Source organism: Heteronotia binoei, chromosome 8 (assembly GCF_032191835.1).
Source record: "Heteronotia binoei isolate CCM8104 ecotype False Entrance Well chromosome 8, APGP_CSIRO_Hbin_v1, whole genome shotgun sequence".
Classification (NCBI taxonomy): Eukaryota; Metazoa; Chordata; class Lepidosauria; order Squamata; family Gekkonidae; genus Heteronotia; species Heteronotia binoei.
The window spans coordinates 2,512,802-2,987,143 of NC_083230.1; the positions used below are offsets into that span (position 1 = coordinate 2,512,802).

A 474,342-nucleotide genomic window follows, 5' to 3' on the forward strand; every position below is an offset into this window, starting at 1 on the left:
AAGGACAACAGTTTACGGCTATGTACTAACTTTCGCGTTTTGAACGTGATTTCTATGAGTAATGCATACCCTCTCCTGCTCATTCAAAACCTTTTGGGGGAGGTATCTCAAGGGAAAATCTTTACCAAGCTTGATCTCCAGGACGCGTACTTCTGGGTGGGCATCAAGGAGGGGGACAAGTGGAAAACCACATTTAACACCCCGCTTGGACAGTTTGAATACTTGGTCATGCCATTCGGCCTCAAGGGGGCCCCGGGGGTGTTCATGAACTTGATCAATGAGGTGTTGCACAAGTACCTCTATAAGGGTGTGGTTTGCTACCTGGATGACGTGTTACTATACTCCCAGGACCTCCCCTCACACATCCAATTGGTGAGGGAGATACTCCAGACCTTATATGAGCAAAAACTGTTTGCCAAACTGTCCAAGTGTGAGTTTCACAAAACAGAACTCGATTTCTTGGGGTATCGCATATCAACGGGGGGTTTGGGGATGGACCCGAACAAGGTACAAGCAGTGATCAATTGGGAACCTCCCCGCACCTGCAAGAAGCTCCAAAGTTTCCTGGAGTTTGCCAATTTTTACAGGGGGTTCATCAATAACTTTGCTGAGGTCACCCTGCCCCTTACCGAACTGTTAAAAATGAAGGAGAAGGGACTGCAAGCCTTAAAAGGCAGTTCCGACCTCCAGTGGACAGGGGAGTGTCAAAAGGCATTCAATGAACTGAAGGCGCAGTTTACATCTGAATCCGGCCTAATACACTCCGATGAAAACAAGAGGTTCATAGTTCAATGTGCTGCAAGCGACGTCACTCGCGCAGCCATATTGCTCCAAGAAGGGCTGGATGACTAACTGCACCCCTGCGCATATTTGTCCCAGAAGTTTACCCCAGCTGAACACAATTGGTCTGTTTGGAACAAAGAAACCTCCGCCATTAAGCTACCCCTAGAAAAATGGAGGCACTACCTAGATGGAGTGAAGGAACCTTTCGAACTGTGGACGGACCACAAAAACCTGGCCGCCCTTACTGCCACCCACAACCTTAACAACAAACAAGTGATGTGGGCGTGCTTGTTTTGGCAATTCAATTTTAAACTGAGTCACATTCCGGGGAAGTTGAACTTTCTGGCTGATGCTCTGTCCCGCCTCCCTCAACACGACAGCAAAAGGGAGGAAGTCATAGACTCATTGTTCACAACCTCCCAGCTAAGCACCCTAGTGACCATGCATGAGCAGAACCAGAAGGAAGCGACACCTCCGGAGGGGTTTCTAATGGAACTGAAACAAGCTGTAGTGGATAATCCACCCGGGGGGGGGGGAGCTCCAATTAGAAAAGTCCAAAGATGGGCTTTGGCAGAAGGGGGGAAAACTCTACGTGCCCCATCCCTTGTACAAACAAATGATTCAGAGATCGCACGACTCCAAGCTGGGGGGGGGGCACTTCGGGTTCGTCAAAACAGTACATCTAGTCCAACGACAATTTTGGTGGCCGGGGCTTAGGAAAGACGTGGGGGAATACACGACAGGATGCCCCACTTGCATCATGGCAAAGAAGTGGGGGAGTCTCCCTCCCGGGCACCTGCAACCTCTCCCCCCTGCTTAGCGCCCCTGGGAATGTATTTCATTGGACTTTATCACTGACCTTCACCTGTCCATGGGGAAAACGGTAATCTGGGTGGTGGTAGACACCTTTTCAAAGCAAGTGCATTTCATACCCTGTAAACAAGTGCCCACAGTCGAACAACTAGCCTAAATATTTATCCAGCACATCTTCCGGCTACATGCCTTCCCCAGCAAGGTGATTTCCAACCATGGACCACAATTTGTCACCAAATTCTGGTCACACTTGTGTGAATTGGCTGGGATTGAACAAGGGATTAGCTCCGCCTACCACCCTCAAACAAACAGACAGACGGAACGCACCAACGCAGTGCTGGAACAATTCTTTTTTTATACCTCCTTTCAACAGGACAATTGGGTGGCTTTGTTACTGTCAAGCAATGTTTTACCTTTCTATAACCGTCTATGTTTATCTGAATATAACTGCCATGCTTTAAAATGTTACTAACCCTGAACTAAGCTGAGGCACATCAAAGTAGAGAATTAGCCGGCACCTCTTTTGTGCCCCTTTCGCTTTTACTAACAAATGCAGGAATTTGTTCTTTGAAGATAAAGCCTCCAGGGACAGTTTCCCAGGCTGGGCCTGGACCCAGGAAGAGTAACCGCAGGGGAGATAAAGAAGTTACTGTGTGAATTTTCACACATGAGTACAGGATTGTTTAGCAATTGTAGCAATGTTTAGAAAACCTTTGATGTGCCACCTTTAAGTATGCATTCAACTGTTACTCTGTATCAGTTCCAATACTTGGCTCAATAGAAGCACATGGATTATCAATAAACCATACTTTGTTTCAACTCAAGGACTGGTTACTTTGAAATCTGCTTGCTTGACAGTTACCTTTTGCGGAATACATTTATAATAATAGCGTGCACAGCGCCACCAAAATAAGCCCGTTCAAAGCAGTACATGGCTACAAAAGCAAACCTTTCCCTAAATTTACCGCCCTTCCCCCCCACAGCTCCAATAGATTTTGCAGAGTGGTGGAAGGAAATAGCAGGGGGATGGACAGTTATCAGGCAACAACTCCGGAGGGCGCAAGAGCTCAATATGACAGGAAACACTCTGAACTATGGGACTTGGTGACGGGGAATAAAGTATACTTTTCAACTAAGCATTTACCCAACATCCAAAACTGCAAGAAGTTGGGACTAAAGTACTTGAGGTCTTTCCTGATCAAATGGATTATAAATAAAGTGGCTGTAGAACTAGAACTGCCAAAAAATCTTAAACATGTACACCCTTGTTTCCATGCCACCTATCTGAAGAAGGACCCTGGGCCCTCGTCATGGCACCCCCGACACTGGTTCGTGGTCAGATTCATCAAGAGGTGCAGGAAATCCTTGATGCCAAGCTCAAATGTGGTGAACTCTTTTATCTTATCAAATGAACTCATTTTCCACTGAGTCAAGCAAAATGGGTCAAAGCCACGGACACAAACTGTAAAGCTTTGATCAAGGACTTTTTACAAAAAACATCCCGACAAGCCTGGGGGAAAGGGACCTTAGGGGGGGCAGAATGTCAATAGTCACTCCATCTTTGTTCCTCTTGCCATATGTATCCAATTAGCTAACAACCATACAATGCTAACGCTGTGCTTGCTATGCTGGCTATTGCTTTGAAGCATCCCCACTGCTTATCTAGAGGGAGGGTGGCATGTCTGGGAACTCGTACGTTACTATGCAACCAAGGTCAAGAGAGCTGGTGGAGAAGTAGTTGAAGGGGTAGGTAACAGACACCTGTGGTGATGATAGAGTAGGAGGGAACCCACGCAGAATCCTCGCTGCAGCTTGGCGCACTTTGCTTGAATTGAAATGGTCAAGGCAAGGGGTTATAAGACCTGGGAACTGGCAGGAGAGCCAGTTCCGACAATGCCTGTAACTGCCTATGATGCTGGAATAACGATCTTGAACTTTACTTGTCTGTTCTGTGCCTCTGGGTCTTACACCCTCCCCCCATAGCTCCTCCACCCAGAGCAGCCAGTGGTTCTCATTCAGGAGGCACCCCAGCGACCTGAGCAGCTACATCTTGTAGTTGATGGGTGAGGCCTCTCATCTCCTGCACCAGAAACTCATTCATCGGCAGCATCTCGTCTCACAGTTGCCGGCTTTGCGATGCTAGTGCTTCATGAATCCAGTCACCCGAGCTTTTGCTCACCGCGCTTCTGCGGGAGTGCTCCATGTCTTCGGCTTTGTTGTCAAACCCCCATGGCCAGAAGGCTCCATAGAGGCTGGAGGACCTATGTCTGGAGGTGGGTCCCCATACGTGTCTCCAATAATACTCTCCCTGGGTCCCCACACCTTTCCTGACTGTAACAGAGGTAGGAACTAGTTTCAGTCCCTCTGGTTTCGGTTCCTCCTCTACTGGTTTAGCTGGTTCTTCCTTAGCTTTGTCCTTCTCGTCTCCTGACATCCTCTGAGATGACTAGGCAGCTAAGGTAGTAGGTGAGTCTTAGCAATATGTCAGCACCTCAATAACACAGTCCAATAATTCAGCAGTTTATTCCATAAGCATCATAAGGCAGTACACCATCTTTGCTAAGATTCACGTCTTAGCCCAGTGTTTCCCCTTTTAACCCCTTGCCCCAACCATTACATTTCAAGTGCAAGTGTGGCAAAGCAGAGCGGGAACCCAGGCTTTGGCGGGACTTCCACCTCAGGTTTTAGAGTCCTGGTGTCTAATCTATACTACATTAGCGTCTGACCTTGAGGTCAGTGGAAACGGCTTGAATAATGAGTTCCCCAAATAAGCGTGCAGGGAGATGAGCTAAGCTAAGCGAGACTGCACCCAGGCAAAATTGGTTACATTACACAAAGCATGGCAAGAGGAATACAGAGGGGATGACTCTTGACAAAAACTCAAGATACCTGTGACCTGACTATCTGTGAATACTGGAACTGAAGACATGAACTCACAGTGGTTAATGGAGTGATTCTTAAGGGGAATAGTGATATCTGCTAGCCTCTGCAAAGAAATGCTGCAGAAAATCCATGAGGGTCATTTAGGCATTGAGAAGTGTAAGCAACAAGCTTAAGAGGTGTTGTATTAGCCCAGGATTAATCAGGTCATCATAGCCAATATGGTAGAAGGTTGTTTAATCTGCCTGAAGTACATGCCACATCAACAAGATTTACTGCATCCATATCAGTTCCCAGCTGGGCATACCAGGAGGTGGGTACTAATCTATTCATGTGACAATCCAAGGATTATGTAATTTACTATCATTCACTTTACCCATGCTGTCAAGTACCACCAGAAAATGTATTTATATTTATATTTCAATTTATATCCCGCCCTTCCCACTGAAGCAGCTCAGGGCGGCTTACAACATATAAAATCTAACATAGGTTTAGCTTTAAAACATCAATTTAAAACAGTAAGATAATAAAACATATAAACCAGCGGTCTGTCAAAATGTACACTACAACCATCCAGAGTTTCCAGTGTCAGTTAGTTATAAGCCAGCCGGAAGAGGACTGTCTTGCAGGCCCTGTGGAACTGCCCAAGGTCCCACAGTGCCCTCACCTCTTCCAGCAGCTGGTTCCACCAGCAAGGCACCATTACCGAAAAGGCCCAGTCCCTGGTAGATTTCAGATGGGCCTCCTTTGGCCCGGGGATTACAAGCAAGTTTTGAGAACCCAATCTCAGTACTCTCTGGGGAACATGTGGGGAGAGACGGTCCCTAAGGTAGGCAGGTCCTAGGCCATATAGGGCTTTAAAGGTAATAACCAGCACCTTGTACCGGACTCGGTATATTATCGGCAGCCAGTGCAGATCCCGGAGCCCCGGGCGAATGTGCTCCTATCTTGGGAGCCCTAATAGCAGCCGGGCAGCAGCATTCTGCACTAGCTGCAACTTCCAGGTTCGGCACAGGGGCAGCCCCATGTAGAGGGCATTACAGTAGTCCAACCTCGAGGTGACCGTGGCGTGAATCACTGTTGCTAGATCGTCGTGCTCCAGGAAAGGAGCCAACTGCCTCGCCCGCCTAAGATGAAAAAAATGCAGACTTGGCAGTGGCTGCTATCTGAGCCTCCATTGTCAGTGAAGGCTCCAATAGTACCCCCAAACTCTTGACCTTGTGCGCCTCTGTCAACAGCGCCCTGTCAAAAACTGGAAGGGGGATTTCCCCTCCCGGGCCATGACGACCCAAGCAAAGGACCTCTGTCTTTGCCGGATTCAGCTTCAATCCACTCAGCCTAAGCCACCTAGCCACCGCCTGTAACACCCGGTCCAAATTTTCTGGGGCACAGGCAGGCCGGCCATCCATAAGTAGATAGAGCTGGGTGTCGTCAGCGTACTTATGACAACCCAACCCATACCTTTGGGCAATCTGGGCAAGAGGGTGCATATAGATGTTAAACAACATCGGGGAAAGCACCGCCCCTTGAGGCACTCCGCAATCAAGCGTGTGTCTCCGGGACAGTTCATCCCCAATCGCCACCCTTCGTCCCCGACCATCGAGGAAAGCCATTGTAGGTCCAGCCCCTGAATCCCCGCGTCGGCAAGGCGGCAAGCCAGCAACCGATGGTTGACCGTATCGAACGCTGCCGATAGGTCTAACAACATCAGCGCCGCTGAACCGCCTTGATCCAGATGCCATTGAAGGTCATCTGTCTCTGTCCTATGGCCCGGGCGGAAGCCAGTCTGGTGGGGATCAAGGATGGAAGCATCCTCCAGGAAACCCTGTAGCTGCAACACCACTGCCCTCTCGATAAGTTTGCCCAAGAAGGGCAAATTCGAGACCGGCTGTTAATGTGCCAATTTGGCTCGGTCTAACATTGTTGTTTTTTCACGAGGGGACGGACCACCGCCTCTTTAAGCGATGATGGAAAATGCCCTTCCATTAGGGATCTATTTATGATATCCCGTACAGGATATCTAAGCTCCCTCTGGCAGGTTTTAATAAGCCAGGAGGGACACAGGTCCAGATTGCAAGTTGTTGGGCGTGCAGATAAGAGGATCTTGTCAACTTCCTCCAGGCTGAGAGCACCGAAACCATCCAGAACATGATCCGAAGACAGGCACGGAGCCTTGGGTTCACTAGCTGTATCTAATATGGCAGGGAAGTCGCAGCGGAGTGACGCGATTTTATCCGCAAAAAAGTTCGCAAAAGCCTCACAGCCAATCTCCAATTCATTAGAATTTGGTCTGCCTTGTGGCAGCGTTGTAAGAGTCCGAATTATGTTAAACAATTGTGCCAGGCGCGAAGTTGCAGATGCAATCTCAGCCACAAAGTATGTTTTCTTTGCGGCTTTGAGTGCCATCTCATAGGACTTCATAAACTCTCTATAAGATGTTCTAATCGCTTCGTCTCGAGTACGCCGCCATTGCCTCTCTAGTCATCTGAGTCCCTGTTTTAATTGCCGCAACTCTTGGTTATACTAAGGTGTCGGCTTTAAATGAGGGCGCAGAGGACGCTTAGGTGCGATCTCATCAATGGCTCTGGAGAGCCTGTCATTCCAGGACTCCACCAGGTCATCTAAGGAATCACCAGGGATCCTGCAGCGCCATCAGGAACCGTTCCGGGTCCATCAGGCGCCACAGGCGAGCTAAAGTACGCTCGCCGCCTAAACAGGCTTGAGGTGGGACATCCACACGAGCCTTGAGGGCATAGTGATCCGACCATAGCACTGCTATAGCAGCAAGATGGTTCACTAAAACTCCGGCCATGAAGACCAAGTCTAACATGTGCCCCGCCTGGTGAGTGGGCGTTGTAACAATTTGGGAGAGTCCTAGTGTTGCCATGGAAGACACCATGTCCATCGCCCGACTGGAGGTCGCGTCATCGGCATGAACATTGAAGTCACCCAGGATCAAAAGCCTTGGGTGCTCCAATGCCCAGCCTGCTGCGGCCTCCATCAGGGATGGTAAGGCGCTAGCCGGTGCGTTAGGCGGTCGGTACACCAGCCAGATCGCCAACCCCTCCCCAACGTCCCACGCCAGACCGGCACATTCAATGCCCTTAATCTCCGGGGCCGGGAGAGCCCGGAAGGAGTAAGCCTCTTGTATGAACAATGCCACCCCCCCCCCCGCCCGCTAGTCCGTGACTGGTGAAAGACCGAGTATCCTGGGGGGGCCATCTGGGAAAGAGCTACGGTCTCCCTATCGTGCACCCAGGTCTCGGTCACGCATGCCAGGTCCATGTCTGCTCAAACAGGAATTCCCGAAGGGTGGAAGTCTTATTATTAATGGACCTGGCATTACATAACACCAGTGATGGAGGCAGGGGCGTAGCTAGGGCTTTGGGGGCCCAAGATTTATGTGGGCCCCCCTATGTGTGTGCACGCCGCCAGAAACAGGATATGATGTCACTTCCAGTGATGTCACTTCCGCAAGATGGCCACCACTTGCGAGGGAGCCCTGCTGTAAACAGGAAGTGATGTAACTTCCCCAAAATGGCCACCACTTGTGGGGGGGAAACAGGAAGTGGTGTCACTTTGCGGGCGGCACCCCCCCCCCAAGATGGCACTGCTGGTGCGATCTAGGTCATGTGATTGATAACCTGATTACCCCACCACACCATGTGACAGGGAGAAATACCACAAGCAGCCTGCTGGCCCAGCTGTTCCCCTTGTGCCCTGAACTTGTGGGACTTCTATATTAAGCAAGCTTACAAGAAAAACAAGGAAAACAAAAACAGGCATACTGATGTGGTTTTCAACAAGCAAAGCTATAAGGAGGTCCCCATGGAACGTCTAATCACTTAGATTTTCTCCCAAGCTAGGATTTCCCTTGCCTTTATGCTAGTTGCTACTATCAGATCTTTCCAGGGATCCCTGGATGTCCCATACGTAAGAATAAGCCAGTCAGCTATTTGTTAAAAGCAGTTCTTTATCTATTCCACCCTTTGGGTGAAGAAGTACTTCCTTTTATCCGTTTTAACCTGACTGCTCAGCAATTTCATTGAATGCCCACGAGTTCTTGTATTGTGAGAAAGGGAGAAAAGTACTTCTTTCTCTACTTTCTCCATCCCATGCATTATCTTGTAAACCTATATCATGTCACCCCGCAGTTGACGTTTCTCCAAGCTAAAGAGCCCCAAGCGTTTAACCTTTCTTCATAGGGAAAGTGTTCCAACCCTTTAATCATTCTAGTTGCCCTTTTCTGGACTTTTTCCAATGCTATAATATCCTTTTTGAGGTGCGGTGACCAGAATTGCACACAGTATTCCAAATGAGACTGCACCATCGATTTATACAGGGGTTTATGATACTGGTTGATTTGTTTTCAATTCCCTTCCTAATAATTCCCAGCATGGCGTTGGCCTTTTTTATTGCAAACGCACACTGTCTTGACATTTTCAGTGAGTTATCTACCATGACCCCAAGATCTTTCTCTTGGTCAGTCTCTGCCAGTTCACAACCCATCAACTTGTATTTGTAGCTGGGATTCTTGGCCTCAATGTGCATTGCTTTCCAGTTTGCACTTGGCCACACTGAACCTCATCTGCCCACTCACCCAGCCTCAACAGATCCCTTTGGAGTGCCTCACAATCCTCTCTGGTTCTCACCACCCTGAACAATTTAGCGTCATCTGCAAACTTGGCCACTTCACTGCTCACTCCCAACTCCAAATCATTTATGAACAAGTTAAAGAGCATGGGACCCAGTACTGAGCCCTGCGGCACCCCACTGCTTACTGCTTACTAGCTTGGTGTCAGGGGGTGTGGTCTCATATGCAAATGACTTCCTGCTGGGCTTCTTCTACCAAAAATGCCCTGCAAAAACAATAGTGATGTCAGGAGGTGTGGCCTAATATGCAGATGAGTTCCTGCTGGGCTTTTTCTACTCAAAAAGCCCTGGTAATGCATGACATTTTCTCTGTATAAAAAAACCCTTGCTTACAAGAGCTAGGTGACTGGTGTCTGTACATTTCAAGTCAGTGTCCCTAAGAACATAAGAGAAGCCATGTTGAGTCAGACCAGTGGCTCATCCAGTCTAACACACTCTGTGTCATACAGTGGCCAAAAAGACCCAGGTGCCATCAAAAGGTCCTCCAGTTGGGCCAGAGCTCCAGAAGCTCCCCCACACTGTTGCCCCCCAAGCACTAAAAATGCAGAGCATCACTGCCCTAGACATAACAATGTAACAGAAGCCATGTTGGATCAGACCAACGGCCCATCCAGTTCAACACTCTGTGCCACACAGTGGGCAAAGCCCAGGGGTTATCAGGAAGTCTACCACAAGCAGGGCCAGAACTCCAGAAGCCTCCCGCCACCACTGTTGCCCCCCAAGCTCTAAGAATGCAGAGCATCACTGCCCTAGACATAAGAACATAACAGAAGCTACATTGGATCAGGCCAATGACCCATCCAGTCCAACACTCTGTGTCACACAGTGGCCAAAAAACCCAGGTGCCATCAGGAGGTCCATCAGAGGAGCCAGTACACTAGAAGCCCTCCCACTGTGCCCCTCCAAGCACCAAGAATATGGAGCATCACTGCCTCAGACCTAAGAACATAAGAGAAGCCATGTTGGATCAGGCCAATGGCCCATCCAGTTCAACACACTGTATCACAGAGTGGCCAAAAAACCCAGGTGCCATCAGGAGGTCCACCAGTGGGGCCAGAACTCCAGAAGCCCTCCCACTCTTGCCCCCCAAGCACCAAGAATACCCGGCACCACTGCCTCAGACATAAGAACGTAAGAGAATCCATGTTGGTTCAGGCCAATGGCCCATCTGGTCCAACACTCTGTGTCACACAGTGGCCAAAACCCAGGTGCCATCAGAAAGTCCACCAGCAGAGCCAGACCTTGGCCTCTTACCCAAATGAAAGAGCAATTCGATGTAAGTAAAAACATGCTAAATACATACAGCAAAGTTGCCAGGATGCAGTCCTCTTGAAATATGTCTAATGCATTCTCAGCCCACAGAAGACTGTCTCTACTCCAGATCCCACCCCTGCCCTCCCTCGGACAACTTACAGGCCCTCCATTTTGAGACTGAATTGCTAATTCAGTTTCACAATGACACAAAGCTATCCAATGTGAAAAGGCACATTGTCGCCAATGTTGGAATTTTAATTTAAATGCTGTCCTTTCGGGGGGGGGGGGGATAAAAATACCATTGCTTTGGAGAGGCTCAAAGAATTCTTTGGGGATCCACACACTAGGATATTTCTAAATCCATTCAAAATTAGTCACCACAGCCCCAGATGGTTAGCATATTGAAAACGAGAAGAAGGGGACTCTAAGCTATTTTTCTCCTTTGTGAAAATTGGATTTCTAATTGTTAGGAAAGAAGGTTCCAAAGTCACATTTAGAGGAGGAAAAGATGCAAGTTTCTGGTTCCACTGGTGAACGGTATGTCTAGTCATGAAGCAATGTATCAAAGAACTTGTGTGTGTGTGTGTGTGTGTGTGTAGATTAATGATGAAAAAAGTTTCTGTTGGATAGCTTCACAGAGATTTTTCACAGCGAGGAGATGGCATAAAAGCAACGGCGCCTCGGGCCCCGGGGGCGCGCGCGGGCGCTGAGGAGGCGCGTCCCGCCCGACCCCAGTCAGTCAGCCAGTCAGGCCGGCGGTTGGCGGTTGCCGTTCCCTCCGCTCGCCGCGGGAGACGCCCGGGGAGGCTGGTCACGCCCGAGGAGGCTGGCCTTGAGCCCTGCTGCCCACCCCAGGTAATTTACGCCTCTGTTGTGAGGAAATGATTGGTCTGCCTCAGGAGTTCAGATGGGTAGCCCCGTTGGTCTGAAACAATTAGAACAAAGTTGGCACCTTTAAGATGACTGACGGAGTTTAATTTGGGGTATAAGCTTTAGAAGCAATAGTAGGAAGTTTGAGTCCAGAGGCACCTTTAAGGCTAAGAAAGTTTAATTCTGGGTGTTAGCATACTTCCTTACATTCTGGGTGTATGCACACTTCCTCAGATACATCATCAGGAGTTGACAGAATTCCTTGAAGTCAGGCGCCCAAGTGTTCAGAGCATTTTAAACAAAGCAGGAGTCAAGTTGCACCTTTAAGACCAACCAATTTTTATTTAGAACGTAAGCTTTCGTGTGCTCTTAAGCACACTTTATCAGACGAGGAATCCAGCACAGTGAGCAAAGCCATATATAGCTGAGCAGAGCCATTCATAGCTGGTAGGCAGTTTAAAGTCAGGCCATTAATAACAAGGCTTATGCTGTATGTGAAGAGCATCACATATGCTCAAGTGACATCTTGGAGGCAAATGCAGAATGCTTGAGACTGTTCCCAGCTTGCCCGGACATGTCCAGGCGACAAGGTTTCCGCCCAGGGGAGGGAACATTTGAAGAATCCCTTTCCCTAATGATGGGCCCTGGCTCCAACTCGCAAGCGCCCTTGACAGCAGCAGGGACTGGAAAAGGATCTCTCAGGATGGGCAGAAACCAGCCACGACGCTATCCCATGCCCTCTTACCTGGCCCCACGGAGGATAGCAGCAGCTTCTGCAGCCATGCCCAAGTCGGAGCACAGGCCTGCACACGGCTCTCCTCGGACTGGTGCCTCCCCTCGGCTGAAAAGGCGCACCAACGCCGGCCTTCTTTCCCGCAAAGAACCGGCCTCAAGAGGGCAGAAAAGAGACTTGCTCTCGCCGAGAGAACCGCCTCGGGACCGATTGGGACAAGGAAGGGAGATAATCATGACCAAGTTGGGACTTCGCGTTGGTCTGGCAACTCATGGAACCTGGGATAAGGCTGCACGCGCGCCTTCTGAGGTGAGGGAATGAGGGAGGGGGGTGGAGAAAAGGCGACGCACCTTTCCCACGCTTTTCAGCCCAATTGCTTGAGAAAGAGGGGGGAAAAAAGGGGAGAGGGGGAAGGGAAGGGAACGAGGAGCCCCGACATACGCGCGCCCGCCCCTCCCCGCCACACCCCCTTCCTCCGCCGTGCGCGCGCGCTCCCCCTCACTGTCGGGCGCCTCCATTCTTTTTCTCCCCCCCCTCGCAGCGCAGCAACACGGCCATTGCTCGGGGGGCCCCCTTGGCAATGCGGGGACCCCCCAGACCTGGGGCGACCCGCCCTCCCCGCCCCCCCCTCCCTACGCCACTGGACGGAGGCGACTAGTTTCGCCTGGCCCCACTACCTGTCACCATCAGGATGGGATGCAGACTGGAGGGTGGTCGAGCACTATCATGTCTCAGCCTCCTTCCCTAGCAATTCCGCCTGTTCCCACCGTCATATCATACCTTCCCCTCCCCAGGAGTACCGGGATCCCCAGGCCAATCATCTCTTACTGGTATCCACCAGCCCTTCAACCGACAGAATAGCTAAGCCTATCCCCTCCTCAGCCCTCCCAACTCCAATCGACCTCTCAATAAATTACCCGCCAATATTCTAATAGTTATTTAATTTAAATCCCTCCCCAGCACGATTCCTAATTCATTAGCTAACAATAATTAAATTATTAAATCCATTGGCTTCTTAAATATAAAAATCTTCCCCAATCAATATCCCTCCTCTAATTAGTTTGCCATAAATATATGTCCTTCAATTAGCTAATCAATAAACAATCAATTTAAATAACCAATAAATAATCATCCAATTCTAATAGTATTGGCAGTTAAGGTCCAATAGGGTGAGAGGGTTAAAAGGAGTTTAAACTAAATAAAATGCTGTTGTTTTTAAGTGACTGTTGTTTTTAAAGTGACGACCATAAAGTGCAAGTGTTCTTAATATTAAAGTGCGTCAGTGTCCGTAGAGTGCAAACGTTCTTACTCTTGGGCGTTAACCATCTGGTGCACAGATTCTTGTTCCAGGCATGATCTTACTCAGGGGTACAGCGTGCCATCATACTGTCTGGGCAACCTGGAGCAACCCACCACACAACCCAGGGGACCCAGGGAGGTACCAGCCCCCCCTGTGTCCCCCCCAGCCGTGATGTTGTCACCCTCAGGGACCCAGACATCGTGCAATAGCCTACTGGTATCACAGCCCCCACCAAGCGTTCCTCCGTAGTAGATCTTCCCGGCCTATTCCGGCTCTGTCTATTCTTAGGACCATGGGTTGCGGGTGGACTCCCAATGTTGTACTGGGGTGCAGGGTGGTGCTGGTCTGGTCTCCTGGCAGGGTTGGTACCAGGTGACCCAGGACTTGATGGTGTCATCAATCTTAAGCCACCAAACATAGGTGAGGGTGAGCACCTTCATCCACACTATTCCTGGATGAGTCTCATGCAGTGCAGTTAGGACTCGCTGATGCAGAGCCGGGGGTACCACCAGTCTACTCCCCCACAAAAGGCACCTCTTGTGGGCAGAAAGTTTGTCTTGGTGGGAAGCATAGGCTGTAAAAACCAGGCATAGGCTGGAAGCATAGGCTGTAAAACTCGGCGGGAAGCATAGTGTCAGGCGATGGAGACTCAAGGACATATTCATTTAAACAATGTATACTTTATTGGAAACGCATAGCTTGAAACAGAAGTTGAGACTAATACCTTGGTATGAGTGTTTCGGGGTCTTATGGAATCTACTTCAAAACAATATCTAAACAATAGCCGTATTCTCAAAACAAAGGGGAGTCAAGGTGCAAACTTTCACACGAGAGCTCTCTCTTATCTCTTAGCCCCTGGGAAGAGGCTAGCTAGCAGTCGTATCTTCCAGGACATTCATAGACATTCATTGACATTCAGGACATTCATTCATGTCCTTCCAGGACATCCATTTTATATATACAATTTTTTAATTAAAGAACTGAAGAGGGGCTCACATCTATGATAGTGTGATACCACTTTGTGACACTTGCAGTTTTTGAGAATAACAACAAATCGAGTTCAGAAGACATTGTACTTGAAACAGCAATTAAGTATATACAGCAATCATAATAATTCAGGCCTGTTGCATTTGAGAACATTGGGGTCTCAGTCCTTCTGCCTCCCATTTAGCCAGGCTTCTCTTGAGGAAGATGCACCACATCACAGCTGTGCCCTTTTTCTTGGATGTCCTCTCTGTTCTTCACAGGAGCCGGAATTAAGATTGCTGGTAAAAACATCAACAACCTCAGATATGCAAATAACACCATTCTAATGGCAGAAGGTGAGGAGGATCTAAAGAACATCTTGTTGAGGGTGAAAGAGGAGAGCACAAAAGAAGGCTTGAAACTCAACTTCAAAAAAACTAAGATCATAGCATACGGCCCCATCACACCTTGGCAAATAGAAGGGGAAGACATGGAAGTAGTGACAGACTTCACATTTCTGGGATCCAAGATCACTGCAGATGGTGACTGTAGCCATGAAATTAAAAGACGTTTGCTCCTTGGGAGGACAGCTATGGCAAGCCTAGGCAGTATAATAAAAAGTAGAGACATCACACTACCAACAGAAGTCCATATAGTCAAAGCAATGGTATTCCAAGTAGTAATGTATGGCTGTGAGAACTGGACCAGAAGGAAGGCCAAGCGCAGAAGAATAGATGCTTTCGAATTGTGGTGCTGGAGAAGAATCTTGAGAGTCCCTTGGACTGCAAGAAGATCAAATCAGTCAGTCCTAAGGGAAATCAACCTTGACTTTTCCCTGGAAGGTCAGATGCTGAAGCTGAAGCTCAAATACTTTGGCCTCCAATTAAGAAGAGAGCACTCACTGGAAAAGATCCTGATGCTGGGAAAGACAGAAGGCAAAAGAAGAAGGGGACGGCAAAAGATGAGATGGCTGGACAGCATTACTCAGGGGTTGTTTTTTAGAAAAATAGGTGGTGGAGCTCATCCAGGGATTGTTATGCAGCTGCACCTACTATTCAATGGACAAGGTGGGAAGGAGGAGGTGGAACTGTCAGAAACGTTCGGGAGCTGTGCTCCTGTGAGCTCCCACTGAATCTGAGACCTGGTGTTACTGATGTAACCAACATGAATTTGAGCAGACTTCGGAGAATGGTGGAAGAAAGGAGGGCCCGCCGTGACTTGGTCCATGGGGTCGCAATGAGTCAGACTTGACTGTGTGACTGAACAACAAAAATAAAGGTAAATGTAGTCCCCTGTGCAAGCACCGAGTTGTTACAAACCCGTGGGGTGACATCACATCACAACATTTTCTTGGCAGACTTTTTATGGGGTGGTTTGCCATTGCCTTCCCCAGTCATCTACACTTTACCCTTAGCAAGCTGGGTACTTATTTTACCGACCTCAGAAGGATGGAAGGCTGCGTCAACCTTGAGCCGACTACCTGAACCCAGCTTCTGCCAGGATTGAACACAGGTCATGAGCAAAGATTCAGAATTGCTCTAGAACATGGACAGAGTGCCTAATAGAATTGCACTAATCCTGGTCATAGAACTCATTTGAACTAACCTGCCTTAACATTATATTAACAGTTATAACTAAACCATTATATTCCAGGTATTATATTTGTATAACTTGCCTTAAAGTATATAGGGCCTTTTCCTCTCTATTCTAGGCCTGAAGTGGTCTGGGGAACAGGGAACAATGGTTTCTATTAGGATTTTTGCTAAGCATACTAGATATGAAAGAATCTTCCTTAGCAGAGGTTTGTTATCATCAGTTTTCTGTAAATATCTTTCGGTGGAAAGTAAGTTATTTTTTCTGCCTCCGGGAGCCTATCCCTTGGAGAAGGTCAAATTGCCCTGCTACAGCAGAAGTTCTGCTCTTGCACATTTTGGAGTTTAACCAGAGGTCCACACAGGAGACCAACAGGAAAGGGGGGGGGGGGACTGCAGATATGGGAATGCAAATAAGTGAGATGTGGAGGTCCTGATTAGAGACCCTGGGTGATATCAATTAATCTGTCACTTCTAAGTCAAAAGATGGGATATTTATTTGGGCAATGAATGTAATCAGAGTGTCAGAAGCGAGGAACGATGTACCAATCTGTAAGCTGGCCTTTGTTTACAGAAAGGTATAAATATTTATGACTATGGAGAAGTTGGCGGAAGGAAAATGAAGGAAGGATGAAGGAAGGGTGAAAGATTGTTTTCCTTCCCACATTAATGTGAAAACAATAATGATCTGCCTATTCATCTTGTTTCTACCTCTGTTGTTGAGTCTCTTGTTTTGGTGAAAAAGGGACTCTGCCTATATACAACACTCACTATACCCATAGACCAGCGTCTTTCTTCCAATCAGATAGAAGATATTGCTCATTGTATTCTATCCTGTCCATTCTATGGGCCCATTTGAAATAAACTGCTGAATCAATTTCTCACAAAGTTTAAATCAGAAAAGGAATGCATTAAATTTTTATTGGCTGATGCCATTCCAGATGTTAACCTTAAGGTGGCTACTTCCATCTTTTTAGCAACAAAAATAAGGAAGAAGATAACCACAGCCACCCATATAAGAATTTTGGCCAAGTTATAGTCTCATTCTATCATATTATTTTATTATTAATGTTTTAAATCTTGTTCATAGTTCTGTATTTTACTATGAACATAAGAACATAAGAGAAGCCATGTTGGATCAAGCCAATGGCCCATCCAGTCCAACACTCTCTGTCACACAGTGGCCAAAAAAATTATATACACACACACACACATATATATTTACACACTGTGGCTAATAGCCACTGATTGACCTCTGCTCCATATTTTTATCTAACCCCCTCTTGAAGCTGTCTATGCTTGTAGCCGCCGCCACCTCCTGTGGCAGTGAATTCCACATGTTAATCACCCTTTGGGTGAAGAAGTACTTCCTTTTATCTGTTTTTACCTGACTGCTCAGCAATTTCATTGAATGCCCGCAAGTTTGTATTTTTTATGTTTGAATTTTTATGGCTAGAAGAAAACTATACTTTGGGGGTTTGCTGGGGTGTTATGGCCTATGGCTACAACAATAAAATACTTTGAGCTATAACAAAATATAAATACAAAATATTCACAGAAAGGAGTGCTTCTATGGTGAGAGTGCTTCTCCTTGCAGCTTCAAGCCTTCTAGTCCAGAAGAGGAAATAATTTATATAACACCAATTTCAAATAAGCTCAACAACAATCAAAATACAGATTTTCAGCAATTCATAAGACATTCTCCTATCTATAACAAAATATAAATACAAAATATTCATGGCAAGGAGTGCTTCTATGGTGAGAGTACTTCTCCTTGCAGTTTCAGACCTTCTAGTCCAAAAGAGGAAATTGTACCTTTTCTTCATTATAGGGAAGAGCCCTACTCTTTAGCTCCCTCTAGTGGAGTCAGGGTTACACATGTGCACATAAAACCTCATACCTTGAATGAAACTTCGTTGGACTTAAAGTTGCCAGTTGACTCAAACCTTGTTTCAATAAAACATGGCTCTAAAGAAAATGTGCATAAGACTGCAGCCCAGCAGTCTCATTCTGTACTTTTTACACAGAAATATAGCCTCACTAAGTTCAACTGGATGTACTGCCAGAAGTGTGACCGATCTGCAGTTCCATTTCCTTCAATGGGACTTAAATGTAACACATTTCAGCAGATTGAATTTGTTGTGACCGTGGAAGATTTCAGTCAGCATCCCATAGTGATTTCAACCTGGAAGGAGGGGTTGAAAACTGGAGGGAATTGCTCTTAGTGAAAAATGACTCAGGTGTGCCTCACTGCCAGGACAGCTGCAGGACTGTGTGAAAAGGTAACAATATTCCAGTAGCAGCCAGTTACTGAATCGGGTTTGTCTGAAATTACAGCAGAAACCCGTTACTGTTCAGTAACTGGCCAGCTGCCATACCAGAATACTTAGGCTGTGTGAAAAAGATCTAAAATAATGTTGGGATATGGCAAGATCTAAATTTCAGTCACTGTAGGGTTAACCAGGTCTCATTTTGAGCAGGAGTTCAGAGGAGCAGAGCTCTGGAACCTCTAAATTTTATTGTGCTCTTTCTCCCCCCCCCCCTCCCCAATACTTGCTTCTGGCTTCCATTGTCCAAACTCCCTGTGACAATTTTGCTGAAAATAAGAGCTGACAAACTTTTTGTATATTTTTCCTCACAAAAAGGGGGGGGGAATGCCCCAAACAGATGGAAATCTTCCTCTTACCATTGTGGCCACACAGGAGAAAGTAATTTTAAAAGTATGATGGGAGTAAGGTTTTATTATGAGAATTATAATTTAAGAAGCATTTTAAGGTAGATGCTGAGCTGATATAATTTAGTACACCTTCTGGTGATGTCAAGGGTGAATGGCATATGCAAATGAATTGTGCTAATGAGCTATGGAACTTCTTTTTCTACAAAATGACCCCTGGGGTCAACACATTGGTTTTGATATCAGCAGAGACCTGACCTGGAAGGACAATCTAGCTCAGTCAATCCTGTGTTTTAATTGGAGTGTTTGATAAAGTGTTTGGGTGGTTTTACTTATCAGTATTTTTGGTTGGCTAGTTTGTTAGTTTCTTCCTGTTAGCCTCACCTGCCTGCTTGGCTACCTTGCTATCTTTATACCTTATTGTGGCAGCCGCCACCCCTTGTTTTATGTAAGTTTACTTTGTAGTTTTAACCTTTGTTATTTTCTTAGAATCACCCATTTTCCTCCTTCCTAATAGACTTAGATAAACAGTTTTCATTTTAAAATAACGATCCATTGCCTCCATGCATTATTTACCCAACCAATTTGGTAGCAGAGCATGGTTTATTTTTGAAATCTGCTTGCTTTTGTTTTTAGAGTTGGTACTGTGTTTTTGAATATTTTTTTTTACTTTTTCCTTTAAAGTTCACATGGCAAAGCAGAGGGCTTATTTGCAAACTTTCCTTTTATTTTAAATTGGGAATGCTTTGTATTTGCCTCTAGCTACAGCCAAGAACAAAAAGGAGCTGACTTTTTTGAGATAGCAAGAATGTTTTTCTCTTTGCACTAAAAAGTCATAGACGCTTTTTAAAAAAGAGACAGAGGAGGGATTGTAACCAACCAGCAATCTTTAGTGGTTTATACAGCATGGAGGAACGTGAAGCTGAGAAGGGAAGAGAAATAAACTTTTATCACACCAAGAAAACTTCTTAAAGCAGCATAAGAGATGTCTACTTCAGTTGCAACAACAGAAACCACATATACTCACTGGTTCCAACACAGTGTAAATAATAACAGTGGAATATTTGCAATTCCAAAGCTAAACCAGAACAATTTTCAGTTCAGGACTGTTTAGATGCTATGGACCAGAGGTTCCCAAACTTATTTGGCCTAATGTCCCCTTTTCAGAAAAAAAATTACTCAGCGCCCCCCTGGAAATCTACCTTCAAGAAATGGACTAAAAGATGCAGTGGAATATTTGCACACAGAGTAAACAAAGATGTTGTAAAGAAGACACTTTGAAGTGTGAAATTCTAAAATTATTTTATAAAATCAACTATAGTAACATTCACATTCACAGAGAATTTTTGAAATTTCAATTCCAACTGACAGGAGGCCATCTAGTTTGACAGGTATTTGACAGGAGAAGATCTAGATGGGTCCAGATAAATTGGTTGTTTTGTACCAATGATTGGTTGAACGATTCTAGCACTTTGACAGGTAGTCAGGGATATAAGTGGATTAGTAAAAGATCAAAACTCAAGAAGAGGAAGAGAAGACCAGTGCTGGAGTTAGGGGTTCTACCACCCCAGGCAGAACCCCACACCCCCCATGTGCTCCTAAGGGGGGATATTCTTCGCATGCCGGTGATGATGTCATCACCCCAGCCAGCAGGCAAGCCTAGAGTCCCAAGTGGTGTACACAAGTGCTGCCGCAATGCCGCTTTTCTTCACAGGGCAAACATTGTCTGTGCTTGTCGGAGCCTTCGAAGGAAGCCTCCGAAGAGTGCCCAGTTTTACTGCTGCCTGCTATTTTTGGATTGAAAGTAGCTGGGTGAAAGTAGCTTCTTTACAACCTTCCCATTGTGCTCATCAGCTCCAACTAGTGCAATGGGAAGGTGCCGCCATCCAGCCACATTTAACCCGCAAGCAGCAGGCAGCAGTAAAATGGGGTGCTCTTCAGAGGCTTCCTTGGAAGCCTTCAACAAGCACAGGCAACGTTTGCCCTGTAAAGAAAAGGCAACGTTTGCCCTGCGGAAAAAAAAAAACTTGCCTGCTGGCTGGCACAATCGTGCCACATGGGAAGGGGGAGTAAAGGTGTGTCCAGCAGAGCCCCCTGGCAGGGTGGCACCCTAGGTGGTCACCTACCCTGCCTACTATTGACTATTTAAAACTATAATCCTAGAAGCTCAGATAAAATACATACCACAAGTTAGGAAAGGCACAAACAGGTATAAGAAGAGGCCAGCATGGTTAACAAACAAAGTAATGGAAGCTGTAAAAGGTAAGAAGGACTCCTTTAAGCGGTGGAAAACCAGTCCAAGTGAGATTAATAAAAGGGAACACAGGCAGTGGCAAATCAAATGCAAGACTGTGATCAGGCAGGCAAAAAGGGACTATGAGGAGCATATTGCAAAAAACATAAAGACCAACAATAAAAATTTCTTCAAATATATTAGAAGTAGGAAACCAGCCAGGGAAGCAGTGGGGCCCTTGGATGACCATGGGGTAAAAGGATTACTGAAGGAGGATGGGGAAATGGCTGAGAAGCTGAACGCATTTTTTGCCTCCGTCTTCACCGTGGAAGATGAGAAGTGTTTGCCCGCCCCAGAACCACTAATATTGGAAGGGGTGTTGAAAGACCTGAGTCAGATTGAGGTGACAAAAGAGGAGGTCCTACAACTGATAGACAAATTAAAAACTAATAAGTCACCGGGTCCGGATGGCATACATCCGAGAGTTCTGAAAGAACTCAAAGTTGAACTTGTGGATCTTCTAACAAAAATCTGTAATCTTTCATTGAAATCTGCCTCCGTTCCTGAGGACTGGAAGGTAGCAAATGTCACCCCCATCTTTAAAAAGGGTTCCAGAGGAGATCCGGGAAATTACAGGCCAGTCAGTCTGACTTCAATACCGGGAAAGTTGGTAGAAACCATTATCAAGGACAAAATGAGTAGGCACATTGATGAACACGGGTTATTGAGGAAGACTCAGCATGGGTTCTGCAAGGGAAGATCTTGCCTCACTAACCTGTTACATTTCTTTGAGGGGGTGAACAAACATGTGGACAAAGGAGACCCGATAGATGTTGTTTACCTTGACTTCCAGAAAGCTTTTGATAAAGTTCCTCATCAAAGGCTCCTTAGAAAGCTTGAGAGTCATGGAGTAAAAGGACAGGTCCTCTTGTGGATCAAAAACTGGCTGAGTAATAGGAAGCAGAGAGTGAGTATAAATGGGCAGTCTTCGCAGTGGAGGACGGTAAGCAGTGGGGTGCCGCAGGGCTCGGTACTGGGTCCCATCCTCTTTAACTTGTTCATAAATGATTTAGAGTTGGGAGTGAGCAGTGAAGTGGTCAAATTTGCGGATGACACTAAATTGTTCAGGGTGGTGAGAACCAGAGAGGATTGTGAGGAACTCCAAAGGGATCTGTTGAGGCTGGGTGAGTGGGCGTCAACGTGGCAGATGCGGTTCAATGTGGCCAAGTGCAAAGTAATGCACATTGGGGCCAAGAATCCCAGCTACAAATACAAGTTGATGGGGTGTGAACTGGCAGAGACTGACCAAGAGAGAGATCTTGGGGTCATGGTAGATAATTCACTGAAAATGTCAAGACAGTGTGCGTTTGCAATAAAAAAGGCCAACGCCATGCTGGGAATTATTAGGAAGGGAATTGAAAACAAATCAGCCAGTATCATAATGCCTCTGTATAAATCGATGGTGCGGTCTCATTTGGAGTACTGTGTGCAGTTCTGGTCGCCGCACCTCAAAAAGGATATTATAGCATTGGAGAAAGTTCAGAAAAGGGCAACTAAAATGATTAAAGGGCTGGAACACCTTCCCTATGAAGAAAGGTTGAAACGCTTAGGGCTCTTTAGCTTGGAGAAACGTCGACTGAGGGGTGACATGATAGAAGTTTACAAGATAATGCATGGGATGGAGAAAGTAGAGAAAGAAGTACTTTTCTCCCTTTCTCACAATACAAGAACTCGTGGGCATTCGATGAAATTGCTGAGCAGACAGGTTAAAACGGATAAAAGGAAGTACTTCTTCACCCAAAGAGTGATTAACATGTGGAATTCACTGCCACAGGAGGTGGTGGCGTCCACAAGCATAGCCACCTTCAAGAAGGGGTTAGATAAAAATATGGAGCAGAGGTCCATCAGTGGCTATTAGCCACAGTGTGTGTGTGTGTGTATATATATATATATATATATATATATATATATATATATATATATATATATTTGGCCGCTGTGTGACACAGAATGTTGGACTGGATGGGCCATTGGCCTGATCTAACATGGCTTCTCTTATGTTCTTATGTTCTTATGTTCTTACTCCCATGCACTGGCCCTGCAGAAGACACTGTCTGTGTTGGCATAGGAAATAATGCCAGTAAGGCGTGAGGCACTGCTGCTGATCTGACAGCTACTGTCAGGTAGATGACTCAGGAAGATCTGTCAGAGGAGAACTGGTTCTAGCCAGTAGAATGATGTAATTGGGTGAGGAGTACAGAATGACTCAGCACTGCCTCCTCATTCGTACAGTAATTAGGAGCAAAAGTATATTAATAAAGCTATGCTGTACATATTACCCTCTTACTATTCTATGATTGATTGGCAGAGCATTATGATGGAGAGTTTGTATATATGTAAAATAAAACCTTGTATATAGTTTAAGAACACAGTGTGGTGTTGGCTGTGTTAAACTATTGCTCATCGAAGTGGACGGACAGTGGCAGACAAAGGCAGTCACAAATCTGCTAACTTATACAATGACAGGGTTATGGGCCCAGTCTTTCCAGTTTGCCCAGTCTGACCAGTTTGGACCAGTCTGTGGTGTTTGGTGAGGTTGGCCTGCTGTGGAGTGTCTAGCCGGAGCGGACATCTGCTGCTGTGGTTAGTGTGTGGGAGTGTAGATTTGCTTGGAGAGGCTTGGAACAGCAGTGCTGAAGGTTTTCATCGTGGCTCTAATTGCAACAGCTCAGATTGTGGGAACGTTCACCTCCACTAATTACAGTGTGTGGGCTCTCAGCATGGAGCATTATCTCAAACGTGAAGGTTTGTGGACAGTGATCGAGACACCTCCGGACCGGCTGGATGTGGAGGACACTGTTAAGGACAAAAAGGCATTAGCAACTATTGTCCTGAGTGTGGGAGACAATCAATTGATCCACCTGACCAGTAAGCACATGTCAAAAGCTGCTTGGGACTGTCTGAGAGCAGTGTATGTGCAAGTAACAGCTGGTTCACTTATTGCAATTACCTGGCAGCTCTATAGGACTGTGATGAAGCCAGGGGAGTCTGTTAGGGTACATCTAAATGCTCTGGCTGTCAAGCATACAAGTTATCCTTAATATAAAACTGTATTATTTAGTCTGTTACTTTACTGGTGCATATCAAAGCTATATAAACCATTCCTTAGTTCTCACCTCTTGTAACAAATGCAGGAATGCCTACTTTGAAGATAGTGCCTCCCAGGACAGTTCCCAAGCTCAAACCTGGGAATCAGGATGTTGCTAACCGCAAAAGATAGCCAAATGCATGATTGTAGTAATTCACATGCTTGTGATAGAATTCCTAGCTATCTCTACTGTCCTCTTTGATGTATCCCTTAAAGCCAGTTGCTATACACTGAAATGTATCACTTTCAAGTTGTTTCTTCCAAGAGCACAATGGATTATCAATAAACTAAGACTTTGTTTCCAAATCATTGCTTGGGTTTTTTTTGAAACTTCCATGCTTGACATTTTGAAAATGATCCACGTTAAACTTCAGCTGACCTGGCAACTTTAGGACCGAATGGCTGAAGGCGTTCCAGATAACAGCAAACCTATTAATCCACTGGAGAGAGGGCTGGGAGACAGAATAGAGGTGCGGACTTCCCGTGGCATGTCTTGGAGGTGAGGAGAGTCACGGGGCATGAGTCCCCTCTGCACATACAGCAGGTTTTCATCACCCCACGGAAGTGGGAGCCATGAACTTCAACCATGCTGATGGAAGAAGCCCCAGCCCGGCGAGATGCCATCCTAACAAGGCATGCCCATGGAGGAAAGGGTGGCGGAACCCCGGGAGGTGAGTGGGAGTGCAACCCAACCGGGAAAGAAGATGAACGGAGAGAGTACCAACCTGACAACAGTGGCAGGGTGCTGGGGGGATCCGACTCCAAGGAGGAAGACGGAGGCAAAGGACCGGGCAAGCTGGACGTCCTCGAGACGATGCGGGGTGAGATGGCTAACATGGCGAGGGGCTTGAGGGATGAAATTCAGGCCAACGCTTCCTTTATGGCCCAAGAGATGCGAAGGCAAATCGACCGCTTGCTGAGACCTGGGGACCTGAGAGGGATCCCGGGGATCCTGGGGGGAAGGCCACCCTTAGCCCCGCAGCTCCCAGCTTTGCCAGCGATACCACCTCCCCCGATCCCGGCCCCACAGCTTCTAATGGCGCCAGTAGTCCTGGCTGCACCGCCGGTGATTCCTGCCCCCCGTGACTATGGAAGGGGGAGAGAGCTTGATGCAACCTTCAACAGGGATCCCGAAGAAGCGGAATACTTTTCCATTCAGGCCAATAGTTACATGCACTATTGGGGAAATACGTTTCCAGATGAATTCAGCAGGGTAGACTACCTGGGTTCAAAGCTCAAAGGGGCCGCCAAGAGATGGTACGTAAGCCTGTATGAAACCAGAAGTCCAGAGCTAGACACGGTAGCGGCGTTCCTGCAAGCCCTGCTCACACAATATGAAGATCCGCTGCAAGAGACCCGAGCATTACCGCCTTGCGGGACATGCAACAGGGATCGAAGTCAGTGCGTGAGTATGCGGCCGAATTTAGAGCCAATATTGCGAAAGTCCAGGGTTGGAATGAACTGATGAAAATAGAATAGTTCCAAAAGAGCCTGAATGCAAGTGTGCTGGATTGGGTCCTGCAGCAGGCGCACCCTACCATGCTGGTGGGGTGGGTGCAGCTGGCGGGAGAGGTAGAAACCAACATGATGAATGTGGCCCTGCAATGTCAGCAGCAGAAAGGGGGAAAGAAGGGACGTGAGTCTCTGTCAGGAGCAAAAACCGAAGTGAAGAAGGCCCCACAGGCAGGAGGAACAGCTAAACTCCCACCGGCCCACAAGTGCTTTCGATGTGGGGACCTGAACCACTTAGCCGTAAACTGCCCGGAGAGACCTCGATCCCACCCTCCAACTCCAAAACCCATCGTAGTGGCACCCAAGAAGGCACCAGAGCTTGCAAGGGAGTCGGCGAAAGGGAGCACCATCACCCCAACCATCACCGAGGAAGAGACCATCAACCTGGACGAGCTGAGCAAGATGTCGTGGGAGGAAGAGCCGGCTGAAAACGAGGACGGCCTGCACTGAAAGGTGCCAAACAGCAGGTCGTGGATCTAACGGCACCACTGAGGGTGAGAATAACTAGATCTTTTTTTTTTTGTCCCATTGACTTTACTGAACCCAAAGCTAAAAAGATTTGTGCACGTAAGAGCCCTAATTGACTCTGGGTGTACGAAGGAAATAATCACACCCAAGCTGGTAGAGGCCCTTGGCCTTTCATGAACCCCCTTGCCCCACCCCATCCAGTTTGAACAGATGGATGGTTCAGTAATGAAGGGGGAGCCATTCATAGAACAAACCCAGGCAGTACCCATGGGCATAGAGGATCATTGTAATCCTCGCCCCCTCCGCATCCTTTGATGTGGTCCTGGGAGTCGGCTGGTTAGCCAAGCATGAACTGGACATTAGATGGGGGGACCAAAGCATAGACTTTACAGACAGTAAATGCAAACGCCACCAGTGGAACAAGGCGTGGGGATTGGATCCCCCCCCAGGAATGAGAAATTATGCCTAGCTGTGGAGGAGGTCCAGTCCATCCCTAAAGACTACCGGGATCTGAAAAAGGTGCTTAGTGAGGAGGAAACGAACAAACTCTTTCCCCACCAGAGCACAAATTGTGCAATTGAACTCATCCCCGGCTAGGAGATACCCAAGGCAAAATTGTACTCCATGGAGTGGGCTGAGAAAGCGGAGCTGCGGAAATTTTTAGACAAAAATCTCAAGAGGGGCTTCATTAGACCCTCAACCACCCCACATGCCGCCCCTGTGCTCTCCAGGAAGAAGAAGGGCGGCAGCCTCAGGCTCTGCACAGATTTTAGAGGGATTAATGGGATTTCAACCTCCAACACTTATCCCATCCCATTAATTAGAGATCTACTGAGCACCATCTCAGAAGGGAAAATTTTCACTAAACTGGACTTGAGAGATGCTTACTTTAGAGTGCGAATAAAGGAGGGCGATGAGTGGGAAACCGCCTTCAACACACCGATGGGCCAGTTTGAATACTTAGTCATGCCATTTGGATTACAAGGGGCCCCCAGGGTATTCATGAATTTTATCAACAAAGTTTTAAGGGAACACCTATACCGGGGAGTGGTGGTGTACCTGGATGACATAATTATTTATTCAAAGGACATGGACTCACATGTAAAATTGGTGAGGAAAGTACTCACAACCTTGTATGAACACAAACTGTATGCCAAATTATCGAAATGCGAATTCCACAAATGTGAACTGGATTACTTGGGGTTTCGGGTGGCCAGGAAAGGGCTGGCCATGGATCCAGCCAAAATCCAGGCAGTGTTAGACTGGGAACCCCCAAGGACATGTAGACAGCTCCAATCATTCATCGGATTTGCAAAATTTTACTGTAATTTCATTCAAGGGTTTGCCCAGACAATGTTACCCCTCACTGATCTTTTAAAGACTAAAGGGAAGGGCCCAGAGGCGAAAAAACTGGGGGCGAAGTTAAAGTGGACGCCTGAGTGCCAACAGGCATTCAACAAATTAAAAAGACTGTTTACCAGTGCACCCATTCTGAGCCACCCAGATGAACTCCGGCCCTTCGTGGTCCAATGTGACGCTTCCAACGTGGCTATGGGGGCAATATTAATGCAAACAGATGAGGAAGGGAGGTTACGGCCGTGCGCCTATATCTCTAAGAAGTTTTCCCAAGAACAGCGGAATTGGTCCATTTGGGACAAAGAGGCGTTCAGTGTAACTTTTGCCCTGACAATGTGGAGGTCTTGGAAGGGGCTAAGGTCCCGTTTGAGATTTGGACAAACCACAAAAATTTAGAAGCCCTCACGGGACATAGAAAACTGACCAAGAAACAAATCAGGTGGGTGGGATTCTTTGCCAAATTCGATTTCACTCTGAAACACATACCGGGCTCAAAGAACTTTCTAGCGGATGCTCTTTCCAGACTACGCCAGCATGACAGTCAGAAGGAAGAAGTGATAGACTCGATAATATCCCCAGACCACTTGACGGGAATGGTCACTACCAGATCAAAAAAGGATAATATAGGGGACAGATGGGGAGGGCAACTTCTGATAGAGGTGGTGGAGGCAGAAGGAGAGACCAAACCAGAGGGAGTAAAGAAGGGAGAAGGGGAGTTTTGGTACCGAGAGAAGAAGAAGAAGATATTGGATTTATATCCCGCCCTCCACTCCGAAGAGTCTCAGAGTGGCTCACAATCTCCTTTACCTTCCTCCCCCACAACAGACACCCTGTGGGGCTGAGAGGGCTCTCACAGCAGCTGCCCTTTCAAGGACAACCTCTGCCAGAGCTATGGCTGACCCAAGGCCATGCTAGCAGATGCAAGTGGAGGAGTGGGGAATCAAACCCGGTTCTCCCAGATAAGAGTCCGCACACTTAACCACTACACCAAACTGGCTGTCGGAGGGGAAGCACTACCATAAAACAGGAGATGAGGTCTCCAAGTGTGTCTGAGAGTGTGCAGAGTACTGAAGGACTGAGGAGATCGGCACATAGTACTAAAGGTAAACTACCAAAGAGATTTGGTTATCAAAATAGTTCTGTGAACCATGTATTCATTAAGGAGCCACAGAGCTACAAGGCAATCTTATCTATGCCTAAACCAGAGAGATTCACTTGGCAGCAAGCCATGCAAAAAGAGTATGACTCGTTAACTGACAATAATGTGTTTACTATAATGTCTCTGTCAGCAGAGAAAAAAGCCATAGGGTGTAGGTGGCTATACAAGGTCAAAACGCTGCCGGACGGCAAAATGCAAAGGAAAGCAAGACTAGTTGCTAGAGACTTCTCACAAGTAGAAGGGGAGGACTATGATCAGGTGTTTGCCCCTACTGTGAGAGCTGAAACTTTGAAGACTGCACTATGCAAGGCAGGGCAAGAAAAAATGCAAGTACATCATTTTGACTTTACTACTGCATACTTGAATGCACCTTTAGAACAGGGATTATACACGGAACAAATACCAGGGTGTGAAAATGCAAACAAAACCTCGGTTCTAAGATTGAAGGGGTAGTGGTGTATCTTGATGACATCATTATCTATTCAATAGACATAGCTTCCCATGTACAGTTAGTGAGAAAAGTGCTTTCCACCTTGTACGAGAACAAGTTGTATGCCAAATTATCCAAATGTGAGTTTTATCAAACTGAGCTTCATTACCTGGGATTCAGAGTTTCCGGGAAGGGACTCGCTGTGGATCCTGCTAAGATACAGGCAGTATTAGATTGGGAACCCCCGAGGACACGTAGACAGCTACAATCCTTCCTCGTGTTCGCAAATTTTAATACGACCTTTATTCAGGGGTTCGCCCAGGTGATGTTACCCCTGACAGACCTACTTAAGACTAAAGGGAAAGGACCTGAGACGAAAAAACCGAGGGCGAAGCTGTCGGTGCGGGTGCTAGCAGAGAGAGCGGTGTGATGAGACCGACACTGAGCTCCAGGAAAGAAATCAGCCAGACACCTGCAGCTAGTGCTAAAGTAGTGTATTTACAGTATATACGTGCTCACTAGTGCAGTCCAATATATTAATCACAGGAACAAAATGCTTCGCCAGCAAGTCCACTCTCAAAGAGAGACCTGTGCATTACAGACACAGTCTACTTATAGTTCAGTCAGCCAATCCTGGCAGTCCACTCTCATGCTGACTCAGCAGGTTCCTTCACTTGTCTTCAGCTGGCTCAAACCAGCCTGTTGATAAGGTCACTGTGACCTAGCATGCCGGCTAGATCACCAGCTGTCATTACAGAGCTGTCAACCTGGGTTAAGATAGATTCCTTAACCAACAAGCTCAACGAAGCAGTCAACGAAGCTCAACGAGGCGTGGACACCAGCATGCCAGAAGGCGTTTGAGGAGCTTAAGCAATTGTTCACAAGTGAGCCGATATGGAGCCATCCCGATGAACTTAAGCCCTTCGTGGTTCAATGCGATGCCTCCGATGTAGCTGTAGGAGCCATACTAATGCAAAAAAACTCTGAGGGGAGATTGCGACCCTGTGCCTACATATCTAAAAAATTCTCACCAGAGCAACACAACTGGTCGGTTTGGAACAAGGAGGCATTTGCAGTGACTTTTGCATTAAAAACATGGCGGTCCTGGCTGGAGGGAGCGAGGGTGCCATTTGAAATTTGGACCGACCATAAAAACTTAGAAGCTTTAACCGGCCATAGGAAATTAACCGAAAAGCAGATCAGATGGGCGGGGTTCTTTGCAAAATTCGACTTCACCCTGAGACACATACCCGGGGCAAAGAATTTCTTGGCCGACATACTATCCAGACTGCCCCAACACAAGAACCAGAGGGAGGAAGTGGTGGACTCCATCATACCTCCCAGCGCGGTAACCACCCGGTCGGGGAAGAAAAAGGTTTTGCCAGAACCGTGGGAGGGCAATAGACTAATAGAAGAAACGAAGCGAGAGGGCACTGAGAAACCAGAAGGATTGACTAAAGGGACAGGGGGGTTTTGGTACCACGATGGGAAATTATATGTTCCAAAGACACTGAGGCAAGAAATACTGCAACACTGTCACAGTAATAAGGTATCTGTCCACTTTGGATATGTAAAGACGCTACACCTGGTCAACAGGCAATATTGGTGGCCTCAAATGAAAAAAAAAAACATTTCAGAATTTGTAACCACATGCCCAGTTTGCATAATGGCAAAAAGGAGGGGAGGAAAACCCCCTGGCCTCCTTCAACCCACCCAAACCGCAGAGCAGCCATGGACGGTAGTATCTATGGACTTTGTAGTGGAACTGCTGGCTTCCCAGGGCAGGACCATAATATTAGTGGTGGTGGATACTTTCTCAAAGTAAGCACATTTTGTTCCGTGCAAAAAATTGCCCACAGCAAAGAAATTGGCATATTTATTTTTCCAACACATTGTTAAAGTCCACTCCTACCCTGATAAGGTCATTAGCGACCGTGGCACGCAGTTCGTTGCCAACTTCTGGCGGGAGTTCTGCAAACTAACGAGCATGGAGCAGGGGTTGAGTTTCGCCTATCACCCTCAAATGGTCGTCTATCTGCTAATGGACAGCCGACCTGGCTGCGTCCCAGAGAATCTGGACCTGGTACTGCAGGCCGTGGCAACTTGATTAAGGCTGAGTGGGCTGAAACTGAATCCAGCGAAGACAGAGGTCCTTTGCTTGGGTCGGGGTGCTCTGGGAAGGGAAATATCTCTCCCGGTCTTTGACGGGGCACCATTGAAAGCGGCGCACTGAGTCAGAAGCCTGGGAGTTCTACTGGAGCCTTCATTATCAGATAGCAGCCACTGCCAAGTCAGCCTTTTTTCATCTGAGGCGGGCAAGGCAGTTGGCTCCCTTCCTAGAGCATCAGGACCTGGCAACAGTGATCCACGCAATGGTCACCTCGAGACTAGATTACTGTAATGCCCTCTACATGGGGCTGCCTCTGTGCCGAACCCGGAAGCTGCAGCTAGTGCAGAACGCGGCTGCCAGACTGTTGTTGGGACTCCCAAAGTGGGAGCACATACAGCCGGGGCTGCGTGAACTGCATTGGCTACCAGTTATATACCGGATTCGTTACAAAGTGCTGGTTATTACCTTTAAAGCCCTATATGGCCGAGGACCTGCCTACCTTAGGGACCGTCTCCCCCGTACGAACCCCAGGGAGCACTGAGGTCAGCAGGGCAGAACCTGCTGACTATTTCCGGGCCAAAGGAGGTAAAACTCCAGAGTACCTGTACCCGGGCTTTCTCTGTTATGGCTCCACAGCTGTGGAATCAGCTTCCAGAAGAAATGCGGGCCCTGCGGGACTTTGAACAGTTCCGCAGGGCCTGCAAGACCATCCTTTTTTGAATGGCCTTCACCGACTTAAACTGCTAAGTAAACTCACCATCTGTATTAGCACTAATATATTAATATTAATTTTATTGTTTTTAGAATTTCAATAGATTTTAATCAACTGTAATTTAATATTGTTAAATATTGCATAATGTATGTATTGAATCTCTGTTGTTAGCTGCCCTGAGCCTGCTTCGGTGGGGAGGGCGGGGTATAAATAAAATGTGATGATGATGGAACATGTAAACGCGCTCCTATAACAATATTTACGATGTTATGTAAACTAAGAACAGACTAATTGGGTGGAGCTGCTACCGTTTGCTGAGTATGGATACAATAATAGCCTCCATAGCTCAACCAAAGCGTCCCCCTTTAAAATTATGAACGGCTATGAGAGGAAGCCGTTCCCCATGTTGCCTGGCAGCAGTGGAGACAAACCCACTTTCTCTTGTCAGCAATGGTGGGAAACGTTGGGGAAGGGGTGGTCGGTAATTCAAGAGAATCTGGAAATGGCCAAACAGGACTATAAAGCACATTATGACAAAAAAACATACCCCAGAATGGGATTTTAAAGTGGGAGAGACAGTGTTCCTATCTACAAAGAACTTGCCATTACCACAAACCTCCAGGAAACTTGCTTACAAATACCTGGGACCATTCAAAATACAGAGAGTAATAAATAAAGTGACAGTAGAGTTGGAGTTGCCAAAACTATTTAGTAAAATTCACCCTGTTTTCCATTGCAGCCTTCTTCAGTGAGATCCGGGGGCTACGAATTGGCATCCTCGCCCCCTGGAACCCAAACCTATTCAAGTGAAGGGTCAGAGTCATCATGAGGTGCAGGAGATATTGGATGCATGAGTAAAAAGGGGGGTATTGTATTTTCTAGTGCACTGGAAGTATTTCCCCCCCAGTTGTGATGAATGGGTGAAAGCCTCCAACCTCCGGGCCCCGCTCCTCAAAAGATTTTACCTACTGCACCCGGACAAACCCCGAGCAAGAGCTTGGGGGGGGGGGGCAGTATGTCAAGCATTGTATATTCATCTTATGTTATAGTATTTGGACTATAGAATTGTTACTAACCCTGAATTAAGCTAAGGCACATCAAAGTAGCAACCCCCGCCTTTCTTCTTTCGCTTTCACTAATAAATGCAGGAATGTCCTCTTTGAAGATAAGACCTCTTGGGACTCGTTCTCAGGCTCAGCCAGGATGTGCTAGCTGCAAGATAGATAAGGAACCTAGCGTGTGCATTTCACACGTGAATGTAGAATTGTTTATAGAACCTTTGATGTGCCAACTTAAAGCCTGTATTCTACTGTTACAAAGTATCAGTTCCAATTTCTCCCAGCTCGGATGAGCCACATGGATTATCAATAAACCAAACTTTGTTTCAAGATTCAAGGACTGGTTATTTTGAGATCTCATGCTTGACAAGATGATATTGTGTAGTGAGAAAAAACAAGAATGTACAGAGATTGTTGAATATTCAAAAAAGGAAGTAGAAGTTAAAAGACCAGGAAATTTATCTTACTATTTGGATATGCGAGTAGAAAGAGAAGATTGTAGCTTTCTTCTTAATCAAAGGCAGAAAATTGTATGCTTAATAGAATTTTGGGGTTTAAAGGAAGCACATATTGTGACAACTCCAATGAGTACTGATTTTGTTTTAGAAGAGGATGAAAGTGAATATTTACCTAATAATGAATTATACAGAAACTGTTATTTCTAGCTACCACACGCAGGCCTGATATAGCAAGTGTGTATGTTTATTTGTTTATTTTTAGCCCACCCTTCCAGTAGAACAGGCTCAGGGTGGGTTACATCATAAAAGACAATCAACAATTAAAAACAATTAAAATTCATAAAATCTAAAATTACAGAGTAACAATAGAGACTAAAATGGCAAATTCTGTCTCACAAACATGGCCTATTGTCCAGGTCCAGCAAGTCCTACAGCACTGGGGTGGAATGAAAGGGGAAAGGCCAATAAAAAGTGACATCCACTGCCTCAGCTGAAAGCCTGGAAAAAAAGCTCTGTTTTACAGGCCCTGCGGAATTGAAGTAAATCCTGCAGAGCCTGAATCTCTAGGACAGGAGTGGCCAATGGTAGCTCTCCAGATGTTTTTTGCCTAAAACTCCCATCAGCCCCAGCCATTGGCCATGCTGGCTGGGGCTGATGGGAGTTTTAGGCAAAAAATCTGGAGAGCTACCGTTGGCCACCCCTGCTGTAGGGGGAGCTCATTCCACCAGGCAGGGGCCAGGGTTGAAAAGGCCCTGGTCCTCATCGAAGCCAGATGGACGTCTTTGGGGCTGGGTATCACCAAAGAGGGTTGGGTCACTGATCATAAAGACCTACCGGGCTCATACAGGGAGAGGCTGGTCCCTGGCTGTATAGGGCTTTAAAGGTAAGTACCAGCACCTTGAACCTGATCCGGTACTCAATAGGTGGCCAGTGCAGTTCACGCAGTACAGGATGGATCTGTGCCCGTACAGTTGATGACATCAACATTCATGCAGCAGTGTTCTACACCAGCTGGAGTTTCCAGAGTACGGTCAAGGGCAGCTCCATGTAGAGATAATTACAATAATCCAGCCTGAAAGAGGTCATTGTATGGGTTACTGTGGCCATGTCGTGGGAGGTGAGATACAGGATCAACTGTCTGACCCGCCTCAAATGGAAAAAGGCCAATCTGGCAGTGGTGGTAACCTGCGGCTTCATAGTCAGAGAGGCATCCAGGAATACCCCCAAGCTCTTCACCCTGACATGGGCATCAATGGACCCCCATCAAAGGACCTAGGCACAGGACCTCTGTCTTCAATGGATTCAATCTCAGCCAACTCTTTTGCAACCAACCAGCCATAGTTTGCAATGCCCCACTGTCACAACTCAGGGGGGTCTTACCAATTGCTACCACCACTCTGGGTTAAGGGTCTCCCTTGAAAAGGCCCAGAGTACCCTCCCAAACCCTTCCAGGCTTCCCTTAGCTTAGGACAAATAATGGGCGTGAGGACCAGGCAGAGTGAACAACAACAACAAAAAGGTTTATTAAAAGGTCAGTGCAAGATAACAAAACAAGGTGCATAAAACAGTAAAAGGGTGAAGGGAAAATAAACAAATACCCTAACGCGTCTGAGCTGACTGTCATTACTGTCTCAGTCAGACCTAGCCTACTCACCCTACCTCACAGGGTGAGGGTCTCTTCCTGGCAGCAACTCCTCCTCAGCTCTGCCTCCTAGGAAAAGAACACCCACTTCCTGGGCTTGGTCTTTATATATTCTAGTCCCAGCCCCCTCCCTTCTCTGGGCCTGTTTCCCTCCAAAACCCCTGCTACTCAATCAGAGGAATAGAGGGAATCCTGGGAAATGTAGGCTCTTCCCAATACTCCTAAACAGGCTTCCCTGGGGCCTGCAGGCCTTGCTAGGCCCAGGATCATGACACCTACCCAGTTCCTCGGGGGCTGAATCTGGGTGGCCATTCATCAGCAGATAGAGCTGAGTGTCAGCGGCATATTGATGATATCCCAGCCCATATCTCCAGATAATCTGGGCAAGGGGGAGCATGTAGATGTTAAATAACATTGGAGAAAGAATTGCTCCTTGCGACACACCACACTGTAATGGGTGCTGCTGGGATAGTTCACCCCCAAGCACCACCCTGTATCATCACATTGGTGAGGTGGTAGGCCAAGACTTTGTGGTCAGCCATATTGAACACTGCTGACAGATCAAGAAGAATCAGCAGTGCCGAACCGCCTCAATCCAAATGCCTCCGGAGATCATCCACCAAGGCGACCAACACCATCTCCATCCCATGGGCAGGGTGAAAGTCAGACTGGAAGGGATCCAGGACATCAGCATCCTCCAAGAAAGCCTGAAGCCGCATTGCCACCACCTCTCCACTTCCTTGCCCAGAAATGGCAAGTTCAAGACCGTTGTTTGCTAGGACCGTAGGGTCCAAAGATGGTTTCTTCAGGAGAGGACAGACCACTGCCTCCTTCAAAGCCCCTGGGAATGCCCCCATTGAGAGGGATGTTGATGATCTCCCTCAGGGGAGTTCGTATGCCGTCACTGCAGGTTTTAACCAGCCATGATGGACAAGGATCAAGGATACTATGTAGAAGAGTGAGTTCACCTGCTAATTGGTGAGGTTGTCAGCTGAAAGAGATTCTAAACAAGTGGCATGTACAGATGCAGACTGGGCTGGGGACAGAACAGATCGTAAGTCTACCAGTGGGTTTATATTTTTATTTAGAAATGGAGCCATAAATTGGGCTAGTTGCAAACAATAACTCAGTAGCTTATTCTGCAACAGAGGCAGAGTATGTTGCTGCAGCAGAGGCATGCAAAGAAACAAGATAGTTTAGCCAGATTCTGGAAGGTCTGAGAATGCCAAATTCAAAGCCTATCAAACTTTTGGAAGATAATCAGAGTTGCCTGAAGTTGGTGCAATCGAAAAAAAAATACACAAACTAAACACATAGATATAAGATGTCATGCAATAAAGAACTTGTGTCAGAAAGAGTTTATTGAAACGGAGTATTATCCTATATTACAAAAGATAGCTGATATTTTGGCAAAACCTTTAAGTAAAAATAATTTTGAGAATCTGTGTGCTAAATTAAATTTGTCAATTCAAATAAGGCACAGTGAGAAGGGGATTATTGGAGTAATTCTGTAGCCTAATTTGAATAGAAAGAGTGAAGAGTAATTGCAGATGTGAAGGGGGATTTGATAAAGTATCCGTTTGTTTATCTGCTGCTATTGAACTGGCTCCTCTGCTCTGCCATGGAGCGCATGAGCACATAAATGCATGAGTGCATGGCCACTATAAATGTAAGGGGAAACAAGAAACCCGAACTGTATTGAGGGGATGATGTGCAACAGTTATGTGAACACATCAAAGTGCCCTTGCGCAATATGTAGGAGTGTGCGAATGGGATTTGTCTGCTGCATTTTGGGATGGTGTGATTTGAGACACCTCTCACGTGCAAGGAGCTGCCCATCTGTACCCAGCCATAGGGTTCAAAACAATAGATGGGGCTCAGATTTCAAATTCATTATGCTGGAGATTCATACATTCTAATACTTATTTTACACCCCCACACACACCATTAATTAATATGTTTGAACCAGGCCATTGTGGTGTTGCCAGCTTTCCTTCTTGGCTATGCTCCTGTGCCTTCAACAGTCTGCCTCACAGTAAGGAAGTGTGAATTATTTGAATAGTTTGTCTCCCAGCACAAATTTTCTGTCTCCTTCCGCACCTGTTTGTGGTGGTCCTGATCAGTTCCACACAAGAAAACTGTCGGCAGGGCTTCTCTCTCTATTCTTATGTTAAGAGCATGGAATGCTATGACCCCTTGTTATTCACTTTGATGTTTGGTCTACTTCACTTTGGATGTCAAGGGCCTCAGGGCTGGGAGAGAGAGAGAGAAGGAAAGAAGAGCAAACCACTTCAGGAATGCAGCAAGTCAGTTACTTCCTGAATAACCAGTTGTTATAACCATTTTTCTTACTGCCTGTGTATAGTTTCATAGACAGTTTGAATGCAATGCCATGCTTCCAACATGGACTGGGTAGAATAAAAATGTTAGGGGAATGGAAAAAGATTTTTAGACTGGCAAAAATGCATTTTTGAACTTTGCTGGCTCAATCAATTTTGTCGTGTTTCTAGAATCCGCCCAGGATAAAGAAAGCTATAGCAAGATATGCCTTGTGGAAAATAGCAGTTGAAAGACTGCAAATTAAGTGTTTAAGATACAATGAATCATGAAGGAGCTTTGTCAGATGCCATAGACTTCAGATTTTGAAAATGTATAGGCTTGCATTTAGGCATACCATCAATACTGGACATTAGTACCCTTGCAGCTATCAAGTGTACAGAATGTACCACTAATCCTGGCTGGCCTCATTATCATTATTGTGGTGAGTTGAATTTCTTTTCTCATGATTCACTTTGTTTAGATATAGCAATTGATTCCATTCTTTTTTTTTCTTTCAAAATAATTTCTCATTATAGTCTTCTGTTATACCTCTATGCACCCATTTGTAAGGTTCAGAAAGACATTGTCTGCCTCTGAGCATCTGCAGAATGAAATTCTGAAATTTTGTATAACCTCTCTTCCTGTTCCTCCTCTCTTCACACTTCTGATAAAAATGAAATTTATTTGAAACCGTCTCTGGATTTTTTTAAAAAGAAAAAATGTTGAATTTCAGGGAGAAATTAGCTATCGTATACCCTTGATCAAAGAATGGTACACCCCTTCTATCTGGAATGGCAGTCCTCTTCCCCAGAGAATGCAGCTTCAGGAGGGGCACACATGGAGCAGTGAGGGACACCTGCCTAGCCAGCCAGATCAGCTGACTCAATCCTGGCGATCAGTGGGGCAACAGGTGATGAAGCCGGATCGCCCTCACATTTGGGAGAAAATAAGTAAAGCAGAATAAAGAAAAATCCTCTTAATAACACTGGTCCCTAATCACCATATCAGGCCCTTTTTCCCCAACTTGAAGCAGGGATAGCCCCACTCCAGAAGCAGAGATGGCTGTCAGCCCTTATAATTATGGAACAGCCTTCCCAGGGCAGGACTCCTCCTGGACCCCTCACTGTTGATCTTCAGAATTCAGTTGAAGACAGTTTTATTTAGGACTCTGCTTTCTTTATTGACAGTCCTAATAGGAGTCTTTAATTTGTGACTTTTCATGGGTTTTTATCATAGTTATTTTATTTATATTGTCTGTATTGTTTTTATAATTGTTTTATTTATGTTGTAAGCTGCTTTGAGTTCCGCAAAGGAGATGTTTTTAACATATAAGTAAAACTGATGGCTTTCCTAAATTAGGTTGGAACTAGGGGGCTCCTGTTAATGTCAGTTATTATGCTTATTCTCACACTGTACAGCCGAATTCTATCTTAGATTCCAGGGCCATATCTCATTGATGGAAGACCAATCAACAGGTGTGGACCTTGACACTTCCTCCTGAGGAACTACCTATCCCATTTTGTTTGTTTTAGAGTCAACAATGCAGCAGAGAGATAGAAGTAGTCATTTCAGAGCAAGGACTACAAGGCTCCCCTTTTCCTTCTGCTCTTATTCTTCGCTCAAATCAAGGTTGTTCTCTTTTTTAGGAAAAAGAATATGAAAACTTGGAAAAGGCCGTGGCTCTGAAGAAGTTTGATGAGGGTTGGGCCACAATCTCCTGCCAAGCTTAAAAAAAAAAGGAATTTCCAGTGACTATGCTATGTTAAAAGCTTCTTTGATAGATGTCAGCCACACTTTTTCTTCAAAAAATCAATTTCCACATCCTTCCATATCTATCATTGCTTAGTTGCTACAGTGTCTTATTATTTGTCTGTTACTTGTCAGAAAAGGATTGACTGATGTTCTTGAAATACCTAAAATTATTCAGATTAGACGGAAACACAAGAGCAAACCATTTCTGTCCATCTGGAAGGCAGGCGGCTGTGAAGGCAGCATTCCAGGCCACACCCAGCTTGGGAAGGAAACTGCTCAGTCTGCTGTGCAAAGAGCTGATTTAAGAAACTATTTGCTGAAGTTCAGTTTTGGGGAAGGAAATTTTTGTGTGGAGCTTTTAATTCTTGTGCTTTTAATGAACAATAGATCTTAATAGAAGTCTTTAACGGATAATTCTAAAGAAAAATGCCCTATTTATTTAGGTAGGGTTGACAGTAGATTAACTATGTGACCCTATACAGTTGCTTCAACCTTGGGACTTTGGGGGTAGACCCAGGAGACTTTCACATTCCCTAAAGTAAATAAGTAAAAATACAGCAGAGCTGTTCCTCTTAATACAGTCTTCATTTCCTCACCCCAAGCAGCTGCATGTCTCATGTGTTCTCTCTCTTTCTCTCTCTCACACACACACATGCACACACACACACAAAGAGAAGCCAAAATAAACAGTTTGCAATCCCACACTTGTGTGGTCTCACTGGGGCAATTTACTCAAGAGTTGCTGAAGTTCCAAGTTCTTCAGACTAACACAGGGAAACCAAAAGTTCTAATTTATCTTTTATTATGCAAACAACTTCTAAAAGGATTGTAAAACATAATCTTTGATTCACTACATTTGTCCTTCTTTGTGCCCGCCCAGTCAGCAGTATCTGTCATGAAGTGATCATAAGATTACCTAAACTTATGAGCAGACCCCAAAGGCCAAGCCCTGTCTTGACACTTTGGGTTTTTTAAAAAAATGCAAGTTAATAAATAAATATAGAAACATCTCAACTTGAATAATCTCAAACAGATTTCCCCTCCAGCATGTAATAATTACTGCATGTAACCAGGGCTGGCACTACCCAGTAGGCCTGGGGCAGCAAGTGGCCCTGCAGGAAGAAGGAAGAAGGGGCCCTTGGATGACCATGGGGTAAAAGGATTACTGAAGGAGGATAGGGAAATGGCTGAGAAGCTGAATGAATTTTTTGCCTCCGTCTTCACTGTGGAAGACGAGAACTTTCTGCCCACCCCAGAGCCACTCATTTTGGAAGGGGTGTTGAAAGACCTGAGTCAGATTGAGGTGACAAAAGAGGAGGTCCTACAACTGATAGACAAATTAAAAACTAATAAGTCACCGGGTCTGGATGGCATACATCCGAGAGTTCTGAAAGAACTCAGAGTTGAACTTGTGGATCTTCTAACAAAAATCTGTAATCTTTCATTGAAATCTGCCTCCGTTTCTGAGGACTGGAAGGAAGGTAGCTAATGTCACCCCTATCTTTAAAAAGGGTTCCAGAGGAGATCCAGGAAATTACAGGCCAGTCAGTCTGACTTCAATACCGGGAAAGTTGGTAGAAAGCATTATCAAGGACAGAATGAGTAGCAAATTGATGGACACAGGTTATTGAGGAAGACTCAGCATGGGTTCTGCAAGGGAAGATCTTGCCTCACTAACCTGTTACATTTCTTTGAGGGGGTGAACAAACATGTGGACAAAGGAGACCCGATAGATGTTGTTTACCTTGACTTCCAGAAAGCTTTTGATAAAGTTCCTCATCAAAGGCTCCTTAGAAAGCTTGAGAGTCATGGAGTAAAAGGACAGGTCCTCTTGTGGATCAAAAACTGGCTGAGTAATAGGAAGCAGAGAGTGAGTATAAATGGGCAGTCTTCGCAATGGAGGACGGTAAGCAGTGGGGTGCCGCAGGGCTTGGTACTGGGTCCCATGCTCTTTAACTTGTTCAAAAATTATTATTATTATTATTATTACCGTATTATTATTATTATTATTATTATTATTATTATTATTATTATTATTATTATTATTATTATTATTAATTTTATTTATATCCCGCCCTCCCCGCCTAGGCAGGCTCAGGGCGGCTAACAACATTCAGTAAAACATGGTATAGATACAGTAGTTAAATTACATTAAATACATTAAACATATAAACACATTAAAATTATAAAACAGCATAAAATTTTTTAATCAACACTATCCAGCATCTATACTCTGTAATATATCTATTCTATATTTTAATAGCAGCAGAGGTGTTCCGGGCGCTGTTACATATTTAAATAGTGGCAAGAGTCCTTAAAGAATCACATTATTGGGTCCTCTGTGCAGTCATCCTCTATGAGCATTCTAAAAAAGCCTGCCTAAAGAGGATGGTCTTTCAGACCCTGCGGAACTGGTCTAAGCTCCGCAGGGCCCGCACCTCCTCCAGGAGTTGATTCCACAGGCTGGGGGCTGCCACAGAGAAAGCTCGTGCCCGTGTGGTCTGTAATTTTGCCTCCCTTGGCCCAGGGACGGTCAGCGTGCTCTTCCCTGCTGACCTCAGTGCTCTTTGGGGCTCGTATGGGGAGAGACGGTCCTTCAGGTAGGCAGGTCCTCGGCCATATAGGGCTTTAAAGGTAATAACCAGCACTTTGTAGCGAATCCGGTATGCAACCGGCAGCCAGTGCAGTTCACGCAGCCCCGGCTGTATATGCTCCCATTTCGGGAGTCCTAGTAACAGCCTGGCCGCTGCGTTCTGCACTAGCTGCAGCTTCCGAGTTCGATACAAAGGCAGCCCCATGTAGAGGGCATTACAGTAGTCCAATCTTGAGGTTGATTTAGAGTTGGGAGTGAGCAGTGAAGTGGCCAAGTTTGCGGATGACACTAAATTGTTCAGGGTAGTGAGAACCAGAGAGGATTGTGAGGAACTCCAAAGGGACCTGTTGAGGCTGGGTGAGTGGGCATCAACGTGGCAGATGCAGTTCAGTGTGGCCAAGTGCAAAGTAATGCACATTGGGGCCAAGAATCCCAGCTACAAATACAAGTTGATGGAGTGTGAACTGGCAGAGACTGACCAAGAGAAAGATCTTGGGGTCATGGTAGATAACTCACTGAAAATGTCAAGACAGTGTGCGTTTGCAATAAAAAAGGCCAACGCCATGCTAGGAATTATTAGGAAGGGAACTGAAAACAAATCAGCCAGTATCATAATGCCCCTGTATAAATTGATGGTGCGGTCTCATTTGGAGTACTGTGTGCAGTTCTGGTTGACGCACCTCAAAAAGGATATTATAGCATTGGAGAAAGTCCAGAAAAGGGCAACTAGCATGATTAAAGGGCTGGAGCACTTTCCCTATGAAGAAAGGTTGAAACGCTTGGGACTCTTTAGCTTGGAGAAACGTCGACTGCGGGGTGACAAGATAGAGGTTTACAAGATAATGCATGGGATGGAGAAAGTAGAGAAAGAGGTACTTTTCTCCCTTTCTCACAATACAAGAACTCGTGGGCATTCGATGAAATTGCTGAGCAGACAGGTTAAAACAGATAAAAGGAAGTACTTCTTCACCCAAAGGGTGATTAACATGTGGAATTCACTGCCACAGGAGGTGGTGGTGGCCACAAGCATGGCCACCTTCAAGAGGGGTTTAGATAAAAATTTGGAGCAGAGGTCCATCAGAGGCTATTAGCCACAGTGTGTGTGTATATATATAAATTTTTGGCCACTGTGTGACACCCAGTGTTGGACTGGATGGGCCATTGGCCTGATCCAACATGGCTTCTCTTATGTTCTTATGTTTACTCTTCTTGTGTTCTCCTATCCAGAACTAATTGAAAGCCCATTAGTAGCATGTGACCTGTAATTTTCTTGTTCTTACTACAGATTTCTTGTCAGTTATATGCGTATGTACCAACATTCTTGAATAAGACAGCAGATCTTTTCACACTTATTTCAACACAGACCTCATATATTCGACCTATGCTCATGTTAGGTACCAACTTCTCATAACCTTATGAGAGGTTTATCAGACTGCACAACCATTTGGAATTTGGGATTAGTTTAACTAAAGAAAAAATGAAAGAAGGGGGCAGGATTGTTATTAAAAACTTGCTATTGAATAAGTAAGGCAAATAATAATAATGTCCTGATCTGGATGGCCCAAGCTAGCCCAAACATGTCAGATCTTAGAAAATAAGTAGTCTTTTTTCATCAGAACTACAATATAATTTTAATCCAAGAAATTTGGTCAACTGATGAATTGTGGGTGGATGGTTATCACTCATATAAACTAGCAGGAGCAGGTTCTGGAAGGCTCAGTGGGGGGCTGGGCATTCTAATATCCACCTCGCTAAGTATAAGATGCACTCTCCTACCACCTCTGAACCAGCAGGCTAAGACAGTACTTCTAAAATTTGGATCTAAAGTAATGGTGGTGGTTAATTTATACCTCCCACCTCAACAAAGAAAAGCAGATAATACAATACTCTGGGCCAATCTGGAACATTATTTGGAAGATCTCATACTTGATAACTCTGTCAACAAAGTCCTTATAGGTGGTGACTTTAATGCCAGACTGGGCCCTGACAATCACTTCCTTCATGCCAAATTTAAACTGCCAAGAGCTGAAGAGGATGATGCAGAGCTCCATACTCACTCTCCCCATTCTTTAAAGATGGCACAGCAAATGATGCTGGCTCCTGCCTCGCTACCATGGTTGAAAGATTAAATCTTTTTATGCTTAATGGAGCCTCTGCTGGGGACCACCCTGGGGAGTTTACATTCATGGCCGGAGCAAGGTGAAGTATGATTGATTTTATATTAGTTAATGAAACACTTCTGCCCTTTTTAAAGAATCTGCAGGTGCTCCCTGAGCTGGGGGGGGAACCATCTACCCCTTTTGCTCCACCTGGTAGTAGTAGGTCATCAGTACATCTCATGACCCAGCCTGGGACCCATATTACTCCCTCAAAGAAACTGGGATGCCATGTCAACTGGTCTGACCAACTGGAACAAAGATCTAAAGCAACTTTAGCAGGAGAAAATGTTATAGAGTATCAAGCAGTAAGCTGCCATGGTGGAATTATCTCCAGGTTATGACCCAACGATCCCTTCTGATAATCTAATTTGGCTATTAAACCATTTATAGACTAATGAAGCCAGTCCACAACCGAACAAACTACGAAGGCATTCAATGAGGTGGCTTGATAAGGACTGTCTGGAGGCAAAAAGGCTCTTCTTTCAGCATATAAGGCTTCTTTCAGCATATATATATTTGGCCGCTGTGTGACACAGAATGTTGGACTGGATGGGCCATTGGCCTGATCTAACATGGCTTCTCTTATGTTCTTATGTTCTTAAGGCCTTTAAAACTGCCTCTCTAGCTAATATATCGGCACTACACCTCTCACTGGTGGATAAAAAGAGAACTTATAAAAAGATAGTGGCACAAAAGAAGAAAGCCAACATAAAGGCAATATGGGATCAATTAATACAGGCAGCAAAAGATAAAAACTCCTCTATCTTCTGGAAACTGACTTCAAAATTTTCATATAATGATTTCTCCCCCATAGATTTTTTAATCGCAGCTGACAGTTGGGAGGGATACTTCTGGAAGCTTTATAATTAGGGCCCTTCTGAATCTTCTGTCCAGTGGCCTGCTAATCTCTTAGACTGGCCCCCTGTTTCTGTGGATGAAATCAAGTCATTGATCAACCAACTTAAGAAAGAAAAAGCCCCTGGTATTGACAATATCCCACCTGAACTCCTCAAAAATAATACTGATTGGTGGGTTCCTCCTTGGCCTCACTATTGACATATATTGACTGCACAGAGCATATCCCAGAGGAATGGAGACAGACAATAATAGTTGCATTATTCAAGAAAGGGAGGAGGGACGATCCAGCCAACTACAGATCCACCAGTCTGCTTAGTATTGTGGGAAAACTCTGTGCAAGCCATCTATTAGATTGGATAGAGCACAATAATTTACTGGCCGAGGAGCAGGCCGTATTCAGAGAGGGACAATCTATTTTGGGGCAATGTTTGATAATGCAACATCTGATAGATAAGTACGCAGCGAGTTTTACCGTTTCTTTGCACGCCGCGTTCATTGATCCAAAGACAGCCTTTGACTCCATATCTAGGAAAAAAATCTTTGGGAGAAGTTAAGAACTACTACTATTGATCGAAGGCTTCTTCATTTAATGTGAGCATTATATGTTAACACATCTATTAGAGTAAGATGTAATAGAAATAGGCACCTAACCAACTCCATTACATCTTAAGTGTCTAATAATTTGCATCTTTTACCAGGGATGATCTTTGATTAGAATAAAACAAACAGGGCAAAGCACCAGTTAATTGCTATGCATCTTGATCTCCTTAAGTGTTGCCATTCCAATTAGGTAAAGTCTGCCTTTCTTTTTAATACTACCCTGTTATTTTTCCCATCATTCTTTTGCTGCTTGCCCTTATAATTTCTCACCTCCATTCTCAGCTCTATCTTTCTTTTCAAATTTACCTTTCTAATGATAACCACTGATACACTTCTGGGTGCAGCTCATGATTGTGTCAAAATAGAGGCAGCCTTGCTCTGAGGTAGGATAGGCTTCATCTAAAAAGGTAAAAGTAGTCCCCTGTGCAAGCACCAGTCATTTTCGACTCTCCAACTGCAGTACTGCAGTTTTACCACTCTGCGCCATGGGGCTCTTAGGTTTCATCTAGCAAGATACAAAAGAAGACAGGGTTCTCGTGTGATTAACAGAACGGAATGTGTGCCATATTGAAGCTTTTCTTCATGCTACATAAGTTCCACCTGCCAAAAGTTCCTCATCTATATAATGGGGATTTGAGCCTCTACACAAATACAGCAGATTCTGACTGGTATTATAGGGCAAGAGGCTTGAGTCAAAAATAAAAGCTTGTTTTCTTTCCAAAAAATGAAAAACACAGGAGGAGGGGCATAAGCTATCAGGTACACTACCTGATTTCCTGAAGGGAAGATGGTCTGGTGTCCTGGGAGTATTTCCAAATAAGGAGAGGGAGGAGCACTCTCCAGCTCACAAGAGTTATGATCAGAGGCAGTCTTTGTTACCACAATGAGCTGGACTTTGGGTGGGCAATTTAAACAGTCCATTTTATATTACTGGGATCATTTGCCTTGTTTGTGGGAAATGCTAATGTGGAAATAATTCTTCTTTTGATGGGAGCGTTAACACAGCAGGATGCCTTTATGACTAACAGAACACAGATTGATTACATGAAAGGCCTTGATTGTCGAATACTGGGCAAGTCATGGCTTGCCACAGAAAATCATATTTTCTGCAGCATGTGTTATGAGATTAGAGACTCCTTCAGGAAGCCCTCAGACTTTTGAGTTGCTAATAGTCACAACATCCAAACAACAAAATCCCCCTTTATTCTTCTCCTTACCTGATGTTCCAGTGCTGTGGTAGTACAAAGAGAAACTGTCCACCCATCCCAGGGGAAAGATCTTTCTCCATCTCTCTTCTAGCCCCTGTTCAATCATCTATTAACATGCTTGATTTATACTGGCAAATGTAGGATTTCAGATCCATTTTCTAACAGAAGCCTGAATTGATGATGCAACAGATAAGACATTGGTGTGTGAGAAAAGTAGGGTTGCCAACTTCAGGCTGGGAAGTAACTGGAAATTTTAGGGGTGGAGCCTGAGGAGGGCACAGTTTGGGGAAGGGAGGGACTTCAATGGGGTGTAATGGTGGCCTTTTTCTGCAGATGACCTAATTTCTGTTGCCTGGAGATCAGTTGTAATAGTGGGAGATCTCCAGTTACCAAAAGAAGAAAAGCTGGTAAATTGGGTTTGGGGTTTCAGAACTGTATCTGCTTGGTTTAAAAAAGAAAAGCTGCTCCTAAGATATCTGCAAGTGGGCGTGTTCTACACAATTTACCTTGAGCTGGTGCTATAAATATGGACCATCTTAGGCAAGATGGTTGGTGGTGAAAAGTCTGTGGTTCCCTCGATCTGTAAACACTCATTCTACTCTGGTAATTATTAGAACCACACTATTTGTGATCTGGGGATAATAATAGTTTATTTGAAGTTGAAAGAGGGTCACGTTTTCTTATAAGTTGGGATAAATAGATTTCTCTTGTACTATTTATTTATTCTGGAAGCAGACTTTGCACTGCATTTCACTATTCCTTGATTCCTCTTTAACTGGAGAGTCAGCCTGGTGCAGTGGTTGCAGTGTCACCTGGCCTGAGTTCCTTGGAGGAAGGGCTGGAGAGAACACAGTAGACAGAACTTCTCACTTTGAGCACAAACAGACTGCAATTTATTGATTTCTTTAAAACAGGCCTTTTCACTGGGTATCCCAGCCAGGACCCAAGGCAGTTCTTTCCACCCTGCCCCTGTCTACATAACCAGTGTGTGTGCGCACACTGATAAAACACTACACAATCAGTCCTGCAGTGATTATACATATTATCATTCTTATGGAGGAATGTGTACAACCTGCACTCTTAGTCCAGCTCTTCCAGACCCAAATAAGGACACAACAAAAGGCAGCCACCAGTTTGGATTCTTAAGATTTTCAATGTTGTCATTGCAAGGTTAATGGGTGGCCAATCAGATATCTGTAACCACAACAGAGACCTGAGCAGGGGAGGATCTACATTTCTGGGGCCTTGAAGCTGGAATTGTTATGGGGGCCCCTTCACAACCAGCAACAGCAGGGCAACATCCAACAAGCACCAAAGGGCCTCGCTGCCCTTCCTCAAGCCCAAATGGCAGAGAACAGAGTGATGAGGTGGAGCCCTTGTAAATGGACCCTATAGGGAGCCCCTTCCCACCAGCAATGAGGGCTTGGTAACCACTGCTGTCTTCTTCTCCATGACAAATCACCACAAATCTTTTAAAAATGTAACCACTACATCTCGGATTTTGATTAAAATTGCTGAACTAGGTTATCACACATGTCCAAGACACTTGCATGCATAAAAATTGCCTAGGCTATGCCTTATAGTAGGGGTGTCAAACTCATTTGTTAGGAGGGCCAGATCTGACATAAATGGAACTTTGTGGGGCTGAGCCCTGTGTGTCCTAAAATGCAATGCCAGATAGAGGAGATATACTCTTTATAAAGGACACAGGCACACACAATTAAAGGTAGTATTTTTAAATTTAAAATACAAACATGCTTAAAACTCTTTTTGTTTAAAACAGAAAGGTTGGGGAATAGTGGGATTTTGCAATGCAATTTTAAAAATAAAACATCAAGGAAAAGCACAAGGATCACACAGCAGAAAATTAAAAATATAAAATGCTCTCAGCTTGGGAAAACATGAAATGGCAAGGCATTGCAAGCTTCTCTTCCCCCCCCCCCCGGGGGGTCTACTCAGCTTAGCAAAGGCTCTCCATTGTAATATCCCCCTTTGGCTGTGAGTTCCCAAGTCAGAGTACACACTAGGCACTAGTCCTCATGTCCATTAAGAGACAAAGCTGATTCAGAGCACTGACGTTTGATTTGCAAGCAACCAACTCTAGGAAGCTTCAGCTGGCCATAGGAACTCTGGGAAGTTAAACCTCTCCATTGAAACAATGTTGCAAGCAAAGTGTCGATTAGATGTCTCATTCCGGTCTGCTCTGTCCATAGGCCTGAGTGGGAAATCCATTCCACATTTTCTCTGCAGCTTCACTTCTGCTTTAGCCTGCAAAGAGAAGGCAGAAGGAGCTGTGAAGGTTGGCAGCTTTGGAGCTACGCAGGGGGAGGGGGGAGAAGAGAGCCTGATGGAAGTCCTCCACAGGATGCATGTTCGACACCCCTGCTTTATAGTTTCCGACTCATGGGGAAACATTGTAGACATGCCTGATGCATCATAGAATGATGAAATCAAACATAGCAAATATAATCTTATTTTAGACACCTGTGAGAATACTAAATGAAGCACATTTTTCTGTTTTTTCTAGCAACATATTCACAGACAGTTTTGTCATATGAGAGCTTCCCTGCAATGTCACTTTCTACAGACGATTTGCATAGAGAATTTAAGCATCTTCAGTCATGGCAGACCAAAATTTATTCTCTATAAAGGAAAGCTTTGAGAAATTCCTTTTTGTTTCACAGGTTGTGATAGGCACTGTCAAGTACAAGTAATATTAGGGAATACTTCAATCAAGTGCTGCTCACAAATAAGCTGAAGAACTTTTGCACATTGCATTTTAGATGGCATGTGTCAGAACTTGAAGAACTTCAAACGAGACTCATTACTTTGTTGCAAAAGTATAAGACGTTTATTGAGAACTGTGTTCAGGGAAGATACAAGTTGACTCTGATAACGGGCTCAGCAATTGATACATTCCTTATGCAGTTGTAACAGAAACAATAAAACCATTTCCCATACTCTAAGAGACAGTTGTCTGTTCCCAGGATCCCTTATCTCCGTGGAGGAGGAAGGAGCCCTGCTGTGATGCCCTGGCAGGCTAGCTTCAAAGGACACCTGCAGATGTTTTCCAGAGGCTATCTGTCACCCTTCAGTGGTTACAGTTTGTTTGAAATGCAAAGCATTAAGTTAGTAGGCCCAGCTACAAGAACATGGGATTAGTAAGCAGTTACAATATGGAGTCAGTTAGGCTAACATTACTAAGCTCAGTATACATAACAGATACAAGTTCTGACAGCATGTAAATATTCTTTGAACTGATAACACTTGTTTACTAATAAGTGGTCATCAGGCCTCTGATTCAGTGGGAGCTCCTAGGAGCACAGCTCCTGAACCTTTCTGATGGTTCCCCTCCTGCTCCCCACCTTGTCCAATGAATAGTAGGTGCGGCTGCATAACAATCCCTGGATGAGCTCCACCACCTATTTTTCAACAAAATGACCCCTGGTGGTCACAATCATCTTTGTTTTATAATATTTATCCTAATCAATTTCAGAATTGTTCACCAGTTCTGAGAGGAATTTGAACCTTCCCTTTCTCTCCCCACAACAGAAACCTTTTGAGGTAGGTGGGGCTGAGAGAGTTCTGAGAGAACTGTCACTAGCCCAAGGTCACCCAGCAGACTTCATGTGGAGGAGTTACTCCAGTGTAAACTCATAGAGTTAATGTGAAGGATCAAATGCTATCTCCTTTCCCTGTGTTCCTTAGACATACAACAATTACAGATAAGCCTAACTACATTTTAGATTGGTCTTCCCTTCCCCAAACAAGCACAGGGCGTTTTCGCACTGACCTTCAAGTGGCGCGACCACCCTCTTCACACCGGAGGATCTGCCCGGATTTTGCACAAGAAGCGCCGGCGCACCCAAAAGAGCCGGCGACTTCCGTCGCGAAACCCGCTCCAACGGAAACCGCCAAGAAGCAGGAAAACGTTTGAGCGGGTTTCGCGACGGAAGTCGCCGGCTCTTTTGGGTGCGCCGGCGCTTCTTGTGCGAAATCCGGGCAGATCCTCCGGTGTGAAGAGGGTGGTCGCGCCACTTGAAGGTCAGTGCGAAAACTCTTTTCACTGTTTAGTGACATCTACTGGATTGTATTGTAATGCTGAGTTTGCCTTCCTCTGAAAGGATTCCAATCCAGGCTGGAGTACTCAATAGCAAACATAAAAAGAAGATAGAAAACACATTCCATTATCCTGCCTTTTAATTAGCAAGGTGGTACGAAGATTTCTGTTATTACTTTTGTCACAGTCAGGGAGAAGAGAAACATTTATATTATGTGTATTTATTCTCAGTGCTCTTTTCCTCTTTTTGTGGATGTGGAATTTGTTCTTTTGAGGCAGGCAAATATTAGGGGAAATGGAAGTACTGAAGGGTAAATAAGAAAGCCATCTCTGTGGCAATACTTATACTGCACTGGCAAACCATGTCATATATTTTACTTTTGAATATTGCCAAGGAGACAACAGCTCTTATAAATGTACAAGAAACCAAATTTATAATTCAGAATTGCAGTACAGCTCAAGAGCTGCAGACTCCAGACAACACAGTTTGGTTGTGATCCCCTGCTTCCTTACCTCTAACTAGAACTTAGCCCCAGCACCTGTTTCCAATATTATGCTTCATTTGTAGCAAAATGAATTAAGACTGGAGGGTCTCTACGCATGAACAGAGTGCCTTTCTGTTATTTAGCTTCCATGCTTCTGGAATTAAACAATAACAGTTTTTAGTTCTGACTTTCAAACATGTTTGAACCCCTATCCCTAAAGATCTTGAGGAGCTCCAATCACTCACCCAGTATCAGAGTAGAAACCTACATAGTTTAGTGGTCCCTGCAATGGCCAAAGGCAACCTCATCTTTAACAAATTTTCACTTGAAGGACAAAGCAAAACCATCTGCAGATATTGCTTGGAGAAACCCAGCCAGTTGGTGTTTAGGTTTCTTAGAATTGTGATCTTTGATTCCAGAGGATTCAGGGTAGATAGCCCATGGTTATTTAAGCATGTCTAAATGGATTTCTGCTCAAGCCAAGTGGCTTTCTTTCTTCCAGATGCTCCAAAATGGATCCTGGCCTTCAGAGCCAGTTGTAGGATTCAGCCCTGGCTCAAACTGAAGGCCTTTGTTACTGTTTGGCTCTGTGGACATTTGATTGAGAACTCTGTGGACATTTGGTTGAGAACTGGAGTGGAGAGGTAAACAAAAGGCGGAAGAACTTGCACACCTGCAGGGGAAGAGGTCTGTTTTAGGTGCTTCAACATTGCGGCTGATTTCAAGTATGAATGTGTCCATTACTCTGAAATTCTGTCTTCTTGCTGTTGGAAATTGCAGTTTCTGTATCTAAAGGATTAGGCATGTGATAATACTGTAAGAAGCATGATAAAGAACTTTTTTTGGTGGGATACATTAATAATACGTGGCATCAAGTTGCAACTGACTTCTGGCAACCCCAGAATCAGTCAAGAGAAGAATAGAGGTGGTTTGCCATAGCCTTTCCCTGCATGTGAACCCTTTCCTTCCTTAGTGATCTCCCATTCAAGTACTAAACATCCTCCTGCGATGCTAACAGCCCCCTGCACACCAAGTCTTCGGACATCATTAGAATATTTCATGATTACTACAGATCCTTATATGCGTCTCAAAAACTTCACCTCTCTCATTCTCTGAATTTCTTACACAACATCCTCAGATTAAAAAAACTGTCTGAAGATCATCAGTTGTTCCTCAAACATCCATTTGAACCACTGGAGATTTTGGATACCATTAAAAAAAAAAAAAGGTAAAGGTCCCCTGTGCAAGCACCAGTCGTTTCTGACTCTGGGGTGATGTCGCATCACGTTTTCACAGCAGACTTTTTAATGGGATGGTTAGCCATTGTCTTCCCCAGTCTCCTACACTTCCCCCCCACCCAGCAAGTTTTTTACTGACCTTGGAAAGATGGAAGGCTGAGTCAACCTTGAGCTGGCTACCTGAACCCAACTTCCATTGGGATCGAACTCAGGTCGTGGGCAGAGCTTCAACTGCAGTACTGCAGCTTTACCACTCTGCACCATGGGCTTCCTTTGGATACCATGAAACACCTCAAAAACAACAAAGCACCAGGAACCAACAGCTACACCTCAGAGTTCTACAAAAAATTTTGCAAACCTCCTCGTCGTCTCTTTAACAGACACTTGCAACAAAGTACTCTGAACTGGAATCCTACCTTCCACCTGCAATGAAGTCTCCATCATAGTTCTTCCCAAGTCTAGCAAGAACCTCATGAACACAGTTTTTTTTTTTTAACCCATTTCATTATTAAACTAAGACTACCAAATTTTCACAGCATCAATAACCACATAACTGAATTCCTTGATATCTGAATATATTCATCCAGCTCAAGCTGGATTTATGCCCTGTAGAGAGATTACAGGCAACATGCACAAGATTTTACATGTGCTTTCATCATGGAAATCTTCAAAATGAGCCGCAGCTTCACTCTCCCTCAACATCAAGAAAGCTTTCAACTCCCTGGGGACTTGGTACTTGATATCCCTTTTAGAACACATGGACTTTGGAGCTACTTTCATTAAAGCTGTCAAAGCTATCTATTCTGATCCATTGGCCCACATTAACATCAATGATCTGACATCAGATCCCTTCAAGCTGCAAAGAGGCACAAGGCAGGGGTGTCCTCTGTCCCATGCACACTTTCTGTTAGCTACTGAACCTCTAGTGACACTAGTCCATCGTGATGCAGGTATCCATGGTACACTTGTGGCTCCTACGCATCGAAATTAAGCATGTTCGCTGACAACATGTTGCTTTATATTTCCAAGCCTGAAGTATCACTTCCCCTTCTCCAATATTTATTATCAACCTTCAATTCCATCTCAGATTACGAGTCAATCAAAGCAAGTCATGTATACTGCCACTCAATCTACCTCTCTCTTCGGCAACATTCATTCATCAACATTCATCAACATTATTCATTCCAGTGGTCTACATCTTCCTTACTGTATCTGGGTGTCCAATTACCAAGTGCCCTCAAACAACTTCTAGCGCTAAATTACACAGCAAAATTCAAGGAAATCTGTTCTGACCTTCTTAAATGGGATAAATTGGCCGACCTTCACCGACAGATTGCACCTTTTAAAATCTTTTGCTCTTCCAAAACTCTTATATCTCTTTCACCCTATCCCCATTGGCATACCTCCATTGCTTCTCTGTAAATGGCAATCATCATTCAATTCCTTCTTGTGACAAAATAAGAAACCAAGGTAGGTTTCCATATTCTTAGACATCAACACTCTTTTTGTGGCCTGAATTACTTGGACATATTGACATACTACAAGATGGCAATACTGATAAATACTGTACAAATGGTGCACAATGGGGATCTTGCTGAAGGGTCCAAACCATTCCACTCACTTTTATCACAGTTTTCTCCACGGGAATCTGTCTGGACTGCCTCTTGCTTCTGCCCAGCAATGATTAGGCAAAATCCACTGCTTACTACTATTTTTAAGACCTGGGATGCCAACAGGGTTGACTGATCCTGGAGCTCTCCCATTACTCATCTGTAGTTTCCTCCTTGCAACTCTTCTGTGCTTTCTAAACCATGGAAATCTGCAAATGTGACTCATCTTAAGGATATCTCTTCTGGATCAGGTTTACTGAGCTACTCTGGGATGACTGCCCACTTGGATCTATCTATCTGGGACATAAAATTGGTTGGTCTATCCCACAGTACTTTTACCTCCAACTGAACCACACCTTATTTAATTAGATCTCCCAAAAATCTTCCACTCTGCACTCACCAAATCAGAACAGCTGTTGGACTCTTCATCTTCTAACAACAAAGGTCTCATCTTTGTGATCTATGACATATTAATACTTCTTGACAGCACAAAACCCTTGCGCCATCAAGCATCTTGGCACAGGACTGGATCTACATGGTTTTTGAGGAACTGGTGCCCCCTTATGGGCCATTCTTTCTTATGGTCCCATAGAATACAATGGACTCCATACCAAATACCCCCCTCCATCAGTGCCTGGAGCAAGCACCCCCCTCTGGCCCCCCCACCCCCGATCCAGCCCTGTCTTGGCATCAAGACTGTAACATCTCATTCGCTTCTGAGCAATGGTCTGATATTTATTCTGATTTATGGTCTGATATTACTCTGCCGCTGATACCTCACACCAATCCGTCTTGCTTCCATCTCTAAATCAAACTCTCCTTTATGCTAGAAGAAAAGTGGGTAACTTGGCACTCAGGCCCACAGATACAAGGGGGCCTGAGGGAACACAGCCAACCTTCCAGCAAGCCCTGGGGCCCCAAGTCAGGGCCCTTGATCTACCATCGTGCCAGCTGGTGCCCCACATGACCTTCTCTTCCCTTCCCTTCCCTCCCTGTTGCTCCCACTGCCACTGCCCTCCCTTCCCTGCCACTCAAATTGCACGTGAGGCAGATGGCAGGCCCTTTAACTCATGCAGGAGGCTGGGGACTGCTTCTGCAGCTGGCCAAGCACACTTAAAGTGGTGGGGAAGGGAGGGCAGAAGTGGCAAGAGCAGCAGAGAGGGAAGAGAAGGGAAGGTTGTGCAGCATGCTGGTCAGCACAATGAGAGTGGCTGGGAGAAGGGTGGGAAGGGAAGGCCTTGTGACAGCTGTGGGGAGGAGGGGAAGGCCCTGGGGCAAGCTACCAACCTATGAGAATCCTTCCTTCTCAGTAGCAGTGGGAGGGAAGGCTACGGGGTGGGGCCACTGACCCTAACCCTGAACAAATTAAAGGCCCCCTGACCTTCCAAATCCTGGCTACGGGGCTATGGAACTTATGCCCATTGTGGGCAGGAATGCCCAGTGATATGAAAATTCTGGTCCAACATTCTCCAGCTAATCCACAATATTACCTGTTATCAAATACCTCTCAAACCAGATCTAATATTTTTGATCCTCTCTTGAAAAAGAATACAGTAATTGGCAAATTACCGGCCGGTCTCAAATTTACCATTTTGGGGTAAAATTACTGAGAGGGCAGTAGCGTTACAGTTGCAGAGCTTTCTGGATGATGCTTCCATCTTAGATCCTCACCAGTCCGGCTTCCGCCAGGGTCATGGGACGGAGACAGTGCTGGTTGCTTTGGTGGATGATCTCCAGAGGCATCTGGATCGAGGTGGCGTGGCGCTGCTGATGCTGTTAGATCTGTCGGCTGTGTTCGATACGGCCGACCATCGGTTACTGACTCGCCGATGCAGGGATCCGGGGGTTGGCTTTACAGTAGCTTTCCTTTTTCCTTGATGGTCAGGGACAAAGGGTGGCAATTGGGGGAGAGATGTCCCAGAGGCACCCACTAGATTGTGGGGTGCCGCAAGGGGCAGTGCTCTCTCCAATGTTATTTAACATCTACATGCGCCCCCTTGCTCAGAAGTATGGGCTTGGGTGTCACCAATATGTGGATGACACCTAGCTCTATCTACTAATGGATGGTCAGCCTGACTGCATCCCAAAAAATCTGGACCTAGCGCTGCAAGCCGTGGCAGGTTGGCTCAGGCTGAGTAGGTTGAAGCTGAATGCAATGAAGACAGAGGTTTTTTGCTTGAGTCATGGCACTCTAGGAAGAGAAATCCCCCTCCCAGTTTTCGATGGTGCGTCACTGATAGCGGCGCACAGGGTCAAAAGCTTGGGGGTTCTACTGGAGCTTTCCTTGTCAATGGAGGCCCAGATAGCGGCCACTGCCAAATCCGCGTTCTTCCATCTTAGATGGGCGAGGCAGTTGGCCCCCTTCCTGGAGCATCATGACTTGCCAACAGTGATCCATGCAATGGTCACCTCGAGACTGGATTACTGTAACGCCCTCTACATGGGGCTGCCTTTGAGCCAAACCCAGAAGCTGCAGCTGCTGCAGAATGCGGCGGCTAGGCTGTTACTAGGGCTCCCGAAGTGGGAGCACATACGGCCGGGGCTGCGCGAGCTGCACTGGCTGCCAGTTATATACCAGGTTCGTTATGAAGTGCTGGTCATTACCTTTAAAGCCCTATATGGTTGAAGGCCTGCCTATCTTAGGGACCGTCTCTCCCCATATGTGCCCCAGAGAGTACTGAGATCAGGGGGAAAGAACTGGTTGACAATCCCTGGGCTGAAAGAGGCCAAATTGAAAAGCACGTGTGAACGGGCCTTTTCGATTGTTGCTCCGTGCTGGTGGAATCAACTACCGCATGAGGTGCGGGCCCTGCGGAGTCTTGACCAATTCCGTAGGGCCTGCGAGACCACTCTTTTTAAAATGGCCTTCACCTAAATGAAGGCTTAATGTAGACCTGCAGTAGATATAATCTACTATATCCATCCGCCACACCCACTGAGGAAAGTATCTGAGATGTAGCACCGAAAATGTTAATTTTAATTGCAAATGATAGTTTTAATTGTGTTGGTTTTATTTATGAATTATGTATTGAACTGTATTGATGTTTTATATTGTAAATTGTAATTTTATAGGTTGTAAGCCACTCTAGCCTGCTTCGGCGGGGAGGGCGGGATATAAATAAAATCTATTATTATTATTATTAATATTTGGGATTCAATGCATGTTCTAAAAATATGCCACAAATTAATTACCAGCCTTCTGGTAGCAGTTAAAGCCTCTATTGCTTCTTCTTGGGAAGCTCCAATGGCTCCCAACAAAACTGCCTGTCTGACAAAAGTCTGGGAGCACTGCATCATGGGAAAAACCCACAGACACTTGCAACATTCAGATTCATTTCCATCGCCTTCTCATTTTTCTGGAAAATGGCTTCCCTTTGTAGACTACTTCTCACAAGAAATTTCTCCTTACAACCCTTCACACATGTCGATACTCTATTTTTAATATACTTTATCCTCTTAGCCTGTATTTTACACAAGAAATCTTGTGCTATGACACAGGAGTGGAGGTAGTTAGTTTTTATCTTCTTATTTAGTCATATATCAATTAACCTCACTTTAGATTACTTTAGTTTACTTCTTACATTATAATTCTATGCATATTTTCTTTACCAATGTAGTGCTGTTTATTTGCCTTTTATCTTTGTATGCTTGCAGTTGTACTTCTCAAATTCCTCATCTAATACTGTTGATGTTCTGTTTATCTTTTGCAAATTTTCAGTAAACTTTTTGAAACTTAAAAAAAGACCTAACCATGACAAGCTTTGACTCATATGGGCTACTCAGGCTACTATATGGCCGAGGACCTGCCTACCTTAGGGACCGCCTCTCCCCATATGTTCCCCAGAGAGCACTGAGATCTAGCTCTCAAAATCTTTTACAAATCCCTGGGCCAAGAGAGGCTAGACTGAAGACAACCAGGGAGCAAGCCTTTTCAGCAATGGCCCCTCGATGGTGGAATCAACTTCCAGAGATGGTGTGAGCCCTGCGGGACCTGAATCAGTTCCCCAGGGCTTGCAAAACCTTTCTCTTTCAGCTTGCCTTCAAGACAGAACCTGGCTAAACTGACCTGTAGCCATCTTATGCATGATTGTGATCTATAGTACCTTATAGCACCTGTTTTATCTATTTTAATTAATTTATGTAACTGAATTGTATTTAAAATTGTTTGCTTACATTGTATTTTATTCAAATCATGGTATTCCATGTCTGTGAGCCGCCCTGAGCCCGCCTTTGGCGGGGGAGGGCGGGATATAAAAATAAATTTACTTTACTTACTTACTTTACTAGGTTGTATTACTGATTATTCAGGATCCCTTATGTTCAAAAACCATAAAGGGTTGGGATCAGTAGCTCCCCTAGACTTCTCCCTGTTTTTCAAAACCAGAAGCCCACTGGCATCTCAAAGAACAACAAAATGTGTTTCAGCATGAGTCAGATGAAAGAGCTCTGGTTCATGAAAGTTTACGCAGGAATAAATTCTATCCCTCGCTATCTATGGAGGTCCCAATTATAAATGTTGCCAGATCAGCATTCTTCCATCTTCACCAAGTCAGGCAACTGGCTTCCCCCCTTGACCTGGCCACAGTGACCCATGTAATGGTCACTTCCAGGCTGGACTACTGTAACTTGGTCTATGCAGGGCTACTCTTCAGACTGATCCAGAAACTTCAGCTGGCTCAGAATGCAGCAGCACATGTCCTTACAGGAACACCACTAAGAACACATATACAACTAGTGCGCGGCCAGCTGCACTGGCTTACAGTTGAATACCAGGGCAAGTTCAAAGTTTTGGTTTCAATGTTTAAAGCTCTATGCAGCCTGGGACCAACATACCTTCAGGACCACTTCTCTCAGCATGTCTCCCAATGAGTTTTGCATTCAGTAGCTCAAGATCTGCTGCTGACCCCCGGTTATAAGGATTTTCACTTAGCCACAGCCAGACCCAGAGGCTTCTTGGTCTGGTGGAACACTCTCCCAATTGAAATATGGATCCTTAATGTCATTCCACAGCACCTGCAAGACAGAGATGCTCCATCAGGACTATGGCTGAAGAGGCCATCTATTTATATGGGCCTCCCCCTGCACTGTGTTATCTTTTGTCCGCCTGCTCCCCTCCATATTAGTTGCCATCCCCTGTAAATATATGGGGAACTTGTGTGGGAGCAGATGGGGTGATTAAATGGTGTCATCTACTGTGCATTGTTAATATTAATTGATCTTATTGCTGCTTGGGTTTTAACAATTGCTGTTTTATATATTGAACGGTTATTCATGGTTCTGTTGTAACCCACCTTGAGCCTGCTTGCAGGGGAGCTGGGGAGAGTACGCTAGAAGCCCAGGGAGGGAGGGCTAGAAGCCAAATAAACATAATATTTAAGGTGCAACAGCCTAACATGCCCACTCCTTTGGAATTATTCTGTTTTTCAGGTACTGCAGACAACCCTGTTTAAGCCACCCGGCTCCATTGATGGGCTATAAACCAAACTGATAATTACACAGTCACAGAATCATAGAGTTGGAAGGGACCTCCTGGGTCATCTAGTCCAACCCCTGCACAATGCTGGAAACTCACAAACACCCCTGCCTAAATTCACAGGATCTTCATTGCTGTCAGATGGCCATCTAGCCTCTGTTTAAAAACCTCCAAGGAAGGAGAACCCACCACCTCCCGAGGAAACCTATTCCACTGAGGAATCGCTCTAACTGTCAGGAAGTTCTTCCTAATGTAGAGCCGGAAACTCTTTTGATTTAATTTCAACCCACTGGTTCTGGTCCTATCTTCTGGGGCCACAGAAAACAATTCTGCACCATCCTCCATATGACAGCCCTTCAAGTACTTGATGGTGATCATATCACCTCTCAGCCGCCTCCTCTCCAGGCTAAACATCTCCAGCTCCTTCAACCTTTCCTCATAGGACGGTCTCCAGACCCCTCACCATCTTCGTCGCCCTCCTCTGGACCCATTCCAGTTTGTCTATATCCTTCTTAAAATGTGGTGCCCAAAACTGAACACAATACTCCAGGTGAGGTCTTACCAGAGTAAAGCGACACCATCACATCACATGATCTGGACACTATACTTCTGTTGATACAGCCCAAAATTGCATTTGCCTTTTTAGCCACCGCATCACACTGTTGACTCATGTTCAGCGTATGATCCACTAAGACCCCTAGATCCTTTTCGCACATACTACTGCTAAAACAAGTCTCCCCCATCCTATAACCATGCATTGGATTTTTCCTACCTAAATGCAGAACTTTACATTTATCCCTGTTAAAATTCATTTTATTGATTTTAGCCCAGTTTTCCATCCTGTCAAGGTCACCCTGTATCTTGTTTCTGTCTTCTTCTGTATTTGCAACCCCTCCCAATTTAATAAGCATTCCCTCTATTCCTTCATCCAAATCATTGATAAAGATGTTGAACAAAACAGGCCCCAGGACAGATCCTTGAGGCACTCCACTTGTCACTCCTCTCCAAGAGGATGAGGAACCATTCACAAGCACTCTTTGGGTGTGAATGGTTCCGTCCTAAACTCTGCCATAAATCCCACTAAGCTCAATGTGGCTGACTTCCAGGTATGTGAGCTAGGGACTTCAGCCTAAAAGCCTAATCTTATTACTGTCTCCTCTGAATTTGGTCCCCTTGACCAGCTCCCTACCCTACAGTTGCATCTTGGCAGGACGTGATACAAGCACGCATCAGATCTTTCTGCAGGTGCACAGCCAGGCTGTTTCAGCCCAGCACACTTTCTCCTAGATGTGTCCTGAGATCTCCTTCTGAGTAAACTCACATTTCTGAACTGCCCAGTCTTGTCAGATCTTGGAAGCTAAACAGGGTTGGCCCCAGCTAGTATCTGGATGGGAGACTTCCAGGCAGGACTGGAGCGACATGTTTTTTGAGGGGGGGCAAAATTAAAAAATGATGCCCCTTATGGGCCATTCTATCTTATGGCCCCATAGAATACAATGGACTCCATGTCCAATCTGGCACCCCCCCCTCCACAGGTGCGGGAGCAAGCCCCCCACCTCAGCCCCCCCCCCCCCCGGATCCGGCCCTGCTTCCAAGGAAGAACAGGCTTGCTACACAGAGGTAGGCAATAACAAATCTCCTCTGTTTGTTTCTTGCCTTGAAAATCCTACTAGGTTGCCATAAATCGGCTTATATTTCAGGCCGCTAAGCACAGGCTGCCTTCAAAGTCTGGGTTGACTTTCCTCCTCCCTGCTCTTTTACCTGCTTGTGTCTCTCTCTGTCTCTCCGACACCCGCGCGCATTCCATTGCAGCACTCCTGTCTCTGCCTTTTCCTTGGGCTCATTCTTCTCGCCGAGTCTTGGCACTTCCTTGTAGGTGTGGCCTCGCCACTGCTTTACGAGCTATCCAAGGCAGCCCGGCGATTTGTTCGGCTGGCGATGCATGCAGGGCTTCAACGGAGCCGAAAGGCGGTGCCTAGGCGGCTCTGGAGCGCCGGAGTGAGTGTCATTGGAAACCGGCGCTCCCCGCTACTTTCCATTCGTTCTTAGGCGCTCTGTTCACTGGAATAGAAGGAAAGAAGCTCCGGGTGTCTGAAGGACTATTACTCCAAGGATTTTTCACCTCTACCCAGCCTGCTGGGGGTTTACTTTCCACCGCCAGGAAGAAATTAGCTCTGGAATTTTAAATCTCTCTCTCTCTATCTCTATATTGTTACTACAGGAGTCGGTAAACTATAGACAATTGAATGGCGCTTTGTTATTGAATCCTTCAGTGGCCCTTGGTGAGTAGATGAGCGCTTTGAAGCATTGTTAACTGATGTGATTGATTATTGCGGGTTTAGTTCGCTTACAAGGCTACATACAAACAAGTTTTGCACCGCTGCAGAAGCTTTTGATCTCTGTATATCTATATATCTTCCCCTTTCTTTGAATTATTCCTTGTTCCTCTGCGGAGTCCAGTTCAGTATGGAGCACATAACACCTGCACTATGTTTTAACAGTTAAGCAGTAAAATGCTTTCCTGAGGCAGGACAGAAAGAGAGAGCTTCCCGCCCCCTCAAAAAAAGAAGAAGAAGAAGAAGAAGCTTTATAGAAATGCAATTTTCTGTCCCCACTTTACGGTTGTCCCTTCCCTTCTTCGCCTCGAAACAATGAGGACTGGGTCCGGGACCAGAGTAAAAGCAGCGTGCTCCTGCTTCTCGCGGAGATGGTTGCCGGTGGAAATCATGTGTTCCTTAAGACGCGTGCAGACTTTCTTGCACTTGGCAAGGGAGCTTTAAATTCCGGCTTGCTGCTCACTCCGAAATGGCATTATTGTTGTACGAAAACAATATGGTTTTTCGGGGGGGGGGGTGTAAAGAAAAGGCACACAGATATCACTTTGAAAAAAGAAATCTCGTTTCCAGTTTCCTTCCCAAAAATTCAGGAGACTGCAAGAATTTAACAATGGCAGACGCAGCACAACCCTGTGATGCTTAGAATTAAGCCCCCTGTGTTAAGAGTTTACTCTCGAGTAAAATGTGCGTGAACGACTGCAATTTGACTTCTGTCTTCATTAAGAACGTGGTCCTGCTGATTTTCAAGTATGGTAGACAAAGTCGTTTTGAGGAGGGAGGGGGCCTCCTATGTCCATTATGGTAACTTTAAGGAACAGCTGGACAATCCTGAGCTTGGATGTTATGGGAAATTGTGATTGCACCATTAACATGCAAGTTCTGAGGATGAGTTTAACAGTAAAATAGTTGATTCTTCCTGTCCTACATTAGAGTGGGAGAAACTGGATTTTTAAAATTTGTTGTGACAATTCCTCCCCTTTCCCCAATATAATTGTCAGGATCATTGTGTAAATTCTTCCGTCTCCTCCCTCCTGTATTAGAAAGAATAGATTTTACAACTGTGGAATACTAATCTCAGTGCTTTTATTAAGCTCACAAGTTCAGGGTGATTGGCTATTTGTTTGGCTCTCACAAAGCAATCTTATCAGGATTTAATAGCATTTCTTCTCCTATAGAAAGGATTAGGGAGAAAGGTAATGTATCATATAGTAAGACAGAGGGAGTACTGTATTGAATTATTTCTCCCCTCATTCACACAAAGAGTCCCTATATAAGTAAAGCCAAAATGAGTCACAATTTCTGTGTCCTGTAATTGCATTAGTTGTAAGTACAGTCAGAAGCTCCCTCTGTTGCCAGGTTGAGGATATATTATGGAATCTGATACTTTGTGCATGTGTCTTCATGTATAATACCTAACTTTTAATACTTCCCAGAAGCTGTTGGAAATCTCCTTTGGTGTGGACTAGAAATGCTTGAGACAGGAGTGGTCCCTCCAGGATATTTTGATGTGGTCTGTGTGGCTCCTTTCTCAGTGCAAGTTTAAGGCTGGCAATAAATGTGTAGACCTGTCACTTCACCTTAAAACCTTGTGGACCTGTCACTTCAGCCATTGCCACATTTCCAGTTCAATGTTTTGAAGGCTGCAGCCTGTAAATGGAGGCCTGGCTCTGGAACTGGACACAATCATCAGACTGGTGCAAAATGATTTGCTTGACGGAGCAAGTTCTTCTGAAGCACGTGTGAACTTCCTTATAGACAATGTAGTCTTAATGTGCATTAAGAAAGAAGTTTGAAATATCTCCTGGATTTGCCTAAGTGGAGCATAGCTGAATGCATTGTGGAAGCCTTGTGCAGAACATAGAATATGAGGATAAAAGGCTTTTTGCTTGCTGTGACCACTCTTTCCCAATGTTCCCAATGCTACAGAGCAGGTGTCGAAGGGATGCTGTGACTGGGAATCAGAATAGATTCTGTGGTTATGGTAGAGGTAGTTCTGGTTAGCCTTCTATTGTAATGAATGGAGCTGCTCAAGAGCAAGGCAATGGTGAACTTTGCAGTCAATGTGCCAGTTTTTTAAAAACTGAATGCCCTGGATCTTGAGGAGTCTTTGTAGTCACACTGTATCTGCAGTAAATGTGGAAGAACTGGGTGGTTGGGTTGTGAGTTCTTGATGTTTTGGGAAAGGAAACTGGCACTTACTCGCCTATAATGTCCCAGTGAAGTCCTGTGCTGTCTTGTGGGTACAAACCCACAAATGTTTGGGGAGTGACAGTACACTTTTGGGGCTAGAATATCCCAGTTGCCCTCCCCTTTTCTCTATGCTGTTCAATCAGCAACTATTCTGACATTTTTTCTTTGGCTTTGTGATCCCAACCAATTGGGAATTATGTAGCCAGTGGCACTACACCATGATATGGTCATGTAGCTAATCAGATTTGACCATATGCAACGTTACAAAGCCTTTCAGTATTAGGACAGTGCTTTCTGCTATTCTGAATGGACAGATGCTTTCTTTCAGGTTCATAGCTTCCCTTGAAAGTGGGAGCTCTTCATAGCTTAACAAAATTTTTGATGAAAATCACCAGCTCAGATCTAGAATGAAGCCTGGGTTATCTGTTTTCTATTTTGACTTTATTATTATATGATATATCTTACCCTTGTAAAGTAGACTAGGCTGAGAGAGAAAATTACTTTCCTGAGAGCCTCAGAGCTGAGAGGGAATTAGAATTCAAGTCTGTTGGGCCAAGGTCATTACACTGATCCATGCAAATATAGAACTTACTGTTCTACTGATGAGTGTAGAATGATGCTCTTTAGAGACTCTTTTGTGCAATTTTGGAAAAAAGCTTTTACATATCTTAGTTTCACTCGACCTGCCTATATAATGGGCTAAATGTGCTTGTTCCTATGTGTGAAATTACTTGGTAGCATGACTACGTTAATTGCTTTATTCTTCTATAAATTTTACAGCGCTTGAAAATCCATTAGGGCAAGTCATCTAATTGAATGCATTGCAACTGCAGATTCTTTAGAACATTAACCAGTCAAAGTTTAGACTACCAAATTCTTATTGGGTTGCATCCAAGATTGATCCATTAAGAGCAGCATTTACCTTTGGAACACAATGGTTTCTTCTGATGCAAGAGGCTTGTTTTCTGGAAGAAGAGCCACTTGCATCAGGGAGAAAGGACCTTGTATCAGGGAAGATATCTCCATTGGTAAAATGGATCTACAGAATCCCACAACTATCTGTATACATTCTGCAATATTTTCAAAGATTATGAATAGTGATAGTGCATTGTTCAATATCCCTTGTCTGCACCATCATATCAATATGTGCAAACAATGGTGATCTTGTATGTTGTTCATTACATCAGCCACACCACAGACACAGGCTCAATCAAACAGAAGGGTTTGTCATATTTTAGTATCTCCTAGCCTCTGTGAAAAGGTGCTACTGGGTATATATGCTTTTTGTCATTGATCCATACTTTTGTCATTCAGAGCGGGGGGGGGGGGCAAACTCAGTCTTGAATTTGCTATAGAAAAGAGCAAGAGTCCAGTGGCACCTTTAAGGACGTTTGTGGCAGGAAATGAGCTTTTGCGAATCACGGCTCATATCTTGGCACAAATGTTAGTCTTTAAGGTGTTGCTCTTTTCCACTGCTACAGAAAGACTGACATGGCTACCCATCTTGATCTATGCTTGCAATGCCAGACTGCTCAATGAACTCTGTGTGTGAAACTGCTCAGGGGCAATATTCCCTCTAAGCTGTGTTTTGTGAGCAAAAACTCTGCTTTGTGAGCTACTGGCATTAAAGTTGTGAGCTACTCAGGCCTTGGATTCAGCAGGAGCTCACAGGAGAGCAGCTCCTGAACCTTTCTGAGGGTTCCCCCTCCTCCTTCGCACCTTGCCCACTGAATACTAGGTGCAGCTGCATAACAATCCCTGGATGAGCTCTACCACCTATTGTTCTACAAAATGGCATGTGGAGCTACTGCATAAGTTAGTTTGCTTTGGGGCCATTTTTCCTGAGCTAAGACAAAAATGTGTGAGCTGGAGGCTAAAAAACTGTGAGCTAGCTCACACTAACTCAGCTTAGAGGGAACACTGCTCAGGGGCCAGTGCACAATTAATGTTATATATACAAAGGACTGAGATTGTGATATCTAAGCTGCATTTATATTGAGTACTTTCAGTGCATTCCGGGGTTGTTGAACCTTTTTGGGCCAAGCATCCTCAGTCTGACCCCTTACTTTGCAAGGTGTGACCTGCCCACCACAAGTTATCTTGTGCTCCCGCCAGCCTCCTTGAGGATCCTCTGCCAACTGAGCATGGTGGTGCTGTTGATATGACAAGTTCTTTGTCAGTTATGATGGCCTGGCTTTTGGAGGTTGTGGGAAAACTTTGTCTCAAGGGTATTCTGTTTTCAGTTTTATCCAGACCTTTACATCCACAGTAGACTTATATAAAGAGTACAGTAAAGGCAGAGGTCTAAAAATATCAAGACGTTTTCATTCATGAAACCTTATCCCTTGGCCTTGCTTTGCTTTGCCTTGACATTTAGCATAATTATTTTTCCAGCAGGTGGGAATCCTCCTTATTGAAATAAACGAAGAGTAATTCTGTCTGCTGGGCTTACTCCACTGACAGTTTGCTTTAGAGTCCTGAAACTTCTCTTTAGCCACTGGCACTACCAGATTCTTTACATTTTGGAAAAGAATGATCCAAAGCTAACCCCTCCTTATTGCCTGTTCTTTGCCTGGCAAAATATATCAATAATCTATATCTGTATTTGCATCTGATATGCCGTCTTACAAGACATTTCAGACTGTAATGTCACCCCCCCCTTTCTCTTTTGTTTAGGTTTCATATCTTGGATATTAAATTGCACCTCTGAAGATAATGACATTTCTCCAACTCCAAGTGTTGATTGGGGTGCTTGTTTGCTCATGCAATGTAAATGGATCTTCACAGCCTCAGGCCAGGGTGTTCTTAACATTCAATGGTAAGAGAGCAGATAAACATTCCAGGGACTAATGTTATTGCAGAACATTTTATTCTTTTCCTTTGTGCCAGTAACAAGGCAATAAATAACATTCTGGCTTAAACATCCTCTTGCATGATCTGAAATGCTGAACTTGCATGGAATATGATTTTTACCAAGGTTTCTACATGATTATTTCACAAGATGCATGTATTGATTATGTGTTCTGGTGGTTTAAATGTCTTCTAGTCAGAATCTCCTTGTTAGTGTTTGCTGTATTTAAAAAAAAATGAAAACGTTTAGGAGAATACGGTGGCTCAGTGGTAGAGCATCTGCTTGGGAAGCAGAAGGTCCCAGGTTCAATCCCTGGCATCTCCAAAAAAGGGTCCAGGCAAATAGGTGTGAAAAACCTCAGCTTGAGACCCTGGAGAGCCGCTGCCAGTCTGAGAAGACAATACTGACTTTGATGGACCAAGGGTCTGATTCAGTAGAAGGCAGTTTCATATGTTCATATGTTCATATAATAATCAGCAGAAATCTTCAAGGAATGAATAAGAACTATTTCGTTAGTAATTTCTTGTAATGTAGTAGTTCCAAAGCTTTTTTTCAGCAGGAACTCACAGGAACACAGTTCCAGCTGGCTTAGCATCAGAGGTGTGGCCTAATATGCAAGTGAGTTCCTGCTGGACTTTTTCTACAAAAAAAAAAAGCTCTTGTCATGTAGGAAATGTCTACAAACTGCCAGTGAACTGTAGTTTACGCCTGTATGCTGGGAAGCCAAATTCGCTGTTCTTTCCAACAGCATATGTTCTTGTACAATCTTCCACAGGATCTGGTCACTAACCCCAACTACACTGTTACAGAAAGAGAAGAGACAGGAGAACTTTGCTGATATGGCTGTTCCAGGATCAGCTAAGAGTTGCCTAAATTACAAAAGAAATAGTTGTTCATGTTTGGGCCTTTTATTGCTGAAATCAATGTTTTTAGACTTGTCCTCTCCTCCTCCTTATTTATTATTTTCCTGGGTTCATTTACTTCAAGCACTTTTAGGTGGCATTGTTCAACATTTCCAGGTGTGGGACCCATATTGAACCATCAGGGGACAGCATAGGATCAGTGAAGCTGCAAGCACACGAAGGAAGTCATGTGATATCACAATCATGTGACCAGAGCCAGATTAACAATTAGGCCAACTAGCCACTGGCCTATGGGCTCCCACACCCTTAGGGGCCCAGGGCCCTTGCCTCAGGGAAGGGAAGCATCCCTAGGCCTGCAGCAGAGGCATTGACTAGGCCAGGAGCATCAAACTGGCCCCTTGGTAGAACACAGCCCACCTCTGCTCCTCCTCCCAGTTGGGGGTCAGCTGTGCTATCAGCAGCTCCAATCAGCAGCTTCCTTCCTTCATTCCATCCTTCCGCCAGAACCCAAGGCTGTTTTCACGTGACCCTGCTGCTGGTCCTTTCTCAGTAGCTATTGCTGCCTCTTCTCTATTGCGTCCTTCTGGCTAAGCTGCATTGTTTTCTACAGGGGAACTGGTTCTACCTGGAGGCTGATAATGTGAGTGAATATATATAAATATGTTCTTTTTAAAAAGAATGTTGTTGTTTAGGGTTGGCAGCAGCGGGGACCAGTTGCAGATGCACGCCCTGTTAGACTGGCTTTGCTCAGCTCTACCACTCAGGCTGCTCAGGTCTTGCTTCCGGCTTTGCTGAGGTCTCTGGACAGCGACAGCATGCAGTTTGGGCCGTGGGAGGGAGCCTGAAGCTGAGCATAGGGCAACAGAGCAGGTTTTAAGGGCCGAGGCCCAAGGAGCAGCTTCCCAGCAGCCTTGGCCTCACTCAGGTGTTTGGGTGGGTGGTGACAGCATGCAGCTTGGGCCATGGGAGGGAGTCGCATTAAGTTGGGGTGGCCTGTGATGCCTCTTTCCTGACTTGCAGTGTTACAAAACTCAGGTAAGAAAGGACCGTTTTCTGTGCTCATTGGTTACTTTAGTCTGATGGGTGCAGGGAATGTAGGGAAGGGCTTCCACAGGGCCGAGGCTTGCTTCGCAACTTCAGCAGACCAAGGGGGGCAGCCCCTTTGCTGCCTGTTGCCTGTTCCATTGGGAGTTCTACCCTCCCAGTTTAGTGAGGGCCTCTGCTCTCTGTCCTGCCCAGGGCCCTCTCCCACCTCTTTGCAACTTCACCTGAAGAATATTATCATTTGTACAGGTGGAAAGGTACAGGTGCTCGTACTTCTGTAGCAGGAGGAGAGGAAAAGACTGGAGACTGGGGGGGGGAGGGTTTCAGTCTTACTTTGCAGTCATATTAACCCATTATTTCTGTGCTTCATTGCTGGAAGTACTTTGCAGGCATGGTCTGAGTCACCAACTCTATTTGGTTCACTCACTTAGAGAGAGGGGCTCAGAGACTAGCATACCCAGACTGACGTGGTGTGGGGAGTTAGCCTAACCTAACAGTCATAACAACCTAGCAGTCATAATAACACAATCTTTTGGCTTTCAGGGGAACTCTTATGGCTAATGAGAAGTATTTGGATAGGAAAACCATCAAGGAAAACTTGTGGGTAATAACTAGGGATGGGCACAGACCAGAAAATGCTGGTTCAGTTCATGAACAGAACTGGACTGGTTCCCGGACCAGTTTGCAAACTGAACCACAGCCTGGTTCGCGGATCAGTTCGTAAACAGGTCTGGTTTTTAAAAAGCCCCCCACAGGGCTTCGAAGCTCCAAAATGGCAGGTTGTCTCCAGATCACTCTCCTTAATGTACTCACCAAGTTTGGTCCACATTGGACTTTGCGGGGGCTGAGTGTCATTCACTGAATGCTTTTCAATGGGATGTCACCTCTGCTGGTTCAGGAGTGACAAAAATTGACCTGGGTGAGCTAGAGGCCTTCAACACACACAGCTCCTCCCTGGGGTGACCCTGCACATGGCCCACATGTTACATGCATGTCAGATTTGGGGGGATCCAAGTAGCGACCATCAAGCAAGATGCCTCCAGGAAACTGTTTTTGGGGGAGTTGTCCAGCATCAGTTGGAGACACTACAGTGTGGACCTGGTCCCAGAGTACTTCCCCGGGGCCAACCTCATGGCTGCAGGTGGCTGTGTCTTCCTGGGACTAGCCACTCAGCCCTGGTGACAGGATGACTGATTAGGGCCAAGCCTCCCATCCTACCTGGGAAGGTGACAGGGACAACCAAGCCTGGCAACTGGGACTCACTGCACAGCTGTGGGAGGGGGCACTGGTGGACTAGCTAAGGGAATGTGTGGTAATATGTGACAGAGGAGAAAGGATGCTTTTTTGGAGGAGCAGCAAGGGTACCCCACAGCCGGGGAAGAGGGCAGTTAGCCAAGCCCCCCAGAAATCTGTAGGTAGTTTGGGTGCCTGAGTGGGAGAGGAAAAGGCAGAGACTCAAGTTATGCAAGAAGAAATGGGGTGCTTTTTGGAGGAGCAGAAAGGGGACCCCACAGCCAGCATGCAGAGAAAAGGGCAGTTTTCAGAACCCACAAAAGTGAACAATCCACCCCCAAATCAAATCAAAAACATGTTTTAAGTGAAAAAAAAAATCTATCCCTATTTCCCACTCCTCACAGCAAAGAAAAAGATGGGGTGGGGGGAGAAATGTAGCTCTGAATGCAAGGAAAGGAGAAAAAAAAGAGGTGATGCGTTTACTCTGGCAGTTTGTATAGAGGCCAGGAGATTCAATAGGTTTCTCCACCCACCCCAGTAATTCCAACCCCCTCAATCCACCAAAAGATATTCTTTCACATGCGAGAAGAACAAGACTCGCACAAACCAGTTACAAACAGAGGACAGGAATGCACCTCCAGTGATTATATACATCCCCACCCCACCCCATCCTGAGGAATTCAGATCAATGTCTGTCATGGGAAATCAGACTTGCCTGTCATCTTCAGACTGTCACTATTGGTCCCTCAGTGGCTGGAAATATCCCACTCATACCCACTTTTCAGTGGGTGGAGTTTCTTTGCCAAGAGTGCACAAGAGGTTCTGAACCGGGCAGAATGTTCGGAGACTTCCTGGTCCAAACATGTGACTTTTGAACCAAACTATTCGAACCTCAAACAAGGTAAAGTCCAGGCCAGATTTTAGTTTGGGTTCGGGTCTGTGCCCATCCCTAGTAATAACAAACCTCTTCTGCTCATCTGTTGCCTTGAAAAACTCATTGATCCATGTGTAGGTATTACAGGCAACTGTTACTTTTTGCACCTTTTTGCATGTGTAGCTGAATAGGCTACTGTTATTTGGGACTTTCTGGAGATGGGCCATACGTGTCAAAATGTAATGCGAGGTAGCAGAGATATAAACTATCTATCTAAACTTTATAAAGGATACAAACTAAATTAAAGTTATCTTTACTTAAAACACAAACATGCTTAAAACTCTTGTGATATTTTGTTTAAAATGGAAAGGTAAGGGAACAGTGGCATTTGGCCATGAAATTTTAAAAATAAAACTTAAAGAAAAAGTACAAGGATCACAGCAGAAACCAGAAATATAACCTTAAAAATATAAAATAAAGCCTAGGATAACATGAAATGGCTGAGCATTGCAAGCTTCCCCCCCTCCCTCGGGGTCTACTCAAAGTGGCAGTGGTTCTCCTGTGTAATATCCCCCTTGAGCTGTGGGTTCCTAGGTTAGATTACTTACTCAAGCATCTGTTCTCAGGTCCATTCAGCAAAGACAAGCTGGCTCAAAGCATCAACCATTTATTTGAAATGAGACAACTCCAAAAAGCAACAGCTTCAGCTAGCATAAAAACACTGGAAAGTGAAACTATTTGAGATCCACTCGATTGAAATACATTGCAGCACAGACAAGGAAAATGTGGAATGGATTTTTCATTAAGGTATCTACTCTGGAACTGGAATGACAGCCCCCAGAGTAAAATGACAGCGCCTAGGAGTAGCAGAAGTGTTCTGGGATTGGAATGAGGCCCCCCAGAGTAGAATTCCATTTACTCTGCTGCTTCTACTCCCAGGGGCATGTGTAGAGTCAGTCCTGAATGAAATTTTTAACAGAAATATTTCTCCACTGGTGGCAAACTATGTCTTCACACAACTTACACAACTTACAAAAGGAACATGTTCATGTCTTTTGTAAGTTGTGTGAAGACATAGCTTGCCACCAGTGGAGAAATATTTTGTTAAAATTTCATTCAGGACTGGCTCTATGAGAAAGCATCTTGATGTGAAACGTGTACCAAGCTGTCAACAGGCACGGTAAGGATATATCAACCTTTGGAGCCTTCTTTCAAGGGGATCTGGTTCCTCAACTACTCAGGAGCAACTTTGTTACCACATGACTTTGTTACTTAGGAGCACTTTGGTTGCCACATGAATTTATGGACTTTATTATCATAGAACCCAGCCTTGTTGAAGATATATCTGTGTATATATTTTTCTAATGAAATAGAGACTGTTATTGTTTTGGCACAGTTGTTTTTGTTTTGCTCTATCACTGTGCAGCCACTCTGTTATTTTGTTGTAAAATTCTCCAAGCAGAGATAAGATGCTTACTATATTGGAATGAATCAGAGGTGAAGAGCTGCATGTGGTGCTAGTGACATAGATGGGTCCAGAGATAAATCCATATTATTACTGATCCATAGCAGAATAATGGCGTTAAAAATATTTCCTCAGGGCAGATTGGGATGCTAAAAGAGCCGTGGAGCAAGCTGAGCAAAATTGCCGCTGTGGTGACAGTAACGCCAGTGAGCACCCTATGAGGCATTGCTGGGGCTGAGGGGGCCCTTTGACTCAGCTTGTTCTTTACTCCCAGTGACTTCAAGAAGATAAGAACATAAGAGAAGCCATGTTGGATCAGGCCAATGGCCCATCCAGTCCCACACTCTGTGTCACGCAGTGGCTAAAAAAATAATAATTATATACACACACTGTGGTTAATAGCCATTGATGGACCTCTGCTCCATATTTTTATCTAACTCCCTCTTGAAGCTGTCTATGCTTGTGGCCGCCACCACGTCCTGTGGCAATGAATTCCACATGTTGATCACCCTTTGTGTGAAGAAGTACTTCCTTTTATCCATTTTATCCGTTTATCCGTTTTAACCTGACTGCTCAGCAATTTCATCGAATGCCCATGAGTTCTTGTATTGTGAGAAAGGGAGAAAAGTACTTCTTTCTCTACTTTCTCCATCCTGTGCATTATCTTGTAAACTTCTATCATGTCACCCCGCAGTTGACGTCTCTCCAAGCTAAAGAGTCCCAAGCGTTTCAACCTTTCTTCATAGGGAAAGTATTCCAACCCTTTAATCATTCTAATTGCCCTTTTCTGAACTTTTTCCAATGCTATAATACCCTTTTTGAGGTGCGGTGACCAGAATTGTACACATTATTCCAAATGAGACAGCAGCGTCGATTTATACAGGGGGGCATTATGATACTGGCTGATTTATTTTCAATTCCCTTCCTAATATACAGTCCCCTTTTAAATCCTGTTTGTTTGTGTGACTGTCCTTTTGGAGGGTCAGCTTACCTTATTGGGAGCAGAAGGAATCTGGGTTCCTGGTCCTTACAGAGCCACTGGCCAAGAGCCGACGTGGCAGATGAGGTTCAATGTGGCCAAGTGCAAAGTAATGCACATTGGGGCCAAGAATTCCAGCTACAAATACAAGTTGATGGGGTGTGAAATAGAGACTGACCAAGAGAGAGATCTTGGGGTCGTGGTAGATAACTCCCTGAAAATGTCAAGTCAGTGTGCGATTGCAATAAAAAAAGGTCAACACCATGCTGGGAATTATTAGGAAGGGAACTGAAAACAAATCAGCCAGTATCATAATGCCCCCCTGTATAAATCGATGGTGCGGTCTCATTTGGAATACTGTGTATAATTCTGGTCACCACATCTCAAAAAGGATATTATAGCATTGGAAAAAGTGCAGAATGATTAACACTTTCCCTATGAAGAAAGGTTAAAACGCTTGGGGCTCTTCAGCTTGGAGAAACGTCGACTGCGGGGTGACATGATGGCGGTTTACAAGATCATGCATGGGATGGAGAAAGTAGAGAAAGAAGTCCTTTTCTTCCTTTCTCACAATACAAGAACTCGTGGGCATTCAATGAAATTGCTGAGCAGTCAGGTTAGAACGGATAGAAGGAAGTACTTCTTCACCCAAAGGATGATTAACATGTGGAATTCACTGCCACAGGAGGTTGTGGCGGCTACAAGGATATCCAGCTTCAAGAGGGGGTTAGAGAAAAATATGGAGCAGAGGTCCATCAGTGGCTATTAGCCACAGTGTGTCTGTGTGTATGTCACTGTGTGACACAGAGTGTTGGACTGGATGGGCCATTGGTCTGATCCAACATGGCTTCTCTTATGTTCATATGTTATGTTCTTATGTATGTGGGGAGTTTATCAAAACAGTTGTTAGTCAGGGACTTGACATGGTGGAATCAACCAGATTCTCTTCAAAATTTGATAACAAAAGTGAGGTGGGGGGAAGAAAGAAGAGGTTATCATTATTGAACTGCTTGCATGAACAGTCAAAGATGAATGATTTTCTGTTAGTGAACCCAAATGGCTCCTTAGCAAAGGCAGCTAAGTGTTAAAATAATTTTGAGACATCAAAAGCCATGATTTTTTAGAAGATTCAGGGTTGCAGTTTTCATTTGCCTTTATCTGCAAAATCTTGACTGAACAGCTGTTTCACATACAGGTCTATCTTTGTTCTGAATTACACATAGGAAATAGGTAATGATTGCCAGCTCATGACTAAAGGTATAGAAATATATTTATACAACTATCACTGCCAAATAAATAAACAGTGGATGAAATTCGGCCTTTCACAAAGTTCCATAGACTCCCAGTTCAAATGAATGGGTCTGCAAAAGTGCTAAGCTTTGCAAAAGTATCTTACAAAGTATTTATTTCAAAATAAAACCTACTCACTTCATTAACAGCTTTTAAAAAGTGGAGAAGTCACTAGGCAATAACAGCACTTTCTCAAGTGTCAACATTTTTTTAAAAAAGATTTAATATAACCCCTGTGGATTGTTCTTTTCCCTTACATTTTAATTTGCCCTTGAGAAGTTTCTTTTATCACCGGAGCAACAGTAATACTGCTTGTTTCCTAACAATCCCTCATTGTAATGGCAATGCTGCCGTTTATTATATGGGGCATTTTGTGGCGATGACAGTCCAATAGCCACAAGAGGCTGTTCTTTGCTGAAAAGGTCAGTGGGAGACTCATGGTAGATAGGGTTGCTTTTTAACTTCAAAGGCGAAGTGAAATAGTAAGGACTTTTTAAAAATTGTGCATCATTTATGGAGATTTTGCTGATTTCAGCTATTTGCTGGAAATTGTTATATATCTGTACAGGGCTTTTTTGGTAGAACAAGCCCAGCAGGAACTCATTTGCATATTAGGCCACACTCCCTGACACCAAACCAACCGGAACTGTGTTCGTGTGCATTCCTGCTAAAAAAAAAAGCCCTGTATCTATAAATCTCATTCTCCACAATTTCCCCTGCCTGCGGATATTTATTTATGCAAACAGATTTTTCTACAGACTCAGGGGATTCTGTGGGTTTGCAGAAAAATCCAAAAAGTTTTTTTAAAAACTTGGGGAGGGTTGAATCCCTCCCCGATACCTTTTGATACCATTTGAAATGGTATCCACAGGAACCTACTTCAGGCTCTGCCACATCAACAGTGAGAGATAGACTGGCTCCTAGACAGAGGGGGTGGGAGAGAAGGGAGAAAGCAAAAGCAGAACTGGAGCTGGGATTGGGGAGGATTCCCCCTGCAGTATGTATGTCTAAGTGTCTGAGGGATGTTTTAAAAGGATATAGGAGCTTCTCACCTTACCTCTTTGCTTTGGACTCCACTGTCCTCTTAAAACTTTCTCAGAAAGGGGGGAGGCTTCTAATTGCTTCAGCCTTCCCCCCAATAGCTTGGCCACTGCTTCTTCCCATTGCTTCTTCACTCTGACTGACTAGAAGCCAGAGGGAAATTATAAAAGGACAGCTGAGGGGTCATTAATGCATGGGTGGGCACAATGATTGAGAAGTAGGGGACAGGTGGAGAGGAGGTGGGATTTCCTCCAACCAGTGTCAGTTTGTAGACACTACCTTTTAAAATGTTCCTTAGAAATCCTGACTGTAATGTACTGGGATCGGCGCAGTAAGAGACCAGAGTCGGAGAGTGATTTCAGCAAGCTTTACTTCAGGAACACACACACACAAACTGAGCTCTGTTCAAACTTCCCACTCCTTTATACAATTCTTGCCCCCTTCTGATTGGTCCTTAACTATCTACATGGATTGGCTATTTACAGGGCCCTAAGGGCCTATCAGGGTACAGTATGAGCCTGGATGTTGATTGGCTACTTATGTTTCAATCCTTCCCCTGATTGGGCACGCTTAGGCCTTCTCTGGAACCCTGGTGTGGAGTTCAAGCTCTGGCTTGTTCGGCTTCCCTCCAAAAGTAACAGTTCTCCCATTTGAGCCTAGGACACAACACTGACAGAGAAATAAACTGCCCAAAGACAGGTGTGGTGGTGTGGGTGAATATGAACTCATCTCAGGCTGAACAAGACTGGAGCCCTGCAAACACACAGTTCTCCATGGCAGAGGGAGAGACTGAACATGCAAAGATGCCGCAGGCGGATCCACTGATAAATCAGCTGTTTTTGGCAAGAGCACTCAGAAGGAGAGTGGCACAGGACACCTGCAGTACCCGGATAAAATTGTTTCTGATCTGTTTCTATTCTAACCTTTACCACACCCTTACTTAGCAGCTTTCACTTTGCAGCACAAAGAGAGAAGAGTTAGCAGAAGAATTTTTTGATTTGTGGCTGATTTAGGGGAGGCTTTGAGGGACTCCTTCCCCCCCGTCCCTCACATGCAGCAGACAACTTTTTAAACACTCTCCTGGCTGGGAAGGTTTCCTTGCTGCGGTTTCAAGGACCAAAGCTGAAGAGGAATTGTGTGATTAAAAGCCCTCAGATCTCTCTCTGTCCCAGAACATGGATGGGAAATTCTAAACAAGATTCACTGAGAAATCGGAAAACCTTTCTTCCCTGGAATGGTGTACTGTTGCTGTAGGTCACACACACAGCAGATTCCTTTATTGGCATTATTAGAATGCTGTTACTGGAGGTGATGTGGTTGAAGAGAGAGGGGGTTGATGCCCCACAGGCATTGATTGTGCACTAGAGCTGAGCATACCTGCCCTGTCCTGCCCTGTTTCCAGACAACCAGCGTGTGTTCACATGTTTGTGCTTCAGACTTGCAGGCTGAGCTGGCAATTGCCATTATGCTTCTCTCCTTTAAAAACAAACCAACAGTAGACTCTTGAATTAGGGCTGTGCTAAAGAAGGCTGAGCATTTCTGTGCTTCTTACTGATGCCCTGCATTCATACTTGAAAATCATTTTATTTCTGACCACAGTGGTATATGGGCATCTAAAGGGGAGAGATTCCCTCCTAACCCATTTGAAGCAGTGTGCAGGCACTGTTGAGAATCACTAGCAGGAAATGTTGTTATTTATTATCTTATATTTATGAATTGCTTAATCCTCACAGCTGTGGGGGCTGTAGGTGATGTACGGTGCCATAGAAACAATAAAACCATAAAATCAAGATCATGACATATAATACATTAGTTTAAAAGAAAGTGGCAAATTTTGCCGTTCCCTCCCACTTCCAGCCTGTGGGTCCCTCGTGGGTGTGGGTTAGAGAGATTAGATCAGTCAGAGGGGTGAAGAGCAAGGGAAGGGTGGCAGCCATGAAACCATTGCTGCCCTCAACCAAGCATCTGGCAGAACATCTCTGCAGAATTGCATAAGACCCCACAGGCTTTGATGTTATTTGGCAGAGAGTTCCACCAGTTTGGGGCCAGGACCAAAAGGTTCCGGCAGAGGACAGCCAAATATCTCTAGGGCTGGGAATCACCAGCAAATTGTAATTAAGGAGCGTGGTGCTCTCCCAGAGGAGGTGGTCCCACAGATATGTTGGTCTCATGAAGGTCAAAACCCAAACCTTGACCTTGACTCTGTGCTCCACTGGAAGTCAGTGCAGCTGGTGCAGCACAGGTCGGATAGCACAGACGCCTGTCTTATACATTTTTACCTTCTCAGTCTTCCTCCAAAATGTACAGAGCAACCCCCCCCCCCCCATTTTGTCTTCATCGTAACCTTTGAAAGTAAGTTCGACTGAGAGAGAATGCCTGGCCTCAGGTCTAGTCCTGTAGCTACAGGGGGGCCCAGAGAGGGCCAGGTTCATCCATTCAACCCCACCTTCCAACTGTATGGCTCCTCCACTGGAGGGCCCCCAATCTGTTTCCTTTGCTCACTGCCCCTCTGAACAAGTAGTAGCATTGCTGCTTTTCATCTTTTCCTCTCCCCTTCCCTAACACAGTGTGCAGAGCAAAGGGGGGGGGGGAGTTAGCTTGTGGAACTCAAGGCAGTTTACATTGCCAAGAGCCCAAACTGGGTGGCCCCCGACCCCGCAAACAACAAATCCTGCAGTGGGCCCCGCGAAACGTGAAATCCTGGCTACAGCCCTGCTCATGTCATCCAATAAGCATTATGGATTGCACCTCAGTTTCTCAGATCATAGGTCAGCACACCATGCAGATGGAGGTACTGTTGAATGTTTCTAATATTTATCAAACTGAAATGTGGACAGAGACCAGTGCAGAGCAAGTGTATTCTGAGTATCAGTGCCTATTCTGGTAAGTAGTCAGTATTGTACTGGGAGAATTAATACACAGTGCTCATAGTCTAAGTGGCAGGTCTGCTTTGCTTTGTCCTATAATTTATTCTTGTGAAGTCAGTGAGGGTAAAGAGCAGAGTCTTCTCTGCAGTGGCACCCATACAGTGGGATTCAGTTTCAGGAGTAGGGTTGCCAATCCCCAGGTGGGTTATATACAAAAAACAAACAACATGTCTGTGATATAAATAGGCCACCAGACTTTTAAATACTTTAAAAATATATTTTTAAATATAAAACTGCTTCAGACTTAATCAGTATATTTGCCACAAAAGTCCACATTGGCAACCATAAAATACAATTAAATCCTTATAAACAGAGCCCATACTGATTTACTAATACAGCATACAAGTGACTAGTTACAATAATATAATAGACGCGTTTCGTGTTCCCACTCCATCCGTATTGTAATATCTTCCACTTGTGCTTTATATTACAAGGACGAAGCCAGTTCATTTCACTAGAAGCATGAGGAAAGCCTTCTACTCAATTGCTGGCCACAACACTCTCCAGGCATCCTGGATCCGAGCACGGAGGCTTCGTGAAGGAACCACCTGGAAATAGAAATAACAAAACTCTAATGCGGGTGGTTTATGAGCTAATATGGTGTTTTTCAAGGATCCAGGGGTGAAACCAAAACTTTATCTCCACACAATTTAGCTGTTACAGGGAACATACACTCTTAAAACTCACCCATTGTTGCAAAATACTTTTCTATATTGAGCAAGCCACTTATATATCTGGTTCCAAACCTTCACTTCTACATATGGCATAATGCTGTCCAGTTGCAAGCTATGCAGCAATGAGACCAAATATGTATAAGGAGTAAGTTGTTCCTTATTTAAAGCAGGGCCAAAGTCTTTCTTATTGCTGGCCAAAAGGCTCTAAAGATACTACCTACTATTGGTCCTTTTTAAGAGAATGTTCCCCATAATTGCATGCAGCTGGCTATGCAGTTGCATGGCCCCAAAGGTGCACAGGCTTTTCAAAACCTTAATTAGGGTTGCCAACAATTGAATATGATTTCTTTTGTTCTTTAAAGCAACCTAATTTATAGTACATGTTTCATACAGGACCAGCTGACATTAAAAGTTTGTTTCATATTTTTGTCTCATTTACTATTTATTTTATTATCCTATAATTGAGTCAACCCATAGGTCAATGTGCATTCTAAACATTTAATAAATATTAATATTATTTTTTGTTACATTGTTCCAAAATCCCCAATACTGTGTATTAACCATAATCAACAAGGGGGTCACAGTGAGGATATGTACAAAAAACAACATGTTCAAGTGGGGGCAGGGTTATCAGAAAGTGGGGGGGGGGAGGGAGGGAAATGTCTGCTGTACACTCCATTATACCCTATGGAGACTGGTCCCCATAGGGTATAATGGAGATGCATGGGTATTCCATGGGTATTGGGGGGTTTTTTGTTTTGTTTTTTTGAGCTAGAGACACCAAATTTTCAGTACAGTGGTGCCTCTTCACAAACCCCCCCCAAAATTTAAAAAAAAGATTGGATTAGGGGACCAATTCTATGACCCTCAAAAGATAGTGCCCCTATCCTTCATTATTTCCAATGGAGGGAAGGCATTTAAAAGGCATGCAGTCCCTTTAAATGTGATGGCCAGAACGCCCTTTGGAGTTCAGTCCTGCTTGTCACACCCTTGCTCTTGGCTCCACCCCCAAAGTCCCCAGATATTTTTTGAGTTGGACCTGGCAACACTATTCAGGAGAGTCATTGGAGATTGAAGACTTTGCTGTACCTGAAAGCCTTTCCCTAGTCAACATGTTGTTATGGGAAATACTTATGTCTCCTCTTTTAAATGGAGAAATTAGCAATATGGAGACTTAGAGCAAATTAGGAGTATGGATCTTTTCTTCAGTAATATGAAGGTTGGGTTTTCAGAAAGAAAATACTCCAAATCAAATATATTTTATAATGTTTACTTAAAATATGTAAAAAGGTACATTCACACACACAAATACACAATGCAGGCAATTCAGAGGCTAGGAAGGTTAGGGGTTATCGATAGAGAGGTTGAGGGATCATTGAAGAGGGCGATATTACCTGCTCCAGATGTGCTGAAATTAAAGATGGAGATATGCACTGCCATCGTACCATGTCTGAGGGGCCCCCTTACTTAGAGTAATGGGGGGGGGGGGAACAATCTGGTTACATGTGCTCAGACTGAACAAGGAGGTGTGTCTTGCTCTCATGTTTATAATCTTTGGAGGGGATGAGGCCCTCCCAGAAAAAGGGACTGAATTGTGGTGGGCAGTAATGTGGCTTCCCTGGATACCTGATTGGGTGACCACCCCAAGCCAATGAGCAGAGCTGACTCTGGTCACCTGAATGGATCTCCAGGTAAGACAATAATGAGGCTGAATAAGTAATGTTTGCCTGAATGGGTTACCAGTTGAAAATAACAGATTACATGATATTTACTAGAAGGATGGGCCAGGTTGCAGCTTGATGGGTTTAAACTGGTTTGGTTTCACACCCAGGAAGGAACCTTGAGCAACGTGATAGATATTAGCATAGGAGTAAATAGAAGTGGCTGAGTAAAAGTAATGAGCCTGATCAGTAGCTGAGCATTAAGCCATGAGTCATACTTGGAGTCATCAGCAGACCCCATTTCCTCATGCATTCCGTTTGGGCAAGGGAGAGGGCAAGACCAGGAGGTGATAACTAGAACAAGCTGTCTGCTGGTTCTACTCCATTTTGAATGGAATATTTCCTTGGCCTGTTTCTGATCAGAATCCTTTTTGTTTTCAGGACTAGGAGCCCCACTTTCTCTCTCCCGCTATTGGGGTGCTCCTGTATAGGCAGGCAGCACCTCCTGGCCACACTGTAGTAGTTAGAACAGGGGTCCCCAACCTTTTTGAGCCTGTGAGGGCCTTTGGAATTCTGCCACAGGGTGGTGGGCACAACCACAACATGGCCACTGCAGGAGGCACAGCCAACCACATTATTTCAGGGGTGAAGTTATTTGTTTTCCAGGCAGAAGCTCAGTAACAGGATACCTTTAAAAATGAACATACTTATTTATTATTTATTTATTATTTATTTATTTATTTCATTTATATCCCGCCCTCCCCCACCACGGCAGGCTCAGGGCGGCTAACAACATTCTACAATCATACAATAACAAGTAAAACCTTAAAATTACAATATAGAGCAATAAAACATTAAAATATTAACTTAAAACCACTCCAGTAATACAGTTGTGATGCGGTATAGATCTTTAGACCGCATTGGCGGACCCTTGGTTACCGTTTTTCCTAGCAGTCCGAGTATGCTAATTTAAAAAGGGTGGTCTTGCAGGCCCTGCGGAACTGTTCAAGGTTCCGCAGGGCCCGCACCTCCTCTGGGAGTCGGTTCCACAGGGTAGGGGCCGCGATCGAAAAGGCCCGTGCTCTGGTACTCTGATATTTAATTTCCTTCGGCCCAGGGGCAGTCATTAGGTTTTTCCCGGTTGACCTCAGTGCTCTCTGGGGTTCGTATGGGGAAAGACGGTCCCTCAGGTAGACAGGTCCTCGGCCATATAAGGCTTTAAAGGTAACGACCAACACTTTGTACTGGACCCGGTATATAATCGGCAGCCAGTGCAGTTCACGTAGCCCCGGCTGTATATGTTCCCGTTTTGGGAGTCCCAACAACAGCCTGGCCGCCGCGTTCTGCACTAGCTGCAATCTCCGGGTCCGGCACAGAGGTAGCCCCAAGTAGAGGGCATTACAGTAGTCTAGTCTTGAGGTGACCGTTGCGTGGATCACTGTTGCGAGGTCCCGGCGCTCAAGGAAAGGGGCCAGCTGCCTTGCCCGCTTCAGATGGAAGAATGCTGACTTGGCAGTGGCTGCTATCTGGGCCTCCATCGATAGTGAAGGCTCCAGTAAAACACCCAGACTCTTTACCTGGCGCGCTGCTTTCAATGGCGCACCATCAAAGGTCGGGAGAGCCCTGACCTGCAAGCCTGATCTCGTCAGGTCTCAGAAGCTAAGTAGGGTTGACTCTGCCAAGTCCTTGGATGGGAGGCCTCCTTGGAATACCTTAGAATAGCAGGAGCTGAGAAGTTAGAGCAGACTTTATTCAGACACCTCCCTGAATGTCCTCCAGGGCCCCAGTAGGGGTCAGTCACCGGAGGTCACCATGACTGCCAGGTGCATACATACACGCACATATAGATACACCCCCCCCCCTGAACATATTTTAAAATATTTTTCTTGCATATACAAACAGTTTACCTTTATCACTCAGTGAAGATCTTTATGCTGTGAAGTCAGCTGCTGGTGAAACAACATTTGATCTGTCAATTAGAAGCCCTCCTGGGCAAAAGCCCCATTTGACCCTGCCCACTTTTTACAAAAAAATACTTGGTGGGTGCCAGGAAAAATATTGATGGGCACTATGTTGGAGACACCTGGGTTACAGTGCTAGACTAAGCTCACTGGATGACTTTGCCCAATCACACACACTTGCCATAATCTACCTCAGAGGATCATTGTTCAGAGGATAAAATAGAAGAGGGGAGAATGATGATGTCCATTGCTTTGGGTACCCACTGGGACATCCAAAAGAAAATGAAAAAAAAAATACTTGTATCTAAATGAAAAGTAAATACATTTTGGGTGCTAATGCATTTGTAAGCAAGGGTTGCCTTATACTGAGGATGCAGTTTCAGCTTGTATACTGTAGAGTTCATTATCTTTGTGGCTTTTTATTTTGGTAGTTATGGTGTTTTAATAGTCTGTTGGTTTTGTTATACTTAATTTCATAGTGCGCATCACTTTTAACTACCCTGTTATAAAGGGTAACCATTAAATGTCAGAAATAAAAAAGGGTAGAGGCATGAGATCCAAGCAGGATGGAAAAGGACTTTGAACAGTAAGAAGCTGAAGAGGGCGTGCTGCTTTTGTGTTGGAGTTCTGCAATGCTGAATGTGCATCAGCTATTGATGGGAAATACATGTTAAATTCAGAAGCTTGGAGTGGCAATAATTGGAGTCGAGGCTTAAGCTTATCAAAAGAAATAAAGTTTACTAGAAAACATCAGGATAGGGTACTTGGGATAATACAGAAAAACAATTTAGCATACCAGCTAGTCTAACTATGTCTGTCCTACATGGCTACAACCCCTTTGTCTCACAGTTCTTCTTCCCAAAGAGCATTTCGCCAGGAAGAAGAGCAATTCAGCTTGCATACATGATCAAAGCATTTCACACCTAACATCCTTTCTGACCAATGTTGTGTTCACATCTTTCGCGGGTAAAGAAAGATTCCGCTTTCAATTGGGTTTAGGTTACAATACATCACTTCCTCTATCAGGTAAACAAACAGTTAACTCTATAATGGCTGGAATGTACATAGCTTGTATTCCAACAAACCCCTTCTCAAGTTATGCAGCATTTCAGTCATTAGCAATTTCAATCGTTCATACTTTCATGTAGTCGTTCAAACTTGAGTCTGTCAAGCGGCTTCGTCATGATGTCAGCGATCATTTCTTCAGTAGGGCAGTATTGTAATTCAATCAGTCCTTCTTTAATCATTTCTTGCACAAGTAAACACTTGATGACAATAAGTTTGTTGTCTAGTTTTATGTTCTCAGCTTTGCATATGCTTATGCATGCTTGGTTATCTTCATACATGAGTACTGGTTTAGGTTCCTCTATTCCAAATTCCTTAAGAAGAAAAATAATCCATTCCAGTTCATTGCATGCCATTTGAGCAGACACACATTCAGCTTCAGCAGTAGATTGAGCTACAGTCTTTTGTTTCTTAGTGTTCCAGTCAATCACACTATCTCCATAGAAGAATACATTTCCACTTGTTGATTTTCCATCTCCTTCATTTCTCCCATAGTTGGCGTCCATGTAGACTACTAGTCTTGGGTTGTCACATGCTGAAATTAGTAATTTGTAATCAGCAGTTTTAAATAGGTATCTTCCAGTCTCTTTATGGCATTCCAATCATGGTAATATGGTGAACTTGTCTTTCTACTCAAGATTCGAACTGCAGTAGAAATATCTGGTCTCGAGATTCTGCTTAAGTACAGTAGTTTTCCAATTGCTTCTCTATATTCATGATTGTTTTCAAGCAATTTTCCTTCTTGCAAAGTTAAGTATGCTGGATCAAGTGGCGTACTAATGTTTCCATGTTTCTTTATTCCCATGGATTCAATAAAGTCCATAATTTTGTGGTTTTGGTTCAGCACAAAACTTCCATCTTCAGCTCTTTCAATTTGTATTCCAAGGTAATGTTTCATGTCTCCCAGTTGTTTGACTTCCACATCTTTATTTAGCTCATCAGCAATTTCTTTGATGTCCTCCTTGTTGTCGCAACATAAAATCAGATCATCAACGTAAGTCAATATGTACTGGTATTGTCCATTTTTGAGTCTTGTAAACAAACAGGGTTCTGATTTCCCTTGTTGAAATCCTTGCTTCTTTAGTAGTTTTGTCAGCTTATCTGACCAACCTCTTGCAGCTTGTTTTAATCCATAAATTCCCTTTTGAAGTTTACACACAAGTTTTTCCTTTCCAACTTCTTCAAATCCTTCAGGTTGTTCCATGTAGATTTCCTCTGTTAAGTCTCCATTGAGGAAAACTGTTTTAATGGCCACGTGTTCAACTTGCATGCCTTTGGAGGCTGCAATTGTTAGAAGTATTCTGAACGCAACATGACTTATGACAGGTGCAAAAGTCTCTGTATAGTCAATTCCTTGTTCTTGCTTGTATCCTTTTGCTACTAAACGTGCTTTGTATCAATCCACACTTCCATCAGGATTGTATTTTACTTTGAGTATCCATTTACAACCAATAGCTGTTCTTTCAGGAGGTAAGTTTGCCAGTGTCCAAGCTTGCTTGTCATGTAAAGACTTCATTTCATCATTCATTGCATCCATCCATTTCTTTCTTTCTGGATCAGGTAGCTGATTTATTTCTTTCCAAGTTGAGGGTTCTTTGACAGGTTGTACTGTTGCACAAATTCCAAGTCTTGGCAGTGGTATGCCTTTTTTGCTGCTTGCTGACTTTCTCACAGTAACTGTGGTTGTCTCTGCTTCTCTTGGACTTCCTGTTTCCCCTTCTGATTCAGTGCTTTCTTGTGAAGGTGGACCTGCCTGCTCACAGGTGGTCTCTGCAGGTTGCCAAATAGCAAATTCACTGAAGGTAAGATCCTCTATAGGATTCTGTACTGTGGATTCAGCTTGTATAGGAGCTTGCAAAACACTGTTGCCATCTATATATACCACATTGCAGTCTTTGACAGTACGTGTATTGGGGTCTAGAATTCTGTATCCTCTTCCACCATTAGCATAGCCCACAAGTATACCAAGTTCTGCTCTGGGGTCTAGTTTTCCCCTTTTCTCCTTAGGTACAAATGCGTATGCTTTGCAACCAAAAGGTCTTAAATGTTTCAAACCAAATCGTTTGCCATACCAAATCTCAAACGGCGATTTATTAGTCATTTTGGATGGAATTCTGTTATGCAAATAAACTGCAGTATTTACGGCTTTACCCCACATATAATCTGGCAGTCCAGATTGCATTAGCATTGATCTGGCCATTTCCATAATTGTACGGTTCAGTCTCTCAGCTGCACCATTCTGCTGTGGTGAATAGGGTGTAGTAGTTTTATGTTGAATGCCTTGTTGTTCCATAAACCTTTGGAACTCACTGCTACTGTATTCAGTTCCATTGTCTGTGAGCAATACTTCTGGAACTTTGCCAAATTTATTTCTCACAGCAGCAACAGAGGACTTAAATTTGCCAAATACTTGATCTTTGCTTTTAATTAAGTAGACATAGACATATCTTGACTTAGCTTCTATAAATGTTAAAAAGTACTTGCTTGCACCAGCCGATTCTTTGATTGGCCCTGCAATATCTGATAATACTATCTCTAGAAATTGTTCATTGTGTACAGTATTTTTGCCCGTGTATCTTGGGGCAGTACCTGTCAGAACTGGCAGAACTTCAAATAAGGCCCAAGACTTAGTTGCAAAAGTATAGGCGTTTATTGAGAACTACAGAGCTGAGGGTACAGAATAACACTGATAATGAAAGCTAGCATTGGATACACTTTATGCGATTCTGTTGACAGCAATAAAACGATCTTTCACACGGGTGGAGACAACAGTCTGTTTCTCAGGATTTGTTATCAGGCAGGGAGGATGGAATCCCGCTGAGAAAAGCTCGGGCCGGCCTGGCTTCAAAGGCCATCTGCAGATGTTGACCCTGGGCTATCTGTCACCCTTCAGTGATCACAGTTTGTTTGAAATGCATAGGCATACACAAAATGTAGGCTGGTTAGTTACTTGGGTAAAGATGCCTGGGTTAGTGTTTGGTTTCAATATGGAGTCGCTTAAGCTAACAGCCTACAGGAAAGTTACAAGTTCTGACATACTGCCCCCCCTAAGCTTTCGCCCTGGGCTTGTGTGGGTACAGCAGGTGGAATTTCTTGAGCAGTTGCGGGGCGGATACATTGCTAGCCTTGACCCATTCGTCGCAGCTCGGGGGGAAGTACTTCCAGCGAATCAGATAGTACAGAACCCCCTGTTGAACCCTGGAGTCCAGGATCTCCTGGACCTCATGGTGGCTCTGGCCCTTCACTCGTGTAGGAGGTGGCTCGGGAAAGCGAGGGTGCCAGGATGTAGCCCCAGGATCTTTGCGAAGAAGGCTGCAATGAAAAACAGGGTGGATCTTACTTAACAGTTTTGGCAGTTCTAGTTCCACTGTCACGTTGTTGATTACCCTCTTTATTGTGAAGGGACCCAAGTACTTGTAGGCCAATTTGCGACAAGCTTGCGGTAGGGGGAGGTTCTTGGTTGATAGGAAGACCCTCTCACCAACCTTAAATTCCCACTGGGGGGAATGTCAAATTGTCATTTGTATTCCTCCTTGGCCTTCTCCAGGTTTTCCTGGATCACTTCCCATCCCCGTCGAACTCCCTCCCACCATTGTTGACAGGAGGTCGGCTTGGGCTCCCCTGCCGGCAAGGGGAGGTAGGGAAATGGCTTGCCTTCATAGCCGTTTACTATCTGGAAGGGGGAGGTTTTTGTGGAACTGTGCAGGCTGTTGTTATAGCCATACTCGGCAAATGCTAACAGCTCCACCCAGTTTGATTGCTGGAAGTTGATGTAGCATCTAAGGTATTGTTCGAGAAGCCCGTTCACCCTCTCCGTCTGTCCGTCCGTTTGTGGGTGGTAGGCGGAGCTGAGTCCCTGCTCTATCCCTGCGATTTTGCAAGACTCCCGCCAGAAGTTGGCAACGAACTGTGGCCCGTGGTCACTAATGACCTTATCTGGGAACGAGTGGAGGCGTACCACGTGATTGAAGAAGAGGTGGGCCAGTTTCTTGGCGGTGGGAAGTTATTTGCATGGGATGAAGTGGGCTTGCTTGGAAAAGGTGTCGACCACCACCAGTATCACCGTTTTCCCCTGCGAGGGGGGTAGTTCAACTATAAAGTCCATCGAGACCACCGCCCATGGCCGGGTCGCAGTTGGCAAGGGGACTAGGTGACCCGGTGGTTTCCCCCCCTCCGTTTGGCCATGATGCATGTCTTATTTATTTTATTTTTATTTTATTTATATTTACATTTATATCCCGCCCTCCCCGCCTAGGCGGCTCAGGGCGGCTAACAACATTTCACATATTTAACAAAGGATAAAACTTTAAAATTTAACAATTAAAGAAATTAAAAATAAAAACCAGTTAATTAAGTTAAAATATTTAAAATACATAATTCATTACATAGAATAAATCTGGCAGCAGTAAACTTGTTTGGCGCTGGTTCTGCCAGTTTAGATGGTTCCATAATCGTATAGTAGATGGCGGCTCCTTATTCTTAGCAACTCAGCAGATATCAGCATAGGCTTGCCTAAAAAGAGCAGTCTTGCAGGCCCCGCGGAACTGGTCAAGGTTCCGGGCAGGAGCTTACAAACTCCGACACATCTCTTTTCATTTGGGGCCACCAGAACTGTCGGGTGATTAAGTTCAGTGTCTTTACATAGCCAAAGTGCCCCGCTAGATGGCCTGAGTGGCAGTTTTCCAGCACTTCTTTGCGCAGGGCTTTGGGCACATAGATCTTTCCGTTGTGGTACCAGAGCCCCCCTTCTCCCTTTTCCACCCCTTCGGGCCGATTCCCTCCCTCCGCCTCCGTCTCGGCCACGAAGCGTTCCTTTCCCTTCAGTTCTGGGGGCCCGGTAGTTTTCCCCGGCCTGGTGGTGACCCCCCCCCCCCGCTACTTGGGTGGGTGGAATCAGAGAGTCTATCACCTCTTCTCTCTGGCTGTCGTGTTGGGGCATGCGTGAGAGCGCATCTGCAAGAAAGTTCTTGGTGCCGGGGATGTGCTTTAGCACAAAGTCGAATTTTGCAAAGAACCCGGCCCACCTGATTTGCTTGGCCGTTAGTTTGCGGCGGCCAGTTAGTGCCTCCAAGTTTTTGTGATCCGTCCAGATTTCGAACGGGACTCGGGCCCCCTCTAGCCACGACCGCCGGGTTTTGAGGGCGAACGTGACCGCAAAAGCCTCTTTGTCCCAAACCGACCAATTCCTCTGCTCGTTTGAGAATTTGTGGGAGATTTAGGCGCATGGCCGGAGCTCCCCCCCTCGTCTTTTTGCATTAATATTGCCCCCACCGCGACATTGGAGGCGTCACATTGCACCACGAATGGTTTTAACTCATTGGGGTGGGCTAGTACTGGTTCGCTCGTGAACAACCTTTTCAGTTTGTCAAAGGTGCGCTGACACTCGGGTGACCAGGCGAGGCGCGCCCCGGGCTTTTTTGCCTCCTCTCCTTTCCCCTTGGTTTTGAGGAGTTCAGTGAGGGGTAACATGACCTGTGCGAACCCCTTGATGAACCCGCGATAAAAATTTGCGAACCCGAGGAATGATTGTAGCTGCCGTCGGGTTCGGGGCGGTTCCCAATCTAGCACCGCTTGTATTTTCACGGGGTCCATCGCTAGTCCCTCCCCCGACACTCTAAATCCCAGGTAGTCTAGTTCCGTTTTATGGAATTCACATTTTGACAGTTTAGCATACAGTTTGTTCTGATACAAGGTAGATAACACTCTCCCAACCAACGGCACATGTGACTCTAGGTCCTTCGAGTAAATAATGATGTCATCCAGGTACACCACCACCCCCTTGTACAAATATTCCCGGAGGACTTCATTAATAAAGTTCATGAACACTCCCGGCGCTCCTTGCAGCCCGAACAGCATAACCAAATACTCGAACTGTCCCATCGGCGTATTAAACGCCGTTTTCCACTCATCCCCCTCTTTTATTCGGACACGGAAGTACGCATCGCGTAAATCGAGCTTTGTAAACACCCTGCCCTCTGCCGCAGTGTTTAATAGGTCTTTTATCAGCGGGATCGGGTAGGCATTGGACATTGAAATCCTGTTTATCCCGCGAAAATCTGTGCAAAGTCTCAAACTTCCATCCTTCTTCTTGCGAAACAACACGGGGGCTGCGTGGGGGGCTGTGGCGTGCCGGATGGAACCCCGCTTTAAGTTTTTGTCTATGAACTTTTTTAGTTTTGCCTTCTCCGCCCAACCCATCGAGTACAGCTTAGCTTTTGGCAATTCTTGCCCCAGTATTAGTTCGATGGCGCAATCGGTGGGGCGGTGGGGGTGGAGCTCATCCACCTCCCGCTCACTGAAAGCCCCTTTTAGGTCCCGGTACTCTCTGGGGATCGACCTCACTTCTTCTATTGTCAAGCATAGCCGCTCATTTTGTGGTGGGGCTTTGGGCCCCCACTCCTCCCGCCAGTGGTGGTGCTCACACCGCCAGTCCGGGAAGCGTACAATCTGGGCTTCCCATTGTATGTCTGGTTGGTGTCTCGCTAGCCAGCCCGCCCCCACTACCAGGTCGAATGAGGACGAGGGGGCGACTACAAACACCTCTATCCCCCAATGGTTTTCGGTCCCCATTGGCACCACTTGGTTCTCCTCGGTGCAAGGCTCGCCTTTCATCACTGACCCGTCCATTTGCTCAAATTGGATGGGGCGGGGCAGGGGGGATTTGGTTAACCCAAGGGCTTCCACCAGGCGGGGAGACATGATGTCTCTAGTGCACCCCGAGTCGATTAGAGCACGGGTGTGCATGAAGCGTTTCAGGTGGGGGTTCAGTAGGGTTACTGCCATAAATAAAAGTTCCCCGGTAATTCTCACCGTCATCGGTGCCGGCGTTTCTCGGACCTGCTTTGCGGCATTTATTAAAGCAGGTCGCTGTCGTTTCCCGTCGACTCGGGTTCCCATGACTCCTCGCTCGACTCGCCAATAGTTATAGTTTCCTCGTCAATCGCCATGGATGTGGCGACAGCCCCCCGACTGGGCTCCTTGGCGCGGCTCCCTCCCTTCTTTGGTGTGCCCGCGGACGGCTTGGGTGTCGGAGTGGCCGCCGGTGCTCTCGCGGGGCAGTTGGCGGCGAGGTGCCCTGGGTCCCCGCACCTGAAGCACCTCCGGCCGCCCCCGGTTGGTGTGGAGGTCGCCAGTGGCTTCTTTGCCTCAGCTTTGGGCGTGGTCGGGGTTGCCTTTCCTCCTCTCTTCCCCAACTGCTGTTGCCGGCGCATTCCGACATGTTGCAGGTTCGTCTCCACCTCGCCCGCCAGCTGAATCCACCCCACTAGGGTGTCGGGTCTCCCTTGATGATAGCACCGGTCGAGTATATTCGCGTTCAGCCCATTCTTGAACGCCGAGCACTTCATTAGCTCGCTCCAGCCTCTCACCGCGGTGCAGTGGGCCATGAACTCGGTGGCGTATTCGCAGGTTGTACGGTTCCCTTGTTCGATTCGTTGGAGGGCCTCGGTGGCTTTCTCTTCTCCCAGGGGGTCCCCGTACTGCCGCAGCATCGCCTGGAGGAATTCTGCAACCGTGGCCAGCTTGGGCTTCCGCCCGGTGTACAACCCCACGTACCATTTCCTTGTGGCCCCTTTCAGTCGGGATGCTATGTGGTCTACCCGGCTGGCCTCCGTTGGGTAGCCGCCTCCCCAGTGCGTGAAGAAATCGTTGCACTGGATGGTGAAGTACTCTACTTCGTCCCTGTCTCCATCGAACGTGATCAGGAGCTCGTGCGGTCTCCCACCGTCCCCCCCCCGGGGCGGCCGGGGGGGGTAGCGCCGGCTGCGGTACCGGTTGCGGTTGTGGTGGGACCGGTACTGCGGGCGTGGCTGGAACCGCTGGGGCGGCTGGGACCACTGGTGCGGCCGGGGCTGCGAGTGCGACCGGTGCCGCCGGTGCGGCCGGGGCTGCCGGTGCTGCTGGGGGTACCCGGGCGGCTGGGGCCTGAGGCCTGGGAACGGGCGGTCCGACGGGGCCCCCCCTCCTCCGCCGGGGGGTCCCCCCGGTTGCCTCCCATCAACTGGCGCTGCAGGGACCCCCGGGGCGGGCAGCCCAGGGGGTGCGGGGCCCCCACCCAGAGGCCCGGCTGGTCCTGCCGGTACAGCCGCCTGCAGGGCGTGGGTCTGGTTGCGGAGCACGCCTAGTTGCAGCTGCATCTCTGCGGTCATCATGATGCGGGTCTCGTGGACCTGATCGTGGATCTCTCTCACCCACTGGGACAGCTCATTGCGGAGTGCTTGCGCGGAGTCCCCTGTCCCAGGGTCTCGATACTCGTTGCCGTCCCAGTTGTCTCCCCCTGCTCCGCCGGTGAGCACCTTGTACCTCTCTTCCACCTCGTCCATTAATTTGGTGGACTTTTGCGGGCTCCAGCTCCGCGAGGGGAAGCCGTCCGTGGAGAAAAGAGCCGGGTCTCGGATCTTGTGCCTCACCGCCGTCACCCCGGGCTCCAAGGGTCTGTCCTCTATTGGGGTAGTGGGCTCTCCGTCGTCTGGAGCCTTTGCTGCCATCCAGCCAGGTTGCCAGTTCGGATAAGTCCCAAAACAAAGGGATCAGTGTTATAATGTCAGAACTGGCAGAACTTCAAATAAGGCCCAAGACTTAGTTGCAAAAGTATAGGCGTTTATTGAGAACTACAGAGCTGAAGGTACAGAATAACACTGATAATGAAAGCTAGCATTGGATACACTTTATGCGATTCTGTTGACAGCAATAAAACGATCTTTCACATGGGTGGAGACAACAGTCTGTTTCTCAGGATTTGTTATCAGGCAGGGAGGATGGAATCCCGCTGAGAAAAGCTCGGGCCGGCCTGGCTTCAAAGGCCATCTGCAGATGTTGACCCTGGGCTATCTGTCACCCTTCAGTGATCACAGTTTGTTTGAAATGCATAGGCATACACAAAATGTAGGCTGGTTAGTTACTTGGGTAAAGATGCCTGGGTTAGTGTTTGGTTTCAATATGGAGTCGCTTAAGCTAACAGCCTACAGGAAAATTACAAGTTCTGACAGTACCTTTTGCCTTTAAACATATATCACAGCCAGATTGCATTTGATCACAATCAATAACATCAACATTACATTCTTTCAACAATTTTTGCACATTTTGCACACTGCGGTGCCCCATAGTTATGTGCCATTTAAGAAATGATTTATGCTTACATACAGATTGCATTGTATTATACACTGGCCCAACAGCATTTGTTACATCAGAAATATTTTCATCATCAACAACATTATCATCATCAAGTTTTAGATAATGAAGACCACCAACTACATCAAGCATAAATTCAGTTCCAGATTCATGATCAACAATATTTCCATTTTCCTTTTTGTGTACAATCTCATGCTTTCTTCTGATAATTCTATTTGTTGAGACTAGTTTGCTGACTGCCTCAGGGGCATATGCACACTCTGTTAGTGTAACCTTTTTAATTTCTTTACTTTCATCCATAACATTTAAGATTACAGTCCCATTTCCTTCAACTTTCAGTATTTGTCCATTGGCTTGCTCTAATTTAGGACAGTTGTCCTCATCCAGTTCCACAAAAGATTTCTTATCTTTACAGACATGAAAATGTTCCAGAATCTATCATCCAATGATTCTCAAGATTTGCATTTGATTCAGTAATTGCATATGTGGGATTCCTATAAGACACATACTTAGCCTTGGTTGCTGACTTTGCAGATTTAAAACCACGTTTTTGTTGGTTGCTATTCTCCACTTGCCCATTGGGTGTCGCTGCTCCAGTAGAAGCATTTGCATTTTGATTTTGTTTTAATTTCTTTCTACAAGAATATTGATAGTGTCCTCTCAAGCCACAAAAATGACATATAATTTCATTTTTCCCAGGATGCACTCTAAGTACAGACATCTTATTCTCCGTTTCAAAAAGTTCCCTCCTTCTGGCCTCATCTTTCAAGTATTCCATAATGTAGTCAAGTTCCTGTTTCTCTCTCATCCTCAACAAGGATGCAGTACTTTTATAGCTTTTAGGAAGAGATTTAAATAAAGCAGCTATTACTTCTTCATCTTCCACTGTGGTTCCAATTCTCTTAAGCTCTCAAACCACTTCCATTATCTGATTCAGATGGGTAGCCATTGAATCTGTATCATTCATCTTAAAACTGTACAGTTTTTCTCTGAGAAATATTTTCTGAGTCATAGAAGGCTTAAATGATTGCTTTTCTAAAAATTTCCATATTTCTGCACTTGCGCCACAATCCAGGATTAGAATAGATTCCTGTTCTGATATGGCATTCAGAATTATTAATTTTGCACGATTATCTTTAATATCAAAATCTGGGATTTCATCCTTATTTTCATTGAAAACTGCTTCATAGCATTTTTTTTCACAAAGGAGCAGTTGCAATTTCATCGACCAGAATCTAAAATTGCTTGCATTTAAGCATGGGATTTTAACATTAATCACATCATTACTTACGACACATGTCACTGTGTTTCCTTGGGCGTCGTTCCTTACAACATCTGATGTTGAAGGATTTTCCTCTTGTGTGTCAGACATCCTTGAATTCAGGCTTCAGCAGGAGAATGCGGCCCTTGAGGAATGCAGTGCTTCCAGCTTCTAATTGAAATGCAGATTCTCACTCAGCGGCGGCAATCAAGGGGGATTAGGGTCCTTTGTTCCTCTCGATCTTTCCAATAACGAAAAATGCAGCCTTTTCAAACAGCTTCTGGTAACTTTAAAATACTTTTCACTGTCTGCCTGTTCTGACTTTAAAAAATCACTTTCCAATATGCCAAACTCCAATATAAACCATGCTCCACTGCTACCATTTTGATGGGAAATACATGTTAAATTCAGAGGCTTGGAGTGGCAATAATTGGAGTTGAGGCTTAAGCTTATCAAAAGACATAAAGTTTACTAGAAAACATCAGGATAGGGTACTTGGGATAAAACAGAAAAACAATTTAGCATACCAGCTAGTCTAACATGTCTGTTCTACATGGCTACAACCCCTTTGTCTCACAGTTCTTCTTCCCAAAGAGCATTTCGCCAGGAAGAAGAGCGATTCAGCTTGCATACAAGATCAAAGCATTTCACACCTAACATCCTTTCTGACCAATGTTGTGTTCACATCTTTCGTGGGTAAAGAAAGATTCCGCTTACAATTGGGTTTAGGTTACAATACATCACTTCCTCTATCAGGTAAACAAACAGTTAACTCTATAATGGCTGGAATGTACATAGCTTGTATTCCAACAGTTATGCTAATATTCTATGTTTTTTCTTCATCAGTGTTTTCTACTGAAATTTGAGTCAAGGTATTTGTTGCTCTAAGCAGATATATCCATTCATTCCTGAGTTTGGGTTACTGAGTGGCAATGCCACTGGGGCTTGGCTTGAATCCAGCAGGTGGTGGTGCAGGAAGGGATGTCAGTTACTCCCCGTGTTACTGATAGTGAACTGAGTTCCTGCAGGGCCTTGGCATGCCCCTTGTTCTGCCACAAGCAATTGCTTTGTTAGTTGGTTGGAGAACCAGCCCTTTTTATTTCCCTTATACTGCAGATTCTCTGCTTCTGTATTCAAGAGTTTCCAAAAATGGGGAAAAAGAAGCCTCCAATCTTTCAAGGAGATTAAGTGGTGTTCTTGAACTTCCTCCTGCCCCCTGTGGTGGTCTTGAACTCCCCCCCCCCTTTTTCTTCCTGGCTTTGTGGCTAACATTCTCATTATTCTACAGAATTTTATGGAAATAAATGTTTATTATGGCAGCTGGTTTCACAGGTAGCAGAATCAGCTGACGGAGTTATAGTTTGGCAAATATCTTCCTTCATTGTACATTTGAATAAATCTTGCTCCATTTGGAGTCCAGCAGAAATGAGCCGGGGAACTAGATTTGCAAAGCTTAACTATATTATTAGATGGTTTAACAGTGGTTGAATTCTGGGGTGCGGTTGGGAGGAGTTCGACTTGCTGTAAAAATGTGGAGGTCTGCTCACTGTAGTTAGAACTGAACTGATCATCTGTGGTTGCAGTAGAAGCACCACATCCCACCCCTGCAGTTGTGCAGAGGATAATGGAACAACGTAAGATTGTCATCATATACTGAAGGATGATCAGTGGCTGCTGGTAACCTGGCAAAATCTACTTGCATCCCACTATCCAGAGAATTTGGCAGCTAGTTTGATAATACTAGTGAGGCTTTGGACCTATTTCTAGGTCAGTAGCCATCCCACACTACAGGGGAAAGGTAAACTGCTTTTGAGATCTGGCAACAGTTCTAAAGCAGTTGATGATATGACATTGAAGTCTGCTGTTCCTGAGAATCCAGAGGTGAAGCCCTAAGCATGCTTACTGGGAAATACATCCCATTAAATTTAATGGGGTTTAGTGGCAAAGGGTGTCATCAAGTTGCAACTGACTAATGGCAACCCCATAGGGTTTTCAAAGCAAGGGGCAGACAGAGGAAGTTTGCCATTGTTTGCCTCTATATAACAACCCTTGACTTCCTTGGTGAACTCCCATTCAAGTAGGACTAGGGTCAAACCTACTTTTTGGGTGATTCTCTTGGGAAAGAGTATATAAATTGGAGGAGATGCAGAATCTGGTTTTAGAGGCTAGCTACAGCTCTTAGATCTTTTGAATTGTGCCATGGAAGGAATCTTTGGCTTTTTACTTATAGCCCCAATTGTCAGACAACAGCAGCATCTTATCTTGACTGTTGTTAGTAAGAATGCTTAAGGAATTAGTACTGACCCCTGAGGTACCCCCCTGCTTACTTCCTTCCACTGTGAAAACTGCCCATTTATACTCATTCTCTGTTTCCAGTTAATTAAGCGGTTTTTAAACCACAATAGAACGTCCTCTTATCCCATATCTGCTGAGTTTAATTAGAAGCCTTTGATGTAGGGTTGCCAATCCCCAGGTGGGGGCAGGGGATCCCTCGGTTTGGAGACCCTTCCCCCGCTTTAGGCTCGTCAGAAAGCGGGGGAGAGGATGGAAATGTCTGCTGGGAACCCTGTTATACCCTATGGAGATTTATTCCCATAGAAAATCATGGAGAATTGATCCGTGGGAATCTGGGGCTTTGGGGGGGCTGTTTTTTGGGGTAGAGGCACCAAATTTTCAGTATAGCATCTAGTGCCTCTCCCCAAAATACCCCCCAAGTTTCAAAAAGATTGGACCAGGGAGTCCAATTCTATGAGCCCCAAAAGAAGGTGCCCCTATCCTTCATTATTTCCTGTGGAAGGAATTGAAAAGGTGTGCTGTCCCTTTAAATGTGATGGTCAGAACTCCCTTCAGAGTTCAATTATGCTTGTCACAGCCTTGATCTTGGCTCCACCCCTAATGTCTCCTGGCTCCACCCCCAAAGTCTCCTGGCTCCACCCCCAAAGTCCCCAGATATTTTTTGAATTGGACTTGGCAACCCTACTTTGATGAAAAATTTAATGTCCACATGTTTGTTCACCCCTTAAAGAACTCTAAAAGGTTAGTGAGATAAAATCTTCCTTTACAGAATCCATGCTAATTCTTCCTCAATAGCTTTTGTTCATCAATGGCCTACTAATAATAATGGATTCCACCAACTTAAACAGTATTGACGTTACGCTGATGGGCCTACAATTTCCTGGATTTCCTCTGGAACTTTTTTTTAAGATGGGGGTTACATTAGCTACCCTCCAGTCCTTGGGAATGAAGGCAGATTTTAGTGATAGACTGCATATTTTTGTCAGGAGATCCACAAGTTCATATTTGAGTTATTTCAGAACTCTGGGACATAAGCCTTCTGGGCCTGGTGATTTTTCAGTTTTTAATGTGTCCATCTGTTGTAGAACCTCCTCTCTTGTCACCTCAAACAGACTCAGGTCTTTCAATACCTCTCCTGAAATCAGCAGTTCTGGAGTGGGTAAGCACCCCCCCCCCCCGCAAATCTTCCACAGTGAAGGCAAAGGCAAAAAATGCATCCAGCTTCTCTGCCATTTGTCTGTCATCCTTTAGTAATTCTTTTACTCCTTAGTCATCGAAGTGCCCCGTTGCCTATTCATTCTCACTGCTCTCTCCCAGTGTATTAAAAAGAATCCTCCTCTTGCCCCCCGCACTTCGGCTTCTCTTGTGTGTGGTTCCTTCATTTTGTGCTTGGCTCCTGCTCCCATGAGAGCCATTTTGTATTTTCACACTCTGCCTTGCCTCAGAATACCAAGGGCACCCAGAGGATTGAAAAGGATGAGGACTCCAGATCTAAGACCTAGGGCTATCATGCACATATGTTTTGCCTTGCTTTCACTGTCCATGTCTGTCAGGTTTTCTTTTCCATTTTGAGTTTCATTTCCTTCCTTCAGCGCTTCGTTTACTTTCCATTTGCTGTTTCTCCAGTGATTTTGTGGCAGTTTTCCCCTTGCTTCACTTCTGAACTGAAAGTAAGTCAAGAGCATACAGATTCCCTCAGATTTTCTCTCTACCCTGTCCTCACCCCTTGTAAGCCACTTCCCAACCCACGTTAAAAAATTTTCAAGCAGCATAAATTTAGCGATAGGAGACCATCATTAGTCTCAAGCTGCATGTTTTAAAAAAAAAAGATTCCTTGCTAGGCTGCCTTCTCTGGCTGCCTGGTTTGTACTGGGTGGCATGAGAAGGCAGTGCCAAACTGCATCTGCTGGGAGAGGTTGGCTCCCTGCATGCACAGTGAGCCCAGCCAGGCTGTTCTCTCCTGCTGCGTGATTTCGACCTAGTAGCGCAAGAAGACAGCCAGGGGCCATAATCTCCCTGCACACACAGCAAATCCAGCTGGGCTGTCCTCTCCTACTACACAGATTCAAGCAGGTGGCAAGAGGAGGCAACACTGAGCTACGCCTGCTGGGAGCCATTGGCTCTTCTCACACACAGCAAGCCTGGCTGGGCTGACTTCTCATGCTGCCCAGTTTAATCCAGGTGGCATGAGAAGGCAGCACAGAGCCTGGTGTATTTCTTCTGGGCTGTAGAATAAATATGCTAGAAAAAGGAATTGTGCATACTGCAGGCATAGAATCTGAGGTCAAGCTTAAAATCTTGACTGCTTAGATTCTCTACAGTAAACTGGCATGAATAATAGGCCTTAGTAAGCCAGTGTATGTATTGATAGCTACCACTCCGGGCACCATGCCAAATGCTGCCACTGAACAGATGCCAAACTGCTTCTTTTGAACTAGAACCAGATTTTCAAAGTGATCAAAAGAGAGGCTTAGCTTGACAAAAAAGGGTGTGTGTGATATTTTCAACAGACTAAATGCACATCAAACACATTTTTTTTAAAGTTTTCAGCTTCCTTGAAAGTAAGGTCCCACCCAATGCCTGATCAAGTCTTTCATTCATTTCCCTATCTATGTATAGAGGTTATGGGATGCAGATATTTATGAGACTGTTGATTTTAAAACGGTTGCTGCTGCCCAACATGGTTTCAAATGGATGCTATCCGGCAACACAGTGTTAAAAGCCTTTTCTCATCATCTGGTTGTAGCCTCTCCAAACTAATTAATTGCTCATCGTTTCAGTGATGTGAATGGTCTTTTGGAGTCAATACAGTGAGACATGTGGCATTCCTAGAAACCAAAATGTCAGGGCAGAAAGAGACAATGAAATCCACTGTCATTGCACGAAGTGCCCTTTGCTGTTTTATTCATAAGAGCCAATTAAGCTGTTTTTAAGGTAAGGCCTCGTGTTTCTACAAAAAGTCACTTTGGGATGCTTAGTTGGCAAGCGAAGCCTGATCCTAGGTTTGGATTTTCGTTGGGTGGGTTTAATATGAATGCAGCTAGAATTTCTTAAACTGATATGGTTGTAAACTACTTCCTGCCACCAGGGTGAATAATTGCTTCCAATGCACCATGCCTTTAATATATGCAACCTACAGCCAAGACAAAAGGCACTTAGATCATCTGATGGAATCTGGTCAGACTTTAATTCAGGGTACGTATCTTGATTTAACAGAAGAGGCAGGGATGTTGAATCTGTGTTTCAACACAGTGTTGAATACAGTGTTAAATCTGTGGTTTAAAAAATTGGTTAGGATTGCACTCAATGCTATAATAATCAGTGTGACAGACAACAACACATAATCCACTTGTAGATGCCAGAGGTTCTATGAGCTGCATCTCCATTGCAGCATCAAGAGGTTCTGTTGTGGAGAACCTCAACAATATGGAGCTATGGTACATGTGTGCCTTGATTGCGCAGAAGGAAGCAGAGATTAAATCCTGTGATGATGCATAGGAAGCAAGGTTGTGAATTTATAAGTTACTAGATAGGACTAAACATAATCCTTTCAAGTTTGTTGGTTGCCCCATCTTCTATTTATTTTGTGTAGTGATGCAAACAGCAAACACCCAGTTCTGTTTGGTTGAAGTCCTCTTTATTAACAGTAACTGAAGTGTAGGTAACTTGACTTTTGGAATAAGGAATAGCAATAGGGTTTCCAGGTCCGATTCAGGAAATATCTGGGGACTTTGGGGGTGGAGCCAGGAGCAAGGGTGTGACCAGCATGATTGAACTCTGAAGGGAGTTCTGGCCATCACATTTAAAGGGACCACACTCCTTTTAAATGCCTCCCCTTCATTGGAAATAATGGAGGAGAGGGTAACTTTCTTTTTTGGCTTATAGAATTTAACCCCCTATCCAGTCTTTTTGAAACTGGGGGGGGGGGGGGAGGTTCAGGAGAGACACCAGATGCTATGCTGAAAATCTGGTGCCTCTACCTCAAAAAACACCCCCCGAGCCCCAGACACCCACAGATTCTCCATTATACCCTATGAGGACCAGTCTCCATAGGGTATAATGGAGTGCCCAGTGGACATTCAACTCCACCTCCCAACTTACTGATAACCCTGAAGTGGGGGGAGGGCCTCCAAACCAGGGGATCCCCTGTCCCTAACTGGGAATTGACAACTCTAAATACAAATACTTTAACTAAGCTGTTTCCAGAGCTCTAAGCCAGGGTTGTCCTGGGCTCTTTCTGCGGATTTTTAGTAGGCCCTGCACTCCTGATGGCTGCTAGCAGGGAGAATGAGAAAAGAAGCACTGCGTCCTGCCTACTCTCTTGCTTGCTCTGAGGCCTACTGGGATAGTCTCTCAAAGAGGCAGTACACAACAATTTATTTACTGGCTTGCATTCAACTTTGACTTTCACATATTGGGTTGGAACCGGTGGATCTATTCTGCTCCAGGGAAAGGAGTCTTCCATCTTGCAAGTCTCTTGTGTCATGGGAAGGCTGAGGCTCTTTATGTTGAAGCAAAGTGACTCCACTAGTTGAATGGATCCACCCCAGTGTTACCGTAGCAAGTAGATTTGTCACTGATATATTATGAAGAGGGTTTGGTGACTTCAGTCAGTCAGTGAAAGAATCAACTGGTTTATATTTGGGAACTGAAGAGGTGGAGAGGTAAGATTTTCATGCAGTACCTTTGTGGAAATAATAATGGAAAAGAAGACTATTTGGCATTTATAGAGCACCTTAAGATATGCAGTTTGTTTCATGTCTACTTGCACTGCTTTATTATCTTCACCCCATTTCACAGATATGAGGTGAGGCAGGGCTGAAAGAAGTGGTTTGCCTAAGACCACCTAAAAAGCAAGACCTCTTAGTAGCAGAGTGGATTTCACACCAGGGGTTTACCAGTTTTTATAGTCCGGTTTCTGGGTAGGCTTCCCAATCCTCCCGCCCTGGCGGGGGACCCCAGGATTTCCACCCTCTTCCCCCGCTCCCCCCAAAAATGGAAGCGGGGGGAGAGGGGGGAAACGGCGCCGAGCCGCCGGATCCTGGAGCCGGCGAGGCCGCCGCGCCGCTGCCGCCCCCTCCCCGCCCACCGCAGTTTCTCCCCCGAGATGGGCCCAGGCTGAGCCCATCTCGGAGGAGCAGCCAAGAGGCGGCAGCAGCGCAGGGGAGGGCGAGGCCGGCCAGGAGCATGGCGAGCCGCGAATCCGGGCCCTTCTAGGACCCGGACTTGCAGCTCGCCACGCTCCCGGCCCGCCTCCACCCCCCCTCCGCTTCCATCCCAGAGGCGGAGCGGGCGAGGCTGCTGCGCCACTGCCGCCTCTACTCTGCTCGCCGTGGCTGCTCCTCCAAGATGGGCTCATGCTGAGCCCATCTCGGAGGAGCAGCCACGGCGAGCGGAGCAGAGGCGGCAGCTGCGGGGCGGCTCGCCACGCTCCCCGGCGCCGCTTCCCCCCTCTCCCTAGCTCCACCCCAGTGTCTCCTGGTGTCAGAACTTGTAACTTTTGCTTTACTTGCCTTGACCAAACTGACTCCATGCTGTAACTTAGTAATAACATAGAGTGCCTGACCACAGCAATTAACCCTGGCCCCTGTGCTATGCCAAATATTTAGGGCAGTAGAGCAGGCGGCAGATAGTCTCTGCTTAACATCCACAGGTGCCCTTTGAAGACAGGCCGTTTGGCCTTCACAACAGGGGAGCATCCTCCCTTCTGATAACGAAGGCTGGGAAAAGAGACACTTGTTTGAGACCGTGTGAATGATTGTTTTATTGTGCTTTACTGATGGCATAAAATGTAACCAACTGCCAAGAATTGGCATTACTGTTATTTCGTTGCTCTAGTACTGTAGTTCTTCAATAAAGATCCTAACTTGTAACAAGTATTGGAATCGTCTGAAGTTCATCCAAGTTCTGACATTATAACAGTAATCTTTTATTTGGGACTTATCTGTACTGGCAACCTGGCCCGATGGCGGCAAAGGCTCCAGACAACGGAGAGCCCAGCATCCCACCCGACGAGGAACCTCTCAACCCGAAGGTAACGGGAGCGAGACGAAAACTTAAAGTCCTCGCACCCTTCTCCGTCGACGCCTTCCCTCTGCGAACCTGGAGCCCGAGGAAGTCCACGGCAGCTATGGAAGCCGCGGAACAGCGATACCGGGTCCTCGCCACAGGCGGAGGGGAAGGAGAGGTGGAAGAAACCAGAGACGAGGGGCTCGGCACCTACGGCGAAGGGGACCCGATCCGAACGCTGCGCAACAAGCTGTTCGATTGGGTGAAAGAGATCCACGACGAGGTCCACGCGTCCAGGGCACTGATGGCCGAGGAGATGCAGCAGAACCTAGGAGCGATCCGCGACCAAATACGCACGCTCCAGGGCGCCGTGCCCGTGGGCCCGATTCCGGGGGGGGGAAGGCCCGGTAGGACCACCGCCAGCCGGCCCTCCGGCCCCACCGCCGGCCGCCTCTCCGGCTCCACCACCGGGCGGGCCGGCCCCACCCGTGCCGCCCGTGGTTCCAGCAGCCCCGGCCGTACCGGCAGCGCCGGCGCCCCCCGCGCCCGCAGCTCCAGTGGTTCCAGCCGTGCCGGCGGCCCCGGTCCCTGTCGCCCCGTCCAGAGGAGATGGGGGGGGGGGCAGGGAGCTAAAGATTACGTTCGACGGAGACGGGGATGAAGTCGAGTACTTCACAATCCAGTGCAACATGTTTTTCACGCACTGGAGAGCAGGTTACCCTACAGAAGTGAGCCGGGTCGACCACATCGCCTCCAAGCTACGGGGGCCGGCTCGAAAATGGTACGTGGGGCTTTACATGGGGAGGAAACCCGAGCTGGCCACGGTGGCCGACTTCCTGCAGGAGATGCTCCGACAGTACGGAAATCCCCTGCAGGAGGAGAAAGCCATCGAGGCCCTACAAAGGATCGAACAAGGGAACCGCACCACCCGCGAGTACGCCACTGAATTCATGGGCCACTGCGCGGCAGCCAGGGGTTGGAACGAAGTGATGAAATACACCGTGTTCAAAAACGGCCTGAACGCGAACAGCCTAGACCGGTGTTACCACCAAGGGAGACCCGACACCCTGGTGGGATGGATTCAACTGGCGGGAGAAGTAGAGACCGACCTCCAACATGTGGGGATGCGGCGCCAGCAACAAGGCAAGAAGGGGGGGAAGTCGAGTCCCGCTCCCGGCAAAACTGAAGGGAAGCGGGCCCCTGCAACCTCGACCCCCACTACCACGGCTCGGAAGTGCTTCAGATGTGGGGACCCGAATCATCTGGCCGCCAACTGCCCGGTGAGGCCAACGCCGACCCTGACTCAACCCAAGCCGGTGCCCACCGCGCAGAAAAAGAAAGGCGGCCGCTCTAAGGAGCCCAGTCGGGGCACTGTCGCCACTTCCTTGGCGATTGACGAGGATGTTACCACCATAGAGGAATCCAGCGAAGAGTCCTGGGACCAGGAGTCGGCGGGAAACGACAGCGACCTGCTTTAATCGGTGCCGCAAAGCAGGTCCACGAAACGCCGGCACTACTAACGGTGAGAGTTACCGGGGGGCTATTGTTCATGGCAGTCACCCTCCTGAACCCCAACCTTAAGAGATTTATGCACGCCCGCGCCCTGATTGATTCCGGGTGCACCCGAGACATTATCACCCCGTGCCTAGTGGAGGCGCTGGGACTGGCCACGTCCCCCCTTCCCCACCCCATCCAACTTGAGCAGATGGACGGGTCAACCATGAGAGGGGAACCATGCACCCTAGAAACCCAAGCTACCCCCGTGGGGACGGAGGAGCACTGGGGGATAGAAACTTTCGTCATAGCCCCGTCTTCCTCCTTCGACGTGGTAGTGGGGGCAGGGTGGCTTGCCAGGCACCAACTGGACATTCGATGGGCCGAGCAAATTGTACGATTCCCGGACTGGCGGTGTGAGCACCACCACTGGAGGACTGAATGGGGCCCGAAGGCACCTCCCCAGAACGAGAGACTCTGCCTCACCCTTGAGGAAATAGGGTCGATCCCCAAGGAATACAGGGACTTGAGGAAAGCCTTTAGTGAGCGGGAAGCAGACGAGCTCCATCCACACCGCCCTACAGACTGTGCCATTGAACTGATCCCAGGGCAGGCGCTACCCAAGGCAAAGCTATATTCAATGGGGTGGGCAGAGAAAGCCGAACTAAGAAAATTCATTGACAAAAATTTGAAACGGGCTTTCATCCGGCCGGCCACAGCCCCCCACGCAGCCCCGGTCCTATTCCGCAAGAAAAAGGACGGGGGTCTTAGGCTTTGCACAGATTTTCGTGGGATAAACGGGATTTCCATGTCTAATGCTTATCCGATCCCGCTGATAAGAGACCTATTGAACACTGTGGCCGAGGGTAAAATCTTCACCAAACTCGATCTCCGAGACGCGTACTTCCGCGTGCGGATTAAAGAAGGAGACGAGTGGAAAACGGCATTCAATACACCCATGGGACAATTTGAATATTTGGTGATGCCTTTCGGGCTTCAGGGGGTGCCGGGGGTTTTCATGAATTTCATCAATGAAGTGTTGAGAGAATTTTTGTACAAGGGGGTGGTGGTGTACCTTGATGACATCATTATTTATTCTAAAGATCTTGAATCGCATGTGCCCTTGGTGAGAAAAGTGTTGACTACCTTGTGCAAGAACAAACTGTATGCTAAGCTGTCCAAATGTGAGTTCCACAAGACGGAACTAGACTACCTGGGGTTTCGAGTGTCCGGGGAGGGACTAGCGATGGATCCCGCTAAAATTCAAGCGGTTCTAGATTGGGAACCCCCTCGAACCCGACGGCAGTTACAATCATTTCTCGGGTTCGCAAATTTTTACCGCGGATTCATTAAGGGGTTCGCCCGTGTAATGCTCCCCCTCACGGAACTCCTCAAAACGAAGGGAAAAGGGGATGAGGAGAAAAAACCCAGCGCGCGCCTAACGTGGACGCCGGAGTGCCACCGAGCTTTTAAGGAGCTCAAACAACTCTTCACCTCTGAACCAATACTGGCTCACCCCAATGAATTAAAACCCTTTGTGGTGCAATGCGACGCCTCCGACGTCGCCGTAGGAGCCATATTGATGCAGAGGAACGAGGAGGGGGAACTCCGTCCCTGCGCCTACATCTCACACAAATTCTCAAATGAACAGAGGAACTGGTCGGTCTGGGACAAGGAGGCTTTTGCAGTAATGTTTGCTCTCAAAACATGGAGATCCTGGCTGGAGAGAGCCCGGGTCCCTTTCGAGATCTGGACCGATCATAAAAACCTGGAGGCCCTCACCGGCCGCCGCAAACTGACTGCAAAACAAATCCGGTGGGCGGGATTCTTTGCTAAATTCGACTTCGTGCTGAAACATATCCCCGGCACTAAAAACTTTTTGGCTGATGCGCTATCGCGCATGCCCCAGCACGAGAGTCAGAGGGAGGAAGTGATCGATTCTCTCATTCCTCCCTCCGCCGTCGCGGGGGGGGGGGTCACTACCCGTTCAGGGAAGCAAACCGGGGCCCCTGACCCACAGCAAAAGGAACGCTTCGCGACAGAAGCAGAATTAGAGGGGACGGAACGACCAGAGGGGCTCGAGAAGGGGGAAGGGGGGCTTTGGTTTCACAAGGGGAAGATCTACGTGCCCAAATCCTTAAGAAAAGAGGTCTTGGAGCAAAGCCACTCTAGCCGCCTAGCCGGCCACTTCGGGTATGTTAAGACCCTCAATTTAATCACCCGACAATTCTGGTGGCCCAAGTTAAAGAAGAACGTCTCTGAGTTCGTGCTTGCCTGCCCCACTTGCATCATGTCTAAACGGAGGGGGGGGAAGCCACCTGGCCATTTAGTTCCCCTCCCCACAGCGAGCCGCCCATGGGCAGTGGTGTCAATGGACTTCATCGTAGAGCTCCCCCCTTCCCAAGGGAAGACAGTGATATTAGTGGTAGTAGACACGTTCTCCAAACAAGCCCATTTCATCCCCTGCAAGAAACTCCCCACAGCCAAGAAATTGGCCCAGCTATTCTTTAATCACGTGGTCCGCCTACACTCGTTCCCAGAGAAGGTCATTAGCGACCGCGGCCCACAGTTCGTTGCCAACTTCTGGCGGGAGTTTTGCAAACTAGCAGGAATTGAGCAGGGGCTTAGCTCCGCGTACCATCCGCAAACGGACGGACAGACGGAGAGAGTGAACGGGCTTCTCGAGCAGTACTTGCGATGCTATATCAACTACCAGCAAACGAATTGGGTGGAACTCCTCCCCTTCACAGAATATGGGTACAATAACAGCCTCCATAGTTCCACCAAAACCTCCCCTTTTCAAATAGTCAATGGCTACGAGGGAAAACCCTTCCCCAACCTTCCTTTGCCATCCGGATCCCCGGAGCCCACTTCATGTCAACAATGGTGGGAAGGGATACGGGAGGGGTGGAGAGTGATTCAAGAAAATCTGGAGGAGGCGAAAAAGGAGTACAAACGGCACTTTGACAAAAAGCACGCCCCCCAATGGGAACTGAAAGAGGGAGAGACAGTGTTCCTGTCCACAAAGAACTTGCCCCTCCCGCAGGGGTGTCGCAAACTCGCTCTGAAATATCTGGGACCATTCAAAATAAAAAAGGTTATCAACAAAGTAACTGTAGAGTTAGAGCTACCCAAAACCTTGAGTAAGATCCACCCTGTTTTTCATTGCAGCCTTCTTCGCAAAGATCCTGGAGCTACGTTATTCCATCCTCGCTCCCCGGAGCCGCCTCCGACCCTAGTGAAGGGTCAGAGTCACCATGAGGTGCAGGAAATTCTGGACTCTAAAGTCCAACGGGGGGTGTTGTACTACCTTATCAGGTGGAAATACTTCCCCCCGAGCTGTGATGAATGGGTAAAGGCTAATGATGTGTCTGCTCTGCAACTGCTCAAAAAGTTTCACCTACTGTACCCACACAAGCCCAAGGCGAAGAGCTAAGGGGGGGCAGTATGTCAGAACTTGTAACTTTTGCTTTACTTGCCTTGACCAAACTGACTCCATGCTGTAACTTAGTAATAACATAGAGTGCCTGACCACAGCAATTAACCCTGGCCCCTGTGCTATGCCAAATATTTAGGGCAGTAGAGCAGGCGGCAGATAGTCTCTGCTTAACATCCACAGGTGCCCTTTGAAGACAGGCCGTTTGGCCTTCACAACAGGGGAGCATCCTCCCTTCTGATAACGAAGGCTGGGAAAAGAGACACTTGTTTGAGACCGTGTGAATGATTGTTTTATTGTGCTTTACTGATGGCATAAAATGTAACCAACTGCCAAGAATTGGCATTACTGTTATTTCGTTGCTCTAGTACTGTAGTTCTTCAATAAAGATACTAACTTGTAACAAGTATTGGAATCGTCTGAAGTTCATCCAAGTTCTGACACCTGGCTCCACCCCCAAAGTCTCCTGGCTCCATCCCCAAAGTCCCCAGATATTTCTGGGGTTGGATTTGGCAACCCTATTTCTCAGCCTCTGTACTACACCAGCTTTCCTAATCATGGGTCATATATTTGAAACTCCCCCCCCCTCTAGTGTGAAGTTTCTTAGGAACAAAGCAGGGGTTGGAGTGCCCTATAGATCCTTTACATATTTATGAGATCTGCCCTTACTAAAATTGTGGGGTTTTGTCCCCTAGCTTCATAGAAGGCCTGCTCCAGATGCAGCCAAAGGTGTTAGCTAGCAACTGTTTTTTTCTTGGCTTGGAGCCTTTACTTCTGCTAGGAAATAGACAGTTCACATTGAATGGTAATTTTCACAGCTTGACACTACTTTGGCTAATATGGAATTTAATCTGATCCACCCTCAGTGGTGACTGAATTTGCAGTATATTTTTTCTTCTAATGATTCCTCAAAGACAGCTGCTTTTGCTTTGGAGAACGGACCTCACTTCCTATTAGGAAAGTCAAACTTTGGCTGGCCTCACATCTTCAACAGCGAGTTTCACTTACTTTAAAGGCAATTGTATACTATTGCCTGAAAGGGGAAAATATCTCCTGTATGTGCATTTCTCCCCCCTCCCCACCCCGCTTGAGCTAAAGCAATTACATTTTAACAAACATCTTTCTAAGATGTGGTGAGTGATACAAAGGCAGACAGAGGGTGTTTTTACATTCAGTTTGATCCAGAGTTTTAGAGTCTTCAAATCGCCTGCCACTGTTCCGCTTTGATTATTTTCCTTTTACACTTAAGTGTTTCAATTTAGGAGGGTGGGGTGTCTCTGATCAGAGGGCAGCTGGAATACTAGCACTTAGTTAAATGTATATGATTGCTTGGAAATCGTGTCAACACTGCAAAAACAGTAGAAATTTAAATCACTACACGAGGCAAGCAATGATATGTAAAAATTTCAAGTGTTGCCAGTTCTCATGCAAATTACTGCACCTTGTGGTGGCTTTTGGAGGAGTCTTTTAAAACGCAGGAAAACTTTTACAAAACAAGTTTGAAATGCCCATAGAGAAAAGACCAGACCAAAACTAGTCTTGAGAAAAACGCTTTTGTGGCATTATCAAAACCCATCTCACTGAAACAAATGTAAATGCCTCGGGAAGCAACGATGTGAAACAGTTATGAGAACATTATGTAATGTAAAAGGTGCATTTACAATGTGGAGATAGAGTCGCAAGCTGCCAGTGTAAAAACACCCTAAATCAGGTTGTCAGTTGATGGTGACCTTCATCTTCTATCAGTATTATAGCTTATTTTATTTAAATGGGAGAGAAGATTGCCTCTGTGCTTTTTCAAACCAGGGCAGCTTGCAGGTCAATGAGCACTGCAAACCAAGTTGAGAGGAAATAAATGACATGGCAGGTCTCACTCAGTAGCTGAATCCAGTGTAGCTGTTCTGTGTATTTATATCCTTCATCCTTTTTGACCTTATTCAACATTAAGATGTGTTGTTCAAATAGCCTGACTTGCAGATGACAATTGAGTTCCAATGAGAGATTTTTGTTTTCGCCTTTCATCTACATCTATCTAACTTGAATATATTTTCACATCAGTCTAGGGTTGCCACGTCCCATCGTTGCACCAGCGGGGGGATGGGAGATGTTCCTGGAGTGGGTGGGAACAGCACGAGACATGCATACATCACCCGGAAGTGATGTAGGCATGCCAGTGATGCTGGAGGTGATGCACTGTTGTTTCAGCAAAATTCTATGGTAAAATTAGCCTCAAACCATAAAGTTTTGCCCCAAAACAAGAGTGTCACCCCCCCACCACCACCAATGCACCTACATCACTTCTGGGTTATGTCAGCACATCACACATGATGGCGCTATTTGCGGGATGGGGAGATTTACTCCCAATGGACAGCTGGCCATTGGTGGGCAGGAGCCTGCAAAAGCAGGAAATCCCCAGCCCACACCTGGAGAATGGTAACCCTTCAACAGTCAGTGGCACTTAACATGTAGTTGTGTTCAAGAATGCAGCACACACCTGGCATGGCAGGTATGTAAAGAGCTTAAAAGCCAATGTGGTGTGTTGGCCAGAGAGCAGACCTCGCATTCGGGCTCAAGTTCTAATGGTTTGGTAGTGCCTGCATGCTTACAAGAGGAAGGAAAACAAAGCTAGAAAATATTGCTGTCTGGGAAACCAGGTGACTTCTCTTAAAGGTACTTAATTAGAAAGGAAATCCTACAGTGAAAAATTAACTAGTGGCAGCTGGTCAGCAGCACATGCAACTCAAGTGGTTGGTTAGGGCACTGGTGAAGCAGTGTACCACATCAGAAATATGCCTTTAGAATCCTTTGCAATGGTGGTCAGGGTATAACTCTGTGGTCACAATGTATCAGAGGGACCACCTCCCTGGTATGTCCCTCAAGAGATGCTTCACTCTGCTTATAACAATTTGCTGGTGATCTCTGGCTCAAAGGCCAACTGGCTATCCATGACCAGGGCCTGGGCCCTTTCGGCCCTGTAACTTGGTGGAAAACTCTGTCCAATGAAACCTGGGCCCTGCAAGACTTGGGGGAAAAATTGCAGGGCCTGCCTGTAAGACGGAGCTGTTTCACCAGCCATATGTTTAGAGATGAGTGACAGTTTTCCACCTTGGACCATCTCCTGAACTGCCCTTTATGGTGCCAACCAATGAGGAACGAACACTGTGACTGTTCTGACGGTTGCGATTGCTGATTTTAATCTGAGTTAATATTTAAATGTGGTGACCTACCCTGAGCCCTACTGTGTAGGGAAGACTAGACTGTAAATCTATATAATTAATAAATAAATGGCAGAGGATATCTGATTCATTTAAAAAATTGTCACAACTATTCCAAACTGAAAAAATGAATGACAGTAATTTTTTTTTAATCTGGCCATCACCTAGGGTTGCCAATCCCCAGGTGGGGGCAGGGGATCCCCTGGTTTGGAGGCCCTCCCCCCACTGCAGGGTCATCAGAAAGCAGGGGGGGGGGAGGGAAATGTCTGCTGGGCACCCCATTGTGTTCTATGGAGACTGATTCCCATAGGGTATAATGGAAAATTTTATCTGTGGGTATCGGGGGGGGGGCTGTTTTTTGAGGTAGAGGCACCAAATTTTCAGCATAGCATCCGGTTCCTCTTCTCAAAAATTTCAAAAAGATTGGATCAGAGGGTTCAATACTATGAGCCCCAAAAGAAGGTGCCTTTATCCTTCATTATTTCCAAATGGATGGAAGGCATTTAAAAAGCATGCGGTTCTTTTAAATATGATTGCCAGAGCTCCCTTCAGAGTTCAATCGTGCTTGTCACACCCTTGCCCCTGGCTCCACCCCCAAAGTCTTCTGGCTCCACCCTCAAAGTCCCCAGATATTTCTTAAGTCAGACCTGGCAACCCTACCATTACCGCATGCATAGCTTTGTAGTTTAGATTTGGAAAAGGTCAGCAAGAAGGGAGAGAGTAAAAATTGATATAGAAGAGAGATGTTTACCAGTTAAGCAATGTTATGTGCAGATGTTGCTGCCAACAAAATTTGCATGGATAAGTCTGACTTTCTAAAATATTACTTAATCCAGCTGCATTGCTGGCTCATTGGCCTGAGCAGAGAGCTTTTATTTGAGTCTTTATAAGCGTCAGTGGCTCATGCTTGCTTTGTCATTCTTCTCTTTTCCTGTGCCTGCTGGTTTACTTACACACACTGGCTGACAGGCAGCTGGTGCTGCAGAATGGAACTATCAGACAAATACCACTCTTTCTCTCCTGGACACAAGGCGATCTCTGTTATACTCTTTTAATGTATGTATACACTACAGTCCGTTACACAAGAAAGAAGGATAGCTGAGAGAAAGGAGAGATCTGTGATATAGTTTTTCAGGTTTTATAAGCTTTCTCAGATACGCAAACTTTGTTCTGCTCCTTCAGACCAACAGAACTACCCAGCTAAATCTAAAGATTTTTGTAGAGATCCCTATCACCCCAAAGGAAGATTTTCTTAAGCGTCACAAATGCTCATGAAGCAGGCAAGGTCCATTGTACATAATAAAAGTTGCATAAGACAGGGGGCATCCAGAAGGATACTTCTACATAGCACTAGCATATAACTTTTGCCTAAGTCAAGGCAGCTGGGACAGGTATAAGAGTTCATGCAGAACATTGCATTAGCAGCCTGGATACAGGCCATCTTGGAGCCTGATGACAGAGCCATTTTCCCTTTTATCTGAGCTGATTTGCTGTATTGTTGGGCTCAGCGAAGGTAGCTTACCCCTGAAGTGCTCATACAAAGACAAATGTAAATACCTAATCTTTACAGGTGTGAGTGAGACAAATATTGTCCTTGGACTACAACTATTTGAGACGGTATATAATACTGTATATAAGAGCCCCGTGGCACAGAGTGGTAAAACTGCAGTACCGCACTTGGAGCCCTCTGCTCACGACCTGTGTTCGATCCCAGCAGAAGCTGGTTCAGGTAGCCGGCTCCAGGTTGACTCAGCCATCCTTCCGAGGTCGGTAAAATGAGTACCCAGCTTGCTGGGGCGAAAGTGTAGATGACTGGGGAAGGCAATGGCAAACCACCCTGTAAAAAGTCTGCCATGAAAACGTTGTGAAAACAATGTCACCCCAGAGTTGAAAACGATTGGTGGTTGCAAAGGGGACCACCTTTACCTTTATAATAGTGATATTATTCAGTGCTGCAATGCTTTTCTACTTTTTAAAAAACTGTAGGCACATTCCACAATTCCCTTTTGGCCCTTAGCTTTGAGAGATCCTGTTCAATTTGCCATTTCATTGCAGATTTAAGGCCAAGGCTCATTTATTTATTAAAAGCACTTTTTGCTCCATTCTTTGAATAGAGTAGCTTACAAATATAATATATCCATGTTTGCACTGCAAACCATATAAACAATTATCAGCCATAACATACTTATACCAAACCTTTAATGGCATAACAGTTGCAAATAAAAATACACAGAATATAAAAATTTAAAAATTGGAGATAAAATCAAAATGAAACCGAGCTTACATATGCATTCATGCATGGTCAGATTTAAATTTAAGGATGTCAGCCAAAAATTTTGCCACAGCCTCGCTAACCTCCCCCTCAGTATCGTTCAGTAAATAATAACAGGGTGGCAGAATAGACAAATCTGGGGAGAAAGAAAGCTTGCAAAATAAATCTTTAAGGAAATTATGATAAAAGGAACAATCAAGCAATATATGCCGAATTGAGTCGGGAATATTCGCTCCACAGGAACAGAGTCCGTCGCCTAAAGGGACTTGATATCTCCCTTGTAAAACTTTGGAGGGAAACACATTTAGTGTAGCCAACATAAATGCCCTGTGAAGACTTGGAATGGTTAAGTCTGATAGATAATGGGGCATTTTGCTGCAGAAAGCATAAAGACCTAAGGAAGCTGGGGAGCAAATATTAGTTTCCTCCAACTCCCAGTTTAATACATCTGAAGATATATGACTCATCAGAAGTAAAAAATCATCAACCTCTATCCCCAACTGGTTAAGTTTGACATAAGAACTGCTGACCAGGATGAAATATATGGGTCTCTTTTCATACAATCAAGAAGGCTGTTAGGATCTGTTCTAAAGTGAATTTTGAGCCAGAATTTAAACACTGCAATCCAGGCTTTTGTCTCCACCAAAGACTGACCCACTTCAGAGCAGAGAGCAAAGTAGGACACATTTTGGCATACCAAGAATTTGTCTAAAGAATGAGGCTTAATGCCCTCCACTTTCCTGGTAAATGCTGAGATCAGTATAGGGATACCATAGAGAATTTGGGCTAGCGTTTTAGCTTTGAACACCTTAACTGCTGCCAGAACTAATTGGTTGCCCCTTGCAAAGAAAAACTGTTTAATTTGAGCAACCGAACATTTAGCCAAGTTGACGGTGTTGTTACGATGTGAAACCCAGCTTAACTTGTGATTAAAATTGATCCCCAAGTATTTAAAAAAATTTGTTTGCTCAATTGTTGAGTTGCCAATAAACCATCTCTGTGAGCACCAGCAATTTGAAAAGACCTACTTTAAATTTGGCATAATTGATAGAGAGTGAATTACAATTACAGTAGTCATAGAAGGCATTCAAATACCTTTGCAGGCCCACACTTGTGCAAGAGAGGAAGGTAGTATCATCGGCATAAAGTAATAAGGGGACCGCTCGGCCTGCTAGTTTAGGTGGATGACCATTAATAGGGTTCAAAAATTGTACCAGGTTAGATAAAAATAAATTTAAAAGATGCGGGGCCAGCATGCAACCTTGTTTAACCCCCTTTAACACTGGGATTTTGCTAGTCACGTCACCACTAGAAGAAAATCTCACTGGGCAAATGAAGTTTCCTCAATAGAAACAGCAGACGAGGGTCCATTCCCAGGTAACCTAGCTTAATCCATAGTTGGGCTCTATCTGTTGAATCAAATGCGCCCTTCAAGTCGATGAAGGCAGCATATAATTTTTTTGTCCCGGTATGCATATATTTTTCAGCAAGGAAGGCCAGAGTGCAGCAATGGTCCATAGCAGATTTGCCTTTGGAGAAGCCAATTTGTTCAGGACCTGTGATGTTGCCTAGGCGCATCCAGTCAGTTAATCGGAGTTCTAAATGTTTGGCATACAATTTGCCCACTATAGATAATAAACTAATGGGGCAGAAATTTTCTGGTAACTCCAACCCCCCCCCCCCCCCCCTTTCTGTATATTGTGATAATGATAGAATCAAGCCAAGAGTCTGGGATGCAGCCATGCAGATCAATGAAAGAGAACAATTTTGCAAGGGGCAAGAGCCACCAATCGGCAAATTTTGTGAATACCTCAGCGGGAAGGCCGTCAGGGCCTGATGCTTTACCTGCTTTTAAATCCTTCAATAAAGCACTGATTTCCTCTAGAGTTACTAGAGGCCAGACCAGCATATCAGTAACTGTGGGGTTTGCTAAGATAGGAGGGGATACACATGGAGCAGCAAAAATACTTAATAAAAATACATTAAGCCAATATGTTGGACCTAAAAAAAAAAAATCAGTTTCCAGCCCTCAAACAATTTTTAGTAGGGTGCCAACTCCTTAATCCCCTAAAACTCAAGGAAAAAGTCTTTCACAGAAGATCATTTTATGTGCTTCAAGAAAAGTGGAAAGCAATGGAGCCCTTTAAACTACTTTCAAAAATCTTTTCCACAAGGTAAGGATAACAGTGGAGGCAGCTCTCGTGTAGGCATCAGCCAATCAGACCACTCTCCAAGAGGGTACTGGAAAAATGAATTGTGGTCAGGGGGATCTACAGCTTTATTGGCTACAGGAATTGGAATATTGGTGAAGCCTAGGGCACAGACTCAGTTAACAGGCAACCTGCCTGTTGGCTGTTGGAACCCTTCCCACAGCCCGCATGCTGGGGAGAACCCTGGGTGGCAAGCCATGTTGTCCCGCCTGGCTGCAAGCCTCTATGTGGTGTCAAGATCTGGATATTGCCATGAGATCATATAACCTGCATTTTCACACATTTGCTTTGTCTGTGTGGCTGCATTCTTTTTAATATTGTTATAAGTAATCTTTTCTGCCCTGGCTAGCACCAAGCATTCCTTTCACGAGTGGCAAAGGTTATCTGTTATCTGTCTAGCTAGAGACTGCTAACTTTTGATTCTGGAGAAAACTGTCTGAGCTGTGGGTGGGGAGGAGATGAAGAGTGTCTATCTTTGAATTATTGGCACCTCCTAATTTCATACCAAGGCTTGCATGTCTCAGTGCCCACATAATTAATGGTCACTGTAAAGGATAACAGAATAGCCTTACCTGTGGAGGTCAGTTCTAGCAAAACCAGTCATTGCTGTGAATATGCTCATCATTAAATAAAGCCTAATTTGATTTGCATGGAAGAGGAAGAATTAATGAGTATTGCACAAAATTTGATATGTGGTACCCCTACCATGACACTGCATGGCTCCACTCCCAACACCCTTTAAGAAGGTCCCCAAAATGAGGGAGGAAGGCACACAGGGACAGCTTCCTCCCAAAAGGGAGCCCCCAATCCCCAAACCATTACTAGAGCAGAGCAGAAAAGTACAGCTTCCCCAAACCACTCCTGGGCTTTGCTAATCCCTCCTGGCCCCACTGACTTTGCTGGAAGAGGCAGCTCCTTGCCAATCATGCCTCTCCACCATCTCCAACCTAAAGAAACTTAAAGGTGAGAGTACAGGGTTGCAGATTTGCTTCCATGATGGAGACGTCACTGCTACTCAGGTCATATTCTCCTAGATGGACAAGCAAAGCACCTGAAGGGCCCTGATGAGAGACAGCACAGGATGCCGGAAAAGAGAGAGTAACATTGCATTCCTTGCCATCTCAACTAGGAGGCCTGAAGGATCCTTTCTAGTCCTGTGGAGGCACCCAATCAGATGATGACACATAGGCCCAGCCTTCAATGCTACGACCAAACAAATTGCCCTGCAGAAATGAAAAAGAAGTGCTTTTAAGAATGGGCCTGGCCTGGGGGCAGAAGTATGTTCTAGATGCAGTGGTTTGTCAGTGATGGTGCCAATTCAGAATGAGTGCATCCCAAAGTCCCAGACAGAGGGAGGGAGCCAAGGGCCTGCCCATATAGGGTTGCCGAGTCCAATTCAAGAAATATCTGGGGACTTTGAGGGTGGAGTCAGGAGACTTTGGGGGTGGTGGAGCCAGGAGCAAAGGTGTGACAAGCATAATTGAACTCCAAAGGGAGTTCTGGCCATCACATTTAAAGGGACTGCACACCTTTTAAATTCCTTCCCTCCATTGGAAATTAATGAAGGATAGGGGCACCTTCTTTTGGGACTCTGTCATGATTCTGAGCTTAGGAGACCTGCAAGCCCAGGGAAGCCTGCCTAGAAGTTACTGGAAAAAGCCTACATCTCCCAGGATCCCCTCTGTCCCTCTGATTGGGTGGCCAGGTTTTGGAGGGAAACTGGCTCAGAGAGGGGTGGGGCCTGGGAGGAGAAGATAAAAGGCCCAAGCCCAGGAAGGGGGTGTTCTTTCCCTGGAAGACTGAGCTGGAGGCAGGCTGTAGCCGAGAGAGCTTGAAGCAGGGGAAAGACCATTACCCAAGGAGGTAAGTGTTGCTATTACAGTAGGTATTGTATAGATAGATGCGTTAGGGCATTTGGTTATTTTCCTCTTTACCCCTTTTACTGTTTTATGCACCTTGTTTGTTATAGTGCACTGACCTTTAAATAAACCTTCCCCCCCCCCCCCCATGTTGTTAACTCTGCCTGGTCCTCACGCCCTTTATTTGGCCAAAGCTAAGGGAAGCCTGGAAGGGCTTGGGAGGGGACTCTGGGTCTTCTCAAGGGAGACCCTTAACCCAGAGTGGTGGCAGCAGTTGGTTAGACCCCCCCCCCCCGAGTCGTGGTAGGCTCATAGAATTGGACCTCCTGATCCAATCCTTTTGAAACTTGGAGGGTATTTTGGGGAGAGGCACTGGATGCTATGCTGAAAATACCTCAAAAATACGCCCCCCCAGATACCTGTGGATCAGTTCTCCATTATAACCTGGGAATTGGTCTCCATAAGGAATAATGCAGTGCCCAGCACTCCCACCCCCCACCGCTTTCTAATGACCCTGAAGTGGAGGAAGGGCCTCCAAACCAGGGGATCCCCTGCCCTCACCTGGGAATTGGCAACCCAATGCCCACATGTCTTCAGCAAATTGGAACCTAGTGAAGTAGGATCTGTCAGCATGGATGAACAGTACAGCAGGGCCAGAGAGCCAAATGCGCCACGATTGTGAGGATGGTGCAGGACTGTCCACCTGGAGCATCCTGAGACTCACAGAGGTCCCCTGCCCCCTCTGGTCCCTCTTGGACCTGCACAAGATCAGCCGGTTTTCAGGCCTTTGGACAGAAACACCTGCAGCTTGAGGGCCCTCCCAGGGAGGTCGGGGAGGAACATAAGAGAAGCCAGTTGGCACAGTGGGGCTCCTGGGCTGGGCTGTAGCCACCAGGTCATGTGTAAATCCCAGGCTGTGCCATTGCCCTTCTCTGCTTCTAAGCATCAAAATGGTCAGTTTTAGTACCCTCTGCTTAAAAGCAGAAGGAACTGAAGCTCATGGTTTCAATGACTGGAGCCTGGAAAGCATCCAGCTGAACAAGCGAGGCTAGCCCCACTGTTAGACTGGATACCTTTCCAACCATCAAAATGGTGAGTTTCAGTTCCCTTCACTTGGAAGTGGATAACATGCCTTTCTAGCCATCAAAATGGTTGATTTCAGTCCCCTCATGGCAGGTTGGCTGGGGAAGGGAATGAGAGGTAGCCGAGCCATATAGAAGCCGAAAAGAGCTGAATGCGCATCCCTAGTAGGAGCACCTCACTTTCTTTTACATCTCCTCCCCACACTATTTTTTCTTTACCTCCTCCTAGCAACTCCCATATCCTCACATTTCCCTATTTCCTTCTCTCCAGTCCACCTTTTATCTGTCCCAATCTTATTTAGTTACCTTCCTTTTATTCTGCCTTTCTCCACAATGCAGCTTATATTATTCTCCTATCTTCCCTTTTAACCTCACAACAGCCCTGTAAATTAGTTTAGCTTGAGAATATGTATCTGCCCCAAGGTCACCCAAGTTAGTTTCCTCAGCAGAATGGAAATTTGAGATCTCTGTACCTCTAACCACTATGTTACACCGCCTTTATTGTCCAGGCTGTTGCTGAACAGTAGCAATCAGCCAGGTCTGGGTGAGTCAAGCACCTTGTGTTGTATCAAGTTGCCAGGTGGCAGCTGCCAGGCCTGGCTGCAATGAATCCTCCCTTAGAGGCCAAAAACAGCTCCCTTCTCTTCCTTTTACTGACAGAAACCAAGCAGATATCAAGCCTGGAATGCTGGCCAAACTGTTGAGCAGCAGCCCCGAGGGCCTCTGTTTATCAATGCTACAGGAGCTTTTTTTGGGGGGGGGATTAACACCCAATGCATTTTTATTTTTAGATTTCAGATTTTTCTGCGAACCTGAGGCATTTTTTAGGTTTTTTTGAAAGATCAATTTTAGCTGTTCACTCTTCTATTCTCTAGATTTAAGTATCCTTAGATTTGTCTGACTTCACTATTAGCAGATAAGAACATAAGAGAAACCATGTTGGATCATGCCAATGGCCCATCCAGTCCAACACTCTGTCACACAGTGGCCAAAAAACCAAGTGCTATCAGGAGGTCCACCAATGGTGCCAGGACACTAGAAGCCCTCCCACTGTGCCCCCGCCCAAGCACCAAGAATACAGAACATCACTGCCCCAGACAGAGAATTCCAACAATACGCTGTGGCTAATAGCCACTGATGGACCTCTGCTCCTTATGCTTATCCAATCCCCTCTTGAAGCTGTCTATGCTTGTAGCTGCCACCACCTTCTGTGGCAGTGAATTCCACGTGTTAATCAACCTTTGGTTAAGAAGTACTTCCTTTTATCAGTTCTAACCCAACAGCTCAGCAATTTTATTGAATGTCCATGAGTTCTTCTATTGTGAGAAAGGGAGAAAAGTACTTCTTTTGATGATGACGACGGCGACAACGATATGCATTCAGTTGGCACTGCCTGGAGATCTCCAAGAATGACAGCTAATCTCCAGACTACAGAGATAAGTTCCCTTGGAGAAAATGGCTGTTTTGGAGGGTGAAATCTATGGCATAATAGCATGCTGAAGTCCCTCTCCTCTCCAAACCTTGTCTCATCAGGTTCCACCTCCAAATCTCCAGGAATTTCCCAACCTGAAATTGGCAGTCCTAGCACTGAGGAAAGCCCCAGATAGTGTTCTGGCTGCTGCATTCTAAATCAGTTCAGGTTTCTGGACCACCATTAGAGCATTAGGAAAAATAAAAATGTGTACAAGAAATAAATATATTCCAAAAATGTATAGACTGTGTCAATTTCTTAAACATTCAGAGATACCAAGTCATACAGTAAAAACAATTTCTTTCATGAGGGAAGGTTCCACTGCAGAGAAAAGACAGTCCTTTTGCACATAAAGTCCCACTGTACCTTATTCCCTCATCTGAAGAAGTGTGCTTTTAGCACATGAAAGCTTACATTCTGAATAAAACTTTGTTGGACTTAAAGGTGCAACTTGACTCCTGCTTTGTTCACCATTCATAATAAGTCTTTGTACATTTCCAAACACTCTGTGTAGAATCCAGGACTCCTCTTAGATAATGTGGCTCCAAAGGAAAAATAAACTTCTGGATTGAGCTTGTGCCTAATAAGATTTTTTGCTTGACATCAAATTGTGAATATTACAGAACAGTAAGGCTCTTGAAAAAGCATTTTAATGTGAAACATGGTCTGAAGTCAACTGACACATAAGGAATACTCCAGAAGTTTATTTTTCCTTTGGAGTCGCATCACCTAAGAAGAGTATTGGATTCCACACAGAGTGTTTGGAAATGTACTTATTATGAACGTGGACTTTATGTGCAAAAGGACTGTCTTTTCTCTGCAGTGGAACCTTCCCTCATGAAAGAAATTGTTTTTACTGTGTGACTTGGTATCTCTGAATGTTTAAGGAATTGACACAGTGTCTATAATTTTTTGGAATATATTTCTTGTACACAGTTTTTTGTTTTTCCTGCAAGCCTTTGAATAAGGCAGCAGGGGCTGAAATTAAATCAGCCTCCCTTGCTGAAGCATTCCATGTTTAGACGGCCCAATTAAAGTTTGATGACATCCAGGGCTTTTTTGAGCAGGAATGCACAGGAACGCAGCCCCAGCTGCCTTGGCATAAGGGGGTGTGGCCTAATATGCAAATGTTCCTGCTTGTCTTTTTCGACAAAAAGCCCTATACGAAACAACGGTGATGTCAGGGGGTGTGGCCTATTATGCAAATGAGTTCCTGTTCAGCCTTTTCTTTTTAAAAAGCCCTGATGACATCCTACTGATTTACTGGTTCCAGCTTTGAGATTGTATTAATTCAATCGGTTTTGTCTCCTGCTTTGAAATTAGATGGTTTTAATTGTTTTAATTATTGACTGATTAATTGATTTTAATTGTTTTTTGATCTTTGTAATCTGCCCTGAGTCCGTTCACAGGGTAGGGTGGAATAAGAATCCACTAAAATAATAAATAAATATGGCTGCTTCAGCAAAAGAGAGAGAGAGAGAGAGAGAGAGAGAGAGAGAGAATAACATCCACCCATCTGGTTCCCACTGCACACTTACCTTGTGTCATAATGACATAACATTCTGCATTTCCTCACCCTTCATCATTGGCCATCAAGCACTGGACATCACAGTGTGGTGAGCCAACTAGCTATTCAGCTGCTGCTTTTGGTGATAGCCCTGTGACGACCTCTCTATGTAGCTGAACCAAGGGCAAGAGTTAAGAATTTGAAAACAGTAGAGCTGCATTGTGTGGAAAGTTATCTAATGATATTCTAGAATTGTTACACCTTATTATGATTCAGACCTTATTATGGTTGCATTATAAATGTAAGTAAATTCTTCTGTGCTTGTTAGTAGATGGGAATATGCAGGTTATTGGGTAAATCAGCTATTCTACTGCCTTGTGCTCTATGTTTGGTGAAGAATCCTCTTATTGAGCTGAGTCTGTGGGAACAGAAGGAAAAGCAAATAGAAGAAAGCACAAATAAAGGGAAGGGAGGTGATGTTCCAAAATTGTTTAGACTATGCAGGAAAGCTTGGAATATTATCAGAAGCTTACCCATCCTTAGTGGAACATTTGTTCTTGAGATGTGGTAGGAAACCACACAACAAGAAGACTTGGGCTTTCTTTAACATCTGCCAAATTTCTATTAGTATATGAAAATAGCATACTATTTCATGCCCTTTGCTGGCATTCCTCCACTTTTCCACAGTCTGCTCAGCTACAGTTCCATAGGCTAATGGAATGCTTGCCAAGGGATTGTGGCTGTAAGATGGCTATTGTGGAGAGAGGGAACAGAGTGCTTTCTTTCTCTTATCTCCTTCTCTTTTAGGGAGCAGCAGAACATGGGATCCTCCAACAAAATTGCCTAGTGGTGGTTTTAGAGCCTCCCCTCCAAAAAAGACTTGCATTTTAAACAGTGTACTTTTTGATGGAATTCTTCATAGCAGCACCACTGTCTTCAAGTGACAACAGCTTTGCAACACTGCTATTCAGTAGTTATAACCACTATGGTCAAGCAATATAATTCATTGATTGAAAATATTTCAATGTTGTCTTCCTCATCCAAACAGGGTCCCCAAAGTGGTGAACATAAAAACATTTAAAAAGATTTAAAACATTTAAACAATTCAGGAAAAACATAAACATACAAACATAATACTACCAGGGAGTTGGATATGGGTGTCGCCTGGGAAAACTTTAGCTCCTGGAGGGGTTTTTGATGAGGGGTCTAGTTTTTAGCATCAGCCCCACCCCTCTCAAGAGATGCTATCACAGCTGCTATTGAAGACACTGGTTTCTGCTTACTTCTGCTTGCTGTCTGTCCTCCCGAAGCTTCCACTAACATGACCGAGAAGCCAGGAGAGCGAGCTTCCATTGCTCAGCACAAGCAAGAACTGGACTGAGTTGAACAGTGAGACTATATTATATAAATATCAGAGCCAAAGCTTTCTCCCAGCTTTTGAGATTGCATCTGCATTTTACACTCTGCACTTTTACATCTTGCACTTTACATTGTATTCATAGCTGCCTACTTGCAATTTTGCATTGTATTCTCACCATCACGGCACTGACTAGTTTTTCCTCTCCGTTCTTTTTTCAACTGCTGCTAACCAGGTTTTCCATCAATTCTTCTGCTAAATTAACTATTGGAAATTGATTTAATTAACTGGATCGTTATTTAATTATTAGTTAGGGGGTTATATTGGTTTAGTTAGGAGAATTTGGATTTAATGTTGGAGCCTAAATTATTATAATTATTATTTGGTACCTTGTAATAGCTATTAATTGTTAGATAATTAATTGGATGGGTAGAATAAATTAAGAGGGGTTGTGATTGTCCAAAATTGATTTTAATTAATTAGTGGTAGGGACCAAATCAGGTTTTTAAATTAAAATTAGGCTAGATAGGTTAGGAGTAGATACAAAACAAATATTAGAATAGAAAGTATAGGATAGGTGTAAGAGGACATTATTACACTGGGATTGGTCTGAGGCTGTAGTGAAGATGTCCAGTCAAGGGATTCCGGTGTTCCTGGGGCAGGGAAAGTACAGCAGTGGGAACAGGCAAAAGTTAAAGAGAAAGAGACTGAGATATGGAAATTCTCACTCTCCTTCTAGCCTGTGCCCCATCCTGAAGGTAGCAGGTAGTGGGGCCAAGAGAAATCACTTGCCTCCATACCTGGTGTTGTGCAATGCCAGGTCCATTAATAATAAGACCACAGTCCTACGAGACTTCCTGCAGGAGCAGGCAATGGACCTGGCTTGTGTGACCGAGACCTGGGTGAGCGATGGAGAGACAGTAGCTCTCTCTCAAGTGGCTCCACCTGAATACACAGTCCTTCACCAGTCACGGACTAGCGGTCGGGGGGGAGGGGTGGCACTATTTATACAAGAGGCTTACTCCTTTCAGATGCTCCCTCCTCCAATGATCACCACTATAGAGTGTACCAGGCTGTTATGGGATGTGGGGGAGAGGTTGGCTCTCTGACTGGTGTACCATCCACCTAACGCACCGGCTAGAGCCTTACCATCCCTGATGGAGGCCGTAGCAGGCTGGGCATTGGAGTACCTGCATGTTATAGTCCTGGGTGATTTCAGTGTCCATGCCAATGACGCGAACTCCTTACAGGCGATGGACCTAGTGTCATCCATGACGACACTAGAGTTTTCCCAGTATGTAACAACTACCACCCATCAGGCTGGGCACATGCTGGATCTGATCTTTGCAGCACCCACCACTATGCCTTGAAGGCCCATATGGCTGTGCCGCCACAATCCTGTTTAGGCGATGAGCATATTTTGGCTCATCTATGAAGCCAGATGAACCCTATGCAGCTTCAAATGGCTCTGCAGGATCCTTGGCTCCCTGGCTACTTATTAGATGAACTTGTGGAGACATGGCATCAATAACTCTCCGCAGCCATCGACGAGCTTGTTCCCCGGCGCCCTCTTTGCTGCCACTCTTGACTTGCACTGTGGTACGCCCTGGAGTAGCAGCTGATGAAACGGGAACTTAGAAGGCTAGAGAGGTGATGGCGGAATGCCCATGACAAAGCAACAAGAACATCTTATAGGCTATTTATGAAGTTCTATGAGATGGCAGTCAAGGCTGCAAAGAAGGCTTACTTTGCAGCCCAGATTGCATCTGCGAATTCTTGCTCGGTCCCAGGGGAAGTTTTGTAGAAAAAAAGTGGTGGAGCTCATCCAGGGATTGTTATGCAGCTGCACCTATTATTCAGTGGACAAGGTGGGAAGGCAGAGGTGGAACTGTCAGAAAGGTTCAGGAGCTATGCTCCTGTGAGCTTCCGCTGAATCTGAGACCTGCCCAGCCCAATTATTTAGTACAATTCAGACTCTTACAAACTTGCCACAGAGCAAGCCAAACGCTAAGGAACTGGAAATTGGCTGTGAGGCTTTTGCAAAGGTCCTGTCGCTCCGCTGTGACCTCCTCGCCAATTTTGATACAGTAAGCAAACTCGAGGCCCTGAGTGCATCTTCTGGTTTGATCCTGCATCATTTCACTCCACTCAGCTTGGAGGAAGTTGACGAGGTTCTCTCTACTGTACGTCCTACTACCTGCAATTTGGACCTGTGTCCATCCTGGTTGATAAGTGCTAGCCAAACGGAATTGCAAACCCCATTGCAGGAGATTATCAACAAGTCCTTGATTGAAGGAACCTTTCCCATGTCCCTGAAGGAGGCAGTGGTACGCCCCCTCCTCAAGAAACCATCTTTGGACCCGGCCGTATTGGCAAACTACCGCCTGGTGTCAAACTAGCCGCCCTGAGCCTGCTTTGGCAGGGAGGGCGGGATATAAATAAAAATTATTATTATTATTATTATTATTATTATTATTATTATTATTATTATTATTATTATTATTATTATTATTATTATTATTATTATTATTATTATTATTATTATTATTATTATGTAAAGTCATTAAGGGCAGTGGCAGTACAGTTGCAGAGATTTTTGGATGACGTTTCCATCTTAGACCCATTTCATTCTGGCTTCTGGCCAAGCCACAGGACAGAGATGGTACTGGTCGCCCTCATGGATGATCTCTTGAGATATCTGGATCGGGCCAGCTCGGCAGTGCTGTTGTTGGCTGCGTTTGATACAGTCGACCACCAGCTACTATCCTGCTGCCTTGCCAATGCGGGGATTCAGGGGTCTGCCCTTCAATGGCTTACCTCTTCTCCAAGGCTGGGCACAAAGGGTGGCCATAGGGGAGCAATCATCCCAGAGGCACCCACTTGTATGTGGCATGCCTCAGGGGGCGGTTCTCTCCCCAATGTTGCTTATCTTCCCTTATGTTTGTTTGTTTGTTTCTGAGGCAGTCTTATCATGTGCTTTCTGCAGTTATGTTTCCAGTACTGCAGTCATGTCTCTACTGGTGTAAGAACCAGCAGGATTTTGAACTACTGGATTTATAGTGGAGAAAACTAAGAGGCAATAACACTTTGGGGGCTGGAGTGGTAGAGGCATCTCTGTCAAGGGAACTTCCCAAGAACCGTATTTGTGATATTACCAGGTCTGTAATATGTGAAAGATGCTCAGGTGAAAGACACCTTTAGTCTAAGTCTCTCTTAACTGCCAATTGAGTTGGCAAAAGTTCGTGTTTGGTGCCTCTAACTCTTCCACTTTTCTTAGCTCATCATCATTTATGGATAGCAAGAGAACTGCAAAATTATACTGGGCTGTTGAATTTTAGGTCACTGTATTTTTGGAATCCCGTGATTTTTTTTTTTAGATTCAAGATGTGCCAGGCTGCTTGGGAAGGCTCAAAAGTGTCTGCTGTTCTACAGGGTCTGAAACAAAGGCACGCTAAACATAGCAATCTGGTCTTTTTTTAAAAACCACTGAGTGGAGCTTGTTCATTGAACCAACTCTAACAATGGAAATACTCTTTCATCTTCATTTCCCAAATTGTTGTAATTATTATTTCATACTACAAAGCACTAGAACATTTCAATCAATTAAAACATCCCTATAAAATGTCTGGATCCTTTTATTTTATTGCTCCTGCCTCACAACTTGCTGGACTCCATGCTGCTAAAATCAATCTGGTCAATGAGCGCTTTGCTGCGACTGCACCCTCCTTTATACAGTGAGGCCATTGAAATCAAGTGGTTGGAGAGGCTTCGCTGCATATTGTATGAGACGTTCAGCAGTCATAGATTTGGGTTGGGTGATTCACTTCTTTGACACTGAGAAGCATATTGGACAAGTTTCCAAACATATATTTAGGCTTATTTCTGCAGCCCAAGGGCCATATGTTTTTGAACACAGAGGTGAGAATCTCAGCCTATTGGCAGCTTCACTCCCCCTCCCTTTTTTACTGTCTCTTAGATCTCTTGCCTCCCTTACTGAATGGAATACATTGCATAATATTTGGATGCCTGCAGTGGTTAAAAAGTTGAATTGGGTTTTCTAGTATCCTGTAAACAGTGTGTGCTTAATATTATTTTGATTATTTATGATTTACTAATTCTCCATCCCAAGTATTTCTCTCCTTAATAAACTTTGTTTCTCATTTCACTATATTCTAATCTCACTGTTTCTTCCAAGCTCACAACAGTGCCTTGCTTCTTATACATAGATCCCTTAGTATCTAGACTGGGGGGTAGGCTTCCCAACCCCCCCCCCCCTGGCGGGGGACTCCTGGGTTCACAGCCTCATCCCCCGCTCTCCAAAAATCGGGAAGCGGAGGGGTGGGGGGTGGAGGGGGGGAGAACATACATGTAGGCTTCATATTGTTGAAGAGTTCCTGAGTCGTTTGTAAAATGTGTGCCCCTTTAAGGCTGGGCAGGAAGCAGGAAACAGGAAGGGCTTCGGAGAACAGCCCCTCCCTTTTTTTTCTTTCGTTTTCACAGCAAGTAGAGTTCTCCGGAAGAAGATCTAGTAAGTACTTGTGTGTGTATGAGAGGGAGGGGGCAGGGGACTCCCTGGTTTGGAGACCCTCCCCCCTTTAGAAAGCGTGGGGGGGAGGGAAATGTCTACTGGGGACTCTATTATTCCCTATGGAGAACGATTCCTATAGGGAATAATAGGGAATTGATCTGTGGGTATTGGGGGCTCTGGGGGGGCTATTTTTTGAGGTAGAGGCACCAAATTTTAGTATAACATCTAGTGCCTCTCCCCAAAATACCCCCCAAGTTTCAAAACGATTGGACCAGAGGGTCCAATTCTATGAGCCCCAAAAGATGGTGCCCCTATCCTTAATTATTTCCTATGGAATAAAGGCATTTAAAAAGGTGTGCTGTCCTTTTAAATGTGATGGCCAGAACTCCCTTGGAGTTCAATTATGCTTGTCACATCCTTGTTCCTGGCTCCACCCCCAATGTCTCCTGGCTCCACCCCCAAAGTCTCCTGGCTCCACCCCCAAAGTCCCCAGATTTTTCTTTAATTGGACTTGGCAACCCTACTGGGGGGTTCTTTTAGCTGGGTGTAGAAACTGTGCCATCAACTCCTTAAGGTTTGAGAGCCAGTTGAGGAAAGATACCTTCCTTGGGTTCAGATTGAATAGTGCAGGAGTGGCCAAACTGTGGCTCAGGAGCCACATGTGGCGCTTTCATACATATTCTGTGGCTCTTGAAGCCCCCACTGCTCTTTCAGCCAGCTTGCAAAAGTCTTTTCAATCACATCTCCAAGTCAAGCCAGCCAGCCAGCATGGGAGCTTGGAGGACACATTTAAAGTTAAAGTTGCTTTCTTTCCTTGTCTTGTGGCTCTATCTGATTGATGTTCATGTCTTGTGGCTCTCAAACATCTCACATTTATTCTATGTAGCTCTTACGTTAAGCAAGTTTGGCTACCCCTGATATAGTGGGTAAAATTCATACTATGTGTGTCTGGTGCACAGGCCTTCTGGCTACACAGGATAACTAGGCTTCCCAAATCCCCCGCCTGGGCGGGGGACCCCCGATTTGGAGCCTCCTCCCCTCGCTAGCCAAAAATTCAGAAAGCGGGGGGAATGGCAGCCCTTCCCACCCAGCCCCGATCCCAGCAGCTTCTCCTCCTCCCTTCCCTTCTCTTCTCACCTCGATTGCAGCAGCTTCTCTTTGCCCCTCCCCTTCCCACCCAGCTCTATCGCAGCAGCCGGAGCTTTCCCAGGCTGCTTCCTGCCCCGCCCCAAAGGACCATGTGCCTTTGCACCTCCGGAGGTGGTGAAAGGCTTCAACTTTCTGTGTCTGTGTCTGTTGCTGAAATAAACTGGCTGGTGAGTAGAGAGGGCAATCCCCTACATCAGATTTGCGAGAAGGGGTGTGTGTGTGTGTGTGTGTGGAGAGGGAAACATCTTCATTATTCCCTATGGAAATTGTTTCTCATAGGGTATAATGGGGAATTGATCTGGAGGTTTTGGGGGCTCTGGGGGAGCTATTTTTTGAGGTAGAGGCACCAAATTTTCAGTATAGTATCTAGTGCCTCTCCCCAAAGTACCCCCCCCAAGTTTCAAAACGATTGGATTAGGGGGTCCAATTCTATGAGCCCCAAAAGAAGGTGCCCCTATCCTTCATTATTTCCTATGGAAGGAAGACATTTTAAAAAGTGTGCTGTCCCTTTAAATGTGATGGCCAGAACTCCCTTGGAGTTCAGTTATGCTTGTCACACCCTTGTTCCTGGCTCCGCCCCAATGTCTCCTGGCTCCACCCCCAAAGTCTCCAGATATTTCTTGAATTGGACTTGGCAACCCTAAGGATAACAATGCACACCATGAACATAATATTTAACAAAATCAAAAATGGAACAAGATAACTTGATATGTAAGTACTTTATGTGCCAACCTTTACTGCAAAAGGGAAAATAATGTTTATTTGTCGTAAGTTGTCTTTGATCCTTTAAGAACAATTCCTTGATCTGTTTTTCAAATAAAGTCTAGGCCAAGAGGACTCAATCTTTGTTTCTTTTACTGGTATATGTGAAGCTGTGGTTTCTCCCATGTACGGAATGGAAAATGAAATTGTGACCTGAAGTTCAGCTACTAAAGCAGAGGAGCTAGCTCCATGTGATAAAAATGGCTGCTTGCATATCACTTGATAATGTTGCATCACTTAATAGTTTAGACACGTTCGATATGGATGATGGTGTTCCCAGACTATATTACTTTGGTTTACGGGAGGACAGCGATGTAAAGACCAGGGTGGTTGTTTCTTCTTCTGTTTCTTTTTCTTTTCACCCAAAGACTGTGTATGTTCAGTTTTAGAAAAATTAAAAAGAAAAACAGTCTGTGGGGGTCCTGGTGGACTCTGCTATCCCCAGTGTTTCCATTTCCCCCAGGGCCTTCCCATCTTTACAGATTGGGAAATATGTTCCCTCAAATACACACATCTCTGTCTATCTGTCTGTCTGTCTGTTTACATCTCCATAGAAATCTAGATCTCTGGGAGTAGCCTCGGCTTTTCCTCAACATGCAGGTTTTCTGTGTTTAAGGACTTGTTTGAACTGGTACAGTACAGGAAGGATTTTACCCTGTAATGGGCAGTTTATCTAGACCAAGCTTGCTGGCCACAGCTAATACTTCCATCAAAACAGTCTTTCTAATAATCAGAGCATTTGTACATAATAAGAGCAATAATGTGGATTAGGTCTCTGGGCTGCTAGAATCACCATTAGTTTGCCATTAGGGTTGCCAAGTCCAATTCGAGAAATATCTGGGGACTTTGGGGTGGAGCCAGGAGACTTTGGGGGTGGGGCCAGGAGACATTGGGGGTGGAGTCATGAGCAAGGTTGGAACAAGTACAATTGAACTCCAAAGGGAGTTCTGGCCATTGAAAGGGACAGCACACCTTTTCAATGCCTTCCCTCCATTAGAAATAATGGATAGGGGCACCTTCTTTGGGGGCTCATAGAATTGCTCCCTCTAGTCCAATCCTTTTGAAACTTGGAGTGATAACACCATGAGAATGTAGACATTTATGATAGTTTATGTGTGAGAGCTACCCCGCAACCCCATCCTTTGGAATCCTTTTGAAGTAAGCCTTAAAAGTATTGTATCAATGTACTGGCAGCATTACTCTCAAGAACCTGTTACACAGAAAGTATCTGTCTATCAATAAACGTAGTCTTTGTATCAACTTCGACTCATCATTGAACCCGCATGCTTGACACAGATACAATGCCATTTCCTCCTGGTGAACCACTGTTGCCAATCTCCAGGTGAGGGCTGGAGATAATTCAGAATTACAATTGCTCTCCAGATGACAGACATCAGCCCCCCCTTCAGATGGAGGGAGAATGCATGCCTTCATTTGGGTGGGTGGGAGGGTGAGAGGGCGCACTCACCCAGAGTCTCTTTCTTGAGCCCGTTGTATTTTTCTTCACACTATGCCTTATTACTAGTTAATAAACAAATAACCAATACAAGGGATTGTATTGTTAAAAGAATCTCCCCATCAAGCTTGAGTTATGTTGGAGAAGTATTTTTAATTATATAATTAGTTATATGACAAGGTTTCAGATTATTTTAACATTGTGTATCAGCCACTTAACAAGAACCATTTAGTGTCTGACAACTGTATTTAAACCAGCACTGTATCTGACAACTGACACTGTGTCTGACAACTGTATTTAAACCAGCACTGTATTTAAACCAGCACTGTATTTATGCCAGCACTCTCAATGAGCTGAACTGTGTTGGGGAATTTCTATTGTACCCCCAACAATATAAAACAAAATCAAAACCTGCAGTTATCGAAACAACCTGCAGTTATCAGAAGGCTAATACATACCAATAAGTAAGACCTCGTAGATAAACTTTCTTAGACTCCATGTTTGGAAAAGCAGTTATCAATTTATTAGACTTCACGTTTCTCTTTTAGAAGGCGTCAAATATAGTTAGAAAGGCAAAACAAGAGATTACATTAGTACAGTTGCTCCTTTTGACTTAAGAAGACTCCTTTAGAAGGCTTAAAATATATGGATAGAAACTGGTTGGATAAACTTAGCACATTTAAGAAAACAATTACACAGTTAGAATTCAATCAAGCACAAGCATAACATACAATAAAGCAATAATGAGAAATATGTCCCAACAGAGACTTCCCCTATTAGTTACATTTTCCCATTTAAAAACAAAGTCCCAAATCACATTCTGTATTAGAGATCTCCAATATAAGAGTTGTTAGACTCATGGTTTGACCATGAAGTCAGCCCAGAGTCTATTAGCTTGGCATGATCGACACAGAGAGACCCTCTTGTGCAGATCAGCGGCTCAGGCCTAAAAATTCACAGCTTATAAAGGCTCCAGTGACCTCATACACACATCTACTGGATCACATAGCTGTAAACAATTTTGCAGCCAAATAAACAATCAGAGCTAACTCAAAACAATCATGGCTGCTGTTGTCCCTAGTTCACTTCAACCTCTCACCTACTTAGCAGCCATCTTACTTCCTCCTCTCCATAGAAGAGGCAGATTGAACCTTCACCTAATTACCCCATCTGGCCCTCTATAGAGGCTCCATGATGCTGAAAGACTGAGACCTTCAGTGGCCAAATTCTATAACTGCAGCCAAGATCAACAGCTTAGAGCTGCTGAGAGCAATTATTGCTGTTTAGAGAAATATGAATGCTTAATATTGCTGAAAAGCAGGGCTTTTTTTGAGCTGAAACGCATCAGAACGCCGTTCCGGCTGGCCTGGTCGGCGTTCTGGCTCAGCCTGGGCGGCTTCCCCTGCTGTTGAGCAAGGCTCAGGGAGGCCAACCGGGCTTGCGCGGGGCCTCTAGACGTCCGGGTGTCGGGCAGGGCATAGGGAGCCCAGCTACGCTTGTGCCAGGGCCTCCCGATGTCCGGCAGGGTTCAGGGAGGCCAACCGCAGTTGCGCGAGGGCCTCCAGATGTCCAGGTGTTCAGCGGGATTCAGGGAGGCCAGCTGTGCTTGCGTTGGGGCCTCCTAACGTCCTGCTGTCAGGCGGGGTTCAGAAAGGCCAGCTGCATTTGTGCGGGGGCCTCCTGATGTTCTGCTTTTAGTGGGGTTCAGGGAGGCCAATTGCACTTGTGCCAGGGCCTCCTGACGTCCCACTGTCTGGCAGGGTTCAGGGAGGCCAGCCATGCTAGCGCGGGGACCTCCTGACGTCCCACTGTCCAGCGGGGTTCAGGGAGGCCAGCCATGCTGGCCGGCGGGGCTTGGGAGTCAAGCTGCAGAGCCTGGGCTTCTTGGGAGTCAGCAGTTTTACAGGTGACTTGCTCCCATCCCATCGTTCAGTTTCTTTATTTCTTTTGCTTTCTTTTCTCTTTCTTTATTTCTTTCCTCCTTTCTTTCCCCCTTTTTTCCCCCTAGTATTTTTCTTTATTATACACCAAAGTGAAAACCACAAAAATACAAAAAATACAAAAAAACAAACAAACACATACAATCCTTACATCCAACGCATTGTCCCAGTGTAGTTCCACCTCCCTCCACCATACAAACATACTCCCAACCATTCCGGGAGTGTTCAGAGATTTTCCTTTATATTTCTATTATTCCAATATTAATCCTTTACTTTTTACCCAGCAATATATTGGACCCCAAGTTTCTTTACATTTTTGGATGTTACCATCATGTAGCCTTGTGGTCATTAAGTCTAATTCCGCAGCTTCTACAAGTTTGACAATAAATTCTTCCCTGGTAGGTATTTTGGGCACCTTCCAGTATTTGGCGTATAGTATTCTCGCAACGGTGACAATATACATTAACACTTTTGTTGTTTTGGGTGTTAAGTTCTCTCTACAAATGTTTAAAAGATATAATTCTGGAGAGTAATGTGGATTAATTTTTAGAATTTTTTTGGTCCAAGTATGAATCAAAGCCCAGTACTTTTTAGCGTGCTCACACTGCCACCAAATATGGAACAACGACCCTTTAGTCTTTTTACACTTCCAACACTTGTTGGAATAACTAGGATATATCTTAGATAGGCGATCTGGTGTCAAATACCAACGATGCATCATTTTATACAGGTTTTCCTTAAAAATAGCAGACTTAGTTAACTTTAGGTTACATTTCCATATTTTCTCCCAGTCCTCTTTCTTTCCCCCTTTCTTTCACTCCTTCCCTTCTTTTTTCTTTTTCCCTATTTCATTTCTTTTTCTTTCTTTTTTTCTCTATTTGTTTCCAACTGTCTCCCCCCTCCCTTTCATTTGTTCATTATTTCTTTCTTTTTGACAGTGTTTCTTTCTTTCTCTTTCCAACTCTCTCCCCTTTTCATTCAGTATTTTTTTCTTTGTCAGTCTTTCTTTTTCTCTATTTGCTTTATTTTCCACTCCCCCACTCTTTCTTTCTTTCTGTCAGTCTTTCTGTCAATATTTCTTTTTCCCTGTTTGCCTTTTCCCACTTCCTTCCTTCCTTCCTTCCTTCCTTCCTTCCTTCCTTCCTTCCTTCCTTCCTTCCTTCCTTCCTTCCTTCCTTCCTTCCTTCCTTCCTTCCTTCCTTCCTTCCTTCCTCCCTCCCTCCCTTTTTCTGTCAGTCAGTCTTTTTCCCTGTCTATTTGCTTTATTTCTCTTTCTTTAAGAACTACACCATGCTGGCTCTTATGATCGAGTAGTGTGTTGGAAATTGATTTTTTTTCTGGGATGGCTAGATATTTATGGCTTTGTATATGTATATGGTTATATATTTCTGGACTTTTTCCAATGCTAGAATTTCTTTTTTGAGGTGTGATGACTGGAATTGTTATCACACCTCAAAAAAGGCATTATAGCACTTTTGGTGATGTCAGGTGTGTGGCCTAGTATGCAAATGATGGTGATATCAGAGGTGTGGCCTAGTATGCAAATGATGGTGATGTCAGAGGTGTGGCCTAGTATGCAAATGATGGTGATGTCAGAGGTGTGGCCAGGTATGTAAATATTGATGTTATCAGAGGTGTGGCCTCGCATACTAATGAGTTCCTGCTGGGGTTTTTTTACAAAAAAAGTCCTGCTGAAAAGCTTAGGACTCTTGTTGCCAATTTCATAAAGAGTCTGTTTAAGAGTATGTTTAAGACCATAAAGAATATGATTAGGATCATAAAGAGGGCCAACTTAAAGAGAAATATAGAAACCTAAGATCTTTGAAGAGCTTAGTGTCCACTTCATAAGAGACCCAACTCAAAATAACGCGACAACTGCCTGCTTGAATATGTGATCTTAGGGAAGGTCTTTAAATTAACACACTAGACTAATGGAAGGGAATATCTTGACATTCTAAATTCTATCACAATATGGTCAAGAAGCCAGTTCAGTGTGAAGAAGTTTTCTGTTTTGGCTTCATGGCATTGCCACATTATTGCAAGGCAAGGCAAAGTTATTAGAGTCTGAGTGATCCCATGTGACTATGATTGCTTCTGCAGGAAGGCAGTTTTTTAGTTTTAAATGGTACTGAATATTGCAGACCTGGAAAGAAGCTATCACAATAAGTGGTAAGCATTGTGCAAAAAAAAAAAAAAAGTACATTTCCTCAGGAATCCCCTAAAAATCTGAGTGGGCAAAAATTCGGTACAACTTTGCTAAAACAAGGGGACATAATTATCTGATTTATCAGACCAAGGTGTCCCCTTCAGCAGCATACTGATTACTGTAATGATCAGCCAGATGCCTCCATGAATCCCACAAGCTGGTATGAAGACAATATATCCTTTCTTTTCTTTGTCCCCATCATCTCATTTGCTGCCACTGTACATGGAGGCTCTATTTTTAGCTGTCCTAGAATAGCCTAGGCTAGCCTGAGCTCCAAAGAGCTAGGAACCTAAGCCATAGTTAGTGCTTGGATGGGAGATCCACCAAGGAAGATCTAGGTTACTCTGCAGAGGAAGTGAATGGCAAATCACCTCTGCTCACCTTATACCTTGAAAACCCTTTGAGGGGTTGCCATGAGTCACTTGAAGCTTGATGGCACATCATCATCATCATCAGTAGTAGTAGTAGTAGTAGTAAAAACTGCTAATAAAACATGCACCATGAGTTTATTGTACGTATTGATTGACTTCAAAATCTTGAGTACATTCTAGTGCATACATGGAGGTCTCATGTATGTATAACCTTCTCATATTCTTACATTCATTTACCTCTCTGCACAAATCTGTTGCCCCTTTCATTGCAGTGAAGAGAGAGAAGCTGAGGGAGATAGGATGGATTGGTTTTTCAAACTGAATGTGCTGCAGCCCCAACAAAACACCAGTTTCTGCTGATGACTATGTTGTGTATTGTTGATTCCCTCCTCCCAGTATTCTAAAGATAATAACACAAATATCATAACCATATTTGAGTTTTATACCCATAATTAAAACTATGCATACAGAAAAAGAATGCTGTAAAAAAAAGTGAATTGATTTACTAATTAATGAAAGAGTGAGAAATCTGAAAATTTACACCTGCATTTAGGGCTTTCATCTTCCTTTTCTGCTCACAAACCTGTTTCCACCAGCAGGTTTAACAGCCATATGTTCAACCATTTCAAGGGAACTGATTCCAGCTTGGAAATCAATATGTCCTAAGTAGCTTGATGGCAAAGGATGCTTAGAGCAGCAGGTTTCACCACTAATAGCACAAGAGGCAACAGTAGTCCATTGAGATTAAAGGATTTTGTTGGCTGGAACTGATGCAAGGAAAAGATGGGTGCTTGTAAGGGCTGATCAGAAGTATTGTGCCACCTGGGTGACTTTTGGCCAGCCCAGCCGATCTTTATATGCCAAACCCTATTTATTTGTAATAACCTACTCCTTGGGACTATTTTCAAAAAGGAAAGGCAATAGCATTGCTGTGAAGGGTATTTTGCTTCTTGGAAAGCAAGCTGTTTCTTCTTGGCTTTGCTAAAGTTGCTATTGTGAACATTCCACTTCATGTTGCCTTTTCTTTTTCATTCTGTTACCACATTTTATGGCATAAATAAGACATTGAGCCCCACATATTCTGACTGAAGAGTGTTCTTTTGGATTTCACTTATATGGCTGGAAAGCCTAGGAGATTTTAGTGAGAGAGCAATGTTCAAAGTGCTGTCCTTGGATGTGGAAGGGCCATAATCCAGTTGTAGTACATGTGTTTTGCATTCAAACCAGTTCCTGTGTATGTGTGCTAAGTGCTGTCAAGTCAATTCCAATTTATGGCAACCCTATGAATTAACATTCTGCAAAATGTCTTAACAGCCTTGCTCAGGTCTTGATTTCTGGCATCTCCAGTTTAAAAATCTGTTTGCTAGGGTTGCTAGGTTCCCTCATTGCTCTGGCAGGGGGATTTGGGGGGCATTCCAGGGTTAGGTGGGTGCTGACATCACCTGGATCAGTGATGGCGGGGGCAATGCTCTGGTTTTTGGGTGAAATATTAACCCTCAAACCAAAGAGTTTTGCCCAAAACCAGAATGGTGACGTCCCTGCTTAGGGGCAGGGTTTCCCCCACTGGCCAGCTAGTCTGCAATGGAGAGAAGCCCATGAAACCGGGGGATTCCCTGCCTGGACCCAGGGACTGGCAACCCTACTGTTAGAAAGGCTAGGAAAAACCTTTCTTGAGAGGCTTAATTCTGTATCTGATTAAGCAGATGCTCCCACAGAATACATTGGTGTTCTGGGAGGAAAAGTAGGAGTGTCCTTCATGCAATCCTCCTGTCAAGCATGAGATTTCAAAATAACCAGTCCTTGGATTTTGAAACAAAGTTAGGTTTATTGATAATCCATGTGGCTCATTTGACCTGAAGATTGGAAATGATACTTTGTAGCACTATAATACATGCTTTAAAATGGCACATCAAAGGTTCTATAAACAATTCTACATTCACGTGTGAAATTCACACGCTGGGTTCCCTATCTATATTGCAACTAGCACATCCTGGGTTCAGGCCTGGCTGGGCCTGGGAACAAGTCCCAGGAGGTCTTATCTTCAAAGAGGACATTCCTGCATCTGTTAGTAAAAGCGAAAGAAGAAAGGTAGGGGCTGCTACTTTGATGTGCCCACATTTAATTCTGGGTTAGTAACAACTCTACAATCTGAATTGAATCCTATAATATAAAAGTAACAATTCCCAAATCTGGCTTCTAGAATATAAAATGAGTATACAATGCTTGACACCACCCCCACCTCCTATTTTAGCTGCCCCCAATGGTTTTCATAAACCAAACCGCTAGCTCTGTTACTATAGGCCGCTGTGAGTACCATTGACATAAGTCTGGGATCATAGTGAGCCAGGTTTATGAGGACATATATACAATCATAATTAAACTGTTTGGGAATTTTAAGCTCTTTTCTCTTCAATTTGTACCATGTTCAACAACCTTCTACAGTTGCTTAGTTGCACTGAAATGAGAAATATATATTAGTTCTCCTGAACAGCACCTGCTATGTGGAGGCCAGGGTGGGGGGTGGGATTCCTATATGGTTGCCATGAATGACACCAACTGTGGTATCATGTCACTTCCAGTAAAAATAAAATCCTTGAAGGAACATAGGTATCTCTAGGAATCACTGGAAATTATACAGTAAAACCAATTTCCAGCAACTACTAGAACTACACTTTGTAGCTTCTGGTATTTTTTTACTGGCAGTGATGCAGCACTCCAGCAGGAATCACAGTTGATTTTTTGGTTCCCTCCCCCCAAATCCTGCCCCCTACTACTCTGAGTGGCAGTGGGCATTGGGAATGGGGGCATGGTGTCCCCTGCTCAACCAGGGCCTAGCAGCTCTGAATTCTACTGTCAGACAAACTTCAGACTTGCAGTTATGACCAGCTTCCCCTTTAAATTCATTCTGTCCAGAAAGAGAAATCCCCTTTTATAGCTGCTCTCGCCCAACCCTGAGGCACCTAGAGAAATACTAGTAAATGAGATGTAGGTGGATGGCACGGGATGACAGTGATGTACAGAGCAGTGGATTATTTTCATGAATTTAATCCATTGTTCAATTCCCATTCTAGCTTTTCTGTAAACAAGCAGACCAGCCAGGTGTTTCTTCCAGGGCAGAAGTTCTGCTTGCCCTATTCTGTTGCTTCCCTGAAGTGAGCAATTTTGTACCTCATGTGAATAGACTTGCCAAATCTGGTTTAAGAAATTCCTGGAAATGAGGGTGGAATTTGGGTAAGGAGGGAGTCCAGCAGGGATGTAATTCCATAGAGTTCATCCTCAGAAGCTGCCATTTTTTCCAGGGCAACTGATCTGTGTAGTCTGGAGAGCACCTGCAATTTTAGGAATCTCCCAACTGGAGATTGGTGACCCTATTGGAGCACCAGGCTTGACGTATTTCTGTTAGCTTGCTAATAAAGAGCTTGCTGCATTCTCCTGAATAAGGCACAGGTATCATCTGTAAACTGAGGCAAGGTATGGCTACTAGATCCAACAACCATGAGTTGACTGCTTAGAACAGGGGTGTCAAACATGTGGCCCGAGGTCCAGATCAGGCTCCTATCAGGCCCACAGACAACCCACTGTAATCTGCTTCCTTTTCTCTCTTCTGTCATGGGTGCTGGGGGCCCTGCAGAAGAAGCCGAGCCTGCAGAAGAAACTGTGCCCCTGCCACCCGCACCAGTGCCCCTGCCTCTTGCTGGAGAAGATCCAAGCCCCCCTGCCTCGCCCTCTTGGGTGGCTCGTGTGCGTGACCACCTTCGTCAGGACCTCAGGGATCAGAGGAGGGCGGCACGCTCATGAGCAAGACGCTCCCTGAGCCCTGAGTTTTGAAAGGATTCTGGCCCTTCTAGGAGTTAGGGTGCTGGAGTCTCAGCAGGATCCTGGCTGCCCTCTGAGTCAGCAATTAGCCCAAATGGGCAACAGACAGCAGAGGGCTATATAGCTGTGGGCTTTGAGAGAAGGCTTTGTGGAAGCAACTAGTCACTTACCTGACGTTCTAGCATCCACTTCGGCTTCTGACTTTGGCTTCTGGACCCCCTGACTCTGGCATTGACTTCTGGACCCCCTGACGTCGGCTTCTGAACCTCTGACCTACGATACCTGGACTGTGATTCGGTTTTGGCGCTTTGGACCCTCCTTGCTACCCAGCTACAGACCTTGGACTGCCCCTGGACTTCGCCTGGCCTGGCCCCAGCCCATGACATCTTCCTTCTGCATCACAGCTTGCTTTGCCAGGCTTGCTCAATCGCATAGGGGCTACAGAGCAAAGCCTCTGTTTTCTCCATTTGCTGATGAGCACATGAAGCAACATGTACAAAAGCTCACAATGCCCAGCCATTTCATGTTTTCCTCTGGACCTTAGGCTTAAAGCATCAACCATGAGATTTCTGTAATGAATGTCAGTAAATCAGAAGTAGGTTTGCAACTTACGGACACACACCTGAACAACACCTAAACAGCATACTCAAGATTGCTACAGCACAGACACTGTCTCCAGATTTTGATGCAATAACTCAGAGCAAGAAGTGTCAGTTATCAGAAACTGTTAAATAAAATATTGTAAGAGCTAACTGTTTAAAAAATGTTTTATTTTTTTAAAAAATCTTTAATTGTGTTTGTGTCCTTTATAAAGTTTACATCTCTGCTACTTGGCATTATATTTTATGACACGCATGACCTGGCCTGACAAGGTCTCATTTATGTCAGATTCAGCTCTCATAACAAACGAGTTTGACACCCCTGGCTTAGAATGGATCCAGATTTTATTCCACAATCTGTCAGAACTTGTAACTTTATTATTGCTAGCTTAATGTAGAACCAGTATAATTGATGGTTGGCAAGTATGCATAGAGTGGACCTGAGCGTTGAACCAGACCGACCCCATATTGTAACCTTTCTTAACCTGAAGTGCCTGAGTAGTAGTTAACCCTGCCCCGATGGTATCCAAAGTATTTGGGGGCTGTAGACTGAATAATGTTGTATCTCTGTACTTTCTCACACTGACACCCTTTGAAGCCGAATCGTGTGGCCTTCAGAGTAAGGAGGCAACGTCTTTGCTGATAGCACTGGTGGGAAGACAGATGTGCCTGTAACGGTGTGAATTAAAGCTTTGTGGGTTGTTTGTTTTACTATATAAAACTGGGCCAGTGCTGGCTCTCGCCATCACTGTTATCTTGTACCTTGTATCTAACAGTTCTTAGTTCTCTCTAATAAAATCCTAGCTTGGAAACTAAGTATGGGATCTGCCTGGAGTTCTTAAGTTCTGACATTATAACAGTGATCCCATTGTTTCGGAGCTTATCTGAACTGGAAACCCGGCCCGATGGCTGCAAAGGTTCCAGACAACGGAGAGCCCACCACTCCAACGGAGGACCCGCCGCTCGACCCGAAGGTGACGGGGGTGAGGCGCAAGATTAAGGTGCCCGCACCTTTCTCGGTGGACGCGTTCGCCGCACCCCGATCCTGGAGCCCGCGGAAGTCCACGGCGGCGATCGACGCGGCGGAGCAGCGGTACAGAAGTATGCTGGGCGACGGGGCAAGCGGAGACGGAGACGACGACCAGGGCGAAGGTCCAGAACCGCGAGGCGGGGACGACCCGGTCCGGAGCCTCCGCAACGACCTGTTCGACTATGTACGGGAAATTCACAACGACGTACACGCCTCCCGAGTTATGATGGCCGAGGAGATGCAACAGAACCTAGGCGCGATCTACGACCAGCTCCGCACCTTGCAGACGGCGGTCCTGGGGATCCCCGTGGGAGGGCTGCCGCTGGGGCAACCGCCCGTGGCTCCACCGGCCCCGCTGGCTCCCGCGCCGCCGGTGGTGCCCGCTCCAGCCCCACCGGCCCCACAACCAGTGGCGCCTCCGGCCCCGGGGGCCCCCGCGCCGCCGGTCCCAGCGCCTCCGGCGCCGCCAGTTCCGGCGCCCCCGGCGGTCCCCGTGCCCGCACCGCCGGCGCCGCCGGCCCCAGCTGCACCAGCCCTACCGGCCCTGCCGGCCCCGGTGCCCCAACCCGCGGCACCCCCGGTCGCAGGGGGGGGGAGAGAGCTGAAAATTACATTCGACGGGAGCCCAGAGGACGTGGAGTACTTCACCATACAGTGCGACACGTTCTTTACCCACTGGGGTGCGGACTACCCGACCGAAGCCAGCCGAGTGTACCACATTGCGTCCCGACTGAGAGGTCCAGCCCGCAAATGGTACGTCGGGCTGTTCACCGCGAGGAAGCCCGAGCTAGCAACTGTAGCGGGGTTCCTGCACGCCATGCTCCGCCAGTACGGCGACCCGCTCCGCGAGGAGAAAGCCATCGCAGCCCTCCAGCGCATCGAACAAGGCAACCGATCCATTCGCGAGTATGCCACGGAGTTCCTGGGCTACTGCGCGGCAGTGAGAGGGTGGAACGAGATTATGAAATATACTGCTTTTTGTAACGGGCTGAACCCGAACGTCCTCGACCGCTGCTACAGCCACGGGCGACCCGACACCTTGGTCGGGTGGATCCAGCTAGCCGGAGAGGTCGAGACCAACATCCAGCACGTGGGGCTTCGCCGACAGCAACTGGCGAAGAAGGGGTTGAAATCCACACCCACCAAGGCGGAGGGGCGGCGGGCCCCGACAACCTCGACCCCCACCACTGCCCGAAAGTGTTACCGGTGCGGCGACCCGGACCACCTCGCCTCCAACTGCCCAGCCAAAGCGGGGTCCACCCCGCCGACAGCCAGGCCAACCGCATCGGGGCCCAAGAAGAAAAAGAGTAGTCGGCCGAAAGAGCCCGGACGGGGCTCCGTCGCCACCACCTTGGCGACTGACGAGGATTTTACCGCCGAACCAGAAAGCGTGGAAGAATCGACCGGGGAGTCGGACGACACCGAGTCGGCGGGAAACGACAACGACCTGCTTTAATGGGTGCCGCGAAGCAGGTCCAGCAACAGCCGGCACTCCTCACGGTGAGAGCCACTGGGGGTTTATTGTTTATGGCCGTAACCCTTCTCAACCCGAACCTAAAACGGTTCATGCATGCCCGAGCACTAATCGACTCGGGGTGCAACCGGGACTTAATCACCCCCCGCCTAGTAGAGGCGCTAGGATTAGCCACGTCCCCCCTCCCGCTACCCATGCTTTTCCAGCAGATGGACGGGGGGCCCATGAGGGGAGAGCCATGTAAGCTAGAAACGCAGGCGGTCCCCGTGGGGACCGAAGAGCATTGGGGGATCGAAACTTTTGTAATTGCCCCCTCTTGCTCGTTTGATGTGGTGATGGGCTCGGGTTGGCTCGCCCGCCACCAGCCAGACATAAGGTGGGAGGAGCAGATCGTCCGATTCCCGGACTGGAGGTGCGAACACCACCATTGGCGCCCCGAATGGGGGCCGCATCCGCCTCCCCGGAATGAGCGAGCCTGCCTCACCCTCGAGGAGGTCGCCTCGATCCCCAAAGAATACCGGGACTTAAAACTGGCCTTTAGTGAGAAGGAGGCGGATGAGTTACCACCTCACCGCCCCACGGACTGTGCAATCGAACTGATCCCGGGGCAGCAACTGCCAAAAGCGAAACTGTACTCCATGGGTTGGGCGGAGAAAGCGGAACTCCGCAAATTTTTGGACAAAAACCTGAAGCGGGGGTTCATACGACCGGCAACAGCCCCCCATGCCGCCCCCGTCCTCTTCAGAAAGAAAAAGGATGGGTCGCTTAGACTTTGCACAGATTTTCGCTCGATAAACGGGATTTCGATGTCTAATGCCTACCCGATCCCATTGATTAAGGACCTATTGAATACTGTGGCCACAGGGAAAATATTCACAAAACTCGACCTCCGAGACGCGTACTTCCGAGTCCGCATCAGGGAGGGGGACGAGTGGAAGACCGCGTTCAATACCCCGCTAGGACAATTTGAGTACTTGGTTATGCCTTTCGGGCTACAGGGGGCCCCTGGGGTATTCATGAACTTTATCAACGAGGTTCTGCGAGAGTTCCTGTTTAAGGGGGTGGTGGTGTACCTTGATGACATCATTATCTATTCGCCAGATCTCAAGTCACATGTACCACTAGTCAGAAAAGTGTTGAGCACCCTGTGCAAGCACAAGTTGTATGCCAAACTATCAAAATGTGAATTTCACAAGACTGAACTAGACTATCTAGGCTTCCGAGTATCGGGGGAAGGGTTGTCAATGGACCCAGCAAAGGTTCAAGCGGTGCTAGACTGGGAGCCCCCACGAACCCGCAAACAGCTCCAAAGTTTTCTCGGGTTCGCAAATTTTTACCGCGACTTCATAAAGGGGTTCGCCACCATCATGTTACCCCTTACGGAGCTCCTTAAAACAAAGGGGAAGGGGGCAGAGGCAAAAAAGCCGGGCGCGCGCCTAACGTGGACGCCCGAGTGTCAAAAAGCCTTTACAGAATTGAAACGCCTCTTCACCTCGGAGCCCGTGTTGGCCCACCCTGACGAGTTAAAACCTTTCGTGGTTCAATGTGATGCTTCCGACGCCGCCGTCGGAGCCATATTAATGCAAAGGGGGGACAACGGGGTTCTGCGCCCCTGCGCCTACATTTCACGAAAGTTCTCGAACGAGCAGAAAAATTGGTCAGTGTGGGACAAGGAGGCTTTTGCAGTCATGTTTGCCTTGAAAACCTGGCGCTCCTGGCTTGAAGGGGCCAGAGTCCCATTTGAAATCTGGACTGACCACAAAAATCTCGAGGCATTGACCGGGCGCCGCAAAATGACTGCAAAACAAATCCGGTGGGCTGGGTTTTTCGCCAAATTCGACTTTGTACTGAAACACATCCCAGGTACCAAGAATTTCTTGGCGGACGCCCTCTCCCGCCTGCCACAGCATGAGAGCCTCCGCGAGGAGGTGGTGGACTCCCTTATCCCCCCTTCGGCCATCGCGGGGGGGGTCACCACCCGCTCCGGGAAGAGGATCGGTCCCCCGGAGCCAGACCTCTTGTCTCAGTTAGTTGCGGAGACTGCTCGGGAAGCAGACCAACCACCGAACCTCCGTAAAAGCGAGGACGGCCTCCTGTTGCACAACGAAAAGATCTATGTGCCCTCCTCCCTCCGCAAGCAGATTTTAGAGCATTGTCATTCCAGCCGCCTGGCGGGCCATTTCGGCTATGTCAAAACCCTCAACCTCCTTACCCGACAGTTTTGGTGGCCTAGGCTCAAAAGAGACGTCTCCGAATTCGTCCTCTCATGTCCCACCTGTCTGATGGCTAAACGAAGAGGGGGTAAACCTCCCGGCCACCTAGTGCCCCTCCCAACAGCCACCCGGCCTTGGTCGGTAGTGTCTATGGATTTCATTGTGGAGCTCCCGCCGTCGCAGGGCAAAACTGTTATTTTGGTAGTGGTCGATACATTCTCCAAACAAGCCCACTTCATCCCCTGCAAGCAGCTCCCCACGGCTAAAAAACTTGCCCAACTTTTCTTTACACACATTGTACGCCTACACTCGTTCCCAGACAAGGTCATTAGCGACCGCGGGACGCAGTTCGTTGCCAACTTCTGGCGGGAGTTTTGCAAACTTGCGGGTATTGAGCAGGGCCTCAGCTCAGCCTACCACCCCCAGTCGGACGGACAGACGGAGAGGGTTAATAGCCTTCTAGAACAGTACCTCCGCTGTTTCATTAACTTCCAACAGTCCAACTGGGTGGACCTACTCCCATTCGCTGAATACGGCTACAACAACAGCCTTCACAGCTCTACTAAAACCTCTCCTTTCCAAATCATAAATGGCTATGAGGGCAAGCCTTTCCCAACGCTTCCCCTCCCTGCCACCCCCTCAGAACCCACATCGTGCCAACAATGGTGGGAAGGCCTTCGGGAGAGCTGGAAGGGAATTCAGGAGAACCTGGAGGAAGCGAAAAAGGCTTACAAAAAACAGTTTGATAAAAAACACTCTCCTGAATGGGAATTGAGAGTGGGAGACACTGTCTTTTTGTCCACAAAAAACCTCCCCCTTCCTCAGCCCTGCCGCAAACTTGCGTTGAAGTTTCTTGGGCCTTTTAGGATCAAACGAGTAATCAATAAGGTGACTGCAGAACTCGAGCTGCCCAAGTCTCTAAGCAAAATCCATCCTGTTTTTCATTGCAGCTTACTCCGGAAAGACCCTGGTGCCACGTCCTTCCATCCCAGGGCTCCGCCGCCCCCTCCGACGACAGTGAGGGGTCAGAGTCACCATGAAGTCCACGAAATCCTGGACTCCAAAGTCAAACGGGGGAAACTGTATTACTTAATCAGGTGGAAGCACTTCCCCCCGAGCTGTGATGAATGGGTCGAGTCTCAGAACGTAGCTGCGCCGCAATTGTTAAAAAAGTTTCACCTGCTGTACCCGCACAAGCCCAAGCCGCCACCCCCCGGGGGAGGGCGCTTAGGGGGGGCAGTATGTCAGAACTTGTAACTTTATTATTGCTAGCTTAATGTAGAACCAGTATAATTGATGGTTGGCAAGTATGCATAGAGTGGACCTGAGCGTTGAACCAGACCGACCCCATATTGTAACCTTTCTTAACCTGAAGTGCCTGAGTAGTAGTTAACCCTGCCCCGATGGTATCCAAAGTATTTGGGGGCTGTAGACTGAATAATGTTGTATCTCTGTACTTTCTCACACTGACACCCTTTGAAGCCGAATCGTGTGGCCTTCAGAGTAAGGAGGCAACGTCTTTGCTGATAGCACTGGTGGGAAGACAGATGTGCCTGTAACGGTGTGAATTAAAGCTTTGTGGGTTGTTTGTTTTACTATATAAAACTGGGCCAGTGCTGGCTCTCGCCATCACTGTTATCTTGTACCTTGTATCTAACAGTTCTTAGTTCTCTCTAATAAAATCCTAGCTTGGAAACTAAGTATGGGATCTGCCTGGAGTTCTTAAGTTCTGACACAATCAAGTTATTTATGCTCTGCCTGTTTTAAAACATTTAGATTGATTTTCAGGTTAAACGCTGGATCCTGCTCTGCTGCATCCTCCAGTTCTGTGCCCCGTACAGCTGTGGGCTCCTTTGCAACTTAAGGGAACTTAAAAAAAAATGACCTGCCAGAGTATCCTGAAATAAGGCTTTCCCTGCCTTGCCTGTGCAAATCTTGCTGTTTGTTTGTTCGTTCCGCTGGGCTGGCCCTTAAGCAGTTTGTTTAGCAAATTATATAATGCCTGCTGTGCTTTATTTGAACTTTCATTTAAGAAGGACCTGCAGCATTTGGTTTACAAATTTATGACACACATCAAAGGGTTTCTAAGCCAAGTGAAAGCTTCCTTTGGCAAGAAACAGAAAGCTTCCATATTTATTGCTGCACATGGATTTATAGTTGACATCAAAGATCAGGACTACCTTAGATCAGGGTTTCATGCTATAGTGTTGTTGCTGTATACCATTCTGTGCGTGTACACTGACTTTATGAACTTAAATCAATGCAGTGTGTATTATGCCTCATGTTGGGATCATTTTGAGATGGTGTTTCAAGGCAGACATGATGTTTCTCAATCTTTTAAGTCCAATGAAGGAACTAAAAGCACCATCTGATCTTCACATTCTCCTTCTGCTTGAATCCTTCCCTCATTTACAATTATTTGGGGAGGGACGGTGGCTCAGTGGTAGAGCATCTGCTTGGGAAGCAGAAGGTCCCAGGTTCAATCCCTGGCATCTCCAAAAAAGGGTCCAGGCAAATAGGTGTGAAAAACCTCAGCTTGAGACCCTGGAGAGCTGCTGCCAGTCTGAGAAGACAATACTAACTTTGATGGACCAAAGGTCTGATTCAGTATAAGGCAGCTTCATATGTTCATATGGTTGGCATTACGTACGGAATCCAGTGATCCATTCGTTCAGGATTAATGAATCTTTCCCTTCCCCACCACAGTCCTTTCCAATTCTGACAAAGTTGAGTCCTAGGATTGTGGAACCTATCTGCAGTTTTTTTTCAGGGGTGGGGGGTGGGGAGAAAAGCCTTCTCTTCCCTCTTCAGTAAGTTTAGCTCCACATTGATAGCTGTATTGGTGTATGCATGCCTCTGCTGATAGCTAAAAATCCCTGTCAGGTATCTGTCTGTTAAGTCATTCTCTCCCCTCTGTCATAAGAACATAAGAGAAGCCATGTTGGAACAGGCCAATGGCCCATCCAGTCCAATAGTCTGTGTCACACGGTGGCCAAAAAACCCAAGTGCCATGAAGAGGTCCACCACTGTCCCCCCCCACCCCATCACAAGAATACAGAGAATACACAAGAATCACTGCCCCAGACAGAGTTCCAACAATAAGCTGTGGCTAATAGCCACTGATGGACCTCTGCTCCATATGCTTATCCATTCCCCTCTTGCAGCCACCACCACCTCCTGTGGCAGTTAATCACCCTTTGGGTGAAGAAGTACTTCATTTTATCCATTCTAACCCGACTGCTCAGCAATTTCATTGAATGCCCACGAGTTCTTGTATTGTGAGAAAGGGAGAAAAGTACTTCTTTCTTTACCTTCTCTATCCCACACATAATCTTTTAAACCTCTATCATGTCACACCGCAGTTGACGTTTCTCCAAGCTAAAAGGCCCCAAGCGTTTTAAACGTTCTTCCTAGGGGAAGTGTTCCATCCCTTGAATCATTCTAGTTGCCCTTTTCTGCACTTTTTCCAATGCTATGATATCTTTTTTGAGGTGTGGTGACCAGAATTGTACACAGTACTCCAAATGAGGCCTCACCATCAATCTATACAGGGGCATTATGATACTGGCTGATTTGTTTTCAATTCCCTTCCTAATCATTCCCAGCATGGTGTTGACCTTTTTTATTGCAATCGCACACTGTCTCAACATTTTCAGTGAGTTATCTACCATGACCCCAAGATCTCTCTCGGTCAGTCTCTGCCAGTTCACACCCCATCAACTTGTATTTATAGCTAGGATTTTTGGCCCCAATGTGCATTACTTTGCACTTGGCCACATTGAACCTCATCTGCCACGTTGATGCCCACTCACCCAGTCTCGACAGATCCCTTTGGAGTGCCTCACAATCCTCTCTGGATTTCACCACCCTGAACAATTTAATGTCATCTGCAAACTTAGCCACTTCACTGCTCACTCCCAACTCCAAATCATTTTTGAACAAGTTAAAGAGCATGGTGTCAGACGTGTAACTTGCTTGAAATGAACCGCAGATTAGAATAGCTTGACATGACTAACGCCATATTGTATTCTAGTGTGACCCCTGCTTTACTAACCGTGAGAATAGTAACAGGCATCTTTCCCCAAAGCAATCTGTAACTGCAAGGAGAAGAATTTCACACCCGGCTTAGAAACCATCTGGGGCCTTTGAAGTTAACATATTCAAGGTGACTGGTGAATCTCCTTCCTGGGAAGGAGATAAGGGGTATGGGAAGCACCGACTGTCTCTGGGAGTGTGAAAATGCTGTATTGTTTCCTTCTTTTGAAACGTACAAAAGGCTGGCTTCAGCCTTGGAAGATATCAAACTCAATCTGCCTCTCTGCTAGGCTGTTTGTTCTCAAATAAATGGATTAATTTTGCAACATTATGATCTGTCTCAGTTTGAAGTCCCACGTCTTGACACATGGGAGCCCTGTGGCTCCCCACTGCTTACCATCTTCCACTGCGAAAATTGCCCATTTATACTCACTCTCTCCTTCCTATTAATTAGCCAGTTTTTGATCCACAAGAGGACTTGTTCTTTTACTCCATGACTTTTGAGCTTACTAAAGATTATAGTTTTTAATAGCCTCCAAGCTTCCCCAAGGGTTTTTGACTCTATTTACTTTTTCTTTCAGTTTCCTCTTCACATGCCTTCTCATGTCAGAGAATTTACCCCTTTTAAAGTTAAAAGTGGTTGTGTTGGTCTTTTGGGGCCACTCCCTATTTATACAAATGGTGAAATCAATAACATTATGGTCACTGCTCCCAAGTGGTTCAGTCACTTTTACATCTCTCACCAGATCTTGGGCATTACTTAGGACCAAATCCAGGATCACCCCACCCCTGGTAGGTTCTGTGACCATCTGCTCCATAGCACAGTCATTCAGAGTGTCTAGAAACAAAATCTCTTTCTCCAGACCAGAACACATATTGTGACCCAATCAATCTGCGTGTAGTTAAAATCACCTATTACAACACAGTTTTTATGTTTAGCTGCTATCTTTAATTCTTGCATCATATTATAATTATTGTCTATCTTTTGATCCGGTGGGCAATCCTATAGTTAAATTTCCTTTTGGGCTCACTATTTCAACCCAAAGCATTTCTAGAAGGGAATCTAATTCTCTGACCTTCTGAGTCTTACTGGACTGTATACCCTCTCTGACATACAGAGCCACCCCACCTCCAACCCTTCTTTTCCCTATCCTTCTGATATAATTTATATCCAGGAATCACCATGTCCCACTGATTCTTCTCATTCCACCAAGTTTCTGAAATATTCACTATGTCTATGTCTTCTCCCAACATTAAGCATTCCAACTCCCCGATTTTACCTTGGACACTTCTAGCTTTTGTATACAAACATCTATAATTTCCCAGGCAAGTTAGTCCTGCAACCTTCCTCCTGCTGCCTCAAGACTTTGGCAGACAGTCCATACTGTTTGTCACCATTTCAGTGGACAAGTCTAATCCATTGCCTGGTAGAAAAGTTACAGCTAACCCTTCATCTCTTTGAGATGAGTCCTCCCAAACCAGAGACATTTCATCTCCTGTTGACTTTCCCCCAATATTCAGTTTAAAAACTGCTCTGCCACCTTTTTGATTTTAAGCGCCAGCAGTCTGGTTCCATCTGGGGACAAGTGGCGACCATCTCTTTTGTACAGCTCCCGTTTGTTCCAAAAAGCATCCCAGTGCCTAACAAACTTAAATCCTTCCTCCCTACATCATTGTCTCATCCACACATTGAGACTTCTAATTTGTGCCTGTCTCTCCAGGTGGAACAGGTAGCACTTCTGAGAAGGCTACCTTGGAGGTCCTGGCCTTGAGTCTGCTGCCTAGCAGCCTAAATTTTTCCTCCAGGACCTCACGACTGCATTTCCCCACATCGTTGGTGCCAACATGCACCATGACCACTGGCTTCTCCCCAGCACTGTCTATCAGCCTATCTACAACATGCGTAATGTCTGCTACCTTTGCACCAGGCAGGCAAGTCACCATATGGTCAGTACATGGTTTTGCCATGTCAGACACTGGAAAAATACTGTAATGAAATGCTTAGCTTAAATGAATGTGATGAAATGCTTGGCTTAACTGACTCAATTTTCTAACCTATATTACTAACCATGGGAAGAGACCTTGCATATCAAAGTAGAAGTATAGTATTTACTAACACTGGTGTGAATTCCTGTCCCTGGAACTAACTAAGGCAATTCCCCTTTGAAGATAAAATGCCTCCGGGGATGGCAGTTTAGCCATCCCTGTGAGATCAAGGACTGCAAAGAGATAAGAGAAAGTTACTGTGTGAAAAGTATCACTTCATGCTAAGAATGTTTGGGAATGTAGTTTTGTTTAGAAACCTTTGATGTGCAATTCCTTAAAGTAACTCCTCACTGGGGAGAATGTATCAGTTCCAATCTTTCCACGCTCAAAAACTATGAACTCTCAAATAAAGCCTTAAACTTTGTATCGAATGGAGTCTGGTTGATTTCAAGTTCCATTGTCTGACACCCAGCTGTCTACTGGCCTAAGGATCGAATCAACAACTACCAAGACCCCGCCCCCACCAGGGATGGTTTCTTGGCATGAAAGGATATCTGCTCACCAACTGAAGAAGAGGTCCCTTTTGAGGGCACATTCCCCTTATCCTCAGCATGGTGCCCAGTTCCCTCTTGACCCTCATGCTCCCTGGCAGCAATGGGGCTGCCATGTTCGGAGTGGGGCTCATCTAACAAGTCCCCGAGAGTCTTCTCTGAGTGCCTAACTGACTGACTTTGCTTCTCCAGGTCAGCCACCTCAGTCTCAAGGGTTTGAACTTGTTCCCTGAAGACCAGGAGTTCCTTGCATTGAGCACACACTCAAAACTTCTGTCCAGTGGGCAGATAGTCATACATGTGACACTCAGTGCAAAACTCTGGAAAGCCCCCATCCCCCTGCTGGCATTCTACCTTCATGATAGCTTTTTAAATATACAGTCCCCCCTTTAAAACCTTTTCTGTTTATGTGACTCTCCTTCCAGAAAGTCTACTTACCTTATTGGTTTTTCCTGGGTGTCTTACGGAACTCCCAGGCTAAGAGCCACAGGCCAAGCCCTTTAACTCTCGCACCTCTGGCAAGGTACAGTATAATAACTGCAAAGAGGGTGGGGCCTCAGTCTTCCCCAGGCAACACAAACACTCGCAATGAGCAACAATCACCTACCATCAGCAACAATCACCTACAGCCCACTTAAAGCAAATGAACAGCATTTCCCCAGCAACCACACAAACTCAGACTCTCAGCAATTTCCCCCAGCTGTTTAGAAAGCCAAACACCTCCTTGCAGCAGCACTCCTTTCCCGCTCTCTCCCAGAGCTCGTGTGTCACACTTCCATGAGTTGTAAACTAGACAGCTAGGCACCAGTCAGACATAGGGTTCATTCACAGTACACTAAATAATGTGTTTTGCAACTGGATTTTTGCTATTCTTACACAGTTAAAATTCAGTTGCAAAATGCATTATTTAGTTTAGTGTAATGCACTCATTAACTGCTTTTAATTCTATTCCGATTATTTATACTATATAGTATTAAAGAATAGGGGTATTTGGGCTCAGATTTTGATTAGTTGATGTTTTACTGTAATCCCTAGGCTTTATTGCTCAGTGGCTTCCCCCCTCTTTCTTGTATATCAAAGTGTCTCTTGTTATTTCATCATAGACACAGTAATGTGAAGAGCTGAGAAGTATGCAAAAAAAATGATCATTCTGTTTGACTGAATAAATGAGACCCTACAGAGGCCAAGCAGCATGACAATGTTTTGTAAAAGTGTATGAAGGTTATATGAATATTTCCCAAGTCTAGGATTGATGTGCAGATCCCTTTTGCTGCAAATAGGGGGAATGGATTTCTGTTAGGCTTGCTGACCTGGTGTCATGGACCTGCTAAGCACAGCAGATCAAAGAGATGCTGAAGACTCCTCTGAGGAAGAGGCAGCAATTAGACCTGTCCCCAGTCTACAGCCAGAGGCAGAGGCACTGCAAGAGGAGGCAGTCTCTGAGGGGCCAGACTTCGATCCTCAGCCAAGAATCAACACATTGGCCTCTTCACTGTCCAGTCCTGAGCTGGCAACAGAGAGTCAGCTGTTGGTCAGTCCACATCCCCCATCACTAGAGCCTTGGGAACTCTGTAGGAGGAAGATCTTCAAGACAGAAGGTGCAGTGCCCATAACACTGACCCAGCACCAGCAGTGAGGATGAGCACTTGCAAGGAGCAGGGCTTAGGCATGGCTCAGTACAGGCTGCTGAGCAGTATTGTGCTTAAAAGCAGCAGAGAGGGGAGTGGCTGTGTGGAAGCAACTTGTCTGTTAGTTATTGTCCTTGCTGTCTGTGCTCTTAATCACTGACTCTGGCCTATACTTTCATATCCATGTTCTCAGATTTCCCTTTGGACTTGAAGCTGTGAGTGTTGCCTTCCCTGTGCTTGAACCTTGAAACTATATTTTGATGCCTGGCCCTGGAATTGCAGTACAAACTCTGATGCTTAGAAACTGCCTCTATGTGCCTGTTGAGAGGATGGCAGCCATCAGAACACCTGGCCAGGGAAATTCTTAGAGATCTGGGGGCAGTGGCTGTGGAGGCAGAACTTGGGAAGGGATTTCATTTAAAGTCTATTATATGGAGTCTGCTCTATGAATCTGCCATTTCCTCCAACGGAACTGATCCCTGAATCTGGGAAATCAGTTGTAATCCTGGAAGATGTCCCAGCCCCATCTGGATAATGGCAGCCTTAGTGTCGAGTCTGATGCTGAATAGAAGGTTGTGTGCTCTATTGAAATGTGAAGAGTGGAGCTGGAATTTCCCAAGCCAAAGTTGGCAATAAATACTGCGGAATAGTTGATTACTGGCAGGTGCATGTGTGATTGGTTCCACTGAAAAACACTCCTGTTTAGTTAGTGTGAGGTGATATGGAAGTTTGGTGATGAGGAAGTCCATGTTTGGCATGCCCTGTTCACACAGGTAACAAACATGTAGCAAACGTGTTAACCAGCTTGCTAAAACAAAGAAAATAAAGAACTGCACCAGTCACAGGAGATAAAAAATGTGGCCAAGACTGACGGTGCAAAATCATGTAAATATATATATATATATTTTATCACTCAATTAAATTTCCAAAAATTTGCTAAGCATTTCCCCAACAGGCTTCATCAGGGGAATCTTCATCTTGTTGTCATTTTTCAAAAAGACTTAAAGATCAGTAGTTAAAAACAAGCTCAGTTCCAAATCACAGTGAGGAAATCAGAGTTTGGGCAGGAGCTGCTTTTCTCTACTTTTGCATCAGTCCTGAGAGACATTTGACTTGGACTTCTGCTCTTTCTGAGAAATGATCTATGACACTGGTTTGTCTGCACGAAATGTTACCACCTCCCTCCCCCCAACCCTGACTAGCCTAGCATTTGGATAGATTTCCCCCCTGCTATTCCAAAGTCCTGGTAGCCTTCCATTCCCCACCATTTTTATCTTGCTGTCAGACAGTTTGTATTTGCTCCAAATGTAGTGATTTCTGTTTCCCCTACTGAGGATGCTCAACACTGCCTGTGACCCCTCTTGGGATTTTCCATGTTCATGGACAGGTCCAGTGGACGGAACACCATGCCCGAAGTAGTTGAAGTATTCTGATATATGTGAAAGGAATTGTATAAATTAAACTCTAGGGTCCCTGATAGGTAGTACCTGGATCAGCCCAAGGTTGCTGTAGTCTGACAGTCTGTCCAGCAATGACCACCCAGACATTCTTCACACAGTGCAAAATTAACAGTTTGGATTCATGGCCACAAAATGTGTTTTGATTTGACAAATTTATGGAAACTAGTAACGGTCATAACAACTAATGAAATATTCATGTAGAGGCGTTTATAAATACCAGATGTTGGGTACAGATGGCACTAGATGACCCTTATTGTCTTGCCACAGCTGTCAAGTTCAAGAAGTATCTGATAGTTAGTTTTTAGAAATGGAGTGATGAATTTGATAGTCTGATTATGTGTTTGTTTAGATTTATATTTTGTCCTACCCTGTGAACAGGCTCAGGGCGGATTACAACTGATTAGCCTGTTAGGTGATTCAAATATTCTCATATGCGGTCATAACAGAGGTGGAGATAAAATAGAAAAAAAATAACTCAATGGAAGGATGAGTATATTAGGATAATAATAGCAATTAAAATGTTTATAATACCAAAGTTGATGTATCTGTTTCAGGTACTCCCAGAGTGGGTGCCCAAGAAACAACTGACAATATGGGATAAGGTATTTAGAAACCGGTTTTTGGGAAGAAACAAGCTAGTGTCTCAAAGAATGTGATATATACTTCAAAAGAAGAACTAGGTTGGGGTGTACCACAGTTGGAAGCATATTATGAAGGATTCCAAATAAAAGTGTTGATGGAACTGGATGGAAATAACAGAGATAAATGGGCAAGATGGGAAGATAGCATAAATAAAGGAGAAGGCAGATTCGGCATACTTACACAAGAAATAAAAAGGGACATAAAAACACAATAGGGCCAAGACAACTGGGACTAAAAATATGGGAGAAAAAGAAGGCAATGTGGATGCCTAAAGTTTCAAAGTGGGCACCTTTAGAATCATTAAGTAGGGAGTCATAACAAATTGAGAGAACTTTTTGGGAGAAATTGAAGAAAAATTATATAAGGAAAGTGAAAAATATGTACAATACCCAGGGAGATGAGATCTAATTTAGCATGTTTGCTTTGATTTATATTTAGTGAACACATTTAAAGGGTACCCATGTTAATTTCATATTCTACCATCAAATACTTTATCTGGAAAAAATGATTAAAAAGCAAGTGCAGTTTCAGTGTTGTTATTCAGACAATTGCAAAACTTTGTGTAGAAATGAGCTTTATTGGAATAGTACTTACAAACATTTAAATACAGTCTAGACATGTATTTCCCCTAAAAAAGTTTTGTTTTAAGGGGGGGAAATAGAAGGTACTGAAAATCACTGACACACTAATAGTTCGGTTGTAAACAGAGTTAGTCTTCTAAATGTAGTCTGTTTAGGATTTCATTGTAATTTGAGCACATTCAAAGTACCATGACTTGTACGCCATGGATGTTATTGTTCACTCAGCTTTTTAAACAGAAGTTAACTGTCCTATGTAGCTCACTGAGGCACCTCATCACTTCATTTTATGTTAGCTGCATATCAGATCAATAATTGCAATCTCTCTTCCATCATGTGACATATACATACCTATGTATGTATGCACGTGTTGCTTTGTTCCCTCTCCCCAATTACAAATTGATGAAACAAACATGTCTCACAATTCCTCAGGATAATCACCTGAAAAAACATTATTTTTTTTAAACTGTCAGACTTGCCCAGTATTGTATTGGCAATGGCATCCATTCATTGCTGTTAGTTTTAATTAAAAAACAAATCTTTTGAAAGAGAAGGCTTTTCATGGAAAAATAAGGCATCCCAGAGAATTGTCTTTCCCTCATCTCTGATAATAAATGTAAATTACCTTTGAGTATCAGTTCTTTAAAACAGTTGCAGCAGCTTACTTCCACTTTAATTTTTTTGCAATTTTATTTTATTGAATCGAATCCAATATAAGGGGAACATAGAAAACATAGGGAAAATAAATAACAGAAATGTAAATCTAACATACAAAAATTCAATTTAGTTCATTGGATGCATATAACAAACAATTTACAAAAACAATACATAATATGCTAGGTATTAAGAATTAAGAAAAAGCCTACAATTTATTCTATTAAGCAAAAAGGAAATATTCCCAAATAATTCCAAAACCAGAACCCAAAGCAAATCATAATCTATAGCCAAATCAGTATCCTTTTTGAAGAAAGGATTATCCATTGTCTTACCCATTACATACTGGTCCCATAACTTATCATACCACATTTCAATCATGGGAGTATGTGGGGGTTTCCAATTTTTCATAATCGTCATATGAGCTATCATCAACATTGTCAAGATTAAAGATTTCTGATCTTTACTCTCCAGATATCAGGCCAGATATCAAATAGAAGAAGTTTAAAATCTACTGGAATGATTGAATATAACTTTTATCTGCTCTACCACTTTATTCCAAAAGTTTGACACTGTGGAACATTCCCACCATACATGATATGGGGAGCCTTTAGTTTTACAATTCCTCCAACAATCTGGACTTGAGACCCAAGAAATTTTACTCATCGTGACATGGTTTAAATACCAAAGTGAATACATTTTTAAAAATTGGAGATGAATACCAATGCTTTTAGCCTTAATGGAAGGGAAGTTCCAGATCCTTTCCCAATCACTTTCCTCTAGCCTTTGTGGTAGCATTAAGTTCCATCGTTTAATAAGAACATAAGAGAAGCCATGTTGGATCAGGCCAACGACCCATCCAGTCCAACACTCTTGTGTCACACAGTGGCAAAAAATTTTATATATACACACACACTGTGGCTAATAGCCACTGATGGACCTGTGCTCCATATTTTTATCTAAACCCCTCTTGAAGGTGGCTATACTTGTGGCCGCCGCCACCTCCTGTGGCAGTGAATTCCAGAGGGTGGATATGAATGAAGAGGGTGGATAAGAGGGTGGATATGAATGAAGAGAATCAATTAAATAATTATATATTTTAAAAAGCAAACTTCTTAGAAGATGAAGAAGATGATATTGGATTTATATCCCGCCCTCCACTCCAAAGAGTCTCAGAGCGGCTCACAATCTCCTTTACCTTCCTCCCCCACAACAGACACCTTGTGAGGTGGGTGGGGCTGGAGAGGGCTCTCACAGCAGCTGCCCTTTCAAGGACAACCTCTGCCAGGGCTATGGCTGACCCAAGGCCATGCTAGCAGGTGCAAGTAGAGGAGTGGGGAATCAAACCCGGTTCTCCCAGATAAGAGTCCACACACTTAACCACTACACCAAACTGGCTCTTACTAATGCCCTCATCTTTAAGCAAGACTTCAAATGGCATCAATTCATATATAATGGTTTCTTTCCTCTGAAGAGAATATACCATATTCTAAACTTGAAGGTATTGCTACCAATTGGTATTAGCTCCTAATTTATTTTCTGCTTGTTCCTTAGTATTAATATTGTTCCCTTGAATCCACTCCCCAATCTATCCAACCCCTTAATCCCCCATGGATGACCAGAGTTAGCCTTAATGAACTGCAGGAACCAATCTTGATTGAAAAAAACTATCTACTAGAGAAATACCTGGTGCAGTCCACTTCCTTAGCTTATTCTTAATGAATTTTCCAGGAAGGGATTTGCTGGTATAGAATATGATCTCTTCTGACGTTTAGATCAAAAAGTTCCTCTCAAAGAGAAGGGGGAACATAGGCTGATTTTACACTGGGCAAAAGATCCAGTAATGCTGCGCTTCCGAATGTGACCATCTACATTACAATCTGCCTTCGCTTCTGTTTGCTCCGATGTTTTGACTGTCATTTACATTTAAAACCCTGAATTGGCTCTGAAAACGTTTTTGCCACTGAGTTGCTGCTGACTTTCCAAGACTACTGTTGAATGAGGGTTTTCCAGGAAGCTTCGGATCTAAGGTCATAAGTGTAAATGTTTTACTTCGGTTGGCAGATTGTTTAGTTAATAACAGCAGATGTCCTTTTGAGCATCACTTGCTACTGGCTGTTGGTACCTATGATGTTTTTCAGACCTATAGATCAGCTATGACAATCTGATTTGTATTAATAAAATTGTTATAAGTAGTTATAAGTAGTAGTGCATATAGCTAAAGTAGAAGGTAATATAGGATAGAATGCTTAGGCAAAGTAGTTCCTTTTAAAAGAAAGCATTTGTTTTGACTTTTACCCTGGCTAGAGAAATTGCAAGTACATTCCACAGGACAAAAGGTGCTGAGGCCATAAAGATGATATCTTTCCTGGGAAACAGGGCAATAAACTCGTTTCTCAAGAAAGAAAAACGAAACTCTTAAACCTGCCCCCTCCCCCCCTCCATGCTTTCAAGCAGCTTTTAAGTTTGGCATGCATATCCTGCAGAAACTTATATAAAACAATGACAAGAATCGCAGTAAAGCAAGCAAGTGTAGAGGAGAAAGTCCAGGAGCAAAATTTTGAGTGTAGATGAAAAAATATACTCCGGATTTCTAGAAGGCGATTTCAGCGCTCAGAAAATCAGACCCAAACATTAATGTAGAATCAGCCGTACTCTTGTTCAATACTGATCCAAGCTTCTACTAATCATTTTAACTGTTTGAGCAAGATTAGCTGCATAATAGTAGATTCTTAGATTGGATACTGAAAAACCCCACCCCTTCTTGATGGGTCTACATATTGTTGAAAATTGAATCCTAGGTTACTTCAACTTTAAGATAATCTCGCCTGCTTATTAGCCCTTCTTAACCTTTCAGTTTTTGATTTTATAGCAATAATACACAATGAGTGGTATCCAGTTCTTCTGGTAATTGAGTGATTTTTGGAAGCTGGTTTTATCAGCTCCCTATGTGTTGCAGTATGGGAGTTGAAACAAGAAGGGGGATCTGCAGGAAAACATCTGCTGCTCTTCTGTGAATGGAACTTGCTTCATGAGTCCTAGCTCCTCCACTCACACAAATCTGTGGGGGTGGCCACTATGTCCATACCCCACTTCTTGCTCTAGGCCAGCATGTTGCTTTCTGGAGTGTCCCCCAACACTCAACAGCAGCTTTTTAGGGAATATAGGGAACTGTTTGAGAGAGCTGATGAAAACAGCTTCTCTGATCTTAAGCCTTTCACAGAAGCATTGGATCCAAAGCATAACAGAGAACTCTGGAATATCCCAAGATAATAGTGTGTTATTTATTAAACATACAGATAAAAGTATCCCACCAAGTAATGGTTGCATTTACACCTAGCTAACCATCATACTGAAGGCAAGCAATTGATAAAGGGTGATCATCATATCTTTTGGAACTTATCCATGTTTTTTGCTGTGTTTTGCTTTAACATAATGAAGCAGCTTTAATAATTCACCAATGTTCCTAGCGGTGATTTCACCACTCTCCTTGCTTGCATATAATGATATTTTATGTAGTTGTTTATAAGGTTCTAAATGAGCTCAATGTGAATTACACCATATGGCACTTAAATGACCCCCAATAGGATGTGCACCGGTTTATGTGAGAAACTGGAAAGTGTGGTTTGATCCACGAATAGTTTTTCTCCAAAAATGTAAAGACAATCATATCTCCTTTTGAATGGCTGGCTCTACGTTTACCTTATTAATTCAGTTTGTGAAGTATAGTGGCTCTTGAAAAAAAGGTCATTTTACTGTGATATTCATGCCATTTACTTAGATCCTCTTCTTCGAAATCATGAGGGACAATCTGATGGTGGTAAGACTCTTTGCCTATTGTCCTCTGATAACCCTGAGATTATTGAGCCTGTGGCAAAATATATGTGCCGTGCTTCTATGAGGAGAGGAATATTTCAAACGTTGGGGTAATATATATTTTCTGCCTTCGTGATCATACACATCTATGCTGTTATGCTAATAAAGGTTGTTGTTGTTGAAAAAAGGTCAGACAGTTTCTACCATGGGTCCTCCAAATATTTAGAAGTCATTGACTAGTGAATTGTTAAAGCTTAATAAGAGAGAGTGGAATTTTTTTGTTTGATAGAAGTGAATCAAATGCTGACCATTCAGTTTAAGTTACTGCTATATAGATCCATTGAGATATACCACTAGTCATTTTCTTGTAAGGTTTTATCCCAGTGAACAATACTCCAATGGGCCACTGTCTTCAAAAACAAGGTGTCTACAATGGTATCTACACATTACTGTTTCCATTAATTCTATATGAGGTCTCATAAGGGACTTGATTCTTCTTCTAAGAAGAAGAGAAAACAACAGAATACCAGTTGGGTCATCTGCAGCTTGTAACTCAAACCAGTCCACTATAATTCTTCTCTCACAAGCCTTGGATGGTGAATCTTTTCCTATCTGATGGGACTATCTCAACATTATAGGAAAAATGTTATTCATAGAATAAAGCACATTTTGAATTTTTATATCTTTTTAAACCCAGTATTGTTTTACTGAAGGGTAAGTGCCCTCTTGTATGTCGTCTGTTGAAGTTTTTAAGAATACGTCCTAGCATGTGATTCCTACTGTAACAACCACCCGCTGGAATAACTTGGGTGGGGGAATCAGAACCTGGTATATTAGGAGGAGTAGAATGTCCCTGTTTGTGTGATGAGCTATCAAAACATTCTGTGACACAGACTCAAGATGGTGATAGTGGATAAGATGCGTCTGCTGAATTTAAGAGGCTTGAGATTTTTTTTTTTTTTGCATGCTGCTGGTTTGAATCAAAATCAAATGAGGTTTTTCAAGCTGATGTGTATAACCTGCAGCCATAGTATTCTTCTTGGATCTGATCCTGTGTTAACACAGAGAGAAGGCAAAGGGAGTGGCAATAGGCATCTCCCAAGTGTATATGACTCGAGGGTCAGCTACAGTCTTCTTGATCATGTTGTGATAGAATTTATAATTTCAAGATATTCCCTTCCATTTGTCTTGGGTCTTAATTTAAAGACCTTCCCTAAGGTCACATATTCAAGCAGGCAGTTCAGCTCATTGAGAATGCTGGCATGAACCTATAATCAGCATGCCTCCCGCTGTAGCAAACAATAGAAGAAACTGTAACCTCCATTTCTGTGAACCAGTCAATGACTTTTTGCCAGCCACTTGGATGCTTGCCAGCTTTTACACTCAGAGCTGCCTCCACCCACATTTAGACAATTTCACTTGAAGATCTGGCAATCAATTACACTTTATTTAAAACATTACATGCCTTTCTTCTTTATGGAGCCCAAGGTGGCTTACAATATAGATAAAATACATGAAGTTCCAAATTTAAAATCACAGTTTAGAACTGCAAGTAATTTAGTTACATGTGGTCCTAATTAAAACTATCTTCAACTGCTTCCTAAAGATTGAAAGTGAGGAAGCCAGGTGCAAATCCCTGGGGAGTAGGGTTTCCATTCCCCTGTCCCAAGAGAGCTTTCCACCAATTTTGAAGCCTCCAGTCCTCTGGCCTGGAGATGCTTGGTGGGGGGGCCCCTGCAGAGTTCCATCAGCTCCTGATATAATGACATCACCTAGAAGTGATGTCACCACACTGGGCACATCATGTGGGGGCCCCTCTAGCATTTGAGTAAAAAACTCTATGTGCCATGGAGTTGTTACCCAAATGCTAGTGCATCCCCTGCACACTGTGCCAGGTGTGATGCTATCATTTCTGGGTGATGTTATCATACCGTCTGCACTATGCACACATGAAAACAGTCCCTCGCTGGCAGTCAGGTAAAACCTGGCAACCCTACTGGGTAGGCTGTTCCATATTTGTGGGGCTGTCACTGAAAAGGCCTTTTCTTGTGCACCCGCCAATCAATTATCATGTTCTTTGATTGATGGGACAATCAGGAGGGGCTTGCACTGTGATCTTAATTCCCAGGCAGGAACATAACAGGAGAAGGAATAGGCAGGAACATAATAGGAGAATAGGAGAAGATGGCTCTTCAGGTACCTTGGTCTCAACCCATGTAGGGTTTCAAACTTCAGCATCGTGCCTCTTATCCCAGGATGGCTTTGGACAAGAACTACACTTGGTGGCATATAGTGGGTTGGAAACAGTGTAATGTTTCTGTATCAAAGGACTTCTGACTTTTGTGGTTCCACTCTCCTGCAGTAACCCAAAATACTCCTCTAAAATCCTGTTCCAGGAGCAGGATTTGAGGGGGCATCTCAGGCAACTGTGGGCAGGGGAACAGACTGTGGAAGTACTGTGCTGGTAACATGTATTATAACACAGCTGTGGAACACAACCCACTGGTTTGCATGATCAAATACCGCTGTGGTGTAAACAATGGATATTGTGAAGGGGAGCCAGAATTTGAAGGTTTGAAATTCAACTTTTTTGTTCCATACCTTGTGCAGTTAAAGGCTTTTAAACATCTGTTTTCTTGTGCAGCCTGTCTTGTACACACCTGCAATTGCAAATTCCCTATTATTTGAAACATTCAGGCCAATTTCGCACTAGAGACTAGATTTTTAATCCTGGTTTAGCCCTGTCCCCAAACTACACTAAATAGAATTATTATTATTCTGCCCATTCCCCACGTAGAGGCTCAGAGCAGAGTACATAATAAATAATAAAATCACAACATCATAATAAAAACCAATTACAATATTCAGTACAACAGGATAGCAAATCAGCGCAGTAGGATAGTACAGTAGGGGATAGTACAGTAGTACTAATGGCAAGATGCCCGCCGCCTCACCCGAAAACCTGGCGGAACAACTCTGTTTTACAGGCCATACGGAAGGCTAACAAGCCAGGTAGGGCCCAGATCTCCATAGGGAGCTGATTCAACCAGGTTGGGGCCAGGTTGGAGTCATATAGTCAGTTTCTCTGATTCTCTGATTCTAGGATGTCAGTTTGGGGATGTCAGTTTGGGGACAGAGTTAAACCAGGATTAAAGGTCTAGTGCGAAATTGGTCTCAGTTTCTTCCTGTTCCTCCTACAGAAATCTCCCTAAAGTGTTGAGAACAGTAGGCTCACATGGATAAGAACTTAGACTTGGAATTTTGGCAGCTTCTGACTTTGTGATACTCATTTATGCAGCCTGAATTATGTCACCAAGATTAATCTTCATCCAAGACAGCATTTGGGCATCTTTCTTCAACAGATGGCATCTTGCATCTCTTTAGCAGCTGTTTGGACATGGCGGTGTATCAACACCACCATAAAATAATCATTGTGTTTACTTAAAGCTTGTCTTTTGTGTCCCAGTTGGCGTTTGGTATCCTCCCTCTGGTAGTTGTATCTGCAGGGTATGGGAGTTGAATTAGCATATTTGATATAACTCTTCCTTTGCCAGTTTTTATGAACAGGGACAGATGTATTTCACACTGCTTTTTGTTCTTTTTTGCAAAGCAGGCATGAGAATTGAGCAGTGAAACTTCAGAACCATAGAAATATTACATTTAGTTTATGCAATTTTCTCTGCATGTGAGCACCACAGACTCAGAGGAAACATTCTCATGTACATTAAGTTATATAGACAGGCAGCTGGCAGCTATACTAGCAATACATTTTGTTATCAGCAGTGCAACAGGGAATGACTTAGCTTCTTATACCCACAACATATCTCAGTTCAGTTTCTGTGCTGACCTGCCATGCTGGCTTTGCTTGACCACAACAAGCATGAGTTTCTTGCTCAATCCAGCCATGTTCAAGTGACTAGTCCAGTCCCCGCAGGCCAAAAATCAAAAGCTGTCAGTGGCAACCCAGTTATACAAGCTGCTTCATGGTTGGGTTTCAGAATGCATTCCCCATTTTGTTGATATACCACTTGCATTGTAGAATGGTCTCTCAGTTGCATTCATTGGCTTTTAGACTTTAATCATAATGACAAATCAAAGCAATTGTACAGTGATACAGCTGGCCTATTTGGTGCCTCGGGACGGATAATTTTATAACACCCTCTCCTCTCTCTCTGCTGTTATGTCTTAGCTGACTTATGGTGACCCCATAGAGTTTTCAAGGCAAGAGATAGTCAGGGATGGTTTGCCATTGCCTGCCTTCACATTGGCCTGCTTAGCTTCTGAGATCTGATGAGATTGGGCTAGGCAGACGCTAAACAGGCCAATGCAGGCAAGGCAGCAAGAGCCAGTGTGGTGTAGTAGTTAAAGGGTCAAACTAGGCTCTGGGAATTCTAGGTTCAGATCTCTATTCATGCCACGGAAGCTTGCTGGGTGACCTTGGACCAGTCACATTATACTCAGCCTAGCCTGGATAACCCCAGTTTAGCCTGATCTTGTCAAGTCTGCTTTAACTCTGGTCAGGCCTGCACTCAATGTTTGGTTCAGGAGAAAAACATCCTGGGTAAAGCCATACTGTATGCCAATGCTGCTAGCTTGAACTCTCCTCACCCCCCTCCTTTCCTTTGTTATGTAGTTGTGCTTTGAAATGGGAATATGTGAAAGAGATTATCGGGCCTTCTCAGGCTGGGCATCGGGGGAGGTCGGAGCCAAAGAGACGCTCAAGGCCAAAGCAGGCCTGAGAACGAAATTGTAACATCAATGTGTGAATGTGCCCTGCTTAGTACGCCTCCCTCAAGAATCCCTTTGAAGTGTACCTTATATGCTTACATTCTACTGTATGATCTTTAGTCTTTCAATCTCCTTGTACCAAGAGAACCATGATATCAATAAACTAGCTACTTTGTTATCAACAAAGACTCGTTATTGAATCTGCCGACTTGACAGATCTAATCAGATCTCAGAAGCTAAGCAGGGTCGCTGTGGAGGCAGGCAATAGCAAACTACCTCTGTACCTCTCTTGTCTTGAAAACCATACAGGGTTGCTATAAGTCAGCTGTGACTTGATGGCAAAAAAAAAAAAAATCATCCATCACACCACTGTGTTGTGAGCAAGCACTTGAAAGGGTTTCTGTTCTCCATTTTGAAGGCCAAGAGCTGACCAACCCAAACATCTACAAGGCATTTTTGAGAGCTAGGAGCCTGTCTTTGTACTAACTTTCATTAAGTAACACTAGCTAAAGCATTACAAAATAGTGATTTCAAGCTTCACTAGACCGAATATTAACCCCCAAAGAAAGTGTCTCCTTCCTCCTTTGTTTCCAAAGGACTAAAGTTAAACTAGAGAATCTCTGCCGTAGAAACTGAAGGGGGGGATTTTTGCAAGTCCTGCAGAAACAGTGTTTAGCAGTACCACTATAATCACAGAGTACCCAGCAGAACCTAGTGTCATTGTAGAAATGCCAACTGATGTTGAGCACAGAATCACAGTCCAAGCAGGGGGGCGGGTTGGAAGCCCAGCAGAACTAGCCCAACGTACCAGCAAACCCAGTCCCATTACGGTAATACCAGCTGATGTCAAGCACAGAATCACCATTCCTGCAAGGGGGCGGGGCGTGGTTGGAAACAATGTACAGTGACAACTTATGTTCTATTGTGGAAACCCATCTTGAACCAAAACTATATAGAGGATTAAAGAAATTAACTCTGGTGGAGAAAATTTTATTTTAAATTGTGCTAAGTAAAAGCTCTGTGGTATTTTGGAAGTTCTAACAAAAAATTAACTCTGGTGGAGAAAATTTTAAACCAAAAACATCTGGCATGAAACCAAACTTGGGTTTCCAATGATAGTAATCCAGCCTCAACCCTATGCATTGCAGGCCTTTGGGCCTGACTTTCATATTTGAGATATGCAAAACTTAACTTTATGGTTACATACTAGTTGCTTTGAAAAGTACTTGTATTGTTTTAAATATTTTCAGCCAACCTTTTGAGAATTGTCTCAAAAGGGACAACATCTCAGAAGGGATATTTTGGTTTTGCAATATCATATACTTGTCATTTGTATCAGGGAAGAGAACATTTGCACTTTTTTTTTTTAAATAAACCTACCTGGTCTCTACTAAGTTGGCAGAAGATCCCTGGCGCTATTTACTCCCTCTGTGAAAGGGCCAGAGGATATTGTTGCAGACGTTCCACAGTGCTGCAGATTCCATCCCAGGTTGATTGTAGTGTTTCAATTGATCTGAATAAAACAAAGTTTAAAATAGAATAGTGATTTCAGCTACTGAATTAAGAGTGTTATGGAATACATAAAGTATGTAGAAGGATATTATAAGGTCCTTAGAGGCAATTCAGTACATCTATTTTGGAAGATGGTCAAGGTTTAGAGCTAGAACACACTTAGTCTAGAACTGTTGATATGGTGCTGGATCTCGTCTTTAGGAAAAGCTGAAAATGTCCAGTTGGGAAAGACAATATGCTGTGAAGAGATTAACTCCTTTCTTCCTGTCATTTCCTATGGCAATCCTTCCAGCTGCTTTTATCTTGGGATTTCAACTTCATTTTTGCAGTATCTCAGGAAAAAACCAGAGGGAGATGGGACTTGCAGGGGAATTGGAGGATCGGGGAAGGGTCAAGTGCCCTTGTTCTGCTTCTCTGCTTTAGCCTTTATTTAGTTATAGATATTTAGTTAGGTAGGAGGGGACATTAAGGTTGCCAGCCCTCAGGTCTTAGTGGGGGATCCCCTGGTTTTAGGGGCTTCTCCCTGCTGCAGATCAGCTAGCCAGTGGGGGGAACCCCTCCCCTAAACAATGACATCACCCAAAAGTGATGTCACACAGAGGATGCTCTGATTTTGGGGCAAACCCTATGATTTAAGCTCGGTTTAACCATAGAGTTTGCCAAAAGCCAGAGTGTCCCCCATGTGACATCCCTGATACAATGACACCACCTCTGGAATGCCCCCCCCCCCCCCAAATTCCCTCATCAGACTGGTGAGCGGAGCTGGCAACCCTAGAGACATGCTGATTCAGTCCCAGGTATATCTAGTTGAAAGGGAATGGGCTGGAAAGCCTTACCATAGGGTCAAGCCTCTAGTGAGTTGGTTGTGGGTTGTCTGGACTCAATTCTCCCCACCCCCCTAGCTGCACAGCAACTACAGGGAGTTGCATTGTAAAAGCCTGCAGGCCCAATTCTGCTTCAGACCACAGCATGGGGGAGGGGAATGGAGTGGGGGGGAGGTGGGAGCCCCTTAGGATTTCCAGACCCCTCTCCCACAGCCACTGGTGGGGGATGGTGAGTAGGGTTACCAGGTCCCAGTTTGGAAATTCCTACGAATTTGGAGGAGTATATGGACCTCAGTGGGGTACAATGCCATATAATCCACCCTCCAAAACATTCATATCCTCCAGGGAAACTGATCTCTATAGTCTGGAAATGAGGTACAATTCTGTGGACTCCCAGGTCCCACATGAAGGTTGGCATCCTTAGAGTGCCTCCTCCCCCATGCTGTGATCCTGAGCAATGCTCCTACAGGCTTTTAAAAATGCATAGCAGCTGTGAGGAGAGCAGGCGCAGCTCATTAGAAATGCTACCATGTAGCTAGAGAATATCAACATGTCAGAGCATTAAAGAGAACTGTTTCAAGATGATGTACAGGTGGTATACGACTCCAAAAAAACTGGCAAAGATGAGTAAAAAGATGTCGGATAGATGTTGGAAATGTAAGTAACATGAAGGTTCTTTTTATCATATGTGGTGGACTTGTGAAAAAGCGAAAAAGTTTTGGCAGATGATACAACAAGAAATATCTAAAATTTTGGGGTATGATTTTAAGAAAGTGGCAGAGACTTTTCTGTTGGGACTACAAATGGAAAAAATTCCAAAAGAAGATAGAACTTTAATCTGGTACTTGCTCTCAGCTGCTAGGACATTGTATGCACAGTTATGGAAGCAAGAAAAAATACCAGAGAAATGGGACTGGATCGTGAAAGTTTTATCGTGGCATGAGATGGACAAATTAACAAGAACTTTAAGAGACTATGACTTGGAAGTGTTTAAAAGGGATTGGAAGAAATTTAGAGGATATACAGAGAAAGAGTGGAACTTAAAAGGACATTGGACAATTTTTTTAATAATGAGTATAAGAAAAGGGAGAAATTGAACTTTGATTGGTTAAGGGTACCTTTATAAGTGAACTTAAGTATATAACTTCGTCGGGAGTCTAGTAACGGAGGGAAGGGGGATTAGAAAATATCATATGGGTTAGGGATAGTAATGACATAAACAGATATTGTAACCATATGTTATTAATAAATTGTTTAAAATGAGAAATGCTACCATGTAGCTTGACACTTGGATAGTTAAGAAGAAAAAGAAGATGACTGCAGATTTATACCCCGCCCTTCTCTCTGAATCAGAGACTCAGAGCGGCTTACTATCTCTTATATCTTCTCCCCCCACAACAGACACCCTGTGAGGTGGATGGGGTTGAGAGGGCTCGCCCAGCAGCTGCCCTTTTAAGGACAACTCCTGCGAGAGCTATGGCTGACCCAAGGCCATTCCAGCAGCCACAAGTGGAGGAGTGGGGAATCAAACCCAGTTTTCCAGATTCTTATGTGCACACTTAACCACTACATCAAACTGGCTCTCTAGTCAGATTAAACAACACTGGACTTGATGAACTAATGGACTGTGCAACTTCATAAATTCAAAATTCAGCAGACACTCAGATTCTGATCCTCTGATCTTACATTTGTACTAGATTGCTGTGCTATGTTTACCATAGGAATGTACCAGAAGAATTGGTCTCTAAAGCATGTAGAAACCCACACTGCTTTTGGCAAAATATTTGGGTATGCCTGCTGAATCTCTCTCCCAGTCTTGAAAATCCAGTAGGTGAGGCATCCTGATGGTTCATCTCTAATGGATGGATGGTTGCGATTGGTGGCTCCAGACTTCTCTTGGTTGTCCTATAACATTCCATCCTAAACTGGAAAAATTAGTTTTACCTTAGTTGGAAATCCTGCTACGGTAACACATCCTATATAGGTTTATTTTGAAAAGTGTTCAGAAACTGCTATAGGTCCAGAACATGGCTGGTGGGGGGAAATATCTTCTGATTTCTCCCATCTGATTGGCCTGTCCAAAGTTATGGCTTTTACCTTTCAAGTCTAAAACAGACTGTAATGCATTAAGGACTTTCTTCTCCTGTGCAGACCTGCTCAAACACCCAGGCAGTTTTAGAGGTTCTCCTCCATGTGTTCCCCCTCTCAGAAGCATGGTGGGTGGGCACAGGAGAGTCTCAATGGCAGCAGCATCACTTTGGATTTCCCTGCTGAGGTAAGTATGCAACTTTCTGTCTTGCTATTTCAACCTTTGTGGCCATCCTTTTGAAGTGATGAAAAGCTGTGGTTCAGGGGTAAAGCATCTGCCTTGGATGCAGAAGGACCCAGATTCCATTCTGAGATGACCAGTTAAAAGAACAAGGCAGCAGGTGATGTGAAAGACCTCAACCTGAGACCCAGAAGAGATGCTGCCAGTCTGAATAGACAATCCTGACATTGTGGGTCAATGGTCTGATTCAGTATGAGGCGGTTTAATGGGTTCAAGAAGGCTTTTAGTAGTTAAACTGTGGGGGTGCTTGGCTGATTGGCTGATTATGGCTGCTGTGGTTTATTCTGCTGATTTTGTTTTTATTCTTTAACTGGATTCATTATTTTCATTTAGTTTCTTATTGCTGTTTTCTGTCAGAAGTCTCTCTGAAGTACCACATAAGGGTGGGGATAAATGCTTTAATAAATAATTTTAGGAGGAAGGGAAGTACCACTAAACCTGACATGATCTGCTAGCACACATAGTATTTTTTTCTGTTGATTTGCAGTGTACTCTCATTAGCATTTTGCCAGTTAATCAGTGTTAATTGTGAATACTTATCTGGAGCTTATATTCTCCCTCGTCAAGTCATATTTTGAAAAGCTGATTATGATTTCTTAGAATCTAAAAATGCCAAATTACTCCAGAAGTGTTATACCTAATATTTTGAAGGTTGTCCAAGGTGCCTTTTCCAATCCAAACCACTAAGCAGCTAAATAATAAGATAATATACATAGCTGATATTTTCAGGAATAAATGGTGCTGAATCTGTTCAAGGAATATTTTCTATGTCTTGCTATAATGCTGAGATCTTCTCTTGATATTACCTATCCAGTTTTCTCTGTCATTCATTTTAGATCTCAGTCTTGGAAGGGCTGATCTAATTAGACATAACTGCTCCCCACAGCACTCTAAAGTAGTACACTCCGCAAGATGATGGCATAGCCAGACCCATTAAAAGGCTGAGGGACTGTAAGCTAGCAGCACCATCTTGTTTCTGACTTGAAACTAAGTCTCACCAACGCAGAAATAATGAGCATATGCTCATAGAGATGTACCTGTCTATGCAGTACACCTGGAGGATTGCTCTATTTCAATTATAACAGCTCACTTAATATAATATTAGAAAAAAAGTAAAAGGGAATAAGCAATAAATTAAAACACAGTTAATATCTGTGCACATTGAATGTACCATGAAAACAGATTAGCACAAAATACATAGTTAACTTCCTAGAATGGAAAATCTGCAATACATAGAAAGAGAAATATCCAATCCTTTGATCTTGTTAGATAATTGTGGAACAAAGTGAAGGTTGTTTATGATCAGAAGATTTGACAAGCAAATACTCAATGGGATGTCCTGCTTCCTGTTTCATCATGAGCATTTTAGGGAAGTCAGGAGATACTGGAATCCATATGCTCTGTGGGTATGGTGAAGAATACTGTGATGACACTTCTGTGGTGATAAAGATCCTTTGACCTTACACTGTCACTCTACTCTCCTGTCAGAACTCAATGAACTTCAAACGGATCCCATACTCAGTTACAAAGCTAGGATTTTATTGAAGAGAACTAGGTGCTGGAAAAGGCAAGATAACAGTAATGGCGAGAGCCAGCATCAGCTTGATTTTATACACGTAAAGCAAACATCTCACAAAGCCACAATTCACATTGTAGGGCGCAGCTGTCTTCTCACCATCACTATCAGTAGAGAGGATGCCTCCCTACTTCGAAGGCCATGCTGTTCGGCTTCAAAGGGTCCCAGTGTGAGAATGTGCAGAGACAAGACATAATTCATTCTACAGCCCCAAATATTTTGGATACCAGTGGGGCAAGGTTAATTACTATTCAGGCACTCTGGGTTAAACAGAGGTTACAACATGGAGTCAGTTTGGTTCAGTTACAATATAGCTCTAAGACACAGTAAAACTACCATACAGCATTGGTCACATTATAGGGGACCAGCAGCAAAGATACAAGTTCTGACATACTGCCCCCCCTAAGCGCCCCCTCCCGCGGGATCGGCTTTGGGCTTGTGTGGGTACAGTAGGTGAAACTTTTTTAGCAGTTGCGGAGCCACTACGTTCTGAGATTCGACCCACTCGTCACAGCTCGGGGGGAAGTGTTTCCACCTGATCAAATAATACAGTTTCCCCCGTTTGACTCTGGAGTCCAGGATCTCCTGGACTTCATGGTGACTCTGACCCCTCACTGTCGTCGGAGGGGGCGGTGGGGCCCTGGGATGGAAGGACGTAGCACCAGGGTCTTTCCGAAGCAAGCTGCAATGAAAAACAGGATGGATCTTACTTAGAGATTTGGGTAGTTCGAGTTCTACCGTTACTTTATTTATCACCCTTTTGATTTTGAAAGGTCCGAGGAACTTCAGTGCCAGTTTGCGACAGGACTGAGGAAGGGGGAGGTTTTTTGTTGACAGGAAAACTGTATCCCCCACCTTTAGATCCCACTCCGGAGAGTGTTTTTTGTCAAATTGTTTTTTGTATGCTTTTTTCGCTTCCTCCAGGTTTTCCTGAATTCCCTTCCAGCCTTCACGAAGTCCCTCCCACCATTGTTGGCACGATGTCGGTTGGGATGGGTTAGCTGGGAGGGCGAGCGTGGGGAACGGCTTGCCCTCGTAACCATTGATGATTTGAAAAGGGGAGGTTTTGGTTGAGCTATGGAGGCTATTGTTGTAGCCGTATTCTGCAAAGGGGAGGAGGTCTACCCAGTTGGACTGTTGGAAATTAATGAAGCAGCGGAGGTATTGCTCTAGAAGGCCATTAACCCTCTCCGTCTGTCCGTCCGACTGGGGGTGGTAGGCAGAACTCAATCCTTGCTCAATACCAGCCAGTTTGCAGAACTCCCGCCAGAAGTTGGCAACGAACTGTGTTCCGCGGTCACTAATGACCTTGTCTGGGAATGAGTGTAGGCGTACAATGTGAGTGAAAAAGAGCTGGGCAAGTTTCTTGGCGGTAGGTAATTGTTTGCAAGGAATGAAGTGAGCCTGCTTTGAAAAGGTATCGACTACGACCAAGATGACTGTCTTGCCCTGCGAAGGCGGGAGCTCTACAATAAAGTCCATGGAGACTACCGACCAAGGTCGGGTTGCTGTAGGGAGGGGGACTAGGTGGCCCGGAGGTTTGCCCCCCCCTCCGTTTTGCCATGAGGCACGTGGGACATGACAGTACAAATTCCGAAACATCTTTTTTCATTTTCGGCCACCAAAATTGGCGGGTGAGCAAGTTGAGCGTTTTAACATAGCCAAAGTGGCCGGCCAAGCGGCTTGAGTGGCAGCGGTCCAAAACCTCTTTTCTGAGGGGATCGGGCACATAGATTTTTTCATTATGTAAATAGAGCCCGTTCTCGGCTTTGACCAAGTTGGGGGGGCGGTCAGCTTCTTGTTTGTACTCCGAGAGGAATCGAGCAAGCAATTCTAAGTCCGGAGGGTCGGTCTGTTTGCCGGAGCGGGTGGTGACTCCCCCCGCGATGGCTGAGGGGGAAATTAGTGAGTCTACCACCTCCTCTCTAAGACTGTCGTGTTGGGGCAGGCGGGAAAGGGCGTCCGCTAAAAAGTTCTTTGAGCCTGGGATGTGTTTCAGCACAAAATCAAACTTAGCGAAGAAGCCTGCCCACCGGATCTGTTTTGCAGTCATTTTGCGACGCCCAGTGAGGGCTTCCAGGTTTTTGTGATCGGTCCAAATTTCGAAGGGGACTCTTGCTCCTTCAAGCCAGGAGCGCCAGGTCTTTAGGGCAAACATGACTGCAAACGCTTCCTTGTCCCAGACTGACCAATTCCTCTGTTCATTGGAAAATTTCCTGGAAATATAGGCACATGGTCGGAGCGCCCCATTTCCCCCCCTCTGCATCAATATGGCTCCCACAGCGGCGTCGGAGGCGTCGCATTGGACCACGAAGGGCTTTAGTTCGTCAGGGTGTGCCAGCACGGGTTCGGAGGTGAAGAGGCGTTTTAGCTCAGTGAAAGCTTTTTGGCACTCCGGCGTCCACGTTAGGCGTGCGCCGGGTTTTTTAGCCTCGTCACCTTTCCCCTTGGTTTTGAGGAGTTCTGTAAGGGGGAGCATGACCGTGGCGAACCCCTTTATGAAGTCGCGGTAAAAGTTAGCGAACCCGATAAAACTTTGTAATTGCTTGCGGGTTCGAGGGGGTTCCCAGTCTAACACCGCTTGGACCTTTGCGGGGTCCATGGACAATCCCTCCCCCGACACCCGGAAGCCCAAATAATCAAGTTCGGTCTTGTGGAATTCACATTTCGACAGTTTGACATACAGTTTGTGTTTACAAAGGGTGCTTAACACTTTTCTGACCAAAGGCACATGAGACTTTAGATCTTGTGAATAGATAATGATGTCATCAAGGTACACCACCACCCCCTTGAACAGGAAGTCCCGCAGCACTTCATTGATAAAGTTCATAAAAACGCCCGGGGCTCCCTGTAGCCCAAACGGCATGACAAGGTATTCAAATTGTCCCAGTGGGGTGTTGAAGGCGGTTTTCCATTCGTCCCCCTCTTTGATGCGGACGCGAAAGTACGCGTCCCGGAGGTCGAGTTTGGTAAATATTTTCCCCTTTGCTACAGTGTTTAACAAGTCCTTTATCAACGGGATCGGGTAGGCGTTGGACATGGAAATCCCGTTTATCGCACGAAAATCTGTGCAAAGTCTAAGCGACCCGTCCTTTTTCTTTCGGAATAGAACGGGGGCGGCATGGGGGGCTGTGGCCGGTCGAATAAAACCACGCTTTAGATTTTTGTCCAAAAACTTTCGGAGTTCCGCCTTCTCCGCCCAACCCATGGAGTACAGTTTCGCTTTGGGAAGCTGCTGCCCGGGGATTAACTCAATGGCGCAGTCTGTAGGGCGGTGGGGCGGTAGCTCATCCGCTTCCTTCTCGCTAAATGCCAGTTTTAAGTCTCGGTACTCCTTGGGGATGGAGGCGACTTCCTCAAGTGTGAGGCACGCCCGCATGTTTTGGGGGGGAGCGTGCGGCCCCCATTCGGGGCGCCAGTGGTGATGCTCGCACCTCCAATCTGGGAACCGGACGATCTGTTCCTCCCACCTTATGTCGGGTTGGTGGCGGGCGAGCCAGGCTGAGCCAACTACCACGTCGAAAGAGCAGGAGGGGGCAATTACGAAAGTCTCAATTCCCCAATGCTCCTCGGTCCCTACCGGGACCGCCTGAGTTTCTAAAACACATGGTTCCCCCCTCATGGGCCCCCCGTCCATTTGCTGGAACTGCATCGGTTGTGGCAGGGGCGAAGTGGCTAATCCCAGCGCCTCAACTAGGCGGGGGGTGATCAAGTCCCTGTTACACCCTGAGTCGATTAGTGCTCGGGCGTGCATGAATCTCTTTAGGTTCGGGTTTAGGAGGGTAACGGCCATAAAAAGTAAACCCCCAGTTGCTCTCACCGTGAGGAGTGCCGGCTGTTGCTGGACCTGCTTTGCGGCACCCATTAAAGCAGGTCGCTGTCGTTTCCCGCCGACTCGGTGTCGTCCGACTCCTCGGTCGATTCTTCGACTGCCGCCAGGCTGGTGGTAAAATCCTCGTCAGTCGCCAAGGAAGTGGCGACGGAGCCCCGACTGGGCTCCTTCGATCGGCTGCTCTTCTTCTTCTTCGGGCCCGGGGTGGTTGGCCGCGCCGTGGGTGGTGTGGATCCCGCTTTCCCAGGGCAGTTAGCAGCAAGATGATTTGGGTCCCCGCATTGGAAGCATTTGCGGGCGGGAGACGGGGTGGAGGTCGTCGGGGCCTTCTTCCCTTCCGATTTAGTTGGGGTGTGTTTGGCTCCCTTCCTCGCTAGTTGCTGTCTCCTCATCCCCACGTGTTGGAGGTTGGTTTCCACCTCCCCGGCCAGTTGGATCCAGCCGACCAGCGTATCGGGCCTCCCCTGACTGTAACAGCGGTCGAGGATGCTTGGATTCAACCCGTTGATGAACGCGGTGTATTTCATGACCTCGTTCCATCCCCTTGCTGCCGCGCAGTACCCCAGGAATTCGGTGGCGTACTCGCGGGTGGAGCGGTTGCCCTGTTCGATGCGTTGGAGGGCAGCGACCGCCTTCTCTTCCCGTAAAGGATCTCCATACTGGCGGAGCATCGCGTGCAGGAACCCTGCCACGGTAGCTAATTCGGGCTTTCTTCCCATGAAAAGCCCCACGTACCACTTGCGGGCCGCCCCTCTCAGTCGAGACGCGATGTGGTACACTCGGCTGGCCTCGGTAGGGTAGTCGGCACCCCAGTGGGTGAAGAACGTGTCGCACTGAATAGTAAAGTATTCCACGTCCTCCGGGTTCCCATCGAACGTAATCTTCAACTCTCTTCCCCGGCCCTCGGCCCCACCAGGCGCTTGCGGCACCCCAGGCGGCGGCGGGGCGGCCGGGGCCCCTGGTGCAGGTGGCGCCGGTGGTGCCGGGGCGGCTGGAGCCGGCGGAGCCGGAGGTGCCGGGGCTGCTGGGCCCACTGGGGCCGGCGGCGCCGGGGCAGCCGGAGCTTGCGGGGCGGGGGCCGGCGGGGCGACGGGCGGTTGCCCCAGTGGCAGCACTCCATACGGTATCCCCAGGACCGCGGTTTGCAAAGTGCGGAGCTGGTCGTGGATAGCGCCCAGGTTCTGCTGCATCTCCTCGGCCATCGTCACGCGGGAGCGGTGCACATCGCCGTGGATCTCCCGCACCCAGTCGAATAATTCGTTGCGGAGGTTCCGGATCGGGTCTTCCCCCCCTCGGGGCTCCGTACCCTCCGCCTGGCCCTCGTCGTCGTCTCCTGCCCCTCCTTCGCCCAACATGCTTCGGTACCGCTGCTCCGCGGCATCGATTGCTGCCGTGGACTTCCGTGGGCTCCAGGTTCGCGGGGCCGGGAAAGCGGCGTCGACCGAGAAGGGCGCTGGAACCTTAATTTTGCGTCGGACCCCCGTCACGTTTGGGTCGAGTGGCGGGTCCTCCGATGGGGTGGTGGGCTCTCCGTCGTCTGGTACTTTTGCCGCCATCGGGCCAAGCCTCCAGTACAGATAAGCCACGAACAATGGGATTACTGTTATAATGTCAGAACTCAATGAACTTCAAACGGATCCCATACTCAGTTACAAAGCTAGGATTTTATTGAAGAGAACTAGGTGCTGGAAAAGGCAAGATAACAGTAATGGCGAGAGCCAGCATCAGCTTGATTTTATACACGTAAAGCAAACATCTCACAAAGCCACAATTCACATTGTAGGGCGCAGCTGTCTTCTCACCATCACTATCAGTAGAGAGGATGCCTCCCTACTTCGAAGGCCATGCTGTTCGGCTTCAAAGGGTCCCAGTGTGAGAATGTGCAGAGACAAGACATAATTCATTCTACAGCCCCAAATATTTTGGATACCAGTGGGGCAAGGTTAATTACTATTCAGGCACTCTGGGTTAAACAGAGGTTACAACATGGAGTCAGTTTGGTTCAGTTACAATATAGCTCTAAGACACAGTAAAACTACCATACAGCATTGGTCACATTATAGGGGACCAGCAGCAAAGATACAAGTTCTGACATCTCCTAACTGTGGAAGTTCTGAAAATCTTTAAATGTGTGGCAGACAGCAGGGTATGAATGATAAAGAACATGAAGAATATGTGACCCTTTTCAAACTGCCTTTGTATTCCATTTTAGTAACTGGTTACTAATGGGTTTTTTCTGTCATTTCAGACAGTCCAATTTTAGTAGCCGGCTATAAGCAGAATTTATTTACCTGTTCATATAAACCTGTTTGAGTAAAGTTAGCAAAGTGTGGTTGAGGCACTTTTGAAGGAAACTGCTTGCATCTGTTTTCTACGCCTTCGTTGCACTTTGAATGGCTGTGGTGTACAGTTTAATATGTCCATAGTACTTCCTACAATGCCACTTTTCCTCTGCCCTTTTTAGCCATGTGATCTTCCTCAGACTTTTTAAATGTTCTAAGGGGAGCACAGAGTGGTAAAGCTGCAGTACTGCAGTCTGAGCTCTCTGCTCACAACCTGAGTTCGGTCCTGGCAGAAGCTGAGTTCAGGTGGCTGGCTCAAGGTTGACTCAGCCTTCTGTCAGAACTTGTAACTTTCCTATGTGCTGTTAGCCTAACTGACTCCATATTGTAACCAGATACTAACTCAATGTGCTCTTAGCTCGGCCACTAACCAGACCGCTATGCATTTCAAACAAACTGTGATCACTGAAGGGTGGCAGATAGCCTCTGGCCAACATCTGCAGGTGCCCTTTGAAGCCGGCCGGCCAGGACATCTCAGCAAGACTCCATCCTCCCTTGCTGATAACAGACCCTGGGAAACAGACAGTTGTCTCTGGCCTTGTGAAAGATCGTTTTATTGTTGCTGCCACAACCACATAAAAATATAACCAATGCTAAAGACTTAGAATCACATGTACCATTGGTTAGAAAAGTGTTGACCACCCTGTATCAAAACAAACTGTATGCCAAACTGACCAAGTGTGAGTTCCACAAAACGGAACTAGATTACCTGGGGTTCAGAGTGTCGGGGGAAGGACTTGCAATGGACCCCACCAAAATCCAGGCAGTACTAGATTGGGAGCCGCCCCGAACCCGACAGCAGCTACAATCTTTCCTCGGGTTCGCAAATTTTTACCGCGGGTTCATCAAGGGGTTCGCCCGGGTCATGCTACCCCTCACCGAATTACTCAAAACAAAAGGGAAGGGGGAGGAAGCAAAAAAGCCCGGGGCGCGCCTTGCATGGTCACCAGAGTGCCAACGAGCGTTCTATGAATTGAAAAGACTGTTCACAAGCGAACCAGTACTAGCCCACCCCAATGAACTAAAGCCGTTCGTGGTGCAATGCGATGCCTCCGACGTCGCGGTGGGGGCAATATTGATGCAGAGGGACGACGAGGGGGGGCTGAGACCCTGCGCATACATCTCCCACAAATTCTCAAACGAACAGAGAAACTGGTCAGTGTGGGACAAAGAAGCCTTTGCGGTCACATTCGCTCTAAAAACATGGCGATCGTGGCTAGAGGGAGCCCGGGTCCCCTTTGAAATTTGGACAGATCACAAAAACCTCGAGGCGCTAACTGGCCGGCGCAAACTCACCACCAAACAAATAAGGTGGGCGGGGTTTTTTGCTAAATTCGACTTTGTGCTCAAGCACATCCCCGGGACTAAGAATTTCTTGGCCGACGCCCTCTCACGCATGCCCCAACATGACAGCCAAAGAGAGGAAGTGATAGACTCGCTCATTCCCCCCACCCAAGTGGCGGGCGGAGTCACCACCCGGTCGGGGAAAAAGACAGGGACTCCGGAGCCAAAAGAAAAGGAACGCTTCGCGGCCAAAACAGAGGCGGAGGGAGGGGAGAGGCCCGAGGGCATTGAGAAGGGGGAAGAAGGGCTGTGGTATTACAACGGGAAGATCTATGTGCCAAAAAGCCTACAGGGCGAGGTCCTAACGCAGTGCCACTCCAGCCGCCTAGCCGGGCATTTTCGCTACGTAAAAATGCTCAACCTGGTTACCCGACAATTCTGGTGGCCGCACCTAAAAAGGGACGTGTCAGAATTTGTGAGCTCATGCCCGACATGCATCATGACCAAACGGAGGGGGGGGGGAACCACCGGGCCACCTGATTCCACTACCAACTGCGACCAGACCATGGGCGGTGGTATCGATGGACTTCATAGTAGAACTGCCCCCTTCCCAAGGAAAAACAGTGATCCTGGTAGTAGTGGACACCTTCTCAAAACAAGCCCATTTCATCCCGTGTAAACAATTGCCCACCGCCAAGAAATTAGCCTATCTGTTTTTCAATCACGTGGTCCGGCTCCACTCCTTCCCTGATAAGGTAATTAGTGACTGCGGGCCACAGTTCGTTGCCAACTTCTGATGGGAGTTTTGCAAAATAGCAGGGATAGAGCAGGGGCTTAGCTCCGCCTACCACCCGCAAACGGACGGCCAGACAGAGAGGGTCAACGGGCTTCTAGAGCAGTACCTCAGGTGCTACGTCAACTACCAACAGTCAAACTGGGTGGAACTCTTAGCATTCGCAGAGTACGGGTACAATAACAGTTTGCACAGCTCCACAAAGACCTTGCCTTTCCAAATAGTCAACGGATATGAGGGCAAGCCTTTTCCTCACTTCCCCCTTCCAGCTGGGGCCCCTGGGCAGACCTCTTGTCAGCAGTGGTGGGAGGGAGTCCGCCAGGGGTGGGAGGTAATACAAGAAAACCTGGAAAAGGCCAAGGAGGAGTACAAACGGCATTTTGACCGAAAGCACTCCCCCCAGTGGGAATTTAAGGAAGGGGAAAAGGTGTTCCTGTCAACTAAGAACCTCCCGCTACCCCAAGCCTCCCGGAAATTGGCCTACAAGTATCTGGGCCCCTTTAGAATAAAGCGGGTGATCAACGAGGTGACCGTAGAACTGGAACTGCCCAAGCTACTAAGTAAGATCCACCCTGTTTTTCATTGCAGCCTTCTTCGCAAAGATCCTGGAGCTACATCCTGGCACCCTTGCCCTCCAGAGCCACCTCCTACTCGAGTGAAGGGCCAGAGCCACCATGAGGTGCAGGAGATCCTAAACTCCAGGGTCAGGCGAGGGGTACTGTACTACCTGATTCGGTGAAAGTACTTTCCCCCGAGTTGTGACGAGTGGGTCAAGGCCAGTGATGTATCAGCCCCACAGCTGCTTAAGAAATTCCACCTACTGTACCCACACAAGCCCAAGGCGAAGAGCTTAGGGGGGGCAGTATGTCAGAACTTGTAACTTTCCTATGTGCTGTTAGCCTAACTGACTCCATATTGTAACCAGATACTAACTCAATGTGCTCTTAGCTCGGCCATTAACCAGACCGCTATGCATTTCAAACAAACTGTGATCACTGAAGGGTGGCAGATAGCCTCTGGCCAACATCTGCAGGTGCCCTTTGAAGCCGGCCGGCCAGGACATCTCAGCAAGACTCCATCCTCCCTTGCTGATAACAGACCCTGGGAAACAGACAGTTGTCTCTGGCCGTGTGAAAGATCGTTTTATTGTTGCTGCCACAACCACATAAAAATGTAACTAATGCTAACTTCGTTATCAGTGTTATTCTGTGCCTTCAGTACTGTAGTTCTCAATAAACGCCTATACTTTGTAACGAAGTCCTGGGCCTTGATTGAAGTTCTTCCAGTTCTGACACCTTCCATCTTTCCGAGGTCAGTAAAATGAGTACCTAGCTTGCTGGGGGTGAGGAAGTGTAGATGACTGGGAAAGGCCATGGCAAACCACCCTGCAAAAAAGACTGCTGTGAAAATGTCATGATACAACATCACCCCAAAGTTGGAAACGACTGGTGCTTGCTTCAAGGGGAGCACTATAGCACTAAACCACTGTAGTGCTCCATTGACACAACTCTTGGCACACAGGCTCTGACTTTACTTGATCAATTCTGGACCACGTGGCATATAAAAAAGCACTGAATGCTATAGGTATGCTCTTGATTAAGACATAAGCCTTTGTCACATCACTAAATTTCCTTGTGGTCCAGCATTGTTCTATTGTTTTATTCTGTTCTGTATTATGAGCCAATATATGTGTACTTATCTTTCTGACCTCTGAAGAAGACCAATTTAGGTCGAAACGTGTCAGGTCAAGTTGAGTGGGTTCCCATTGTGGTTTCATGATTTTACATAGGATAGAGGCTTATGATGGGCCCTTAGATGGTTTTAGCTTTCAACAATAAATACATGTATGTTGATTTATGATTTTTTTACACTTTGTTTTTAATGTTCGGCCCTTTAAGTGCATATTAACTTTTTGGGTTTCTTACTCCATCTCAATGGTGCCTCGATAGCACTATAGCTGTTTAGTGCTAGAGTACTCATCTTAGAACATTTTTAAAAGTTTGAGGAAGATTATGCAGCAAAAAAAGGGTGGGGGGAAAGTGGCACTGTTTGAAATGACCATAGCATTTAGAGATGGCTCATTAATGGGGGAAAAAAATTACTGCATGAAACCTCCAACCCTGTATGACTTTACTTGAAATCAGATCAACAATGAATAACAACTGGTTTAGAATGGTAATATGAAAAGAGCCTGTCTTAGAATCAACATGAGAGAGAAACTGTCAGGCGATGGAGACTCAAGGCAGTATTCATTGAGACAATGTAATACTTTATTGGAAACTCATAGCTGGAAACAAAAGTTGAGACTAATACCTGGGAATGGGTGTCTCTTAGTTTTATGGAATCTACATCAAAGCGATATCTAAACAAAGACACTATTCTCAAAACAACAGGGAGTGAAGGTGCAAACTTTCACACGAGAGCTTCTGCTTATCTCTTTGCCTCTGGGAAGATGCTGGCCAGCAGTGGTATCTATTAACGGTCACATTCCTTTGCTCCCTTTAAAACCTAAACAAAGTTAACACTTCAAACGTCCCCCCTTTGATATGCATGCTAGCTACATTATAACAACAGGCTGTGGGTCAGTATGGAGAGTCCATTTGGTTAGTATTCTATAATTTCAGTATGATAGAGTTAGAAACATCAGTAATAAATAAAAGCCCAACCATGGTGGCAGATAAAGGGAAGGAGATAGAGTTCCTAACTCCAGGTTAGGAAATTCCTGGAGATTTAAGGGGTAAGGCCTGGAGAGGTTGCAGTTTGAGGAGGGATAGGACCTCAGACAGGTATAATGCCATTTCCTCCTGGGGAACCAATGGAGATTACTCAGATTTACAACTTTTCTCTAGATGGCAGAGATTAGCTCCCCTTGAGGTGTGGGGGGAGTCAATGCATTCATTTGGGTGGGTGGGAAGACAGCAAGGGTGGTGGGCACTCGCCTAGAGCCTCCGTCTAGAGCCTGTTGCATTTTTCTTCACAACGGGTCTTACTCCGAGTATAGCAATAATTTACAAATAAATGGAACCATTCTAGTTTTTCCTTCTTTTTATTCTGTGTGTTCTGTTTAGGTTAACAATCATTTCAACTTCCTGACTACTTAAAAGCATGAGATACCTGTCACTGTAATACTAAAATATATTTGCATTAAAAGGTTTCAGTTAACTGAAGGGCTGTTGAGAGGGTGGGAACTATGGGGAGTCAATTCTGGGAGTCTTGGTCATCCTGGGAACTGTGGAGTATGAGAGCCAAATTTGAATTGTGATTTTAATTGTATGTGCTTTGTGCTCTATATTAGAAACATTTTGCTGAGTTCTTGTTGCATTTCAATTTTTAGAGTAAATAAAGACTGAGAATGTGAGATGTTAAGTCCTTGGCTCAAATCTTATAATAGTAATGAACTCATTAGATTTTTGGAAGCTTACAGTTTAGTTCTTGAGCCACACCCTTCTAAGTCTTTGGTTTTTCGGGATGCCAGCCTTCATTTGAGAACTGCAGATTCTGTGGAATTACAGCTCATCTCCAGACTACAGAGATCTGTTCCCTTGGAGAAAATTGATGCTCTGGAGCGTGGACTCTATGGCACAGTACCCCGTTGAAGTCCCTGTCAAGCTCAACCCACAAATTTGGCAACCCTACCCCCTCATCCCCCTCCAGTGGCGGGGGCACTGGGAAAGGGTGCATGTCTGTTTAGGTTTGCACTGCTGGTATGTCCAAGGGCCAAAACAAATAATCCTTGTGGTGCTAGGAGGATGCTGCTGCCATTTTTAAATGATTTAAATGATTTTTAAAAGCCACAAGGCAACATGGTGCTCTTCCCCCTCCCCATGCCTTTTCAAGTGTCAAAACAGCCAATGGAGGGAGGTCAGAGAGGGAAACAAGAGCGCTTCATGGGGCTACCAGTCCAGGCAGTGGTGCCCCCAATTTGGGGGCTCCAATTCACCACCCGCCAGCTGGCCAGTGGGGGAAGCCCCATCTGTGAACAGGCCCCCTCCTGTGACATCATCATGCCAGGCATGTTCCCCATGGATGCTCTAGTATTTTGACCATGTACAATGTGCCTGGCATGACGATGTCACTTCTGTGTGATGTCATCATGGTGCACACCCAGAATGCACCTGGTAGCCCCCCACTGGAAGCAAGACCAGGCAACCCAAGTCCTTCAGCCTGCTGTGCTGCAGGCCAAATCTATTTAAAATGCTGGAACATTCCCGTGGTGGCCACAAGAATGGAACCTTCGACTCTGTTCAGTTCTCCATTCTAAATGGTCAGTCAGAAGCAGCAGGATTTTTAGCTGCAATAGAATACACACAAAAGTGCTAATCTGTTATGGTCAGTATAGTCTGCTCTGACTGGCAGTTGCTCTACAGGATCTGATGTCTTCCACATCACCTACTACCTGATTCTGTCTTTTTAAACTGGGCCATTCTGCAAGGAAAATAGAGACCTGCCAATATGGGCAACCTGGAGTTAGAAGACATAAAATATGGAATTCATAGTGGATTTATCTTATGGCCAGTTCTTTAGTATTACATTTTAGGAGGTGATTTTTCAAGGCAGCCTCTTAATGGGTTACTTGACATTTAGTGTACAGTCTCCTGTTGGTCCCAGGGAAAATACTGTTAGGGATCCACAAAGACCTGGATACATGCCAACAGTGTTTATTATTTCCTTATTTCTTAGAAGGCATCAAATGTAAAACACTTGAAAGTGGCAAATGCTACCAAAAGACTCATGGGACAAAATGAAACTGGAACCCCACAGACAGGCCTTAATGCTTCTGTCATTGAAGGAAGCTGCTATACGAGTGATAACCTTGCTTAGTGCCCCCCCTCCAACTTCTAGGTTCTTTTTAGAGGTGATGGGCAAGATGGGCAGGCTTCTGTGAGCGCAGTATCCAGGGCAAGGTGCCTTACAGGGTTGCAAAACCTATTGCTGTGCAATCGAGGTAGCATCCTGATCATGTTGGGGGTTGTGTATTTTTGCATTCACATGCAGGGTGTTCGCCCTTGTAAGCAAAGTGAAACTTGAAAGCAAGGCGGCAAGGTTGGTTAAATTTCAAAGCCAGAAAAACAGTCAGGAAAAACTGCAGCTGTCAGGAGCTGGGATTCAGTGTTTTCTTTGTCCCATTGCTTTCTTGGAACAGAAGTCTGAGGCATTAGAGCTGTCTTCTTTCAGGGCATTGATTAAAAAATACTTTAATAATGGGAAACTGGCTTTTGCAAACACTTAAGTTATACTTGGCAAAGGTGGGAAAAATCACAGATATATTCAAGAGAACCAGATGGGGGAAATAGCACTTGGCAGATGCTGAGATAAACAGATTCAGAATTCAGTGACACCATTCAATATGCTGGCATTCTCTGTAAGGGTGTGTTATATTTTACTCCAAGAGATACCAGCTCAGAATTGCTTACTTGGTGCTCTAGCCTTCTGTCATTCATACAAGTCTTGGAAATGTAAGTATCATATTGTTTTGGGGGGGGTTTTCCCCGCCTTCCTTGCATTATTATCTCTGATTTAGGAGTGCTATATTATGAACGGGCCTATTGTTTTTTCTTTTGAGGCAGTAGAATGCCACTCTGTGCCCCTCTTTTCAGCTTGGATATTGCCTGTCACCTTGCAATGTGCTTTCTGCCAGAATTGTGTCTTCCTTATTCATTGAATATTCATTTTGGCTTCCTTATTCATTGAAATTACTGATGGTTGTAAGAATCAAAAAGATTTTAATAGAGACCCAAACTACTGAGACCCCAGAACTTGAAACCTACGAAGCACATAGTGTTCCCTTACCACGAATGTAGCCAATATTGTATAATCCATGCCACAAGTCAGCTCATAGTCATGACTGTGTGCTCCATGGGAATTCGTTGTACTGCATCTCATGGACATGCTTATGGCACCAGATGCTTTTATAGCATCTTGCACTGCTATGGAAGCTTTCTACTTTTTCAAAAATTGGTTACCTTTATCCCTTCCATGTGATATTATACTGGGGCATCAAGAAAGTTACTACAGGGATAAAGGTAACTGAGTGAGAGACCTCACTCTTTTTCTGTTTATAGCAACTCCTTGAGCACTTTGTAGACGTTTGTATGCATAGATGCATTTGTCTACATGCCCATCTACAATGGGATCTAAATGCATGGAATTTGCTCACAGATGTTGTCTTGCCTTTTTAATTCTGTCTCTCCTTCTTTCGATTATTCTGCTGACTGACATTTTCTTTTGTCATAATTTTTTGGTTCTTTTTGTAAATCACTAAACATTTGCAAAAGCATGACTCTAGCAGACATGCTCCATCACCCAAATAGTACAGTTCATGCACTGTCCACAGTTTGGGATCAATACAGTTCCACAGGAGCCAAATTATTATTTTTTTATTCAAACAGTTTATGGATTGTGCTTAAATGAGGATTTTAATATATATATGTGTGTGTGTATGTGTGTTTTCATATTGCTTTCAGGCAATTCCCTTCATCCCATTCCACAGCTGTGACCAGCTCTCTCTGCTCTTTCCCATATTCTTTCAATAAACACATTTCACTGTGAGCTACTTATAGGTGTAAGGTGTCTCCTGCTATCTCTTATTGCTACTTGACCCAGTGGTCATAAGTAGTTTGAGCAGAGATGTCAAACTCATTTGTTACCAAGGCCAGATCTGACATAAATGTCATTTTGTTTGGCCGGGCCATGCGTGCCTTGAAATGTAACATGAGGTACTGGAGGTATAAACTTTATAAAGGTGATTTCAGATGTCAAATGGCAATAGCAGATGAATGACAATAGTAGGCTTGATTGGATTAGGTGTAATATGCAAAGGGATAATAGATTTGGAGATAACAGCATTGAAACAGGAAACCAAGGTATCAATTCCACCCAAGAGGATTCAGTCCAGGAGAATGCAAAGAATTCTTTATAATAAAGCCCTTTTTATCTTGGCAAATCTGAGCTCCCTCATTGGCTAGGACTGGGTGGGATGATGGTTCATCAACCTTTGGCCTGTCAAATTATCAGTCAAGAGTACCTGCATGCAACTGGTTGAGTCCACTCCTCTCTTCCACCTAGGGCAGCCAACTAGGGGTGTGCAAAAAAAAAAAAAATCGGAATTAATCGGATTTGGAAATATACGTGGCCAAAATATTTGGAATACTATATATTTCTGAATACCGGTATTTGGAATAGCTGTATATACTGGAGATATACAACTATTTTCAAATATATGGCCCCATTATACCTGGAGGGGAAGGGGTTTGAGGGAGAGCCCCCAAATTTGCAGGGGAGCTGCAGGGGACTCTTCCCTAAAACTTCCCAAGTCCCAAAAAGATTGGGCCAGGGGTTACCATTCCAGGGGATCCCAAAGAAGGTGCCCCTAACCCACCATTACACCCTATGGGCCATTGAACTCAATGGCAACATAGGGCATAATCAGAGGCTACTGGGGGGGGGGCAGGGGGTTTGAGGGAGAGTCCCCAAAACTGCATGGAACCCGCAGAGGACTCTTCCCTACAAAACCCCCAAGTCCCAAAAAGATTGGGACAGGGGGTCCCTGTCTTTGGGCTCCCCAAAAGGCCCATTGCCACCAATGCTGGGGAAAGACCAATTAGCCACTTCCTCCACTATAATTGCTGTGGAGAAAAATGGCTCTGGGCAGAGAAAGGTTTGAGGGAGAGGCCCCAAAACTGCAGGGCAGCTTCAGGGGACTCCCCCACATGCAACCCCCCTGGCCCAAAAAGACTGCACCCATCTGTGGGCACCCCAAAAGGAACACTGTTCCAATGGTGAGAAAAAAACAATTAGAGCCACTTCCCCCACTGTAATTATCGTGGGGAAAGTGGCTCTGGGGAGAAGGGGGTTTTGAGGAGAGCCCCCCAAACTGCTGTGCAGCTTCAGGGCACTGTTCCATACAAAACCCACAAGGCCAAAAAAAAAATTGGACCAGGGGGTCCAATTCCTGGGGCACCCAAAGCCAAACCTAACTTCACATCAGAGAATCTCTATAGGACCCAAATGCACTACATCCATCTATCTACTCTATGAACCCTGCTGGCCTGGAACCAATATAAACCCAGTTGCCAACATCACTGCCACACAAAACACAATCTGCTCAAAGTCTGCTCTGCAGACCTGGCTGCAGCAAACCCAGATGCCAGCTCTCCAGCCCTGCCCGAAACAACATGGGGAGAGCTGGCCAAGCACAACAAGCATGCTGCTTCCAGCCCCCTCCTCCTCAACTACCGGCACTGCCCCCCCCCCCTGACTCTGGAACGCTCAACCTTCTGGGAGAGCTCGACTCGCCAGCAATCAAACTCGTTGGCCCGCTCAGCGATTGTGCCCTTAAGGTGCGGGTCTAACATGGTCGCCATCATGTAGACCTTATCCTGGGTGAAAGTCTAAAAGCGGGCCTCAAGCCCTTCCTGCAGCCTAACAACCAGGGCACGCACTGCTGGAAGAACGTCTGCACGGTCTTCAGCTGGCAATAGAAATGAGGCCAGGTCCTCACGGGCCATGGGGACAACCAGTGCGATGCTCGCAGTATCAGACGAGAGCATTTCTGTGTGGGTCTTGAAGGGCCAAAGAACCTCCACAGTCTGAGAAATGACCACCCAATCCTCTTGGGTGAGACGGTTCTCATCCTGAAAGACCCTCATCTCAGAAACAAAGGCATCCAGAGTTGCTCTCTGCTCCACCATGCGCTCCAGCATGGCACAGGTGGAATTCCAGCATGTGCTGACGTCACCGATCAGGCAGTGCCCTGGCTTGCCTGTCAGTTTCTGTTTCTCATGCAGCAGATACAAGTCCGTATTGCTGCGTGAGAAGTGACCCATGATGTTCCAACACTTCTGGAGCAGAAGTCAGTACTCATGGGTTGCAGCTAGATATTGACGATTCTGGCTTTTTGCCTGGCCCAATGTGTCCTTAACCATGAGGTGGAGAAGGTGGGCCACGCAAGGAAGTAGTTTTAGGCCCTGACGCTGGACAGCCACCTTGATGTTGAAGCCACCAACAGTCACCATGAAGCCTGTGGCGATGTCCCTGCCTACCCAGCCCTCTAACTGCCATGAGAGGATGGCTCTGAGAGTGTCCGCCGTGTGCGGCACGTCAACTGCTTTGGCGTGCAGCAAGGCCCAGCGATAGCTGGACTGGCGGTCCTGACCCTGCCTGCTGCTACTGCCACCCCCCACCCTGCAGCTCTCTGGGTTGCCACCAATGCGCAGTCAGGGAGAGATACCCCTCGAATGCATGTTAGGAGCCCCAGATTTCTGAGGTGAAATGAACAGTTGTGAACAGCTGGTGCAGAACGCGGCTGCTAGACAGCTGTTAGGGCTCCCAAAGTGGGAGCACATACAGCCAGGGCTGCGTGAACTGCACTGGCTGCCAGTTATATACCGGATTTGTTACAAAGTGCTGGTTATTACCTTTAAAGGCCTATATGGCTGAGGACCTGCCTACCTTAGGGACCGTCTTTCCCCATACGAATCCCAGAGAGCGCTGAGGTCAGCTGGGAAGAACTTGCTGACTATCCCCGGGCCGAGAGAGGTAAAGCTTCAGAGCACCCGTGATCGGGCTTTCTCTGTTATGGCTCCACGCCTATGGAACCAGCTTCCAGAGGATATGCAGGCCATGCGGGAATTTGAACAGTTCCGCAGGACCTGCAAGACCACCCTTTTTCGATTGGCCTTCACCGACTAAGGGGGAAACTGCTATGAAATCTGTATAAAATAGCACCAGTATATTAATTTTATTGATTTTAGAGTTTTAGTAGAATTTTAATTAATGTGTTAATTAGTTTTGTTTAAATACCTTGTAAAACTAATGTATTGATTGTGTTGTTAGCCGCCCTGAGCCTGCTTCGGCGGGGAGGGCGGGATATAAATAAAAATTGAAATGAAATGAAATGAAACAGTCCCCTTGGCAGCATGGGACAAATGCTGCTTCATCACAGATCTGGTCGCCCTGAAAACAGATGGCACAATGGTCCTGCTAATGGTGGTTCTAGCAGGAACTTTATACCAGGGTGCTAGGATTCTTGACCACTGAAAATAGAAGCCCATGGGCAACCAACCTGGCAAGGTTCCAGGCGATCACCCTCCTGCCGTACCTGATTCCCCCACTTGGCACACAGGTGCCACCTCCACCAGACATCTCAGGCAGATATGCCTGGTGTCCCTGCCCTGTCATGGAATTCTTCTGGAGAGCTCTGGAGGTAGTCACGGTGGGATGGACTTCCTGGCTGGGTGGTATTGGGCGCTTGGGCACCCCAGCACCAGCCTGCTTCTCCCCCTTAAGAAGCACCGCCTGGTGGTGCTTCCGCAGGTTGTTCCGCATGCCCCCCCCGGAATCAGGTGGGCAGGGTCCCGCCCATGACTGATCCGGGCCCTGCACAGCTGGCACTGTGCATAGCGTGGATCCTCCGTAAGTTGGAAATGTTTCCAGACTTCAAAGGTGTACGGATGCTGGTCAGCTTGGGTGTCCGGAGCCACCTCCTGTGAGGTGCTGTGGGCAGACACATCGTGTCTTGGGGTGGCAGGAGCGGTTGGCCACCGGGGGAAAGTGGGCGGAGATGGAGGCACCTCGTGTGTCTCCATTTCTTCTCCCTCCACCCCATGCGGCCTCCGCTCCTGGCCATCCCCTGAAGGACTGCTGGTGCCCGAAGGAACTGAAAAAGGGGGCTTGTCCTCCTCAACCAGCTTCTCCTCTAGCTCCTGAACAACACTCTGCACCCTCCTTGGGGTGATTGTTTTGGACAGAAAACTGTCCCCAAAGCTCATCTCCAAGGAGGACTGCCCTTGCTGCCCCTCCTCCAGCTGCTGAGGCTGAGCAACATCAGCTGGAGGAGAGACTGCCTGAGCAGCAGAACCCTGATCAGTGCCAGCACCTAATGGCAGCTCTGCTGGGGGCGCCCCAGCAGCAGCCTCGATGAAGGGCCCAAGGCGGGCCTTCTTCTTCATCACACTCTGGCCAGAGGTCGGAGTGCTGGAAAGTGGCTGTGGAGTGGCCCTAAGCACAGGTGTGTGTGTGGGGGGGAACTGGGTCCTCCCCCTGCCCTCCACCCCTCTGGTCTTCTCCTTGGCCTTGCCACGAGAGCCCCTCTTCTGCTGCCTGTCACTCATGTCACCTTTGGCCACTCTTACACAACCTGATCTGAGAGTGGGGTTTTTTACAAACCTAACTCACTGCACTGTACCCTGAACCAACAGATGCCCTGACTTTTTTTAAAAAAACCTCCCACCAAAACTTGTTTGTTTGTTTTTTTGGTCCCTAACCTGTCCTTCTTTGATTAATTCTTGGTGAACACGTTCCCTATTTTGCTAAGGACTAATTGTATGGTCTATCATGAATTAATATATGCTTTTGTATTTGTTGAATTGTTTGGTGAGTTTATTGGTTGCATGGAGGCTGGTTTTCACGGAAATCCTTGTGCTTTGGATTTCTCTGCTCACCTGGAGATCGGCAACAGTAGTTCTCCAGGAGGACATGAAATCCTTGTGCTTTGGATTTCTCTGCCGTGATTCTCTTTGTGCATTGTACGATCTCCAGGTGAGAGCTAGAGATCAATCAGAATTACAACTGCTCTCCAGATGGCACAGATCAGCTCCCCTTGAGGTGGGAGGGAATGAATGCCTGCACTTGGGTGGGTGGGAAGACAGCAAGGGTGGGGAGGGGCACTCACCCAGAGGCTCATTCTAGAGCCCATTGTATTTTTTTTCTTCACCACAGGCATTAGTCCTAGTAAACAGACATAAGTTGGACATCAGAAACCACAACGTTCCATCTCTGACCTAAGAGTAGCAGTGCTCTTACAAAGGAATTTCAAAGGGAGATTAGAAAAGGAGACTGCTGAATTGCAGTTGATAATGAAGCTCAAGACAAGATATGGTGTGGCTGTAGCAGAAGCCCTGGAAAAGAAGAAGGAGGAAGAGGTTGCTTGGAGGGGGGGGCAGATTTGAGCCCTGTAAGGCCCACGGGCCACACATTTGACACTCCTGAGTTAGAGTATCTGATCTGCTTTGGAAATAATTTGATCATTCCAATTATCATAATGATTTATAATTGCTGTTCTGTCCCCAAAATAATTTTCTGCCCAAAGGGAAAAATATTGTTGCAGGTTATATCTTCACTGGTGATGGCAGTCAGGAACACTTTGATTTTTGATTCTATCTCCTGAAGGTGTGCACCTCCATACTGGATACGGCATCTGGATCGGGGCGGCTCGGCGGTGCTGATGTTGTTGGACCTGTCGGCTGCGTTCGACACGGTCGACCATCGGTTACTGACCTGCCGCCTCGCCGACGCGGGGATTCAGGGGTTGGCTTTACAGTGGCTTTCCTCTTTCCTCGAAGGTCGGGGACAAAGGGTCGCGATTGGGGGTGAGCTATCCCGAAGGTGCACGCTTGATTGCGGAGTGCCTCAGGGGGCGGTTCTCTCCCTGATGTTATTTAACATCTATATGCGTCCCCTTGCCCAGATTGCCCAAAGGTATGGGCTGGGTTGTCACCAATATGCTGATGACACCCAGCTCTATCTACTTATGGATGGCCGACCGGTCACCGCCCCAGAAAATCTAGACCGGGCATTACAGGAAGTGGCTGGGTGGCTCAGACTGAGCGGGCTGAAGCTAAATCCGGCGAAGACAGAGGTCCTTTGCTTGGGTCCTCAGGATCCGGGGAGGGAAATCCCCCTACCAGTTTTTGAGGGTGCGCCGCTGATAGCGGTGGACAAGGTCAAAAGCCTGGGGGTACTATTGGAGTCCTCCTTAATGATGGAGGCTCAGATAGCAGCTACTGCCAAGTCCGCATTTTTTCATCTTAGGCGGGCAAGGCAGTTGGCCCCCTTCCTGGAGCGCGACGATCTAGCAACAGTGATCCATGCCACGGTCACCTCGAGGTTGGACTACTGCAATGCTCTCTACATGGGGCTGCCTTTGTGCCGAACTCGAAAGCTGCAGCTAGTGCAGAATGCCGCGGCCCGGCTGCTGTTAGGACTCCCAAGAAGGGAGCACATCCGGCCAGGGCTCCGGGATCTGCACTGGCTGCCAATAGCTTACCGAGTCCGGTACAAGGTGCTGGTTATTACCTTTAAAGCCCTATATGGCCTAGGACCTGCCTACCTGAAGGACCGTCTCTCCCCACATGTTCCCCAGAGAGTACTGAGATCGGGAACTCAAAATCTCCTAGTTATCCCCGGGCCAAAAGAAGCCCGCTTAAAATCTACAAGGGACCGGGCCTTTTCTGTTACGGCCCCCCTCCTGGTGGAACCAGCTGCCGGAAGAGGTGAGGGCCCTGCGAGACCTCGCCCAGTTCCGCAGGGCCTGTAAGACAACCCTCTTCCGGCTGGCCTATGACTAGGCTGGTACAAGAAACTGAGTGTAGTTACACTAGATGTCTGCTGTCCCTAATGTTTTAAATGGTTTAAATGTCTTAAAATTTTAAATGTATTAATTATTTTAACTGTTTTTACGCTTAAATCCTATTTATGTCAAATTCTTATGTTGTGAGCAGCCCTGAGCCACTTGTTGGGAAGGGCGGGATAGAAATCATAAAAAAAAAAAAAATACTGAAGAGAGCCTTGGTCAATTTCATTTCAGCCTAGAATCAGAATCAGAGTCATTTGAATACATTAACACTACAGCCCTCTGAATAGTTACTCCAGTCTAAATCTATTGAAATAAGTAGATTTAGACTGGAGTAACTTTGCCTAAGGCTGCATTGCTAGCATATTAAATTGGTAGAGCTAAATTCTGAGCCAAAGATCTACAGTTTTTGGTAGGCTGTAAACCTGGCATCTGGACTCCAAAGGACCATCTACTTCCACTGAGAGCCTTGCATCATTTCAAGTATTCCTAAAATAAATCAGGGAATTTTGAGTACTGTTTTGGATTGAAATATCAAAATGCACACATCTAGTGGAACCACTCTTGGCAGCTATCACTAACTCTAGTAGTGAACTGGCTGCCCACTGATGAAAGCAACAAGACTTAGCCAATCAATACAAAAGAGATCTCTGCATGCATAGGGGACTTCCCAGATTTGAAGAAGAATGTGACTTTGTAAACCACAAATAAACTGTCCTCCCAAATGGTCCTGCTGATGGCTAAATATGGTCCAGAAGGGATAGGATGTTGAGATTATGTATTAGTTAAAGGGGAAAGAAGAGGGAAGAGAATGGAAGAAATCAGCCTGCTGATAGCATAGTGAATGCTGGAGGGAAGATTCTGAGGCCTGTTTTGAAATGCCCTCACTCTCCTTGTCCCACCTACCCAAACTGAGCAGAGTTTAGTTTGTCTGTGTAACATGAAACTAGCCATGTCTGCTTCTACATCAGATAATCCTGGAGCTATGTTTGTTGGAAAGATAACATAACAAAGGAAAAATGTGTAGAGAACATTCTGTTTGCACATTCTGTTTGCCCTCCTCCTGAGTAAAGATTAGAAAGGACCTCAAGATGCAATTGCTAAACTAAGGGACTTGGAAATAAGGTATTTCTGGCTTCATACTGGTAAACTGAGTGTTCAACATGGCTTAAGTTCCTATACTGTTTATGACTCTGCCTCTGCTCAATTAATGCTGGGCACCTTAAATTCTTCTCCAAGTGCATCCAGTGAAAATAGAGCCAGCGTTCTCCTCTCACACAGGGTCAAACAACAACACATATATGTATTTCCCAAGACCATGAAGACGCCGTGGAAAGGCTGGACTCCCTTTAACACAAATAATTGTGTAATTTAAATATCTTGTTTGGATGCTACAGTGATTCGGTGGCCGGGGGGGGGGGGGAGGCAGACATCCGGGTATCTTCCCCCAAGTGTTCTTTTTTTCCAGAATTGCTCTTTGGATGAGGGGGATTTGTTCCCTTCCTGGCCTTAGAGATCTTTCTGGAACTTAATAATTGTAGATTAAATCAGTTCAAAATTAATGTGTATATTTATTGTATATTAATTGTCAAGAACTGAGTAAAACCACACTAATTGAAGCCTAGATAGAATGCATCGCAGGATAGGAAAGGCTCTGCCAAGCAGTGCCATCACTGGGTTGCTGCCCCAGACAAATCCCTCCTGACCCTAACTTCCCACCCACCGTGCGCCCTTCCCCCCTCCCCACCCAAGTGCTATGGCAGCAGGCCCCAGTTGGCAAGCTGCAGTGTACCTGCCGCACCGTTATACCACACTCCTGCCCCTACTGGCAGCCAGGTGCCCTCACCACTTGCCTCAAGGCCAGGAAGAGAAGTGAAGAGGCAGAGCAGTGGCAGAGAGGAGCTGAGAGCTTCCTTCCTGCCTCGCTGCCAGATGCTTTCATTTGCTGGCAGCTCGGCCTCCCTCTCAGGCTTCTTGGGACTCCATTCCACTGCATTCCCCCTGAAAAAAAGAGCCCTGCCAGTAGGTTTTTGTTCTCTCCCATCCTATTCCACTGCTATTTATTTATTTTATTATATTATATTTATATCTCGCCCTCCCCTATCGGGCTCAGGGCAGCTAACAACAGTTAACAATTTGATAACAGATTTAAATTATTACAATTAAACATTATTAAAATATTAAAAACAATTTTAAATATGATTTCAGATGGCGTTCTGTCTGGTTCAAAATCATTTATGTTATTGTGATACAGTGGGACAGTGGATATTACGTACCCTCGTAGATGTTAAGAGCACCTCCAGTTAGTTATTAAAAGCCTGCCTGAACAGGTATGGCTTACAGGCCCTGCGGAATTGTGGCAAATTCCACAGGGCCCTGGTCTCTTCAGGGAGGGCATTCCAGAGTCATGAAAGGCACAAATAGGTACAGAAAAAGACCTGCATGGTTAACAAACAAAGTAATGGAAGCTGTAAAATGTAAGAAGGATTCGTTTAAGCGGTGGAAAGCTAGTCCAAGTGAGGCTAATAAAAGGGAACACAGTTTGTGGCAAATCAAATGCAAGTCTGTGATCAGACAGGCAAAAAGGAACTATGAGGAGCATATTGCAGAAAACATAAAGACCAACAATAAAAAGTTCTTCAAATACATTAGGAGCAGGAAACCAGCCAGGGAGGCAGTGGGGCCCTTGGATGACCAAAGGGTAAAAAGGTTACTGAAGGATGACAGGGAAATGGCTGAGAAGCTGAATGCATTTTTTGTCTCTGTCTTCACTGTGGAAGATGAGGTGTTTGTCCACTCCAGAACTGCTGATTTCGGAAGGGCTGTTGAAAGACCTGAGTCAGATTGACGTGATGAGAGAGGAGGTCCTACAACTGATTTTGTTGTTGTTCAGTTGCATAGTCGAGTCTGACTCTTTGCGACCCCTTGGACAAAGTCACGCTAGGCCCCCTGTCTTCCACCATCCTCCAAAGTCTGCTCAAATTCGTGTTTGTTACATCAGTAATGCTGTCTAGACATCTCATATTTTGCCATCCCCTTCTTCTTTTGCCTTCTGTCTTTCCCAGCATCAAGATCTTCTTCAGTGAGTGCTCCCTTCTCATTGGGTGGCCAAAGTATTTGAGCTTCAGCTTCAGCATCTGACCTTCCAGGGAACAGTCTGGGTTGATTTCCCTTAGGACTGACTGATTTGATCTTCTTGCAGTCCAAGGGACTTGCAGGATTCTTCTCCAGCACCACAGCTCAAAAGCATTTATTCTTCTGCGCTTGGCCTTCCTTATGCTCTCACAGCCATACATTACTACTGGGAATGCCATTGCTTTGATTATATGGATTTTTATTGGTAGGGTGATGTCTCTACTTTTTATTATACTGCCCAGGTTCGCCATAGCTATCCTCCCAAGGAGGAAGTGTCTTTTAATTTAATGGCTACAGTCACCATCTGCAGTGATCTTGGATCCCAGAAATGTGAAGTCTGTCACTACTTCCATGTCTTCCCCTTCTATTTGCAATGGTGTGATGGGGCCAGATGCCATGATCTTAGTTTTTTTGATGTTGAGTTTTAAGTCTACTTTTGTGCTCTCCTCTTTCACCGTCAACAAGAGGTTCTTTAGGTCCTCCTCACTTTCTGCCATTAGAGTGGTATCATCTGCATATCTGAGGTTGTTGATGTGAGGTTGTTGATGTTTTTCCCAGCAATCTTAATTCCGGTTTCTGCTTCATCCAGGCCAGCATTCCGCATTATGTACTCTGCATATAAATTAAATAAACAGGGTGACAATATACATCCTTGTCGAACTCCTTTTCCTATTCTAAATCAATCAGTTGTTCCATATCCCATTCTGACCATTGCTTCTTGACCCTTATACAGGTTTCTTAGAAGACATGTGAGGTGGTCTGGTAGTCCCATCTCTTTAAGGACTTGCCACAGTTTGTTGTGATCCACACAATCAAAGGCTTTAGCATAGTCAATGAAACAGAAATATACATTTTTCTGATACTCCCGTGCTTTCTCCATAATCCAGCAAATGTTGGCAATTTGATCTCTAGTTCCTCTACCTCTGGTAGCTCCTCAGCTTCTGGTAGTTCCCGATCTACATACTGCTGAAGCCTAGCTTGTATGATCTTTAACATGACCTTGCTGGCATGTGAAATGAGTGCAATGGTGCGATAGTTTGAACATTCCTTGGCATTACCTTTCTTTGGGATTGGAATATAAACTGACCTTTTCCAATCTTGTGGCCACTGTTGCATTTTCCAAATTTGTTGACACAATGTGTGCATCACTTTAACAGCATCGTCTTTTAGGACTTTGAATAGCTCAACTGGGATACCGTCATCTTCGCTCGCTTTATTGTTAGTAATGCTTTCTAAGGCCCATTTGACTTCCCACTCAAGGATGTCTGGCTCAAGGTCAGCAATTTCACTGTCATGGTTGTCAAGGACATTGAGATCCTTCTTCTATAATTCTTCTGTGTATTCTTGCCACCTCTTCCTGATCTCTTCTGCTTCTGTTAGGTCCCTACCGTTTTTGTCCTTTATCATGGCCATCTTTGCATGAAACGTTCCCTTGATTTCTCCAATTTTCTTGAAGAGATCTCTTGTCCTTCCCATTCTATTATTTTCCTCTTTTGTTCTTTCAGGAAGGCCTTCTTATCTCTCCTTGCTGGATGACATTACATCCAAGAGTTCTGAAAGAACTCAATGGTGAACTTGTGGATCTCCTGACAAAAATATGTAATCTTTTATTAAAATCTGCTTCTGTTCCTGAGGACTGGAAGGTAGCTAATGTCACCCCATCTTTAAAAAAGGATTCCATCGGAGATCCGGGAAATTACAGGTCAGTCAGTTTGACTTCAATACCAGGAAAATTGGTGGAAACAATTATTAAAGAATTAATAGGCACATTGATGAACAAACGTTATTGAGGAAGACCAGGTCTTTTTTTTAGCAGGAACCCTGTTCCAGCTGGCTTGGCATCAGGGGTTGTGGCCTAACATGCAAATGAGTTCCTGCTGGGCTTTTCCTACAATAAAGCCCTTTGTGAAATAATGATGACAGCCAGTGTGTGTGGCCTAATATGCAAATGAATTCCTGCTGTGTTTTTTCTATAAAAAAAACACCCTGAGGAAGACTCAACATGGGATCTGTAAGGGAAGATCTTGTCTCACTAACCTCTTAAAGTTCTTTGAGGGGTGAACAAACATGTGGACAAAGCAGACCCAATAGATGTTGTTTACCTTGACTTCCAGAAAGCTTTTGATAAAGTTCCTCATCAAAGGCTCCTAAGTAAGCTCAAGAGTCATGGGTAAAAGGACAAGTCCTCTTGTGGATCAAAAATTGGCTAATTAATAGGAAACAGAAAGTGAGTATAAATGGGCAATTTTCTCAGTGGAGGGTGGTAAGCAGTGGGATGCCACAGGGCTGACTTCTGGGTTCAATGGTTTTTAACTTGTTCATAAATGATTTGGAATTGGGAGTAAGCAGTAAAGTGGCTAAATTTGCGGATGACACTAAATGTTTCAGGTTGGTGAGAACCAGAGAGGATTGTGAGGCACTCCAAAGGGATCTGTCAAGGCTGGGTGAGTGGTCATCAGCATGGCAAATAGGGTACAATGTGGCCAAGTGCAAAGTAATACACTGGGGCCAAAAATCCTAGCTATAAATACAAGTTGATGGAGTGTGAACTGGCGGAGACTGACCAAGAGAGAGATCTTGGGGTCGTGGTAGAGAACTCACTAAAAATGTCGAGACACTGTGCGACTGCAATAAAAAAAGCCAACGCTATGCTGGGAATTATTAGGAAGAGAACTGAAAACAAATCAGCCAGTATCATAACACCCCTGTATAAATTGATGGTGTGGCCTCATTTGAAGTACTGTGTACTATTCTGGTCACTACACCTCAAAAGGGCACTAGAATGATTAATGGATTGGCACACTTTCCCTATGAAGAAAGGTTAATACGCTTGTGGTTCTTTAGCTTGGAGAAACGTTGACTGTGGGGTGACACGATAGAAGTTTTCAAGATTATGCATGGATAGAGAAGGTAGAGAAAGAAGTACTTTTTTCCCTTTCTCACAATACGAGAACTCGTGGACATTCAATGAAATTGCTGAGCAGTCGGGTTAGAATGGATAGAAGGAAGTACTTCTTCTCCCAAAGAGTGATTAACACATGGAATTCACTACCACAGGAGGTCGTGGCAGCTTCAAGCATAGACAGCTTCAAGAAGGGATTGGATAAACATATGGATCAGAGGTCTATCAGTGGCTAATAGCCACAGCATATTGTTGGAACTCTCTGTCTTGGGCAGTGATGCTCTGTATTCTTGGTGCTGGGGGGGAGAGAAACAGTGGGAGGACTTCTATTGTACTGCCCCCACTGATGGACCTCCTGTTGAGTGATAAACAATTTTATTAGTAACATATGGTAGCAAAACTATATCTACATCTTATAAAAACTTAAAAAAGAAAATTTTTTCTACCCCATATCTTACTTTCCCCCCACCCCTCCCCCTGTTACTTGACCCCCACCAGTGTTATTTACTTAAAAGAAACAATTATTAAAGGTACCCTTAACTATTAAAAAAACCAAAAGTTATATTCTTGTTTTAAAAACTTAATCATTATCAAAGATTGTCCAATGTCCTTTTATTTTCCACTCTTTTTCTACGTATCTTCTGAACTTCTTCCACTCCAATTTAAAGAGCTCCAAATCATAGTCTCTTAATTTTCTTGTTAATTTGTCCATTTCACTCTATGACATAACTTTTATAATCCAATCCCATTTCTCTGGTATTTTTTCTTGCTTCCACAGCTGTGCATACAATGTCCTAGCAGCTGAGAGCAAGTACCATATTAAAGTTCTATCTTCTTTTGGAAATTTTTCCATTTGTAATCCCAGCAGAAAAGTGTCTGCAACTTTATTGAATTCATATCCCAAAATCTTAGAAATCTCTTGCTGAATCATTTGCCAAAACATTTTAGCTCTTTCACAAGTCCACCCCATATGGTAGAAAGAACCTTCATGCTTTTTACATTTCCAACACCTGTCCGGCATCTTGTTGTTCATCTTTGCTAATTTTTTTGGAGTCATATACCATCTATACATCATCTTAAAACAGTTTTCTTTAATACTTTGACATGTTGCGAGTTTCATAGAGTTCTTCCACAAATATTCCCAAGATTCTATCTTTATTTCTTTATTTATATTAATTGACCATTTTATCATTTGAGATTTCACTACTTCATCTTCTGTAGACCATTGTAAAAGTAATGTGTATACTTTTGAAATTAATTTCTCATTATCTCCGAGCAGAACTCTTTCCATTTCTGTTTGTTCTTTCCTTATTCCTTCAGTTTTAATATCATTCTCCACCAAACTTTTTATTTGTTGCATTTGAAACCAGTCATATTTGTAACTCAGTTCTTCAGCAGTTTTCAGTTCTATTTTTCCACTTTGTATTTTTAATAGCCGATTATATGATAGTCGTTTTTCTTCGGCTGTTTTAGCCGTTATCTTTATCACTTCAGCTGGCACTTTCCATAAAGGTCTTCTCTCATCACCATATTTCTTATATTTTGTCCATGTATTTAATAAATTACTTCTTATATAATGGTGAGAGAAAAGACCATCCATCCTCTTTTTTCCATAATACAAGTATGCATGCCAGCCAAATTTTTTTCCGTGGCCTTCCAACACTAAAAGTTTTTTATTTAACAACGTTATCCATTCTTTCATCCATACTAAACAAACTGCTTCATGATACAATTTTAAATCTGGTAATTGGAATCCACCTCTCTCTTTTGCATCTGTCAAAATTTTCATTTTAATCCTTGGTTTCTTCCCAGCCCACACAAACTCTGAGATTTTCCTTTGCCATTTATCAAACTGTTTAGCGTCTTTCACAATAGAAATAGTTTGAAACAGATACATTATCCTTGGTAGAATATTCATTTTATTGCAGCTATTCTACCCAGCAATGACAAATTGAGCTTGTTCCATTTTAGCATGTCTTCCTCCATTCTATGCCATAACTTCTCATAATTATTCTTAAACAAATCAATATTTTTCATTGTTATCTCCACCCCTAGGTACTTTACCTTAGAAGTAACTTCACAGCCTGTTAGTCTCTGTAATTCTTGTTGCTTGTTTATTTGCATATGTTTACACAGAATTTTTGATTTTTCTCTATTAATACAAAGTCCTGCCAACTCCCCAAACTCTTGTATTTTCATTAACAACAAAGGTGTAATTTGTATGGGGTTTTCATTTATAAACATTATATCATCAGCAAATGCTCTATATTTGTAAGTACACCCTTTTATTTGTAGTCCTTCTACATCTTTTTCTTCTTGAATCTGCATCAGTAAAATTTCAAGAGTCATTATAAACAACAGTGGTGAAAGCGGGCAACCTTGTCTAGTACCTTTACTAATTTTCATTTCATCTGTAAGATCTGCATTAATACACAACCTTGCCCTTTGTTCAGAATATATTGCTTTTATCATTCTTATAAAGCTTTCTCCAAGCTCCATCTTGTCCATTACTGCAAACATAAAGTCCCAGTTTAAATTGTCAAATGCTTTCTCTGCATCCGCAAAGAATAATGCTACTTCTTTTTCTGGATGTCTTTCATAATATTCTACAATATTTACAACAGTCCTAATATTGTCTCTTATTTGTCTTCTGGGAAGAAAACTAGCTTGATCTTCCTTTATAAAATTTGTCAAATGTTGTTTAAGTCGTTCTGCCAAAATTCTTGTAAATATTTTATAGTCGTTATTCAATAGCGAGATTGGTCTGTAGTTTTTCACATTTGTGGCATCTCTATCTTCTTTAGGTATCAAGGAAATAACAACTTGTTTCCATGTATTTGGTACATTCCCTTTTGTTCTTATTATATTCATCAACTTCTGCAATTTTGGTATTAATTCATCCTTAAAAGTTTTGAAATATTTAGCTGTATACCCATCTAGCCCGGGAGCTTTCTCATTTTTCATTGCGTTGATTGCTGCTTCAATTTCTATTTTTTTCAGTTGCGTCATTCAAAACTTTTCTCATATTTTCAGTTAGGGGCTCAATTTTTAATTTTTGTAAATATTCGTCTACCTTCTCTCTCTTTACTTCAACACCTTTAAACAGCTTGGCATAGTACTTAAAAAATTCTCTTTTAATTCCCTCTTGAGTAACTACTTCTCTTCCATCTATCACAATTCTACTAATTATTTTATTTTCTCTCTTTTTCTTCAATTGCCACGCCAAATATTTTCCCGTCTTATTTGCCCCTTCAAACGATTTCTGCTGAAGTCTTTTCAGATTCCATTCCACTTCTTTATTTAACAAATGTCTCAATTGAGTTTGTAATATTGCAATTTCCCTTAAAATTTTCTTTTTCCCTGGTCTTTTCCTCAGCTCCCCTTCTTTTTTCTTTATTTCATTTTGAATGTCCAATAATTGTTTTTCTTTTGTCTTTATTATTCAAAGTGATCAACAGCCCTCTCATTACTGCTTTATAAGCATCCCAGACCATCTGAAAGTCTATATCTTCTTTATCATTCACTTGGAAAAAGTCCTTAGTTTCTTTTTCTAGAAATGTCACTGTTTCTTTGTTCTGTAGCAAATCTTCGTTCAGTCTCCATCTCCTCGATTTCCTGGACAGTTTTGTAATCCACATTATTGGGTTGTGATCAGCCCCAATTTTAGGTAAAATCTCTATCTTCCTTATTATAAGACTTAAGTCTTTAGTTCCCCACAGCATGTCAATTCTAGAAAAAGTCTTATGTCTTGCAGAAAAAAAAGAATAGTCCCGCACTTCAGGGTTAAACTTCCTCCATATGTTTTCTAAATTTTCTTGTTTAACCAATTCAAAGAAAGACTTTGGCAATTTCCCTTCTTTCCCATCATTTTTTTCCCATCCAAATCTGTCCAATGAGTTCTCAACTGTTCCATTAAAATCTCCCATTAAGAGTATTTGATCGTAAGTCAACTCATCTAGCTGTTGTGTAATGTCTTTAAAAAAGGCATCCTTTGCACCATTAGGCACATATAGTCCCAATAACAACGTTTTTTCCCCACTTAATATTATCTCAACTGCTACAAATCTTCCATCCTTATCTTTAAATACTAATTTTGGCTCCAATTCTTGTTTAATATATAAAACTACTCCCCTTTTCTTCTGTTCAGCTAATGAAAAAAACTCCATTCCCAATTGTTTGTTCCATAAAAATTTATAATTCTTTTGTTTAATGGGTACTTCTTGCAAACAAATTATATTACAATTTTGTTTCTTAATCCCATGAAATGTTGCCCTTCTTTTTTGTGGTGAATTTAGTTCATTAACATTCCAAGACAATAATTTGTAATCCATCATGGTGCAAATTCTTTATTTTCTTCAAAAAATCTACTCAACTCCTGAGCATTTGTAATTGTGACTCTCTTCCCCTCGAGTTCAGGAGTTCCCAAATTTTTTATTATAAACTCATTACAATTACTACCTGTTCCAACAGGTAGGTGTACCATAATAACAAATCAAAAACAATGCAACTTAAAAATATCTCATATGTTACCATTCCACACCACTTAATATATATATGTGTCTATTTATATTTTCTATTTTTTATAGCAGAGGAATAATTAAGCTTAACAATGCTGCTTTCCCTAACAGATTTTTAAAAACTTAATACCACAAGCATTCAATATAACTTCTTATTTTCCTTCTTCTTCTATATCTTGATTATTCCTTCTACTCTCAAAAAAAACCCCATAAAGAATAAATTCTAACTATATATCTCAGTCCCTGGAGACCTTAAAATTAAGGTCAAGAAGAAAAAAAAAACAACCCTTCTTTCTTCACCTGGGCTGAATTAAACAAGGAGGGATGTTACCCAGGTGCTCTCACCAGCTGACCCCACCCAGCCTTTAATTCTGAAAGAAAAAACAATAAATATAAATTATAAGTTTCTTCAGCTTTTCCCTTTTCTTGTTGCTTCAGTGTCTTTTAAATAGAGTCCATATTTTCTTCCAGATTGACATGAACTTCCTCAGTACACGCACGGGTTGTCCTTGGAGGAACGAGTGGAGAGCATTCCTTTGTCTTATTAACTCTTGATGTAGGGGAGGAGGGAATTAATTTAGAGAGTAGTATCTCACCCGAGGCTGCGTCATAAGCTGTAAACCAAGTGGAGCCTTTTTGTACACATAGTTTGCCTGATTGTAGCCATTTATATTTAATTTTTAAGTCCCACAATTTGGCAGTTGTGTCCTTAAGGTCTCTTCTGATTCTTAAAAATTCAGGAGGAAGATCCAGAAAGACCTGAATCTTTAACCCCTGGTAGTCGAAGCCTCCCCTCTCCCTAGCCTCTGCAAAGACTCTTTGCCTCATTCTATAATCCTTGAACTGCACCACAATATCTCTGGTATAAGACGAATTGTCTTCACATACCTTGCCAACACGATATGCTTTCTGAATGAGTGGGAGAATTTCGACTTCCAGGTGGGTTACTTCAGCAAGCCAATTTGCCATGAATATATATAAGTCCATTTAAGCTTCCACATCCGATTTAAAACCTCTAAATTTTAAGCACAGCTCCTGGCTACAAAAGTCCATTGTTAAAACTCGTTCCCTCGTCCATGCATCTGAAGTCGTCTCTTGAGCTTTTTTTAAGGCTTCTTGTGCAGTCTGGGTTGCCAGTTTACAAGAATTCTCTAATTCATCCAGACGCTGACACATTGGTTGTAGCATAGAAGTTATGTCGTCTCATATTTCTTGTCTTAATTTAGACATAGCTTGAGACAATAAATTCACAGTGAGAGGGCTATCTTCAGTTTCTGGTGTCTCATCTCTCCCCAACCTTGCGTGGGAGGTGGACGGCTGTTCCAAGAAGTTAGTTAAAGGCTGAAAGCTTTTTTCCTTCTGCTTGGTTTTTTCCCCCCCTTTCGGAGGCATGTTTCAAAAGTTCAAAAAATATAGTTAAAGGGGTGAAAAAAGATAAAACTTTGGAGACAGCTGGGAGAGCGTTAGGCAAAAGCTCCTGACCGGATATTGGTCAGAGCCACTCCCCCCTTCCCCTGGAGTTCAAAACTCAAACCTTCAGGTATTATCCATCTGAACCTCGTGCCATTGTCTTTCAGTTCTTCTGTCAACTTTTTGTATGTTCTCCTATCATTTATCACTTGTCTTAGCAGCTCCTTCATAATTCTCACTTTACTGCCTCCCACTATCAGTGTCTTTTCAAAGTTTTTGTTCATGATCCTTCCCACCATTTCCTTTGTCATATATCTTATAACAACATCTCTTGGTAGGTTATTTTTCTTGGCAAAAAGTGAATTCACTCTGTACATATAATCATACATATTTTTGGTCCCATCAGGGTCTTCTTCTAAAAATTCTGCAATTATTCTTATTATATATCCTTTCAAATCACCGTTCTCTGCTTCAGGTACTCTTCTCAGACATATCTGAGTTTCCATTAATTTGCAGTCGTGGATTGTCACTTTTTCTTGAATTTTCAACAAGGTGGTATCATGTACTTTTACTTTCTCTTCCACCTCCTGCACTTTCTTAGCCATTTCCCCAGTTTCTTTTCTGAGATCTTCCACTTCTTTTTTAATCTCTGTAATAATTTCTTCCTTTGATTCATCTATCATTTTCCTAACTCCTTTCATTATTCTGGCTTCCATAGTGTCCAATTGGTCCTGCGTTTTCTCTAGTGAAAGAGCCCTTTGTCGGGTCTGCTTGGGTTCAGACATTTAGGCAAAGAGAAAAAAAAGGAAAGAAAAAATAAAATAAAAATAAAAATACCAAAAATTTTGGTCTCACAAATTACAAGTTTAACTACCAAGTCCAAAAGATCTAAATTTACTCTGTTAAACTTTATTCCATCTTTCTCTGAGCTTCCTAGGCCAAGATATAATTTTTTAAAAAAAATTTAAACCTTTAAAAAATGACGAAATTTTTGACCTCACCAATTTTCAATCTGACAGTCAGGTATGATAGAATAGGACTTGCCCTTTCCAGCAAGCCCAATTTCGCTGGTTTCTGAGCCCCCAAAGTCAAGATATTTATTTAAAAATTCTCTAAAATTTCCAAAATGGTGGCCGCGATTTTTTACTCTTCTTCAAAAAAATTTTCCTTTTAAAGTCCCCCTAGGAGCCCACAAATAATGTGACCAATAGTTGTTATCTTCTTACCCTTTTTCCAGTTGGTTCTGACAATTTTTAGTGTCCCAGATTCTTTAAAAACAATGTTTTGAATTTAGCCTCCCAGCGATGGCTGCCAATGTTTCTCTATGATATATTTTGCTAGAGTAGGTTTTCCTTACTGCTTCCTGCCCCTGTCACCATCAACTCTCATGAAGATCTCACGATACTTGACATACTTCCTGTCTTGCTCAGAAGCGCTGCAGGTCTTTTATTTCCAAACTGCAAGTAGACTAAACAATAAATTCCTTTTCACTTTTTAGCAGTTTTTAGCATTGTCCTTTATATTTAAACAATCCAAACTTCACCCCTTCCTTCTTCTTGCAAGCTTTCTATATTTCGTTTTCCCACCTTTTAATTTTGTCCCTTTAAGCTATAAATAGCTCTGGAATGAAAAGAAAACTTCTGTACCTTTTCTTCCAATTATCCAAGTTTCCACTGGTATTTCAAAGCTTTAATTGTTTAGAAATGTCCAAGAAGGTTAGGAACCTGACAAGCTTATGTCAAATAAATGACTCTGAGAACTTTTGCAGACGATGACTATGCACCTTCCTGAGACCCCTCAAAGAAGACCCTCTCCAGGGCTCCCTTTAAGCCAAGGTAAATCTCTTTTCAAAGTTTCCATGCAAGTCTTGGACTTTTCTCTCACTGAGAAAAGTAGGCAGTGGGCATTAATTTGCCTTCTACTACCCCGAACAAAAGTTCCAGCCTGCTCCCGTTATGAGAGACAGCTCAGCTCAGCATTTTCCTTCCCCGGAAGTCCCCACTGATGGACCTCCTGATGGCACCTGGGGTTTTTTGGCCACTGTGTGACACAGAGTGTTGGACTGGATAAGCCATTGGCCTGATCCAACATGGCTTCTCTTATGTTTTTAAATTGCTTATGTCCCCTCCCACCCCTGAAATGCACCCCAACCCCCTGCTGGACAGACAAGGGGATTCGGCAACCCTATTAGATTGTGCGTTATTTTACTTTAATATTCTAATATTAAATAACTGTAATATTTTAAATATATATAATGCTAAAAACTTAAATATATAAAAAAAATAAGCAGTAACTTCCCTTCTATCTTGAACAGGTACAGATTTGGACCAAAATGAAATAGGAGCCCAGTGGCACCTTCAAAATTAATACAGTTGATTCCACCATGAATTTCATGAGAAAGAGCTGAAAAAGTAAGCTCTTTCGCATGGAAGACTGTGCTGGGATCATTTGTTTACATTTTTAAGGTGGCCCTGGACTCCTGTTTTATTTTGCTCTTACAAACTAACAAAGCTCCCCATCTCAAATTATTTAGGACCAGTTTACTTTCACACAGTCTGTCTTCTCACTCACCTCTGTCTTTGCTTGTCTGCTCATTATTGAATTAAAGTTCATAGTTTGATGCCTAAGAGAGCAATCATAAGCCAGTCTACTCAGAATCTTCCTCAGGTCTTTTCTTTAAGACATACTTCTAGGAAAGCATTTTTAGGATTGCACTATAAGTGACCCAAGTGGTTCTTTGCAATACCATAAACTGCTGAGCGATAGCCATGGTTTGCTCCCATTGTCACCTTCCAGACCTGTAATGTAGTGAGAACCAAACACCTCCAGACACAGCCAGCAAGGGCATAGAGGAGCCATAGCTTGCACTGCCATAATCATCCAGGCCAGTGACATTACTGCTTGAATCCAAGGTAGGCTCAAGAGGTACTAGGTATCTTCTTCCTGTCAGTGGTGATCCTAGTCCATCAAGGATCTCTGAGGTCACACTGTCCTTATAATATCTCTGTTCCATCCAAGAGTCAGAGAATCAACTGTGTGCTTTCTGCAACATTCTGTGAGCTATCTCAAAGATTACTGGATGTTTCTGCAAACATCTCATGTCATGTATGTAAAGAGTGGAAGGGGGTGAGCATCCTTTTACTACTTTGATAGATCATGGAGAAATACTATCTCCTTCCTTCTGTTCAAAGGTGTGCGGCCATACCCATTAAATATATTCTAAGTTGCCAACTGGGATGGATGAGACAGAGTCCAAGGAGACCAACACTTCAACATAAGAGGTGGGAAGAAAAAAATAGGATAGAGGAATAAAGGCAGATCATGAAAGGAAAAGAGTAAAATGAAGGGAAAAAATTAAAGAAAATACAAAGAAAGGATTTTTGGTGTGTTATTTTGCTACCACACACTAACAAGGCTGAGGGAATGCCAAATGAAACACAAAACTCTTCACTTGTTAGTGGAAAATGGCAACAAAAGGAGACAGACGAATCTCCCTAGCAAGAGTTCCAGAGCTGAAGTTAGTACTACAACAGAGAAGGCCCTCTCCAGGGTTGCTATTTGCCTCATCTCAGAAAGTGGGGGTATCCAAAGCAAGGCCTTGGAAGATGACTTCACTGGTGGGGTAGGTACATAAGGGAGTAAGCAATCCTTCAGGTATGTGGGTCCCAGATTATGCTTGGCTTTGAAGATTAATGCCACACCTTGAATTGTGCTTGGAAACATATTGGGAGCCATTCCAGTAAACATCCTAGTTGCAGCATTCTATTCCAGTTGAATTTCAGCATTCTGCACCAAGTGGTTCTTCCAAACACTTTTCATGGGCAGTCCCATATAGAGTTCATTGCAGTAATCAAATCTAGATATTACCAGGGTATGTACCACACTGGCCACATCTTGTCTGCTCAGGAGAGGTTGCTCCTGGCTAACAATTTGAAGCTTGGACCAGAATTTGACCAGAACAATTTGAATTTGGACCAGAGTTGTCCACTGTGAAGGCGACAAACAATATGGACTGTCTGCCAGAGTCTCGAGGAAGGTGGCGGGCCTAGCTCGCCTGGGAAATTATAGATGTTTGTATGCAAATGCTAGAAGTGTTCGAAGTAAAATTGGTGAATTGGAATGTTTAGTGTTGGGAGAAAACATAGACATTGTGGGAATTTCAGAAACTTGGTGGAATGAGGAGAATCAGTGGGACACGGTGATTCCTGGATATAAGCTATATCGGAAGGATAGGGAGGGAAGGGTTGGAGGTGGGGTGGCTCTGTATGTCAGAGAGGATATACGGTCCAGTAAGACTGAGGTCAGAGAATTAGATTCACTTTTAGAAATGCTTTGGGTTGAAATAGAGGGCCCAAAAGGAAATTTAACTATGGGAGTTTGTTATCGCCCACCAAATCAAAAGAGAGAGGACGATTATAATATGATGGAAGGCTTAAAGATAGCGGCTAAACGTAAAAACTGTGTCGTAATAGGTGATTTTAACTACCCGCAGATTGATTGGGTCAATATGTGTTCTGGTCGAGAGAAAGAGATTGAGTTTCTTGATGCTCTCAATGACTGTGCTATGGAGCAGATGGTCTCAGAACCTACCAGGGGTGGGGCGATCCTGGATTTGGTCCTAAGTAATGCCCAAGACTTGGTGAGAGATGTAAAAGTGATTGCGACTGTGCTATGGAGCAGATGGTCTCAGAACCTACCAGGGGTGGGGCGATCCTGGATTTGGTCCTAAGTAATGCCCAAGACTTGGTGAGAGATGTAAAAGTGATTGCGCCGCTTGGGAGCAGTGACCATAATGTTATTGATTTCACCATTTGTATAAATAGGGAGTTGTCCAAAAAGACCGCCACAACCACGTTTAACTTTAAAAGGGGTAAATTCTCTGAGATGAGGAGGCATGTGAGGAGGAAACGGAAAGAAAAGGTACATACGGTCAAAACCCTCGGGGAAGCTTGGACGCTATTTAAAACTATAATCCTAGAAGCTCAGATAAAATACATACCACAAGTTAGGAAAGGCACAAACAGGAATAAGAAAAGACCGGCATGGTTAACAAACAAAGTAATGGAAGCTGTAAAAGGTAAGAAGGACTCCTTTAAGCGGTGGAAAACCAGTCCAAGTGAGATTAGTAAAAGGGAACACAGGCTGTGGCAAATCAAATGCAAGACTGTGATCAGGCAGGCAAAAAGGGACTATGAGGAGCATATTGCAAAAAACATAAAGACCAACAATAAAACTTTCTTCAAATATATTAGAAGTAGGAAACCAGCCAGGGAGGCAGTGGGGCCCTTGGATGACCATGGGGTAAAAGGATCACTGAAGGAGGATAGGGAAATGGCTGAGAAGCTAAATGAATTTTTTGCCTCCGTCTTCACTGTGGAAGACGAGAACTTTTTGCCCTCCCCAGAACCACTAATTTTGGAAGGGGTGTTGAAAGACCTGAGTCAGATTGAGGTGACAAAAGAGGAGGTCCTACAACTGATAGACAAATTAAAAACTAATAAGTCACCGGGTCCGGATGGCATACATCCGAGAGTTCTGAAAGAACTCAAAGTTGAACTTGTGGATCTTCTAACAAAAATCTGTAATCTTTCATTGAAATCTGCCTCCGTTCCTGAGGACTGGAAGGTAGCAAATGTCACCCCCATCTTTAAAAAGGGTTCCAGAGGAGATCCGGGAAATTACAGGCCAGTTAGTCTGACTTCAATACCGGGAAAGTTGGTAGAAACCATTATCAAGGACAGAATGAGTAGGCACATTGATGAACATGGGTTATTGAGGAAGACTCAGCATGGGTTCTGCAAGGGAAGATCTTGCCTCACTAACCTGTTACATTTCTTTGAGGGGGTGAAAAAACATGTGGACAAAGGCGACCCGATAGATGTTGTTTACCTTGACTTCCAGAAAGCTTTTGATAAAGTTCCTCATCAAAGGCTCCTTAGAAAGCTTGAGAGTCATGGAGTAAAAGGACAGGTCCTCTTGTGGATCAAAAACTGGCTTAGTAATAGGAAGCAGAGAGTCAGTATAAATGGGCAGTCTTCGCAGTGGAGGACGGTAAGCAGTGGGGTGCCACAGGGCTCGGTACTGGGTCCCATGCTCTTTAACTTGTTCATAAATGATTTAGAGTTGGGAGTGAGCAGTGAAGTGGCCAAGTTTGCGGATGACACTAAATTGTTCAGGGTGGTGAGAACCAGAGAGGATTGTGAGGAACTCCAAAGGGATCTGTTGAGGCTGGGTGAGTGGGCATCAACGTGGCAGATGCGGTTCAATGTGGCCAAGTGCAAAGTAATGCACATTGGGGCCAAGAATCCCAGCTACAAATACAAGTTGATGGGGTGTGAACTGGCAGAGACTGACCAAGAGAGAGATCTTGGGGTCGTGGTAGATAACTCACTGAAAATGTCAAGACAGTGTGCGTCTGCAATAAAAAAGGCCAACGCCATGCTGGGAATTATTAGGAAGGGAATTGAAAACAAATCAGCCAGTATCATAATGCCCCTGTATAAATCGATGGTGCGGTCTCATTTGGAGTACTGTGTGCAGTTCTGGTCGCCGCACCTCAAAAAGGATATTATAGCATTGGAGAAAGTCCAGAGAAGGGCAACTAGAATGATTAAAGGGCTGGAGCACTTTCCCTATGAAGAAAGGTTGAAACGCTTGGGACTCTTTAGCTTGGAGAAACGTCGACTGCGGGGTGACATGATAGAGGTTTACAAGATAATGCATGGGATGGAGAAAGTAGAGAAAGAAGTACTTTTCTCCCTTTCTCACAATACAAGAACTCGTGGGCATTCGATGAAATTGCTGAGCAGAAAGGTTAAAACGGATAAAAGGAAGTACTTCTTCACCCAAAGGGTGATTAACATGTGGAATTCACTGCCACAGGAGGTGGTGGCGGCCACAAGTATAGCCACCTTCAAGAAGGGTTTAGATAAATATATGGAGCACAGGTCCATCAGTGGCTATTAGCCACAGTGTATGTGTGTATATAAATTTTTTTGCCACTGTGTGACACAGAGTGTTGGACTTGATGGGCCGTTGGCCTGATCCAACATGGCTTCTCTTATGTTCTTATGTTCTTAAGCTGGTAAAGACCACCTTGGCCAAAGCCGCCACCTGCTTATCTAGCAGTAAGCCTTTTGAAATTTCACACAGCCAGCATTCAGGTAACACCTTTGCTGAAAAGTTGTTGATTGTAATAGTAGCAGAACAGTATGTTCAAAAAGATAACCAATTTCTGTTGGGCAGAATGAGCATTTGGATCTTTCAGAAGGAGCGAAGGAACTCAAATCTATGGTAAAAATGAAGGTAAACATAAATCTAACTTACCAGGTGACTCTGGCACAAACTGTTTAAATTAATCTGTCCAAGCATGGACTGCTGCAATGCTTTTTTCAATGGCAGCTGACACCCATTTCACATTTCATTCAATAGTTGTTGTTTTTTTTTAAAAAAAAAAAATCCTTGATGGAGTGCCAGATAGTCTGAGCCCACTGAAATAGACAAAAGTGAAGAAGTACAATCACCACTACAGCTTCGGCAGTGTCATTTCTTTGGCAAAGGGTGCTCCTTGTTCCAAAATACTCTGGTCAGGTCTGATTCAGATATAGGTGTACATGTAAGAAGCCTCAGTCATCTAGTTGGCTTTCCTATATCAGATCATCTCCTGGCAATTGTTTCGTTCATTTGGGGTACAATACCAAAGGAAAAGCATCCTCAATGGTCTTTTTAGTCAATGTCATGATCCTGGGTCTAGTGAGGCCTGCAGGCCAGAGAAGCCTGCCTAGGAGTTACAAAAGAGCCTATACTTCCCAGGATCCTTTCTGTCCCTCTGATTGGGTGGCAAGGTTTTTGGGGGAAACTGGCCTACAGAGGGATGGGGCCTGGGAGGAGAACATAAAAGGGTCAAGCCCAGGCAGAGTGTGTTCTTTTCCTGGAAGGCTGAGCTGGAGGCAGGCTGTAGCCTAGAGAGCTTGCAGCAGGGGAAAGATCCCTTACCCAAGAGGGTAAGTGTTGGTATTAGAGTAGGGACTGTACAGGTAAACGCATCAGGGCTTTTGTTTATTTGCACAAACCTTTACTGTATATATATTTCACTGTTTTTACCCACTTATTATTTGAGTGCTGTAAATAAGTTGCTGTTATACTTCTTGGGTCCTCCCATCTCCTTGGTCACAATTATTAATAAGGAAGACAAGGGTGGTTGGGTGTTCTGGGCCCTCCCATGCAGACCCTTACCAGAGTGGTGGCAGCCAGTAGAAGTCCCTGCAAGGTCTGGCTGTGTGCCAGTCAAGACTAGCAACTGTACCCCTAGACTTTTTGCTATATCCTTGTGGCACCCTTAAAATTAAATAGAGATCCTGGAATGATGAGCCACAGCAGCCAGACATCAGTTTCCGCAAAACCACAGCATTAGGCTGAGGGAAATTGCTTTGCCAGCAGTGGCTAGACCAATAATTCAATCTGATCCAAACTCACTACACTGCTGGTGATGCTTCATTCTAAACTTCGACATAGTAACACAATGGCTGCCAATTCCCTCAATGAAACAGCAGTAAAACACTTGGGTTCTAACTATGACCCATTGTTACTCTATCAGTGCTATCTGTGCTTTTTAAAAGTAATCTTTATAGCATTGAACTAAGAGCCCCATGGCACAGAGTGGTAAGCTTCAGTACTGCAGTCCAAGCTCTGCTCACAACCTGAGTTCGATCTTGGTGGAAGCTGGGTTCAGGTAGCTGGCTCATGGTTGACTCAGCCTTCTATCCTTCCAAGATTGGTAAAATGAGTACTAGCTTGCTGGGGTAAAGTGTAAATGACTGGGGAAGGCAATGGCAAACCGCCCCATAAAAAAGTCTGCAATGAAAACATTGTGAAAGCAATATCACCCCAAAGTTGGAAATGACTGGCGCTTGCACAGGGGATTACCTTTACTATAGCATTGAACTGCAACTGCCTAATCCTAGTGGAGTTAGAAAATTTGAATTGAGATCCTCAGAAATTTTTAATATTTTTAAACTGGAACCATTTTTTCCATCTATATATATTGGTCTACTTTTTAAAGTCAAGCAATATTTAAACAAAGCAAATTTAATAATTAAAGAGTTTTTAAAAAATCAATTTAGATAATAAGGAGATGTTTCTTTATGACATCATAATTGCCAAACTAAATAGGCCCAAATTGATTCTGGCTAATTCATACCTTATTAATATCAGATGAAATATATTTTTGCATATCCTGGCCTGTCATGATATGTGATGTGCTCATTGCTTAGTTTAATATATGATGTGCTTTAAAAAGTACAGCTGTAAATAATAATTTCTATTAAAACAACAATGGGCTTTAGATGAATGGATAAAGCTACTTCAGCTGTTTTACAAGCATGGATGGTTTCTTACCTGTAAGTAAGTTCACTGCACTCAGATTACGACAAGAGCATTAATTCATTCTTATTTTAGTTGATGGTAGTCTCACTAAATATATGCAGTTTTATTAGCTCTGTGCATCTTTTATTGAGACACAGTTATACAAGAAAGTAAAACCAATGAATGCATTATCTAAGCAGTGGTTTGTCTTTTTTTTTTTTGCAGAGCTGCAGGGAACCAAGACTTCTCAGTTCTATGCTCTCTCCCACCAGCCCTTAGACTACAGGATATTAATGATGGATGAAGATCAGGACCGAATCTATGTGGGCAGCAAAGATCACATTTTCTCTTTGAATATCAATAATATAAGCCAGGAACCTCTCAGTGTAAGTTCATAAAGAGCTTTAGGAATCTAGTATCATTTAACTTTATGATTTTAGCTTAAGAAATGGAGGGGGAAACAGCAGGGCTTTTTTTCTGGGGGATGGCACAGAACAGAGTTCCAAAATCTTTCAGTGGAAACAAAATTCTCAAAAAATGTTTAAAAGATCATGAGCCCCCCTTTCCCCTTTCACTTCCCTCTTCAGAGTTCTGACACCTCTTTTTGCAGGGAAAAAAAGCCCTGCAAAATAGCATGGCTGTTTCTTCATGGACTTTTTCTCTGTCTTGCTTCCAAACTGGAATCCTCCCCCACCCAACCCCACATTGATGTGAGATTGTCACACAACCAGTCACCTTCTGGGTTTTCCTCAGCTTTGCTGCGATCTTCTGCTATGCTCTTCCTGGAAAGGTTGCTGTGGGCAGGAAAGTGTAGATTTTTGAACCTTCCTACCCACATTAATGTTATTTCCCTTTGGTATCCTTTTCTGCCCTCCATCCCTCCTCCTTCCCTGAATCACTATCAGGCTCTTCTCAGGTCCTTTTTTAAAATTGCCAATTGCTATATCAACATAGTGATACTTTTAAAAAGATGGCAAAATGCCCGCTGGCAGTGGAGGGTTGGGAGCAGACAGGGCAGGAACAAGGGGGTGGTGAAAAAAGCACAGAACGTATCTCTCAGAGGACTCTCTGCTGATACTACAAATGCAATAGTAAAAAACACAACCAAAAGGTTTTAGTGACCAATTAACTAAGTTATAATATAATTAACAATGAGAAAAACATAGACAGCAAGTATCAAAATTCTTGAAAGAAGTCGTCCTGACGTACAGGAAGTCGACTTGACCAGTCCTGCTTCAGTTATTCTTCTGGCACGGGGTGCTCCATAATACACGGATGATAAAGACGTGATAGTTCAGTGTCAATTACATTGAACCTTTACTCACGTTCCCGAAAACTGCAGGAAAATATTTATCCAATCTCAAAGGGACCAAAAAGTCTTCAACTAGATTCTAATCAGGAACTATGCTAAAAAAATGGCTCAAGTTAATATGGATTACCTGGATTTTTTAGACTTAGCTATGGAGCTTCAATTTATGAGCAGTATGACAATTTATGAGCAGATAAGACACTTAGCCAGAAAATTGCCAGACAATTGCAACTTAATACTTGAGGGGAAATCTGCTATAAAGTATTGATATTTTGTTGTTAATTGCTGGACCCTTCCCACAAATTCCATTATTCTCAGCTCTCTCCCATACAAACCCTATCTCTGCCAAAGACAGAGACTCCAGTAGAAGGCAGATGATATTCCTCTTTCCTAGGGTTGCCAAGTCCAATTCAAGAAAAATCTGGGGACTTTGGGGGCGGAGCCAAGAGACTTTGGGGGTGAAGCCAGGAGACATTGGGGGTGGAGTCAGGAACAAGGGTGTGACAAGCATAATTGAACTCCAAGGAAGTTCTGGCCATCACATTTAAAGGGACAGCACACCTTTTAAAATGCCCCTATCCTTAATTATTTCCATAGGAAATAATTATTTATTTAAATAATTAATTATTTCCATAGGAAATAATTAAGGATAGGGGCACCATCTTTTGGGGCTCATAGAATTGGACCCTCTGGTCCAATCATTTTGAAACTTGGGGGGTATTTTGGGGAGAGGCACTAGATGCTACACTAAAAATTTGGTGCCTCTACCTCAAAAAATAGCCCCCCAGAGCGCACAATACCCATGGATCAATTCCCTATTATTCCCTATGGGAACCATTTTCCATAGGGAATAATAGAGTGCCCAGTAGACATTTCCCTCCCCCCCATGCTTTCTAAAGTGGGGGAGGGCCTCCAAACCAGGGAATCCCCTGCCCCTCCCTCTCTCTCACACACAAATACTTACTAGATCTTCTTCCTGTAGAACTCTACTTGCTGTGAAAATGAAAGCAAAAGAAAGGGAGAGGCCGTTCTCCATGGAAACTATTACTGACCCTTTTCAATGAAGCCCTTCCTATTTCCTGCGCAGCCTTAAAGGCACACATTTTACAAACGGATCAGGAGCTCTACAACTACATGATGCCTACACGCATGTTCTCCCTCCCCCCCCCCCGCTTCCGGATTTTTGGAGAGCGAGGGAGGAGGCTGCAAAATCAGGGGTCCCCCGCCGGGGGGGGGGGGGTTGGGAAGCCTACTCTTTCCCCACTCTTTTGACCCTGAATGCTGCTATAGCAGCATTTAAGATGGCAACAAAATGTAGTTGTTTCCCTTAGGTTCCTGACATGCTAGGGAAATTACATTTTTCAAGATTCATAGTGCCCATTTAAGGCAGAAGAGGATGAGGGCTTCTTTACACATCATGGAGGGAACACTATTTGGATCATTGAGAAAAACCATGTCTCCATTTTTTATTTCCCCAGTGGTCCAAATAGCACTCTCCTCCCAAATAGTTTCACTCGGGAAAATGAAGCAAGAGGAAAGACACAGGGACACATGAAGCTGCCTTATACTGAATCAGACCATTGTTAAGCCAAAGTCAGTATTATCTACTCAGTATTATCTGCTCAGGCTGGTAACAGCTCTCCAGGGTCTCAGGTCGAGGTCTTTCACATCACCTGCTTCCTGATCCTTTTAACTGTAGATGCTAGGGACTGAACCTGGTCCTTCTGCATCCCATTCAGATGCTCTAGCTATGACCCCTCTCCCAAATACTGAAGATAATACAATTGTTATCTGAATCAGGTACCACTTCTGCAGTTCTCATCTGGCCATAGGAAATTATTCTGGGTAGGGACTCCAACCTAACTGGAGTACTGTGTAATGCCAAAGAAGCATCTCATTCCTTCCTTGTAGTACCACCTGAGCAACACCAGGGCACAAAAGACAACACAACAGCAGCCATATACGTTGGCAGGAAAGGGAGAGAAATCCAAACTGGAGCAGTATTTGGAAATTTATAATGTTTGCTTTGTACTGAAGATGAGCACTAAGAGTTACTAAGGTTCACATTTCAAATGAGGGAACTGCAAAATTTGGTGGCATCACAAATAGCATTGTCAATATGAAAACGTGGTTTCCAATAATATATTAAGGGGAAACTGATGAGTGTGAGACCTCCCTTAATACAGGGATATAGCTTGGAGTACTACATTTTAATACGAGAAGTGCATGGAAACAACATATGGAAATGGCTTACAGTAGGGAAAATTTGCTGACATGGTGCTGTATGTTAGCAGTTATGTGATCTTTATTTGGTTTAGCAGTTTTTAAAATGTGATTTTTTATATTGTATATTTGTTTTGTAATCCACCTCAGAAACTGTGTTCTAAGAGTCTTCATGGGATTTCACTTTTTAAAGCAAATAAACAAAGACTGAGAATGTGAGATAATTCCCTGGTTCAAATTTCATGTTAGCTGTGATCTTGCTAAATTTTCAGAAACCTACAGCTTGGTTCCTAAACAGAGGTACACGCTTTTAAGTAGGGTTGCTAGGGATTTGGGAGGTATTCTGGGGGTGGGTGGGGATGTTGCATGGGGGACACTCTGGTTTTTGAACAGTTAAATTGGGCTTTAAATCTCAGTTTGCCCAAAAACCAGAGCATCCCCCACATGATGTCTCCTGATGCGATGACATCACTTTCCAGGCAGTTAAAGGAAAAAACTCAATATTATTCTGGAAACTAGTCTCTGATCCATCATGTAGGTCAACAAATAAATTTAATAACCCCCTTTTGCCAGATGCTTGGTTACATCATTATAAGATGGTATATGGGGAAACAATTACAAGCCCACTTAATTTGGATATCATCCATAACTTACCAACTTGGCCTCCAGTGGGGTGTACAGAAGTAAAGCAGCTCATTGATACTTTGAAGCCAGGGAAAGCCCCAGGCATTGACCTAATTCCACCAGAGCTATTTAAAATGAATGCAGAATTGTGGACCCCAGTTTTGGCAGCTTTGTTTTACAAATTGATCAATCAGGGAAAAGGCCTGGGGAGCACCTTTCGTCATCCCCATATATAAAAAAGGTAACAAAGAAGATCCAAACAACTAAAGGCCGATCAGCCTGTTAAGCGTAACAAGCAAGCTATATGCTAGACACCTACTGTGGAAATTTAGAGAATGGCTTGAGAATGATTTTTGCCTAAGTGAGGAACAGGTTGGCTTCAGAGAAGGTTGTGCCTTATTAAACCACTGCATGCTGTTGGACCACTTGATTGTAAAATATTCCTCAAACTCAAGTGTGTCACTATATGCTGCATTTCTAGACATGAAGTCAGCCTTTGACTCTATCTGTAGGATAGATCCTTTGGGATAAATTAAGAACCACCAACATTATTTCTTATTCAGGCCCTTTATGATCAAACAACCATCCAGGTTAAATATTCCCATCAAGGCCATTTCTACCAACAAAGGGGTTAAGCAAGGATGCCTCCTGGCCCCCTACTTATTTCACTTCTATATCAATGATTTGCCATCGCATATAAACCAGAATGCCACCCACCGAAGCTAGGTAACAAACATATAGGGGTGCTCCTTTATGCTAATTGGGTAACCCCAATGCCCTACCTATACCGCTTAACAAATAATGAATATAGAAGAACGTTTACTATTATGAGGTGGGACATTCTCCTTTCAGCGGTGGTGGAGGGGAGACACAAAAAGGTGACATTCCAAGAATGATTATGTCCCTGCTGCAATGATGGTATCGAATCTCTAGTCCATGTCATATTTGACTGTGAGGCTTATAATGATCATCGAGAGGTACTTCCATTTTCCACAGCCAGACCTTTTACCAGTAGCCAAAAATTGCAATTCCTTAAGAATCTTCTTAGCGATAGGAACCCTGAGATTACATACAAATTAGCAAAATTTGGCTGGCTTGCCACAAGAATAAGGAAAACTCTAATGATTCAGTTAGGAAATGGCTAAACACCTTTGCCAATCTGTTGGCTGTAACTGCCATGTTTTGTTATATTTGTAGTTTTATAACAGTATTTTATGCCTTTTATGTATGATTTTATGGTCAATCAGTTTTAAATATGTATGATTTTACTACTTTAAATGCTGGCTTCGGTAGTGAATAAACAATTCCTTTATTAAGGGAAGAAACAAAGAGGTCTAGACAGGGTTTTTCGTTTATCCTTGGTTTTAACACTAATTTTACATCTTCAGTGTCAGTGTCTTAAAGTCTGTATTCGTATTTTATGTATATTTTAGATGGTATCATATATTAGTATTGTATAATAATTATTGTATATTTATATCACCTTTTATTAGTTATGAATTGGACTTTTATGAATTGTTTGCTAGTCTATGACCGTTATAAATTCATTCATTCATTCTCCCAGGCGACATCATCACATCAGGGACGTTGCACAGTCATGTCCTTTTTAGGGGACCCAGCAAACCTACTTTTAAGACATATGAAATCAATGCCTTTGAACTGCTGGTGTGCCTCAAGCTAGAAATTATGGCATATTTCTGGCAGCTACAAGGATGTCACTGCAATTTTTTTAAGTGTGTTGAAAATGCAGCAAGGGCCCAATGTAGTGCTTCTCCCCACATACACACCTTTTCAAGTGTCAAAAAATGCCACAGAGCACTTTAAAATGACTAAAATGGCAGCAGTGTCTTTATGGCAGCTTCTTGGATGCTGTCTAGGGTTGCCAAGTCCAAATCAAAAAATATCTGGGGACTTTGGGGGTGGAGCCAGGAGACTTTGGGGGTGGAGCCAAGATCAAGGCTGTGACAAGCATAATTGAACTCCAAAGGGAGTTCTGGCCACCACATTTAAAGGGACAACACACCTTTTCAATGCCTTCCTTCCATAGGAAATAATTGTCAGACCGGGAACTTCAAAGTGAACGGACCATAGTTTGTAGCAGCTTAATCCATTTTATTTGAGAACTAGTTGTCTGTAGCGAAGATGAATTGGAATTGATACATTTCAAAGCGTTACATGCCATTTTAACTTCTAACATCAAAAGTAAACAATAAAGTCATTCTCACACATTTGGGAGGCAATAGATGGTTCTCATGCTCCCTTATCTCTTTCCCAAGGAAAGGCCCCTGCTGGTTACCTTGAGGCGTATAGCTATCTTCAAAGCCCGTCTGCATTTGTTAGAGCTATGTGAGGAATTTCCCATGGGAGCTGTTTATTGTTGCAACAGTGTTTGAAATACAAGCTTCTAAGCAAAAGGGTTAGTAGAGCCATTCAAGATGGAGTTAGTTAGGGCAAGGGAACATGAACAGTACATAGAATTTTTAAACTAGTAAGTTACAAGGTCTGACATAAATGAAGGATAGGGGCACCTTCTTTTGGGGGTCATAGACTTAGACCCCCTGGTCCAATCTTTTTGAAACTTGGGGGGTATTTTGGGGAGAGGCACTAGATGTTATACTGAAAATTTGGTGCCTCTACCCCAAAAAACAGCCCCCCAGAGCCCCAGATACCCGCAGATCAATTCTCCATGATTTTCTATGGGAATAAATCTCCCTAGGAAATAACAGAGTTCCCAGCAGACATTTCCCTCCTTCCCCCCCCCTTGCTTTCTGATGCCCCTGAAGCGGGGGGAAGGCCTCCAAACCGGGGGATCCCCTGCCCCCACCTGGGGATTGGCAACCCTAATGCTGTCACATCTAGTTTGGCCCACAGACTTACTTCTGCTTCTTTGACAGAACATTTAAATAATTTGTGTCCTTTACTTTGGGGCTGTAAAGATCTCAGAGATCATGTATGTGAACTCCATTGCTCAAAAACATAATACACATAGTAAACTACTTTTTGAGGTGTCATTTTTAAGTTCATGCATTGCATGGCAAATAGATAGACTACTTTCATCAGGTTATCTGCTGTCCTGAAGTAGTCTTTTCTTTTTGGTTTACAACAGCTTTCCAAAAATGTATACTGCTAGAGAGGAGCCTTTATAGTCTTCTGAATCTGAGTGCTCTCTGGATAAGAATTCTTCTGAGGATGATACGTTTGCATAGAAGTTAGCTAAACTTTCATGACTCATTTCAAATGGTAGCCCGGCAGAACATATTTTCTTAGCAGACATTTTGGAATTCAACAAGAAAATCTTTGACAACACCCTTCTTTATAAGGCATTTTGTACTTCACACTATTGACTTCAGTTATTTTTTAAAAATGGTCTATACTTATGTAGGGTTTGGGGGTTTTTTTAAGAAAACAAGCCTCTTTTAAAAGCCCCTCTGAATATTGTGATTTGCCTACAGCCCCATTCACTATAATGCCAAAGGTGCCAGAGGATGTAATGCCAATGTGGCTGTAATGCTAGAGGATGTAATGCCAATGTGGAAAATCCCTGGAAGGGGATTAGGGACTGGTGTGGTCAAGTGACCTTATGGCTTCAAGCCGGTTCCATAATCATATATGGTTTCAGGATTACTTCCTCCTAGTCAGGGGTCATTTTGTAGAAAAATAGGTGGTGGAGCTCATCCAGAGATTGTTATGCAGCTGCACACACTATCCAATGGACAAGGAAGTGGAACTCTAAGGAGGAGGAGGTGGAACTCTCCGAAAGGTTCCAGAGCTGTGCTCCTGTGAGCTCCCGCTGAATCCAAGGCCTGCTCCTAGTCATTCACAGCTCCAGATACAGACATTAGCCCCAAGTGTCAGGCTCTGTTCATCCATGATGTTACTAAATGCTGTTACTAATCATATTCAATGCTGTATAGAAATGCCTACTAACATAGAAGCCAGGGTAGCAAGGAGGGTAGAAAACAGCTTCCCAGGAATATCAAAGGTTGCCAAGGTCTCTTTGAAGTACACAGTATGTGCCAGATTCTCACCTCCTCTCTGGAGGCCCCAAGGACGTTGCCTCTGGGAAATGTAACCACCAACTGAAGAGATAAAGGCGGGGGGGGGGGGAACCGTTGGGAAAAGTCTCACATGCAAAGTAACATTTTGTTTTGGGAATTAGGAGGTAGAAACAATTGCTTTGATGTAGAAGGTTAAATGCCAATAGTTCGAGCTGATCTCCATCAGTTCCAATACCTGCCATGCTGAAGTAACTCTGAAGTATCCAATAAATGCAACTTTGTTTCAAAATACCATGTCTGCTTACTTGTGAGCTTCAATGAACCTACGCCTGACACCAAGCCCCATAACTTTGCACGATAGCCAGAAGTTACTACCTTTGGAGGCTGACTTAATAGGCTGAAGAGTATAAAAGAGGAAAAGGAATAGGATTGCCACATCCCACCTTTTCTCCAGCAAGAGAATTTGGAGGGTGTTTCAGGAGGGGGCAGGCTGTCTTCCATGTGATGATGTCATGAAGAGTGACATCATTGAATTGGGGATTCAGCACCACATGCACCCCTTGCTTTTCCCAAACCATTTGAAGGAAGACCAATAAAACAAAAACCACTTGCCTCTCCATATTTCTAGATAAAACATTCTTGCTTTACAAAGTAAAAATCTGACTTAGATGGATCACTTGTGTTTTTTTACATACACCCCACCCCAAAACCTGCATCAGCTCAGTGTCCTTTATCTTCAACTTTACCATTAAAAAAATCACATCATGCCCTCTCTCTCTCTCTCTCTCTCTTTCATTAGACCAAATGAGCAAAGAAACAACTTAGTAGATCATCATCATCAATAACAACAACCACTAATTTCCCCCTTTTCCTTACCTGACAGCACAGCAAAGGGCCTTCCTGAGCAGCAAAGCATAGCAAATCAAAGCCATACTCAATGACATAGCTTTCCTTTGTTTTTCCTTACTACAATCGGAAACTTCAGTTGCCACTAGAATGTTGTAAGGTTCCTCCTGGCCACAGGCAAGGGATGGGGGGCGGGGGACTTATGAGGAGAAAGAAAAAGGCTTAGGCCTCATTGCCGGCATTGTACTGGAAGTGATGTCAATCATGCCAGCAATGGCTGTGTGACGCTCTGGTATTTGGGCAAAAACTCTATGGTAAAACTGGCTTCTATCATAGAGTTTTTGGTCAAATACCAGAGCATTGCTGTTGTCATTGGCATGATGATGCCTGCTGATTGGGGGTAGGGCCTGTTGGCCAGCTGATTGATGGCTGGGGGTAGGGCCTGGTGGTGGTGAAATCTGGCAATCTGGAGTGTCTGGCAATCTTACAATGTTGACTGGAGTAGGCCATGAATGGGAACCATATCACTCCACTCTTGGCCCATTAATACCGGCTCTCAGGATTTTTTTTTTATTTTTCAGGCAAAATTCAAGGTTCTGGTGTTGGCCTTTAAACTTCTATATGGTCTAGGACCAACATACCTGCAGGACTACCCACATCCTTATGAACCCACTTGACCATTACAGTTATCTTTAGGCCCCCCTGTCTTTTGACATAAGGTGTGTGTGGCAACCCAGGAGAGGGCCTTCTCAGTTATGGCACCAAAACTTTAGAATTCTCACCCCAGGGAAATTCATCTCTCCCCTTTTGCTGACATTTTCTGCAAACAGATAAAGCCTTTTTTGTTCCTCAAGTGACCCCTCCCTCTTTTTGAAATGTTTTAATACTCACAGCTAAATACTTAGGGACTACTAAGGTAGTTTTCTGATTCTCATTTCCAAGGAAAAACTGCATTTTTTGAGATGATAAATTCATATAACCTATTAAGAGGAGGATAAATACCTTTCTTCAGACCAGATTTCATACTCCAATAAAATATGTTCTATGGATTCAAGCTGACCAGATTCACAGTTACAAACTCTGTCCAAACATGCTATGCCTGTGAATTGAGCTTCTGGTATGACTGAGAGAAAATAATTTTACTGGGTGAGCATAAATGCTCTTCTATGAGGGACTCAGTCTTTTAAGTAGCTTGGAATAGCACAAAAGAAGGGAACTCCATTCTTATGTGGCATTTGGTTGGTCCTAATAATAGGTATTTGGTATTCTGCAGATGCCCTGTGGCTGCAATCTGATTACACCAAAAATGTGTATGTAGGGGAATAGACCCCTTGTCTTTTCTCCAGGAGGAAGAGACATATATCTGGGAGGGTATGCTATACAGTGCTGTTGGGTGCCTTCTTTCTTAAATATTGACTCCAGGCAGCAAGAGCCAGGTGTTACCCATGGCCAGAGCCAAGCTGGTCTCTGGCAAAACTTTAACTACTCTTAGGGTTGCCAAGTCCAATTCCAGAAATATCTGAGGACTTTGGGGGTGGAGACAGGAGACTTTGGGGGTGGAGCCAGGAGACACTGGGGTGGAGCTAGGAGCAAGGGTGTGACAAGCCTAATTGAACTCCAAAGGGAGTTCTGGCCATTACATCTAAAGGGACAGCACACCTTTTTAAATGTCTTCATTCCCTCCACCCTCCCCTTCTCTGATTTTACCTCAGAGGCGGAGCAGAGAAGAGGCGGCAGCAGCGCAGCAGCGTCGCCCGCTCCGCCTCTGAGGTAAAATCAGAGAAGCCGAGGGACGCTGCGGCCGCCCTTGCCGCCCGGGCCCCGCCGAGAGAAGCGCGTGCTTCCCAACCCCTCCCTTCCCCAAACTGGCCAACTTCAAAGCTCGGTTGCCAACCGCACGTGAGGACCGGCACCTCTGCTTCAACCCCCCCCCCCAAGTTGCGCGGCTTGGGAGGGACACCCCACTGTGAGGAAACCCCGAAAATGCGCCCAGGATCACCCAACCTTGCGCCCTGGGCGCAGCCGCGCATCCTTTCCCCGGGGGATTCTCGCTGCACCTGAACCAGGGTTCTCTCGAAGCTGAGTTAGTGCGAGCTAGCTCATTGTTTCTTAGCCACCAGCTCATGCCTTTTGGTCTCCACTCAGGGAAAAAACTGCCCCAGAGCAAAGTAATGGATGCAGGAGCTCACAATTTTATTGCAAGTAGAATGTTTGCTCACACGACTCCACGGCTTAGACTGACCGCTGCCCTGAACTCCTCAGAACCCTCAAGACCACCAAAGCCTCCCCCCCGCCTCTATCTGCCCTGCTTCTAAAACTTGCAGCTGCGGCGAGCTGTCCGCCCCATGCCCTCGCCTGGCCCCACCCAAGGCAGCCGGCCGCTCCACGGCCGGGGGGGGCACACCAAGCAGGCTCTCCCTGGATGAGCTGTGCGCCCAGCGCCATGCCCGAAGAAGGACTCTTACCTGCACCATCTCCTCTGCGGGCAGGCGCTCTCCTCCCCCGCCTCCTCTGGCTCTGGGCGGCGGCTTGAGTTCCCCGGGGCAGGCGAAGAATGCGGCCTCTCGGGCCCCCAGAACTGGCTTGAGCTGGGGTCCTCGGAGAAGAGGCGACAGCCATGCAGCGGCGTCGCCTGCTTCGAGATGGGGCGGCTCGCCACGCACGCTCCTTGGCGCCATTTCCCCCCCTCCCGCTTCCGTTTTTTTGGGGGAGCGGGGGAAGAGGCTGGAAATCCTGGGGTCCCCCACCAGGGCGGGAGGGTTGGGAAGCCTAACTACTCTCCATCTGCTGCTTGACTCCTTCCTGGTCCTGCTCCACTTCAACTGGTGCCTGGAACATGATAAAAGTCCTGGTGTATTATTTGCTGTGCTAGATATTAGATGTATGCGTGCTGACCGGGAGGGGTGGGGGGGTGTCTGAAACCTGCTCTGCTCTCCCTCTACCTCAAGCCACTGTCCTTTGCAATGTAACATATGTATGATCTTTATATAAGTTGGATGATGTTAAACATGCCCATGACTGCACTGCTTCTGCACTGCTAGTGGCTCTAAGGGCTAAACCTGAACACACACAAAGCTGCCTTATACTGAATCAGACCATCAATCCATCAAAACCTGCCCAGTGTGCATGAAGCAGTGGTGCCACACGTGGCTTCCTCTCCCTCCAACATGCACCATTGCCTATGTGGAGAACAAAGAGCAAAAGGGAGTCCAGCTTGCAGGGCCAAGCCAGTTACTAGCTCCTGTCACACACACACACCTTCAGCTTTCCTGGGGTCCAGGACAGCTGTAACTTTTTTGCTCTACTTTACATGGAGACAAACAATCAGGGGTTTGCAAGTAATGCAAAAGTTGAGGGGAAAGTGGTATAAGGTGGGGGATTGGAAGAAGTAGCCTCACATGAAGGGCTAGGTTTTGGAGGAGTATCCTGGAAGTGAATAACAGGAGGGGCGTATTTGGTGAAGTAATCAGAAGTGACACTGTGTGTCATCACTTGACCTCTGACCAGGAAATAACATAACAGACTATGACATTAAAAGATGACATCATATCCTTGTTAAGCACTGCCGTATCCCAAATCTCCAGTTACTTCCTGAATCAGGCCTGGCAACCCTGAAAAGGTGGAATGTACATTTTATAAAAGAGCCCCGTGGTGCAGAGTGGTAAAGCTGCAGTACTGCAGTCGGAGCCCTCTGCTCATGACCTGAGTTCGATCCCAGCAAAAGCTGGTTCAGGTAGCCAGCTCCAGGTCGACACAGCCTTCTGTCCTTCCGAGGTCAGTAAAATGAGTACCCAGCTTGCTGGGGGGAAAGTGTAAAAGATTGGGGAAGGCAATGGCAAATCACCCCGTAAAAAGTCTGCCATGAAAACGTTGTGAAAGCAACATCACCCCAGAGTCGAAAACGACTAGTGCTTGCACAAGGGACTACCTTTACCTTTTTTAATTAAAAAAAATAGACAGCAGGTTCTGCTAGGCTTGTGAATGTCTGATTAGTCAATACATTCCATAAGAATCTATTGACCAAGCCTGTCAATATTTCTTTATTTTAATATACCTCACTTGCTTTCTCTATCTTTATGTTAGGTAGGCATGGGTTTTGGCCCAAAAAGGTTCCTGTTGGAAAGAAATCCTCTGGCTTGAATGTAGGGAGGAACTTGGCTGAGGTCGACAAGGACAAGCAGGCGGGAAGGCTATGATTGCTAATGGAGGGAGCTGACAGCCTGTGAGCACCCTGCACTGGTAGTAAGTTCAATACGTTTTTAGTTTTACATTCCTGGAAAGGAAGTAAGCAGCAAGGTGGGGCACTGCCTGGTGGGGCACTGCTTCTTCCTTTAATGGAGCAGCTGCCCCTACTTGATTGGTTCAATATGAATTTATAAAAATGCACCCATATCTTAATTCCATGGCAGGTTTGATAGTAGATGCATATTTAATTTATTTATATATTTGATTTTTAACCCACCCTCCCCACAAGTGGGCTCATATAAAATATATTTTAGATATTTTTCTGTGTCCCTCAGCTTTGTGCATCTGAGGCAAGTGAGGCACTTGTTGCAGTTCTGCTTCTCAAAAAGTGCAGTTTTATGCCACCATTCCTCTGAGGAGCTCAGAGAAGCATACATGCTTCTGCTAGGCTTGTGAGTCTCCAGGTCCTAGCAGAGGATCCTCCAGTTTTGCAGGCTGTACCCCGTTGCCTATCAGCTGGCTGGTGGGGGGAAGCCCTGCCCCAACAGCCACCATACGCTTTTCCACCTCAGAAAGCTCAGAAGAAGCTTGGAAACTCCTTGTGTTTTGGAAGGTGTGTGTGCCTTTAAATCTCAGCTAGAGGAAGCTATATGGGGCGGGGCTATCAGTCAGAGAGACATGGATGTTCCTGGTAAGTCTGTGAAACTGTGAGAAAGGAAGGAGCCCAGTTCCTTCATTTGTTTTACATTCATTTCAAAAGTCATTTACATAGTAAAGTAGATATCAAAGAGTGAACTAGAACCTTTCGTTTCCCAGTGTTAGTCTGAAGAACTTGGTTGAATTACAGCAGATGGTTACATTCAACAACTCTTGTTAAATAAATTGCCCCAGTGAGATCACAAAAGTGTGGGCTTGCAAAACTGTATTTATTTTTATCTGCTTTGTGTATGTGTGTGTGTTCAGTTTCATTTACTAAAAGTGCAGCTGCTGGGGAACAAGGAAATGACTGTATTGAGGGGAACTGCACTGCTGTATTTTTATTTATTTTAGGGAATGGGAAAGTCTTCTGGCTCCACCCCCAAAGTCCCCAGGTATTTTCTGAGGTGGACCTGGCAACCCTAGCTTCTGCACTCCTCGCTTTATCCTTATAACATCACTCCAATGTAGGTTCATCTGAGAAAGAGAATAACTAGTCCAAGGTCAGCCATCTAAGCTTCTTGGCAGAGTGGGAGTTTGAACAAGGGTCTTTCAGGTTCTAGTTTGATGCTATAACCATTGCACCAGATAAGGTCTCAACATTGGGAGAGCATGTGAACTTATGATACCATCTGGAAATGCTTAATCCAAGCTACAATAAGATTAATGAATGTCAGGTCCACCCTTTTCCAATATTTTTCTGCATAATAGCTACGGCTTGTAGCAGCCTGCTACAAATTAAGATGTCAAATGCAGCCCTTAACTCTTGAGTGCTTCTTTCTGGAATGTTCTCATATAAGAACAGTTTGCATTTTAATTATATATTTAAGGCACAGGTAACTGCAGCAGAAAATCAGCCAGGCAGCCTTTATTGGCACATCAAATGAGTAAAAAGGTAAAGGTGGTCCCCTGTGCAAGCACCAGTCATTACTGACTCGGGGGTGACGTCGCATCACAACGTTTTCATGGCAGACTTTTTACAGGGTGGTTTGCCATTGCCTTCCCCAGTCATCTACACTTTTCCACCAGCAAGCTGAGTACTCATTTTACCGACCTCAGAAGGACGGAAGTCTGAGTCAACCTTGAGCTGGCTACCTGAACCCAGCTTTTGCCGGGATTGAACTCCAGTTGTGAGCAGAGCTTGGACTGCAGTACTGCAGTTTACCACTCTGCAGCACTGGGCTCCTTATCAAATGAGTAGGTTAAAACAAAATACAGAAGTATTGAAAAATGAATATTAGATTACAGTTTTAAAAAGTTATATCAACAGATCATTTCTACAATTTATCATGACACAGCTTAATGACACATTGCAGAAAAATTGCCACCTTCTCAGTTGCACCAGGAGAGAAGTCATTCAAAAGACAAAGGACATTAAAGGAATCAGAAAGTCCCCTCATGTTTGCCAAGATACTGCTTAGAGGTTTAAAACTAATATCTGCATAAAAGGGGCAATAAAACAAAAATGTGAAATTGTTTCAATGTTAGCTGTATTACAGGGACAATATGTGGCCAAATGTGCTACCTTTTGGAATCTTCCATGTAAAATTGCCGATGGCATGACATTAAATCCAGCCAAAGAACAAGTTCTGTGTTATTGTGGTATTTGCAGAGAATGGAGATATGAAACTACAAACAGAAATTAGCCTAAACGGTGGTGGGGGGGGGGTGAGAGCTGTCAAGCTCCTGCAGGGAGTTTTTAAAAAATATTGCCTCAACAAAATAGCTCAGCAAAAATATTGACCTTGTGAATTTTTCAGTCAGAAACCCTGAAAGTAATGTGGTAGCAGGAACAAGGTGAGAATGAAGACTTTTTCTATGAATGTGCATTTAATATTATGTAATCCACTGGAATTTGTTTTTCCCCTTCTTCTGAACAGATTTTCTGGCCAGCATCTTTAAGCAGAGTTGAGGAGTGCAAAATGGCTGGCAAGGATCCTGCTGTAAGTATTTTTAATCCAATTATTTCAATTAAATATCTGGCTACAAGAATTGGAACACCTTGGTGCAGACAAAAACAATGCAGGAGAGGTGTGTTTTCCTTTAATACTCAGCAAAGCAAATGGCATAGTGAGTTTGTGATGCGAACTCATTATTTCTGCAGCTCTGGCAATGGATGTCTGGAAAAATAAGTGCTTTGCTCATTTTTCAGAACCTGATTTCTTCCTTAAGCCATGTGTATTTTTTGCTTACCTCATCACCAGTGATGGCTATCACAAGTAAAGTCTGCTCTGAATATCTCCCAGAGAATTTAATGCAGACTGCTGAGCTAATGCTAATGTAAGTGCCTGGATGGATTCCCAGACAGTATATATGGCCCTTTGTATGAGGGGAAAAAAAACCCTGCTCATTCCAACACCATTTACTTCTAATCATAAAGGCTGTTTTATTGGTTTATAAACCAATGTTTTGACCAGATGCCTGAAAAAGAGCAGAACTTCCTAAAAGCAGGTAAATGTGGCACAGCTATTATTCACAGTTTTGTTTTCTTTTGGTTTTTAAAAACAGAATCCAACAAAAGAGACATCTGTTGAGCCATTTGCTTAAACCTCCAGTCCTACATCAAACAAGCAAACCATTAATTTAATTATAATCATGTTAATAATTTGTTCATCACTGTGAGCATTTCTTGGAAAGACAAGAAATTGCACAAGTAGTGAGAATTGTTAACAAACTCTTTCAGTGTATCAGCCGAGGGTTCAGCTTTGAGGTCTGTGAGTGGGTGTGGCCTTTGGGGTAGTTATACCTGTCACTGAACTCCCTATTCAGAATTCCCTTGAACTTGTTATTTTTAGATGAATTACTTTTTTAAAAAAATTAGAAGGACCATTGAAGGTTATACCTAAATGCTATTTGAATGCCGATATAAAAAATAAAATACATTTTTTATTTATACCCCGCCCTCCCCGCCAAGGCAGGCTCAGGGCAGCTTACAAGACATGGCAAAAGCCATGTTAAAACAATAAAACAAGATAATACAGTTAAGTACAATTAACAATTAAGCATTTAAATAATCTAAAAACAGTCTAAAAGAATATAATTTAATAGTGCTACAATCTCAGTTGTATTAATGATGGTGTGATTTTTATTTTAGTATTTTTGTTCGATATGATTTTTAGTATTTTTGTTCGACATTGTTAAGGTTGTACACAAATCCTCAGTTAATTGTCAGTTTTTTGTCAGTTTTTTTCCACCCTCCAAAAACGTTTTATTCTAAAACAATTTAGGTTATAGCAGATTTTAGACAATTACAATAGAACAAAAAGTATTTCTCCTGGTAACAACAGTAATTTTTGTCTTATTTATCATAAACAGAGTTGTTCAATTGTGCTAGGAATTTCTTTTTTAGTAACCATAAACTCCATTATAAAAAACCAAATTGCAATGAAATTTGATGAAGATCGTTATGACTCAATATCTGACAAATTATTTGTGATTTTTGCTAATATATACATATCCCATAATTTCCTATACCAATGGTAGTTCTGCAGGCTTGATTGATTTTTTCATTGTTGGGCTATTACACTTTTAGCAGCAAATAATGAATTGCAATTGCTTCTGTTTGTAGTAATATATGGCATTGGGTTTTGTTTTTTTTTAGTTTTCCACCCATTTAGGAAGATATGATATGGGTAGGGTTGCAAATCCCTAGGTGGGCGCTGGGGATCCCCCAGTTTGGAAGACCTCCTCCTTCTTCAGGGTCATCAGAAAGCAGTGGGGGGGAGGGAAATATCTGCTTGGCACTCCATTATTCCCTATGGAGACCAATTCCCATAGGGTATGATGGATAATTGATTCATGGGTATCTGGGACTCTAGGGGGGACTGGGTTTTTTTAGTTAGAGGCACCAAATTTGCAGCATGGCATCTGATGCTTCTCCTCAAAACACCCTCCAAGTTTCAAAAAGGTTCGACTAAGGGGTTCAATTCTACGTGCCCCAAAAGAAGGTGCCCCTATCCTTCATTCTTTCCAATGGAGGGAAGACATTTCAAAGGTGTGTGGTCCCTTTAAATGTGATGGCCGGAACTTCCTTTGGAGGTAATTATGCTTTTCACACTCTTGCTGCTGACTCTACCTGTTGCACACACCATCAGTGCAATTCTCGCATAAAACCTTAATAGTGACCAGCCTAGCAAGTACCCCAGGCTGCTACCCTTATAGGTGAGTGCAATTGACAACACACCCCAGTGTCTCCTGGCTCCACCCTCAGGTTCCCAGATATTTCTTGAATTGGACCTGGCAACCCTAGATATGGGTCATGTTGAAGTAATTCCAGTTATATTTTTAATTTGGTTCAATATATCTTTCCAATACGTTTATAATTTTGGACACTTTATCCAACAGTGTATGTACATGCCAGGTTGTTTGCAGCCTTTCCAGCACAAGTGGTGCTGCAGTTGGAGCAAGATGTGACAGTTTTTGTAGGGTTAAATACCAAAATGATATAGCTTTAAAAGTTTGCTATCTTATGTCTGTTATATTGGAATTAAAAGGAGGAGTATTCCAGACTTAGTCTCATGTTTCCCACAAAGTTTATTCCATTTTTGTTGGAATGGTAATATCTTGCTGCTATCTAACTCATTCAAGGTGGTATAGATTTTAGAAATTAGATGTTTGGTCATAAGTTATGACTTGCCCAAATTTTGTTGATGGTTGTTTAGTTTTTTGTCAGTTTTTAAAAATATTTTGTATTTCATTATACCAGCATTGTTACTTTATTTGGTTTTCAACAGGAAACACATTTGTAATGCTCCCCCCACACCATCTCCGTGGGATGAAATCCTCAGAGTTTATACCCTTTACTGAAAGCAAGCAACCCTCCCAGCAAAATTTCAGTTTTATAGGTCAGGGCTCATTGTGCCTATTATTTTCAGCATTCTATTACCAAAGTTCTAGCGCTTACCTTTAAAGCCCTAAATAGTCTGAGACCATCATATCTATGGGACTACCTCTCCCTATATACCCCTCAGAGACCATTACATTCATCTGCTAACAACTTAGTAGTAATCCTTGGTCCCAAAGTGGTCCAGCTATCCTCAACCTTTTCGTCTCTGGCCTCAACCTGGTGGAATTCTTTGTCCAGAGAAACCTGGGCCTGGCAGGACTTGGTTCAGTTCTGCAAGGCCTGAAACTGAGATGTTCCATGGCACATGGATGAGGACAGTGATGGTTAGAGAGTTCAGCTGGTCTCCCTCTATCTCCCCCTTTCCTTGTTTTTCATTTCCTTTCCTCCATCTTGTTTTATTCCTTTTATTTTACTCCTTCCTGTCTTGATCTTACCCTCCTCCTTTTCCCTTGAGCTTGTTTTTTCATCTACTGTGTGGCCATCTCTATGCTGGCTGCTTCCCCAGTGGCCACCTTTGATGGATTGTTGGGATGTCATCTAATGTAGCAGATTGATTCTTAGGTTTTGTAATAATGGGTTTTTGAATTGGAATATGTTGATATGTTGATTTTATTGTATATATAACTGTTGAAAGCCCCCCTGAACCCTGCTTGGTGGGGAAAGGAGCAGGATATAGGCTGAGTAAATAAATACATTCTTCTTGGTGATTCCCACTAGAAGTAGAAAGGTAATTAAGGTGAGTAATTAGTTTTTTATTGTGTTGACAACTAGAGTTATTCCATATTTATTTGCTGCAAGACTTTTTACAGCTTTAAAAATAAACTGTGAAGCATTTACCTTTCATGGTAGCAAAGATAAGAAATGACAGTCATTAAAATTTTAATAACCCTGAAAACTGGTGGGGGGGGAGTTTGAGGTGGCTCCTAAAACTGGGGTGGGGGAAGTCAAGTCCTTGTCAACCAAGAAAGGAGATGGGCACAAATTTCTTTCTCTCTCTCTCTGAAGTATGAGTCCACCCATTCACATCTATAGTGCAGGTATACAAATGAGTCTACTTTAAGAACAAATATGAAGTTTGAAATTGACGGTGAGGGGAGCACAACCCTGTACCACCCCGTTATCTCACTTCATTTTGCTTTTAGCATTTTTCTCCTGGTAGTTGGCTTCTAGTAAAAGAGATGACTGGGAGAAAAAAAATGCTAAAATCAGCTGACTGAATTCAAGGTAAAGTTGTAGGGTGTAGGTTCCCTTGCCTCTAGAACTTCCCTTAGCCACTAGAACTTGCCACTCTCTGCTTTATGTATGCCTGAATTGGTGAATCCCTGCATAAGTAAAAAAAAGACCACCATATTTGGTATATGCCCACCTGCTTTGATAGGTACCCAAATACTAGTTAGAATCTTAGGGAGCAATCTTAAGCAGGTCTACTCATAAGTAATCAGGAAATATAACTAAAACATTTCCCTCTCTACCTAGGAGATAAGCACCTATAGCAACTGGGCAAAGAATGGAGTGCCCAGCAAACCAGCTCCATTTAGGGTTGCCAATCCCCAGGTGGGGGCAGGGGATCCCCTGGTTTGGAAGCCCTCCCCTGCTTCAAGGTCATCAGAAAGCGGAGGTGGGGAGGGAAACGTCTGCTGGGCACGCCATTATTCCCCATAGAGACCGATTCCCACAGAGTATAATGGAAAAGTGATTCACGGGTATCTGGGGCTTGGGGGGGGCTGTTTTTGAGGTAGAGGCACCAAATTTTCAGCATAGCATCCAATGCCTCTCCTCAAAACACCCGCCAAGTTTCAAAAATTTGGACCAGGGGTTCCAGTTCTATGAGCCCCAGAAGAAGGTGCCCCATATGTTATTTTTAATGGAGGGAAGGCATTTCAAGGGTGTGTGGTCCCTTTAAATGTGATGGCCAGAACTCCCTTTGGAGTTCAATTATGCTTATCCCAACCTTGCTCCTGGCTCCACCCCATTGTCTTCTGGCTCCACCCCCAAAGTCCCCAGATATTTCTTGAATTGGACTGAGCAACCCTAGCTCCATTTCTGTTTATATAGAAACCAGAAAATTATTTCCACTAGGAATAGTGCAAAGATTGGGAGAAGACAAATACTTTGCACAGAAATGCCTTCTTTTTAGTGGAACATCTGCTGATTCTTCTAGTTGGAACCTGTCTCAGAGCCAGCATAGTGTCCTGCAGAGTTGTCGAACTCATTTGTTACAAGGGCTGGATGTGACATAAATGGGGCTTTGTGTGGCTGGGCCATGCATATCATAAAATGTAATGCCAATTAGTGGAGATAAACTTAATAAGACAGACAAACATCATTAAATACATTTTTTTCACTTTAAATAGAAACCTGCTTAAAACATAATGTAACAATTATTGAATTAACAGTAATTAACAAAGATTCAGGTGAGGTAACTGTGTTGGTATGAAGCCGCTGAACAAATTTGAATCCAGTGGCACCTAAATTAAGACAAAGTTTTATTCACAGTAATCTTTTGTGTGCAAGCACACGTCATCAGATATCTTAAAGGTACCATTGCACCCAAATAATTAACAGGCATCTTCAAATATTTTGTATATTTAACACTCTTTGATTATTCTTCCCCTGTAGCAGCTCTGATCAGTTTGCCTGGCTCTTTTGGGTCAAACTTGCATTTTTGCATGCTGCCCACTTCCAGGTCCTGCACCCAGCTGTCTCCCTCCTCTCCTGCCACTGCAAGTTCTCCCCACCTTGGTGTGACTGGGAGACTACCCTTTGGCCCTTGGCTCCCTCCTCCAACAAACACTGCCTCAACTGAATGGCAACAGACCCCATGCCTAGTTCTCTACCCGCTGCAATTTCTTTCTCCCTTGGCATGGCCAGGAGGCTGCTTTCTGGCCCTTGGCTCCCCCCCCCCCCATGGTCGAGTGGCAACAGGCCACACAGCTGTTTATCTCCCCATCTCTGCAAGATCTTTCTTGCTCAGCATGGCTGGGAGACTGGTCTCTGGCTCTTGGCTTCCTCACCTTTAACAAGCACTGCCACGGTCAAGCAGCAACAGGCCCTGCACCTGGTTCTCTCCCAGTCACTACAAGTTATTTCCTCCTTTGTGTAGTTCTTGGCTCTTCGCTTCCCACAAGCACTGCTGTGGCTGAGCACCAATAGGTCCCAGGCCTGTTTCTCTCCCCAGCACTGCAAGTTCTTTCCTCCTCAGCAAGGCTGGGCAGCAACTCTCTGGCCCTTGGCTACCCCCCTCCAACAAGCACTGGCGTGGCTGAGTAGCACAGGCCATGCACCCAATTCTCTCCCCACTGCCCCCATCCAAGGGCTTACTCAGGGAGGCCAGCCTCCACAGGGGACTCAGGGACACAGAGATCATTTCTCCTCGAGTAATAATGCAGCCCAGCCAGAAGGGTTGCAAAGAAGAGGAAGCAGCTAATAATAGCCAATCAGAAAAGACCATTAGAATCACATGGAGCCACCAATCACATGAGGCAGCCTTCAGCTGAAGCAGAAGGACATAACAGGGGGATCTGAACTGTGGAAGAGCTGCAGAGAGCACAGCCAAGCCCAAATTGGTGGGGGGAAGCACAGGGGTTGTTTTACCCGCAGGCTGAATTGAGGGTCTTGTTGGGCCAGTTCTGGCCCACAGACGGTATGTTTGACCCTCTGGTGTAGTGGTTAAGAGTAGCAAACTCTAATCTGGAGAACCAGGTTTGATTCCTCACTCTTTCAAATGATACCTGCTGTGTGATGTTGAGCCAATCAAAGTTATCTAGGAACTCTCTCAGCTGCACTTACCTCACAAGGTGTCTGTTGTGTGGAAAGAAAGGGAAATGTGATCGTAAGCCATTTTGAGCCACTTAAGGTAGGAAAAAAATGAGTATAAAAACCTTCTTCTTCAGTTAGATGGTTCTTTGTCATTCTTGCTCTTTACTGCTCCTCGCATAATCTTTGTCTTATGTCACTGTGATAGACAGCAAGACACCAGGACAGGTCATTTCAAAAGATTTTTAGCAATCAGACTTATGATATTAAAGAACAGATTGAATTTGGTTTTAATGCACAACTGTATTTGTTTTTTTGTTTTTATTATACTGGTGTTATGTATGTTGCTTTTAAACATGATGGGGCCTTATTGCTTAAAAGCAAAAAAGAAAATAAAAGAATTACCAAGCTATACATTGTGGCAAAACAAGTTAAGATATCCAGCATGAGGAAGGAGAAAAAGGGACGTCCCTCGTGTCAAATCAAGATTTGATGAGGAGATAAGTCCCGCCTTCCTGGCTCCCCCCTCCCACCTGGGACTGTCAGAGGTGGAGCCATCCCCCTGCGGGCTGGAGAGTGCATTTTGGGAAGGTGGAGGCAATATGGCTACTGTTTTTTTCATAGGGAAAACTGTGGTGCAAACTGTATTTTTGTGGGTTGTGCATTTGTACAGGGGGGAATTGGAAAATGCAAAGGTTTATTATACAGGGAAAATGCTTGGGTGCAGACTTGTGGTTTTGAAATATTTTTGCAGTACTATTTGAAAAGGAAGGAGCTGAAATCACAAATGCCTGGCTTACAGCAGTCATGATGAGCAGTTCTCCCACAAGGAACAGTACCCTTTTTAAAAAGTAAAGCAGGTGCATGTTTTTCTGTGGGAGAGTTCTCTTTTTGCAAGGAACAGACACCATTTATTTTTTAAAGCCTGGACAAAAGCTGAGAGAGACAGCTTTTTACTAAGAAATCCCCCCCACACTTCCCACTGCAAGTCACAAACAGCAAAGTCTAATCATGCAAGCCCCCAGCAAGCAGACACAGAGCCCTTGTAAGGATCAGTCTTCTTTTAAAAGTTTAAGCCAATCCTCCCCTCCCCTCCCCTTTATTTATTTATTTATTCGATTTATATCCCACCCTACCCCACCAAGGCGGGCTCAGGGCGGCTTACAATTCCAAAAGCTAACAAAATCAGTTTAAAATACTTTAATAATTATACAATAAAATATATAAAATACATTAAAAAAAAGCTCAGCAGGAGAGAGTTTACAACATGCAGTCTTCTAAACAGAGTTTGAATCACCTTTAAAACAACTGTAAGGACAGTTGTTTCTCCTTCCTAAAAAGAGAGGGAGAGAGGTTCCCTTTGCCCCATCCATCCAGCCATAGAATGCTACAGACACATTTTTTAAAAAATGCAGTTTAATCAGTTACAGAGAGAGAGAGATTGCATGCTCCTTTCCTAAAAGCTGATAAACTCACCAACCACTGCTTTTAAAAAACAAAAACAGCTTTTAAAACACAGCTGAATTTTCCCACCCTGAGATGTGTATTGACAGGCAGGCAGGGAGCTACTGACTCAGTTGAACAGCACGCTGCTGCTAGGGGTGGGACTGGAAAACTGAGATCCAATCAACGTAGTTCACCAGATGGAATTTACTCACATCTAACAACTGGAAAGAAGGTTCTAGCCAATGGCAACACATGGTGTCACATGATCCTTTTCACCCTACGGGAGCTTACCCTTCAGCCTGCATTTTTCTTGCATAGAACCCTGCCCCCCCCCCCCCCGCTTGCTGCCATCTCTGACTTGTTAAAATAAAACACACAAGTTTTATAAATAATATTAATAAGACATTGGACTTATATTCTGCCCACCACACAGAGTCTCAGAGCGGCTCACAGTCTCCTTTAGCTCCCTCCCCCACAACAAAGTTTTAATCATAGGATCTGTTTATCCTCAAACAAGTGACAGCACAAACTCACAGGTTTTTTGAGTAAAACACTCTATTAGCAGCAAGTTTCTCCTTAGCAAAGTTTTTTTCCTGTAATGAATAAGCAACTTCCACCATGTTACCCTTAAGAAATTATTGATTTCATTGTTTTTACTATATATATATATATATATATATGACAGCCTGAAAATCACTAAAGGTTAAGACACAGTACAGCTTTATGTACCTAAACTAATTCATTCAACGGGTTCATGTTGCAGCTAAAATGATTTTTAAAGCCATCCCTACTTCCAGAGCAGCTTCTAACACACCAACTTTGAAGCAGGTCCAGTTTTTGCCAATTAAATAATTAGAAACAGAATGAGGCTCCAAAATTTATTTTACTACCTCAGAAATAAGTGCAAATGTAAAACATTTGCCGATGTGTTGCTGTCTTTTACCATTGTAAAGTGGGGTTTTGAGTGAACCAGGGAGTTTGTGAATTATTGCATTAATAATTTTTAAAATTTCTATACCTTGCAAACCTTGTGGTCTCCAGCCTTTATACAAGCGTGGCTCATCCTTCTAAGCCGAGCTGCGCTGTGCTTAGACCTCGGAAGGGCGGAGATACCTGATCAATCTTCGGGTAACTTCGTCTATCTGGACTTGCCCCAAAGGAGCCACAAGATTTCTATCTGGTTTTCCCCTTGGCTGTTGAGAGGCTGTGCAGCTACAGCCTCACTTTCTTTCGACTTGTAACTTAAAATTCTGGAGCACCTCCCCATGGCTGCCATACCACAACAAACTTCAGAACTCTTATGTCCACACCTCTTACGTCACTATTGGGGATTCTTTGCTCTGTTTGAGGACCAAATCCCTAATTTTTCTCCTGGCGAAACTGACATGCACTTCCCTTGCTGGCGCTTTTTTCCGTGCAAATGCAGAAGAGAGGCATATCTCATATTTAACTGCTCCTCCGGCAGCAGTTCAGTCAAAGCCTCTGACATTATCTTGACAATATCTTCTGATTTGTCTTCTGGAATGTTTTGAAATCTCAGCAAATAGGCTGCTCTCTCCATTTCAAGTTGAAGGGTCCTAGCTTCCACCATGTTATGTTTTTCCCCTCAATTTTCCACTTTGATATCTGTCTTCCCCACCTTTATATCTAAAACTTTCATCAGCTTATTAGTTTCAGATGTTTGCTGCTTACATTCTTCTACTTCACCTTTTACATTTTGCATTTGTTCTCCTAAAGTTACTACTTTATCAGTCAAATCTGACATAGCCTTCATCAATGTCAATTGTAAGCCTTTAATTTCTTCCTGTAAATTAGGAGTGGTCAATTTGGCAGGGTCAGTTTGAACATTTGGAGATGGCATAGTACCTCTTTTATTCATTATGGCAAAGATCAGCAATTCAATATGCACAGGAAAAACAGAAAAAAATAGAAGCTTCAAGAGCCACACAGTATCTTCTTATGATGATAATTTTTTGAAGAGAAAAATTCCCTCAATGCAAAAAATTGTTTACAACTTTGTTATGGAACACAGCGTATTGTCACAATCAACAATATCCACTTAAAGCAAACGGAGTTCACAATTCAACAGTATTTACCCTCCAATAGGCTGCAAGCCAATAAGCTACAAACCCAAACAGACCAACCACAAATATAAGATATTAAAACCTACAGATGTTGTTAGGCAGCCAAACTTAAAGAGGAACAAAAAGAAGTCTTTTATACAGACTAGACCAAGCAGAAATCAGTCTCACCCACAGGATCCACCTTTAAACGAGTTCAACTCCATCAGGGTGGCAAAGGTACTGAATTGCAAAAAATCCAAGTTATATCAACCAGTAGGGATCCATCCGCCTTTGTGTAGGCTGCGCCAGAAGTCCTATGGCTTTTGCCTTATATTCAAGTCTTATAATTCTTGTAATCCTTGGATAAGAAAATGGATAAAACTGTAATCCACAGCAAGAACGTCAGTATTTCCAATAGAGCAGCTCAATAGAGAACGATGCAACTGACAGAGATTAACACAGCCAGTCGACAAATGCACATGTACCCATCTTCAGAAAGGGAAGAGCTGTGCGCACCCTAAGAACTCCTCCCTCACACTTTTCTAATAATTCTTTAACTTCTTGGAGAGTGCACAGGAAACCAACATGGGGGAACTTCATCAAATTGTCTGAAGCCAGCGACGGATATGTTTGAAAGCTGAGAGAGTCGGGGCAGAAAGGGGGAGGAGACCCCCCCCTTCCCCCTTTTCTATGACTGTTTCAGTTTCTTCCCCTTAATGAAGAGTATCCTCTTTAAATTAGAGATTCCATAAGCAAAGTATAAGTTGGGAGGTTCAGTCTTATAAAAATGAGAAGTTTAGGTTGGAAAGATGCAGATCAGCAAGTAACAGAAAAGCAAATCAGGAATCGCCTCTAGTCCAAAATGGTGATTTGAGTGACGGAGCTTCATGGCAACTGGAGACTTGAGGACTGAACCGCCGTTCGATCCACTGTCTCCAGCCATCTGCTGAGGGGTCTTTGCCAAGAACTCCCCTTTGGTCCCCTGGGTCAATCACCTGATTCAGGACCATTCGCTGGAGTGACCGCCACGAACGTGTCCTGCAGTGAGGCGCCAATCCTGGAAGTCCAAACTTCTTTTTCTGCAATGGAGGTGGGAACTATGTTCCATGTTCTGTTCAAGTTCTTAGCCTTAAAGTCATTCTTATTATCCTTTACAAAGTAGCCATAAGAATTATCTTGGTAAATGAAAACATTGACCATCTTCTTTTATCTTTTCTGCAAAAAATTAACATTCCTTGGTGTGTGGCTGGTGTGGCTCTCTATTGAGAGCTCGGCCAACCTTCACTTGAGGCAAGGGCTTGGTTACAAGTCTTTAGACGGTTCATCATGTCATATATGAATGTCCACCTGGCATTCCTGAAAGCAGACTCTTATAGGTAAATGTGGTTTAAGACTGTTTTTGAGACACTGTTGACTCTTGATATTAACCTGGACACTTTCCAGTCTATGGACTTCATGCAGCATTTGCTTTGGTGAGAAATTGTATAAAATGAATTGATCACCAAAGTTATGCCTTTGGAGCGTGCTACATCTTTGCATCCCAATTTTTTTGTTGTCCTTCCAAAGCCTGTTAAGGGTGTTCATCCTAGCCAGACTAAATGTTACTCCTTAGCAGTTATAAATAGGGATGGGCACAAACTGGGAGAATGCAGTTCAGTTTGGTTTGTGGTTTTAGGTGTCCTTTGTATGCTAATTTTAGGATACATTATATTTTACCACTTGGAATGACTGTTGTGGGAGACATATAATAGGCTTTAGAAAGAGGCGAGGGTCGATGAATGTGCAGTTGGCAGGCAAGATAAAGACATAGTTAGTGGAACAAAGTTAGATTCCAGTGGCATGTTTGAGACCAAGAAAACATTTTCAAGGTATGAGGTTTTGTAGGCAAGCACAGTTCTTCAGATACAAAGGTGCCAGTGGACTGTAAGCGTGTGAAGTAGCATGTGTGCACCTAGAAGTTCATACATTCAGTAAAGTGTTAGCGGTGGTTGTATTGCTGCAGACCAACACCACTACCCATCTCCCTCTACCCTAGCAAGACCCACCTTTTTTGATAGAATGCTTGGTAGGACTGAAGATAGGAAAGGTTGAATAGCAGTGGCTTAGAGGATGGAAACCAAGTATGTTTGGAGTGCCTGTATATAGGCATGTATGTGAAACACCAATGAAGAGATCCAGTTCTTCAGTGGACCCAGTTATCACAAAGGGATTGATTGTTAAGCAAGAAGGGACACTGTGTTTCTTTAAGGAGACACTGTTCTGGTCTATTGTGATGGCTGGCTGCTGGTCCTGTTGGGGAGGGTCAGTGGGATGATGTTGCTGGGTGCCAAGAACTTCAGGCATCAGTATACCATAGCAGCTCCCCCCTCCCTGTGCAAAACAATGGTGATGTCAGGGGTGTGGCCTAATATGCAGATGAGTTCCTGCTGAGCTTTTTCTACCCAAAAAGCACTGCTGACAGGAATCCAGAAAGAACTCTAGGGCTGATATCAGACTGATAACTGACGGGCATTCTGGGGTGGCTTGGAGGCGTCCCAAATCAGGACTGCCTAAAACGAGCCACCCCAGAGCCTCCTCACACTCACCCACATGCCATTTGTCTCCAGTCCGCATGGCTGCCGGGCACCTCTGCACAGGAAGGTGACCCGGAAGCCGGATTCCTCTATTTTCCCGGGGGGGGGGCAAGCGCTGATGCGCTTGAGCACTCCAGCGCTCTGATTGGGTCCTACCAAAAAACCCTCCAACAACCCAGAAACAGCTTGGAGTGGCTTGGCAGCTCAACACCGCCAAGCCACCTCACTTGCGCCCTTCCCCTTCCAGTCGGCAGGGAGGCAACTGACGGCTGACTTAAAACTTTGCTACCACTTTCACAGTGGGAGCTTTTTGAGCTGGGTGGAGCGGCCAGAAGGACGGGGTGAGTGCAGGCTGGAGATGCCCGGCAGATGTTTGAGTGTGGAGGGATTATTTGGACCGACTTCAGAGACGTCTTTGAGTCGGCCCAAAGTGCTGGTCTGTAATCAGCCTAGCAGTCACAAAAAATGTTTTACTCTTTTTGTCTATTGGGTGATAAGCAATTAACAACTTTTCACTGTTTAAGATCAATGTATCATAGACCTTTTATTGGCTAAAAAGAGAGTAAAGGAAATTAGCAGGGCTTTTTTGTAGAAAAAGCCCAGGAGGAACTTATTTGCATATAAGACCACATCCTCTGTCACCAAGCCAGCCAGAACTGTGTTCCTGTGCGTTCCTGCTCAAAAAAAATTTCTGGAAATTAGCAAGGTAATGATTTTACCACAGAAATAAGATATAACTTGAGAACAGCTTTGAACAGGAGAAGTTCCACATTTTTGATCTCTAAAGGCCAAAATGAGCTTGATCCTGGGAGATCATCACAGCCATTTGTAAAGTGATGTAGCCACACAGAGTTCTGGTTTGGACTGGAACTACATAATAGGGTGAGAAAGAACTTAAGGGTTGTCTAACCTGTTTTGATTATATGACGGTCACTCCAGTGTGCTGTGCTCCTAATCTGGATTGAGACATTGTGCAGAGGCAGCCGTTTTAAAAACATCCAGAAGATTCCTCCACAAATCTCAGTGTCATTTCTGCTTGGCTCTAAGTCAGCCTGAAAATTATGTTGTGTAACATTTCTTCAGCAATGTACCACAGTGATCCAACAAGATTTTAATGCTGTCTGAGTTTTAGATTGGAAGTGGGGAACATGTTAAAAAAGAGAAGCATATTGCCTATACAAATAAGTATTCAGTTCGTAGCAATACTTTATAGTTAGTATGATCTAGATATTTTATACAAAGAGACAACTTTCTTTCCTATAATGAGCGCAGTAATAGCTTTACACTTAAGGATCTTTTCAAGAGCCATGAAGGAGTTAGAAAAGATCCTCATGTATCATGGATCAACTGCCGGAAGAGGTGCGGGCCCTACGGGATCTTAGCCAGTTCCGTAGGGCCTGCAAAACTGCCCTCTTCCAGCTAGCTTTTTAAGACGGAACTCCTGATAATATCAATAACACCGAGCCATCTTATACATAATTTGATTGTCCCATAATGTCATACTGTCTTATTGGTTTTACTGTTTAAATTATTAATTATATCATATACTGTTTTATTGTATCATGGTTTTACCATGTCTTGTTAGCCACCCTGAGCCTGCCTAGGCGGGGAGGGTGGGGTATAAATAAAAGTTTATTATTATTATGTATAAAGATGTGTTGCTGGTGATCAAGATCAAGTTAATTCAAGTTATAGTATTCCCCATTATTATGCATGAGTGTGAAAGTTGGTCAGTGAAGGAAGCTGTCAGGAAGAAAGTTGATTCCTTTAAAATGTGGTGTTGGAGGAGAATTGTACAGATAGAAGTTAAAGTAACTCAACTGAAGCTATTGTATTTTGGTCATATTATGAGAAGGCAAGAGTCAATGAAAAGATAATAATGCTAGGAAAAGTTGAAGGCAGCAGCAAAAGAGGGAGACCCAACATGAGATGGAGTGACTCAGTTAAGGAAGCCACAGTATTGCTTGCTGCCCCCACCCATGATTTGATGACAAAGCCAAGGTGTAAAAGGGGAGAAGTTTTCTAAAGGGATGTTATAATGACCAAGTCTTGCTGACTTTCTTGGCTTCCCTACCACAAGATAATGTGTGGAAGCCTTATGTGGAAGCAATCAGTGGCCAGATGGTAGCCAGAACGATGGTAGCCAACCTTTCTGGCAAGTATGAAGCAATAGATACATCTTCACCTTTTCAACGTGCACTTCTTGTGTGAAGGAATACAGAAATCCATGTGCAGAATGTGACTTCCAGAGTGGTTGTGAAGGTCACATGTTTCATCTTGGGGAAGCTTGCCAATTCACACTTGGTACATTACACTGCAAGTTACTTTCATTTCTGCAACGAAGCAGTTTAGTATATGCACTGAAATACATGGGAAAGTCTCAAGAACACTTCTGATCATACTGTGGTGATGCCATTAAAAACAGTAGAGTAAAAGAAAACATATTTTAGCCAGTGTTGAAACTGGAACAAACACCACCAAACACTATCATGCATTCATGATAGAGAGCCAGTTTGGTGTAGTGGTTAAGTGTGCAGACTCTTATCTGGGAGAACCAGGTTTGATTCCTGACTCCTCCACTTGCACCTGCTGGAATGGCGTTGGGTCAGCCATGGCTCTGGCAGAGGTTGTCCTTGAAAGGGCAGCTTCTGTGAGAGCTCTCTCAGCCCCACCCACCTCACAGGTTGTCTGTTGGGGGAGAAAGATAAAGGAGACTCTGAGACTCTGAGAAAGATAAAGGCTGCTCTGAGACTCTGAAATTCAGAGTGAAGAGTGGGATATAAATCCAATATCTTCTTCTTCTTCTTTGTGTGTGGATCCATCAACTTTTCATTTGCTCTCTTTCTATAGCATGGCTGTGGCAATTTTGTGCGTGTGATCCAGACCTTCAACCGCACTCACCTATATATTTGTGGGAGTGGAGCATTCAGCCCTGTGTGTGCCTATCTCAACAGAGGGCGAAGGTCTGAGGTAAGTGGTTTATTTTGAATATAAGGAGGCAGTTCTTTTTCTTCTATTACTTTCCAGAAGCATGTTTATTACAGATGTCAGAATTACTTCATGCAGGTTTCCAAAGTGTATTCTCACATACAGCCTGTATGCTGTAGTGGTTGGACTAGGAACAAGTAGGCTGTGGTACAATTCCTCATTCAGCCATGAAGTTCATGGAGTGACCTTAAGCCAGTCTCTCTCTTTCTCAGCCTAACCTACCTTTACAGGTTTATAAGCCCTCATTGAGAAAGTGTGGATTAAAATGTATTGGTGGATAGGCAGACAAGTAATTTATCATATCTTTTTGAACTTCATCAAGAAGTAAAGAGCTGCTTTGTGACCCCGTCGGGGAGAAAGGCAGAATATAAATGAAGCAAATCAATAAATAAAGGGAGGGAAGGGTTGGAGGTGGGGTGGCTCTGTATGTCAGAGAGGATATATGGTCCAGTAAGACTGAGGTCAGAGAATTAGATTCACTTTTAGAAATGCTTTGGGTTGAAATAGAGGGCCCAAAAGGAAATTTAACTATGGGAGTTTGTTATCGCCCACCAAATCAAAAGAGAGAGGATGATTATAATATGATGGAAGGCTTAAAGATAGCAGCTAAACGTAAAAAACTGTGTCATAATGGGTGATTTTAACTACCCGCAGATTGATTGGGCCGCCCCCCGTTCCTACTCGAATAAGGACTTCATGCTATGTGCAGAAATCACATTTATTGATGTGGCTGCAGGGCTGCAGAGGGCCTGTCGCGCGGAGCCCTCGCAGAAGCCGCCGGCATCTGGGGTGGGCAGTGGTGGCCACCCGAGGGGCGCACCTGTGGGGCGGCCGGTCCATGGTCGGGGTGGGTGTGCCGTCCTGAATGCCGATCCCGACAGCGGCCACGCGCTGTATCTCCCTGTCCACCTCGCCAGGGGGGCAGCACCTTGGGAGTGGCAGGAGCAGCCCCTTCGGCGGCAACCAGAGACTGGTCGATATTGCCAAACAGACGCTCCACCTTCGCACCCCACTCCTGTGACTGCCTCGCCATGGCCAGGAGACTGGACAGGTGACCTATGGCCGCGGACACGGTCCTCTCCATTCCCGCCATCCAGCATTGTCCCTCCAACCTTTATACACACACACACACATATATATGTGTGTGTGTAAAAAAAATTTGGCAACTGTGTGACACAGAGTGTTGGACTGGATGGGCCATTGGCCTGATCCAATATGGCTTCTCTTATGTTCTTTCCCACTCTATGACTGCCCACATGGAGGACAGGGTGGCGGAGAGCTGGCCGTGGTCCCCGAGCCCTGGGTCTCGGTTCCCCGCCACCTGCTATAACAGCGCCAGCCTCATGGTCCCACTGGATCGCTTTTAGATGCGGCTTATGGCTATCCCAGCCCCTCTTTCTCCTCAGTTCTTCCTTTTAAAACTTTTACCTCAGGACTATAGAACTAAAGGGGTGGGTATGATATGGATTTCTCTGTACAAGTCTCTTCGGGGGTTTTGCTTTCAGATGGAAATATATATTCACTTTGTAGGGTACCACAGCAGTTTGGACAGTTTTCCCAAATTATAGGCACCAGAGAACTTTAACGTAAACCACAGATATTTATTATAACACAAAGACTTAAACTGGGGATATGGGACATATTTACATGGGCTATAAAGTATCTCACACAGTTAACAAGGTGCTCAGTTGTTTCAGGCTTTCTAATATATCTTTTTCTTTCTCTTAGGTCTCTCAGGTTTTCAGTTCACATATAATACACTCTCCAACACTAGCAAAGGCTGGCCTCTTGGGTATGATGTGCCAAGTCTCTCCAGTCGACTGGAGCCTCTACTCCCAGCCCTTCAGACTCTTAGACCCACATCTGTTTCCTCAACCACCTCTCTAGTTTTTAAGAGTCGTGTATATGTGTCTGTGACCATTCAGGTCTTCACCGTGACTCTCTTTCTTAGTCACACACAGCTCCTTGCTGTTTTAATAGAGCTAGCAGTGAGCTTTGCTTCTCTCCTCAGCCACTGTCTCAGCTCCCTCAAAGACCAACTCTCTCAGACTCTGTCAGGCATGAACTCTCTCCGGCTCTGTCAGGCACTAACTGCCTCAGACTCTGTCAGACCCTGACTGCCTCAGCCGTTAGCCCCTCTGGCCCCCACCCTCAGGTCACCTGATGCAGGCTCTATGTGTCCTTGGTTTACTTTGGTTTTCTGTTAACCCATACCTTACCGTCATACCTGTGCAGCCTTCGGCATCGTTTTGCCTTTCGGATCCTCCAGCGGTTTTCTCTGGTGAGGGGCCGGGGCAGGGGCCCCGTCAGACACCCGCAGTCAAGTCTGCCATGGCCGGGCCTCCCGGATTCCCTGGCCCCAGGGCATTGGGCGGCGATGTGGGCAGATCCAGGGTTCGCAGCATGAAGGAGGCAGCTAGGGCCGACCATCTCCGTGGGGATGCCTATCATAGGTTCTCCACCACGTCGGCCGTCAGGGTCACAGTGTGGCTGCCTGCAGGACGGAACAGGGGTCAGATGCTGGCACAGACGGCCACTCACAGATGTCCCACACCCCATGCTCATTGCCGCACCTGGAGGGGACTTAGGCTGCTCATCATCTGTGGACAGACGGAGGCCACCCACTGCGGCATCCATGATCTCCTCACTGGATGTGTCCTCCCCCGGACTCGGCACCTCCTGATGGCTGTCTGGATGCTCGGGGGTGGCAGGGGGCACTAGACGTGCCGACCTCCCATCGCGCAGGTGCTGGGTGGACAGCTCCAGTCCTCGCCTGGTTCGCTGGAGTGGCCGCCCACCTCTGAGTCCGCAGTGGAGCTTGCGCCAGTCTGCAAGGAGTTCTGGGAGTCACCTGAGGGGGGGAGGGTGTCACCATCAGATTGTGGCAATCCCACTGTGGCAAGGAGGGGCGGGGGGTGCCAACCTACCATGGATCACCTCAATGCCATGGCCTGCTACAGCCACCGGGTGGATGAGGGGTCCCATGAGTGCTTCAGAGCCGGACAGCGCCCGGGCCACTGCCTCCTCATAGGTCGAGCCCTCAGCGATGAGACACCAGACCCGCTTCTTGGTAGGGCTGAATGAGGCGTTCCACCGCTTCAGGGTGGACTGCTCTGTGCGGGGGACCTGGCTCATGGCAGACACTCACTCCACCACCATACGCCAGAAACCCCGGTACTGGGAGTTCGCCCCCCCCCCCCCGGCTCTTGTGCCAGCGAGTGCCACTCAGAGCCACTCAACCAAAGAGGAGTGCCTTTTCTGCCTCAGTTCAGTTCAGCGGGCAGTGACTCTCGGCTGATGCAGCTCTGTCTGCCACCATTCCTCCTACGGCCAGTGGAATGCGGGGGCTGGTGACCACAGCTGGGTGATAGTTCACTCTCTCACACCACCCCACCCAGGTTTCCCATGGTACACCAGCAGGGAATCTGGTGGCCTCGGCTGCCCCACGGCCCTGCTTGGCCAGGGCCCTGCAGAGCTCCAGTGGTGTCTGGAAGCAGTGGTGGAGTGTGCCAGGGCAGCTGCCAGGCCACCGCAGAGTGCTCCACATCGCGCAAACCATGGGGGCCCATGACAGTTGGTGCCCCCTTATCCCACCGTGGGAGCCCCCCCGGGTGCAGACGCTGCACATCCTCCCCGTTCTCTATGTGTGGGTTGCGCAGAGGCTGTGCAGACGTCATTGGGCATGCAGGTACCGGGAGCGCCTGAGCACTTTGCATCTCGAGGACATCACCTGTCTGGACTGCTTCTGCTTGGACCGTGCCACCATCTAGGACCTGTGCGATCAGCTCAGGGCAAGCTTCTGCAGCCAGGTGTCCGGCCCCCGATCCATCCCCATCTTGCAGCATATCCTCATCTCCCTACAATTCCTGGTGACTGGCTCCTTCCAGGGCATGGTGGCCAAGGTCCTGGAGATCTCCCAGTCATCGGCCAGCCGCTGCCTCCACTCCTTCCTGGACACCATGCTTCAGTCACCTCCAGCAGCATGTGTGGTTCCCCACAGATGAGGAGGAGCTGCGGACTGCCAGAGCTGGCTTCTCAGCAGCTCCGGGGTTCCCCATTGTTGTGGGGCCTGTGGACTGCACGCATGTCACCCTAGTGGCCCTGTGGGAGGATCCCATGGTGTACTGGAACAGGCACCACTTTTACAGCCTTAACGTGCAGGCATCCTGCGACCACCAGGGACTCTTCACAGATCTGGTGGCGAAGTTCCCAGAGAGCGTGCACAACGCCCAGATCTTCATGTCCTCAGGGCTCAACTGCCTCCTGGCAGCCTGGCCGGATGGCCTGGGGTGGTTGCTAGGTATGGCCACCATGCAGCGGCGTGGGGCAGCCCTCCCATCCCCTGTCCTCACTTCCCTGTCCTCCACAGGTGACCGAGGGTACCCACTGCTGCCCTACCTGCTGATGCTGTACCAGGAAAACGCCCCCGAAGACTGGGCGGCATACAACCAGGCACACAGGGCCACTCGCATGATCATCGAGCGTGCCTTTGGGAAGCTGAAGATGAGGTTCCTCTGCTTGCACCACAAGGGCGGCTGCCGCAGCATGCAGCCCCTGCCTCTGGCCAAGCTGGTGGCCATCTGTGTCATACTCCACAACATTGCCACTTGGCAATGCCTGCCAGCCCCCCCCCCCAGGACCTTCCCCTTCCAAACTCCGGGTCGCCAATGTGGGAGAATGTGGAGGTGGCGGCACGGGCTGGTGCTCAGCAGGACTTTGGGGGACACTTGACTCGAGAGTGTGTGTGAGCTCACATCTGAGCCACTCAGCACACGGCTAGGGTACCCGGGGAGGAGTGCACACCGTGATTGCGGCTGCTCACACGCTTGGGGTCCGGTGCAATGCCAGGACCTGCCCTAGATGGTGAGTCGGAGACTGGCCTGAGGAAAGCTGCAACACGTGCCACACACCCCTCACCGGGGATGGGCGAGACAGCAGCAGGATGTGCACCCTCCTACACGCACATGTACGGGGGCCTGCATCCTGGCCGGAGCCGCAACCACGCTGGCCGGTGTTGGGGGCTGCGGGCCGCGAGGACTCTGAGCCGGACTTACCCGTCCATACAAGGGGCTCCGGAAGTGATATCTGTTAGGGCTAAGTGTCAAGCATAGGAGTTTCAAAAGAACCAAGCGATTATTTGGTTACAAAGTCTTAGTTTATTGATAATCCATTGTGCTCATAGAATGAACAGGTTGAAAGTTACAGTATAACACATAGCAGCTGGCTTTTAAGAGATACATCAAAGAGATACTAGAGATCGCTAGGAATTCTAACACAGGCATGTGAAAAGCTACAATTATGGGTTCTGCTATCTTTTGCGGTTAGCAACATCCCAAGGAGGCACTATCTTCAAAGCTGGCATTCCTGCGTTTGTTACAAGAGGTGTGAACTAGAGAATGGGTTACATAGCTTTGATGTTCACCAGCAGAGTAAGAAAGTAAACAATACAGCTTTCTATTAGGAATAACCTGTATGCTACACTAGGAAGCAGAGGTGATTAAGCAGGCACACCAGAAGTAGCTCACCTTCCCGCAAGTCCAACATCTGTAACTTAAGTGACATGCTTCTATGTGCCATTCCCACCACCGAGTGCACCCCTCCTCCTGCTAAGTCCGCATGGCACAGCCCTTCGGGCAGAGTGCCGTGCCGTATGCCCTGCCCTCCCTGGGGTGTTGTGTGTGCCCGTAGTTGAAACCTTTGTAGGGTGGGAGGAGCAATGATTGGGTGCGGGAGGGGGGCCATGGCCATCCCGCATCGGGAGGGGATTGGAGGGCCGATAACACAGCTCCCAAAGGGTTTTCAGTGCTGCCACAGCAGTGCTGCCAGCGGGTGCTTTCTGCTTCCACTATTGCCTATGGAGCACACCGGCATTTTCCGTGGCGCATATTTGCACCTGGGGGGGTGTTCCCGCTCTGAAAACTCTGTGGAAGCTGACCAGCAGTGGCCATGCCCCTGGATCGGTCTCCTTTTACGTTGACGTGGCACCCTGCGCCTTTGCTACACCCCCAGTGTAGCGTGGTAGCGTTCCGCCCTCAGGCCATGGCACCTGCAGCATCCAGAGAATGGCGCACACCCCATTTCCACTGGTGCGGGAGGGGATCCGCCGGCATAAGTCTCCTGACCACTGGCGTAGCGGTAAGTCCACTTCCACAGCACTTTGCTCCCCCCTCTGGATTGCTCTGCTATTCTGTAAAATGTCATGAATTAACAACAATACAATATGCACTTAAAAAGTTTTCCAAAATTGATTAAATGTTCTTGGAGACAGCACATACCCAAACATCATAGTACTTACAGAGCGGGGAGAGAGAACAAGAAGTCCTAATCTATCATACAGGCTTATTTACTACCCAAGAAAGAGAGAATACTTCATTATAACATAACCTCAATCTTCATAATAGTTTATTACAGTTTCAAGACCAGGATACAGTGTAAAAATAATATGGAAAAGTAAAAAGAGACATAGTGTACAAAAATAGACATTTAAATTTAAGAACTTTTAAAATGTAATTTCCACAGTCTAAGAATTAATGCACAAAACTCAGCAATTGAATGTGTAATCTCTGAATTCTTATCTGATACGAACCAATGAAGTCTTGCTTTGTTTGTATTAATATAACCAGGTGTCCTATTGACTAATGGAGCAATAAATCTAAAATGAACCTCTGTATAACATGGGCATCTGAAAAACATATGCTCTACAGCAGTGGCCCCCAATCTTTTTGGCACCAGGGACTGGTTTTGTGGAAGAAATTTTTCTCATGGACGATGGTTTCAGGATGATACAAGTGTGCACTTTATTTCTATTAGTTTCATAGAATCATAGAGTTGGAAGGGACCTCCAGGGTCATCTTGTCCAACCCCCTGCACAATGCAGGAAACTCACAAACACCTCCCCCTAAATTCACAGGATCTTCATCGCTGTCAGATGACCATCTAGCCTCTGTTTAAAAACCTCCAAGGAAGGAGAGCCCACCACCTCCCGAGGAAGCCTGTTCCACTGAGGAATTGCTCTAACGGTCAGAAAGTTTTTCCTAATGTTGAGCCGGAAACTCTTTTGATTTAATTTCAACCCATTGGTACTGGTCCTAACTTCCAGGGCCACAGAAAACAATTCCACACCATCCTGTAGATGACAGCCCTTCAAGTACTTGATGGTGATCATATCACCTCTCAGCTGCCTCTTCTCCAGGCTAAACATCTCCAGCTCCTTCAACCTTTCTTCATAGGACTTGGTCTCCAGACCCCTCATCATCTTCATTGCCCTCCTCTGGACCGTTCTAGCTTGTCTATATCTTTCTTAAAACATGGTGCCCAAAACTGAACACAATACTCCAGGTGAGGTCTTACCAGAGCAGAGTAAAGTGATACCATCACATCACGTGATCTGGACACTATACTTCTGTTGATACAGCCCAAAATTGCATTTGCCTTTTTAGCCACCGCATCACACTGTTGACTCATGTTCAGCGTATAATCCACTAAGACCCCTAGATCCTTTTCACACATACTACTGCTAAGACATCTCCCCCATCCTTTAACCATGCATTGGATTTTTCCTACCTAAATGCAGAACTTTCCATTTATCCCTGTTAAAATTCATTTTATTGATTTTAGTCCAGTTTTCCAGCCTGTCAAGGTCATCCTGTATCCTGTTTCTGTCTTCTTCTGTATTTACAACCCCTCCCAATTTCGTATCATCTGCAAATTTAATAAGCATTCCCTCTATTCCTTCATCCAAATCATTGATAAAGATGTTGAACAAAACAGGTCCCAGGACAGATCCCTGAGGCACTCCACTTATCACTCCTCTCCAAGAGGATGAGGAACCATTCACGAGCACTCTTTGGTGTAGTTTGGGGTAGTGGTTAAGTGCACGGACTCTTATCTGTGATAACCGAGTTTGATTCCCCATTCCACCACTGGCAGCTGCTGGAATGGCCTTGGGTCAGCCATAGCTCTTGCAGTGCTTTCCTTGAAAGGGCAGCTTCTGGGAGAGCTCTCTCAGCCCCACCTATCTCACAGTATGTCTGTTGTGGGGGAGGAAGATAAAGGATTGTAAGCCACTCTGAGATTCGGAGTGGAGGGCAGGATATAAATCCAGCTTCATTGTCTTATTATTATTATTACATTATAATATATAATGAAATAATTATTCAACTCACGACCCGATTGCTAACAAGCCATGGATCGGTACCAGTCCACAGCTCAGCAGTTGGAGACCCCTGCTCTACAGATTCAACCTTGCTTATAGAGCATGAGCATAGCCTTTCAGAATAGGGAATTTTGCTTTACCCAAATTTAAGAAAGAAAATCACTAAAATAATTCTTTACATGATTAAAAATTAATCTAGATTACTGTATACTGATAAAGGTGAGACATATCTTATAAAAACTATTCAAATTGATTTAAATTATTAGGGACAATACATACCAAATGTTCATACCATATATAAAAGAAGGGGGTAAAAAAGAAAACACATTCAAAAATATACCGAAACAAAAATGCTTCCAAATTATGAGCTTAACTTCTAATTTGTGAGATTGTGCGTAACTTTTAGCACTTCTAGGTTCACTGAGGATTTAGCCTATAAAAAGGTGAAATATAAAATATCCCTTTACCTATGTATAATATTTAATTCTCTGTGTTTATTATTATTGTTTTATCCTTTTAATATTTTCTCCCCAGTGTACCTTAAGTTTTAAAAGCTCCCATCTTTATAAAGATGCTTATAAAACCTTCCCTGTATCTTTGAAATCACCAATTCCTAAACTCCAACCCATTTTGCCACTCAATTCCCTGTTTTAAATTTACTGTCCATATAAGCATACAAATCCCCCGATTTAAACTTTTATTTATACCCTTCAGTTAATTTTTAAAGAATAAATGAGAAAACCCTAAAGGACCAAATTTCCATTCCAAAATAATGCACCAAAATAATAGTATACCAATGTTGATCAAATAAGGAAGCTGAAGCTCATGGCCCTTTCTTCTTAAAAGCCTTTCAAGTTTTAATTCTCTTGAAGTTTCCATAGAACTGTGAATTTTTGTTAAATCTGCAAATTCTCCCTTAAGTTGTTCTTCAGTTCAGCAAGAAGCATTGAAGCCAAAACAAAGTCACTCCCCTTTGTATTAATCTTGATAGGTTGTAGTTTCTGTTTCTCCTGCAAGACTGTGTATGTCGTCTCCATTTTAAATTCACACAGAACATTTTCAGAGATTTGCTTATTCACTTTTCCCATCTCTTTAGAAAGATCTTGAACGCCTTGATCTATCTGCTCCTATATAGTTTCAACTTTATTACATTTCACCAGAAACCTTTGCACTCAATCTATTATCAACTCCTTTAAGAAACGATTTCCTGCTTTATAGAAAATATGGTAGCCATAAAGTCCTTTAGATCATCTGTTTTTCCTTGCTGCTCCATCTTCCCCACAAAGTAGTTCAGCCCAATAGTAAAAGCTGAGTAATAACTCAAAATCCCAAATTAACAAATCCTTCCAGATCTCCACTTAAAAGATATTTTTCTCTTACATTCCAGTTTAAATAAATTCAATCTCAATAAATCCTCAAGTGCACTTTTTTCTCTTAAAGTCACAGTCAGCCTTTATTCAAATCGTAATATAATATATCCATAGTCCAATTAATACTTGTTTACTTTTAAACTGAATCTGTCCAAATATTGTACGTTCTTTTCTTTTAGAAGCCTCTCTTATGGGGGGGGGGATTTTTGTCCTCCTCCCCCTCTTTTGGAACAGTCAAATTTGGTTTTATAATAGGGATTGTTGTAGATCAGACTTACTTGCAAAGTACAGTTTTGATAGTTGCAATAGAAAAAAAAGATGCATTGAAAAATCATTAAGGATAGAAGAAAAAAGAAGCCGGCAGTCACCTCTGATGCCATTTAAAAATGGTGATCAGAGCAGCGGGGCATCACAGCAACAGCGGCTCAGAGAGTCGACCACCGCCAATCTCCTGAGCCTTCCATCAAGCCACTTGCCTTCCAAGACCCTTCCTGAATATTGGAGTCAGCCGAGAGACCCCTCAGCTGCCAGATTCAAGAGTGGCCATCAGGAGCAAGTCTGCAGCCGCTCTTAACTCTGAGGTGCAAAGACCAGAAGCCAGGTGCCACTGCCAAGGTTGATATGAACATTGGGGAGCAACAGGGGACTTGTGGGCAATGGGGGCCTCAGATTGGTGGGGCCAGAAACTTTGCATTGCAGTTAAATTGTTGGGTTTGGGACCCTAGGGGCACCACTGTAGCTATGGGCCTGCTCCCCATACCATGGGCAAGTGTGAAAACCAAACCTAAAAGACATGACAACCCTCCTGGTAAAAAAAATATCTCTGAGCCTTCTCACACCACACAGAATCAACTCAAACATTATATGAAAACAAGCCATATAGAACCTCTTTTTCTGTGTGTGCCCCCTCACTCTGGTTGACTGGGACTCTCAGCAGTTTTGTCTCCCTAGTCCCATCTTTTTCAGCAGCCCTGACCAAGAGACTTGCCTTTCAGAATCTCACTGGCCATAGGAGATCAAGCATACTTTTATTTATTTATTTATTTATTTACCTTAAATTTCTCTCCCGCCCTCTCCGCAAGTGGACTCAGGGCAGCTAATAACATTTATATTTACAATTTAAAAACCACTAAAATACAGTTACAATTTAAAAGCATTATGTGGTGCTGTACTTTTTCTAATGGTGCATGAGCACTAGTGCGGGGTGTTTGGTGGGCATTAAAGCTCTCTGAATCTTCCTAAATAATTCATTTTGCACCTGTTCTTAACCACAGTCTACACTGACTTGTCCCCATTGTCTTTCCCACTGTGGTGTAGTGGTTGAAGTGCTGAGCTACAACTGGGTGATCCCAGGTTCAAGTACCCCATTACTATGAAGCTTACTGGGTGACCCTCTGCTCTGTAGCCTGCCACTCTGATCAGCTACGTTTGAAGCCTTTCTCCAACTTAAGTGTTTTTTTCTGTCAAAGGAAGAGGGGAAACGTGGAGAAAGGCTTCAGACTGTTGAAAACAGTGATATGTTACAGGTCAATCTCTCTTAACTTGACCCTCTTCACAGGATTGTTTTCTGAGGCTAAATGGAGGAGGAGAGACTCTTGTATGCCTCCCTGATTCCCTTGAAGGAAAAACAAAGAGAACAATTATTTAAGATTATCAAGATGTTTTTTAAAAAACAAAACACCTTCTTCACCGAATGATCCCAGCGGCTCTGGCCAAATGAGAATGTGATGATGTTATGGTGCCACATGATCAGTTGAATATGGTGATGTGATGATTTCCCCATAGGTTCCGATAGTCAGCTGTTCAGCCCTTGGAGTACATCAGGAAGGGTGGAACTCATCTATGATGCTGATGCAAATGGGCCCACAAGATCTGTCCTGGCTCATCATGCTTCTTTGTCTGTTGCTGCCGCTGTTTAGAGCAGGGAAGCTGGAAGCAGCAACACAGTTCCCTTCTGGTTCTTCCCCTTCCCCACCTTTGTCCATTGAAGCTCAGCACACCTTGTTCCTATAACTACACAAGAGAGCTCGACTCATTCTCCCTCGAAATATTCTTTAATGAACCCATATGTAACAACAGCAGAGATGTTGAATTTCTTGGTATTTTTGAATCAAGCATGACATCAATTTTCAGTAAAATTCAAGACTTTAGAATGAGGCAAAAAGATGCTGGTGTTAAACTGAACAAAAAATACAGGTATGCATCTTTGGCAGACTGAAGTTGGTCTTGATGAGCCTATCATTTTTAGCCACATGTCTATGATCAATTGATTAAACAAACTGTTGCCTCAGACGTCTGGAGTCTGTTAGACACTTGACTGGAGGCTTCGCACTTTCATTGTGTTACCATCCAAGCCAACAATAACAAAGCTGCTTCAAGTGTACAGATTTCATGCAAGCCTCCCCCCTCCCTCCCCCACAGTCCTTACTGCATCTATGCACGTATACCTAATTATCAGAGGGGATTTATTTTTAGCACTCTGCAAGCTAGCCTATTGAAAAGTTTAGTTTAGTTTTTAGTTTATTTACGATTTATATCCTGCCCTTCCCACCAAAGTGGCTCAGGGCGGCTCACAGCACATAAAATCTAACATAAAAATATTAAATTTAAACATTTTACACACTTAAAACATTAAAAAAACATAACATAACAGCAGTCTAATAAAACTACACTCAGTTTCCAGCAGTCTAATAAAACTACACTAGTTATAAGCCAGCCAGAAGAGGGCTGTCTTGCAGGCCCTGTGGAACTGGGCAAGGTCCCGCAGGACCCTCACCTCTTCCGGCAGCTGGTTCCACCAGGAAGGGGCCATGACAGAGGAAGCCCTGTCCCTGGTAGATTTCAGGCGGGCTTCCTTTGGCCCGGGGACAACGAGAAGATTTTGGGGTCCCGATCTCAGTACTCTCTGGGGAACATGTGGGGAGAGACGGTCCCTCAGGTAGGCAGGTCCTAGGCCATATAGGGCTTTAAAGGTAATGACCAGCACCTTGTACCGAACTCGGTATATTATTGGCAGCCAGTGCAGAACCCGGAGCCCCGGCCGAATGTGCTCCCATCTTGGGAACCCCAATAACAACCGGGCGGTGGCATTCTGCACTAACTGCAACTTCCGGGTTCGGCACAAGGGCAGCCCCATGTAGAGGGCATTGCAGTAGTCCAACCTCGAGGTGACCGTCGCATGGATCACCGTTGCTAGATTGTCACGCTCCACGAAGGGGGCCAACTGCCTCGCCCGCCTAAGATGAAAGAATGTGGACTTGGCAGTGGCTGCTATCTGAGCCTCCATCATTAAGGAAGGCTCCAATAGTACCCCCAAGCTTTTGACCCTGTGCATCGCTATCAACGGTGCACCATCAAAAGCTGGCAGGGGGATTTCCCCTCCCGGACCCCGACGACCCAAGCAAAGGACCTCTGTCTTCACTGGATTTAGCCTCAGCCTGCTCAGCCTGAGCCACCCATCCAAATTTTCTGGGGTGCAGGCCGGCCATCCATAAGCAGATAGAGCTGGGTGTCATCAGCATACTGGTGACAACCCAGCCCATACCTTCGGGCAATCTGGGCAAGGGGACGCATATAGATGTTAAATAGCATCGGGGAGAGGACCACACCCTGAGGCACTCCGCAATCAAGCGTGTGTCTCCAGGACAGTTCACCCCCAATCGCGACCCTTTGTCCCCGACCTTCAAGGAAAGAGGAAAGCCACTGTAAGGCCAACCCCTGAATCCCCACGTCGGCGAGGCGGCAGGTCAGTAACCAATGATCGACCGCATCGAACGCTGCTGATAGGTCCAACAACATCAGCACCGCCGAGCCGCCCCGATCCAGATGTCTTTGAAGGTCATCTACCAGGGCAGCCAACACTGTCTCCGTCCCATTGCCCGGGCGAAAGCCGGAATGAAGGGGATCAAGGACGGAAGCATCCTCCAGGAAGGTCTGTAACTGCATCGCCACTGCCCTCTCGATAAGTTTGCCCCAAAAGGGCAAATTTGAGACCGGCCGGTAATGTGCCAATTGGGCCGGGTCTAACGTTGTTTTTTTCAAGAGGGGACGGACCACCGCCTCTTTAAGCGGTGTTGGAAAGTGCCCTTCCATCAGGGATCTATTTATGATATCCCGTACAGGATATCTGAGCTCCCTCTGGCAAGTTTTAATAAGCCAGGAGGGGCATGGGTCCAATTTACAAGTTGTTGGGCATGCAGATAAGAGGATCCTGTCAACTTCCTCCAGGCTGAGAGGACTGAAACCATCCAGAACACAATCCAAAGACAGGCACGGAGCCTCGGTTTCACTAACTGTCTCTAATATGGCAGGGAGGTCGAAGCGGAGTGATGCGATCTTGTCCGCAAAAAAGTTCACAGAAGCCTCACAGTCAATCTCCAATTCATTAGAATTTGGTCTGCCTTGTGGCAGCGTTGTAAGACTCCAAATTATATTGAATAGTTGTGCTGGGCGCGAAATTGCGGATGCAATCTTAGCCGCAAAATATGTTTTCTTTGTGGTTTTGATTGCCATCTCATAGGACTTCATAATCTCTCTATAAGTTGTTCGAGTCGCTTCGTCTTGAGTACGCCGCCATTGCCTCTCTAGTCATCTGAGTCCCCATTTTAGTTGTTACAACTCTTGGTTATACCAAGGTGTCGACTTCAAATGAGGGCGCAGAGGGCGCCTAGGTGCGATTTCTTCGATGGCTCTGGAGAGCCTATCATTCCAAGACTCCACCAGATCATCCAAGGAATCGCCAGGGGGCCAGGGATCCCGCAGGGCCGTCAGGAACCGTTCTGGGTCCATCAGGCTCCGCGGGCGAGCTAAAATATACTCTCCACATAAACAGGCTTGGGATGGCACATCCACTCGCGCCTTGAGGGCATAGTGATCCGACCATGGCACTACTTTAGCAGTAATATCATTCACTAAAACTCCCGCCGCGAAGACCAGGTCTAACAGGTGCCCCGCCTGATGAGTGGATATTGTGACAATTTGGGAGAGTCCCAGTGTCGCCATGGATGACCAATAGCCTTGGGTACTCCAATGCCCAGCCCGCCGCGGCCTCCATCAGGGATGATAAGGCGCCAGCCAGTGCGTTAGGTAGACGGTACACCAGCCAGATCGCCAACCCCTCCCCAACATCCCACATCAGGCTGGCACATTCAATGCCCCTGATCTCCGGGGCTGGGAGAGCCCTAAAGGAGTAAGTCTCTCGTATGAACAGTGCCACTCCTCCCCCCCACCCGCTAGTCCGGGACTGGTGAAAGACCGAGTTTCCTGGGGGGGGGCCATTTGGGAGAAAGCTACGGTCTCCCCATCGCGCACCCAGGTCTCGGTCATGCATGCCAGGTCCACGTCCTGCTCCAGCAGGAATTCCCGAAGGATAGCGGTCTTATTATTGATGGACCTGGCATTACATAACACCAGTGACGGAGGTGAGTAAATTCGCCCGGCCCCACTACCTGTCACCATCGGGATGGGACGCAGGCTGGAAGGTGGTCGAGCACTGTCATGTCTCAGCCTCCTTCCCTTATAAGTCTGCCTGTTCCCACCGTCGTACCTTCCCCTCCCCAGGAGTACCGGAATCCCCAGAGAAAAATCTCATGGTTTATCTGCAAATTGTACCTGTTCTAATCTTCCTTTTTAATTTACCATCATTTTTCATAGGCAAAAGTTGGGGGCGGGTTTGTTCAATTTCTAAAAAAATCCCACTGTTTGTCACTAAGCCAGGGAATGAAGACCTCAAAAGTGTCCCCCAGTTTGACAGCACCAAACAGTTAATATACAGAGCTAGACCATGTGGGCTAGACTGTAATATTTGTGGTTGTGAGGTGTTATGAGCAATGAATCTTTGTAAAACATACTGCCGTGAGATGTGGGGGTCACAGCTAGTTTAGATATTGTTTTAAAAGGATCCAACAATTCAATTAAAGATCAATCAGTAGTTTACAGTCAATATACCTGCATGAAACCTTGATGTTCAGAGGCAGTATACCTCAGGAAAAACCGGTAGGGCAGGGGTGGCAAATGGTAGCTCTCCAGAAGTTTTTTGGCCATGTTGGCTGGGGCTGATGGGAGTTGTAGGCAAAAAACATCTGGAGAGCTACTGTTGGCCACCCCTGCAGTAGGGGAAAATATTGCTTTCAGTGCTACTTGTAACTGTCCTAAGAAGTTTGGTCATACCAAAGAAAAAGTTAATGTAGTAGATTATTGCCAAGGAAACACAGCATTCTTGTAGCTACTCTCAATGCTCTCTAATTCTTGCTGCCTGCATCTCCCTTCTGAAGTGATTGTAAATTAGAGACATGTCCTAATAAGGGACATAGACTAGTTAGTTTAGACTAATAAGGAAGACGGGAATTTAGACAGGCTCTCATCTTGCTAGGTAAGGGGGGGGACTGCAGGTTTAAGAGTTAGAGGACATTGAGGAAGCTAGGAGAATGACGTGTTTACTTGGCAGTAAGCTATTATATTTACTTTCCCTTTAGTGTGTCCCTCATATGCCTGAACCTCTGACTTTTCACATAGAATCAGAAATGTGATGCTGAAGAGGACAGTCATCCCAGTTGATATTGTTAGATCTCCAAACAGTCTTTGGCATAGTTGACCAGTCAGTTCTTATTCTTTCACCCTCATTCTTTCAGACTGATTTTGCACTAACCTTGCTCCACAGCAGGCTTCTTTTTTTCTCCAGAGCAAGCTAGTGATTTCACACAACAACATGGGATCCCAGTTCATTATTGAAGGCAATGCAAAGAACAAACACTGTGATATACAGGCTACAATGTTTAGTAACTTTAGGAGTCATATAAATCTGTTGTATGTATTAAATTATAAAGAACTGCAACTTTACAAAGAGAGTTCATCCACAACATTTCAAGAAAGGTCAATCCCAATGAGCACCCAGATATAAGCTAATTTCGTCATGTCCAAAGACTTCCGCAAGAGTATTCCTGTTTCCTTCAAGGGCTATCAGCCACTTTTTGCAATTCATTATTGATGTTTTCTAATGCTTTCTGGAGCATCTTTACTATCTTCAAAAATTCTCATCCTGGAATAAACCATGGTAATTTGATGCACGGCAACACAAACCTGTTTTTTCAGAATTACATTACCGTGCATCAAATCAGGAGTTGTCGGACGAAAAATGGCAGCATGGAGCAGCTTGTGCAAAATCGCTAAGCTTGCTCCAGAGAAAAAGAAGCCTGCTGCGGAGCAAGGTTAGTGCGAAATCAGTCTCAGTCCTCAGAATGGAGTGGTCAGCTATGCCAGATCTAGAAATATCAGTGATCCATGCTTTTATAATATCACAGCTAGATTACTGTACTGTGTTTTAAATTGGTCTGCCCTTGAAGACAACCTGGAAACGTCATCTTGTTCAACATGCAGCAGCCCAATTATTATTAAGGCCTAGTTGATGGAAACGTATCTATTTTGAAACATCTGCATTGGCTGGCTGTTCTAGTCAAGGTACTGGCTGTGACCTTAAAAAATCCTTCATAACCTAAGACTGTGTATATAAAGGACTGTATTCTCCCTTCTGTCCTTGTGCCAGCTACAGGACTCAAGCTACCACCTACTTTATGCTCCCCACTGAAGGAGGCCCATCTTGGATCAAGCAAGCCTTTTTCACAGTAGCTTTCACTTTGCAGAATGGGCTTCTGAGAATGTGGGGGGTGCCACCTTCAGAACCTTTCAGGAGGTGTTGCAAAGCCAACTTATTTGCCAGGGCTTTTAATAATGTATAAAGTGTAAAAAAAATGACTCCACGGTGTCTGTTTGGTACAAAGAACTTATGGTGGTGACTGGTGAACAGTATCCTTCATTCCTCATGCTGTCCACTCAACAACCCTGTGAGGTGGACTAGGCTAAGAGAATCTGGCTGACCCACGATCACTTAGAAGCTTCATGGCACAGGGCATTTGAACTCTGATTTTTTCAATCCTAGTCTGTCTAACATGCTGACCACTGCACTACACTGCCTCACAGTGCAGTGCAACCCCCAAGCTGTGCTTTCCTGTGTTGGTTGCCTTTTGGAGGGTAGAAAGGAAGATTTCTGGCCTTGGCTTCCTTCCTCCAAGAGTAGGGTTTATACCGTGAAGGATTGACAACTGGTAGTAATCTTCTTTGCGGTCTCAGTGCAGTCCCACACATGGGTCTGACTCTTAGTTCGGAGAATACAAAAGCTCGCCTTAGGCGTATTGGCGCACCTTTCCCAAGGCGCCAGGAAGCAGTAATTGAATGCGCATGCATGGTGCAGCGGAGGGGTGCCATCCCACTCAATTTCTTCCTTACCACTGCTCTGTTCACACCTCTCCTCGCTGAGCTCCTTCGCTTACCTCAGGCCCATCGTTGATTGGTATCATCTGTTTGTTACCCCTTTTTCGTCTCTTTTTCGCTTCGACTTCGTCTCTTCGCTTCCTACAAAAAAAAAACCCTTGTTTTTTGGACTTTCCATTCCCCCCCCCCTTCTTTTTTCTTCCTCCCGCTTTCCTCGAGCTCATGGAAGGGAAAGAAAAAATTACATTTAAAAAGTGCCTTCACTGCGAGACTAAAGTCTCGTCATCTGATTGTCATTCTCACTGCCTTTTTTACCTGGGGGAAAGCCACCGGGTGGACAGTTGTACCAATTGCGCCAAGTTTGGAAAACAAGCCAAGAAAAACAGGGCTGCTAGACTTAAGAGTCACCTTCTGGAAACTTCTCTCCGGCCTATGACATCGCTTCTACTTCAACATCTGCTCACTTGGGCTTGTCGGCTGCTTCAGTGGCTCAGGCTCCCCAAAAGCATAAGTCTGACAAGGATTCGAAGTGTACTAAAGATGCCAAGAAATCTGCATCTAAAAAGGCTCTCAAACATTGAGTCCATACTGAGCCCAGAAAAGCCTCAAGTTCCACCCAGCCAGCTTTGGATTCGACACCTAGAAAGTGGGCACAACAGTCAACCTCTATGGCGGCGGCCTTCGCTTCGACCTCTCACCCTCTTACGGCCATCCCTGCTGAGCTCTCAGCTCCCACGGATGTGATTTCTGATGCTCAGCCACTTCGAGAACTTTATATCATCCAGATGCCTTCTTGATCTCCGTCGGTCCATCATGATCTGCCAGAGGATATTCTCTCCTTTAAAACAATTTATTATACTGTAATATATTGTAATAGTACATTATCATTTGTTATTAAAAATTAATACATATACATTACATTTTCTCCATCCCTCCCCCCTTTTGGTGACCCCCGGCAGTGTATTTTATTTGAATTGTTAAAAAGATAAAGCTTTATCTATTAAAGAATCTTACTTCATAGAAAGATCATCAAAAAGAAAAGAAAAAAAACATAGGTTATAATTATAATCCATCTTCATAGTAGTCCTTTTGTCATTAACAAAAACCTGAAAAAGATATATTCCAATAATCTCGCTTTTTTACTATAATCCATATAAAGTTTCTTTAGAATTAACCATTGTCAAAAATCACCAAATATCCTTTAACATTCCATTGTTTTTCAACATACTTTTGGAACTTTGCCCATTCATTTTTAAACTTCACTAAGTCTTGTTCTTTTAAGATTCTTGTAAGCTTGTCCATTTCACTCCAATGCATAACTTTCAAAATCCACTCCCACATTTCTGGTATTTTGTCTTGTTTCCACATCTGCGCATATAATGTCCATGCAGCTGAAAGCATATACTAGATTATTGTTCTATCTTGTTTTAAAAATATTTCCATTTGTAATCCCAACAAGAAAATGTCTGGTGCCTTCTTAATATTATATACCAAAATTTTTGAGATCTCTTGCTGAATCGTTTGCCAAAATTGTTTTGCCTTTTCACAAGTCCACCACATATGGTAGAAAGATCCTTCTTTTTTACATTTCCAACATCTATCGGACACCTGATTATTCATTTTTACCAGTTTCTTAGGTGTCATATACCACCTATATAACATTTTAAAGCAATTTTCCTTAATTCTATATCATGTAGATATTTCCATAGAGTTCTTCCATAAATGTTCCCATGACTCCATCTGTATTTCTTTATTTATATTTATTGCTCATTTTATCATTTGTGATTTAACTACATCTTCCATATACCATTTCAGTAATAGTTTATATGTCATTCTCCCCAAACAGCATTCTTTCCAGTTCTGTTTGTTCTTGTCTTATTCCATATTTCTTAATGCCCTGTTCAAGCAAACTTTTTATTTGTTGCAATTGAAACCAATTATATTTATAATAATAATACTTTTTATTTGTATCCCACCCTCCCTGCCAGGGCAGGCTCAGGGCGGCTTACAGCATATGAATATAAAATACAATAAAACCATACATAGTAATTACAGTTACAATTACAATTACAGTTATACTGTATTTCCTCAGCCGATTTTAATTCCACCTTTCCTCCTTGAATTTTTAAAAGCTGTTTATATGATAACCACTTCTCTTCTTTAATATCTGAATACAATTTTATTACTTCTGTTGGCACAATCCAAGGTGGTCTCCTCTATATATTTTATATTTTGATCAAGTATTTAACAAATTACTTCTTATATAATGATGTGAGAAAAAGCCATCTATCTTATTTTTCCCATAATACATGTAAGCATGCCATCCGAAGACATTTCCATGACCTAATGTTAGTAATTTTCTATTTAGTAATGTCATCCATTCCTTAATCCACACCAGGCATACTGCTTCATGATACAACTTTAAATTAGGTAGTTGAAATCCACCTCTTTCTTTCACATCTGTCAGGATTTTCATTTTGATTCTTGGTTTTTTCCTGGCCCATACAAATTCTGAAAGTTTCCTTTGCCATTTATTAAATTGTTTGTTGTCTTTCACTATTGGAATTGTTTGAAACAGGAACATAATTCTCGGTAAAACATTCATCTTAATTGCAGAAATTCTGCCCAGCATAGACAAGTTCAATTTATTCCATTTTATCAAATCCCCATCGATCTTACGCCAAAGTTTCTCATAATTATTTTTATACAAATCAATATTTGTTGTTATTTCCACACCTAAATATTTTACTTTAGAGGTAACTTCACATTCTGTTAACCTCGGTAGTTCTTCCTGTTTCCTCTTTAACATATTTTTGCACAAAATTTTCAATTTTTCTTTGTTTATGTAAAAGCCTGCTAATTCTCCATATTCTTGTATCTTACGAAGCAACAATGGTGTTACATGAGTGGGATTTTCATTAATAAACATTACATCATCTGCAAATGCTCTGTACTTATAAAAAAAACCCTTTCACTTTCAGTCCCTCTATCTCTTTATCTTCTTGAATTTGCATTAGCAAAACCTCTAAAGTCATTATAAATATCAGTGGAGATAGAGGGCAACCTTGTCTTGTTCCTTTACTTATTATCATTTTTTCCGTTAAATCTGCATTAATACAGAGCCTTGCTTGTTGTTCAAAATATATCACCTTTACCATTCTTATAAAATCTTCTCCCAGCCTCAGTTTCTCCATCACAGCAGACATAAAGTCTCAATTCACATTGTCAAAGGCCTTCTTTGCATCTGCAAAGAATAATGCCACCTCTTTTTCAGGATATTTCTCATAATATTCAACAATATCTATGAGAGTCCTAATGTTATCTCTAATTTGTCTCCTGGGGAGAAATCCTGCTTGTCCCTCTTTAATAAAATTATTCAAATGCTGCTTGAGTCATTCTGCTAGTATCCTAGCATATATTTTGTAATCATTATTAAGTAATGAAATTGGTCTGTAATTTTTTACATTTGTGGTGTCTCTATCTTCTTTTGGTATCAACAAAATTATTGCTTTCTTCCATGTATTTGGTATTTTCCCATCAATCCTTATAATGTTCATCAATTTTTGAAGTTTTGGTACTAACACTTCTGTGAGGACTTATAAAATTTGGCTGTAAAACCATCTGGGCCTGGTGCTTTCCCCATTTTGATTGAATTTATTGCTGCTTCAACTTCAGTTTTTCCAATTGGTTCATTTAAGACCTTTTCCATATTTTCTGTTAAGGGACTTACTTGAATTTTCTGTAAATACGCATCTATTTTTCTTTTCTCCACCATTTGACCTTGAAATAACTTAGCATAGTATTTATAAAATTCCCTTTTAATTCCTGCTTGGTCAACAATCTCTTTACCATCCAATACAATTTTAGTAACAAATTTATTTTCCCATTTTTTTTCCGTTTACCAAGCCAGGTATTTTTTAGGTTTATTTGCTCCTTCAAAAGATTTCTGTTGCAACCTCTTAAGGTTCCATTCTACCTCTTTATTTAACAAATCTCTCAATTGGTTCTGCAATATAGTAATTTCCCTTATTTTTCCCGGTCTTTTTTTGAGTTCCTTTTCTTTTTTTCCAATCTCTTTTTGAATGTCCAGCAGTTGTTTTTCTTTGTCTCTTTTGCTCATTGTAATTAAAGCACTTCTAATTACAGCTTTTTACGCATCCCACACAGTTTGAAATTGAATGTCCTCATTTTCATTTGTTTGAAAAAAAGCTTTAGTTTCTTTTTCTAGAGACACCACTATCTCTGTTTTCTGTAGCAAATCTTCATTTATTCTCCATCTCCTAGTCTTTTTCACATGTTTTGCTGACCACCTCAATGGATTGTGATCTGCCCCAACTTTAGAAAGAATCTCTATTTTTCTCATCATAAGTCCAAGATTCTTTGTAGTCCATAACATATCAATTCTTGAGAAAGAGTTATGCCTTGCTGGAAAAAAAAGTATAGTCACGTACCTTAGGATTAAATTTCCTCCATATATCTTCCAGGCTTTCTTGTTTCACTAAATCAAAAAATGACTTTGGTAATTTCCCTTCCTTATTTCTTTTTCCTGATCTATATAAATCATTTATAATTGTTCCATTAAAGTCTTCCATTATCATTATTTGTTTGTAGGTCACTTGGTCTAATTGTTGCGAAATATCTTTAAAAAAAGAGTCTTTTGCCCTATTTGGGGCATACAATCCCAACAACGTCTTTTTGTCATTCATCATCACTTCCACAGCTAGATATTTGCTGTCATTGTCCTTAAAAATCAATTTTGGATCTAATTCTTGTTTAACATAAAAAATCACACACCTTTTTTTCTCCTTAGCCAAGGAAAAAAATTCTTTGCCCAATTGTTTATTCCATAAAAATTTGTAATCAAATTGTTTGATATGTACTTCTTGTAAACAAATTATGTTGCATTTTTGTTTCTTGATCCGTTGAAATGTAGCCTTTCTTTTTTGCGGTGAATTTAGTCCATTTACGTTCCAAGATATTAATTTGTAATCCATAACGGTTCTTTTCTTTATTCTGTATCCTCAAATCCCCTATTTTCTTCAAAAAACTTTGTCAGTTCCAGTACATTTGTAATTGTAATCCTTTTTCCTCCATGCTCGAAACTTAGACCTTCTGGCAGTATCCATCTGTATCTCACTTCCATATCCTGCAACTTGTCAGTTAACTTTTTGTATAGTCTTCTATCACTTACGACTTTTCTTGGCAACTCTTTCATAATTCTCACTCGACTTCCCTCAATTTCCAATGTTTTTTTCAAACTGTTTTTTTTAAGATTTTTCCCACCATGTCTCTTGTGATGAATTTAACTACCACATCTCTTGGTAGTTTTTTTTTCTTGGCATACAGGGAATTAACCCTATATATATAATCATACAGGTAACTAGATTCATCGGCATCTATCTCTACAAACTCAGCAATAGTTCTTATTATATATGTCCTTAAATCAGATCCTTCATCTTCAGGTACTCCTCTCAAATGAATCTGGTTTTCCATTAACTTACAATCTTGCAGAACTGCTTTCTCCTGCAATTTATTAATCATGGAGTCTCGATCTTTCACCTTATTTTCAACCACATGTACTTTATTTAACGTTGTTTGTGAGTCCTTTCTGAGATCTTCAATTTCTTTTTTTATTTCTGACTTCACTACCTCTAGTTCTTTGACTACTTGCTTTTTATTCTCTGTTATTAACTCCTTCATCACTTTAATCAGTCTTGCCTCCATGGCATCTAGTTGTTCTTGTATTTTAGGCATTTTCCCCTCCTCAAGTGAAGTGGTCCTTGCACGTGTCTGTTTTGGCAGCCTCTGCTCAGACATTCCTCTCCCCTCACTGCCAAAATAAGCTTTTGGGTTGACATCTCCAAATTAAAAATAAACCACTGGATCTTAAAGTTTGGGAGATGCCCTTTCCAATGCTCCCAAAATTGCTGTTCTCAGGGCTTCCTAGCCCAAGATATTAATTTTTAAGGTCTTTAAAAAAGACAAAATTTTTCTAATCTGTTTAAAATTCTCTTCTCCTCCAAGAGGCCACCCAAATTGACACCACTTATATGTTCCAATATATTTCACTCTGAAGTGATGATATCTGCCGGCTCCAATAACTTTTAAAGTCCTGTTTTTTTCTTTCAATTTTTAAAATTATTTTGACCTTCCTTTAATGGCTGCCACAATTTTTCTATGATTTTCCAGTCCTAGTGAAGGCCAGGAGGACTTTAGATTTCCTTCTTCCAATGGCTTCTTCCTGCTTTTCTTGCCACGAAGTCCCGTTCTCAATGGTTGAAAGATCTCGCATTACAATTTCTGCGTCACTTCCTGTGAAGTCTTCCAGCTCAGCAACTCAGTGACGATGGGAGTTTTTTACAGAAACCACAAGTATTCCAAACATAAGTTGTTTTTCAGCCTTTAACTTTGCTTCTAAATCTCCAAAAAGTCTCAAAATTATCCCCTTCTCTTGTTTATAGCTTTGGAATTTTATAACTAAGTCCAAACTTCAATCTTTATCTCATATAAAGTTGATTTTGGTCCCGGAGTGAAGATAAAGATCTCCTTACCTTGCAGCCAAATTTAACCTCCTTAACACCATTCTCTCCAAAAGATGATTATTTAGAAATTAAAATAGTCCAAAGAAGGCTTGAATCTTGATGAGTTTAAGTCAATTTAATGACCACGGAGACCCTTTGTAGACACTGAAATGCAATTCTTTGATGGGGACTCTTCAAAGCCTAAAAGGAACCCCACTGGGATTCCTCGTCAGCCAAAGTAAATCCCCTCAGAATTCTCTCATGCATGCCTTGGCCTTTTCCCTTCACTGAGAAAAGTAGGCAGCAGGTATTGGGTTCACCTTCTCTGCCCAAAACAAAGGCTCCGGTCCACTCACCTTGTGAGAAGCGGCTCAACTCTCCATGATCCAACCCCGGAAGTCCTTGTCTTTCCCATCTTGTCAGCCTTAGAGACACCCAGTTGTTCACAGCAGCTGGTGACAAAATTGGGGTGTGTAGCTGCTGGCACTCTGTCACTCCTTGGCATGCCAGGAAAGGCGGCAGTGGATCACCACTTCTCTAGGCAATTTTCTCCTTCCCTTCATTTGAAAAAAGTCAAAATCCTAACCACAATATGTCTAACCAAATAAATAAGAAACTGGCATAAACAAAGATGACTAAATAAAGCAGTCTTAGAAAGATAGGTGAGTACACATCTCTTGCCTCTGGGTGCACTGATGATTTTCTAAACCATGCTGGTAACTGGAATGCAGCCCCAGGGATCCTGCTGCTTTGCTTGGTATACGTTTCCCCACTATTTTCTTTAACTTGCATTATTGCAGATTTTTCCCCGTTTTGTTTTCTGATTCTGCCCCCATGACAGCCATTTTGTGGTGGTATCTACCATCTAGAGAAAGAGAGAGAAAAAATTGTGTGTGTGTGCATGTGTCAGATACCAAACTGAATTATCTGTTTATAGGTACCAACTGGGCACTGGATTGTTAAATTTGTAGCAGGTAGGGGTAACAGGTCCCTCCTGGTAGATGTTGGGCAAGACTGACGAGATGAAAGGAGAAGGCTTAGGCCTTGTGGTCAGCATTGCACAGGAAGTGACATTATATCTGGGCAATGCTCTGGTATTTGGACAAAAACTCTATGGTAAAACTGGCTTCTACCATAGAGTTTTTGCCCAAATACTAGAGCATCATCTGGATGTTGCTGGCATGATGATGCCACTTCCTGAGGTTTAGGCCTTTTCCTTTCTCCTGGTAAGTCCCTACACTGGCCAGGTGATTGGTGGCTGGGCATAATGCCTGTTAGTAGAGGACCTCCACTGGGAGTCTGGCAACCCTACTAGTGGACCAGAAGGTGAGGTTGTTGTACATGTATCCTGTACATTTTTATCTCTCTTCTTCTAAAGAAGCTCAGAGATTTGTACATGGCTGTTCAGCCCTCATTTCATCCACTCAAAACTGCTGTGAGGTAGGTGAGACTGCGAGAGAAGCCCTGTTCACATGTTACAGTGCCTATATACATTTAAGTAAGAGCCAACGTGTGATCACTTCACAGGTGAAACCAAGGACCTGCACCTGGTTAAATGTGGGGTTTGCAGCTGTACATACATTTAGTGCAGCATGAGAATTACATGCATTTTAAAAAATCAAGTGTACACTGTATGTGGATTGTATGCATGTTCACTGTAACTTGTGAACAGTGCCAAGGGCAGCCAGCAAGCTTCATGGCAGAATGAAGATTTGTACTCTGGTCTGCCTTAACCTAGTCTAACATTCTAACTCCTATGCCACATTTTTTTCTCCTACTGATACTGTTTTTCATTATTCTTATTGGTGTTGTGTGTTGTTTCGTAAGTGAAACTCAATAAAATAATGGAGAAGCAAAACTGGAGCTGAACTGGAAATAGGCTTGCCAAGTCCTGGTTGGAAAATGACTAGAGATTTGGGGGTGGAGCCTAAGGACAGCAAATTTTGAGGAGAGCAAGGACCTCAGTGCCATAGGGACCACCCTCCAAAGGAGCCATTTTGTCCAGTGAAGCAGATTTCTGTCATCTGTGTATCAGTCGTAATTCTGGGAGATCTGTAGGCCTCACCTGCAGGTTGGCAACCCTAACTGGAAAGCTAATGCACATGCTGTGCGATCATTCCTGTTTTAGAGAATAAGGTGAACTTTCTGAAATGTTTGAGAATTTTTACGTAAGGTGTCATTTAAACTGATTGTGTTAAGATTAATTTTCAAGCATTTCTCAAGATAATGTGTTATTTTTGTGTGTGTTCCAGGACCAAGTTTTCAAAATCGATTCCAAATGTGAATCTGGGAAGGGACGTTGCTCTTTCAACCCAAATGTGAACACTGTCTCTGTTATGATCAGTAAGTAAGTGAAAACAACCAGGGTTTCAAAAAGCTTAAATCATCAGGTGTGGAGAGTGAAATGATAGGGTGTTGTAAACAAATTGAGTTGCAGTGAAAGAGAAGAAAACTAAGAAAAAATGGCTGTGGTTCTAGTGCATCCTGCTTTGTTTAAGAGGCTTGGACTCCAGGGCCCTTCTGGCAACAGGCTCCCATTATGCTTGGCTTCAGTTCAGGTCAACGAGATTGAAAAGTTAAGAAAGCAAGACAAAATATTTTCAAAGTCCTGTTGAGGCAGGTTAAGTATAGGCCTCAGTTACTTTGGTAGGATTTTAAACATATTTTTTAGGCCCCCCCCCCGAGTTAAAATGTGCAACTTTTTATTTTTATTTAAAAATATTCTGCTTACATAAATGGAGTAAAATGAGATTTGACTAAGTTGCTATAATTGTTAGGTGCTAAGGTTGCCAGATCCAGCTCAGGAAATATCTGGAGACTTTGGGGGTAGAGCTGGGAGACTTTCCAGTTCCCTAAAACAAACAAACAAATAAAAATACAGTAGTGCAGTTCCCTAAATACAGTCTTCATTTCCTCATCCTCTTCTTTGTTTTATTTTATTCCCCAGTAGCTGTACTTCCACAAAATTAAAGTGAACACACACACACTCACAAAGCAGCCAAAATAAACAGCTTGTATGCCCACACTTCTGTGAACTCCCTGGGGCAATGGTATAGATGGCTTTACTCACTGGAGTTGCTGAATGTAACAATCTGCTGTAACAACTTAAGGAGAGAGGTCTAGGGGGTGGAGTTTTCCCTCTATTCCATAACCAGCTTCTAGTTAACTCTTTACTAACCCTTTCACTATACAAACAGCTTCTGAAAGGAATGCAAAATGAACAGAGGGATTAGGCTCTCTTCCTCTCTCACACATGTGGCTCTGCCTGCTCACCTCACCCCCATGAGTTTCAGTCTCACTGAGATTTAAAGGTATACACGGACCCCTTCCAAAACACAAGCAGTGTGCTAGCTTCTAAGCCTATCTGAGATCTAAAGGCACATAGAGGCTGGTGGGGTGGGGTGGGGCTTTCCCTCACTGGCTAGCTGGGTGGTGGTGGGGAAGAGCCTGTAAAACCAGGGGATCTCCCTGCCAGGACTTGGAACTAGCAAGCCTATTGGGTTTTGTTCTCGAGGCCTGTGTTCAGAAAAGAAAGCAATTGATGTTGCCCAAGTGCAGTCCTGTGTAGAGGTGCTCCAGTCTGAGCCTTTTGATTTCAAGGGAAAAAATTCTCTTTAACCACTTATCCAATCCCAGGGATAATTTTATAAACATTTATCAGCTCCACCCTCAGCTCCCCCCCTAAGCTGAGAAGCCCCAGTTTATGTTATCAGGTTTCTAACCATAGTCCCAATTTCTGTTTCAAGCTATGTGTTTCCAATAAAGTATACATTGTTTAAATGAATACGTCCTTGAGTCTCCATCGCCTGACACACTTTAGTGGGTAGTTAAGACACCAAGGATGGGGGGAAGTGAATACCTTCACTTGGATGGGCAGGTAGGAAGACACCAAGTGGGGGGGGGGGTGCTCACCCAGAACCTCTTCCTAGAACCCGTTGTATTTTTCTTCACAACGAGCCTTATTCCTAGTAGACTTATAATTCTGAAGCAAAACACATTCTTTAGTTGCTGTCCTACCCCTACAAAACAGGTTTCATCCTGCCCTTGCTGAAAGAAAATCATGCAGGCAGCTTAGGGATGCATCATTGTATCAGATAGCAAAATTGATAGGTGTCCAGTTCATTACCTCACCAACAACCCAGAAATACCAAAACATAAGCAGACTCATGTATGAGGTGGCATTTCTTACAGTTTGGGGGGGGTGGGGGAATCTGTAAGCCACAATCTTAAGGATCCCACTGGTGGATGATGAATTCAACCCACTGGAGGATGTTGAATTCAGCACTTCTGGAAGTGAGAGGTTATTTTGGCAAAGGTTTTGTGTTTTGGGACAGCCTTGCCAACCCATGAGATTCGTATTGTTGACCCAAGACAAAAGAAACTGAAAATCATTCTTAGGTACACTGTACATACTCTACCACATATGAGCTGAATTGATCATTGCGAAGAATTTAGGTACATAATTCTATTATTTCTCATATAAGTGGAAACACTTCGGAATTCATTTGGACTCCAGTTTAAAATGTTCAGATTTTGTTGTTTGAAATGATATATTCTCTTCAGTCATATTCAATAGGCTAAAGTCTGCAGGTTTCTGAATCAGGTTTTTACATGGAGTATGTCTCTGTTCTTCAGGTTTCTCAAATGAGGCCATATTTTGAATTCAGTCAGAGCAAAATTCTGCCCAACACTAGCTGTATGCACTCACTTGTTCCTCTGTATGAGGCAGAAGGAGCCAGACTGGGAATTCTTCGTTAAGAGATTCAGACTTTTTCACCCTATGCTGTGAGTGTGGCCTTGTCAGATTTTTCCTTTCATTGCTTTCACATATGGTTCCTGTTCCCAAGAGCATCTCAATGTGTATCCCAAAACATAGACAAGTGTCTCTTAAATCTTTCTCCCTTCACTGTGAACAGGAACGAGACTGATTGCTTGCTATTCACTTCCAAGTGCTTGTGATTTGACTTCTTCTTAAGACGCAGCAACTGAGGTGAAATTCTGTCCAAGGTTCATTCTAGGAGGAGCAGGGTAAACATCCTTTGCTTAGGACAGGCTTCTCTAATCTTGTTGACCATGTAGGTACTTCGAGAATTTTGTGAAAAGGCAATGGCTGCCAACACAAAATGGCTGACGGCAAAGAAGGGATGGGATTGGTTTTGGACACTATTTCCTCCCAGTGAGACCTTCTTGGTGCTGCCAAGTCTCTTTCAACCTATGATGACCCTATGAATTAACAACCTCCCAAATGTCCTATTGTTAACAGCCTTGCTCAGGTGTTGTTAATAGCCTTTCTCGGGCTGGGGCGGAGTTTGTCAATGGCTAGCCCAGGAGACCTGGGTGGACTTCAATTCACCCTGGACTCACTGTGGTGGCGCCTAGCAAACTGCGTGGCTGAACACCAACAGATGAAAAACGCAAGTTGCTGAACTGTTAAGAACAAGTGACAGCTGGAGGCTAAAGAACTGCCTGAATTGCTGCTCACACTTTAAGACACTCGCACTAGCGCTTTAAGAAATTCAAGGCTGCACCAAGTCACCAAGAAATTATCAGATGCCCTGGCACTAATATAATCTTGCACTCAGATGTTCTGGCATTTAAGACCCCAATACTGACATAGTTACTGGAATAACTGTTTTCTTGCACCAGCACTTTTGAACTATCTCAACTACGTAGTTTAACACCTGCTGTCTTCTATTGTGGACCCTGTTCAATTCAATGCTGCTATTCCTTAAGAAAAAAATTTTCTTCTCTAAATTGGGAATGATTGGAACATTAGATCTAATTGAAGAAATTGTTATCTACTGATCGAATTGTTAATTTGCTAATTGATTGGGTAGATGAGGGAGGGGAGGGGATTTTGAATGAATTGACACATTAATTGGCAAAAGTAGATGTGTTAATTAGATTAGATAGTGTTGTTAATTTTGCTAATTGATTGGGTAGAGGAGGGAGGGGAGGGAGGGAGGAGACTTTAAATTAATTACTCTTAAACTAATTGGCAAAAATGGAAAGTTAGTAGTAGGAATATTGTATTACTGTATTACTGGAGATAATGTGATATAGAGTGCCACATCCAACCCAATGCGAAAGGGAGGAAAGGGAAATGGGCATATGCTACCTTGGAGACAGGATTATACAAGCTGCAAACTACCTGTGTTGCCCTCAGCTTTACCCAGACTGGCTAAATGAACCACCACCTGAGGGAGACAGAGCTAAATGAACCACCACCTGAGAAGAGCTGGGAGGAACATTCTGTTTATATTTGGCAAAGAGCCCTGGGCCGAGGAGGAGAGTAAGCACGAGACAGCCAATCCCTGAACTAAGAGGTCCTTTGAACAGAGAGAAAGGGACAGAGAGGAATCCCTGCTCAAGGGAGTGTCTGCATGTCCTGAGGAGAAGGGCATGCATGAAACCCAAAGCCTCATTTTTCAGGGGGTAGAAGTTGTTTTGCCACTACTTTTTTCTTTTAATCTTGCCAGCAAATGGCCACCTCTTTTAAGCCAGCCACTAAGAGGCAAGTCCGGTCACAGCTTTCCAGCATCTGTTTTTGAACCACTGCCTGAATGTCTCCTCAGTTATACCTATCAAGAATGACTGCCTTAAGAATTTTATAGTCAGCCAACTACTCCTGGAACAGGACCCTCAGGACAGCTTGAGTGCCTCCGGTGAGGTAAGGCCCCAGAATAAACAGTCATTGGGCATAGGCCACCTCAGCTAGCTGTGCAAAAGTCTTAAGGTAAGCTCCCACATCATCCTCAAAGGTCAATTTGGTCAGAGTTGGGGTGGAGAGATGGCCAAAAAGAATCTGGGGGTTGGCTGGCCTAGAGGATTCCCATGCTTGCATCTTTTCCTTAACCAAGGCCTGTTGTTCGCTCTACAGTAGATACCTCAAGCCTCCCTGGGATTTAGCTCCTTTGAGTTACTCTGTGGATGACAGCCAAGGGGCCTATTGTTGGTGGTGCAGGAATGATGGGTCCCCAGAGAACCCCATTCCAGGGACAGCCCTACAACTTACATGGAGAAGTTGCAGAAATGGTTGTCCTGGGCTAGGGAAGTAGTGAAGGAAAACCTGCAGTGTGCACAGGTATATCAGAAAGCCTATTATGATTGCAAAAATTAGCAGCGGACCTTCCAAGTGGGTGACCAGTTCTTAGTACACCGATCAGCAACCCAGGGATGGAGGATGGATGTGTGGGATGAATCTTACACCATGGAAACAACCTACAGGAATCTTATTTATAACATTCGCTACCGCCCAGGAAGGGGAGGATGCAGGCACCTACGTGTGAATCACCTGAAAAAATGGGTGAAGTGAGCAGCCACTTGCAACCTCACTCAGACTCCTGGGAACCTCTCCAATGCTGTCCTTCCCTGATCCTTGCAACCAGAAGAAGACAGTCTCCCCCCCTAAAAAAATAAATCAATGAGCACTTAACACAAGAAAGAGGGTGAGCCTGGAGCAGTTGCTGCAGCGGGCTCCTCCGGTCTTCTCCAAGCTTCCAGGGGAAACCAGTGTCCTTGAGCATGCTGTCCACATGGACAAAGACCAGGTCTCTTGGTCAGTCAGGAGGCCAGTTCCTTGGCAGAGGTGAGCTGATGTTGAATGAGAGGTAGAAAACATGTTGAAGCTTGGGGTTATTGAACCCTCTTGAAGTGCTTGGTGCAGTCCTATAGTGTTAGTTCTGAAGCTGGACAGCAGCATCAGGTTCTGTGTCAATTACAGGGAACTCAACAAGATGTCTTGGTTCAATGCATACTCCATGCTTTGCACCGATCTACTGCTGGACAAGCTAGGGGCTGCCAAGTTTCTGTTAGCCCTTGACTTGACAAAAGGGTATTGGCAGGTCCCAGTCCAGGAAGAAAACTGGGAAAGGAAACAGCTTTTGCTACACCTCAAGGGCTCTTCCAGTTTGTATGGATGCCTTTTGGCTTCATGGAGCCACGGCAATCTTCCAGTGACTGGTCAGTGTTTAGGGAAATGCTGCAAATTTGCAGCAGTGTACCTAGATGACATAATTACCTTTAGCCTAGATTGGGATACCCACCTTTGGCATTTGGAACAGGTGTTGCAGGCTCTACATAAGGCAGGTCTAAAAGCCAACCCATCTCAGAGTCACCTTTGTTTCTCTTAGCGGAAGTATTTGTGCTTCATAGTAGGATGGCGGGAGGTCAAACATGTCCCCAAGCAAGTGGCAAAGATTCGGGACTCCCTTGCACCACAAACCAAGAAACTGCTCTGGCAGTTCTTAGGGATTTTAGGCTATTACAGTCAGTTCATCCCCCATTATGTTTCCAAGCCAGCTGTCCTGATGGACTGTCTATGGAAAATCGAGCCAAACCAAATTCAATGGTTCCCCCCCACAAACCTTGCTGCTTTCCATATTTTGAAAGAAACCTTAACTGAGACTACCCAATTGCACAACCTGGACTTCTCCTTCCCTTTCAAGGTCTACACCAATGCCTCCAAATCCAGTTTGGGGGCAGTTCTAGCACAAGGCCCAAAGGCATAAGGAACTCCCCATATTTTTCCTCAGTAGAAAGCTGCAACCAGAGGAAAAAAATACTCAACTATCAAAAAGAAGGCTCATCAAATGGGCCACTGGAGACCTGCATTATTACCTATCCAACAATCTCTTTATCCTCATCATAGATCATATGCCCCTCCAATGCCTCTATCAGTTGCATCCCTATAATGATTGGATCTCACATTAGTGCCTATCTTTATTGCTCTACAGATTCACAATCCAACATTGTGCCAGCCAAGCCCACACCAATGCTGACTGGCTCTCTCACCTCTTTGAGGACGAGCCCCTGTCAGTGCTGGTGGGGGAGATGTGATTGGACCTCAGGCTGGGTCTGGACTTTAGTGCCTTTCAAGTAACCCCCAAGCCTCAGGTGCCTCTTCAACACCATGAGACTGTCAGAACTGGGAACTTCAAAAGAGACGCATCACTTTGTTTCAAAAGTTAAGACGTTTATTGAGAACTAGTATCCAGGAAAGAAGCAAGTTGACTCTAATAGCCCTCAAGGCTATCGGCACATTCTTATGCATTGGTAACAGAAACAATAAAACCCTTTCTCACACCCAGAGAGACAGTTGTCTGTTCCCAGGCCTCCTTTATCTCCAAACGCGGAGGAAGGAATCCCGCTGTTCTTCTCTGGCATGTTAGCTTCAAAGGCCACCTGCAGATGGTTCCCAGAGGCTATCGGTCACCCTTCAGTGGTTAGTATTTGTTTGAAATGCAAAGTTACAGGGTTAGTAGACATTTCCAATATGGAGTCAGTTAGGCTAATAACACATTGTTCAGCATAAAGGAAAGTTACAAGTTCTGACATACTGCCTCCCCTAAGCTTTCGCCCTGGGCTTGTGCGGGTACAGTAGGTGGAATTTCTTAAGCAGATGTGGAGCCCGCACATCGCTGGCCTTGACCCATTCATCACAGCTACTCGGGAAGTACTTCCACCTGATGAGGTAGTACAGCACCCCCCTTTGGACCCTAGAGTCCAAAATCTCCTGAACCTCATGGTGGCTCTGGCCCTTCACTTGAATAGGTGGTGGCACTGGAGGGCGAGGGTGCCAAGATGTAGCTCCAGGGTCCTTGCGAAGAAGGCTGCAATGAAAAACAGGGTGGATCTTACTAAACATCTTGGGTAACTCCAATTCTACTGTGACCTCGTTGATTACCCTTTTAATTTTGAATGGGCCCAGGTATTTGTAGGTTAGCTTTCAGCAGGTTTGGGGTAGAGGCAGGTTCTTGGTCGAGAGGAACACACTCTCCCCTTCTTTGAACACCCACTGGGGGGGAGTGTTTCCGGTCGAAGTGCTTTTTATAGTCCTCCTTGGCACTTTCCAAGTTTTCTTGTATTACTTTCCACCCTTCTTTGATCCCCTCCCACCACTTCTGGCATGAGGTTGGGGCTGGCCCTTCTGGTGGCTTTGGTAATAGCGAGAAGGGCTTCCCTTCATAGCCATTAACAATTTGGAAAGGGGAGGCTTTGGTGGAGCTGTGCAGGCTGTTGTTGTACCCATACTCTGCAAAGGGTAGTAGCGCCACCCAATTGGTTTGTTGGTAATTAGCATAACAGCGTAGGTATTGCTCTAGCAGCCCGTTCACCCTCTCTGTCTGTCCGTCTGTCTGGGGGTGGTAGGCGGAGCTCAGTCCCTGTTCCATGCCCGTGATCTTACAAAACTCCCGCCAGAAGTTGGCAACGAACTGTGGCCCGCGGTCACTAATCACCTTATCTGGGAATGAGTGAAGGCGGACCACGTGATTGAAAAACAGATGGGCGAGTTTCTTGGCAGTGGGTAATTTCTTACGCGGGATGAAGTGAGCTTGCTTTGAGAACGTGTCGACTACCACGAGAACTACCGTTTTCCCTTGGGAGGGTGGTAGTTCCACTATAAAGTCCATTGAGACCACCGCCCATGGCCTTGTGGCTGTGGGTAGCGGTTGTAATAGTCCGGGCGGCTTCCCACCCCTTCTCTTTGCCATGATGCAGGTGGGGCAGGAGCTCACAAACTCTGAGATGTCTCGTTTCATCTGCGGCCACCAGAATTGACGTGCTACTAGGTGTACTGTCTTTACGTACCCGAAGTGTCCCGCCAATTGGCTGGAGTGGCATTGCGTCAGGATCTCCCCCCTCAGACACTTAGGCACGTATATTTTCCCATTGTAATACCACAGTCCTCCCTCCCCCTTCTCCACACACCCCGGCCTTTCTTCCCCTTCTTTCTCCGTTTCCGCCTCAAGTCTCTCTTTCACCTCTGGTTCGGGGAGGCCTGTTTTTTTTCCTGACCGGGTGGTGACTCCCCCTGCAACCTGGGAGGGGGGAATGAGTGAGTCTATTATCTCCTCCCTCTGGCTCTCGTGCTGCGGCATGCGGGAGAGGGTGTCTGCTAAAAAGTTTTTCGATCCGGGTATGTGCTTTAGCACGAAGTCAAATTTGGCGAAAAATCCCACCCACTGGATCTGTTTGGCCGTCAGTTTGCGCCGGCCCGTCAACGCCTCCAAGTTTTTGTGATCCGTCCAAATTTCAAATGGCACCCACGCTCCCTCTAACCAGGAGCGCCACGTCTTGAGTGCATACGTCACCACGAATGCCTCTTTGTCCCACACCGACCAGTTCCTCTGTTCGTTTGAGAACTTGCGTGAGATGTATGCGCAGGGTCTCAACCCCCGCTCGTCGTCCCTCTGCATTAATATTGCCCCCACCGCGACGTCGGAGGCGTTGCATTGCACCACGAAGGGCTTAAGTTCATTGGGGTGGGTTAGCACGGGCTCGCTGGTGAACAGTCTCTTTAGTTCGTCAAATGCCTCCTGGCACTTGGGTGTCCAGTTTAGGCGGGCCCCGGGTTTCTTTGCTTCCTCCCCCTTCCCCTTGGTCTTGAGCAGCTCCGTGAGGGGTAGCATCACCTGCGCGAACCCCTTTATGAACCCCCTGTAAAAATTTGCGAACCCCAAGAAAGATTGTAGCTGCCGTCAGGTTTGGGGGGCTTCCCACTCCAACACCGCCTGTATTTTTGTGGGGTCCATCGCCAGTCCCTCCCCGGACACCCGGAACCCAAGGTAATCTAGTTCCATTTGATGGAACTTGCATTTGGTTAGCTTTGCATACAGTTTGTTTTGATACAGGGTGGTCAGCACTTTCCTGACCAGGGGCACGTGCGACTTTAAGTCCTTCGAGTAAATAATGATGTCATCCAGGTACACCACCACCCCCTTATACAGGTACTCTCTCAGCACTTCATTTATAAAGTTCATGAACACCCTTGGTGCCCCCTGCAGCCCGAACGGCATCACTAGGTACTCAAACTGTCCCATTGGGGTGTTGAAGGCGGTTTTCCATTCGTCCCCTTCTTTGATTCGTACTCTGAAGTACGCGTCTCTGAGGTCGAGTTTCGTGAACACCCTGCCCTCTGCCACTGTGCTCAGCAAGTCTTTAATCAGCGGGATCGGGTAGGCGTTGGACATAGAAATCCCGTTTAGCCCGCCTTGAGGGCTATCAGAGTCAAAATGTCAGAACTGGGAACTTCAAAAGAGACGCATCACTTTGTTTCAAAAGTTAAGACGTTTATTGAGAACTAGTATCCAGGAAAGAAGCAAGTTGACTCTAATAGCCCTCAAGGCTATCGGCACATTCTTATGCATTGGTAACAGAAACAATAAAACCCTTTCTCACACCCAGAGAGACAGTTGTCTGTTCCCAGGCCTCCTTATCTCCAAACGCGGAGGAAGGAACCCCACTGTTCTTCTCTGGCATGTTAGCTTCAAAGGCCACCTGCAGATGGTTCCCAGAGGCTATCGGTCACCCTTCAGTGGTTAGTATTTGTTTGAAATGCAAAGTTACAGGGTTAGTAGACATTTCCAATATGGAGTCAGTTAGGCTAATAACACATTGTTCAGCATAAAGGAAAGTTACAAGTTCTGACAGAGACAGTTAACTCAATATTTGAAGCTCCCCCTGGAGCTGAAGCACTTCCCTACAAAGTGGCAGCCCCATATCCAACCCAGTGCAAAAGGGAAGCAGGCATAGGCTTCCCCAAAGACAGGATCATGCAAGCTGCAAACCACCTGTGTTACTCTCAGCTTGACCCAGATCAGCCAAATGAACCACCACCTGAGGGAGATGAAGATGCGAGCTACCTGGGGGGATTGGGGAGGAGCATTTTGTTTATATTTGGCAAAGAGACCCAGGCCAAGGAGGACAGTAAGTGCAAGACAGCCAATCCCCAAGCTAAGAGGGCCTTGGAACAGAGAGAAAGGGACAGAGAGGAAGCCCTGTTCGAGGGAGCATCCACGCATCCAGAGGAGAAGGGCTAATGGTTCAGCAACCATCTGTCAAGACGTGGAACTTCAAACAGAGATGGATCATAATGTTGCAAAATTAATCCATTTATTTGAGAACAAACATTCTAGCAAAGAGGCAGATTGAGTTTGATACCCTTCAAGGCTGAAACCAGCCTTTTCTACACTTCAAAAGCAGAAAACAATATGGCCTTTTCACACCCCCAGAGTCAGTCGGTGCTTCCCATAGTCTTATCTCCTTCCCAGGGGAAAGGAACCTTGGATATGTTAATTTTATAGTCATTATTTAATAGCAAAATTGGTCTATAATTTTTTACGTTCGTGACATTAACGTAATCGTAGGTATTAACGAAATAACAGCTTCCTTCCACGTGTTTGGTATTTTCCCTTTTATTCTTATTGTATTCATCAACTTCTGCAATTTTGGTATGAACTCGTCTTTAAAGGTCTTAAAATATATAGCTGTATATCCATCTGGCCCAGGTGCTTTTCCATTTTCCATTGCATTGATTGCTGCTTCAATTTCTATTTTTTCAGTTGGATTGTTCAAAACTTTTCGCATATTTTCAGTCAAGGGCTCTATATTTATCTTTTGTAGATACTCATCCACCTTCTCTTTCTTTATTTTAATACCTTTAAACAATTTGGCATAATACTTAAAAAAATTATCTTTTTATTCCCTCTTGAGTAACCACTTCTCTTCCATCTACCACAATTTTATTAATAATTTTATTTTCCCTCTTTTTCTTCAAGCCAAATACTTTCCCGGTTTATTTGCTCCCTCAAAGGTTTTCTGCTGCAGTCTTTTCAAACTCCTTTCCAATTCTTTATTTAATAAATGTCTCATTTGAGTTTGTAATATTGTAATTTCCCTTATAATTTTCTTTTTCCCTGGCCTTTTTTTCAACTCCCCTTTTTTTTCTTTATTTCATTTTGAATGTCCAACAACTGTTTTTCTTTTACTCTCTTATCCTTATTATTCAAAGTAATCAACATTTCTCTCATTACTGCTTTAGAAGCATCCCAGACCATCTGAAAATCTATATCCTCTGTGTCATTCATTTGGAAAAAAGCTTTAGTTTCATTCTCTAGGTATTTCACTGTTTCTTTATTCATTTAATCTCCATCTTCTCAACTTCTTTGACAATTTTGTAATCCACATTATTGGGTTATGATCAGCCCCAATTTTAGGTAAAATCTCTATTTTCCTTGTTATAAGACCTAAATCTTTAGTTCCCCACAACATGTCAATTCTAGAAAAAGTTTTGTGTCTTGCTGAAAAAAGGTATAGCCCCGAACTTCAGGGTTAAATTTCCTCCATATGTCTTCCAAATTTTCTTGTTTGACCAATTCAAAAAAAGACTTTGGCAATTTTCCTTCTTTGCTATTGTATTTTTTCCCCCTTCCAGACTTGTCCAATGAGTTCTTAACTGTTCCATTAAAATCTCCCATTATCAGAACTTGGTCATAAGTCAGTTCATCAAGCTGTTGTATAATGTCTTTTTTAAAAAGCATCCTTTGCACCTTTAGGCACATACAATCCCAATAACAACGGGGTTTTTTCCATTTAATATTGTTTCTACTGCTACAAATCTTCCATCTTTATCTTTAAACACTAATTTTGGCTCCAATTCTTGTTTAATATACAAAATCACTCCCATTTTCTTTTGTTCAGCCAATGACAAAAATTCTACTCCCAATTGTTTATTCCATAAAAATGTATAATCCTTTTGTTTAATATGCACTTCTTGTAAACAAATTATGTTACAGTTTTTTTTTTCTTAATCCAATGAAACGTTGCCCTTCTTTTTTGTGGTGAATTTAGTCCATTTACATTCCAAGACAATAATTTGTAATCCATCATGGTGCAAATTCTTTATTTTCTTCATAAAATCTACGCATTTCCTGCGCATTTGTAATTGTGATTCTTTTCCCCTGAAGTTCAAAGCTCAAACCTTCAGGTATTATCCATCTAAACCTCATTCCATTGTCCCTTAATTTTTCTGTCATTTTTTAATATGTTCTTCTGTCATTTATCACTTGCCTTGGCAACTTCTTCATGATTCTTACTCTGCTGCTTCCCACTATCAATGTCTTTTCAAAGTTTTTACTCACGATCCTTTCCACCATTTCCTTTGTCATATATCTTATGACAACATCTCTTGGTAAGTTATTTTTCTTGACATAAAGTGAGTTCACTCTATACATATAGTCATACATGCTTTTAGTCTCTTCAGGATCTTCCTCTAAAAATTCTGCAATTATTTTTATCATATATTCTTTTAAATCACCATCTTCCTTTTCAGGTACTCCTTTCAGACGTATCTGAGTCTCCATCAATTTGCAGTCATGGATTGTCACTTTTTCTTGCATTTTCAACAAGGTGGAATCATATACTTTCATTCTGCCTTCTACCTCCTGCACTTTCTTAGATGATTCCTCTGTCTCCTTTCTGAGATCTTCCATATCTTTTTTAATCTCTTCAATACTTTCTTTTTTTTTTTTGATTCAGTAATCATCTCTCTCATGCCTTTCATCATTCGGGCCTCCATTGCCTCTAATTGGTCCTGCATTTTTTCCAATGAAGTAGCCCTTGTACAGGGCTGCTTGTGTTCTGACATTTAAAAATAGCGAAAATTTGGACCTCACCAATTTCAAATTCAACTGTCAGATTCAAAAGAGTAGGACTTGTCTTTTATGACAAGCCTAATTTCGCCATCCTCAGAGCTCCCAAAATGAAGATATTAATTTTTAAAGTTTTTAAATCTTTCAAAATGGCGGTCGTGACTTTTTGCTGCTCTTTACAATTTTTTCCCCTTTTAAAAACGTCCCGAATACTTTAAAAACAATATTTTAATTTTGACCTCCAAGCAATGACCGCCGATGTTTCTCAATGATACTATATTCCTAGAGTAGGTTTTCTATCCGCTACTTCCTGCTCTACTTGCCACCAAATCTCATTCTCACTGGTAAGGAGATCTCACAATACTTGACGTACTTCCTGTATTGCTTGAATGTGCTGCAGGTCTGTGACGATGGTGCTCTTTTTTCAAAACCGCAAGTAGACCAAACAATAAATTCCTTTCCATTTTTAGCACTGTCCTTTATAATTACAGAGTCCAAATTTCACCTCTTCCTCCCTTCTTCTTCCAAACTTTCTAGGTTTTCATTTTCCACCTCTTAAATTTATTCCATTAAGCTGTAAATATTCCCGGAATGAAAGATAGTAATCTGTACCTTCTCTTCCAATTATCCAAGTTCCCACCAGTCTTGCGTAGTTTTAGATGTTTAGCAATGTCCAAGAAGGTTAGGATTCTGTCGAGCTTATGTCAAATAAATGACTCTGAAAACTTCTGCAGATAATGAAAATGCAACTCTTCACAGAGACCCCTCAAAGCCTCAAAGGAGCCCCCCCCCCCAGAACTCCCTTTTAGCCAAGGTAAATCTCCTCAAAGTTTCCTGTGCATATCTTGGACTAATCTATGACTGAGAAAAGTAGGCAGTAGGCGTTAACTTGCCTTCCACTACCCCAAACAGAAGTTCCAGCCTGCTCCCATTATGAGAAGCAGCTCAGCTCGACATTTTCCTCCCCCGGAATTCCGTAAATTGTAGTTTCTTGAATCCCATGAAAGATTTCATCCTAATTTGACAGTACAGCTGTTTCAATAAAAAATTTTCCTCAGGCACAGGATTTAGAACACTTGAAAAAAATATACAAAATAACTATTTATTCCATACTACTATCCACCCATCACAAACCACAGAAAACAATTACTCACATTTCATAATGTCATTAAAGACATAATTTCTAAGCCAAAGCTCATACACGATATAACATCTCCATCTTCATTTTCTCACTGGCAAAATGCTCAGATAGCTCAAGGCAATTGCACATTCCACTCCCTGACTTTTAATGAGTCCAATTGATGGCACCTGTCTTTTCTTTAAAGTGCTATTGCATACACATGGCAAAATCAAAGTAATGATGAAATAATATATCCCTACAAATATATCCCTTTTTTTTGGTTAATATAGAGTCATTTGGTTCTTAAGTATTCATGTGAAGGTTTCACCCTATTAAAAATACCAAATTTATTCTTGTGCAAAAATTTCTTTAAGCTCCTATGTCATTATACTTTTCACTTTACGTGCCTTCTTCTGGGTAAATATTTTATGAAATTCTGATTCCAATTTTTTTTAAAGAATCATATATAAAATTATTAATTAATTGGGGAGAATGAATTAGTATGGGGTACCTAGTTAAAATTATGAAGCCTTTATGACATGTTACTCTTAAAATACATAATGGAAGATTTCTCAATGAATTTTATATCAATGAAAAATATTAATAAAGGGGGGGATAGTAATTATTATGAAAAATTGCCTAGTAATAAATTTAAATGAAAAAAGTATTTAGTGAATGTTAAATTATATTGGCTATTTCATAATAAACTATAGTTAACTATAAAAATATACCTGCCGGCAAGCTTAGAGGCTGGGATATTAATAGGTGGGATCAGACCACACCCCGCCCACAGCACAGATGGTAACACTGATGGTATGATAACCACCACAGGCAGGCTAGAGGAGGGAGGCATGATAGAGCAGTTGACACCCACCACCTCAGCTGAAGGCCTGGCAGAACAGCTCTGTTTTACAGAACCTGCAGGGTCCTGATCTTGCTAGGGAACATGTTCCAGCAGGATAGAGCCAGAGCTGAAAAAGCTCTTTCCCTGGTTGAGGCTAAGTGGATGTCTTTTGTGCTAGGAATTGCCGGAAGATGTTGCTGAAATGAATGTAAGTCTCTTCCAGGGACATAATGGGAAATAATGCAAAGTTCATACCAGAAAGGTATGAATGGATGATTATTGATTATTGTTTGGTATGCACATTTTAATTGATTTTTAATATACTTTACTTTGCCTTAGATTCCCCAGACAAACCCTAGAGCAAAACTCATAAGGATGTAGAAGGTGTAATAAAACTGCTCTATCTTGCCTCTTATTCTTCTTTTCTCCTATATACTGGTGCGGCCTTATCTTTTTTCTGAGCCAAAGAATAGAATTTTTTTAACAATTTCAATTTTTCCAGTCAGCCTTGAAGTTGTATAATTCCTCTGTGCTCATTACTTTTATCATCTTGATGTTCAGCTGCAATACTACTTTGGCACTTTCTGCTTTAACCTTCAATGGTAGTTGTTTCAAGTCTTTACTGTTAACTGCCAGTATTATCTTCATATATCAGATTGCTAGTGTTCCTTCTACCAATTTTCACTCCACCTTCATCTAAATTAATCTGACTTTCCTTATATGTTCTGCATGTAAATTGAACAGAGAAGGAGATGAAATTCGTCTTTGTCTGACACCTTTGCCAATTTGAAACCATTCTATTTCTCCATGAGAAGAGCCTTGTGGCACAGAGTGGTAAAGCTGCAGTACTGCAGTCAGGGCCCTCTGCTCACGACCTGAGTTCGATCCCAGTGGAAGCTGGTTCAGGTAGCCAGCTCCCGACTGACTTAGCCTTCAATCCTTCCGAAGTCGGTAAAATGAGTACACAGCTTGCTGGGGGAGGAGGGGAAGCATAGATGACCGGGCAAGGCAATGGCAAACCACCCCGTAAAAAGTCTGCCATGAAAACATTGTGAAAGCAATGTTACCCCTGCTTGCACAGGGGACTACCTTTACTTTTTTTTTTTTTTACTTTCTCCATATTCTGTCCTAACAGTACCCTCTTTTCCAGAGTACAGGTTCTGCAACAAAATAATCAGATGTTGTGGCACATTCATTTATTTTAGAACCATCAGTAGCTTTTCATGATCCACATAGTCAAAAGCTTTACTGTAATCTATGAAACATACACTATTTTTCTTCTGAAATTCTCTCGTGTGCTCCAGTAACCAACAAATTTGCAACATGATGCCTAGTGCCTCTTCCTTTTCTGAATCCAGCTTGAACATCTGGCATTTTCTTTCTATATATGATAACGGTCTTTGTTGTAAGATTTTGAGCATCACTTCGCTTACATGAGAAATTAATGCAGTGGCCCAATACTTTCTGCAGTCTTTCATGTCTCTCTCTCTTTCTTTTTTGGGGGAGGAGGGAGAATTGGAATATAAATTGAGCGTTTCCAGTCTGTGGGCCATTGTCTTGTTTTCCATGTTAGTTGGCATAGCCTTGTTAAGATTTTGATAGTCTCCGTTGTTTTTTGGAATTGCTTAGAATAGTTCTATTGATATCCCATATACTACTGATGATTTATTTTTCCTCATAGCTTTCAGTGCAGCTTTCATTTCACTTCTAAAATTGTAAATTATTTTTCGTAAGATTCTTCTTAGAAGGAATCTGTCATCCTACCCCCCACCCCCGGGTGAGTTTGCCAAACCCAGAGATATAAGAAAGGCTGTGTCTATGGTCAGGCTGATGGCGCGTGGCTACAACACATCCACTCAGTATGAGCTCTGAGCTTTGCTGCTCAGTCAACTGATGGTGAAAAAAATATCCCCAAGACACCAAAAGCACACAGGTGGTAAGAAATACATTTCTGTGGCATCAAACAGACTAAACATTGGAGATCATTGTCTTATAATACAAGGAATTATTTTAAATTACTTTTGTAAGTGTTCCACACCCTCCCAGCAAGTTAAAATTAATTCTTTGTGATCTTATTTTCATCCCCTAGAGTTGGCTCCAACTAGAGTCAACCACAAAATTATATCCCACATGAAATGTTTGCTCCACATTTGTGGTAAGGCTACTTTATTTAACGTTATGATTTCATGGACTCGATGTTTCTGTCATGATTCAAAGGAAATCCTGCTTCCATCCCACCCATCACAGAATTAGAAAATGTGCAGTGTTTTCAGCAAGAAATAGATTGCTACATCTGAATTTTTTCCAAAGCATGTAAAGATTTTGTATTTTGTTGGTTTGTTTTTGCTTTTTCTCCTCCCTCCAGATGAAGAGCTATTTTCAGGAATGTATATCGATTTCATGGGAACTGATGCTGCCATTTTTCGTAGTTTAACCAGGCAGAATGCAGTGAGAACTGACCAGCACAACTCCAAATGGCTAAGTGGTAAGGTGGCTGTATTTAAATCTTTGATTGCAAGAGATTCTTTTTTTGCACAGTACATTTCTTAAAGAAAGTGTGAGTCAGAAATGAAGAAATGCAAGGTATATTAAAAGTAAACACACTTTTTTTTGTATAGGTTGCTCAAACAATATGCAAAATACCTGTGGCTAGTTCACATGATACTAGTAGTCTGTGCATTTAACTTAAGAATACAGAGACTTCTGCTGAACTTGTCCTTGGGTCATGGTAGGGTGGTGTTGTCATTTGGATTAACCCAGACCTCCCCTTAGGGTTATGCCTATGGCTGTTGTGATTACCCTAATGGCAACAACTTAAAGTGTCTCTATCGCAGTGGAAATGGTAAAACAAAAGCTGTGAAATACCATTTAAGTCCTGTGAGAAAGTTTTTGGGTTCTCCAGGACTACTCATCATCAAGACAGAAAGTAAAAAACAAGAAACAACAGCAAAAAGATAAAGGTGTATGGAGATGTATTGGGCCCTCATCAAGAGACCTTTTGTCTGCATCCTTTTCCAAATGACATGCAGTGTTAATTGGTTCAAGGTAGAACTGGTATCTGGTTGCATCTTTTGCCTTCTAAGATGACAGTGGGTTGGATCTGTTGGCAATTTCTGCAGACAGGAGGGATTTCTATCAGAAAACTGGGACTTCCCTGCCTTCCCACCCCTGCTGGATCCCCAAATTTCCCCCAAATGCTGCTCCAGAAAGACTGGGACCCCCAAGAACATCGTAAGGAGGAATCAGAGTCTGGCTGTGGGAGGGGGAAATCTGAGGAAGCCCTCCACTCCGTCTATAGAAATCCTCCCTTTGATCTAAGCCAACAGCAGCCTCCAGTTACAGATATATTAAAGCACCATTTAATCAAATGCTTCACTCAGGTGTCTCTGCCTTAGTGTCTGGGGATGCACTGTAGGCATAAGAGATGCCAGGCATGGATAAAGCCATCCTCCAATGAGCCAGCCTAAAGAGCATTCTAACAACTTAAGTGGCTTTTCTTCCAGTGGAAGAGCCACTTAATTTGGAGAAAGGCTTCAAATTTGACCCAAATGGAAAGGTGGGGTATAAATATTGTAATGAACTTCGCTCAGTGGAGTGCTATGATGGGGTAGGATCCACCCCATTTTAAGAAGATGCTATATTATTTCAGACCCCATTTACTATAAATAGTATCAGCGCAAATAAGGCCTGGTTGCAAACCTAGTGGCAAACAACTGTGTGCTCCTGAGGCAGCTACAGAGGGGGCTGCCATGATATGCAAACTACCCATTCAATAATTCCAAATTAAGATTACTAGGATTATCATTTAAATTCTGCAATATTGATTTGAAGTTACCCAAGAAAGCTTTGATAGATTAGATAAGGCAGGGAGGAGAAATACTAAGGGACTTATACCATATAGGTAGTAATGTTGAATGTGTGGCAAAGAAAATGAGTGCAAAAAATATCTGGATGCAAACATTTTGGATAAGTTCTTAGGTCTCTGAAGGGACACATCATCCAGTCATTACTTTTCAGTAGCCAAATACAATTTTGTACCTAAAGCAGTAGATTGTCAGACTGTGAATCAGGACTCAAAAGTGATTTCCCAGCTATACAGTAGGCCAAGAATGAGGAGAAACAGGATGAGCTAGGATGAAGAGGCTGAAAGACAAATCTATATAATGTAAGAAATGTCCTGAAATGCAGTCTTTGGAGAATTAGGTCCTATTTCAGAACGTCTGAGAATGGCTGGTTTAGAATATGAGTTTGAGGGATCATTTTTATTAGAATGCCAGTCTGACAAGTTCAAGTGCAGAAAAATTAATCAAATGAATTACCAGAGTATGTAGGCTTGCTTGTCTAAATTTGGCAACCCATGGAAGACTTAACTGGTGGGGCAGCAATGTTGTGATGTCATTTCTGGCAGAGTTTGAGGTAAATGCTAGAGTGTCATCTGGCACGACGTCACTTTTGGACCACACTGGAAATGGCCTAATGGTGTTGGCCTGCCACCAGATACAATATTAGTGTAATCCTAAACAAAATTATTCCCTTCAAAACTCTTTGAGTTTAGAAGAGTGTAACACTGTTTTGGATTGCACTGTAAATCTGTTAAATTTAGATACTTGGAAAATGTTCCTGGGACACAGAGCCGAGTTCAGTTTAGTAATGGATGTGTGCATAAAGACAACAAATCAGAATTTTAGAATACATACTTCCCTTGGATCACCATGTTTGAGTAGGACTTCAGCGACTGCATGACCATCAGTGATCACTAGTGGGCTTAATGCCTCTGAGATGTCATAGAAGTAAAAGTTATTTGAGGTCTTTGAACAAAGATTACAAAGAATATTGTCAGTTGCAACAATATTTTGCAACAACAGGCTTTTATGTTCTTGGCACGGCAAATCAAGTGGGCTGATGCTTCAGGTTGAGAAGAAGGAATTCTGTTGCTTGCACATCATACTTTAAAGATCAAGGCTATATTAGCAGCAACATGTCTTGGCTATGCTTCATAAGAAAAGCCATGTTGGATCAGGCCAATGGCCCATCCAGTCCAACACTCTGTGACACACAGTGGCCAATATATGTGTGTGTGTGTGTATACACACACACACATACACACACACACACATATATACACACACACACACACACACACTGTGGTTAATAGCCACTGATGGACCTCTGCTCCATATTTTTATCCAATCCCCTCTTAAAGCTGGCTATGCTTGTAGCCGCCACCACCTCCTGTGGCAGTGAATTCCACATGTATTCCTGTATCTGCAGGCCTTTAGGATTGGAAAATATGCAGTTCTAGGACCATTTTATGATAAGTAATCCCAGTGAAATCAAGGAGTTACAGAATTGGGTCTTGTATCATCAATTCATGTCCCTAAAAAAATAATCAATTCATTTCCTTATTGTTACATTATGAGAACAGTGGTTCCTGTTCCCCATGGTTCCATCTCATGTGGCATTGCTAGTAAGAATGTACAAACTATATTGAAAGAACAGGATCACATGAAAAAACGTTGCTAATGCTTTGCCTTTCAACATGACCTCTTTATTCCATGTGAACTTGGCAGTGGCACATCTCTAACACATAAATCCAGCCTGTGGCCAGTTGTGATGTATGAAATATGTCCTGGGTTATCCACAGACATATGAGGATCATATTCCAAAATTTCTCTCTTTCTGTAATATTGTTTTCAGCCAACCAAGCGTGTGGTCTCAGTAAACTGGAAAACAAGAGAGTATATGTTATAACTGACAAATCCATTAACAGTTCATTAACTAACAAATCTCGACAAATATGTGAAGAACTTTTACTAGTATTGGATTTATTTGAAAAAAATATATAATCCTCTTTTCCCATTTCCAGTCAAAGATGGCTTACAAAATGTGTACCCATTGAAACCAGTTCAATACTCTAGAATGTGACAATCTCAACGAAATTGCTTGCTGACTTCTGCATTGTTGATCTGTGGTCATGGAGTTTGCTCTCTGCTGTTTTTTCAGAGCCAATTTTTGTAGATGCTCATCTCATTCCGGATGGTACTGACCCCAATGATGCTAAAGTGTACTTCTTCTTCAAAGAGAAACTAGCAGACAACAGTGGCAGCCCTAAGCAGATTCACTCAATGATTGCCAGAATATGCCCTGTAAGCAAATCTTTCTTATGTGCTATTTTGGGCTGACTTAATTGGTTTAGCAAAAAGATTGTCATGTGTTAAAATGATTCCTGCACTGTTCTGTTTAGAATCGCCAAAATGAGATACAGCTCTTTTGCAGGGAGCCACTAAATAGTCCATGCCTTGTTTTTGCACAGTAGAACTGGAACAGCATGATGGAATAAGTGAGCATTATTGACTTCCTTGATCATTTCTGCTTTGCATAACTGGATATGATCTTTCAACAGAGGATAACTGTCTAATCCAAAGCTGCTTAGAAATTGCCATGGCTGGAAAAAGTTATGTGCTTTCTTTTTGGGGGAAAAAAAATAGTTGCACTTCAATTAAAACTCTCTCCTCTTAATAAGTTATACATACCAGATCCCTGAACCTTGGACAGATAAGGGCTAACCCTTAAAACACTTTTTAAAATGGGAAATTTTACTTGAACAAAGAGAAGTAATTGTGAATCACAGTTTGTTTCCTTTTAAAAGTTCTTCTGTAAGCATATTAGCATAGAAGCGCACTATATATTTAGTACGCCACAGACCTGGAAAGAATATTCAGTGAAACCTTCACATTTCTTCAGTTCACAGACAAGTTGAATGTATTCTCTTGTGCTAGGGTCCTTACTGTGAGATAATGATACTAAGCAAATCTTTTGTTATTTTCCAGTTTCTGAACCCAGTGCAAAGTGCTGGTTTTGACTTTTAAGGTTCTAAACAGCTTGGATCACAAGTAACTAATAGACAGAAAATATTTATTTATTTATTCACATTTTTATCTCACCCTTTCCAAATGGACTCAGGGCAGGTCACATCCATAAAACAGATTAGATAATTTCTAAAACTAAACATAAAACCAAACAAATCAATTAACTAATTGAAATTTCAGATGGCAACCATTTCAAAAACCTAGTTCCTGGCTAAACAGTAACAATGAGTAAACATAGGGCCTTTTCACACTTAGTGGTGGAAACCGGAAGGGAGTCGGTATTGTGCCGCCTTGCAGGGATGGGAGTTTTCAGACACATGTTTTTTTTCCCAGTAGGATTCTGTGATTGAAGTGAGCCATTTTACACTGTTCTGCTTTTATCTCGCTTCCACCAGCGCCAGCCATTTTCGCCTGCCAGCGCACGATCTCTGGCTTTTTTTTTTTAACGTTGGGCAAAGATCGCCCAATGTTACCCAGTGTAACCTGTTACCAAGTTTCAGCAGCGGCAGTCTCTGGCATCTTAATGGAACCCAGGCATCCCTATGGTGATGCTGTTGTGATACGTTGCTATAGCGCTATAGCAATCTTAGCCCGACATTCCCTCCCCCCAAAAGCCGGAGATTACGCGCCGGCGGGCGAAAAAGGGCGTGAAAACTGCTCCCAGATTAGATACTGGACATTTCACACAGCACCCCATACCAATTTCAACTCAGAAGGAGGGGTTGAAAACTGGAAGAAGCTGCTCTTTGTTAGTAATGACTCAGGCATGCCTCACTATCAGGACAGCCGCGGTACTGTGTGAAAAGGTGAGAGTATTCCGGTAGCAGCCAGTTACTGAGTTGAGTCTGTCTGAAATGACAGCAGAAACCCGTTACTGTTCAGTAACTGACCAGCTTCCATACCGGAATACATAGGCTGTGTGAAAAAGTTCATAGTCATAATCAGGCACTACTCCAGAGTGGGCCAGTATGTGGCAGGGAGGCCATATTGATGGTCTGTGATGCCCACTGCCTCAACTAAAAGCCTGGCAGAACAGCTCTGTTTTATAGACCCTACGGAATTGCAGCAGGCTCCACAAGGCCCGGATTTCTCTAGGGACCAGGGCTGGCTCACCCACTAGGCAAACTAGGTGCTTACCTAGGGTGCTGGGAGGGAGGGGGCACCAAATTGGACTCCCCCCGTGCCCATGTCAAATGCCTAGTTTGCCTGCCTGCCTCTCTCCACCACCGCCACCTCTTTCCTTCCCTTTCTTTCCACCCTCCTGTCTCCCCGCTCGATCTGAAGGAGGGGGGTGCCTAGTTTGCCTGTCTACCTGTCTTTCCCCCACACTGCCCCATCCTGCAAGTAGCCCTGTGCCTACTTGCAAGTAGCCCTGCACCTGCCGCCTATTCATGAGTAGCCCCATGCCTACTGCCTACTTGTGGGACTACTTGCAAGTAGGCATCAGAAATTGGGCTACTTGAGAGCAGGTGGCAAGCTTGGGGCTACTCGTGAGCAAGCAGCAGGTGCGGGGCTACTTGCAAGTAGGCAGGAGGCACAGTGACTCAGGTCGGGGGTGGAACTGTGTTGCCTAGGGTGCCAGAAGGACTAGGGCCGGCCCTGATAGGGACCTTGTTCCAGCAGGCAGGGGCTGGGACAGAAAAAGCCCTAGCCCTAGTTGAGACTAAGTTGACATCCTTTGGGACAGGGACAACCAGAAGATGTTGCTCAGCAAAGCATAAAGTTCTCTGGGGAGAGACAGTTCCTTAGATATGCTGGTCCCAGGCCATTAAGGGCTTTAAAGGTTAACACCATCACCTTTAAATGGATTCGGTACTTGACTGGCAGTCAGTGCAACTGGCAGAGCACCAGCTGAATATGTGCTCATATAGGTGTCAAAGTCAGCAGGCATGTCGCCACATTTTGCACCACTTGAGTTTTCAGATCAGATTCAAAAGCAAGTCCTTGTAAAGCAAATTGCAAAAATCTAGCCTGGAGGTGATCATTTAATGGGTCACTGTGGTGAGATCCTGAGTGGAGAGGTAAGGAATCAGTTGCCTGACTTGCCAAAGGTGGTAAAAGGCAGATCTGGCAACTGCTGTGACCTGGGCCTCCATAGAAAGCAAGGCATCCAAGATCAGCCGAAGGCATTAGTGGTGCCCATTGAGGGTTGGAAACCCGATTCAAGGACCAACTCCACCCCGGCTCACAGGACCTCCATCTTAGATGGATTAAGTTTCATCTTACACTGTTTGAGCCACCCAGCCACAGCCTCCAGTGCCCAATCAAGATCTACTGGAGCAGAGTCTAGGTGGCCATCCATCAATAGATAGAACTAGGTGTCATCCGCATACTGGTGATATCCCAGCCCATAGCTCCATACCAACTGAGTGAGGGGGTGCATATAGATGTTGAACAACATTGGTGAGAGAATTGCTCCCTGTGGCACTCCACATTTCACATTGAGACTAACTCACCAATCACCACCCTCTGTCCTCAACCTTGGAGAAAGGAGGAAAACCACTGCAAGGCAGTTAACTCCAATGTCGATGAGGTGGTGGGCCAACAATTCATAGTCGACTATGTTGAATGCTGCTGTCAGATCTAACAGCAACAGCAGTGTCGACCTGCCTCAATCCAGGTGTCTCTGGAGGTCATCTGTGAGGGTGACCAATGCTGTCTCCACCCCATGACCTGGGCGGAAACTGGACTGGAATGGATCTAGTATGGATGTTTCATCCAGATAGGCCTGGAGCTGTTCAGCCATCACTCACTCAACCACCTTACCCAGGAACAACACCAGGCAGTAGTTGGTAAGAACCATAGGGTCCAAAGATGGTTTCTTTAAGAGCAGTCTTACCATTGCCTCCTTCAATCCCACTGGAAAGATCCCAAATGACAGGGCAAACTGATAATCTCTTCCAGTGGGCCTAGAACCCCAATCCTCGCCGATTTTCACCAGCCAGGACAGGCATAGGTCCAGAAGGCAAATGGCCTTACAGAAGCCAGGACTTTGTCAACATCCTCTGCAGAGAGTCAGGTGAAATGGTCCAAGCAGGGACCAGAAGATGGACAAGGGGCCTCCTGTTCTCTTACTGTTTCAATTGTTGCTGAGAGCTCCCAGCAGAGTGACAAGACCTTATCTGCGAAATGGTTCATGAATGCCTCACAGCCTATAGCCAATTCCTTTTGATTTTGTCTGCCCTGTGGCAGGGTAGCTAACAACCAAATGGTACTAAATAATTGGGCTGGGTGGGAGCTCACAGACGCAACAGAGGCTGCATAGAAAGTTTTCTTTGCAGCCTTCACTGTCATCTCATAGGCTTACACAAATGTCCTGTAAGATGTTCTTGTTGCCTTGTCATGGGTATCTTGCCACCTTTGCTTTAGCCATCTCAGCTCTCATTTCATCCTCTGTAGCTCCAGGTTATGCCACAGGGTCATTTTGTCATGGGCTCTGAGAGGGCACTGGGAACAATCTTGTTTATGTCTTTATAGAATCAGCAATGCCAATCCTCCAACAGTACATCTAATGAGGTGCCAGGGAGCATTGGATCTCACAGAACTTCCTGAAGCCACTCAGGGTCCATTAGACTCTGGGCAAGCATAAAAATTCACTTCCTGCCTAAACAGAGAGGGTTAGGCATGCTTACCCAGACCTTCATGACAAAGTCATGATCTGACCATGGAACTGGCTCAGCAGCTTCCAGATCAATACTTATCCCTGCCATGAAAATCAAGTCCAGCACATGACCCGCTTTATGCTTGGGAGCCAATATAACCTGGGAGAGCCCTAGTGCTTCCATGGATGACACTAGGTCTCTGGCCTGCAAGGAAGCTGCATCATCAGCATGAATGTTGAAGTCTCCCAGTACTAGAAGTCTGGGGGTAGTCCAAGCCTCAACCTGATATAGCTTCCAGCAGGCCAGGCAGGCTATCTAGTGGTGCATTAGGCGACCACCTTGGCATCCCAGGCCAGGCCAACACATTCAATGCCAGCAGTTTTTGACACAGGGAGTGCACTGAAGGAAAAAGATTCTCGAATGAGCAATGTCACACCCCCCCCCCCCGCCCATTAGTCCAAGACTGGTGGAGGACCGAGAACCTTGGTGGGATAAGTTGACCCAGGGCAACAGTCATGCCCTTCCACACTCAGGTCTCAGTCAAGCAGGTCAGGTCTATTTTCTGCTCCCCAAGAAAATCTCAGAGAACTGAAGTCTTATTATTAATAGTCTTGGCATTTCACAACACTAGTATCAGAGAAGAATGAACATCCTTTGCCCCAAAACCAGCATTTCTTGGGATTGGGTGTAGGTGGGAAGAAGACCGAACATTCCCATTTCTCTGACTTCTGCCGTTCCCTTTAAAGGAATTGCACCTAGTTCCACAACTATGTCTCCCCCTCCCCCCTATAATTGGTATCCCTGATCCCTGCATTACCTCCCTGCTGGATCTTATCAGCCTACTACTGACCCTGCTAAGTATCCACTGTTACACAAAATTTATTCCAAAATAAAATTCAGCACAATCAAATTAACCCTATCCCACCCAAACCTCCCTTCTTACTTCCCTCCCCACTCCTACTAAGTAAGACTAAAAAAGCATACAATTCACAAATAATTCATTATGGGTGGGTAAAAATCATCTAGTCATGCTAAACTTGAGATCTACATGAGGCCTTCCTTGGCAAACCAGCCTTATTTAAAGCTTGGTAGAAGGAAGATCTTTTTTATTACCAGCCCTCACTTAGAGAAAGGCCTTGCAGTCTACTTTCAAGACCCACCGGCTCCTAAGGACCTTTGACTAAAGGGTTGTCACAGGAATTGACATGTTGGCACTGTTCACTTTCTTACATTTAATGGTTTTCCTGGTTTTTTAGTTTTTTTAAACAATTGGATTGTCAACTGCCTTGGAGACAAATTCTGGTTGAAAGGTAGTCATATATAGCAATTTCCTTTATTGACATTATAAAACTGTTAGTATAGAAAAGGGTAGGATAAAAGAAAATGCAGAAATAAAACATACGCAGGAGTAAAAACATATTCCATCTTTCAGTCCCATTCTTTAAAAGTTATGAATTAAATCGTTATAAAATAGCTTAGTTTACCATCGCAAACTGGAATGGGACCAGAATGCACCGGAACAGAGTTCTGGCTGGGGCTGTAGAAGCAGCCACGCCCCCCTCATCCTACTTACAGAGGCATGGCTGTGGTGTCTGGGTAATTTGCTGTGAAACTCAGGGATTTTTTGGAAGGCAGGGCTGTTCCCAGGTGACTTAGCAATGAGGTTAGAGCAGCACCACCATTGCTGGTCTGGCTGCACTGCCCATTGCTCTGTAAAGAGAGATGGTCAGTGCTTTCTTTCTCTTGAGGCTGGCCGTGTACAGTGCTCTCTTCCCCAGGAGTTCAGTTGGTGAGTTTAGAGCTGGGCCACGAAAGGCTGCCGGGGGGGGGGGGGCGTTGTATTTTGTGGCAGGAGGAGGAAGAGCAGGAGAGTAGTGGACCATTGGGGGTGAGTGGGGAATTGGCAGCTTGGGGTGGGTCAGAGTGAGAGGGAGAGAATAGTCAGTCTGCCCCCGGGGCCCTGTTCTGCTGCAGTTTTGTCTTGGCCGGCAGTTTGGGGTGGCTCGGGGTGAGAGAGAAAAAAGAGTCAGTCTGCCCCTGCGGCCCTGTTCCACTGCACTTTTGTCGGGGTTGACAGTTTGGGGTGGCTCGGGGTGAGGGGGAGAGAAGAGGCAGTCTGCCCCCGGGGCCCTGTTCTGCTGTGTATTTGTTGGTGGTGGCGGGAGGAGGAAGGGCAGGAGGCCAGTGGGCCATCAGGGTGAGCAGGGAATTGGCAGCTCGGGTAGGGGTAGGGAGAACAGGTGCCCTGTTCTGCCATGCTTGTTGGTGGCTGAGCCTGCCTGCCTGGTCTCTTCCCATCTCTGTCAGCACCTGTGGCCCAAAGAATCTGCATTTCATGGGGATTGGTCAGTCAGTCTGTGGGCTGCAGGGGGAAGCTGGAAGGGCTCACTGGTGCCGGGATTGTAGTCCCACCCCCGTTCCTCCCCCTCCCCGGTCGGGCTAACAGCAGTTTGGAGATAGAGCTAGGTGGGCAGCTGAGTTAGTGTGAAGCAATAAGAACAAAATTGGAGTCCAGAGGCACCTTTAAGACCAACAAAACTTTATTTGGAATGTAAGTTTTCATTTGCATGCACTCTTCATCAGACATCTACATAGAGGGTTGGGCTACTGCAGACCAGAAGGCTCTCTATCTTGCGCCTTTGGAATGCAGCGCACTTGCTCTAGCAGCCAGTGCTCTAGGCAACTTATCCCCCGAAGAGCAACAAACTGCTTGGCCCAGTCTTGTGTTCCCAGCAGCACAGAAGGGGAGAGGGGGTGGAGTCCTCCTTCCATTCCAGCATCCAGGAGTCACCCCAGATTGTGCCTTCTCCTCTGGGGTCAGCCACTCGGGCAGAAGCCTTCCCCCGGGAGCAAAGCAAAGCTGGCTACAGCTCTCCTGCCCCAACTCAACTACTTTCTCATTGGATGCCCGCTGGCCTCTCTCCTCTTGATTGCTGCCACCACCAACTACTCGCTTGCTTCGCCTACTTAGTAGCCGGACAACTTTTGCCTTTGCTGGGAAATGCTGCTGCTCTGGTCCCTGCAGCAGCAGCTGCCACTGGACAGGAAGGCTAAAGACAAGCAGCATCCCCTGCAAGGGTAGAGAAAGGGCATAGGAGCCTGGCATTCTCTCTCTTCCCCCCCCCTCCTTCTTCCTCGACAGCTGTTAATGGGTAGGCAAGCATGCCCCTGTGACTTTGGAGAAGAAGGGGCAGGTTCAGATTGCGCAGCCCAGCCCAGCAGCTTCCGTTGGGATTGGGGGGGGGGGGGAACTGGGGAGAAAATGGCCAGGGGTGTCTTTTTTCCTTCCCCCACCTTCCACAGCTGCCCCTCCAAAGCACCCCAGATGGAAGAGAGCTGCTTCTCTGGAAGCCAGCTGGTGGAAAGAGAGATTCTAATCTTCTGGGGGAGGGGGAGGCACGTTCCTGCAAGACACTGCTGCAACAGACCTCAGCGTGCCAAGCTCCTCAAGAGTAAAAGTGGTTTTGGTAGCCTTAGGTACCCTTGAAATTTCATTTTTATTTCCAGCAGGTTCTTTTGTTTTGTTAACAAAATGCTCCTTTCAGGGTTGCCTCCCTCCCTTCATATCCAGTTGACAGACTTTCAGTTGTTCAAGTTAATGCCTCTTCTTGCAGACTTTGCAGGCACACTTTCCTATCTGTTGCTCTTCCTGAATGCCCTGAGCTATGAACAGTGGGAGTTCAGGCTTTTTGTGAATTAGACTGACTTGCTACCTGTGCCTTGGGCTTTGGAAATGCACTTAAAAATGGAAACGTTTGGTGATGTTGCCATTCAGAACTTTTGAGGTTACAGGAGAGCTTCCCTTCCCGTCTGCAACTCTATAAGCAAAATAACTGTTTTGGAAATGTTCTGTTTTTAGTTTTGCAAAGGCTAGCAAGGGAACCTGGTCAATAGCTGGCTCCAGGTTGACTCAGCTTTCCATCCTTCCGAGGTCGGTCAAATGAGTCCCCAGCTTGCTGGGGGAAAAGTGTAGATGACTGAGGAAGGCAATGGCAAACCACCCCATTAAAAAGTCTGCTGTGAAAACATTGTGAAAGCAACGTCACCCCAGAGTCAGAAACGACTAGTGCTTACACAGGGGACCTTTCCTTTCCTAATAGCTATAGTGTCAACAGTCCAAAGCATGGCATGTGGCAATTATACACATGAGCCAGGATTTTACTCCTAAATGGGGCTCCAAGACCTCTTGTGAGCATCCTCAGTCTTAAGGCTGTCATCCAGTTGATAGTCAGTTGGCTGGTGGTTGCACCTTTTTAAAACCGTATTAAAAATCAGTTGATGAAATCTGCATGACTTTTCATGTGGATAAACAGGGTTGCAAAGGGAAAAAAATAATGTTTTAGATGATATCTTTGCAGCCTCAGGCATTTAGAATAATAGAATCATAGAGTTGGAAGGGACCTCCAGGGTCATCTAGACCAATCCCCTGCATACTGCAGGGAATTTACTTCTCCCTAAGTTCACAGGATCAGCATTGCTGTCAGATGGCCTTCTAGCCTCTATCATTTCTGGTTGTTATGCATCTTTCTGTTTAGTGGGTGCTTTAGCCTTCCCGCGTCTCTCCCACATGCACACACATACTTACATGGCTTCCACAGAGTCAAACTTCCTATGAAGTTGCTTTTGCCTTTAAGAGTAACATCAAAATGAAGACTATCAAAGTGGGTTAATTTTGCTAAAGTGAGCATGTCTTTGGGGGCTAGAAGGTGTGTGCTTTGCTGACAAAGCACTAAGAGAACATCTTTTGTCCAACATTGCAAATGATGGTGATGTCAGAGGTGTGGCCTCATATGCAAATAATGGTGATGTCAGAGTTGTGGCCTCATATGCAAATGATTTTGATGTCAGAGGTGTGGCATCATATGCTAATGAGTTCCTCCTGGACTTTTTCTACAAAAAAGCCCTGGTAATATGTTTAAGTAGAGCTGCCTGGAGGAACTTTGCCACAGTTTCAGTAACATCATCAGCAGTATTGTTTAGCAAAAAAAAAAAAAGCAATTTGTGAGAGTCAGGTAAATCTAAAATACTACCAAGAATTGGTGATAAAATCCTATGCCGTACATCAATGTAGTAACAGCATTCTAATAGCACATGGGATACTGTCTCAATGGCACCACAGGGACATAATCTATTAAGGAAAGGTGTGCCATTTACTCTTCCTGTTAGGATCGCTGAGGGGAGGACATTAAGCCTAGCAAGTGAAAAGTTTCTACGTAGTGTTGAATTCTGAAGTTGGTAGGGGAGGGACAGTGGCTCAGTGGTAGAGCATCTGCTTGGGAAGCAGAAGGTCGCAGGTTCAATCCCCAGCATCTCCAAAAAAGGGTCCAGGCAAATAGGTGTGAAAAACCTCAGCTTGAGACCCTGGAGAGCCGCTGCCAGTCTGAGAAGACAATACTGACTTTGATGGACCAAGAGTCTGATTCAGTATAAGGCAGCTTCATATGTTCATATGGTAAAAGTAGCTGGGAGGATGACCCAAAATAGGTAATATCCCATGGTTGAGGGGAAAGCAAGTCTTATTGGCTGCGCTGTACAATTCCACTAGTTCTGCCTCTAACAGTCTATCCCTTATTATTCATAGTGCCTTTGTTTCTGAAAGAAGAAGGAGAGATTCAAGAGAAATACTCTGGGTGTTTTCGCACTTAGCGTTTGCTCCCCTTATTCCACGGCGCAATTATGTCCGGCTCATTTTCCTCGTTTTCGCACATGGACTCATTTGCGGAGTCGCTTTCCATGAAGCCCCGGCTCAAATCATTTTCCCACTGGCATCGACTTGAGTTCGATGCCCTGTCAATCTTTTTTTTTTAAGCGCAAGTCTGGTTGCGTAAGGACGTAATAACGTAACATCGAGCAGTCACAGCTGTTCCTTCCCCTTCTTTTCGTGGACAAACCGCATCACGTGTGCTGCTTCTGCTCATGGATTGGCTGTAGCTGTAGGATCCTCCACAGCCCTTTATGTATTAACAGAAGCATTCACAGTGGCGAATCCTAGCACTAGATTCCCCCCCCCAAATTCTGAAGTTGCGAAATATTGCAATAACGATGAGAGAGAAATCGAGGGGTGTGTGTGTGTGTGTGTGTGGCAGCTTCTTCCTTTCCCAGCCTCGCTCCCTCCCGGGTGGCGAAGCTGGGATTTCCTCTGCGCTCTTTCCCCTCCCTGGTTGGCGCTTGCAACGGGGACCTGACTGATTCCTGCCGCCAGAGCTCCCCCCCCGCCCCATTCTCTCCTTCCCCTTCTGTGGCGCGTGTGAAGAGTGAGCTCGCGTCTATTTTCTAACCGAGCGGAATGTAGCCAGGGAGAAGAATGCAGGACTCCAACTTCCCATTTTATACATGGCGATTTTGTGCAGGTCCAGAAATCCTGGTGGCACAGCTGAGGGAGGCATTGCCTTTTTAAAACACACACACATGAATGCTTTGGCCCGCGCCGGCACTAGATTTCCCCCCCCCAACAATGTATAATGTAGTTGCGAGATAACGCAACAGCAAAATAACGCAGGAGGGTTTTTTTTTTTGTTAATTTTGAAATATCGCTATTACGCAAGAAATATGAAGTTTAAAAAAAAAATGGCCGTGCGGGCACTTTTGGGAAGCGCCGCGAACGGCTGATGATTGGCCAAGGGGGTGGATGGGGTGGGAGGACGGAAAGGGAGAGGGTGACGCCCACAAAGCAGTCGATCTGGCGTGGATGGATTTCCCACAGCAAACTCCGAGGAGTGGATCTGGTGTGGATCCGGAGGTTTTCAAAAACTCTGGAAGGATGTTGAAAAACATACTCCGGCGTGAAACCCCTGAAGCGCTGGAGCAAACCGCAGCGCCGGAGCAACAGGTGGGAAAACCAGGAAAAGATCCGGAGGTAAATGGGGTGCTACGCCGGAGTAAACGCTAGTGTGTCTCCAGTTTCCTTCCTATGTTCGCCAGCCAGGATGAATTATTAGATTCAGTTAATAGTTGGAAGCAGTAGCTGGAAGGGTCAGAGTTATAATGCAAACATAGCTAATATTTGAATGTCATGAGTTATGCTCTTGTGAGCATAAAATTCTGGCCACATTCTAGGCATAAAGCCGCATATGGGACACAAAATGGGATGCCCAAGATCTTCCGTAAGAAGCCAGATTGTACCTGCTCAACTGCATAGTTATTGAGTCAATCCAGATGGGGCACCATATAATAATTGGGGCCCTATTTTCAGATTGAATACTTTCAAAACAGCTGGAATGTATTGATTCCCTCTTTCAGAGAAAAAAAAAAGCACAGAAGTACATTTACATTTCCTTTAGAATTGTTAATTATTGCTCTGAGTTGTTGGGTCCATATTGCAGTGGCTTGGAAATACAGACCTAGGTATTTGTAGTGTTTAACTTACTCAATCTCGTGGTCACCCAGTCTCCAAATAAATTGTTTCCTGGAGTTGGAGAAAACTAGGATTTTGGATTTCTCATAATTTAATTCTTGTTGATTAGCTTTACAGTATTCTCAACATCTGTTCAGTAAATGACATAATCTCACATGAGAGCATGAAAGCAGGACTGCATCATCTGCATAAAGCAAAATTGGGACCTTAGTGGAGCCTAGTTTGGGACAGTGGCCATTTACTTGAAACAAGAATGGTGCAAATCACTTTAAAAAAATTAAAGAGGAGAGGTGCAAGGACGCGCCCCTGTTTCACCCCTTTACTGGTGGTGATTTTGGGTGTTAAACTCCCCGAAGCAGAATATCTAATCTGGCATGAGGTGGTCATATATAATCTATTGATTAACTAAATTAAGTTCTTGGATGTCCCAGCAAGGAGTCTTAGGCCCTGAACAAATTGGGTTTAATAAAGGTAAATCTACTGTAATCATTGTACCACTCTGGCTGACACCTGATTAGGACAAATTCCTAACCCCTAGGAATTCCAAACTTTATGCAGCTTTTTTGGACCTTAAAGGGGCATTCAACTCTTTAGATAGAAAGCGACTATGGATTAAACTCCATCAACTGGGCATTGATAAGAGACTTCTCAAATTAATTATAACTCTGCATTCCTCCACCACTTGCCAAATCAAAACCTCAACTACTGGGGAACTAACACCTAAAATTCCCTTTCAATAAAGAGTTAAAAAAGGATGCATACTTGCTCTTTTTTATTCAATCTATTCCTCAATGATTTGACTCCTGTACTAACAGAAGTAGACTGCCATCCCCCAAAATTGGGCTCTCTGTGTGTACCCATCTTGTTATACAAGGATGACACAGTAGTAGTAGTAGTAGTAGTAGTAGTAGTAATAATAATAGTAATAATAATAATAATAATAATAATAATAAAATTTTATTTATACCCCGCCCTCCCCACCGAGGCAGGCTCAGGGCGGCTTACAAGGTATGGCAAAAGCCATGTTGAACAATAAAACAGTTATACAATTCAATCCAATCTACAATTTACCATTAGATTTTTACATAATCTAAAACAGTCTAAAATCAGTCTAAAATAATCTCATCTCATTGCTATCTCAGTTATAATAATAAAATTTTATTTATAACTCCTCCTTCTCCTTATTTATAACTCCTTTCTCGTACGAGGGTTGGGCTCAGATGACTGTTGAATAGATCTCTGTTTTTTTCAAGAAAACAAACTGCATCTGAACTACAAAAAAATCTAAGATTCTGTTTTTTGCTAAGTCTTGTAAAATCCGCAAATGACTATTCGATGGGAAAGAAATAGAACAGGTCAGGCATTTAAAATACCTAGGTCTCCATTTTAGCTACAATATGTCCTGGTCACATCACTGTAAATCTACAGTTAACTTAGTAGCCATTAGTGCATCGGCCACTTCCCAGTTTTTTTTAATAGAGGCAACCAGTCTGTTCCAGCGGCTTTAAAAATCTATAAGGCCAAAGTAAACCCACAGTTATTTTATGGTATTCCAACTTTTATTAGTGCCTTTGAGTCCAATATCGAAAGAGTTCAGTCCAAATTTGTTAGGAAAATCATGGGCTTACCATGCTGTGTCTCATATGCCCTCTTTGTCTAGAAACAGGCATCGATATTTTAGAAACTAGAGCATGGCTTATATCAATCAAATATTGGCTACGTGTGCACCATTCCACTAACTGTGGGACCTATTTATATCAAATGCTGTCTGAATCCTCCTTGTCCAAATGGATTTCCTTCCTAGAGAGGAAAATGATCACCTTAGGGTTTGTCTATGGATTCTCTCTATATGCTTCTTCTTACAAACACATATTATGTAATTAAATGCAGAATTTTAGATATTGAATTGCAAAAACTGATGAGTGCTGTGAATAAATCTTGCTCCCCTCTGAATTTTGGAATTTCCCCAACTATCAGTCATTTGCCTTCTTATTTATCAACTCTCCATGTTCCAAAATTGTGTAGAGCATTTACCCTTGCTAGATGCAATACTATCCCATCAGCAATTACCTATGGTAGATATAAAAAAATTCCACTTTCATTAAGACTTTGTATATGTAATTTAAAATGTTGTCTCATTGCCCCATATTCTTTACTGTCCCCTATATGATACTAAGAGCCCCTTGGCACAGAGTGGTAAAGCTGCAGTACTGCAGTCGGAGCCTGCTGCTCACAACCTGAGTTCAATCCCAGCAGAAACTGGTTTGGGTAGCCGGCTCCAGGTTGACTCAGCCTTCCATCCTTCCTGTCAGAACTGGGAACTTCAAGAAAGACACATTACTTTGTTTCAAAAGTTAAGACGTTTATTGAGAACTTAGTATCCAGGAAAGAAGCAGGTTAACTCTGATAGCTTTCAAGGCTATCGGCACATTCTTATGCATTGGTAACAGAAACAATAAAACTCTTTCTCACACCCAGAGAGACAGTTGTCTGTTCCCAGGCCCCTTATCTCCCAGCGCGGAGGAAGGAACCCCGCTGTTCTTCTCTGGCATGTCAGCTTCAAAGGCCACCTGTGGATGGTTCCCAGGGGCTATCAGTCACCCTTCAGTGGTTAGTATTTGTTTGAAATGCAAAGTTACAGGGTTAGTACATTTCTGATATGGAGTCAGTTAGGCTAATAATATATTGCTTAGCACATAGGAAAGTTACAAATTCTGACACTTCCGAGGTCAGTAAAATGAGTACCCAGCTTGCTGGGGGGAAAGTGTAGATGACTGGGAAAGGCACTGGCAAACCACCCCGTAAAAAGTCTGCCATGTAAACGTTGCAAAAGCTACGTCACCCCAGAGTCGGAAACGACTGGTGCTTACACAGGGGACTAACTTTACCTTTATATGATACTATATGCCTTAGGTTTCTAGATCCAATTCTGTTCAATATGACAGGCTACTCAGATGCTGTAAAGGTTTGCCGTTTTCTAAATGATTTATCATCTGAAATAACTGAGAAGGTTGCTTTATTTTTGAGTCTGGTAATCCAATGTATAGATGCATATGACTGTTTTTGTTATTTCTGTAACTATTTATCTGTTTGTTTGTTTACAATCTGGTATATGCCAATAAAGGCTTTTTGAATTGAATTGAGAAAAAGGCGGCCAAAGGTGTTGCCCACCATTCAGGATCAGCTTTTAAAAATTTGACAGGTCCAGGAGCTTTGCCCAGTTTTAATTGGTCAATAAGAGATAACTACCTCTTCTGGGGTTACTGGAGGCCATTCAGAGGTATCATCTAAGGATAAATTGTTAATATATAAAGCACCTGGAACTTCCTCTTGAAATGTCAGAGAAATGTTGGTACCAGACAGAGGGTAAAACAGCGGGAGGAATGGCAGTTTCTAGTCTGAGTGTTCTATTGACTAGTGTCCAGAATTGTTCGAAGTCATTATGGGAGATAGCAATTAATAATTCACCCCATTGTTTTTTTAATAAAGGCACTTCTTTTAATTTTAATAAATGTTTAATAAATGTTTAAATGTTTTTATATATTTGATATTCTTCAGGTAAATGAGAGTCAGCTGAATTACAAAATTCACAATAGATTGAACACAAATATACTTTGCATTCTCTACACTCTTTGTCAAACCAGGGGCTATTTATGGGTTGTTTAAACTGTTTTGATTTATTGCTCTGGAATTTTTGTCTTAATGACTCAATTATAACTCAATTATAACAGATAATCTCATAACTGTTTTCAGCTTCAGGATAATCAGTAGAGTTAATCAGTCTATTCCCTACTATTGGAAATAATAGCCTGACTCAAAAGTGTTGGTAAATATGATCTTATTTCCAGAGACCAGGGGATCCTTATTGATAAATCTGGTTCTTGAGTCAATAATTGTGAGTGGTTGCAATTGTTTAAGTCCAAGGTAAGGACTAGGGGCAAATGGTCACTGTAAAGCTGTTCTTCAATTGAAAAATTAGAAATATAGTAAGAAAGAGCTAAAGGAACTAGAATATAGTCAACTACACTACAGCCTCTAGTAGAAATGAATGTATAACCGCCGACATCCCCATATTCCTTTAAACCATTCAGCCAGATAAGGTAGAATTGGGCACATAATTGTATGAAGTATTGTCCAGCTCTATTAAGTCCACTATCTCAAGAGTGTCTGTTATCAGGTAAAAATATTAAATCAGATATCTCTTGATCTAGGCCGGAATTATTAACAAGATCCTGAATGTTGTTGCCCACCCTAGCATTGAAATCCCTGGCTAAAATAATGTCCGCACACGGATTTAGTTGAGTCAGATGTTCCATAAGGGCCGTCAGTCCACTGTTTAGCTAGTGCTGTTCTGTCTTTCAAGTGTGGCAAATAAACATTGATTATTATAAGGGCTTCACTAAGGGTAAGCATGATTACAAGTGCAAAATCTTGGTACTCCCGAGTTTCCTGTAGGCTAAAAAGATTTGCATCAAATGTTGTAAACACAAATAAAGTCCAGATTATGCGCAGCCCTTGTTAGTCTTTAATGCAGGTAGAGAAAAGGATTTATACCCCTCAAGATATATTGGGGTAATTGTCCAAGTCTCTTGAAGGAGAACAATGTCATGAGTTCTGAGGTAATCTAAGAATTCTTGGTCATTAGCTTTACCCCTCCCATCCTGCAATATTCCAGGAAACTAATAAAAATTGTTTAGCAAATTTAGTAAATTGCATGCACACACACAGTTTTCCCTTCATGTATTGCCTGCTGTGCAGTATCTCTCTCTCAATATTTTTGTGGTGGTGGTGGTGGAGCCATCTGCTCTTATTTCAGTAATAAAATCAATTCTACCTGTGAGATTGTTGTTGCGACCAAAATCTTACCTGTGAAAGGGGAGTGCCTTTGCATCTATCAGTGCCATCCTAAGGAGAGGTACAGTCTTCTCATCATATCAGATTCAATATTATTAGCAAGATGTAGGATTGCACTGCCTCTGCCATTGTCCCATTGTTTCTGAAAACATTATTGGACATTATGGGACAGCATGGTTATGTCCTTCCCGTCATATTTGTAACTGGAAACTAAAGCTGGTGGTCTTCATTCAAGTCGACAGCAATGGTTGCCATTTGCATGGGGCTGCAGCATTCTGGAACAAGTGCCAGAAGTTGCAGAACTTCCCACTGTGTGTGCTCCCCTCCCTGCAAGCGGAGGTGCAGTCACTGCTGCTACAGGCAGGGAGAGAGAACAACTTGCCTCCACTCTCCAAACCTCAGCCCCACTGTCCCAGTTGCAGTGGGTACAACACAGTGCTGCTTCCTTACTGCTGCACATGCAATAGAGTTTCACCGCCACCGCCCCCCCCCCAAAAAAGTGGTCCCATTGTGTGGACCACTTAGCTTTTCTTTTGTACAGCCTAAGGAAACGTCTTCTCCACAATTCTTATTGGCACAGAATTACCATTCTTTGTAACTTGTAGCTTAATATTTGCTTTAATGTTATTAGGGGAAGCAGTGGAATGAGCTTTGTTTTGCCATTATTTGGTTTCTGCTGTGCTGAAGCAATACAACACATGACCAAGGTTTTGCTTTTGCTGTTTTGTTTTTTAAATGGGCCCAGATGTATTTTCCAAAATACGTTAAATATTATTAAGCCATTGTTGTCATAATAAATCCCAGATGACTTTTTAAAAGTCTCAGGGCACAATTTTGTTTGTGCTATTGATGGCAAGGCTTGGGAGAGCAGGAGCTGGATGGGTGTGTACTATGGCTGCCTTGAAGAGTCTCCTCAGGAAGAGTCAGACAGGGTCTGAATGGTCCTAGACCTGCTTGGAGGAAGGGCAGAATATAAATTCAAACATAAATAATAAAATAAACATATTGTTAGAAAGGAAAACCTATCTTCCATAGTGCATCTGTCCCCTGGCACCACTCCTTTCATCTTTCTGCACATGCAGCAGGAGCAGATGATGTCGTTTTCTTTGGATTGTGTCACATTAGACCATAGATGGATTTTAGTATACTCATATAGTCCCTTGTGGAGGAAAACCGTTCATGTAGATAACTGGCAAATAATGGAGAAAGCTGGGCTCAAATACTATATTATGCAGAAAAACATTTGAACCTGCTCTACCTGCTGACAAGCTGAGTTAAAATGGCCCAGGAAAGCTTTACACTTCTATATAGTTATATTGCATATGTTGCTTGCCTGGTAGAGATTTTAAAAACCCTTAACTTCACATTCATTTCCAATAGGTATTGATCAATAAGCAAATATTCAGTTGGTTATTTGATTATGCATTAAATAGGCCTAAAGGCAAAAGGCAAAAAAGGCAAAAGCTGGAAGTCTGCAGTACCCAACTCTTTCTGCATCCATGCATCATTGGATATTTCACAATCATGTGCAATTGCAGTTCTTTGCAGCTGGATTTTCCTGTGTGGACAAGAAAATCCATTTGCAAATGATTACTACACTGTAGTGTCCACTAATGTGTGGGAGCGTCCTGTATCGAGTTTGTATAAGCTTAGACAGAGATAGAATATTAGTGCAAGGACTAGTAGATGTCAGAATATTTTGCCCCATTTGCAATTTTTTGTTTCTTTTCAGAATGACACAGGTGGACAGCGTAGCCTTGTGAACAAGTGGACAACTTACTTGAAAGCAAGACTTGTGTGTTCAGTAATGGATAATGATGGAACAGAAACCTACTTTGATGAATTAGGTAAAATGTTAGTAACGTCAATGTGCAGAAATGTAAAAACAAGTTTCACCTATTTAATCCTTCTGTGGGTTGGTGGCAAGAGGCTGGATACAGGCCAGCATGGAACTTAAGATGTTCTCCAATGAAGACTGTAGGCCAGGGGTGTCAAACATAAGGCCTAGCGGGCAGAACTGGCCTGTCCTGGGCTCTTATCTGGTCTATGAGCAACTGGTACAAGGGACAGAACAGGAGGCTGCTTGGGGGGAATGGGTGGAGCCACTCTGATTGTAGTTAAGGCATGGCAGAACAACCTCATCTCTGTTCAGCCTCCAGCTCTAGGGATGCTGAGTTGCAGGGATCCATGTTTGCTTGTGAAGGGTGCAGATAGGCTCGCCAATCCCCAGGTCCCAGCGGGGGTTCTTCCACTTTCCCAGGCTCCTTCCCACCCCCAGTCAGCTGGCCGGCAGGGGAAGCCCTGCCCCCAGAGGACCATGTTCCTTTCCACCTCCAGAGGCTTCAGTCTCTGATTGAAAGGCTTCCTCTTGGGATGGTGTGTTGGTGTTACTTTGAAGAAGTTGGCAGCAACTTGTGAGTAGAGAGGCCAAGAGGCCAATCCCTCGCTTCAGTCGCCAGAAAGGGGGGGGGGGGGAAGGGAAACGTCTGCTGAGCACCTCATTATTCCCTATGTGGAGATCGATTCTCATAGGGTATAATGGGGAATTGATCTGAAGGTTTCGGGGGCTCTGCGGGAGCTGTTTTTTGAGGTAGAGGCACCAAATTTTCCGTATAGTATCTAGTGCCTCTCCCCAAAGTACCCCCCAAGTTTCAAAATGATTTAACCAGGGGGTCCAATTCTATGAGCCCCCAAAGAAGGTGCCCCTATCCTTCATTATTTCCTATGGAAGGAAGACATTTAAAAAGGTGTGCTGTCCCTTTAAATGTGATGGTCAGAACTCCCTTGGAGTTCAATTAAGCTTGTCACACCCTTGTTCCTGGCTCCACCCCCAATGTCTCCTGGCTCCACCCCAATGTCTCCTGGCTCCACCCCCAAAGTCCCTAGATATTTCTTGAATTGGACTTGGCAACCCAAGGTGCAGACAATACTCTTCTGGGGCCTGTTGGCAGACAGCACCGCTGCTGTATTTACATCCCTCCATGAAGCATGTGCTTTGGCCCATGGGGAGGGACCTTATTCGACAGTTTCTTCCACACATCAGAGAGGCCTAGTCTTGCCACTGAGCGTGTGACTCAGTGGCCAGGCCTCCTTCTTCAATGGACCACCCAGCACCCTTCAGCTATAGGCAATGGCTGCCTTGCCATGGAGGTTGCCAGTGATCTCTGGCTGCCACACCTGTAGCCTTGTGCATGCAGTGCCCAGTCTCCACAGTCAGATGATTCAGCAGCCTTTGGCCTGGGGTGGCTGCCACCACATGGGGATGGCATGGCTTGCTGGCAATCTTTGACTTGAGCCCCCAGCATCGCCCTGCTGTGGATCACCTGGCAGCCTTTACTGGAAGTAGCCACTGCCTCACGGGCATCTCCTACTTACTGGGCTTTGCTTGGCCTGGATCCTGCTGCGCATTGGACCTGGGCACCCCTCTCACTTCCACAGGTGGGGAGGAGGGGGTTAATTCAATGTCTTCCCAGTTCCCTTCTGTGATGGTTCAAGGTCAGGGGGAGCTTGCAACACCTGGCTGCTTTGCATTTTTACCCTGGGTTCAGGCTCACAGCATTGGTGGAGGAGGTGGGCTGGAGAGGGGTTTTCCCTCTCTCCAGGCAGCACAGAAGTATCTGGTCAGTGCTGCCCTACTGGCTCTCCAGTCTGCCCATGCAGGTTTCCCTCTGCACCCCCCCCCCCCAATAAAGTTTATATCTGCACTACCTAGCATTATGTTTTATGGCACACATGGCTTGGCCTGGCAAAGTCATATTTATGGCAGATCCAGCCCTTGTAACAAATGAGTTTGACATTTGTGCAGCATAGGCTAACTACGAAGCTGTATTTATTTATTTATTCATTTCATTTCATTTGTATCCTGCCTTTCTCCCTCATGCAGGGAACCTATAGCAGGTAATATCATTCTTCCCTCCTCCATCTTCTCACAACCACCACCTATGAGGTAGATTAGGCTGAGAGTGTATGAAGGTCACCCAGTGAACTTCCATTGCCAGATGGGGATTTGTACTTGGATCTACCATATCCTAGTCTGACACTCTAACCACTACACAGCACTGGCTTAAGTAGTCCTGCCAGGGGCTGTATGTTCCACTTTTCTGGAAGAAATGGGTTGGAATAAAAGGTACCATGTTCCATGATGGAGGCAGGAACTTTGGTAAGACTAGGGTGCTTCTGGAGCCTCTGGGTCTCACCACGCCTGTGCAGCTTCATCAGCCTGGCACAGATGAAAAAGAGAAACGATAGCATCTATCACTGAAATTGTTATCCCATGCTTTCTCTAAGGAGCTCAGGGTACCACCCATGGACCTCTGTTGCTCCATTTCATTCTCACAGCAACCTTGTTAGGCAGGTTAGACTGAGAGAGTGTAACTGGCCCATGGTCATTCAAGCAGTCATTTGAAACTAGATCTCCCCAGTGATAGTCCAAAACTCTAACTACTTCTGGTTTTGAAAGGGCAAGCTTTTTCTCACAATTTTTCTTCATTAATGGAATTCATGTGGAATAGGGATATCTCCTGAAAATATTTTGCTCTGGAAATTTATTGTCAGAATTTGTGTAGCTTCATAGTACAGTGGTAGTGGAAACAACCGTACTTGTAGAGTCTATACCAATGGTCCCCAATCTTATTGGTGTACTGACTCAGAGTCCAAATTTACTTGGTACAGGGACCAACATGGGGGAAAAAAACCTCCTGGCTGAGCAGCCAAGAGAAAGGGTGGGGATCACTGAGGAAAAGGCTTCCCATCTCCCTTTCTAATGGCCATGCAGCAAGGAGAAAGGAGGGGATTGTTGGGGAAGAGGCTTCCCATCTCCCTTTCTTCTATACATAAAGCCAGGAGAAAGTGGGTTGATTGCCTGTGAAGAGTCTTCCCGTCTCCTTTTCTCCTGACCTTGCAGCCAGGCGAAAGGTAGATGGGATTGCCAGGGACAAGGCTTCCCATTTTCTTTCTCCTGGCCACATGGTCAGTATGGAGATGGCTCTCCACACCACCTCAGCTGCTTCTGGTTCTCTGGCATAGCTTCTTTAAATGGGCTGCATGAGGGAGCCCCACCATTCCAACTGCACACTCCCAATGAGAGAGCCTCACTATCCCAAATGTGTTGTTTCTTGTGCAGTCCCATTTAAAGGGGCTGCAGGAGGAACCTAAGTCCACTGAGCAAGCAGGGAACTGTCTGTAACAGGGAGCCTGCAGCTGGGCCACTGTGGAGGCTTTGGGAGCCACAAGCAGGGTTTAATGTCTCAGAGCCATTTAAACCAAACAGCTGAGCAGTGGGGAACTACCACCTTCTCGGCTGTTTCTCATAAGGAGTCACAAACCACCACAAACTGCCCAGAAATTTCAGGGAAGTTCATTGTGGTTCAGCAGTTCATAAATTTTAGTTTGCAAACTCCAAACCAGCCAAAATTTGGGATGAACTTTGGTTCATCAGTCAATTTGTGCCCATCTCTATCCACATTCATAGGCTGTACAACACACTTTCGGGTCTGGTGTACTGGTTAAGTGTGTGGACTCTTATCTGGGAGAACTGGGTTTGATTCCCCACTCCTCCACATGAAACTGGTGGAGTGACCTTGGCTCAGTCATAACTCTGCCAGAGCTGTTCTGCTCAAGAGCAGTTTCTGTCAGAGTCTTTCAGCCCTACCTACCTCACAGGGTGTCTGTTGTGGAGAGGGGAAGGAAAAGGAGATTGCCTTTTTGAGACTCCTTTGGCTAGTGAACAGCAGGGTATAAATCTAATTTCCTCCTCCTTCAAGATGCACAGGTTTGGAAACACTGGACAGCTTCATCCTACTTAGAGACTGTGTTTACTGATAAATATTGGTGGTGGGGGTTGGGGGGGGAAGCAGTTGTCTAGATCTACCAGTCATTATCAGCTATGGAAACATTCACAAGAGTTTGTGTAGTCTTAAGAACAATGCAGTTTTAAGCATATACTATGTGTGAATGTGAGAAATAGCAGTTGTTAAATATAGGAATTAAATGATGAATTTTTACATCCTAACAGTTTTGTGGGACTCAGATATATTTAATATACTGGAAGTAAATCTGATCAAGTGCAAATATGTCATGGACTGGGACATAGGTCAAATTCTGATCACAGCCACAGTGTGAAGGGGAAAATGGCATCACCTTTTCCTTGCCAGAGTTGCCAGGTCCTTTTGCCCATTCAGCAGTGGAATTTGGGGGGCATTCTGGGGGTGGGTGGGGATGGTTCAAGGTTCAGGGATCAAGTTTATTGTTACAGTCAATCAGTTCGCATAAAGCATTTTGGAACAGAATGTAAAGGAGGAGGATGTTGTGCACAGGACACTCTGGTTTGGGGGCAAATTCTATGGTTGAATTGGGCTTAAACCATAGAGTTTGTCCAAAACCAGATCATACCGCATGATGTCCTTGATGCAGTGACTTCATTTCTGGGTGACATCATCATATCAGGGAAGTCACATGGATTCACCTACTGGTCTTCTGGTCGGTGGTGGGAAAAGCCCCTGAGACCAAAGGATCCCCTGCTGGGACCTGGGCGCTTGCGATTCCTTGCTCCTATTTTGTCTTCTGAAGTGACCCCTGGGAGCCACTATTTGCTCCATTTGGAAACTGAATTGTAACAATGGCACCCATGGGGGTGAAATTATTGGGCTCACCCACTTGACACCTTAATTTTGCAACACTGGTTTGGGGGTAAAACTTGTTCTTACTGATGTTAAGAGAAGAATGTTATATGACTCTTGACCATTTCTAGACAAAGCAAAATGTCTTATCCATTTCAGGTAGGATTAAAGGCAGGGCCTTAGTTGGAGGGCTGGAAATCATAAAAAACAGATAGAGTGGCTGTTTTATTTCTTTTCCACAGAGGATGTGTTCCTTCTAGAAACAGATAACCCCAGAACAACACTGGTTTATGGCATTTTCACAACATCCAGGTAAGATCTGTTCAAGTTTGAATTGTAGATGGAAATAGAAGCTCCTGAGACACTGACAACACGGCACCCATTACATGTGTTTGTAGAAGTGTTTCAGTATCTCTCATCTAAGAAGTGTTTGTGTGAATTCTCTTCAAATGGCAGATTCACCAAAGCCCTTTTTGTAGATAAAGCAGGCATTTCCATGGGTGCCCAGAGACAGCAGTGGTGCCCTGGTCTTTATGTTAGCCTCTAAAATAATGTGTTCCTTCTGTTACTAGAGTAACATGTCAACCATTTCCAAATGGCAGAGTATACCATTCCTATAATGGTTAGAAAGAGAGTGGAGTCAGCTACTTTCAGCCATTGTCCAACTGAGAGGTGGTTTGGTATTGGCCCTTAAGATGCCTTTCCCCCAGCATTACAGCACTAACACTCCACCAGCATAAGAACAATGAAATAGTACTTCTATTGGCAGAGGAAGAGAAATTTGCTTCTACAAAATTCCTGCCATCTGCCACAGATCTATATTGTGTCAGGCTTCCCCCTTGAGTACTCAAATATGGTATTTCAAAAGGTTCCATGTATTAAGAATTTCAGGTAAGATGTGCCTCGCACCGGTTTCTGAGTCAGAACTGGCTATAAATCAGCAATAATATAGGTTCAGTGCTAGGCATAGCTTAAGCCCCACCCCCCTTACTGTTCCCAAGCATATCTTTGGACTTTTGGTTTTCCTTCCCATCAGTTTCAAGGTTGTGATTTTGATAAAATGTTACCAAGCAGTGGCCTTCAGACACAATATCCAGGCCTAGCTAGCAGGTGCAGATTATGAGAAGCAAGGGATAACAACTGTAGAAATATGCAGAGGAAAGACAAGTACAGTAGACCAGTAACCCTTTCATGGCAAACCCTTGACAAACTGTTGATGTGGGTCCCTTGGCCCTGAAGAAAAATGGGAAGGGGTCCTCAGTTGGCAGGAAGTGGGGGTGGGGAAGTCCCCCTCTTTGGCCTTCCCTCCACTGGAGGTACTCCTTATATACGGACTTCCAATTGCATTTTAAAAATTTAAAACTCTTTTGGACTAAATGATTTGTCAATGTTGGAGGAGAACAGTTTTCTATTCCCATGTTTATTTATTGTGATGTACCAGAGGGTCACTGTTAAAGTCTAAATGGGACTGGGACCCTTTAGACCAGGGGTATCAAACATATGGCCCAAGGAATGAATCAGGCCTCTGGAGGGCTCCTATCAGGCTCGCAAGCAACTCACTGTCATCTGCTTCCTTCTTTCTCTCTTGCTTCTTTCTGCATCACAGCTTGCTTTGCCAAGCTTGCTCAGGAGCTACAGAGCAATTTTCTCCATTGCACATGAAGCGACATGCAGAAAAGTTCGCAATGCCCAGCCATTTCATGTTTTCCCTGGGTCTTAGGCCAAAGCATTGACCATGAGATTTCTGTAATGAATGTCAATAAATCAAAAGTAGGTTTGCAACTTAGTTTATTATTTATTTTATTGCACTTGTATCCTGCCCTCCCCAACGGGCTCAGAGCGGCTAACAACAGTCACAATTCGGTGACAATTCACATTGTAGCGATAAAACATTGTTAAAATATTAAAACAATTTAAATACAGCTCAATTTCAACTCCGATGGCGTTCTGTCTATGTCGAATTTAATTTGTCATGATAACAGATACACACCTGAACAACACCTGAAAAGCCTATTCAAGATTGCTACAGCAGACATTGTCTCCAGACTTTGATGTAATAACTCAGAGCAGTTATCAGAAATGGTTAAATAAACAAAACATTGCAAGAGAGGTAAATCTTTAAGCATGTTTTGAGTTTTTTAAAAAAATCTTTAATTGTGTTTGTCTTTATCCTTCATAAAGTTTACATGTCCAGTACCTGGCATTACACACAGGGCCAATTATAGGAATTGTTTAGTTTCCAGTCTTGCTAGGTCTTTAAGGCACCTGTATTGATCTGGATTTGTTATAAAATTTTAATAAAGGACTGTAAGGAGGGAGGGAGCAGAATAGCTAGGGACTGTAGTTAGGATAAGTATTGTTGTTAGTCAGTCAATTAGAATTAGTGTTAGTGAGTTGTTTTGGATCAGATTAGTGGGTTGCTGTGTGTGAATGTGGTGTGGGGAGCAGTGGTGGATAAAGTTGATTGGGGGAGGCCACCATGGAACAGGGGAACCCAGTAGTATTGGGATGTGGGAGGTTATGGTGGTTGGACAAGGTATTATAAAGGAAGGAGATGGAGATATGGTCTTCTTCTGTGTCCCATCTTCAAATATGCTGGTAGTGGGGCTAGGAAAAACATTCCTTTCTCCTGTACTGATGCTGTGTAACATCAAGTCCATTAATAATAAGACTTCAACATAGCAAAATTATTTTGCGACACAGAAAGTGGACCTGGTGTGCATGACCAAAACTTGTGTGAGAGAGGGTGAAACAGTCACTCTTGAGAGAGCTTGCTCCCCTGGGTTTCTCAGTCCTCCATCAGTCCCAAATAAAATGATAAAGGGGAGTGGTGATACTTATTCAAGAGACTTTCTCCTTCAGGTCACTCCCTGCACCAAAGGTCACCAGGATTGATTGTGTAAATTGGGACACTGAAGAGAGCTTGGCTATCTGGCTGGTGTATCAACTGCCTAGCTCACCAGCACATATCCTGTCACACCTACTGGAGGCAGTATCAGGCTGGCCTTTTAGTCCTGGAGGACTTCAATGTTTGTGCCGATGAAGCCACCTCCTCTCAGGCTGCAGATCTAGTGTCATCCATGACAGCACTGGGACTCTCTTGATTTGTGTCAGGCCCCACCTTGGGTATGATCTTTGGGAAGGGGATAAATGTGAATCTAGATATCACTGATACAGTGCCATGGTCTGACCACTTTGCCCTGAAGTCCTGACTGAGCATTCCAACCCCACCCTGCATAGGTGATGAGCTGATTTTTGCTCACCTGCAGAGACTGATGGATCCAGTAAGTTCCAGAATGCTCTGTAGGATCCATTGCCCCCCCCCCCCCGTCAACTTGTTGGATGTGCTGATAGGGAATTGGTATATAGAGGATCTCTAAAGCCATCAACAAAATCACTCCCCTCTATGCTCCCATACCATGGTATACCTTGGAGCTACAAAGGATGAAACAGGAGCTGAGATGGCTAGAACGAGTGTGGTGGCAGACTTCTGATGAAGTTGCAAGAACATCTTATAGGATGTTTCTGAAATGCTATGAGATGGCAGTGAAGCCTCCATTGCATCTGCTAACTCTTACCTAGCTAAAATATTCAGAATAATAAGATCATTAACTTCTCTCCCCCTGGGGATGCAAAAAGATAATAATTTGGCTGTTGGTGCTGAGGCTTTTGCAAGCTATTTTGTATTCACTCTTGTCTTGTCACTCTGCCAAGAACTGCCAGCCACCATTGATACAGTACAAGAACTGCAGGCCCCTTGGCTGTCTTCAGGTCCAGTAATGAACCATTTCAGCCAACTTTCCCAGAATGAGGTTGACAGGATTCTGCGAGGTCCACCACATGCCTCCTGTACCCCGACTCATCATGGCTCATGAAAGTTAGTGGTGATGGGATACAGGCCCCCCATCAGGTATCAAGTTATCCCTGAGTGCAGATATTTTACCAGGGGCTTTGAAGGAGGTTGTGGTGAAACTGCCAGTTTGGTGTAGTGGTTAAGAGTGGCAGACTCTAATTTGGAGAACCAGATTTGATTCCCCATGCATCCATGTGCAGCCAGCTGGGTGACCTTGAGTCAGTTGCAGTTCTCTCAGAGCTCTCTCATTCCCACTTACCTCACAGGGTGTCTGTTCTGGGGAGAAGAAGGGAAGGTGATTGTAAGTCACCCTGTGAAGAAATAATCCTTGGATCCTACTGTTCCAGTCAACTACCAACCAGTTAGTTGAAAGAGTGATAGCCAAACAGCTCCAGGCCTTTCTGGTTGATTCCTCAATCCCTCTAGACTGTCTGGCACCCTAGGCAAGGCTAACGTCTGGTGCCCCCGCACGGATAACCAAGTAACATGGGGCACCTTATTCATCACCCCAGAAGGGCAGTGCCCTAGGCAATCGCCTAGTGGCAGGGCTGTCCCTGCTTGATCCTGTATCCATTCCAGTCCACCTGGGCTATGAGACAGAGATGGTGCTGGTTGCCCTTACAGATTATCTCTAGAGGCACCTGGATATGGGTGATCAGCACTGCTGTTGTTACTTGATCTGACAGCAGTGTTCAATATGGTTGATTACAATGTTATGACCCACCACCTTGCTGATGTGGGGATACATGGGCAGGAGCTCACAAGAGCAGAATTCCAGAACCTCTAAATTTTATTGTGGTCTTTATTACCCCTCCCCCCCGCTTCAAAAAAAAAAAAAACCTTGCTTCTGGGTGTCAAGTCGGCTGAATTCAATAACGAGTCTCTTGATAAAGTAGCAAGTTTATTGTAATCAGAACTGTGGACCATGGCAGAGATTGAAGGACTGAAACGCATATGCACTAATCCAGTATTTAAAGTATGAATCTAAAGGATTCCTACGGGGGGCAATCTATGCAACACATCTTCACACTAGGATGCTACTTCTTTCGTTCCCAGACCGAAGTCTTGACACCCCATACTCCCCACAGAGAACAAGGCTGGGAAGGCGCCACTATCTTGTTCACAGGTTAGCATTTCAAAGCAGGTTACACAACAAAGGCATTTCTAGAGAGGGGGCAGGAGAGTGAGCTAGCAGCCCCCGGTGTACACTGTAAAGTACCCAGACTCCTTCACTTCAGAACCAACCTTAATACAGATATTGAGTAACCCATAGCAGACTTGACATACTGCCCCCCCTAGGATCCCCCTCCTGCCGGGCGGCCTTGCAAGGAGGGCGAGTCACATTTATGGCTCCGGAACTCGGGCCCCGAGAGGCTCCGGCACTCCCCCTTCGAGGGGAGGGTTGGTGAATCTTGTGAATGCCATTTGGACGGCCCCGGAGATCTGCGCAGTAGGCTGCAATGAAAAACAGGGTGGACTTTACCAAGAGCAGGGGGGAGGTCTAACTCTACTGTCACCGGGTTGATTACCCGCTTGATTTTGAATGGCCCTAAGAACTTAAAAGCCAATTTCCTAGACGGTTGTGCCAGAGGCAGGTTTTTTGTTGACAGGTACACGGGGTCCCCCACCTTCAAGTCCCAGACTGGCACATGGCTTTTATCGTACTGTTTCTTATACGCCTCCTTGGCCAGCTTCAGGTTTTCTTGAATGGCTGGCCAACATTGGCTGGGACCTTGCCACCATTGCTCGAAACTTGAGCCCGTCAATCCCTCCCCCCCTGGCAGCATGGGGATCGGCTTTCCCTCATACCCGAACACTGTTGCAAAGGGAGATGCTTTTGTGGAACTGTGAGCGCTGTTGTTGTAAGCGTATTCAGCGAAGGGGAGGAGGTCCACCCAGTCCGACTGGCGTAGGCTCACAAAGCACCGTAGGTACTGCTCTAGCACCCCGTTCACTCTCTCAGTCTGTCCGTCCGTCTGGGGGTGATAGGCAGAACTTAGCCCCTGTTCCATCCCTAGTAACTTACAAAACTCCCGCCAGAAGGTGGCAACGAACTGAGGCCCCCTGTCACTTATGACCTTGTCAGGGATGGAGTGATGTTTGGCCACGTGGTCGAAAAATAAAGTCGCTAGTTTCTTGGCCGTGGGTAATTGGCTGCAGGGGATGAAGTGGGCTTGTTTTGAAAACGTGTCCACCACCACCAGTATGACTGTTTTCCCCCGGGAGGGGGGTAGCTCGACTATGAAGTCCATGGACACCATGGCCCATGGCCGTTTTGCTGTTTCCAGAGGCTGTAGGAGTCCCGGGGGTTTCCCCCCCCTCCTTTTTGCCATCACACACACCGGGCAACCAGCTACAAAGTCCGACACATCCTTCTTTAGGGACGGCCACCAGAACTGCCGGTGCACCAAGTGCAAGGTTTTTACATAGCCGAAGTGCCCAGCTAATTTGGAGCAGTGACATAGTTGGAGAATTTCTTTCCTTAATATTTCCGGGATGTACAGTTTCTCCCCCTTGTACCAAAGAGCGTCTTTTCTTTTCTGCAACCCCTCCGGCCGCCCACCTCCCTCCCGTTCGGCCTCTAGGGTGATTCGTTCTTTGCTTAGCCCGCTCAATTCCTTTTTCCTCTGCGAGCGGGTAGTGACCATAGCCGCCACTTGTGTGGGGGGGATCAGGGAATCTACCACTTCCTCTCTCTGGCTCTCATGCTGTGGGAGCCTGGACAGGGCGTCTGCTAGGAAATTGCGGGTCCCCGGGATGTGTTTCAGGGTGAAGTCGAATCTGGAGAAGAAGCCCGCCCACCTGATTTGCTTTTCACTCAATTTTCTTTTCCCTGTTAGTGCCTCTAGATTTTTGTGGTCCGTCCATATCTCAAAGGGCACCCTGGCTCCCTCCAACCAGGACCTCCAAGTTTTCAGTGCAAACATGACTGCGAAAGCCTCTTTGTCCCACACTGACCAGTTCCTCTGCTCCTCCGAGAACTTTCGCGAAATGTAAGCGCAGGGTCTCAGCTTCCCCTCCTCATCCCTCTGCATGAGAATGGCTCCTACGGCGACGTCGGAGGCGTCGCATTGGACCACAAACCCCTTCCGCTCATCTGGGTGGCTTAAGACCGGCTCGCTTGTGAACAGTTGTTTAAGCCGGTCGAAAGCCGCCTGACAAGTCGGTGTCCAATTCAGCCTGGCCCCTGGTCGCTTTGCCTCCTCCCCCTTCCCCTTCGTCTTCAGGAGGTCTGTTAGGGGCAGAGCGATCTGGGCGAACCCCTCAATGAATGTCCTATAGAAATTGGAGAATCCGAGGAAACTTTGGAGCTGTCTACGTGTCCTCGGGGGGGCCCACTCTAGAACTGCCTGAACTTTGGCTGGATCCATGGCCAGCCCGTCCCCAGACACCCGGAAGCCCAAATAGTCTAGTTCCGTGCGGTGGAACTCGCATTTAGACAGCTTGGCGTAGAGCTGGTGCTTCAGCAGGGTGGCCAGCACTTCCCTCACTAGTTTCACATGGGATTGTTCGTCTTGCGAATAAATAATGATGTCATCAAGGTACACCACCACCCCCTTGTACAGAAATTCCCGCAATACATCATTTATGAAATTCATGAACACCCCCGGTGCCCCTTGCAATCCAAACGGCATGACTAAATATTCAAATTGCCCCATCGGGGTGTTGAACGCCGTTTTCCACTCATCCCCCTCCTTGATGCGCACTCGGAAGTACGCGTCCCGCAGGTCAAGCTTTGTGGAAATCTTCCCCCCCGCCACCGTGCTTAGCAAATCTTTGATGAGGGGGATGGGGTAGGCGTTTGACATGGAAATCGCGTTAATCCCACGAAAATCCGTGCAAAGCCTAAGACTGTGGTCCTTTTTCTTTCTAAACAACACGGGGGCCGCGTGGGGGGGCCGTCGCGGGTCTGATGAACCCCCTTTTCAAGTTCAAGTCTAGGAATTTTCGCAGCTCCTTCTTCTCAGCCCACCCCATTTGGTAGAGCTTGGCCCTGGGAAGGCTTTCCCCGGGGATTAGTTCTATTGCACAGTCTGTGCTCCTGTGGGGGGGTAGCTGGTTGGCCTCCCGCTCACTAAATACCTCCATCAGGTCGCGGTAGGCGTCCGGGACATGGTGCACCTCTTCCACCAGGACGCACGCCCTCTCCCGAGCGGCTGGCGCTCGTGGCCCCCATGCTGCCTGCCAAAGGTGCTGGTTGCAACTTGGGTCGGGAAATCTGATGGTCTGGGCTCTCCAGCGGATGAGGGGTTCGTGCTTTTCCAACCACCCCACTCCCAGGACCACGGGGTAGCCGCAGGCGGGCGCGATCACAAACGTCTCTGAGTCCCAGTGATCCTCAATCCCCAGGGGGCACGGCTCAGTCTCTTGCGTGCAGGGTTCCCCCCCCCCATTACTGACTCATCCATCTGTTCAAAGTGCATGGGGTGGGGCAGTTGTAAGCGTTTCAATCCCAGAGCCTCCACCACCTTGGGGGAAATCAGCTCTCTATTACAGCCCGAGTCTATGAGGGCCCGGATCTGTAGGAACCTTTTTAGCTTTGGGTTCAACAATTTGACCACTATAAAGTACAACCTTCCCGTGGGTCTCACCGTGAGCAGTGCCTCCTCTCGGTCGACCTGCTGGTTGGCACCGTTCAAAGCAGGTCGGCGTCGTTTCCCGCCGGCTCCTCTTCCCACGCCAGCTCGGCCAGCTCCTCTGACAGACGCACCTCCTCCTCTTGTAGGTCGTCTTGCACCAGGAGCGCGCTGCTCTTCGCCGCGTCCTTAGGGCGGCCGGTGGTTTTCTTGGGGCCGGGGGTGCCCGGGCGGGTGGCTCCCTGCGGTGGGGCGGCCCCGGTGGCTGATTGGGGGCAGCCGGAGGCTAGATGGTTGGGGTCCCCACACCGAAAACAACGTCGGGGCCCCCCCGGGGCAGCCACCGCCTGCTTCTTGACTTTAGGTGGCTCAGCCTTCCCGGGGCTTGCTTTCGGCGTTCCCCTGCCGGCGGCCAGTGCTTGGCGCAGCATCGCCACTCGTTTCAGGTTGGTCTCCACTTCCCCCGCCAGCTGAATCCACCCCACCAGGGTATCGGGGCGGGCTTGCGTGAGCGCTCTATCCAGGATGCTCGGGTTCAGCCCATTGGTGAAGTGCTCGATCTTCATCACCTCGTTCCAGTTCCGAGCCCGGGCGGCGTTGGCCTGGAAGTCGGCCGCGTACTCCCGGATGGATCGGGCCCCTTGCTTCATGTTCCGCAGCGCCGCCAGCGCTCGGGTTTCTTGCAGGGGGTCCTCGTACTGGGTCAGCAGGGCCTGCACGAAAGTGTTTACGAAATGGAGGACCGGGCTGTTGGTTTCGCATAGGCTCACATACCACTTCTTCGCTGCGCCCCGTAGCTTCGACCCGAGGTAGTCCACGCGGCTCATCTCATCGGGGAATGAGTCCCCCCAGTAGTGCATGTAGCTGTTTGCTTGGATCGCGAAGTAGTTCACTTCCTCCGGGTCCCCGTCGAACGTGGCGTCCAGCTCCCGGCCCCCCCAGGTCTCTTTGTCTGACCGGGGCAGGGGGGGGCGCCGCTGGGGCCTGCGGGGCCGCTCCGGGTGGAGGAGCGGCGGGGCCCTGTCGAGCCGGGGGTCCCCGCGGACCCGCCGGGGCTGGCTGTTGCTGGCGAGCCCCGGTCACCCCCAGCGCTCTGCCCAGCTGCGCGGTCAGGGTCTGCATCTGGTCCTTTAGGTCTCTCACCGCCCCGTCGATCTCCCTGCGGACCATCGCGCGAAACGTCTCGTACTCCTCATCGGTCTGGTCCTTGGGGCTCGCCCCTCCGTCCTCCGCTCCGCACTCGGCCCCTTTGCTTCCACTCTCGAGGTCCTGCGCCCCCGCGGCGCTGGCGCCTTCGCTCGCCTCACCCGGGTGGACGGCGGCGGCCTCGGCCAGTTGGACCCGCTTGGTGTGGCGTGTCATGATCGCCTCCCGACGGACCGGGGCTTGATCCATCAGCGTAGTGGAGGTTCTTGGCTGGTATTGCCGTGGGGTCGCCACCAGCTGAAACTGTGGAGGGGAGGCCGCGGTCCTTCTGGCAGTATGGATGTGCCAGGGTGTCTCGGCCCCCTCCACTCTGGTTGGGAATCCTCCATTCTCCGGAGACTGTTCGGACATCGCCTTTTCAGTTGCCGGAAAGGTTGAACTCCAAGATAGGGAGTCCTTCAAAATGTCAAGTCGGCTGAATTCAATAACGAGTCTCTTGATAAAGTAGCAAGTTTATTGTAATCAGAACTGTGGACCATGGCAGAGATTGAAGGACTGAAACGCATATGCACTAATCCAGTATTTAAAGTATGAATCTAAAGGATTCCTACGGGGGGCAATCTATGCAACACATCTTCACACTAGGATGCTACTTCTTTCGTTCCCAGACCGAAGTCTTGACACCCCATACTCCCCACAGAGAACAAGGCTGGGAAGGCGCCACTATCTTGTTCACAGGTTAGCATTTCAAAGCAGGTTACACAACAAAGGCATTTCTAGAGAGGGGGCAGGAGAGTGAGCTAGCAGCCCCCGGTGTACACTGTAAAGTACCCAGACTCCTTCACTTCAGAACCAACCTTAATACAGATATTGAGTAACCCATAGCAGAGTTGACACTGGGCTCCACAGTTGAAACCCCCTGTGAGAATTTTGCTGAACTAGAAGATTTGACAAACTTTCTAATATTTTTCTCCACAAAAAATAGGAAAATAACCAAAACATATAAATCATACAGATGAAAATCTTCATCAGGCCACTGTGGCCACATAGAAAAAAGTAATTTTAAAAGTACGATGGGAGTAAGATTTTATTATGACAGTTATAATACCAGAAGCATTTTTAGGTAGATGCTGAGCTGATATAATTTAGTATAACTTCTGGTGATGTCAGGGGTGTATGGCATATGCAACTGAGTTATTCAAATGAGTTGTGCTAATGAATTCCAGCACCTCCTTTTCCATTAAATGACCCCTGTATATGGGAAAGCCTTATAGTGTCTTGCCTTCTTTCTCCATGGTCGAGGACAGAGGGTGCTGCTGTTAGCCAAACTGCCCTCAAAAAAGGTATGGGGGAATTCTATTAAGTGAGCAAAGATAGTCAATTAGTACAGGGTCAATAACCTGTGTATACAAGAGTCAGTCCTCCAAAGGAGTCCCCTTAAATAGCAAGGAGATTTTAAAAACTAAAATAGATTTTTATTAGAGAACACTCAAACACACAAAAAACACAAGTATTCAACACACATACAGGTCTAGGAAAAATAGGTAGGAAATTGATAGGGACATATGCATGAGCAAGAAAATGATGAGAGGTGATACTTTACCTCTCAATGATGAAAGAAGGATGATTCTTCAGCGAAGACAGAGGGAAGGGAGAGCAAGAGACGACCAGCGTCACTCACAATAATGGGCCCAAACCTGATCAGGAATTGGGGGTGACTCCGGCAACAAGGTAGGGATACCATCAGAGATACACCTGAATGGACAAAAACCTGACCTTTTATAACCAATTTCATATCCTGAGGCAGGGTCTTGTGATGAGCTGCGTCTACCTGGAGATGGCTCCCAGGACATAGAACAAAAGAATTTGATAGGTGATGATGGTTCATGAGGTGCGGACCATCTTTTACCTAAAGAAATTGGAGTGGTCAATCTGGGGCCAAACGTCCGCTATTGTAATACCTTGGGAGGGGGACCATAGAAAACAAAAGAGAGTAAATGGGTTGCAGGATATAACTGATGACCAGCAATCTTCTTCAATGATGATATATTGAGCTGAAAGTCAGCCTTGATGGGCGACAGGAGGATTTTTTTATTCAGAGAAGATTATGTTACAGCAGTCCATTGTTGACAGCTATGCCTTTGCATCTGCATTTCCAAAGCATTGGCAGGACTCTGGAATGTGGTGCATGCAGGAGAAACCTTCTCTGCATGGCAGTTTGCAGGGAGAGTGTTTTCTTCTAGGAACATCTTAGGAGCAAGGTTTCCTTCAGAGCTGCTCCTGGAGTTGCCTTCTTGAAGACAGCAATGCAGTTGCTGTTCTGCAGAGCTGAGCAGCTTGCTGTTGAAGTACAGTTCAGGGTTCTTTCAATGTTGCAAGCATAGGCAATCCACACACTGGCAGGCACAGACAGAAACAAGCTGTCCATAAGAAACAAATGTTCATAGCTGGGCTGGCATACCAGCCATATCATATGATTATAGTCCATAACAGTTCAGAGCAGCTGGAGAGGGGGTGCAGAGCTAACAGTGCTTGGGAAAAGAATCTTGCCATGTTACCTTTTGGTATGTGGCATCTCACAAGAGGCAATTATTTCCCCCATGTTCCCCTTCACCCAGCTAGTCTGGAGCTTCAGGCTGGATTGCCTTCAATAGTGGATGGCACCCCACTATATCTGTTAATGTATGGCTGACATGACCAACTCCCAGCTCTTGATGGGGTGCTACTAGTAACAGTGCCAATGTCCCAGCCTCCAGGTGGGACCTGGGAATCCCCTCAAATTACAGTTTATCTCCAGATGACAGAGTCCAGTTCCTCTGGAGAAAAGGGATGCTATCCCCCCCCCCCCCCATATCTTCAGGAGTTTCCCAACTTGAAGCTGGCAACCCTATACCGCATCCCCTGATGATGACTGGGAGGACCTGGCAACCTTAGCCAGCAGTAAAGAGTCTGTGTGTGACTTTGGATGCCTTGTTATCTGTGGAGGCCCAAGTCACAAATGCTGGCAGATTGGCTTTTTTCTATCTTTGCCAGATCAGGCAACTGGCTCCCTCTCTCTCTCCCCCTGAACTGGCTGCAGTGACCCTTGCAGTGGTCACCTCCATGATGGACTACTGCTACCTAGTCTAGGCAGGGCTACCCTTGAGTCTGATCCAGAAACTACATACAGTGGTGGCACATGTTCTGAAAGGAACACCATTAAGAGCACATATATATCTGGTGCTTCGCCAGCTGAACAGACTTCCATTTGAGCACCGGATCAAGTTCAAAGTGTTGGTTTTGACCTTCATAGCCCTATGCAGTATGGGAGCAACATATGTTCAGGACTGTCTATCCCAGTATGTGCCGAGAAGAGCATTATGCTCAGTGGATCAAGATCTGCTGGTGGTTCCCGACCCCCAAAATATCTGTCTATCCTCAACTCACTTTTCCCTTAGTACCTGTTGCTAGGCAACCATAGTATTCCAAGCTTGGTTCTGTCAGTAAAAGGTGGGGGGAAGACCTTTCCAGGCCTCTTTTGGCTTTTGAGGGAGAACTCATTGGGGCCTGTCCTAACTAGGGTTACCAGCTCCAGGTTGGGAAATTTCTGGAGATTTTGTGCTGGAGTTTACATAAGCCAAACTTTGGGGAGGGGAGAGGCCCCAGCTAATGCCATAGAGTCCACCCTCCAAAACAATTATTTTCTCAAGGAGGAGATAGAGATGTTGCCTGGAGTTCAGTTGTGATATCAGGAGATCTTCAGGCTCCACTTGGAGGTTTCCTACCCTAGGCCTGGCAGCACCTGTGGGTGACTTGATGCCACCTGACTAGCATGACTTAACTAGGTCTGGCTACTTGCTCCTGTTCATAAGCAGCCCCCTTATAACATCCACTGTGACATGGCAGTCAGTGCTTCAGAGCAGGGTCTGCCAGACTCAGGTTCCTACAGTGGAAGGTGCCTGAGTGATTTTGGACCACCCACATACTTTCAGCCTAACCTACCACATAGGGTTATTACCACAAAGGGAGGGAGGAAGCTGAAGTCAGAGGGGCAGATAAAGGTAAGTGGATGGATGGCTGGGAAGGAGAGAGGGTTGCCCACTCCAACTTGGGAAATTCCTGGATATTTGAGGGGTGGAGCCTGGAAACATTGGGATTTGAGGAGGAGTAGGAACTAAGTCAGGTACAATGCCATAGATTCCACTTTCCAAACCAGTCATTTCCTTCTGGGGAACCATTCTTGCCAATCTCCAAGTGAGGTCAGCAAATATTGGGATTACGGAGGTGCAGTAACTGAAAAAAATAGCAAACTCTGTTTACAAAGTCATACAATATAATTAAATGCAACTGAATGCTGATGGATAGAAATTGGCAGAGGCATTCCACAAAAAAAAAAACAAATAAAAATCACAGAATGCTGGGAGATTTTGGCACTTCAGGTCTACTGAACCCATGACTTCTGGGGTTGGATCATGGAGAATTGAGCCACTTCTCAAAAGGGGAGCAGACCAGAGCCTGGGCAGAGAAGGCGAATCTAACGCCTGCTGCCTACTTTTCTCAGTGAGGGAAAAGGCTAAGACATGCATGGGAGAATTCTGAGGGGATTTACTTTGACTGACGAGGAGTCCCAGCGGGGTTCCTTTTAGGCTTTGAATAGTCCCCATCGAAGAATCGCTTTCCAGCGTCTACAGAGGGTCTCTGTGGTCATTAAATTGACTTAAATTCATCAAGATTCAAGCCTTCTTTGGACTGTTTCAATTTCTAAATAACTATCTTTGGAAAGAGGTTAAATTTGGCTTCTAGGTAAGAAGATCTTTATCTTTCATTCCGGGACTAAAATCAACTTTATATGAGATAAAGATTGGAGTTTGGACTTAACTACAATATTCTAAAGTTATAAATAAGAGAAGGGGGAAATTTTGAGATTTTTGAAGATTTAGAAGCAAAGTTAAAAGACAAAAAACAATTTATGTTTGGAATACTTTCAGTTTCTGCAAAAATCCCCCATCGTCACGGAGTTGCTGAGCTGGTAGACATCACAGGAAGTGGCATCACAAATTGTATCACGAGATCTTTCAATCATCGAGAATGGGACTTCATGGCAAGAAAAGAAGGAAGGAGCCATCGGAAGAAGGGAATTTTAAGACCTCCTGGCCTTCTCTAGGATTTGAAAACCATAAAAAAAATGCAGCAGCCATTAAAAGAAGGTAAAAAAATACAAAATTTAAGGATAAAGAACGGGACTTTAAAAGTTACTGGAGCTGGCAGATATCATCATTACAGAGTAAAATATATTGGAATATATAAGTGGAATTAATTTTGGTGGCCTTTTGGAGAAAAAGAAAAACTTTTAAAAAGGGGTTAGAAAAATCACGTATGCCATTTTGTGTATTTTAAAAGCGTCAAAAATATAATATCTTGACTTAGGAAGCCCTGAGGACGGCGATTTTGAGTGCATTGGAAAGAGCATCTCCTAATCTACAAGACCCAGTGGTTTATTTTGAACTTTGAGAGATCAACCTGAGAGCCTATTTTGGCAGTGAGAGGATTGAAATGTCAGAACACAAGCCAGGAATAAAACAGATACGTGCATGGACCGCTTCACTCGAGGAGGAGAAAATGCTTAAGATACAAGACCAACTAGATGCCATGGAGGCAAGACTGGATAAAGTGATGAAAGAGCTAAGAACAGATAATAAAAAGCAACTAATTAAAGAACTAAAAAAAGACATTGAATCAAGTGCAGAGGTGGTGAAGTCAGAAATCAAAAAAGAAATTGAAGATCTCAGAAAGAACTCACAAACAACGTTAAATAAAGTACATATGGTTGAAAACAAGGTGAAAGATCAAGATTCCATGATCAATAAATGTCAGGAAAAGGCAGCACTGCAAGATTGTAAATTAATGAAAAACCAGATCCATTTGAGAGGAGTACCTGAAGATGAAGCAACTGATTTAAAGACATATATAATAAGAATCATTGCTGAATGTTTGGAGATTGATTCTGATTAATCTAGTTACCTTTATGACTCTCTATATAGGGTCAAATCATTGTATGCCACGAGAAACAAATTACCAAGAGATGTGGTAAGTAAATTCATTACAAGAGACATGGTGGGAAAAATCTTAAGAAAGCACTTTGAAAAAATACTGGAAATTGAAGGAGAAAAAAAGGGGAGTGATTTTTTATGTCAAATAAGAATTAGATCCAAAATTAATTTTTAAGAACAATGAAGGAAGATGTTTAGCTGTGGAAGTGATGATGAATGATAAAAAAAAACTTTGTTGTTGGGACTGTATGCCCCAAATGGGGCAAAAGACTCCTTTTTCAAAGACATTGTGCAACAATTAGACCAAGTGACTTATAATGATAATGGGAGATTTTAATGGAACAATTACAAATGCTTTGGACAGATCAGGAAAAAGAAATAAAGAGGCGAAATTACCAAAGTCATTTTTTTTATTTAGTGAAACAAGAGAGCCTGGAAGATGTATGGAGGATATTTAACCCTAATGTATGTGATTATACATTTTTTTCAGCTAGGCATAACTCTTTCTCAAAAATTGATATGCTATGGGCTACAAAAGAATTTGGACTTATTACAAAAAAAAACACAGAGATTCTTCCTAATGTTGGAGCTGACCACAATCCATTGATGTGGTCAGCAAGAACTGTGAAAAAGACTAGGAGATGGAGAATAAGTGAAGATTTGCTACAAAATACAGAGACAGTGGTGTCTCTAGAAAAAGAAACCAAAGCTTTATTTCAAATAAATGAAAAAAAGGATATTCAATTTCAAACTGTGTGGGATGAGTACAAAGCAGTGATGAGAGGTATTTTAATTAAAATGAATAACAAAGATAAGAGAGTTAAAGAGAAACAAATGCTGGATATTCAAAAAGAGATTGGAAAAAAAGAAAGGAAACTTAAAAAAAGATTGGGCAAAAAGAAAATAATAAGGGAAATTACAATACTGCAGAATCAACTGAGACATTTGTTAAACAAAGAGATAGAATGGAATATTAAGAGACTGCAACAGAAATCTTTTGAAGGAGCAAACAAACCCTGAAAATACCTGGCTTGGCAATTGAAAAAAAAAGGGGGAAATAAATTTGTCAATAAAATTGTATTAGCAGGTAAAGAAATTGTTGACCAAGCAGGAATTAAAAGGGAATTTTACAAATATTATGCTAAGTTATTTCAAGGTCAAAAGGTGGAGAAGAGAAAAATAGATGCATATTTACAAAAAATTCAAATAAATCCCTGAACAGAAAATATGGAAAGGGTCTTAAATGATCCAATTGAAAAAAATGAAGTTGAAGCTGCAATAAAAATCAATGACAATAGGAAAGGCACTGGGCCCAGATAGTTTTACAACAAAATTTTATAAAATCCTCGCAAAGACGTTAGTACCAAAACTTCAGAAGCTGATAAATATTATAAGGATTGATGGGAAAATACCAAATACATGGAAGGAAGCAGTAATTTCGTTGATATCGAAAGAAGATAGAGACACCACAAATGTAAAAAATTACAGACCAATTTCACTACTTAACAATGATTACAAAATATATGCTAGGATATTAGCAGAAAGACTCAAATAGCATTTGAACAATTTTATTAAAAAGAACAAGCAGGATTTCTTCCCAGGAGACAAATTAGAGATAATATCAGAACTGTTATAGACATTGTTAATACTATGAAGAAGAAGATGAAGAAGATATTGGATTTATATCCCGCCCTCCACTCCGAAGAGTCTCAGAGCGGCTCACAATCTCCTTTACCTTCCTCCCCCACAACAGACACCCTGTGAGGTGGGCGGGGCTGGAGAGGGCTCTCACAGCAGCTGCCCTTTCAAGGACAACCTCTGCCAGAGCTATGGTTGACCCAAGGCCATGCTAGCAGGTGCAAGTGGAGGAGTGGGGAATCAAACCTGGTTCTCCCAGATAAGAGTCCGCACACTTAACCACTACACCCAACTGGCTATGAGAAGCATCCCAAAAAAGAAGTGGCATTATTTTTTGCAGATGCAGAGAAGGCCTTTGATAATGTAAATTGGGACTTTATGTTTGCAGTGATGGAGAAACTGGGACTTGGAGAAATGTTAATAAGAATGGTCAAGGCAATATACACTGAGCAACAAGCAAGACTGTATAAATGCTGATTTGACAGATAAAATAATAGTTACCAAAGGAACAAGGCAAGACTGCCCTCTATCTCCATTGATATTCATAATGACGCTAGAGATTTTGCTTATGCAAATACAAGAAGATAAAGAAATAGAGGAGCTGAAATTGAAAGGTTTTTCTTATAAATACAGAGCGTTTGCTGATGATGTAATGTTTATTAATGAAAATCCCTTATCTGTGACACCATTGCTGCTTCAAAAAATACAAGAGTATGGAGAATTGGCAGGCTTCTATATAAATAAAGAAAAATCGAAAATTTTATGTAAAAATATGACAAAGAATCAACAGGAAGAACTACAAAGTGCCACAGAGTGTGAAGTTACTTCAAAAGTAAAATATTTAGGTGTGGACATTACCATGAAAAATATAGATTTGTATAAAAATAATTATGAAAAGCTTTGGAGAAAAATTGATGAAGATTTGATAAAATGGAACAAATTGAACCTGTCCATGCTGGGCAGAAATGTAAAAAACATGAAGGATCTTTCTACCATATGTGGTAGACTTGTGAAAAGGCAAAGCAATTTTGGCAAATGATTCAGAAAGAAATGTCTAAAATTTTTGGCTATGACATTAAGAGGTCTCCAGACTCTTTTTTGTTGGGATTACAAATGGAAAGTTTTCCGAAACAAAATAGAACGTTGTTGTGGTATCTGCTTTCAGCTGCAAGGACATTATATGCACAGTTATGAAAGCAAGATAAAATACCAGAGAAATGGGATTGGTTTTTAAAAGTTATGTCTTGGAGTGAAATGGACAAACTTACAAGAATCTTAAAAGACTATGATTTAGAGAAGTTCAGAAAAGAATGGGAGAAATTTCAAAAATATGTTGAAAAACATTGCAAGGTAAAGGGTTACTTAGTGATCTTTCACAATAGTTGAAATGTGGCGGATCAATGGACTAAAATTTTTAAAGGAATAATTTTCTTGAGCTTAAGGTGCAAAGAAAAAGTGAAGATGGATTTACAGACTAACTTTCTTATTTTGCTGGTTTTATTTCTTTTTTGTAGTTATAAAGATTTAAAATGGAGATTCTTGATTGGATAAAATTACCTTGTATTTTTTTTTTATAATTTTAAGTAAACACTGGCAGAAGTCAAGAAAAGGGTGGGAGAAGAGGAGGGGACAAAAGTGTGATGTATTGTTGTCAACTGGTATTATTCATTATCTTCTTTGGAAATAGTATAACTGTCAAGCATGGAAGTTTCAAAAGAACCAAGCGATGATTTGGAAACAAAGTCTTAGTTTATTGATAATCCATTGTGCTCATAGATGGAACAACTTGAAAGTGATACATTTCAGTTTGTGGCATCTGGCTTTAAGGGATACATCAAAGGGAACAGTAGAGATAACTTGGAATTCTATCATGAGTGTGTGAATTACTACAACTATGCATTTGACTATCTTTTGCGGTTAGAAACATCCTGAGTCCCAGGCTGGAGCTTGGGAACTGTCTCGGGAGGCACTATCTTCAAAGCAGGCATTCCTGCATTTGTTACAGAAGGTGAGAACTAAGGAAGGGGTTACATGGCTTTGATATGTAGCAGTGGTAAAGTAACAATCTAACTAATACAGCTTTATATTAAGAATAACTTGCATGCTTGACAATAACAATATATTGCAGATCAATAAAATTGGTTTTAAACAAAAAGTCTACTGAACCCTTGAACATGACAAGATGGTCCCTTAAAGAAGGATAATATATCCGATACAAAATTGGACTGGTTCTTTTATCATTGGACAGTAGCTATGTTGTGCACTGGATGGTCTTTCAACTGCATTTTTGTATTGTATCTTTAAAACCTATTTGGAAATTAAAGAAGATTATATTGTATGACTTTGTAAATGGAGAGAGTTTGCTATTTTTTCAATCTCCAGGTGAGGCCTGCAGATTACTCAGAATTACATCTGCTCTCCAGATGGACAGATATCAGTTCCCCTGGAGAAAATGGTAGACTCTGAGTCATTTTACCCTGCTGAGGTCACCATGGCAGTTGGCACTTCGGAGCAGAGTATTCCAGATCCAGCTACTTGCTGTGGAAGCTGGCTTGGTGATATCGGATCAGTCACAGACTTTCAGACTAACCTACCTCACTGGGTTGTTGTGCAGATCAAAAAGGATAATGATGTAAGCTGATTTGGTCCCCACTGAGGAGAAAGACTGTACTTTTCCTAGATAGAAGCTGCAGAGAGCAGGGAGGAAATGGAAAGTGATCTACCCCCATCTCTTTTGCTCCCATTCTTCCTTTCTCAATCTACTAAGTGGTTTGATTCTACTAAGTGGTTAAGTGTGCGGACTCTTATCTGGGAGAACCGGGTTTGATTCCCCACTCCTCCACTTGCACCTGCTGGAATGGCCTTGGGTCAGCCATAGCTCTGGCAGAGGTTGTCCTTGAAAGGGCAGCTGCTGTGAGAGCCCTCTCTAGCCCCACCCACCTCACAGGGTGTCTGTTGTGGGGGAGGAAGGTAAAGAAGATTGTGAGCCGCTCTGAGACTCTTCGGAGTGGAGGGCGGGATATAAATCCAGTATCTTCATCTTCTTCTTCTACTTTCGTTATCTGATAACCTGTCCCACATTTCCTCACTTTCTCCATTTCCCTTCACAACAGCTTCCTTCTTGACATACCTTGCCTCCTCTATCTTGCCCTTCCCTCCCCAGGAGGTCATGACACGCACCCACAGCAAATTTCTAGCGCCCATTGTATTTCTCTCTATAACAGGCTTTATTACTGCTAAATAATAATAAAGATAATCCCACATTAACACAATCGACATTGTAAATTTCAAATTTCCAGTTAATGTTATCCATAGACTTGAAACTTATTTAGAAATAGCTTTATTATAGGCAAAATCAAACTGAAAGGAATTTTAGTGCCATAATATCTTTACTGCCATTGAGACTGGTTTGTTTGTGTATTTTCAGTAATAGAACACTATTGTTCATTTGTATTTCCACAAAATACCACAGTAAATAGGTAGCGTACATTTCCATTTGTCATGGAATGAATGAATGTGGCAATTTTTCCTCAGTGTATAGCAATTGGAAAATCACATTTGAAGTACTGACTTGCTATACTTTTGACTATAAAGTGTAAGATTACACTGCAATTGAGCTCTTCCTGGTTTATCTAAGTCACCTGATGTTCTTGCAGTATAAATTGGGTTGAGAAGCCCATATAAGATGATAACAAAGTGAGCACAGAGTCTGTTCCAACCGCTTGAGGCATTTTACTAAGTCTACATAGGACTTAACTTTGGCCTAGATTTCTTTTACTGCAAGCTGAAGTAGAGTTTTCCCTTTTTTTTTCTAAATCAGTCCAAGTGAACATATTGTATAATTAAATCTAAAAGCCTTAATGGATTTCATTTGGCAACAATGTCTACATTTTTTCACCTCCAAACATTCCAAATGAAACATGTTTCAACATAAAACTATTGTTAATTTTAATTAAAAACCACTTTCTTGAGAGTGTTACTGAAATGAATAACTTTTATAGGAGACATAATAATTTTGACAAAAGGCACATTGTCTGAAGTTATTAATGCATCTTTTGTAACTGATTCATGGCCACAATTATTTGAAAAAAACAAAAACATGAAGAGTATCTGGAGGCAAGGCTGAAGGAACTATATATACAAGAAAGCATGAAATCTACTTAAAGCTGTTGCATGTGTTTAAGCAGATGTAGATATGCTTAGGAGATTGTGATTAGACATGTACAAGTGAGTCTCCATGAGGAGGGATGTGTCTCACTTCTGTACTCTCTCTCTCCCCCTTGCTTATCCTTGCAGTACTTAAAGTTCTTCCCCTTTCCTTTTCTCCCTCCAAACCACCTTCCTATTTCTGTTTTACCCCAGAGCCTTTGTTCCCGCACTCATCCACCTCTTCTTTTCCCTCACCCCTTCAACTTTACTTTTTTAATCTCCCTCCCTTCACCTTTAACCTTCCTTTCCTTCTATCTTTGGTTTTCCTCCCCGTCACTCCCCTCCTCCCCCATCCCATGCACTGACACTAACTGAGAATATATATATATGTGTGTATAATTTATATATATATGTGTGGGCATCCTTACTTGCGGTCAAAAAATAACAACAAAGAAAAGGCATGCACCTGCCTCACAAAGTGTGCAAAGACTAAAGCTTGCGTGTTGGAACATCAGAACCATGCTTGACACAGTAGACAGTGGTCGCCCTGAACGACGCTCTGCTCTAGTTGCCCACGAACTTCTCAGGTTGAATATCGACATAGCAGCTCTCAGTGAGGTCCGTTTCCCTGAGGAAGGTAGTCTTCAAGAACACGGTGCTGGCTATACCCTCTACTGGTCAGGTAAGTCAAAGGCTGAGAGCCGCCTTTCTGGCGTTGGCTTCATGGTCAGGAACTCCATTGCCTCCAAACTCGAAAACCTGCCAACAGGTCACTCAGATCGCATCATGTCCATGCGCCTCCCACTTCAAAACAAGCAGCATGCAACACTCTTCAGTGTGTATGCCCCAACCCTTCAAGCAGATCCTGCAGAAAAGAACAAGTTCTATGCTGATCTACACAACCTCGTACGGAAGACCCCTACAGAGGACAAGGTGATCATCCTTGGCGACTTCAATGCCAGAGTAGGTAAAGACTCGGAAGCCTGGAAAGGAGTACTTGGCAAACATGGCATTGGCAACTGCAATGACAACGGGCGCCTCCTGCTAGAATTCTGCATGGAGCACCAGCTCACCATCACCAACACTATCTTCCAGCAGAAGAACAGTCTGAAGACAACCTGGATGCACCCACGGTCCAAGCACTGGCACCTTATCGACTACATTCTGGTGCGCCAGAGAGACCTTCAAGATGTCTTACACACCCGAGTAATGCCCAGTGCAGAATGTCATACGGATCATCATCTTGTACGCTGCAATCTCCATCTTCACTTTAAACCCACACCCAGGAAAGGAGGTATCCCTCGGAGGAAGTTTCAGGTTGGCAGTCTCCAGTCAGCCGAAGTTAAAGCTGCCTTCCAGGCAAAACTCCAGTCAAGAATTGAGGACCCCAGTTGCCCCACAGACCCTTCTCCAGAAGCACTCTGGGAACACCTAAAAACTACCGTCCTGCAGATCTCTGAAGAAGTCCTCGGGTTCTCCACAAGGAAGAACAAGGACTGGTTTGATGAGAACAATCAAGAGATCCAAGATTTACTGGCGAAAAAGAGATCTGCCTACCAAGCACATCTTGCTCAGCCCTCCTGTCCTGGGAAAAAAGCAACCTTTCGCGCTGTATGTAGCAACCTCCAGTGCAAGCTTCGAGACATTCAGAACGAGTGGTGGACCAAGCTTGCTGAGAGAACCCAGCTGTGTGCAGACACTGGTGATTTAAGAGGGTTCTACGAAGCCCTGAAGTGCAGACGGCCAAGTGCTCCTCACAGACAAGGCATCCATATTGAACCGGTGGTCGGAGTATTTTCAGGTTCTCTTCAGTGCCAACTGCGTAGTTCAAGATTCAGCAATTCACCTCACCCCACTTCAACCAGTGAAAACAGAGTTGGATGAGATCCCCACTCTAGAAGAGACTGTTAAAGCCATCAAGCAACTGAAAAGTGGCAAGGCAGCAGGAGTTGATGGAATTCCACCAGAGATCTGGAAGCATGGGGGCACAGTACTACATAGCTCACTTCACAAAGTACTTGTCACCTGCTGGGAACAAGGCAAATTACCACAGGACTTTCGCGATGCAATCATCATCACCCTATACAAGAACAAAGGGGAAAAGTCAGACTGCTCCAACTACCGGGGGATAACCCTGCTCTCCATCGCAGGCAAAATCCTTGCCAGAATACTCCTGAACAGACTGGTGCCCGCCATTGCAGAAGAACTCCTCCCAGAGAGCCAGTGCGGCTTCAGAGCTAACAGGAGCACCACCGACATGGTATTTGTTCTCGGGCAGCTCCAAGAGAAATGCAGGGAACAGAACAAGGCTCTGTATGTGACTTTTGTCGACCTTACCAAAGCTTTCGATACCGTTAGCAGGAAAGGCCTGTGGCAAATCTTGGAACGTTTAGGATGTCCCCCAAGGTTCCTCAGCATGATCATCCAGCTACACGAAGACCAGCGAGGCCAAGTCAGACACAGCAACGACCTCTCGGAGACCTTCCCAATAGGCACAGGTGTAAAGCAAGGCTGCGTTCTCGCGCCAACTCTCTTTACGATCTTCTTTAGCATGATGCTTCAAAGAGCCGCAGTAGATCTAGATGATGACGATGGTGTCTACATCCGCTATCACACCGATGGCAGCCTGTTCAACCTGAGGCGACTAAAGGCCCACTCCAAGACAATGGAAAAACTCATCCGAGAGCTACTGTTTGCTGATGATGCTGCACTCGTCTCCCACTCGGTATCAGCTCTGCAGCATATGACGTCCTGCTTTGCAGAGGCTGCCAAGCTATTCGGCCTAGAAGTTAGTCTGAAGAAGACAGAAGTTCTCCACCAGCCTGCACCCCAGGAAGATTATCACCCTCCCTGCATCACTGTGGGTGAATCAATTCTGAAGACAGTCCAGCAGTTCAGCTACCTGGGGTGCATCATCTCCTCAGATGCCAAGATCGACAAGGAGATTGACAACAGGCTGGCAAAGGCAAACCGTGCATTTGGCCGACTGCACAAAAGAGTGTGGAGCAACAAGCATCTGAAAAAAGGCACAAAGATCAATGTTTACAAAGCGGTTGTGATGACAACCCTCATCTACGGTTCCGAATCGTGGGTTTTATACCGTCATCACCTGCGACTCCTTGAGCGCTTTCATCAGCGCTGCCTTCGCACCATCCTCAACATCCACTGGAGTGACTTTGTGACCAACACTGAAGTTCTCAAGCGGGCGGAGGTTACCAGCATCGAGGCACTGCTGTTGAAGACGCAGCTGCGCTGGGCAGGGCATATTTCTAGGATGGAAAACCACCGCCTTCCCAAGATTGCCCTGTATGGCGAACTGTCCACCGACCATCGAAATAGAGGGGCACCAAAGAAGAGGTACAAGGACTCCTTGAAGAAATCCCTTGGCACCTGTCGCATCAACCATCACCAGTGGTCTGACCTAGCCTCAGATCGCAAAGCATGGAGGCACACCATCCACCAGGCTGTTTCTTCTTTTGAGAACGCACGCATAGCTGGTCTTGAGGACAAAAGGAGATTGAGGAAGAATCGCACTGCTACAGCACCAACCCTAAATCAGACTTTTCCCTGCAGCCACTGTGGCCGGACCTGCCTGTCCCGCATTGGTCTTGTCAGCCACCAGCGAGCCTGCAGCAGACGTGGACTATTGCACCCTTCTTAAATCTTCGTTCGCGAAGCCAAGCCGAGAGAGATATGTGTGTGTGTGTGTATAATTTATACATACACACACATATATATATATATATTCCCAGTTAGTTATATATATATATATATATATATAAAATTTGGGGGGGGGGCACTGTGTGACACAGTGTTGGACTGGATGGGCCATTTGCCTGATCCAGCATGGCTTCTCTTATGTTCTTATGAGAATTGGTAACGATCAACAATACTGGCTGGGGGTTACCTAAAACCCTGCCCCTGAATGACTGCCAGCATGTCACAACACGGAATTATGAGATCTCAGTGAGTATTCATCTCTTAACATGACAGATATTGTTTCTGTTATTTGGATTTTCAAAATTCCCAATGTATTTGGTTTTAAGATTTCAGATTTTTCTGCAAACCAGGGGCTTCACTGGTTTGCAGAAATGTACCCCCATCTGTCCCCAGTTCTACTGTGTGGATTTTTTTTTTATTCACACTCTAAGGCCTTGTTCAGAATGAGATATAGCAGTGATAACCTGTAAAGCACCTCCAGTGCAAACATATGTGTATCTGTTTCACATAAAGGCCATAAATGCTATGAAAAAGTATGCACGTCTTCCCACAGAGCCATGAGAACTGCAGTATGGTGAGGGTAGCATTCTGGGCTGGTGACCCTCTCCCCCCCCCACCCCGGGTGTTCCTCAGGACAGGGTAACAGAGAGGTCACACAGGTCAGGACAAAGTATAGGCTTAGAGACCTACACGCACCTGCAGTGCTCTCAGTAGATAACAAGATAACATAGCATGTTTAAGTACAGAGAACATTGACATAAATATTTTATAGATTTTAGCATGCAGTGCTTATTGATGGTAAATTTGACCGACCATGAATGCTGATTCACTGTTGGTGGAAAGTGCTGTCAAGTCAAAACTGATATATGGCAACCTATAGGGTTTTTAAGGAAAGAGATGAACAGAGGTGGTTTGCCATTCCTTGCCTCTAGATAGCAACCCTGTACTTCCTTTGTGGTCTCCTTTCCAAGTATTACTCTGCTTAGCTTCCAAGAGCTGATGAGTGCAGGCTAGCCTGGGCAATCCACTAGATAGGCTCTCTATAAGCCTCTGCCTGAAGGTCAAAGGTGAAAAAGGAAACGGCCCCAACCTTGTTCGTTCTGTGACCTCAGGCATTATGATTGGAAAGGTGTAGCCTTGATAGTTTGTCAGAACAAAACAAACAAGAATCAAGTGGCACCTTAAGGACTGACAATATATATATTTTTCAGTATGAGCTTTCATGAAACCCAGCACTTCTCTTCAAATATGAAATGAACTGATAGGTCAGGATACTCTTTAGTCTTGTAGGTCCTGGATCAGTTTTCCTCCCCACCTTCCATTGCCGCTCTGCACTTCTGCCTGGGGAGGCTGAATAATTGTTAAACCTGTTTTAGTGCTGAAACCTAAGAATTGCTGGCTGCTTTCTTTTTTAGAGATTCCTGAGTTTTCCCTCTGCTGTAATTTATAGCCATAATTTAGAACAATAAAATGTTTCAGTCTTTTTGTTTTTGTTTTTCTGTCTCTCCTGCTGATTTTACAATTCTAGTTTTTGCCAAATGCCTGTTCACTTAAGAGTGAATTTTATTATGAGCAAACTGCAGGACAGTTCTCTCACTTGGAAAATTTCCCGTTACTTTTTTCTCACCTACTCAAAAAAATACATTTTTTCTTAACATGAGAAGGAAACAACAAACAAGCAAAAGCAAAGCAATCCAGTCACCTCATATGCATATTCCTGCAGACAGTTATAAGCCATCTCCCTCTGCCTATACAATGTGACATCAGCGTCAACATGTTTATATGCATCACATGGCTTTGCTTTTGTCACTTCATTAAGAGGTCTTTAATTATCTTGAATTTATACACAAAAGTTGGTTAATCCAGACTTTGCTCTCATTAAAGATAAGATTGGTCCTTTTTGGTTTCCAGAGATTATGGTTTATAAGTACATCTACATTTTTTCTCCTTCTCTTTTGATGCTAGACTTTCAGTCTTTCTGTAAAGGGAGATAGCAGTCAATACAGAGTAAAAGCACTGCTTCATGCAACACATCATTTACCTATAGAATTGGGTGTCTCAAGATGTGGAATTTGCCTCTGGATTAAACAAGAGGAAGGCTAAACACTTTCATAAATGATAGATCTGTTGGTTGCAGTGTGCCACAGTGACTCAGTGGAACCTCCATGTACCAAGGAAGCAAGATTCTGAATTCCAGATGTTGAATATGAACAACAGGGAGAGTTTTTATCCCCATGCCATGCTAACATGCTGATGTCCTCTGCTGGAAACAGAATTCTGGACTGCAATTCTCTTGATCAGATCCAGATTAGTTGTTTCGGTTTTAAATCTCATAATGCTTTGCATTCCTTGATTCAGTCTCCCAGCTAAGGGGGAACAAATTTTGTCATTAAGCCATGTTTCCTTTGAAAATGGTTTTGGTTCATTGCTCATGTTAACAATTCATTGCTTTAATTTATGTATTTTTGTGCAAGTTATATGTGTAATATACACCATATCAGTATAATGAGCATATTGATCATACACCATATACATCATATATACACCATATCAGTAATATACACCACAACAGTATAATGATCATACATCAGCAGCGCCTCCAAGACAGCAATGCACGCGGAGCTGTTGAGCTGGCCTGACTGCGCCACGGAGATCTAGTGTGATCGCGGGCTGGAGTGTGCGACTGCCTGGACTGCAAGTGGAGAGCAACAGCAATGATAACAGCAGTGGTCTGGCTGAGTTGTGGAGGATAGGCACAGCCATGGAGCAACCCAAGCTGCAAGAGAGGTGCAGTGGCAGCAACGACATCTGCTGTGGGACGCTTTTGCCCCTGAGGAGGATTTGCCGCTCGTCTCTCCCCAGCCGCGAATGCCATCCCGTCGACTGCTTGGACTGTTATCTGGGCTGTTGCTGCTGCCTCCCATGCTGCTACACAGCCTGCTGCTGTTGAGAGTCCCGGTGGCACAGCCAGGAGACTTGGGGAGGGCCTCTACCCCCTCCGAGCCTGCCTAGAGAAGCAGATGCTGGCAAGTGGGAAACAAGACTGTCGGGCTGCAGTAAAGAGTCAACTTCAAAGACCCCAGAGACTAGAGCAAAAAAAAAAAGGGGTGGGAGCTAGTAAGCTCTGGGATGAATTGGAACAGAGAAGGCTCCTGCACTTCAACCACACTTCAATATCTTTAGCACTTAATATCATCACTTTCACTTTTAACTTTGCACTTTAGTGAATGTCCACCAACAATAACTGTCTTCCATTGCCAACTTTTTATAAGAATTTAAATTTATGTTTATGTAGAACGCCGACGCGGGGATTCAGGGGTTGGCTTTACAGTGGCTTTCCTCTTTCCTCGAAGGTCGGGGACAAAGGGTCGCGATTGGGGGTGAACTATCCCGAAGGCGCACGCTTGATTGTGGAGTGCCTCGGGGGGTGGTTCTCTCCCCGATGTTATTTAACATCTATATGCATCCCCTTGCCCAGATTGCCTGAAGGTATGGGCTGGGTTGTCACCAGTATGCTGATGACACCCAGCTCTATCTACTTATGGACGGCCGATCGGTCTCCGCCCCAGAAAATCTAGACCAGGCATTACAGGAAGCGGCTGGGTGGCTCAGACTGAGTGGGCTGAAGCTAAATCTGGCAAAGACAGAGGTCCTTTGCTTGGGTCGTCGGGGTCTGGGGAGGGAAATCCCCCTACCAGTTTTTGAGGGTGCGCCGCTGATAGCGGCAGACAAGGTCAAAAGCCTGGGGGTACTATTGGAGTCCTCCTTAATGATGGAGGCTCAGATAGCAGCCACTGCCAAGTCCGCATTTTTTCATCTTAGGCGGGCAAGGCAGTTGGCCCCCTTCCTGGAGTGTGACCTTCTAGCAACAGTGATCCATGCCACGGTCACCTCGAGGTTGGACTACTGCAATGCTCTCTACATGGGGTTGCCTTTGTGCCGAACTCGAAAGCTGCAGCTAGTGCAGAATGCCGTGGCCCAGCTGCTGTTAGAACTCCCAAGAAGGGAGCACATCCGGCCAGGGCTCCGGGATCTGCACTGGCTGCCAATAGCTTACCGAGTCCGGTACAAGGTGCTGGTTATTACCTTTAAAGCCCTATATGGCCTAGGACCTGCCTACCTGAAGGACCGTCTCTCCCCACATGTTCCCCAGAGAGTACTGAGATCGGGAACTCAAAATCTCCTAGTTATCCCCGGGCCAAAAGAAGCTTGCTTAAAATCTACAAGGGACCGGGCCTTTTCTGTTACGGCCCCCTCCTGATGGAACCAGCTGCCGGAAGAGGTGAGGGCCCTGCGGGACCTCGCCCAGTTCCGCAGGGCCTGTAAGACAACCCTCTTCCGGCTGGCCTATGACTAGCTGGTACAAGAAACTGAGTGTAGTTACACTAGATGTCTGCTGTCCCTAATGTTTTAAATGTTTTAAATGTCTTAAAATTTTAAATGTATTAATTATTTTAACTGTTTTTATGCTTAAATTCTATTTATGTCAAATTCTTATGTTGTGAGCAGCCCTGAGCCACTTGTTGGGAAGGGCGGGATATAAATCATAAAATAAATAAATAAATAAATAAACTATTTTGAAATTGAGACCATTTGGCTGCTAAATTAATTGATATTTATTTATATTGTTAATTAATTGGGTGCATAAATTAATTTGGTTGGTTAACTGATTTGGAATTAACTGGCTATTTGATCTAATTAATTGTATTGTTGGGTAATTAATTGGGGAGGGGTGGGATTTTTAGAATTAATTGACTGTTGGTTCCACTGATTATATTTGTTAGCTAATTAATTGGGCAGTATTTAGGAGAGGAGTGGGATTTTTAGAATTAGTTAACTATTTACAATAGATTTGTTTGGTAGTGGGATCAATTTTGGGATATTGTAGGTTAGACTAGAGTCGGCAATTTTTGGCTGGCAAGGGTAGATAGGGAAGAACTACAGAGTAATACAGGGCTGCACATCCTATAAATCAGTTTGAGACTGTTGCAGAGACCACTAATAGCGTGATGACCAGCCAGGGGATCCCAATACTCCTGGGGAGGGGAAGGTATGATGATGGGAACAGGCATAAACTTAAGGGGAGACAGTTGAGACATGAAGGAACTTGGCCCCCTTCCAGCCTGTATCCCATCCCAATGGTAGCAGATAGTGGGGCCAGGTTTAACTATTTGCCTCTGTCATTGGTGTTACGCAATGCCAGGTCCATAAATAACAAGACCTCAGTCTTTCAGGACTCCTGGTTGAGCAGGATCTGGTTCTGGCCTGCGTAACTGAGACCTGGGTGCGAGATGGGAAGACAGTAGCTCTCTCTCAAGTAGCTCCCCCAGGGTACTCAGTCTTTCACCAGTCATGGACTAGCAGGCGGAGGGGAGGGATGGCCCTATTCATACAGGAGGCTTACTCCTTCTGGGCTCTCCTGTCTCCTGAGATCAACAGCATTGAATGCACTGGTCTGGCGTGGGATGTTGGGGAGGGTTTGGCTATCTGGCTTGTGTACCAACACCTTACCATCCCTGATGGAAGCCATAACAGGCTGGGCATTGGAGCACTCCAGGCTGTTGATCCTGGGTGACTTCAATGTCCATGCCGACGATGCAAGCTCCACTCAGGCAGCGGACCTAGTCATCCATGGCAACACTGAGACTCTCCCAACATGGAACAACACCCACTCACCAAGCCAGGCACATGCTGGATCTGATCTTTGCAGTGGGAGTTTTAGTGGACTGGATCACTGTGGAAACAATGCCATGGTTGGACCACTATGTTCCATATGGATGTCCCACCTCAAGCCTGTTTAGGCAAGGAGCGTATATTAGCTTGCCTGCAGAGTCAAATGGACTCAATGCGGTTCCAGATGGCTCTATGGGATCCCTGGCCTCCTGGTGACCCATTAGAGGACCTAGTGGAGTCCTGGCATGACCAGCTCTCTATTGCCATTGATGAGATTGCACCTTGGCTCCCTCTGTGCCCTCATTCTAAGTTGGCACCGTGGTATAACCCAGACTTGCAGCTGATGAAACAAAGGCTCAGACAGCTAGAGTGTACTCGGAATGAAGTGACTAGAATATCCTATAGAGAATTTATGAAGTCCTATGAGATGGCAGTCAAAGCTACAAAGAAAGCTTACTTTGCGGCTAAAATTGTGTTCGCGAATTTGTGTCCGGCACAATTGTTTAGTCTGATTCAGTCTCTTACAACCCTGCCAGAAGGCAGGCCAAATGTTAGGGAATTGGATATTGGCTGTGAGGCTTTGGCGACTTTTTTCGCGGATAAGATCTTGTTGCTCCGTCACAACTGCCCTGCCACATTTGAAACGGTCTGTGAACTCAAGGCTCCATGCCTGTCTTCTGGTTCAGTTTTACAACACTCAGCTTGGAGGAAGTTGACAGAATTCTCTCCACTGTGCACCCAATGACTTGTGATCTGGACCCTTGCCCATCCTGGCTGATTAAAGCTTGCCAGATGGAGCTACGTCATCCTTTACGGGATATTGGAAATAGATCCCTCTCTGAAGGGCTTTTTCCATCATCTCTTAAAGAGGCAGTGGTCCACCCTCTCTTAAAACAAACAACATTGGACCCGGCAGAATTGGCAAACTACCAGCCAGTGTCAAACTTACCCTTTCTGGGTAAGATTATTAAGAGGGCAGTGATACAACAGTTGCAGAGCTTTCTTGAGAATGTTTCCATCCTATATCCCCATCAGTCCAGCTTCCACTCAGGCCATGAGACAGAGACAGAACTGGTCATTCTTGTAGACAATCTCCAGCGGCATCTGGACCAAGGCGGTTTGGCAGTGCTGATGTTGCTAGACCTGTCAGCTGCATTTGATACAGTCGACCATCAGCTACTGACCCAGGGATTCAGAGGTTAGCTTTACAGTGGCTTTCCTCTTTCCTTCAAGGTTGGGGACAAAGGGTGGCAATTGGGGGACAGTCATCCCAGAGACACCCGCTTAATTGCGGTGTGCCTCAGGGAACGGTGCTTTCACCCATGTTGTTTAATATCTACATGTGCCCCCTTGCCCAGATTGCCCAGAGTTATGGGCTGGGTTGCCATCAATATGCGGATGACACCCAGCTCTACCTACTGATGGATGGCCAATCTGACTGTGTCCAAGAAAATCTGGAGCTGGCATTGCAAGTCATGGCAGGTTGGCTTAGACTGAGTTAACTAAGACTGAATCTGATGAAGACAGAGGTCCTTTGTCTTAGTCGCTTGGTCCTGGCAGGGAAATCCCCTTACCGGCTTTTGACAGAGTGCCACTTACAACGGTGCCCAGGATTAGAAGCCTGGGAGTGCTACTGGAGACTTCCCTAACAATGGAGGCCCAGATAGCAGCTGCTGCCAAATACACCTTTTACCATCTTAGGTGGGTAAGGCAGTTGGTTCCCTTCCTCAAGCATAGTGACTTGGCAACTGTGATCCATGCTACGGTCACCTTGAGATTGGACTACTGCTATGCCTTCTACATGGGGCTGCCCTTGTCCCGAATCCAGAAACTGCAGCTAATGCAGAATGCAGCAGCCAGGCTGCTATTGGGGCTCTCCATGTGGGAGCATATATAGCCTGGGCTGCGGACACTGCACTGGCTGCCAGTGGTATACCGAATCCACTACAAGGTGCTGGTTATTACCTTTAAAGCCTTATATGGCCAAGGAGCTGCTTATCTTAGGGACCATCTCTCTTCACATGTTCCTCAGAGGGTACTTAGAACACAGAACTTTTTATCGATCCCTGAACCAAGGGAGGCAAGACTGAAAACAAAGCGAGAAAGAGCCTTCTCAATTGCCGCCCCTGAGGAACCAACTGTCTGAGGGGGTCAGGCCTTGCGAAACTTTACCCAATTCCACAAAGCCTGTAAGACAACACTGTTTCAGTGAGCATTTAACTGAGATGCTGACCTACATTACCGAGATGTTAGATCTGGTGGATGCTTAAGATAATTGAACGCCATCTTAATCTGTGCTGAAACTAGCACCAAATTGTTCTTAAATTGTTTTTAATGCTTTTTAATGTAAATAATTTATTTTATGCCACGTGTTGTAAGCCTCCCTGAGCCTGCTTTGGCAGGGAGGGAGGGATATAAATCCAATTAAATAAATAATTAAATACTGATTTATAGGTGGACAAATAAGACTGAAAAATGCATAGTGGGAGAAATCAGACACAAGGAAACAGAAATTGGTAATAGACATAGAGGGCAGGTTCAAGCTATTTCAATTTCCAAAGCAGGATGCACCCAGCACCTTCTGGTCTTCATTGCAACCAGTTGGGCCTAAATCAAAACCTGAAGACCCAGAAGGTGATACCAGTCACTTCCACTCAGCAGTAAAGGTAACTTACACTTCTTACTAGCATTGTTTCTCCCAGAGGCTTCAAAGCAGGTGATGGGAGATTGTCAAGCATGAGATTTCAAAATAACCAGTCGGGTTTTGAAACAAAGTTTTGTTAATCCATGTGGCTCACTTGAGCTAGGTATTGGAACTGATACTTAGTAAAAACAGAATACAAGCTTTAAAATGGCACATCAAAGGTTCTATAAACAATTCTACATTCACGTGTGAAATTCACACTCTAACTTCCTTATCTCTATTGCGGTTGGCGCATCCTGGGTCCAGGCCTCGCTGGGCCTGGGAATGAGTCCCAGGAGGTCTTATCTTCAAAGAGGACATTCCTGCATTTGTTAGTAAAAGTGAAAGAAGCAATGGGGGGGGGGGTTGCTATTTTGATGTGCCTGAATCTAATTCACGGTTAGTAACAATTCTATGATCTGACAATTATAACAACTAGAAAATTCACAATGCTTGACATACTGCCCCCCCTCCCCTAAGCTCTTGCTCGGGGTTTGTCTGGTTGCAGTAGGTAAAATCTTTTAAGGAGGAGGGGGGCCTGGAGGTCGGATGCTTTTACCCATTCATCACAACTGGGGGGAAAATACTTCCAGCATACTAGGAAGTAGAGTACCCCCCTTTTTTCTCTTGCATCCAATATCTCCTGCATCTCATGGTGACTCTGACCCTCCACTTGAATAGGTTTGGGCTCCGGTGGGTGAAGGTGCCAGCTTGTAGCCCCTGGATCCCGCCGAAGAAGGCTGCAATGCAAAACAGGATGGATTTTATTAAACAGTTTTGGCAATTCTAACTCCACTGTCACTTTATTTATCACTCTCTTTATTTTGAATGGCCCCAAGTATTTGTATGCGAGCTTCCTGGAAGTCTGTGGCAAAGGCAAGTTCTTTGTAGACAGGAATACAATTTCTCCTACTTTAAAATCCCATTCTGGGGCATGTTTTTTTGTCATAATGCACTTTGTAATCCCGTTTGGCCATTTCCAGGTTTTCTTGAATTATGGACCACCCTTTCCCTAGCGTTTCCCACCATTGCTGACAGGAGGTGGGGGGCTTGTCCCCACCGCCGCTGGGCAGCAGTGGGAACTGTTTTCTCTCATAGCCATTGAAAATTTTGAAGGGAGTTGCTTTGCTTGAGCTATGGAGACTATTATTGTATCCATATTCTGCGAACGGTAACAGTTCCACCCAGTTAGTCTGCTGGAAGTTCACATAGTACCGTAAATATTGTTCTAGAAGCACGTTTATGCGTCCATCTGCAGGTGGTAGGCAGAGCTCAACCCCTGTTCCATGCATGCCTGTTAATTTACAAAACTGCCTCCAGAAGTTGGCAATAAATTGAGAACTGCGGACACTAATGACCTTATCGGGGAATGAGTGGACCTTAACAACGTGTTGGAAAAACAAATAGGCAAGCTTCTTTGCTGTAGGCAATTTTTTACAGGGAATGAAATGGGCTTGCTTTGAGAAAGTATCCACCACCACCAATATTACAGTTTTGCCCTGAGAAGCTGGTAGTTCCACTATAAAGTCCATAGAGACCACGGATCAGGGGCGTTCCACAGTGGGAGTGGGCTGAAGGAGGCCGTGGTGTTTCCCACCTCTTTTCTTTGCCATTATACACAACAACAACAACAACAACAACAAATTTTATTTGTATCCCGCCCTCCCCACCGGAGCAGGCTCAGGGCGGCTGGTCACAAATCGGGCAAGTGGTCACAAATTCTGAAATGTCTTTTTTCATTTGAGACCACCAGAATTGTCTATTGACTAGGTGTAACATCTTCACGTATCTGAAGTGACCTGACAGTTTATTACAATGGCAGTGTTGTAAGACCTCTTGCCTCAGTGTTTCAATTTCCTGTCGTGGTACCAAAATCCCCCTGTCCCTTTAATCAGTCCTTCAGGTCTTCCTTCGCCTTCGCGTTCTGTCTCCCTCTAGTCTTAAGCAAGTCTGTCAAAGGTAACATTACTTGGGCGAACCCCTGAATGAAATTTCTGTAAAAATTTGTGAACACGAGGAAAGATTGTAGCTGTCTACGTGTCCTTGGGGGTGCCCAATACAATACTGCCTGTATTTTGGCGGGATCCATAGTGAGTCCTTTGCTGGACACTCTGAATTCCAGATTGTCAAGCTCAGTCTGGTGGAACTCACACTTGGATAACTTTGCATACAGTTTGTACTCGTATAGGGTAGTGAGCACCTTCCTCACTAATTGTACATGGGAGGCTATGTCCTTTGAATAGATAATGATGTCATCCAGGTACACCACCATCCCCTTGTACAGGTACTCTCCCAAGACTTCATTAATAAAGTTCATAAACACTCCTGGAGCGCCTTGTAATCCGAAAGGCATCACGAGGTACTCGAACTGCCCCATTGGAGCGTTGAATGCAGTTTTCCACTTGTCCCCCTCTTTGATTCGCACTCTAAAGTATGCATCCCTCAGATCCAGTTTCGTGAAAATGGACCCCTCAGACACTGTGCTCAGTAGATCTCGGATCAGGGGGATGGGATAAGCGTTGGACATTGAAATCCCATTTATCTGCAAAAATCTGTGCAAAGTCTAAGGCTCCCGTCTTTCTTCTTCCGGAAGAGTACCGGCGCTGCATGCAGGGCAGTAGCTGGCCTGATAAAGCCTCTTTTGAGGTTCTTGTCTATTCTGCCATACTGGGTCCCAAAGTAGCACCACAAGCAGAACTTGGAAAAAATTTTTGCATTGAGCTGGTGATGCTTCTTCTGGAACATCCAGGGCTTTCTTAAAGCAGGAATGCACAGGAACACATGGCCAAAATTCCGGCTCAAAAAAGATCTCCAGCAGAGGGAAGGCACTAGTCAGCTACACACTCCCAGACTGCACGCTCCGTCCTCTCTGCTGCCTCCAGCCTCCAATGGACTTGCAAAGAGAGTAAGAAACACGGAGCCACCATGAGCTGGGCCTGCCACTGCCCACTCCACCACACATGGCTGTCTCTCTCCAGCTGTATTGGGAGGGGGTAAATAAGGTCTCTCATTGGGCTGTTAAGAACACACACCCATGAAATGCAGCTGATGGCATTATACGGTTCTGTGTCAATATGCAGAAAGTAACCTACTGAACAGGTGACATCGCTTCTGGTGATGAAGGGGTGTGACCTAATATGCAAATGAGTTAATGCTGGGCTTTTTCTACAAAAAAAGCCCTGGGAACATCTGTTTATCATGAAACCGTCAGGCTAGAAGTAACCCAATAGCCATCTAGGTCACTGCATCTACTCACCAGCCCTCCCAAGAAAATATTTTTTAAAAAATCACTTTGCCTTCCCAATAGCCATATGGAAGACACTGAAATACAGTAAGGTTGGATTCAGCCAATTTGGGTCCATAGGCACTTCCCCCAGGCAGATCAAAAAGTCAACGTCAGGCACAACTGCTGCCCATTCTGCCCTTGCACACATCCCATTCTCTGACGGCTCTTAGACTCATCAAATAGCTACCAGTTGAGAAATGGTAGCAAAGTCTTCTGCTGCAGTCCTCCCACATTTCCTAGTGCCTGACCATGCGAGCATGCAAGCAAGGTGGATTGGTGGTGTGACTCCACCGGTCCACTCTAGATGCTCACCAGTATTCTTTTTTAAAAAATCATGGCCACGAAGTGGATGAGCACATATCCGTGACCACTAAAAACATAAAGGGTAAAATCCCAAATGGGAATGGTGCACAACAACTGTGCGAATGCTCCAACTTACACCCCACTTGATATATGGGCAGCTCAAATGGGAGTGTCTGATCAAGATTTGTGTGCTCCAATTTGCAATGCCTCACAAGCACACAGAGCTGCTGGTCTGATGCAGCCTAAATGTCACATTCTGTAAAACACTGAATGAAGCAGCAGTATCCATGAGTTTTTCCACACCAGGTTGTTGCTCCTCTGAAGGAGTGATCTGAAAAAAATACAAGGGAAACTCAAGAGTAACTGGAGAACAATGACTGGAGAACAATAATGTATGCAAAGGATGGGGAAAACTGATGCAGTTAAGAAGCTGAATCGTAGAAAAAACTGTGGAAAAGCCCCATGTTAAAAACAAAATTGAATTAAAGGAGTCTGACTGTCAACAATCAGCAGTACCAGAAGTGACTTGTCTTCACTTCCTGGGCTTCAGTGCTGCCATCCCAACCCAGGAGAGGATGGGCACACCTTGCTTGTTCTGACAAAATGCCTTGAACCAGCCCTGTGATATACTCCAGCACAAAACCAAACATCCATTAAAACCACCTGAAACAAAAATTTGTTCACCTGTCATTGAAATGATGATGGTACACAAGCTTCCCAGAAAAGGCCATTCCACAGTTGTGGCACCACTACTAAATGGCCCTTTCTCAAGTAACTGCCCACCTCCATTCTATAGGCAGAGGTACCCGGAGGACCTCTGTTGAAGGTCTCAATGCATGAGCAGAACTACACAGTAATAGGCAGATTGACTAAACACAATCTAGGTTATAGCTGGCACAGCAATTAAATGTGATCAGAGGTACCCTCCAAACTCGTATAGTGCTGTACTGTCTTCAGACACGGTATGCAGGGTGGTGTACTGATGCACAGTGTGGTATTTAAAGCACAAGTTGGGATGAAAGACTGTTTTGTTGATGTTTTAGTCATTTCAAGGTGTTGGTGCTGACTTTTAAAGTTCTTAATGGCCAGGGACCTACATATCTTCAGGACCACCTCTCCTGGTATACCCCTAGGAGAGCCTTGCATGCTGGTGATGAACATCTGCTGGTGGTCCCCAGCCCAAGAGATATCCATCCTCAATCAGGGCCAGGGCTTCTCCACTCTGGCCCCAATCTGCTGGAATTTTCTAAAAATTCCACCTGGGCCTTGCAAGATTTATTATCTTTCCCCAAGAACTGTAAGCCAGAGATGTTCTGCCAGACATTCAGTTGAGGGCAGCAATGGTTCAACTTAGCACTCCCACTTCCACCACCACCCCTGCAAGATAATAGCACCACTGGAACTTAGATAGTTTCACACTAGTGAGAGCAGCATTATTGGGATTTTTGACACCATCTGTTTTTTAGGGAATCTGATGTTTTATTATTATTATACTAGTAATGAGCCCCATGGGTAGAAATACAACTTGCACAAGACATTTGCTATGAGTGTCATAGCCTTGGCAGGGGAGGCTGGGGAAGGAAGGGCAAGATAGAGGGAGGCAAGATATGTAGAGAAGGCAGCTGTTGGGAAGGGATATAGAGAAAGTGAGGAACTGTAGAGTAGGTTATCAGAGAAGAGAGTAGATTGAGAAAGAAGGATGGGGGCCAAAAGAGATGGGAGTATATCACTTTCCATTTTCTCCCTGCTCTCTGCAGCCTCTACCTAGGAAAAGTACAGTCTTTCTCAGTGGGAACCAAAGCAGCTTACATAATTCTTCTCTCCCCCTTTTGATCTGCACAACAATCCAATGAGGCAGGTTAGTCTGAAAGTCTGTGACTGGTCCAATATCACCCAGCCAGTTTCCATAGCCAGAAGCTGGGTCTGGCAGACTCTGCTCTGAGGTGCCAACTGCCATGGCACACTGGCTGCCATGCAGGAGAGGGGTGACCTCAGCAGGGTATAATGACTCTACCATTTTCTCCAGGGGAACTGATATCTGTCCATCTGGAGAGCAGATGTAATTCTGAGTAATCTCCAGGCCTCACCTGGAGATTGGCAAGAATGGTTCCCCAGGAGAAAATGACTGGTTTGGAAGGTGGAGTCTATGGCATTGTACCTGACCTACTCCTCTTCAAATCCCACTGTTTCCAGGCTTCAACCCTCAAATCTCCAGAAATTTCCCAAGCTGGAGTTGGTAACTCTGTCTCCTTCCTAGCCAACCATCCACCAACCTGCCCTCTGATGCCACTTTCCTTCTCCTCCCCCCTCCCTGCAGCCTCTACCTAGGGAAAGGACAGTCTTTCCCCACAGTGGGAACCAAAGCAGCTTACATCATTTTCCTGTCCCCCTTTTGATCCATGCAACAACCATGTGACATAGGTTAGGCTGACAGTAACTGGGTGGTCTGAAATCACCCAGTCAGAATGAAATGGGCAAGGCTTTCTGGGGGAGAGTTTCAGAGTTGTGGTGCCACAAGCAAGAAGGTCCTCTTCTAGGTTGCCACTTGCCTAATTTCAGGGCCTCAAAAGATGAACATAGTGGTTAGGTAGGTTTGTAAGGAAGTTTTGCAGTCCTTCACTGTAGAGGGCTTTTTTTTAACATTTCCTCATTGTTTAATCAGAAAAAACACAATACAAATACACAAAAACAATACAAACAGAACAAATACAAAACAGAAAGCATACAATAATTTCTCCTTGTTATCATTATCTAGGCAGTTTGAATGAGACAAGAAATCAATATCTCCCCCCTCCCTCGACATCATAATGATGCCCCCTCTCCAAGTACCCCACATATAGCTTCCTGGGATTAAAAGTATACTTTTATCCACTTATCCATATATCAATATGCAGAAGAATTCCCCTCCCAGCTTCCACATTCAGCAACAACCACAATTGGGATTACTAAACACCACTGAAAGGAGGAGGAGGAATCACTTCCTTTAGGCAACACCAAATAAAATTCTCCACCAATCCCAATAATTTCTCCCACCCTGGGATCCATACTCCCTCCCCCAGAAACATAACAATAAATTCCAACCTCCCAACAGGAGGGGGGGGGACAAAAAAGCTGAACTCCCTACCCCGCACCATCATTTTGCACAAATCACAAGCTGACCTTCCCCAATTGGTGGTCCACCCCTCCATTTCCCTACATAGAAAGGAAACAGTTCCAAAACCCAGTTCCAGACCAGTCCAGTCTAGGAAATAACAGTGGGAATCCATTAAAGTTGTTATTTGAAGGAAAGGATGGGGCAGTGACAAGAAGGAGGGAGGAAGAAGAAAAGTAATCCAAAATAACCAAAGAAAATGCCATTTTGGGAGGGGAAGGGTGGTCAATGAAAAGGAGAGGAGAGAAGAGGAACACACTGTAGGTTTTAAAGGTCAACACTAGCACCTTTTCAGCAGCCTAAGAATTTTAAAATAATGTAAAATATGACAAAAGAGATTGTGAAGCATTTTCTTTTTTGTTTCTTCCCTAGTTCCGTGTTTAAAGGCTCAGCAGTGTGTGTGTACCACTTATCAGACATCCAGAGAGTATTTAATGGGCCATTTGCACACAAGGAAGGCCCAAATCACCAGCTGATAGCCTATCAGGGAAGAATTCCTTACCCACGACCTGGGACTGTAAGTACCAGTGATGATTCTGTCAGTCCAAACTCCAGATTGCCTTTGTTTTGTGTATTATCTTTAAACATGTACTACAAAGATATCCTGTGGAAACTCAACCCAGTGATGCTCTGTAAAGTGGATTGCATCCTGTTACTTTACTTAATGTTGATCTGTCTGAATATATTCTTCTCCCTGTCAATGATGCAGAGCAGGTAAGAATAATAAAAATAGCAAGGGACAAACGTCTGTGTTTATGAAAAAAATTCCAAAGATTATGCAACCAATTGGTACCTACAAGGTGCCCTTTGAAATTACTTGATATATAGCAACTATTTCAAAGTTATTTTTTTCACTGACGTCGTTTTAGTTCCCCCTATCAGATGCTTAGACATTAGCTTCCTTGTTCTGAAAAGAATTCACACAGATCCCAATTTGAAATGTTGTTCCTAGAATAAGTACAAATAAAGAAATCAGCAACATTTGTCATTTTCATTTGTCAATCTTGTGTTTGGCTTAAAGGCTGAATTCAGAAAGACAATTTGGGCCGGCACAGGAACAGCCCACATCCTGATTTAAATGGCACATTCAAACACACACATATGGATCCCGCCTTGCTCCCGCCCTTTCCTCGTCCTTCACCATTGCTCTGCCACTTCAAAGAGCTACCAGATAGTAAGTGGTAGCAAATCCCAGCCATCTGAATGGCCAGGGAGCTCCAGGGAAGTGTCGCTCATGTGCTTGAGTGGTGTGACCACTCCTCCAGGGCATGCACAGCCCATCCCTGTTCCAGCAGTGGGCTGCACACTATCTGACCACCCCTGGGGTGCTTTCCATTAAACCAGCTTTCTTCTGAGACGGGAGGCTGCCACCCGAAGCTGCCCTTATGTACCCAGCCAGAGAGTGCAAGTAGGTTTCTGCTGTTGCATGTGAGGGGAATCAAGAAAATGTAAAAGGGTTTTTCCACAAGCAATATTTTCCTGGTAGATGTTTGTTTCCTGCTGTCGTCACTGTTCAGAGAGGGTTCACTTGGTTCAGTATATGCAACCTTTTGCCTTTGTACCTGTGCCAATTCTGTTGAGCATTGTTGTACTGAGGTTTTTCAGGTTCTGGCTGGTGAATTACAAAGTCTTCATCTTCCCAGTAGGCTTCCCAACCCTCCCGCCCTGACGGGGGTCCCCAGGATTGCCACCCTCTTCCTCCGCTCCCCAAAAAAACGGAAGCGGGGGGAGGGGGGGAAATGACGCCTGGGAGCATGGCGAGCCACCTGATCCTGGAGCGGGCGAGGCCGCCGCACCACTGCCGCCCCCTCCCCGCTCACCGCAGCTGCTCCTTCGAGATGGGCCCAGGCTGAGCCCATCTCGAAGGAGCAGCCAAGAGGTGGCAGCAGCGCAGGCAAAACCAGAGAAGGGGAGGGCGAGGCAGGCCAGGAGCATGGCGAGCCACAAATCTGGGCCCTTCTAGGACCCGGACTCGCGGCTCGCCATGCCCCCGGCCCGCCTCCACTCCCCCCTCCGATTCCACCCCAGAGGCAGAGTGGAGCAAGCGAGGCCGCCACGCCGCTGCCGCCCCCCCCCCGCCCCACCGCAGCTGCTCCTCCGAGATGGGCTCAGGCTGAGCCCATCTCGGAGGAGCAGCCACAGCGAGCGGAGAAGAGGCGGCAGCCGCGCAGCGGCGTCGCCCACTCTGAGATGGGGCGGCTCGCCATGCTCCCCGGCACCATTTCCCCCCTTCCCCCTAGCTCCACCCCAGTGTCTCCTGGCTCCACCCCCAAAGTCTCCTGGCTCCACCCGCAAAGTCCCCAGATATTTCTGGGATTGGACTTGGCAACCCTACTTCCCAGGTAGGTGGGGATCCAGTTCAGATCATAACTACAGAGTGCAGAAAGACAGAGAGCCACTATTTGCCCTGTAGAGTAACTTTGTGTGAAGGCTATTAGTATGTGTAAGTTTCCCCAACAGGACAAATAGAGGCTTTCAGGGGCCATTTCAGGTCAGTACAACAGTGCAAGGGTAAAGCTTAAGCCCTCTTTCCTGTATGCCATGGTTCTGATCTGAATTGGACTCTTGCTTTCCTGACAATTAAGTCTGAGCACAGAACTCGCAAAGCACTTCTGATTGACAAGACTGCAGCAAACACAGTGCCAACATGTAACATATAGCTAGGCCTGAGTGAGTGTGTGGTCAAAGTCAAAGTTTATTAAAACAGTCATAAGACCAGCATACAAAATAATATAAAATAATACAGTATAAGAACATGGCAATAGACAGTTACAGCCATAATTCCTAAAATTCTGGACCGAACTAATCCTTCACTAATGACTCAACTTACAGTACGATCTACGCTTTTTATTTACCAGATAACAATACCTAGCAACCTTGCGTGAGACGGATTCATAATTGTCAGCCAATAAAAACTTCATCACTTGTTCCTCGGCATATTTACATTAATTTGCCAATGGTTTAAAATGTGAGAGAAATGTGTGGGGTTTTTGTTGTTCATGATTGAATCATAGACTCATAGAATTGGAAAGTACCTCCAGGGTCATCAACCCCTGCAAAATGCAGGCAATTCACAAGGATCTCCTTGCTGCCCATACATCCAGTGACCCCTGCTCCAACCACAGAAGATGGCAAAAAGAAGAGGGGGGGGGGAAACTCTCCAGGATCCTTGGCAAAAATGGCCTGGAGACAAAATACTGCCTGATCCCAAAGTGGCACAGAATCAACATTGCTGTCTGATGACCATGTAGCCTCTGTTTTAAAAACCTCCAAAGAAGGAGAGCCAACTACCTCTCAAGAAAGCCTGTTGCACTGAGGAACGGCTCTGTCAGGAAATTCTTCCTACTGTTTAGTTGAAAAATCTTCTGATTTAATTTCAACCCCTCTGCACCATCCTCTATATCGGGGTCCCCAACTGCCAGGCCGGGGACTGGTACCGGGCCATGGCCTGTTTGCAATGGGCCAAGCAGCCTCGCCGCCCCCCCCCCCCCGCGGCGCCTCCCCCCCTGTTTTCACCATTTTAAGACTGGGAAAGGGGCTGTGAAGTGCCTCTCAGGCTGACCTCCTCCCCACCAATCAGCTGATCGGGCAGGAAACCTACAGCAGCAGCAAGGGACGCTGCCCGGGGGGGGGGGCGGGAATGGCCTGGGAGGAGCATCACAGCCCCTTCCCCATCCTTAAAATGGTGAAAACGGGGGGGGGGGGGTTCCACTTCCTTTCCCCTTTAGTGGTAATTCTAGTATGAGTCTTTCAATTATGTACTCCCCATGCAAGTCTGTTATTGTGACTGTATGCTGTGTATTACCATGATAATTTGCAGTGCACACAAAGACATTTCTGGTGTGCTTCATGATGAATGAGTACACACACTGTTGTATCTTTCTCCATGTGCTTCACAGTTTGTATATTAGTGATTTCTCTTATACATATTTTCCACAAAACAATATCTCTTTCTGAACAATGCAAGTCTCCGTGCCCACTCTGGCAAACCAGCTGATTTCTAGGGTTGCCCAACGTCTGCTTCTGCACATGCTGCAGGTGAGAATTTTAATTTCTAGTATATTAGGATCCTTTCTCCAATTTGGCAGCGTAGATCCCTTGAGTAAGGGGTACAACCCCTACAACTGTCAAGTCCAGAGATTCCCAATAATGAAGTCCTTTGTTTTGTTTCAAATAGACTGGTTTATTCAGGAATTCAAAGGTGCTAGCCATGGAACATGGTGCATGGAAATACTGAGATACAAGAGGTTACATGCTTACTATATAGGGTATCATAAACCATTACAAAAGGTGCTTCATTTGAATCTAAGGTTCAGAGGTTAAGGTGGTAACTATCTTTTCTACTACAAAAGCATTCTCACGCTATACTGCGAAAAAATAAGCAAGCCTGTGAATTTAGGGAGTACATCCTTGAAACACAGCAGACCTTTTTCAGTGTCATAAACATCCTTCTGCCAGATGGTAATGCCTATATGTTCCCCACATTGTAAATAATGGAGAAGGGACAGAGCATTGGCCTAACATTCCGCCAGCCAGGGCTAAGCAAAGGATAGGGCTTGACAACAGCTTCCACCCAAATTGCATCCAGAAATGTGTTTTCCATAGAAAGGAAAGGAAAGCAAACAATTCAGTAGTGAAACAAAAACAAATACAGTTGTTAAAAGAATAAAGCAACATTTGTATTCCCTGCCTACCCAATGACATTTGCAGTCCTTTGGGTGTGAATGAGTGCTAGTTCGTTACAAAGAAGTCCCCCTGTCCCTAATAGAAGTGGAAGCAAAAGGAAAGGCATTTATTCTAAAAGGGCACACCTGTGTTTTCCCACTGCTTGGTTACTGTGAAGGTGGGAAATGGAGCAGTCTTGTTTTTAGTGAGTCAGTGAAATAATTAAAAGCTCCTACTAGAGTCCCGTGGCACAGAGTAGTAAAGCTGCAGTACTGCAGTCTGAGCTCTCTGCTCATGACCTGAGTTCAATCCCAGCAGAAGCTGGTTTCAGGTAGCCGGCTCAGGTTGACTCAGCCTTCCATCCTTCTGAGGTCTGTAAAATGAGTACCCAGCTTGCTGGGGGGGAAAGTGTAGATGACTGGGGAAGGCAATGGCAAACCACCCTGTAAAAAAGTCTGCCATGAAAACATTGTGAAAGCAACATCACCCCAAAGTCGGAAACGACTGCTGCTACTAGATCACAGACATCTTGAAATGGCATGCAATTTCTGAAACCCTGGCTTCAGTAGCTGCTCGTTTGCATCATTCATCATTGTTTAGGCCTGCCACTGGAGTGTCTCCTCTGCTTTTGCGGGCCAGCATTCAGGAAGCAAGTGAACAGATTGGCTAACATGCTTCTGCAGAGAAAACAAATCCCTCAAACTTGGGTTGATGAAAGTGGTGTGAAGGAGTCCTATCACTGATCCAAGACTGAGGAATTTGGACTATGAAAAGTTACTGATATCATGGCACAAACATTTTAATCCATTAAAAAGCTGGATACACTTTAGTCTGTTAAAATGGCAACTTGGGATTTGATGAATGAAATGAGACTTTGGAACTGTATGAATAGAGAGTAGGAAATGATTTTTTGCAAACTAAACATGCTTTATTGAATGAATTTTGCTACAATAAATATAAATATTTATTGAAATCATATATATTGGATTTTGTAGATTGATTCACGGTATTTTCTCTGCAAAATTTTCCTTTCCGGGAATCTCTTTTTGACTTCAGGATTAAGACGCAAAAGAGATAATAAAAGGGAGCAGTGAATGATTTTGAAAGATGAGGAAAGACTGATAGATTCATGAGATGTTTAGCCTAGACAGATGATTACAGTTTTAAAAGCCAGCCATAAAGTGAAAGTAAACCACTTCACTTCTTCTTCCTGAGTGTTAAGACAAGAGGCACTTTGGCAGAAGCTGCAGGCAAAATTAATTTAAGTTAAAATAGATTCAAGTGGGCAGCCCTGTAAATACCAAGAAAAAAGTTTGCTGACTTGACAGAATATTTGGTTGGGGGGCAATGTCTGTGTCAGTTGTGGAACCTCTTTTTTTCAGAAGAGACTAGTAAGCATCCCTGAGGATTGGGAAAAAGATGCTGCGATATTTGTGGCAGATCAGTTGCTGGACTGCACAATGTCATGCTGGGAGTTTGAATCCCTAGATTAAAAACAACCTGCATAGCCACTAACACTGGGGTCCTCAACACAGTTGACCTAATGAGCCCTTTGAGAACATGTAGTGGACACCAAAACAAATGGCTGCCATAGGGGTTAACTCCAATCACAAAATACTGGAAGCATCCACAGAATTTTGGGAGATTCCAAACCAAATATCTTATGTTGGAGGCATCTGTCTTTGAATGTTCTGAGCAAATAAAATTATACAACTCACGGCCCGGTTGCTAACAGGCCACAGACCGGGGGTTGGGGACCCCTGCTTTATATGACCTCCTGGACTGTTCTGTAACACTTCCTGCTCCAGAGAGGTAGAGAAAAGCCAAGACTGAGCCTTTGCTTTGGGGGAAAGTTGCTTCAGGAAAGAAACAAGTGAGTGCCGGGGAAAATGTTGATAAGTACCAGAGCACTCACATCTAATTAGCATGTCATATAAAGCAGGGGTCCCCAACCCCCGGTCCGTGGCTTGTTAGCAACCGGGCCGTGAGTTGTATAATTATTTTATTATATATTACAATATAGTAATAATGATAAGAAGAAGACGACATTGGATTTATATTCTGCCCTCTCAGAGCAGCTCACAATCTCCTTTATCTTCTCCCCCCACAACAAGCAGCCTGTGAGGTGGGTGGGGCTGAGAGAGCTCTCCCAGAAGCTGCCCTTTCAAGGACAACTCTGCAAGAGCTATGGCTGACCCAAGGCCATTCCAGCGGCTGCAAGTAGAGGAGTAGGTAATCAAACCTGGTTCTCCCAGATAAGCATCCGCACACTTAACCTCCACACCAAAATAAAGTGCACAATTGTATCATTCAGAAACCATCACCCCCTCCCCCCGGTCCGTGAAAAAATTGCCTTCCACAAAACCAGTCGCTGGTGCCAGAAAAGTTGGGGACCACTGATATAAAGGATTAAGGTAGCAGTGTCTGGACTTTGTGTGCTAAATAAATGTTCAGATGAGGTATAGAGAGAAACTATAGCTCTGTGGTAGGGAGACCTTTCCCTGCAGTGGAGACCAAAGCAGCTTACATCGTTTTCCTCTCCCCCTTTTGATTTGCACAACAGCCATGTGAGGTAAGTTAGGCTGAAAGTGTGTATGTGGTCTGAAATAACCCAGTCAGCTTCCACAGCAAGAACCTGGGTCTGACAGACCCTGGTCTGAAAAATGTCACAGTAGCTGTCGTGGGGGGGCTGCTGCTGAACAGGAGCAAGCAGCCAGGTCTAGTTAAGTCAGTCAGGTGGCATCAAGTCACCCAGAGGGTGCTGCCAGGTCTCAAGTCAAAAACCACCAGGTAGAGGCTGAGGATCTCCAGGTGGACACTGGAGGTTGGCAACAATGGTTCCCCAAGAGGAAGTGGCTGGTTTGCAAGGTGGAGTCTACGGCGTTGTACCTGTCTGCATTCCCACCCCTCCTCAAACCCCACCCTCTTCAGGCTCCAGTTCTCAAATCTCCAGGAATTTCCCATCTGGGATATCAAACAGGGAGGAAGTCCTAAACTTGTATATAGCAGCAACCTCTGCTGGTGTGTGAGCACACTGTTTTGGAGCATCAACTTCTACCATGGTGCAGAACTTCTGTCATAATTGTCCCTCTCCATAAAGCTGGAGATAAAGACAACACCAAAAACTATTGACCTATTAGTTCAATGTCAATTGTAGGTAAGATCTATGTAGCATTTTTGTTGAGCATACTTCACTCTTGAATGACTGATTCTAAGACCATTGGCCCAGAACAGGTAGGATTTTGTAAGAGATATAGTATCCGTGATCATTTTTATGTGCTATCCCACTTGATCAGGAATTGTGTCATTTCAAGGAAGGATTTTTTTATATGCAGCTTTCTGGACCTTTCATATGCACTTGTTTCTATATCTAGAAGCCATTATGGGCTAAATTGAAACAAACTATAGACAAGAGATTGCTGTGGATAATTTAAAAATGTTATACTGATGCACAAGCCCATTGTAATGTCAAGTCGGCAGATTCAAAGTAGCTAGTTATTGATATCATGGTTCTCAACTTACAGCAAGATTGAAAGACTAAAGATCATACAGTAGAATGCAATCATATAAGGTATACTTCAAGGGATTCTTGAGGGAGGAGTACTATGCAGGGCACATTCACACATTGATGTTACAATTTCTTTCTCAGGCCTGCTTTGGCCTTGAGCGTCTCTTGGCTCCAACCTCCCCCGATGCCCAGCCTGAGAATGCCCGATAAACTCTTTCACATATTCCCATTTCAAAGCAAGGCTACATAACGAAGGAAAGGAGGGGGTGAGGAGAGTTCAAGCTAGCAGCATTGGAATGCAGTATGGCTTTACCCAGGATGCTTTTCTCCTGAACCAAAGATTGAGTGCAGGCCTGACCAAAGTTAAGAGCAGACTTGACATGTAATAGTGAATGTCATTTAACTCTTCCCTTACTGGGGGGGGGGGGGGTTGTTGACAGAGGTTCCTTCTAGCACCATCTTTATTTAGTCTGTATTTGTCTGATTTGCCAGGGTCCCCCCCTCACTTTTTGATTCTTCTCTGCACTTACCTAATTTACTGGACTCAGTCTTACTTTTTCAAACCTGGATAGGCCTTCTTCGGGCCTTGAAAAGGTTCCATACTGCCCCAACCAGGATAGCCCAAGCAAACCTGGTCTCATCAGATCTTGGAAGCTAAGCAGGGTTGACCCTTGCAAGTATTTGGATGGGAGACCTCCAGAGAATACCAGTGTCAGGAAATAGAGGTGGGTTATCAAGCTACTTCTCTGAGCATCTTCCATGCCCCAGGAGTTGCCAGTCATCTCCATGACTTCTGGGCACACAGATATGCACACATATGCATGCACTCACACATGCACAAAGTGCTAAAGAAAAAGAAAAGGTTCCATACCTATTGTTTGCATGAGGAACTATCAGTTATACTAAAACTAAAGGAGGGACAGTGGCTCAGTGATAGAGCATCTGCTTGGGAAGCAGAAGGTCCCGGGTTCAATCCCCGGCATCTCCAAAAAAGGGTCCAGGCAAATAGGTGTGAAAAACCTCAGCTTGAGACCCTGGAGAGCCGCTGCCAGTCTGAGAAGACAATACTGACTTTGATGGACCAAGGAGGGTCTGATTCAGTATAAGGCAGCTTCATATGTTCATATATGTTAAAATGATACAGTTTGCACCTCACCCTTTGACTAAAAGAGAGACATGAATAGTTAATGGGCAGAAGATCTCCCAACCTTCCTCTTTTAGGTATCTGAATGCCCCCCCCCCCAAAATACCCTGTTCTGGAGATCTCATAAACAACTGGTCTCTTAGAAATCTATTATTACTATGAAGCAGGGCTTTTAAATAGAAAAGGCCCAGCATGAACTCATATGCATATTAGGCCACACCCCCTGATGTCAGTATTATTACACACATGACTAAGCTCAGCTGGAATTCATTTGCATACTAGGCCACACCCCCTGATGCCAAGCCAGCTGGAACTGTGTTCCTGGGCATTCCTGCTCAAAAGAAGCCCTACTATGAAAGCAATTTTGTGCTACTTTTTTCAAATAGGACACAGTATATTCCAGCAGCTATTAGAGTTTTTAACTCCATGGCAATTTCACAACTTTTATAGTGTCCTATATGGACTCTACAGAGTACAGTCTCTGTTCCTTTGGGCAATTGAAAGGTTCCCTTCATTTCATAATCAGTCCTTGGTTTAGTCTTGGCTCTGTAGAAGCCTGAGCATGTGCCTTTAAATTCTGATCTTTTTTTTGAGGCCCTTGAGGGTAGCTCTAACTTCAGAGACTTTTATAAAGCTCCTTGGCTCCTGCTTTTTGAACAGAAATATCTCTTATAAATCTTAAGGTGGAGGATCTTTTTTCTTCCTTGGTTAATCAGAATGAGGGGACAAATGAACCTTCATCTGATACAGCAAACCAGGTCTTAATGGTTTTAAGACAGCCATTTCAGAAAGAGGGAGGGATCTCAGCAGGAAGATAGGGTTGCCAAGTTCAATTCAAGAAATATCTGGGGACTTTGGGGGTGGAGCCAGGAGACATTGGGGTGGTGCCAGGAGCAAAGCTGCGGCAAGCATAATTGAACTCCAAAGAGAGTTCTGGCCATCACATTTAAAGGGCCCGCACACCTTTTAAATGCCTTCCTTCCATAGGAAATAATGAAGGATAGGGGCACCTTCTTTTGGGGCTCATAGAATTGGACCCCCTGGTCCAATCATTTTGAAACTTGGGTGGTATTTTTGGGAGAGGCACTGGATGCTATACTAAAACTTTGGTGCCTTTCTTAGTGTTTTATGTCAGACTGTGCTACAGTAGTACTATTCTCTCAGTCAATAGGGTTGCCAGGTCTAACTCAGGAAATACCTGGGGACTTTGTGGGGTGAAGCCGGGAGACATTCCCATTCCCTAAAAATAACTAAAAATACAGCAGTGCAGTTCCTCTGAATACAGTCTTCATTTCCTTATCCTCTTTTTTGCATTCATATGGTTCCACAGCAGCTGCACTTCCACTAAAATGAAAGTAAACTCATACACACACTCACACTCACAAAGCAGCCAAAATAAACAGTTTGCATGCCCAGGGGTGGAGTTTTCCTCTATCCTATACTCAGGTTCTAGTTAGGTCTTTACAATTCCTTTTACTACACAGCTTCTTCCCTCACACACACTTGGGGCTCTTCCTGCTCACCCCCCCCCCCCAGCTTCAGTCTCACTGAGATTTAAAGGCACACGCACACACCCTTCCAAAACAGAAACCCAGAATTTGGGAAGTGCATTCCCTTCAGGGGGAGGGACGGTGACTCGGTGGTAGAGCATCTGCTTGGTAAGCAGAAGGTCCCAGGTTCAATCCTTGGCATCTCCAATGAAAAAGGGTCCAGGCAAATAGGCATGAAAAACCTCAGCTTGAGACCCTGGAGAGCTGCTGCCCATCTGAGTAGACAATACTGACTTTAATGGATTCAGTATAAGACAGCTTCATATGTTCATGACGTAAATGCCCACTCAGAAGGGATTTTTAGAAAGGGGTAAAATGTGTTTTTGCAAAGGGGTAAAGCTTTGCTGTGTGCCTGGCAGGTTGCTGCCTGCTTGCACACACATTTCTCTGATTGGTCAGCTGTGGAACTCTGTGTTCTGAGGTGAAAACCAGTTAACAGAGACTGCAGACAGTTGAACAGGTGTCCTGACTGACTCATCAACATCCAGCCCAACCTCCTAGGCTTAGAAACCCAAAATTTGGGGAATGTATTTCTTCCATGGTTGGCTGGGAAGGCGATAGGCTGCCAAAACTCAGGTTGCCAAAACCAGGTTGGGAAATTTCTGGAGATTTGAGGGGTGGAGCATGAAGAGGATGGACTTTTCCTAGAAAGGCTGTGTGGGGGGGGGGGAAGGAGATGGGAAGCTGAAGTCAGATCAATCCCCCTGCAGAAAATGGTTGCCTTGTGTATGTGGGGTGTCTTCCCACCCTGGGTGGGCCATTCACTTGGGTGAATGGGTAGGAAGACAGCGAGGGGAGCCCCGAGCCTCTTTCTAGAGCCCATTATATTTCTCCCCACAATGGGCCTTATTCCTACTGCTATTATTTTACAAAACCAATTGCAAAAACAAAACACGCTTTCTAAAGCAAACACAAAAAATAATATACCCATAAGTATTATAACTGGTAGTTAAACACTGTAGCAAAGCTTGGGTTTCATACCAGTATACTGATAAATGCTCCAAATCAAATCCCACTTCAGAAAGTTAAAAATCCTTGAAGTATATTTAAATGCAGCTTGTAATATTCAAACACCACGCTCATTTATTTGTGTTCCAAAACTCAGAGGAAGTGGCTTGTCAGAGGGCATTATAATAAATTAGAAATGAAATATTCTTAAGGTCTGTCAACGGTAGCTAAGCTGTGGTTATCAATGCTTCTTTTGCAGTGTCCAGGAGGAGCTTTCACGCCCAACATACAGACAACCAAGGAGTTTCCAGATGATGTGGTCACCTTCATCAGGAACCACCCCTTGATGTTCAGTCCCATATATCCAGTCCACAGGAGACCTTTAATCATTCGGACAGGCACAGACTTCAAATATACAAAGATAGCTGTTGATCATGTTAACGCAGCAGATGGAAGATACCACGTCTTGTTTCTTGGAACAGGTAAAAAAAATTCGACAAGGGTTTTATAAAATATGTTTGTGAACATCTAGCAGCATAAAACAGGGCCAGCCCTAGGGAGCGTGGCACCCCAGGCAGATTCAATGCTGGCCGCCCTGCACTGCTCAGGGGCCCCTATGTGTGTGCGCGCTTGTGTGCACACCCCAGGCCACTGCCATCCGCCTACCCCCCTTCCTTCCTCCAGTGCAGCAATGCACTCAGAGGAGTGCAGCTAGCCCCAGCCCTGCCTGCTTCATCACGGCCAGGCATCTGAGTGCTGGAGGAGGCTTTCTGGAACCTGAAGTGAGGGAGAGCGAAGCCTCCTCCAGTGACGAAGCGAGCAGGGCCGGGGCTAGCTGCACTCCTTTGAGTGTGGCCTTGGGCTGGGGTGTGGGAGGTGGCAGTGATGACAGTGGCGGGGGGGATTGAAATTAAGCATTTGTCTGGGGTGCCAGAAGGGGGGGAGCCCAATTCGGCACTCCCCCTCCCGGTGCCCTAGGCAGATGCCTAATTTGCCTAGTGGGTGAGCTGGCCCTGCATACATATACATGATTAAGAGGTGAGTTTCCAATAAGTGATACAAATTTCTTATCTTTGTCATGTTCTTTCTTTGTAACCATCTGATTTTATTGGAAGGGAAAATTAAGATACCAGTAAATTACATAGCCAGCTAACTTGCCATGCAACATTAGGCATGTCCAAAAAGCAGAAGTGAAATATTATGTCTTGCACTTATGCAATGCCTCACATTTTCCAAGGTATGTGGTTAAGAGCACACACAACCCCCGCTCCCAATTCAAAGCTCTATCTGGCAAAGAAGATGATTGTCAATACCCCCTTTTCTATGGGCTTTCCTGCAATTCCTCGTATTCGGGTATGATAAAAATCCTTGAGCAAAGCAGCTGGGGAAGAGAATTGTTTTCTCCAGTGGAAAATCTGATAGGATCCAATCTTTCTTTCTCTAAAGCTATCTTTGTTTTTACTTTTATTTAAAAAGTGTGCATCCTATATTCTCCAATAACTGCCCAATACAGCTAACATCATTAAATGAATCAATAAAAATACAAGTTAAAATTTAAAAGACAACAGATAAAATAATAAATAGATACATCAAAACACCAGCAATAAAGCCAATAATCAGTAATTTACAACAGTAGACAGTATATGCAGTAGTGTAAAATCAGCATTAAAGCAGCAGCATAAAAGGACAAAGAGATAAAGCTCACTTAAAAATCTAGATGAAACAGAACATTTGGCCTGGGGAGATTCATAGGCTGGGATCAAGCAGTACCCCTAAGCTTTGAACTTGCATTCTGCCTGAAGAAGCAAACCTTCTGCCTGAAGAAGCAAACCTGTCAGAACTGAATGTCAGTTTATTGTACCTCATCCATTCCATTATCTTATTCCCATTTGGTAAATGTTCAAGGTTGTTTCCTTTCTTTTGGCTTTGCCCATTTACTGTGTCATGACCAAGGAAGATGCTTAATATTTGATAATCAGTATTTTTAAATAAAGAAACTTTAACGTGACATTGTTAGCATAAAAAAGTTTACTATTCTGTCTGCATGCAGCACTTATAGCCTTTTGTGTTTCACTGAAAAACAGAACAGAATTTGCTCAAGATAATGAAAGTCACCAAGGAAAATACAGTTGGAGATTATGTATTTTTTAAAAAAATTGAAAGATCTGTGTCCATACCCTCCTGCTAAGTATAAAAGCTGCATTGTAGAGTTCTGGTGGGCTCGGAAATCAGCAGCCCTTGGTAGAGACAAATGGCACTTGGTTCATTTGTGATATTGATGCTTAGAAAATATGGATGGTTTCCTGAAGCTAAGTTGAGAACTTGCCAGTAATGTCTGTCACTGTCTGAGATGCATCTCAGTTCTTCAAAGAAAAGTGCAGAAGGACATGTAGGATTAAGTCCTGAGGATCTTTCCCACTAACAGAGGCACTTTCTTCCAAGGTGCTTTCCTGTGGTGGAAGGAGCTCTCTGTTTCACACAGCATTAGTTGAGCATCTTCCATCAGGAGAAGGCTTCTTCCACCAGAGTAAAGCTTCTCAACTAGGGGATGAATCCATGGGATCCAACCTGTTGTTTCAACACGATTTCCAAATGTCAATGACTGTTTCCCTCATATCTCATTGGTCTTGAAAAACCAATATTTCATACAGAAGGTTCAAGTCACCTTCCTAATATATAAAGGATTTTTTTAATGTGAAGGGAGTCTTCAGTTACTTCATTCAGTTTTAGTCTTTTTAGTGTACATGTTTTCCCTCCCATTTTATGCTTACCCTATGAAGTGGGTTAGGCTAAATCAGAATGACCATCTCAAGGCTACTGAGTGAGCTACATGGCACAGCTGGGACTCAGTGTAACATTCTAACCACTACACTGTGAGGGCCACTGGGGAAACTATAAACAGCAATTCACCATCTGCAGCCTGATGTTCTAAGAATTCATTTCCATATAATTTAACATAACTGGACACATAACTGATTTCTCATTGCTAGTCACTGATCTCAGACTCCAGGCAAATAGCTTGGAGAAAGAACCCCTCTGCTGCTCATCACATGATCACACCCCTGGAAGAGTACAATCAATCCTTTCATTTTTGCACATTGCTAAGGAACAGAACACAGGATTTCTCCTGCAACCATAGCCAATGGTGTCAAGCACACAGCAGCTGTTTCATGCTAAGCATTTAGTAATGGGCACAGTGTGCCTTTTCTAGACTACAGAAGGAGTGAAATAAATCCCTTAATTAGACTATTGTTCTTTGGATGTGTTGCCTGGCTTTCTGGATGATAACCTTATGTTTAGCTTGGACCATCCATCCTTCCCCCCCCCTCAAAAAAAAATTCTCCTAAAGCAGCAGACACAATTCATGAGTTGATACTCAACCCTCAACACCATGAGGCAACTTTTCTATATGATCCAGAAATGGAACAACCTCTACAAAGAAAAAGGAGTGAGCATTCAGCCCTAAAGAGAAGAGTATTGTCTGCATTTTATAATCCTCTGCTGAAACAATTTGTTCCTGGTGTGATTACAGAATTTCAGATTTATCTGGAGCAAGAAAGGTTATCTGAAAACCTCCTGAGGATCTCACTAGCCTAGGATTGCCAGATCAGGTTGGGAAAGTTCTGGAGATTTGGGGATGGAGCCTGAGGAGAACAGGAACTTCAGTGGGGTACAATTCCATGGAGTCCACCCTCCAAAGCATCCGTTTCCTCTAGGGCAACTGAACTGCATAGTTTGGTGATGACCAGTAATTCTGGGGAATCCCCAGGTCTGACCTGGAGACTGGCATCTACTAGCCCTCCCATCTTCTTTCACCTTTTTGTTCGGCCTTGAATCTGATGTTACGTATTGCAATACTTGTAAAAATTACTTCACAATAAGTTAAGTTTAAGATTATTAAATTTATACCCCACCCTCCCTGCCAAGGCAGGCTCAATCCTTGTATCTTCCATCCATCCATTTTGTGGTAGGATGAATTATGTACTCAGCCTAAGGCTTAGGAAACCTAGGAAATTTTTGGACCACAACAAACACCCAAGGTGTCCTTGCACATGGTTGCGTCTGAAACCAGACTTTATGGGAGACATGTGGCTACTTTTGTAAGCATGTTCACCCCCTCCTCGTGTCCAGTCATACAGATTGTATGATATGACGTCTCTGTGCTATAAGATTCCCACCTGTATCTCCCCCCTCCCCCCCCAAAAAATCTGCAGCACAGTAATCTTTTGTTTCACAGTTAGTACAGGGGAAGAGGAAGTGACTTAGTACTGCTGTTTACAGCAAAAGCAATGCATCACCCAAACATTTAATTCCAGCCTTGGTTGCCCAACAGTAGAATGGAGAAATGAGACATCCCATAGCATAAGCTGTATGAAATAGTTTGGGAAGAGCATTCTTCCCAAGAGCATAGTCCTGGATGCTGGTGCATATTACCAGCATTGTGTCAAACATTGTATACTTGTGTGATATTATAGAAGCCAGATTTCAGAATTGTCACTAACCCAGAATTAAATATGGGCACATCAAAGTAGTAGCTCCCACCTTTCTTCTTTCGTTTTTACTAACAGATGCAGAAATGTCCTCTTTGAAGATAAGACCTCCTGGGACTTGTTCTCAGGCTCAGCCAGGCCTGAACCCAGGATGTGCTAGTCGCAATATAGATAAGGAGCCCAGCGTGTGAATTTCACACGTGAATGTAGAATTGTTTATAGAACCTTTGATGTGCCATTTTAAAGCTTGTATTCTGGTGCTACAAAGTATCAGTCCCAATCTTCAGCTCCAATGAGCCACATGGATTATCAATAAGCCTAACTTTGTTTCAAAATCCAAGGACAGGTTATTTTGAAATCTCATGCTTGAGACATTGTACTGGTGTAAGATTTCCTTGGTATCCCATGCAATGCACAGGCTGGCTTTATTTTATTCATCAAATTTTTTATTTTTATTTTTCAAATTTATATCCCGCCAGGTGGCTAACAACAGTTTAAAAACATTAGCAGTTTACAAACATATTAAAATTAGATCTATAAAAACATTTCCATATATATTAAAAATCCGAGATGACAAGCTTCTGTTTTTCATTATATAAATCCAGTGAGATTGTTGATGTTGAAGGTAATAGCCACCTCCCCCCTAACCATTAAAGGTGAGTTTGAAAAGTTCAGTCTTATAGGCCCTGCGGAACTGTGGCAGGTCCCGCAGGGCCCTGATGTTTTCAGGGAGGGCAAAGTGGGGGCTGTTACTTAGAATGCTCTGGCTCTAGTGCTGGTCAATCGAGCTTCTTTCGGTCCAGGGATCTTAAGGAGATTTTAAGACCCTGAATGTAGTGCTCTCTGGGGTACGTATGGGGAAAGGCGGTCCCGAAGGTAGACAGGTCCCAGGCCATATACAGCTTTAAAGGTTAGAACCAGCACCTTGAAGCGAATCCGGAATCCCATAGGCAACCAATGTAATGCTTTCAGCACAGGTTGAATGTGCTCCCGTACAGGTAGCTCCATTAACAACCTGGCTGCTGCATTTCTTCAAAATCAGGGGTTGTTTTGTAGAAAAATAGATGGTGGAGCTCATTAGCATAACTCATTAGCATATGTCACCCCACCCCCCACCCCAGCCAAAAGCAACCCGATGCAAGAAAGGAGAGCCATGGGCGAGTGAGGCATGCTTGGGCTGGCTAGAGATCCAGCCAGCTCAAGCAGGCCTCACTCACCTGGGGTTCTCCTGGGCGGCCCCCCCAGTCAAAAGGCCAGCAAGCCACCCGCCGCCCAAAATCACATAAGAGATGGAGAACAGGTGGTGCAGGCTTCTCCAGGGGTTAACGAGGACTGCTGGGGTCTGGCAAAGCTCCTGGTGACTGGCTGGCTTCCGCTTTCCTAATTCAGGGATTGTTACACAGCTGCACCTACTATTGAATGTACATGGCAGATGGGGAGGAAGAGGGGGAACCCTCAGAAAGGTTCAGGAGCTGTGCTACTGTGAGCTCCTGCTGAATCTGAGGCCTGTTCCAAATATTCCTGACTTATGCTCTAGAAGAAAGTTGATTTTGTGAAATGAGTAAAGTTAAAGTCCAGTGGCACCTTTAAGACCAACAGTGTTTTATTAAAGGTATGAACTTTCATGTGCACGCGCACTTCTTCAGATATAATGAAATGGTAGAAAAACATTCAAACTTATAGAAAAATTAGCATATAACATGATGAAGATATTTTAAGATATGCAGAGTTAAAATTGGAATAACAAGTTCAGTATATAAAGTCAACAGCTATATGGATTTAATTAGGAGGGAACAACTGTTGAAGCAATAAATATGTCAAGATAGGAGATAAATGTGTAAGAAAATCCCTTCTAATTGTGTGAAGTAAACTTAGCACATGAAAGCTCATACATTGAATAAAACTTTGTTGGTCTTAATTAAGGGTGCTACTGGACTCTAACTTTATTCTATTGCTTCAGATCAACATAGCTCCCCACCTGGATCTATCTTAGTGAAATGAGTTTTGAGAATTTTAGTCTTCCTTGTGAGTTTTATTCATCATGTTGTAGAACTTGGAAATTGTTCTTGCAACTATATGGCAAAATATTCAGTGACATGCTAGAAGATGGGTTAGCTTTTCCTGACTCTGGTCTAGTTTTCGCACCTCTTGAATGTTACAGGTTTGTATACTGTCTGATATATTGATGAACAGTATTCAGGAGCATTCAACCAGCTTTATTTTACAGGTCAACAACTGTAACTAGTCTGAAGGAGTAGGACCATCTCACATGTGGCTTCACTTTATAGAAACTTAAACAGAGTGACAATTTTGTAAATCTACTCTGTACGTTATTCTCTGACTGATATACACCATTGCATCTAAATTTTTGAAGAAAAATTCAAAGAAATTTGGAGGACCTTGCTGGGTGAAATCTCCAAGAAATTATACGGGATGTAAAAGCAAGTTTGATAAAACACATACATGAAGTTGCCTTATATTGAATCAAATGGGTTCATCAAAGTCAGCATTGTCTACTAATACCAGTAGTGGCTCTCCAGGGTCTCAGGCAGAGGTCTTTCACATCACCTACTGCCTGGTCCTTTTAAGCAAACAGAGAGGCAGTTTGGTGTATTGGTTAAGTGCATGGACTCTAATCTGGGAGAATCGGGTATGATTCCTCCCTTCTTCACATTCACCTGCTGATGTGACCTTGAGTCAGTCACAAGTTCTTGCAGAGCTGTTCCTCTCAAGAGCAGTTCTCCAATTCTGACATGTTTATTATCTTTGCTGTTTTCTCATTTAACTAATAATATCAAGATCAAACTTGTTATTCTTTCCATTTGTTAATTTTACTATTTTGCCATTGGATTCTAACTTTGTACTATTTTGCATGATTAACCACTACCCACAAGCTATATGTAGCACTGCTAACTGCACCCCATTTCATTGTCTGATGAACTGTGCCTGCACATGAAAGCTTGCATTCTCAATAAAACGTGGTTCGTCTTAAAGGTGTTACTGGGCTCCAACTTTGTTCTGTTGCTTCAGACCAACACGGCTGCCCCCCTCGATCTTTCTAGAGCAATTTCTGTAGGGAGGGGAAGGGAAAGGAGATTGTAAGTCCCTCTGAGACTCTGAGTGAAGGGTGGGGTATAAATTTGATCTCTTCTCTTCTTCTTAACTGGAGATGTCAGGGATTGAACCTGGGACCTTGTGCATGTAAGGCAGATGCCATTCCAATGAGCCACTGAAACATGTAATGCTTCTCACCAAAGTGAATCCACACATCTCTAAAATGAAACTGAGTGGTGTATCTCATAGGTCTTCATGGCAAAGAAAAATTGGAGGAGTTTCCAGAAAGTAAGTGAAATGTTGTGGGAGGTTTTGCATAATCCCCACAATGTGCAAAGAACTGGAAACAATCTCCTCCAAGCTTAATAAAGACTCATCTGTTTTCAAGTGACAGAGATGTTTCCAATGGAATTTAGACATGAAGCTTATTTTAAAGAGGTTTTTCTTTTGTCTCTGTGTGTTTCTTGACCTTGGAGTCCACCAACCCCTGATCTGCATGCATATTTGAGCCATAATTGCAACTGTAACCTATTGCATGCTTGAAAAACAAATCAAGGAACCACCTCAAAGGATGAGGTCCCTCCCGAAGGATGTCATCAGGGTTGGTTGTGGAGATGGTTTCTGTGATGTGGATGGCTTCCCCTTCCAGTTATTGTCCCTTGCTTACTTGTTGGTCTGTTGGGAGGGGGGAGGGCTTTTAAAGGCCTGTTCTGAAGTCTTTGAAGTTTACAGTACTGTGTAGAATGTTCTTTTGGGGCTGATTTATGTTGAAAAAATGTATGGAATTTTCTTTCAAGTTGCCAGACATGTGGATATTCTGTACTAGTTAAGTGCTATGTGTATCACAAACTCTACTCTAGCTTGATGTAAATATTCTTCAAATTTACAGAACTAGATTCTCTCTCTCTCTTTTATAACAGTTTTGGATCTGGCCCCATATTTGGTTTCTCACTAGGTCTCTGTTCCTTTATTGACTTTCTTTCTGACTCCCATCCCTTCCAGCTGTTCACTTTTCAACCTCACTTCCCCCACCTCTTTCCAAATTCTGATTTTGCTGCATGCATTTCATAGTGTTCAAAGGATTTATTTCTGTGATCCTTTCAACCACTGTGGATTACTGGACAGAGTTAATGACCCAGGATGGCCTGTTAACTGACAGCAGCTTATGTCCTGTCAGTGAGTTCATGGCAGAGATAACGTTTTGCCGTGGATATTCACAGTTCACCCAAGACAGAAGAGGGTATATATATTTCTGCTATTTTTCTCCCTCCCAGCTCAGACCTCGGTTTTCTCCCCTTTAATGTTCTTGTGGGTCTGTTGCCCCTCCACAGGAACAATTTCACAGGGCTTAGTGGGTGGCAACAGGAGAGGGGAGGGTGTGGGGCAAACCTGTTCCATAAAGTCTGCTCTGACATAGGATCTTGCTGAATACAAGCCACTGAATAATACATTTGGATCTGCTGAATTTTATAATATTGTTATTGTTCTTATGGTAGGATCAGGCCCCCAGAGGGTTCCTGTTGGGCCTGCTAGCAACTCATTGTTGGCTGCTTCCTTCACCCTCTCTTGCTTCCTTCTGTGTCGCAGCTTGCTTTGCCAGGCTTACTCAATCGCACTGGCTTACTCAATCCCTACAGAGCAAAGCCTCTATTTTCTCCGTTGGCTGAGGCACCTCCCTTCGGGAGAAAGGGGGGGGAGGGAGAGTCTGCTTTGCTAGGCTTTCTCCAGCACCGCCACTGGGAAGCTGTCGCAAGGCTGGTGCCCAAGACCAGATGCCGCCCCTCACTTCCTCGGCGAGGGTGAGCTCAGTGGCAGCCATAGTGGGGCTTCTGGCCTCAGCATGCATGCATGCTCACCTGCTGTTGCTCTGCTCTTTGCATCTGTGCTTGGAAGCACAGACACGAGGGACAGAGCAACAGCGAGTGAATGGCATATGTGTGTGCTCCCACCGAGAGCATTATTTCCCTTACTGAGGAAGTGAGGGCATGCAGGAGCACCAAAACCAGTGCCCTCCCCTCAGACCCATGCTCCAGGGAGCCACCTCATGCTGTCTAATGGCAACGCCAGCTCTGGCTCTCTCAATCACACAGCAGAGCTACTGAGCCAAGACTCTCTTCCAGTTTGGTGTAGCGGTTAAGTGCACAGACTTTTATCTGGGAGAACCGGTTTTCATTCCCCACTCTTCTACATGCACCTGCTGGAATGACATTGGGTCAGTCATAACTCTCTCGGAGCTGTTCTACTCTAGAACAGTTCTTGGAGAGCTCTCCCACCTACCTCATAGTGTCTGTTGTGGGGAAGGGAACAGAAAGGAGATTGTAAGATACTCTTGAGACTCCTTTGAGTAGTGAAGGACAGGGTATAAATCCAATCTCCTCCTCCTCATCTTTCTTCTATTGGCTGAGGCTCCTCCCCCACCTCATCCCCTGAGGAGGAAGGGAAAGACTAAGAGCTTCCTTTGCTCAGTTCCCTTGATTGCATGGGAGAGATACAAAGCACCCTTAAGGCCAATGAAGTTTTATTCAAGGAATGAGCTTTTTGCCTTGCTACAGAAAGAGAGTGTGTATTTTGTTGGCTCATTATGCCAGGGCTCTCCTGGATACAGCTGGATCCTCCCCCTTTTTACTGTATTCATGCTTTCATGATCCAGTCTTTCTCAGTAGGAAAGCAATCTGAACTAATCAGATGAGGAATAACAAGCCAGAGAGGTGGATTAGGCTGAGAGTGTGTGTCCAGACCAAGTTCACATGTTCTTGACCAGCACATGAATCAACTTATGTACAAAAGCTCACAATTCCCAGCCATTTAATGTTCTCCTTTGAGTCTTAGGCTCAAAGCATTGACCGTGAGATTTCTGTAATGAATGTCAATAAATCAAAAGTAGATTTGCAACTTACAGATGCAAACCTGAACAACACCTGAACAATAGAGTCAAGATTGCTACACCACAGACATCGTCTTCAGATTTTGATGCAATAATTCAGAGCAAGAGGTGTCCAAGACAGTTAAATAAATAAAATATTGCAAGAGTGCTAATGTTTTATTTTAAGTTTTTAAAGAAATCTTTAATTGTGTTTGTGTATTTTATAAAGTTTGTATCTCTGCTATCTGGCATTACATCTTATGACACACATGGCCTGGCCTGACAAGGTCTCATTTATGTCAGATACAGCCCTCATAACAAATGAATTTGACACCCCTACTTTAAACTATGATTCAATATTTAACCACCTTCCTACATGCCTGTAGAAGCTGGCAGAGAAGAGCACCTTGCTAATCTGCAGAATGTTAAAATATGGCTTAGCTAAGTGCCTAAATTCAGCCCTGCCTCAGGTTTATTTATTTTTTTTATTTTTATTTATTTATATTATTATTATTATTTATTAATTTATTGCTTACTAGTTAACTAGCTAATGTATTGCTTAGTAGTTAACTGCTCGTGGCGTAGAGTGGTAAAGCTGCAGTACTGCAGTCAAGCTCTCTGCTCACGACCTGAGTTCGATCCTGACGGAAGTTGGGTTCAGGCAGCTGGCTCACAGTTGACTCAGCCTTCCATCCTTCTGAGGCTGGTAAAATGAATACCCAGCTTGCTGGGGGGAAAGTGTAGATGACTAGGGAAGGCAATGGCAAACTACTCTGTAAAAACGTCAGCCGTGAAAATGTTGTGATGTGGCATCACCCCAGAGTTGGAAATCACTGGTGCTTGCACAGGGGACTACCTTTACCTTTAGTTAACTGTTTATATTGCCATAGATTGTTGTCATAAACCTTTCTACAACAGTTTATTTCCCTGCAAATTGGTAGGAGTATTCACTTGACTTGTGAGTGGTGTTTGTGGAAGTAGAATGGCCAGTATCTATCTGTATACAGTTCACAACATTTTCAAGTTGTTTTTGGCTTTTTATTATGATTAGATAGTACAAATAAGATTGGGCATCATTTTTTTATTATGCACATAAAGCTGAGGAACAATCCTTTAGCTTTTGGTCAACATATTGACTGTTTCTAATTGCAAAGTCTTATAAATTATCATAGCTCCATTCTTCCATGCTTCAGTTGCGCACATTAGATTTAAAATCATGTCAGAAGCCTTTCTTTCTCTCATGCTTTTCATTAATATAATATAATATAATATAATATAATATAATATAATATAATATAATATAATATAATATAATATAATATAATATAATATAATATAATATAATATAATAGATTGCCAGATAAACTCTGCATCAGATAGAGGCAAAGACACACAGTTAGCTACACAGATTTGAAAAAAAGCAAGAATCTGATGCAGATCCACAGTCTTTAGCCTAACTTTACAGGACAATCACAAGTGGGCTGGGTTACTGGGTTTCTCAACCCTGTGGCCGGATCCTGCTCCTGCCGCACAACTGCGCTGAGTCAAGCTTGCAGGCTTCCGGAAGCTAAGGAACTGCCTATGGCGCCTGCCCCAAAGCCTTTCCTGGCGTTTTAGTCTTTGGTCAAGAAATAATATTCAAGCCAGGACTGTTACCAAATGTCAACTAAAGAAAAAATGTGTAGTGAATCTAAACATTACTGCTTTGGAGAGGGAACCAAAAAAGATAACACTAGTGAAACGTCTTCAGAGAGGCTCATCTAGGGATCTTGATAGACCATACACTGAACATGAGTCAGCAGTGTGATGCTGTAGCTGAAAATGCAAATGTAATTTTGAGCTGTATCAACAGAAGTATATTGTCCAGATCACACAAAGTGATGGTATCGCTTTACTCTGCTGTGGTTAGACCTCACTTAGAGTATTGTATTCAATTTTGGGCACCCCAATTTAAGAAGGATATAGATAAGCTGGGATGTGTCCAGAGGAGGGCAACAAAGGTGAGAGGTTTGGAGACCAAGTCCTATGAGGAAAGGTTGAAGGAGCTGGAGATGTTTAGCCTGAGAGGAGACAACTGAGAGGTGATAAGATCACCATCTTCAAGTACTTGAAGGGCTGTCATGTAGAGGAGGGTGCAGAATTGTTTTTGGTTGTCCCAAAAGGTTGGACTGAAACCAACAGGTTGAAATTAAATCAAAGAGTTTCCAGCTAAACACTAGGAAGAACCCCCTGTCAGAGCAGTGCCTCAGTGGGACCTCCTGCGGAGGTGGTGGGCCCTCCTTCCTTGGAGGTTTCCTTCCAGAGACTACATGGCCATCTGACAGGAATGCTGATTCTGTTAACTTGGGCATATCATGAGAGGGAGGGCAGGAAGGGTTGCATCAGTACTTAGTTCTTGTGGCCCTTTCTTACACACCCAGAGTAATGCTAATTGCCACTTTGGGGTCAGGAAGCATTTTTTCCAGGCCAGTTGGCCAGGGATTCTGGAGTTGAGTGTTGCTTTGTTTTGGGTTTTTTTCCATCTTCTGGGTGTGGAGCAGGGGTCACTGGGGGTGGAGATAATTGTGAATTTCCTGCATTGTGCAGGGGGGTGGATGAGATGAACGTAGGTACCTCTAAATCTATGATTCTGTGATTCTGTATGTCATGATCCTAGACCTAGTGCAGCGTATAAGCTCCAGGGAAGCCTGTATTAGAGTAGCAACCAGGCCTACCAGGATTCCTTCTGTCCCTCTGATTGAATGGAAAACCCCAATGGAGAATGGAGGGGTAAGATCTTGGAGAAAAGGATAAGAGGCCTAGCTAGCGAGGGGGAAGTGTTCTCTCTGGAAAGGCTGAGCTGGAGAGAGGCTGCAGCAGGAGGGTTCCTTCATCCAAAGAGGGATGACTTGGTTTGAAATTAGAAGGAGGGAATGTGTAAATCTTCGTGGTCTCTGCTTCCCACCCTTGGGATAAAGCACCTGCACCGATCCCTGATAGGTATCTAGAAAGCCTGGGATTTTTCACTACTGGCACCCAGTGAACATGTGCAGAAGCCCCAATACACATGCTCCCAGGGCCAGTGTGAGAATCCCTCCAGTTCCTTTTTTACTGCCACATCGGACAGACCCGTTAGTCAGTGCTCCGGTCAATACTTACCTTTATCTTTTCATATTTGTTTTCTTCGTTTCCTCATATCTTCTGTTGTTTCTTTCTTTGTTGGACTTTAAAAAAACCAGTTCAGTTGCTGCCTTAAATCCTTCACCCTCCCGGGTGCCTCCGCCTCATCGTGACTTTCCCGCCACTACTGTCTATGGAAAAATGCTGGGGCTTTTTCAACAGGTGTTTGCAGTGTGGCAGCAAAATTGCCCCTTCAAATGGGCATTCACTGTGCCTCTTGTGTCTTGGCAAGGGCCATCGGGTTGAGTTCTGCCCTCATTGCTCAAAATTCTCTAAGCAGATGAGAAAAAACCAAACAGCCAGTCTCTCAGCACCCTTAGTAGAATCGGCCCTGAAACCGCCGACAGTTGACTCTGCGGAACTGACAGTGGCTACCCCGATTGCTTCATCGACCAGGAGTTCAGGGTTGAAGCCTGCCAACTTTGATTGTGCTACTAAAAGGTCATTGGATTCTGCAGATGCATTCACTCCAGCTAAGAAGCATCAAGATGAACTCAAACAAAAAAAGCATTGACAGCGTGCCTCGCACGCCCTCACCATCGAAAACCTCACCAATATGTCCCACCGTGAAAGATTTTGGCATCCCTGGACCAACATGGAAGTCCCTTGGTAGCAGGAAAGCTCGAGTCTCAGCCTCTCCACTTGTTGAGTTCAAAGCCTAAGATCGATTTAAACTAGCAGACTTCCAGATCTGCCTCTCACAGGCAGAGTGAGAGTGGAGCGGTATCGACCTTGATATATCAGCACCGATAGTCAGGGGTTCCAGGCAGATCCCAGTGAAACCAGTTAATGGATACAGACTTGGGGTTACGGGCACCACCTAGACTGCCCCCTTCATTGTTTTGGGAACATTGCCAGTGGCCCTACCCCTATGGGCCTTACTCATATCCTCCAAAGTACCTGTGGTACAATCCTCAGGAGATGCCAAATTGGGACCAGCACTCAGAGGTTTTCCATAAATCGCAACTCTCTCGCCATTCCCGGGCTCAAATGCCTCCGTCAGCATCGATCTCAGCAACACCGACTCATCCTTCAGACCTGCCCTCCCCTCCTAGGCTGCCAGAATGCACTGAAGTTGAGGACGCAGCATCCTCATCGGACTCGGAGACTGGGGCAGAGGACTTGGGTGATCAGGCTCCAACCAAATCCTCCCCCAACCCTCATATTGCAGATGACCTCCCCATTTCTCTCTCTGAGGACCTTAAATCTATGAGGATTTGGTTAAACGTGTACCTCAATCCCTCTCTCTCCCTGTAGTTTAGCCACAACTGGTGATGGACGACACTGTCTTTGATATTATGCAAAGAGATACCTCAACATCAGTAGCCTTACCTATCACAAAGGTTGTTCTACAGACTATCAAGGAAACGTGGGCGAAGCCTGCTTTCACACCTATATCATCCCGAAGACTGGACCACATGTATTGGGTTCAAGAACCAGGAATAGAATTTATTTTCAACCATCCCAGACCTAATTCGGTGGTTGACTACTCTTTGAAGGCTCGCAAAACTCACTCCTCTCCACCTGACAAGAAGGGGGAAAAAATAGACAATGCAGGTAGGCATTTCTATTTAGCGGTAGCACTTGAAGTTAAGATTGCATGTCTCAGCAAAGACCTCTGCTATTTGCTTGAGGCGTCATTCTTGGCTAAGGTCCACGGCCTTACAGCAGGATACCAGATCTTACATGGAAGACCTGCCCTTTGAAGGGGAGAGTCTTTTTAGTTCCACCACAGATACTGTCCCACAAGAAATGGACAAGAGCATTAAAACCTCATGTAATCTCAGCATCTCAACATCTGCCAGATCCAATAAACCTAGGCCCTGGAACAAACCCTGGTCTAAGCATCCTTACCAGAAGCAGCAGAATGACCAAACTTGGAGGTCACGCTCTAACCAAAATGACAGCAGATCCCAGTATGGCACCAAGAACAAGTCTAAGTTTTCCACCACAGCTTCTTCCTCTGGTAAACCTAAAGGGACCAGGCCCCCTAAGCAGAGCCTTTGACTCCCCAGATGGCATTATTTCCCCCACCAGTACCTTTGGACCCATCTGCCTCCACCCATACTTACCTGCTTGGCGGAACATCACCACGAACAAATTGGTCCTCCCAATTATAGAGCAAGGGTACAAGATAGAGTTTGAGCAGATTCTGACATGGTCAGTCCTAGTTATTACACCACCTTCTCCCACCCTCCTGGAGGAAATTTACAGCCTGCTGGACAAACAAGCCATAGAACCAGTACCGTTTCCTTTATGGGGTCTGGGGTTCTACTCCAGGTATTTCACATTCCCTGACAGTGGGCTGCATCCAATTATGGACCTTCGGACCCTGAACAAGCTTATCTTGCACCAAAAATTTGTGAAGGCCACGCTTCTAACAGGAATACTCAACCTCCAAGCAAACTCTTTGAGCAGAGGGGCTGCATCCCCACATGAGTGGGAACGCAATTGGACCTACCTCCTGTGTGTCTTCCAGAAGTGGAGACAACCTCAAATCGATGTATCTGATTTTAGCTTTCCATCTCCTCTCCCCTCCCTGGAGCCTCTACCTAGGAAAAGGACAATCTTTCTTTGCATTGAGAACCAAAGCAGCTTACATCATTCGCTTCTCCCCCTTTAGATCTGCACAACAACCCAGTGAGATAGGTTAGGCTGAAAGTCTGTGACTGGTCCAAAATCACCCAGTCAGCTTCCAAAGCAAGAACCTGGGTCTGGCAGACCCAGCTGTGAAGCGCTAACTCCTATGCTACCTTGGCTATCATAAGGGGGCTGCTGCACAGAAGCCACAGAATTCCAAATTCTGCTGCACAAAAGCCACAGAATTCCAAATTCCACACAAGAGTAGCTAAATTTCAGATGGAGCCTGACGATCTCCTGGTATTACAACTGAACTCCAGACAACAGATCTCTCTCCCCCCTGGGGAAAATAACTGCTATGGCATTATATTCAGCTGAGGCCTCTCCCTTTACTAACAAAACCAAAGTTAGTTGCTTAGCCTCTGTCTAGCAGCTTCCCAGTGCCCCAATCCTCATCTGTCCTGTGGCAAAGCTGAGGGGAAGAGGAAGGGAGTGACAGGAAAGAGGTGGCCATCATTACCTCTGAGGAAACACTCCTGGTGAGCCAAGCCTTGCTGCCTATTTTCATTACCACCTTCATTTCCTGTCTCTTCACCATCTCCCTGATACCACTGCCCACTTTCTCTTCCAAATGCCGCAGAGAGTTGGTAGGCAACAGCAGGTGGGATACTGCCTAGGTCATCATGCCTCCTCAAAGTGGCCCTTCTTGGTCTCCTGCTTCTGACAATATATTTGGGCAAAAAAAAATAATAACTAAATATATGTTGCTGACCCCTGAATAGTGCTGTTATTGGGAATGGAATTTCTGTTTCCAAAATTCACTTTCCTTAGATTGCTTGGATATTAAGGAGAAATTGGGTAAAAGATAAATTAAGAGAATTGCTCTTAACAATGCTACATCTGAACTAAGTTACTGAATAGGAAGAAATCTTAAGACACTAGTTTGATAAAATATATATATAGAGAGAGAGAGTCAATGTACAGCTATGGTAACAAAAGGAAAAATCTAGAGTAGGGATTCCTAGGAATCTCTCTCGGCTTGACTTCGCGAACGAAGATTTAAGAAGGGTGCAGTAGTCCACGTCTGCTGCAGGCTCGCTGGTGGCTGACAAGACCAATGCGGGACAGGCAGATCCGGCCACAGTGGCTGCAGGGAAAAGTCTGATTTGGGGTTGGTGCTGTAGCAGTGCGATTCTTCCTCAATCTCCTTTTGTCCTCAAGACCAGCTATGCTTGCGTTCTCAAAGGAAGAGACAGCCTGGTGGATGGTGTGCCTCCATGCTTTGCGATCTGAGGCTAGGTCAGACCACTGGTGATGGTTGATGCGACAGGTGCCAAGGGATTTCTTCAAGGAGTCCTCATACCTCTTCTTTGGTGCCCCTCTATTTTGATGGCCGGTGGAAAGTTCGCCATACAGAACAATCTTGGGAAGGCGGTGGTTTTCCATCCTAGAAATATGCCCTGCCCAGCGCAGCTGCGTCTTCAACAGCAGTGCCTCGATGCTGGTAACCTCCGCCCTCTTGAGGACTTCAGTGTTGGTCACAAAGTCACTCCAGTGGATGTTGAGGATGGTGCGAAGGCAGCGCTGATGAAAGCGCTCAAGGAGTCGCAGGTGATGACGGTATAAAACCCACGATTCGGAGCCATAGAAGAGGGTTGTCATCACAACCGCTTTGTAAACATTGATCTTTGTGCCTTTTTTCAGATGCTTGTTGCTTCACACTCTTTTGTGCAGTCGGCCAAATGCATGGTTTGCCTTTGCCAGCCTGTTGTCAATCTCCTTGTCGATCTTGGCATCTGAGGAGATGATGCACCCCAGGTAGCTGAACTGCTGGACTGTCTTCAGAACTGATTCACCCACATTGATGCAGGGAGGGTGATAATCTTCCTGGGGTGCAGGCTGGTGGAGAACTTCTGTCTTCTTCAGACTAACTTCTAGGCCGAATAGCTTGGCAGCCTCTGCAAAGCAGGACGTCATATGCTGCAGAGCTGATACCGAGTGGGAGACGAGTGCAGCATCATCAGCAAACAGTAGCTCTGGGATAAGTTTTTCCATTGTCTTGGAGTGAGCCTTTAGTCACCTCAGGTTGAACAGGCTGCCATCAGTGCAATAGCGGATGTAGACACCATCGTCATCATCTAGATATTCTGTGGCTCTTTGAAGCATCATGCTAAAGAAGATCGTAAAGAGAGTTGGCGCGAGAACGCAGCCTTGCTTTACACCTGTGCCTATTGGGAAGGGCTCCGAGAGGTCGTTGCAGTGTCTGACTTGGCCTCGCTGGTCCTCATGTAGCTGGATGATCATGCTGAGGAACCTTGGGGGACATCCTAAACGTTCCAAGATTTGCCACAGGCCTTTCCTGGTAACGGTATCGAAAGCTTTGGTAAGGTCGACAAAAGTCACATATAGACCCTTATTCTGTTCCCTGCATTTCTCTTGGAGCTGCCTGAGAACAAATACCATGTCGGTGGTGCTCCTGTTAGCTCTGAAGCCGCACTGGCTCTCTGGGAGGAGTTCTTCTGCAATGGTGGGCACCAGTCTGTTCAGGAGTATTCTGGCAAGGATTTTGCCTGCGGTGGAGAGCAGGGTTATCCCCCGGTAGTTGGAGCAGTCTGACTTTTCCCCTTTGTTCTTGTGTAGAGTGATGATGATTGCATCGTGAAAGTCCTGTGGTAGTTTGCCTTGTTCCCAGCAGGTGACAAGTACTTTGTGAAGTGTGCTATGTAGTACTGTGCCCCCATGCTTCCAGATCTCTGGTGGAATTCCATCAACTCCCGCTGCCTTGCCACTTTTCAGTTGCTTGATGGCTTTAACAGTCTCTTCTAGGGTGGGGATCTCATCCAACTCTGTTTTCACTGGTTGAAGTGGGGTAAGGTGGATTGCTGAATCTTGAACTATGCGATTGGCACTGAAGAGAACCTGAAAATACTCCGGCCACTGGTTCAGTATGGATGCCTTGTCTGTGAGGAGCACTTGGCCGTCTGCACTACGCAAGGGACTCTGAGCCTGATATGATGGACCATATACTGCCTTCAGGGCTTCGTAGAACCCTCTTAAATCACCAGTGTCTGCACACAGCTGGGTTCTCTCTGCAAGCTTGGTCCACCACTCGTTCTGAATGTTTTGAAGATTGCGCTGGAGGTTGCTACATGCAGCATGAAAGATTGCTTATTTCCCGGGACAGGAGGGCTGAGCAAGATGTGCTTGGTAGGCAGATCTCTTTCACTAGTAATTCTTGGATCTCTTGTTTGTTCTCGTCAAACCAGTCCTTGTTCTTCCTTGTGGAGAACCCGAGGACTTCTTCAGAGGTCAACAGGATGGTAGTTTTTAGATGTTCCCAGAGTGCTTCTGGAGAAGGGTCTTTGGGGCAACTGGGGTCCTCAATTCTTGATTGGAGTTTTGCCTGGAAGGCAGCTTTAACTTTGGCTGACTGAAGGCTGCCAACCTGAAGCTTCCTCCGAGGGATACCTCCTCTCCTGGGTGTGGGTTTAAAGTGAAGACGGAGATTGCAGCGTACAAGACGATGATCCGTATGACATTCCGCACTGGGCATTCGGTTGCACCATGACGTGGCAAACTCTGTGAGAAACGGGGGGGACCAGCAGGAAGGTGTTGCCATGGATGCAGCAATGCAGGAGAGGCCATTGCAGTGACCATCTGCCAGGCATAGCCGGACAGTGACCACGCGGCGTTCACTACACTGGGAAAGGAGAGGCTATGTAATGCGCATACACTTTCCCTGGGGGGGGGGGCAGGATACCCAAGAGGGAGCCCCCCTCCCCCCCCCATAGGAATAGGAACTAGGAATAGGCATTGGAAAAAATGGCCAATATTGTAATGCCATTTTATAGATCTGTGATGTATTCACATTTGGAATACTGTGTACAGTTCTGGTACCCCGTTTCTCAAAACAGAGCAGAAATGGGCAAGCAATATGGTTAAAGCACTAGAGCAATGGAATTCAGGATATTTAGCTGTCCAATGAGCCCAGTTTGGAATTATGCATAGTCAGGCACAGTCAATAGTTAGATGGGAGGCCACCAAGGAAGATAGGGGTTGCTACATGGAGGAGGGAATGGAAACCACCTCTGTTCATCTCATGCCTGGTGCATCCTGTGGAAAGGGTTGCCACAAGTCAGTTGCAACTAGACAGCACGTTTTTCTTGGGACATTTTTATTTAGAGAAAAAACAACTGAGGTTTATAAAATTATTTATGGGATGGAAACAGCCAGAGGGAGAACCTCTCATAATATAATACTTTAGCATCCAGTTACTTTTATGGGCATAACTTTCTAGACTGACCAAAAAAGTACTTTACCAAAAGAATAACTAATGCAAAATTCACTGGGTACAAGTTTAGTAAGCTTTAAAAGGGGATTGGACAAATTCATGAAGAACACAGCCATCCATGGCTATTAGCAACAATGTAGAAATGGACGCTCCTTATCAGAGCCAGTAGCAATCTGAATATGAGTATTGATAGCTTGTAAGCTTTTCAGTAGTATCCAGCTTGCCATTATGTGAACAAGTATGCTGGACTTGACCTGACCTGGGTAGCCCAGACAAGCCCACTCTCATCAGATCCTGGAAGCTAAGCAGGGCCAACTCTGGCAAGTACTTCAATGGGAGACCTTGGAATATGATTAGGTGGGAGGCGGGTCCAGACTTTATTCAGCCACCTCTCTGAATATCCTCCAGGCCCCCAGTAGGGATCAGTCACTAGAGGTCGCCACGACTTCCAGGTGCACATACACACTCACACACACACGTAAAAATACCACCACCACCACCCCCCAAAAAAATACTGGACTTCAGGAACTGTTGGTGTATTCCATCATGGCTGTTCTTATGTTCCCAGAAGAACAGAATGCTAGGGTAATCACCATTTTAATTTTTATACGTTGAAATCATAGATATAATAAAACCCTTACGAGTGGCTCGATCCTCAATTTTTGTTGGAAGTTGTGACTACCACCTTGCACTTTGTCTGTCATCACTCCCCCTTGTCATTGGGTAGCCTCGCTGTGACCCACCTACTGCTGGCCCTGTCAGGCCAGAACCCCATCAGTCAGCCTCTGACAAAGACAGTTGTCTGCTGAGAGGTTCTGCTGGAGCCTTACATATCACTACTGCTTTTCCTCAGTCCATTTCTCCACCCCAAAACAAAACTGCCACCATTTCGCTGCCTCCAACTAACACTGCCTACCAAAGCTCCACTAGCCCAGTATGCTTCCCCCGCCCCTACTGTTTGGGAGGTGAGGTATTTATATTTATAAATGTGCCAGAAAATCCTCCTTATGGGGCAGTATTCCACCTCTCTGTTTACAGCACAGTCTGTGGTTAAATCCAGTGTGAACTAATATCATGTGGCATACATACTTGCTTAAGTAGCATTGAGCATCGTTTAATAATTATATATACTGAAGAAAACTGACAGAAAAGAGTTAAACATTTTCAACTGAAGGAAAAGGAATGTTCCATCACAATGGGGGAAGGGGGAAGTTCAGCAGCAGCAGAAACAGACTCTCTATATTCTATATTCTCTATACTCAAGCCATCTTTCCACCTGCAAATAGTCTTCACTCTTTCTATTCAAATTAGGCTACATTGGGCTGCTTGCTTTAAAAGGCAGGAAGCCATTTGAAGAGTCCCTTTCGCTCCCCTCCCCCACCTGCAAGTAGGAGGAGTGAAAGGCAGGCTTCTAATGGCTACCTACCTACCTACCTACCTTCCTGACTGCTTGCCTGTCTTACTGTCATTTCTCTGTCTCCCTGTCTTCTTTCATTTCCCTTTATTTTATTTCTTTCTCCCAAACTTTAGCATAACTCTCCCTTCATTCATTCCTCTCATTCTTTCTCTGTCTTCCTTCTCCTTTTTATTTCTCTCACAGGCCTCATTTTGGGCAGGAGCTCACTGGAGTGGAGTTCCAGAACCCCTAAATTTTATTGCAGCCTTTCTTTCTTAAACCCCCCCCCCCCAAAAAAAATACTTGCTTCTGGGCTCCATTGTTCAACCCCCCTGTGAGAATTTTGCTGAACTCTAAGATTTGACAAACTTTCTCATATTTTTCCCCACAAAAAATGGGGAAATAACCAAAACATATAAAGCAGACAGATGGAAATCTTCATCATGGCACTGTGGCCACATAAGAGAAAGTAATTTTAAAGGATGATGGGAGGTGGTAAATATGATGGTAAGGTGACAATTGTAATTCAAGAAGCATGTTAAAGTAGATTCTGAGCTGATATAATTTAGTACACCTTCCGGAGATGTCAGGGGTGTGTGGCATGTGGAAAGAGTAATGCAAATGAGTTGTGCTAATGAGTTCTGGCACCTTTTCTTCTACAAAATGACCCCTGCTCTCCGGGCCCGTAACCAGAAAATTTTAGATGGGGGACCCAGGGGATAAAAATTTAGGTGGGTGGGCGGGCAAGCAAGAAAGGTGGAGGGCAACTGAGAAAGGCAGCAGCTTGGAGGAGAATGCACCTTACCCAGCTGCTCTCGCCTTCAAGGTGAAAGCAGCTGGGCAGGGCATCGGTGCAGCTTCTCTGAGCTCAGCTTCCCTTGCAAGGGAGGCCCAACTCAGAGGAGAACACATCCTGCATGGCTACTCTTGCCTTCAAGGTGAACGCAGCCAGGTGGGACATCAGCGCAGCTTCTCTGAGCATGACTCGGAGAAGAACGCTTCCACAGTGTGCTCTCAGAGGTGCTCTGTGCCTCCGAGAGCACACTGCACAGGCCTGGCTTGACTAGAGCCTGCCCAACCCTCCTTCCATACTGCTGCACCTGCTCTCCCCATGGGCAGGGGTGAGGCAGCAGGGCAGGCACAGGTGGGAGGGCACAGGTGCCGGCCTGGGATGCCTGAGGCCCTAGCATCAGGCCTGCCAGGATCCTGGGCTGGTGAAAGAGGTGGTGGCAAAGGATGACAGGCTCCAAGTGGTGGAGAGGTGCCCTGCCACCCCCTTCAACTGTCTGGGTTCCAGGCAGGTGAAAGAGGCAGCATGCTTTCTTCTTTTCAGATATAAAAGTAAAACTCTGCAAAGGTGAGGAGCATGTTTTTAAATGTAATAGCATTTTGAATGATGCGAGTTTGTAGCAGGTGGATTCAGTGCTCAGTAGATCTGGAGCAAAGCTGAATGGAGAAAGGGCCTTTCACTCTTTTCTCCCCATCTTTTCCCTACCATTCTTTCTCTGTCTCTGTCTTTCTGTTTGTCTATCTTCCTTCCTTCCTGCCACCTACACATTTATCACCCCCCTCCTGAATATTTTTTCTAGGGCCCGTTGTACTTCTGCCTACAGCGGGCTTTACTGCTAGTATTATTATAAATCATACACTGCATGTCATGGATAGGGGTGTGCATTCGGTTCAGCCATTCTGGTTCTTGGGGGGAGAGGGGGCTGTTTGGCCTAATTTTTATAATTAAAAAAGTTCAGTTTTTTAACAGTTGAGTTTGTTGGCCTTTTCTCAGTTGGATTTGTTTGGATCTGTTGTTGGTTTTGCATCCTGTCCTGTTGTCTCTTTTCCTGGTTCTGTTTTATTTTTTTTTTTGGGGGGGGGGAGGGTTAAAAGTTAAGTTTCTTTCTGTCACATTTTGGGGGTTTTTAATTACCTCTGGTTGGTGTGAGGGGGTTAGTGTGTGGGCTGTGTGGGGTGGGTCACTTTCATGTTTTTATAGAGCTATTTTTGGAATCTGAGAGTTCCATGCAGTTTTGGGGGCTCTCCCTCAACCCCCCTGCCCCCCAGTAGCCTCTGATTATGCCCTATCTTGCCATTGATTTCAATGGCCCATGGGGTATAATGGTGGAATAGGGGCACCCTCTTCAGGTGCCCCTGGAATGGGAACCCCTGGCCCAATCTTTTTGGGACTTGAGAGGTCCTCTGCAGGTCCCCTGCAAATTTGGGGGCTCTCCCTCAAATCCCCTCCTTTCCAGGCGGCTTCTAATATACCCTATTTTTCCATTGATTTCAATGGCCCATAGGGTATAATGGGGCCGTATATTCGGAAATAGCTGTATATCTCCAGTATATACGGCTATTCCGAATGCCGGTATTCGGAAATATATGGTATTCCGAATATTTTGGTCCCGTATATTTCCGAATCCGATTAATTCTGATATTTTTTTTGCGCACCCCTAGTCATGGGCTTACTCTAGGAAGCTTTTTTGTGGCCAGATTATCCACGTTAACTGGTTTAAAAGGATTTCAGAATGAAATTGGGAATTGTTGTGCATATTTGTAGAGATGGGTTTATATATCAGATTACATGTTATGTACTGACTACTGTAAAGGTTTTAAATTAAGAAACATGTTTGCTACTTCAGAAATTACAAGTTTTTTGTTAGATAAAAAGAAAAAAGATCTAATACAAGATGTTCTGCTTTGTAATTATGAAAAAGAACAAGAGGTAATTGATTTTGTGTGTGTGTGCAGGCACGTGCATGCAGTTTGTATGTGCCAGATCTCTGAACCTTTGCCCTAGCTCTTTGTGAGTTTTGGCATCTTCTCCATTCTTTTCTCTGTCATGCAATTTTCTCTACTGTGGTCTTCCCAACTACTCTGATCTCATTTTATTTTTCATTCTATTGTTCCTTCTTCCATTCTTTTTCTGTTCCAGACCAAGGCACAGTTCAGAAGGTTGTAGTTCTGCCCGGCAATTCCACAGCAAGTGGTGAGCTCATATTAGAAGAACTGGAAGTTTTTCAGGTGTGTCTAGCTCACACTTCTTCTCACTTTTGTGTCTTCACTTGTACAGAAAATTATGGTCTAAAGGAACTTGGCAAAGTTGAAATGTCCTTGATAAAAGAGCGACATAACTTTTAGCAGACTGTAAGCTTTTTATTGTGAAATAAGATCTTTAAATGTATTTAATATGCATTTATATTGCTTACTGTTTCTTATGTTGTCAGCCTGAACTAGAGGATTTCAGTAACTGAGTCTTTTTCCATGTTGCAATGGCTACCAGAAGTAAGAGCTTTCTGCTGTATGATACTTGCAATCACTTGCAGCAGGACACCAAATTATCTTGCTTTTTGGTTATCTGATGAGCTCACTGATGCCAAGATATTGATCTCAAGGACTGATGCCATCTATCAAGCTCAAGTTTTCTTTATTTTTTCTAAACCCCAGATATTACTGGTGTTGGAAAGCCATAGACCTGGATCAGCCTAAGCTGCAAAGTTGGATTAATAATTGGGAAGGAGAAGCCACTAAATGCTGCCAGTCTTTTTTTGCAAGATCCCTCTGCAACTGCACATAAAAATTAGAAAAACATTCATGTTGCAAAAACAATGGGATCTTCTGCATTTGCTTTTTCATTGTTTTTGCATCCCTTTTGCTTCAAACTTTTTTCCTTTTCTGCAGACGTTTTGCTTTCTCTAGTGGCTGATTCAGTATTACCTCACTGTGATGTCACCCCAGAGTCGCAAAACAACTGGTGCTTGCACAGGGGACTACGTTTACCTTTTTTTTTATGACTGGGATATTCCTCTGCAGTTTATGGCAGACATACATCAATGCAATAGCAAATTGACTACTAGAGGGAGCAAAATTCATGTGGAAAAGGAAAAATGTGAAGCAATGCAAATGAACAAGCAATGAAAATGAGAATGTGGATGAACCCAGTGATGAGTCCTCTTGTACTTAAAAAACTGTGTCTCAATGAATGCATTTTTCCACCATATGGCTGGAGCTGTTTCCTAGATGCTTGAACTACTGAGAAGGAGTGGTGCTTCCCATCAATAGTTTGTGAGGCAAAAAGGGCTTACTGGCTTATCACTGGCTCTCTTTCACTCTTTCAGAGTCTACCTGCCCTTTCCGCTTATCACCAGAAGTTGGGCTATCTTTATAAATAGGACTTTGCTCATGTGAAAAATAGCCACAGGTCAGTCAGGTTCTGACTGTTAAGAATTCCAAAAGCTTCCTCAAAGAAAAGCAGAGAAAACATACAGGGGATCACAGGGCCACTGATAGCCTTCTCCCTGGTCCTTCCTCCCCAACCAGTCTCTAAAAGGCAAATAAACACAAAACATATTCAGAGAAACAAAGCAGGAGTCAAGTTCACCTTTAAGACCAACCAAGTTTTATTGAGAACGTAAGCTTTCGTGTGCTCTTTAAGCTCACTTCATCAGACGAGGCTTAGAGAGCACACAAAAGCTTACGTTCTCAATAAAACTTGGTTGGTCTTAAAGGTGACTTGACTCCTGCTTTGTTCAACTGCTTCAGACCAACACAGCTGCCCTCTTGGATCTATATTCAGAGAAAGTTAACTTTGAACTGTACGATTCCCTTCATCTGCTTTTGTCTGGAGTAGTTTTCAGAAATATTAACTGTTAGAGCCTGGCAATGAGCGTAACATGTAGCCAACAGCTTTGCCGATGCAGCCACCATTTCATCCAACAGAAGTCACTGTTGTGAAATAGACTGAATGTTACACAAAACAGTGAACAGTTTATTTCCCAAGATAGCCAGGGCTGGCCCTAGACTGTCTGGCACCCTAGGCAAGGCTAACTTCTGGTCCCCCCACTGATAATGTCACCACTGATAATAGTGCCAATTTGGTGCCCCCCAGAAGGCCAGTGCCCTAGGCAATCACCTAGCAGCAGGACCAGCAGCAGGACCTGGGAGAGGCAAAAATGGTACTAACTTTTCCTCCCTGTTTGTCCTGAGAGAGTGTAAAGTGATCATTAGAAAGCCTCTCTTGACTCATTAATGGTAATCTGGTCAATGGGAGAGTTCACCATCCTCCAGAATTCTGAACAGACATCCTAGAGATGTGACATGAACCAGCATTAAGTAATTTATTGCAGCATAAGCTTTTGTGTATGAAAATCTGGTGGAGTAGACTCAGGGCTAGTTCTCCAGCCAAGCAAATCAAGCCACACAAGGAGGGTGCTATATCACCCCAGGGGCATGTAGTGGAGCATTCATTGTGAGACCTCCAGCAACTGGAAGATGCTAGATCATCCAGAAATTACCTGTGGTCCACCCATGTGCTGTGGTCTACCTTTGGCTCTTCCTTGGTCTGTTCTGGTCCAAATGTTCTGTGTAGTTAGATGCAGTAAAGCCAGATTTGCTGTAACTTTATTTTTCACTTGTGATTATTCTCATTAATCCATGAGTGCCAGAAGAATGAGTGCCAATGTTTTTCTCTTATATACATTTTTTTAAAAATAGAGGAAATGTTAGCTTTATAATTTAACATGACATGCCCATTAATGCTTGAGAATGCCCTTTTACCCAGCACAGGGAAAAATCAACATTCTAGCCAGCTTGATGTGTCATTTGGATAAGTCAAACTCAAACAAAATGTCAAGTGGGCCGGCACTTCATTTTTAATACTGACATTTAGCAATGATAATCTAAAACCATGGCACCAAACTGCATTCAGTGCTGTGTCGAGTGCAGGAATTACTAGATATTCCCTTCTTTCTGCTTACAGGCTAATTAAATATGAGCTGTGAGACAAAATGTTGCATGGTATCTTCTCCCAAGCATAAATACAGGGATTTGTGACAAAATGAAAGAGACAGTCTGAAGAGGGTAAGCAGCCTGTCTTCATTGGTGATGTGGTTCCTAAAGGGCTGTTCCTCTCAGACTGTCTAGACAATGTGTTTGTTTTGAGGTGTTTAATGCAATCACATCATGGGGCTCACACATATGGCATACTGATTGAGACAATTTAGAGATGTCAAACATTGTGCAGCCCCTGAGAATCATGAGGTGAGAATTATATCTCCATGAGAATATACCATTATATTTAGGTTACTATTTAAAATACTCAACAATATGAGAATATAGAAATATAACTTTCTCTCTTTTTTATTTGCCTTACAGAATAATGCACCTATAACAACAATGGCCATTTCATCTAAAAAGGTAAAGAGAGAGAGAGAGTAATACTTAGTTTCCAAGTGCAGGCCTGCAAGGAATTTGTGGAAGCAGCCATTCCATTTCCTCGTGTTTGCTTAATCCCCACTCCCACCACCTCTTCGCTCTCTCTGCCTTCTTTAACTCCTTCTCTCTCGCTTTCTCCCTCCTGCACACCTTTCTATCTCACTTTCTTCCTCTTTCTCCATCCCCAATTCCTTCCTTCCTTCCTTCCTTCCTTCCTTCCTTCCTTCCTTCCTTCCTTCCTTCCTTCCTTCCTTCCTTCCTTCCTTCCTTCCTTCCTTCCTTCCTCCCTCCCTCCCTCCCTCCCTCTTCTTCCCTCCCTGCCATTATTCTCTCTTTCTTTCCTTCCCCACATCAATTACTTTGATCGTGCCTGCTGCTGGATTGTCCCAGACTCATGGGGCTGTCTGCAGTTGCTGGGGAAATGTCTCTCATGGCCCAATTTTCCCAGCCTGCTACCCCATCAGCCCTGTTCCAGTTTTCTGGCCAGGGTGACACTGCCCAGTTCCTTCATCAAGGCCTGCCCCAGCTGGTTATGACTTGATGGCAGAAGAAGGCCACCTTGCATCAATGGAAACCAAAGAGGGCCACCTGGTTTTTACAGCATTCACAGGAGGCCACCTGATGGCAACTCTACTGCAACAAGCCCCACAGAACCCACTAAAGTAAGCAAAGATGGGGTAGAGAGACTTCGTCCCCAGATAGTCACCCCCTGCTCCCTCATTGGGGCCCATGCCATCCTCTTGTGAGTGGTGGTGGAAAAACCCTACCTGTCGTCTGTGGCAGCCACAGAGGGCTTCCTGGCATCGGCAGTGCACCAACCTCTTACAAAATCTGGTGGCAGAAGAAAGCCACCTGGCATTGGTGCCAGCCACAGAGGCTGGAGAGGAGAAGGAACATTGGTGGAACTCATGGTGGCAGTGGCAAGTCTCCCCCCACCCACACCCACACCCACACATCGGTTCCTCTGCCCTCAGCATTGCTGCCTCACCTCCTCAGAGGAAAGGCAGGGCTGGCAGCAGTGGTTCTGCCGAGGCACTGAGAATTTCACACACACATCCAGTTTGGGTACCTTTTCCCCTGCAGATCTTGGTTTGTAGAAAAACCTCCTTTTCCACTTGGCATTGATCCACAGATTTATTAATCCACAGATCGTGGTACAGTTGGCTATTAGAATATATGATACTCTGCGGTCAGGATGGGTTTCAATAAAATGTATGCCAACATGTTTCATTTTCAGTAATTTTATCATAATCTCTTTGCTATCCTATCATTAAAGGAGATTGTAATAATTCCCTATGGGTAAGCCATTTTAAGTGTGTAGAAGAAGAAGAAGAAGAAGAAGATATTGGATTTATTTCCCGCCCTCCACTCCGAAGAGTCTCAGAGTGGCTCACAATCTCCTTTACCTTCCTCCCCCACAACAAACACCCTGTGAGGTGGGTGGGGCTGGAGAGGGCTCTCACAGCTGCTGCCCTTTCAAGGACAACCTCTGTTAGAGCTAAGGCTGACCCAAGACCATTCCTGCAGCTGCAAGTGGAGGAGTGGGGAATTAAACCCGGTTCTCCCAGATTCTGCACACTTAACCACTACACCAAACTGGCTCTCAAAATAAAAGAATTAAAATAAAAGAAGCAAAATAAAAGAGTTCAGTGACACTTTAAAATTGCCCAAATGGCACTATAGACATAGCAAAAATTGTTTTCCTTCATCTTCTTAGAAAGAAAGCAAAATGCCCAGGAAGAAGCAAGATATCAGATCACTAAGCTCTCCTAATGACAGAATGAAACAATGAACTCCAGTGTCTAAAAAGTATTATCTACCCTAAATATTTCCTCACAGGAAGGTATAATATTATCCCCATATTAACCTGAGAGACCCTTCTGTTTGTCTTGGACTTCATCCCATACATTGCTCACTTCTTGGTTTTTTCACTAATTCCATATGAATGGGAGAGCTTCAGCATCTTTTAGCTGCACCCTGTCTACATTCACTTTCTAATCTCAGCTCCTGAAATAAATACATTTCTTTCCTGTTATACAGCAACAGTTGTATGTGAGCTCAGATGAAGGGGTGACTCAAGTTTCCTTGCACCGCTGCCATATCTATGGGACAGCCTGTGCTGACTGCTGCCTTGCCAGAGACCCCTACTGTGCTTGGGATGGGAATTCCTGCTCCAGGTTCTACCCAACAGGGAAAAGGTGAGTAGAAGTTAGTGAGATGAGATCCACACATCTAGATTTAATCTCAAATGCATTTGCTGGGAGTGAAATATGTTATTGGAAGGGCATTTTCATTGTTATACTTCCTGCTGACATGGTGTAGCTTCCAAGTATATCTGCTTATTACTTAGCATTATGTAACAATGTCAGTGGTCAAACTGCTTCACTCACATTCTCTTAGCAAAACAGCTGGAGTTCTTCACCCCCCTCCACCTTGACTGGCTTTGGCAGCAATACTGATGCACCCTGGGCAACGTAGTCCTCAGGAGAAATGTTCATATTTTCCCACTGGATTCAAATCTTAGTTGTTAGAATGGTTTCTTTAATGTTATGGTACAGGATAAGCACCGATGTACCTATACATCTTCCAAACTAAGTTTGAGGAGGAAACAGGCATTGGTATGTTATTTGATAATTTATCCTATTATTCAGGAAGAAGGTAACGTTCCTTCTTTATCTTCATTTATTTATGACCTGGGTGGTTGGTTGCATCCAGCTGGGATTTGTTGTGCCAGTTGTAGAGGAAATGGTCACTTTTGTGTTTCTTCCCTCAAGAATTCAGGGAATTTTCCTCAACTAATCTGTAGTGGTACTTTAAAACTATTCTACATTATGTCATCATTTCTTTTAAACTCAATGAAAATAAACTGTGATCACAAAGCACTAATAAAGTACAGTTGCATTTACTAGTAAGTAACAGACAAAGCAGTCTTCTTGAATAATCTCACAAATATATGACAGAGTTACAATAATAAAATCCATACAAAGTTTCAATAACTTGAGACAATGCATCCATATGAGGAATTCACCAAATAGGTACACAGATTCTGGATATAAGCCATGTTTCAGAGTAAGAGTTTTCCTTCCTCAGAGGTGATTCCACTTGAGCCTCCACACTTAAAAATTCTAAAAATACACTAAGAACATACAAACAGCCCTTCCCAGAACCATACAGTTTACTCACCACAGAAGGTAATAGTATGCTCAGTTGAAATTCTAATTGGTTTCTGTATTTCTAAGTTACAAAATGTGCAAACATACACTATAATATACAAGCTTTAACACAAGCAGTTCTTCCAATATTATCTAGCCATACAATTTATTCATATACAGAAAACATGTGCACAATGTGCCATTACACGTAAATACATACAGTCTGTCCCAAAACCACACAGCTAACAATCTACTTATTTAAACAAAACATGTACAAAAAGCATATGCACAATATACCAATGCAAAGAGATTTATACTAACAGTCCTTCCCAGAACCATATAGTCTACTTACCACATAAAGCAATAGTAATCACATAAGCCATTATTTGCTTCCACAAAGAAAATAATCTTATTTTTCCTGTAGAGGTTTACACTGACAGATAAATAGATAAGTTTTAGAAATGACAAGTGGGAACCTGCAAGGACTTTCTCCTCCACGACTTTAAAAGTTCAGGGAAATAAACCAGAGATGAAATATTAAAGTGGCTATAAGGAGGAGCATATAACCTGAACCTGTATTGCTGTGTGCCAGTTTCGACACTGGCTGCATGTCAGTGCCAATGTATCTCATTCAATCTCAGTCAATAGACTTCAAAGTGTGTAAGTCTGCTTCAGATGGCACTATTAGTGAGTGCCATCTGAGTGCCATATGGCTGGTGAGTGCCATATGGCTGGTGAGCTGCATTTGGTGTTCACATGTGCATTTCTGCCCCTCTCCCAGATCACATAAGACACTAGGAAAAGTCCAACATAACCTCAAATGTACAATAATAGGATTTCCCTCTGAAGCTATCTTCATGGAAGGTGCTTGTTATTCTGGAATAGGACAACACATCCTGACCAGTGTTCCCTCTAAGCTGAGCTAGCTCACAGATTTTTAGCCTTCAGCTCACACATTTTTGTCTTAGCTCAGGAAGGATGACCCCAGAGCAAACTAATTTATGCAGTAGCTCACAACTTTAATGCCAATAGCTCACAAAGTAGAATTTTTGCTCACAAGACTCCACAGCTTAGAGGGAACATTGCTCATGAAAGCAAGGGATGTCTGGCAATTGCTGCTGCCAAGTGTAACACAGGTGTGTGAATGTGGCCTGATCAAAAGTTTACAAACTTCTTGGGATTACTTAACATTTCCATCATGTTGGCAGATGAACACATCTCTGTGGGATAATGATCTGTTTATCCTTTGCTTTTTATTGTAGAAAAAAATCAATGCATACAGAACAAAGTCTGTTTTTCTTGTTTTTAGGAAATAACTTATTCCTTTATCTTTAAAAAAACAGATTATGATTGAGAAAACATTGACAATGGGAGCCAAGTCAAGCCCCCAAGTCTAGACAGAAGTAACTGTTTCTACAAGCTGCATTTGCTCAGCCTTGTTATTTCCCTGCCCTTTGGATTCCTACAAAATTTCACTTCCCAAACAAGACTTCAAAGTATCTGATAATGTCCTGTATCCAAAATGCACCCATAGTACATCCTCCACTTAATGTTTCTGCTTCTTTGTATAGGTTATAAGCATCATTAAACTGCTTACTTTCAGTTAGCAAAGGACAAACAAGCAATGCTGAAATTTATAACAATCTGAATCTCATAGAAACATCATCTTTCCTTTGCTTATGGTCAGACAAACAAAGTCTACTGTTGGTATCAACATCAGAAACTGAGCTGTTGCAAAGTGAAAGTGCTATTTCTGAATTGTTCAATTTAGTCTTGTTACACACAGTGGAAAAATTCTTGCCTTCTGTTGAGATGTTTTACAAAATAAGGTGCCTGAACTCATGGTGGAGTAGACTTATTGGAGGACACCTTGGAGGAAAGAAAGTATATTTTGCCCATTTTTCTTCAAGTCTACTGTAACATCTTCCACTCTCTTCTGCAATATCAGCTCTGTGCTCTACACCCAACTCCACATCATGGGCTCCTGCTAGCAGAAGTGGGGAAAGACTCCTGGACAAACTCCATAGCCATGGGATAAGAGTACAAGTTTGGAAACTGGCTAAAAACAGAAGGCAGAAAGTCAGACTAAATGGTCAGTTATTTCAATGGAGGGATGTGAACAGCATCTGTTCTGGGATCTGTGCTGGGACTGGTGCTTGTTAAATTATTTATAAATGACCTGGAGTTAGGGACTAGTAGTGAGGTAACCATGTTTATTTGTTGTTGTTCAGTCGCACAGTTGCGTCCGACTCTTTGCGACCCCAAGGACAAAGTTACGCCAGGCCCTCCTGTCTTCCACCATCCTCCGAAGTCTGCTCAAATTCGTATTAGTTACATCAGTAACACTGCCCAGCCATCTCACCTTTTGCCATTCCCTTCTTCTTTTGCCTTCTATCTTTTCCATCAGGGTCTTCTTCAGTGAGTGTTCCCTTCTCATTTGGTGGGCAAAGTATTTGAACTTCAGCTTCAGCATCTGACCTTCCAGGGAACAGTCAGGGTTGATTTCCCTTAGGAGTGACTGATTGGATCTTCTTGCAGTCCAAGGGACTCTCAAGAGTCTTTTCCAGCACCACAGCTCAAAAGCATCTATTCTTCTGCACTCAGCCTTCCTTATGGTCCAGCTCTCACAGCCATACATTACTACTGGGAATACCATCGCTTTGACTATACAGACTTTTGTTGGCAGGGTGGTGTCTCTACTTTTTATTATACTGCCTAGGTTTGCCATAGCTGTCCTCCCAAGGAGCAAACATCTTTTAATTTCATGGCTACAGTAACCATCTTCAGTGATCTTGGATCCCAGAAATGTGAAGTCTGTCACTCCTTCCATGTCTTCCCCTTCTATTTGCCAAGGTGTGATGGGACCGGATGCCATGATCTTAGTTTTTTTGATGTTGAGTTTCAAGTCTACTTTTGTGCTCTCCTCTTTCACCCTCAACAAGAGGTTCTTCTCACTTTCTGCCATCAAAGTGGTGTCATATGCATATCTGAGGTTGTTGATGTTTCTCTCGGCAATCTTAATTCCAGTTTCTGCTTCATCCAGGCCAGCATTCTGCATGATGTACTCTGCATATAAATTAAATAAACAGGGTGACAATATACATCCTTGTCGGACCTCCTTTCTTAATCTAAACCAATCAGTTGTTCCATATACCGTTCTGACAGTTGCTCCTTGACCCTTATATAGGTATTTGAGGAGACATGTGAGGTGGGCTGGTACTCCCATCTCTTTAAGGACTTGCCACAGTTTGTTGTGATCCACACAATCAAAGGCTTTAGCATAGTCAATGAAGCAGAAATAGAGGTTTTTCTGGTACTCCCGTGCTTTCTCCATAATCCAGCGAATGTTGACAATTTGATCGCTAGTTCCTCTACCTCTCCAAAACCCAGTTTGAACTTCTGGTAGTTCCCGATCTACATACTGCTGAAGCCTAGCTTGTAGGATCTTTAACATGACCTTGCTGGCATGTGAAATGACTGCAATGGTGTGATAGTTTGAATATTCCTTGGCATCACCCTTCTTTGGGATTGGAATATAAACTGACCTTTTCCAATCCTGTGACCACTGTTGCATTTTCCAAATTTGTTGACATAATGTGTGCATCACTTTAACAGCATCGTCTTTTAGGACTTTGAGTAGCTCAACTGGGATACCTTCATCTGTTGTTAGTAATGCTTTCTAAGGCCCATTTGACTTCCCACTCCAGGATGTCTGGCTCAAGGTCAGCAATTTCATTGTCATGGTTGTCAAGGACATTGAGATCCTTCTTGTATAATTCTTCTGTGTATTCTTGCCACCTCTTTCTAATCTCTTCTGCTTCTGTTAGGTTCCTACCGTTTTTGTCCATTATCATGGCCATCTTTGCATGAAACGTTCTCTTGATTTCTCCAATTTTCTTGAAGAGATCTCTTGAGACCCTGGAGAGCCGCTGCCAGTCTGAGTAGAAAATACTGACTTTGATGGACTGAGGGTCTGATTCAGTATAAGGCAGCGTCATATGTTCTTGTCCTTCCATTGTATTATTTTTCTCTTTTGCTTTGCATTGTTCCTTTAGGAAGGCCTCATCTCTCTTTGCTGTTCTCTGGAACTCTGCATTCAGTTGGGTGAATCTTTCCTTTTCACCTTTGCCTTTCACTTTCCTTCTTTCCTCAGCTATTTGTAAAGCCTCATCAGACAGCCACTGTGCTTTCTTGCATTTCTTTTCCTTTGGGATGGTGCTGATTGCTGCCTTCTGTTCAATGTCATGAACATCCACCCATAATTCTTTAGGCACTCTATCAACTCTAGTTTCTTAAACCTATTCTTCACCTGCACTGTATATTCATAAGGGATGTGATCAAGGTCAAACCTGAATGGCCTAATGGCTTCCCCAGTTTTTTTCAGTTTAAGCCTGAATTTTGCAATGAGTAGCTCATGATCTGAGCCACAGTCAGCTCAAAGTCTTATTTTTGCTGACTGTAAGGAGCTTCTCCATCTCTGACTGCAGAGTATATAATGAATCTGATTTCTGTGTTGCCCATCAGGTGATATCCATGTGTAGAGTCACCTTTTAGAAGAGGGTATTTGCTATGATCAGCTTGTACTCTGGACAAAACTCTATTAGCCTTTGCCCATCTTCATTTTGTTCTCCAAGGCCAAACTTGTCAGTTGTTCCGGTTACCTTTTGACTTCCTACTTTGGCATTCCAGTCCCCTATGATGAGGAGGACATCTTTTTGGGGTATTAGTTCTAGAAGGTGTTCATAGAACTGGTCCACTTCAGCTTCTTCTGCATCACTGGTTGGGGCATAGACTTAGATTACTGTGATAATGAATGGTTTGCCTTGGATACAGACTGAGATAATTCTGTCGTTTTTGAGATTGTATCCCATTACTGCCTTTCTCACTCTCTTGTTAACTATAATAGCTACACCATTTCTTCTACGGGATTCTTGCCCACAGTAATAGCTGTAGTGATCCTCTGAGTTAAATTCACCCATTCCTGTCCATTTTAGTTCACTGATTCCCAAGATGTCAATATTCAGTCTTGCCATCTCTTGTTTGAGCACATCCAGCTTACCTTTATTCATAGATCTTACATTCCATGTTCCAATGCAGTATTGTTCTTTGGAACATTGGACTGTTCTTTCACCATCAAACACATCCACAGCTGAGCGTCCTTTCGGCTTTGGCCCAACTGCTTTCCTCTTTCTGTGGTTACTTGTACTTGCCCTCCACTCTTCCCCAGTAGCATATTGGGCACCTTTTGACCTGAGGGGCTCATCTTCCAGCTCTATATCTTTTGTTACTGTCCATGGGGTTTTCTTGGCAAAGGATATTGGAGTGGGTTGCAATTTCCTTCTCCAGAGGATCACATTTTGTCTGGGAACTCAGCTGTGGCCTGTCCATCTTGGCATAGCCCACAGCCTCACTGAACCGCACAAGCTCTTCACCACGTCAAGGCAGCAATCCTTGAGAGAGAACCATGTTTATGGATGATACCAAATTATTTAAGGTACTTAAAACAAAAATTGATTGCAGAGAACACCAAAAAGATCTCTCCAAATGTGAGAATGGCCATGAACAACACAACAATCCTTATTGACAAAGTAACCATATTAATGGCAGAGAGAAAAATCCCAGCAATCATGGCCCTGTCTACTAATACATTACTCTCCTCATAGATGCAAGGTACAAGAATTTGGCCACAATTTCAATCACCATTGGTTCTGAGTGGATAACAAATAAATAGTTTTACATTCATCAGCTTTCCCTGGTTGCCCCCTCAGTAAGGGTCCAGTAAGTATGGAGTGTGTATCAAGACAGTAAGTACAACAGAGAAAGACATGTTCAAGGCTTTATATCCCACAGATTACAAGCGCATAGCCTGTTAGCCTATGGTATTTTGTGAAATCTCCCGTAGAGTACCACAAAAGGTAATACATTAAAACAGGCTAGTGAATAAGCTCTGTGATAATTTGGGGCAATTAAGCAGGTGAACTACTTTGCTATATACCCATAGGATAAAATCTCCAAGCCTAAAGGTAAACATCTACCTTTAGTAAGACTCCTAAATTCCTGCATCTCAATGTCAAGGAGTCTCTGTTTGATCAGTACAAAAGCTGATCTTTCTGTAATGGAGGATAAGTCATCAATACTAATCCCTATTGAATTAATTTTTTCTCTTCTATGTGGTTTAACCATGTGGATAACTGGGACTTTCTCAACACATGAAAAATGAGGTTATTGTCATTAAACTTAAAATATAGATATAACCAAGATTTGATAGTATTGATCCATGCTTTAGTCTCAAGGAGTCTGATTAGTTTCCAGGCAGCTGGCCACATAGGTCATACACATGGCCCAGTATTTTCCAAAGTTAGTTAGAGTGTATTCTTTCCACTTCCTTATTGAAAGCCACAGTCCAAAATGGTACTCCATAAAGTAATCCTGCACTAATCTGATTGTTAAATATTCTAATGGCTACAGGGACATATTGGTTATCCTTGGTAAAATAAAAATGGATAAGTGCAAGTACATTGCAGTTCACATATTTTATCATTTCCCTTCTAAGAGGAATCCATCTGGCTCTATAGTGAAAATAGATTCCTAAAGTATCTAAAACTTTTAACCTGTTCAATCCAATTGTCTCTCATGTTCCATTTTGAAGGTTTCCAAATTTTTCCACAAACCATGATTTTTGATTTCTCAAAGGTCAAGGTCAATTTGTTTAGTTCATCATAATCATAAAACTGGTAATAGCTGTTTCAGGGAATGGCCATTAAAATGGCAAATATGATTCAGTGTGAGCATGTGTAAAGTGATGCATATTGGAGCAAAAATATATATATTTCTCTGGGCCAGAGCTAAAGGCTCTGTCAGCATGTCCTATTCGAAGTCAGGGCTGAACAAAGTGGAGTCCAAGGGTCAAGCACCTCCCCTCCAGGTCAAGTTTGTCAACCCTGCCTTCAGAGAGGAGGAGCTATGATCCCAAGAGTGAAGACTGGCTCACTGGAGAACACACTGAAAATACATACAAGGCTAGCTAAGAGGAAATTAGGGAGGAGAGGTGGAAAGCAATTTTGAGGAAGGCAATAAATACCAGTCTCAAAGACAAATCTATGGAGGCAGCAGCAAAATGACCAGCATTTCATGGAAAGGAGAAGGCCCAAACAGATTTCAGGGTGCATGTACGGATTCAAGAACATACACACTCTCAGTTATGGAGCAGGATGCCATGATTTATAGGGCAAAATGATCCCTGGGGCAAGTTGATGCATTCATCTCAGAAACAATAACTTGATGGGTTTTCAGAGATGAACAATGATTTGGGAGAAGCTTGATGGGTTTACTTGAGGTGGACCATGGGTGTAAATGGGGCTTGATGACACTGTAAGTACCGGATGGTAAAAGCTACCAGGTTTGGTTAACACTTAACAGTGTTAAGTGGTGTTTAGTGTAAATGGGTGAGGAGAATTGAGGCTGAATGTTGAGGAGATTAGTCTAAGGTGAGGCAATAGGTTCTTGAGAGACCCATTGAACCTAAATTATCTCTCTCTCTAGTGTGAGGAGGAGATCGTTAGCTAGCCAGCTGCTCTTACCCTCTCTTCAAAACTACATGTCCAGGCTTTTCTCTGACTGGCATCCATTTTATGTCATTTTGGGCCAGGCAATGTATTACATGCTATGATATTTGAAATGATATTTTAGGAAGGGTGATTATGGTTTTCTGTCTGTAAACTGCCTCTCAGTGAGAGGAGGGATCTGACTGCTAACAGGGTCTAGAGCAGCTGTCCAATGAGGATTGGTTAACATGCTTAGGTGGGTTAACTTATAAAAAAGATGAGAAAGGAGAGACATTATAAGGTCTATACAATTATGCATGATGTAGAGAGGGTGGACAAGGGGAAGATTTTCTCCTTTTCTCATAATAGTAGAACCTAGGGTCATCCATTGAACTGAAGTGTGAGATATTCAGGATAAACACAAGGAAGTATCACAACACAGGATAAGTGTTCCTCCATATTATGGCAAAGAGATTAACTGGACATATGATCCTGTGTCTCCATCACCGAGCCGTTACATTCTCCATCGAGTATCTCCAATTAATCAGCCAAGCACCACCTAGAGAAACAATGGAGATATTTGCAGTTCTCAAGTGCAGCATAAATCGCAGTGGTTGCCTTCATTGTTTGACTCCAGTGGATTAAAATGTGGAGACTGTTCCTAATTATAATAGCGGAGGTTGTCTAATGCTAAAAGAAATATTTTTGCTCAGAAATTCGGTGTTACATGAAAGCCTAAGTAAATAGCCTGAGGTACAGCTACAGCTCCAAGGATGAAACTGGAAGAGTAGCAATGTTGATGTATGTATTAAGGATAAAGAACATGTTTCTTTAGAACATGATTCTTTAGGCTCCATTTCCATCCCCCTTCTCCAAACACAAAATTTTGTAGTAATCTCTGAAAACTGAGAGCACTGGAGTTATCTAATGCCAGATGTTTGGATGAAATAGAAATCACTTTCACTTTTTCTGGTACAGGGTCATGTATACTGAGTCACTTTGAAGGTTCAGCCTTGTTTCATTTGAAGTCACAGTGACTTTAATTAATGAGATGTGGGTTTCTTCCACAGAACTTTCCTGTGTTGTGATACTCCCTTGTGTTTATCCTGTCTTTTCCACACTTCAGTTCAATGGATGACCCTAGGTTCTACTATAATGAGAAAAGGAGAAAATCTTCTCCCTGTCCACCCTCTCTTACATCATGCATAATTGTATAGACCAGGGGTCCTCAAACTACGGCCCGCGGGCCAGATGCGGCCCGCTGAGGACGTTTATGCGGCCCGCTGGGTTATGACAAAATCAGACCGGAAGTGACATTCGACCTAAACTCACGTTAGCAATGCACACTTCCAGCACTGGGCTGAGGCGGCGGAGACAAAGTGTGAGGTGATACCGAGGTGAGGTGAGTTCCCAGGCCGGGGTGTGTGGTGTGGGGAAGGGAGAGAGATGCAGAAGACGGAGAACTGACGGCCCGCGGCCTTGTACAGTAACAGCAGTCCGGCCCTCCAACAGTCTGAGGGACAGTGAACTGGCCCCCTATTTAAAAAGTTTGAGGACCCCTGGTATAGACCTTTATCATGTCTCTCCTTTCTCATCTTTTTTCTAAGTTAACCCACCTAAGCATGTTAACCAATAGTAAGGTGATTGACCTCATTGTTTCTCTTTGTGAGTAGTGATTTTTATATATGCATTAGCTATATCTTTTTTCTATTTTGTCTCTTCCCCCATCCTCTCAATATTTTAGGAGAAGCCGTAGACAAGATGTGAGGCATGGAAACCCTATGACTCAATGCCGAGGATTTAATCTAAAAGGTACATTGAATTAAAAGAAACTTTGGCTAGAAAACATATGGTCATCCTTTTAAGTGAATCATACTATCCATGAGTGGTTGTCTGGTTAAAGAGCATCCATGTATTTTTAACATTTGTCCTTCTTTGTTGCATGCTGTGTTTATTTGTGGGATTTATTTATTTATTTTATTTTATTTACATTAGACTTTTATCCCGCCCTCTCTGCAAGCAGATTCAGGGCGGCTTACAACAGTCCTTTACACGATTAAAACAATAAGTCCATAAAATCTATAAAACATTAATACAATTAAAATTTAAAAACTATTCCACGGTGCTGTACCATTACTATGTTGGCGGTTCTGCTTTTCAGACGGTTGGTCACCGGGAACTCTAGCTGATGTCAGGTGGCAGCTCTCTCTCAGTTTAAGCATCAAAGGCCTGTCGAAACAATTCAGTCTTACAGGCCCTGTGGAATGTAGGAAGGTTCCGCAGGGCCCTTATGGCCTCCAGGAGAGCATTCCATAACTCTGGTGCTGCCACCGAGAAGGCCCTGGCTCGTGTCAAACACAGCTTGGCCTCCTTTGGTCCAGGAGTGGACAGCAGATTTTTTTGTCCTTGAACGCAGTTCTCTCTGGGGGATATATGGGGAAAGGTGGTCCCACAGATAAACAGGTCCCTGACCATAAAGGGCTTTAAAGGTCAATACCAACACCTTGAAACAGATTCGGAACACAATAGGTAGCCAGTGCAGCTCTTTCAGCACTGGCTGAATGTGCTCCCATCGAGGGAGCCTCATTAACAGCCGTGCCACAGCGTTCTGCACTAACTGTAGTTTCCGAGTCAGCCTCAAGGGTAGCCCCATGTAGAGAGCATTACAGTGATCTATTCTTGAGGTGACCGTAGCATGGATCACCATTGCTAAGTCATTGTGCTCCAGAAAAGGAGCCAGCTGCCGCACCCGCCGAAGATGAAAAAAGGCAGATCTAATAGTGGCTGCTACCTGGGCCTCCATTGTAAGGGAGGACTCAAGGAGCATGCCCAAGCTCTTGACCTTAGGGGCCGGTATCAATGGCATCCCGTCTAGAGCCGGCAGTTGGACCCTTCCCCTTGGACCACCCCAGCTCAGATAGAGACCCTCTGTCTTTGTCGGATTCAATTTCAGCCGACTCAGCCTGAGCCAGGATGCTACGGCTTGAAGAGCCAGGTCCAGAATTTCCAGGGTACAGTCGGTCTGGCCACCCATCAATAGATAGAGCTGGGTATCATCTGCGTATTGGTGACAACCCAGTCCATACCTCCTGATAATCTGGGCAAGGGGGTGCATATAGACGTTAAATAACATTGGGGACGGAACTGCACCCTGAGGCACACCTCATGTGAGTGAATGCCTCTGGGATGACTCCTCCCTTATCACCACCCTTTGTCCCCGATCTTGGAGAAAGGAGGTCAACCACTGTAAGGCGGAGCCCTGAATCCCCACATCGGCAAGGTGGCCAGTCAGTAGCTGATGATCAACCGTATCAAAAGCGGCTGACAGGTCCAATAATAGCAGCACTGCTGAGTCGCCCCAATCCAGATGTCGCAGGAGGTTATCCATGAGAGCGACTAGAACCTGGGTATACCATGGAGCGGATCATGAACGAGGATGAAGAGGATGTCGGGGAGCGATCTCGTCGGCCATGGAGAACTGGCTATTCCAGTTCTCCACCAGTTCATCCAACGAGTCGCCAGACGGCCAGGGATCCCGCATAGCTGTTTGAAGCTGCAAAGGGTCCATCTGGCTACGTGGGCGAGCTAAAACTTGCTCCATCCCGTGACCTGGTTGAAAGCTGGACTGGAATGGATCCAGTGTGGAAGGGTCCTCCAGGAATCCCTGTAGCTGAATTGCCACCGCCCACTCTATAACCTTACCCAAAAAGGGTAGTTTTGCCAATACGGCCAATACGGCCGGATCTGCAGATGGTTTTTTCAAGAGGGGATGGACCACAGTCTCTTTAAGGGGTGTGGGAAAGATCCCTTCTATCAGGCATCTATTGGTGATACCTTGCAGTGGTTCATGTAGCATCGCCTGGCTAGCTTTTATAAGCCAGTACAGGCACGGATCCAACCTACAAGTCATAGAGCGTACAGCTAAAAGGATCCTGTTGACTTCCTCCAGGCTGAGTGGACTGAAGGAATCCAGAACTGGACCAGAAGACGTGCTCGGTGCCCCAAGTTCTTTCACTGTATCAAGTATGGCGGTAAGGTCGTGTCGGAGTGACAAGACTTTATCTGCGAAAAAACTCGCAAAAGCCTCACAGCCTATTTCCAATTCTCTAATATTTTGTTTACTATGCGGTAAATTGTTAGTGACCGAATTATACTAAACAATTGTGCTGGGCGTGAGGTCGCAGATGCAATCCAGGACGCAAAGTAATTCTTCTTTGTGGCCTGGACTGCCATCTCATAGGTCCACATAAATGACCTATAGAATGTTCTCGTAGCTTCGTCACGAGTATGTTGCCATTGTCTCTCTAGTCGTCTTAATCGCCATTTCATTGATCGCAGCTCCTGGGTATACCATGGAGCAGATCATGAACGAGGATGAAGAGGACGTCAGGGAGCGATCTCATCGGCCATGGAGAACTGGCTATTCCAGTTCTCCACCAGTTCATCCAACGAGTCTCCAGAGGGCCAGGGATCCTGCATAGCTGTTTGAAGCCACAAAAGATCCATCTGGCTACGTGGGCGAGCTAAAACTTGCTCACTGCCTAGAGGTAGAGGTGGCGTATTCACACGAGCCCTCAGGGCATAGTGGTCAGACCATGGCACCACCTCAGCAGAAATCTGATCCACTCCAACTCCCGCTGCAAAGATCAGGTCTAATGTATGCCCAGCGTATTGGGAGAGTTCCAGTGCTGCCATGGAAAGCACTAGGTCTGTCACCCGAGTGGAAGCTGCGTCCTCGGCATAGACATTGAAATCACCCAAGACTATAAGCCCAGGCTGCTACAGCCTCCATCAGGGATGGTAGGGCACTGGCTGGTGTGCTAGCCGGACGATACACCAGCCAGATTGCTAAACTCTCCCCTACATCCCACACCAGGCCAGCACATTCTATGGCAGAGGGAGCACCCTGAAGGAGCAATCCTCCCGTATGAAAATAGCCACCCCTCCCCCCCTCCTGCTAGTCCAAACCTGATGAAGAATGGAGAACCCAGGAGGGGCTACTTGGGAGAGAGCCACTGTCTCCTCATCCCGCACCCAGGTCTCCATCACGCAAGCCAGGTCCATGTCCTGTCTGATAAAAAAAAAATCCTGCAGGACTGAGGTTTTATTATTTATGGACTTTGCACAATATCAGGGATGGAGGCAAGTGTTTCCACTTGGCCCTTCTACCTGCTATCTTTGGGATGGGACGCAGGCTGGAAGGGGAATGAGCCCTCTTGTGTCTCAATCTCCTTCGGTTCCAATTTTGCCTGCTCTCACTGCTATACGTTCCCCTCCCCAGGAGCACTGGAATCCCTTGACTCGACATCATTTACCAAAGATCTATACAGCGTCTCAGGTCACCAATCTCAGATCACGCAGTCACGTATTCTGCTCCTCTCACCCACTCACTTAGTTTAATACTCTATCTACTAATATTCTTAAAGACCTAACTAAAAACACATACTTTCTACTAATAATTTGTCCAAGCCAACTAAAAAATAAAAACCCTCTCCCCGCCCACCCACCCTCTAGTTAATTGGCAAAATTCATGTCCCCATTCAATTTAATAGCTAAATAATCAATTAGGTCCAAATACAATCAACTTACAAGCAATTTTTCCAAATGAAAACCCTCAGGATAGTAGTATTAAATGGATAATTTACTAGCTGGAAGACAGGTGTTAATGTTCTTAAGGTTCTTAAGGTGCTGGGAGGTCTAGCATCAGATGATTTGGTAGCTGGAGGACAGATTTTAAAGTGCCAGTGTTCTTACAGTTCTTAAAGTGCTAAACGATCTTTAACAGTCAGAGCGTCTTCAGTATCTCTAATGTGCTGGTGCGAGTGTTCTTATAGTTCTTAAAGTGCTAGAAGATCTTTATCTTTAAGGTGCTGGTGCAAGGTGCTCTACGCAGAGGTGGTGCAGAGACAGCGCAAAAAGCAGCAGGGTGCAAAGGAAGCAATTCCGTCTAAGTGCTAGTATGCAGTGCAAAAGCAACGATGGTAGTTTTTGTTATAAAGTGCAAAAGCAACGATGATAGTTCTTATTATAAAGTGCCAGTGCAAGATTCCAGTGTAAACAATTCCTTTGATGGTATAGCTCCATCCGTGTCACCTCAGCCACCGGGTTAGGCCAGCCCCTGTCCCCTTCCGGGGTTGGGGCGCCCCACCCCCCTGGCTCTTGTCACACTTCGTCTTGGACTTTGTTTATTCACTGGTTCTCCATCAGCTCCTTTCTCCTCTCTCTGAGAGCCCAGGTCTTCGCTCTTCTGCTCCCCCGCACCCTGTTATTAAGTTAGTTGTTAAGTTCGTCAACTCGGTGCTCCTACCTCTCCAGCAGGTCCAGGCTCTGTCCACGCCGGCCGCCCCCCAAAATGGGTTCAGGCTGGCGCCACACCCACAGCACTCCACCGCCAACGTTAACACTCCGCTTACTCCTTACTCCCCGCTAGCTCCTTCCTCACTCCACCAGCTCTCCATTCTCATCGCCGGGCTGAACTGCTCACCCTGGACTGTGGTCTGCGGCGGCAGCCTCACACCACCTCTTGCCCCAATCGCAGGCCAGCGCAGTCTAATGTTCCTCATCGCCCGCTCTACTCAGTCGGCTTTTTGGGGCCGCTCACCCTGGGCTGCGGTCTGCAGCGGCAGCCTCTCACCGTCTCTCGCCCCACTCGTAGACCAGCGCAGGCTAACGCTCCCCATCGCTTGCTCTGCTCCGTCGGCTCCGTCTTCCCATGTCCCGTCGTCAGCACCTCCAGCCAGTACCTCCAACAGCCCTCCGCTCTTCCAAAAACTAGCAGGTAAATTTAGGCAGATTTTACATTTTGTTTTATGTTGTTTTAAGTTGTTATTTATATCGTTTCCTCAGAACCTCAGCACCTAGGCTCTTGCACGCACCGCCATCTTTGTCAGAAGTATTGAGGAAAACTTAGAGTAGGTTTCTTTTTTAAATCAATCTAAACATGAATACCTTGATCTTAAGACTAGTTGTGCCTACAATAACACCTTGTGGTAGCATCACAATATGGAAAACAAATATACATAAGTTGCCAAGGTACAAGACCTTGGAGCATTGCTGCTATTGTTCTTCAGCCCAGACCGCTTCAAGCCCCAGATAAATGGTTCCTCTGAATAATTTTTTCATGCTACCTCAAAGCAAGGTCCTTTATTACTAGTAGCTGGAATGCCTATGCAGCAAAGTATCTGTGAGAGTCAATGTGGTGTAGTGTTTAAAGTGTTGGACTAAGATATCGGAAATCCAGGTTTCAATCCCCAGTTGTGCCATGGAAGCCAGCTGGGAGATGCTGGGCCAATTGCATTACTCTCAGCGGGACTTTGTCAGATCTCCGCAGCTCAGCAGGGCCAACACAGGGGCAGGCAATAGCGAACCATCTCTGAATGTCTCTTGCCTTGAAAACCCCGCAGCAGAGGGATCAGATTCATCTGTCACGAGAGCTGGCTCTGACATAAATGTCACTTTGTGCCACAAAATGTAACACCAGGTATGGGATATACAAACTGTATAAAGAGATAGCCAAACCCAATTAACAATATTATTTTTTACTCAAAATGCTAACATGCTTTAAAATTAACACCCTTTCCTTAAAGGATCTCCCTGATGCCTCCCCTCCTACTTTCACCGCCCATTACTCATTAGCACTGGGACAGTATGCAGGGACATAATGCACAATCTCTATCATCTGGTGATAAAGGTAATGACCAGTTGCTTACAGAATGAATAAGAGTGAGAGTGGTTCTGGCCCACAGGCCATATGTTTGACACCCCTGCCCTACAGGGGCACTGTAAGTCAGCTGTGATTTGATGGCAAATTAAAAAATTCCATCACACCATTTGTGTTCTGAACAGACACTTGGAAGAGCTTCTGTTTTCCATTTTGAAGCCCAAGAGATGACCATCCCAAACATCTACAAGGCGTTTTTGAAAGCTAGGAGTCTGTCTTTGTAGTAACATTTACTAACACTAGCCAAAGCATCACAAAACAGTGATCACAAGCTTCACCAGAGTGACTGTTAAGAAGCACGCTACCCCCCCCCCCCCCCCGAATGCACCCCTAACCTCATTGTTTCCAAGGGACTAGAGTCAAACCAGAGAATCTCTGCTGTAGGAACTGAAGGGTAGGGGGCATTTTTGCACCTCAGCAGAACCAGAGCAATGTACAGAGCACTCAGTATAATATTAACAATGGCTTGCTACTATACTATTCTTAAAAACATTCCGTCATCAACCAGTATAGGGATGAGAAGGTCTTGAGGCCAAGAAGTGAAAATAAGGATGGGGGGCACAGAAAAATTTGGTGAAGGGAGATAGAAATGAATGAGAAACGTGGAAAAGAGGGAGAAAAACTAAGAGAGGGAAAGGTTGTTTTATCTTGCTGCAGCACCTTAACTACTGCTTTGCAAGATCTGGCTGAGCTGGATGCAGGGGAAGGAAGAGAGAAAGGCAACTGGATAAAATGACTTGCGGGCTGGCACTTAACTGTGGCAGCTATCACCATGATCTGTTATTGTGTGCTTGGGTCTTGAAGGAAAGAGAAACTTAGCCAATCCTAGAGTGCTTTTTTGCTGTGCTCAGATTTCCCTGTGCCCCTAGCAGCTGCAGTCAGAATTGCATTTTAAAAATAAAAGACGTTGGGCTTGAGGCAGCAGGACAATGCTGGCTTTGAGGGCTCCCCTTAAGCTGCACCAGGGCAGACCACATACACATACACCTGTACACTACTGTTTTTATGACAGGTTGGGAAACAGGTCCTGGGGAAAGTAGTCCCTGCCTAATCTCAATAATTATATTGTAGGAATATTTTTTTTTATTTTTTTATTCATTCATTCATTCCAAATACCTTCAGTGGCATAGAAGTAAAAAGTACAGCATGGAGAAGTTGCACAGAGTTTCAGTTATAAAAACTAGTCAAGAATCAAAAAGGGGAGCTAGTCTTTTGGTCCCTGATTGTTATGGCAGACAAAAGGTACTTTGCAACTTGGCTAGTGGTGTGGGAACATTGGTCAGATAACAGAAAGAAAACCAACTTTGCCTCAGGTAGTCCATAAAGGTTAGACAGGATAGGTTTGATTATCCAGCCCCGCACTTCCCCATAGAAATCACAGTGAAGTAAGACATGGGTGACCGTTTCGAGGTGCCTTTCATTACGTGGGCAGAATCTTTCCTGATAAGGGATGTTGGCAAAGCTCCCAGACAGTACCGCTGAGGGTAAAACATTGAGTCTTCCTAACATAAAAGAGCGCCATTACTGGGGTGACGTAAGCTGGGAAAGGCAGGCAGCAGGCAGCCCATAATTTGGAAAGATACCAAATGCTAAAGGGGAACACGTTTTATGTTCAGAGGAACAAAGGGACCGTTTCTCAATATCTAAAATCCTGTTTCAGAATTCTGAATGCCTGCATTTCACTTCGCATACAGAGGTTGTCCAGGGAGACACCTATGGAATGTATTTTGTTCTGGATCCGACTATACCAATTGGAAATGAAAGAGTCTGCTAGCATCATATGAATATAACTAGCAGGGTCTGCCCTAAAGTGTAGGCGTAGCCAAAACTTTATGGTTAGTAGCCATGCCCTGGTCTCGATAAAATGAGTTCCAGTTTCTAGGCATATTGCAACATAACTAACACAGTTGGGGGCCCCAAAATACAGTGTAGGAACGCTGCCTGAATTTTCTCAAGTTGAGAATTGAAGGCGCAAATCCAAATGGAGATCCCATTTAATAACTGAGATACTGTTTTAGCATTAAAACACAAATGGCGGCTGGGACAAATTGGTTACCCTTCTTGTAAAAGAAGCTATCCACCGCAGACGAGCCAAACCTTGCTGAAATGACTGCTTGCTTATGTTGAACTGTCCAGTTATGATTGTACTGGAAAAAGACCCCCAAGTATTTAAAAGATTTCACCTGTTCCATATTATTTCCCTTGAGGCACCAGCTTTGTGGTTTCCAGGACTTTCAGACTACTATAATTTTGGATTTTGCATAGTTTATAGACAGGAAATTTGTCTCGCAGTAGGAAGTAAAGGTGAGTAGCAAGTGCTTGAGGCCCTTCTGCGAGCGTGACAGTACAACTGCATCATCTGCATAAAGCAATAAAGGAATAATATATGGCTCAGGTTTAGGGGAGTGACCATCAATAGCATTTAGGGAAGGGGCCAGATCATTCAGGAATAAATTAAACAAATAGGGGGCTAGAATACAGCCCTGTTTGACTCCCCTATTAGAAGTGATCTTTGGGGTTAATGCACCTAGGCTGTTATACCGCACTTGAAAGCTATTAAGGGAATACATTTTAGGGATAAGAAAAAGTAGGTGTTTATCCAGACCCATGATGTCCAGTTTATTCCAGATAAGGTCCCTGAGACTAGAGTCAAATGCCCCTTTTAAATCAAGGAAGGCCACAAACAGCCTTCTCCCCCCTGCACCACTGTATTTCTCTATCAGATGGTTAAGTGTTATGCAGTGGTCCAGTGTAGACTTGCCGGAGCAAAATCCAATCTGTTCTCTACTTGGGAAATTTTGCTCTTGCATCCATGAAGGAAGTTTTCCCAAGAGGTGTCTCGTGTATAATTTGCCTGCTATGTCAAGCAGACTAATTGGGCGGTAGTTCTCTGGTGCTTCCGGGTCACCCTTCTTGTAAATTGGGACCACTATGGAATTTGTCCATGATTCAGGCATGGTCCCTGTTTTATCGATGACTGTGAAGAGAGTCGCCAGAGGAGGGGGGGCGTGGCATGCTCAGCTGAGAGGAAGACGTGTTTTGTTTGAGCTCCCGGTAGAATGCTAAAGGGAATTAAGTATTCCTTCTTCTGGTGATAAAAATAACAAAGCCTTGAAGACTTTAATATAAGCTGGTGATAGTTGTGAAGTGGGAGTCTGGAAGTTGGCTAGAGGCTAAAGTTAAAACTAATTGGTGTTGAGAGAAACGGCAATGGCGACCTCGGACTCAGAAGCTGAAAGTGAAGATAAGGTAATGAAACCAAAAGACTTTCAATTAGAAGTTAAGAAGGCAGTGGAAGCTGCCAAACACAGCATTATTAAAGCAGTAACGAAGATAGTGGATGAAAAAATAACTAATTTAGCTGAGGCCGTTGAAGCTATGGCAGAGACTGTGAATAGTGCATGGGAAATGGCGCAGCTAAATGAGAAGAAAATTAACTTGTTGCAAAAACAGTCCAGAAAGTTGGAAAAGCAAAATAAATACTTTAAAGATAAACTGATGGACTTGGAAAATCGGGCCAGAAGGTCAAATTTGCGGTTGAAAAATATTCCAGAAACGGAGGATATGGATAATGTGATTAAATGGATGGCTGAAATGCTCCCAGACTTAGAAATTTCAAGGGAAGTTTTGGACCGTATTCATCGAGTTGGGAAGCAGACAGCTGAGTGGAGGTGGCCGAGAGATGTGGTAATGTGCTTTGGAAAATATATATTAAAGGAGCAGGTGCTTAAAGGCATGAAGGCCTTGGATAGGCAAGATAAGTTACTGTATAATGATAAAAAAGTGTTGGTTTTTGAAGATTTATCACAGGAAACAATTAACAGGAAGAAAAAGTTAAGAGTGTTTACCAAGGTGCTGCAGGATAAAGGAATGAAATACAGCTGGAGAATGGCACCTTTTGCTCTGAAAATGGTGCATGAAGGAGTAGAGTTGTTTGCAGAAGATCAGAAGCAGATGGAGGAGCTATTTAAACGTGTGGGACTGCAGCTGCCTAAGGATTACAAGCATTTCCCTGACCGGGACTCAGAAGGGGAAAATAGTTTGGAAGAGGAAATGGGGAACACTCAGAAACAGAAGAAGAAGAAAAAGGAGGAAAAAAAGACTTGGGACTTCAGGGAAAGGACTAAGACTAAGAAATGATTAAGGGAAGATGGATTAAGGAAGAAGGAAAGAAGATAGAAAGACCGGAATAGCTCAACATGAACAGTTTTTTGGGGTTTTTTTATTGTTGCTGTTGCTCTTTTTGAGTTTACAGTGTGGGAGAGATGTCTTTTTTCTCCCCCCTCCCCAATATGGATGTCAGTGGTAGCTGGATGTCTGATGTGTTTAGTGGTATGATTGGGAAGAAGATGTGTAGATGGTGGCTGATTGGGATGATGTTGGTATGTTTGGATGGTGTGATTGGGGTATGGATGGATGATTGGGATCTAAGGGGTGAATGGGTGGATTATGAATGGAGTAAGAAGGTGAGTGAATGCATATTGGGGAGAATTTTTTATACAAGAGATATGCCACGAGCATTGGCATATTGCATTTCTCTTGGATGGGTAGAACTGGTGATGGAGGGTAGGTGGAGGGTAGATAAGCAACATCAGGTGGGGCTGGTTAAGGGTTGTTGGGGTTTAGAATTCCAGGCTGGTAGAGAACAGAAGAGATATGGGGAAGAGCTATGGTTAGGTATAATATGATAAAAAATGTTAATGTTATATGTACAACTCTTAATGTTAGAGGGCTAGGAAATCCAGTGAAACGGGCAAGAGTTGGGAGATATATTCAAGAATTAAAAGCAGATGTGCTGTTTTTGCAGGAGGTATATAATGGGGGGGAAAGAGAGATGAATTTCCCTGGATTTGGGAAAGGTAAGAAATTTATTGCTCCAGGCTCCTCGAAGAGCAGAGGGGTGGGAATAGTATTTAATTCTAAAATAGATTTTGTTGCAGATAAGGTAATGAGAGATAAGGATGGAAGGTTTATTTTTGTACAGGGTCATTTGGAGGGAGAGCCGGTGTCTTTAGCTTCTTTGTACCTCCCTAATGTGCATCAGTTGAATGTATTGCATAGATTTTTGCAGAAGTTTGAAAAATTTTCACCCTGTACTAAAATAATAGGGGGGGATTTTAATATTGACTTGCAGGGGAAAGGCAATGTTAAAAAAAGAAAGGCAGAGAAATTTAAAAGAGTGTGCGGGAAATTTGGTCTGCTAGAATTATGGATGGAAATGTTTCCTAATGATGATGTGTATTCTTTTTACTCTGTCGTGCATGGAACTTATTCAAGATTGGATGGAATCTTAGTCTCTCAAGAAATGAGGAATTGGGTAAAAGATATGGAGATTGGGATGATTAAGATTACTGATCATGCCCCTGTTTCAGCCTTTTTGCAAATAGGTCATTGTAATAGATCTTATAATTGGAAGTTTAATCCATGGTTAGTGGCAGATGAAGAAAGTAAGTGTAATATTAAAAATGCAATTGAAAGATATTTTGAGGAGAATAGGAAATCAGATACTTCATTAACAATAATATGGGAAGCAATGAAAGCCACTATTAGAGGTGTGTGTATACAGAATTTGGTGAGATTGAAGAAAGGTAAAGATAGGAAAATTAAAGAAGTAGAAGAAGAAGTTAGAGTATTGGAGGAGAAATTTAGGAAATCTAAGAAGAAGGAGGATAAAGAACAAGTAGTTAGGAAAAGGGAAGAGTTGAATGTATTGGATGTTAATAGGACTACGTTAAAATTATGGTATAACAGACAGAAGTATTATGAGTTTGAAGGGAAAGGAGGAAGAATTTTAGCAAATAAAATTAAGAATTTTCAGGTTAGGAAAAATATTAAGGCAATCAGGAACGATATAGGGTTTTTGGAAACTGAACCTAAAATGATACTGGAGAATTTTATAGAATTTTATAATAAATTGTACGCAAACAAAGGGATTAAAAAGGAAGATATAGAAAAATTCTGTGAGGGGTTGGAATTTTTAGAATTAAGTGAAGATAGTAGGAAAGAATTAGATAAGGATATAACGGAAGAAGAAGTTAAGATGGCTATAGATTCTATGAATATGCAATCTGTACCTGGACTGGATGGTTTTAATGCGGTATTTTATAAGCATTTTAAAGATATATTGGTGCCTCATGTGACTGAATTGTTTCAGGGAATTTTGGATGGATCTCCTACACCACCTACATGGTTGGAGTCAAGATTAGTGTTAATTCCGAAACCTGGGAAAGATCAGACTTTAAGGGATTCTTATAGGCCAATTTCAATCACCAATATGGATTATCGAATATTTGCAAAGGTTATGGCAATGAGACTTAAAAATGTATAGCACAATTGATAGGGAAAGAGCAATTTGGGTTTATGCCTCAAAAGTATTTAGTAGAGGCAGTTAGGAAGGTGATGGGTATGGTTTATTTAGCTAAAAATAAGGATTTGCCGCTTACGCTTTTGGCGTTGGATATTTATAAGGCCTTTGATTCTGTGGATTGGACATACATGAAGATCATATTTCAAAAGTATAGGATTGGGGAGAAATTTCAAAATATGATTGAGGCAATATATTCTAAATCCAAGGCGTTGATAGGAGTTGGTGGATCAGTAGAGGGATATGTTCAGGTAATGAGTGGTACGAAGCAGGGATGCCCTTTATCCCCTATGTTATTTATTTTAGCATTGGAACCGTTAGTGAATAAATTAAAAAAGGACAAAAGAATTATAGGCTTTGAAGTTCCAGGGAAAGGGAAAATAGATGGGAATCTCTTAACAATGTATGCAGATGACATGATGGTGACAATTAAGGATGTGGAGCCCGCAGTGGCACCTTTAAAAAAGATACTACAGGAATTTGAGGAAGTGTCAGGGTTAAAAGTGAATTTTTCAAAATCTTCGATGATGTGTGTTAATGTAAAACCAGGGTTACAATTAGCAGCTTCAAAAATTTTGGGTATTCCCATAGCAAATAAAATGGTGAAATATTTAGGGGTTAATATTCCTAGGAATATTAAAAAAATATTTGAGTATAATTATAAAAGAATCTGGAGTGGAATTCAAGTTAAAATGAGAGACTGGAGGAAGAGGAAGGAGTCAATTAGTACAAGGAATGCTATGGTTAAAATGTTTCTAGTTCCTAGGTTGACTTATTTATTTTATGTATTGCCTTGGCATATACCAGAATACGTACTGAAGAGATGGCAAGGAGATATAGATAGATTTGTTTTTGCATCAAAGAAACCAAGGACAGCTAATAGGTATAGATATTATGGTATTAAAGATGGGGGATTCCCAATATAATTTACTATTATGATGCATATCAATTAAGGCACTTAATGAGTTGGTTGGAGGGAGAGTTAGGAGAAGAGCTGAACGGGATAGAAAAGGAAAATTTAGAGGTAGTAGGAGGAAAGGAAAGTTTATTTGATAGAACGAAAAGGAGGAAGAAGATAGGTGATACATTATCAACCTTTATGGGGCCCAGTAGGGTATGGGAGAAGTGGAAAAAAGAACTCGCTCCGGAGATATCATCTATTACTAAAATGTGGTACTATGATAAATTTGCTCCATTAAGGGGATCGCTGTCAAAGGAAGTAGGAGATAAACTGAAGAGGATTATGATTCGAGAATTGAAAGAGGTTTGGGGTACTGATGGGGTGAAGAAAGAGGAGTATAATATTTTGAATAATATTAATTGGTTGTTAAAAAGTCAAATCTCCTCATTGCTGAAGGAGGAAGAACTTAAAAATATTGGTAAAAGAATTAATACTCCCTTTGAAAACTTGGTGAAAGAGTATAGAGAAGATAAGTCAAAAATAGTTTCAAAATTGTATAAGATTTTATTAGGTACAGGGAAATCCCCGAGAGAATTTTTGAAGGAACATTGGGAAACAGATATTGGAGATAAAATCTTAGATGAAGATTGGGAGAGGATGTTTAGATTACCTCCCTTTGTTACAACATCTAGGTTAGTGCAGGAGCAGGGATTGAAGATGATACAGAAATGGTATTATACACCCATTAAGATGTATTATATTTCTAAATCAGGGAGTAAAAATTGTTGGAGGAAATGTGGAGAAATTGGAACTTTCGGTCACATGTGGTGGGATTGTCCCTTAGTGAAAAAATTCTGGTTGCAGGTTGGCATAGAGATGACAAAGATTATGGGATGGAAAATAAGTATATCTAAAGCAATGGCAATTATTAATTTGGATGGTGTGGGATTAAGATCAAAAGAGGATAGTAAATGGATTAATTTGATGTTAGTAGCAGCAAGACAAGTGATAGCAAGGAATTGGAAAGAAGCTGAGGAATTGACAATTAATCACTGGAGGGATAAAATGAATAATATAATTATTTTGGAGTATTTAACGATGAAGATACGAAGAATGAACGGATTAAAGGTTAGGGAACAGGAGGAGGGGTGGTTTAGGAAGATGGTGAGATATTTGGAAAAGTTTAAACAATTTAAGACTATTGGTTGGTTAATAAGAAAATGAATGGATAAGGTGTTTAAATAGAGTGATGGAGTTGTATTTGGATGAAATGTTAATAGTTATAAATTTATGGAATATTATAATGTATCTATGGCCTGGGACTCTCACAGAGGTGGATTGGTGTTGGAATATATAACAATAAAATTAAAAAAAAGAGAGAGAAAGTCGCCAGAGGAGAAGCCCACCAGTCAAGATTGTTTGTAAATAGCTGTGGTGGGAGACCATCTGGGCCTGGAGCCTTCCCTGCCTTCAAATGATTAGATGATTGATCTCATTAGGATTAACAGGGGAGGGCCATTCGTGTAGATGGGGAGGGATTTGTTCTTGCTGATCTGATACAATGGACAGAGGGTAAAAAAATAAGTGCTGGAAGTGGTCTATCCAGACCTCAGCAGGGATGGGATGTCTAAAACAATGGCTCTTCGTGTCAGAAGCACCAGTAACTAATGACCAGAAAAGCTTACTGTTAGAGGCAGTAGAGGCACTAATATGTAAATCCCAGTTCTTAATGCATAATTGTCTTTTCTTATTGGCCACTGTATCTCTGAGCTTATTTTTCAGTTCAAAGTAGCTCAAAGGCATATTGGCAGCAAGTCTGTTACGATAAGTGCGATATATTGCGCACAGTTGGTGTTTCAGTTTTTGCCATTCCTTATCATACCATGAGTCTGACTTCCAAACAGGGGAACTGGGTCTAGCAGATGATTGTTTTTTATAAAAGTTAATTATGGCAGAGGTTATATTGCTATAAATTTGGAGGGCCTCAGAAGGGTTTTCAGCTTCCACCAGTTGTTGGTTTAGTTCTGTTAATTTACTTGTTTGAAGCAACTGATTAATGCTCTCTCAAACTTTCTCTGACCATCTAACTCTTGGAGGGGCAGGCATATCAACAGGAACCAGAGATGAATGGCTAACAGCCTCCAATTTTAGTAATGGAATCAATGGGAAATGGGCACTGTCCAAGCTCTCACCCACTAAAAATCCACAATAAATTTTCTCAGATTGGGGGAAACAATAACATAGTCAACAACACTACTGCCTACTCTGGAACTAAAAGTGTATTCCTCCAGCAAGCCATGTGGTATAAACCCATTTCAAATAGATCTATTAGAGGGGATACAAAAGTTTACCATGAATACTCCCACTGGGGGTCTTTGGAGTCCTTGGAAAAATCAAGAATTCAGGGAGGGAATCGTGCAGGTCAAGACCCAGGGATTTACATAACACGTCATTATCTTTACCTATTCTAGCATTAAAATCGCCCAGGTATTCCTGCTCAAGGTTCTCAATATACATGCTGAAACGGTTCCATTGCGCTAAAAGGTCCCTTCTATTTAGACAAGGGGGTAGATATACATTAACCACTATTAACGTTAGGGCCGACAGTTTAAGCAGAAGCACCTGGGCCAGGGAAGAGCAGGGAGTCAGAGAAATAGCTTCTGCTTTAATCTGGTAAGAGATTAAGCAGCATAGGCCTGCTCTATAGCGGCCCATTTGCTTAAGCTTAACTGCTGGCATGGAATAGGATTTATAACCTTCAAACTGTATTTCACTCTGAGCCCAAGTTTCCTGGCATAATATAATATCAACTGGTTTGAGAAAAGTCCGAAAGTCTGTACTGTAAAGTTTTTCTTCCAACCTGCAATATTCCAGGATAAGATCTTTAGGACTGGTTCTTAGTCACCTTTGGATAGTCAATTGGACTTCGAAATCTTATCCAAAACTTTCCCGTGGTCAAGGAATACACTGCCATTTTGGGTGGAGTTTTTGGATTGGGAGAGGAGCCTCTGAGGGTGGATGTAATAAATCATCAGAGTTGGAAATGATTTGGGGCTCTGTTGAAGATGGTGGAGTATGATCAGTATCGTGGGAGGATGGATAGGTTCCAAAAACACGACATGGGAATTTAACTTGTCCTTCCGTACGAGGAACCAGCAAAATCAGAGTTGAGCAGGGCTCAGTAGTCAATGTACAAATGTCATTCACTCCAATCTGAGAACTGTCCTGCAGGGCTGAATCACAATTCTGATGCCAGCTTGCTTGCATTACCAACCTCTTAAGCAGTCCTCCACCTGACTCCGGATTATAAAGGACTACAGTGGGGATAGAGCAGTCTGCCTCCATGCTCTCATACAGTGTAGCATCTGCAAAACTAGAATGTCAATTCTGCTCTGATCTGCACTTGAGCAGCTGGGTCTTCAATAGCTCTAATCTATGACTCATTGCTGTTCCCTCTCAGGGAATTCCACAAATGCATCTTGGATTCCCTCTTCCATTGGAGCCACATCTGATAGCAGATGTGATAACTAAGGTGCAGATTTATTGTTTGCAGAGACTTGGCGAACAGCAGAGCTTTTCTGGTTGACTGCACTCATTGCTGCCCTTGCATGCTTCTTAGGCCTCATATGTGATCTAAGCCGGTGACTTTCTTCTTCATATCTCACTTCCGGGCAGAGAGGGACCAAAGTAGTGTTCATATAACAAATTTGCCGCAGGGCAAACAAAATATTAGAGAATTGGAAATAGGCTGTGAGGCTTTTGCGAGTTTTTTCGCAGATAAGGTCTCATCGCTCCGACACGACTTACCCGCTATAATTGATACAGTAGAAGAACTTGAGGCACCAAGCGCGTCTTTTGGTCCAATTTTGGATTCTTTCACTCCACTCAGCCTGGAGGAGGTCGACAGGATCCTTGTAGCTGTGCGCCCTACGACTTGTAGGTTGGACCCGTGCCCGTCTTGGCTTATAAAAGCGAGCCAGACGTGGCTGCGTGAACCACTACAAGGTATTGTCAACAGGTCCCTAGTAGAAGGGATCTTTCCCACGCCTCTTAAAGAGGCAGTGGTCTGCCCTCTCTTAATAAAACCATCAGCGGACCCGGCCGTATTGGCGAACTATCGGCCGGTGTCGAACCTTCCCTTTTTGGGTAAGGTTATAGAGCGGGCGGTGGCCATTCAGCTACAGGGGTTCCTGGAGGACACTTCCGCACTGGATCCATTCCAGTCCGGCTTTCGGCCAGGTCACGGGACGGAGACGGTTCTGGTCGCCCTCATAGATGACCTCATGCGACATCTGGATCAGGGCGGCTCAGCGGTATTGCTGTTATTAGATCTGTCAGCCGCGTTTGATACGGTTGACCATCAGCTACTGACTAGCCGCCTTGCCGATGCGGGGATTCAGGGATCTGCCTCACAGTGGCTGACCTCTTTTCTCCAAGATCGGGGACAAAGGGTGGTGATCGGGGAGGAAGTATCCCAGAGGCACTCTCTTAGTTGTGGGGTGCCACAGGGAGCGGTCCTATTCCCGATGCTATTCAACATCTATATGCGCCCCCTTGCCCAGATTGTCAGGAGGTATGGACTGAGTTGTCATCAATATGCGGATGACACCCAGCTTTATCTATTGATGGGCGGCCAGTCCGACTGTACCCCGGAAAATCTAGACCTGGCTCTACAAGCCGTGGCATCTTGGCTCAGGCTGAGTCGACTGAAACTGAATCCGACAAAGACGGAAGTTCTCTACCTGAGTCGGGGTGGTCCAAGGAGAGAGATCCATCTGCCGACTCTTGTCGGGGTGCCATTAACACCGGTCCCTAAGGTCAGGAGTTTAGGCGTGCTCCTTGAGTCCTCCCTTACAATGGAGGCCCAAGTAGCAGCCGCTGTTAGATCTGCCTTTTTTCATCTTCGGCGGGCACGGCAGCTGGCTCCTTTTCTGGAGCACAATGATTTAGCGATGGTAATCCATGCTACGGTCACCTCAAGAATAGATTACTGTAATGCTCTCTACATGGGGCTACCCTTGACGCAAACCCGGAGACTACAGCTAGTGCAGAATGCTGCGGCACGGCTGTTAATGAGGCTGCCACGATGGGAGCACATTCAGCCAGTGCTAAAAGAGCTGCACTGGCTACCTGTTGTGTTCCGAGTTCGCTTCAAGGTGTTGGTATTGACCTTTAAAGCCCTTTATGGTCAGGGACCTGCATATCTACGGGACCGCCTTTCTCCGCATATCCCCCAGAGAGCACTGCGTTCAGGGGCAAAAAATCTACTCTCGGTCCCCGGACCAAAAGAAGCCAGGCTATGCGTGACAAGATCTAGGGCTTTTTCGGTGGCAGCACCAGAGCTTTGGAATGCTCTTCCAGAAGCCATACGGGCCCTGCGGGATCTGTCTGCGTTCCGCAGGGCCTGTAAGACCGAGTTGTTCAAGCAGGCCTTTGATGCTTGATGGAAAGATGGCTGCCACCAGACATCACACAGAATGCCGGTGATCACTGTTTGGAATTTTAACGCCGCTTATAATGTATAGATTCAGCACTATATAATGGTTTTAAAATTTGTAATTGTAATATCCCAAATAAATAAAATATGTTTTAAATTGGAAAATGTAAATTATGGTTTTATATATTTTATTGGTTTAATTGTGCAGATGATACTGTGAGCCGCCCTGGGTCCGCTTGCGGAGAGGGCGGGATATAAGTCAAATGTAATAAATAAAATAAATAAATAAATATAAACATGGGTTGGAAAAATCCCTTTGGACATCAAGTGCCCTTTATTTCTAAGAAGGATTGAGGGGATTTTTGGACTACTGAAGGATAGTATAACTCTCTGTGTCTGATGCATTCTGGGCAACAGTTCTAAATCTTGGTTGCTCAATAAGGCCATTAAGTGCTTTTTTACCAGCATTTTTGAGTTCCAAGGGGGGGGGGGGTATTTCCATTATATTTACAGAGAGTCAAATTAACCTTGGTAGCTAATAGTACTAGCTGATAGTTCCTCTCACAATTATTCAACCCCAGCTGTTGTGAACCAGTTGTAGCTATTAGCTCCTTGTCTCTGGTAGGCATGTCCTTTGGAAGAAGAGGGGATTGCTGTGTAAGCACCTTGGTCTCTCCATTCTTAAGTACTTCAGTCTTCCTATCAGAAATATTTGTTAGGATGCTACTAATAGAGTCCATTTTATAGTGCAGCAGATGGATCATTTTACAAAGGTGGTCAATAGTTCTAGCAGTCACTTGTAAAATCTCAGAAAGCCCAGCCCCAGCACCCACGTTCTCAATACCTTTAAGATGGCCTGGCTGGTTCTCACCCAGAGCAAAGCTCCCAGCTTAAGCTTCCAACTCAGGAAGTGATTCATTTAAATCAGCAACAATTTCCGTGGGGAAATTTTCCAGCACCGCAAACTGGTTACAGGTAGGAATCTGACATGGGTAGAAATTGTTAATCTTCAGTTGTTTGGAAGAGGGTATGGCACAGTCCTCTTCCTCTCTCCCATGTTTAAATGTTTCCATGGTTAAGGCTAGTATGCCCCAAAACCTTAGGAAGCTCGAAGACCTGCTACAAAATGTGCCCAGCAGTGAGAGACTTTTTTCCTCCAAAAAAAGTTAGTAAGGTCAGCAATCAAACACTTCACTGTAACAGCACACACATACATATACACACATATATATGCACACACACATACACACATATATATATACATATATATACCGTGGCTAATAGCCACTGATGGACCTCTGCTCCATATTTTTATCTAACCCCCTCTTGAAGGTGGCTATGCTTGTAGTCACCACCACCTCCTGTGGCAGTGAGTTCCACATGTTAATCACCCTTTGGGTGAAGAAGTACTTCCTTTTATCCGTTTTAACCTGACTGCTCAGCAATTTCATCGAATGCCCGCGAGTTCTTGTATTGTGAGAAAGGGAGAAAAGTACTTCTTTCTCTACTTTCTCCATCCCACGCATTATCTTGTAAACCTCTATCATGTCACCCCGCAGTTGACGTTTCTCCAAGCTAAAGAATCCCAAGCGTTTCAACCTTTCTTCATAGAGAAAGTGTTCCAGCCCTTTCATCATTCTAGTTGCCCTTTTCTGGACTTTCTCCAATGCTATAATATCCTTTTTGAGGTGCGGTGACTAGAATTGTACACAGTATTCCAAATGAGACCGCACCATCGATATATACAGGGGCATTATGATACTGGCTGATTTGTTTTCAATTCCCTTCCTAATCATTCCTAGCATGGCGCTGGCCTTTTTTATTGCAATTTTTATTTTTTGATCCACAAGAGGACTTGACGCCCACTCACCCAGCCTCGACAGATCCCTTTGGAGTGCCTCACAATCCTCTCTGGTTCTCACCATCCTGAACAATTTAGTGTCATCTGCAAACTTGGCCACTTCACTGCTTACTCCCAACTCCAGATCATTAATGAACAAGTTAAAGAGCATGGGACCCAGCACTGAGCCCTGCGACACCCCACTGCTTACCATCCTCCACTGTGAAGACTGCCCATTTATACTCACTCTCTGCTTCCTATTAATTAGCCAGTTTTTGATCCACAAAAGGACCTGTCCTTTTACTCCATGACTCGAGGTTACTAACGAGCCTTTGATGAGGAATTTTATCAAAAGCTTTCTGGAAGTCAAGGTAAACAACATCTATTGGGTCCCCTTTGTCCACATGTTTGTTCACCCCCTCAAAGAACTGTAACAGGTTAGTGAGGCAAGATCTTCCCTTACAGAACCCATGCTGAGTCTTCCTCAATAACTCGTGTTCATCAATGTGCCTACTCATTCTGTACTTGATAATGCTTTAAACCAACTTTCCCAGTATTGAAGTCAGACTGACTGGCCTGTAATTTCCTGGATCTCCTCTGGAACCCTTTTTAAAGATGGGGGTGACATTTGCTACCTTCCAGTCCTCAGGAACGGAGGCAGATTTCAATGAAAGATTACATATTTTTGTCAGGAGATCCACAAGTTCAACTTTGAGTTCTTTCAGAACTCTTGGATGTATGCCATCCGGACCTGATGACTTATTAGTTTTTAATTCGTCAATCAGTTGTAAAACATCCTCTCTTGTCACCTCAATTTGACTCAGGTCTTTCAGCACCTCTTCTAAAATTAGTTGTTCTGGAGCGGGCAAACACTTCTCATCTCCCACAGTGAAGACGGAGGCAAAAAATGCATTCAGCTTCTCAGCCATTTCCCTATCCTCCTTCAGTAATCCTTTTATCCCTTGGTCATCCAAGGGGCCCACTGTCTCCCTGACTGGTTTTCTTCTTCTAATATATTTGAAGAAATTTTTATTGTTGGTCTTTATGTTTTTTGCAATATGCTCCTCATAATCCCTTTTTGCCTGCCTGATCACAATCTTGCATTTGATTTGCCATAGCCTGTTTTCCCTTTTATTAATCTCCATTGGACTGGTTTTCCACAGCTAAAAGGAGTCCTCCTTACCTTTTACAGCTTCCATTACTTTGCTTGTTAACCATGCAAGCCTTTTCTTATACATGTTTGTGCCTTTCCCAACTTGTGGTATATATTTTATCTGAGCTTCTAGGATTGTAGTTTTAAATAGCCTCCAAGCTTCCCCAAGGGTTTTGACTGTATTTTCCTTTCCTTTCAGTTTCCTCTTCACATGCCTCCTCATCTCAGAGAATTTACCCCTTTTAAAGTTAAACGTGGTTATGCTGGTCTTTTGGGGCATCTCCCTATTTATACAAATGGTGAAATCAACAACATTATGGTTACTGCTCCCAAGCAGTGTGATCACTTTTACATCTCTCACCAAGTCTCGGCCATTACTTAGGACCAAATCCAGGATCGCCCCACCCCTGTGGTGTAAAGTGCCATCAAGTCACAGCTGACTTACAGTAAGCCCATGGGGTTTTCAAGGCAAGAGTCTTTCAGCAATGGCTTGCCATTGCCTGCCTCTGAACTATGACCCAGGACTTCCTTGATGGTCTTCCATCCAAGTGGTAACTAGGGACAAGTCTTCTTAACTTCCAAGAACTGATGAGATCAGGCTAGCTTGGGCCATCCAAATCAAAGCCTTCCATAAACTTGTCTAAATGTTACTGATGTGTGAAATGGCAACATAATGTGTGAAAGCTAATTACCTTCATGCCCTGCTTGAGTCCTCCCCAGGGTAGCATGTTGGACTCTGTGGGAAACAAGATGTTGAATTAGATGGACTTTTGATCTGACCTAGCAGGACTATTATGTCATTCTTATAATGTGACCAAAAGGTGCTTGGTATTCTGGTCATCAATATCCTGGGGCTAGCACTTCTCAGAATCAAAGGCATATTTTAAAATGTTTCTTAGCAAGTTAAATGATCTTAAAAACAATGAAGCAAATGCATAATCAGAAAAGTCATTACATTTTTTTTTAAGCCCATGCATGATAGGGGTTTTATTTCAGATTGTGAGGCACACTTCATATTTGATCCCACTATTTAAGATTATGCAAGGCCATAAAATTTTAACTATAATGAGTATGATTTCTAAAAATAGAAAGCCAGTCACTACTAGATTGCAACAAGCACCGTATTCATAAAGGTAGCTATGCTTGCTAAATTCCTTTTGTGTTTCAATATATTTAGTCATAAAAACTCATTTGTTTTCTAGGGCTATGCCAAACATTTGCATGTGAACATTTTTAGGGCAATAATATTCCACCAAATCCTTCATTACATCCTGCTCGTTGTAGTCATTGTTTCCCTTTGTGACTGCTGCTTCATTGCTATTTGTTTTATAGATTTTTATTGCTTCTTGAAATGTTCACAGTCAGTTGGATATTGTGTAATATTTGTGAAGATGTCATGATGCCATGTATACAGTCAGATATGTGCAGGGGTGGAATTCTAGCAGGAGCTCCTTTGCATATTAGGCCATACACCTCTGATTTAGCCAATCCTCCAAGAGCTTACAAGGCTCTTTTTCATAAGGACTTGGAGGATTGGCTACATCAGGGTTGTGTGGCCTACTATGCAAAGGAGCTCCTGCTAGAATTCCACCCTTGACTGTGTGAGACATCCCTGAAAGTTCACCTGTTTTATCTTTCCTCTATTCCAGGGGTGGTCACTGGTAGCTCTCCAGATGTTTTTTGCCTACAGCTCCCATCAACCCCAGCCATTGGCCATGCATTGGCAAAAAAACATCTGGAGAGCTACCGTTGGCCACCCCTGCTGTCGATTCCATTGTTTTTAGCATGTTGTAGTATAAGAGCCTAAGTTGGTGCTAAACATGATAAAACAAAGCAAGGTATTTTGAAAAGCAAAAACTGAAACAAAGCTTTGAAGTAGGTTGGCAAATAATGGTTATGGTCTGCATTAGCACCTGCATGGATGTCACACCACATCATAATTAAACTGAACTTTTGACGTGAGGGCCAAGTCATGTACAAGAGAGTAGGCAGCAGTGTGCAAACCTACAGCATGTTCACAATGCCCTATCTAAGCGACGTGATTTACAAAATAACATTTCCAGTAAAATAGATTATTTTGCCCATGCATAACGTTCTTCTGAATGTTATTGGCCTGAAATTAATCTGGTTTGGTACACTTAAAAGTTCTAGCAATACTGTAATGCCTTTCAAAGAACCATGATTCAGTTGTCAAGTCTGTATGTAACTCTGGCTAAGTCAGAGAGCATTCTGGGTAGAACCAAAGTATATTCAATTGCTGCTAGCTTGTACCTTCCCTACCCCTCACTTCCTGTAATGAGTGTCCTTGCTTTGAAATGGAAAGATGTGAAAGTCTTATCTGTGCCTTTTCAGGCCTGGTCTCCGAAGGGAGTCAGGAGCCTGCTACGATCAAGGCCACGCAAGCCTAAGAACGAATTGGTAACATCAATGTGTGAATGCGCCCTGCATAATCCTCCCCCCTTAGGAATCTCTTTGAAGTGTCCCATATATGCAATGCATTTACAGGTTATTCTTTAGTCTTTCAATGCTGGCCTAGCCTCAAGTAACAGTATCAATAAAGTAGTTTCTTTGTATCAACGACTCGGTATTGAATCTGCTGACTTGACATCGGTTTGACTTTTTTCACATCCTAGCTTACCGCAGTGCTGCAGAGGTCATTCAGTATGGAGTCAAGAACAACACCACGTTCCTGGAATGCACACCTAAATCTCCACAGTCCACGATTAAATGGCTCTTACAAAAAGACAATGACAGAAGGAAAGAGGTGAGTTATCTTAATCACATGTATTGAAAGTACAAAGTGTATGGGAGAAGAGGCAACTTTTCAGCCCCAGAACCCCTCCCAATAAAAGCACAACATTCACCTATGAAGATGTGAAAGCAAGCAAAAGGAGGGAGGGAAAGACAGATGAGTGTTGTGCTTGGTTACACACACTGGGACCAAGTCTAATACCAGCACTACTACCAGTGCTTTGGGTGCCTGTGTTGGGCCTTACTGCCAGGTGCATGGGCCAAGGAGGTGATGATGGGCATAAGCCTTGCCTGTTACCTTTTCCTATACTGCTGGCTAGCTCCATCAGTACTGACAGCACCTCAGGGGCTTTCCTCAGTTGTGTGAGTAGGGTATGTCCACCAAGGAAATCAAGACAGTGCACAGGCCTGGCACACTGAGCCTGCTCCAGCGGGGAGGGCGGGATATAAATCCAATAAACCTCAAACCTTAAAATGGTCGGCTGTGCCACTTTATTGATGCATCTGCCTGGGGTTGTCTACACTGGTGTGGAATTGTGATGGTTAGCACTGTTGCTTAAATTAAAAACAATGAGACGCTCTCCAAAATATCCAAGCCTTTCTGACAATGTAGCACAAAAGTCCCAGCAAAAGCTGAAAACTAGCAGGACTCTTTATAAGCACTCTTCAACCGTGAGGATGTATTCACAATGAGGATGGTACCGTAATTTTTTCATGCTTGTGGAACACAGTCTTGTATGAAAGGGGGATTCTCATCTGCATTAATAATTTGACTATGGAACCAGAAGTAGCAGTTCTTCCAGATTAGTTGATGTAATTGGCCACTTCACATATGAGAATAAGCCTCCTATACTGGTAATAGGGAAGTATAAAGTTGCACAAAATAATGAATTATGTGAGTTATTTGCATATCTAATATGTACAATCCTTCTTCTTTAGAAGAGGGTGGAAAGACTGCATGAAGGTGTAGATATACAACTCATGTCACACATTTTGTATGTGTGAGAAACTGTGAGCACTCATGCCTCACCATCATATATACCAGAGCTTACTTTTGGTAAATGTATGAACTGCTCTTTAAATGCAAGGTTGTGATCTTGGTGTGGTGGTTCCTCTGGATTTTACAAATCAACTTCCAAGCATCAAAGAACTTCAGCACTAGAACAATGACACCTGAGTCTTGTGATGGAACTGCTACTTCTGCTCCTTAAATTTAGGTTGTTTTGGATTCCAAGCTCACAGATGAGGTGGACTCTTGATTTTATGCAAATTGCTGCATCTTGAATGTGTTTATACTCAAATACCACATTCTAAGCACTGAAGATGAATAAAGTCTGGGCAAGATCCAGCTAAAAGTTATGCCCCATTGATTTCAATGAAGGAGCTAATTAGGTGCTTAACTCTCTTCCACCAAAATTTGTTGTTGTTGCTCAGTCCCACAGTTGAGTCCAACTCTTTGTGACCCCATGGACAAAGTCATACCAGGCCCTCCTGTCTTCCACTATCCTCTGAAATCTGCTCAAATTCGTGTTTGTTACATCAGTAACGCTGTCCAGCCATCTCACCTTTTGCTGTCCCCTTCTTCTTTTGCCTTCTGTCTTTCCCAGCATCAGGATCTTCTAATTTGGTGGCCAAAGTATTTGAGCTTCAGCTTCAGCATCTGACCTTCCAGGGAACAGTCAGGGTTAATTTCCCTTAGGACTGACTGATTTGATCTTCTTGAAGTCCAAGGGACTCTCAAGATTCTTCTCCAGCACCACAGCTCAAAAGCATCTATTCTTCTGCACTCGGCCTTCCTTATGGTCCAGCTCTCACAGCCATACATTACTACTGGGAATACCATCTCTTTGACTATACGGACTTTTGTTGGCAGGGTGGTGTCTCTACTTTTTATTATGCTGCCATAGCTGTCCTCCCAAGGAGCAAACGTTTTTTTTTTTTTTAATTTCATGACTACAGCCACCATCTGTAGTGATCTTGGATCCCAGAAATGTGAAGTCTGTCACTACTTCCATGTCTTCCCCTTCTATTTGCTATGGTGTGATGGGGCCGGATGCCATGATCTTAGTTTTTTTCATGTTGAGTTTCAAGCCTACTTTTGTGATCTCCTCTTTCACCCTCAACAAGAGGTTCTTTAGGTCCTTCTCACTTTCTGCCATTAGAGTGGTGTCATCAGCATATCTGAGGTTGTTGATGCTTTTCCCAGCAATCTTAATTCCAGCTTCTGTTTCATCCAGACCAGCATTCCGCACGATGTACTCTGCATATAAATTAATTAAGCAGGGTGACAATATACATCCTTGTCGGACCTCCTTTCTTATTCTAAACCAATCAGTTGTTCCATATCCCATTCTGACAGTTGCTTCTTGACCCTTATACAGGTTTCTCAGGAGACATGTGAGGTGGGCTGGTACTCCCATCTCTTTAAGGACTTGCCACAGTTTGTTGTGATCCACACAATCAAAAGGCTTTAGCATAGTCAATGTAGCAGAATTAGAGGGCGATCCTGGATTTGGTCCTAACTGATGCCCAATACCTGGTGAGAGATGTAAAAGTGATTGCAACCGCTTGGGAGCAGTGACCAACATGTTATTGATTTCACCATTTGTATGAATAGGGAGTTGCCCCAAAAGACCAACACAACCACTTTTAACTTTAAAAAGGGGTAAATTCTCTGAGATGAGGAGGCATGTGAAGAGGAAACTGAAAGGAAAAGTAAATAGAGTCAAAACCCTTGGGGAACCTTGGAGGCTATTTAACAGTACAATCCTAGAAGCTCAGATAAAATATATACCACAAGTTAGGAAAGGCACAAATAGGTATAGAAAAAGACCTGCATGGTTAACAAAGTAATGGAAGCTGTAAAAGGTAAGAAGGATTCCTTTAAGCGATGGAAATCTAGTCCAAGTGAGGCTAATAAAAGGGAACACAGGCTGTGGCAAATCAAATGCAAGACGGTGATCAGGCAGGCAAAAAGGGACTATGAGGAATATATTGCAAAAAACATAAAGACAACCAATAAAAATTTCTTCAAATATATTAGAAGCAGGAAACCAGCCAGGGCCCTTGGATGACCAAGGGGTAAAAGGAGGATAGGGAAATGGCTGAGAAGCTGAATGCATTTTTTGCCTCAGTCTTCACTGTAGATGATAAGAATTGTTTGCCCACTCTAGAACTGCTAATTTTGGAAGGGGTGTTGAAGGATCTGAGTCAGATTGAGGTGATGAGAGAAGAGGTCCTACAACTGATAGACAAATTAAAAACTAAGTCACCAGGCCCAGATGGCATACATCCAAGTGTTCTGAAAGAACTCAAAGTTGAACTTGTGGCTCTCCTGACAAAAATATGTAATCTTTCATTTAAATCTTCCTCCGTTCCTGAGGACTGGAAGGAAGCAAATGTCACCCCTATCTTTAGAAAGGGTTCCAGAAGAGATACGGGAAATTACAGACCAGTCTGTCTGACTTCAATATCGGGAAAGCTGGTAGAAACCTCTATCAAAGACAGAATTAGTAGGCACATTGATGAACACTAGTAATTGAGGAAGACTCAGCATGGGTTCTGTAAGGGAACATCTTGTCTCACTAACCTGTTAGAGTTCTTTGGGTGGATGATCAAATATGTGGACAAGGGGGACCCAATAGACTTCCAGAAAGCTTTTGTTAAAGTTCCTCATCAAGGGCTCCTTAGTAAGCTCATGAGTAATGTAGTAAAAGGACAAGTCCTCTTGTGGATCAAAAATGGCTAATTAATAGTATAAAGGGGCAATTTTCGCAGTGAAAGACGGTAAGCAGTGGAGTGCTGCAGGGCTCAGTATTGGGTCCCATGTTCTTTAACTTTTTCATTAATGATTTGGAGTTGGGAGTGAGCAGTGAAGTGGCTAAGTTTGCAGATGACACTAAATTGTTCAGGGTGGTGAGAACCAGAGAGGATTGTGAGGCACTCCAAACGGATCTGTCGAGGCTGGGTGAGTGGGCATCAACGTGGCAGATGAGGTTCAATATTGCCAAGTGCAAAGTAATGCACATTGGGGCCATAAATCCTAGCTATAAATACGAGTTCATGGGGTGTGAACCTGCAAAAACTGACCAAGAGAGAGATCTTGGGGTTGTGGTAGATAACTCACTGAAAATGTCAAGACAGTGTGTGATTGCAATAAAAAAAAGGCCAACACCATGCTGGGAATTATTAGGAAGGGAACTGAAAACAAATCAGCCAGTATCATAATGCCCCTGTATAAATCAATGGTGCTGCCTCATTTGGAGTACTGTGTACAATTCTGGTCACTGCACCTCAAAAAAGATATTATTCATTTCATTTCATTTTATTCTATTTATATCCCGCCCTCCCCACCGAGGCGGCTTATAGCATTGGAATAAGTGCAGAAAAGGGCAGCTAGAATGATTAAAGTGTTGGAACACTTTCCCTATGAAGAAAGCTTAAAACGCTTGGGGGTCTTTAGCTTGTAGAAACGTCGACTGCGGGGTGACATAATAGAGGTTTACAAGATTATGCATGGGATAGAGAAGGTAGAGAAAGAAGTACTTTTCTTCCTTTCTCACAATACAAGAACTTGTGGGCATTCAATAAAATTGCTGAGCAGTCAGGTTAAAACTGATGAAAGGAAGTACTTCACCCAAAGGGTGATTAACATGTGGAATTCACTGCCATAGCAGCTACAAGCATAGACAGCTTTAAGAGGGGAATGGATAAGCATATGGAGCAGAGGTCCATCAGTGGCTATTAGCAACAGCTTATTGTTAGAACTCTTTTTCTGGGGCAGTGATGTTCTGTATTCTTGTGCTTTGAAGGGGCACAGTGGAAGGGCTTCTTGCCCCACTGGAGGACCTCTTGATGGCACTTGGGTTTTTTGGCCACTGTGTGACACAGAGTGTTGAACTGGATGGGCCTTTGGCCTGATCCAACACGGCTTCTCTTATGTTCTTAGTTTGAACATTCCTTGGCATTACCCTTCTTTGGGATTGGAATATAAACTGACCTTTTCAATTCTGTGGCCACTTTTGCATTTTGCTAGCATAATATGTGCATCACTTTAACAGCATTGTCTTTTAGGACTTTGAATAGCTCAATTGGGATACCGTCAACTCCGCTCGCTTTGTTGTTAGTAATGCTTTCTAAGGCCCATTTGACTTCACACTCCAGGATGTCTGGCTCAAGGTCAGCAATTTTACTGTCATGGTTGTCAAGGACATTGAGATCCTTCTTGTATAATTCTTCTGTGTATTCTTGCCACCTCTTCCTAATCTCTTCTGCTTCTGTTAGGTCCCTAACATTTTTGTCCTTTATCATGGCCATCTTTGCATGAAACGTTCCCTTGATTTCTCCAATTTTCTTGACGAGATCTCTTGTCCTTCCCATTCTGTTATTTTCCTCTTTTGCTTTCCATTGTTCCTTCAGGAAGGCCTTCTTATCTCTCCTTGCTGTTCTCTGGAAATCTGCTTTCAGTTGGGTGAATCTTTCCTTTTCATCTTTGCCTTTCGCTTTCCTTCTTTCCTCAGCTATTTGTAAAGCCTCATCAGACAGCCAGTTTGCTTTCTTGCATTTCTTTTCCTTTGGGATGGTTCTGATTGCTGCCTTCTGTACAATGTCATGAACCTCTATCCATAGTTCTTCGGGCACTCTGTCTATCAACTCTAGTTCCTTAAACCTATTCTTCACCTCTACTGTATATTCATAAGGGATGTGATCAAGATCAAACCTGAATGGTCTAATGGCTTCCCCAGTTTTTTTTCAGTTTAAGCCTGAATTTTGCAATGAGTAGTTCATGATCTGATCTGCAGTCAGCTCCAGGTCTTGTTTTTGCTGTCTGTAAGGAGCTTCTCCATCTTTGACTGCAGAGTATATAATCAATCTGATTTCTGTGTTGCCCATCAGGTGATGTCCATCATCTGAGTTAAATTCACCCATTCCTGTCCATTTTAGTTCACTGATTCCCAAGATGTCAATGTTCAGTCTTGCCATCTCTTGTTTGAGCACATCCAGTTTACCTTTATTCATAGATCTTACATTCCATGTTCCAATGCAGTATTGTTCTTTGGAACATTGGACTGTTCTTTCACCATCAGACACATCCACAGCTGAGCGTCCTTTCGGCTTTGGCCCAGCTGCTTTCCTCTTTCTGTGGTTACTTGTACTTGTCCTCTGTTCTTCCCCAGTAGCATATTGGGTACCTTTTGACCTGAGGGGCTCATCTTCCAGCACTAAATCTTTTGTTACTGTCCGTGGGGTTTTCTTGGCAAAGGATATTGGAGTGGGTTGCCATTTCCTTCTCCAGAGGATCACTTTTTGTCTAGGTTCTCAGCTATGGACTGTCCATCTTGAGTGGCCCTGCATGGCATAGCCCACAGCCTCACTGAACCACGCAAGCTCTCTTACCACATCAAGGCAGCAATCCAAGAGTGAAGACTTAAAAGTGGTGAACTTTGGCTAGATAATACCTGTGGTATGAAGCACAAAGATGGCTATGTGGGGAATGTCTCCTGTATTTTAAATGTGCTACTCATCGGAGAGAGGAACAAGGGTCATAGCATTCAGAAGTGCTATAGAGAAGATACATCTGAGGAGCAGGAGGAGAAGATGTTATGGAAAGCTTCTGCAGCATGGAATTAGTCTGAACTAAAAATACACACAGCTACAAGAATTTTCCTGACTGTGGTGTAATCATGTTTTCCATTACTGTGCTCTCCAAAGCTCTTGAATTTCAACTCTCTAATAACTGTATAAAGGGTGCCAGTTTTTCCCACATTTAGGGAAATTATTATATTTTACAATGTAAGGCAATTTCTTTACTGGTAACAAATGTGTTTATTTTGAGGGCAGAGTTGGAAACCTCAAGAGTAATTGAAAGCAATATGTTAGACTTTTCTTCCTTTTTTAGCATCCTTTGGATTGATAAAGATATAGCTGATGGATAGATGCTGTTCCTCAGACCTTACAGATTAAACTTCATGCTGGCTCTTGAAAGCCAAATAAATACTTTAAAAGGTCACATAGTTTTAGGGCTGCACATTTTATTTTCTTAGGTGTCAACGTAAGATGTGTCCTAACCTGGAAAGCCCAGGCAAACTCAATTTCTTCAGATCTCAGAAGCTAAGCAGGGCTGACCCTGGCAAGTATTTGGATGGGAGATGTCTTGAAATACCAGGGCCAGGATGGAGAGGCAGGCTGTATCAAGCCACCTCTCTGAAGGTCCCTGCCTCCCAGCCCTACTAGGGGTAGCCAAAAGGATGAAGATTGGTATACATCTAGTGCTTTGAGTGACTATTTGAGGAATAAGATTATACTTAGGAAACTATGTGTTAAAAAGAAGCCTGGTATGTTCCCTCAAAATTCAACACATGTACTTTTGTCTATAGACATTTATGTTTTTTTAACTTTTGACCCCTTACTTCCTTTGGAGGTTTTTGCTATAATATCTGGTCGCCGCACCTCAAAAAGGATATTATAGCATTGGAGAAAGTCCAGAAAAGGGCAACTAGAATGATGAAAGGGCTGGAACACTTTCTCTATGAAGAAAGGTTGAAACGCTTGGGACTCTTTAGCTTGGAGAAACGTCAACTGCGGGGTGACATGATAGAGGTTTACAAGATAATGCGTGGGATGGAGAAAGTAGAGAAAGAAGTACTTTTCTCCCTTTCTCACAATACAAGAACTCGTGGGCATTCGATGAAACTGCTGAGCAGTCAGGTTAAAACGGATAAAAGGAAGTACTTCTTCACCCAAAGGGTGATTAACATGTGGAACTCACTGCCACAGGAGGTGGTGGTGGCTACAAGCATAGCCACCTTCAAGAGGGGGTTAGATAAAAATATGGAGCAGAGGTCCATCAGTGGCTATTAGCCACAGTGTGTGTGTGTGTGTATACCGTATTTTTCGGACCATATGACACACTTTCCCCCCCCCCCAAAAAAAAAGTGTGGGAGGGAAGTGTGTGTGTCTTATGGTCCGAAGGTACGTACTTTCGGGGGGTGAGGGGGCGATCTGCTGCCTCTTCCTCCGATCCGGCGCTTCCCCTGCGCCTGCCTGCCTGGCTCCATCTTCTTCAGGCAAGCGCTGGGATCGCTCCACGTGGCCCCAGCGCTTTGCAAGCGCCGGCTGTGGAGAGGGCAGCGTGCTTCCTCCTTCCCTGTGTGCCTGCCTTCAGTTGTGATGTTTAAAGCAAGCGCTGGGATCGCTCCCTCCCCCCTCCCATCCCAGCGCTTGCTTTAAATATCACAACTGAAGCCAGGTACACAGGCAAGGAGGAAGCACGCTGCCCCCTCCGCAGCCGGCGCTTGCGAAGCACTGGGGCCACGTGGAGCGATCCCAGCGCTTGCCTGAAGAAGATGGAGCCAGGCAGGCAGGCGCGGGGGAAGCGCCGGATCGGAGGAAGAGGCAGCGGATCGCCCCCCAGGAGTAAGGTGCGTCCTATCCTCCGGAGCGCCTTATGGTGCGAAAAATACGATATATATATAATTTTTTTTGCCACTGTGTGACACGGAGTGTTGGACTGGATGGGCCATTGGCCTGATCTAACATGGCTTCTCTTATGTTCTTATGCTTTGTGGGTTTAGTTTTTCTTCCCCTCTCTTTGTGGTCGCCAGAAGTCAGGCATGACTTCCAGGCATGCATGTGTGCACTGACTCACACACAAATACAAAAAAAAATTAAAATAAGATGATGTAATATAATTTTCTTCTGCCCAGCACATAAATAATTACAGTTTATAGGATTTAAGATCATCATCATCTGGCATTGTGTATTGTATAGCCAGGAGATCCTAAGATTGTCTGGCAGCCAGAAGTTATAGTTCTTTTAGTGTTATAAGCCACTACGTGGTGAGCTGGACTTGTGTTGTTTTAAGACAAGAGACATTTCAGAGGTGGTTTGCCATTGCTAGCCTCTGTGTCACAACCCTGGCATTTCTTGGAGGCCACTCTTCCAAATACTAGCCAAGGCCAACTCTCCTTAGCTCTGAGTTCTGATAAGATCAGGCTAGCCTGGGCTATCAAGGTCAGGCCAAGAAGTGCAAGCAGATGAATAAGCAAACAGCTAATGCCTTAATAGGTCTTGAGATAAGTGCATTGCCAAGAGTTCGCTGGCTTGCAGAACTAAACACCTGAAGATATTTTTAAAATGTTTAATATCCCTTCTTCAGGCACAGTGAGTAGTAAGCAAGAATGAAGTTTAGTAAAGCAAGTAAGAGAGGAAGAAAGATGGGCTTGGGGAACAACATCTGTTCATTTTCAGTTTCCTTGTCATGGAGAAGAGAACACTAAAAAGTCCTCAGAAATGCTTCCAGCCTGATTCCCTCACTATGAGGTTTGCACCTATACAGTCAAGTTCTGCGATATCCCTGACTAAATACTGTTGGATTATTGTTCTTTGATGTTCTCTGTCAAGCATAAATGTACCACATAAAAAATAACTCATGTAGAACTAGCTCTTTGCCAAAAATTAAAATTTAGTTTTGTTGACATGCAGAAGGCTAGTTTTGAATGGATTTCGTTATCTGCAGTGCAGGAGTAAAAAACTGCACTGTTTTGTATATCCTAGAAATAAAGAGAGAAAAAGAGAATTTCAAAACAATCTGTCTATGAATCCAACAATAAGCTTTTGGCCTTAATTTGAAGGCCTTTCTGTTATTTTTTATATAATTGTCTATTTCTGCAACATAACCTCCAAATTAAATAAATCCCTTCAAAATTATCCTTTTGTATGCCAAAAATTAACACAAAAATTAAAAGCAGAATAAGTAATTTGAATGGCTTGGGTTTTTGTTTGTTTGCACACTATAGAACTTCATGATTGTATGCTTTTGTATCATAGAAACAAAAAAAAAAATCAAAATTAGACCTTTGCATACAGAAACTTAAAAAAAAAACTTAGTACACAAAGGGATAATTTTCAGGAGGTTTATTTCTGTTAACGTTTTGTTGTTGTTTTGGGGAGAAGTCTGCTTATATTGAGTTCCGTCTATCTCAGAGCCGCAGCTGCGTGCATGCACAGGGCTCTTTACAAAAACTCTCCAGTGTTTGCAGGGAGAAGAGGAGGATTCCCTTTTGGACTGCTCATCAGACCTCCTGCAGATTAGGTTTCTACCTGCTACAAGGAGCAGTCCAAAGCGGAAGACCCGGAATTTGTTTACATATCTCTGCCTGACAACATTTCCCAATAACTCCTTAAAGAACTTCCATTTTGCTTTGCATTGCTTCTAGGTCAAGCTTAATGAAAGGATCATAGGAACTGAACAAGGACTCTTGATCCGCTCAGTCCAGGATGCTGATCGAGGGCTTTACCACTGCGTTGCAACTGAAAATGGCTTCAAGCAGACAATCACAAAGATTAACTTCAGGGTATTAGATTCAGATATGGTGGCCTTCATGACTGACAAGTGGTCTCCATGGACCTGGGCCAGCTCCCTCCAGGCCTTACAGTTTCATCCAAAGGACTTGATTGGCACTTTCAGCCACTCGGAACTGCAGATGATTAATCAGTACTGCAAAGACACGCGACAGCTTGGGGAGCAGGTAGAAGATTCCCAGAGAATGAAAGGGGATTATGGGAAGTTAAAGGCCCTCATAAACAGCAGGAAAAGTAGAAACAGAAGAAATCAGTTACTTAGATCATAAAGTTTTGTCTTGGAACATCAGACTTTTCCCCTGTGCTCCCTTGAGGGTTTTTGTTTGTTTGTTTGTTTTCTTGCTTGATAGCAGCTTGTTTTAATGAAATGCAATCTATCTAAACCAAAGAGAAAAAACAGATCTGAAGAGATATTGTTTGTGAAGTGCCCGCTGAATCCAGATCCATCTTTACTGTAACTGTAAGCCCAATACGTTGCCTTAACTCAGATCCCCATAGGATATTGTTGTCAGTTAACTCTTCCCAAGCAGTAAAACAAACAAACAAAAGGTGCACTGACTGCCCATCTTGAATTTATGCAAGCTGGAAAGGAAAAGAAAGATGTTGAGTTAAAATGGATACATGAGTTTTGGGGATCTCCACATCAGGGGTGAAGGTAACTTAAATTTCTTACTGGCACTGCCTGTCTTGGAGGGCCTCCAAATAGGAGAAAGGGAAGGGTAGCACTTCAGGCAGTTTCTTACCAGTGCCACCCCATATCAACATATGATCGCCCCAATCTACAGGCATTTATCCCTCTGACTTGGGTATGCATCATGTTCTCTGATTATGGTAGGCTAGCTTGAAAAAACAGCAATCAAAGCATTAAGCTAAATGTCATTTCCCATCTTTTAATTAACACACACACACACATATATATATTAGATCTCCTGTTGAGGAAGTTTACAAAGCTTACATAAACCTGCCTTATACTGAATCAGATCCTTGGACCATCAAGGTCAGTATCGTCTAGTCAGACTGGAAGCAGCTCTCCAGTGTCTCAGGCTAAGGTCTTTCACATCACCTCCTATCTCATCGTTTTAACTGGAGACACTGGGGATTGAACCTGGAACCTTCTGTATGCCAAGCAGTTGCTCTGTCAGTGAGGCATAGCCCCTCCTCCATAGAATCAGGTCAAATGCCTTCAGGCTGGTCTCTGGGCCATGTAAACTCTGTATGCTTGGATAGTGGATATAATTGTTTTATGACAGCCAGTTTGGTGTAGTGGTTAAGTGTGCCGACTCTTATCTGGGAGAACCGGGTTTGATTCCCCACTCCTCCACTTACACCTGCTGGAGTGGCTTTGGGTTAGCCATAGCTCTGGCAGAGGTTGTCCTTGAAAGGGCAGCTGCTGTGAGAGTCCTCTCAGCGCCACCCACCTCACAGGGTTTCTGTTGTGGGGGAGGGAGATAAAGGAGATTGTGAGCCACTCTGAGACCCTGAGTAGAGGGCATAATATAAATCCAGTGTCATCCTTCTTCTATGAATGCATGTGGTAAGAATTGGTGTTTGCTCTGCCAGATCAACTGACAAAAAACAGAATAATGTATTCCAGGACAGAGATACAGCTCCTGTTTAGCAGTGGCAAGTCTCCCTGTTTCATTTGATAGAACTATTTTTGCAGATCTCTCTCTCTTTCTCTCTCTCTCTCTCTCTCTCACACACACACACACACAATGATGAAAGAGGATGTGGGAAGAAAAGATTTCAAAGGGAAATTTAAGTATACATTTAATAGTCTGTTAATCAAAACATTAAAGACCTCTATTGACAAAGCAGCCTGGAATACACAATGATGAGCAATCACAGCAGATCCTCATAAAATGATGCAGGTAGCTAGGACGGATACATCGGGCAGGCTCTAGTGCTGTTATTCATGGATCTATCCTGGATTGCCCTAAAATTGATTCTCAGAGTTTCAGGATCAATGTGAGCTGATAGCTACAGGGGTTTGGGTGTGTAGGTTGGCGGCAAAATTGAACAACTTCCAGTTCTTGTACTCACAGATTGCTGAATCCAACCCACTGCGTTATTTCTGATTGTGTGTCTTCTTGAATTGTATGGTTATACATGAGAACTGGCACCACAAATAAGACATGGATACAGGATCAAAAGAACTATGTGGGATACAAATTACCATTTACCAATAAATAATTTTCCCACAGCATTCATGTAACCCCTTGATAAGTGGGCATCTGTCAATGCTAGACTCTCCCCCATCCTACCAGGGGCTCAAGTGTGGCATGAAAGAAACCATGGCAGTTGGCACAGATTGTCAGAGAGACAATGGTAGCAGCTACATCAAAGCCACTATTATGGCAGCAAGGTAATCTGTGAATCAGGCCACTGGAGATTAGCAGTGCAGATTAAAATAACGTTGTCCCAAGAGCAGCTCCCACCACAGTGTTGGTTTATTGTCTCTCACTTTTTTATCCTAGTGTTTTTAATTATCTGTTTTCTCCCTGCAATTGGGACTCTGGCTCTGCCTCCTGTGGTTGTGCCCCCCACCCTGTGTCCACTGAGTCTGTCAAACAGCTTGAAGCCTCTACCAAGTCAACTTATTTATACCAGAATGCCATCATTTTAAGCTTTACTGTGCTTCTTCTACCATCCATATTGCTTTCTCATTTCTAATACCCCTCCCCATGTGATTATGAAGGAACAGATAAACTTGCCAAGTATGTAGTTATCCCATTTTCTGTCACTTCTCAGAAATTACTAGCGCAGTGAGCACTATTGTCTCAGACGAGGGTCCCTCAATCTTTCTGAGCCTATAGACATTTCTGGGATATTGAGAATGGGGGCCCTGCCAGCTGGGCAAATCACAAAACATGGGATGTTCAAAGGCAAGTGACCCTATGCAAATGGTTGAGAGAGAGAATGATTCCTGGGCTTTTCTGAAGCAATGAGGGGGAGGAAAGACGGAATTGGATTTGCTTTCAAAAAGAAACCAATAGGCATCAGGAAAATAATTTTGCTGGTGCTATGATGCACACAGGTACCACACTGGGGAGCACTCTATTAACCAGACATATTCTCAGTAATTAAATTCAAGACCAAGGTAGATATTGCTAATGCCACAGAGAAGCTCCCCAGGTGGGAGCAGGGGATCCCCTGATTTTGTGGTCTCCTGCCCACCACTGGCCAGTTGGCCAGTAGGGGAAGCCCCAGCAACCCATCACAATGTCCCCAGTTTGATGACATCATGTGGAAGTGACATTATTATGCCAGGAGCATTGCATGGCCATGCTCTAACATTTGGGGCAAACCTGAAATGCCTAAAATATCAGAGCATCACCACACGATGTCCCTGGCATGATGACATCACTTCCATACAATATTGTCCCATTGGGAACATTGCCCCACCCACCCCACTCCCAGAAAGCTCCCTCCCACCCCTTGCCAGTGAGCAGGTAAGCCTACTGAAATTTGTTTAGATAAAAGGGGTTTAGATAAAAATATGGAGCACAGGTCCATCAGTGGCTATTAGCCACAGTGTATGTGTGTATATAAAATTTTTTGCCACTGTGTGACACAGAGTGTTGGACTTGATGGGCCGTTGGCCTGATCCAACATGGCTTCTCTTATGTTCTTATGTTCTTGTGTTGCCTTGGCGAGTTTGATCTTTCTCCCCTGCAATATCTGCAAACACATAACCCACAACATGACATCAGTGTGGTGAGGAAACTTGCAACTGCAGCCAATGATAATGTGCAGGATACATGTTCCTACATATTATGAAGGAAACATGAGGCTGTTGCTTGGGATGGCATTTTCATGGTGCATATAATCTGTAGTTTAGCCCAGTGCAAGGGCTGCTTCAAATGCTTTTTCTCACATCAGAAACCATCTATCTGTTGTACTGTTTGATCTTCCTTCCTATTACAGATATATGTTGCTGAGCCAGTGAGTTGTGTATCAAGTTGCATTTGACTCTGGGATAGCCTATTAGGTGTGGAATGATAAAGCATTGCCCAGTGCCTTCCCAAGTGGTATATATGAGGTCATGAAGCTAGCCAAGTTAGAATACCAAAATATTATTTTGGGTTTCACAAAATAAAACTACCTCCAGTAGTTAGAATGTTGATCCTATGTAGGTACTATAGTCTGAATCCGGCCATCCTCTTTCCATTTTGAACCAACCACATTCGTGGGGCTGTTGATGCAGTTTTTATATCATCCTGTAAGAGGTAGTCAGTGCTTCCAGATTATGTACAATGATAGATAAGTGACTGCAGGCACAATTCATTCTTTTAACAGCCAAGTGTGGTTATATTTGAATAGGTGCCTGTTAGGCCTGAAGAATGACAATAGTTAACAATGTTTATTAAAAACAAAATAATATACATGATTTATTTAACACAATCAACAGAGCCTCAAGTTCTGAAATATTATTTTAAAAACTGTTTTAGATATAGTTATGTGGTATAACTGTTTATGGGATTAAACCTAAACTAACACTCCCCCACCCCCGTCCCTGCTGCATGAAAAATATATTAGCAAAGCTTGTTTGCTGGTCTGTAGCCACTCCAAACCTCCATGCTGCAAGATCTTACAGCATATGTGAGATTCAGGACTCCAGATAGGTGTAATTATGGAAGTTTAGCATGGAACTGTTTATTCCAGACAAGGATAGTATTTCTAAGGCTTTGGTGACATACTTATAGCAACTTGTGAAACAGCAGCAGCCTTGGTCATGGAGCTAAAACAGAAATCTTGTTCACAGTCAGCCCCTAATTTGCATGTGTTTAGGAATGATAGCTGCTCTGTAGTTCATCACTGCTGTATACAGAGCATGATGTGCAATATGAAGGTCATGTATTTATCCCCATTCAAACAATATGTGTGTTCCTTCGAGATGTGTGGGTCAGTTCATGGGTGAGACCTTCACTCATATAAGCATTTCTTAGTGAATCTTAATGCTCTGTGTAACAGGGAATCTGGAACAAATCAGAGGTCCTCTCCTGCACTCTGAGCATAGGTCATATATGCATATTATGTGTGAACAACCCCAGAATTTCCTTCAATTTAGGTCTCCTGAGCAAAAAGGCTACTGATTGTCAGTGCCGGTTTTGGAGCAGAGATATAGGAAAAACTTAGCTAGTGAATGAGACAATAGGATACACCTTCCATCTTACACAACCCTCCATCCCACCAAGGTTGCCAACTCCATGAGATGAAGAACCTTGAGGATAGAGGAATTACATGAGCATGAAATCACTGGCGAAAGCATTCCATTGTCCCATTCAGAATGAAATGAAATCCTGAAAAATTGTAGAACCTCCCCTCCTGCCCCTTCTCTCCTGAAATTTCTCTTTTGATCAGAACATAATTAATTCAAAACAAACAAAAAAGAGGAAAAGAAATGGACTGTTGACTTTCAGGGATAAGTTGAGTAAAGAAGAACTAAGAGAATTAATCTTAACAGTGCTATTCAGGAGTCATGGAGGGAATTTCCTGTTAGCTTTTCTGCTTTTCCAAAAAGTATGGGGAAAAGACTTCACATGATACCTGCCAGTCAACAGTTTTTATCACCAATATAGTCCAACTGGATTAAAAAGTTTTACTCTCACTACTAGTAAATTTACATACAGGCTAATAAAGATTACCTGCAACAAAGTCCCAGCAAAAACAAAGGAATGGAACCCTGTATCATCATCTTCAGTTGGTCTTAGCTGGGACTGAATCCTTCTGGTCCTGTGGCCTTAAGTTTACCTCTCCAGACAAAATTGCCAAAACATGATGAACAAACCTGATCTTACATGTACAGGGTAGTATACATTAGAGTTTTGTTAAAGTGTCTCCTTGTTCAGTCCATCCCCCTGTAGATAACATGAATGTTTGAGTTTGTAATTTTTACTGTTGTTGCTATTTAATACCTTCTTGTTTTGAGGATACTGAATAATGTATATAATTTTATTCTTTAAAAAAAACTGTAGACATTACTTTCCAAAATGTAAAGATGTGCTCGGTACTATTTTTTCATTAGTGTGCCCTAGATTTATTTTGTTATTGTCTTTTTTGTAAAGTTGGATGAAATCTAGATTCAACCATGTGTTCTTTGAGATTATTGGTCCTGTAGATAAGTCTATTTTATCTTTTTTTAAAAGCACCCTCTTTTCCATCAAGTATATATACTATGTGTATAATTTTAGCATGATGAAACAAGGAATATTCATTATATCTTGGATTGAAAACAGACCCAATACTATTTAATTGGATATTCCAGATATTGTTTGCCTGAAAAATAATGGGAGTTAAAGCTATTTTATGGCCTATGTTGCTTTCTTCATTTATCTGTTATTTTGTTTTTTGGTTTTCTAATCTTCTAGATTAGATCTGATTTTTTTCCCTAGAGATGCATGTGGGTAGGCTGCTATGAGTGTGCATTGAAAGCAATCCAGAAAACCTAAAAAGGCAGCACAGCAGCAATTTTTGTCTCTATGTGGTCTGCATCCACCCCTGCACATGGAGCAGAACCACGCTGTAGCCTGATTGAAAGACTGTTCCCTTCAAGGACCTTGGCCATACCCTGACAGTCCACACAGTAGGAAACTCTGGTTGTCCCTCATCACCAGGGGTTGTGCTGCTGGTCAGCCCCAGAAGTTCACCGTGAAGTGCATGATACTGCCTTGCACTTTGGAGAGTTGAGCCTTGACCTTCGCCACAGTGAAGTGATGTGTGATGGGCAAGATTTGTCAGCTCATGTTCCTCCACAAGGGGCCAGAGTGCCAGGGAACCAGGTTCTGCAGCAGTTGGGAAAAGGTTATGACCTCCATGAGGGAGAAGGGTTGGCCATCCACAGCAATGAGGTGAGTGACTGCTTCCTGGGCCCTCATGTAGCCCTTTTGGATTGCACTGTCATCACTCCAGGGAGGGTAGCCTGCCTTGATGTCCCACTCTTGGCACCCTGAGTGCAGGGAGCCTTTCTTGGAGGGGCCAGGCCTCTTGCTTCTTCTCCACTTCTCCCTGTTGAGAGGGAGTGGGCCTCCTCTTCCTCACACTGGCAACCACTCTTTCCTCCTGTGGCAACATAGTTGGGTGCACTCTGCAGGTGCCTACAGAGGACAAGTGGATTTAAGCTCCTCCAAACGTGCATGTGGCATACCTAGCACACTGTCACACAGGGGCCACTGGGGGCATGTGGAACTGTTTCCAAAATGTGGGCTTGAAATGGAGTCCCCAGAATTGGAAAAGGTGGGAGGCATAGTTGCTTTCTGGCGCTGAGCTGGGGGGGCCATGGAAGGGTGTACTTGAGGCAGAAGCAGCTAGTGGAAGGGCAGGATCTCCCCCCTCCCCCTCTGAATCACTGCTGTCAGAGGCCTCTTCTCCAAAGAGTGTGAGCAATTGCTGGTGTCTGGCAGTACTAACAACTGTTTTGTCTCTGTGGAGAGCCCAGGAGGCTCTGAGACCCCTGGTGATGCTTTTCTAGAGCTGGGCTCCAGCAGGTTGACAGGATGAGTTTGGGGCCTGTGGTACGCGAGGGGTGGAGGACTTCTTCCCTCCATGATGAGCACCCTTTGTACTCACTTTCACCCTCATGACTCACAGAGATGTTCACAATCAGGAGGGATGGAAGGATAAAAAATGTGGATTCTCAGCTAAGGCAGCCCAGTAGCTAAGCCCCTCTGCTTGACATGGCCAGAGAGATGTGGTGGCTTAAAGCCCTGAGTCCACCTAACACTTGAACCTCACCAGGGGAGAGGTGTTCACAATCAGGAATAAATGTATGTGCTCTGCTTTTAACAAGTTCCCTGCTTCTCTGTCTAACTGCCAACAGAGGAGAGGGTGTGGAGCTGAGCTGAGGGTATATTTAGCATTCTGATCCCATAGAGTAGAACGGGAACTCGGCAGCCAGCAATTAAGCTGTGGAGCTTTAGAAGGACCCTCCAAGGCTGGAAAATTCCAACACCACCCCAGTTGCTTTGAAGTTTGGTAAACATTTTGATCTAACAGAGAGTCTGTCCGGAAATGTATCCATTCACAAACCATAACAAATTGCTTTAAAGTTCATGAAAAGTTGTTGCCAGTTGATCTGTCACAAATTTCACTTTGTGAACCACAAGCTGGCCAAAATTCATCACAAACTTTAGTCATGAGCTGGTTCATGCCCATCCCTATACATAAGTGTATCTCCATTCCCTGGGTTGGTCTGCATCAGATTCTGGTGTCAGGCCAAAGTCCAGGACTGTGTCCTACAGGTTTCTTTTAATAGCACTTGCTCTGGGAGTAGAACCTCAGAAGAGAGCGGGGGGTGGGGAAGATACAGCACCCACTTCCCTCTGCTGCTCCTGCACATAACCTCTCCCTGTTCACCTTAGATGAGGTCTGGCCCTTCCTCTCTGGCTCTTCCCAAGTACACTTTTTAAAGGGCTGCTTGGGGTGGGATAATTCAAGCCTCACTCCCTCCCTCTACCTGTGGGGTGGGTCTATGAGAATGACAGGTCCTAGGTCCACTGGGCATCTGCCTGCCTAGGATTCCATTTGCTCTTGCCCCTTGCCTATAGGAAGCTTTAGGTTGCTTTTCCTCTGGCTGCTACTAGCCTAAGGAGGCCATTGCAGCTGTTCCTTGTCTTACCCTTCCAAAGAAGCCTTCCTGGATCTCACAACAGATGAGGAATGGGCAGTCACCTGTTGTGGCTTCTGCTGCTCTTCTATCACCCTTGCTGCCTTCTGCCGCTGCTGCTGGTCCTTGGGAGTTGACTGCTCACCAGCAGTGTTCCAAGCTCACAGATTTTTAGCCTCTGGCTCACGCATTTTTGTCTTATGAAAGATGACCCCAGAACACAATAATTTATGCAATAGCTCACAATTGTAATGTCAGAAGCTCACAACTTTAATAGCAGTAGCTCACAAAGTAGAATTTTTGTTCACAAGACTCTGTAGCTTAGAGGGAACATTGCTCCCCAGCCTCCCTGGCATCTCTGGACATTGTGCAAGTTGGGAAGCTGTTCCTGCAGCATCAGGTTGGGTATCTGCAGTCCTCCCTGGATGGCTCCTTTGACATGACTTGGTCTGAAGGCATCCATCTCCTCAAAGGTCAGTGCAGGGGCAGAAGGTCTGATCCCAGTCTGATCCCATTGCACAAGTGGGACATGTTCGAATATTTGATGTGGGTTTTTTATTTTTCTTTAAAAAGTTGCTCCATCCTGTCATAAAATACAACTTGGCTTTTACCCCAGTCCTGGAACCTGCGGGAAGAATAAGGAGCCCCCTTGGGTTAAGCCCCATCAAATGGCCCTTGAGATGATGTAAAGGTCTAACAGAACAGAAGATTTTATTTAAGACAGGAGAAGGTTTGGTGTAATCAGGAATTGTTAACTTTGGGGCAAAAATCAGTGATGGTACAGATTGTAATTCTTTATACAGGCAAATGAGAGTTATTGAAGATTAGTTCCTTAGTTATTGATATCTTAATATTGGGAGGCTTTCCCCCTGTGTTTTCCAAAACTACAATGCTTCTTAATGGAGTTTCCTATTTCTCCTCTTGTTTCCTTGAGGATGGCATGTTCTTTCAGCACCTAGCTTCTTTCTTTTAATTCCTAATTTCTATCTAGCTCTTGAGGTGTCTTTGGAGCATTGTTTTCAGAGTTATGTTTGTAGAAGTACCTATATTTTCTCTTTAAGCACCATCTTTTTGGAGATGCTCTACTCCAAAGATTGTGCTTGGGAAGTAGACTGTTTGATATTGTTAGATTGCAAGAAATGGAGCAACAGGACTATGTTCAAACCCCTCTTTGAAAAAGTATGTGGAAACTGACTTTTTAAAGCCAGTGGGCTCTGCCAGAAGTGGCGTGAAGTGGTCCAATCAATGTTCCAGGATTAAGAAATTTGAATTAGAATTTCAAGCACAAGCACTTTTTTCTATTAAGAAGCTGGACACATTTTAAACCTTTTGGGACTTATTGAATGGATATTGTATGAATATTTTGAGAGTAGGAAATGAATTCTGCAGACTATATACATTATTGAATGAAATAAGACACACGTTATATAGTTATAAATATTTATAGAAATTGTATATATTGCATTTGTTAGTTATTAATTCAAGGCGTGTTCTCTGCATTGTCTCCTTCCCATTAATCTTTTTGGTTGTACCCATGTAGAGATTGGCATCCCTAACTACAGGTCTGCGGAGAGGAGTCACTTGATTGAGCTTGCTCCAGGCCTCCAGTGTCCTTCAGGAATTCTCCCTGTCCCTGTCCTATACTATCTTCAAGGTTTTGTTTCCTCTTCACTTACAACTTTTGTCTTTTTCTGGGTTCAGGCCATGGTGTATCTAAATCATAACAGCAGCTGTGCCATAATAAGAGATAGCAATGCCTACTGATGTAAAATTGCTGGAAATTTTGAAGCCACAAGGAGAAGAAACAAATCCCCCCCTCCAGGGGGGAACAGAAATTTGTGGGAAAATTGAAATATATCCAACACTTACTAAACTTATTTTACTGATTCAACAGCATAGTTTATATACTGATTAAACAACATTGTTTATAAAATAGTGTATTAAATTGTGCTATTTGGCATATTTAGGGAATTAAAAAGTACACATTTTAATTTCCAAAGCAAAAGATAAGACATGTCCACTTTCAAATGGCCTGCTGCTAACAGTTTGCTGATGGAAGGGTTCTCCTTTTTTTGTGAGCATCATGCCCTTTAAGTTTTGAACAGGAATTGTTGGGCTGCAACATTAAAAGCCAGTTGATTGAATAAAGGATATCAAAACACAGAAGTTACTGGACACGTGTCTCATCTTGGGCTTGGGCTTTTTTAGTCATCCCCATTCAAGTTGTTTGTTAGACTCAAAAATTATTAACTGGATATTGTATATATGTGGACTCTAGGATGTTAAGTATATGAAGGAACCTGTATGACTGTATGCAGGGGTTGTTCTGTAGAAAAATAGGTGGCGCAGCTCATTAGCATAACTCATTAGCATATGCTGCTCCCCCACCAGCCAAAAGCAACCCAACGTAAGAAAGGAGAGCCCTGGGCAAGAGAGGCCTGCTTGGGCTGGCTAGAGATCCAGCCAGCCCAAGCAGGCCTTGCTTACCTGGGGCTCTTCTGGGCTACCCCCACCCCCACCCCAGTCAAAAGACCAGTAAGCCATCCACCACCCAAAATCTCATAAGAAGGGGTGGCATAGGCTTCTCCAAGGGTTAATGAGAACTGCTGGGGGTGTGGTAAAGAAGAAGAAAATATTGGATTTATATCCCACCCTATACTCTGAATCTCAGAGTCTCAGAGCAGCCACAATCTCCTTTACCTCCCCCCCCCCCACAACAGACACCCTGTGAGGTAGGTGGGGCTGAGAGAGCTCTTACAGCAGCTGCCCTTTCAAGAACAACTCCTGTGAGAGCTATGACTGACAGAAGGCCATTCCAGCAGCTGTAAGTGGAGGAGTGAGGAATCAAACCCAGTTCTCCCAGATAAGAGTCTGCACACTCAACCAATACACCAAACTGGCTCTCAAAGCGCCTGGTGGCTGGCTGGCTGCCCGCTCTCCTAAACCAGAGATTGTTATGCAGCTGCACCTACTATTCAATGGACAAGGTAGGTGGGGAGGGGGAGGAGGAACCCTCAGAAAAGTTCAGGAGCTGTGCTCTTGTGAGCTCCTGCTGAATTCAAGGCCTGACTGTATGGTTTTTAACTGTTTAAACTATCCGAAAAATCTGCTTTGTGAGCTTGTGTGTGCTTCCCAGTTGTCAGAGCCACGATCACCAGCTCTCAGAAATGTTATTTAAACATTTTCTTATATGGATAAGAAAAAGTAGGCGTTTATCCAGACCCATGATGTCCAATTTGTTCCAGAGAAGATCCCTGGGAATAAAGTCAAATGCCCCTTTTAAATCAAGGAAGGCCGCAAACAGCCTTCTTCCCCCTCTACCATTGTATTTCTCTATCAGATGATTAAGAATTATACAGTGGTCCATTGTAGACTTGCCAGGACAAAACCCGATCTGTTCCCTACTTGGGAGATTTTGCTCCTTAATCCATGAAGTAAGTTTTCCCAAGAGGTGTCTCACATATAATTTGCCTGCTATGTCAAGCAGACTAATTGGGCAATAGTTCTCTGGTTCTTGTCGGTCACCCTTCTTATAAATTGGGACAACTATGGAATTTGTCCATGATTCAGGCATGGTCCCTGTTTTATCGATCACTATGAAGAGAGTTGCCAGAGGGGAAGCCCACCCTCAGCGGTATTGTCTGGGCGGTTTGCCAACATCCCTTATCAGGATAGAGTCTGCCCATGTAATGGAAGGCACCTTGAAACGGTCGCCCATGTCTTACTTTATTGTGATTTTTATGGGGAAGTGCAGGGCTGCATAATCAAACCTATTCTGTCTAATTTTTATGGATTACCTGAAGCAAAGTTAGTTTTTTTTTCTACTATCTGATCAGTGTTCCCATATCACAAACCTGGTTGCAAAGTACCTTTTGGCTGCCATAACAATCAGGGAGCAAAAGACTAGCTCCCCTTCTTGATGTTTGACTGGTTTTTATAGCTGAAACTCCATGTAAATTTGCTACACTGTACTTTTTATTTCTATGCCAATAAAGGTGATTGGATTGGATTGGATTTTCTTATATATGTTAGTTTATTAAACATTGGAATTGTTATATATAACAGTGAATCTTTCTGAAATTCAGTGCTCAGTGGAATGATATTTTTTTGCAGAACCCTTATGCTGAGTTTTTCCTTGTTTTTATTGTACCTACCTGGAAGCTGGCAACCTTACCTACAGAGCAGTCAGGAGGAGGCATATGTTGTCACAAGAGTTCATCCCTCTTTTTCATGGAGCTTCAAATGACTGGTGGAGAGGGAAACTTTTTCACTTTTTACAAAACTAAGGTCTGTATAAAGTCCATCATCACACATGGCTGTCCTGCCTCAATTTATTTCTTTCAGCTGTTTCCCCCTCAGTTTGGCTGACTCCCTCTATCAGATCCAGGGCAAGAGCAAACATTTCAGGCACCAGGACAAGGCACAGAAAGGAGTGAAATGTAGAAGCCCCGCCCTCACCTGTACATTTTAACATTGTTTAAAAAGGAAGACCTGCCCCACCTGCCACTTTCTTAACAAATGGATGGAAAGCCTTGCTTTTTTCTGCTGTTGGTTAACAAGAGTGTGTGCAGGAGGGGGGGGGGGGGGGGGGAGGGTTGTCAAAGAAAAAAAAATGCTGCTTCTTAGTACCTGTATATGAAATGTCAGTCTCTAATCTCACATCCAGGAAATTCCTTGACACATAAAAACTGATCCTTCATAGAAGGAAAGCTGAATTATTGTAGCCTCTCCTGAATAAACACCAGAACTACTCGGAAGTGCATCACTCCCCCCGCTCATGTTTTCTTTTTCCTCCAAATGTAGTCAGAAATTTCCTGGCTCTGCAAGTGACTGTTCATTTTTTAGAAATCCAACCAGATTACTTTTGGATTTATCTGGACATTCCTCAGGCCAAAAGAACAAATGAAAACATTGACAAATAATAATAAAAAAGACTATTAAAGGGCAGCAGGGCAGGGGGAGGGGAACAGTCAGGATAGTTCGGTTCCAGCCTCAGCCTCTCTTAGCAGAAGCCTGCCCTGCCCTAAGCAGGTATGGCCAATTGGAAATCCTTACAGAGCCAAAACCTCCTCGTGGCAGCCAAATTGAGCATTGAGCACAGAGCCATTCTGGCAGGATGCCTACTAGTTCCATCAAGACTGATACTTGATTATTTTAACAGGCAACTTAAAGGTTCATGTCTCTTCCTTATTCTGTTGCCTTCCCCCCCCCCCCCACACACACACTTTTCTTGTGGAATTGGTCAGTTTCCAAAGAGAAGTGGTTCTTTGCCAGAGCTAGCTCTAGGGAAGAGATCAAAGTTTACCAGGCTGAATGGGAAGTTAGATTGGGAGGGATGGTTGATCTAAAATACAAAAACCGGCTCTACTCCCAGTTGGAAATTCATTGCAAATGGGTTAGTAATTTTGCTTTGGTGATTGATGGACAGCTCCATATTATATAGGCCTTGTTTTTGAATGCCAAGAACAAAGCAAATAGTGTTTCATGAGCTCTCAGAACTCTGTCTGCTTCATTAAGTTTGATTTGAGTGCCAGACATGGATGTGAACTAGAAAATGCCTTTGGGCCTTACATTAAAGAGAATGGAGGCCCAATGTGCAAGGCCAAAGGGATTTAAGGCAAAATGCTGCATGGTGGTTAGCACTGCTCAGCCAGGCCAACTGGCACCCATCAAAGGTACTTAAAATTCAGGAAACATTTGCCATAAGAAATTACTTTGAGTGGAATCCAGAAAGGGCACCGACGGCTTCTAACAATGAAGGGAAAGTAAATAAAAATATAACTTGTCTCAGGGAGGAGTGCTTTCCAAATTCCCTGTCATTCATTTTGTATTACACTTTCACCAAAAAATGCCCTCTGTACATGTGATGTGGCTCCCTGCTGGAAGAGAGGTATTTTTTGAGGGGGGGGGGGGGAGTGGGGAGATTTAGAAAGAACTGTTGAAGCAAAAGTCACCAATGTCTTGGGCAGGGATACTGGAACACTTGCCTGCTGGGCTCTTGTTTGAGGGCCACTTTTTAGTTAATTAATTTGGCTGTTCATGAGCAGCTCAAGCTATTTCAGCAGGTTACTTTTTGGGTATTTAAACAGTATGGTACATTAGCAATACTGGCTTTCAAAATAGCCAGGCGGGCACTCTTCCACCAACCGAAGCTTCTGCTGCATTTCTACTTTCTTCCTGCCGTCTGGAGGAGAATGAGGGGCTTTGGAGACAGATTGGGCCAGGGGATCCCATTCCAGGGGCACCCAAAGAGGGTGCCCCTATTCCATCATTACACCCTATGGGCCATTGAAATCAATGGCAACACAGGGCATAATTAGAGGCTACTGGGGGGGCAGGGGGTTTGAGGGAGAGCCCCCAATTTGCAGAGGACCTGCAGGGGACTCTCCCCTCCAAACCCCCCCCAAGTCCCAAAAAGATTGGGCCAGGGGGTCCCTGTCTTTGAGCTCCCCAAAAGGCCCATTGCCAACAATGATGGGGAAAGCCCAATTAGCCACTTCCTCCACTACAATTGCTGTGGGAAAAGTGGCTCTGGCCAGAGGGGGGTTTGAGGGAGAGGCCCCCGTATGCAACCCCCTGGAACCCATCTGTGGGCACCCCAAAAGGAACACTGCTCCCAATGGTGAGAAAAAACCAATTAGAGCCACTTCCTCACTGTAATTGTCTTGGGAAAAGTGGCTCTGGGGAGCAGGAGGTTTTGAGGAAAGCCCCCCAAACTGCTGTGCAGCTTCAGGGCACTGTCCCACACAAAACCCACAAGGCCAAAAAAAATTGGACCAGGGGGTCCAATTCCTGGGGCACCCAAAGCCAAACCTAACTTCACATCAGAGAATCTCTATAGGACCCAAATGCACTACATCCCTCTATCAACTCTATGAACCCTTCAGGCCTGGAACCAATGTAAACCCAGGCCAGTTGCCAATGTCACTTCCCCCAAAACACAATCTGCTCAAGGTCTGCTCTGCAGAGACCTGGCTACAGCAAACCCAGATGCCAGCTCTCCAGCCCTGCCCCAAACAACATGGGGAGAGCTGGCCAACCACAACAAGCCGGCTGGTTCTGGGTCTCTCACCCAAATGCCAGCTTCCCTGCCACAGAACACACAATCTACAGATGCCAGCTCTCCAGCCCTGCCCCAAACAACATGGGGAGAGCTGGCCAACCACAACAAGCCTGCTGGCTCTGGGTCTCTCACCCAGGTGTCAACTTCCCTGCCACAGAACACACAATCTACAGATGCCAGCTCTCCAGCCCTGCCCCAAACAACACAGGGAGAAATGGCCAACCACAACAAGCTTGCTGGCTCTGGGTCTCTCACCCAGGTGCCAGCTTCCCTGCCACAGAACACACAATCTACAGATGCCAGCTCTCCAGCCCTGCCCCAAACAACATGGGGAGAGCTGGCCAACCACAACAAGCCTGCTGGCTCTGGGTCTCTCACCCAGGTGCCAGCTTCCCTGCCACAGAACACACAATCTACAGATGCCAGCTCTCCAGCCCTGCCCCAAACAACACAACTCTAGCCTCAAACAAGAGAAGTGGTGGACCACCACACCTAGCTCCACATCATTCTGTATCTGACACAAAGCAAGAAGCATTTTGACTTACCTTGAGTGATGGATGGTTGGCTGGTCCCCACTCTTTCGCATTACCCAGGGTGCACCACAAGGAGGCGAGCCAGAATTGCACCCCAAATGAGGAAGATCACTGGGAGGGCCTCAGATTATGTGAGAGGAAGGCAACCATTCCTTCTCTCTCAGCTCAGCAGTAACACACCAGCATCACTGTCCCATTAGAGGGACCTCAGCATTGGTATGGCTGCTGGCTGCCTGTCATCATCACTGGCACTTCCCTCTTTCTTCCTCCTGCCCCTGAAAAAAACCTGGGCGGGTTATCCTGGCTGGGCCTGTGGGTGCTGTCAGTTACAGTTGGGGGCTGCAATGGCCCTTTCAGTATTATTAGGCATGTGTGGATGGAGGACTGGAGAAATTTGGATCAATTTGCAGTTTTTAAATGAACATTCACTTTTGGTTTGGGGAGGGATGAGGGGGGTGGGATGCACTACCAATCAATTTGTGAGTGAATTTTTGGGCTGTCTTTGGACTCTAGTCAATTTTTATTGGAGGAGCGTTTTACAACCATCTTCCAAGCGCAGGCCAAGAGAGGATGCAGGCACAAGTAGGTGCTCACTTCATTCACTCTCAAAGTCCATGTTCGGGGAGCCTCAAGCCCTTCCTGCAGCCTAACAACCAGGGCGTGCACCACTGGACGAACGTCTGCACGGCCTTGAGCTGGCACTAGAAATGAGGCCAGGTCCTCACGGGCCATCTGGACCATGGGGACGACCAGTGCAATGCTTGTCGTGTCAGACGAGAGCATTTCTGTGTAGGTCTTGAAGGGCCCAAGAACCTCCACAGTCTGAGAAATGACCACCCAATCCTCTTGGGTGAGACGGTTCTCATCCCGAAAGACCCTCGTCTCAGAGACAAAGGCATCCAGGGCTGCTCTCTGCTCCACCATGTGCTCCAGCATGGCACAGGTGGAGTTCCAGCGTGTGCTGATGTCACCGATCAGGCGGTGCCCTGGCACGCCTGTCAGTGTCTGTTTCTCACGCAGCCGATACGAGTCCGTATTGCTGCATGAAAAGTGACCCGTGATGTGCTGACATTTCTGGAGCAGAAGTCGGTACTTATGGGTCGCGGCTAGATACAGACGATCCTGGCTTTTCGCCTGTCCCAATGCGTCCTTAACCACGAGGTGGAGAAGGTGGGCCACGCAAGGAAGGTGTTTTAGGCCCTGATGCAGGACAGCCGCCTTGATGTTGGAGCCACCATTAGTCACCACAAAGCCCTTGGCGACGTCCCCGCTGCCTACCCAGCCCTCTAACTGCCGTGAGAGGATGGCTCTGAGAATGTCCGCCGTGTGCGGCTCGTCGACTGCTTCGGCGTGCAGCAAGGCCCAGCGATAGCCGGCCTGGCGGCCCTGACCCTACCTGTCACTACTGCCACCCCCACCCTGCAGCTCTCTGGGTTGCCACCAATGCGCAGTCAGGGAGAGATACCCCTCGAACGCATGTTGGGAGGTCCAGCTATCTGAGGTGAAATGAACAGTCACCCCGGCAGCATGGGACAAATGCTCCTTCACCACAAATATGTTTGCCCTGAAAACAGTTGGCACAATGGTCCTGCTAAGGGTGGTTCTAGCAGGAACTTTGTACCAGGGTTCCAGGTACTCCAGCAACCCCTGCACCCCAGGATTCTCGACCACTGAAAATGGAAGCCCATGGGCGACCGACCTGGCAAGGTTCCAGGCGATCACCCTCCTGCCGTGCCTGATTCCCCCTCTTGGCACAGAGGTGCCCCTACCAAACATCTCAGGCAGAGATGCTTGGCGTACCTGTTCTCCCACGGAACGCTCCTGGAGAGCGGAGGTAGTCACGATGGGACGGACCTCCTGGCTGGGTGGTGGTGTTGGCCACTTGGACAACGCAGCACCAGCTTGCTTCTCCCCCTTAAGAAGCACCCCTGGGTGGTGCTTCTGCAGGTGATTCCGCATCCCTCCTGGAGTCAGGTGGGCAGGGTCCCGCCCACGACTGATCCGGGCCCTGCACAGTTTGCACTGCGCATAGCGTGGATCCTCCATAAGTTGGAAATGCTTCCATACGTCAGAGGTGAATGGATGCCTAAACTGACTGGCAGGTTGGGTGTCCGGAGCCACCTCCCTTGAGGTGCTGTGGGCAGACACATCGTGTCTCAGGGTGGCAGGAGGGGCTGGCCGCCAGGGGGGAGTGGGCGAAGATGGAGGCAACTCATGTGTCTCCATCTCTTCCCCCTCCACCCCATGCGGCCTCCCCTCCTGGCCATCCCCTGAAGGACTGCTGGTGCCTGAAGGAACTGAAGAAGGGGGGTGGTCCTCCTCAACCAGCTTCTCCTCCAGCTCCTGCACGACACTCTGCACCCTCCTTGGGGTGATCGTTTTGGACAGAAAACTGTCCCCAAAGCTCATCTCCAAGAAGGGCTGCTCTTGCTGTCCCTCCTCTGGCTGCTGAGGCCGAGTGACATCAGCTGGAGGAGAGACTGCCTGAGCAGCAGACCCCTGCTCAGTGCCAGCACCTAATGGCACCTCTGCTGGGGGTGCCCCAGAAGCAGCCTCGATGAAGGGCCCAAGGCAGGCCTTCTTCTTCATCACACTCCTGCCAGAGGTCGGAGTGCTGGTAGGCAGCTGTGGAGTGGCCCTACGCACAGGTGGGGGGGAGACCTGGGTCCTCCCCCTCCCCTCCACCCCTCTAGTCTTCTCCTTGGCCTTGCCCCCAGGGCCCCTCTTCTGCTGCCTGTCACTCATGTCACCCTTGGCCAGTCTCACAGAACCTGAACTGAGAGTGGGGTTTGTGGAAAGTTTATAAATTGCTATCTTAATATAGATGATAACTGAGAAGTTGTACAGAATATAGCCTCTGAAATTCATAAAATTGCTCATGTGCCGGTCCAAACTTGGACAGGAATGTTGGATTCAGGAGGGTGGCTAGGGGGCTTGTTTGCAAATTGGAAACAGGACCTATTATTGGGATTATTGATTTTAGGGGCTTTGGTAATGCTGCCTTGTCTGATCCCAGTAATTCGATCCATGGTAACTAAGGCTGTAGAGGCAGCTATAGGAAAACAAGATCCTGCTAAGCTTCTACACCTGCAGGCCATAAAGCAGAGTCACCAATACCTCCCCTTACCAGGAGAAGAAAAGATTGAACCTACTGGAAATAATGAATATGGAATAATAATGGTAGAAATAAAAGAGAAATAAGTGGTGCCCAAGAGAAATGGGTTAAAAGAAAAAGGGGGGATTGATGTAGGCATGCACAGGTCTCTTGTGCACCACACCAAGGAAAGCACCCTTTCGATTAACATCGGGGATAGGCAGAGTGTGCGCCTTCCACATTGGCTATGATTGGCTGGAGGGACAGATAGGGGGCATGGTGTCGGGAGCCTTAAATTGAGCTGGACTGCGACCCAGACTTCAGAGACCGCACCCCGGGTGCCTTCTCTCCATGCCTGCAGATGTGTATTCCAAATAAAACCTGCTTGTTGCTGACCACCTTGTCTTGGTGTTTTCCTGGTAAGACGAAAACAATCCATAACAATTTGTTTATTATATGATAAAACAAGACCTGTTGCACAAATCCTTTGTCTTCCACCCTGACTCCTTCTCAGAGTATTGAGATTAAATTGATTACAAACATTAAGCCCATCATGGCCCATCCAGTCAGACATTAAGGATCATTCTCACTTATTATCTTGAACTGGGAATCTATTCAGGAACCCAGAAAAGACTCATCAAACCACTATTAAGAGTTATCATGGCCCTGGGAGTACCCCCTCCCCTCCAAACCCTATAAAACATGAGAGCAAGCCACACCTTTTTGTTCAATCTGGAAACTTAGGTTGTTCCCCCATTACTCTGAGAAATGGGCCTCAGACATGGCACGATGGCAGTGCACGTCTCCATCTTTAATTTCTAAAGGGACATCTGCACAACTGGAACAAGTAATATTACCCTCTTCAACAATCCCTAAAAATCCCTCTCAATCCTATTTTTCCTAGTTCTTGATAGTGTGTTTTGTATTGCTTGTGTGTGTGTGATTGTAATTCTTATCTATTTTTATAGTAAACATTTTAAAATATATTTACTCTGGAGTCTTTTTTCCTGAAACTGGACCGTATTATTGATGGAAAAGATCTCTACTCAAATTGGCTCTACTTAAGTCTCCTTCTTGTTAATTCCCCCCATAAAAAGAGGAGACTCCCAGCAATTTTACAAACACTTGCCTAGGGTGCCAGACAGTCTAGGGCCGGCCCTGGTGGGAGGAGGAAGCAGCTTCTTGTCACCACATTTTTGCTATGAAACTTCAAAATGCCTCCTAAACATCATTGATTTTTTTGAGATAGTTTTTTTTAGTTGTACATCCACTAACATTACTAAACTTTGGAGGCCTGTGGTGCCCCCTGTTGGCACCCCCTTCTGAATGGGCCTCTGCCATGGCATGGATGGGGGTTGGGGAGGGACGCTAGTGGTCTCAGAATGGAGGGGGGACACATTACGCCTCTGTGGAGTAAAGACCTCTCGATTACTGTCTCTCTCTGAATGTGCCACCTTTTCTGATTCCTTCCTCCCCAGCCGTCAGCGTTGACTCCCCTCTTATCCCATCCTCACCTCCTCTCTTTTCCCCTTGTGACAGTCTTAGGCCCTTAGCCTGAGTAGCTGAGAAACAGGCTTGCAGCGATTGGCTGGAACGTTGCCCAAGAAATGGAAAAGTATCCTTTGGAGGTTTGCTCAGCAAAAAATCACCTCAGGATTTTTAGTCAGAGCCGGGGGGTCTTCGAGAGAAGTCTTCAGTATACCAGCCTGAAGTGAAGACAGTGGGCTTAGGCCAGGCAGTTGTGGGAGACAGAGCTGAGTGGACTCTATCTGGAAGAGGGAGTTTTCAGATGGTTTGAAACTCTCTAAGGGAGATTTTGCCAGTGCATCAGGCAATCTCCAAGTACAAACAAGATCACACAAATACACACTGAGGGGTGAACTAGATTCCAGTGGTCAGCAGGATTGCCCAAGACACAGACCAGAGGACTAGCTGTGGGGCTGAGATGCATCGGTATTCAGGGGTGCGAGTCCTGGAAGACAGTTAGTGTGAAAGGGTCTGTGAGGGAGAATACTGACACCAGTCAGGAGTTCTCTGCATGTGCGTGGGAGAGTGATTGAGGTTTGTTATTTTTATGATTTGGCACTGCCAAAGTTAGGGTTAAACATCTGAAGAAACAGTGTTCTGAGTGCCCAGAAGGCACAGACAGCCTGTGTGAAGTAGGGTCTAGTGTGACTCTAAAACCTGCCTGGTTTATGGTTTATTTTAAAGATATTCTGCCATAGTAGTGTTATATTTTACCTCAGCCTGATTAGTCTCTACTTTCTGTAGTTGTTTCATTCTGCCAACCCACTGCCAACTGATTTGCCTCCTGCATATTGAACAGTCATAATATTATTTCATCCCTCTCTCTTGCCTTTTTTCCCTTAATAAATATTTTGTGGTTTTTAACTTTACAATCGTCTGGTGCCAATTATTAATAGTTCTGACAGGATTTCTGTGAGTGTGATGAGGGACTGAGGGAAGGTGACCAGGGAGAAATTTAAAGTGATCACCCTCCCAAGTAAAGCATCTGACCGGATCCCTCACACCTCCATTCCTTCACGCAGCTGTCACTCTCCCTCTCCACTGTCCTGTTCATGCTGCCCTCCCCCATCCCTTCCGGGTCCCACCCCCTGTGTAGTGTCAAGCATGCGGTTTCAATGACGAGTCAAAGTTGATACAAAGATTACGTTTATTGATAGACCGATACTTTGGCTGAAGCCGGTTCTTGAGAAGAATGAAACTGATACATTGATACACAACTCTTAAGGCTTACTTCAAAGGGATTCCAAGAGTGGGGGGATGCGAGAGAGCGTTCACACATAGAGTATCAAACTATATACATTCCCAGGGCGTTATCAGACATTCATCCTTGCTATGCCCAGATGGCTCATCCTCCCAAAGGAGAGTACATGGGAGGTGCTGATTACTTTGTTCCCTTCACACTACTTCTAAGTTAACAGCAATATAGCGGGATGAAAGCCAGGAAAGAATAACAAACTAGCAACATTTGGTCCTTGAGGAAATTTCCAAGATTGGCCTCTGGCAAGACCCTAAAGCAATTAGTTATTGATCAGAATTAGCCATGCTTGACATACTGTCCCCCCCCCCCTAAATTCAACCCCTGGGTCTCTGAGGAAACTTTAGATGGAATTTGTTAACCAAATCTGGAGCCAATACATCCTTCTGGGCTACACATTCATTTTCGCTAGGAGGGAAGTGTTTCCATTTGATCAAATAGTACAGTGTCCCATGTTTCATTTTGGAGTCTAGAATTCCCTACACCTCATGGTGACTCTGATTTCCAATCTGGATAGAATGCGGCGCTGCTGGTTGAGGGTGCCAAAGAGTGGCACCGGGGTCTCTTCGCAGCAAGCTGCAATGAAAGACAGGATGCACTTTACTAAACATCTTTGGCAGTTCCAATTCTACAGTCACCTTGTTTATTACCCTTTTGATTTTGAAAGGGCCCAGGAACCTATATGCCAATTTCTTAGAGGGTTGATTCAAGGGGAGGTTTTTTGTTGACACAAATAAAGAGTCTCCCACCTTGAAGTCCCACACGGGTACATGGGACTTGTACTGCTTTTTGTATGTTTCTTTCGCAGACTCCAAATTTTCTTGAATCCCCTTCCAGCCAGCACTCAATTTCCCCCACCATTGTTCAAACGAGGTGGGGTCACTGCTTGGTTCCCCTCCTGGCAGTGATGGGACAGGTGTCCCCTCAAATCCATTTACTATCTGAAACAGGGATGACTTGGTTGAACTATGCACGCAATTGTTGTAACCATACTTGGCGAAGGGGAGTAGGTCCACCCAATTTGATTGTTGGTGGTTCACATAACATCACAAGTATTGTTCTAACAAGGCGTTCACGCGTTCCGTCTGCCTGTCTGTTTGAGGGTGATAGGCGGAACTCAATCCCTGTTCTATTCCTACCAGTTTGCAAAACTCCTGTAATACATTGTTGATAAAGTTCATGAACACCCCTGGCGCTCTTTGCAACCCAAATGGCATTACTAAATACTCAAACTGTCCCATGGGGGTATTGAAAGCTGTTTTCCATTCATCCCCCTCTTTGATGCGCACTCTGAAGTACACATCCCTCAAGTCCAGTTTGGTGAAAATTTTCCCTTCGGACACCGTGCTTAATAAGTCCTTGATGAGGGGGATGGGGTAGGCATTCGAAGTGGAAATCCCGTTAATCCCTCGAAAGTCTGTGCAAAGCCAGAGCGTGCCATCCTTCTTCTTTCTAAATAATACAGGGGCAGCATGGGGGGCTGTCGCCGGCCTAATGAATCCCCGCTTTAAGTTTTTGTCTAGGAACTTCCGCAGCTCCGTTTTCTTTGCCCACCCCATGGAGTACAGTTTAGCCTTGGGTAGTGGCTGCCCCAGTATCAGTTCAATTGCACAGTCGGTACTCCTGTAAGGAGGGAGTTCATCCGCCCCTTGCTCGCTAAACACCTGGACTACTGGGTATGGTTCCTGCCAGGGGTCCCCCCCCCGGAGGCCTGGGCCACTCTCCAGGATATCAACATGTGGTCCCCTTCCCTGAATGTGAGCACCCGAGTGCCTCGATCATACCGTTCTGAATGTGCGCACCCGAGTGACGTGGTCATACCGTAGTTGTAGATGGATGTCAGCAACTCAGTGAGCTTCCTCCAGGTGCTCTTGCAGCTGCCGGGCATATTCCCCAATGGGTTGTTCCACAGGAGGAGCCAACCCAGCCCATTGTTCACTCAATACTCCCAAGATCCCCCAGGGGATCCTGCCATAGAGCAACTTGAATGGGGCACACCCGGTGGATGCTTGGGGGGTCTCACATAGGGCAAACAGGACTGGATCGATATAGAAGTCCCACAAAGTGGGGGATTGTGGGTGAGCCACCTCAACATCTGCTTTATAGTCTGGTTAGCATGTTCTACTAGCTCGTCCGTCTGCGGATGATATGCCGAGGTGTAGAGCTGCCATATGTGTAGAGTCGTGCAGATATTCTTCATCAGGTGGGTGGTAAATGGAGTCCCTCGGTTGGTTACGAACTCCCAGGGGAGTCCCACATGGGAGAAGAAATGCATCAGCACCCTGGCAACCCCAGCATTCTTCATGTTAGTCAGTGGGATGGCCTTGGAGTATCTTGTGGCATAGTCGACAAGTAAGAGCAAATATCAGGTTCCTCATGGGGTCCGAGAGAGAGGGCCAATGAAGTCCATGGCCACGTGATCCAATGGGACTCCCACTGGGAGGGGCATAGCAGGGGGCCTGTGCCATGGGCTATTTGGACATAGCAGTAGCGGGTGATGTCCTCCATCACCGTGGGCCAATAAAAGCGGGCTAGCACTCAGTGGAGGGTGCTCTTCTGGCCTTTATGTCCAGTCCAGGGGTGAACATGGGCCATGCATTGGGCCGTCTCCCAGTAAGGCCGTTGCACTAAGACCTGGTGCCAGACCACCAGTTCCTGGTGTTCCCAGTACCATATTCCTCCCTCTTGTAGCACCTGGGGTTCCCAAGCTGCCGGCACTCATCCTGCACCTGCCATCTCACTCACCGCTATCTGGGATCTCAGGCATTCCAAGGTGTCATCTTGGTTCTGGGCTGTTCGCAACTCAGGTCGAGGAGTCCAGTCACTCAGGGGTCTGGCTCCTGCTCTCTGGGTGCACCCGATGACATGCCCTCTCTGGGGTCAACGTCTTCTGCCACTGCACTGCAGCAAGCTGCAGGGTGCCCCACTCGTACAGGTGCAATATGGAGGACAGGGTGCATACCTGGGCCAGGCACATCTTGTAGCACTGTCCATTGTAGCCGATGGTCACGTGGGCACTGTTCAACATGGCTGTGGAAGCAGGAGATGGCAGCTTGTTGGATGCATGGGGGCTCCACCTTCATCTGGTTGGTCTGAATCATGGATATGGAGCTGCTGCTGTCAATTAGGGCTGGCAGTTGTTGGCCTTGTATGGCAACTGCCAGCAGCAAGGGAGGGATAAGGGCTGCAGAGTCACCCACGTGATAGGTGGAGTCCCACCCTAGGTCACATCTGGAAGTGGCTGCATTGGCCACAGGTGAAATAAGGTCTGGGGTTGGGTCCCCTGGTAGTCCCCATCATGGGTCCCTTGCTGGTAAGTGCTGCTCCAGGTGTCAAACAAGTGGATCTCAAAGTAACTAGTCTTTGATTTGAAACAAAGTATAGATTTATTGATAATCCATGTGCTTCTATTGAGCCAAGAATTGGAACTGATACAGAGTAACAGAAGAATGCATATTTTAAAGATGGCACATCAAAGGTTCTATAAACAAAGCTACAATTGCTAAACAGTCTTGTATTCACGTGTGAAAAGTTACACAGTACTTTCTCTTATCTCCCTGCGGTTATTCTTCCTGGGTCCAAGCTAGGCCTGGGAAAATGTCCCTGCAGGCTTTATCTTCAAAGAGCGAATTTCTGCATTTGTTAGTAAAAGCGAGAGAGGTGCAGGGAGGGGTGCCAGCTAACTGTTCTGCTTTGATGTGCCTCAGCTTGATGTCATGGTTAGTAACAGGTACAGTATAGCAGTCATATTCTGATAAACATAGACAGTTATAATATGAATCATTGCTTGACACCAGGCACTTGTGGCTTGGCTGTGTTGCTCCGCAGGCCCAGAGGGGAAAGTGGGGGCCATCACCTGGGAGTCATTGCCCTCCATCCAGGCATGGCCCGCTGCAAGCAGCTCCCACCTGGGGGCCGGTGATCCTGGTCTGATGCCTGTTTTCCTAGTGCCCTTGGCCACTGTGATGGAGTCGGCCATCAGGAAATTATCCCAAACTTCCAGTGCCACATCCAATGTGCAGGGTCGCCAACAGGAAATCCGTTGCTGCACCCGAGCAGGCACTATTTGGGGACTTGTTCCAGGATGACCTGTTCCACTTGCCGCCTGTCGTCAGTCATAGGCTGCAGCCAACACTGTTTGGGTCTGGTCGCCAGGGTGCCATGTGATCTATCAGAACTTGTGCTGAGAAGACTCAGGGGTGATGGCGTATTGGTTGAGGACAGCTTTCTTGACCTTGGGGTACTTGGCTGCATCTTCCTTGGTTATGGATTTCACCATCAACTGCGCATCTCTGGTAAGGTACGGGCCCAGGATGAATGACCACTACACTTGGGGCCATTGGGTGGCTTTGGGTATGCATCCAAAGGCCTTCACATATGCCTCTGTTGTCCTTTGGCACCAGTTTGGTGAACGGTATCCATAACCCCCGGGTGAGCCAGGCCCCTTCAGGTCACAGCTGCCCATCCTCGCAGCACCCACCCACTGTTACCAGGTTCTGCTGAAATTCTCGCAGGAGGGCAGCTTGTGAGGCCTGCTGTGTTGCATGACATCTTGCACCAGCTGAGCATTGTGCTCCTTGAGCCACTGCCCAAACTGCTTTAAGTCCATGGTCAATGTGTTGGTGCCCCTCTCGAGAGGGCCTTCCAGCAGCCACTCAATCACAGAGTCCTGGGTACTATTTGAACTCGTGCTGTCACCTACAGAGCTGCTGTGATGCTCCAGGGTCCTGGAGCCAGATGTCCAGCTGGCGCTTCGGGTGTGCCACCCCAGAGGAGTGGGTAAATGAGGACGTGGTCAGGTTTGTGGAACCACAGTGTCTGCATTCTCCACCACTCTGTGGCATCCCCTACTGGTGCCCCATCCAACGTGGCCTCTGCCATGGTGTAGAGGGGGGTCAGGGAGGGATGCTTGGGGCCTCAGAATGGAGGGGGGCCACATTACGCCATGCAGCCACTGCCTCTGAGGAGTAAGGACCTCTCGATTACTCTCTCTCTCTCTGTGTATCTGCCTTCTTCTTTGTTTCCTTCCTCCCCAGCTGTCAGCATCAACTCCCCTCTTATCCCTTCAAACTGCCGTCCCCACCTCCTCTCTTTCCCCCCATTCCTCCACCCAGCTGTAACTCTCCCTCTCTGCTGTCCCATTCGTGCTATCCTCCCCTGTTCCGTCCGGGTCCTGCCCCCCGTGTAGAGCCATCCTGGTTGTTTCAATGTGGAGTATGGTTCGCGGCCACATCATGTCAGCCCCATAGCCAGCCGCAGTCTTTTGGGTGAGGCCGGGGCCATTCTCCAGTGGGCCAGCTGGCCCCATCTTCTCCCCTGCGTGGTTCGGCCGCAATGTCCTCTGTGGCCCTTGGGCCCAGCCACTCCGGCTTGTGTTGTCCTGTCTTGGCCTGCCAGGTTTCGGGGGAGCCTCCTGGGTCTGCTCTTCCGCCCCAGGACACCCACCACCAGCAGGAATGGTAGATGGGTGCCATCACCCTGAGGGTGCAGTAGGTGTTTCTCCTGCCCGTGCAGGGGTCAACTGGTCTCTCTCCTCACTGGGGTTGCAGACCTTGGGGCCCTGGGTTGCCATGGGGCCAGGAAAGGTTGAGGCAGGTCAACCCAAATAGGCTTCATACCTTTAATTATTTATTTGAAAAAATATTTCATCCACAAACCCGAAAGTTCTTCCTAGTTTGTACAGCTCAAGGATGGTTTTCCAACAAAGACAATTACCCATCATATAATCATTGTCCTACCTTACTTTTTATCCCAAATTTCCACCACCACCACCACCACCACCACCACCCCCACACACACACACAGTGCTTGAGAGTTATGGACTGATCATTTAAAAAAAACCCCTCAGTAGCATCTATACAACTATAGGGTAACAATGCTAAAGTTACCTTATTTTAAGAAGCAAAAAGTCTATTTGTGGTGGTAGGAAAATAGCACTAGTGTGGGCAAGGAAGTGTATAAACAGATACCTTCCTGTTTATATGGTATGCAAATCAGCTGTGACTACGAGGATTGTATAAAAGCTGGCTCCAGAAAGAATGGACCAAAGCAGGGGAAGCCATGGAAGTGAAAGACTGGAAGACACTGAGGGTCATTGTTGCTTGTATGCTCTGGAGGGGGAAGATGCTGCAGTTTTAGACTCAATCTGGAGTAAAACACTCATCTGGAATCATAGCCATGACTGGTCTTATTATGCAGGTATGCCTATGCACAGTGTGGCTAGTCATTGGCAATCAGATATAATGGTAAGCCTTCACAATATTCATATTCAAGAATAAAGCACTATATGTATCTATGAATCTAGGTTCCAAATCAAGCATTGGGGAGGGATGGTGGCTCAGTGGTAGAGCATCTGCTTGGGAAGCAGAAGGTCCCAGGTTCAATCCCTGGCATCTCCAAAAAAGGGTCCAGGCAAATAGGCGTGAAAAACCTCAGCTTGAGATCCTGGAGAGCCGCTGCCAGTCTGAGAAGACAATACTGACTTTGATGGACCAAAGGTCTGATTCAGTATAAGACAGCTTCATATGTTCATTATGGCAGATCTACACAACAATATTAGTAGTCATTGGTTTCCCAAGATGTCATGCAAAGATACTGATTGTACAGAAACGGGAAGAACATCTAGAAGTTTTGATAAGAACCCAGTACAATGTACAACAGCAGCCTGCGGACTGCTTTTCCAGGCAGCAATTGTAAAAATGTTAATGACACTTCACAATAAGCAACTGACAAAGCATTTACAGCTCTACTTAAAATAGTCATCATACGACTAGGCAGCTAGTCCCCTATTACTTCCATTGGATGAAGTCAGATTAAATATAGATCCTCTGCCTTAGTTAATTACAAACTGGGCAGTAAAAGTGTGCTATATAATTATACAAAGCTGGTGCAATTCTCAGATGCATTGCTGCCCTCCATATGTATTAGCAGGCATTGTGTCAGGTTTTCCTGACAAATTTCTGAGAAATTAACAAGGATGTAGAATTTCTAGGACACTGGTGAATTACACACAGTATTAGCCATTTTTCCCATAAAAGGGAAACAGTATCAATGACCTTTTCCATGCTTTTTTGCGAGCAGTTTTGAAATAGGTGTATGTCAAAGTTTGAAACTGTCATGAAGCTAAGATTTCAGAACTCAAGCTGGTAGCAAGTTGCAAGATTTTTGTTTCCTTTCCCATCATAGCAAAGGTCAGTTATTCAATTAACTCTGATTTTACAATATGTCTGCTGGTTTAAAGAAATCAATAATAGAATCATAGAAATGGAAGGGACATCTAGGGTCATTTAAGCCAACTTCCTGCACAATACAGGAAATTCACAACTGCCTCTCCCACCCACCCCACAAACACACCATGCCCAGAAGATGGCAAAAAAACCCCTCCAGGATCACTGGCCAAACTGGTCTGAAGAAAATTGTTTCTTAACCCCAATGTGGTGAACAGTATTTCCCTGGGTGTGCAAGAAAGAGCCACAAGAACTAAGCACTGATGCAACCATTCCTGCTGCCTAAGTTCACAGAATCAACATTGTTTTCAGGTGGCCATCTAGCCTCTATTTAAAAACCTCCAAAGAGAGAGAGCCCACCACCTTCCAAGGAATCCTGTTCCACTGAGGAACTGCTCTGTCAGGAAATTCATCCTAATGTTTAGCTGGAAACTCTTCTGATTTAATTTCAATTAGCTGGTTCTGGTCCAACCTTTTGGGGAAACAGAAAACAATTTCACACTATCCTCTATATGCCAGTCCTTTAAGTACTTGAAGATGGTGATTCTATCTCCTCTCAGTCATCTCTTCAGTCTAAACAGATTGAGCTCCTTCAGCCTTCTCTTGTAGGACTTGGTCTTCAGACCCCTCACCATCTTCATTGCCCTCCTCTGGACACTTTCCAGCTTGTCTTTATCCTTCTTAAATTGTGGTGCCCAAATCTGAACACAGCCCTCTAGGTGAGGTCTAACCAGAGCAAAGTGATACCATCATTTTGTGTGATCTGGACACTAAATTTCTGTTGATACAACCAAAAATTTCATTTGCCTTTTTAGCTACCACATCATACTGCTGACTTATGTTCAGTGTATTTCTGCTAAGACCCCTCAATCCTTTCCACACATACTTCTGCCAAGACAAGTCCCCCCTATCCTACAATTATGCATTTGATTTTCCTTCTGAATGTGATTTCAAGTACAGAAATCTTCTAGTCAGGATATGGGCCAACTGCAAAACAAGTCAAGACAAAGAAAATTTTGAAATGGATTGCAGCAGTATGGCTGGTGAGGGAGCAGAGGCAGTGATGTGTAAAGACTTTGGGATGTTTGTATTTCTACCAGAGAATAGCAGCAATTACACTTGCAACAAGTATAAATTAGTGGCCCTTCTGGAGGAGAAGATACAGGGACTGGAGGCGCAATTGTCCACACTGCAGTGTATAAAGTAAGGTGAGGATTTTCTTGACAAAATGCATGAGACACTCTTGAAAGGACAAGAGGGGGGAGAGGAAATGGTATCTCAGCAATTAGAAGAGAACCCAACACAGGAGGAGGGTTCCTGGAAAAATGTAACCCGAAGCAGAAAGAAAATCAGGAGATGTTCTGAGCCTGCTCAGCAATAGGTTCCAGGATCTCCCCAAAGTAACTGATTCTCAACCATCGGAACAAGGGCTACTTCCCCAGCCTCCACAAAGCTTGAACAAAGTTTCTTAGGATTCTGTGGATAAGAAGCCTGGAGCTTCTGCTCCCCTATATAGGAAGAGGAAGGTGGTGGTGATTGGAGACTCCTGGCTCAGAAGGGTGGAGCCCAAAGTGCGCTGACCGGACTTGTCATCCGAAGAGGTCTGCTGTCTGCTGGGTGTACACATCCATCATGTGACAGAAAGGATTGGAAGATTTATCAAGCCCACAGATTACTATCCTATCTTGCTGATCCACGTGGGAATGAATGATACTGCCCGTCATAGCCCTGAACGTATTAGAAAAGACTATGTGGCTCTGGGTCAGAAGGTGAAGGAGCTGGGCACACAGGTTGTGTTCTCGTCAGTGCTTCCTGTTGAAGGCCATGACTTAGGATGAGAAAGAAGAATACTTCAAATAAATGACTGGCTGCGTCAATGGTGTCATCAGGAAAGATTCAGAATTCTGGACCATGGTTTATGCTTTCAAGATGGTGGTCTTCTATCGGGAGATGGTTTGCACCTTATGGTGGTAGGGAAAAAGGTGTTTGGTAACAGCCTTGCTAACCTATTAAGGAGGGCTTTAAACTAAATTGTATGGGGGAGCAAGACAATAATTCAAAGCTTTGTATGATGCCAGAAACTGCGGATAAGAACATTAAAGATTTGAAGAGAGTGGCGCATACACTAAGTAAAGTTAACTCGCAGGTTTGAATGGAAACTAAACCCTTGGGATGCATAAAACGTGGATTTCGAT

General features: G+C 44.6%; 1 protein-coding gene across 1 annotated transcript; it reads left to right on the top strand.

The window, feature by feature from the left end:
• Positions 1 to 61,393: 61,393 nt before the first annotated feature.
• On the top strand, positions 61,394 to 443,125 carry SEMA3C (semaphorin 3C). Its single transcript, XM_060244661.1, has 18 exons — positions 61,394 to 61,441; positions 66,362 to 66,503; positions 213,228 to 213,388; positions 228,764 to 228,826; positions 244,418 to 244,537; positions 271,119 to 271,209; positions 288,627 to 288,746; positions 292,265 to 292,407; positions 310,673 to 310,787; positions 315,800 to 315,869; positions 356,138 to 356,282; positions 367,840 to 368,062; positions 392,343 to 392,431; positions 395,561 to 395,602; positions 397,661 to 397,818; positions 408,061 to 408,128; positions 432,365 to 432,495; positions 442,700 to 443,125. Exons 2-18 carry the CDS (start codon positions 66,401 to 66,403, stop codon positions 443,111 to 443,113), a joined length of 2,256 nt encoding a protein of 751 aa, XP_060100644.1. The 5' UTR covers positions 61,394 to 61,441; positions 66,362 to 66,400; the 3' UTR covers positions 443,114 to 443,125.
• The last annotated feature ends 31,217 nt before the right edge of the window (positions 443,126 to 474,342 follow it).

Excerpts from the sequence above, each read along its gene's own strand:
- SEMA3C (XM_060244661.1), top strand. The coding sequence starts at position 66,401 with ATGACATTTCTCCAACTCCAAGTGTTGATTGGGGTGCTTGTTTGCTCA. Across the intron at positions 66,504-213,227 it reads GGTGTTCTTAACATTCAATG|AGCTGCAGGGAACCAAGACT; the intron begins GTAAGAGAGCAG and ends TTTTTTTTGCAG. Across the intron at positions 395,603-397,660 it reads TGGCCATTTCATCTAAAAAG|CAACAGTTGTATGTGAGCTC; the intron begins GTAAAGAGAGAG and ends CCTGTTATACAG.